This window comes from Rhinolophus hipposideros (assembly GCF_964194185.1).
Source record: "Rhinolophus hipposideros genome assembly, chromosome: 24".
In the NCBI taxonomy this organism is placed as follows: Eukaryota; Metazoa; Chordata; class Mammalia; order Chiroptera; family Rhinolophidae; genus Rhinolophus; species Rhinolophus hipposideros.
The window spans coordinates 21,094,114-21,533,855 of record NC_138070.1 but is presented as its reverse complement, the minus strand read 5'-3'; the positions used below and the strand labels follow the sequence as shown (position 1 = coordinate 21,533,855).

The following is a 439,742-nucleotide window of genomic DNA, read 5'->3' as shown; positions in this document are numbered from 1 at the left end:
TGACTCACTCAGCCTGCCTGGCGGGCAGAAAGTGCCCGCCAGCCCGGCTCCAGCCCAAGTTGCAGATGGAGGAGGCAGCAGGTGGGGGCCTCACTCAGGCTGGTCCTCACCCAGTCCCAGACTGGGGGCAGACAGTCCCCATCATCCACTGCAGTGCAGTTCTCGCAAGGACTGTTCCCTCCTGGGAACTAGGTACACCAAGCCTCCCCTCATCCTGTTGGAGCGAGGATGACATAAGGTTTGGAAAGTGCCTGCTGCGTGGGGGGCACAGACAGGCGCTAGTCAGCATCGGCAGGGCCTCCACCCAGGGCTCTCTGGATGGGAATGGCAGGAGCCCAAACCTATGGGACTAGGCAGGACTGAAGCCATTTATTTATTTAATGAGCACTTCTGTAGCCTTCTCTGGGCCAGGTACTGTTCCGATCGCTTTACACTCCTTTAATTCTCTTTGCAATTGAAGGAAGTGGGTGCTATTACCACCTCCATTTTATAGGTGAGTGACCTGAAACAGGGAGAGGTTAAGTGACTTGTCCAAGGTCAAAGTCTTGGAACTGAAGGAACTGGGATGTGAGCCAGGCTGCCTGGCTTCAGTCTGCAATGCTAACCCTGTGTGATGCTCCCTTTCCCACAGCCATCCCCGGGGGCCCAGGATTCACTGGAACTCCTGAGCAGGCCCCTTCCCAAGAGGCCACTCGAGGCAGGAGACCACCATGATGATGTCCTTGGTGGACGGGAGCAAACCTCCAGCTGTGCTGTCCCAGGAGTAAGACCAGGCAGGACCTCCCTGGGCCTCAGTTTCCCCATGTTCAAAAATGGGTGGGGAGGGGAGCAGTGAGGACCTGGGCTCTGCCCTCTTCCAGGATTGAAAGGGACTAATTAGGGGTGGGTTTGGAAGTACTTGTCAGACTGAACAAAGCCTAGCCTTGTACTCACGGGTGCGGGATTCATGCCTACTTGGGACCTATAGGTGCCTTCACCTCTCACGGCCTCAGCCTTCTTAGTCCTAAACCTGCTTTGCCAAGATGTTGAGATCATCTCGGGGCCTCAGCCTTCTCAGTCCTAAACCTATTTTGCCAAGATGTTGAGATCATTTAAAGGAAACATGTAGAAAAGATACCTGTGCTCCCCTGTGTATTGAAATACATTAAAATGAACATACCAAGTGCTACAAGTTTAAAGTGTGCAATACGACACATTTTGCCTTGTGTACATATCCATGAAAGCACCACTACAGTCGAGACAACAAACATCTCTCTCACGCCCAAATGTTTCCTTGTGTCCTTTGCTAAGGCCTCCCCTCCTCCCCTCACCACCCATCCCCAGACACAAGCAGCCATTGATCTGCTTTCTGTCCCTAGAGGTCAGTTCATATTTTCTAGAGTTTTTGATATATGGAATCATACAGGTGCACTCTTTTTTTCATATGACTTCTGTCACTCAGCATAATTATTTTGAGACCCCCACAGTGTTGTTCCATGTATCAATAGTTCCTTTTTATTGTTTACTATTTGATTGGACGGACGCACCACAATTTATCCATTCACCTGTTGATGGATATTTGTTTTGAATTTTTAGCCATTACAAATAAAGCGGCTATGAATATTCGTGTACAAGTTTTTGCATGAACATAAAATTCTTTTTCTCTTGGGTAGTGGTATCATAATAGTTTTTCTCTGCTTGGGACCTCTAGGTGCCTTCACCTCTACTATCTTTGCCTGGAATGCTGGTTTCAAAGAAAGAGTTGAGAAGTATTCCCCTCTCTTCAATTTTTCTGGGAAGAGTTAGTATTATTTGTTCCTTAAATATTTGGTAGGATTCCTCAGTGAAGACACATGGGCTTGAAGTTTTCTTTTTGGGAAAATTTTCAACTACAATTCCAATTTCTTTAATAGATATAGAACTATTCAAGTCAGCTATTTCTTCTTGAGTGAGCGTCAGTATCTTGGATCTTTTAAGAAATTTGTCCATTTCATCTAAGTTGAATTTGTTGGCATAAAGTTGTTCATAATATTTCCTTTTAATATCTGTGGAATCTGTAGTAATCACCTCTCTCATTCCTGAGACTAGTGTCTTTTTTTTTCCTCTTTCCTAATCAGTCTGGCCAGAGGTTTTCAATTTTATTGATTTTGTTAAAGAATCTTTTGGTTTCACTGATTTTTCTCTATTGCTGATTTCTATTTCATTGATATACACTTTGATCCTTATTTCCTTTCTTCTGCTTACTTCAGATTTCATTGTCTCTTCTTTTTCTAGATTCTTAAATGAATTCATCTTGTCTGATATTAATACAGCTGAGATATTAATCTGCAATCTCTTTTTTCCCTATTATATATGTACGTTTAGTGCTATAAATTACCCCCGCTAAGTTCCACTTTAGTGGCACCCCACAAATTCTGATATATTGTATTTCCATTTTTAAGCTGGTTCAAAATACTTTCTAATTTCTCTTTTGTTTTCTTCCTTGATGCATGGGTTACTTAGAAGTGTATTATTTTGTTTCCAAATATTTAGAGATTTTCCCCCCCCAAGTATCTTTCTGTTAATGATTTCTAATTTAATTTCACTGAGGTCAGACAACATAATTAACAAGGCTTGAAGCCAATTTTTTTCTCCCCCCTTTCTTCCAGCTCCCCGCCGGTTCAAGCCATTGTTTCTCAGTCTAGTTGTGTAGGACACAGCTCCCTGGCCCATGCTGGTATTATGAGCCTTGCGCTCTCCCGGCTGAGGCCGTCGGTCACCAGTTGCTGGTCGGCTGCTCACAGCAGCTCTTGCAGCTCTTGCCAGCTGCCGGCCACTCACGATGGCTGCCGGCCACTCTCGCTGGCCGCCGGCCACTCATGGCGGCACGCGGTAGCCCACGGCAGCATACAGCAGCCCACGGCAGCACACAGCAGCACATGGCAGCTCATGCCAACCTCCGGCTGCTCATGGCAGCCCAGCTCCAGGGAGAGCCATTGTTCACAATCTCAACTGTAGAGGGTACAGCTGACTGGCCCATGTGGGAATCGAATTGGTGGCCTTAGGCGTTAGGAGGAAGGCGCTCCAACCTCCTGAGCCAAGGGGCTGGCCCCAATTTATTTTTTTAAAGGAGGGCACAACTCAGTGACCCATGCGGGGATTGAACCGGCTACCAGCACCACACTATAACCGACTGAGCTAACTAGCCACCCGCAAGGCTTGAAGCCAATTTTGAATCTTGGTAAATGTTCTGTGTGCACTTGAGAAGAATGTGTATTCTGTTATTGTTGGGTGGTCCTATGTGTTAATAAAAGTCAAATTGGTTTATAGTGTTATTCAAGTCTACTATATCCTTGCTGATTTTCTGCCTACTTGCTCTATCAGTTATTGAAAGGGGAACTGAAATCTCTTGCTGTAATCGTATTTACCTATTTCTTGTTGCTGTTCTACCTATTTTTGGCTTCATGTATTTTGAAGCTTTATTATTGGGTGCATAAATGTTTAAGATTGTTATGGCTCCTTGATTAACTGACCCTATCATAGGTATGAAATGACTTTCATTATCCCTGACAATATTCCTTGCTTTGAAATCTACTTGTCTGATATAATAATAATGTAGCTACTCCAGCTTTCTTTTGACTAGTGTTAGCAATGGTATTCTCTTTTTCCATCTTTTTGCTTTTAAAACTATTTAAGTCTTTACATTTAAACTGTGTTTCTTACAGGGTCTTGCTTTTTCTAAACCCAATCTGACAATCTCTGCTTTTTAATTGGAGTGTTTATACTACTGTATGTAGACTGAAAAAAAGGGTTCTATGGAAAGTAGCCTCACAGGGTGATCTGATCAAGGATTCCTAGCTGGGCAGGTTCTGGTAGGTAGTCATGCTTCAGGGATTTAACTTCTTTAGCAAAAGGCTTTCTTTTGCTTCAAACAAGCCCTGTCCATTGTTTCTGTGTATCGAGGTTAACACATCTTTGAAATGCCCTTTCAAAGCCCTCCTTCTAAAGTGTGAAAGTACAGAATCTTAACTAGCCTGTAATCCCATCCCCACCTTGCTTTCTTCCACCTCCATAATCTTCCTTAAATTCCCTCCTTAATTTCAAATGCATAAAAGACACTGTGAAATTGTTCTTCGCTAGACTTTTTGAGATCTTGCTCCCTGGCATATGCCCTCAGGTTTGGCTCAAATAAACTCATAAAAAGTCTCTACATCTTTTGACATTTATTTTTGTTTTTAAAGATTTTATTGGGGAAGGGGAACTGGACTTTTATTAGGGAATAGTGTGCACTTCCAGGACCTTTTTCCAAGTCAAGTTGTTGTCCTTTCAATCTTAGTTGTGGAGGATGCAGCCCAGCTCCAGGCCCAGCCGCTGCTGCCAGCTGCAGGGGGCGCTACCCACCATCCCTTGCAGGAGTCGAGGAATTGAACTGGCAACATTGTGTTTGAGAGCCTGCTCTCCAACCAACTGAGCCATAGGAGAGCTCAGCGGCAGCTCAACTCAAGGTGCCATGTTCAATCTTAGTTGCAGGGGGCGGAGCCCACCATCCCTTGCAGGACTTGAGAAATTGAACTGGCAACCTTGTGGTTGAGAGCCCACTGGTCAATGTGGGAATCGAACCGGCAGCCTTCGGAGTTAGGAGCATGGAGCTCCAACCGCCTGAGCCACCGGACCAGCCTTAGACATTTTTTATATCAACATTTCCTTACACTCACATGCTGGTCAGTATTCTGAATATTCAAGGACGCTCTGCAGATCTGGGTTCTCTGTGTAGCTTTCTTTTCTCTGGCTTTGTCCTATGTACGCTAGCTGCCTTGGCCTTTCTAAAGTCTTAGCTCTGACTCAACCCAGGTAGGCTAGCAGGGTCCTTCAGTTTGCCCTTCCTGTGCTGCAACCTGGAAAACTCACAAGTAAGCCTGCCTTATTTTTCCCATCTCTTGGGGATTACTCTTCTTCAGTGTCTGAGGGTTTTTTTTGTTTGTTTTTTGTTAAATGCTCATCAACTTTTTTTTTAATTGGGGAATATTGCGGAACAGTGTGTTTTTCCAGGACCATCAGCTCCAAGTCAAGTCACTGTTTACCATCTAGTTGTGGAGGGCGCAGCTCACTGGTCCATGTGGGAATTGAACCGGCGACCTTGGTGTCATGAGCGCTGCGCTCTAACCAACTGAGCCAATGGGCTGCCCCATTTTGGGTTTTTTTTGCCACAAGGGTAAATCCAGGTAATTACCTTCATCTTGGCCAGATGCAGAAATCCTATATGCTTTATCTTAAAAAGCTTTTGGAATACCCAGCAGACGAGTGTAGACGCTGAATGTATTAGGCAATCAACTGAGTCTAACTCCTCCCTTGTAGAGGCTTGGAGAAAAGTGGTAGTGTAGGCAGTCAGAACCAGAATCCATCTCTTCAGTCTTGGTCTAGTTATCTTCTCAGGACCTAATCCTTTGTTCTAGGTCTTCTTTATCTTACCAAGTTGTTTTCCATTTTAAAGTTATATATTACAAAGAAAATACATGTCTTTTCAAAAAGAGAGAACTCAAATATTCAGACCTCTATATGATCTTGAGTCTGTCCCTCTCCAATCTTGGCAAAAAGTTGGAGCTTATTCTCAAGAGGGGGTTAGGTTTCTGGACCTTCTAGCCCTCCCAGAGATGTGTGAACCTGGACATGCTAAAATGCCGAAACTCCCCAGCCCTCTCCCCACAACTGAACTAGCAGAAGGGTAGCAGTTCAAGATAAACCCTCCTGACAAGAAACTGGGTTTTCTCCAGGGAACCTGACCAGTGCAAGAGGAAGTCTTAAAGGTGTAGACATTAGGGGGTTTTACCCCAAAACATTATTCTTTTTCTTACAGATATTCTTTTTAAAGCCCCACTCTTAAATATAGACTACTGATTGCCAGACAACTACAGAAAGTCTGTAATATGAAAAACTGCAAAAAAAAAGGGGGTGGGGACATATCAGGCAGGAAGATGAAAGGCTCAACAAAGCATGTTAATGTCCTCAGAGATAAGATATTGTAACCATAGTACAAGGTACTATTAAAAAAAGGGGAAAAAAAAGGAACATTCAAGAATCAATTTGGGGAAATCTTCCATAAAGGAGATCAAAAGATAAGAAAAGTGGGGAGTGGCAGGGAGAGGAGATAAAAACAAGTGAGTCCAGGAGATCCAACATCTGAGTAACAGGAAATCCAGGAAGAAAAAAATCAGAAAAGCAAATGAAGGAAATCATTAAAGATTAATTCAACAAAATTTCCCAGAAATAAAGGATGAAAGTCCATTCTGAAAGGGTTCAACAAGGGCCTGGCACAATGCATGTGAACAGACCTTTGCCAAGGCACGTCATTTTAAAATTTCAGAACACTGATGACAGAAGGGAAAGAGTCACATACAAAGGGTCAGGACTTAGAACAGCTTCAGACTTCTCTAAAGCAGCACAAGATGCTAGATGAAAAAGTAACAATGCCTTCAAAATTCTAAAGGAGAACTAATTCCAACCTAGAATTTCATACCCAATCAAATCACGTATGAGACATTATCAGACATGCACTCTCAAAACAATACTTCTCATGCATCCCTTCTACAGCAGGACTCTACCAGAATGAGGTAATATAACCAAGGGGTTACATAGAAAACAGGAGATTCAAGAGGTGGGGAAAGCCCACAATGATAGATAGCAATACATGAGGCACAAGGGAGAGCTAGTCCAGATTGGGACAGGTCAAGAAGGAATTGATAAAATGGCTATGTTGTCTTTAATGTTTGGGGTTGAATTAGTGACAGGACAGAAAAATAAATAAATGAAAATACAAGAGAATTACTAATTCCAGGGAAACATTCTGCAAGAAAGCAATCTAGTCCCCTAGTTGGCTCAGCTGTGAAACACCCAGCCATAATAAATAATGAATCTGATCGAAGCAGAATTACAGTATCAGATGATTGGGGAATGCATGGTAGGCAGGAGGAAGTCAGAGAAGTCAGAAGGCAATGCCTAAAATAGAACACCAAGGAGTGGCCGTGCAAAACGTGCAAACTTGTTTTAAAGTATGACATGGAGGCGAACAGAAACCAATCAGCCCAGACTGACAGGGAAAAGGGGTTAGAAGGGCAGGAGAGCTGCTGTTTCATAAGAAATCTTGCAGAACTATTTGCTCTTTCAATGTGAAGAACTGATTTTTTTTTCCTAAAATGCAGGATATAAAACTTAATTTTCTTTGTGAGAATCCCCTCCACTTTTCAGGAGCTAGGTAGGGTTACGGCTGGCTGGTTTTCACTGTATATAGACTCGTGCAAGGCTGGTACTCCTGCGTGATTCCCACAATGAACCATGTCCAAAGTCAGCTTTTCAGATCCAGGATGCAATTCACTACGAGTGTAATGTTATTATTTACAGTACCATTTATTGTAAAAGTGTAACTTAAGGAGAGATCATACTAAAACATACTGTAGTCCAAGGTCAAAATATGGCCTCAGATATACCAAATCAGAATTACCTGGCTGGCGTGGCAAGGGCAGTTTTGAATGCAGATTCCTGGGCCCCACTCCAGACCAACTACCATCTCTAAGGGTTGGGGCCTTGGAATCTTCACTTTTCTTTTCCCCCTTCTTCTGCCTCCCCCCCCCCCCACTCCAGTTCAAGCCCTTGTTTCTCAGGCTAGTTGTGTAGGACACAGCTCCCTGGCCCGTGCTGGTGTTAGGAGCCTTGCGCTCCCCCGGCTGCGCAGTCAGTCGCCCGTCGTTGGTCGGCCGGCTGCTCACAGCAGGGAATCTTCATTTCTAACAAGGTCCCCAGCTAATGTTGAAAACCACTGCTCCCACTCGCTGTATTAATCACTCAGGAGGCTTCACGAATAAGTCAAATACATCGATGTGTGTAAATCACGGTGACCAGCACAGAAGCGGCAAAGTGGTCCACGCAGGGTACTAGTGGTTATGACAACTCCTACCTGAAGGAACTCCGTGTATAAAGACTTCAAAGAAAGCCACCCTACAGGAAACTCAATGAACAAGTTTCTCTTACCGGGGACAACTCCATTGAGGGAGGTAAGTTCATCTGAAACCGCCCCGGGCCTGGAGCCCCTCCTCTGGAGCAGCACTGCTTGGGGGGTCACCAGCCACACGTTAGTGCCTCCTAGAAGCTGGGGACAACCGGGCAAGACCCACAGGGGCTGCTGCTGGGGGATGGAGGGGATGGTCTTTGAAGCTTCACTTGACACGCCTATGGCATCTGACTGACACCCCCCTCCAGCAAGGCTTGCTCCTCAGTAGTTCTTTGTTATAGGAATAATATAGGGCCTGTCACCTCTTGGTGGTGTGATTATTAAACAAAGCTTGTTAGAAAACCCCTACTTGAGGCCAGGTTCATGGATGTGCTGGGTTTTCTTCTTCCATTACTCGAACAATCTGTTCAATGAGTGATGTTCTAAGGGCCGATAATCGATCCCTTTTCCTCGACAGTTTTCGCTGTAACTCATCCTATACCGAACCCCCGCGAGAGCTCTGTGGTGTCTTCAGGCTGCTTTTCTGATTTTTGGGGTTTTTTGGGCCAGTTAGCTGCTTTGCATATGCTGCCTTCTCTACCTTTTTGCTACATTAAAAACTGGCCGTCCCAATCAATGCCGAGCTACTTTCATAAATGCACAAACTGTCGTCACCCATCCCCTCCCGTTACTAAACTGCTTACGAAGCCAGTATAGGAGCCACAGATGTTGGTTACTAAGACTCTCTGAATTACCTTTTAGTATTATATTGCTTCTGCCAAATGTCGAACCACTGGGGCTTCCAGGTTCAGAGGTCAGAGCACCAGACTCTGTCAAGGGCCAGGACCACTTATGTCATGCTGTTCCAACTGAGCTGATGGCATCTCCACAAAGTTTACCTGAACAAAGTAGAGAGCCTACGGTATAGTGCCTATGTCACAAGGTAAGTGACACACAGTCTGTGCATCTGCAGAGTTTTTTTAGGGGCTTAACCAGCCAGCGACCGGGAAGAGTAACTTAAACTCTGATCAGTAAGTGCTACTTTAAAGCACTGGCATTTTCCCAGGGTGTCAAAATTTAACCTGCTGCCAAAGCAAACAACACCAAACTCCAAAATGAACACATAATCAAAAAGAAAAATAAAACAAACCCATATTTATTTATTTTAACATTTCTCCTGATCTCAAGAGGAAGATGTCAAAAGAAAACCTAGAACATATACATAAGCACACACCGCACCAAACACAAATTACCTAAAAGGAAAAAATAAGGGCAAAGTTCTGTTCAACAGATAAATTTATCTTCGCTTCTGGAAGATGTTTCCACGTCCCATTCCACGTCCTCTTCCTCTTGCGGCCACTGAAAGGTGGGGAAGAGAAAGGACAAGGCCAGGTCAGTGTGGTGAGTACTCATGCCACAGCAGCTGGAGCCTGGGGACATCAGAGTGGGAAGGGGCCTGAAAGGCCACCTGACCCCACACCACACCCACCCCATCATATTTCACAGGGGCAATGGAAACCCAGACAGAGGGGAGAGGCCTAGCGCCTGGTGTCAGAGTAGGAGCAGGCACCAGACTCTTTAAAGAAGCTGGCAAGCAGGGCTTTGAGAGTGAAGGTGGATTGTGAAGTTAAGACTGAGAACCATAGAAAAAATGAATTCCCAGAGCTGGCCTAGGGCAAGCTAATAAAACATGACGGACGCATTTAATCCACACTTAAAATTCGGAAACAAATAGAGTTAAATGTTAGTATCTGTTAAATCTGGGTGAGGGCTTTTATTATCTTTGAGCAATTCTGCATTTTTGTTTTGTAATAGCGAAACAAAAAGCAAGAAACACAGAAACTCACAAAAAACCAAAACCATTCTCCATACAAAGAATATGACAAGATTGCTGTTCTCTGTGACCCAAGGGCTCTCAGAGGGGATGAGTGGCTTTGCAGGACAGGTGAAAATATTCTGGTGACTGCTAATTGGAGCCTCACCCCTCTCCTCTTTCAGAGCCTAGAGCTGCCCCGAAGAGGGAGGGAATTCACCCGAAAACCTAGCCACATGCTGATAGCCCAGAGCAAAGGGTGAGGAGAGGCACAGATGGCTCAGGCAGAAGCCAGAGGGCCTGGGCAAACTCACTGCCAAGTGCCTTCTAGGGCACAGCCACTGGGTTTCACCTTTCACTAGAGAAAACGATGCAGTTACCTAGTGCCAATGAGGACAGCCCTTCCCTGAGAAAGCAAAGAGAGTAGCAATTCCAGCAAGGAAGCTGGCATTTCTGAAATCATTCCTTCTCTAGGACAAAAGGTCCAGAGCTTCTGGCTCTACCTCCCCATAAATGCCTCTTCTCTAGGAAGGGCAACGAGCTTCTCTGACCAGTTTTTTGGGAAGGCATTTTAAAGGATTACTCTATTGCACCTTTACACTCAAAAGCTACCACACATATCAAAAATACGTACAGCGGTTAAAGATACTGATGGAGAGTCTAGTGACTTTCCTGCACTGTCAATTTTTAGCAATGTCAAGACAGATTCTAACGACTGCACTTGCTTTCTTAGCTAATCAACATGGCAGAACTTTCCACGGACCCAAATCTAAAACTTTTGATTGGGATAAGCCAGAAGGAAGGCCAGACTAAGTCAGTGGGAAAAGGCTAGTCTCACTTTTAGAATATGCTAAAGGAAGGATTTATTTTCAACTAGAAGAAGCTTTGAAAACAGAAGTCCAGCCCCTTTAATAGGTAAAGATGGCTTAAAACTGCTAACTTATGGTCTGAAAGGATCCCCACCACCAGCTTTTCCCTGGTTCACACGGAGTGTCAACACACATCCGCAGGCTCTCTGGGCACTGCAGCCCTGTTGCTTCAGAAGTCAAGCTAATCCACACGGCAGTGCCCTGCTCAGCAAACTAGACAAGCTCAAGTTTCTCCCAGGCCCTTGGACATAATTTATGGAAACAAAGGGCCTCTTAGAGATGACACTTATCTACTCTTTAACTTGAGACAGGATTCCCCATCATTTTTCGAAGGAGCCACTGTGGATTTTGCATAAGCCTTAAGAATGCAACCAGGCGAGGCAAGACCGAGGGCAGAGCAAGGCCCCCAGCCCCTTGCAGGTAAGGACCCCAAGATTGCAGTGGGTGTGGAGATGGCTGAGGTCAGGTCCACACCCATTCCCAGGCAATAACAGGACCCTTTCTTAAAAGATACGCAACAGACTCGTATGTTAAAACCAATGCATGAGGAACACCTACCTTGGGCCTTTAGAATAGCAGCTTTTCCCCGACCAGCTCCTGAGCCTTGGTTTTTATTTTTCATGCTCTTTAACATGGGTGCATTTTTCAGCATGTCAGGCAAAATCAGAAAGCGGATCTTGCTGCCACGGATGTATACCTGCTCCAGCTGTGCCACTCGGCCGTCTCTGTACGTGACTGTGATGTTGGACATCTGGAAGGGAATCACCAGCGCGTCAGTAAGGGCCAGCAGAGAAAAGGGGCACAAAGGGGGGTCTTGGATGGTGGGAGAGAAGTCCCGAAACAGACTAACACCATGAAATAAAGGCGCCAGGCAAAGCCAGGGGAACGCGAGTACCTATATGTGAGCCAGGGACTGTGCTAACACGTTACATACGCAGTCCTCACAGCACCTCCAGGGTGGGTATGCGCTTTCCCATTTTTACAGATTGAAAAAACGAAGGCATTTCTCCAAAGTCAAACAGCCAGAATGCAGGGACCTCAGATTCGAGTCCAGCTGGCCTGGCTCCAGAGCTCGAACTGCTATACCGCCTCCCGCCAGCATGAGAAGCGTGCTCAGTGGTGATAAACTGTAACTGAAACAGCTTTGAACTGCCTGTCCAAACTGTCCTCTCCGGCGTCTGCCCGGCACACAGACTGCAAAGGCACCATGAAGGTCACGAGCAAGTACCAGAGGTGGTTCCTATTCTCCCAGGGCATACTCTACAAGAGCCCCTTGGGCTTGGGTGAGCAGGACTGAGACGTTGAGGTGGCAGTGCCTGTATGAAGGGCCCGGAATATGAGAGAGGTGTGAGGCAAGAGCTTGCAGACAGCCAGGACACTCAGGCAGGGGCCTACAGGATACAAGGACTGGAGCAGAACTGGGATGGAGGACAGGGTCATCACCTCAGAGACGATGGGGGTCCCTCAAATGCACGGACACAGAAAGGGCACACAGGGTTAGAGCAGCACTTTGGAAAGATGAATACGCCAACATGGATAAACTGGGGGACAGAGAGGCAGGGAGCAGAGAGGTGAGAGCTGGGAGACTGGCTTAGCACGGGAAGGGGACGCAAATCTGCCAGGGCCAATCCCAACAGGGAGCACGTGTATCAGAAAACGTAGCTCATTTTATGAGTCTTCTGGAGGTAAGATGATTGCAATTTATTCAGAATGGGACAAGGCCACAGTGCAGATAGGCATGCTGTTTCCCAGATTTCACTGGTTTGTTGTTATCTTACACTCACTTGCTCTTTTCTTCGAGTGCTAACTGACCACCCAGCCTCTGCTTGGACATCGAGCACAAAAAGACTAACAATACTCTGGGGCGGCCTCAGTTATGTCTTGAGTTGGAATAGTTTCCGGAGCTTCAACCCACCACCCCTGCTCTACCCTCAGGGGTGGCAAGGCTCGAGTTTCCCATAAATCTGCTCCAGGCCCAGCATTCCCAGTTTCTTAGCAAATTTCCAGTTTCGAAGTCTTCGACACCCTGCTCCTGCCTTGAAGATTATAACCTCTGGTGCTACAAATGAACACCAGCTACGGTTATGCCACCCGAGAGAGAAACGTGGGTCTGGCCAGGTCTCACAATACCAGATACACCTGGGAACAGGCCTGCGAACCTATACTTGAGGCCTGGCCCTGCCATTTGTCAGGGGTGTAACCCTGGCTAAGTTTCCTGGCTCCCCCGAGCCTCAGTTCCCTCACCTACAAAGTAAGGAAAAATACAACATAATAAAGCCAACTTCGCGGAACACTTACTACTGTTCCAGGCAATATCACACAGCAACTAATTTTATGTCACACAATCCTACGAGATAAATACTACCACCATCCCCACTGGAGATAAAGCAGCACAGCCCATTAGAGGCAGATTTGTTCCCAGAGACAAGCCCTTACCCACCCTATTCTTCGGCTCAAGGTCACGGTGCCCTGTGTAGCCTGGTTGGGGTTCGAACCCTAGCCTATGTGACTAAACGCACACTCTTACCCACACACACACCACCCCGTACTCCCTAGAATTACTAAGAAGCAGATGAAACAAGACAAGTATGTTGGAATGCTGTCCTATTACCTACCACAGCACAGAATCTCAGTAAATGGTGAATCAAAACGACAGTTAACATGTCTACTTTGGGGGCTGTGCTGCTGCCAAGTCCCTTCTCCTTCCCACGTACTGGTACATCTCATTCCTTCCTCTGCCACAATCTCCCCAACCCACTTTGAGAATCCCTGACAGGTTGTTATGTACGATCAACAAGACATAAACCAAGTGTTTTCACAATGGCACAGAGTCCAGTATTATCTGACTCAGACTCCAACCCTAAAACCTTGTCCACTGTTACTCTCGTGTTCGTCCTGCTGCACGAGCTGAGAAATGACTGTGCTGTGTACAAGGCCCACAGCGTCACTGCCCACCCACTCACATAGCTTGTTAATAACTCAGCTGTTCCCATCGTTAGCCAAGGCAGCAACTTGAGTGAACGAGGTTTTAATCAAGGTTAGGCAGGAACACCCAGTTTACTCAACTTTCCCAAATAACCACAATAAACACAGATGGCATAAGCCAGGGCCCAACTTAAATGACATCTTATGGTTCTCCAGTCTGAATATTAAGTGGAAAATTCCAGAAATAAACAAAGTTTTAAATTGCATGCCATTCTGAGTAGCGTGATGAAATCTCATGACGTGTCACTGTCCCACCTGGGACATGAACCATCCCATCCAAGCCCACCACTGCTTCTCACCTGGTAGTCACTTAGTAGCCATCTGTTATCAAATCAACTGTCGCAGTGTTCAAGTAACCCTTGCTTTACTTAATAATTGCCCCAAAGCCATTCACATAATTTTATTATAGTGCTCGTTATAATTGTTGTTTTATTATTAGTTACTGTTGCCAATCTCTTACTGTGCCTAATTTATAAATTAACCTTTATCATAGGTATGTATAGGAAAAAACCTAGTACACACAGGGTTTGATACTATCCTTGGTTTCAAACACCTCTGGGGGGGGGGGCTTGGAACATCCCCCCTTGGATAAGACGGGACTACTACAGAGTCAAATTGTGGGGATTTCCTCCTACCTGGGGCCAAGGCAGAGATCTGTAAAGCAATGTTAGGGGGCCTCAGGATCGTCAAACACAGCATCCCTTTGTGGGGTACACAGCAAGCACTCTGCCCTACCATTAATAGTAGAGCCTCCTTCTTTTCCTCTGATCCCTTTTACTCATTTTCCTGCCTGAAGTCTGAGGCAGGGTCTGAAACAGCTGAGGGTCTGAAACATCCAGAGGCAACAGGATATCACCGGTTTCCTCTATGCCTCATCTGTAGGGACTATGGTTTAAGATCACAGACTTGGGAGTCAGGAACTTGGGTTTAGATCTGCTCCTTCCATGTCTGGTCACCCTGGGCACCTGGAAGCATGTTGGTCTCCGAGAGGTCCTGCGATGACTGAAGGATCTACTGTATGTAAAATCCCTAGCATAGTGCCTGGCACAGAATCAACAATGAAAAAATGAAAACTTTTGATACTATTTAAGCACACAGCCTTTCGGAGACAGGTCTTAGCTTGACAAGTTAAACTAAGACTTAAAATACTTAACAGTGCCCAGATCTTGGTTTCTAAATTCTCTTCCCAACCTAAAAGAAATCAAGGCTTCTTGAAAAAGTGGCTGATTCCAGAACTGGGTTAGGGAAGGAAAAGATGGGCCTGTCACAAACATCTTGAACCAGAAGGTAAGGATGTGCTCCCAAAATATGACCAGAGCATATTGAAAGGACACAGGAGTCAGCTTGAGGGGTATCCTACTGACCAAATCAGAAGTTATTTGAACATCAAAATAATGATAGAAACAGGTTATAACCCATTTAATAAAACAGAAACCCACAGCCCACATGGATAATAAATGAATGAATAAAATGAGGAATAAAGGAAAGCTCTTCCATACAGTAAACCTAAATCTCCCCACAAAATCCTCGTTAGTTACAAAAGGCAAAAGAATATACAGTGAAAAGAGCACACAATACCTGAACCAAATGATCAAGATTAACATTACCAATAAGGGGCAAACAGGCATTCTGGGCGTCTGGGTGTGACACCCTGAGGAGACAAAATCTCTTACACAGTACAGCCAAAAGCATAATCCAAATCTAATCATGAGGAAACACTAGAGAAACCTCAATCAAGGGGCATTCTAAAAAAATAACTGGCCTCCATTTTTCAAAAACATCAATGCTATGATTTCTGGTCAAGATGGCGGAGTAGGTAAACACTGTGCTTACCTCCTCTCACAACCACATCAAAATGACAACTAAACTACAAACAACCATCACAGAGAATTGTCTGAAGTCTAGCTGAATCGAAGCCGTACAACTAAATACATACAGAAGAAGTCACCTTGAGACTGGTCGGAGGGGCAGAGATATGGAATGTGCTGGTCCCACTCCCGTGTGTGACCATTAAAAATCAGGAGGGGGTCCAGCCCGGTGGCTCAGGCACTTAGAGCTCCATGCTCCTAACTCCAAAGGCTGCCGGTTTGATTCCCACATGGGCCAGTGGGCTCTCAACTACAAGGTTGCTGGTTCAACTCCTCGAGTCCCGCAAGGGATGGTGGGCAGCGCCCCCTGCAACTAGGATTGAACACAGCACCTCGAGCTGAGCTGCCTTCTGGATGGCTCAGTTGGTTGGAGCGCGTCCTCTCAACCACAAGGTTGCCGGTTCGACTCCTGCAAGGGATGGTGGGCTGCTCCCCCTGCAACTAGCAACGGCAACTGGACCTGGAGCTGAGCTGCGCCCTCCACAACTAAGACTGAAAGGACAACAACTTGAAGCTGAACAGCACCCTCCACGACTAAGATAGAAAGCACAACAACTTGACTTGGAAAGAAAGTCCTGGAAGTACACACTTCCCCAATAAAATCTTAAAAAAAAAAATAAATCAGGAGGGATATCTAGGTTGTGGAGGTCCCCTATGAGGAGTCCCAGCCACACACCAGGCTCCCCAGGCCAAGGTTCCAGTGCCAGGGAGAGAAGTCCCCATAACTTCTGGCTGTGAAAACCAGAGATTGTGGCTGAGTGAGATAAGGGCAGTTGCAGTCCCAGGCACTCCTCTTAAAGGACTTGCTCATGGCCTTACTGGCTGATGGACTCACTTGCTCTGAGTTCCAGGGCTGGAGCAGCAGCTCTAAAGGTGCCAAGGACATACGGGGAAGAACTGAGTTGTCTGGATTCAGGGTGAGGGCTGGAGGGGCAGCTTTCTCCCAGACAGAGGAGCTAGAGGAAGCCATTGTTTCTTTGTTGAGCCTGCCCAGCTCCCAACACCAGAGGCAGGCAGCCACTATATTTGAGTCTCCATCAATCTGGCTAATACCATTTGTTGGCCCTGCCCTGGTGATTGAGACCCCCACCCAACCCAACTTTCAGGCACACCTATGTCACTTCCAGTGGCTTTTCCATACAAACTGCCTGTCTTGGCTCATGCTGCACACTCTCCTAAAATCTCTCAAAGGTTCACAAAATCAAAACAAACAACATCTGGCTTCAGCATATCCTGTACCGCTTGAACAGACGTAAGCCCAGTACTGGCGACACCAGCTGCGGTTCGTGGCTTGGCCTCTTGAGGCACCTCCAAGGCCAGCATGGGTGGGGCCATTTGTAAACTACATTGTGGCTCATGCCAAGTGGCCGCAGGCAGGGCACAGGCAAGGCTGAACTTGGACTGTGGTGGGGCCTGTCCTAGGAGACCCCAGGGGTGGCGCACTCAGTGGACAGCTACAGACAGCATCACCCGACTGCCTCCAAGGACGACACACCCAAAGGGCAGACTGGGCAGGCACCAGATCGTGAATCCTGCTCCACAGGGTCAGTCCCTGCATAACAGCTCCTCCACTGTAGTTACGCCAGTGCTCACAACCAATCAGTCCAAGTGTCAATACACTCACTGAGGGGCAAACAGCAACCAAAGCTCAACTACAACAGGAGGGCACACACAGCCCACACAAGGGACACGACTGGAGCACCCGGCTCTGGTGACCAGGGAGACTGTGCCACTGAGCCCCACAGCACACCTACTATATAAGGCCATTCTACTACGACTGGGTGACGTAGCACCCCTACCTAGAAACAAACACAGGGAGGCAGCCAAAACGGGGTGACAAAGAAACATATCCCAAATGAAAAACTAGAACAAAGCTCCAGAAAAAGAACTAAACAAAACGGAGACAAGTAATCAACCAGACACAGAGTTCCAAGCACTCATCATAGGACGCTCAGTATCTCAGGGAGAACGTCAACAAAGAGACAGGAAACAGAAAAATGGAGAGAGAAAATATAAAAAAGAACTAGCGAGAAATAAAGAATACAGTAACTGAAACGAAGGATACTTTAGCGCAGGGCTGTCCAAACTGCGGCCCACGGGCCAACTGTGGCCCATGATCCATTGTTAATTGGCCCGCAGCAAATTCCAAAAATACATTTAGTTTACTTAAATAAACCAGGTGAGGCAATACGTGCTTCGCCTCCAGTGAGTGGCCTGGCTGTTTGTGTATTTTACCGCATATGGCCCTTGGTGAAAAACATGGAAAAGGGTTTGGACACCCGCTCTAGAGGAAATCAACAGTAGATTAAATGAAGCAGAAGACTGAATTGGCAACTTAGAAGATAAGGTAGCAGAAAACATCCAATCAGAATAGCACAATGAAAAAGAATTTTTAAAAAATGAGGATAGTGTAAGGGGCTTCTGGAAAAACATCAAGCACACTAACTGCTGCATCATAGGGGTGCCAGAAGGAGGAGAGAGAGCAAGGAATTGGAAACCTATTTCAAGAAATAATGCTGGAAAACTTCCTTAACCTGACAAAGGAAATAAATATACCCGTCCAGGAAGCACAGAGTCCCAAACAAGATGAACCCAAAGAGGCCAGCAACAAGACACATCATAATAAAAATGCTAAAGGTTAAAGACAAAGAAAAGCAGCAAGAGAAAAGCAGTGTAGTTACCTACAAAAAAGCTTCCATAAAACTGTCAGCTGACTTCTCAACAGAAACGTTGCAGGCCAGATGGGATTAGCACGAACTATTCCAAGTGATAAAAAGCAAGGACTAGGCCAGCCAAGTGGCCCAGGTGGTTGGAGCGCCGTGCTCCTAACGCCGAGGTCGCTGGTTTAATTCCCACACGGGCCAGTGAGCTGCGCCCTCTACAGCTAAGATTGTGAACAACAGCTCTCCCTGGAGCTGGGCTGCCGTGAGCAGCCAGACGTTGGTGTGAGCTGCCGCGGGCTGCTGTGTGCTACTGTGTGCTGCCAGGAGTGGCCGGTGGCCAGCATGAATGGGCAGCAGTCAGCGTGAGCTGTCGTGGGCTGCTGTGTGCTACCATGTGCTGCCAGGAGCGGCCGGTAGCCAGTATAAGTGGCCAGCAGCCAGCGTGAGCTGCTGTGTGCGGCTGTGGGCTACCGTGTGCTGTCATGAGCGGCCGGCAGTCAGTGTTAGTGGCCGGCAGCCATTGTGAGAGGCTGGCAGCTGGCAAGAGCTGCCGTGAGCGGCAGACCGACGACCAGTGACCGACTAGTTGGCCTCAGCCGGTAGAAGCACAAGGCTCATAACACCAGCACGGGCCAGGGAGCTGTGTCCTACACAACTAGCCTGAGAAACAACGGCTTGAACTGTGGGGGGAGGCGGGAGAAGGGGGAGAGGAAGCAAGGACCTACAACCAAGGTTACTTTACCCAGCAAAGCTATCACTTAGAATCTAAGTACAGGATATATAGCTTCCCAGACAAGAAAAAGCTAAAGGAGTTCACTGCCACCAAACCAGTATTACAAGGAATCTTAGAGGGATTTATTTAAGATGGGGGAAAAAAGCATAAAAAATATGAATAATAAAATGGCAATAACTACATATCTATCAATAATTACTTTCAATGTAAATCGATTAAATGCTCCAATCAAAAGACAGGGTGGCTGAATGGATAAAAAAACAAGATCCTTAGACATGCTGCTGACAAGAGACTCACTTTAGATCAAAAGACACACACAGACTGAATATAAAGGAATGGAAAAAGATATCAAAACAAAAACACACAAACAAAAAAAAGCTGGGTGGCAATACTTATACCCGACCAAACAGGCTTTAAAACAAACTTATACCAGACAAAATAAACTTTAAAACTAAAGTTATAACAAGAGATAAAGAAGGACTGAGTAATGCCTCTTCTGGGTATTTATCCAAAGAAACTCAAAATGCTACTTTGAGGGGACGTATGTAAACAATGCAGCATTGTTTACAATGGCCAAGAGTTGGAGGCGGCCTGGGTGTTTGTCTATGGATGAATGGGTAAAGAGGTGGTACATATGTACAATGGACTATTACTTGGCCACGGAAGGGAACAGGTTCTTGCCATCTGCAGTGGCATGGATGGACCTGGATACTGTGCCGAGTGGACTTGTGTCCCACAGAAAAAGACAGATGCTATGTAATTTCACTTATATGGGAAATCTAAAGAACAAAACAAACAAAATAAATTTATAGGTATAGAGAACATTTTGATGGCTGCCAGATGGAAGAGCGGTTGGATGTGAAAAAGTGGAGGGGATTAAGAAGTACAAATTGAGAGGTGTCCGGTTAGCTCAACTGGTTAGAGCATGGTGCTGATGACACCAGGGTTGCCAGTTCGATCCCTGCGTGGGCCACTGTGAGCTGCGCCCTCCTTGGGGAAAAAAAACAACTACAAATTGTTACAGCATAGTCATGGGAATGTAGGGTACAGCATAAGGAATATAGTCAGTAATACTGTAATAACTATGTATGGTGTCAGATGGGTATTGGGTTTATCAGGGTGATAGACGGCGGAGGAATGGGAGCAGGTGAAAAATGTGAAGGGATTAAAAAGTACAAATTGGTAGTTACAAAATAGTCATGGAGATGTAAAGTAAAGCACAGGGAATACAGTCAATGATATGGTAGTAACTATGTATAGTACCAGGTGGGTACTTGACGAGTCAAGAGGATCACTTCTTCAATTATATAAATGTCTAACCACTATGCTGTACACCGGAAGTTACCATAAAATAATACTGAATGTCAACTGTCACTGAAAAATTTAAAAAGGGGAAGGTGAAGGGGAATAAGAGGTCCAAATGTCCAGGTATAAAACAAGTACGTCACGGGGGTGTATGTACAGTATGGGGAATAGAGTCAGTAATACTGTGATAACATGGTACGGTGTCAGATGGTTGCTGGACTTACCATGGTGATCACATCTTTAGGTGTATAAATGTTGTACACCTGAAACTAATATAATATGTATTTTATATTTTAATAAAAATTTTAAATAAAAACTCAAAACTCAAAATACGAAACAGAAAACATCAATGATATGAAAAGCAAAAGTGGAGGAACCAACCAAAACTAAAGAAGCGTAAAGTGAGCCGACAACTAAGTGCAGTAAGTGATACAGAGATGAAAACATCGTCATAAAGGACATTACTGGGACACTTGCAGTCCAGGAATATGGACTGCAGGCTGAAGTACCGATTCAACGTTGAAGTTCCTGAATGATGGTACCATGGACACAATGAGAGAATATATTTGTTATGAAGAAATATACACAAAAGTATTATTCGATGGAGTATGATGAATGCAATCCACTCTCAAATAGTTCAGAAAAAATATAGATTAAAAATTAGTTTGCTCGGACTGAGTCATGTGTCGGTGAAACATGGCTGTGCCCCGGCAAGTTGTGTAAAACGTGGCAGTAGCCTGAGAGGCTGAGGAAGACCAGAGGAAGCACCAACTGCTGCGAGGAGAGCACGAAGCTCGATTGAAAATCGTGAACCAGATGACACTGTCAAGGAAAACCGAATTGTTGTTATCAAAACCAGAAAAATTAATTGATTTCCAGAAATGCAAAGGGATTTACTTGAACATGGATCGACATATACTGGACTTAATGCTCCTCCCTGTGGTTAATAGCACATCTTAAATGACACACGCTCACACAGCTGCGGGTTTACCAATGGCAGGGACCCTATTTTTGACAGCAAACATACGAGTATCTTACGAAGGTTTTGTATCACCACTGAATAAAGGTGATTTGCATCGTGAAACCTATACAGTAACACGAGGTGGATGAGTTGGTTGTTTTTGGTGGTCTGTAGTTTTCTTGGCTACACCTGTGAATGGTGGCCGAGCAGCAAGGTACGCCTCAGCCCTGCTACCAGAGAAAGGACACATCTTAACCAGTAGGATCAGAACTAAGCCCGTCTTTAGAAAGAGATTATTTCCCATTTTGCTCCAGACTGGGTTTGCAGCATACCTTGGTTCTTGTCAATATAAACTACTTATAAAGGCTCTTCAGTTCTCTGAATCTGGCACAGAAATTCAGTGATAGTTCCAACAGTCCAGTCAGTGATTGGGGGGTCATGCCAAAGCCCCCAGGAGGCAGGCCCCCACCATCTGACAAGCATCTGGCACATTCAGTCAATGTGCCAAGTTTAGGTAGATCCAGTGAAGTCTCACATCTTGGTATGGGCAGTGTTATGGCCCGAACTGTGCCCCATTCCCAAATTCTTATGTTGAAGTCGTAACGCCCCCAGTACCTCAGAATATGACTATTAAATAGAGACTGGATCTTTAGAGGTAACTGGGCCCTAATCCAATTACTTGTCTCCTTCCTTATAAGAAGATTTGGAGACAGGCACACAGCGTGAAGACCATGTAAAGACACAGGAAGAAGCCAGCCACCTGTAAGTCTTCCTTCATGGACCTCAGAAGAACCAACCCTGTGACACCTTGATATCCGCCTTCCAGCCTCCAGAACCCTGAAAGAATAATTTTCTGTTGTTTAAGCCACCACGCGCGGAACTTTGTTATGGCAGCCCCAGCAGATTAACACAGGCAGGAGGCAGGCCCCCACCATTTGACAAGCATCTGCTTACTTATTTTGCACTATGGTACTGAGGCTGAGGTACTAGTTTCATCCCTAATTTACTTAGAAAGGAGGAAACAGAGGGTAAGGGCAGTCCAAAGTTTGCTTCAAGTCACACCAAGTAGCAAGCTACAACCTGATTCCAGATCCATCTATCAGCAGGTCTGTGTGCTTTATCCCATACTGGCTGCATCTGAAAGACCACTAAGGCCATCCGTTGAGACACTCCACATTACAGACAGGCAGTCTGAGGACCCGAAGTTCAGTCAGTTGTCCAAATAGTGGAATAAACACATCAAGATTCCCTACCTCTCGTCTTGCATTCTACTCACCAAACTAAAAGTACCTTAAAACAGACAAGGATGCCTTAAGCCAAAAGACTAGATCTATGACAGGGGCACCCCACAAAAGCAAAGGAAGCCAGGAGCCACAGGACCTTTCGAGAGCCCACACCACTCATCTCTGTGGCATCACCACCAAGGGAGAGAAATCGGCAGCCACCAGATGCCTATCTCCCTGAATGCCAGGGTACTGCCCCAGCTGGTCAACCTGGCAGGAAGATGATGCTGAAAGGTACAGATATACCACAAATAAATGAATGCCCCCAGGAAGCAAGGAATAGTTAGGACACCTGAGCCAGTGTGACCTTGGGTTAAGTCACTTTATCTCTCTGACCTCTAGTTTTCTCACCTGAGCTAGGTGTTGCACATACATAATTCATCTGATCTTTAGAATAGCCCTGGGGTGTAGGTGTTATCTCTGTGGCAGTCTTTGTGGCTCTGCTGAGATTTCCCTTCAAGGGACAACAGGCTATGAGGAACGCAGGGAGCTGACAAGCTCCAGCTGCCACCTTTGGTATCCACTACAGCATACATACACCCTGAGGCCACACTCTCCGCAGGCTGCCAGCCAATGACTGGCCACAGCCGAGGTACTAGAGGCCAGGCCATTTCATTTCCCCATGCTACACTCCTCAGTTTTGGCATCTACATCACAGAGGACCCAAAGTAACACTATTCCCATTTTACGGATGAGGAAACTGAGGTGATTAAATGTTTATGGTCACATAATTAGGATTCAAACCAACATGATTCCAAAGCCCAAGCTCTTAACTGATGGTTTAAAGAACAAAGGAGAAAGTGTGCAGATACACTTTGTAATGTTATACAGATTCTTGTGATTCTTAAAAGCAAAGTAGTGCCACGGGAAGAACACCATATCAGGAAGCTGCTCCAACATTTATTAGCAGGGTGACATTCACTAGATGAGTCCTTTAATCTTATTCTCCCTATTTTATGGATGACAAAACTCTCACCAAAACCACTTACCTTGAAAGGTGGTTGCTATAATCAAATGAAATTCTTCCCCTCAAGAAAACTGGCAAATAAACACATTATGTGAGCGGAAGATTTTGCTAACTGCAAAGCATTATGCAAATATGTGGGGCAAATGGATAATGATCTGAACCTGAAGGATTCCAACAAAGGGAGCAGTGCCATTCCTCTTAAACAGTCCCCCAAATATGGGACACAGGACAAAGTTAAATATTCCAAACTTCTGAATGGCTCTTATTCATGCCCATATCCCCGCACCTATACCAGTCTCTGGCACACGTTAGGCATTCAGTAAGTAACTATTCAATGAGAACTTCAAAAAGACCTCCAGTCACCATCTTTCTGTCCCACAAGACAGAGACACAAGCTTTCTCCAGTCTCATGTACAAAGCAGGATACCTGGCAGTTCATGTTGTCTTCCGCCTCAATGAGCTTCCCACGGTACACCTCGCCAGTGTTTGTCTCACACGTCACAATGTGACCCTCCGCCTCATGGAGAACTTTAATCGGCACACCAATGGACATCTTGGCAGGAAGAGAGTTCTACAGTGGGAGAGACAGCAGTTAGTTCATCTTTCAGGGCCTGAGAAGGCGTGTGGCACATACCATGCCTCCCTTAAGGCCTGACACTCCGTGACACTTAGCAAAGATGTCTAAGCTGCATTTTCTACAAAAAAAAAAAAAAAAAGCAGCTTAACACCTAGCTTGAGGTACCTAGCTGAAAAAATACATGCAAGACGTGGGGTGGGGAGGCACGGAAGCCTGGGTAGAGGGAAATGTAATGGGAATGGAAAGTACCTTCCATCTCCCTCCCTGCTATCATACGTCCCTTTATCTTCACCAAATAACCATCAATCAATTCTGCGTGTTTGGGGGCAAGGGGGTTGGCATGCATTACCTTACAATGTATTTGTCAACCCAGAGTTGTAGGTGACACCGTTTTGAGCACCCGTGATGTAAACCCGAGCTGCCCAATACAGCAATCACTGTCCACATGCAGCCATTTAAGTGAAACGTAATTAAAATGAAATAAAATTAAACACTCAGTCCCCCAGTCATGTTGGCAACATTGCAAGCGCTCAACGGCCACAGGAGGCTAGTGACGGGCACACACGTATGCAGCATTACTAAGCACTGCGGATGTGGCCGGAGGAGCCAGGCAAACCTGGAGGAGCCTATAACGTGACCCGTTCCATGCCCTCCGACCCTCCACGAAGAGAAAACACCCACGTGTTCACCGGGTGACGATGTGCTAGAAGCAGGACGTGCTTTCCCCGGAAGAGAAACAATCAGGGCAAGCGCCGGGCAGAGAGACACGCGAAGGGTGGTTTAACTCCAAAATGAACAAGGACTGAAGGCTGGAACGCACCCCGTGTGTTCAAGAAAGGAAACGGAACACGAGGCCGGGAGCAAACACGCTGGCTCCCCGGGAGCGGCGCCGCCGGGGTGCGGATTTTAGGCTGAAAGCGGCGAGGAACCACTGCACGATTACGTGGAAGGAATCACCCGACAACAAGGGAGCGCCGCGTACACGACGGATCACACACAGCTAAGCAGCAGGGGAACGCGGTAAAACGCGTGTAAGCGGGGAAAGCGCGGGGCACCGGCGCCCGAACGCGGGATGGAGGCAGTCAGTCACAAGCGGCTTCAAGACTCCTGCCTGCACCGCTCGAAAACCAGACCCGGAGAGGTACAGAAAGTGGAGAGCATGTGCTTTGGGGAAAAGCTAATAAACTCACTGCCAGGCGCTAGTGAGGCGACGCTGCTGTTCGGGCGGCCCAGGCTTCCCGCTCTTCTCCCTCCCCGAGCCACGCAGAGCTCCATGGCTGTGCGTCCCCCAGCCCCCGGCCCCTCATGGGGGTCTCGGCCTACCCTCGCCTGCCCCTGGCCTTTCCTCACCCGGTCCGGGCTCCTCTTCCTTTCCCGCGCGGCTGCGGTGTCTCAGGCGACTCCGACGGCGTGAGGCGAGCGAATGGCGGATTCCGCTCTCCCAGAATACCACGCGTTCCCAAAATGCCGCGCGCAGAACCCGACCCCTTCCTTTTCCTATAGTGGTGAGAGCGCGCTCGCCTCCGCCTCCTCCTCACCCCGCCGGCTAGGAAACGTGGGCTCTGGTACGATCGTTCCGGCCCCAGAAGAGAGGGCTGATGATGGGGCCCGGGTGCCACCCGAAGTACCGACCTTCAGCCCGTCAAGGGAAGAGGGGAACTCGCGTTTGCAAGCACCCCCCCCCCACACCAGGGACGGGCTGGATCCAAGGGCGGAGATCTAGGGTCTGGGCCGTCGGATCGGGGGCAGCAGGCGGTGGGGCCGAAGGTTAGGATCTCCCCTCACAATTTCACCTTTGGAACCCGGCACTGCCAGGTAAGTGCGACCTGAGCAAGGCGAGGAATGTCACCATACGGATAGGGAAACTGAGGCATAGAGAAGAGGGGGTGCCGGCCCAGGGATTCGGAGTAGGGTTAGGTCTCCCGAAGCCCAGCGGTTTCTGCGGCAGGACCAGGACTTGGACCTGAGGCTGACAAAACAGCGGGTGTGAGAAGAGGTGGAGCTTGCTAAGGGGAAGAGCCTCTGGGGAGCCAATGTTCGCTGGACGACAGGGTTTCGGGGCGGGGCTCGGAGAGGGGCGGGGCTCCCCGGGAACGGAGGCGGAGAAGGGCCTGTGCGTCTGCGCGAGAACTGGGAAAGGGGCGGGGTCACCAAAAGCCAAGGCTGAGACAGGCCCGGGCGGGCTTAGACCAGGGGGCGGGGGGCCTCTAGTAATAGGACGAGGGAAGGGAAAGGGAGTGGCCTCTGTGGAGGCCCAGGGAAGGGGAGGAGCTTATGGAAGGGGCGGGGTCCCAGGATCTGAGGCCTGGAGGGGCCGGGGCGGGGCTTGGGGAGGCCCTGCCACCGCCTGCCCTGCCACCGCCTCTCCTTCTCCCCACCGCGCGGGCGGTGGAGGTGGCGGCGGAGGAGCCGTACACGGACCGGTCCCACTCCCGCCCCAGCCGAAGCTACAGCCGGCGCCAGGCCGGGGCCATGGGCGCCCCGCGCCGCCTGGGTCATGAGGACGGAGGCGGAGGCAGCGGGGTCGCCGCTCGAGCCCGGTTAGTGCCTCCCTGAGGGCCCAGCCCTCCCTCGGGAACGAGGGTACCCTCACCCGTCCGCAGCGCGGGGCAGGGTCCGGCCGCGCGCGCGACCTTGGGCCGACCGCCGCCTCGGGCGAGGCTCTAGAGCTTCCAGCGACACTTGGCCAGGTGTACGCAGCCGCCTCGGTTCCCTACCCCCCCGCCCCGTCAGGTGGGGTTTCCCGATGCTCCCGGGCTGAGACCCGCCCGCTCTGATAGCGGTCATGGTGGGGAGGGTCCCGGCGTGGGAGGCTGGGGCGCCCCCTTCCCCAGAAGCAAAAAGTCCTGCTGGAGTCGCCTTGGGAGATCCTGACCCCGGGGGAACCGAGGCCTAGAGGCGCGAGGAACTGCTGAGAGCACAGAGCCATGGGAGGGCCCTTACCTGGCCTCCAGACTCAGCGCTTTGTCCTGTCCAGTTCTTCACCTCTGGCTCCCTCCGCGCCGAGTGGCCTGAGCTCCTTTGGGGTGGAAACCAAGCCTGACATTCAGTGTCCTGGTCTTCAGTTGGCTTCTCTAAGTGGGGGAGGGGGGGAAGTGATTTCTTCTCTGCTTAAGGCACAGGGTTGATGCGAAAGAGAAAGTGGTAGTTCTACCGTGGTAAACTCTGAAGTGAGTTGCCAACTCATGGGGGAGGACAAGAGCTGTGAGAACCTGACCCTGACGCCTCAGTGGAACCCTCGTGTCACCAGAGGAAGTGGTCTCTTTGGCGTTTGCAGCAAGGAGCACCGCCTAATGCTACCTGGGATTTGCGTCCTACTCCAAGTCTGTGATCGTGGACCAGGCGCTTGCTTTTCCTGAGCCTCAGTGGAGTCGTGGCTCACCGTCACAGAGAGCTTTCTCCAGCAGGCACTGTGCTGTGTGTTACATGCAGTGCTTCATTAATCCTCATACCCACCCCAGGAAGAAGGTCGCCTTGTGATTTTCACTTTTACAGATGAGCTGACTGAGGCCGAGAGGGGTTAAGTACTCAGAGCCAGGGAGCTGCGTTCCTTCCTTGGTGACAGCTGCCAACTGAAGCTGGCCAGGGCCTTCTAGGCAGACCCTAGTTCTCACGTGGGACAGTCCCTTTGCTTCAGGCATCAACATCTTGTAGCAGCTTTGGGCTTGGAAGACCTCGCCTACTCTTATCATTCCCCACAGAAGTATCTCTGGGTCCCTATGGGCAGACCTGCTGGTGCCAAGACTGGGGGCGGCCACAAGGGGATGTTTAGCTCTTCCGGACCTCGGGATCAAGGAGTTTCAAGGATCAGGGCAAGAAGAGAAGGCGGGCAGCAGAGCTCAGAGCAACTGCCCTATGCCAGATTTACAGCTGGGCATAGGAGAAAGTACAGACAGACTCAAAGCCCAGCCAAAGATGGCCCAGCTAGTCCATACCAGAACCTAGGGTACAGAGTAAGGAGGGAGCCATGAACAGCTGTAGTCTGGAAGCCTGGGGGTGGGAGCTGGGCATTGCGGTGACAGGTAGGCCCCTGGCATCTCAAGGGATAAGGCCTTTGGGGAAAAGCATGTTCCAATCACCAAGCATGTCTGAGTGCCTGCTCTGCGCTGGGGGCTAGGAGGAGGTAAATGCCACCTAGTCCCCACCTACCACTGAAGAATTCTCTATTTGTCCACTGGGGAAAACGGACATCACCTTAAATAATCCATATTGAGGGTCTCAGAGAAGGAAAGGGACCAGAGCATTTGGACATTTAGAGATGGGAGACAACGTTCCAAACTAAGGGATATATAAGAGGCAAGGCTGGGGAATAAACAGCCTGTGTAGAGAAAAACACAAAGGCCGTTTATGGCCACAACAGAGAATTCTTGGATGCTGTGAAGGAGGGCTCCCTCACTCTGAAGGCGTAGCCAGAAAAAGCATTTCCAAAGAGGAGACTTTGAGCTGAGACCTAAATGACCATCAGGGGAAGAACAGCAAGGGAAAGAGAGTTCCAGGTAGAGAGAGCTATATGTGCAAAGGCCCTGGAGTGGAATGAGCCTTGATAGGTGACCAGAATAACAGGACCAGGGTGAATGAGGGGGAAAGGCAAAGATGAGGCTGGTAGGGTCCAGCTTGGGCAGGGCCTGCAGGCTATGGTAAAGGGTGAGAACTTTGTTCTAAGAGCAGTGGGACACTATGGATGGCATCCCTCTGGCTTCTGTGTACAGAGATGGCACAGGAGCTGAGGTGGAATTTGGAGCAGAAGATAGGCAAAGGTCAGCAGGACTAAGCCTTCAGCACTGAATCCATGGCAGTGGGAGGAGGAGAATGTGTGAAGGCCTTGAATGAAGTGCCTGGGTTCCTTATAAAGGAACCTGGGGTCAGGGGAGGGAGGGGCCAAAGCCTCAGCCAGGCCTGGACTCAGTGTGCCAGGCCCCTCCCAGCTGGATGGAGGCAGGATTCACATCAGCACCCACAAAGGGCTCTACATACCTCCTTGCCGTGAGCGCTCACACCACCTTGCTGGCTCGTGTCTGTGATGGTGCATTTCATAAAGGAGGAAGCAGGCTCAGAGAAGTCAGGTGCCTCTCAGGTGACTCAGCCAGTGGGTGGCCTGCCCTCGCCCATGCCATCCTGCCTTCCATGCTGCTGCATGCCCTTGAGGGTGAGGAGTCTGGGGAGAGAGACCAATACCATGCAGCAAAGGAGCCGCCACAGGTCACTGCCTCTTAGGAATGTACAACAGCCCAGAAAGGCACAGACAAGCTCAGTGCAAGGGTCCCCTCTGGGAGGCAAAGTGTGAACTCAGGCCTGGCAGAGTGCAGATGAAGGAAAGGGCATGGCTTTTTCAGAGAAGGCCCTGAAGTGGTGGCATCTATGCCAGGCCTTGAGGGTGGGGGAGGATTTAGACATAGGAGAGTAGGAGCATGGGACTCATTTTAGGAAGGTACTGCCCAGACAAGGCCAGTAGGTTGGAAGGCGAGGATGGACTCCAGGGCTAATGAGTGGCCCTCATGATTGGTGCATGCAGTGGGAGGCAGGCAGGCTCCCAGGCCAGCTCTGCACCGGCTGGTCTTGGGTTCAAGAAAGGCCCCAGAGACCTGCAGTGAGGAAACAACGTAGGCTGGCTTTTCATGTGCTGAATGGGTGTCATGAGTGAGCAGTGAGTGGTGGTGACTACTGAAGGGAAGTCCCTCCTGGTTCTTTAGACTCTGAACTTTGTCCAGATTCATGGAATGGCAGAGTGGGAGGGTCGGGCAGGCCACCGCCAGCTCGCCCCTGCCTCAGGCCCTCGGTGCATGCTGCTCTCCCTCTGCCTTGCGCTCTCTACCTCTTGACTCTCTAACGCACTGCCACCATTTCCCCTAGCCTAAGCCCCGGTTTTTCTCTTACACTTGCTTGTTTTTAGTGTTCGCCAGGATAGGGACCCGTCACTCACTGTTGTATCTCTAGTAAACATGCCAGGCACTTGCTAGGCCCTTGGAAAATATTTGTTCATTCAATGACTGAATCAGACCAAAGTCCCCAACTTTAGAGATGGCCAGACTCAGTCCAATAAGAGGAAGTCAGTTGCTCAGCCCACAGCCAGCCGGTGGCCAAGCTGGGGCTAGTACCCCTCGGGTACACCTAGGGCGGACCCTTTCTACTCTACCTCACTGCAAGGACAGATTGAGAAGTCGCCCAGCGTAGCATTCCACGTACACAGATTCCGTGACAGTCCCCTCCTCTCAACCGTGGTCTTCACACCTTGGTGGCCCTGGGGGCTTTGAAGTCAGACAAACTCCAGAGGCCTCACGAATTCAGACATGAATAGCTGCTGAGCACCTGTCACGTGCTGGCCCGGCCCCGTCTCCTTGGAGCTCCCACCAAAAAGGGCTCTGAGAGAGGGGCCTGTGGGGCTGAGTGCAGAGCAGGGGGCAGGGCGGACAGGGGGAGCATCAGGGAGAAGTGATACACGAAAACAGGAGTGAGCTCGAGCACCTGGGAAGCCAGGAGAGTGCAGGCGGAGGGAGCAGGTGTGCAAAGGCCCGGGGCCATAAAGGATCACAGCAGGTGAAAATTCTGCCTGGAGGATGGTCGGGTGAAAATGAGAGGTGAGGAGGCAGAGGGTGCTGGGGCAGCAGCCATTAAGGCATTGTCCTAGGAGACACGGGAACCAACCCGCTGGAGGATTTTGTGTCGGGCTGTCCTGCTCTGACTGGTATTTTGGGAAGATCACTGCTGTTGTAATGAGAAGGGATTTGGGGTCCTGAAAGGCTGTGGGTTGGCCCCTGAACAGCACCTGTAGGATCTGGGCAGGGACCAATGATGATGGGTCCAGTGGGGGTGGCAGTGACCTTGGCACTGTGCCGAGGGTCCATGACCTCCCTATGTTTCCCTGCAGGGGACTTTGTGCAGTTGCCTGTGCCCATCATCCAGCAGCTCTACCACTGGGACTGTGGGCTGGCCTGCTCCAGGATGGTGCTGCGGTGAGTAGGCAGGACAAGGCCTTCTCCATCCAGTCCACATGCTCTGGCTGCGGGGAGAGACCTGGGTGGGATTCATTATCCATGTGGCTGTCTTTGGTTGGGGCTTGCGGGAGGCCCAGCTTCTATTCAGGCTCAGTCCCATCTGCAAAAGCAAGCGAGGGATGGGCCAGGCTTTCCAAGTGTGCGCCCTGGGAATGAATGTCTGGGAGCTCTGGGGATGGCCAGGGAAGTCCCAGGTGCCCAGTCCTGCTCCACAGAGTGATCCCAAGACTGGGACACAGGGCCTTCCATCTTTTCGGCCTCAGGCTCCTGGAAGACAGGTCACTGGGGAGCCAACCACTGAGCTGAGGCTGTGTGATCATCTCTGGAACCTTGACCATCAGAGCTTGGAGGAACCATAGCTATCACCGTGTAGGAGAGTTTTTAGATGGCTGCCTGGGACCCCGGAGCAGCTTTTCTCTTTCCTTTTTACATCCTGGAATTCTAGGCAAGATAGGGTTCAACAGAAGAATTATCTGAGTAAAGCTTAGAAAACCACTGATGTGGTCCAACCACCTCATCTTAGAGTTGAAACTAGTGAGGCCAGAGAGGGCAGTGACTTGCCCAAAGTCACACAGACAGCAGGAGATGGGAGAAGCAGAATTCAGGCTCTCGACTCCAAGGCCAGCACGGTGCCCAAGCAGCCTCAGGTTGTGTCCAGGTGGGACATGGGGTTTCATGACAAAGGACAGAGCTTTCTGGGTCGTGGAAGCTCTGCCAGTGGCTGATGGACCCACAGGTGAAGGGTGACGCAGACCAGCTTCCCCTCGAGGTGAACTGGCCTCCGTGGCCTGTCTGCCCACAGGTACCTGGGCCAGCTGGATGACAGGGAGTTCGAGGGCGCCCTGCAGGAGCTGCAGCTGACCAGGAGCATCTGGACCATCGACCTAGCCTACCTGATGCGCCATTTTGGTGTGAGGCACCGCTTCTGTACCCAGACCCTGGGCGTTGACAAGGGCTACAAAAACCAGGTCAGTGGCCAGCTACCAGGTCCAGTTGTTGGAAGAGGGTACAGACAAGGCCTGGACACCGAGTGGACACACAGGTGTGCAGAGACCAGGGAGCGTGGCAGATGTGCCATGGGCAGGACTTCAAGCTGATAAGACCAAGTGACCCGAGGTTCAGCCTGCCCAGAGGATTTGAACAGCAAGTTGGGTCCCTCCTGGCACCCCTACCCCAGAGAACCCTGCCGCCTGCCTTCAACAGACTTGAGGATATGCAGAAGAGCATCTCAGGGTTCCTTCTGTGCCCTTCCCCTGTCCCTTAGCCAAGGCAGGGCCCAAGGCTTCAGAGCACACCATTGTGACCTCATCCAACAATTATTTGCCCATTTTCTTCCTTCTCATAGGTAATAGGTATTCTGAAAGATAAAACCAAAATATCTTTTTTTTTTTCCTGAAAAAGAATGCCAGCGTAACCTTGCCAACACACCCGTGCATTTTCCCTCCCTGAACAGCTAGAGCTGGTCTTCCCTGCCACTGAGGCAGAGCTCAGCCCGGGCTCTGAAACTTGGCAGAGCGAAGTCCCTGCTGGCCTCTTTGGCAAGAGGGTTGCCAAGCAGTGGCCAGGCCCAATCAACTAACTCTCCTGTGAACCTTCCAGGCTCGGGGAACAAGGCTCTCACCATAGCCACGAGGCAGAGCAAAGGGCCCAAGAACAAGGTCATTTCTGCCTCCCCCATGAGTAAAGCTCCCCCTCCCCAGAAACTCTCCTGAGGTCCCTGCACCAAACCAAGTCTGTTCCATGGACGTCACCGGCTAAGCCGAGTGGTGGCTGAGCAGTGAGATGGGCTCAGCTGCCCCTTTGCTCATTTATTCAGACTCCTGCTCGTGCCTACCCGAGGCATAAGCCCAGGGGCGACTGACCTGCCCCAGGGAAGCGACCCGAGCCCAGCTGCCCACCCATTTCCTGAGCATCCTCTTCCTGCCTCTGTGTGGTCCTGTGCACACTGGCAAGTCACCCTGCGGGCTCGGGACACGCAGCTTTCTGCTCCTGTGCTGCATATGCCGTCTCCTATGGCAAGCCCGGCTCCTCCACTCTCCCACCGTCTCTGATTCCATAATGTGCTCTTTGTCCACATGGGTGAAGACAGCCAGAGTGGGCGGCCCCTCCAACCTGCTCTTTTCTCTTCAGTCTTTCTACAGGAAGCACTTTGACACAGAGGAAACCCGGGTGAACCAGCTGTTTGCACAAGCCAAGGCCTCCAAGGTGCTGGTAGAGAAATGGTGAGCCTGCCGACCATTTGAGCACCTGCTCACCCGCAGACTTGGAGTGGGAGAGGCCTCAGGATAGTGTACGGGAAAGGCGAGGGCCTTGGGAGTCAGGCAGAACTGGGGTTTCCTGCTCAGGTGGCCCTGGGTACTGACTTGCCCCTCTGAGCCTTGGTTTTTCATGCATGAAATGGGGACCAGTGGGACTACATGGTCTGCTGTACACAAGGCTTCAGCCTGGGATGGATCCTGAGCAGGGGCTGGAGGGACAGGTGAGCAAGACACACTCCAGCCGGTCCTTGGGCTGCTCACGGAATGGTGGCATGGGACAGAACAGGAACCTGAAGGAAGGGGTGACAACCTGACGAGCATGCTGGCACAGTGATGGAGGGTAACAGGGCAGCCCAGTGTGTAGGTTATCTGGGGAGGCCTGGCTCCCAGATCTCCTCATGGGCTGCTATGACCTTACATGTTTCCCCTTATCTCTACGTGGGGGCAGGAGTCAGGCAGGGCCTGGGAGTAACTTGCCCGGATGCAAGTGGCTTTCTTCCTCTCTCAGACCTATTGGCTCAGGTCCTGGCCGGGCTCCCCTGGACCACTCTTCTCAGGTTTCCCTGTTCTTTCCAGATTTCTCTTTTCATTGTTAATATAATGAGCCACACTATAGGTGACTTAGAAAACAGGAAGAGTTTCCATGCATCGTTATGCCACATGAACACACGTTGGAAGGAAAGGCAGCATGTTGATTTCGTGGCACTTGACAGGTGCTGTCTTGTTGAGTGGGAAGCTGGTGCTGTCCTCATTCCTCAGTTGAGGAAACAGAGGAAGGGAAAAGTGGTGTGAGCCCCCCACGCCTGCCCCTTCCCCCCCATTCCCCTCCCCGCCCCCAGCTACTCAGCCCTGCTGTGATCCCAACCTGATACTTCTACACAGTTATCCCATGCAACCCTCTGCCTTTCCTCCCAGCCCAGCCCCTGCTTTTTCTCTGTAGCTGAAATCTCACTCTTGTACATACCATTGGGAAGTCAGCCAGGTAGTGTTTCATTTCAAAGACCAAATGGGAAAATGACATGTTTCCTTGGGCTGAGGCAACAAACCAAATTGCCGTGTGACTCAGCCATGAGCTGGGGTTAGGCCAGGCCGCTGGTGCTCAGGCCATCACTGTTGAGACTGCTAAGGAAGGAGAGCCAGCAACGATGGTGGGGCCCCTGGTCTTGGGCTTGCTGCCTTCTGGGTGGGGCCACACTACAGGGGGCAGCTGGCTCTGCTGGTTTGGGGATTCTCCTGGAAGCGCTGCTGACCAGCTCTTCCTAGATAGCTACTTCTACCACAAGGAGCCTTAGGAAAAAAGAAAAATAGCCCTTTCAGAGAAGCTTTTGGTTTTGATACTGGCAAAGCCATGCTTGGCTCAGATTTGGGGAATTAAACTGGACCGACAGTTTCCAATGTAAACCACACATGATTTAGGGTAAAGGACCAGTGGAGGTGCTTGGCTAAAATAATTCACTTACCAGTCCAGGAGGCGGGGTCCCATGTGCTGCTCTACTAGCCCTTGAAGGGCCTGTCTGGAGCTGACCTTCTGCCACCCCCGAAGGGTCCGACGGGGCCAGCTTGTCCTTGGGCATACTCAGAGACGCCCTCCACTGGTCCTGTGTTTGGCCCTGGGCTGAGCCTGGACCACGGTGACAAAGCAAGATGTTCCCACTTGCAAGGAGCTCGGGGCAGAGGGAAGACAAGCCACATCCCTAAGCTGTGTGACACAGGTTTCAGCTAGGGGTCCACTTGAAAGATGAGGAACGGGCCCAGCGGTGCCAGCTTCCCCTCCTCCCACCCACAGCACGGTGAGCGTGCAGGACATCCAGGTGCACCTGGCGCAGGGCCATGTGGCCATTGTATTGGTGAACTCAGGGGTGCTGCACTGCGACCTCTGCTCCAGCCCCGCCAAGTACTGCTGCTTCGCCCCTCGCGGCCACCGCTGCTTCTGCCGCACCCCCGACTACCAGGGCCACTTCATCGTGCTGCGTGGCTACAACCGGGCCACCGGCTCCATCTTCTACAACAACCCAGCGTACGCTGACCGTGAGTGTGGCCAACGAGGACGGGGTTGGGGACGGTGGGTGGTACGGCTACATTCGCCTGGCCCTCCCAACTCCTTCCCATTCAACTTGGTGGGGCCAGGACCTCCCTTGCTGCCTTCTCCCCAAAACCCGTGCTCCTCCTGGGCTCCTGTCATCTGTGCCACCCCTCTGGCCAGGCAGCGAACCAGCCCCAAACCTGGGGCCGTGCTAGCCTCCTCCACACCCTGTCATCACCGGGCGGCCAGCCCTCCCTCCCATACTGCTAGCTCCACACCACTGCCCAGGGCCCCGCCCACGGGCTCCTGCTGTACAGGCTGCAGTTTCCTTCCCTCCCCACTCTCGTCTCCTGGGAACAGTCAGCACACACATCAGAGAGTCTGCCAGCCCCTTCTCTAGACCCCTCCAGGGCTCCCTACTGCCCTGGGGACAGGGAAGGACTGCGCTGACTCACAGGCTTGCCCTGTGTGGCCTCGAGCATGTTTTGTCCCCTTTCTGGGCCTCACTTTCTCCATCTGCTAAACTGAGGAGGGCTCAGGGACAAGCTCATAAAGGCCACAAAGGGCAAGAAGGGCTTCTTGGGAGTGGAAGACTTGTGTGTTGAGTGGGGCCAGGCAGGCGGGATATGGTCAGACCTCCCCGGCATCCCTGGGTGCGGCGACACGCCGCGACGCTCTCTCCCAGCCCGCTGCCCTGCTCTGCCCCTCCTGCCCCAGGGATGTGCAGCACCAGCGTCAGTAACTTCGAGGAGGCCAGAACCAGCTACGGCACGGATGAGGACATCCTGTTTGTCTACTTAGACAGCTGACAGCGGAGCTCGGTGGGCCTCGGCCCTCAGACCCGGCCTGCCCCACCCAAGCTGGGCCCGCTCAGAAGGCCCTGGTGCAGGCCCTGGGGCTGCTGGGGCTCCGAGGCAGAGCTGCGGCCTCAGCCCGTGTGGCAATACCCCTAGGGAACTCCGGGAGGCTGCAGCACTCCTGCTTCATCCACCAGTGGTGAGTGTCATCCTGCCACTTACCCAGCTTACCTGCTCGTTGCTGGAGGTACCCCCAGAACATCCTAGGGGAGCTTCCCCCAAGACCCCGAGCCTGACTCCAACTGTGTCCAGGAGATGTCCAGTACCGCCGGTACCCTTGTTGCCTGCGAGCCAGACCCTGGGCCAGGGGAGAGGTCTGAGCCCATCTCCCCACAGACCGAGGGACCAAGCCCTTGAGAGAGATGTTGCTTATCAGGACAGCATCTGTGTGTTTGCAGACTGTAGCTAACCCTGGCCATGCTGGGAGCTGTCCTCACCCTTCTCCCTGGAAGTGCTGCAGAGCCCCCTGTCCTTTCGTGGATGCCACCACCCCTTCCGGCCTCCCAGGGGGCCCAAGTTCTTGTGGCTCCTGGGGAGGGCTGGATGTCAGGAAGAAAGGACTCTGAGGCCCCTGCAGCCCTCCAGGTACTCCAGCTCTAAAGGGTGTGGGCAGGGTCCTGGTGAGTGCTCCGGAAAGCCTGACCCAGAGGGCTAGGGACAGCTGCCTGGATCCCAAAAATGCCCCTCACCCAGGAGGCCTCCTGACACTAGCCTAAGTCCCAATAGTGGGGCCTGTCCTCTGAGTGTGGGGAGCCCCAGGTCTCACAGGGTCTGTGCTTCTGAAGCAATGGAGGGCGCAGCCTGTGGTCTCCCCCCCACCTACGGTGCACACCAGGACCTTTTGCACAGAATGTTGGGTCTCTTCTGTTGTGACAAGAAGGGTGGTGCATGCCCAGGATCACACAGCATGGCACGGAGCATGAACTAGAGCTGTTGCCTTCTTTTTCTTTCTTTTTTTTTTCTTTTTGGGTAGGTGGTGGTTTTTCTTTTTCTTTTTTTTTCTTTTTTTGAGATTTAAGTTTTTATTTTCGGGGGTGAGAATAACCCTCAAATAAGACAATAATAGATTGCAGGTACTTTGGAACCACTGACACCTCTCTTCACGGGGCAGATAAGCCAGTCCAAGTTCTCTTTCAAAGAAAAGGGGACTTGCTGCTGGTGGGCTTGAGTGCCGGGGCCCCTCACCTTACAGACGGAATCCGGCCCAGTCTGGGGAGAGTTTTCCCAGGAGTCTGGTGGAGCTGGGTCTTGAACCCAGGTCTGCACCTAAAAAATAAAGGAAATGAATCATTTCCAAAGGGGCTGGGGCACCCACCCCTCACAGGCTGCCTGTGGCAAAGGAGCAGAGGTGCCCCAGCAGCCCCACTCACCCTGCACCTCTGCGATTTGGTCTTCCAATGCCGAAGGCATGACGTGGTATCAGCTGCTGTCCTCCCCCTCCAGCTGGCCCCTCCCCACCATGGCTGCTCTGAGGGGCTCTGCTTACGAAGGCTGTCAGACCACCCAGCCGTATTGCTCCTCAACACCAGGTGTAGCCTGGGCCGAGAGGGAGGCGCCGTTAGCTGGGCAGCTATTCTGGGTGTGAGACTAGTGTTGCCTTCAGACTGGTCTCGTTTCCATTGCCTTAATGCTGGGTGGTCCAAGATCCCGGGGAGCTCTGGCTCTATGCTCAGGAATACCACATGTGGCAACGGTGGGGTTTGGGCGTTCTTAGGAGGGGCCCAAGTAAAATTGTGGTGAGGATAGATGTGTCAAGGAAAACAATGAGAGGAAGTGAGGCTTTCAAGGATGGCTGAACGTGAGTGAGATACGTGCCCATGCTGGGAGGCTGCCATGGAGAGCAGTCTCCACGGACAGTGGTCGTGACACCTCAGCCCATCATGTGACATTTAGAAACGCTCCGTCCCTGGGCTTCTCAGGGCAAGTCAGAAGTTAGGGTTCAACTATGTGGAAGATTAACAAGAAAGCTGCCTGCCCCTAAGATGGTGCCACCTTCCTGGGGAGGGTCATGGAGGCAGGACACAAACCTGACACACTATATTGTGTAATGAAAAATCATGAAAGTGGGGCCAGAGAAAAAGCTCCATCAGAAACTTCTGCCTACAGCACATGGCACCCACAACCCCCTGTCCACATGCTGGGGGTCCAGCACAGCCCCCAAAGCACAGCGGACATTTGGCTTTGTTCACTCCGGCCACATGGGGACAAAAGGGATCTTTTGCATTGCAGAGATTTTATACATAAATATATTTTGTTTGTAATAAGCCATTCTCAATAAACGTTATTCTCACTGCACAATGATGGCAGTCCCTGGCTGCCTTCATGAATTCTTGTCTCCTCAGCACGAGCAGGAGCCTGGGTCCTCGACCTGCCGTACCAGGTTTTAGCTGGGACTGGAAGCCAGTTTTCTGCTCTTCTGGCCTGCATCTGTCCTGAAGCTTGTGCAGTGCCTAGGCAGCAATACTGGAGGTGGAAGGGCCTCAGAGGGCAGCTTGACCAAGGTCTTGAGGAGGGCATGGAAGGCTTACAACCTTGGGCAGGAGGAGGGCCGGGGGGTGGGGGATAGCAAGTGAGGGGGGCAATGGGAACCACAGGAGGGAACAGAGGGACTCCAGCCATCCCTGCACCCTCCACCCCAACCAGCAGCTCTCCGTATCTGCTAGCTGTTGGGTCCTTCTAATTCATTTGATAAGAATTCTACTTCTAAAAGAGGAAGTGTTTGGAAATCCTGCATTACGTGGCATCTTCAGACCTGCCCCAGGTCCTACAGGGACTCTGATGGAAGCAGAGCCGCCCCTGGGTAGGGGCCCGGTGTCTGGCCTGTGCTCTCACCCCGACTGCTGCTCTGCCCCTCCCCAAGCCCCATACTGTGGAGATATATTAGTAGGAGGTTGGACCGAGGTCTTGGGCTCTTTACTCCAAACTGGAGAGCAGCCCTACAGACATCAGTCGGACACCAGCCGAGGTCGGGACGCCAACTAGTGTCCCAGGCAGTGTAGCAGGTGTGCTACACGCGCAGCAGACAGCATGTTACCCCTGGCAGTGAACTTGCTCCTCTGCCCTTCAGCATGAGCCTTCCGCCCACCCAAGGGAAAGGGGCCCCACCCTGAGTGGACATGTCATGGGTTGGGACAGGCATGGGAAAGATTGGTTTGGGGTCTCTGAGTGGCCAGTGAACACAGTTATGGGAGAAAAAAGACAAAATGAAGGAGGTGTTGAAGCAGGAGGGACGAAAGTAGGTGGGGCAGTGAGTCCTGGGTGGAGTTGGCTGCCCAGAGCATGCAGGGTGGGGATAGTGGGAGAACAGGCTGAGGACTCCTGGGAGGGGCCCCATTGGGAGTCAAGGGCTAGGCCCCAGCAGAGATCTGGGTGCAGCTGAGCTGGTGCCTTTGGCCTCGGATCTCATGAGGTTGCATGGGGGTCTCTCCAGCTCTGGGCTGGGGCTGCAGTCATCTCAAGGCTCAGCTGGGCCAGGGGCATCTGCTTCCAAGCTCCCATATAGGGCTGCTGGCCACAGGCTGCCTGGCTGTCCTGATATTACAGATATAATGAGAGGGAGGGATGGAGAGAGAGAACAAGTTCCCAGGATAGGAACCACGGCCTTTTAATAACCGAATCTCAGAAGTGACATCCTGTCATTTCTGCAGTATTCTATGTGTGAGAAGTGAATCAGTCAGTCCAGCACACACTTGGGGTTACACAGGGTATGACCAAGAAGAAGCAAGGAGCACTGGAGGTCAAGTGGTTCCATTTTTTAAACCTCAGAACAGAGTTAGGAACACCCCCTGCGGACCATCTTGTCTAGTGGGTCCTGAGGTGTGCCCTTGAGAATGCCAGTAGTGCCAGGTTCTGTACAATAGGCTGCCCTGGTCAGGCCAGCGTGGCAAACACTGCATGCTACAGTGCTCTCCAGGAGATTTAGGATGTGCAGAAAAGGTTGGGTACAACTCTGCGGCCAGGTGACCCCATTCATTTAGGGTTTTCCCAAATTAACCACAGTTTGTTTTCTTATAACACTGGTATTCCATGAAATCTGCTGACACTTGGGTAGCCACTGGTCTCGTCCAAGGGGGAGACTGCAATCAAGAGGGGAGCGACTGGCCCCAGGTCATCACTCACAAGTGATAGCAAAGTTAGAGGCTCTAGAGCAATGACAACCCGTGTGGCTGCTGCCCCAAGCCTCAGCCCCAGCCACAGTGAGACCCTGGGGCCCCTACAGCAGGGAGCCAATGCCAGAGGAGCCAGGAAGTGAACTCTGAGATCTGGAGCCAGAGACACTGCCTCTGGCCCCTGGGGGCCTGCCTCTGGGTAGAAAGCCTGGCTGGGGGCCCCCACACCCTGGAAGACTATCTAGTAGTTTCACCTTTTACATGTTTTCACCTTTAAACATCTTTTCCTCAAGCATGTCTGCTGCAGGAATTTTACATCTTTGCTTCCATTTTCACTGCAAACGTTTTCACCGCAGAACTTAATTGGCTATAAAGCAGTTTTACTGTAAAAAATAAAATAACTGGTTGACATCTGGCAGACTTAATGTATTTTGTCAGTTTGGTTTCATTTCTCCATTGACTAAGTTCTTGCAGTACTCCCATTTTTATATTATACATCTATTAGCCCTCATATATGGTGATAAGTAGACGTGGTGGCCTACGCGTCTGTGTAGATGGATGACACAACTGTGTATAAAGCCAGACTGACTGCCAAGCCACGTGTAAAACCAGATTGCATACTGTGCTCGAAAACGATCACATATCATTGTGTTTGCAACTCCTTCGGGAACCAGTCATTCTATCCCGTCAAAACCGAGAATGTTTACAAACCGTGGCAAGTATTAAAGAGGGGGCTGCTACTGCACAACAGTCTTCGAGAGCATTAAGTATTGGTCCTTTAGTTGGAAACTGATACCTCTCTTAATGAAGAAAGAAATTTTAGTGAAAAGGAAAAAAAAGCATGTTGCTGAACAAGGAGATGAATCAATAAGCAAAAAAGAATGTATCATACTATGAACGAAAGCCCTCAAAGACTATGTACTTTTTTAAAAAAAGACAATGTATTTTCATTTTTTGCAATAAAGTCTTTTAAATTTTGTTATTAACCTCTTCACATTTCATTATGTGCTTTTTCTACAGTCCCTCTTTTATTTTTCGTTCTTTTATTGTTTATGGTGAAACTGCCTTACGGCCAATTAGTTATGCAGCAAAAATGCTTGTGGCAAAGATGGTTGGGGCGGAACCACCGAGAACCCCTGGAAAAGCACAGATCTTGCTCTCCTTGCTAACTTGCCTCCATCCAACCTGTGCCTGCCACAGTATCCGGGAATGCACAGCATGGACTAGCCCACACCCTCCAGCTTCAGAACAGAACGGAGAAAACCAGAAGACATCACCCTGCTCAACTGTGATCCCCGGGGCCGAGTGGTGGGACCAGTATGGACTTGAGTGTTCACGGAAAAATCTCAGTGCCAGGACATGGAGACTGAGGTAGCACAGGCCCAGCACAGGGGCCTTTCCCGTGGCTTTTCCATCATCTCCCCACCCTCTCCCTTTTTGCCTCTCCCTGGTTGCATGTCCCAACATGCGTCCTGAACAAGGCATGCCGTGGAGATACTGCAGGTTTGGTTCCAGACCACCACAATAAAGTGAATCACAATTCTTTTGCTGGTGGAGGGTCTTGCCTTCAATTTGCAACAATCGTGCAACATGTGTGAAGCCCAGTAAAGCAAAGTACAATAAATTGAGGTATGCCTATACTGCTTCTTGAGGATCCCACCCAGCCCTGGTAGAATCCTGGGCTTCCCCCATCCCTGAAGATCTGGTGAGCCAGTCTTCCCAAGCTGTTTGGAGCCCCTTGACTGACAAGAGCTGATGTCTACATCTCATTCCACCCTCACAATAGACCCATAAGGCAGCCAAGCTGGCCTCTTCTCGATACTTCCCACCTGCCAGGATCCTTTCCTCCCTTGGGGCCTTTGCACTCCCTCAGGGCTCTGCTCAATGGCATCACTTTTAAAGGAGCACCTCCATCCTTTCCCCATCCCCCCGCCCCATCACATCATGCTGTTTACCTGTCTCCACTGCTGTAGTTCCAGTACCTGACGCCTAGTAGGTGCTTGATAAAGTACATGAATGGTTGACAGTAGGTCTTTCAGAACACATTTTAGTGCTCCTCCTGTACTTTTCAGAACCACAGGTCATCATTAAAGGTGAGGTTACATTTGAACCTTTGACGTCATGCAGAATTCAGCAGACATTCTCCTGCAGGATGAGTGAGAGGGTAAACTGGTAGTGTTTTTTACAGGCTAATTTGACAATATATTACTGGGAGGCAATCCTCCACTAGTGACTGCATTTCTGCATGTTTCATGAGCAGAGGCACTGGCTACCTTCATTCTGAACGATCTTTTCAGGGCTGTTTGTCTAGCAAATTATCTTGGAAGATATGATAGTGTCCCCCTTAGAGCAAAAGACAGACAGACAGCTGAGTCGACGATGTCCTTTGGGCTCACATCAAAAGCCTCAGCCCCAGAGATCCTGACAGTAGTGTTTTCACCCCTCCACCAGTGGGGTGACTGATAAACCCTGAGCAAATTCAGGCACTCGGGTCTATGTGGCCTGATTCACAATGCCATCATCGCCAACAGTCAAGGAAAATGTGCCACCTCCTCTTTATCCATCCACTACTCCCAACAAGGAAGGCCTGGCACCTTCTTGAATCTTTGGGTACTGGAGACAGTATTGTCTCACGTGCACATCCTACTTAGTCCTTTTCTATCGGCTGAGCTGCAGTGCAGCATCCTTTGAGGGGGACCCAAACCAAAAGGCTGCATTGGAAGCCGCTGAGAAAGCTGTGTCCCCCTCTGTACCTTTGGGGCCCCATAAGCTGTATAAGCCTCTGTGACTGATGACTGTGGTAATGGGAGCCTCTGGAAAAGGGAAGCAGATTGTACCCAGAGGTGCCCCTTGGGGTCCTGCACCCCGACACAGTGATCAGGTACACCCCTTTTGAAAAGCTTTCTACTGGGCTCTTGTTGAAACTGAATACTTGACCCATGAAAGTCTTACTTGTGCAATAAAAATGGTACATTCAAGAACACAGCTGGCCTGGCGCAAGTGACACCTCAGCTTTACATGAAAAAACACAGCTAATCCTTTGGGGAAAACTTATATCCCCATTCCACCAAAGCAAAGCCACTGGCTCAACGGTGACCTCAGGTTCCCTGAAATCCTTGGGCCCGGTTCACCAATGGGTCCACTGAGCTGAAAGCTGATGTGTCCTCTGGGCTGCTGTGCTGTTCAGCCTCAGAGGCCCGACCCAGAACCAAAAATGGACATGAGTCCCTCTGCTCAGTAGGTAGAACTCCAGCCACTCTCGCAGCCCTTGGCCAGTAGTCCACTTGGTACTGGCATATTTTTACTGATTCTTGGGCTGTTGCCAATAGCCTAGTAGTGTGGTCTATGCCTTAGGAAATTTCAAACTGGCAGATTAAAGACACCCCTCTTTGGGGCTGTGGAATCAACTGTGGCTGTGATAGACTTGTCGGGGTCACTCATGTTAGATGCCTGTGTAAGAAGAGGCTGCTTTCCTATGACACCCCCTAGAATAAGGCTGTTGATTGCACCACCACCCAGATTGTCACCTGGATCATTGTGCTGGGCCTGGGAAGACCTCCACCACTGGGGACTGGGCACAAAGGAAAAGACTGTCTTGATGCAGAGGCTACCTCCATATGCCAGGCTTGTGATTCCTGCCAAGGGCTGGCCCACTACTCTTGCAGAGAAGGAGGTGACCTTGTACAAGTCATGTACCACCTGCTCACAGCAGATTAACTCCATCATACCTCTGATCTCCTCTGGGGGCTATTGGTGGTGTCTCACCCCCCCACCCCGTTGACACATTTTCAGGTTATGGATTTGCTGTTTCAGCCCAAACAGCCAACTCAGGGCACATCACTGTGGCCCTTGAAACTAATCTGTATGATATCTTTGGCTTTCTGGGCCATGTGCAGTCTGACGAGGGTGCGTTTTGATCACAAAAGTTCCTCAATGATGGGCGGGCAGTCAAGGTTTTCAATGGACCCTCCACATTCCCTGCCATCCACGGGCACCTGGAATCCTTCAGCACTGGAATGCCTCCTCAAAAACCAACTCAGAAAGGATTCTGACTCTGCCTCCCTCACTCCCTCCTGGTCCACACGTTTTTGTAAAGCAGTTTGGTCACTGAACGCAGCTGTCTCTAGAAAGGCCATTTCCTGGGTACATCTGCATGAAAGTGGTAAGAAGACCGTAAGGACTTATTTGGAAATTTGGAGATTCAGACTTGACTATTCCTAGGCATGTATGTTGCTTCTTCCTTTCCCCTAAGAGCAACTCCAAGCCAGCCTGGTTGGCATATCTTCTAGGTCACAGCCCAGCCGAAAGGCGACGTAGAAATTCAAACTTGGTTTTGGATGACAGTCTTACGTCATAAGGACAATGGTCACTTGAGTGTGTACATTGCTTGCTGAGACCCCCTTACAGAGGTCCATGCAGGACAAGAGGGGGGGCAGAATGGGTCCCTGTGCATTTTATAAAAATGCCCTTGAGGGCTGGCCCGGAGGCTCAGGCAGTTAGAGCTCCATGCTCCTAACTCCAAAGGCTGCCGGTTCGATTCCCACATGGGCCAGTGGGCTCTCAACCACAAGGTTGTCAGTTCAATTCCTTGACTCCCGCAAGGGATGGTGGGCTCTGCCCCCTGCAACTAAGATTGAACAGGGCACCTTGAGCTGAGCTGCCACTGAGTTCCCCGGATGGCTCAGTTGGTTGGAGCCCGTCCTCTCAACCACAAGGTTGCCAGTTTCGACTCCCGCAAGGGATCGTGGGCTGCGCCCCCTGCAACTAGCAATGGCAACTGGACCTGGAGCTGAGCTGCGCCCTCCACAACTAAGACTGAAAGGACAACAACTTGAAGCTGAATGGCACCCTCCACAACTAAGATTGAGACTTGACTTGGAAAAAAGTCCTGGAAGTACACACTGTTCCCCAACAAAAAGTCCTGTTTCCCTTCCCCAATAAAATTTAAAAAATAAAAAAAAACAAAAAAATAAATGCCCTCGATTCCTTTGCACCTACCCTTCTAAACAAAAGGTCTGCGTTTGAGAAAGGGGTACCTGGGGGGGGGGGAAGTAACATTTTAGTTACTGGAATTACAGTTTCGGAGAGGGAGCGACAACTTTGGCACCCCGGGAGGCGACACCTTAGATCTCACGAAGTAGGTAGGGAGGGGCTACCTATTAAGGATCTGTGTTTCATCTATGCCTCTGGAACACTCCCTCAGGGCGTGTTTATGAACACAAAGGCCCTGGTGCAGTTCTCCCAAACTTTTGTGAGCACCTTACATGTAATTGATTGCAGGGTTTGCCTTCTTCCTGACCACATGGCTTTGACCACAGTGTGACCATCGTTCCTGTTAACCTTACCAGAAATCTATTGGAAACACAGGGGTATACCTGGCTCCTCCTGCACCTCCCAGGCAAAACACCTGCAACACCAGCAGATGTCTTCCCAACCCCCATTCCCATAGACATCACTCAGTTATCTGTGGGGCAGATGAACACCACCAGCTCGTGGCATGGGCAAACAGGATAGATTGGACTGAGGGCCCTCTGCAGTCCTTCCAAATACAAGGATTAGACTCAATTATTCACACTAAACTGGGAAACCAAAGACCTACCAGCGGGCCAGGTGGCCATGCTGAAGGTGCTGTCAACCTGTGCCCTGACTGATGTAGGTCCCACTGGGGCCACCAACCCTTGTGAACAACACTTCCTTTCTAGGAGTAGCACATATGCCCTGATGACTGTACTTGCACAGAAGCCAGAAATTAACTTGTCCACCTCCCCCAAACAGTGTCTTGCGTCTGCGTGGTAGTCATGAGAGACCATCAGATGTTTAAATAAACACCACTAATAGACAATTGTGGAGATTTAGCTAAAATGAGGCTAACCTTACTCAGGGGAGTTTCTTGGACTCATAAGTGACTCCTTACTTATGTGCACTCTTTGAGCCGTCATCCCTGTGATGGTGGTCATCTGATTAGAAAAGTGACGCACCATTTGTCCCTGACCTTAGCTGAAGTGATCAACTGTCGCACCTTGGCCTTGGAAGGCGTTCAGGTCAATGTAACTCATTGCCAGGGTTAGTACAGACAAGAAATTTGCTTAGACTTCCTCTCTGTGGGTGAAAGTGGAGACTGGGCAATATCTAATGTATGCTGTCTTTCCTGGATTAATGACCTGGACCAAGTGGAGAGGTCAACATTTGAGAAAGCCACTTGACTTTTTCTAAGATAGATCTTGATGATTTGTGGGATTTGCCCAGCCTATTGGGTCAAGGACCCTGGGGGGCAGGATTGAGGTTAACTCTGCAGTTTGGGCTCATTCTGCTCTTCGAAGTACTGTGGATGAATTAATTAAATGCTGGGAGACAGACTGAACTAATTTGGTCCAGCCTCTGTCAGTCAGAGTGACTGGCGCAGTGGTATACTCATGGGGAAATTTCCAGAAGTCAAAAGGGCATAGAAACGAAGGCTGTAAGTTATTGTGGGTCTCTCACATGACTTGAATTCCTGGATGATTTGTGAGCTAAAAGACTTATGAGCTATAAATGTCTTTGTTCTGGACTATCTTTTCAAGATATTTGTAGAGCCTACAGCCTTGGAAGGTAGAGACAGGTCTTCCTCTGAAGAAAAGTGCAGGTGTTTTTGCAACCTTGGTGGAGAGAGATAGTATCCACCTTTAGAGCAAAGGGCAGCCCTACTAACTGTCCAGTATAAGAGATTCTAATTCTCTAAGCTCTTTATCTCATTTTTCTCGTCCTCTACTTAACACAGTCCACTGAGTATACAAGAGTCACTTTGGCCTGTGGGAATTGGGACTTGGGAATTGCTGCAAAAAAAAAAAAATGCTAGTACTCTGGCTGCTGCTATTGCTGTAACAAACTGTCCTTTGTCTCTGACCCTGGAATATCGTGTCTTCTGTCAGCATCCTTGAAACTGAGCTTGACTAACTTGTTGGCTTGCAAATAGGGTAGGATCTCAGACTCTCTCCAGTTCTTGACAAGATGTTCATGCTTTTTAACACAGTGAATTCTATTTATTAAAACCTATTCTAGGGGCGTCCGGTTGGCTCAGGTGGTTAGAGCGCAGTGCTCATAACACCAAGGTCACCAGTTCGATCCCCACATGGGTCAGTGAGCTGCTCCCTCCACAACTAGATTGAAAACAATCACTTGACATGGAGCTGATGGGTCCTGGAAAAACACAGTTTCCCAATATTCTCCAATAAAAAAAATTTTTTTAAAAAAAACACAAAAAACCTCTTCTAAAGAAAACAATAAAAATAAGACAATTTAGCTATTAAAATGTTTATCCCAGCATCATTTGGAATAACAATGAATGGATGAATGAATAAATGAATGAATGAATAACTTAATGTCTACTGTAGGGGAATAAATAAATAAGGGTCCATCTACATGTCAAGCATTATGCAGCGGGTAAAAAGAGTTTAAAAACAGTTTTTGTATGGTGAAGAAAAATGCTCACATTATATTGGGAAACAGAGGGGAATGGCACTAAATTATACAGATACTGTGATCCCAATTATGTTAAAATAGGCATATATAAAAGACTGAAAAGAAATATGCCAAACGTTAGCTTTGGTTTACTTCTGGTTTGGAGGACTAGAGATGATTTTTTTTCCTTCTCCATATTTCTCCTTATTTTCTTTAAAATATTTGCTCACTACAGTCAGGGAAAAGAAGCTGATTTCTCTTTTGACTGCCACAGTCCCCAGCATTTTCTCTGCCTACAACCCTAGACAAGCCAGCATGCCTTCTTTTGCTCAACAGACTTTCCCTGAGGGCCTGATGTGCACACAGCTGGAGAAAGAAGAAACATGGAGAAAAAAGAGCAGAGGCCCAGTCTTCAGCCTGCACCTCACAGACATCTGCATTCCGAGGCCCATGATTCATCATGGAAGGAGATGTGTGACCAGGAAGGCAAGCAAGCAGCCGGCTTTCCAAGAGCAAGAGCGTAGGATCCAGCACTTAGTTGGAATGGCCCAGGGCAAAAAGTTGGAGAGTGGCAAGCTCTAAGGGGAAAGGGAGGGAGAAGGGGAGGGACAGGGGAATGGGGGGGAAGGGCTCCATGGTATGTGAGGGTAGACTCAGGTGGGGTGACTGGTCTGGACCAGCCCCCCCTTCACTGCTGAGGTCTGGGAGTGCAGCTGTGGCACCATCTCCTGTAGGGAGAGGGGCTGAAGAAAGGAACTCACCACGCCCACATATACCTACCTCTCTGCAGGGGGAGCAAAATCAGTTCTTCAAAGGCAGGACTTTGCCTCTGCCTCAGGTGACTTCACGACTGATTTCCAGTGGGGTGAAAAAAAGAGAACACCCAGTGCCTTGGCCCCCATACTTTTGAACACAATTTGGTAAAATATGTATATCCTAAAATTTACCATGTTAATCATTTTTTTTTAAATGTATTTTATTCTGTTCCTTTTTTTAAAATTTTTTTTATTGGGGAACAGTGTGTTTCTCCAGGACCATCAGCTCCAAGTGGGTGTCCTTCAGCCTAGTTGTGGAGGGCGCAGCTCAGCTCCAAGTCCAGTCGCCATTTTTAATCTTTAGTTGCAGGGGGCGCAGCCCACCATCCCACGTGGGAATTGAACTGACAACCTTGTTGTTGAGAGCTCGCGCTCTAACCAACTGAGCCATCTGGCTGCCCCTACAGCAGCTCAGTGGCAGCTTGTTGTCTTCAGTCTAGTTGTGGAGGGCGCAGCTCACTGACCCATGTGAGAATCAAACCGGCAACCCTGTTGTTCAGAGCTCAAGCTCTAACTTACTGAGCCATCCGGCCACCCCCAGGTTAATCATTTTTAAGAGTACATACAGTTTACATTTTAAGAGTACATTTTAAGATGTACATACATATATCAGTGGCATTAAATAGTTATAGAAATTGTTTGGGTTTAGGGATAAGCATATTCACCATCATCCGTCTCCAGAACTTTCTGATCTTCCCAAACTGAAACTCTGTCCCCATTAAACAATAATTCCCTATCAACTCATCCCCCCAGTCCCTGGTTACCACTATTCTAATTCCTGTCTCTATGAATTTGTCTGCTCTAGGTACCTCACATAAATGGAATCATACATACAGTGTTTGTCCTTTTGTGACTGGCTTATTTCCCTTAGCATAATGTCTTCAAGGACATCATGTTGTAGTGTGTGTCAGAATTTCACTCCCTTTTAAGCCTAAATAGTATTGCATTATTGTGGTTATAGACTGCATTTTGTTTATTGCATTTATTTGTGGTATCCCTGCTTTCAATTCTTTTGGCTATATACCTAAGTGGAATTGTTGCCTCATTTAGTAATTTCTGTTTAATTTTTGGAGGAACTGCCAAACTATTTCCACAGCACCTGCATCATTTTACATTCCTGCCAGCAATGCACAAAGGTTCCAATGTTTCCACATCATCAATACTTGTTAGTTTTTTTTTTTAATAGCCATCCAATGAGTACGAGCCAGTATCTCATCGTAGTTTTGATTTGCACTTCTCTAATGATTAGGAACGTTAAGCATTTTTTCATGTGCTATTGGTCATTTATATATGTATTTTTGAGAAACAGTTATTCAAGTCCTCTGCCAATTTTTTAATGGGTTGTTTTTTTGTCATTGGGTTTTAGGAGTTTTCTATATATTCTGGATATTAACCCTTTATCAGATATATGATTTACAAATACCAGGGGGTGCCCAAAAATGTGTACACATGAATTGTATTCATCTTTTGCTATAGATATATATTATTACAATTTTAATACAGTTTTTTTCCTTTCTTAAAATGTGTACACATTTTTTTGGCACCCTCTGTATTTTCTTCCACTCTGTGGATTGTGTTTTTACTCTGTTGATAGTCTCCTTCGATGCACAAAAGTTTTTAATTTTGATGAAGTCCAAGTTATCTAGGTTTTCTTTTGTTGCTGGTGCTTGTAGTGTTCTAGCCAAGAAATCATTGCCAAATCCAGCATCACGAAGATTTTCTCGTATGTTTTCTTCTAAGAATTTTATATTTTTGGCTCTTACAAAAAGGTCTTTGATCTATTTTGAGCTAATATTAGTATGGTGTAAGGTAAGGAAGGGTCCAACTTTATTCTTTTGCATGTGGATATCCAGTATTCCCAATGTGACCACTGTTGTCAAGTTTGTCCTTTCCCCTATTGGATGGTCTTGACACCTTTGTTGAAAACCATTTGACAATATACGTGAGGGCTTATTCCTGGGCTCTCTATTCCATTCCATTGGTATATGTGTCTGTCTTTATGCCAGTACCATACTGTTTTTATTACCATAGCTTTGTATTAAGTTTTGAAATCAGGAAGTATGAGTCCCCCAACTTCTGTTTTTTCGAGATTGTCTTGGCTCTTCAGGGTCCCTTGAGATTCCATATGAGTTTTAGAATGGATTTTTCCATCTCTGCAAAAAATGTCATTGGGATTTTAATAGGGATTGCACTGAATCTGTAAGTTGCTTAGGATAGTATTAACATCTTAACAATAGTAAGTCTTCCAATCCATAAACACAGGTTGCCTTTCCATTTATTTATATCTTACTTTAATTTCTTTCAGCAATGTTTTATAGTTTTCATTCTACAAAGACCTTTCTTTTACCTCCTTGGCTAAGTTAATTCCAAACTTATTTTATTCTTTTTGATGCTATTGTACGTGGACTTCTTTTCTTAATTCCCTTTTTGGATTAATTAGTGTTAGTGTATAGAAACGCAACTGATTTTTGTGTGTTGACTTTTTATCTTGCTGCTTTGCAGAATTCATTGGTTCTAATAATTTTTGTGTGCAGAATCTTTAGGGTTTTCTACATGTAAGATTATGTCATTCACAAACATAATTTTACTTCTTCCTTGCAAATTTGGGTACTTTTTATTTTTCTGGCCTAATTGCTCTGGTTAGAACATCCAGTACCACGTTGAATAGAAGTAGAAAAAGTGGGCTTGCGTCTTTGACCATTGAGTATGTATGATATTAGCTGTGGGCTTTTCCTTCTGCTACTGATTTCTAGTTTCATTCCAATTATGATTTAAAAAGATACTTTGTATGATTTCAATCTTTTCAAATTTATTAAGACTTGTTTTGTGGCCTAACATACTCTTATGGTGTATCCTGGAGAACACCTTTGCCCTTTTTTCCTGTTGGGCACATTGTAGTTTGGCCACATTCCTCCCCAACCCCAGATTTTAGCAATAAGCCATGGGCTGGCAGGAATGCTGCCTGCAGAACTAGAGAACGCACCCCTGGAGAGCTACAAACCCAGCCACCTCTCATCTTAGATGTGAGAAAACTGAGGCTCAGAGGGGTCAGAGGCTTCACCCAATAGCACTGGGGCCATGGGCCACAGGCCCCATACAATGAACCATCACTTCTCTCCTGTGGCATCAGCAATGATCACACAGAAACAGAAACTTCCACCCCAGGTTCATTCAATAAATGTTTACTGAGCATCTATAAAGTCCAGGCAAGAGTTAAACCTTCAAATGACTCCATCTCTGCAGGGCCTATCTACTCTAAGACGGGCTGGACTGTTTTGTTTCCAGGCAGTGAGAGGTGGGGATAATCAAATAGTTTCTGGTGCATTAGTTCCTATTTCATAAATGCACCAACTTGTCTCCTAAGCTGGCCTCTATTTTAGGCTGACTACATGCTCATCTTAGAAACCACAGGCACAAAGGTTTTAGAGACTGAAGGCCACACAGAAAAGCTCACGCTGTCTGCAGGGCTGGAATCTGAGAAAAAGAAGGTGCAAAGAGGGCCGTTAGATGAGGTGAAAACCTGAAGCTCAGAGAGGTTAAGGGAGTTAACGCAGAGCTATGGCCAGGCAGCGCCATCGGGCTTTCTCACCCCAAGTGGCTGTCTAGGAGCACCCAGCCCTGACATGGGGTTGTTCATGCAATCCAGCTGCTGGGACAGGGAAGACATGACACATGACACTGCCTTTTCTGACTAGGAACAGTAAAGGTGGAACTGAGGACCCCACCTCTCCCCCTCCCCCCGTCCCACGACCTGCGACCTCCGAGAGAACGCTCGGCTGGGCTCAGCTGTAGAGCTTTGAGCCTTCACAGATTGGATTTCTGCTGTGTGGTGCAGGGGACAGAGCCCACACAGGCGCCTCACTGACAACTGCCAGGGGATTCCCTGACCCATCTAGTCTGTCTCACTACTCTCCTGGGACATAAAGCAGGAAAGGGGATATGGTCCCACTTTACAGATGTGAAAACCAAGGTGCAGAGAGGTGAGTCACCTGTTATGTCAGTCAGGCAGTCAGGGCTCAACCAGAGAAGCAGAATCAGTAGGGGATAAAGCCCCAAATCCACAGATAGGGTAGGCCACCAGGAAGGAACGCCAGGCTGGGACTCTCGGGCACAGGCTGATGGCCTATCCTATATGTACATCTCTAATGCCACATCATACCATGACGACTGCTGCCCTCTTTACTACTGGAAATAGTCATTAGTGCCTTTAAATCCAATCAAATTAGAGAAGAATTCCAGAAAACCTAAAACCAATGCAGAAAGCTCATCCTCAAGATTCTGTTCCTCCAGAACCACTTCTGCTAGCAGAATCTGTATCATTCAGGGTCTAATCAGAGAAGCAGAAAGTAGGATATATATTACAAGATTTATTGCAAGGAATTGATTTATGATTACGGGGGCTAGAGAGATAAATCTGAACTCTGTAGGGCAGGCTGCCAGAAAGGCAAACTGGAACTGCCAGCACAGACCAAGGCTGCTGTGCAAGGGCAGAATTTCCTCTTTGTTGCTGAAGACTCCCCTCTGCTCACAGGGCCCTTTGGTTCATTGAATGAGGCCTCTGGGGATGTGGGGGAGGGGGTGGGGGAGGGGAGGGGAGGGGAGGGAGGGGGAGAGGGCAGGGGGAGCAGGGAGGGGGAGGGGAGGAGAGGGGGACGGGAGGGGAGGGGGAGGGAAGGAGAGGGGGAGGGGAGGGGAGGGGGAGGGAGGGGGTTTATCTAGGATAATCTCACTTGCTTAGTTAACTGGCTGTGGACTTTAATCACGTCTACAAAATACCTTCGCAGCAACACCCAGATTAGTGTCTGATGGAATAACTGGAGACTGCAGCCTCGCCCAGCTGACACATCTGATGACTGCCCCCCACCCCGTCCACAGCCATCCAGTTACCCTTTCCCACTAGTGCACACACCTCCACGCTTACCCTCAAGCTGCTGACAGTTTAACTTTAACCTGCACAATCAATGCCTGGGATTCTTAAAAACGGAGGTAAAATTCACATAACCTAAAATTAACCATTTTAAAGTATACAATTCAGTAGCATTTAATACATTCACCATGTGTGTAACCATCACTTCTATCTAGTCCCAAAACAGTTTCACCTCCCCAGAAGGAAACCTCGTACCTATTATGCAGTCACTCCTCATTCTACCCTCACCGTCTTGACATTTAAAACACCAATCTGGGCAGCAACGTTATCAGGGAATCATCAAGGAGAACTTGGACGTGTAAAGCCTGTCACACCTGCGGATTTGCTGGGGGCAGAGGTGCCTTCCGTGGTGGGCAGGAGCTGAAGGCCAGCTACTCTTTCACAATATTGGGGCTGTAGTTGTGCTTGACAGCTTCGGCAAGCTCCCGTGCATACATCTCATATCTGCCTGTCATCTGAAAAGCAAAACAGGTGCACTTTAGAGATTCCCCATTTATAAAGCGCCCCTCATTTACGCGCCACCATCCTTTACCACTAGGGGGCAGCCACAGGACAGAAATGAGTCAGGGACCACAGGACCATTTCAGACTGTGATATTGAGGAACAACCCCTCGGGACTTCTTGGCGCTGATTCCAGGGCTGTGGTGAAGATCGTGGATGCTGAGATGACTCACACAACCCGGCCCCTCCTGCTGGAGACTTCTGTGATTTGTTCATCCGGAAGGTGTGGCCTGCCCTGAGGCAGGAAGGAGGGCTGTCCTGGGCTCCCGCAGAACCCTGAAGAACAGCCAGCAGCACCGAGGGGAGTGACCAGCTCCAGGTCACTAGCCAGGAGTGGAGTGGTAGGGATTTGCACCATGGTCTCCTGGCTCTGGTTCTGGAGGTCCTACTACTCCACATGGCACTTCGTCATGGACACTGTGGGGACAAAGCCCCAAAAAGCAGTTTCCAGGCTCTCGGACTCACATAGAAAGGTGCTGGCTCGGGTAGTAAATGGCCATCAACTGTGATCATATGGCCATCAGCTGTGGCTAGCTGGCCGTCAGCTGTAACCCGAAAGCCATTGGCCACTAATATAACTGCTGTGGCTACGCTAGCAGAAAGGAATGGGGGCTAGCAAGAAGATGGTGGCTGGCAAGCGCTGACTGCTGTTAGGCAGATTATGTAGATCCTGCTTCCTGTGTCTCCAGCCCAGCCGCCAGCGAGAATATATTGGTTTGACTCCCCTATCTATGGCTCCGTGGGTGTTCCTTTTTGGCCTCACCATGTCCTGCGTTCTTATGTGGGGAGCGGGAGAAGAGACCCCGCAGGCCGCCCCGCATGACAAATGGCGCAGCGAGCAGGGTCCCCTGCACGACAGACACAGAGGCTGGGAGAGGGTGGGGGGAAGGACTGGCAAGCCCACCCAGGGTGCTTACACCCCAGCATTCCCTCTCTCCCTCCTTCCCAAAGCCTTCACAGGAGCTCATGCCCATCACCACAGCTTGGGAAGTCTTCTGTTTTCAACAAGTTACTAATGAGAAAACATTCTATTTATTAGAACAAGTTATTCCAACTTGTAATTTTCATGGATTCCTGCATTAATCTGACCTTCCCAGAAGAGGAGAGACAGGCCAGACTTTCCTGTGGGCAATGCCTTGTTTGTCTGATGAGGACGTGAGATCCAGGGAAAGTGCCCCAGGATCCACGCTCAATTACATGGGGAGCCAGGCCTAGAGCCCTTGTCTGGCTGGATCCGAAGTCCTGGCTCCTTCCAGACATGCTGGGCAAAGTCATTCAGTTGTGGTAATGTGACGTTCATTTGCACGTATGAGTTGCTTATAAGTGGGTGCTGAGTTGGTAGAAATACTGCCCGACACTAATACAGCAAACTCCGTTTGCGTCCATGATGAAATGCTATATTCCATGGGGTCCGAGACCATTGCTGCCACCGCCCAATTCTAGGAGGGCAGGCACCTACACCCCTCTCATGATTCCTGGTGTCACAGGTGTTAGGTCTCAAAAGCTGCTTGGAACATTTGAATTGAGCCTCTTGTTTTACAAATGGGAGCACTAAGGCCCAGGAACAGAAAAGCCTTGCTTAAGGTGACCGAACAAGGAGGTGGCAGAGCCAGGCCTAAGTTCCATTTCTCTGCATGACCCATTTCCCTCTATTGTCCAGACCTCGACCATGGGGCCCGGCCACAGGCAGAGCCAGACACACACATTAATCTTGTGATAAGTGCAAATGCCTGGAAAGGAAAAAAGGATTAGAGAAGCCAATCCACTCTATTCTCCAGACAAATGAAATTGAGATTAATTTGTTTCAAGGCGCCCAGAATCTAAATCAGATGAGAGGAGAATTTATTGAGGCCTGCTGCCCGGGCATCATTTCGCCCAATGGTTCCACCCTGTGCACCACCACTGGCTGGAGCCTGCAAGGAGGCAGAGACCCAGCACTCTGCTCAGCTTGGAGTCTCACCTGGACGGTCCCGGAGGGCAAGCCCACCAGGTGGGGTTCCCAGCCCTGAGAGCAGGGTGGGGGCCCAAGCAGAGGAGCAGGGCAACAAACAGCAGGGGGCTCAGGAGCTCACCTTGAAGTTCCAGATGTCATTCATCTGCCGGCAGAGGTTGAGATTGAGCTCAGCAACCAGCAGCCCATCCCGGTTTCGGGAAAGCCCAGGCGTGCGGCTACTGTCAGGGGCTGCCACGTAGCTCGAGCCATAAAAGTAGCCAAAGTTCTGGTGAGCTTTGAAAGAACAAAGGGAAACACCATGAGCTTTGTAGGAACACATGGGCTCTGTGGAGAGGCAGGCATACGGCGGGACACCCAGGGCAAAGGGTTCACACCCTGCACCCAGCGTCTGCCAAATGCTGCAGCCCCAAGGACACACTTCCCTTCTCAGGCCTGAAGGCCCAGACAATCGCTGTAAAAGTCACCCTCACACCCTCACCTCTGCCTCTGGGAACATTTCTAAAGATCACCCTTGTAGAGATCCCAGCTTCTATCCCACAGCCCAAGGGAGTCATATGGCTCTGCAGGGCTTCCTGTGTGACCCACTTCCTGTGGTGGCCCCACACGCTGAGCTGGAGCCTATGCCCTCACTTGTTTGCCAGCTGTGTCACCTGTACCCTCCTTACAGCTTGTCTCCCTCACCAGTAAAGTGGCCGCCCACAGGCATGTAAGGAGCAGGTAGGCACAGGGCAGGGCCCAGCAGAGGCTCAGACGTAGCAGGCAACCAGTGGACCTCATTTCCCTGCCTCTCCCCCACCTCTGTGCAGGGAGCTAACTGGGATTAGAGAGTCTAGAAGTCCTGGGCCTAAAGTGTGTATGTGTGTGTGGGGGGGCGTATCTGGGACCCTTTCAGGATGTGCTTTTCTGGGAAACAGACCCAAGGGACACCCTGAGCTAGTTCAGACCCTGTCTTGGTGAGGGAGGCAGCCCCTCCCTCCCGCATTCCTTGCCAGAGAGGTAGGACCAGGAGGGCTTCCTAGCAGAGGTGAGGCGGTACCTATCCTCAGATCAAAATAATCTGTGGCTTTTGGGATCCCAAAGCCATCAATGCTGGTGTTCTGGGGCATTTGTACAGCTGAGGGGGGTGACAGACAAGGAAAAGTATGGAGGGAGTGAGGTCTATAGGGTGGAGGAAGCACCCCGTTCTTCAGGGAGCTCATGAAGGGCTCCCCCACATTTTCTCCATCCATCTTCACACCAGTGATGAGGCAGGGATGCAGTCCAACCCAATCCCCTTTGATACCTATTTGGGGAACAGGTGGTCACAAGCCCAGGACTGCAGATCCACGTCCTGGGCAAAGTCAGGCTCCCACGAGTGGGGAAGAGTCAAGAGGAGCCCACGTGCTGCCGTGCCAGGTGTGTGACAAGCTCTGTGGGGCAGACCCTGCCCGGAGGCAGGTGGAGAAGGGGACAGTGAGGCCCACCAAGAAAATTCATGGAACATACCTTTCTTCCCATCTCCAGAGGTAAACTCATTCGGAAAGTATTCCTGTGAAATACAACCAGGTGAGATACACCCGTAGGTGGCACTGCCTCTGCGTTCATCAGCAGTCAGGCTGAGGCAGAGTTAGGTAAGAAACAGTTAAACTGAGATGGAATGGCCTGTCCTCACTGGGCAATCAACAAGTACTTATTAAACGTCCCTACTGAGTCCCCAGCACTGGGTAAAAAATGCAGGCCAGGCAGCAGCGGGGAATTTGACAAGCAAGGTAAAGACCTGGCTTTTGCCTTTGGGGAGATCATACTCTGCTGGGAGACAAGAAAGACATTGCAGAGAGGTTTGCAGGGCTGTGACTGCGGCTGGGGTTTGCCTGCTGAGTAACAAAGCCCCAGCTTGGAGTGTGTGAAGGCAGGAAGGGGATGTCCACACACTGTTTTCCATATTTTCCCCAAAGCCTAATGGAAACAGCACATCAAGCTGCGATGGGGTCACACAACTAATTAAAACACCAAGTTTCTTCATGTTGCCAGAAATTAGACCAATTTAGTGTAGGTACCTCGGTTATGTCAGACTGATCAGATGCTCTGATTAGAGTTTGATATCTGATAAGAATGGGGATTATTATTACATATTGAATGCATTGTATTTGGTAGTCAGAATTGTTTAGTGCACGGGGCCAATGGAGAAAAACACGAAACCAGATACTTGGTGGTGATAGGTTGAGCCTTTCAAAACAGTTTCAGCTAAAAACAAAAACAGACAAAAATAGAGGAGGGACATAGTGATATCTTTAAAAGTAACAGACAGAGCCAATTTCCTCCCTTCTGGGACCCTAGGATTTGTGGCATGCACGAAGAGAAGGAACAGGGAGAGGAGTGACAGGTACCCCCTCCCAGGGCAAGCAGATAGCAGCTCCTTTGCCTGTGGCCTTCACTGGACTGAAGAGGCTGGGACCCCTCTGGCAGGCAGGTTTCACAGCAGCTTATCACTCTGTTCCCTCCTCAGTACACCTGGTTGACCAAGCAGAGGAGCCTGGCCAGGGACTTCAGGGACTTACCTCACCGACACGATTGATGGCACAGGTGAAGCAGTGATTGGCAATGGCGGCATTCCTGGCCTCGATTGGCCACAGAGACTCACTGTGAGAAAAGAATGAGAGGAAGCAGGTTACTGACTTCCTAGCCAGACTCGATGGGTGGTTGGCCCCGAGCGGCAGCCGGGCTGCCAGCCTTCCAGGCCTTTCCTGGGGATGGTCAAGGAGACTCGTTGTGCCTGTGGGTGTCCTTTATCCTGCAAGCAGGCCAGCCTGTTCTCAACTTGTCCCATGCTCAAGCCCAAGGAGCCTTTGGAAAGGGCCTGCTGCAGGCAGGAGGAGCCCTGGCTCAAATCTTTGCCCTGAGCCTTAGTTTCCTTTTCTGAAACTCCCTCAAAGGGAGATTAGACTGATTACGGGAGATTATGACCATGCAGGTGAAGCTTCTAGAGGGGGCTGCATGGTAGGAGCTTCATAACTGCTACTTCTCGTGCCTTCCCTCCTCCTGGGTCGCTGAAGAACCTGCCTTCCAGGCCGGGCAGAGCTTTACCTGGAAACTGTCAGGAGGGAGTTGGGGGCCTGGAGGCTTGTGCATGGCCCTGTGAAGGCTCAAATTGCCTGTCCCAAGCCTACCCTGCTGTGTTGCCTTGCAAAGCAGGCTCCGTAGGGGGAGATTTCAGGCCAAGTGAACAGAGTAAACCTGAAGAAATTTAGGTAACGGTGTGTGTGTGTATGGCGGGGGGTAGATTCTGTAGCAAGAGCCTCTCTTGAGCTGGTCCCCATTTCCCAGTGCCTTCCCGGTTTCTTCTTCTGAACCTCTAGTCTCTAAGCAGGGGCTCTGGTTCTCTTAGTGGCCCAGGAAGGAGGCAGCCCCCAGACACAGCTGAGCTGTGGGCTTTCCTCAGTCCAGCCCCCGCACAGGGGAGGATGTGGTGGGAGACCTGGCCCCAACCAGAGACTGTCCTTCTCCAGCCTACCAACTAAAATGTGCCATGGAATTCAGAGGGCCTTCTGGCCACTAATTATCTCGTCTGAGGAACAACATCATTAAGATTCTGGATTGACAGGCATAATGCCCACTTAGAAACACTGAGTGACTGGGAGCGAAATGCCCTGAAATCTTCCTTCCTGTCAGCATGCACCTGGTTTAAACCAGGGTGTAGGTGGAGGGGGTGGATGCTTGTCACAAGTCTAATTCTCAGGAGGATTCACGAGTCTGGAAAAAAAAAATCACAGGCTTGATTGAGGGGACTCATTTTGCTGCTTTTTTCCCCCAGCTGCTAAGCCAAGCTGACAAAACTTTTAAGAAAGGATTTTTACAGAAACACACCCGTAAATGACATTTACAAGAATTAAATAGACAGTTGCAGGGAGAGTACCATAAAACATCTTCCTTGCAATTCTCCAGGGAGGGCGTGCTGCGTAGGACTCAAACCCACAGCTGGCAATAAAACATAGGCTCTCAAAACAAGCGAGGGAAAGGAAGCCGGAGGTTCATGAGAACCCAGTGCGTGCAGGAAGCATGGAGAGCCCGATGGGGGTATGGGGTCATTTACCATATTCCCAGTACAGCTGCATGAGCCCCTGAAAATATCAGAGTGGAAAGACGAAATGCAGTGAGAGGACGGGACAGCAGCTTTCTGATGAGGGCACATATGTGGCCAAAATCTTCAACTAGACAGGTTGCATGGGAGAGCAGGAAGACTCAGTTCATCAAAAAGCACGTCAACTCTACTGCGTGCTTAGAACTGTGAGACCCCAAAATGAGTGAGGACACCCTGCCAAACCACAGCCATTAGTGGTGGGGGGAGATGCAAGAGATGGGGATGGATGGTTCCGGAAGCTGGGAGCCGCTGCTTGCATGCTGCTGGTGGGGATTTGCCCAGTATTGTGCTTAAAAATGCTTGTTATCAGTTCCACAAATAATTATCATCTTAAGAAAATCATCCAGAATCCCACCATCTTAATAAATGATCTGTTGTAATTTTTCCATACTCCATGACCATCTTTGGCAAAAAAATAGTTTTCAGAATTCTGGTCACGGCGTGTAGGCATCGTTTTTGCTCACGGGTTTTTGTCACCATGCTGCATTATCTTCATAAGGACTCTTTTCAGTGGCTGTATAAGAATCCATGGAAGAAATGGTCTGAAACTTACCTAACCCTGACATTTCTCTCCCTTCCAGCTTTTTCTTATTATAAACAGGGCTGACAGAAATATCTTCACGCATACAACCTTTTTTTCTCCTCCTTGAGATACTTCCTCAAGTAAAGTTCTAGGAGTATAGTTATTTGGTCAAAGTGTGTGAACATTTTAGTAGCTCATGAAACACACTGCTTTCCAAAAGACCTGTCAGTGTTTTAACTATCAGCCTCACCACACCCTTGAAAGGCATGAGTTGGACGACTGTTGGCTGAGGAAGGAAAATCAATAATTGTTAATAAGCTGCTGAGAACATAAGCATTTGTGTGCATATTATGCCGGGGTGCTTCTGCTTGCTTAATTGGGGCTAATAAAAGGGAGCAGGGTCAGGGAGGTGGCCATCTGAGTCTGAGGCCACAGCTTTGCCTGTCCTGGCCCAACGGCCAGCCCAGATGCCAAGGGTGTTGGCTTCAGGTTCCTTTGGGGCCCTGTGGGGAGAGGGAGCTTGCTAAACGCTTTACACATGGCTGGAAGAAGGGGGCTGCTCTAGGGGGATGGCCCAGCTTCTGCCCCGGCCCTGTGGCTGGAGGACCCGTATCCACCCTACCTCACAACGGCCAATGGTTGCTGTCACAGTGACCGAGTTGCCATGAGGCCCCGGCGAGATTCTCTGAGGGGAGATCCAAGGTGTGATTTCCCCTTCTAATCAACAGCACCCCTCGTGGACACAGAAAGGACCTTCAGGTACACAGACCTGACAGTGGACTTGGGACCTTCTGTGCAAATCAGAACTCTTGAGGGGATGTTACTCATGAGAAGGGGGCACGATGCTTAAAAGAAAAGGTAAAGTAAATTTCACATTCTGATATTTAGAAGAAATTAGACTGAAATTTAGTCAAGAGCAAGGACAAGCGTGACAGTGGTGGCCGCCAGGGAACTCGAAGCTGACTACCAGGGCTGCCCCCCACAGAGGACCAGGGATGCCCCTCCAGCCTCCACCCTGCGGGGGCACTGGCAACCAGGACAACAGAGAGTACAAGCCAGCACCTCCCAATCCAGGCATCCTGCTTTGGAGGAAGTAAGTTGGGAAGAAAGATTATTTGCACACAAATTCCTAGAGCTCTGGTACTTGTCAATGATGCAAAACTAGAAACCCCCCAAACGCTCAGCCATTGGGGAAGAGAGAAGCAGCAGAAGTGCCGTCATCCTGGATCATCTTAGCTCGGGTGTCATTATTAAATGAGGGGCCCCAGGGGTCTTGCCTAGACTCTCCGTGGCTGTCAGGGCCAGCCCCACTGACTTGATCAGAATAATTTAATCTGTTTCGGGACAAGGTGACACTTGAACACGTGTTAGGTGTTTTAAGGAGAAAACATTTTGCTGGTTCAAAACAAGTTTCAGAGCCACTTGACTGGTCTGTTAAGGACCCTCTCAGCTCCTTCTCCCTCATTTGCTCCTTGTCCAGTGTCTACCCTCCATGCACTGGATGCTGCACACATGAGGTCTAGGAATCCACAGCCCCCCATCCCTTCAGAAGCACAGCAGCTGTGATGGGGAGAGGAGCTAACGCTGGCCAGTCACCAGCTACTCTGGGCACTTTAGAAGAGGAGCTTTTTTGAATCCTGACAATTATGAGGGTGAGTAGGGAGGGTTATTATCATTTCAGGGTTTAGAATCATAGCAAAGGATAGTATTTCACAGCAGAAAAGCTCATGAGGGGGGATCGTAATTGACATTTTGGGTACTTTTTTTCGTGGGAAAGTTGGTTAAATATACAACACACAGTCCCAGGGCTCAGAGTTGTCAGACGAGCTGATGGTCGCGCCTGACTGTTCCGAAAGCCATCCCCAAGAACACTCCCACATCCTGCCTACTGAGGGACCTGAGCGCTCCGATGGTGGCCGAGGGGTTGAAGATGATCTCGGCCCCGTTGATGCTGTACAGGAGCCAGTTGAGGGGGTGGTGCCGCCCGTAGCAAATGTTCACTGCGATCCTCCCAAACTGCGTCTGGAACACGGGATGGCCCAGGTTTCCCTCCATGTAGTACGTGGACTGGAAAACAAAGGGCTGTTTATTGAAGGCTCTGAGCTGTAAGACTTCCCTTTCCTTAGACTTGGCAAAAAAAGTGAAATATCGCCAGTATTCCAAAAGCAACACTCTTGGGTGTGACTCTAAGTTTCAAATTTTCAATACGCTCAAAAAACAAAAACAAACAAATAAATGAAAAAAAAACACAGGGGTGAAAAACCCCAAGAAACCCAGACACAATAACTACAAACCAATGCAAGGGGAAATCACCATGGCTTAACCATTTACCCACAATTTCTTTTGTGACACGTCAAAAAAAAAAAGAAAACCGAAAACAAAAAACAAAACCAAAGCAACTTCCCACAGTATTTCCAAGGATAAACTTTGGTTAGGTTTCAGTCATGGTACAACTAAGGCTGAGGTTAGGTCAGTGTTAACATGAGCTGGTCAGTGTCCTCACCAATCACATGTTCCTATAAAGAATGTCAGAGCTGAAGGGAGCACAAGCTCATTCAGAGCAACCTTTGCCTGCTAGGGGAAGAACACTGGAGCGTGAGTGGGCATGTGACGTGCCCAGCTCATGCCAATCTGAGACTAGAACTCACACCCTGAGAGCGCTGTTCTCCACAAAGTCCCTGGGCATTGTACCCTGGGCTAAGGCTGTCCCTGCAGGGCAAATAGGTGGGATACAGTCCTGCCATCCCTCCCCCTCCATCTACCCGTTTGGGGTGCTGGGCCTGGGACATTTTCATGGGTGATACGGGGATGGGTAGAGGGAAGGTTGGGTCCCAAACAGATCCCCTCCTGGAGCATTTCGCCTCCTCCCATTAATTTCAAAATTTGCCCAAGTCGGGCAGCAAGCAGGATGTGCACATGTGGTGGACACCAGAGCAGATCCTGGTGCATCGAGACAAGCCCTTCACTATCTACAGGGAGCTAAAGATTAATCCCAGGGTAAACAGGTGAGGGCACGCCTTCCTGTCTCCACATCCAGCTGTTGCTGAGAAACGCTGGGTTCTTCTTTCTCCCCGGGGAACTTGGACTAGCTCTGCAGATCCTTTCTAGTCCACATGACCATCCTGAGAGTGGCTGGGACCCCCACAATCAGAGAAGGCAATGAAGGACTGGGGACATCATTTCCTGAACAACTGTTTGTTACTGATCAAGTTCACAGTTCGTAACGTAGGTATTAGGTGGAGTTCATTTCCCTCCTTCAAATGTCCCCTATCTCCATCGTACCCACCCACAAGTTGGTATTAACCAATCAAAACAGCAACCCTGATTTATACCCTGATCACCAGCACGAAGCCCCACCTGACACATATGTGCACACTGTCATAGGCCACTGTCACCCACTGTTACCCAACACACGAACATGGCTGAGTCGGTTCCCACATGAGCCATGGTAAGGACTAGACCATGACAGGCGAGGAGCTCAGAGCCTGGAAGGGGCTGCAGAAATTGTTTCACATTTGTGCGTGATTTATTTCGGTAAGTATATATTACTTACTTAAAAGAAAAATTTCAGGAAGCCAAATTAGGTAATATTAAAAAAAAATACCCCTCTGTGCTAAAGGTGTTTGGGATTCTCCCGGGAGTCCTCCCGAATCCCGTCTGCCTGTGTGATGTGGGGCAATGTGGGGGCGGGCCCCAGGCACTGCAGACACACTGTGTTCCAGTGTTGCATGATGGGACATGACCCAACACAGAACTTCCCTAACGGAAAGGCTCAGTGAGATCTATGCACAGAAAAATGAGCAAGCCGGGTGGGTCACTTGACGGACAGCTCACCTCGTTGAAATCGCCCACTCTGGGGATATGATTTTTCCTGGTCTTGCCAAGGACTGCTCCGGAATTGGAAATCACCACAGCTGTGTTCCACAAAATGTCCCCATGCTCTCCGTCTCGTTCCAGGATGGGGGATACCACCACCATGTCATGCTTCTTCGCCAGCTGAAAAAAAAGATAAATATAGCAGAGTCCTACTTTCAAATCAATAGCCATAGATTTTTTTATTGAAGAATTCAATGGTTCTTCTAAATGACTAACATTGGTTCAGAGCCATTGCTTATTGTTCGGAAGACTAAATTCCAGTGTTGTCCTGATGCCCAAGCTGAGTGAAATAAGAATTGTCCTCTGTGCTACTGGTAGGAATATAAAATGGTACATCCCTATGGAGAAGCAGTATGCTGGTTCCTCAAAAAATTAAAAATAGAACTACCCTATGATCCAGCAATTCCACTTCTTGGCATATATACAAAAGAGTTGAAAGTAGGGTCTAGAAGAGATATTTGTACACCAATGCTCATAGCAGCATTATTCATAATACTCAAAAGGTGGAAGCAACCCATGTGCCCATCAGTGGGTGAATAGATAAACTAATATAGTGTATCCAAAGATGGGAATATTATTCAGTCTTAAAAAAGGAGGAAATTCCATGGATGTCATCTTGACACAGATGAAACTTGAGGACATTATGCTAAGTGAAAAGAATCACAAAAGGACAAATACTGTATGAGTCCAATTTATGTGAAGTATCTAAAGTAGTCAAATTCGTAGAAACAGAAAGTAAAACCTTGGTTACCAGGTGAAGGGGAGTTGTTTCATAGGTATAGAGTTTCTAATTTACAAGAAAAGTTCTGGAGATTTGTTTTACAACACGGTGAATGTACTTAATCCTAACTAAACTCTATACTTAGCCATGGTTAAGATGGTAAATTTTATGTTATGTGTGTGTGTTTTTTAAGACAATTAAAAAAAGAAGAATCATACTTGTCATCTATGAGTATATATATATAAAGTTCTCTGACACTGAATTCCTTTTGTCTCAAATAAGAGCATCAGGACCTGGTGACCATCAGGATGAGCAGGCCCAGCCAGTCATTTGTCCTCAACTCTAACTAGCCTGTCATTACCTCGCCTTAATGACAGAGAGAGGGGAAAGCAGAGGGGTAGAAGGGGACGCTGTGACTTATGTAAAGGCAGCCAGGCGTCCCTGGGAGACTCGATGCACCCAGGTGTCTCCTGGCACCAGTTCTCATTCCCACTCTTCCTTTTCTCTTCCTCTGGCTCTGGTTCAGGAGTGTCATCTGCAATCGCCTCCTAACCAGTCCCCTTCCTCTTTTCTTCCGTAGCACAGAATGAACAACGTGGTGAATGAGAGATTTTTTTGTGTTCCCTATAGCCTGAGAACACTGATGTTTGAAATCACAACTCAGTATTGACAGAATGACTATCATTACAGTTCTGCTCAGAAAACCCCTAAATTTATGTGTACAAGGTCTGAAATGGGATATGGAGAAATGAAAGTTCTTTTGTTTGATGTGAGAATAAGGATAAGTTACAATTTATAACCTCTTTAAATGTTATTTTCTTTTTTTTTGATAACAGCTTTATTAAGCTATAATCCACATAGTATAAAAATCACACTTTTAAAGTGGTCTTCAGTACATTCACAGAGGTATGCAACCATCACCACAATCTAATTTCAGGACATTTCCACCACCCCAAATGGAAACCCCACCCTCATTAGCAGTCCCTCTCCCTCCGTTTCCCTGTCCAGGCCCCAGCAACCACTAATCTGCTTTTGCCTATTCTGGACAATTCATATAAATGAGCTCATACAACATGTATTATGAGGTTTTAATAAAGAAAAATGAAGACCAATTTCTATGCTGATAAGATAGGCCATGTGGAGAAGCTTACATAACTCAAGTAAACAGCAACTGGAGGAGCAGAGTTCTGGACAAGGAATTGACATTGTCTCTGGTCCCTGAGTGCCAGCTCTATCACTTGCCACTGTAAAATCTATTATGGAGTCACCTCCAGGCCACCCTTCCCTGGTTGCAGCTCCCTCCCTGAAAAAGCCATTAAGGGCCCTTCTGGCTCTGAAACCCTCTGATTTTAAGTGAAAGTACACTAAAAAAAGGGCAGCAAATAGTCTTATCTAATCTTATCTGGCAAAACAAGCACCAAGCGGGTGCATTTTCCATGGTGAGGAGCCACACCCAGCAGCTGTGGCCTCGCTCTGTGACCTGAGCATGTCGGCAGCTGCTGCCAGAGGAGCAGTTAATGTCCTACCTTCTGACAGAATCTGGTGGTAGGGCCGTCTTCTGCTGACTCGGCAAATTCCGTCCAAGGAAGCTTCTCTCTTGTACAAAAAGCAAAAGGCATAGCTGTGAAGAGAAGAAAGGTCAGAATTATATCCAACGCTCACGACCTGGTGACGGAGGGTCCCCACAAAAGCACACGGCCCCAAGTGCCTCGGGCTGGCTTCCAAGTCCTATCCCTGGCTGTGGACACTGAGAAGACCTTAACCTTTTAGGCTTCATAGAAAAACAAGGGGCTAGGCCAAACAGCCCCTTTCCTCCAGTCTTAAAAACAACTATCGCACAGACTTGAACAGATATTTGCGTACCCATATTCATCACAGCTGCATTATTTACAAGAGCTGAAAGATGAAAGTAATCCAAGTGTCCACTGATGGATGCAGGCATAAACAAAATGGGGTGCATGCATACAGTGGAATATTATTCAACCTTAAAAAAGGCAGGACATTCTGACACATGCTACAATATGGGTGACCCTTGAAGACATTATGCTAAGTGAAATAAGACAGTCATAAAAGGACAAGTGCTGTATGATTCCACTTATAGGAGGTACCTAGAATAGGCAAATTCACAGAGACAGAAAGTAGAATACTGGTTGCCAGAGACTAGGGGGAGGGGGGAATGGAGAGTTGTTTAATGGGGACAGAGCTTCAACGGGGAACGATGAAACAGTTCTGGAGATGGATGGTGGTGATGGTTGTACAACTCTGTGAACATAATGCCACAGAACTATACGCTTAAAAATAGCTAAAATAGCGTTATGTGTGTTTTTTTACCATTATATATATATATAATGGTAACTTTTTTTTTAACTTTTGCGAAAGGTACAGCCCCAAACTGTTCCCAACCAGCAGATCCCAAGCTGCTGTCATTCTGCAGGTTGGTAAGAGCACAGTCAAGACTCCTCAGGGCAAAAAAAAAGACTCCTCAGGGGAAGTATCTGAGGGCCACTGAGGATGGCGCTGGGACCCGAGGAGTGTCACCTTAGGAATGTCCCTCCTCCAGGGACAGAGGTTTCTTCAGAAACAAGAAAATCCACTCACTTAATGACCCCATGAGAAGTTTGGGAATCATTGGATGTGTTGAGCAGACCCCAAGGATAAATGCATTACAGTTATACGCAGCTTGATGATGGGAATACATACTGAGAAATGCGTCCTTATGGCTTGGGCCATTGTGTGAACATCACAGAGTGCACTTACACAAACCTAGATGGTTAGTACACACCTGGGCTGTATGGTACAGCCTACTACCCCTAGGCTACAAACCTGTACAGCTTGGTACTGTGCAAAACAACATGAGATTAAATCAAGCACAAGAGAAAATGATGCATTGACTGGTTACCAGAGGGAGGGGGAAGGGAAGAGATGAGGCTAAAAGGGATCAAATATACGGTGATGGAAGGAGAACTGACTCTGCGAGGTGAACACACAATGTGCTATATCGATGATGTATTACAGAATTGTACACCCAAAATCTATGTAACTTTACGAACAATGGTCACCCCAATAAACTTTAATTAAAAAAAGAGAGAAAATGATACAGTGAAGAGAAACAGTAAACAGATGTCTGAGGCTATTGCTGACCTAACACTGCATACTGCTTACAGCAAACTGTTTCTTAGTAAGTAGAAAGAGTATAGGCTAAAATAACAGTAAAAAGTATAGTATAGAAAATACATAACCCAGTCACATGGTCACTTATTATCAAGTATTACGAGTATGTACTGTACGTAATTGTACGTACTGTACTTTTATACGACAGGCAGCGCAGTAGGTTTGTTTACACCAGCATCTCCACAAACACGTGACTAATGTGTTGTGCTACCATGTTACGATGGCTGTGATGTCACTAGGCCATAGGAATTTTTCTGCTCCATTGTCTTATGGGACCACCATTGTATAAACGGTCTGTCATTGACAGAAACGTCATTATGTGATGCATGACTGTATTCCTGTCCTATGATCTCTGACTAGATGACACCAAGGGGCTAATTCAATAGGACATTTCATGAAACTCATTAATTTTTGTTTGCTTTTTTCCCAAACTGGAGATATATATATATATTTCAAAGAACACCATGCATACTAGGATCAAAATGGCAGTTTCCTGTGTGGGAGAGGGAAGGGACTGTGATGGAGGTGGGCGCCAGGGGCCTCTGGTTGTGTATATTCCGTCACTCCACAGCCTCAGCCACACGTTTTAATATCTGCCAATCTGAGGGCATGAACTGGAATCTCACTGTGGTTAAATGTGCATTTCCCTTATCACTAGTGAGGAGGAACTCCTTGCCAGGTGGTCACTGGCCTTCTGGGTTCGTCCTCTAGGCCATCTTTTTAGTACCCTTTGCCCATTTCCTACTGAACTGTTTGTATTTTTCTTTTTGGAAAATTGAATTCTTTGGACCGATTCTGTATGCTCTTTAGTTCTCCTCTTCCTAATCACCCAAGTTCATTTCTTTCTTTCCTTTTTTTTAAATTAAAGTTTATTGGGGTGACAATTCTTTAAAAAGTTACATAATTTCAGGTGTACAATTCTGTAATACATCATCTATATCTCACATTGTGTGTTCACCACCCAGAGTCAGTTCTCCTTCCATCACCGTGTATTTGATCCCCTTTCCCCTCATCTACGCCCCCTTAACCTGTGGTAAGCACAAAACGATTGTCTATGCCTATGAGTTTGTTTCTTCATTTGTTTGTCTTGTTCTTTTGTTCTTTTCAGTTTTATATACTACATATCAGTGAAGTCATATGGTTCTCTATTTTTTCTGTCTGACTTATTTCACTTAGCATTATAATCTCAAGACCCATCTATGTTGTCTCAAATGGTACTACTTCATCTTTTCTTATGGCAGAATAGTATTCCAAGTCCATTTCTTTCAGAAGGATTAGCCTAATGGAAGTTTCCAGATGCTTGCTGTTGTTCTGGTGACCCTGAACTGAATAAGCTGTTGGTGGGGGCGGGGGTGGTAGGAGAAGCTGTGTGATGTGACTAGTGAGTGCTTTAACTAGTAATGACCTTGTTTGGGGGTAATAATTGTAGCCAACTTTTCCCAAACACAGGCCATATGCCCAGCACAGGGATAATACCTGATATCCCTGCCAAGTAGGTATGCCTCTCCTCACTTCACAGAGTAGAAAGAGAAGTATTAACCTCCCAATTCCTTCCAGTCCCAATAAGCCTGGAACTAAGATGGCACCATTGTGAAGAGGCCACCAGTGGCACCACCACCATCTTGGCTGCAGGGGTGGTGGCCCAAGGAGGCAGCTAAATGAGCACAAGGCTCTGCCAACAATAGCCCCAGGGGCCTTGGCACCAGGCTCAAGACTCCCCAGGCTCCTGTTCAGTGAAGAGAGATGAACTGTTTTAAGGAAGCCACACAAAAAAGCTGTTGATAACAAAAGCAATCCTTAATGACCATTTATTCTCAGCTTTCAGAGCATTAGGAGAGACTCAAATGCCCCAAGAGAATAAAACCTCCCTTTCTGATTTCATTTCAGGTTGCTAAGCTTTCCAAATTTCTCTACTTTCATTTTAATGGCTTTCCCCTCCTCTTTATACAACCACTGTAATGTAAGCAAACTTTCAAAAAAAGGATGAGGAATGGAGGTTGGGGGAGGTTGGCTGCAAAGTCCCAACTAGTTTCAAATTAGGGAGGACGGGAGTTTCCCATTCATTGAACCAACACTCCCCAGGTTTACTCCGTGTAAACCTAGACTTGGCTTTGCCCTCAAGAGCTGCCAGCTTAGATGAGGAGCTGAATTATAACCTGGTGTGGCTGCATGGCATCAGAGAGTGCTCGGTTTTGTGTAGGGGAATCCCCAGGGCTCTCAAAGGAGGAGGTGTTTGTGCTAGGCCTTGATGGGTGAGTGGGAGTGTTCCAGACCAAAAAAGGGAAGAAGTGGGTTAAGCCATCCAACAAATATTTTGTTAGTGTCTATCACGTAAATAAAATGGTGATCGGGGAATTAATAAAGAACATGTGATATATCCATCTGATAAAATATTACGCAACCATAAAAAGGAACAAAATTCTGACACATGCAACTACATGGATGGACCTTGAAAACATGATGGTAAGTGAAATAAGTCAGACACAAAAGGACAAATACTGTATGATTCCACTTAGAGGAGGTATTTAGAGTAGTCAAATTCATAGTAGAATAGAGGTTATCAGGGGTGGGGGAGGAAGGGGAGCTATTGTTAAGTGAGTACAGAATTTTCGTTGGAGATGATGAAAAAGTTTTGGGAATTGATAGTGGTGACGGTTACACAACTTCGTGAATGTATTTACTGTCACTGAATTGTACATGTAGCAATGGTTAAAGTGATAAATACTATGTTATGTATATTTTATAAATCAAATTTATTTTTAATGTTAAAAAATAGGGGTGGGTATTAGGATGGGAAAAATAAACAAACACCCAGTCACTGGCTTCGGGGAGCTTACAGCCTGATGGAAGAGACGGAAAAATCAAATGTCATACAAACAAGAGTAGACGTACACATGTAACAAGAAATGTGAAAAATGAGATGAACTTCTGGGTGCAGATGGCAGATTGGACGCACACCTTTTCTCTTTCTGGAAACCCCAGTAACATGACAGTAAAGGGATTTTTATGCAAAGGTAAAAACCCACAAGGATGGGGCACTGAGAGAGGGACAACAGCAGCAACACATAGGAGGCTGGAGAGCCGAGGGATTCATATAGATATCTCAGAGGAGTGAGAAAACTGAGTCCCCCCAGCAGTAGAGGAGGCCAGGAAGCACCCCACTTTCCACCACAGACACCTCAAGAATTCAGGAGCCAGAGGCACCACGTAGATCTGAAGATGGAGAAGCAGGAAGGTGTGACGAACAAGAAGCATTGGTCAAAAGTCTGTTTAAGACTCAGTTAGAAGCCAAGAACTCTCCTCCACTGTAAGAGGCTGGGACATACCCTCCCACCCCATTAGAAGGCTAGAGGCTCATTCTCCAGACAGTTAAACAGAAGGTCTCTGGCCTTGGGGAAACAAGGACAGATAAAGGTCCAAAACAGATGGATTAAGTAAACATTAGCATACCGGACCCCTGTTCTCTTTCTCTTCTTGGCAAGAGATTAGAAGAATCTTCTTTGGCAAATCTGACCATTCTGAAAAGAATGACCCAAAGACAGTTTCATGGGGGATTATGGGACAAATAGCTAAACCAGGTCATCCTATCATGAAGCTCAGTGGAGCTCAGTGGAGTTTCTTCCCAAAAACTCAGATAATGCAATCAGCTTTTTAATCCATCCCCGATTCTGAGAGAGAGAGAGAGAGAGAGAGAGAGAGAGAGAGAGAGAGAGAGACAGAGAGACACAGAGAGACACAGACAGACTAATTGGAGTAAGTAGGGACCATGCAGGGAGAAAAATAAATTACTACTTACTATTTTCAAAGACAAGAGAAGGTACTGCAACTATAAAATTAAAACAGGATGTGATAAAACAGGAACTTTCAGACAAAAAGAACTCTAATAAATTCAAGATATGAGAGCAGAAACGAAAGAGAGAACAGAAGGATGAGTGACAAAGTAGGTAAAATCTACCAGAAAAGTGAAAAACAAAAAAAGGCAGAGTTGAAAAATAGGGGGAACTACATTAAAAAAAAGTAGGGACCTAGCCCAGGGTTCCAATATCCTAATAGTAGGATATCAGGAAGTGGAGGGGGAAAAAAAAAAAAGAGGGGAAAAATCACTAATGAAACAAATAAGAAAATTTCCTATTCCTAAATCTGAAGGACCCAAGTTTCTAGACTAAAAGAAGCCACTGAGTGCTTAGAATAATAGAATAAAATAGATATACATTATCTCACATCATTATGAAATTTCAAAGTATTAGAGAAAAAGAGAAGATCCTACAACCTTCCAGAGAAAAATGAACAGGTCATAAACATGGGGTCATAAATCAAAATGGCTTTAGACTAGTCAACAACATCCGAAGCCAGAAGACAATGGAGCAAGGTGTTTAAACTTCTGAAGGAAAATTATTTCTTATCTAGAATTCTACACCCAACCAAACTATCAAGTAAGTTGTAGGAGGAATATATTTTCAGAAATGCAAGGTCACCAAAAGTCTACCACCTATGTGTTCTTTCTCAGGGAACTATAGTTGATCCTTGAGTAACACAGGGGTTAGGAGCACCAATCCCTTGTGCAGGTGAAAATCTGCATACAACTTTTTTTTTTTAAGAAGGATTTTTTTTTAAGAAGGATTGGTTAACAGTGTATTTTTTCCAGGACCCATCCAAGTCAAGCTGTTGTCCTTCAATCTAGTTGTGGAGGCTGCAGCTGAGCTCCAAGCCCAGTCGCCGTTTTCAATCTCAGTTGCAAGGGGCACAGCCCACCACCCTATGTGGGAATCGAACCGGCAATCTTGTTGCTAAGAGCACACACTCTAACTGAGCCATCTGGCTGCCCATCAGCAGCTCAGTGGCAGCTCAGCTTAAGTCGTCATCTTCAATCTAGTTGTGGAGGGCACAGCTCACTGGCGCACATGGGAATCGAACTAGCAACCTTGTTGTCAAGAGCACACGCTCTAACTAACTGAGCTAACCAGCAGCCCTGTTTATGACTTTTGACTCCCCCAAGATTTAACTATCAATAGCCTATTGTTGACTGGTAACACATATTTTGTAGGTTATGTGCATTGTCTACTGTGTTCTTACAATAAAGTAAGCTAGAGAAAAGAAAATGCTATTAAGAAAATCAGAAGGAAGAAAAAAATACATTTACAGTATTGTGCTATGTTTATTGAAACTATAAGTTTACATTGTCTGTTTACAAGATGAAAAAAAAAGGTCCATGTGTAAGTGAACCTGTACAGTTCAAATCCATGTTATGCAAGGGTTAACTGTGCCCAACCAAAATGAGGGAGCAAACCAAAAAAGAGGAAGATGTGGGATGGGAGACCACAAGAGCAAGATAAAGGGGCTCCCCAGGATGACAGTGATGGGAAATCCCAAGATGACAGCTGTGCAGCCAGCAGAGGGGGCAACCAATTCAGACGAAAGGCTGTGGAACACATTCCTTCAAAGGGGTGAAACCAACGGACTGCTTCATGTGCCTAAATCTCTTAAGGGGATTTAGGAAACTGGCAGAAATGTGGGAGTAGAATTTGTAGTAAGTATGCTGAATACAAAACAAACTCCAGGGAAAACAGAAAGCTGTTCATGGAAAGAAATCAAGGTTTACAAAACGGTTTGGCAGAGGATGGACAGGGGACAGACTAGGAAGGATCCAGGTGTGTCAAGGGGGCAGAAAGAGGGAAAAGACTAACACAGTCTTCTTCCACAGTAAGAAATCAATAGATGATTCAAAACTGAAAAATTAGGAAGCAGCAACACAAAGGTACAGTCCAAAGGAACCAGCTAAGAGTTGAAAGGAGTTACCTCTGAGGAAAAGGATAGTCATTCTTTTTTTTTTTGATAACAGACTTTGTCGACCCATTTGACTCTAAATAATGAACATGTATGACTTTGATAAAAATAAAGATGAAATAAAGAAAAGCTACGTGGTAGCAGAGGTACATAACAGGGACACAACTTTAGATAGGGAGGTGGGCTCTGAGCTGAGAGCTGAAGGTTGAGCAGGGTTCACTAGGCAAGAGGAGGGAACATCTGATGCAGTGGCCTGGGAGCTAGGAGATCAGGGAGTGAAAGATCTGGGAGGTCAGGGCAGGGCCAAGCAGAAAGGAGGCTCCAGAGGTGGAGGAAGGAACAGATTATGCTGTGTAGAGTTGTGTTTTGAAAAGATCTTTCCTAGAAGGTGTGGAGAGCCTGTTAGAAGAGGCCAGAGGAGAGGGCCCCAGGAGACCAGCTAGAGACGATTACAGAAGTCAGTGTGAGAGCTGATGGTGTCTGGGACAGGTAAGGAGGTGAAAGGATTCAGAATGCTGTGGGAGGAGGAACTGATAGGACCAGATGGCAGGCTGGGAGGGGCGTGTGAGAGGGAGGGAGCCTGGGGTTCCTCGGTTTCTGCTGTTGTTGACAAAAAACCTTTGTATGAATGAGAAAAGAAAAGAGATTTTTTTTTAATTGAGTAGTAGACACTGTTGGCAACATGACGATAACACACTCTTGTTTAAGGGTGGCAGAGAAAGCGCCCCAAGAGAGACTTACTCCACGCTTCCTGGAAACAGATGATGTTGACTCCACACATTGCTGCTACCTCTACGATGGCCTCTATGCGTCTGTGAAGGGCAGAGACCTGGCAATTTAAAAGTCAAGGATTAGAACCCATTAGTTCTGTTGGTTGAGACCATTTTTAGAACTCATCCCAAACATGTGGAACAACCCCTCACCCTGCCAGCTGCGAGAAGATGAGCTGGGTGGGGAGGTTCTGATATTTCATACTGTCATCATGTCCAAAATCTGCAACATAAGGGGTTGCTGCAGAGGCTCTGGGGTCCCCCACACACAACACTACCTTTCTGAGCCTCGGTTTCCTTGCCCGGAGAATGGGAGAACACTGCCTACCTCGTGGGATTGCTAAGAGGAGTCATAGAATGTGAGCTGCTTACTGCCAGAGAGGCCCACACCCAGTGGGCCCATGAACACCAGGACCATCCCCTGGGTGAGCTGTCCCCTCGCCCCAGGACAGTCCCCTTTCCACCATGCTGCATTCAAGGCTTTGGGGATGCCTTGTCCTGCCACTTCTATTTTCCTATGTGTATCTTAACATTGAATGACTTACCTTTCCCAGCTATGCCCTTGGCCAAGAACGTGATTCCTTCCCCCACTCAGTCCTTCCTGGAAGTATTATCCACGTCATGTGTCACCCACAGAGGGGAGACTCTCCCAGGAGTATTGAGGTACCTCTGTGCTCCCCAGCCTAAGTGTGCCCCTATAGTGGTGCTGTTCTCATTGTGCTGTCATGTTTCTCCACTGTCACTCCCATAACCCCCTGAGCTCCTTGGGGGCAAGGGGAACATGTCCACATCTTCTCTGTGTCCTCAGCACAACAGCTGGCTCCCAGGAAAAATTCAGAAGTGTTTGTTCAAAGAAATATCAGAGGAACCAGGCTGAAAACCCGGAAAGCACACTCTTTTCAATGCTCTGTCTCTCGCCTGCAAGACTGCGCACACGAGGGCTCCACAGAGGTTTGCTGGGGGTGACAGCACGCAAAGCATGCTTCTAGGAGCTGTGGGGGTGAGAACAGCACCCCTGCCCTTGATGACCTGACAATCTGGGATGGTTGAGGAGACATTTCACAATTAACTAATCCAGAGACAAAAAGTGAACCGAGAACCAGAAATCTTTTAATCCAACAAAGGCAGAGGAAGGACCAATGTGAAAGACAATGCAGAATCCGACCTGGAATCCAACTGACCTTAGGTTTCTCGAGAATCCCTAAGCATTCTCAAGCACACTGTATCGGGAGGACGCCTCTGCAGAGAAAGCTTGGAAAGTTTGAGCAGCTGGAGGAAAGCTGTGAAGAAGTGTATATAACAAACTGCCAGTGTCTGTGACAACATGTTTCTTTACGGAAATACAAGATGCTGTCACATTGATATTAGCTATAAGGTCATAAGTGAATGCCTATCCTATTCCTGCAACCCTGCAGGCCCCATCAGCTGACAGACATCTGGGTACAGTGAGTCCGCCCTTAGGAACAAGGCAAAGAAACACATGGACAAACGAACAGGTCCTGCCCGGTGTGTGCTGGCAGGTGGCCTTTTGGCAGGAGACTGAGAGGCAGAGTTCCATGGAGAGAGCTGAGCCAGCCAAAAGGGCACCATCCCAATTGCAAATGGAACAATGGACCAATCGCAGGAGAGGAAGCAGAGGGGTAGATGGAAAGAACAGTGAGGAGTGAGAGGAAGGCAGGCAAAGGGGACGAGTCAGAAGAGAAAGAAGAGCCAGAGCGGGACACAGGCTGGAGGGAAGGGGGGCGGCCAGTGCAGAAGTGTTTGGGTGACCATTTGACCACTCGGTGTGCCTGCCGACCCAGAGTGAGTGGCCAGCTCATTGTAGATGTGTTCAAAACACAGAGCAGGCCACGGCCCACTGACGAGTATGTATTTATGGTCTAATGCATAAATATTATTATGTATATAATAATACACGTCATTATTATTCTTAGAGAGGCCACACCTGTTTCGCCACAGGGGCATCCACAGGCAGGGGGGTTCTGTTCTGAACAAGCCCAACACGCACGGTCCGAGGGCGCCTCAGCTGCTCCTCTGCGGCCTCGAAGGCATAGCCCTGCAGCTCAAAGTCCCCTTCGGAGGCGGATTCAAAAGCCCTGCTGGGCAGGTCGAGCTTCCTAAATGGGCAGGAAAGAAGAGGGGAGATGATTTGTATGAGGTTTGTATGAGGTTTGTATGAGGTGTGCCGAATTTAAAACTCTCCCCTCCCCACAGTCATGCATCTGGTAGAGAAGAGGTGGTGCGTCCTGGCAAAAGGCAGACAGAGCAGGCCAGTGCCAGAGCACACGCGTGGAAGGGTGGAGCAGGGCCTGGCTGGCCGGGAACGGACGTCACCTGATGGTTACCAGGAAGACTTCAGCAGGGAGGAGGCAGTGGTCAGGCCTGGCCAAGGGAGGAAGCAGGGCGGGGTGTGGGCGGCAGGGCCACCCGTAAAGAGTTGATGTTTTAGAGATGCTAAAGTCAGAGTGGGGATTAAAGTCTCAGCAGTCAACTCAGAAGTGAGGGAATGGATTCCCACAAATGTCTGTGGACCAGAATCAGAGGGCTCTGCTGAGCCTGGGGGAGTAGAACAGGCTGGGATACGACAGTCGGGCGTTGAGAACCAGGCTCAGGAGCCCACTGGGTGGAGAGGCCAGGACTGTAGTATTACCGAGCGTCCTGTGGCCCTTCACCACGGAGGATTATAAGTCTCTGGTGGGGATCTGCTGCTGCTCCTGTCAGGAGATGGGGGTGGAGGCGGGGGTGGCAGCAGTTCCTGGCCCCATGCTGGGTAGACATACAAGTGTCCAGACCAAAGGTCCAAGCACTCATCCTGGTTTGTAGTTTATTAACAAAGGCAAGTGGATTACTTATAAAACCTCCCACTGAAGTGACCATTGGCCAAATGGCAAACACCTTCTGATGCCTGCTGCATGCCCGGTTCTGAGGTGAAACCCACAGGGCACGAGGCTTGGCCCCTGGCCAAGAAGGCCTTAGCATCTAGGGACGAGATGGTTATGAAATACCTAGAGAACACATCAGAAAATAACCTGACAACCATTATCTAATAATAATATTTCCCTCCCACTTTAAGTCACTTTCTTAAAGATGTTTCTTTCAAAATCACAGCCCTGTCAGCCCAAGCCCCCAGTCACCGCCCCCTGCCAGGCAGTTTCCATGTGATGGCCTTGACAGCTCTGAGTTGGGTTCCGCCCCTGACAATCATCCTGCTTTTCAACTCATCAGAGTTCCTTTTGCTTCAGCAGGTTAGAAATAACAGCAGTGCCCACAGCACGCCTCCCTTTGCCGTGACTGCTTCAGAGACAGTCCTCCTGCCTGCACGTGGAGGGCCCCCCATCCTGGCAGACCTCAGCCCCAGAACAAGTGGTGGAAAGGAGAAGAAGAGTGTGTCTGTTTCCCCTTAGGCCCATGGGCTGGGGAGCTGGACCACCCTTTGGGAGAGATCCTGGCAGCCCCGTCCTTAGCCTGTGGTCTCACCCCAGGAAGCTATCAGGTGGATGAGGTCTTGTCTTGGATTTGCAAGCCCAGCTGTACCCACCGCCTGGATGATGTCCCTCAGCCTCTGGTCACCTCTCCCCACCCACTGCCGACCGCTGTCTGCCACCACCATCAGCCTCATTATCCCAAGATGCACAACCTTCCTGCCTCCTTACCATCTTTTCTGAGTGCTGCCTCCATCCCTCTACCCAAACCAGCTCCCCACAGACACTCTTTCTCCTAGACTCAAGGTGATACAGGCCAGGCCTCTCTACTTGCAGGGCTCTACCTCTCCTCAGCACTCCCAACTGTAAGGTTTTCCCGTCCTGCTGTTATCCAGGGGGTCTATCCCCAAGTCTTGGAGGACCCAGTGAACCCTTGAGCCCCATTCCATAACATGTGTTGTGCCCACCAAAGGCTTGGCTTGGGGACGTGTGAGGTATAGATCAGCCGTGGCCCAGGAGGGGCAGAGACCAGCAAATGAGCCACAAGCTCACATAGAAGGTGGCAGATCCGTGCTGGCCAGGACCCTCCCTTGGTCCCTCATCCTCCGACTAAGGCCCTACCCCTCGTGACCTCATCTCTAACTTCAAGGAGGAAAGCCCATCACTTCCTGTATTGGCCCCAACACACCCTTCCGGCCCTTCCCTTGGGCCCCCACCTCTCCACACAGGGTCAAGGCAGGACTCGCCTGAGGGAAACCAGCTCCTGCCTCCTCGGCAACCTCTCACTTCTAGAAAGTCATCTTCCCCACTCTAATGGCTCTTTACCATCAGCGTTTTAAATAATTAAACTAGAGCTTTGTTACAAAAGAAACACATATTCATGGGGGGAAAAATCAAACAAAGGAAAAAGGTAATGATTTCACCTTTCCATTCCACCCCTTAGCCTCAGTCTTGAAATTCAGAGAGGACCCTTCTTAACAATGTTTTATGTATCTTTCCAATATTTTTCTATACGTGTGTTACAAATACAATAGCATCAGTTGGTACAGTCTGCTCTCCCACTTGCCTTTTTCACTTAACAATACAGATGGCTTGGACATCCCTGTCTGTCTCCTACAGGCCTACCATACTCACCACGAAAGGTGACTGAGTCTCTCCCATTAAAAAATAGGAGAAAAAAGCGGGGGGAGTACATTCTACGTAGGTTCCCCTTGTTATCTCACATGCTCTCTCTCCCCTCCCCCACTCCTTCATAGGAAGCTTCCCCATAATCCTTACCTGCCACACCCTCTGTTCCCGGCCACCACTTCCCACCTTGGACTACCAGCCTTCTAGTTGCTACAGACAGCAGACTCCCTGCTGTCTTCAACCTGCTAGACCTGCTGATGTTCCCCGACACTGTTCTTGTCCAGCTCAGGGTCCTTGATAACCACCCTAGGGTCTCCCATCACTGCATCCTCACCTCTAGAGGCGCCAGAAAGTCTCTGCTTCCTCTGACTCCTTTAACATCGGGTTCTCCAGAATCCCTCTCCTCCTCCACCTGGAATGACCCTCTCTAGGACAACCCCAACCCCCGCCTCCTCTCTGAGGCCATCTCCTCATGGTCTCTGTGCTTGGTTGACCTGTGGTATTACCCAAAGGCATGTCCACATCCTAATATTCAAAACCTGTGAAGGGGACCTTATTTGGAGAAAGGATCTTTGCATTATAATTAAGGATCTCAAGATAAGACTCTCCTGGATTATCTGGCTGAGCCCTACATCCAGTGACAAGTGTTCTTAAAAGAGATGCCCAGAGGATGTGAAGAGAGGCAGAGATTGGAGTGATGCTGCCACAAGCCAAGGAATGCCAGAAGCCACCAGAAGCTAGAAAAGGCAGGGAAGGATTCTCCCTCAGAGCCTCTGGAGGAGTGTGGTTCTGTGGCACCTTGATTTTGTACCTTTGGTCTTCAGAACTGTGAGAACAAGTTTCTTTTGGTTTAAGCCACCAATTTGTGATAATTTGTTACAGCAGTCCTAGGAAGCTAAACAATTCAATTCGCCAGCCTTTTCCCAAGCTGCTCATCGGATGAATCCATCAGCCACCTGAGGGTCCGAGCAGAACTTGACTTGCCTCCTCTACCATACCTGCTACCCACACTACGCATTGACCTCCCTGAGACCTCTGGCACCATTCCTCCTCTCCACCCAGGCACTGTTGGCCTTAGGCCTCCTCATCTTTCACCTGCCTTTTTCAAATTCTTGGAAGGGCTCCCACCACCATCAGGACAAGTCCCACTGCCTCAGCATGACATATAGAGCATCCAGGCCCCACCCCGGCTACTGCTACCTCCTCTCTAGCACTCTATACCCACAATCCCCGAATGGACATGTCCCCTGGGTCTGGGCCTTGGCTGAAATACCTGAGCCCTTTCTGTCTCCAAACCAACTCCTCCATTTCCTTCAGGATGCTTCTCAAGCATGGCACCTCTGGGAAGCCGTTAAGACCTGCCCTAACTCTATACATGTAGACTCACCAGCTCTCTCTTCATCCTTCTTTCACAATGTAGGACAACCATTAAAAGAAAGCCCCATGAGGCTGGAACCGTGGCTTACTCATCCTTCTATCCCTAGTGCCTAAGACAAAAATAAATGCTCAATAAATGTGTGTTGAATGGATAAATGCTTCTTGGTTCTGGCTGTCTTAAAATTGAGAGTTGATGTTCTTTGGGGATTTCATCTGTCTGGCACAGGCAAAGGCCCATTTGGCTCATCACTTAGCAAACATTTACTAAGCATCATCTTTGCATTGGGCAGCATGTCATTGGGAGAGAAGGTGGTCTTATGTAGAGCACAGAGGAAGTCCAGAGAAGGGGCTGAGGATTCAGGCTCCACCAGGCCTTCACAGCGGAGGCCATGTCCGAGTCAGGCTGTGAGGAGTGAACAGGAGTTCACATGGGAGAAGAGTTTTTAAATGATTAATTTCCTATTTTAGTTTGCAATCCCGTTCATAGCCAAATCCCACCCAATTGCAAAAACTGAGCAAATACAAAGGTGGATGCCCTAGAGGTAAAGCTTGGATGGGTTCAGTACTGAATGGAACAGACCAAGAAATGGAAATAGGAAAAAGAGAGGAAAAGGAGAGCCACTTACTCAGTTATTGAGAGCCAAGCCCCAGGATGACGCCTGGCAGTCATTGGTCAACAGACTGTGGCTCCCATTTTACCACCCATTATAATCCCTCCCCACTCTGGAGCAACCCAAATGCTCATGGAAAATCCTTGCAAGGCAGTCCTTACCCTGATTTCTAGAATGCGCCCCAGCCAATTATCTAATATGTAGGAAACATTTCTCTTTTCCCGCTTTGCATCTCCCTGACACCCATGAGTTCTCCCCATCTTTTTCCCAGGAGAACATGCCCATCTCACTCTTAAACCTATTCTCATCTCTAGAACTGTAGCCTGAGACACTCCTTGCTTTCAGACACCTTCTTGACACCTTTTTTGGGAACCTCAACTCTAAGAGGCTTCCTGTATGATGAGCCTTGACAGGTTCAGTGGAAAGTGGCATTCCAGCAAAAGCACACTGGAGGGGCCTTGAAGGTCATCCAGTCCCAATATTCCTTTTTGGGCATGAAGAACCCTTTCAGGCATGAAGAACCCTTTCAGGCATGAAGAACCCTTTCGGGCATGAAGAACCGTTTCAGGCATGAAGAACCCTTTTGGGCATGAAGAACCCTTTCGGGCATGAAGAACCCTTTTGGGCATGAAGAACCCTTTATCATCAAGTTCTGTACCACTCCTACCCCCAAAGGCAGTTGTTCTACCTTTATCATTCACTATCTATGAACACACCTTTGGATTTGAGGACTGACCTTCCTGCAGTAACTAACTACACAACGGCTGAGGCTGGAAACCACAGATCCAATCAACACCCTTAAGTTTCCAGGTGAGCTGATCAGCTCCTCGCCTCAAGATCACTGCCAAGGTCAGAGAGCCTGCCAATTGGCAAGGAAACGGAAGGGTATTTAGTCAGGAGATGCATGGGGTCAGTTTTGATTTCATTCAGAGCCACAGAAATTTCTTACAGACCTTTAAGCAAAGGAGCAACAGGATATGAGTTACATCTTCCGGTTGCTTTGAGAAAAGTGGACTGAAGAGAAACCAGAGTGGAAGGGGGAGTGCCTTCCAGCTTTGTACACCCAGTGTCCAGCAGAGCAGTGCCCTCAGAAAGCCTAGTGTTGCACAGGACTGGCTGGGAGTGGGAAAACATTTGCTCTGAGTGTTACCACACTCAAGTTACCCTAACTTCTATGTTTCGCCAAGTGGGAAAGGTTCCTTGGCCAATCAGATTCTGCAGGCCTCTACCTCCAAGGGTCCGCCAGAGGTCAGGAAACAGGGGCTGGGGTTGGACAATCCGTTGACCTGGGGGCTGGAGGGGGGTCTGGCTGGAGGCAGACCTAGACAGACACCCAGAGTACAGGCCTGGATCGGGGGAGAGTGCTGGTCACCGGCAGTGGGTAAGAAGAATTAGGTGGCCACAAAGAAAGCCTCAGGGAGTGAAATACCCGTCCTTTCTCCTCCGGTGCCAGGCCACTGGGGGAGAAGTGGCTTGTAAAAGTTGGGCAACCCCTGAGCGCCTCAGAACCACACTTCTTAGGTCTCCACTCAGCTACTTCAGGACTTCATCATCGCCCCTCAAGTCCTTCAGATCCTGAAGCACTGTCCCTGGTCCCTGGGACCCATACTCACTGGCCCCAAGGTACCCCTATCCCCAGGCTGTGGGCGGCAGACCTGGTCTCCTTGCCATAGAGAATGCGTTTCACCTCCCGCAAGTCTGAGGGCGGCAGGTGCTTCTCCAAACACTGCTCCAGCGACTCCCATTCAGCTCCGGCCATTGTCGGTTGGAGTCCGCAAGCGGCAAGGTCCAGACCCAAACAACCCGCCCTTTACCCTCCAGAAGGAGGAGAAGGAAGAGGAGAGGGCCGGGCCCGCGCACGCGCCCGCCCCTCCACTCGCCCGGCTTCTGCCCTCGATGGGCTCACACGAGGACACGCCCCCTCCACGAGGACACGCCCCCTCCTCGCGCCCCCGCAGCGCGCGGATCCTCGTGCTCCAGGGCTTCGCGGGTGGCCCGCCCCGCCCCCGCCCCGCCCCCGCACGCGCAGGGCCACGCCTCCTCCGCCCCGGGGCCCCTCCGAGCCCTCCAGCCTCGGCAGCTCGCGGCGGGTCGGGGCTGTGCCCTCCCGTCGCCCAAGTGCGAGCTCCCAGGGCCGTTCTCTGGCCTCCTCGTTCTCGCTCGCCTTCGGGGTCCACTTCTCACCTGCCCCGAACCTGGCGAGGCGGGGAGGGGGGCTGCGGCAGGGCGGGCCTGAGGTCAAGGGCTGGCCCGCCGCGCGCCGGCGGAGCAGTTCCCGCCACAAACCGTGGGCAGGGCCTCTTCCGCCGCGGCTTCGGGCTCGGGTCCGCGGGGGGGGGGGGGGGGGCTGCCAGCCGGCGGGCCCACCGCACGGTTCTGCGGAGGGAGGTACGGGACGAGTTTCAGGGTCCCCAGGGCAGGAGGCCGCCCCGCCGTCTGCCAGTGCCCATTACTTCCGAGCACTCATTACTCCCGAGGGGCCGGGCTCCGAGTCCTGGCCGCGCCCCCACCCCAGGCTTCAGCGTGGGAGCCCTGGCCGCGCGGACGGAAGGTCACGTGGTCTAATGCGCTTTCGCGAAGACTGCAGAATTCTGGGTCCCCACAGACGCTCACCCTTTGGACCCTTGGGCCCTCTTTCAGCTCTGCCATCTGAAGTGGGTGTGCCCGCATGGGCACTTTCCTGGAAGGGGGGGCGCTTGAGACTGTCGCTGAGATGATAGGGATGACACCCCTCTTGCGGTTCCCTTCCACCCAGAGGGTGCTACCCACTCAGGAGCCAAAGAAGGTCCTCTTTTCCGCCCGGCTGAGAGTTAGGACAGCAAGATCAGCCTAACTGGCGGGCAGCATGATGAAGGAACAAGCCCCAAGTCCTGGTTTAGCCCTTTACAAACCTTGCCACCCCAGGGAAGTTATTCAGACACTCTGGGCTTCTGTTGTTTTACCTGTAAAACAGGAATACAGTTATTTTGCAGGGTCCTTTAAAAGTAAGATAAGCACAAAGGGAGCTAAAAGGAGGTGTTGTAGGGCAAAGCACTTGAGATATTTTATGTGGGTCACTAACTCGACTTTTGGTCATTGTTTTGATAAATGTTACCTGACAGTTTCCAGTATTCCGATGGAGCTGCCTTTTCAAGAATGCAAACTTTTGACTGAAGGCTTTTGTGTATTAGTCTCTGAGATAAGGGCAATGCACAGACGTACAAGACCTAGTACCTTTCTCCATGATTTAAGGTAGGGACATACTTGTAAATACAGCAGATTTAAATAATTTGATATAAAAAATATATGATAGGCTATGGAGAGGAAAGGGTGATTTCCAGCCTAGAAAAGGAAATAATTTAAGGCCTCATGGAAGAGTCCTTATCGTTGACTCGAAATGCCATAAAGGGAACGTTGAACCCCCTCCTCAGGCCTGCTCTTATCTTCTGTATGGTATTTTCTATTTTAGTTAATGGCCTCACTGCCCACTTATGTGCCAAGCCTTTGGAAGTCATCTCCAACTCTTCTATGTTCTTTCTTTCCCCCATACAATCAAGCATCAAATTCTGCTAAATTTATCTCCTGAATTTTGTTAAAATCCTTCCCCCTCCCACCTCATACCTGCAGTCATGTCATCTTTTGCTTGAATTGTTACCAATCTTCTAACTTACCTCTGATGTCTATCCTTAGTTGTCTTTCTAAAACTAATATCTTACCGTCCTTTATACCCTCTCACTCAATGTCTCCCTACCTGGAATGACTTTCCATCTTTTGTTTTGTGAACTCCTACACGTCCTCCAAGATGCAGCTCAAATATCACCTCCTCTGGAAAGTCTTCTCCAATTGCTCCAGGAAGAGTTGGACTCCACTAACCCTTTTTGCCTCTGTGAGAGCATTTATCAAACACTATTTTGTAATTATTTCTTAGCTCAGAGCAGGAACTGGGTCTGATCTGCTTTTGTGTCTGCAGGGCTTTGGCATTCAGTAAATGACTGTTGAAGAAATTAATTCTGATGGGATCAAGGACAGATTCATTAATGTGACATTTGAGCTGGACCTTGAAGCGGAAGTAGAAACTATTATTACTAGTTAAATTGCTTAATCCATCTTTCCCTACTGTTAGCTGACAGGCCATTCACACTAGGCCATTATAAACCAGGGTTTCACAAATATGAAACACTAACTTGAATGGGATTTAAAAGGTTGTATGAAAATTATGTTTGCCCAACTTATTTTTCACTTTCAATAATAAGGCACTTCACTCGATCCTTCTGTGACAATCATTTAAAAACACTTTAAGCTCTTCCCTAATTTCTTTTCGAAATATCCAGCCAAACCCCAAAGGTTTTAACTGCATATAAGCATACTAGAGAGAGGGAGTCTTCCTTTTTGTGAAGACCAACTCTGTGGCAACATGGTGTGGTTTAGGGATACATAATTATTTGGTAAGTGTATACAAACAGGAAGGCTGGGATACCCCACAATCTCACTATGGTGGTTACCTCTGGAGAAGGAGAGAGGGGAATGGGATAGAGGAATGGGAATCATCTGATACATAATGTTTTAATTCTCTTTTAAAAAGATTCAAAGCATGTGATATTAATATTTTAAAAATCTATCTGGGTGTTTGTTATTATGCTTTTCTTTATGTTTATATTTTATTTTTAAAAAGAGCCTTAGATCAGCAGTCAGGAAATCTGTAGTGTAGTCCGGGTTCTACAATTACTTCATTTTTCCGGTTGTAAGAAAGGCGGAGGAGGGGAGGAAGCTGGGAAGACAGTCTCTAGAGATGATCTAAGCCTTCCCTAATTCTAATAATTCTAATAAAATATGATTCTAATAATCTAGTCGTATATAAGTTCCTCTCGTTACGTGTTTATCTGTGACAAAAGAATTTCATTATAGAGGCTGATTTTATAGAAAGAGCTCATTTGTTAAAAATGTATTGGTGTCTGTTTTTAGGTGTTACTTTTAAATTCACAATGCGTGTTCGTTTCCATCCTTAGGGAAGGTATTTAAGGCACTGTGGGCTCTGCTCATTGACATCTAAGAGTAAAATCTTATAATCACGTTGGTGAACAATGCTTGCCAGGGCCATAAGTTGGAGATGCCGCCTGTGTTCTTGTCTCCTTCCTGTGAGCCAGAGGGGCTGCTTAAGCCCTCATTCAGCATCTTACAGCACGTGAAAGCTTTTGCCTCTTTTTGTCCTGTGTGACCCTCCCAATAATATTTTAAACTATGGGGGGAGGGTTCTTGCTTGGTAGTTGTCAGATTTCCAAATTAAACATGACACTGGAAATGAAAATACAGGAGCCGATATAGTCAAGGTGGGAAAGATCTGAGGTGACCCGATTTCTAAGTAACTTTCTAAAGGCTCAGTTTCTGGGGTTAACTTGTTTCTGCATGGTGTCCCTTAGTTCAGAAGTCACAGTTCTTCTTGCTTTGCTAGGGTTTTTATTATTATTATTATTATTATTATTATTATTATCATCCTTATGTAAATTTAAGTGTCCACATGGAAGAGTTTTGGAATAATGCACCCAAGCTGACTGAAAATGGACTTTGTAGCAGAGCAGGGCCAGCCCAGCCAAAACGATGGCGTATGAAGTTTTTTTGACTCCTTTCAGAAGCTTGAATTTTCGTCCTGTGTTTTTGCTTTGGGTCCCTTGCCTCTCCCTTCATGACTAACCCTGCTCATCCCTGCAAGGCCTTTACTCCCAGTAACATTTCATAATCCATCTTTTTTTTCATAATCCATTTTAATGTTAACTGACCAACACTAAAATGCACTGATCAACTCCATTTTAGTAGGAGACTCTTAAGATCCTACAGAAGGAACTTCTGATGGTGAGAAAATCAGGTGTGAGGAGAGGCCCTGACAGAAATACTTAGATCCGGAGACCCCCACCCCTCAGGTAACATCATTCAATATAGCCCCATCATTTTCTGGAATATCATCTATCTGATTCATCTTATACATTCCTATTGCTACTTATGCATGCTTTGTTAAAGGCTCTCATGATCTAGATTACTTCAACCAATTTGTAATCAGTCATCCTGCCTCCCAATTTCAAATTCCCCCTCGCCTTGGTTCCCAGGGTGATCTCTTTTTCAGTGGCACTCCAAGACTGGCATGGCATAAGGCCCTCTGATTTGGCCTCATTTCATGCTGTAATTTTTCCCTGCTTTATGCTTTGGGGCCCTGCGTTGTCAGGCTGCTTCTAGTTGCACAAACTCTCCACACTACTTAATGCCTCTGTCTTTATTTAGCTCCTTCTTCACCTAGATAATTCCTACCCAAACCTTAACATTCAATGCAAGTGTCTCCTCTTCAGTAAAGCCCTTGCTGGCTCTTTCAGGCTTGCCTAAGTTCCCACTTCCATGGTGCCTTAATATTGAATTTGTTGAGTTTCTTGAGGATACAAGTATGACATGTCTTTGAATCCACAGTGCTTTGCATATAACTGGCACTCAATAAATGATTGTTGAACCAAATCGAACACCATATCAGTATTTATAAGAGTTTGCGTAGTCATTTAGCACCTCCTGTTTACATATGTTATCTCAGTAGCTGCTTATTTAACCTGCTTTTTAGAAAGACCACCCTTGGCTATGGCAGATTCATAACCCTCTCTCATCCGTAAGACTCTCATCTGTCTTTGCACCCTCATCATCTAAGACACAGGTAGTCCCAGTTGTTCAGTGACTCCAACAACAGTAGATATTGGTGAAAGGAGTCCACCCTGCGGGGCTACTTCATTTAGCACAGCTCTGTTTACTGGGAAGTTGTCAGATCAGTATGTCATGGTTCATCTCTCTCTGATTAGCCTCCTGGCCCCTATTCCCTTGAATTAGGAATTGGGTGGGGTCCTTGGCTATTACATTCTTGAGTACACATAATACATGTCAGATCCCATTTTCAGAAATGTCCCAGCTAGAGGTAACAGACAGCTGCCTACTTGTATTTTGAGAAACCGTACAGTGTAACAGAAAGAACATTGAATCGGGTATATAAATAGGTTCTAATCCTAGTGTTGCTGTTAGGTAATTTCAGCTTTAGATAAGTTACTTGATATCTCTTCCTAATCTCTAAAGTTAAAGGTATTGGACTAATTCTCACAAAGTCTATGATTTTCTGATTGCTAGAGTTTGACATCTCTTAAGTGTGGTGACAAATATTTTCATTGAGACCCTTTTTAAAAAACCTGGATGGCAAGGGCAAGTAGACACATGTTGCCTAACACCTAGAGGAGTCGTCCTTGGGTATGAGTATTTTAAGGCCAGGACTGGGCCACACTTGTCCCAGAGTGCTGCGGGGTCTAGGGGGACTGCACTGGACTAGAAATCCAAGGACGTGGGGTTCAGCCCTGGTCCCACCCCTTTTTAGCCATGTAACCATAGACAAGTCATGACCTTTCTGAGTTGCAGTTTCTTCATCTATAAACAAGGATAATAATATCCATTCCACTTTCTTTGATTTGAAAGAATCAAATGAGCTAAGTTAAAATATCTTTCAAAATCTATACAGTGTAATCTCTAAAATATATTATTTTTAATCGAGGAAAAGTTGTTTGGAGATAATATTGCCATGGGAAATCATAAATATATCATCCTTAATGTACTGGATACTTATCTTTGAGGTAATATTGCTTCTCATTGAATCATTTATATTCTTTCCACCAGTTCTTCTGGTGATAAATAGCATATCTTTAAAAGATGAGTAATTTTGAAGAAGGCTGCAGTCTGAGGCCATGAAATAAAGCAAAGCTGACTAGTCTAAGCTGAAAGCTAGTCCATGACCCATTACTGATTTGTCTAATCATTTGGGCTAGCAAACTGAAAAATAACTGTATGGGGATCAAGAAGGTACATAGCTGTACGTGTACACAGACTAAGGGTAAAACAGTGTATAGAAATAATTAGATATTTGTTAAATATCATTAACAATGCAAAATCCCAGTTTGAATTTTTGGGACCCAAATTTCATGAAGTATCAATGTGGTAAATAAACCTTCCTCTCTCCCTCCTTCTCCCCCTAAAACAATTATATAAATATGCAATGGGCTTAGCAGCAATACATGTGGCATTTAGGGGTGTTCCGTTGTTTATAAGCTCAATGTGAATTGTCAAAAATATCAATAAATAATCAAAAATATCAAAAAATCTGAGATAGCCAGCATTATGAGAGCCATAGTGTCCAGAACACAGTGAGGAGGTGACTACCCCACTCGGTTCTGTGTTGACCAGAGAATACCTAACATTTATCTAGCTCTGGGATGGTTACGAAGCATACAGATCATCTTGAATACATCCAGGAAAAAAAATAATAAAGAGATGATGTTGGTGAGAATATTTAACAACAATAGCAAATAGTTGAGAATATTTATCCAACAAAACAAAGCTTACAAACTTAGGAAGGATATTGTCACTTTATTCAGATATCTGAAGGGACCATGCATAAGAGGTTTATATTGCTTCCATATGGCCCTAAGGAAAGGAACTGGAGTCAGTGGACAGAAACTCGGGGAGGCATATTTCAGCCCCAAACAGTTATTTCCAACAAGTGACCTGAAGATGAAATAGGCTGCTTCTGCAGGCGATGAGCTCTCAGTCATTCTGGGTGTTCAAGTACTGTCCAAATGACCACTTGGTGGGAGTGTTGTAGAACAAAGTCAGTCATCAGATGGGTCGTTGAACCAGACAGTCCATGGTTTGTGTATATTGCTTTAACATGAACCCTGCAAAATTTAGGGATACCAAGTCCAAAGAACCATAAACAGACTATGGAACAATATAAGACAGACGGTTTGGTATATAAAGAAATGAAAGTCAAAAAACATGATCTTACTGAAGAACCAGACGATAGGAAGATTTTATTATTAATATTAGTAGTAATAATAGTAAGTATTTGTTTGGATTGGATGGTTTTAAAGGAAAAGGACCACTTTTATTGCTAGTGTGTGTGGACCTCGATTCTGGGACCTAATGGTGAAAGGAGTTCTGGTCCGAGAATCAGAAAATGAAACAATTCTCTTATGGTTGTGAAGAGTAATTTTCAACTTGGAAGTGGTTGTATCTGGGGCTCAGCCAGGGCAAGAAGAACTGCCTGGGGGTTAAGAGATCAAGCAGGTACACAGCTGTATACAGCCTAAGGATGAAACAAGTGTATAGAAAGAATTAGATATTTTTTAAGCCGGGCCAAACAGACTTGTGTTCTGTAGTTTACCATCTCTAGATAACTAGCATCTCGAAATCCTGAACACTGAAACAGTAGATTTTGTGTCCTGAGAGACTGTATTGTGCTAAGTATCCATTGTGGAGGGCTTGCAGTATTGTAATAACGTACCAGGTTCTCTGCCCCACGAGCAACCTCACCACTGGTAAGTCCTGCCCTTAGTCCCAGATCTGAGCCTTTGCTGAATCACATCTCAACCTTGTTGCTAGTCCTGCCTGAATTAATGCCCCAAATCAAATAACTAGTCTGCACATTTGGGGCATTAAGCTTTTTTGCACACCAGCTCAGTAATTGAGGTCATGTTTTGTTTCCTTAAACCCAAGTCTCTCTCTGGCATCCCAATGCACTGTCCTCTTTTAAACTCAGCGCTGCCAAAGACTTGAATCTGGATTTCAAGTCTCTCTCTGGTTGCTGGGCTCTGCTAGCTCTTGCCAGACTCTAACACAGACTACTTCCTGGACTGCCACTGCTAAATCCCAGGGCTCCAGAGCCTTACCTTTGGGTCTCTGTGAGTGCCGCAGGTATAGGCTTCAGTTCTCTAAGAATCAGGTCCCCTTCATCATCAGGGGCCTTTCTTACAGTCCCAAGTTCTCCCTGATCAAGGGAGTTCCCCAGAGCAATCTCCAGAAAGCCGCCTCCCGTACCCAGCCTCTGCAGCCGCTAGCCACCAAAACCTTCCTGCACCTGCTACCACGTGTCCTGCTGGATTTCCAGGCTGTGCCCTGTGCTCCCCAGTCCCAGGTCTGTTAACTGGGCACTTTTCCCGTGTAGACTCTGAAGAGTGAGTTTCAGCAGCCCGTAGTAGGCCTCACAACTTGCCTTACAAGGATCTTACGGCCATTTAATATTCTCTTCATCGGTTAGTTTCATAAAGGTGCATTGAGTGTACCAGGCAATGTACCAGGCACTGGGGTCAAACATGAATAATCCATATGGTGCTTGTTCTCATAGTCATGATAATAAAGGTGCCTGTTTTTTGAGCACTTGCTATGGGTCAGGCACTGTGCTAGCCCTACAAGTAACAGGATTTATAGGGAACAGGAGATGACTTGTGAAGGGCTAGGAGCAAAGGCTGGGTAGTTTGTATTACATACATAAGGGTGCAGATACAGCACATGGTTCGTGCTTAATAAACAATAGCTGTGTTTACAATATTAAGTGATAATATTACCCAAAGTGTCATGCAGGTCCAGAGGTGGGAGAACAAACATCTGAGCTAGAAGGATGTGTGGAGGACACAGGAAGGTCAATCCAAGAAGAAGGAAAAGCAAGACTGTAAGCAGAAAAAGGTGGCCATTGCAGCGTAGCCAGTCTGTCTGGAACACCAGAATAGATAAAGGGTTGTACTGCAAAGTGTATTGGAAGCTATCTAGAGAGTTCTAGAGACATACGTGCTGAAGAAAGACACTAGCCATGAAATTCTTTGCCATATTCACAGGAGAAAATGATTGCATGAAGTTGTAAAAACCGGAAGGATAAGACAAGCCTGAAAATTATCCAATTAAAGGGAGGAAGAATGCAAACTGCTTAGTCATCTGAAAAGAGAGTAGACCTTACAAAATGAGAGGAGATGATTACATCACTTAAATGAGCATTGATCAACGTGTTTGGCAGGACAAGTGGAAATGTTTTTCTCTTAAATAATTCAAGCCTGCAGCCTTCCAACCCAGTTTAAGATAGTATAAATGTCTGCTATATATAAATGTGTATGATGCTCCAGTGGTGAACGAGTAGAATTTAAAGGAGGAATAAGTAAAACTTACTGTCTGTATTCAACTGAGAGTGCATGAATAAAGTCCCTGATGGTATCCACGATAGCCTTCAGTTCAACCCGTGATATAAGGAGAAAGAAATACCATTTGCTTGTTGACCTGGAGTAGAACATATTTAAACTATATAATAACATTATAAGCAGAGGGAGTCAGGCCTGATGATTTAAAGACATTTCCATTTCTAACGTTCTATATTTTTATACGGTAAACTTAATTCAATATCTGTGACAAGTTGGTTGTCAGGGCTGGTTGTTCATATTTTCCTCAATGCTTTTCTGAATCAATTGATACAGAAAGCATGTGTGTGTGGGGAAATGAAATTAAAAGAGTATTAAAGTTATGGCTACATGCAAAAGTATTATATAGTAATGATACCATTTAATAACTTTCCCATTCATTGGGAAGCAGTGTTCTTATTTTATCAGAAGCAACATAGTACAGTAGTAAGATCATAGGTTTTTAAAGTCTCAGCTTGCTACGTATTAGTTTTATAACCCTGAGCAAGTTACTTAACTTTTCTGGACCTTCTTTTACTCTTTAGCGTAAGAGGACAATACAGTCCTCGCTTGTGTGGCTGTTTCAAGGATTGAATGAAAAGCAGGACTGTGAATTAATTAGCAGTGCAACGCGCCACTCTGGGTAGGGGACCTCTTCCCCACACTGATCTTGTCACTCCTCAGAATATTTGGAAAGCCTCTCTCTAAGTTGGCACAACCTCTGGGATCATCTTAGTGTTGGTACTCAAGACACCTAGTATTTTTTTGAGGGTAGATTTTATTTTTGGAAAAAAAAAACGAAGTTAGCTCAGAGCTAAGTTCATGGGCAATCAGGTTAGAGATGTTAACAAAGTGTGACATAAAGTTTAGATTGTCAGTGGAGCTTGAAAGCAACTCCAACAGAGAAATTCCTGAAAAACATTGAGCAGCAGCAGCATTTTGGAATCAATTTTGGGTAGATAAGTTCTTCTATGTTTAACCTTCAGCTTTGTTATGCTATAATCACATCTCATTCCTGTGGAAAGGATGATGCAAAACAGAATTGTTAATAGAGACTAGCGGAACGTGAGGAGAAAATAAAACCATAGAAAATACGTAGAGGCCATCCTGCTAGCACAGATTAATTAAATCTTAATTAAAATATTCAAAAATTATTGCTTTATATACAACTCAAGCCTGGATGCTAACAATTTTTAAAGTCTCATTTCTAAATCTTACTATATTATTACATTCTCCCAGGGAACAGTGATTCCCACTTGGTCTTCACCTCAAACGAATTTATCTTCCTGTTACTAACATCCTTCTTTCAGTTTCCCAGATTTAAAACCTGATTCTTTTTCTTACATTAAACCTGTTATTATCATTTCTGCTTTAGAAACCTCTTGCATTCTGTCCCTTTTCCAGCCTTACTGCAGCCATCATCATCACTTTTCTCATTGGATCGTGCCTACATCGCTGTATTACCTAGGAAGCTAATTTCTCTGATTTCAGTGTTTTTGACTTCCAATAGAGCCTTTTTTAGATGAATACTTTTTGGTTAATTTTCCGAAAATAACACTTCCATCTTGTGTGTATTTTTGTTACAATACCTAACACTTGATTTATAAGTAATTGTTTATGAGGTAATCATTTATGTACCTGTCTCTGGTTGGATTTTGAGATCTTTGAAAGCAGTGACTCTTATTTATCTATGCTGGTAGTGCTTAGTACAGGGTCTTGCACACAGCTGTGTGGCCCCCAGCAAGTTATTTAATGTACCTGTGCCTCAGTTTCCTCATCTGCAAAATGGGGGATAATAGCATCTATCTCAAAGGATTATGGCATTAAAAGAGTGTGTATGTGTGTATATGAACAGGTAGCTTTTGTATTCTTATAGCTTTTGTATACAGCAGCTGTTGTATTACTAGAGCACTCAAAAACGTTACTGCTTTCTTATTCAAGGCAATCTCCTTTTTCCTGACTTTTGAGGGCCTCTCTTTTCTGGCTTACCGTATCTCCAAGGTTAGTCTCATTGTTCCCCAACATAAAAGATCAGGCTCCTTTTAGTCCCACAAATGCTCTGTACATTTCACTGTTCTGACTCCCTCTGGAGTATCCTGCACCTTTCACAGAGCCCTCACACCCCCACCCATCCTTCAAGATCCGCAGGAAGTCTCTTCTCCTCAGTGAGGTCGTCACCAGCAGCTCCACCTCACATTCACCTCTCTCTTTTTTGAGCTTCTGTGGCATTTGGAGTTTGTATCTCAGTTTAGGTACTTAATAGTTTCTTGGGTTTATTTTGTCTCTCCAAAAAGAGTATAAGCTCCTAGAGGACAGAGACCATATTTTATTTCTTTCATATTCTCCTGGGCTTGTATAGGCATACCTCGTTTTGTCGTGCTTTGCTTTATTATGCTTCACAGATGTTGCATTTTTTTTTACAAATTAAAGGTAAGACCCTCCACCAGCAAAAAGATTACGAGTCACTTTATTATAATATTTGCTATACTGCTGTGGTCTGGAATTGAATCCACGCTATCTCTGAGGTATACCTGTATTCATTCATTTAATAAGCTTTCTTGATTCATATTCGATGTATTCTAGTAGGCCATGGGATATAATAATTAATAAGAGGTGACTCCATTCTAATAGGGAGCTAGAGATATAAATATTTAGGATTTCGTTTGGTCACTACTGTGGAAGATTTTAGAGAGGCTGATGAGTATGGTCAGATCTATTAATTAGGTAAGTCATGGATCTGAGCAGAGTAGGCAGGGTGAATGAACGGAATTCTGTAAGGGCTTCCAGTCTGCAACAGTAGCTGGGACATGACGAAGGCCTGAAGTTAGGCACTGGAAATAGAGAGGGTAAACTCAGGAGACACTGCGGACATAAGAATCAAAAGGATTTGTGACCATTCACAGACAGAACATGGAGTATAGAAGATAGGGACACGCAAGATGATTCAGGATTCTCGCTTGAGCATTGGTTTAATGGTGAAGCCATGTAGGAATTAGGAGCCATGAGAAGAAAAAAAAAGCAGATTTGGAGATTTAGATGCCCATGGAACCTCCAAAGAGAGATCCTTGTGAACAGATGGCAACTCAGGTCTGGGGGCTCAGGATTGGAATTTGGACTAGAGAGAGCAAGAATCTGGAAGTTCAGCAAACAGTGGTGGTTGAGTCCAGGAGAGTGAAAGAGAGCACCCAGAGACAGGATGCAGAAATATGGGGAGGGTAGAAAGTGACTGAGACAGAAATGTTCAGAGAAGATGGAGGAGGTGCAGAAATGAGCAGGCCACCAGGGTCGGAGTGCCGGGCAGGAGTTAATGCTGCAGAAGGGTCAGTTCACAGGTGTGTGCCGAGTGCAAAGCTCAGGAGAGTACTGACATGGGCTACTAGGGGAGCACAATACATAGCGGCCGAAATGCATTGAATAGGGAGACGGAAGGGCCAACAGTGCCAGTAAAGTTTGAATAAGCCTGGAATGACAGGAAGGAGAAAGAATAATAGTTCATAATTTGAGGATAAGGTGAGGTGTTTTTTTTTTTAAAAAAAATGATGCTCCTTTGAACATTTTTGTGGAAAAGGGGGAAGGAGATAGAAGAGAGAAGCCAGTGTCTGTTGTGGACGAGATGATCTAACCCTCTCATTCTAACACATTCTTCCGTTCCATTCTCATCATTCCCTTGAAGTGAGCTCTCCTATCGATTTGATTCAGCATGGTTAACTAACTTGAGCAGAGGGGTGAAAATCTGTTTGATTACTCAGACCAAACTCTTCCTGTCACATGTTACTGTTTTCATGCTCCTTCCAACCTCTTTTTAATTTGTTGATTTAGATATAGAAAAGGGATTGGGAAGGAATGGGGCCAAAATCCCTGTGTAGAGACTACCTAGGGAGCGGTCTGTCGGGACACTGCCGCCATGACAGGAGGCATGATGTGAGGAACAACCTATGCAGAGTAAGGCCTGAAGATGGATACACGGGAGCTGAGGGGACATGCTGAGCCTTAGTCGGTCATCTCCTAAGAGGGAGGGGCAAAGGAGGGTAGTGTGAGGAGATGAAAAACACTAATTGGATGACTGACAATTAGAAATCTTAGCTGAACAGCAGTGTTTAAAATGCTTTGGTGAAAGACGGGAAAACGGGTTAGGAGATTTTCAGTATTTTTTTAAATCTTATCTGAAACTGCTTTCACTTCCTTGGAATTTGAAAAAAGAAGAAGGCATAAAGGAGCCAAGTTTTTTTTGTTGTTGTTGCTTGGGTTTTTTGCCCCTAAAAGGGGGTAGGAGGAATGGTGGGATAAGTACATTGTAGAAAAACTATATGAAGGTGTTTTCATGTTTATATAGATTCAACTTTCATTCCCTAAAGAATAAGGGATAAAGTATCAAAGTACTCCAGATTCTTAAGCTGATGCAAAGAACTCACAGCCTTCCAATACGGCAGAGAGCAATGAACCCTGGAGTGAAGAGCCCTGTCTCAAATCCTGGCTCTGTCACTAAGCAGTTCCCATCATCTCACTAGGTCTGTTTTCTCAGCTGCAAAATCTGGGGGTTGGTCTGTGATATCTAAAGTGCCTTTGAGCTCTGAATATCTGTGCTGCTGTTTGGATACAATATAACATCGGAGCACAGACTCTGGAGTCAGAATGCTTACATTAAATCTCAGCACCGTACGCCCACGCTGTGTGACTGCCGGCAAGTTGTTAGCCTCTCTGGGCCTCAGTTTCCTCATCTGTAAACCAGGAATACTAATAGTAAATATCCCACTGGGTGGTTATGAAGAGTCAGTGAAAAAAAATCTTTTATAAAAAGTACCTGACAGTCAGTTCTTGATAGATATAAGCTATTGTAATTATAGATTGTAGATGCTGTTAATTCTGATGCCCTTCGCCACCGCGAGCACACAACTCTGCATCTACGTGTAATTGCAACGAACCGAGGTGAATGGAATTAACCAATTGGAGTTTGCCAGGTTCCCCTTTTGGGAAAAGAATGAAAGGAATCTTCAAAGATCTGAGTGGTCAGGACCTCTGGGTTATGATTCAGCCACAGTCAACTGTCAAATTTTCCCACAGCTCAGTGGAAAGTCACTGAAGACTCCGTGAACACAGTGCCACCCCTCCTTCAGTGTTCCTCTGCTAGGACACTCTGAGGTCTGACCATATCCGTGTCCTGGCGGGGAGAGGATCGAAGCGAGTTTGATAGATTTACAACCCAAGAAGTAAGTGTCTGCTGGTGCTTCTGCTGTACCGAGGACACTGCAAGACACAAGCCTCTGAGAGTTTGTTGTCATCCCAACTGTGGGGCACCAAAGAAGAAAAGTTGGGGGTCCGGATTGTTTCTACAGGCAGGAACAATGTTGCAGTGACTGTCACAGCTTATTTCTAAATTCATAATCTCAAGTCTCCATCCTCCATGCCTTTCTCTATGGGTGAAGGAAAGATTATGGCCACCACCTTGAGAGAGAGCACACATTGGTGACCGTCACTGAGACTTCTAAGTTTTCTCAAATTACCCCAGCAGAAGCTGCATCTGTTAATATCACCGGCCACAGTTCTTAAAAAAGTGGAAACAGCCACACATTTGCTTATAGTTCTAACATCTTTTGAAATCTTCCTATGTCACTCTCCCACATTTGAGTCCAAGATCTGTTTTATTGATGAAATGTTCCTCACTTTTCCTCTTTTTAGCCTTTCAGAAGAAATTTGCAGCTAGCCATGCACCGTGATGTTCAACTACTAGTTGGTAATCTGGGCCAAAACTCGTTTGACTCTTTGTTTCCCCTTTCAAGAGTAATCGTGGTATGGTCCAAAGCTGGTCTGAATTTTCTGCTGCGTTGAAATCTGTTATGTGATACAATTCAGGTAACACACAAGAATAGGCTTTGAAACCTAGGCCTCTTGTCCCTTACAGCTGATCTAGGACTAGATGCTGGATGTTATTCGCCAGACATTGGTCATAACACACCTTCTAACAGCGTTTTAGTGGTCCTGGCACCTCTGCTCTGAAAATTTCTGCCCTTGGCCTTGGTACTTCTCTGGGTACTCTTTTGTTGTTAGGTAGATCGTTGGGGTCTCTGCTCTTTGCAGCGTAATCTACTCCACGGTACTTGAATTGCCATAGGATATACAACATTTCTGTAGATAAAGACATTGAGGCCCAAAACGGTAATTGCCTTGCCCAAGTTCGAGCAAGCACTCGTTAACAGAGGTCAAGCCCAGAACTGGCTTCTTTGAATCCTGCTCTATTACTGACTCTGTTGAACCAGTAAGCGTCTTCTTTTAAAGGAGGGGTTAGGATGAGTGGAGGGAATGAGACTCCCAGTGAAGAAAGGATAGTGCTGAAGGCAGGTTAGAACCCAGGCAGAAGAGGGCTCTGTGTAGGCCGAAGGTCCATGGAAGCAGTGGGTACCCGGTTGTGAGCAGAGAGAAGACGTGCCACGGGGTGAGGAAAAGGAACAGAGAGAGTTGAGCGACCACAACCACAAACGTGGCCTACCCGAACAACTCATCCAGCCAAACAGATTCAAGGGCCCTTTATTATTTCTACAGCTGTAATTTAACTGCTGCTTATCTTTCCTCCAGGAGATTCCTTGGAATGAAACCAATGGGAGATCAGGGTTTGGGAGAGTCTCATCAGAGCAGATGGGCCAGCAGCCGTCAGAAAGCTTGTTGCCTTTGGCTGAAAGCAGCATCCTGGGTCTGAATGTCTTGTGAGTAAACCCCAGCAGGCTCAGCCTTGGGCCGGAGTGAACTTGGCCTGCTTCTCCTTGAAGAAGAACCTCATGTACTCTCTCTCACGTCTTCCCTCCCCTCTTGCAAATGTTGAAAATCACATTCTCAGAGAGCTCTTCAACCTAAAACCATGTTGCCCATTAACAGCCCTGGGAGGATAGCTTCTTAGTGCTTTGGTCCCTTGCTATGCTTGGAAGTATCTGCACGGATACGTCTGCACGGAGGGTCAGAAGGCCTGGGTTCTGGTTCGTACTCAACCACGAATCTTCCTTGGGACCTTCGGCAGATTCTTCCTCTCTAGGCAACAGTTTTCTCAGCTGTAAGTTTGTTTATGAAATGTTCACTAGTATGTACCAGACATAATCTCACTGAATTCTTTCAATGGTCCTATGACATACGTACTGTTATTATTCCATTTTATAAATAAGGAAACTGAGGCCTAGAATTCTTTTTTTTTAATTAAAGTTTATTGTGGTGACAACTGTTAATAAAGATACATAGATTTCAGGTGTACAATTCTGTAATACATCATCTATACATCACATTGTGTGTTCACCCAGAGTCAGTTTTCTTTCCATCACCATATATTTGATCCCTTTTACCCTCATCTATCATCCCCCACCCCCCTTACCCTCTGGTAACCACTAAACTATTGTCTGTGTCAATGAGTTTTTGTTTCTTCATTTGTCTTGTTCTTTTGTTGTTTTCACTTTTATATACCACATATTAATGAAATCATATGGTTCTCTACTTTTTCTGACTTATTTTGCTTAGCATAATAATCTCAAGATCCATCCATGTTGTCACAAATGGTACTATTTCATCTTTTCTTACAGCCAAATAGTATTCCATGGTGTATATATATATCACAACTTCTTTATCCATTCATCTATCGCAGGACATTTTCGTTATTTCCATGTCTTGGCCACTGTTGAATAAAGCTGCAACGAACATTGGAGCTCACTTGTCTTTATGTATAAATGTTATCAGAATTTTTGGATGGATACCCAAGAGAAGGATTGCTGGGTCAGCCTAGAATTCTTATACCCTATCCATCCTATTTAAATCGCCAAACCCCACCCCTGGCCAACACTCCTTTCTCTGCTTTATTTTAGCCATAGCATTTATTACCACCTGAAATATTACATCTTTCACTTTTTTGTTTGCCCTCTCCCCCTACAGAACTGTAAGCTCCATGAGGGAATGGATTTTATCTTTTTGTTATTTGCTGTTGTTCATTGGCTGAGTTCTCAGGGCCTAAAATAGTGCCTGGCACATGGTAGGCACTCAAATATTGGTTGAATGAAAAAAATGAATGACTGAATTCTTGATAGGAATGAAAATTGGTATAGACTCTAAAGAAGTCAATTTAGCAATATTAATATTTAATATGCATTAACTTTTGGATCCTGCAACACCAGAACTAGCAGTTTATTCTGTAGATGATATGTGTATGTGCCTAAAGCCCTAAGAGCACGGGTGTTTCCTGCTACACTGTTTGCTATAAAAAAAGACTAGAGGGACGGCAGGTTTGCCTAATGGTTAGAGCGCAGTGCTCATAACACCAAGGTCGCTGGGTTCGATTCCCACATAGGCCAGTGAGCTGCACCCTCCACAACTAGATTGAAAACAATAACTTGACATGGAACTGATGGGTCCTGGAAAAATGCACTATTTCCCAATATTCCACAATAAAAATTAAAAAAAGAAAAAGACTAGAAACAATAGGAATGTTTATCAATAAGGAAACTTATTAAATAAATTGTGGTAGTTCCCCTGGAATCCTAAGTGGGACCAAAAAACAGTGAATTGGGTTTGGATATGCTGATGTAAAACCTGAGATATATTATTAAGTGAAATAAGACATCCAGAATGGAATATCCCTTCTGCCGTTTGTAATACATGAAAAATATATGATAGATTTTAAAATAAACAGGGTGACAAAAAACGTATACACATGTTAAGACGGGAAAAAAACTATTAAAATTGTAATAATATATACTGACAACAAAAGATGAATACAAGTCAAGTCTGACTTCTGCAATTACAAGAGGAGCTCAAAGTGGTTCCCATCAGCGTCCAGACACTTCTGATTATGGCGAACTGCTGCTCGAGCAACGCTGACCAAAGTGTCCACTTGCATACATACTTTTGGCACCCCTGGTATACTTGTTTATGCCTGGTCTGTTTTTACAAGGAAGATAAGAAACAAATAATAATCTCTGGGAAGAGGGGGAGAGGTTCTGGGTTAGGATAGAGAATATACTCATGGTATCCTCTTTTTTTAAAGTTTTCTTTTCCCCCAGCGGTTTTATTGAGATACGATTCATATTACATATAACTCACTCATTTAAAGTGCACCATTCAGTTTTGTGCTATACCACATGGTTTTTAAAAATTGTGGTGAAATATATATAACATACGATTGGCCATTTTAACCATTTTCAAGCACACAGTTCAGTGACATTCAGAGTGTTGTGCAACCATCACCACTACCTATTTCCAAATCTCTTTATCCTCCAAACAGAAACTCTCTAACCATTATAGTATAGTCTTTTGTAATATCCGATTTCTTACAATCATGTGCATGTATTACTTTGTTATTCTAAAAACTGTATGTTGGTGCAAAAGTAATTGCTCTTTAAAAGGCTAAAAAATGCAAAAACTGCAATTACTTTTGCACCAACCTAATAAAAGGAAGTAAATCCGGTTTAGAAAACTAAGTAATTAGTCTGAGATTCCACAACTCATACGGCACGGCAGCAACCATGACTTGTATTACAAAATAATAAAAATTCTTCCCAAGTTTCAGATTTTCACCAACTTTCTGGAAGCCGTCATGGATGCTAGCTATCACCTCAGCCTTTCATTGTACAAGTGACTTAACTCACAGAGGTGAGGTGACCACCCCAAGTCAGGAAGTCCATCAGAAGCAGGCCCTGCAATCCAAGGGACAGTAGTCAGAGCTGGTCACAGAAGGGGGGGTCTCTTGCTCCTTGACAAAAGTGGGTCTAGAGTTCCTCCTTCCCAAAAGGGGATTTAGGAGTCTCCCACTTTAGACCTCTGTGTACCTGTACTGTCCAGTAAGAGAGCACGGGACATTGTTTCTGTTTGTCTGAAACTGTGCAGCAAACCTCCAGTGCCTGTTTCAATTTCTACTTCGAAGAAAATGTCTCTGATTGCCCTAGCACATCCAAATCCCCACTCGATTCTTAACTCGTATAAACATTATTATTTAAACCACATAATTAGCGGTCAGAGAATAGAGTGAGACGTTTTATAGTTCTGTCAGTTTATGAGTCCATTCTGCCCACTAGTGTAAGCTCCAGGAAGACAGGAATTGGGTGGTTGATTTCCTGTAGTAGGTGCCAATAGATGGTACCCAATCAACCAATAGATTGGGTTAATGGAGCTGAAGAAAAGACTGTGGTATGAGATGTGAGCTCTTCAAAGGGTGTCTCTGTGCCTCTCAGCAGAGATGGCTAATGGATCACAAAACATTGAAATTGATGGAGGTTGTGACTATCCCTCTGTCATCGGAACCAAGTAGTATGATCCCTTCTTTGTCATGATTATCCTGGCACAAATGACACCCTCATCGATGTGATCGATTAGAATTCACTTTCTCCTCCGTCCCTCCACCCCCAATAGACTGGAAATGCCACGAGGACAGAGCCCACGTCTGTAGATTCACCATCAGAACTCCAGCGCCAAGCCTGGTACATAGTCAGTATTCAAGAAATACTTGCTGAAGCAATGGATGAATGAATATATCACTTCATTTTATAGATGAGGAAGCAGAGATCCAAAGAGGTTTGGCTTCTTAGCGACAAGGCTGAGACAAGACGTCAGGTCTCCTGGATCTCAGGCTCGCCAGCATTCTTTCTGTTTTCCTTTGTGTTCTCTCAGTGTTGGAGTTGGAAAATCTTGGAGTCTGGTCCAACCCTTTCGTTTCACAAATGGGAAGTTGAGGCCGAGAGTGGGGAGGACTCACCCAAGGTCACAAAAGAAGGCATTGGCAGAGCCAGGCCTAGAACCTAGATCTCCTGACTCCCGAGCGAGTGCTCTTTCTTTGTAAAGGCGTAGAAGAAAACAAAGCTGGATTGGGCTTATTGCCAAGCCCCTGCAGGAGGTCACATAGCCAAGCAGCTCTCAGAGTTCCTTGTCTATTCTTAGCCTGAACTTTTAGTGACTCTGGTCTTCAGCAGCCCTTTTCCCCCTTTTTCCTTTGCATTTGTTTTTTTCGTGTGTATATGTGGTGTGCGTTTTAAATAAATGGTGCTACGTGTAGGAAATGGGCTTCAGCACCGTCCTACTACAGAGGCCCTGAAAGGAATAAACGTGAGAGGGGCCCCGAGAAAACAATTGGCTTCCCTTCTCTGAAGTGATCCCCAGTGCCCCAGAGCCAGCCTCTCTCTGTTGCCTCAGATCTGCCAACACAAGGCTAAGCTCCTCACACAATAAGAAGGAAATCGCCAGAAAGAATTTACAAGGAGGCCTGGCTGTTAGTATTGGCTGTTGAAGCCTCCAAAATGGAGACCAAAAATGAGCTCTTCCCATGCCATGGTCCCTGTTCTAACTTACACTTCAGGTTCCCACCTATAAGTCATTTATCAGTCAGCCACCAAACATGAACTGAGCCCCTTTCTGACACAAAGGCCCCTTTCTGACACAAAAGTTTACTTCCTTAAACCTCTTTCTCTGCCTTGCCAAATACTTGCTCTGAACAGGGACGCACAAGAAATTTAAGCAGCTACTGATCTTGGGTTACTTGAAAAGGACCAGAAACACAGAAGCTAGAAGGTAACTAATATTGCAAAAGCGTCAAATGACCAATGAGAAGAACAGATCTACATTGATTCAAAGGAGACAGAAGTTGCTCTGGGCCAGGTTAGGTCAAAGAAAATTCAGGGCAGCAATTTGAATCAGGTCTTGTGTATTAGTTATATACTGCTGTGTAACAAATTGCCCCACTTTGTGTATTAGTTGTCTATAGCTGCGTAACACATTTCCTCAACACTTAGTGACTTAAAACAATAAACGTTTATTGTCTTACAGTTTCTGGGAAGAATCCAGTTGCAGCTTAGCGGGGCACTTCTGGCTCAAGGTCTGTCATGAGGCTGCAGTCAAGTTCCCAGCCTCAAGGTTCAATGGGAAATAGAGGGGAATCTGAATTCAGGCTCACTGAGTGGTCATTGGCAGGCTCCAGTCTGTGGAACACAGGCCTCTCTGCATCGCTGCTTCAAGACTCAGTGCTGGCTTCCCCTAGGGGGAGAGATTTAAGAGAGAGCATGAGTGACCAAGATGGAAGCCACAGTCCTTTTGTAACCTAATCTTAGACATGACATCCCATCCCTTTTGCTGATTCTTTTCATTAGAAGCAATTCACTAGGTTCAGCGCACATACAAGGGTGTGAAAACCAAAAGGCCGAGATCATTGGGGGTCATCTTAGAGGCTATCTACCACACCCTGCTGGTTAGGATTTCAATAACGTATAGAAAGCATCCCAGATAGGGAATAACGGGACCGAAAGCGTAGAGGTTAGAAAGGTTTGGCTGGAATGATTTGGTTGGAACAGGCATTTGAGTAGGAGTGTGGAAGGTAGCTGAAGAGGTTGACTGGGCCCAGATTGAACTGGATTTTCAAATGAGTTTAATTTTTATGCTCAGGCTGTTGTCAATATTCCCCTACTCAACTGTAAGCTCTCCCAGTATAGGAACTGTGTCTATTTTATTCTTATTATACGAGCTCCATGATTTATAGTAGAAGTTGTCTTCTAGTAGGTGCTCAAGAAAATTTGTTGATTGAATGAACCTCTGAGGTTAAGGTGTAAGAAGTAATGCAGACCTGCCAGATTTGTCTTTTTAATTCTGACAGAATTCAACCCCAAAAGAAGACCACATAATTACTTTTAGAGCTTCCAACCAAGATTAAACGATGCCCCCTATTTCTAAGATATCATTATTCAGATTACCCAGCACATAACAAAGAAAGTTGAACTTTCTTCCCTTGGACTAAAAGCTCTTTTACACACTTTATCATTCTGTTGACCTTCAGAATCTTGGTATACAAGCAAAAGAATACCAAGTTGGTATCTAAGAGCAAAGCTGGTTTCTACTCACTTTGCAGTTCAGAAGCATAACTCACAACTAGCCTGGGCAAGCTCCTAACAGCTGGTCCTGACCACTAGCCACACTGCCTCCCCCCTTTGCTGGCTGGCTAGGATGCCTCTAGGAACCATTTTTGTGCGTTATCCTTCAGTATGAAGGGAGAATCTGTTCTGAGGAAGGGAGTAATGGAAGGAAAACTGTTAAGCTGGTATATCAGTTTGCTAGAGCTGCTGTAATAAAATACTACAGATGGGAGCTTAAACAACAGAAACTGATTTCTCAAAGTTCTGCAGGCCGAAAGCCCAAGGTCAAAGTGTCAGCAGGATTCATTTCTCCTGAGACCTGTCTCCTTGGTTTGCAGATGGCCATCTTCTCGTTGTGTCATCCTTGTCTCTGCAGGCTCATGTCCCTGGTGTCTCTTCCTCATCTTATAAGATCACCCGTCCTACTAGATTAGAGCTCCATCTTCATGACCTCATTTAAACTCAATCACCTCTTTGAATGTCCAGTCTCCAAATACAGTCCTAATGGGGATTGGTGCTTCATCACAGAATTTTTGGAGGCACACAATTCAGTCCATAACAGTGGGCAGGGTTTATTACACATATGTGTCCTATTCCCTCAACCCTGCTTTTCTACAGGAAGGATAATCTCTCATTTGCAGAGATGGGGATCGGTAATTCTTAAAATTCTTCCTATCTCCCATCTCACACGACAGTATGACAGGCTCCAAGTTAAGCAGAGGTGGTGTTGTTATCGTTCCTCTACAGATCTGGAAACCAACCAGGAGAGTTCACAGGTTGTCCCAATCACAAGTCTAGAACGTGATTTCCAGCTCCTGGACCAGCCCTCTATGGTGGTGTCTGCTCTTGACCACTGGGGGCTGACCCCTGCAGCACTCTCACCTCCGCTGTAACGGCCACCTCTTCCCCCTGCCCTACCGCATCAAAACTTACCCACCCTTCAAGGTCCTTCCATTTCACTTTCCAGGTGATAACTAGATGGCTGGAAATAAAAACTATCATGAATAATCCATGTTGATTTGTTAGTGAGTGAGAGCTTAGTCAGAAGGGCTGCTGGCCAAACAGATAAACAACCTAGGGTATTTTATAGCGTGCAAAATATTTTCTTCCCAAACCTCATCTAACTTACTATCATTCTAACAAAATTTCTGTGACGTAGATGCTACTATTATCCCTGCTTTTTATAAAAAAAGGAACAGACGCAGTGATGAGGTAGCTGGCCCAAAGTCACATGGATAAGTAGCCCAGGTGGGACTTAAGCCAAATACTACGTGCTCTTGTCACCCTACCTTGTTCCACTGCCATACTTTACTAGTTAGTTCAGAACAGTGTTTTTTCGCACTGACGGTTTCCTCTAAATATGCAAAGATGTGGCTACTTCTGTTCTCCGTCTGGTCTGTCCTGACCTACCCTCTGTTGAGTTCCCACAGTATTGGGACTTGATCTCAGCTCCATTCCTACTTAGCTGGAGTGACCACAGACATACACAGACATATTTTTCCCTCCTCACTAAGCTTCTGTTGCTTCATCTGTGATTAATTTCATTGACAGCTCATTTTTCAGTTTTCAGAGTCTAATAAATTGATTATCTTTACCTTCCATTTCATTGATTCGACAAATAGTCATTGAATACCTACGCCAGGCACTGTGCTAGGTATTTTTTTTTTCATCTCTTTTTAATACAAAGGTAGATCTTTGGATGTATCCTGCCAACAGAAAACAACAACAGAAGAGAAAACCCAAAAGAATGAAAAATAAGAAAAACAAAAGCTCCCACAAGGGGTTCTCCTTCCTCCCCATCCTGTAACTGTGCACACTTTGAGGCCACAGCAGGTTTACAGAGTGCAATATACAATCCACAATAAACGAGAAAGACACAGTCCCTACCTCAGGGAGTTTATTTTCTTACGTGCCAGGAATGAACCCTTGAAAATATCTAGTCAAGTCCTTTTACAGAAGAGAAAAGTGAGCTACCAAGCTGAGTGACACCAGGGTCACAAAGCAAGAAGTGGCAGAGAGGGGATCTGGGAAGCTGGGTCTTTTCATTCCTAGGTCAGGGTGTTTCTCTTCCACACTATGCCTTGTATTGGGAGCTCCTGAAACACGCTTTGTCCCAGCTTGCTCATGCGACTGGCCTCTCTGACGGGCGTTTATGCCCGCGATCCGGCCCCTCGCAGTACTGCTACTGCTGGACGTAGCTGACAACAGCAGTCACGCTCAGAAACCACCCCCCTGGAGTCACCATTTCAACATCCTGAAGCAGAAACTCTCCAGTTTCCACTGAAATTTAAGAGTCAAGTGTTTAGGAATCAGTTTGACACACAGGGTACAAGCCAACACGCAAGCAGGACCTCCTCGTTCTTCTCATGCTGCCGGGTCCAGTGTCTGTTTGCCTCTAGCAGATCCCACGTTCTTCTGTCCCACTCCCTGCATTGCTACCCCCAGCTCTTCTCCAGATTAGGACCTGAGGCAGAGCTGTAGGCTCTGCCCCCTCAGTATTCTATAGACGTTTGCTCCCCAAACCTTCACCACTCCCTTTATCCGGTTTCTGGAGGTGAGACACTGAGATTTTGGCTAAGTAACTCATGGAGGAGGCAGCAAGCACTGGTGTGGGTTTGGCCCTATGTTACTCTCCCAATGGAAGCACCTTCCTACATGTATTTGCATGCTCCTAAAACCTGGCACCAGCAGGTTGGTACCCATATGTGGAAAGCCAGGTTTGCACTGTTGGTCAATTTCACCAACCCTTCACCATACTCATTTTTTAAATTATTATTTTAAATTTTATCAAAGTAATACAGGCACAGAATTTTAAAAGTCAACTCCTGTATTTCTACAAGGTTTAATAAGACAAAGAGTGGTCCTCAGCTGCCCTCCTTTCACCCCACCCCCATTTCCCTTTCCCTAGAGGGATCACTTCCAACTTGTTTAACTAATTCTTTTACCTATCTATAAATAACATGTTTGTATTGCTACTTCCTGATTTTTCAGTCCAGGCATTATCTGTTGACTTCCCACCAGGGGAGATGAGGATTCAGCTCCCTTTTCTCCATTCCCCCCCTACACATACACACACTTCCCAACCTCCCTTCTTCCCAATGTAGTTATAGTGTAATTTTCAGTAAATCAATTAATTAGTGTGCTTGTTATTATGACTATGTAAATACCACTTATGGCTAAGCCATATAGTCAACTATGATGGCTTTTCTGTTCCAATATCTTTTTGTTTTGATTGTCTTGTGTTTTCATACACTTAGGTTTCTAAGATCTTATCACTAATTAACCCTAAACACTGCCAACTCTCCAGCTCTCCTCTCAGTATGTTCCTGGGAAAGTCTCTCGGAGCCTTCTCTCGTGCTGTGGGGGCACTGTTGCATGGCTGCCATCCTGGAACCCCCTTTCATCTTCCTGGAAAATCCCGGGCCTCTTTCCTGTGTTGGATCACCTGTTTCTGGATCCCATATTTTCTCATTTCTTGCTTTCTTCCCCAGGGTTTTTTTTTCTAGGACTTCCTGAAAGTGCCTGACAGAGAAATTTTTTGAAACCTTGCATGTCTGAAAATGTCCAACTCTTGATTGATTGTGTGGAATTCTTGATAAGAAGTCATTTTGCCTCAGAACTTTGATAGCATGGCTTCATTGTTTTCTAGCTTCCAGGACTGCTGTTGAGGCCAAAGCCTTCCTTGCTTGTGACTGTGGAGGATTTCTTTGTCCCCAGTGTTAAGAAGTGTCACAGTGACATACCTATTGTGCTGGCCTCTCAGTGGCCCTTTTAATCTGAAATCTTTCTCCTTTCATTCTGGAGTGTTTTCTTGAATTATTTTATGTCCTTTGTTGTGTTTCTAAAACTCTTGTGATTCAGCTATTGGGATGAATTTTTCATCTGTTCTTTCCTAGTTTCTGTCTTTTTACTCTGCTTTCTGGGAAATTTCCTCAATCCGTTTTCTAATCCTTCAAGTTTTTCATTTCTGATGTCATGTTTTTCCTTTCCAAGAGCTCCCATTGGAGACGTTGCCCTTAAAAAAATAAAAAATCCCTCTTAGTGGAGTTTTAGACGTAGTGAAATTAGATGCATGTGTTTAACCCACTATTTCTACCCAGTATCTCTATATACTTTGGTTATTTAATAATTCCTACCTTACAGTTGCATTAATCTTTTGAGCTTTCATAATGGTTTCCTATCAGTCAACATATATGACCTTCACAACCTAGACTGTGGTATCTGAATCAGACCTTAGCATCATCTAGGTCGTCTCTGTCACCTTTCAGAGAGACTACCCGATTTCTGAGAGGTGGCGTGTCCTATTGGAAAACACTTGTTTCTGTCAGAACTCACCAGAGGTGTGTGAGATGGATTATTCAGCAGTCACACTCTGCTCACTTTTTTTTTTACTAGCTTTTATCCCTCCACTCTTTTCCAAAAAGTGTTATTGAGATATAACTGAAACACAATAAACTGCACATATTTAAAGTGTATAGTTTCATAAGTTTTGACCCATAGATATACTCCTGAAACTATCATCACAATCAAGATATTGATCACCCCCCAAAGTTCCCCCATGCACCTTGTCATTCCTCCCTCCAGCCTCACCCCACCCCACCCAGGCAACCACGAGTCTGTTTTCTGTCACTATAGATTAATTTGCATTTGCTAGATAAAAATGGAATCATAAAGTGTGATCTATTATTTTTGTCTGATTTATTTTTTTTACACGTAGTTTTTGTGGGTACTTTGGAAGCCATACCTGACGAGGTGGAAAGACTTGATCAGCTCTACCTCCCTCTACAGCCTTTCTCTTCTGCATGCTTCCCATCTTTCTTCTTCCAGCCCGAGGGGCTGCCACTTGCAATGTTCTAGTCTCCTCTCCATCAGAGCCTGCTCTGAGAAAAAGCTCTATTTATTCTATTCACACTGAGATGACTGATAAAGATTTTATATGTGTGCTTTGCACAATGGTACAGAAGACAAAACCCCACATTTGGCTGGTGCCAAAGAAATAATAAAGCTCTAGTGATGGATTTCCAAGCATGAGCAAATAAGTTTGGAAGAGAGTTTTGGACAAGGGCTTTGCCTGAACCTGTAAAAGCACACCCCGTGTAACAGTCTTCGCCTAAGGCTGAGCCTGCAGACAGTCAGAATGAATTGAAATCCCCTTTGGTCCCATTCAGAACTTTGGTTTCCTGAAATATCAGCCATTTAGGAGCTAAGAAAAGAATGAATGTCTTGCTGGCCTTCCTTCCTTTTGGTCTATTTGGCAGAGAAAACAATCCTGTGTAGATAAAAGGTCATTCAAGAGGGCAGGGCCTCCCATGTTAGTCCTTACGTCCTTGTTCCAGGGAAGAGGAGAGCCACGAGAGGTGGCCCCCCCAGGCAGCCAGACCCAAATCCAAGCTGGCAGTGGCCCAAGGATCGCGGGAGAACCTGGCACACCAGGCTGGCTTCGGAGATGCCTGGTCTGTCTTGCTTCTCTTCTTACTCATTTTCACATTTAATCTTTAATTCTTCATTAGTTAATTCACATTTCATTCTTACTGCACTGTGAAGCAGGAGAACGGGAAATAGTTCTCCATTTTTAGAAAAGAGAGGTAGTATAACCCACTCAACTTCAAAGCCTTTCTCAGCGCTAGTCCTGTCTGTGAGGCCCCCAGGCCACCTCACGTTCCATGGCAGGGAACGTGAGGCAGGAAATCTCTGGGCTGTAGCAGTGGAGTCTCCGGGTGCATACACCTCTCCCTCCATTCCCCCAGATTTACTATCACTCTCCTTGGGTCTGTTGGAAAATGCACAGAGCCTGGGAGCGGACAGCAAAGGCAGTGGTCCCAACAGTCTGTGGGAAATGACCCGTGAGACGTTTTCTTTGTGAGCAGGAGGCCCAGCCCAGCACGCAGCTTGTGGTTAAGGAGGAAGACAGTCGGCATCCCTTTGGCTCAGTTCAGCGTTGGTTGAGCACAAATTCTCTGCCAAGAGGGCACCAGGCACAGTTCCCAACCTTAGGGTCCCTGTAAGCCCTGAATAGTGGAAAACCTAAGAGTGGTTGGTGGGGGCAGGGGGTGGAGGTGGTTGTACAAAACCCCTCCCTCAGTAAGCCAGAAAAATGAAGGCTAGACCAGGAGGAGAGATTTTGAAGACCAACCTGGCTGACTGCAATGTTTTGTCAGAGATGGCTAGCCCTGCCCCCGAGGACCTTAGACTGCCTGCTAGTCCTCCTGGGCCAGAGAATTCAGTGCCACACCGGCTACAAGCAGAAGGAGGCAGGAGAAGGGAGCGGAGCTTCCAGAGTCCTGCTTCTGCTCAAAGGCCAGCACCTCCCACTCCACCACCAAGCTTCATCTATCTTCAATGGCAACACTCTCCACATCAAATTTCTTTACAAATTGGACTTCCTATGGGCCTTCTAGCAAAACAGCAGGCATTTCCGTATCCTGAGAATAATAAAAAGTTAATAATTTCTCATTTATTTTACACACTTACAGTTTGTTGTCCTTTATTTCACTTGATTCTATCCATGAGCTCCTTCGACAGCCAAGCAGCAATTATTGGCATCTAACAGGTGAGGAAACGGAGGCACAGAGAGTTTGATTTACTGAGTCACACCGCGATTTAGTGGTGAAGCCAGATCTAAACACTCCCGCTAGAAGGGGTTGTACGGCTGAGACTGAAGCTATCCAGGGATGTTTGAGGTGGGAGTTGAGATAAATTCTGTAGTTACCATTCTCTGAGTTTATCTGTGGATTCAGATGGTTATAAGGACTTAAGAACAAGATACCAGTTTCAGTTCTGTCACTCATCTGCCTTAGCACTCAACCTTTTTGAGTCTTTGTTTTCTCATCTGTAATGTCAGAATTAAAAGGACCCAGGATGTTTTAAGAGGAAGCTGAATTTAAATTATGTCATTAAGATTTGTTGAGCTAAAAGTGAGGTGAAGAACAACAGCCATGAGAACCGACACAAAAGGTAGAGAGTCAAGGCATAGTCTAGAAATAGCTAGAGAAATTTAGCTTGGAGTACAGAATAAGTGTTGATCTACTGAGTTCATTCATTTCGTCTTCTGTGTGAGAGTTGCTTGAAGGAACAGACCACCATTTATATACAGCCCCAACCCTCTAATCACATGATTAAGCCCTGTCTACACTTTTTAAATTGTTGCCAATTGGCTAACTATGAGTGGCTGCCATATATATTTTAATTTGCCTTTTCCTAATTAATAGTGAGATTGAACTTCTTTTCATTTTTTAAAAACATTTTCTATCTAATAAATTTGACTGTAATATTGCGTAACTTTAAGGTGTACAGCATATTACTTTGATACATTTATATATTATAATATGATTACCAGTGTAGCAATATACATAATATTATATAATTATAGTACGACATTCTTGTCTATATTTATTATATTGTGCATTACATCTCTGTGGCTATTTACTACTCATCGCAAGTTTGTACCCTTAAATATCATCAATCTTACTCTCCCACCCCATTCCCTAGTAACAACCTTTTTACTCTGTTTTTTCGTCTTTTTTTAAATTTAGGTTTGACACTTTTAGATTTGGCATATAAGTGATATCAGACAGTACTTGTCTTTCTCTATCTGACTTATCTCACTTAGCATAATGTGCTCGATGTCATCCATGTCACAAATGGAAGGATATCCCCATTCTCATAGCTGAATAATATTCCATTGTGTATATGTACCACATCTTTTTTATCCATTCATCCATTGATGGACATATGGGTTGTTTCCATGTTTGGCTATTGTGAATAATACTGCGATAATCGTGGGAGTACATATATCTTGTTGAAATTCTGCTTTCATTTCCTTTGGGTATATATTCACCCAGAAGTGAATAGCTAGATCGTGTGGTAGATCTATTTTCAATTTTTAGAGAAATTTCCACATTAATTTTCCATAGTGGTTGGACCAATTTACACTACCACCAACAATATATTCGGGGATTGAACTTATTTTCACTTGTTTATTGATCATTTAGATTTTTTCTTCTAAATTGTCTGATCGTAACTTCACCCATTTATCTAACAGGTTGTTTATTTTTATAGGAGTTCAATATTATGGACACATTTTTTATTGATTATATGTATTGTATATACTCTCTCCCTGTCTGTGGTTTTTCTTTGAACTTTATGTTGTTTTTGTTGAATAAAACAGCTTAAAAATTTTTTAGTGGATATAACAGCCTTTTCTTTGATAACTTTTGCTTCTGTGTTTTAAGAAATCTATCTTTGCCCAGAGATCATAAAGATATTTTTTATATTTGCTTTAAAATCATTAAAGGTTTTTTTTTCCCACCTTAGTTTTGTTTCAATTTTACTTTTCTATATAGAAATTCCATTGTCTCACAACCATTTAATGAACACTGTCATTTCTCTGTGGTTTTTAATGTGTCCTCTACCATATAATATGCTCCCATACAGATAAATTTGCTTTTAACCTTTATATCCCATTTACCTTGTCAACTTGCCTGTTCCTGCACTACATTACTATACTGATTTGAGTTTTACACTTAAGATTTCTGTTAGGGCAAATTTTCACCTTTTTCAAAAAGAAGAAAATTATTGTGGCTCTATTAACCCTTGTTCTTCTTTTTACATGATTTTTTTGGATCCAAATTGTAAAATTTTATGAAAAACCCTATTGGGAATTTTAAGGGAATTGCACGTGATCTCCAAATTGATTCGGAGATAATTTGTAGTTTTACAATGTTGACTCTTTCCATCCATGAACACAGCACATCTCTTTATCAATCTGAGTCTCATTTTTTATGCATATTTGTTAGATTTATTCCTAGGTACCTTTTAGTTTTTGTTGCTATTGTAAATGATATTTTTCAAAAAATTACTTCTTCTAATGGTTTTTGCTGGTATATAGGAATGTTATTGATTTTTTCATATTAATCTTATATCCAAAAGCATTGATGAACTTCCATTAGTTTCAATAATACTCCAAAGAATTTTTTTGGATTTTTATTTTTTTGGACAGTCAATTCAACTGCAAATAACACCACTTTAGTCCTTTCCCAGTCTTATATGTATATGTATATGTATACAGTCTTATATGTATTTCATATTTCATATTTTATTGTGATCTCTAGGAACTTTAGTACAATATTGAATAGAATAGTGGGTTTCGTGTTTACTAGAAAGAGGCTTTTAATATTTCACCATTAAGTATAATGTTTTCTGCAGGGTTTTAAAAAAAATACCATTTGAGTTAAGAAAATACCTTTACATTTCTAGTTTAATAAGAGTTTTAACTATGACTGGTGGAGAGATCCAAGATAGTGGAGTAGATAAACATTGTGTCTGCGCCCTTCCATGAACACATTAAAATTACAACTAAATTATAGAACAACCAATCTGGAAAACCATCTGAAGTCTAGTTGAACAGAAGTCCTATAACTAAAAAACATAAAGAAGAAGCCACATCCAGACTGGTAGGAGAGGCAGAAATGCAGAACAGGCCCCAAATCTCCATTTAGTGGTTGAGAATCAGGAGGAATATCTCGGCCACAGAGATTCCCCTCTGGAGGAGCAATGGAACGCAGGTCCCCCCCCACACACACACAAACAAGGCTCCCCAGCCTGGAATATTGGTGCTGGGAAGAGAAGCTCCCACAACTTCTGGCTGTGAAAAATGGTGGGGATTCTGATTGTTCGGGTGGGACAGAAGGCTGCGGGAAACCCAGATGTCCTCTTAAACAGCCCGCGCACAGACTCACTCGCTTGCAGGCACTCACATTGGGCTGCAGTGGAGAGACAGTGACTCGGGGGGGCTTGGAGACAATACGGGAGGACTGGAGATCAGTTGGCATTTTCCTGGTGAGGGGTCCTTCTCCTGTGCAGCTGACAGGCAGGCACCATCTTTCCTGTGTTGAGCCCGCCCCCACGGGCCAAATTTGAATCTGATTGGCCTGGTAAGCTCCGCTGCTCCACCCTGCTGATTCAGCTGGTACCCAACCCACCCAACGTGCACACACCTCTGGAAGCACTTTCTCCACGAGCAGCCAGCCCCTCCGGCATTGTACTCTTTCTTGGAAAACTATTGGAGTCCATGGGCTCCAGGCAGGTGGTGACTGTCCTCAGTGTGCTCTGAGACTTTTGCTGAGTTGCTCGAGATTCATCACTAGCACCAAACCAGAGACTACATTACCCTGGTGACTTCTACTCTAGTGACTCCCTGAGACTCTGCCTCACCAAATCGCGTACCGCATGAGGCTTTATCATTGGCTGAACCTTAAGGGAACCAGCAGGTGACAGCAGGCCTCTAGGTGTCCTGGTTTTTGCAGAGTTACCCCAGGCCTGGTACTGGTGGTAGCCATTCTCGACTGACAACGTAGCCTCTCCCATGCACCTCTAGGTTTAGCATAGGCAGTGAACAACCACAGATTGCTTTGTAGCTCCTATCAGGTAGCCACCGGCCAGTCACAGGCAGTGGCCAACTCAGGCCTGCACCAGTGCCCCTCCCAAGAGGACCTCAAACCAACATACTTGGAGGTTGGCTTCAGACCATAACAGAGCACTGCCCAATTAACCTCACAAGGGGCACATACAAAGGGTGGTCTCAACAGGCACCAAGCCCAGTGGGGCAAATCCACTCAATGGGGTAAGCCTCCTGCAGAGCAGCCTGTAAGCTGTGGACGTGGACAAACCCCACAGCCAGTCAGCCTGAGGATCAATCCCACCCACCTACAGATGTGACAATAACAATCAAGGCTTAACAATAACAGGAGAGCACACACAACCCACACAAGGGACACTACTGGCACCCAGCTCAGATGACCAGGGAGACCCTGCCATTGGGCCCCCACAGGACACCTACTACATAAGGCAACCCAGCCAAGACTGGGAGATATAGCAGATTGAAGTATACAGTAACTGAAATGAAGAATGCACTAGAAGGAATCACCAGCAAACTAGATGAAGCAGAGGATCAAATCAGTGATTTGGAAAATAAACATAACACCCAGTAGGAATAGCAAAAAGAAAAAAATATCCAAAAGAAAAAAATGAGGATAGTTTAAGAGACTTCTGGGACAACATCAAGCATGAAAATATTCACATCATAAAGAGAAGAGAGCAAGGAATTAAAAACCTATTTGAAGAAATAATGCCTGAAAACTTTCCTAATCTGGTGAAGGAAGTGCAGAGAGTCCCAAACAAGATGAATCCAAACAGGTCTACATTATAATTAAAATGGCAAAGGTTAAACACAAAGAGAGAATCCTAAAAGCAACAAGAAAATGGCAACTTGTAACTTACAATGGAGCTCCCATAAGACTATCAGCTGATTTCTCAACAGAAACTTTGCAGGCCAGAAGGGATTGGCACAAAATATTCAACGTGATGAAAAGCAAGGACCTATAACTAAAGACTATTCTACCCAGCAAGGCTATCATTTAAAATCAAAGGACAAATAAAGAGCTTCTCAGACAAGAAAAAGCTAAAGGAGTTCATCAACACAAAACCAGTATCACAAGGAGTGTTAGAGGGACTTCTTTAAGAAGGAAAAAAAAAGATCAAAATTATGAAAATAAAATGACAATAGCCACATATCTACCAACAATTACTTTCAACGTAAACAGATTAAATGCTTTTATCAAAAAACATATGAGGGTTGAATGGATAAGAAAACAAAACCCTTACACATGCTGCCTACAACAGAATCACTTCAGATTGAAAGACACACACAGACAGAAAGTAAAGGGATGAAAAAAGATATTTCATGAAAATGGAAACGGAAAAAAATAAAAAGCTGGAGTATCCATACTTACACCAGACAAAGTAGACTTTAAAACAAAGGCAATAAGAGACAACGAAGGACCCAATAACCCCACTTCAGAGTATCCAAAGTATCCAAAGAAACCCGAAACACTATTTTGAGGGGACATATGCACCCACATGTTCATTGCAGCATTGTTTACAATGGCCAAGATGTGGAGGCAGCCTGGTTGTCCATTGATGGAAGAATGGATAAAGAGGAGGTGGTACATATATACAATGGAATGTTGCTTGGACATGGAAGGGGATGGGTTCTTGCCATCTGTGTTGGCATGGATGGACCTGGAGGGTATTGTGCTTAGTGGAGTACGTAAGACAGAGAAAGACAGATGCAATGTGATTTCACTTATATGTGGAATCTAAGAACAAAATTAACAAACAAAACAGAAACAAACTCATAGATACAGAAAACATTTTGATGGTTGCCAGATGGGAAGGCGGTTGGGGGTGTGAGTGAAAGAAGGGGAAGGAATTAAGAAGTACAAATTGGTAGTTACAAAACAATCATGGGGATGTAAAGTAAAGCATAGGGAATATAGTCAATAATATGGTAATACTTGTAACTATGTATAGTGCTGGGTGGGTACTGGACTAGTCAGAGGGATCACTTCTTAAATTACATAAATGTCTAACCACTCTGCTGTATCCATGAAATTAATATAAAATAATATTGAATGTGAGTGTAATTGGTAAATTTTAAAAGGCACAGGGAGGTGAAGGAGAATACAAGGTCCAAATTTCCAGGTGTAAAACAAATAAATCATGAGGATGAGATGTGCAGCATAGGGAATATAGTCCCATGTGTGACAGCACAGTAGTGTCCCATGGTTGCTGGACTTATGGTGATCACTTCTTTAAGTATACAAATGTTGAATAACTGTGGTGTACCCCTGAAACTAATATAATATTGTATATTAGCTATATTTTTAATAAAAATCTTTTTAAAAGAGTTTTTACTATGACTGGGTATTGCTATTTTTAAATCAAAATCATTTTCTGCATCTATTGAGATGCTCCTATAATGTTCTCTAATTTAGTAATATGAATAAGATTGATTGGTTATCTCCTGTTAAACTATCCCAGCATTCCTGGGATGAACCCTAATGAGCCATGATTTATGTCATTTGTATACTTTGCTGAATACCATTTGCTAACATTGACTATTTTATATCTATAGTCATAATATTTGCCTCAAATTTTCCTTTCTCATACTTTCCGTATAGTGCATACAAATGTTTTTATAAAGATTAGAATCATTAATATTAGAAGGGAAAACGAAGACCATCCAGTTTGGTCTCATCACCTTTTAGTGGAAAAAACTGGAATTCAGAGAAAGGAAATGAACTTTCTAAAATCACATACCACTAGAAACAGAGTTGGGGCTAAAGCAGTTTGCAGAGCACTTTTACATTTCAAATCACTTTCCCACTCATGATCTCATTTTATCTCCACAACAGTCCTACCAGGAGGGTCGCCCTCCATTTACACATGAGCTAACGTCAGGTCCAGAGAGATAACATCATGCCTTATGTGACCCAGCAGAGCTGGGACTAGAAGCCAGGCTTCTGACTTCTAAACCAGAGCCCCCTCCCCAATTGTTTTTGTTCTATGCCCAACCCTAGTGACAGATCCACTAATTGGCCTGAAATGAAGGGAACCCTAGGATCTGCATGCCCAAATTATTATTTTATTTTATGTGTCCAGCAATATTTTCACAGACATGTCAAACAGATGGCCCCAATGGGCAGGGATTAGGGCTTCATGTTCCCTAAAGTTCATCTTGGTAAAGGGACACCCTCAAAGCCAGAATAAATCCCGGGTCTCTAAGAATGTCCCCTAATACAGAAAAGGATCCAAGGCCCCTAAGTGGAATCTTTGTTGCAGGATCAGAGCACAAGGTTCTTAAGGACCTGTCCTCAACATCCCCATGTAACAGGGTACAGGGGCTCCAGTTGCCCTTTCATCCCCTTTCCCCATCCTCTGGCCATCGCCATCCCTCCCCCATATCTCTCAGAAAGCTGCTTTCTGCACCAGCGCACTTGTTTTGCTTGTGCTATTTGTGTCTGCTTCTAACAGCTGGCCCCAGCCTGGCAGCCCCTAGCTCTGAGGATTATCCAATTATCCCATTAGCCCAGCATGTCCTTCCTTCCTCCAGAGCTATTAGTTCCCCATCTCCCTCTTCCTCTCTCCCTCCAAGGGCTGGTCCATAGCCTTCCTTGCTCTTTCCCTAGTCAGGCCTAGGGCTGGGTGAGTCCCCAGTCATATAGACTCAGAGAATACCTAAGCTGGAAGGGACATTTGTACCTGTCCATATGCTTCATCATTTTGCAGGGAAGGAAATGCCTGCTGTACCCAGTCGCATGACCCATTCATACCAGCAAAGAACTAAAACCCAGGTCTCTCAGGCCGTCCCGGTGGCTCAGGCGGTTGGAGTTCTGTGCTTTTAACACTGAAGGCTGCCGGGTACAATTCCCACATGGGCCAGTGGGCTCTCAACCACAAGGCTGCCAGTTCAATTCCTTGAGTCCCACAAGGGATGGTGGACTGCGGCCCCTGCCACTAACAACAGCAACTGGACCTGGAGCTGAGCTGCGCCCTCCACAACTAAGACTGAAAGGACAACAACTTGACTTGGAAAAGTCCCAGAAGCACACACTGTTCCCCAATAAAGTTCTGTTCCCCTTCCACCCACCAAAAAAAAAAGTTAAAAAAAAATAAAACCCAGGTCTCTCAACTTCATGGCCATGCTCTTTCTTACCACATGTGGTCAGCCTTATCTAGTGCTCAGTACGCTTAGCCCTGGAATGGGAGGAGATACTATCTCCACTCCACTCTCTGCAACTTTGTGGTTGAGATTAGAACGTATGGTCTAGGAAGGGAGCTAAAACACACACTGGTGAAAAGCAGCACATTATCCAGGAGTTAAGTCATACCTTAGCAGAAGAAGAAATGTTACCAGAAGTTGGTAACACATTTCTGGTGCATAAGACAGGCACTGAGTGCTAAAGGAACTCAGAAGAGGGGGAAGAGGCTTTCAGTGGAGGGTTTAGGAGATGGTTCTTCAGCGGGTAGCTGAAGAATGGGAAGTGTTTCAAGTAGTGGAGATTCAGAGGAACTGCATTCCAGGCAGAGACCTCCCCAAAAGGGAAAAGCAGGGAGTGGGTTGAAAAGATGGTAGCCCCCAGTTTGGCTCAATCATGGGGCGGGGCAGGGTAGGGGGGGAGTAGGGTGAGGACAAGGCTGGAGAGCAAAGCTATGCCCTGAAGGCCATACCCCCACAAGTGAGGCTTCATCTGATACACATTTAGGGCCCATGGGATTTTCTGGAGCACGGGAGGGACATGAGTGGAGGTGTGCCTTGTGAAGCTTAATTTGACTGCATGGGCTGAATGGATTGTGTAAAAAAGAGACAAATGCAGAGAGGTCAGTTTGGAGCTTATTCAGGTGAGTGAGAATTAATGAGGCCTCAGCTAACACTATGACTTGTGGGGGGGTTACTGGGGGTAGAATGGATGGAACAGATTCAGAAGATGTTTAGAAAAAAGAATTAGCAGGATTCACTAGATTGGATTTTGGAAGATAAGGAAAGGAGTCCCCATTAGCAGGATTAGGGAAGTTAGGAATGGCAGTGGGAAGTACGGGGTAGAAACCGGAAGGTGGGTGAGGACCCTCCCTACTTTGCCCTCAGTCACTCACTGGGTAGAGCATTTTGTAAAGCTGACAGTTTGCTTTATGTGCTGTGTGACACCTTCCCTACCCTATGTCCCAGCCCCTTCGGCTGCTCTACCAGATGTCCACACGCTGACCCGATTAATCACACTCTACCTTCCACCCCCACGCAGCAGTGCACTTCAGCTGGGGTGACATTGCTGTCACCACAAGTGGTTCTGGTGGGAGGAACTTCAGGCCTTTTTGATTTCTTTCAGTCCATACCAGGTAATCGTTTCCCACCTACACCCATAAACTTGATTCCGGTGATGACTTTTATACTTTGTCATTCCCTCCTCCTAATTACCCAAATGCCTGCTTTGGGCTTCCAGGATCTGAAGACTGACCATTCTGGCCAGGAAAGATGAGCCATCCTTATCTGGCTTTGTGCCCTTACAGTTCAGGGGAGGCTCCTCGAGGCTGCACAAGGGAGCCCCTTTCACTCCAGTGAGCACCTACCTGAGTGTGCGTGGGGTGCACTGAAGATCCAGCCATTAAGTTGTTGTGGCCTGGTGGTCTCAAACATGAACGAGTTATTCCACCAGAACATCTGTGAGCCCCGGAGCTCCTGGAGGTTGTCCGACCAAGCCTAGTTGTGCCCTTCAGAACAGCATAGGGTGAGCTGGTTCCCTCTCTGGTCCGCTCACCTGCTGACACGGCGCTCCCTAAGCCACCGCTCACCTCACCTCCTACAACGACTTTCAGTTTCCAGTTTCCAGACCCTCCCTGTCCCAATTGACTTCCTTCGGCCACTTGTCAACTCTGCCAGGTATAATTGAGAGACGACCACCTCATGGCAGCCACGTGCACATAGGGTATTTCAGTTTGTTGGTGACCAGGTGTGGTGTTGAGAACCGAGCAGGAGTCTGCTGCCTGGAGCAGGGACCCCGTGAGCTCCTCCAGCCTGAGGCTCCTAGTAACCGTGACGTGATGCAGCTCGAGGCTGGCGTTGCTTCTTTCTCTGGCATTTCCCACACAGTTAGCTGGTGCTGAACTTAGCCACTAAAATGTTGTCATGCGGGGTCTCTGGTCCTGCTCCCCATATAAGAATGCAGGACATGGTGAGGCCAAAAAGGAACACCCACGGAGCCACAGAGAGGGGGTTCATACCACTATAGTCTCGCTGGCGGCTGGATTGGAGACACAGGAAGCAGGAGCCATACGATCCTCAGCCTGCCGTCTGCTTCTCTGCCAACCAACCAACCCCGCAGCGTAGCCACGCAGCTATCAGTGGCTAATGGCTAACCGGTTACAGCTGACAGCCAACTAGTCACAGCTGATGGCCATCTACTACCTGAGCCAGCACATGAAGTCACATGAGGCCGAGAGCCTGGAAACTGCACTCTGGGTCTCTGTCCCCACAAATGTCCATGTTGTTTTTTATTTTTATTTTTTAAAGATTTTTATTGGGGAAGGGGAACGGGACTTTATTGGGGAACAGTGTGTACTTCCAGGACTTTTTTTTTTTTTGTCCAAGTCAAGTTGTTTTCCTTTCAATCTTAGTTGTGGAGGGTGCAGCTCAGCTCCAGGTCCAGTTGCCGTTGCTAGTTGCAGGGGGCACAGCCCACCATCCCTTGTGGGAGTTGAACCGGCAACCTTGTGGTTGAGAGGACGCTCCAACCAACTGAGCCATCCGGGAGCTCAGTGGCAGCTCAGCTCAAGGTGCCGTGTTCAATCTTAGTTGCAGGGGGCAGAGCCCACCATCCCTTGCGGGACTCAAGGAGTTGAACTAGAAACCTTGTGGTTGAGAGCCCACTGGCCCATGTGGGAATCGAACCGGCAGCCTTCGGAGTTAGGAGCACGGAGCTCTAACCACCTGAACCACCAGCCGGCACTGTACATGTTGTTTTGAACTTGATGATGTAAAGTGATGTCTTCTCCCTGCACGTTTTACTTTTTCAAACTCTATACAGGACTTTACACTGATCTTTGCACAGTTTTGTCTGTGCAGCCCTGTGACGTCATTTTGAATCCTCATCCTGTTAGCCCAGACATTTACTATACCCTTCTCTGTTCCTCTCTTTAATAAGCCCCAACTCCTCTGGATTTGAGACTTTCATAAACATGTGCGACAGGGTGCAGCTGAAGATGGCCAATGATCTGCGTAGCCCGTGCCCCTGCTTAAGTCATCTGCTGGTTCCCACACACACCTCCCGGCTTCCACAGACACCAGAGGCTTCCAGGTGCCTGATTTAAATCACTCAGAGAGTGACTTGCCCACAATCGGAAACGAAGTCAGCAGCGAGGCCATGGTTTGAACCTGGTGTCCTCATCCAGAGCTCTGGGAAGCGGGGTGGTGGTTGGAAGAAGCAATCAGAGGAATTATTGCTCATCTCTGGATCAGACGCAAAAGAGAGTCCAGCTGAAACCCCCAGAGACTGCCTTGGGAAAAACTTCAGAATGCCTGGCACGGCCTCTAAAAGTTCTGTGACCGACAGAACAGTTGTGACATTGGGCTCTGGGCCTGAATTTTCCTAAGAAAACACTAGATAATTTTTTAAAAATCCCATCTAACTTTAACAATTCCCCAAAATCTCTGAATTGAAACCAGGCTCTATCCCCCTTTTTCCCCTTTCCAACTCAACTAGAAAATGTGGGTGGATTGGGAAAGAACAGAAAAGAAAGATCAAAACTGTGACAATCCTCTGACAACATTTTAACTTGAAAATTGCCTGTAAATGGCTGGCATAATTCTGTGTAGGCAGATGTAAATCAGGCACACATTTACTCGGCTCCTTCTCTTTCTATCTCCTAACAAACCCCTTGAAGAGACAGGCCCCCGAGTTTTCAACCTGCCTCATTCTTCAGATGTTCCTGCCCGAACTCCCAGAGCCTGTGTCCCGCTGATGGCCCTCACCTCTGCGGCCCACACAGGCTGCCTCTGGCTTATTTTCCTTAGTTTGTTGATGGCTCCCTGTGCACTGTCCCTTACCTGCCCCCCAGCTCAGCATGCAGCAGCAGGTACTTATTAAGCATTTGAGAGAGGAACAGAGTCAGGAGACGGGGCTCAAGTTCTAGCCTGCCTTGTCCTAACCTCTCGGAGAGCTTTCTGGCCATTAGGTGCCAGCCCAGATGGCTAATTCTGCAAAATCTCACATATACACACAAACCCTTCCCTGGGCCAGGCAAAGAAGTGTGTGGGTGGTTCCATGAAAGCCTTTCCCAGTGATGGGAAAAAGTCCTTCGCTCAGAGGACACTGGGTCAGTCCCACCCATCACCAACCCAGCCTCCTGCTGATGACACCCTGGCCTGGTCTTTCCCTGTGCCCAGTCCTCTCCAGAGCTGCTCCTTCTCCTCTGGCAAAAGAAAGGGTCAAGCTAGAGTATCTAGAAAGGTGTCACCCGCAGCTGGGCTGTGTGTTTGGTGTTGTCCCTCTCCTTTGAGGCTGTGTGAATCATCTGCTGTTTTGCCTACCCCTCCGTGGCTCTACAGCGTGACAGGGGCTGTCCCAACAATGTTACTGCTAATGAAGAGTGATAGCTGCTGCGAGGTGTGTCTCTGGACAGCGGAGGGGTCGGTGTGGGGAGGAGGAAGAAGGGCTACTTTGACACTTTCCGCTTTTCCGAGTAGATAAGCACCCCAGAGGGAGTGCCCTGCCTCACAGCAGACCTTTTCAGGTCCTTTTTACCCCCATAAGCTCTTGCATCAGCAGAGGGATGTCACCAGTGCTCAGGCCATAGTTGGGCCCAGCACAGGAGCTCAGGGGTCAAGAACGGCCATGCCAGGGGACTGTGTGGCACGACAGGGTAGGAGGAGGTACAGGGCTCACAGCGCCATCGTGACATGCCTTTCCTTCGGCCCCAGGGGTGGGAGTAGGCTGCACTGAACTGTTCCCACCCCTGAAGCCCCTGGATTCCTGTTTCCCACCACAGTTGAAAAGGCCAGCATCTGAGCTCTGGGATGCCCAGTAGATCCAGGGGGTGTTATCAGCATCTCATTTCCTCTTATTCTCCAGGCTGCCCTTCATCCCTGCCCTGCAGTGGTTCCCCCCAGGCTGGCCCCGAGAGGGCTTGGGCTCAGTTGTATTTGGAAGCCTTTCCTGAGCCCATCCTGCCCCAAACCCAAAGCCTGCACCATGGTAGCCCACCCCCAAAGCTCAGTTCCCAAGAAGCCTCTGAAAAGGCTGGAAAGACTGTTTCTTCTGTCTCGACCTGTGTGGTTCTCTTTCTAGCCTCTCCCCATCACCTGGTCACGAGGACCCACAGTACGCGTGCTCTGGGCCCCCTCAGGCACAACGCAGGCCACTGCTTGGCCCTCGGCCCACAGCCAGCACAGACCAGTGTGCAGGAGGTAGCCACGTGACAGGGGTGGGCTTGTGCATTTATCTCAGTGCTTCAGAGCCCTAAGAACGCCCGGGGAAATTACTGCTGCCTGGGTGCCCCCAGCCTCTGCAGCAAGCGCTCTGGCTCTGGTGCTTTTCTAAGTGTCTCTTCTGTGCAGCCAGTCGGGAGGACCCCTGGTCAAGTGTAACTGAAACCAAGCCGTGTCGGTCTGGGGATACTTACATAGCATCTGTGCAGTAAAAGAACAAAGATGTGCACTTGGAATGAAATGAAATCCAGGCAAGTGGTTGTTTCCAGGTATAGGAACCAGGGAAACAATATGGGGAGGGGTCAGATGCTTCCACTGTAGTTGTAATGTTTCATGGGGGGGGAGCATGGATTTTGCACTCAGACAGACCTGGGTTTTAAGTTCATTTCTGCCACTTAATAGCTGTATGACCTGGGACAAGTACTTAACCTCTCTGTTCATGAGAGGCTGTTTAGTCTATCTGTTGTTTAGTCACCTGTAAAATGGGGCTCTAGATGAGGGTAAAAGGGATCAAATATACGGTGATGGAAGAACTGACTCTGGGTGGTGAACACACAATGGGATTTATAGATGATGTAATACAGAATTGTACACCTGAAATCTATGTAATTTTACTAACAATTGTCACCCCAATAAACTTTAATTAATTAATTAAATGGGGCTCTCAGGGCTGCATGAGGATTACCCGGGAAGAGTCCCCGCCTGGGTGTTCCTGGCCCTCAGGCTGGGGCGGGTTGCTAACTTGCCCCCGGGCCTCAACCTTCTTCATCACAGAAGAATGGCATCACCTCCTTAGGCAAGGTGCCCCTGAGACAGGCAAGAAAGGAGGAAACACCTGTTTCTTTGTTGAGAGGAGGAGGAGGGGTGACTCCAGGGGAAGACAGTTTAGCCCCAGCCCAGATCTCTTTCCAGATCCCTCTGCGGAGAGGTGGCCTCTCCGCAGAGGGGAGCCGCAGGGCAGTGGGGAGGGTGGGGCACAGCTCTGAGAAGATACCGGGCAAATAGATCCTCTTTAAAGGACAGTAGGAAGGTAATGGAGGGAGGAGCATGGACCCCACACTGCCTAGGGCTGGAGGGGTCAGCGGCCTCCGAGGGGAGAGCCCCCTCCTCCCACAGCCCCCCTTTCACAGGGTCACAGGTCTCGGGGGCTGTGCATGGGTATTTGGATTCTGGTGCAACCAGGCAGCCTGTCCCTTGGGAGGATGGGAGCCTGGAGAAGCCCTCCTGGGCAGGCAGGGTGTCTGTCGTCTGCACATATGCTCATACTCTCTCACACATGCAACACACGCCTATACATATGTGTGCCAGGCCTGGCTGAGGAGTAGGGAAAGGAACTCAGACACCATTCTCATTGGACAAGCTTAAAACACAACATGGCTCATTTTTATTTTATCTCAGAAAAAAACATTCCCTTCAGAAGGAAAGGCAGTTAGACAGGGCCTCCACCTGGGCAGCTCTGAGCTACCCAGACTTACCTCATGGCCGGCCAGCCCCGACCTTCATGCCTGAGCCCACCCTCTGGCACTGTTCTGTTCTAACTCTGCGTCCTCAAGCCCAGCTTTGTCCCCCGAGATGGCCCTGGGACTGAAGGGGTAAGAAGTACATGGCAGCTCACAGCAGTGGGAGAGGGCTGCCTGGAACTCCCTGGACCGACTCCTGGTGCCAGCTGAGCAGAGGACTCAGACCCTGCAGCCAGGGAGGGGCAATAATAAAATAAAAAGCATATCCTCACGTTTACATTTTCTCCTGGAAAATATAGTTAAATGCCACCTCTGGGCATAGCAGCTCCCAACCCCTCGGCAGGTCTGGGGAGGGTGGTATGTGTGTGGCAGGGAGCCTGTGGGAGCTACTCCTTAGCCTCAGGGCCAGCAGCCTGCTCTGCCACAGCTGCCCTGTGGGGACAAGGTGGCACTTCTAGATGGTCCCGGAGAAGGACTGGGCCCTACACAGCCAAGATGCCCTGGTGTGGTGGCCCTGGCCTGGTGGCCTCCCAGCATGAAAAGTCCGCTTCCTCGGACTCCAAACCCTTCCTGCTGGGCCTCATGCTGTGCCAGGCAGGGCTTAGTCCAAAGTGGGAACCAGCCATGAGAAGGATCTCCCAGCATACTCTCTTCTCCCAACCTGACTGGTTCCGCCAACCAGAGAGAAAGATTTCCTTCCCTTAGGAAGGGGCAGACTCAGTAGCTCCTCAGGACACTCCTGCTCCATCCTGGGCCAGAGGGCCCTCAAGGCCAGGGGACTCTGGGCACGCTCCCCTGAGCTCATGGCTGAGGAGCTCCACGTCCTGGAGGCCTGTGTCCCCATGGGACTCGCAGGCAGGCCCTCCGCTCACCAGCCCCAGGGCATAGCCATTGGGCCGCCGCTTGGGATGGGGGGCGCTGCCATTGGACCACGTCCCAGGAGGGTGGCCGTTCAGGCGGAGGCTGATCTGCTCTCCGTCGCTGCTGTGAGCTGCCAAGGCCCGGGCACTGGTGCCACCTGCCTTGAAGGGCTCCCGCTGCCTCAGGATGTGGCTGTGAATGATCTTGCGGAAGGTCTGGCGGAACTCGCGGATGCGATAGGCATAGATGAAGGGGTTCACAACAGAGTTGGAGTGCGAGAGGACGATGGCCAGGTACATGAGCCAGAGCGGGGCGTGGGTGCAGTCCGGACAGAAGAAAGTGAAGCAGTTGATGATATGCAGGGGCAGCCAGCAGAGGGCGAAGAGCCCCACGATGATGGCCAGCGACTTGGCCGCGTGCACCTCCTTCTGCAGCGTGGATCGAGCCCGCTCCCCCGGCAGAGGATGGCTCTCCATCTGCTTCAGCTGCCGCCGGGCCGCCAGGAAGATGCGCAAGTAGATGGCCAGCATGAGCAGCAAGGGCACCAGGACACACGCAAAGAAGTTGTAGTACACCATGTAGTTCATGGGGACCACATCCTCAAAGAGACAGGCCACCTGGCCCTCCCCGCAGGCCTGCGAGAGGTTCCTGGCCTCCTTCAGCCGACCACAGTTGTTCCAGCCCAGCATGGGCGTCAGGCCGATGGCAAAGGACAGCACCCAGCAGACGGCAATGATGCCCTTGGCCCTCGCGCCAGTCACCAAGCCATTGTACCTGGGGGGAGAAGAGCAGCATCAGAGGCCTGAGAAAGCGGGGCTGGGCAGGGCCAAGGCGCAGCGACCCAGGCACTCCTTCCTGCCTCCTAAGCTCAGTTGTCTCCTCTTCTGTTCCGTGGAGGGACAAGCCTTGCCTTGGAAAGCAGGCACCCTGGAAAGGGAAATCACTGCTCAGATGTTCAGATCGTTACTGACTAGTATTACAAGTGGTCCTGGGACTTAATTAGTTTGGTTGGAGGGAATTAATAAGTGATTTTGGGGGCTAGGACAAGTTATCACCTCCACGTTGATTTCAGTTGATGCTGGAACAGCGTCCCCTTTGGAGTGGAAACAGGTCAGGAGGGGGGACTCACTGGCTGAGGGCAGAACCAGATCAGACCTGTTGGCGATTCTCTTCTACTCTGTGATCTTTCTTCCCCACTTGACTTAGAGTCTAAAGAAGCCCCCAAGGAGAGGTGCCACAGCGGGGTAAAGGAGGGGTGGAGGTCCCAGGCCCAATGAGATAGGCTCTCTTTCCTCTACAGTCACCCGCAGCCCTCTGGAGAGAGATGAGATCAGCATGTTTTCACATTTCTGTAGAAGTCTGAACATTCAGGAGGAAAGAGCTGCATGAGGTACTGGGATCCAGAGAGGAAACGTAATCTGCCTGAAAGCCCTAAGCACTCTAGACAGCCAGACTCAGCCCCAGACTCGGGAAGTGGCCTGATCTGCTGGCCAGGAAGCTGACCCCAGGCCCAAAGAAAAGGTGGCATGTTTTATTAAAAGAACCAACAAAATCCTCTCCCTGATTGAGGAAGGCAACCTCAGTTATCTCTGAGGGATGACCTTCTGTTTAATGGTTCTGATTCTGGCGACACCAGACTGCCCTCCCCCCAACCTGGTAAACCCTCCCCCTCCTTCAAGTTCAGGCTAGATATCTCCCTGAAGAGTGCCACGAATCCCTAGCCCATCTGGGTCCTCGAGGCTGGGGCCTGGGGGGCAGGGCTTTCCTACATCCATCTCTGAATCGTCAGCATGGAGACAGGGACACAAGAGGTGCCAAGGAAAATGTGCTTTACCTAATTCCAGAATTGGAATGGAAGCATCCACAGAAACAATCTAGTCCATGGGTGGCAAACACAGAGGCCTACAGGTAACAAACGTGTGAGGTAGGCTGGTGGGGCGTCTGCTCTGTGTGCAGGAGGCAGCTAACACCGCTTGGCCCCTCGCCGCCAGGCCCAATGTGTGCCCAGTGCTGCCAGGTCTCAGGAGGGGGTGGGAAGTGGTGATTTTCTGGGTAAAATCTCCCATGGTTTAAATTTTCTCAACTAATTCAAATTAAGAAAAAAACCAACAGCAACAGAAACCTGGTGGCCTCTCATCTAGCCTAAACCCCTCATTTTATAGATGGGGAAACTGAGGCCCAAGGGGAGGAATGGACTTGCCGTGGGTGTTTCAGGAGCCCAGAGGCAACTCAGGCCAAGGTAAATTTGTCAGTTCTGAAACGATGTCAATTCTGAATGCAAACAGTAGCCAGGCAGGGTCATTCCCAGGAGCTCCACGGCCTCGCTCGGTGGGGGCTTGGTGCCTGCAATACGTCTGGGCAGGAACAGGGCTGCGGACTGACCTGCCCATTCTATCAAGAGCCTGCACTGCCCTGCTCTGCGGCCTCAAATGTGCAGCCACAGCCTTATTTTTATTTTGATTTTTCTGGCATTTAATACTTACATAGCTCTTGCTGTGTCAGGCACTGTTTTTAGTACTCTACAAATACTAATTTATTGTCATCTCATTGAATAGAGGCTGAATTAATGTTAATATTTTCCTGAGAAAAGTATATCCCTCCCTGGGTTCTAGCACGTGTACGTTCCTGTCACTCTGCCTCTCTAAGCCTCAGTTTTCTCATTTGTAAAATGGGACTAAGAATCCGGGGCCTGTGCACACTGGTCCACGGGGCAGAGTGTAGAATCAGTGGGTGGACATTACAGGCAGGAAGGCAGATTGTGGCTCAGAGTAAGTAAGAGTTTCTCGACTGAGCTGGTCACAGGAGAAATGGAATGAACTTCCTGTCATTGGAGGCAATCAAGCAGAAGTAAACAGTTTTAGGAATGGTGTAGAGGACCCTGGAGGCCACCTGCTTTGGGAATTTTCAAATTGTTCTCCAGCAGCAACCTTCTCGCCCACATTCCTAGCCAATTACAGAAGTGGAGCTGCCGGGGACGAGAAGGGGCTTAATATTCTCTGAATGAACAAATGGTGGGATGCCAGGGCCTGGCTTCTGGGGACATGGTCTGAAAATCCCTTGTGTGTCCAGCTTTCAAGAAGTAGCCTGTCACTGCATTGTGAAAAGAAAGCCCCTTGTGGGGACAGAAGCAAACGTACATTAATAGCACTTGCCTATGTGTGCAAAGCACGTCTCTGGAAGGATTCCCAACACTGCCTTCTAGGAAGGGAAATGGAGGTGGGGCAGGGCGCTGGAGGGAATATTTTTCACCATATACCCTTTTGAAATTTTAGTATGCGTGAGTATTCTTTATTTCTAAAAAAAAACCCAAACAGATTAATCTTGTTATTCAAAAGAAAGCCTAGGCGTAAGGCCCGGACCCAGGCTGCCAGAGGCTGGAACAGCATGAGGGCCCAAGTGGAACAACGGCTGAGCCACAGCCTGGCCCGTCACCATCCCCTGGGCTGCGTCTGTGACTTAAAGCAGTCACATCTTGGCCTCCTGGGCCCCAGATGTAGACTGTCTTGTGGAAGGGGTGACATGGCCATCCAGCATGTTTCGGGAAGTCCAAAGGTGTCACACCATGTTTCCCTGAAAATAAGACCGAGTCTTATATTAATTTTTGCTCCAAAAGACACATGAGGGCTGATGTTCAGGGGATGTCATCCTGAAAAATCATGCTAGGGCTTATTTTCTGGTTAGGTCTTATTTTCGGGGAAACACGGTAGGAAGCGGTTGCCAGAGGCACTGCCCACACTTGGAGGGTTCTGCCTCCCTGCGTCCTCCAGCTCACAGGCTGCCCACTGCCTGGGGGCTCCCACATTTCGGGCTTACCCCATGATCCAAGAAAAGCCCCCACAATTCCAGATGGAGCTTCACGTGCATTTGCCCTACACTGAGGAGAAGGGGGGCCTCCCTAAGTTGTCCAAACGAGCCAGTGATCCAAGATCGAAGAGCCACTGATCCCGGGGTGAAGCTCAAACTCTACCCTGGGCACTGGCAGGTCTGAGCTGGGCTTACACTTGACTGCCTGCCTGTTCTTCTCTCCCCATTCCCTCTCCCAGGCCCAGAGCCCACACGCTCATTCCTTCCTGGGGCCTTTGCCCAGGGTTGGCCCCCTTCCTGTACCTGCCTCTCCCCACACCCATCCTGCGAGACCCATCAGTGACACCTACTCCAGGGCACCCTCTCTCCTGATCCTGCCCTCCTTAGAAGCCAGGGCACTTAGGTCTTATCCCCATGGGACCATTCACCATATACAACTTCAGGCCTTTGCACCAACTGCTGTGGCACTCGGCCTGTTTCCCACGGAGAGAGAGGGCTCACCAGGGGCGCATGTGAGAGACAGGAGACAACGGGTGCGAAAGTTCCCATTGGGGCGAAGTAAGCCTTTGTGTCTCGCCCCGGCCGTTCAGTCCTCTGGGCTCCCATCTCTGCCTCTGGCCAGGCTTCTTTCTCACCAACTTCCTGAGCAGGCCCTGCCCTAGCCCACCTGGGTCCCTACACTTGAGAAGGAACATATAGATTTTTCTGAAACTGAATTTTTTTTTTTTTTTTTTTAAAAAGGTGCGTGGTGCAGGCCTGGGGTTAGGGGTCCCGGGCACGGGTCAGAGGCTGGATCTCAGAGCCGCCAAATGGGTGTACTGAATGGAGTGGGAACTGGAACCAGAGGCGGCCGGGTTCACAGCCGGCAGGGTGCAGAGGAGGAGCAGGAGCGGCAGCCCAGCCAGGCAGTGGCTCCAGAGCTGCCCGGAGCTCTGGGTTTTCCTGTGCCTCCATCTAGCTCCCCCTCATGCCCAGCTCGCCCTCAGGAGCCCCCACAAGGACACCATCATGCCCTCCCCCCTCCCGAGCCCCTGCCCACTCAGGGCCCTGGAGGAACAGGAAGGTGGAGGGACCCAAGGGAGCCTGGAACAGCGTGAAGGGCCCTGGCGTCCCCCGTGTCGGGAGACACTTTTCCTTCTCCGGCTCTGGCCTTCCAGTGAGTAACAGGAGGGTCACAACATCCGCCAGCCACAATGCCTGCGTGAGGATCAAAGGAGATGCTGTTGCGCTAACTTCCTCTGGCAGCTGGGCCGCTCTCGGCCCGAGGCGGAGGCCGCCCAGCATCCCAGGCCCCATCAGCTCCCGGATCCAAGAAACTCAGGCTGAGTTTTCCGAAGCCTGATCATCAAGCAGAGCTCAAACGGCCAAGGTCTGGGGGGGACTATGTGGGTGCTGTTCCAAGAAATCATGGGCGTCGGGGGACGGGGGGAGATCCATGGCTCCATCCAGGGGCCCAGCTCTGACTCTCCAGCAGCTCGGGAAAGAGCTGGATCCCCTCCCCCAGCCCCCCACCCCCTTACCTCCCATCCCACCCCCCACCCTTCTCAGGGCCTTGTCACTGCCGTCCACTCACTGGACCCTCAACACCTTTCTGAACTCAGAGAGGCCTGTCCCCTGTTATAGATGAAGAAATGGGCCCAGAGAGGGACACTTCACTTTCCTGGGTCACATAGCATGTCCCATCCTCTAACATCAGGGAGTCATTCTTTTGACTCTCAGGAAACAGAAACAAGAAAAAGAAACCAAGCCCCTTTCGATTGAGACCAGCAACCTTGATCTCTCCCTAGAATGCTGGTGCCCTTTGAATCAGGGAAGAAAGTGAAAGTGAAGCCTCTCCTTCCCCACTGAACGTTCAGACCAGGGCTGGCCCAGCCCCTGAATTGGACGCCCATCCCTTGCTGTCCAGTCCACTTGGGAGCCCACGGACAGGCTTCCGTATACTGAGCCGTCCCTTGACGAGCCTGGACTCTGGACTGTGCTCTGCCCACTTAGGCTGGTCTTCTATCTGGACAAGGGCCCTGGGCTCTCCTGAGACACAGAGTGTCCTATAGGGCCACATGGGGCCCGGGGTCCTATCTTCATTTGAGGGGCATGACAAGGGTGCCTGCTTCCCTCTTAGAGCACTGGTGACAGGAATGGTGACCTGGTGCAGGTTCTGGGACACAAGGGCCACTCTGTGACTCAGCTCTCCACAAAGACTGAAGTCTGTGGGTGGCAGGCCACACCCCAGTTGTGCTACCAACTCGCTGTGTGGCCCTGAGGCCTGTCTCCCTTCTCTGGGCCTCATTTTTCCATTCAGAAGATGAGAGGAAGTGACCTCTAAGGGCCCCCTTGGGTTTGACACTCTAAATTTCCATTTGCTCATTAGCCTCTCCTCTTCCCGGCTGGGGCACCCTCAGCACTGCGTGTGGCTGCTGGGGCCTGCTCTGTAGGTAGGCGCTCCACCTGTTTGGGAGAGTTTCCCACAAGGGATGGGTACCCAGGTCTTTTGAGACATCCCTCAGAGCCTGCAGCCACCCAGGCTGTGGAACTCAGCTCTGGGATGGAGGGGCCAGGAGGTGGGGTAGGAGGCCCCAGGGTCCCCCATGGGAAGGACACTTCCAAGCCTCATCTATGGCCAAGTAGGTGGAGGCCACACTAAATAAACTCAGCCTCAGGGAAAGTCTTCACTTACACAATAAGTGGCTGAAGTCATTTCACAAAAGCTTCACCATGAAAACCCCCTCTACCAGGCCGCCCTCCTCGCCCCCAGTGCACAGGCCATCTCCAAGACCATGAGTGCTCAGTGACTTACGGAGCACAGAATTTGCATATAGGTTCAAATGACTCACTGTGGCATTTGGCCAAGTCACTTGCCCTCTCTGGGACATTTTCCTAATGTGCAAACTGCGAGGCCTGCCCAGAGGAGGAGGAAGGGCGGACTTCTCGCTCTGAGGTCTTGTGGTTTCCCATGGGCCCCGCCCCTCCCCAGCATCGCGCTGCGAAGAATGACCCAGATGCACGGCCCGGGTCTGAGCCACACGCTTCTGTCGGCGTATGCCAGCCTCCACCATGTAGCCTGGGGGCGTCGGGGGAGGGCCAGGGAGCCTGTGCCCGCGGGCCTCGACTAGGCGGGTAGGACTGTTGGCCACGCCCTGGGCAGCCCCAGATTGGGCTCCATGGTCCTGTCACCTCAACACAGACACCACAGACCAAACCCTGACCCTGGGTGCACCCTGACCCCAGGTTCCCCTGATCACGGGCACAGACCAGACACTGGCACAGGCAGCCTTTGCACAGATGTGAACCCAGGGCAGGGAAGGCGGGGCAGCCCACCGCCCGGCCCGGCGCCCAGCTCACCGGAGCGGAATGCGGATGGCAATGTAGCGGTCAATGGCGATAGCCAGGAGGCTGAAGATGGAGCTCTGCGTGAGGACCAGGACAAAGCAGGCGAAGAAGAGGCAGCTGTGGCAGGCGGCACAGAACCCTATGCTGATGGTGATGGCGAAGGGGATGGCAAGGACCCCCACTGCGATGTCGGCAGCCGCCAGCGACACCACAAAGTAGTTGGTGACGTTCTGCAGGTTGCTGTTCAGCCACACCGCCCAGCACACCAGCACGTTGCCCAGGACGGCCAGCACGGCGATGGCCAGCTCCACCACAATGTACACGGAGGAGCCCATGATGGGCATAGCCGCAGACAGACGGAGTCGGCGAGGACGCGGGCCGGGCCAGCTCACGGTCCATAGCTGCAGCACAGCCGGCCCTGCCCAGGCCCCTGAGCCCCTTCCTCACAGGAGCCAAGAGCGTCCCTGCTGGCGGAGGGGGACGCCCCCAGGGCTTTTTCACGGCTGCCTCGGAGTCTCCAGGAAGCAAGCCCCCTCCAGGGGCTCTGGCGGCATCTTGGCTCAGCTCAGCTTCAAGTTCCCGGGGCACCTGCCAAAGGAGAAGCCTCGTGAGGAGCTGGACCTCTATGGAGCCGGCACAGCTGAAGATTCCCGGGAACAGCCCTCAGCCTGTTTCTTTCTAGGGCAGCCGGGAATCTTTCAAAGCTAAGTCGCTCACGTTAGTCCCCCATGCTCAGCTGCTCAAGCTGTCTGTGGCAGCTCTGCCAGTCTCCTGGTCCCTGAGCTCACTGCCACACCCACAACCCTCCCGGGAAGGCCCCCTCACCCTCAGGCTGTCCCAGGCTCACCCACCTGCTCTTTCAGCGAGCCTCAGTCAGCTCCGTCCCTTGAGAGCTCTCTCTGGGAACTACCAGCACCTCCCTAAAGGTCAGGAGCAGGCTCAACGACCCTGGGAGCTCCCATGGGGAAGATCTGGGGGGCCGTCTGGTCCTGTCTCCCACTGCCAGCAGGGAAGCCCTCTTGCCTCACCGGTGGTGCTGCACAGGGCAGCAGAGCGTGCACAAAGGGCGTCTGCCCTTACGCAGCCCCTGCCAGATGACGGCACATCTGGGTGGGGCAGCAGCCTCCTGCCTCCCACACCTGGCTCCCCAACCTGCTACTCTGCCTGCCTGACGCTAGGACAGACTTATTTCAGTTTGGTGCCAGGCAGAAAGCGGGGCGCTCCGCCAGGACTTGCTGGGACTGTGGACAAGAATGGTTTTCCTTTCTGGGCCTCAGTTTCCCCACTGCTACAGTGAGGAGGTTGGACCCCACATGGCCTCTGGAGGCCATTTTTGCTCTCAGTCGTGATTCTATGAGAAGTTAATACACGGATTTGGAAGTGCTTCCTCAAAGTCAAAACGCCGCAGAAATGTAAGGAATCATAGAACTCCCTCAGCTACAGAAGCTGGGGTCATGACCTCCCCAGCCCAGATCCCTACTGTTCCCCCTAAGCTTGTGAGATGGTCTCCATGCCCTTGCCAATTCCGGGGGCCTCTCCTCACTGCCTCTGCCCCCACCTATCACACTCACATGTGCTCATCGTGTCCCCCCATGTCAAATGCACCCCCCCTCCAGTCCTGAGCCCTCATGGGGGCCCCCGGTGTGCAGGTGCAGCGGCGGCCACCTGCCCAGGGACAAGCCCAAAGCTGCCTTTTAGGCACCTGCATGTGGGCTCTGGGGGCTGCATCCTCCCTCTCTCCTCTAGGAAACGAGGGATGGAGTGGGGCTGCCGACCTCCCCCTGCCCTGTCCTGGAGGTGATGGATGGCTGCAATAGATGAGCCCCAAGTTTCCTTCTAACTCCAATGTGCAGCCACACCCGAGGGAGCTTGGAGTGGAGCACCCAACACCAGGAAGCAGGAGAGGAGGCTAAGCCCCTGAGAAACCAAGGGGTTCCCACAGCTTGTGGCTTCTTCAGGACTGTCAGGGGCCCACAATCAAGGAGTACGACCAGGTCCCACTGAGCTCCCGCTGTACACCGGACACTTGCCAGCAGCTGCTCCCAAAGCGAATCACTGGCAGAGGTGGGCCAGACCAAGTTTCCTGGTGCCATCCCTGGCTACACAGTGTCCCCTGGTGCCCCCAGCCTGCAGCCCAGAGCAGCATTCACCAGGGTTCCCCCAACTGCCGAGGCTGTGGATCGAGGCTCTCATCCTCATCCTCATCCTGCAGGAGGGAAGTGACAGGCCCAGGCCTGCCTCCCACCTGGGGCCTCCCGGGCTCAGTAGTAGCAGCAGGAGGCCAATGTCTAATCAGCCCAGCCAGCCCAGCAAGCCTCAGGGAGGCTCCCACCATCCTCCTAACTCCTCATAGCCGCCTGCAGTCCTTCTGACGCCAGCTTCAACCTCCAGGGGAATCTGTGTGGAGAAGCGTAACAACCTCCACCAATTCCTCTAGCCCAGCCAATAAGCCCCAGACCATTGTGCAGATTCAGAGGGCCCTGCTAAGGGGCAGATGAGGTGGACCATCAACAATCCCAACATGCCCCACATTTCTGTAGAGCTGAGGCCAGGCTGCCCAGCCGCACTGCCCAGAGCCCTGCTGATAGGAGCACGGCATCAGCACATGAGCCGGGATGCCTTGTGTGGAAGGGCCTTTGAAGGGCCTAACCCTGCCCTCTGCACGGGGAGGCTCTCAGCAGCCCCAGGTACCTGCCTGCACACTCCCAGTTCTCAGGGTCTGCCCACTACCTTCTGCCCAGCACCCATGTTGACCAGCACCTGGTACTAACACCCTGCCCGACTGACGTGTAACTGCCTTACTGCTGCCCACCAGGCCTGGGATGGCTCCTCCTTACCCCCAAGTCTCACTGGATGCAATTCCCTCCTGCCCAAGTCAACCCTACAAGGAACTAAAATCACACCTGACGGCCCTGCCAGCCGGGTTCTAAAAGGCTGCTCCTCGCATGTCCGGCTCTCCCTCAGCCCTTCCTACAACATTCCTGCGGGCTCTGCCAGCACATCCTGGGGTAAGGGTGGCCTGGCTCCTCAGGACCAGAATCGCCCAGCCCAGAGGAAGCACATCAGTGGAGCCTGAGGCACTGCAGGATGGGCAGGGCAGGGAGAAGGCTGGGAACCTGTGGGAAGGTTAGGAGCTTCCCAGCCTTAGGGCGTCACATTGGCCTGGGGGGAGGGGGGGTTCTATGACTTAAGGCCTTTGCCAGACTTGTGTGGTGGAAATGCTTCCATTATGGCCAGTTTCAAGGTACTAATGTGTCACTCACAGGAACTGGGACTCAATGCACAGTTAATCAGCTCTGAGAGCTTAAGCCTCCGGTCTCCAGCCACCACAGGGCCACCAAACCTTGTGCTCTCCCAGGGGCTACCTGCCTGGACACAAGGATGTACTCCAGACCCTCTTAAATTGCTTATGCAGCCCGATGGGGGCATTGGGGGTCATCTGTGTTCTCACTGCCCCTATGAACCCCACTTTACAGATGAAGAAGCTAAGGCCCTCTTCCAGCCTCACCGTGAGCATAAAAGGATAGAATTCAGCTGGGGGAAATGCCCATGGAAAACAGCAGCAGGAAGATTTCCTGGGGCCTCCTGGCCCCTCTCTGCTTTCCTCCCTTCAGAGGCCTCCAAGAGCGACAGGAAGGTCCGGAGGCCCATGGGGAGGGGGTTGGGGGTGGGGCCAGGATCTGGCAATTTCCTAATCTTCTGTGTTGGCTGTCCATCTAATTAATCTTCCAGTCTTCTGTTGCTAGCCAGGAGGGGAAATTAAATAGTAATCATGTAATATTTCCTTGTGATTGTCCCTTGCTGGGGACAGGGCAGAGGTCAGAAGCTGTCCCATACAAACTAGAGACACATGCTGGGAAACGTGCATACGCCTTGAGAGGACAACCACGTAGGACTCCCAACAGTCAGACTCCAAATGCCGCTTCTTCCCGCCTTCTTCCTCACCCCCACTGGCCTGGCCGCTTTAATTAAAACTCCATTTAATCACAACCCACATATTTCCTGGCCCACTTCTGGCTCTTTGTATGTCACACTAGCGGGACTTTCTGTACACATGCCCACATGGTGCCTGTATACCCCAGAGCCTGCTGGACGGAGGGCTCCGCCAGCTTCCAGACAGGACTCTGCACACCTGCTCTTGGGTGCGGCTAAGGGCAACGTACTGAGCCCCAGATAGGGACTCAGACCTGTCCCAGCCACACTGGGCCCATTCCTGGGCTCCAGAATCCTGGCCAGAGAATCCTCCACTACTTTCTCACAGCAAATGTTTCCCAAATGCCTACTCAACGCCAGGCAGCATCCCAGCTGCTGGACCACTGGGCTACCTGCTGCTGAGCCTGACCCCAGCTGGGCCGTGAGCCGATTGCAGGGGACCCTGTGTACAGGTCAGTCCCCACCTCCAGGACCTCAGCTCTCACTTAAGATGAGCCTGCAAACCACAATTTCAAAGCGCAGGAGTAAAATTCAGGCTAAGAAAGATAAGCCACAGCACCCAAAATGTGGAGATTCATTCATTCCAGAAGACATGAAGGTAGCAGAGTCATCTAATAGTGATTTTCAAAGACATTTAGGCTCTTCAAAGAGATAAAGAAAGGAACAGCACCCATAAACAAGAATGAGAACTTACGAACTGAAAGGCAGAAACGAAACAAGAACAAATATGAACAAAAATAATACAAAACCCCGGAAATGAAAAACAGAGGGATTGAGATAGAAAACACAATTGACACGAGAGCTCTGGGCTTTCAACTGGGGCTCTGAAGACCGCACCGAGGAATTCTCCCAGAAACTGCACAGAAAGCCAAAGTCTATGAGGAGACAGCTGACAGACTGAGAAGCACTACCTCAGTTGGAGGGGAGAGGCCAATAAGCAAGAAGAAATAGCTAGACAGGCAGCTCAGCTCCTGCTCCCAACCACAGCCTTCTGCTGGCTCTGCTGTGGCTGATCTTCGGTGTGGCCCAGGTCTGGGCACGAGCCTCCCAGAACCCCAGGACCCACCAAGCCCCTCTTGTCTTGGCAGGTGTCTTCTGGTGCTGCCTAGAGGTGAGCAAGCACCACTACTGCCACCGCTTAACCCCCCTCCCTCCCTCCCTTCCTGCAGGGCTGCCAGCGTCTGCCTCCAACTTCAGGAACTTGGTGCAAGCTGGGCCGGCAGTACCCAGTGGTGCCCCTCCCCCACGGCCCCTCGGGGGTGTGGCTGCTGCTTTCAGTCCCTGGGGGCAGGATGTGGGCAGGAACAAGGCAGAGAGCCAGCTCCTTTCAGGGAGCCCAGCCCCCAGAGCAGCCTCACTTCACAAGCCCCCTGGGCTGCAGGGCCTGCCAGCTCCCTTCTCCCTGCTGGGGGCCCAGAATCTCCTCCTATCCCCACGAGTCCAGGCCAGATGCCAGAGAGGCTGCAGGACCTCCCCGTCCTAGCCTGAGCTGGCCACTCAACCCTTCACTGGCCACCTTACCTAACACCCCCTCCCAGGTGCCACTCAACACCTTGGAAGGTGCTAGGTGCCCACGCTGTGGAGGAAGGAGCCTGATCCATCCCCCACTCCGAGACCCTCTGTGCGGAGGCTCCTCACATGTGTCTAGCAGACTGCGGGAAGAGCTCTGCATCCACACCTCCCTCAAATGAACCCTCTAATGGTGGGATGATGCACCGTGACGCCTGAAGGGAGGACATGGCGGGGGGGGGGCGGGGGGCGCTACTAAATGGCCTTGAGAACAGACTCTAGTGGGCCTGGGGGGGATGCAGGCAGAGGCTGGCCATAGCGGCTCCCCAGAGGGCAGGTGCACGGAGGACAGGAGGGAGGCGGACCACTCCTGGGGTCCCTGGGATGAAGGTGCAATGATGTGGCCCTGTAGGCTGAAGGCAGAGAGCAGGAGGTTAGCCAGACCAACTGGAGCAGTGCCTATGGGCTGGGCCAGGTGCTGCGTGGCTCCCCCACCGCTCCTCGGCCCACTCCGTGGCTCCTTGCACCCTGGCTCACAGTTTGTAGAGGCCACTGAGGGGCCAGAGGCGAATGCCCCTATGACAGATGGGCAGAGAGATACCAGCCCTGGGGGCCTCTGGGCAGAGACCACCAGCCCAGACATCAAAGGAGGCACCAGAGGGGAGCAGCCCACCTCTCCATGGCGCACTGCGGCAGCCTTTCCCCCACGTGACAGCTAAACTGACTGGAGCAGCAGCAGCGGCAAAGGTGGGAGCCCCAGAAAGATGGTGCCAGTCAGTGCCCTGCAACTTCTGACACAGGACTGCCCTACAGAACGGGCTGTGGGCCCAGAGGAATCTGGAAGGCTTCTCAGAGGAGGGGCCATTTGGGCTGGACTTGGAGGACAGGAAAGTGAGGGGAGAGGGAGAGATTCCAAGCAAAGATCACAGCCTGTTCGAGGCTCAGAAGCGTGTCAGAGAAGGCCTGAGGGGGTCCTACAAAGCTGGAGCATCCTGCTTTCCCTGGGCGACCCCCAGCCCTGGGCTGGAGTGAGGGGCAACTGTTCTTCCCCTCCATCCAGACCCTCCTGTCCCAGGAACAATCTCATGGCTTCTACGCCACAGGGGCCCCTTTCATGATTCTGTGGGCTGGGCTGGGGGACCTCTGCCACTAAACTGCCCCTCCCGCACCCAGAGCTCCAGGCCCTCCTGGAAAGCTCCTCTCCACATCCCAGCTCTGAGCTCCTGCCCACTCCCCACTTCCCTTCCCTCATCTGGGCCCAGGGTCCCACTCCCAGGCACCACACCCCACGGCTCCCTCCAACCTCCAGACCATGGGCAACCCCTCCCTTCTGTGGCAACCCCCTCATACTCTGTTCAGACCATGAGTCCCAACCCCCAGGGGACTCATCCCTTTTGCCAACTCAGCACCTGATTCCTGGGGTCTCCTCAGCATCTCCTGACACACACCTACCAAAACCCCTTCCTTGCCCATCCTTCACGCCTTTGCCGTCCCCCTTGCCATCTGTCTGGCCATCCTTCTCAAGGCTCTCACATGTGTACATCTTCCAGCACCCAGTTTGAGTTGCGGCAGACAAAACAGATGCCATAAGATGGTTGGGATGGCACTTCCAGTTTATCCAGGGTAAGGTGGCTCAGGAATTAAGCAGGTTAGATGGTACCAACAGCTACTGTGGGATTTCAGATCACTGCAGAGAGCTCCCAGGGGCTGTGGTCCGACACAGGCATGCACTGCCCAGAGGCCCTGAATTTTACAGGGTGTAATGCCCTGAAGCCAAGTGCTTGCTCCCAATCCAACTGCAGTCCACATGTCCCTCTGCTGACAGTGGGCCTTGTGGTGTCCCCGGGGCCCACAAGGCTAACAGACCGCTCCACTCCCCACAGCCAATGCCCATCTCTCATTTACTCTCCACCACAACTCTGTACTGTAAGCATGGCTTGAATCATTATGCTTGTGTTGCAGATGAGAAGATGGATTCCAGGGACAGTGACTTGCCCAAGGCCACCCTGAGAGGGAGTCAAGACCAGAACCCACGTTTGGAATCTCCATTCCATCGTGTTGTCCTTGAAGCCAGCCATTGAGCTCTTAGGCTGTGGGCTCCTAGGGGGCAGGACCAGGGGATGGTCTGCGACCCGCACTGCACAGGCCAACACGAGGGAGGCAACATGCAAGTCCCTGGAGTCTCCCAGGATCAGGCTGGCCCAAAGCCTGTCTCCCGCCAGCGACCGAGGCTGCCCTCAGCCTCCCTGAAGCTGTGGACAGGGAAGCCGGCTTAGCCCAGAAACTGTTCTGCATGAGGGGATGGGGACGGAGGGTAAGTGGCCCAAGGGATATTAAGACCTGGGAGAGCCAGGGAGACCACAAAGGGCAAGGGCAGAGCAAGGTGTTGACACCGCTGCCAGTGGACAAGCCTCAGTGAGGAGCTCCTGCCAAGACTTGAGATGGGGAGCCTTCCCAGCCACCTCAAGCTTCCAGGATTAATGAGGCAGCTCCTGACCCACAACATACTCTCTGGCCCACTGTGCTCCCCAGAGCTCCCTATCATGGTCCCCAGGGCCGGGACAATGAGGGGCAGTGCTGGCTGGGCATGGAGGTGACGTGGAGAATCTTTCGGAGGGTGCAGAGCTGCTGGAAAGCAGAGGCCAAGCGGAGGGCAGCCCTGAACTCCGGGCGAGGGGAGCACAACGCCCAGTGGGTGGAAACAGGCCTGGATGCGGCCTGTGATGGGGAGGGAGAGCTGGCTACTGGGGGTGGGCAGCCTAATCCTCCGCCAAGGACCAGCCACTGACTCCAGTCCTGGGGAAAGAGGGATGGGGAGACCCGCCCTCAGGCTTGCTTCTCCACCTACCCCAGCCTCCGTGGAGCCCCCACCTCCTATGGTACAGGCAGGGGAATTAAAGCCCAAAGCGGTGTGGCCGTGCAGGTACGCAGAGATGTTTGCTCCGCGGCGGACAGCCCCCTCCTTGATCCCTTGGGCGGGCCTGAGCCAAATCCCTCGTGGGCTGCCACCATTCCCGCCATTCCTACCTCCGCTCGGGGCAGCGCCAAGCCGGCCAGGGCCCGTCCTCTCCTGGGTCCCCTAAGTCCGGTTCCCGCCACCACTGTCCGTGAGACGCGCCCGCGCTCGGCCGTCTGTCCCCAACTCCCCTTTGTCGCCGCGCCCCGGGCGTGCGGGATGCTGAGCGCGTGGGCACCGTGCTTCCCTCCTCCCGGCCCCACCCCGGGCTGCGCCACCCACCGAAGCCCCTGCCAGTCCCGGGGTCCCGGAACCTACCCGCCCTCGGGCCGCGCCTCTGCGCCCCCAGCCAGCCCGGGCCGGGAGCGCCCGCAAGGTCCCCCGAGGGCCAAGGGGCAGGCCCGTGGCTCCCAGACGGGCTGACGGACGGTCCCCGCGCGTCACCTGCGGTCCGGCCCCTGCCCCTCCCCGCCGCCCCCTGCGCGCCTTCCCGGCTAGTTTGGGGCGGCCTCGAGGGTCCGCACGCGGCCCCGGACGCGCTCGGGATGTGCGGCCGCGCCCGGGCCGCCCCGCACTCGCCACGCCGGTCGCCGCCTCCAGGCAAGGCTCGGACCCCGGCCCTGGGAACTCGGCGGAGAGGGTCCGAGCGACGCGTACCCTGAGCGGAAGGGACCCGGGCGGTCCGCCCCCTCGCCCCTGGTCCCGCAGCCCCGACGGCTCCCCGCCGCCCGCCCACGACCCTTGGACCGCGTCCCCGGGACCCCCGCTGACCTGCCGCTCGCGCGCCGGCTCCCGCTGTCTCGGCTGCGGCTCGGGCTCCGGCTCGGGCTCCGGCTCCAGCCGCGCTGCTCACGGGCGCCCCCTGCAGGCTGCTCCGAGACTCACTCTGTCCCCGCCCCGCCCCGCAGCGCGGGGAACACGAGGCCCCGAGTGCGCCCGGGAGGCCGCGCGGGACTGGCGGAGCCGGCCTCAAAGCCCGGCGGTACCCCCGGTAGGGCCTGGGCACCAGCGTGCTCTGCCAGGTTTCGTTGGTTCCGCCACCTCCCCCAGCCCCTTCGACGAGTCTCCGGCCTGGAGAGCGCTGAGAGGGGCCTTTCCCGCCCGGTCAAGTCCACGAGGGCCTGGGCCTTCACTCCCTCACCTCCAGGAAGCACCCCCCACCCCGCAAGGATGCCCCTGCCGCTTTGACCCTCCTGAAGTTCTGCTGTCCCTTATCGTAGGAGCTGGGCTCGGTTGATTGCTCCTGTGTCATCCCCTCCCAATGACCAGATGTGGCTCAGGAAGTGCCCAGTGCCCACTCCTCTGAAAATCCTTCTGACTCCGCAGCTTCTTTATCACAACTCAGGGTCCTCAGGGACTCTCCCTGTCTGGTCCCCAGCCTTGCCTCACTCCCTGAATCTTGCTTCCAGGTGGTGGTGATGGGGTGGCCTCTCAGCACAAAGGATATTTCTGAGAAGCTGGCCCCAATTTCCAATGACCTCTGTCTCTGCCCTTTCCAGCCCAGACTCTGGGCAAGGGTCCCTCCTGTTCTTACAGCCTCTCCTCCCAGATCAGGCCCTGTCCCCCTCCCCCACTTCTCTGAGTGAAAGGAGGGGGAGTCACTTGGGGCACCATAGACTAACCTGGAAACTCGGACCCTTGGGCCAGGAATCATCTTCCCCCTACACACCAGGTCCATGTCCCGGAGTCTTCAAATTGGGAATGACCTCACATCCGGCCCCAGCCCAGCCACACAAGGGGACCCGCCTCCCACCCTCACATCTGGGCAGACTCGGAGTAACCATCTTAGTTCTGTGCACAGGCCAAGCTTCATCAAACAGCCCTGGGAATGCTTGCGTACTTGAACCTCCTGGGGCCAGCAGGGTTTCGGTGAGAGGCCCGCGGCAGAAGGGCTTGCCCAGGGCCAGGCAGGACCCAGGGTTGAGGCCAGGGCAGGAGCACGACGTCTATCGCACTGCCAGGCCTGGAGGAGCAGGCAAGGAGTAAGTGGGAGCACAGGTATGTGGCCAGCACGTCCGAGGAGTCAGAGCCCTCCACTGTGCCCATCACTTGCCCTGAGTCAGCCTTGGCCACCCAGCAGCCACCCCGGGACACTCGCAGGGCCAACGCCTGGGCTCCTGTCTCCATTCTGCCAGCTTGGCTCCCCTGCCCCCCAATGTCCAGTGGGGCCCCCCAAGGCCAAGGGTTGCAGAGAAGGGCAAGCAGGGAGGGGTCGGGACTCTGACACAACTGGAGGGAAACTCAAGACCTCCTGGGGTTAGGCATGCTTGACAACATTCAAATTTCCAACCGCCAACCTGGCCCTGTGCCAACCTTGCCCCCACTCCTCCCCAGTCCAGGCCTTTGTGGAGTTCCAGCCGCCTATGTCATCCCCCCCACACCAACTCCATTCAGGGGGAACGGGACTGAAGGAGCCCACCCCCACCTTCCCAGGCTCTTGCTTGCCCCCACCAGGGAGCAAGGAGCTCCCCCACCAGGGGGGGACACTACCCCTGGAACTGCTGGCTGGGGCTGCCCTGGTTGCTATGGCTTTCCCACGGTCCTTGCCTCACCTGGAAAATGGGACAGTCTTGTTTCTGCCCTGCCACATCCTGTGCTGAGCCATAGTCACACCATGGATTCCCAGCTAGGGGCACCACCTCGCCAGGGGACCCTCCCCACAGGCCCATTGCACAGGGTAAACTCCAGGAGGGTACAAAACCCTCCTGCCCACACCAGTTGGATCCATATTCATTCAAGTCCTTACTTAACAAATATGCAAGACACAGCTTATCTTGAGAGTCACCTGAGGCACAGAAGGGACTGGACTACAGGAATTCATGGGGCAGAGATGAACATTCAGCCAATTGCAGGGGTCACTTGTTTGTCCCTTAGTCCCCAGTGTGGGCCCCAATGATTCTCTTCCCTGACATTTCCTTTCTGAGGTCCAGCGCCCTTCCCGACCAGACCTCCCCACGTGTGGCCAGGCCACACCTGCCCCACACCAGCCGTGCCCCATGCCCAGGGACTGAAGGCTCCATTTCTACAGCTGGTCCTCAGGGTCAAAGTGCCAAAGCCCTCAGAGTTCAGCCCTAGAGCCCAGTGGGCATCCCCCCACACCTCAGTGTGGGTACCCCAGGCCTGGGGCAGCTGTGTCCTCAAGCCAGGGGTGGTCAGGCAGGGACTGGCTCAGCTCCAGCCCCAGAGCCAGGTCCCCAGCCTTCCCCTACAGCAGATTCTGTTGGTGAAGGGAGCTGCTCCAATGGTCCTGTGTCATCTGTCATGTGCCTTTGTCCAGGTCTCCAGTGTAGCCATTGCCCAGAGACACCATATGCTGGGGACCCTCCAGTTCAGTGATGACAGGAAGCAGGCATATGGGAGGGCTGCTCACAAACTGCCTCCCCTGTGGAGTGGCCATGCTCACGGTTGGCCCACATCATCTCCTCCAGGATCTCCTAGGGGACACTCTGCTGCCACACATCTGCCAGGAGGCCTGTGCCCTGGCACCAGGAGCCTTAAGTGAGGGACTGAAGGAGCCACCTTCCTTCAAAACCACTTCCTGGTTTTGGCCTTGCTGTGCTTTCACCAGCCCTGTGCCCTCCTGAGCCTTGAGAGGTTGGAGACCCCTGTGCAAAGGCCTGCAACTGGTCCCCAGGGAGCTCTGAGGATGGGGGCACAGGTCTGCTGGCACCTTGGTGGGCACAGGGATGCCCTTGGCAGGCCCCATCGTCTACCTCTGGGCCTTGGTTTCCCTGCCCAGCCCCAGGCCAGGCTTTGAAGGCTGTGGACACCCGCCCTTCCTTCCGTCCAGGCCCAGGCTCCTCAGGCCAGGCAGTGGGGCCAGCTGGGCTCTCCTGCTCCAGAATTCCGTTCTCAGACTCCCCACCCCCTTCCCACCCCACTGGCTCTTTGTTCCTGTCCAGGATGCACCTGGGTGGCCTCTGGCCTGATTGTTTGCTGTGGGCCCAGCTGGGCCACATCAGGGAGAAAGAAGTGCCAGACCCAGGACAAAGCACCAGTGGGGCCACAACCTTGGGAACCAATCAGGCCACCCTAAGGTACTCACCTACTTCTCCTCCAAAGGGGAGGGGCACTGTACACTTCCTGGGGCTCTGGAATTGAGGAAGTGGGGGAACCTCACAGGGCTCCAGTTTATGCTCAAACTAAGGCAGCCCTGAGAAGACAAAATCATGCCTGAGGAAGCTCCCCAGCCACTCAGCCTCAGGAGCAACCCCATCCTCTATCCCAGCCCCCCTGGAAGATGTCCCCCTGGAAGATGTCAGCCCATGTCTGCTTCTGCGGACCAAAGAGCAACCCCACTAGCAAACCTGTGCTTCTGAACTGATCTGGGTGCATCTGTGTAGATGTGGAAACTGAGGCCCAGATGGGTGTGGGGCCTCGTCCTGGCCTATACGGTGGGCAGGGACAGCCCTGTGCATGTCAGGGCTTGACATTTACTATCCTAAGAATGGCCCTAAGCCGACAGCCCAGAACAGCAAAGCGTCCACCTTTCCCCAGTCTCCCTGCACTACCTCCACCCAAGCCCCACTCTATCCCACTTTACAGAGAGCAGGTGCCTGGTAGCAAGGCCCAGCGGGGGGGGGGGGTCCCTCTTGGAGTCACCATGTTGCAGCGGTGGGAACAGCCCCAACCTGACACAAGTGTTGGTGGCGGACCTGGAGGAGGGTGGATGTGATGGCCCGGGGTGTCCAGACCCCTGCTTGGAGCAACCTGCTTCCTACCCGATGGATGCTGGTGATATGCCCATCCCATGCTCTTCCCCAGCCCTTCCGGTTCTGCCATCTAAGACTGCAGACCCCTCCACAGAACTCAGGCTCACACTCGATACTGGAGACATCCTCCAGGAGCTCCTGGAGTCTTTGCTGCTCAGGGCCTGGCACAGGTCGGGTGGCACGGATAACAGGCTGTGCCCATCACTCTCCACCCGACCCATTCTTACGGGGACTCCAGCTCCGGGCATGCTCCCCCAGGTGCTCAGCGGGCAGGGCTCTGCCCAGGAAGCGTGGAGGCCTGTCCTTCCGAAACCCACCCTGCCTCCTGCACAGCTGCGCCCCAGCCAAGTCCTGACCTGCTGGGATCGGAGCTTGGGCCAGAGCTTTTCCAGCAACCTGGGGCCGACTGGAATCCACCCTTCACCCACCTGACTCAGAGCATGGAGCTTCAAGCACCAGACCCCTGTCTGTCCCTGTTCTCCACTGTAGGGACGAGGTCAAACAACCCAGGCCAACCCAAGGCTATGGAAGTGCGGCCTTGAGAGGATGGTGGCAGAGCTGGCCTCTGTGTGCACCAAGACACGCCCAGGACCACAGCCATGAGTGGCTATGGATGAAGGGATGTGGGATCCTTTCTGGATGTCTCCCCTCCCTGAGGAACCCGTTTTCCTGCTTCCATTCATCAAAGCTGCAGCCCCCAAAGGTCCTAGAATCTTCCCTAAGTCAAAATGGAAACAATTCCCTTCCCACAGGTGCTGCCCTGGGACAGGAAGAGCAAGTGCCAGTTGACGGAAGCAGAGCCCTTGGGCTGGCAGCTCTGGGAGCCAGGTGTCCCGGCGCCCGAGGCCCAGCTGGGCAGAGGAATTCCTCTCAGGGGCCCCTCAGGTTCTGAGCTTAGGAAGTCACACTACAAAAGGACCCCCTCATGGTCTGCTCCTGAGACAGCTGGCGCAACAGGCAGGAGGAAGGCACCCCACACAATTGAGGAGCAGCTAAGACACCCAGGGCTGCTCCCAAGGGAGGTCACCCCCTCTGCTGCTTCGACCAATGTCCACTGCACACAGGGACATGCCCATCTCAGCGGCCTCTCGTTGACCACAGCAGAACGACCTCCATATACTACAGCAAATGACATGAGTTCAATGTCTGAGTGACAACCCCAGGCCCCAGGCTGGGGAGTCGGGAGGAGCAGGAGTCTCACAAAGTCCTCACTCAGTCCTTCTCAAGCCCCGTCCTGCAACCCAAGGATTGGAGCACTGTGCTCCTGAAGCCAGGCCCCAATGGATGCCCACAGCTGTCAGCACCGTTGTGGGGGCTGGAGAGCACTTCACAGGGCACGCCTCGCCTCAGATGGTGGGCTCCAGGCGTTCCGAGAGCTTGTCCTTTCCTGGATGGACCCCAGACCTCGGGGAGGGGGTTGCAGGCCCGGGAAGGGTACCCCAGATCACCCCATGCAAAGTCTGAGGTGGCCCCATGGATTCCTCTGCATGTGACATGTGCAACGTGACAAGATGCAGAGGTGTTCTGGGCTGTGCTCGTGGATTCATAACCATTCCACACAGGTGCACAGGAGAAAAGGCTTGACTGCTTGGCTGGTTGGTCGCCTCTGAGTGGTATAATTATCGGGTTGTTTTTTTGTTGTTTTTTTTGGTTTCTCTATAATTTTATATACTCTGAAAATTATTTCCAAGAAGATAAATTTCTTTAAAAAACAAAAAACCTCAAGGCACTACCCTCTCCCCAGAAGAGCACGTGTCTGGGCTACAACTGGGGGATGCCGGGCCTTCCACCCTCATAGGGCAGCTTGGCCAGTACTTCTCAGGTCACAGCGCCTGTCGCAGAACCTCTGGGCTCACCTGGGCCACCCCCTATCTCAGGCCCAGGCATCCGGTCAAGGGTGTAGCTGTGGCTTCCGCCCAGGGTGCAGCCTCTCCCGAGTCCCCGTCAGGTCCTTCCCCAGGAGTGAGGAGAGGAAGGCTGGTTTCAGGTGCCCTCCTTGCTGTAGCCAGTCCGGGGAGGTGACCAGGGTCCTGTGCACACGAGGTCAAAAGGGCAGCAGGGAGTCGCGAACTAGTAAAGTCCAAGCCTGGTATGTTTCAGCAATTTTAATACATTCAAGAATATTTAATAGAATAAAAAAGTACTGTCAGCAGAAGCCCGTGGGCGAGAGAAATAGAAATATAACTGGCCCTCTTGCGCTAAAGCTTGTGCCTGAAGGGAAACAAGGCAAAAGGACTTCCTAGAGGCTTCACATCAATTGCCACTGGACTAAAAGCACCTCGGAGTATCACTTTTAGGTATATGTGACCACCTACAATCATCCCATAAAGCCAAGTGTTATAAGGATCCTATTAGAAAAAGGCAAAACGTCACGCTTTTGAAATCTCACCTGTGGACCCATGTGAAGACATGGGCAGCCTGGCTAGGCACCCCTGCATGGCCTGTTGTCAGGGAGACAGAGGAGGGGCCCCAGACAGGCTGGGCCTTGGCCAAGCCCCGCAGCCACCCTTTGGCCTGTCACCAACACCAGGGCACGATGCGGGGTAATGCCAGTCATGGGACACAGCCACCAACAATGGCTGCCTTCCTCCAAGACACCAGCCTCCGCACAGCACGAGCTGCTAGGGCCAGCTCACTTGGCTAGAAAGGAACTAGTGTGAACTGTAGACCCAAGAGAGTCTTCTCCTTCATAGGACAAGACAGCCCCCCCAACATAATAAATAAGCAAAAACATGGCTGCAGATCAGACACACTGGGTCCAGACAGGTGCACAGGCCTCTGTGAGGGCAAACGGGAGCAAAATGGGAGCTCAAAGAACCAAGTGGAGAGACATTAAAGATAGTGACTCTCACTTTAACAGTCCGCCAGCTGACAGCATAGGGCACCTGTCAATAGAGCAACAGAAATAAGAACAGAACCCAGGCAGTGAGGACGGGGACAGGCGGCTACCAGGGTCTTCCTGTGTGCTTGGGGGCTGGGCTCTGCTCGCCAGCCTCTCCTTCCTTAGCTGCAATTGGGCATTTCACAAAAAGCCTCCAGTCTAGGCAGCAGGTGGAACTGCCAGGCTGGGACATCTGGGCAGGGTACATAGGCATTTATTGGCCACTTGGTGACCTTGGGCCAGCAGGCTGCTCACATATGCACAGCCCGTTCAGAATCATCACATTCTTTTCTAGGCTACAGACAAGTCAAACTCCTAGTCTAGAACATCACGCTTGAATGCAGAACCCTCAGCCCACATGAGGGCCAGCGGCCTTCGAGTCCCCTCCTTGTATCCCGTGGCTGGGGCAGCGATCCCGCCTCCACTAGTAGCAGCTGTTCCTCATGCTACTTTGCAGGTGACAAACGTAGTTGTATTCTGGAAGCAACAGGTCTTGACACTGTTCAAACCAAGAGCCCCTGTGGCAGGCGCACATGAGTCATGGGCTCCCTGTTCCCAAGAAGGGCCGAGTCCCAGTCTGAGAGTCACCTTGACAGAACACCTCGTAATAAGGCTTTGGTTCAAATTGTGCAGAGGGGTTGTGGTGTGGCTGTTGTTGCTTGGAACGTCGAGAGAGCAGCATGGAAGGGGACCAACCAACTCTGTCACTGGGCTGCGGTGGCCTCCGAGAGCCTCTATACAGTGGCTGCCCGTGCAAGGAGCGTTAAGGCACTTCCTTAAATTCTTGCCTAGGAGGATTACACCCAAGTGACTCGGAGTAACTTCAAATTCTCCTGTCTGGGCTCCCTCAAGTTGTTTAGCTTCTTCTCCAGCTACTTCCAACTTCATTCTTGGCTTTCACCATGCTAACGCTCAGATTTTGTGTTCTATCTCTATGCTTACTAAAACAATTTAACTTTGGTATTAACAAAACTGAAGCTATTTTCCAATCTTGCTCATGAGAAAAACAATTAAAAAAAACAAACAAACCTAAAATCTGAGCTGGATTTCCAAGCCCCTTCAAGGCTGGACAGGTTGGCAGAGCAGCAGGGCCGATGACAAAGGTCCTGACGACAGAGGCTCAGTTGCGTGAATTGTTCATTGGCAGAACAGGGAACCGAGTCTTCATCATCTGTTAACTCAAGCTGCAAACACCTATATTGTGTTGGCTATGACAGCCTTGTCACATGGAGAGGGTGGCTGTCCCACTGCTGTAGTGACACACTCCATGAAACCAAGCCCATGTAAAGGGTTGAGGCCCACTGGCCTGGTGCCGCGAAGCAGGAACCTGTCAGGCACCAAGTTCCCCACGTGTTTCACATGGTGACGGAACCTGCACTGGTGAGGAGTGAACAGTGCTGTGGGTAAAGCTTTCACTAACCACTGCGAGCTGCCCACATCATTTAACCCCCCTTCCCAAGTTTAGCTGTGTGTGCATGAGCCTTTTTTTAATACCCCACAACACTAACATAGTTCAGTGTTCTTGTCAGAAGGGAAAATCCAGCAGCAAATCAGCGTGTGCGATGTGTATTGCACCCATGCTGACCTCTGAGTGGACAGGTCATGTGGGAGGAGCCTGGTAGAGCGGGGCCACACAGGTCCCAGTTCTCGTGACTTGGAGGCCCTGGGCTGAAGGCTCACACGCTTAGGGGCAGCCTAGAGAGTTGCTGAAAGCTTTACGGGGCGCGTAGCTAATGGCGTTGGTGTCGCTTGGTAACTGTGGAGGATCCTCCAGATGTGCTCAGGTTTCGAAGTACTTGTAGATTGCCGTCACGTACAGCATAACGTTTTGCCAATCGGGCCGTTCAGTTCGCACCATTTCATTAATGTCCTGCCAGAGAAGAAAGAGGCCTGCTTAGAATTCTCCATCACCTCCTGGCCAGCAACATGGGGCTGGGTGGGGCGTCGAAAGACTTTCGTTCTAAGCCTGACCAAGACGTCCGCTCCATCTCTACTGAGGGCCCCGCGCCTCCTCCCTGGGTTTCAGCACCATCCCCGAGCTGCCCACCCTGCTCAAGTCCCACACCAGGGTCGCTCCCTGGCTCCCTAAGGCTCGGCTGGTTTCATCTTCTCCTGGGACCTCTTTCCCTGCCTGCCTCTCTTCTTAAACCCTCCCCGTGGTCACTTCTGAAAGCCCTTCTCACCCGTCACTCTTTTGGGAGAGCCTGTGTGTCGGAGCTCTCAGAATTCAACATTCTAACGCCTTTCATCATGGTGAGCATCTGAAATCAAAGGTACTATTCTCTTAACTGTACTCTGCAAAATACCAGTGATCTGTGAGGTGCTCACTGATGGAGGAGAACAAACGTAAGAGACCCCGGATGCTGCATATAACCGGAGGCCTCCCAGAGACCCGCTGTTAATGAAGATCTGTGACTTTCCGAGGAGCTGGCTGAAGAGCACTGCTCTGAGGTTCCCTGGGCGAGGGACACAGAATGTGCCCCCAGAGCCAGCAGGATGGAAAGGGCCACCCACTTGATACAGAAAAGATACCATTTGTTCAATAAGAATCTCGACTAAAAGTTTGTAGGGTAGGGAAACTGTCCACTTTTTATATATTGGAACTTTACATGTGACCTAAAATATCCAGATAATGGAAAATATTTCAATAACTCTAACTTTTCTTTTTCTATATACAACTGAATAGAAGCCACCCTAAAAAAATGTATTTCTATGAATTCAGAAGATACATTTATGGATTTCTACATGAACACTCTTGTAGTATAAATATGAGTGTAAATACTTCTTCAAAACTATTCAGTTGTTACAAGTCAGGGTGATGGGGACCCTTGAGGTGGGGAGGTGGTACTGGGGGGCCCAAAGGGAGATCCTGGGGTCCCTGACCTGGCCCCATGAGTACTTTACTCTGTGGAAATGACCGAGCTGTGCACTGATGATCCTATAAATATCTCAGTACATAGTTTATTTAATGGCAGTGCCCCCCGGTGTGAAAGGGCTAGCTTTGCATTTGAATGCAGTATTTTCTCCCACCAAGTTTGAACTGGTGACGAGGCAAAAGCCTGACAGAAGCATGTCTGTCATGAGCTGCTGCAGGCGCTGAGCAGAGGCTTAAACAACACCCTGAAACACGCGGGTTTCCTAAAACTCGTTTCTCGCACCATGAACAGCAGTTTCCCATAACCCTTGTGAAGTGCGGAAGCCACCTGTTGGAGACTAAGCCACCCTCCGAGACTCGCCTTACACTCTCTCTCTAGTCTGACAAGTTCAGACATACAGCTGTGGTCAAGACCACCCCACCCAACTTGGTGCACTTCCCTGGGGTGCTTCCGTGAGGCACAGAGCACCCATGGGGCAGGGGTAAAATCCTATCTGCACTCTCACCTAACAGGGCGCTTGCTCGACTGGCGCAGGGCCCACGCTGTCTCCTTACTATCAGGCCACCACACCACCTGAGGACCTCCCTTAATAAGAAGCCAGCGCTTCCTAACAAAAAAGTAGGGCTTGCCAATGACTCCTCAGGGGAGAGGTGGGGCTTACCAGTGTGGATTTGATGCCGACACTCTCAGCCGCCTGGAAGGCCAGGGTGAAGTTCCTTCGCTGTAAAAGAGAAGGTGTGACTGGAGTGGACAAGCAAGGCCAGGAGAAAGGCGACCCGGACTACTCAAGCTGCTGGGGAAAGACGATGCCCACCTCTGCTTGGTACTAAAGTAAGCCACACGAGCCCTCAGAACTCCCGCCCGACTCCAAGGGCCTGGCCCCGTGCCCACCGCCCCCATGCAGGGCTTTGCCCGCTCTGCTTGTAAGCAGCTGTGGAATGATCCCTAAACACTTGTTCCTTCTTCACTACAGAAAAGGGTCACTTCTGATATATTAGCCCTGAACCATCTGAACACAGACCCCAAAAGCTAATAAGAAACACCCGTTAAGTGAGTTTCTCCCCTGTGGGGACCTTGAAGCGTTGTTTGAGGGGTGGGAGGCGGTTGACATGGGGTTGCATAGGGGACCAAAGGAGGGCTTGGGCCTAGGTCCCCTCTGAATGCCCCGGGCAGGGGCTCTGTCCCCAAGCAGCTCCCTGAATGGGACGCCTCAGACCATGGCCTGGACTGCACAGTTGGCTCTTAGCCAGTCCTGGGCCTAGAGGTGGCAGAAGCTGGCCGGGTGTGGTTGACGCTGCTAGTCGGACCGCTCATGCCTTGGGCAGCTCTCCTTGGCCAATACTTGGTGAAGTCCTAGATCTTAAATGTTGTCACAGCTCTCACTGGGCATGTCATTACTTGGGGAATTCTGGACTGGGCAAACATCCTACACAAGGTGGGCCAGGGACTTGGTAGGCTGGCCCAGCACCAATAACTCACATCCAAAATAAGACCAAGCCGGAACAGGGCAATGTGAGCCAGCAATGTGGTGTGTGAAATGCAACAGCACGGCCCCGTCCATGGATGGCTCTGCCTCTACATCTCACGCCCACCTGCCCTCTGTGAGCGGCCAGGAGCCAGGCTGTTTCGCAGCCTGCCTTACCGTATCTTGGCTGTTCAGTTCCTGATATGGAATGTGTGCTGGAAGGTAGGTATGCAGGAGAGCACAGAAGGCCAGCCCATCGTTCCAGCTGCTGCTAAAGTTTGTAATGTCAATATTCTGAAGGAAAAGAAGAAAAACACATAAGCAACATACACTGTGGTCTTCTCAGGAGAATGCTGAGGAAGGTGCAGGAGACCTGAGATGCCAGGGCCTCCAAATCCTGGGCAGGGCAAGCCTTAGGACAGGAACAAGCACAGTGTATGGGGGCCACGGCCCAAGACCCGGCTGGTGTCAGGGACTGGCCCTTTCACCCATTCCTGTGCTCATCCCACCCACCATCTGCAGGTCGCCGCCACCACAGTGGCAAAAACTGAGCCACCCTACCCTCTCCTGGAAGAACCGCGGGCACAAGGAGCAAGTCCCACACTCGGCAGCCTCTTGGGACACTGGGGAGTAGTTAGGATTCAGCCTGACCTCCCTTAGTAGGAGCTCTAAGCAAAGATTTACAAAGATTATCTGTGTATTCTGAAGACACCAACAGCTGCCATCCTGCATTACGAGACGTTAGGAGCGGATTAATGCTGGGGCTACGTGTGCTTCTCCAAGAAACAGCTCGACTTTTAAGAGTCACTTTACTCCGTATTCAAATTATTTGCAACTACAAAAGTAACAATCATTCACAATATTTTGTTATATGATAATGCAATTCAGCTGGGAGGTAGACTTTATCCTTATTTGCAAGAATCATTTTGAAGATAAAACTCCACAATTAAATTTTGGAAATTCACACACTTTATGTAAATGCTACAAACTGAAAAAGCGAGCACTTCCCAAACACCTCGTTTTATGTTTCACTGTTGATTTCATCCTGTCTTCAACTGTATCAAGAGTTAGCTTCCTAGGTGACTGAGAAAGCCCACATTTTACTAGATGGCAAACCATCAGATCCTGGGTACCAGTTCTTATTCCTCCCAGGATCACAGCATACTAATGCCATTTGTATTTGTACAGTTTTACATAGTTTGCCATCCCTGACCCCCTTTACAGACAGTTAGGTCCTGACACCAAGTAGGGGGCCTGCGACTCATGGAGGAGGGGCAGGAGGGGAGGATGGGCGACGGGCCCTTCAATGGAGAGTTTTTCTAAGTTTTGTCATCAAAATGAATGGCCCCTGACTGCAGTCACCCAGAATGCTGCCCTTTGGGGTCTTCGACTCAAATGTAAGCCTTCTGAAGGGTAGCAGCTCTATGGGCAATTATTCCAGAGGTCATTTCCCCTCAGTAAGCTGATTATCTGCTGCTGCCAGCTCGCAGATCTGGCCCAGAGGCATTGTTCATAACTGCCGTGTGGAAAGCTGCCAGATTACAGCACGAAGGAATGCAAACCTCTCAAGAGCCACAGGGAAAGGTGGCAGTAAGCATGTAGTGAGGGTGCCGCCTAACAGTACACCTGCCAGCCGTCCAGTGACACCACCCAATGGGGCCCAGGCAGATCCCCCTGCCTCAGTGCTGCAGTGCTCACACTTCCTGGCCATAAAGACACAGGCCTGGTACATGCCCCACAGGCCCGGGCTGCCCTCTAAGGGGCCTCTGCCCTCGCTGACAGTGACACTCACTGCTTCCTATGAAGGTGCAACAACCGGCGTTTGACAGTTGCTACTGATAACTGCGGCAGCACACTTGCCTCTTTGATCTCTTCTGAATCTCAGGAAGCAGCCAGCCAGGGCGTCAGCTCCGTCTGGGAGGGGACCAAAGCCAGGGAAGGGAAGTGACCTGTCCAAGGTGCTGGGCTTGCAGCAAGGAGGACAAGGATGGGAACCCCTGTCCCAAGAATCCCAAAGGTGGTATGTTACTTGACTCTCAGAATCACCCAGAAGCATTTTTAAACAAGGAGGTCGGGGCTAAGAGAGGCCCCGGTCACATACTAGGCTGGGTGACTATTCAAACTCAGATCTAAGTCCCAAGCCCGTCCATGCTCTCCTAGTCCTCGTGACTACGGGCCCTAATGAAAGAGCCAAGGAGATTGGGCACCACTGCATGGACAGCAGGGCAAGAAGCTTCTGAATGGTGTGGCCCATCTCTGTATAAGGCCAATGGCAGCACACGCTGCCGAGGACTCCCAGCCCTTGCCCCCAGAGGTCACATTCACTTCTGGAAGAAAACAAATCTCCACTTCCTGCGGCCCGTTCTCCAGCTCCCTGAAAGGCAGGCGTCTCTGGCAGAGTCGCCTACGTGCCTGACCTCACTACGTCTCGCCGCAAAGGCTCCTGCACGAGAGGAAACCGCTGCGCCCCAGCTCCACAGCTGTGGGAACCCCGGACTTCCCCAGCTTCCTCATGACAAACCCAACCCCAAACCTGGAATCTCTAGTCGGAGCAGAAACTTCATTTACAAAATAAGCCAAAGTGATTTACACAATGAGGAAACCATGGCTGCTGGCTCCAGGGTGGGGGAGTTAACTTTTAAGGACCTGACAACCAAACTTCCAAATCCAAACAATGCAAGCTCACACCTAGGCAGGCTGGCTGGCCAGGGGGACCACGGGGAGCTGGACGGAAGCAGATGGGGCACCCCACTTGGCAGAGCACAGCGAGGCCAACAAGCATCAAACCCAAGTGAGACATCTGAGCGGCCCCCTCACCCCTCTGCCCCGAAACTAGTCCAGAGAGACCCTGGAGAATGAGCCAGGCCTTGAAATTGGGGTTCATGAAAGGAGTGAGGAAAAGCCTTCAATCTAAGAGAGCAGGCCTGCACCCTCTGCTCTTCATCTCACTATTTGTCTTTAATGTTTAGGGCTGAAAAACCAGACTACTATGAAATTACGCAGACTGAACATAGAAAACTGTACTAACAATAGTGCTGGTTCTCTAAGGCTGAAAAGCACGGTGACGATGGCAAAGTTCCCCTGGCTTCCTCTCTAGAGCTCTTAATTTCATAGCTATCACAGCCCATTAATATAATGACAGGATTAATAGGAATAAATACACGAAAGGTATAAAATTGTATTAAAGCACCAGAGAAATGGCTGTTCTCCCGGGAGCTGGCTCTGTCCCCACTCAGTGAAGAGCATGCATCCCAAAGCTGTGACCAGTGCCCAGCGAGACCCCTGCTCACACTCCTGTCCTCCAGGCACTGCCCTGAACACCTGGCCCTGCATCCTACTAGCTGTGACCAAACCAGGACCACAGGGGGCTCCGGACTTCCGGGGCAGCAAGGTGATGGGTGGAAGGTCCCAGGGACCTAACGGGCTTTCCTTGGTGATGGAAACCAGAGGGGCGGACGTGTTCACAGGCTGTCACTAGAACTGGCCTCTCACCATCTCCCGTCTTTCCTCCTCTGCTCTCTGCGTGGATTCCAGACGTGCCTGAGTAAGGCCTGGGGCTGCTCTTTCCCTCGCTGTTTTCTGAGCAGGGTGGCAACAGGCACAGGTAGTTCAATCTGCCTGTCGCTTCCTGGTCTCTGTAACTTGTGATCACCTTACCTGCCCCTGAGGGCCAGGTTAACAGTGCTGACCCTTACTTTTCTTGGCAATGAAGAAAAAAAAACTGAAGTTTTTATGTCTTGGATAAAACAACTAAACACCAGTGTAAAGCCTTAGGGTGGGGTCTGAGCCAGGTCTGACACTTACTGGGTGCCAGTGCCCGGTTCCCTGTGAGCAGCTTCTCCTATAAAGTGGACATATAAACCTCGGCCCACGTAAGATGAGGAATCTTTACCACACTTTGAAACTATGAGGTGGTTTTGTTTATTTGTAGTGGAGCAGATAGATATTTTGTAGCAGGTGGCATCAATCCCATCCAAGACACTAAGAGGCAACAGACTCCCCGAGAATGTCCCCAGGCTGCTCTTCCCTCACTGCAGCTCTTGCTCCTGGTCACAGTTATCATTCTGCTGACTCCTGTCATACGTAGGTAACTGGTAAACCTTCACCACCCAACGGCCTTCACATAAAAACATGGAGCAATCCACATGGTATTTGGTGTGTGGTATGCACCCTTCTCTGTGAGTAAGGTCTGCATGAAAAACCCAAATAAGCCACCTCAAAATCCCAACTCCCAAGGATTCCTCTGCTCCAAACACAGAGGAACACGGTGCATACTTCAAAACACACCGGTAGGAAACTCGCTCTATAATCACTTGTTTCAATGCCATTCGAATGTCACAAGGCACAGTATGCCTTTCTGGTATGAGTGGCAGGGCCTTGCAGTGTGGCTCCATCTTCCAGAGGCCCACAAAGAAAACAGTGTGACGTGCCTACAGCTGCGTTCCCCCACTGGTGGTGAAAGAGACTTTCCCCTAGAGAGAAGGAGCAGGCGCTGAAGCCCCCAGGGTAAGTAACACCGTCAATGTGCAGCTGAGCCTGCAGAGGAAGAACTGGGAATGTACTGCGCAGTGGAAGGTTCACTCGGCCATTTAATGAGTCCTCACCAGGAACCAGACCCCACATCAGGCCTCAGCTATCTTGGAGGGGCCGTCTTATAGGACAGAGCCTGAGCGCGGAGCCTGACGTGGACCTGGGCTCGGGGCAGACTTCAAGGTAAGTGTGGTCGAACTGTGGACAGGGGATGTTAGGAGCCACTGGGTGGTGACAGCAGAGGCCCCTAAGAGAGGTGGCAGGAAAGGTCTTGGGCTGTGGGTGGGGAACTTCGAAGGCGAGGGCTATAGAGATACGCTTCAGATCTAAAGCAAACAGGACTTGGTGACACACTAGGTATGAGGAGGGAGAAAGCGTGCAGCGCCAAACACAGCTGTGGCTTCTGCTAGCTGAAATGGACACCAGTGGGGACCAGGAGGGACGCAGAGCTCAGCGGGGTGGAGATGCACTTCTGACAAGTTACATTTGTGGTGTCGTTGACACATCCACAGGGAGGTGTCTAGGGGTACTGACAGAAAGGTCTAGAACTTGGCAGGGGCAGTGTACGGGGACATCAACTTTCAAGGACAATGGCTGAAGAAGAGTCTAGGTGTGATCTCCCAGGGACAGCTGGAAAACACCGTAAGAAGGAAGCCATACACCAAGCCCCTTGGTAAGGGTTGTGCAAAGGAGAGCGAGCCTTCAACGGGACACGGGGGATGGCCAGACAGTGGGAGAAAAACCAGAAGCCAGAGAGAGAGAGAGTTAAAAGGGAAGAGAGTGGTCAATATCACTAGTGCTGCTGAGAGGCCAAGAAGACTAGAAAAATCTCCTAAATTTAGTAACATCTGGGTTGCCATTAATCATGGTGAGCAATGGCAATTACGGGAAGAGCACTCAAATTTTTAAAAAGCTATCACATCACCAAGTTAAATGATCTGGTATAGTTTGACAATTTCCACAGGTAGACATTTTTTACAACATGTTTATTTCACAAAGGTTGTCTATTTTCAAAAGTAGTACTTTTCAGGGTATGAGGAAAGGCCTTGACTGTAAAATATTTCTTCCAGGGCATTTCTCTCAGGAAGAAGGGCCTGTTTATGCTCCACATATTAACCAAGGGGCTGCAGGGTCCGGGCCTTCCACCGTGCATGTGTCCTGCTCTCCACATTGACAGCTTCTGAAGCAGGCAGGTCGGCTGGTGCCTTTAAAACAAACTATTCTCAAAGCCAAAACCTTGTTGTTTTGAGGGGAACTAATGGAAGGACTACTGTTCGCTATTTACTGGCAACAATGCCAAGTTCTGTAAGGAAACAATTTTCTTTTTAAAATAGAGACACACAGTAATTAGGTATAATGAAAGTTCCTAATTAATGAATTCAGATTTTGCATTTAGTTTTCAGGACACTTCAGGGATTTTCTGCTGTAAAGATAAGACTATGTTTGGATCAGGACAGACAAAAACAAGAGGGTTATGATATATGCCAGAATAAGAGTTCATAAAAGCCTTGAATACAGACTCAAATGAGGTGCTTTGCCCCATTTTCTCCGTCCAGGAAATGTCGACTAAGTGATCTGATGGGGGCAGAAGGACGTGGCCTATTTCACAGGGCCACCTGCTGTCCTTTTCACTCTCATAACAACTCAGACTCCTAAAACTGCCCAACATCCTCACACCCTGCGCGAAACTGGCGGGGCGTTTTCCACTCACTGCTTCCTGAGCTGGGACCAGAGCCTTCTCCTGCACCTGTGACTTTAAATATGATGCTGTCCTTTCTGAGGCCGTGCCTTTATGTGCATTCAGAGTGGAGGAGTGGGGTATGAGAGCCAAGAAATTACACAAATCTCCACCACAAAAAAGATAAAATATGTCATAAAACACCTTAAAATGTTTTAATTTGTCTGAAGTTTAGTTAAGGGCCATAAAATACACCCCCAAATACCACATGTTCTTTAAATAGTTATTAAGGTTCTGATCTATTTAAGGAAATTCCACTTTTATGGGCACAGGGCAAGAAGCCAAAATCATGATTCATCTCTCCGCTAACACGCGCGCAAGCACCAATTTCCTTATGCCTGTCCACAAGTCCAAACACAGCAGGGGCAGGGTCCTCCCCGTGACTGATATATATCTTGGCAATGACAGCATATCATTCTGGGGGTGGCAGCCCAGCCTTCAGGAGGTGGGAGAGAATTACAAACAAACCCCTGCACACAGTGCCTCAGCTTTCTCAGCCCCAGGCCATGAGGCAGCCTTTGGAGGGCGTTTGGGAGTCGGAGTGAGGCAGGTGAGTGTGCCTTCTTCTGTGTGGTACGGTGGTAGTGGTGGATGTAATATCTAAAAGAGAGGGGAAAAACCACCAAGAGACGGTTTGTACCGATCCCAGTAGTGACTGTTAAACACGGAAGGACCCAGAAGGCCCTGGAAGTGAATAAACAGAAGCCTGCTTGATGCCCAGGGTTGCCGTGGTGTAAACCAGCAGACCCACTCTGGCTGTAGACCTAAGGGTGTCTCTCCAGGGACTTCAGCACTGTCTCCTTTTTGAAGTCTAGCCAAGCTCTGCTTCAGGTCAGGGAAGAAGAGGGGAGGTGGCATGTGTCCAGGGAGAGTCTGAGGCTCGCTCATCATGAGATCCAGGTGTTATGTGGTAAAGAGGGAGGAAGGAAGGAAGCCAGAGCAGGCAGCCCAGGGTAAGCCAGCAACCCTGCAGATAGAGTCCTGCATCTTGTACCCCTGGGGGTGGGGGAAGGTTCCACTAAGGACCCTCAATCCTCACTACGCATCAGAATCCCCTGTGAAGCCTTTGCAAGGTAACATATACTTGACTCTACCCGAGGGAGGCTGACCCAATTGTTATGAGCACCCTTTTCTTTACAGGTCCCCAGATGACCTGATTGAGTAGCTAAGAGGCAGGACCACTGATCTAGAAATTGAAGGTGGGTGGCAGTGCACCGGACAGGAACACCTAAAAGGTCAAATCCCTGAGTTCATGATGACGCTCACAGAAGTGCACCAGCCCAGCCTAGAAACCACTCAGCATTCAGAGTGCTGGCAAATCAATGGACAGAATCATGTACCCGATGAACATTCCTAACCAAACTGGACAGTAAGGCAATCCAACAGCAGATGAAGTAGAGTCTCTGTAAAGAGGAATTCAAATGAATGAAGGAGGAATGATTGACAGAATTAGAATGGCACCATTTGGCAATAACGGTTCCAGTGGTAGTGACATCACAGAAACAAAGAGCCTATCCTAGTCTACTCTCCCTGAACACACAGATATAACTCCACAGTTCAGGTACTTCTGCTGAAAACTTGAACCGGAATCAGATCTAACCCCTTGCTCTACCTACAGTTTATACCAGGGACAGCACCAAAGGGTAGCAGTCAGCAAAACCTAAAATGTAGGAGCGCTATAGATAGGACACGCGATCCAGTTCCTTCAAAAAGACAAACTGAAAGGGGGTGGGGGAAGAAGGAAGGGACTTTTAAGATTAAAATAGATTGAAAAGAGGCATATTATCCAAGTGTAATGTGTAACCCTTACTTGGACCTTACTGTAAAACTAACTGTGATTCAATCTGGAAGTTTAAACTTCATCTAAGAATGTAATGCCATTACATGGTTGGGATTTATTTGCTTTGGAGTCGTCCAGGTGGGGGTGAGAGACAGGACCATGGCTGATGATTTGTGGCTGGGCAATGTGTACAGGATGGTGTTTTACTATTCTTACTCCATCAGTGTGTATCTGAAAATTTCCACGAAAAACAAATAAACCTACAACTCAACCTCAGAAAGACAAACAACCCAATTGCCCAAATATAAAAATGGGCAAAGGAACTAATAAATAGACATTTCGCCAAAGAAAACAGACAAATAGCCAACAGCATGTGAGACAGACAAATAGCCAACAGCTCAACTCTATTAGTCAATAGGGAAATGCAAATCAAAACTATAGTGAATTACCACTTTACAGCTATTAGGATGCATTTTATTTTTAAAAATGTAAATAGCAAGTGCTGGTGAGGAGGTGGAGAAATCAGAAACCTCATATGCATTGCTGGTGGAAATGTAAAATGATGCAGCCACTCTGGAAAAGTGTGGCAGTTCCTCAATTAAGTTAAACATGGAATTACCATATGATCCAGCAATTCCACCCTGAGGTATCCACCTAAAAGAACTGGAAACAAGTACTGCAATAAATCCCTGCACGGGAATGCTCATAGTTGCAATAGCCAAAAGGAAACACTCCAAATGTCTCCCAATGGAGAAATGGAAAAACAAAATGGGGTATATCCCCACAATATATTATTATTCAGCCAAAGAAAGGAATGAAGTACTGATACATGCCACAGCATAGATGAATCTTCAAACATTATGTAAGTGAAAACTATTTCCATAGGCCACAGGTTATTAGTGAAATCCAGAGAGAACAGATCACTAGTTGTCAGGGGCTGGGGGACAGGAAACAGGGTTATGCTCAGTAACTCTATACACAAGGTAGATTTCATGAGCAACTTACTTATCCTAGAATCTTTACTGAAACATTACATGCTTAAATGCAATGATTCATGAGTGGGTTTTATGGGAATTCATTAAGGCTCTGCTTTAATTTTTTAAAAAAACATGTCTTAAAAACAAACAAGCAGCTAAAGTGTATCAATCTGCTTCCTTCACCATTAGGATAAACTGAGCAAATCTGTTAACTTAAAAGGAACTTCGTCTGTCATCTGTGATCAGTTGTTCCCAAGTCAAGAGAGGGAACCTGCCTGTGATTCTGTGAGAAGTGGTCACATTTAACTACAATGATATTGCCCAATGTGCTCAGAGTAGGGAGCACATTTTTAGGATATAGCTCCAACTATATTGAAGTTTCACTAAAACAAAATCTAAGGTGTCATAATACATTGGGCTTTAATGTGCTAAAACTTTTTTTTTTAAATCAAATGAATCTATTCTGAGGGGACAGTTCAAAATAACCCAGCAAATTTCACCCTAAGTGATAGGATTAATGTCCCCATGTTTCCCATGAATCCCTCCAAAATGAGGCTTTTTGTGGAGGAGCACACAGGACCCATGATGTCTGCTTTTGGAAAATTCAGGAAACTGCCACCAGGAAGAGATGGTAGGTGAGAGCCACTGGCTAGGTCACAGCTGATTTATGTACCTTAGGCATGTGGTGAGCAGTTTTATTAGCAGCTTAGGAATTAGTTCTGCCTTTTCTAGATTTAGTTTAGCTTTGGCAGGGGTTATTTACTCACTAAAATGCAATTTTGACTAAAGGAGACACAGTAATCCTCAAGCAACATTTACCCTGCGTGTGCTCTGGGAAAGGGCTTGGGCAAAGGAAGAGGGAAGTTGTGTCTTTTCGTCCTAACCTCCAAAGGCTTCCCTGAGAATAGGTATGTTTGAGGGGAAGAAAATTAAGTATTCCAAATATCTTTGGGATGACCTCCTTTCCTTTAGTTTATCCTTAGGACAAAGGTCACCAATTCTTACTCAGACTCTGAAACAGATGGATATAGTGCAATGTGGGTGGTGTGGTTCTCGAAGGCCATCTAAGCAGCCACAGCTCACACGGAAACCCTGCTCAAATGCTTTCTTTAAGAGAAGACTCTTTAGTCTACGCTATAACCTTCTGATGATAGGAAGAAAGCTCTGTACCTCACAAGGCTGACTGCTCCTTCATTTTAAATTTAGGAAATTCTTTATACCAATTTGAAAGCTACATCTTTGAAAAGCAGAGGGGAATGGCAGAGGAATCATGGGTTTTAGAGTCCCATGAACCTAGGCTTTGAATGTTGGGGCTACGTCTTACTAGCTACTAGCTACAGGACTGTAGGCATACAGTTTAACTTGGAGGAGTCTCAACTTTCTCACAGACAAAATGGAAATAAAATACCCAATTACAAGGACTTAGTGAGGCAATGTCTGTAAGGCACATGGAACAGCATCTGCGCTGGCATTTCGCAGATCCTGTCTCCTTTTCCTGCGTCCCATGAGGCAGTGTTGGTTCCACCTTAGAAAACACAAACAGTGTGAAACAGGAGACTGCTCTCCCTGCCCAGGGGAGCTCGGAGGACCAGATGACAGCCATGCTGATTCCGAGTCCCTCTCCCCAAGTCAATACCCAGAACTTCAGGACACCTGCCATTTGGGCCAGAGATGAAGGTTTGATGGCTGTGTGAGCAGTCACAGAGACTTCTGTCAAGAGTCGTTGACGTTTCTATTGCAATGAACTGCACTTATATGCCTTTGTTTCTCTCTCTCAGGCTGGTTCTTCACCAACTCTGGCACACTCTTCAGGCACTCAGCAAAGGTTTGCTGAATAATGTGCTGGTTTAAGAAAACTCTTGAGGGAAAGTAGAGAAGAGCCAGGAAAAAAGGTCCAGAGAATCTGATAGTTTCAGTATAGAGATGGGCTTAAACAAAGAGAAAAAAATGTTCCAGTTTCTAAAAATGAGGGCTGCCAGAAGATAACATTTTATAAAGCATAAAGGGTAGACACATATCTCTGGACTTATTCAAATATCTTAAATTTGAAAAATATATGCAAAAAAGGATACTACCACACAGAGATGACAGTGTACTATTAATTTGATGTAGAAAAGATTAAGACCACAGCATCGGCAGTGAGTTCTAAGCAGACAAGATGCTCTTTTGGACGCATCATTATTCTCTTGGTACTCACATTTCAGAGAAAGACAGATCGCCTGCCCGTCCATCCTCACCCACCCCCTCAGAACACCTTATGATGTGACAGAACATAAGCCTGGAAGGACAACTGGTCTTCCCCGGCATGGCACTTCCCATTTCTGAAATCATAGGTAATGTATTTGGTCTGACCCAGGACAACAAAGTACAAGGCAGCCTGGATGTGAAATGGCTCACGGTCGTGCAGTTGCTTGGGAAGGAAATGATCTCAGGAAAGACATGCTCAATATAGTGTGCTCACCTTAAGATGAACTTATTTTATTGCTTACAGCAGGAACTGAAATGTTCTTTTAAATCTGTCAGTGTATTAGTTTTGACACCTACAAGGTACCATTTTGGCAGAAGGAAAATGGCAAAACATCTAAAAAAGGTAATACATCTGTGTTACCTGTACTTCTCTCCAGAGCCCGAAGCTCAATGGTTAACTTACCTTTTCTGTAGTGCAATAAATAGGGAAATGGTAAAACACTTTTCTGTGGCCTGAATATAACCAGGTATCACCAGTGGAGAACGTGATAGCACCGTCACAGGGCCCCAGACAGGAGCCTGTGTTCCACTGGGGCCCTCGCTGCATGTGGGCTTTACTCCTGACCCCATGTTGACTTTTTCTGTTTTTATTTTATATACACGTTGGTTATAGTTCTTTTTTGTTGGTTTCTTGGCATAAAACACATTAGAATGCAGCCAGACAGAGGGGGTTGAGAGCTAAACGGAGGGATATGAGGACAGCTGAAATATAAAGGCCCCTCAAAACTGGATTCTACATAGCACTGCAATAAATGCTTATACTTACACATGTGAGGGTTTTGTTTTTTTTTGATTGGGAAATATTGGGGAACAGTGTGTTTTTCCAGGACCCATCAGCTCCATGTCAAGTCGCTGTTTTCAACCTACTTGTGGAGGGTGCGGCTCACTGCCCCATGTGGGAATTGAACTGGAGACCTTGGTGTTATGAGTTCTGCACTCTAACCACTGAACAACCGGCCGCCCCAAATCTGAATTTTTAAAAAGTTAAATTATTCCCAGAAAAAAGGCGTAATTTTAAAAAGGCCTACAATATTATGTTTCAGAAATAATTTTGAAAGTTTCTTGAGGTTAAAGGTCATGCTCTAGACTTCATTATATCCTTCCTTGTATTCAGTGATCTCTCTGTGCAGTGTTATGCAGATTTCATGACAGATTTAGAGCAAAAAAAAAAAGAAAGAAAATGTTCATCAGTTTAGATGCTTGAAGGAGAGAGTTTGCATTACAAGGGTGCATGCATCAAGAAGCCCCCCTTCACAGAAGGCACAAACCTCAGGAATCATTGTGTCACTCTGTCACCATGGCTAAGAACAGAACCTTGCCCCACTTGGCAACTTAAGGTCTCATACTTAGCCCAACAAGGTCTCATCCTTTGTTTCTTTCACAATTAATTTTCTCTCCAGAATACTGAGATGAAAAAGTACACTGCATTTTATCAACAGGGATCCAAAAGTCTGTTCATCTACAATCTTTCAGAATGTCTCTTTAAATGAAACTTGTTCTTTCCTCTCCTTTGAAACATCCCTCCCTTGGAGGACAGATGTATCCTCTTCCTTTCACCTCTGGTATTATTAATAATTGCTTCACTCTTTCTACCACGTGCCATCCTTCCCAACTTAAATAAGAGTCCACCTGCCAGGAAATTAACCTTATTCCATACCTCACACACTTCACAAAAATTAACTCAAAATGATCACAGATCTAAATGTAAAACCCAAAACTATAAAATTTCTAGAAAAAGATAGGAGAAAAATCTTTGGGACCTTTAGTTAGGCAAAAGTTTCTTACATACAACAGTGAAAGCATGCATGCGCCATAAAAAAGAATACATACACACACACACACACACACACACAGTGCCAAAAAAAGTATACATATATTAAGAAAGGAAAACTATATTAAAATTGTAATACTCAATGTATTCCAATAACAAAAGATGAATACAAGTTTGACTTCCGCAATTATAATTACAAGAGGTGCTCAAGGTGGTTCCCATCAGCGTCCAGACACTTCTGATTACGGTGAACTACTGCTTGAGCAACGTTGACCAAAGTGTCCATTTGTATATTTTTTTTGGCACCCCCAGTGTGTGTGTGTGTATGTGTGTATGTGTGTGAATTAGATGTCATCAAAATAAGAACTTCTGTGCTTTGAAAGACTTTTAAGAGAATGAAAAGGGAAGCCACAGACTAGAAGAAAATATTTGCAGATCATATATTTTATACAGAATTTGTGTCCAGAGTGTTTAAAAGGAATCTCAAAACTCAACAAACAACACGATAAGAAAATGGGCAAAAGATACAGATAGACGTTTCACCAAAGAACATATACAGATGGCAAATAAGCACATGGAAAGATGCTCAAAACTATTAATTCTCAGGCAACTACAAAATTAAAATCATAGTGAGATATCATTATTCACCTATTAGAATGACTAGAGGCCAACCACAGAAAGTTTTGGTGAAAAGATAAATGAACTGGAACACTTGCACACCACTGGTGGGAATATAAAATGATACAGTCACTTTGGAAGACAGTTTGGCAGCTTCTCAAAATGTTAAACCTGTACCTGGCACACGTTCCAGCCAATCCACTTTTCAGATGTCTATACAAACACCTGCACATGGGTGTTCACAGGAGCTTTACTTACAATAACCAGCAATGGGAAACAACCCAAATATCTATCAATAGCTGAATGGATAAACAAATTGTGCTATATCCCGAAAATGAAGTACTCTTCAGAGAAAAAAGGGAAATGAACTATTGATACATGCAACAATATGATGAATCTCAAAATAATTTTGCTAAGTGGAAAAAGCCAGAATCCCCCCATCCAAAATGTACATGCTATGACTGCATTTATACGAAACTATAAAAACAAAACAAATACTATACAGTGCCAGATCAGTTATTGCCTGGGGATGGTGGTGGGTGGGAGGGAGGCAGGACTAAGGGAGTACAAAGGGCCTGAGGAAACTTCCATGGAAATACTGTGTTCATCACAGTAGGAATAGTTTCACAGGTGTATACATGTCAAAAGCCATCAGACTGTAAACTTGAAATATGTGCAATTTATTATGTCAAGTCTACTTTAATACATCCGTTTAAAAAAAAAAGAAAGAAAGAAATCCCATGGCTATGACCACGTTTAGGTGCCACACACGCTTCCTTAGCTTTTAAGTTTACTTAATCCCAGTGTTTCCGAGTTTGTACCTGAACGTAGTACAGGGTTAAACCACGGCAGAACCAGAGGCAGGCCAGATATAGCCAAAGGACTCTGATAGAAAGGTGCTGCCTGATGGAAGACGCCTGGGTGGGCGCTGAAAGTCCTTGAGTATTTAAGGACACAGCTCAATCCAGGTGATTTGCTACAACAGGCCTGGAGAGACAAATGCATCCAGCTTACTAAGGTAGAACTCTTCACCAGATGGTCACTAATCTACTCAGGTGCCCTCTCATCTGTGAGGCAATGTTTTTAAAATCATTAAAAGGTTCTGCCAGGTTAACGTCACATTTTTAACTTCTCTACTCACTTAAATAAGAGACAACAGGCTCTGTGGCAGACTGGATTTTTCTTTTTTTTTTTTTTTTTTTTTTTTTGGTTGTTGAGAGCCCACTGGCCCATGTGGGAATCGAACCGGCAGCCTTCGGAGTTAGGAGCATGGAGCTCTAACCGCCTGCGCCACCGGGCCGGCCCCAGACTGGATTTTTCAAAAACGGCCACAGCAATATCTCTGGAGCTATTTAGAACCTTGCTGCGCCCATCAAGAGGTAGCATCTCTTTCCCTTGCCCTTGTAACTGAGCAGGCCTTTGTGACTGCCTTGACAAACAGAATGTGGCAGAAGAGATGCTGTATGACTTCTAAGACTCGATCATTGAAGGCAAGGGGGCTTGCCTTCTTTCTCTTGGGACATTGGCCCTGGAATACAGCCAGCATGCTGTGAGGAAGTCCAGGCCACACGGAGAGGCTGCATGTGGGTTTCCGGACACAGCCCAGTGAAAGTCTCAGCCAACAGCCACTTTCAACCACCAGACACGTGAGGGTGGGAGCCCAAAATGGTTCTAACCCTCTAGTGCCTTGGATGAACTGAGAAGAGCAGAGAAGAGCTGTCACCACCAAGACCCCACCCAAACCATAGATTTATGAGCTAAATGAATATCATTATTTAAGCCATTAACTTTTGGAGTTAGCAAAAATTAATATAAGACGTGGTCTTATTTTACAACACAATATAATAATAAAATATAATATAACATAACATAATACCGGGTCTTATATTAATTTTTGCTCCAAAAGACACATTAGAGCTGATTGTCCGGTTAGGTCTTATTTTTGGGGAAACACGGTAGCAGTAGATAACCAGACCAGCTTCCTTTCTCTTGGATTTAAAGAGCCCATTTGGAAAGGAAACTACAGGTGAGCCTTGAACAATGTGGGGGGCGGGGGAAAACCTCCAGCAGTCAAAAATCTGCATATAACTTTTGACTCCCCTAAAACTTAACTACCTCCGGTATCTGTAGAGGATTGGTTCCAGGAACCCCCCACACCCCCACCACCCCAACCATGCGACACCAGAATGAGTGGATGCTCAAGTCTCCTATATAAAATGGTGCGTATCAATGCATACAGTTGGCGCTCTGCATCCATGGACTCCAAACTACAGATTGAAGAGTACAGGCATTTGCTGAAAATATGTGTGCAGAAGTGGACCCACACAGTGCAATCCTGTGTTGTTCAAGGGTTAACTGGAGCTTCTCCTTCCTCCTCCCTACATTACCTAATGGTTAATTACCCTTTCCATAATTATATATCATTAGACAGCAATAGACATCTTTACAAATAACCTGCCTCTACAACAGAGAGGTCACCCTAAATTTCCTGAATGACTTCAGGCTAAATTCATTTGTGAAAAGCCAGAGCATCACGTACATAACGAAATCAGCCTGTGAAATTACAACTCCTCTGTAGACTTCACATGGTCATGCTGGTATCCCATCCAAAGTGGATAAAGCCAAGGAAAAAAGATTTCTCACGATGGAAGGAAGTAAAGGCCTGTGTATGCTATTTGAAATAGTATACATATTAAGATTATTTGATCCAGACAATTTAATGATTATCCTTCTAGCAAAACAATTAAGCAGCTCTTTAAAATGTTACTTATTTGATTTCTCTTCTATTTCTCAGCATTATTCATAATAAAAATGCCTACGTACTGAAAACTTCCCGAGAAGTCTGCAACACTGCTGGGGATGCAGGATAGCTTCGTAAAAGGAGCCTGGGGCTGGGCGTTTGAAGACCCAATTGTATGATCTCAGGCAAGCATGCCACCTTTCTGCCTTACAGTTTCCTCACCTGTGAAATGGAAGCCTCAATTCTGCATGGTTTCTACGGACCGTCTCAAGCCTGACTTTTTCCAATTCCTGGGTGTTGATTGAGGGGAAGTATCGTGTTTCCCCCAAAATAAGACTTACCCTAAAAATAAGCCCAATTAAGATTGTCAGCCAGACGGACACATTTAGTACGTTATGATGATGTTCCAGAAGAAGATGATATGACTGTTTGAATAAATGTAGATTGTTGTACATGAAAAAATAGGACATCCCCTGAAAATATGCCCTAATGCGTCTTTTGGAGCAAAAATTAATATAAGACCCGGTCTTACATTCAGGGAAACACAGTACTTTAAATTTTATCTAAGCAAACAAACTCCTGAGACAATTACCTTAAAGTGAACCAAGAGCACTAGCAATCAAACCATTTTACAACATTCAGCAGGTTTTCCCTATGTGGTAAGTGGGAGTTAAATGGGGAAAGAATGAAGGAAAGTGGAAAAGAACCCTGAGTTAAGAGGAACGACAAGCTCCTATGGCTCTGTTAAAGTCCTCAGGTTCCTCCCACCTCTAGCACTGCCACAAGCCCATTCTGTTGTAGTCACAGCAAGTACATCTGAGAGATGGCTATTGCTGTGTTCAGTCCAAGCCTCTGCCAGGCAGCTAGAAGGTCACCATTTCTGAATGTTTCAAAATTTGGGGGTCCATAATATAGCTCTGAAAGATACTCACCATGAGAAACGTGAAAACCAGCATTTAAGAACTACTATTATATAATTCCTTCACTCTTTCAACTCATAGGAAAATCTAATTCGTGTTAGCTGGGGGGAAACGTGATAGAAAAGACCGCACACTAAAAACACTGACCAAATTAATTAATGGTAATGGTACTAAACAATTACAGTTGACTCTTGAACAATGTGGGGATTGGCACCAACTGCCTGATCAGTCAAAAATCCACATATAACCTAAGTCAGCCCTCCACGTACTGGGATTCCCAACTACCAGCTGATCCTTGAACAACGCGGGTTTGAACTACATGGGTCAACTGAAAAGAATCCACACATAAGTGGACCTGCTCAGTCCAGACTCGCATTGTTAGGGTTAACTGTAATAAAAAAAATTATAGCTCTGACATTTCTGGAAATAGATGTTAATAGTTGCTGTCAAATCATGTTTAAACAGAATGTAAGAAGTACATTGTGATTCTGGGAAAACTTTGTTTCCCAGCTGCTATGTTTGGCATTAAAAGGAATCCCCTGAAAACAGGAAACAGTTATTTCTCTCCACTGTGACTGTGAGGCGATTATCTAACCTCCACTGTGCACCAGAGAGGACACAGGCCGGGAAGAGCCCATTATGTTAGCTCCTTCTATTCCCCGGAGGCTTTTTGTGGACACATGAACTTCTTGCCTGGCTGCTCCGAGCTTTCTGGATGAAGACATCATGTCATGAGGACAGAGAATGATTAGACCGTAGCAGTTATAATCGCTTCATTGCAGACAATTTGTGAGTATATGTAAGTCCACATAAAGAATGGGTGGGGCTACAAATCTGGCCATTCTTTTTCCCTTTGTTCAAGTATATTTAACCCTGGAACACAGTGATATTTACAAACAATAAGATCTTTCTGTATGGGACTTAGCTTCCATTCAAAGTAACAATATACAGAAAAAAATTAGACTTTCAACCTAGATTTGATTCAGATCAAAATTCTTTATCTACTGCTTGCACCTTTAAAAAATTTTAACTCTGGGAAGCCATTCCTGTGACCTAAGATTACAGTCATAGAAGAGGAAATTAAACCAACTAAGCTTTGCTTGACTACCAGAAACACTGAATGCATTTTAACTGTACTCTGTCTACTGTAGTACTCCCAGCTTTCCTAACCTTTCCCATTCCATCCTTCTTACCCCAGTCCTAACTTGAATCATGAAGAGAGGATCCTCGGAAAGGGGAGAAAGAGAAGGAAGGATCGGTGGAAAGTGGCACTCCATGCTTTCCCGAGAGAGACTGAGGCCTCTTTAAAAGAGGAAAGGAGAGGTATCAATAGAAATAATATTTCACCCTCAACCTTGGACAGACAAGAAGACAAGTCACATATGCAAAAGATGCGTCTCTATTCCCTGCCCCTTCCCAGCAGGCAGTGACCAAAAAGAATCACAAGAAAACTGAGCTTTTGGGGCCAAACTTCTCATGTGAGGAAAGCTCCCTTTATCCAGAGAGTTCGCTCATCCCACAAGCTCTGAAATGCTGGGAATGAGCAGTTGCCCAGGGAGCGTGTCTGACACCAACAGCCTGGGCCATCCAGGTAGACACTAACAAGTATCGTATGCACACTTCACACAATTTATTAAAAGAAATTCCGTTTCTCCTATTTATCTATAGACAGTCTAATATTTCAAAGGAGCTGTGAAGTACTGAGCTATGTTTATCTGTCCATTAGTTCTTACTCTACTGACACTCTTCAATCCACCAGGACACACTGAGAGAATAAAGGATAAGTGCTCCTTTGTTGTTGCTTAGTGAAAGAGGGTCAGAAAAATAAAAACAGACATCCCCTCCACCCCAAAATAAAGCATGCTAGGAAACTTCTAACTGTGGTGAAGCAGAGGTTGACAAATCCTCTACCTGAAAAACAAATATAAAACTGGACAAAATTTTCCCCAAAAAATCATTTCAGTGCTCTGTAAATCAATCAGAGGCAAATAAATTGAGAAGCACTATTCATAAAAAGGGACTAAAACTTCAGGTAAGAAGTTTCTTGCTGAAGCTGCTCTCATCACATTTCTTTTAATTTCTTAAAAAACATAACATTGTACGAAGCAATAATTATAACACTATCCTACTGGATTTATATCACAAATAAATCTAGTATACTGTGCTTCCCCAAAAATAAGACCAGGTCTCATGTTAATTTTTGCTCCATTAGGGCTTATTTTCAGGGGATGTCTCATTTTTTCATGTACAACAATCTACATTCATTCAATTACAGTCATGTCATCTTCTTCTGGAACATCGGCATAGCGTACTAAAGGTGTCTGTCTGGCTGAGATCTTAACTGGGGCTTATTTTGGGGGTAGGTCTTATTTTCGGGGAAACAGGGTAGATAATAATAGCACAAGGGAAGAGAGAGGAAATGGACCTACACTGGAGCAAAGTCGCTATATTTTACCAAATTAAGTCAGAAAAACCTCACGTAAACTGTGATGAGATATATATTGTAATCCCTAGAATAATCATTACGAAAATAATTTTAAAAGACAGTAACATATTAAAAAAAAGATAGTAATATGGTAATACTCAACTATATGCCACATACAAGATTTGCACTAGGAAAATATATATCATGTTAACTGTAATCAAAAGATAGCTAGAGTAAGTGTATTAGTATCAGACAGTAGAATTCAGAGCAAAAAATATCAAGGATAAAGAAGTTCGTTTCGTCATGACAGAGGTAAACTGCTCACGAGGACAAAATCCTTAACATTTATATACCTAATAATAGTTTCAAAATACACAAAGCAAGAATTATTATAACTACAAGGAAAAATACAGAAATCCACATGAGAGTCAAGAGAGTCCAATATCCCTCACTCAACAACTGACCAAATAGACAGAAAATAGTTAAAAGACACAGAAGATGTGAACAACATTCTCAATCAGTGGAATCTAACTGACATTTACAGAGCATTTCTCCAACAATAGCAGAATAGCATTTTAAAAATCTATGTACCATATTCTGGACTATATACCGTATGTTCTCTGACCACAATAGAATTAAATTAGAAATCAATAACAGAAAGATTTCTGGAAAATTCTCAAGTATTTGGAAACTAACATATTTCTAAATAATCCATGGATCAAAGAAGGAATCAAAGGGGAAATTAAATTAGCATTTTGAAATAAATGAAAATATCAAAATTTGTGGGATGCCAGTAAAGCAGTACTTACGAAAAATTTCTAGCAATAAGTAAGCATCTATAGTAAAAAAGAAGAAAAGCTTCAAACCAAGATGACAACTTCTACCTTAAGAAACTAAAGAAGAGTAAATAAGACCCAAAGTAAGCAGAAGAAAGAAAATAATAAATACCAGAGGGTACCAGTTAATGAAATAGAAAAACAAAAACAATAAAGAAACTAAAATAAAACACTGACTCATTAATAGATATATTTCATAAACCTTTAGCCAGATTAATCAGGAAAAAGGACAGAATACACAAATTGCAATATTAGGAATGAGGGAAGCAACAATATTTCAGATTCTACAAATATCTAAAAAGTAGTAAGGGAATATTATGAACAACTTTATGCCAATAAATTCAACTCACGTAATGTACAGACTCACTTGAAGGATACAAAAAAACAAAGATTATTCAAGAATAAATAGATAACCGGAATAGTCCTATACCTATTAAAGAAATTGGATTTGTAGTTAAAAACTTTCCCAGAGAAAACTTCAGGCCCAGACGGCTTCACTGGGGAATTCTACCACACACTGAAGGAAGAAATAATACCAACTGTACATAAGCTTTTCCAGAAAACTAAAGAATGAGAGAATTCTTCCCAACTCATTCTAGGAGGTCAGTATTATCCTGTTACTAAATATTGGTAAAGACATTACAAAGAAAACCGCAGACAAACATTCCTCATAAACACAGATGCAAAAATTCTAAACAAAATTTTAGCATATCAAATTCAACAATATAGAAAAAGGATAATGCATCATAACCAAGTGGAGTCTGTCTCAGGAATGCAAGTTTGGTTTAATACATAAAAAATATATCATCTTAAAAAACCAAAAGATCAAAGTAGATGTCACAAGGAAAATTATAAAATAATTACAGATAAATGAAAAATAAAACACAACATGCCAAAACTTATGGAACACAGCAAAATAAATCTTAAGAGGAGATTTATGGCTATAAACTCTTACACATTAAGAAATAAAGGTCTCAAATCAACAAACTAAGTTTTTATCTTAAGGAGCTAGGAAAAGAACAGAATAAACCCAAAGTATGAGAAGATGAAAACAATAAAGATTAGAGCAGAAATAAACAAAATAAAAAATATAAAAACAATACAGAAAAGCCAATGAAATCAAAACTTAGTTCTTTGAAAAGATAAAAAAAAATTGACAAACTTTAAACTAGATAAAGAAAAAGAGAAATCAAATTACTAAAATCAGAACTGAAAGTGGGGACATTACTACTGATTTTACAGAAATGAAAAGGATTTTGAGTACTATGAACAATTCTTCGCCAAATTGGATAACAATTCTTATCCAAATTGAATAACCCAAATGAAATGAACACATTCCTAGAAACGACAAAACCTACTAAGACTGAATTATGAAAAAAATAGAAAATCTGAATAGACCTTTAACTAGTAAAAAGACTGAATTGGTAATCAAAACCCTTACAACAAAGAAAAAAGCTCTGGACCTGATGGCTTCACTGGTGAATTCTACCAAACATGTAAAAAAGAAATAACACCAATCCTTTTCAAAGCCAGACAAGAAAACAAAACTACAGACCAATATCCATCACAAACATTGATGCAAAATAACTAGCAAACCAAATTGAGCAGCATATTAAAAGGATCATATTGCACAACCAAGTGGGATTTATTTTTGGAACGTAAGGATGGTTCAACATACGAAAATAAATGAATGTAATACACCACATGAACAGAATGAAGGGGGGAAAAACATGATTGTCTCAGTTGATGCAGAAAAGCATTTAACAAAATTCAACACCTTTTCATAATAAAAACATTCCAACAAACTTGGAATAGAAAAAAACTACCTCATCATACACACACACACACACACACACACACACACACACACACACACACGGTGAAAACCCCCACAGCAAATATCATACTGAATGGTGAAAGAATGAAAGATTTTTCTCTAAGATCAGGAAGAAGCCAATGATGTATGCTTTCGTCACTTCTATTTAACATAGCACTGAAAGTTTCAGCCAGAGCAATTAGGCAAGAAAGAGAAATAAAGGCACCCAAACTGGAAAGGAAAAAGTAAAATTATCTCTGCAGATGATGTCTTATATGTAGAAAACCTTAAAAATTCTACATAAAAGAACTGTTGGAGTTAACAAATAAATTCAGCAAAGTAGCAAGATACAATGAGTAATCTGAAAAGGAAATTACAATACAATTCCATTTACAATAGCATCAAACAAAATAAAATACTTAGAAGTCAACTTAATTCAGAAGGTGAAATCTTGTACAATAAAAACTATAAAACATTGCTAAAGAAAATTAAAGAAGACAAATAAATGGACAGACATGCCATGTTCATGGAATGGAAGATTTAGTATTAGTAAGATGTTAACACTACTCAAAGCAATCTACAGATTCAATGCAATCCTTATCAAAAGCCCAATGACATTTTTTATAGAAATATAAAAACTCATCCTAAAATTCATATGGAATCTCAAGGGACCCCAAACAGCCAAATCAATCTTAAAAAAGAACAAGGATGGAGGACTCATACTTCCTGATTTCAAAACTTACTACATAGCTACAGTAATCAAAACAATGTGGTGCTGGTATAAAGACAGACATATATACCAATGGGCTAGAATAGAGACCAGAAATAAACCATGAGGTTATACACAAACATATGTATGTATGTATGTATGTATGTATGTATGTATGTATGTATGTAGCTTTTGATAATAAGGCCAAGACTACTCCATCGGGAAAGGACTATCTTTTCAACAAAATGGTGCTGGGAAAACTAGATATGCACATGCAAAAGAATGAAGGTGAACCCTTACCTTAAACTATATACAAAATTTAACTCATGGAACAAGGACCTAAATATAAGACCTAAAACTATAACACTCTTAAAAGAAAACAGAACAAAAGTTGCGTGACAATGGATTTGGCAATGATTTCTTGGATAGGTCACCAAAGGCACAGTCAACAAAAGAGAACAGAGACAAAATGGACTCCACAAAAATTAAAAACTTTGTGTATCAAAAGGTACTATCAACAGAGTAAAAAGGCAATCCACAGAATGGGAGAAAATTATTGCAAATCATGTATCTGATAAGGAATTAATATCCAGACTACACAGAGAACTCCTACAACTCAACAACAAAAAACAAACAACCTGATTAAAAAATGGGCAAAGGACTTGAATTGACATTTCTCCAATGAAGATATACAAAAAGCACTAGCACATGAAAACATGTTCCATGTCACTAATCCTTAAGGAAATGTAAATCAAAACTATGAGCTACCACTGTACTATACACTTAAAAATGGTTAAGATGATAAATGTTATGTGTATTTTACCACAATAAGAGGATTTTTAAAAAAATAAATGAATGTAATTCTCTATATTAACAAAAAAATAACAAAAACAAAACAATCTGATCATCTCAACAGACGCAGAAAAAGCATTTGAAAAAATCCCACATCTATTCCTCATAAAAACTCTCAGTAATCTAGGAACAGAAGGAAACTTTCTCAACCTGATTAAAGGCACCAACAAAACCTAGAGCTATCATTATGCTTAGAAACAGTAAAAGACTGAAGGTTTTCCCACTAAGACAGGGGTCAGCAAACTGGCCCTCCTGACTATTTTGATTGAAACACAGCCATGCCTATTCATTTATGTATTGTCTATGGCAAATTTTGAGGTACATGGCAGAGTTGAACAGTTGCAACAGAGACCTATGACTCAGAAAGTCTAAAATATTTACTGTTTGCTATCGTAAGAAAAAAAGTTGCTGACCCCGGCCCCAAGATCAGGAACAAGAGAAGGATATCTGCTCCCATCATTTCTACTCAACATTGTACTGAAGTTTCTAGCTAGTACAATAAGGCAAGAAAAAGGAATAAAAGGTATCAAGATTGGCAAATGGCAAAATTATCTATGAAGAAAATGTGACGGAATTCATTTTCCCCCCATTTTTTCGTAAGTACTAGCTAGTACTTATAACCCAGGAAGCCTTCCTTGACCCCCACTAAAAGTAACCACTATTCTGACATATCATAATAGTATCTTACCACTTTGAGGACTTCAATTAAATTAAATCACAGTTTGTACTTTTTAAGTATCTGGCTGCCTCTCCCCAGTATTATGTGTGAGATTCATCTATGCTGCAATAGTGTGTTTTCTTTTTTGTTTCCATGTAGTACTCTATACCACAATTTATATATCCATTCACCTCTTGATGAGTATTTGGGTTGTTCCTAGTTTTTGACTCTTATCAAGACTGTGAACAACCTCATAACTATCTTTAGGCCAACACATGTATGCGTTTCTGTTGGGTATATACTCAGGAGTGAAACTGCCTGCTCTATGATACATGAATGTTCAGCTTCAGCAGATACTTCCAAACAGTTTTCCAAAGTGGCTGGAACATTTCACAATTCCATCAGCAATGTCTTACGTATTCTTGTCCTACTTCCTTCCCGATATTAGATATTATCAGCTTTTTAAATTAGGCATTCTGTGTCTCATCTGCTATAGTGTTATCTCATTGTGGTTTTATTTCCCTGGTGATTAATGATGTTGAGCACTTTCTCAGCTGTTTACTATTCACCACACATCCTTCTTTTATGACGTGCCCAAGAACTCTTCTTATTGGGTAGTATAAGTCCTCTAACTTTGTTTTCCAACACTGCCTGGGCCATGTGGATTTCCACATAAGTGTTTTAATCAGCTTGTCAATTTCTATTGGGAGAAAAAAAAAAACCCTGCTGCTATTCTGAGTTAGATTAGATTTACTTTATAGATTATCTGCTCTTTCAATCCATGAACTTGGCACATTATGCCATTTAGTTAGGTCTTCTTTAATTTCTTACTTGACTTTCAAATGCTAATGAAAATTAGATATTTATTTTTTTCTCATTTGTTATTAATTCTAATATTTTATATGCAGCTCTGTTAGGATTTTCTACATAACTATATCTATGAATAAAGAGTTTTATTTCTGTTTTTCCAGTCATTACAGTTTTTTACTTCTTTTTGCCTTACTGCCCTGGCTAGGACTTTCAATAAAACATTGAAGAGAAGTGGTGAGAACTGACAGTCTTGTTGCTTTCCTCCTCTCTGGAAGAAAGCTTTCAATGTCACCAGTAAGCTTGATATCTACTACAGAGTTTTTTCTAGGTACCACATATTAGAGTAAGGAAAATTCCTTCTGTTGAGAAATTTGTTCCTTTTACATAAACAGTTGTTAAATGTTATCAAATAATTTTTATGCATCTCCTGAGATTAGATCATATTTATCCGTTCATTCTGAGAACTTACTCTAAAGGATTTTACTTCTTTGAAATTTTCTGAAACTTGGCATATGGCCAATTTTGATAAACATTCTGTGGTCAATTGAAGGAATGTGCAATCTGCAGTTTTCTAGTGCAGCAATTTATAGCTGTCAGAATAAACTTGTAAATAGTGTTACTCAAATCTTCTATAGCTGTACTAAATTTGTTTGCTTCTTCTACGAGTATCAAATACACCTTTGAGACAGGTGTATTAAAATCTCCAAATACAACTGATGGTCTGTCTATTTCTCCTTTCAGTTCTGTCAGTTTTTGCTTTATGTTCTTTGGAGCTACGTTATTAGATGCACATGAATTTAGGATGTACTGTAAGTACCTGTGAAGTTTTCTTATTGGGCAGCGTAAGTCTTCCAACTTTGTTTCCCCGAGGTTGCCCTTACTTGTTTTGATCCTTTCACCATAATGAAATGCTCCCTTTATCGTTAGTAATATTTCTTACTGTGACATGTGCTTTGTCTAAAATTAGGATAGCTCTCCCAGCTTTTAGTTAATATTTGCATAGTATACCTTACTCATTCTCTTATCTTCAGTCTTTTCATGTAAAGTGCGCCTCTTGTATGCAAAACATGATTGGGTTTGTTGTTTATAATCTGAAAATCTGTCTTTTAACTGGAATAGTCAGTCCATTTACATATAATGCAATTGCAATATTTTTGGTTTGAATTTACTATTGTACCCTTTTTGGGTGAATCAAGTATTTACTATTATTCCATTTCCCCTACCATTAGCGTCTTAATTTTCCATTTTTTATTACTGTTTTAGTTGTTACCAATATATAACTAAAAATTTTCTAGCAGACACATTAAAGAGGTAAAAAGATATATAATATTAATTATCTTCATTAACTTAACATATTAAAATACGATCATCTCAACAGGCATTAATATTTTTAAATGGGATATTTTACATTCTTTTTTTCCATACTGTCTTCAAAATCTGGTATGTATTTATGATTACAGCACATTTCAATTCAGACTAGCCACATTTTGAGTGGTCAGTAAAGCATATGTGGCCCATGACCACTGTTATCAGACAGTGCAGATTTCTAGCATGAGAACCTTAACTTATTAGAATCTACCATAAATTAAGAATTTTATAACTTTCTGGACAATTCAAAGACCTTATTAACTATATTTACTGCCCTACCAACTTTTTGAGCCATTTTGTTTTATATTTTAAACCTAAATATATCTTTAAACAAGGCATGTTTATTATACCACAGTCAATATCCATGTATGTTTATCCGTGACTTACTCCTTCCAGGGCCTGCTGGTGACAAATTCTGGTTTTGTTGGCGAATGCTCCAAGGGTTTAGAAAAGCAGGGGTAAAATACGGAGCTCAACACAATATGTTTTCTTTCTCTGAAATTTTGGCTTTTGCCAAATCTGCCCCACCTGTCCTGGTTAATCCCTAATGCCTTCAAAGTTAATTTTTTTTGTTTTGTATTTTAAACAACTTTTATGGTAGTTATCAACAGATTTGGTCTGAGATTCTAACACACCATTGACAGAAGTCCATATTGAGTTTTAATTATTGGTGTGCCTTTTACTGACTAGTCCACAAGCTTCCTGAGAATAGGGGACTTCCTTTTTATATCCTGATTTCTTGTTTCAACATCCAGCACACTATCTGGCACAGAGTTTGCTATGCATTTGATAAGTTAATTTTTATGTTGGAAAAAATTTCTAGAAGGCAAGTAAAGCACAGCACATAAAAACATCATTCAAGCCCATCAATTCTTCTGATTCCACTAATCTCCACTAAGAAATATGCAATCTTTTCTTCCTCAGCCCAAGCATTAATGAACAAATCTCTCAATAAAACTGTACATTCTTATTGCCTATTTGAGATTAAATTACCTCAGGCAGTACTAAAAGATTTCGTTCATTTATTAAAACTATTTTGCACTAGATTAAGTGATTTCATTATCCTTTAGATTAACCAATCCATTTCTAGGTCTGGCACTTTTATCAGAAAACAATGACATTTTTCATTCAAAAGTAAAGCTCTCTTAAATTAACTGTTACAGGCTACTTGGGTGTATTCAGTTAGGTTTTTCCAGAACAAAAAAACACAGTACTAGAGAAGTTGTTAAGAAATTCAGAACCAAAAAAAAAAGTTTACTGAAAGTATAAATTATTTTCTTCTATTCCCTAGTTACGCTTATATTATCAATGTCTTGTCAATCCCTAAAGAAACAGCTAAAAGCACAACTGAAAGTAGTTGCCCCTGGGAAGCAGAAATTAGAGGTGATGGAATAGGGCAGTGGATTATCAATTCTCTCTATAAGCACTTGAGTTAATTGCATACTTAAATTTTAATTTTAAAACATAATTGTGTGCAAATTGAGGTACTGATTTTAAAATAAAGGGAAAACTTAATCCTTAAAACATAATTCTAGGGCCGGCCCCGTGGCTTAGGCGGTTAGAGCTCCATGCTCCTAACTCCGAAGGCTGCCGGTTCGATTCCCACATGGGCCAGTGGGCTCTTAACCACAAGGTTGCTGGTTCAACTCCTTGAGTCCCGCAAGGGATGGTGCAACTAAGATTGCACACGGCATCTTGAGCTGAGCTGCCTACCAGATGCCTCAGTTGGTTGGAGTGCATCCTCTCAACCACAAGGTTGCCGGTTCGACTCCCCCAAGGGATGGTGGGCTGTGCCCCCTGCAACTAGCAACGGCAACTGGACCTGGAGCTGAGCTGCACCCTCCACAACTAAGACTGAAAGGACAACAACTTGAAGCTGAACGGCACCCTCCACAACTAAGATTAAAAGGACAACAACTTGACTTGGAAAAAAGTCCTGGAAGTACACACTGTTCCCCAATAAAGTCCTGTTCCCCTTCCCCAATAAAATCTTTTAAATAATAATAATAATAATAATAATAATAATAATTCTGAAGGTTGTTTATGTAGTACCATGGACTTACGATATAGCCTTGAGAAAGTCATTTATCCTTATGGGGGATTTCAGTCCCACATTTGTAAACCTGACAGTAAATCAGAATGTCAGGCCCTTTCGACAGTAATATCCTGGTATCCTAAAACATCAGTGAACAATAAGCGGCAGGGCACAATTTAAGAGAAAAAAATGTATTTGTTAGATAAAAGGCCAACTCACAAGGGCTTGTTTTATAATGGATAGTTAATGAAATTACAGTGATTAGTACAATTATTCTAGGATGACTCTTAAGAGAGTTAAAGGAAGATGATACGGGTAGTAGAGAATCTATCTCCGTTGATTAGACAGCTCCTACGATATAAAGCATGCATGGTCCAAGCATTAATGATGCATTTGGGGCCTGAGAGAGCAGTACGTGCTAACTGTCACGTAACAGTTCCTGCTCTAGTGAGCTAGTTAAGTGTCATAACCTGCCCTTTCCTGCAGACTGTGAGTAGTCAGAGACCAAAGGACTGGTCCCAAACTGCTAGCTCCAAAGGATGGGGATGCTCATTCATATTTACAGCCAGATAAGGAAAGGGCTCTGGCACCCCTTATATGGCTCTTGATAAATTAAGAGCTCTAACTGATATATCTTTCAGTTTTAAAAGAGTATGCTTTTAGAACATCCAATTTTAACTCACAGACCTTGAAATAAAAGAACCAGCCTCCTATCCGCTTTTAAAGACCAAGAACAGATATCTGTTTCACAGGGGAAAAAAAGCCACACAAACAAAAAAGCCATACATATATGTCATTACAGAAGTGTGCATGGGAAGCAAAGAAGGGGGGAATTGGGTTTGTAGCATAAGTCTGCCTAGTGTATGAAAAGGTTTTTCTTTATGTATGTTAACTATTGTGTTTTACATTATATTTCCTCCTGCATTGATAAGTATCCAGTAAATGAAAAAAACTTAAGTTAACTGAAGTTCTTAAGTATGTGTATTTTTTAACCACACACAATGTACCTTAAAAAGATAAAATCAGAGAATTTAAGTGGGAAGGAATCAAGAGACATTAACTCATTGATTTAATGCTTGAATTATCTCAACTTAATTACTTAATCAATTTGACCCTTGGCAAAGTTCCATAATCAAGGGGGACGGATGTTCAATTATCTAAAATAACTCAATTTAAGTAGTAGGCTAGGAAAATTTAAAGCTTATATTAGAATACCCAATAACAGAAGAAAACAATAATTTAAAAATCTATTAAACATGCAGTATATGATGGGAAATGTGCATGATGCCCATCTTACAGAGAAAAGTGAGACTCAGAGAGGCTAAGTGGCTTGTGTAAGGTCACGTAAGAGGCACAGCTGACATTCGAAGCTTATCTGACACCACAGTCCAAGGTCTTAATCACCACTCTGTGTGACTTTCACTGTTCGGTCTACGGGTCACCTATAGTGCTTGTAAAACTGCAGCTTCAGGGGCTCAGCGTATACCTCCCGAATTACACATCTATAGGGTGGGTCGCAGGAGTCTATACTTTTCCACAATCTTCATAGGTTTCTACATACAAGTTTGAGAACTCCCATTCCAAAAATGAATCTCGAATGTATCCCATTACATTCAATATACAGGCTCAGACAGTTACTCAGTTCTGCCATGTGCTAAGCCTTATGTTAGATGCTCAAAGGAGGCCGAGACAGGCCCTTCTTGTCCACTGGTGAGAGTAGACAAAAGCTCACAGTCTAGAAAAGAAGACATACTGCCAACTGACAACTTTTAATACCCTCGTTATATACCCCATGGGATTTGGGAACACAGGGATAATGAGTCACAGATGCAAAGACCTCAATAGAATATGCCCTGAAATACAGAAAACACTCTGTCCTGGATCAAGTTCAAGTCAAGAAGAACTTGGCTCCAGGGGCTCTGTGAAGAGTGAGTAGGGGGAAGGGCACGTGTGAGGGATGAACCGTTGCAGGAAGGAGCAGGGCAAAAACGATTTTGTATCGATGCTAACGTCTAACCTGATGGAGCAGCCAGTCTCCAGACGGAAGGTGTGTAGGGAGAGGATGGGGGGACATTCAGGGCCAAGGTGAGACTGGGGATTTCACAAGAATGAGGAGTCAATAAGCCTATGCAGGAGCTAGACCAATCGGAAGGGGTCTTGTTCTCCATGCCAAGACTTTAACCAAACGACCAACGGGACGCAGCTTAAAGAGAAGCAGATCACAATTTCAAACCAATTTGGTAGCAGAGTAGAAGATGGATAGGAGGATGAGAAAATTACTTACATTCATGCAAAAAACTTGTACAAAACATTTATTGCAGCATTATATATAATAGCCCAAGAAAACCAAATGTCCATCAACAGATGAATGAATAACATAGTATATCCACACAATGGAGTATTATTTGGCCATAAAAAGGAGCGAGGTATTGATAACAAGCCATAACACGAATGAACCTTGAAAACATTATGCTACGTGAAAAAAGTCAGTCACAAAGAACCACGTTATTGTGATTTCATTTGGATGAAGTGTCCACAACAGGCCAATCTACAGAGATAGAAAGTAAATTAGTGGTGGTTTACAGCAACTGGGGAATGACTGCGAATGGTAAGAGATTTCTTTTTGGATTGCTGAAAATATTCTAAAATTGATTGCGGTGATGGTTGCACAACTCTGTGGATATACTAAAGACCAATAAAATGTACATTGTAAATGGGTGAATTAACTCTTATGTGAAGTGTATTTCAATAAAAAATGCTGTAACGGAAAAAAATGCAGGAGTTATGCAATACTGATTTATGCTTGAGATTTCAGCCCTGGACCAAACCTGAAGCCGCCAGCATTAATGTTCTTGCCACTAAGCAAAGCTGAGAGTACCAGTTTTATACCTGCTTTCCGGTCTAGAGTATCAAAGTCTTTCAGGCTAGAGTTTTATGACTGGCTTCTTTCACTTAGCATGTTTTCAAGGTTCATCCGTGTTGTAGCATGTGTCAAAACTTCCAATCCATGAACAAGGAAGGGATGTCTTTCCATTTATTTAGATTTTCTGTGAATTTCTTTCAGCAACTTTTCGTAGTTTTCAGTATACAAGCCTTGTGCTCCCTAGGTTAAATTTATTTCTAAGTATTTTATTCTTTTTGATGCTTCTTAAAATTAAAGTGTTGTCTTAATTTCATTGTCAGAGTTTTGATTGCTAATATACAGAAATGCAAGTGATTTTTATTTTTCCATTGACCTTGTATCCTGCAACTTCACTGAATTTGTTTATTGGCTCCAATAGTTTTTACATGAATTCTTTAAGGTTTTCTAGGTATCAATCATGTCATCTGCAAATAGAAATAGTTTTACTTCTTCCTTTTTAATGTCTTTTATTTCTTTCTTTTGCCTAACTGCGCTAGCTAGAACTTTCAGGAAAATGTCACATAAAAGTGGTGAGAGTGGACATCATTTCTTGTTCCTGATCTTAGGGAGAAAACATCCAGTCTTTCACAAGTATGTAAGTTGTGGGTTTTTCATAGATGCTGTTGAAAAAGTTCCTTTCTATTCCCAGTTTAAGTGTGTGTTTTTTATGCAGCTACTGAGATTTTATGTTTTTTCCCCTTTATTCTATTGACATGATGTATTACAATGATTAAGTTTCATATGCCAAACCAACTTTGCATTCCTGGGATAAATTCCATTTGGTCATGGTGTATAATTCTTTTTATTTACTGCTGGATTCTATTTGTCAATATTTTGCTGAGGATTTTGCATAAGGAATACTGGTCTACAGTTTACTTGTGATTATCTTTTTCTTATGTTGTTATCAGGGTAATACTGGCCTCACAGAATGAATCAGAACATGTTCTCCCCTCTATTTTTGAAAGAAACTGAGAGACTGATGTTAATTCTTTTAAACATGTGGTAGAATTCACCAGTGAAACCATGTGGTCCTGGGATCTTTTTTGTTGGAAGTTTTTAAACTCCTAATTTAATCTCTTTAGTTGTTATAGGTCTATTCAGATTTTCTTTCTTCTTGAGTCAAATTTGATAACTATGTGTATTTCCAGAAATTTGTCCATTTCATCTAGGTTATCTAATTTGTCAGCATACAATTGTTCACAGTATTCCCTTTCAATCCTTTGTTTCCCTGTAAAATCATTAGTAATGCCTCCTCTTTTATTCCTGATTTCAGTAACTTTAGTCTTCACTTTTTTCCCTTTGTCAGTCCAGCCAAACATTTGTCAATTTGTTATCTTTTCAAAAAATCAACTTTTGGTTTCATTTTATCTCCTGTACTATTTTTCTATTTCCTTAACTTCTGCTGCAATCTCTATTATTTCCTTTCTTCTGCATGCTATGAGTTTAGTTTGCTCTTCTTGTCCGATTTTCTTACAATGGAAGGTCGGATTATTAATCTGAGAGTTTTCTGCTTTTCAAGGGAGGTGTTTATAGCTATAAATGTCCCTCTGAGCGCTGCTTGACGCCTCCCCTAAGTTTTGGTATGTTGTAAATTCTCCTTTAATTTGGTATGTTGTGAAATTAATTTCTAATTTCATTCCACTGTAATCAGAGAAAATACTTTATATAATTTCAGTCTTTTAAAATGTATTGAGACTGGTTTTATGACTCAGCATACAACCTATCCTAGACTATTCTTTGTGCACCTGAGAAGAATGTGTTCTCTGCTGTTGTTGGAGTGAGTGTTCCACAGGTGTCTTATAGATCTAGTTAGTATATAGTTCATAGACATAGAATATAGTTCAAGACCTGTATGTCCTTGTTGATTTTCTAGCTAGTTGTATCCCAATCATTTACGGATTTTTGGGCTAATTTTTTTATTGTGGCAAAATATACATAACACAGAATTCATCATCCTAACCATATTTAAGTGTACAGTTCAGAGGCATTAAGTACACTCACAGTGTTATGCAACCATCACCACCATCCATCTCCAGAACATTTTTCTTTTTGCATAACTGAAACTCGGTGCTCTTTAAACAGTAACTCCCCATTTGCCCCTGCCCCCAGCCTATGGCAACTACCATTCTACTTTCTGTCTTTATGAATCTGACTACTCATATAAGTGGATTCATACAATATCTGTCCTTTTGTGTATGGCTTATTTCATTTAGTGCAATGTCTTTAAGGTTCATCCATGTTTGTAGCATGTGTTAGTTTTTCCTTTTTAAGGCTGAGTAATATTTCACTGTAAGTGTACATCACATTTTGTTTATCCATCCACTGATGGACACTTGGTTTTGCTTCTACCTTTTGGCCATTGTGAATAGTGTTGCTATGAACATGAGTGTACAAATACCTCATCCAGTCCATGTTTCCAATTATTTTGGGTAGGTATATACATATGAGAAGTGAAACTGCTGGATCACACAGTAATTCTATGTTTTAATTTTTTGAGTAACCGCCATATTTCTTTCTGCAGCAGCCGCACCATTTTGCATTCCCATCAACAGTACATAAGGGTTTCAATTTCTCCACATCCTTGCCAGCACTACTAGTCTCCTTTGTACCTAATGGAAGATGGAGACATGTAGACACTTAGTAAATCCTCATCGACTATTATGACTTTCTGAGAATTGAAAGTCCCTTGCAACATACTTGGCTCTTGAATCCTAAATGAAATGAAGATCACTGCCTGAAGTCACGTAGAAATCTGTCTAAAAGGGATTTATTTATGGCAGATCTTAATCTGTTCCTCCACTACTCCATTACCCCTTTTATACAAAAATTGTCAGGGAATGTTACAGCTAATTCCTTTATGTCATTTTGGTGAGATGAAGGCTGACGTAATGAGATCAAGAATACAGAACTTTAACTCCCTTCTCATCTTGCACTTCTGTACGGATGCAACAAAATATGAAATGGCAATTGAAGACACCGGCTGCAGGCTGGGAAGTGTCTCTGTAACTAAATCATATGTGAGAATACTAAGACTCTAAACTATACTTTTTAGCAGTCTAATGGATATATTTTAGAGGTTTCCATTTGTGTAAAATTAGGACTGCCTCTCCAAACATCGTATTTAACTTCACTTAAAATAAAATATTGAAACAAAAAAGAGAGACAGACAAAGGGAGGACAGGGCAGGATATTAAAATAGTCCAGATGTGAAATGATTACAGTACAAAGATAGTACAGCGGGAAGGGGGAAATGCTATGAAAAACAACTTAGCCAAAAAAACAAAACAAAACAAAAAAAACTTTAAATGCTTAAAGCAAAATATATTTTCATTTAGTCCAGATGAGACCTCAACAAAAGCATTTAAAACCAAGACTTAAATAAGAAAATGCTATAATAGCTGAATAAAGGTATTGTAAAGATGTATTGTAAAGGGTATTCTGGAAAGGTAAGCAACTTACTAAGTGACACTCTGCCATATTTGGGGCAGACTTTCAATGTGCTAAATGTATTCCAGTAATTCAACATAGGACTCATTATTTCTTTTCTTTTTTGTAGGACTATCATTTCTAATGTGAGATACGTAGCAAGCTATGACATTCCAGTACTTGGTTTGGCAATTGCTCATGTTGACAAAAAAGTACCATATGGGTTACCTGATAGCCTTCTGTTTTCTTCTGACACCACTTCAGCAAGGCATTTCTCTTTGATCCTCCATATTCTCTTGCCAGTGCTGAGAGAGGGTCCTTCCTTTCTTCCCTGATAAGTGAAAATAAATCCAAAGTTGCAATATTTTTTATTTGAGCATCATTATAAAACAGAAATCCTACAAACAGAAGAGACCAGTGTTGGTTTGCATTCTTGAACATGATAAATGCACACACTAAGGCATCCAATGGCAAGATGTATCATTTCATTCATTTGGTTTTACCTATCAATTTTTACAGTGTCCTCATAGACCCACCACTGTCAGGGATATCTGCTATATGAAGTGAAGGACTCTATTCATTATCCACACGGAAACTGGGAGATTCAGTATAGAGTCCATTCACAATTAATGGAATGCATTCTGGGATGCTCAGAAGGGAGAAAAACAACCTGATACCGGCAGCATCTGAAAGTTATTGTGGCTTCCTTTCATTCAGTACCCTATCCTTCCATAATCTTTACACTTTGGTTTTATTTTTGTTCACTCATTTTTGTTTCCAATCTTTTATGTCCTCAATTATTTCATCTTTTAAAAAAAATCACTTACTGTAAATACAAAGGACAAAGTTATAAAAGGTGAAGGATTACAAGGGACAGTTCCTGCCTTCAAGGTATTTTATAATTTGGGGAAGCAGATGAGACAAAAGATGGCAATAAATAGTAAAATAACCATAAAATATCTCAGACATGTTTACTGCTAAGTTGTACACTTTATTGACTGTAGGTAGTTAGAATTTTATCTTGCATAGAAAATGGAATTTTTCTGTAAACTCATCATTCATTCAACACTCCTACCATGGAGCACCACAGGCTGTGCCAGGCAATGTGGGATTGCTGGGCAAGGGATGATGTACAACACAGGGGCCCTGCTTTCTCAAGGAGCTTCAAAGCTTACTATAGGATGGGCATACTATAAAAGCTTGGGGGGAAAATTAATGGCTGTATATAACGCTTTTCGTAAAATTACACGTAGGGTACTTTAGGGCACTGTTAGTTGCCTTGAAGGTAGAATGAATATTCTGCCCCAGACTACACACTGCATCAAACAAGATTTCGTGATTGTCCGGGTGACAGAGCAGGGGTAGCATACAAGCCAACTCATCCAGCACCAAATCCCTTCTTTCCAGTAGCTACTTTAGAAGTCGAATTGAACATTGAGGAATTCCTGGAGAGAAAGAGAATGCTTTGCAAAATAACCTGCTTCCTGACAAGTAGCATACTCTTAAAAGCTTGGTCTGTTTTTCAGTGTTTAAAAGTAAAGCAGAGGGGCCGGCCCGGTGGCGCAGGCGGTTAGAGCTCCATGCTCCTAACTCCGAAGGCTGCCGGTTCGATTCCCACATGGGCCAGTGGGCTCTCAGCAACATAAATAAATAAATAAATAAATAAATAAATAAATAAATAAATAAATAAATATACTCTTCTCTACATGTTTAAAAAAAAAAAAGTAAAGCAGAGACTCTAGTCTCCCACCCCATAAACTTAGCTCAGTAAGTATCCTAGAGGTAATTATGTTACAAGTGGCTTAGTATTCTTCAGCATATTGATTCTGTCTGTACTTACCCTCCAGAGTATGTTAGGAAATCAAAGAGTACACATTTAGAACTGAAGCTTTTCCAGTTGAGAGTTATACTGAAATACCACCAACTTATCTTAGAACCAACAGTAAAATACAAAAATATTTCAACATTCAGTTAAGATTGTTGCCTTGAAGAAATATACTTTTACGTTCACGTGCTAGTCCAACAGGTTCCTACTTTGGTTTAAGGGTTTCAAAGAAGTTTGTTATAACACCATAGGAAAAGAGAATGAAGATAAATTTAAGATAAGTGAATGAATGCAAAAGGGCAAGCCAAAAAAAGAATCTTCATCATGCCCAAAATAAAAGTAACTACTACAATCAATGTGAAAGGTTCACTCTGGCTCACAGCAGGTCTGCTTTGTTAGAGAAACAGCATAAAGAGCATCAAAAAAGAATCAATGCTGAGGAGCTGCAGAAAAGAGACTCCTAGAGCTTGGAGTCTCCTAACTTCATTGTAAGATGAGCAAACTCAGGCGAGGAGATGTCTTGCTGAAGATCATAGCTTCTAAATGTAGGAGCCAGGAAGAGTGGGTGCCCTTCCCAAAACTACAAAGACAAGCATGGACAGTGCTCTCCCCCGTATCAGCCAGGGCAGAGCACGAGCTCCCCTCATCACTGCACCCCTACTTGCTACAATAGTGCACTGCTCATGGGGCCACTGTTCTAAGAGGTTGGTTTCCTGGAGGCATGGCTTTAAAACTAAGTATATAATTTGAATTTGAGAGGCCAAATATCCCATTTTATCCTCAAACCTGTAAATCAATATATGGCTACATTTCTGAAACCTATTCCTATCCCTCCTTCAAGTCTTAATACATCTTAAATACTTAATTGTTCTCAATTCCTCTTAATGCTTAATTCTTCTTAATACTTCTTCATGAGTATTTCCTAATTCCTATAAACAATGCATGCTAAATGTTTGACATCTATTATTCTCTTCTAAATTATAAATACTTCTTAGTCCCAAATGGCTTCTGACATTGAGAAACACAAATAAAATATAACATTATATTTTTATGTATTGTTCCTCAATTATTAACATAGCATAATATTCTCAGCTCCTAGTCTAAACAATTAGAGCCATCGTTAGTTCTCATTTTTTCATTCCTTTTCTAAAGATCTGTTGCTGAAATTAAACATCGTTCCCTTTGAAAAAGCTCCTGAGTCCAACCCTCCCGTCATCACTTCCACTGCTTTCACCCTCGTCCAGACTTGATAACTTTGTCCCAGAAACATTACAATAGCCTTTAGCTGCTTTCCCCGTCTTTTGTCCAGAATAGAACAATTCTTGGATCATCTTCTCACACTGATTTATTTACCCCACTTTAGAGCTGCTACCACATCAAAGTGACTCAATTTGGCTTTAAAGAAGTTCCGCGGCCGAGCCACACCCTTCCTAGTCAATCTTTTTCCGCTGCCCCCAGAGATGGTAGGTCCACAGCTCCTGGTTTTCCGTACCCAGCCTCTCTGTGTGTGCAGCACTACCTCCTCGGTAGCTATCTCCCCCAACTTCTTGCTTATTCATCCTTTTTGTGCATTCGCTCAAGTCACTGACCTCACCAACAACGCCCACCCACCCCCAAGGCCCCACTCCAACTCCACTCTTCCAGCCTTCCCTAACACTCTACCCACACCCCAGTATTTGCATTTCACAATGCTTGCTTTTGTAGTCAACCATTCTCCAACTTAAAAAACCAAACCCAAAACCATCAGCTGTGCTTTAGGAAAGGAACTATCTTTTTAACTTTGTTTTACTTTTTTACTTCTATACCATCTTATTCAATTCTGGGCATAGAGGAGGAGATCAGAAAAGACTTAATAACACACAAAGAAAGACAAAAGAAATCAGTGCTTCAACGCATTATTTTACAACTTGATCATTTACTCTCAAAAGGCCAGGAAAGGTACACATGAAATGCACCAGTATCAACGGTTCTCTACCTTATCCGGCTTCGGGTGGTGGGGGTCACAGACGCCGTAGGAGAGGAGGAGAGGGAAAGCTGTGGTGACGTGGTCCCCATAGCCAGCAGAGAGGCCGGCGACGCCCCCTCAGGTGCAGCGATGTCTCGTTTCATCTCTTCACTACTTCGTCGAGACACTGATTGTGAGAAATAGTCATTATGCATTTTATAGCAGAAACATTTTAAATCAAGAGTTCTTAGCACATTTTCATCAGCAGGTTCCAAAAAGAGCAAAAATTATACAACAGGAGGAAAAACTAACATTTTCTTTATCTTACTAATAACTTGTAAAAATTTATTTTTTTTTTATTTAAAGAAAAAACTGTAAAAAAGGTACAGTAGTTGAAATATGCACTAAACCCCACCTTACCTGATGGTAAGAAGTGTGTCTTACCCATTCCTGTAACACTCAAAGTATCTACCTAGTACATAGTAAATAGTACTCTGTAAACATTCATTTAATCACAAATACAACTAAAAACCAAAGGCTAATTAAAGCAGTACCTGATAACTACCCACTCTCAACTGAAATCAAAACGACCCTTCTGAACTTAGCCAAAAAAGACTGTTAAAAGAAAGAAAAGAAAGAGATACATTTAATTCTGGGTCAGGCCATATTTTAAAAAACATAAATCAACAGAACAGAAAACCAAAAGGTGGCACGTCAGCTACTGAGAAATAAAAACCATCAGGAAAGTCCTACTTTGAAAGTCTGGTGTGGTAAGACATTGTACCTTGGTAGAATTACAGAAAGTTCTGAGAACCGTTAAGTGGACGTAGCCACTTCTGCCGTTGATAACAGAGCCAAAATAAAAGCGGCTTTCCAGCAAGGATGTGCTGAGTAAGAGCAGGTGCTCACAATGCTGTGCTGAGCACAGTGACACGTGAGACATGAGACAAAGTTCCTGACCTCAGACAGAATTCTCTCACCTCAGAAGATGCTGGATGTGCAGAAGAAGCCATTAACTGTCTCACCCCTGGGCTGATTGTAATGCCAATCTACGTGACACATCAGTAACTTTCCCCCCTGATTATTAGTAAAATGCCCGCCTTTTACTGGTTAAAATATTCTTGATGATTTTAGGATAACCACAAGCAGAAACATAACACTGCATTAGAAAAGTGATGTCTTTAAAGATCCAGAAGAAACAGATGCTTTCTCCTATTACAGGATCTTATTAGAATGAGGCACTTACATATTCTGACATAATTTTATAATTATTCTTGTTTTCTCTTTCAATGTCAAATCTCTGTATGCCTTAAATCAGCAGTACCTTTTAGTGGTATGCTAGGAAATTGAATGAGAACACCTTTCATAATTTTATATAAAACAGAGGAAACACTGAGAAAGAATAGGAAGAACACTGTTATAGGAAAAGGGTTTGGGATCTGGGCTTTGGGATGATTTTGACTCGACTCCTTACTAATTTAAAGACTCAGCTATGATGTATAAAACTGTACTAATTCAAATATACATACAAGTGGGTCGTCAACTGTATGAGGTAGAGTTACAGGAATTTCTCCTTTCCTGATCCAATTTTCAGTTGAGCTATTAAGAGTAAGAAAAGGCCACAAAGGGAAAATAATGCGAACAACTGATAAACTAAAGATCAGCTCTAGGAGACAAACAAAGCAAGTTCGTTAAATTCATCATGATAGGATGGCTTTATCACACTGCAAATCTGGCTTCCAGAGAATTTTGGACGTGCTCTGAAATAACTCTTCAAAAACAGTCATGACACACCTTGGGATAAATATTCTAATCTTTCACAATTATACCAACTTTGTATGAAGCTGTGTTTTCGGCACATCATCTAACCCACTCTGAGCATTTAAATAAATACTTTTTAAATGAATGGAACTACCTAGTTTTTGTTTTTTGAAATCGAGGCCATGAAATATGACCTCTGTAGGATCTGAAAAATAGCATAGGGGAAATTCAGAGTGAAAAAAAAATCAACAAGAGTTCTTAAAGAGACAAGTCAAGTTAACTAAGTCTAAAGAGAAAAGTATTTAGTACTATTACTAAAACTTCTAGATGAAGTCTTTTTAAAGGCAATTTCAGATAAAAGTCATTACCTGAGATGGTCTTGGCACTTTCCATGGCAGGTACTCTCGGCAAAGAAGCAGGTCGGCTGGTTGAAGATGTTCTTAATAGATGTTCTGCACAAAGTGGAAAGGGTCCCAATAAAGCAATCTGACACTGAACTTTGCTATAACAGGTAGCAAGAAGTTGAGTTTTACATCTCTCACCCTTGAGGCTCACCCTTCTTTCCTAACCCAGGATGCTTCAACAATTCCCCATACAGTCTATTTATACAAAACAACTTCCCTAGACAAGAACATGGGAAAACATTTCCTTCAACATTTTGTTTCTAGGGATGAGACAGTTGACACAGATGAAAATGCTTCTAAATCAGCAAATGCTACTTATCTCTTTGCTGTAATTCGACCAAAATTCAAAGATCCCCTACTATATCTAAGTCTAAAAAGTACAAACTACTGAAAAGCTTCGCCCTTGTGCCTAATAGGTCATGGGGAAGCCACACATACACACAACCACAAACAAGTCAGCATAGGGTAATTACAATAATCGACTTGATAAAGTACTATCAAACCACAGAGGGAGAAGCCATTTGCTTAGATTTCAGGCAGCAGAGAAGACTTCAACAACAACACACTGTAATGACATTACGCCGGGATTCAGTAGAGAGAAGAGGGCTGGGGAACAGCACTTCAGCCAGATAATAGCCAGAGCCAAGGTATAAGGACATTCAAGTTAGAGAATGATAAAAATCCCAGCATGGCTAAAACATGGGCATATGGAAAACAGAGATGGCAGCGAGAAAAGAGGCTTTAAAGGGAGGATGAGGCTAACCGGCAAGAACCTTCATTACCTGCTACGTGGACTTCAGTCTAAGGGCAACAAGGGAGAGGCACACATTTCTGAACATTCAGGGAAGAACACAATCAGACACGGCCTCGACCGTCTGCATTAGCGGCCTCACCTTATTCTGCTCCTCCCACCCCTGCTTTCTAAACACAAGCTGCCTGGGGAGTTTCTTGAGTTCCCTGAACACTGGCACACGCTGTTCCCACACCTTCTATGCTCCGCCTCCATTCCCTCCTTAGCCTGGCTACCTTTATCATCCTGAAAGTCTAGCTTCAACATCGCCTCCTGGGGACCTGCTCCCCCGCAGTGGGAGCCCCCAAACACAGACCAGCACACTTCTTACCTAGGGCTACAAGACCGCTGTCGGGTCAGGCCAGGCCGACGAGCACAGGACAGACTAGATGAGTTCTGCCTAGTTGATGTGTATTAGGGATGTGTGATTAAAATGAGGGAAAGCACCACCTCTTATACTTAATGAAGACTCTGAGTCTCATTGCCCAAGAATGTCGCTACAGCAAACATTTTTCGAAAAAGGGAAAGGCAAGACTTACCGCACACTAGTCAAACAGGTCATTCAACACCGCTTTTTAAGAATTGGTAACTTAAAAAATACTCCCTCTTATAATATGATGTCAAAAGTAATGGTACATGACATTATCTTTCCAGGATAGCACATCATTTATCACAAAATCTATTTTCTGAGCATATGATGAACATCTGGTTGTAATTACGTACTACTTGGAGGGGAAGGGAGTGGGAAGGATGAAGTTCCTTTCTTAATGAACATAGGACTTATACAGCCTAGAGTCATTACATCTTTTCTTTTCTTGAGCAAACAGCACCTCTGTGAAAGAGCCTATAAGCAAGCATCAATCAGAATTCTGAACTCTGTTGGCAGTTGGCATTCATCCTCAGGAAGAGCACATTATGCACAAAGGCTGACAGACAATACAAAGTTAGCAGCACATGGAAATAGGAGAAAACGGAAACCAACGGTTTAATTTAATCAAATTCTCCATTTTACAATTATGAAACTGGTCATTTCCCTACAATCTTCATCTCCCAAAGAACATAGCAAATGAAGAAAGTTAAAACAAAAGTTATAAAGACAAATGAATCGAAACTAGTGTGTCAGCCCTATAATAATGCCCTACATGGAAAGTGTTTCTAAGTTGCCTTATTTCTTTCTCTTTTACACTGCACACACAATTGAAACAAAGCTCATGAAATTTACTGCTGATTCATTTGCCCAACGCCTCTTCTTACTGTCTAAAGATCCAAGTCTGTCTCAATTTGGCAGACCCTACCATAAGGCAACATCTATTTTCTGAAAATGGGCAAAGTGGCACATATTTCATAGCCCTTATTTAAATAGCCACAGTAGATTATTCTTTCAAAATTATTTGTGATAACTTTCAACTGGCACAACATAGTCTGCTGCCATCTCATGAAGTATTTTCATTGTGAGAATCACACTTGTGCTCAGAAGCACACGTCACAGCAAGAACACATGCCCATCTACTACTACAAGTAAGCAGGCTGGATTCCATCTTCATGTCAAACTGGCGGTTCATCTCTCTTCAGGAAATAAGATTAGTGTATTATAGTTGAGAGTGGCAGGCAGGAGGGATTATATTTTATAATAATAGAGTCTATTGCCATATGGAGCTACTCTTGTCTCTAATCCATTCATTCACCAAAAATCATTTGGGTGTCCACTACTTGCCAGGCTTGGTGCAAAGGTCAGAGAAAAGAAGATAGGAGGCAGGAAACTTGCCTCATGGAACTCAGAGTCTAGAAAGGAAGCCAGACATTTAAACATCATTATAAGTGAAGGATGCTAGGAAAGAATAAGTACAAGGGGGCTCTGGGAACACAGCAGGGGATGTGACCTGCTCTTGAGAGGATGTCTGGAAAGGCCTCCACAGGAAATGACATCTCAGTTAAGGCTAGAAGGATAATTAATAGCTTTTACACAGGGCAAAGGAGAGCTTGGAGGGGAGAGAGTGTTCTGGCTGAATGCTTAGCATACACCAAAAGAAATCCAGGATGGCAATGTTCAGAGGGCAGCGGGAAGAGAGGAGCAGGTGAGGCCGCAAGCAGGTGGGAGGGCCACGCAGGCAATGCAGGCGAAGTTAAGGAGTTTGAACTTCCCCCTGCTGGCAATGGGGAGCCAATGAAGGTTTTAGTAGCTAAGCACCTTTTGGCTCTAGTAGTCTGGAGGGGTAACAGACTGTATGAGGAGAGATAAGGATGGCTTGGACTTGGGTGGTACCAGGAGAGACAGAGATAAGTAAACAGATTCAAGGGCTCTTCAACTGGGTGGAATCAACAGACTTGCTGACCTAGTGGATATGGAGGTGAGAAGGAAGGAGGTTCCACGTACAGAGATATGACAGGGGAAGAGTATTATGGGAGGAAAAGAGATGAGAACACATTGAATTTGAGAACCCTATTAGATACCCAGGGAAGATGTGAACTAGGCAGTCAGAGAAGGAGTGCAGAAGAAAAGTCAGAGTGAACATATAAGTTTGGAAATTTTTAGCATATAGTTGATGGGATGAGAATGAACTTGGTGCCAAGGAAGTTATGGGAACCTTGGTCAAAGAAGTTTCATACACTGGTGGGGACAAATGTAAGGAAAGAATGTGTTGAGGAGTGGGAGACAGAAAGGAGACAAGCTGCACAAGGATGAGAAAGCCTAGTAGCTGGAGGAGGTGGGGAGATGGGGAGGGTTGTCTTTCTTAACATAGGAGGGCATTTTTAAGATGATGAGGGAAGAGAGCCAACAGAGAGGGTGCGGTTGAAGATACAGGAGAAGGGGATAATAGCATGAGGCTAACAGCATCTATGAAAGTCCAGGGGGATGTGATCCAGGGCTCAGATACAGGGATAAACCTACACAGAGATACTCTGTTCCCTTCCGACAGACAGGCAGCAGTAACATAAGCACACTAGGTCTGCTACTTAATTTTCTCTTATTTTAGATATCATAGAAATTAATAGGTGCAGGCGTTGTCCCTTTATTGTTTCCCTAATCAAATTTATAAGCAAAATAGTGGGTTTAAAAATAGAAGCCTAACTATCCAACTTCTGTTCACAGAGGAGGAGTTCCAAATGGACCAATGCTCCTGCCAAAAACAACTCTAAAATTTTGAAAAAATATTAAAATCAACTACTTAAAGCCACTGAAGAGAAACCAAAGCAGGCAGAAAAATGAAAGGAGTCTACACTTGGAAGAAGGAAATAGCACTGGGTGAGTTTCCCAGTTTTATGGCTTGTAGGCAGGGATATAGGCCCCAGCTGAGGCCATGTAAGGCAGTGCAAATTTGGTAGAAAATAGCCTTACTGCCTTGAAGAAACACAGGCTATATCTCAGAACAACCAAGACTGCTGGAAAGAGAGGGGGTAGGGGAAAGACCAGAAAGGAAAGAGTCACAAGTTCTGTACCATGTTTCCCTGAAAATAAGACCTAGCTGGACAATCAGCTCTAATGCATCTTTTGGAGCAAGAAATAACATGAGACCTGTTATTATATATCATCATATCATATCATATCATATCATATCATATCATATCATAAGACCGGTATCATATTATAGTAAAGTAAGACCAGGTCTTATGTTAATTTTTGCTCCAAAAGACGCAGTAGAGCTGATTGTCTGGCTTGGTCTTATTTGGGGGGAAACAGTATATAAACTCTGCCTACATCTTTCACTGACCTCTGAAATCCGCAAACAATCAGATTTCAAAGAGTTGAATTAAGGCCAAAATAACTGACCAGGTACTTCAACTTAAGAGGCTGGAATCTGAGGTGAGTCAAGTTAACTGCTTGCTAACAAAAATCAATTATCTGCAAAGGAACAAAAGAGAATCCAGAATCTCTATAACACGTGAGTTATGCTGCCCAAGAAACAATCCCAAATTACAATCCCACACAAACAAAAAAAAGGAAAAAGTGACGCATACTCAAAAGAAATGGAAACCTACCTGAAGATTATTATCTGTATGTTGGAATTAGCAGAAAAGAATTTTAAAGCAGTTATTACAAATATGCTCAATGTCACAAAGGAAAGTACGTATGTTCTCAACAAATGAACAAATAGGAAATCTCAGATGAAAGAGTTGCAAGAATATGAGACAGGCTCTCTCTGCGATGCAATGCAAAGGACAACCTAAAGCTGAAAATGGAGCAGACATTTAGAAAAATCCTCTGGAACACCAGCTCTCCCCCTAAACACGAAGTATTTATTACTAGAGCAACTGGAAACCTGTTGTGCAGTGAGGACATCACAGCAACAACGAAACTCAAAACCCAACCCAGCTCCTGAGTAGATTAACTCAAATGCCCACACTAAATACCTAGCAGAAGGAAAGAGGTGCCCATGAAAAGGCATAAAGCCAATTTACAATCCTACACAAGATGTCCAGCTTTCAAGAAATGATTATAAAATATACAAAAAACAAGGAAAAAATATATCGAGCTCACTATGTCAAGACACAAAATCATCAATAAAACCACAATCACATGTGGCATAGATGTTGGAACCATCTGACAGGGTATTTAAAATAACCATGATTAATATGTTAAAGCCTCCGATGGAAATAGGAGGCAACATGCAAGATCAGCTGGGATTTCCTAATTGATTTTCACTTACAGTTTCCATATCTCTGCTGAAATTAGACAAATCATATGAGAACTATGTCTCTGGTTCTCAACTGGGGGCAATTCTGCCAATGTGTTGCTTGGGACATATTTGGCTGCCACAAGTGGGGAGGCGGGGGTGCTACTGGCGTCTTAGAGGGTGCTTCATGTCTAGTGGGTAGAGGCCAGGGAAGTTGCTAAATATGCACAGAACAGAGAGTAGATTTTACTGTATATAATTTTTTTAATCAACCAGCATTGGGGAAAAGGGGATGGAATGCAGACTGTGACAAAATTCATCTAACTGTATTACAAATAACCACACTGAGACTGTGGTAAAAACAGGCGCTGACCAAAGTAATTTTGTAAAAACAGGTGTTTTGACTGCTACTCTAAGGCTGAACACAAAAAGAACTGCACGCAAACACCATACTCTGGTAAATTTGCTTCTCAGAGGGGTGTGGTTTAACAGTTTTGAAACTACTATAGACTAGGGTTGAACAAGTAAGTACACATATTGTAGATAATGCAAGCCAGGCTTCTCACTGTCAAGAGAAAGATGTTACAAATAAGGAAACAGAAAAGGCTAGAACGCACTCTTTGGGGCAGACTTGGAGTCAGAGGCATTCGTGTAAACTCGTGGTTTTTGATAGCTAGATGGATACAGAAAGAATAGTTCCACGTTTGTACGCATGGGCTGGTTATACATACATGAAATTTTCTTAGCTCTATCCAGAGAGGAACTGGAGGCAGTGAAATCTCAGCAGCAGTAAGTCCATCCAGCACCCAGATCTTGTTTTCTAAATACCATTCTCTAAGAAAAGTAACTCGGGTTCCTTGGAGAACTGGTTGATTCCAGAGCTCATGCAGGACATAAACAAGCCTGGATCATCTTGTGGTGCCCCAAGTAAGAAAATGCTTTTGAGGAGTTCGGTGCATCAAAGGGCAAGGAGTCAATGTGAAAGAGCTCCCAGTGGCCAAAGTTGGAATAACTTGAGCAACAAAATAACAATAATCAATTATAACCCAAGGGATAAATATCCGAGAGTCTATACTAATACAAGTGCTATAAATATAACAATAAGTATAACAACATAATGGAAATAATTCCTTACAAAAAGAGTATCACCACTAAAACACCACAGCAATCACTGCTGCAGGAAAAATGTACAAACAGATGTTAAAGTCAGGGAGAGAAAGTTTAAGCAGGAACAGAATATTTATCGATTACTAGCAGACAACAACCTTAACCAAGTGACCAAGGTCAACATCACCAATAATAAGACATATCGACATCATGTGCCCCTTGTCCCGTGACACTTAGAGGGGCACATCACCCCTGTGACAACCTTCCCAATAAAACATAACCTCAACTTAATCAGGAGAAAATATCAGACAAATCCATACAAAGAGATATTCCAAAAAAAATAACTGGCTAGTATTCTTCAAAAGTGTCAAGGTCAAGAAAGACAGGGAAAGGCTGATAAACTGTTGCAGACTGGTGGAGACTTAAGAAAATAAGACCAGTAAATACAAAGGGGGATCCTGGACTTGATCTTGGGATAGAAAATGAACATCAGTGGAAAAAACCGGTAATCCAATAAAGTCTGTAGTTTAGGTTAATAACATTTCAACGATATTGATTTCTTACTCTTGATAATTATTCTATGCTTATGTAGGATGTTCACATAGGGAACCTGGGTAAAGGGTAGAAGAGAGCTTTAATATTTTTGCAACTCTTCTGTTAATCTAAACTTATCTCAAAATTTTGATTTTAAAGACAGACAGAACACCTTAAGCAAATATTGCAACACATGTTCAAATGGACTGATTGCAACTTATGTTGAAAAGCATTTTTGAAAAGATAGACTGCAGGAAGGATAGAGTGGTGGGTAAATATGTGATAAAGAGAACACAGGAAAATGCTGTAGAATCTTGGTAATGAGATGGACATTCACTATACTATTTCTTTCCACTTTTCTGTAGGCTTGAAAATTTTCATAATACTTTGGGAAAAAACAGAAGCTAGATACTTGGTCTATCAAGACAAATACCAAGAACCATAGAGAAGAAAAGGAAAATGGGGGTGGGGATGGCTTAGAATTGAATAGATATCCATTAGGCTATAAACACAGAGAGGCAGGATTTCTGTCTGAATTTCTCCTGGGAATTTCCCCACTAAGGCTGGATCTAGGGCTGGGCCAAAATCTGATTTAGATCTACTCTTTGGAGAACAAAAATTGCTATGAAACCTTTTTAACAGAAAGTTTTCTTTTTTATTTTAACTTAAAAGTAAAGAGATAATAATTTTTAACAAAGGCTTAGCTTTCTATTTCTAGAAAAATCTCCAAACTTTGTGTCCTATTTATTATGTATACCCTTACCATAAATCAATGTTTTTTCAAAATACTGAGTTTTGAAAAAATTTTACATCTCTAAGCCTCAAGTAATACTATTTACATAGATAACAGTATGAATTTCTTTACAGAACATGACTAAAAGTGGACTAATCAACTTTCTCAGATATTTACATATCTGAGCTGGTAACACAGACATGACACTCACGAGGTCACACTGACACTGGACAACCCCAGGCTCTCCAACCACCTGAACCATCAGCTGAGGTCTTTGCTTAACACTCTGGACCTTTTGAAGATCACTGTGCAAATGGGGACAGTAAAGACCTTCCCAACTACCTATATCCATGTACCTGGTAGCTGATATATCCTTTCCTGCTTAGGCCACAGACACTAATTCACATGCTGTCTACAAAGACTCACTGAGGCGGTGCCAGTCATGACCGCAACCATTTAACTCAACTGCTGACAATACTAATAAAAGAGCATTTGATTAGTTCATTTATAAGATTTCTCTGGTCTAAAACATTCTCCTACAACTGACATACAAGCATGATGCTAAAATACAACAAACAAAAACCCCACACCTGTTATAAAATACTTAACTGCAAAAAAAACAACAAATATTCTAATTTAAGTGTAGTAGAACAAGAGGCAGCACCCTTTTAAATTTCAGTAATGAAGCCACTAAAACTTTCAAAATGAAAATTATAGACTGTATTTTTTTAAATTTAGGCCAAGATAAAGGTGACAATCAAAGAAGTAAAGCAGTTCAAGACAGCTCAAAAATACTACTCTCTTATCACAGTTTGGATAACCGCGGTGGCTTTTTATGACCAAGAATCATTTGGTTGTTCTTAGTTTTGTAAGTGGTTTCTTTCTCTAGTGATTGTGTAAGATAAGATCACACTATCAACAAATTCTCAGATAAAAATTCACCTAAGTGTGTTTCCCTCTGTCTCCTGTATTTGCACTGTTTCCACTAAGCCCCATTAAGGCATTATAACAGACTAAAGTGGAGAATTAGACTGGCATTAACACAGACTGACCACGCACACCCCATGCCCAATGGCATTATCATTTGATACATTACCAGATAATAAAAAGAGCAGAGCCAGGAAAAGGTCTGATTCAACAGAGGCCTGGAGACACGTTAACACATTTAGTCTGTGTTTTCAATAACCTTGGCCCATAGACCTTCCACACCCCATTCCCCACCCACAAAAGCCATGGCAATAAGAAAAATGAAACAATAATCTTTGTCTAATTATCCTTTACTAAGAATCACTTGGGTTGCTTGTGAAAACGAAGTTCCCAAAGTTATCAACAGATAAGTTCAAGGAACACTGCTGGTGCTGGCTTTCCCTGGTAAACCGTGCCCTGCTGTGAGCCAAGCAAGGTGAGCCTGGAGGGTAGCAGTCAAAAGGGGAGAAGGCCCTCCCCGAGGTAAAATTGGAGCGAAGCCAGGATCCCTCCTCCTGGACAAGTGTTCCAGAAGAGGAACACCTGTCAGGCATGTCAGGCTGCTAAGTCAGGAGTGTGCCTGAGTACGCAGGACACAAGGAAGCCCATGCGGCTAGACAGACAGACGGAGAGAGAAAGGTGACGAGGCCAGACAGGCAACTGAGGCCAGGCTGGGAGGGCCTGGCGGCCACTAAGAGAACTCAAGCTTCTCTTCTGAATGAAATGGGAGCCAGTGGAAGGTTCTGAGAACAGTGACCTGTTCCAATTTATATTTTTCAAGACTACACTGACTGTGGGGTTAAGAACAGACTGGGCGGGGGATTAGGAACCTTTTGCCAGAACGCAGGTGAGAGGTGATGGTGGTAGTGGAGGAAGAGCAATATTCCGGGTGCATTTCAAAGGTAGAGCAAATGGGTTTCCTAAAGAACTGAACAGGGTTCAGATATGGGGGTCTAAGATGAAAAAGGGAGTTAAGGATGATTCCAAAGTTTCTGGAGGAGGAAACTGCCATTAACTGAGGTAGAGAAGTCTACAGGCTGAATGAGTTTGGGAAATGTGGGAATCTTGTCCGGGACGACCTCAGTGGGAGAGTATTCAACATGCAAATGTGATGTGTCAAATAGGCAATTGGATACACACCTCTCGAGTCCATAGGAGAGGAACAGGCTGGAGATAGAAATTTGGCGGTCCTCAGAATAAAAGCAGTAGTTAAAGCCACGAGACACAGTAACGGAGTACAGACAGAGAGAAGACAGGCGTAGGGACTGAGCTCTGGGGTACACCACCACTTACTGGTCAGGGAGGAGCAACAAGCACAGGAGACAGAGCAGCAGCAAAGGCGGGAGGAAAAGATGCAAGAGTGGGGCATCATGAAAACCAAAAAGAACATCCTGGAAGAGGGAGTGCTCCACACGGCCAAATGCTGCCGCCAGTTCACAGCAGATGAGGACTGAGAGCTGACTGGGTTGGCAACACCTCACTGGCAACCTCGATGAAAGCAGCTTGAGGGAACAGGAAAGATGAAAGCGTGTGTGCGGGGCTTAGGAGAGCCTGGGAAGAGAAGGGTTTAAGAATCCCATGAGCTAGGTATTCTAAGGGGAGAAAAGACCTCGGGTCATAATTGACAAATGAGCTGCAAGACACGGAGCAGGGGTAGAATGCACATCTTGGTGCCGGGAAAGCAGCCGCAGTGCCATCTTCCACCGTCCCTAAATGTTGCACAAGCAGCTTACTGAACACTCCAGACTGGCAGACATGGGGCCAGTTTCACTGCCAAACTGAACTCTTCCTTCAGGTACTTTAATGGAATAAGGGAAATAAGTCTGCTGATTTCTTCCCCACACCTACCGAAACCTTGTAGTCTTCCCGACAGAGCCGAACACCTACTTTCTACAACCGAGAGAATGCACAGAGGAATGGTGGGGGTAACCGGCTGGTAGCAGTTACGAGGAGCCCCAGGCTCCTGAGTGACGCGCACACCTGCTTAACATCTGCACACCTATCCCAACGCAGCGCTGCCTGTCACAGCCCACGCCAATGCCACAACCATTTTCCTAACGCACTGTCGCACCACACGTAAAAGGCAGTGTGGGTAAGAGAAGGAAGGAGCCGTGATCTCAGCAGAGGGGACGGCCTTAGGTGCCAGCTCCACCGCAAAGAGCCATCTATGGGAGAATGGGCAAGGCCCTTCACAGTACGGAGAAACACTGCTGGGCTTCATCTTCTGGAGTCTCAATTTCTTCTTATGAACAACAATACAGAGCACAGAGATTTTTAAAATGGGCTCTGGAGTCAGGCTGCCCAGGTCTACTATTCATTAACTATGTTAACCTGTGTTAAGATTAACTTTCTGAAGCCAAATTTTGAGTATCTGTAAAATGGGGTTACAATGTGTACCCCACGAAGAAGTATGGAACACAGTGCCCTGCAATGGTGTGTGCTTTCTATTACCCATCCTGATGTCATGAGAGAGCTGTCTTCCAACATGCATTTGTTAACAACTAATCTCCCCATTTGTAATTAATGCATACGAGTAGTAAACTTTTGATAAAGATGTATACCAGACTGGTTATAATAACATCAAGAACAAAGAAAATGACAATTTTGTTAACCAAAAAAGTCAGAATAAAAAAATTAACAAAAGTGAAATACTGCAACCTATGAGATGTACCTTGAACAGGAATTTCCCCGTAGTTTGGTCTCTTATCTGACAGGGCTGTCAGGGGTTTGGATGTAGAGATTGGTCCGCTTATAGAATGTCTCTGAAATCATAAGATAAACAGTGTCTAAGTTAGGTGAAATCCGGAGCCAGCTGGGCCTTACAGACAAAGTCGCAGAGAGTAAATATTTAGTTATGAACTTCCCTAATTCCTTCCATACTATTATACACGTAGTAAGGCTGAAAATCCCCCCCCACACATATAATGTGACCAATATACTATTTTAAAAATTAATACAGAAAGGGCCGATGTGCTCTTTACTCAGTTTTCCCCAAAGATAACATCTTGTCACTCTACAGTGTAATATCACAAGCAGGATACTGACATTAACATAGTCAAGATACAGCCTGCTTCAATCACAAGGACCCCTCCTGTGGCCTTTAGACAATTACACCGTCCCTCCCCCTCCCTGACCCCACATCACTGACCCCTGGCAACCACTGGTATTCTGAGTATAATCTCATTATTTTGTTTAAAGAGAATTCTTAAATACACCAATTAGCGAATGCTCCTACTGTACTTTTATTTACTCCTCTCTAAATTCATGCCTTGCGCAGACCCTACCACTCTGAATCTGGGCTGGCCTTATGACTTCCTTAGACCAAAAGAATGGGACAAAAGTGACAGTCCAAACTCCAAGCCTAGGTCTTCATAGACTTTGCTAAGTTCTACTTTGACTCTCCGGGAGCAAAGGAGCCTGAGAGGAAAGACCACATGGAGAGGGCGGCCCTGCTATCCCCACTGAGCCCAGGCCGCAGCCCATCCTCTGGCTAAGTTCTGGTGCTGGAACGAGCCCATGCAGAGCCAGCAAAGAACTGCTTAGTCAACCCAGAGAAATGTGAAAAATAATAAATTGCTGTTTTAAGCCACTAAGTTTTGAAGTGATGCGTTATGCAGCATAGGCTGAGGAACGCTAACTACATGTTCTACCCAGAGAGGTATCTTAGTATGCTGGTTAAAAGCATGGTCTCTATAGCCACACTATCCAGGTTCGAATCCCAGCTCTACCACTTCTTAATTGTATGCCCCTCGGCGAGTTGTTTACCGTTCTGGGCCTGTTTCCACATGGGAAAAGGAGGGATAAGAACAGTACCTAATACCCAACAGAGAACATTACGAGGTATTCGCAACAGTGTGGAACACATAGTAAGTGCTCAATAATGGTTAGCTATCACATTAGAGATTTTCAGAATAACACAACCGACATTCACATAACTTACCTCAACTAAGGACATTCACAGTACTTTAGGAAACAAATCCCAACTGGCTCCCTCATGTAGTAGTCACTTGCCCCCAGAAATAAGTGGGACTGACTCTGAAGAGGACAACCTTCCACATGCTGAGACTCCAAGGCCTCAGGCACTTACCTGCATGGGGGAGACAGCTGCCGCGGGGGGCGTTTTCATAGGGCTTGGACTCAGAGGTGTGCGAGGAATTGCAGCTGCCGTGGGGTTTGGTACTAGAAAAACAACAAGCACACCAGTACATAATGATACATCCGGGTACAGGGGGAGCCTTTATAACTGGTTTCCGCTGCAGAGTTCACTGGCTTACCCAACGCGCTCAGCTCCCCTAGGAACTGTCCTGACTGATGCCCCTGAACACACAGCCATGCCTGCCCAGGAGACTGTGCTTCTCCTGCCACCAGGTGGACTGTTTGTTCCCTGGTGTGTTTATTTCCAACCCTGTTTATTCCAATCATTTCATTTTTGTTAATTAGTTAATTTAAGGTTAAAGTGCTCCATAAATCAATGAAATCCAAGTACAAGAAAGCCCAGGAGGAGTATGCCTGTACCTACATCAGGGGAGAAGCCTGGTACGTAGAACATGTGCACTAACTGTGTATTTCAGTTGTTTCCATGTCTGGCTATTGTGAATAGTGCTGCTAGGAACATTCGTGTACGAGTATTTGAATATTTATGTTCACTTCTTTTGCATATATAACTAGGAATAGAATTTCTGGGTCATTTAGATGTATTTTACTACAAAATATTTTTTAAAAAAGATCAGTATAGAAGCAGATTATCTTTTTGCATTTAAGCCCTTTTTATTAATACTTCGAATAACTGCATGATTTTAGTCTAGTGTAGACATTCTATTATCATTTTATTTTAGAAGTATATACATTTTTCAAGTCCTCTTTCATCTTACCCCATCATATTATACAGAGGTAGCCCCTAACAGTTGTTCTGAGTGCCTCTTTTTTGCACTTTCAATGAAAATATCTATGTACTTTAAAAAACAAAATGAGATCACACTATGCAATACTGGTGTGCAACTTGCTGTAAAGGGTTGCAGACATATTTTAACATTGGTGCTTCAAGAACTACCTCATCTTTGTTAAAGATGCAAAGTTTTTTACTGCATCAATGGGCCATAACTAGCTTAACCCTTTTAATGGGCATTTAAGCTATTTCCAGGTTTTCCATTTTCTCCCACACTACACTGAAAACTTTATATATGTATCTGTCTTTACACACTTGTGCCAATATCATGTCGAAGAACTTTGGGGTCTGTGAATATGGCACTTTAAATTGGAAGGTACTACCTGAGCTATACTCCAAAACGCTACGCCAACAGTGTGTGTGTGAGTATACAAGTGACTTTTGCTCGGATTTTCAGTCAAAGAAATCTGATTTGTAATCACAGAATATAGATTCTAGAAATTCTACTCTTATCAGAGTGAATTAGCATAAAGCCTATTGTATAAAGAATTTCTAGATGAAAACTTAAGCTTAAGGACATATGACAATTAGTTGTTTTAAAAAAAAGGACATCCTTTCCTGTTCCCAGAGCTGAGATTAGAGAGATGAAAAGCAGCCAGTCATTTGAAGGTGGGGAGGACATGCTTCCAGGTTCTCCTGGCAGGCCTGGCTTGTTTCAGGACCAGAAGTAGAGTATAGCTGGAGTGTACAGGGTAGAGGAAGAGTGGGAAAGAGGAAAGCAGGTCAGACCATATAAGCATCTGGGGATCTGAATTTCATTCTAACTATAATAAGGCAATTAAATGATTTTAAGCAAGAAAAGACCTTTCTATCATGAAATGAAATGAAGTGACTAATTAGGAGGTTAGTGAAATTAATAGTTGATGGTGGCTGAACTAGTATTTGATTGTACCATTAGAGATGGAGAGAAGTAGACAGAGAAAAGGTATGCAAGTTGGAGGCAGGCTGGAGGTCTTGCTAATGGATTAGATATGGAGGTGAGGAAGAAGGACTTAAGGAAGAAGAAAGATTACTAGATTTCTGGCTTACACGTAAATAACTGGGTGGAATAGTGCTACCATTTATTTACAGATTTGGTTTTGGACATAATAAAATGTCTAGGAGACACCTGAGTGTCAATGTCAAGTAGGTATTTGAATATACAGGCCTGAAAAAGTTCAGAGAAAGGGACAATGATGAAGTCATACAGCTCAAAGTTCTTAGGCACAGAGAAGGTACTCAAAGTCACAGGCATATTGGGGCGGCCAGATGGCTCAGTTGGTTAGAGCATGAGCCCTGAACAACAAAGTCAAGTTCAATTCCTGCATGGGATGGTGGGCTGCGGCCCCTGCAACTAAAGATTGAAAACAGCGATTGGATTTGGAGCTGAGCTGCACCCTCCACAACTAGATTGAAGGACAATGACTTGGAGCTGACAGGCCCTGGAGAAACATACTGTTCCCCATTCCCCAATAAAATTAAAAAAAAAAAAAGAACCTTGGGTTCAAAGAGCATTTTATGAATTTGACTCCAAAGGCAATGGAAGTAAAAGCTAAAATAAACGAATGGGACTATATGAAACTTAAAAGCTTCTGCACAACAAAAGAAACCATCGACAAAAAAGAGAGGCAACCAACTGAATGGGAGAAGATTTTTGCAAACAGTGCCTCTGATAAGGGGCTAATATCCAAAATATACAAGGATTTCATAAAACTCAACAACAAAAAAACAAACAACCCAATTGAAAAATGGGCAGAGGACCTGAAGAGACATTTCTCCAAAGAGGATATAAAAATGGCAAATAGACATATGAAAAAATGCTCAACATCACAAATCATCAGAGAAATGCAAATAAAAACCACAATGAGATATCACCTCACCCCAGTCAGAATGGCTATCATCAACAAGACAAATAGTAACAAGTATTGGAGAGGCTGTGGAGAAAAAGGAACCCTCATACACTGTTGGTGGGAATGCAGACTGGTGCAGCTGTTATGGGGAGGCAGTTTGGACGTTCCTCAAAAAATTATGAATAGAATTACCATATGACCCAGCAATCCGTCTCCTGGGTATATACCCAAAAAATCTGAAAACATTTATCCATAAAGACAAATGTGCTCCAATGTTCATTGCAGCTTTGTTTACGGTGGCCAAGACATGGAAACAACCAAAATGTCCTTCGATAGATGAATGGATAAAGAAGTTGTGGTATATATACACAATGGAATACTATTTGGCTGTAAGAAAAGATGAAATAGGAGCATTTGTGACAACATGGATGGATCTTGAGAGTTTAATGCTAAGCAAAATAAGTCAGACAGAAAAAGCAGAGAACCCTATGATTTCGCTGATTTGTGGTATATAAACCAAAAACAACAAAAGAACAAGACAAACAAATGAGAAACAAAAACTCATAGACACAGACAATAGTTTAGTGGTTACCAGAGAGTAAGGGGGGAGGGGGGTGGTAGATGAAGGTAAAGGGGATCAAATATACGGTGATGGAAGGAGAACTGACTCTGGGTGGTGAACACACAATGGGATTTATAGATGATGTAATACAGAATTGTACACCTGAAATCTATGTAATTTTTCTAACAATTGTCACCCAGATAAATTTTTTTTAAAAAGTCACAGGCATATGTGAAAATACATCTCTCCATGGGGTAAGGCACAAGTTTGAGCTCAAGATCTCGGAAGCTGACTAGATGCCAAATCTCCTATTAAAATTCCTGTATAGTAAGACTAACGCATTAATCATATACGAAATTTAATGAGCCTCAGAGAGAGTTAGTAAAGAACATCAAAGTAGCCCAGAGAACACAGGTGAGTGCCTATGACTGCCTGCCCCTACCACGACGTGTAAGGAAATTACCTTGAGATGCACTGTCGAAGGACTTGATGAGGGTTTTTACTGTAGGGGTTGGTTCGGAGGAAGTTGAGGACCTTCTACTCAGTCCCATCCCTTGCCTTAAGGCTGCCAAATCTCTCTCAACAGCATTCATGTAGTTATACACGCGGCCTCGCTCCTCTTCTTGCCTGAAAACAATATTGAAATCAGGACATTTTTTACATATATACCAGATAATACACATTTTCCCCTCCCAACTGAAAAGCATTAAAAACTATCAGTTTAAAATAAAAAATAGTATCAGTTGAGCTGAATAAATTACCTGGTCTAACAGTCTCATTTGCTTGGTCAATCCCAGGAAATGATATTAAAATTTTTATATCAGGTTATCCTAAGTACAGTAAGCAACCATCAGTTTCCATTTGCAGCTGAGCAAGTGTAAGGTGAGGACATCGGTAATCAATTAGCAGTAACATGGGAGGTGGACCTGCCGAGATCCTGACTGAGAACGGGGGCTCCCGAGGTTCTGGGCTGCTGAGAAGGCCCGGCTCCTCTCAGGAGAGTCTGGGAATTCACCAATACTTATGGATAATCTATACTGGCTCTAGCTAACATGCCATGTGTAGACATGGAAATACAAAGAAATGAAATCAAAACCCCTCCTTTTAAATTAAGAAACACAAAAACAAAAAACTTCTGTAGTCTCCAAATAGAATTTCTACAAAGGGGGGAAAAAAGATTGAGCCCATATTAGTAACATGAGTCTCCTACATGCTGAGTGTGACAGACCATGAGTCATCTAAAAACTCGATTCAACTACATTTCTTGCCAGCTCTAATTCACTGAGCTAACACACAAGTTTTCATCTGGGAGGAGCTTTTAGTTACAGTTTGTACATGTCGTGTAACTGGCAAGTTAGTTTATAGTGGACAAAAATGAAGCCAGTCCTTAGGAAAATTTGTCTTTGGTGGCCAATGAGCTCGTCTGACACTTTTCTGCCTCAAGATTTACCAGAGAGTCTCATGCTAAGAAGTTTTGATAAAGAATATGCGTAAGCGTTATCAAACTTTTTGGTCTTTAGAGCCCCTTTCCACTCTTAAAAATTACTGAGGACCCCTAAAAGCTTTTCTTTATCTCTACTGACATTTACCACATTAGATAGTAAAACTAAGAAATATTTAGAATATTTAATTCACCTGAAAATAAAAATAAACCCAGGACTTTATGAAAAATGACTTTTTAAAAACCATAAAACAACGGATAAGAATAGCAGCGTTTTTACATTTTTGCTCATCTCTTTAATATCTGACTTGATAGAACATTGCTAAGTTCTCATTTTTTCTGTATTCTATCTGTTGCAATATGAAAAAAAGCAGGCCTTATACACATATATATTTGGAAAAGGGAAGACAATTTTAATGATATTAAACTAGATAACTGTGGCTTTTTAGATAACTACGACTATTCTTCCTTGGTACTACACTAAAACGCAACAAGTGGTAGTTACTTAAAAGTTAGTTACAAAAAAAAAAAAGTTACTTGCAATTTGGAATCTAAAACCCTATAAATGAACTTTTCTACTCTGTCCATAAAATCCCCTGGTCTATCTTGTACTTTGAATGGCTCTTTTGCCCATACATGATTGTAACATCATGCATTGGTCATACGGAAAATACTCGTTCACTGAGTTACACGGATTTTCCGAGTGTTGACGTCTGTCATTATTCAATTTATTTTTTAAAAGTCACATTTGCTAATATCACCAATGATCTCATCAGGAAGCTCTTTAAATATGTAACGCTGCCATGCTCAAAATGTCAGATACAAGTTTTCCAAAATCCTACCATTCACTTGAAAGCCCACACTTTACCACTGGGACCATATTGTCAGTTGTTTTCCTTAAAGTGTCCGCTCTCTTAATCATTTTCAAGAAAAATCCACCAAATACCAAAGTCTGAATATCCAGTTAATCTGTCAGTCAATCTCAAGTAAAAATGAAAAAAGAAAACAGCTCAAACTAAAACAATCATACCATGCTTTCCTCCAAACAGCCTCATCCTTGGGTATATGCAAGTGCTTTATGTGTACTTTCCATTTCATCACTCAGAACATTAAAAAGAATATACTCAAGGACCAACATTTAGTAATATTAATAATTTATTGCTTCATCATAGATATCTTTAAGTGAAACCTGCATTTATTTAAAATGCAAGTTTGTGGTGGTCAAGAATATAATGACTGCAAGTATAATTTGTTGCCAAGGCCTCGATTCATCAACAGTTTATGTTTGTTTTTCAATCTCAATGCAGATGTCAACACAGCAAAAGGGCAAACAACATGTCAGTACTATTACGAAAATAGTTAGACCTCACAGACCTCACTCTGAGAACTGCTGCTCTACAAGATACTTCTTTCAGGACGTACTGCCTTCAAATGTGTTTCTCAAATACTGATAAGCTTTCAGGATTCAATGGAACGATTCTTTAAGAGTTGAATTTCAATCATTCAGGTAAACTTTAGAATAGAACATACTATTCATTTAATAGTATCCAGAAAAAAACGGTAATATAATACAAGTTTTATACCAATGGAGAAACAATAATCTGGCTCATTCCATGATCTGTCTTAAGGTCAAAGAAAAATGGTTGAGCAATACCACCCACAGGGCTATACACTAGAACCAGGCGACAATAAAATGTGATAGCTTTTCAAAGATACACTGTTAAATATTTTTCTGAAATTCTTTCCTGTCTACTTAAGAATTACTCGAAGTAATGAATAATCAAATTCTTAATAATAACCTCAAACACAAAAACTACTCTCCCCCACTCACTGAGGAACTCTGAGTACATCACAAATGTCATCTCACCTAATACTTTCTCTGGGTTCACAGTGATCTCTATGTGAGATGGGAAAAGATACAACTGTGGAGATTATGTGCTTATGAGCATGAACCAAGTGAAAACTCCTCAAATGAATGAAATGAAGAAATTCACTTGGGTCTCTAATAATACTAGCTAAAGCATACTCATCAGGCCCTGAGTGCTGTGGAGGCGTATCTCACCTAAGCCTTACAACAACCCTGTAAAGCAAGTAGTATTGCCTCTGTTTTAAAGATGAACAAACTGAGGGCCCTGACCAAGATCACACAGCTAGTTAGAGGCAGAGCTGGACGGGAGCCACGTCTGCCTGCCTCCCGAGTCCACATCCTTAATCACGAGGCTATAATTAAAGAAAAGCCACAGGGTGGGAATGTGAGGATAGAGGAAGAGAGACAACCATAATGTACCCTGTGCCAGGGATCCCTCCATAATGGACCCCTCCAGAGATGCTGATTGTGGACACTGCCAACAACTCTGAAGGATCCAAATAGATTGCGCTGTTTCACAAGTGTCATAAAACGAGGCCAAGCTGAGTAACTTCCACTCGATCCAAACTCACTCATACCAGTGTCACATGCCACATTCTTTCCATAATAGCACATGACGAAACTGGGATTTAAGTGTTCTCTATTGAAACATACATGCACAACTGGACTCTCAAAACATACTTGCGTGACTTTATTTCCTCCAATTCTTTTGTGAGTTTCTCATTTTTTTCTTGAGCTTCATGTAATCGGCGCTTCAGGTCACCAATCTCCTCTTGGGCTTCAGATTTAATGTCATTTGCAATGACTACTGCGGTCTGGAGATCAGCTTGAAACTGCCGCCATTCTGCAGATTCTTCCTATATGAAAAAACTAAATTTTCATTTCCAAAAGAGAGCAATGAAGATTTATTTAAAAACAATAAAATGTGTTTATGATTAGGTTGCGGCAAAGCACTATTCCAAATGATGATAAATTTCTTTTAAACCCCAGGGAATCACCATTACCTATAGATAAGAGGTAATGCAATTATTATTATTGAACTTGTTCTCAATGAGGAAAAGATTTTCTAGCTACGTATCTGTCTACTGAGGCATCAGAGTGCTCATAAATACTAATGATGGCAATGTCAAGCCTCCCTTCCTCTGGCAAGTTTCAAAGTAAGTCTTACGAAAATAAACACATCCAAAATTTACAGCACTTTACCTCTGAAAAGTTCAAGAAGGTATTATAGATAAATGGTATGCAAACCATAATGAAAGATCTTATAGTGAAACACTATAAATATCCTGACATCAAAAACCAACAGGGAAAAAAAAATCAAAAGTAAAGGAAAAGGAAGAGGAAGCCAGAAGAAAAACACTCAACTTAATCTATGCAGACAAAATCATAAAGAGACAAAGAGGAGCTAAGGAACTGTATGGTCCAGCGCTTCCCAGAGCTGCCGAGGATGCGGGGGAAGCCTGCTCAGGGCATCACCTCCTCCACAGCCACAGCTGCCCACACCCAACCCCAGTGCCTGTGACTCCGAAGTAATGTTTCGACATCATGAAGGCAGCCTGAGCAACTGAGGCATGATCCAGACCATGAGATTAGTGTCCTCACCCTCTGCATCAGAGTGGTGGCACGGCTGTTTGCAAGCTGATCAAATCCACAAAAGATGGAAAACTCCTATGAAAACAGCTTAGGTTTTGGGGTACCTTATAATCCAGAGCTAATAAAACTTTCTTTCCAAAGTATAACTCTTGCTTCTTACACCCATCTTTCTGAAATTACCTCATAAATTACCAATACATTCTTCTCTCTAGAACTTATCACCAGTCCCAATGTGAAATGATGACATTTGCTTTCTGCCCAAAGCCCAGTAGGGTCAATATTATAACTGTATGTGGAGCTTAACATGAAGGATAACACAGTCAACTTTCAGAAAACTGTTTTCTAATGAATGAGATCATACATGAAGATTTATCCTACCCGAAGTCTCCTGTGCAGGGTCTTGATTTCTCTTTCCATGTCATGTTTTTGGTCCTGGAGTTTTTTAACCGTATCTGAAAAGATCACAAAAGTTTAAGTATTTATTCTTAGAGCTGTATTCACAAGGAATAGTGTAAAGGGAGGAGGTACTTAAATATGACATTCAAAAAAAGTCATCCTACCCAAACTTTTTATTTTTTACATAAAACTTTAAAAAAGCGTTGCTTACTCCAATATTAACCAATATTACTTTCTAAGGAAAATATCAACTTTAAATAACAATTTCAGGATTACTTCCTTCCTCAGAGTCTTAACTCTGAAACAAAAAGTTAAGCAAAATCAATTGTTAGAAACACACATACTGTTGGCTCACGACCAGTCAAAACAACACTGACTGCTATTAAAATGTGAACTTTTAATCACAAGGGTTATTAATCTAAAGTATTTATGTAAGCCTAATTTACACACTGGAATAAATTACAGGAATGCGGTAAATCAATAAAATTTTTACAAACAATTATATAACACCCTGGGGAGCTACTATTTACATTTATTCTAGGGAAAGTCTTTTCACAAAATAAAAAATGTATTTATATAGTAAATCAATACTCCTCAAATTATTTCACAATATGAATTTTCTTCAATTTCATTCACTGTAAACACTTAACGAGTACCACTAATATACAAAGCACCATACCAGCTGGAGCGGGGCTGCAAAGATAAAGGCACAGCCAAGGTCAGTCCCCGTGGAACGAGAAGTACATGGAGCAATCACTTTCTGTTTATAGGTTCTACTCTAAAATCCATGCTTAAGGGGAAATGCCTTAGGAGGGTGCCATGCTGGTGACTGCCATGCGCTCAATCTGTCACAGCTGGCTACTTCAACAGCTCAAGAACTGATAACTTTCTCTTTGGTTAAGTACCAGAAAAGGCACATCTGGTGACAAATATTCTGACTTTCCCAACCGTACCCACCCCAATAGATCCCTGTCCTTTCTGTTCCAACTCTGCCTTCTACAGCCTTGTAACTGGTGCTGCCAACACTATTACATTTCTTTAGACATCTGTTTCTACCACTAGACTGAAAACACTTCAAAGGCAGGAGCCGTGTGGTGACTTCACAGCCCCAGCACCTGGCACGTGGTAGGACTGTAAATGGAATAAACGTATAAATATGCAAGAGAAAGCAAAACTAAAATCATTCCCTGGGATTATTTTTTTAAATATTCCGTTGACAGAACTTAACTATGTTCAGGGACATCATAACTACAGACGTGGTGTTTCTGAGTAACAGTCCCTCCCATTCCTTACATGTAGTAGCAGGAGCCCAGGCATAGCGAACCCTTGCACACGATGACACATGTAACCAAAAGACTTCCTTAAGGTGACAAATTATTAGCTTTTTATCAAGACCCTAATATATGAGTATGCCGATCTTTTCTTACACTGTTTTCCTCCTCCCAATTCCAGCAGGAACCTGCTCTGCTAAAACCTTTGTGACTTTATACTTTTAATTCAATGCTGGTACATTTGTGTTCTGATATTTTAAAATGACATGAATTCACTTCAGTAACAAAATGAAGCCCAGAATATATATAACAATTATATGTGTAATCAGCATTATAAATATGTAATGATACTTTTTAAAAAACTGGATAAACAATAAATGAGATAAAATATGGGGGAAAAACTGGCCAATTTTGGCACCTGGTAAGTAACCTCCTCCCATACAGTCCCCCAAAAATTGTTCAACTAAGTTAGGGCCTATGAAAGAAAAGGGGTTCAAAATTAAATCATTAATTCAACAAGTCTCGTAAGTATCTACTTCATACCAGGGAAGCTGGTACATTGTACCAGGCTTTTTTCTAGGTGCTTTAAGATATAAGGGAAAGGAAAAAAATGATTTAGTCCCCATCTTCTTAAGAGACAGAAAGGCCAATCGTATGTCCAGCTAGCAAAGACAGATGTTTTCATGTGCACATTGCATTCATTTAAAAGTTTGTCTAGATACAAGCTACTTCAGTCAAACCTAGTTAAACTAAGGGTCAGACAGGGCATCCCAGTTGGTTAAGGGCGAACTGGACTCCGAGGGGAGCGGATGAGTCCAGTACCAGTATCAGTATCCCCAGAGGCAAGGACTCCTCTGGGACGCAACAGGGAAACTTGGCTCTGTCTGACCATGTGGGCAAACTGAGGGGCTTGGTGATATTAGCAGACATAGATTAAGGAGTAAGAACAGAAGCTGAAATATGTCTAGCACTGAAAACACAAGGGATTACACCTTGCATTTACACCGTATCCACTTATATGCAAGAAATAATTTATAATTGAAACAGGCAAGAAAACGAAACTAATTTCTCCTCCTCTGCTGAAAATAGTTTTCCTTTTCTTTTAATCTCAAAGGGCACATATACCTATCTTTAGATAATTCACAGAAGATAAATGACAGCTAATCCTACTACAGGTCACTTTTAACATCTGGTGTCTTGATTTTCAGGTGACATTTTAAGTCACATGGCTATCTTGGCCATCTTAGACTGATCGTAAAATCCGAAATTTTACTCATTTCATTTGTTCTTATCCTTTTCTCTTTACCAACCACTACATTCATGGCCACAGAATTCATGATTACTATTCTTAAAAGGACATTCTTGGGCGGCCGGATGGTTCAGTTGGTTAGAGCGCAAGCTCTGAACAGAGTTGCTGGTTCGATTCCCACAAGGGCCAGTGAGCTGCACCCTCCACTACTAGACTGAAGACAACGAGCTGCGGCTGAGCTCAGTTGTGGAGGGGTGGCCGGACGGCTCAGGTGGTTAGAGCGCGAGCTCTCAACAACAGGTTGCCGGTTCAAGCATCCATGGGATGATGGGCTGCGCCCTCCACAACTAGACTGAAGGACAACGACTTGGAGCTGATGGGCCCTGGAGAAACACACTGTTCCCCAATAAATTTTTTTTAAAAAAGACATTCTTCTATACCCAAATGCTACATATTTATTATTGTCATGTCTTATTACTCCTTTTAAATAGAAGGGAAGTTGGCAGCCAGTGGACATATTTTGGCAGAAAAAAAAGTGCACTAAAAGTGTCTCAGGGGAATGTAATTTAAACTTTATAAATCATAATTGTATTTTCACTTTGTAACATAAAGTATTAGAAATGACAACAGGCTTTTCCTCCTTGGAAACAAAGGAGTCTGTGCTTAAGTTTTTGTTTTGAAGACTAGTTTAGCCCAATTAATGGTGACACAAAAGGGCAGCATGTCTTCAACTCTGGAGTCTCTAAATGCAGTTTCCTTCTTCATCAAAGTTTTTCTCGTGTGAGGGACACTGCCATCTACTGTCTTCAATAGACAGTTCTTCAAAAGCAACATTAAATTCTATCAAAGAACAGAAGAACTACTATGATGATCTTATTTTTAAACTACAAATTATAACTCAATTTTACAATATTATTTTTATTCTAGAAATTAGGTAAATTGCTATTCTCATTATTAGATCCACTTTACTCTGACCAATTCTGGGCACTTCCCTGCCCATTCAATAGTGGGCGCATAATCCTTTCAGCACCGAGACCTGCATCCCTGACAAACCCAGAACCACCAACCAGGCCTTGACACTAGTAGTGCCCGTGAAATGTGTATCACTCACGTGGATGGTATTCGGCAGCGACCCTGGGCACAGAATCCACCTACGACCCTTGGGGGAGGTAAAATGATGAAAGTTCACAAGCAGCCTTTCCTGCCCTCCGAATCTGAGAAAAGCCTCAGGGTACTGAGAGCCAGTGCTCAGTCAGACTCTTACATCTGGTCAAGGGCTGCCCAAGGACACCAGGTGCAATTATTAAAGGAAGAGCAAAGACAAGAGCAGCCCATCGGTGAAAATACCATGTCTTGGGGGCAGGGGAGAGGGGCAGGAGGCACGGCCAGCCACTAGGCCATGGCTTTATCCCCAAACCAGAATGCCTGCTGCGGGAAGAGGGCACAGATGAGTTTCAAATGAACCATTTACTACTTTTATTTTTCTTTATTTTTAAATTTTACTCCTTTTTATCCCCCCCTCAAAAAAAAGTGAATGTAATTTCCCCCCTTCATTCTAAAAGTAACGCATGCTCTCAATAAAAAGTCTGGAACACAGATCCAGTTCTCTCACCAACCCTGTAGCAGGTCCCAGCAGCTCGGGTGGCGGGAGGAGCGCCAGCTGCCAAGCAGCCCAGCTTCACGAAGATTGTCAGCTGCGCGCCCTGGCCCACAGGCCCCCGGCACATACCCGCCCCACAAACACGATGCCCAAGGAGAAGGTCAGCTCCTCCGAGGGGGCAGTGAAGGACGAACCCAAGAGGAGGTCAGGGAATTAGTCTGCTAAACTTCCTCCTGCAAAAGTGGAAACGAAGCCAAAAAAGGCGGCAGGAAAGGATAAATCTGCGGACAAAAATGTGCAAACAAAGGGAAAACAGGCCGAAGTGGCTGACCAAGAAACTACAAATGAGGAGAGTCCAGCCCCAGATGAAGCAGGAGAGAACGAAGCCAAGTCTGATTAGTATCATATACCATGTCTTCCTAGCAGCAGTCCCTGTCTCCCTTCTTGTACAATCCTGAGGAATATTTTTATCAACTATTTTGTAAAACGCAAGATTTTTATACCTCTGGAAACATTTTTAAGGAGGGAATTCCACCTCATACCATTTTTTAAGTGTAAATAATTTTTTATAAAGAGGTAAAATCATTTGCTGGTTGTTTATTTTCTGGTACAACCAGAAAATAGTGAGATATGGAATTTGGGAGGCTTTGATTGTGATGGGTGTCAGCTTAACATTCCATTGACGGGGGTAGTTTTTATATCCTGTAATACAAACTGCCAATACCAAATGGCAATTTGAAGTCAGTTGTACATTCAATATGCCTTGAACATTTTAAATTATTTCTATTCCCATGTTTTTGGTAGAATTGCTCCCTAAACAAAACCACTGGCTGATCTTGGTTCTCCCTGTCAGAATTTTGTACACTCTGCCACATCTTTGGGCGTGGTAGTCCAGCTTTCCTAGTATTTGTTAAGGTGCTATACAAAATTAAAAATTTGAGTATGGAGTACACATGAAATTAAATTGTGAATCAGGGGGGCTTGGAATGTAACAGCGTATCAATACTGAAGATGTTGGTACTTGATATTCTACTAAGGAAAATTAGCCTCCAAATTTAAGCTGGAAAGTCACTGGAATAATTATTTAGATAAGAATCACAACTAGGGCCAGCCCGGTGGCTCAGGCGGTTAGAGCTCCATGCTCCTAACTCCGAAGGCTGCTGGTTCGATTCCCACATGGACCAGTGGGCTGTCAACCACAAGGTTGCCAGTTCGATTCCTCACTCCCGCAATGGATGGTGGGCAGCGCCCCCTGCAACTAAGATTGAACACGGCACCTTGAGCTGAGCTGCCGCTGAGCTCCAGGATAGCTCAGTTGGTTGGAATGCGTCCTCTCAACCACAAGGTTGCCGGTTTGACTCCCGCAAGGGATGGTGGGCTGTGCCCCCTGCAACTAGAAAACGGCAACTGGACCTGGAGCTGAGCTGTGCCCTCTACAACTAAGACTGAAAGGACAACAACTTGACTTGGAAAAAAGGCCTGGAAGTACACACTGTTCCCCAATAAAGTCCAGTTCCCCTTCCCCAATAAAATCTTTAAAAAAAAAAAAAAAAGAATCACAACTATATGACTTTTAAGGTTTTTGGTACATATGTTAAGAATTGTGTACAAACTGAAATGTCTGTGTACTTATCCTCAAAACAACCAATAAAATCTTGATTATGAAAGAAATAAAAAGTCTGGAAAGCAGAAAAGGGTAACAAAAATAAACCCATCCATAATTTGCATTTAGCATATATCCTTCCAGACTTCAGATGTGTGTATATTTTTTAAAAACAAAAATGGGATTATACTATTATACGGCTTCATAAGCCTTCTACTTAACAGTAGATAATGAACACGTTTATCAATAAATACAAATCTGTAGCACAAATTTGATGGCCCCGTTAGTATTCCATCAGTTGGATATATCATAATTTGTTTTAGCAACCTTCTATTCTTGAAGTTAGGATGATTCCAATTTTTGTTACAAACGCCGTAAGTACCTTTAGAACTGTAAGTACCTTTACAGAACTGTTCAGGTATATTACTTGAAGATACATTTCTAGAAGGGGAAGAAGTGATGCAGGACCATTTGCAACTATCCATAGGATCCAAGTCAATCCATTTAAGATTCTAGCTCAAGAATGTACACTTTTTTTGAGAAGTCACCAAGTTATAGAAGTCACCACGTTAAAAGTCACCAATTTATTGTATAGAATACAATGAAACCAGTTTTAAGAAACACCACTGTGCCTGGCTACCATTTCAACGTAATGTTGTATTCAAAACTTTTATGGTTTTTAATTACAGAAGTAACACACAGCTCATATTCTACTGTCCTGTGACTTGCCTTTACCCATCTCTGGCATTTCTCTGTGCCTGTACACTCACTCATTTATCTTCACTGGTGAAGTGGCAGCTACAGTAGGCGTGCACCTTGCACACAGGTTATTACCTAGGTCTCCTACACACAGTTTCTAAGTTTTTGTGGTAACCAGCAATTCTGTAACAAGCATCCACGTCTATGTATGTATTTGCAAAGTTTTAAGAATGTTTCTGAAGAGCAGATTTCCAGAAGTGGATTGCTAAATCACTGTCATACTTTAAATAAAAAATTTTTTTTAACAGTGTGTACTTCTAGGACTTTCTTTTTTCCAAGTCAAGTTGTTGTCCTTTCAATCTTAGTTGTAGAGGGCGCAGCTCAGCTCCAGGTCCAGTTGTCGTTGCTAGTTGCAGAGGGCACAGCCCACCATCCCTTGCAGGAGTGAGGAATTGAACTGGCAACCTTGTGGTTGAGAGCCCACTGGCCCATGTGGGAATCGAAACGGCAGCCCCCGGAGCTAGGAGCATGGAGCTCCAACCACCTGAGCCATCGGGCCGGCCGTACTTTTGAAATTTTGATCAATATGCCAAAAGCCTGCAGCAATCTGTACTCTTTCCAACAGTATACAAGAGGACTTTTATCAATCTTTTTAATTTTTCACATCTGATAAGTAAAAACTGGCATCTTGTTTTGAATTTCTTCGCTAAAAAAGTGAAGTCAGACATTTTTTGAGTCTTTGTCTGACTCAAAATATATCTATTATATATATAGTATATATATATACTATATATATAATATATGAATATATATGAATATATATATATGATATATATAATATATATAATATATGAATATATATGAATATATATATGATATATATATCATATATATATCATATATATATAATATATGAATATATCTATTCATATATTTTATTTAATGGATTATCCTAGTCTTATTGATATAAATGAATCTCTATATATTTCATGTGTTACAAATTCTTCTCCCCATGTCATTTATAGTTTTGCTGAATTGAAATTTTCAATTATACATAGTCAAATATGAGACTGTTTTTTCCTTTGTGGCTTCCCGGTATTCTATCCTGTAAGGCTTTCTCCACCACAGAATTACATAACTCTATTTCCTTTTGCTATTTCTCTAATCTCAAGTCACCCTCGCTCACACTGTCATTAGTGTTCCATGTAAAAGTGCAAGGCCTGTGTAATACCCCAATCTCAGGAACCAGACGGCAGGAAAGGTGTTGTCTGTAACTGCAAGCATGTGCAGAGCATGACTATGCAAATATTAAGTGATTGGTAAAGTCACTGTAATTGACTTTGCATCGGATGCCTCGCCTGAGCCAGACCTGAGATCTCAGCGCCACTGTTCTCCACACCGATCAGCTCTGGTTTGCTGGGTTGGCAGTGAAGTCAGTAACTTTATTTCTTTGGGCTCAGTGAGCTATTTTTTTCTTCTGTTTTCCTTGTAAGCTCTCTTAAGACATTAAAATGTCTAATAAGTCCTGGTTGGTCTTTCTTACTTATAAAGGACAAGACAACTACTACTGACTTCTGCATGTCTCTCAACAACCGTGGAAGGTACTGCTCTTATCAGCAGACCTCTCCCCTCAGTATAATGGCTGGCTAAAGGCTCTGCACATGCCTCCAGGGAGAGCTCCTCTTCAGACAGACTAGAGGGGCCTGGATGTATGGCTTCAACCAAAGTGAGAGCTGGCTTGGGGAGGGGTGACGCACATCTGTTTCACTGCTGGGCCAAACTGCCTTTCTCTTTGTGTGATCTTCTCTTCAAGACAACACAGCAGCCTGTGGTTATTTCCAGCATGCATGCCTTCACTTCTCTTTCTGATACTGAAGCCCCTGGCACCATATTCCCCACCTTATTTAGCAAAGAGGTGGAGCCCAGCAGCAGCCTGGGGACCAACAGCAGAGCCAGGACCCTAGAGGAGAAGGGGGTACAAGGCTCCCAGGAATCCTTCACACCACGGCCCTTTACCCCACTGCTACGGGTCCAGGATCCCTACTTCTTTTTAGGAGGTTTTAGCATCCCTGTCCCCAAGTTTTGCTGGGAACATATTTATTCAGCGATCTCCTGAATTCTAGGTTTCTCTACTGTTTGATTTCTCCTCATCCCCGATTCCATCTGCTTTTATGTTCCAGAAATTACTCAAAATTGTTGATCTACTGATGGGAACTTTCCTGTCTCCTGTCTTGGCTTTAGGGTCACTGTAACTTTTATTTTTCTCCTACCACGTCACTAGCACTTTGGGAGGGAGGAGAAATATATGTGTAACCTCAGCTCATCATGTTGAATTACAAGTCTCAAGAGTATTTACTAAGTTTTTACATCAGCGCTTTCTAGCTTAGATGCCAAACCCAAGCACTACTAAAAAGTACCGCAGGCCAGGTCTAAGCAGTATGACCCTGATGTCATCTGGGAGGCCGCCTCGTGATATTGTTCCATGATCAGTGACGCTCTACTCTTTTTTTCCCAATGTTTTTTCTTTCTACCTTTCAGATTGGATATTGTCTGCTGATTGATCTTCAAGTCTACTGGCTCTTCTATATTTCTAATTTGCCATTTAAATGAGTCAGTATCACTTTTCATATTAGCTATTCAAGTTTTCAATTCTAGAATACCTACTAGGTTCTTTTTTACAGTTTTTATTTCTCTGCTGAGATTTGCTATGTGTTCATTCATTACAAGTGTATTTTCCTCTACGTCCTGAGTATAGTTAACAAAAGCTATTTTAAAATCCTATCCAGTAATTCCAAAGTCAGGCTCATTCTGGAGTAAATAAGGAGTGACTACTAATGGGTACAGGGTTTCTTCCTGGGGTGATGAAAACGTTCTAAAATTGACTATGGCACTGGCTGCTAAAACATTCCACAGAAGATCTCAATTTCTCAATTAACAGAATTCCATGTCATTAAGTCCCTTTTATCAAGTGGTGACTTAGCATCAATCCCAAATGATAGAATTCTCTAGAAAAAGAAAAATTAACTCCCATCAAACTATGGAGATATGACAACTAAATGTAATCCATGAAACTTGTTGATTCCTGGTTCCTATAAAAATAAATTTTAAATTTGAATACGGGTTATTAGATGACACTAAGGAATTATGACTAATTTTACTAGATGTGATAACAGTATTATGGTTACAAGGAAACTAGGAGGTGCACACTGAATTATTTAGGAGTTAAGTGTCATGGGGTCTACAACTTACTGTCTGTCAACTCATCCAGGAAAACACACATATACACAGAACACTGCAAAATGTTAACAACTGTCAAATCTAAGCAGTGGATACTAACTATACTATTTTTACAGCATTTCAAAAAATTAGGTAGAGAAGCCATATGGCTAAAAAAAAATTATTCAAAAATTTCAGGCATTTTTAAATTAAAATCCACACAATGTAATTTTTATTTTGGCAACTATTTATAAAATTTCACTCCAGGAATCCTTATTTTTTTCTAGCTACTATCCCAATTACCAGAAGGTGTCGCTCTTTCCACATTCAAATCAAAAGTCTTGCAAGGGGAAAGGCTATTATCAGTACTAAACAAAAAATGCACTCATCTTCCAAGTTAATCTGAAAAATTTTAGAACCTCTTACATTTAGGAAGTAAAACTAGATAAATCCTCTCAGTTCAGAGACAATGAAATAAAAACTAGATACAGTAAACCAAAAGTTTTTTCAAACTTTAGATGAGAAAGTTCTATGAGAAAGCTCTATGACTATCACCACCTCCAAGAAATTCAGTCCCACAATCAGCTGCTTTAGTGTCCAGATGCTTTAGAATGTCCTGAATAACCCTGGGGACAATCCATAGATGCTGGGTCGACTAGCCAGAGCTCAGACTGCCACACACATATTTAGGGCTTCTGCAAATGACCCACTCTCTCCTGGAAATAATTCAAATCTCCCACCTCTCCCCACCTTTGCGTCCACAGCACTTGAGATCTAGCTCAAGGCTATTATTTGCCTACCAACCCTCTGTCAAGGAATAATAAGCAGTGAGAGCTAAAAGGAGCAGTATCGTGAACCAAAACCTTAAAAAGTTTTAACCAATGCATCCCCCAAAAGGTTACTCCCATTCTCCTTATCCCCACCTGGACATCATTAAAGTGTATTACAACTTAAAATTTGTTAACATTTTAGGAATCTGGATAAAGAATAAAAAAGAATTTTTTAAATGTATTATTTGGAAATGATTGCAAACTGACAAAGACATGCAAAAAACAGTACAAGGAACACTCATATACTCTTTTACTCAGATTTGTCTATTGTTAATAGTTTACCCATTTGTTTTATCATTTGCTATCTTCTATCGCTGTCTGTCTGTCTGCCTCTATCTATACCCGATTTTTCCCTGAACCCTTTAAGGATAAACATCATGGTCCTTTACCCCTAAATATTCAGTGTCTGTTTCCTAACAACAGGGATGTTCTCTTACATAAACACAGTAGTTACCAACTTCATCAATTTATACTGATATATGTTTATCTAATTTACCATCCACATTCCAATTCTGTCATAACATCCACTTATCTTAGAATGAGCATTTTCCCTCTGCAGTACTGGACCCAGTCTAGGCGCAGGTATTGCCATATAATTGTCATGTCTCCTTAGCCTCCTTTAATCTGGAACTTTTCCACAGCCTTTGTCTTTTATGATGCTGGCTTTTTTTTAGGAATATAGCAGCACCTACTCCTGTGTTTTCAGTAAAACATGCCTCAGTTTTTGTCTGTTTAATGCTTCTTTATGAGTAACTGAAGGTATGCGTCAGCCAAAATCCAGCCCAGCCGATGCCGTGTTCAATATCTGTGTACCTGTGTCATTTACATGATCACCCTGTCAGAGTGTTGCCCAGTTTTTCCACTGTGTAATTTGTTTCTTTTTCTTCATTTGCAACATAATGAAGTCTGTGAGAAGACATTTTAAGATAATGCAAATTTCTGTTCCTCATCAAATTTTTTACACAAAAATACTTTGTACTATTTTTGTAGCTTTTTGAAGTTTTAAATAATTGCAAAATAGTTTTTAAAAAACTTTTACTTTAAAATGCAAACAAAAAAACTTAAACTCTGAGTTTTAATTCTACCAGGTAATAAAATCTCCCTAGTACGGAGGGAAAAAATTACACAAGTAAATAAAAACCTGTGCCGTAGACATAAGATTATGGAGGATCAATATACTTTTTTGTCTCAGTATACTTGTAATCACTAGAAGTAGAATAATAGCTTTTCCTAAAATCTAGGAATTAATTAGCCCATTAGCTTTTCACTTAAATGATTTTCCATAATTAAGCACAGTTTTAAAGTAAATGCTTCCACTTACCAGTTCTTCAGGAACAAGACACAGCAGTCCAAAGACTGTCAAGTAATGTATGGATTACACTTTACCACATGCATATTTCTGCCAGCCACCATGCTACTGCCTTTGAACTACTGCACCAGTCAGAATTACTAATTTTTATTTTGCTACCAAATGTAAACTATTCCCATATGTTTAAATAGGCAAGACAAAAAGGAATGAAATGTTCTCCCACTTACTCTCTAAATCAGAAATAATGAGGTTGTCATGAAGTTTCACGGCTCGATGTTGTTCTACTTCGTCTTCAAGTTCAAAGATGGTTTCTTTCATGTCACTCCTTTCTGTCTCTTTTTCGTCCAATTCTGATCTTAATTTTTCTAATGTCATGTTCAAATCTTCTATTTGTTTCTTAGCTTCTTCTTGGAAGCCTCGGTATTCATCTTCTACCTAAATGAAATTGACGGTACAGATTAGAAAAATTAGAGTTGTTCTAAGATAAATTCTAGAACTCAGGTATACACAGTTTCAAATTGAAGCTAAGTGTGAGTTGTCCTGCAAGAACTAAAACACCCTATGTAATAACTGTTTAAAAGTATGAAAAAGCACTGTACAACAGAACTTTATGTAATATGCTTAAGCATAATTTGTCACTACATCACCGACTGAAATTATATTCACAAATCACTGAATTTAACTAGATTATTTAGGAGGAAATTTTGGAAATTTTCCCTCCTCTGAAGTTTGGACTGAAGGCATGCATCTGATTAATGATTAACATGCTCTCCCACAAAAACGGTGTCTGATTTGTGACAGTTTCAGTATCAAATTAATAATGAAAACAAAAAATTCTCAAATACTGTCAATGCAGAAGTATTAGTTCATAGTGCTCCCAACATATATGCTTCAACAAATAATCCATGTCCTAAATTGTATCTCTCAAAGTCATCACTAAAAAAATGGGAGTCTAAAATATCCAAATTTTGGCCAAAGATACACTGTTTCTTACTTTAAAAATCACTGCACTAAAACATGAAACAAAATGTGATTTTTATTAATTAGATAACTCATGCAAATAAATACTACCTCAGCAATTACGTTGGACACAGAGCCCTGGCCAGAGCGCCAGCAACCCCGGGCTACAGTTTTGACTGCGTCCTCACTATTATGCTGCGTGTAAAACAAGGGGACTGAACCAATGATCTCTATGGTCACCACCAGCAACCAACCACAGACCTCTAAGAGAATAGGAGTCTCCCTCCTCCACAAACATGTTTAACTCACAGCAGAACTTTATTTAGAAAACTACAACCACAGCAGGGTAAGTGGCAGACACTGCTGATCCCACAGACTAGAATACTGGCTCTCCCTGCTTTTTATGCCAAAATACATCAGAGATGAAGATGTAAAATTGCATGTACCCCAGAACTAGGGACAAATTCTGTTGTTAGTCCTAACTCCAGCCCCACAGGAAAACAGTAACAAAATGTAAGTGAGTGAAAGTGCCACTATTACAACAATACTTGTCACTCTGTCCTAATAAAAGAAAATCATTCTCAAGCTTCAAAAATAGCAGCTTAATAAAAAGCTAATGACACGCCACACAAGCGCTGCTGGCAGTCTGTCAGTAAGCACGCGGCACACCGCAGCTGTGTGACACTGATCCAGAACACTGTATCTACTTAAACAGTACCTTTGCAATGGTGTCCTGCAATCGATTGGCATCATTTCGGGTATGAGCCAGATCTTCCTGCAGGCTACTAGCCAAAGTCTCTGCTTTTTCTTTGTCCAGCCTGACACTCTCCAGAAGATCCTGAATATCAGATTTGTCTCCAGAGTTATGGATGGAATACAGCTCTGCCACTTTCTGCTTTTCATTCTCCAGCTGGGCCTTCAGGCGGTTCATCTCTATCTGGTCACTCGCCACTGTGGCTTTGTAGTCCTCTAATGTGGAGGCCAAGGCTGCTTTTCCTTTCTGCTCAGACTCAATAATTCGCTCCATATGGTGATTACGCTCTTTGAGCGCCCCTATCATTTCTTGAGCTTCCTTATTATCTTGTTCTGCCATCTTCAAAGTATTACTTAAATGCTGCTGGACACCAAGAAGCTGCTCTCGCTCAAAACGGGCATTCTCAGCTAGATCCATGTAACGTTGTTCCAACTCCATATAGCGTCCACTTTTTACATCTTCATCTATGACGTAAGAAATGTGATGTTCATCTAGAAGGGAGCGGAAATATTCGATTTGACGGCTAAAGTGCTCCAACTTGTCACTTTGCTGACATAAAGATTCCATAAGAATCACCTTCTCCTCTCCGAGCCTTTCATTTTCACTGTTCAGTTCTTGGGTAATCTGTTGTAAATCAGCTAGCTCCTGCAGAGTTGCCTGAAGCTCCTCACTCGTGCTGTGTTGGTTCTCTTCCATCTGGTGTATCCGTTCTGTCAAGCAAGCGACAGACACTTCACTGGCATTGCCGCTGCTCCCCTTCCGGGAGCGCTCTATGCTCGGAATGCCCTCTGACTCTGAGGACGAGGGAGCGTCCAGGGCGTCGTCGCTCGACGTGAGGGGCTGGTACACCTCACTGCACTCGCTGTCCAAATTGTCCATCGAGTTGCTGTGCTGATGGTCCAGGAGGGTGTTTTCATCCTGACTCAAGAGGTCCTCCACTGAGCCGGGAGCAGAGCCTTCCACAGAGGAGGTCAGAGTCCCTCCCCCATCGCTCTGGTTACCGGGAATGATTTCTGGGCTCAGGGACGGATAGCCAAACAGTTTTTCAGAATTGTCTAACCTCTGCTCTAAGGAAAAGCCCAATGCATTCAACCTGTCCTTTAACATTCTGTTTTCATTTTTCAGCTGGTTGAGTTCTTCACGGATGGCAGTGTTCTGTTCCTGTAACTGCAATAAAGTGGACTCCACATCAGTCGGCTGGTGCACAATGATAGCTTCCTTCTCGTCAGATTTCTCATCCCCCTCACAGTGATCCTCATTAATGCCCAGCTGAGCACGCATGTCTCGGAGTTCATTTCTCAAATGCAAAATTTCCACGTCTTTGGTTTTTGCCAGTGTGAGAAGATCTTTCACTTTGGCTTCCAAAGCAGCTTTGTCACTGATCTGATTGTCCGATTTAGACTTGCTCATGCGAACGTCACATTCCGTAGCAGTGCGACTACGGGAACGTTTAGCCAGTGCCACGTCATTAGCTCCCTGACCTGCAGAAGGTAGTTTTTTGCTCTGGTTTAGTCGGGTACGCTCACGTAATCTTTCTCTAGTAGAACTGGATTCTTTATTACCTGTGGAAGTGTTCCGCTTAGTTGAAGAACTTGTGCCTACATGTTTAAAATAAAAAATTTAAGGCAAAAATATTAGTAATAAAAAGGCACAGCGTTTATACCCCCAGTCTAATGAGATGACATCTAGAGATCTACACATTGATTTTGACCTGCACTAATCTTGCCTCAGTCTGGTTACTGTAAAATTCAGTTTCCTCAAAACCAGAATATCATTCATCGTTTAACTGTCAATGAAAAAGAAGCGATAGACTGAATTGTGTACTTTAAAGGGTGAATTTAATGGAATGTGAATTATATCTCAATAAAGCTGCTACATTACAAAAAAAGGTTATACACATTAACTTAAATCCTAAACCATGGCTTTAAACGGGTGACCAGGAGCACAATATTCGGGACCAATGAAGATGAAGGTGACTCTAGGATTAGCCAATCAGGTGGCAAACAAACTGTAGAATCAGATGGGAAGGGAAGATCACATGTGAGCAAAAAGGGAAATGCAGCCGCCGGACAAATGAGAAATCTAAGCTACTTACAATAAATACAAAAAATACGATCAAAATAAATGCAAAACATTTTCACACCGCAGACTGCCACATAAGTGGTAACAATAATAATACTAGCTACCGTGTACGCGGCACTTACTACTACATGTATACAGCTGGATACACATATTAACACTTCACATACATTAACTTTATGCATCAGAACTCTAAGATAGGTGCTACATCTTGTTTTACAGGTGAAGAAACTCACACAGGTGTGACTTATTTACCAATATCCACAGATAATAAATAGATGAGCCAACATTCAAACCAGGCAATTTGGTTCCAGAATCTGCAACTTAACCAGTATGCTATGCTGTCTCTCTAAATGTTAGAAAACGAATATGCATTAATGCTAAATAATGACAACATGTTGAGCAAATATGCTGCACAAATCACGCTATTACTTAATTGCTAACATTTTAAACCTGTGAAAACAGTTGACATGGGCCATTGTTTAATATAAAAAGAACAGGAGTATGTTTAAAGACCCCCACAAACACTTAAGAAATAATTAGAATATTTTTTACTTTGAAAAATAAGATCTAGACCTAATTAATAAGTATTTTTAAAGAACCACCTGTTCTTTATGTGGCAGGCACCAGGTTGTAGAGATAACGGGGAGCAAAAGGTCTACATGATGTAGGAAGACAGTCACTAATTTCCCAGGTGTCAGATGTAACGGAGCGCTGGGAACTCTGGCTAGCCACAAGACAGACGACGATGAGGAGGCAGAGTGAGCACAGCACACGGAAAGGATAAGTAAGGCCACACAGTAAAGAGAAGCAGCAGGGGAAGGTTTCTATAGAGCCCTGAACATCAGGGAGAATTCACAAAGGTCAACAATGTTCTTGAGCAGGGAAGAAACACAAGGAAGGAGCACTTTTATGGACATTAATCTAGAGGATGCTAAGTGGAAAATATGAGGAAGAAGGATAAGTGAAGGAGGAATAAGGGCAGGCAGTGCAGTGAAAATAAAGAAGTCCTACATTCAGATTGTTAAGATCAAGGTCTCTGTAAGAACAGAGAAGGGACAATAAATCTGTAACAGATTTCAAAGGCAGTAGTAACAGGACTGGGAGAAACAACTGCAAATGGAGGCCAAAAAGGAAAAGGACGTTGGAACGTTTTCCCCCAATATTAATTCCTTTTCCATTTCTATAACTTGTATCATCATCCCTCTTACCTAAACCAAAAACCATGCTAAGGAAGAAACGATCTGTGCATGTATGAGACAGAAAGGAAGACAGTAATGAGGGAAGGGACTGATAATGCCCCAAAAGGAAAGGAGAAGTAAAGAAACAAGAAGGAAGAGACAGAACAAGAAGAAGCAAAGCTCCCCTCTGGGATTATTGTGACAAGTGAGGAGATAGAATATGAGGTACAGACAAGGGCACTCGTCTTAAAAAAGCCATCAGGAGTAAGTCAAGGCCGAACAGATGAACTGAAGAAATAAGGATGTTGTGATGAGCGGAACTGTGTCTCCCAAATTCATATGTTAAAGTCATAACCCCCAGTACCTCAGAATGTGACTGTATTTGGAGATAGTAAATAACTTAAAGAGGTGATTAAGTTAACATAGGGCTGCTAGGGTGGGTCCTAATCCAATAAGACTGGTGTCCATTTAAAAGAGATTAAGGCACAGACACGGATAGACAGATGACCATGTGAGGACACAAGAAGGCAGCCATCTGCAAGCCAAGGAGAGAGGCCTCCGAAGAAAGCAAATCTGCTGGCACAAGGATCTCAGACTTCCAGCCTTCAGAACAGTGAGAAACTAAATTTCAGTTATTTAAACCCCCCCAGTGTGTAGTATTTTGTTATGGTAGCCCTAGCAAACCAATACTGATCCAGGGATAAGAGAACTGAATTCAGCCAGTGAGGGAAGGTGGTGTTGGTCAACAGGGAACCATGTGCAAACACATGGGATCGCTCCTAGCAAATTCTAAAGGCTGGAAATAGGAAGAGATATAGATGGTATTAGAGTATTTAATTTCCTTCTAACCACACAATAGAGCATTTCATTTCCTTTTTACCACACAAGCTGAACTGTTAAGTTTCCTTCTTACCCAGGCTGGAGAGTAAAACATCTAAGGTTCAGTTCTTGCTCCACCACCAGCTTTCTGGTACAAAAAGGGCACCCAATATTTACTGAGCAAATTAATGCACTGCCTTGGGCAAGATAGTTGAACTTTCTAAGCATAACTTCCTCGTTTCTAAAATAAGGATAATAACAGGCTCTACCTCATGGGGGTATCATGAGGATAAAATGGAATAATCCCTGGAGAGCACAAAGTAAAGACTTATATGTTTCCTTCTGGTAATCATACCACACTGCTATTATAAATAACAGTGGGGCGGTATCTGGATACTGCAGAAGATTAAAGCAGGAGAAAGGACAGTAGGGAAATCTGGGCTAGGAAAAAAGTCTAATACACACAAGAGGTGCTAACAGCCTAAATAATGATGATAAAAAAAGGCCGGATATAATTTTTGTCAATTTGCTTTCATAAGCTTTGTTACAAACACATAATCTTACGTTTATTAGAAGTTTTGAAGTTTTGTTCTATAAGTGTAACAGTAAAATATGACAGAACTATTCCTTGGATTATTAAGATGAGTTAATTTATGGACTCCATCAAATCTAAAAACTACTGCTAACGAACAAATGAAGAAAGAACGGTGGAACTGGAATGAAGGATCATTAAAAGCTGCTAACATCATAAAAAGAGAGACAACCAGAAAAGATATGCCACCTGTGGATGGACAACTTCCTCAAGGAGTCATGGGGAAAAAAAAGAACCTGAAATCCAACCCATTAAAGTTCTAGATTCAATGACATTTACAGGAAACAGAGAGAACAAAGGAACGTGGTCAAGAACATCATGGGGATGTGACAAAATCTAGATCATGGAAAAACCTGAAGTCAAATGACCAGTTTCTACAAAAATTAAACTGGGAAAAAGGGGGGCAAACCCACACATTAAAAAAAAAAAAATGACTTAAGAAACACATCACCAATTATTATACATGGATCTTAAGTGAGTCCTGATTCAAAGATAGTAAAAAAAATATATATATAACATTTACTAGATAGTTGAAAACTTAAATACTTATTGAACAATTTATGATTTAAGAAATGATTAGTTATTTTAAGGACTGATAATGGTATCGTGTTACATATTTTTTAAATCCTTATCTGTCAGAGATAATGAAATATTTGTGGATGAAATTACATGATGTCTAGAATTTACTTCAAAATAATAAGGTAGGTGTCAAGGAGTTAAGACTGGCCACGGTGATGAGTACATGGGTTGAAATACGAATCAGTCTACTTTTGTACATGTTTGAAATTTTCTACAATTAGGTGGAATCCCTTAAATGCTACTGCACTCTACCTATTCAAACAGAAAGGCAGTGTAATTCTCAACGCAGCCGTACCTGTGCTGATCTTGGACTTGCTCTCCACGGTGCTCATGGCAGGGGCAGGGGCTGAAGATGCTGCGGAAGGGCAGGTGCTTTTCTTTCCTTTAACACCATTAGCCACTGTCACCCCTCCAGCCATTCCAGCTAAAAGGTCATCACTGCTTTTGGTCTAGAAGCAACAGAAAATCAAAATAAATTGACTAAATGAAGCAAGATTAAATAATAATTCAAGATTAAACAACGCTCTTGACTTTTATATTGAGTTCAAGAGTTCTACAAAGACTTTCTGACGGTTACCAAGGGATGCCTCATACTGCGCTACAGAAACACAACTTCTTAACTGGTTTCTGAACAATCACACCTTCTTTCTGAAATACAGAAATCATATATGTAATCAAACATTTCATGGAAGCCCGATGTGTGCCAAATACATTGAGGGGTGGGGAAAAAAATGAAGCCATCCTCCTTGTTACTCTTTCGTCTATGACATGACTTATGAACAGGGGTCATTTTTCTATTATGCCACAGGAAATGCCACCTTGCAATTTCTAGAGAGAAGTATCATTAAGAAGCAGAAGTAATCTGCACTGCTCTAAAATGATTCAATTATGGAGCCAATATCTAAAATAAATAATTCTGAAATTGTTTTACCTTATCTAATTTTTTTAGTCTTCTAATTTAAGCCAAAACTGAAAAGAATTTTTTTAAATGCCTAGGTAATATATAAATTAAAACTAGATATTTTATGGTTAGATCGAGGGTTAGTCAACCTAAATGATCATACTACTTGACAAAGGCCATTTGTAGCATTCATTTGTATTTCATAAAGATGATTGAAAAAATATGAGCTTTTAAAAATGAAAACAAGCACTCTGAAGAAGTCTGTTTTTACTTCTCCTAGAAATGAGAGAGAACACAGAAGAGTTAAAGATCTGTTGGGGAAAGAAAAGAAAAACTACTGTTTAACAAAAGAACAAGAAAGTTTTGTACCATTAAGGTGATGGCACAAGTTAATCAGTTTATTTATATTGTTTTCTATCTGGAGTCATGCTCACCCTTGGATAATCATAATGAATTAAAATGGTTCATAAATAACTAATTTCTAAAGTCTCTTCCAGTTCTAATGTCAGTGACTCTATTTGGAACAGATTCTGTTCTCATCATTCAATTATAAAAATTATTACATAATAGTACCATTAAGTAGGTCAATCTGTCTTACTAAAAACAGGAACGGGCGGCCGGATGGCTCAGTTGGTTAGAGCGCAAGCTGGTTCTATTCCCGCAACTAAAGATTGAAAACGGTGACTGGACTTGGAGCTGAGCTGCGCCCTCACAACTAGATTGAAGGACAACGACTTGGAGCTGATGGGCCCTGGAGAAACACACTGTCCCCCAATATTCCCCAATAAAAAAATTTTTTTAAAAGAGGCAGGAAAAAATTAATGTTTTAAATGAATTAAACAGAAATAAGGTTTGGTAATTTAGGGTTGTCACATTATGAAAAATCTAGGTTATGTAATTAATTGCATTAATCATTAAGAATTGTTCATATTCCTTAAGGCTAGTTTCTTTAATGACATTGGTCATCAACTAAATGTCAAAAAACTGTAAATCAAGTTACACCGTCCTGTCGATTTGTCCCTCATCTGTTAGTAAATAAACTCACCATACTCTTATATTTTCAAATCATCTTTTATATTCTGTTAATAAATGTTAAGATTATCTTTGAACTAATTTTTATTCCTCCAAAGTTAAATACTCTTTCATTTTAAAATAACTACATCTGAAAAACAGCCTACACAGTCACGTGAAGAGTGCCTTAATAGTCACATCTGTCTGGTCACAGTCTGTCTTTGGATAATGGCAAAGTTAAACACATCCGAGCACCAAGTCAAAACCTCTGGCAATTACAGTAACTACCACAGTAAAGTACTGGCACATGAATAAACCAGTGGAATAGAATAGAATCCAGAAAGAAACTGCATATGTAGACACTTGACTTATGGCCAAAGAAACAGTACAGAAAAAACTATTCTTCACTAAATGGTGCTAAGTCAACTGTATATTCACAAAGGAAAAAAAAGGGAATGAGCCCTATTTCACCCTGTATCAAAAATTCCAAGGTTTTCTAACTATGATTCAAAATCCTCAATCATAAAAAAAATAATTGATGAATTAGATTACATAAAAATGAAAATCTCAAAAAATATTTTTTTAACTTTTTGCATGGCCAAATCATAAGCAAAGTTAAAAAAAAAAAAGAGAGAGAGAAACTGGGAGAGTATGGCTGCAATATCTCACAGATAAAGGGCTAATATCCCTAATACACAAAGAACTCCTAAAACATCAAGGGGAAAAAAACCAAAAACCACACAGAAAAGAGAGCAAAATGAACAATCAATTCACACACACTAACAAAAAAGATGACCAGTCTAACAAACAATAGGGGAAATGCAACTTAATGTTAAGATACCACTTCTCACCTATTAGATTGGCAAAAATGAAAAACTGTAACATATTCCTTTGAGAAGAATGTGGGGAAATAGGTACTTACAAATTGCTGGTAAGAATACAACATGATATAAATAAGCCTTATGAAGGGATTCTGGCAATAGCTAACAAAGTTACATATGCATTTACCTTTTGCCCAGCAATTCCACATCTAGGAATTTAACCTGAAGACACATCTCCAATAATACAAAAATACATATGCATAAGATTATTCATTGTAATATTATTTTTAATTGCAAAATATTGGAAACATCGTAAATGCCTATGCATGTGAAAGCAGCATAAACTATAGTCTATCCATACAATGAAGTATTAAGCAGCAATATAAAAAATGAAAAAGACTGCTATAAATTCATATGGAGAGACTTCTAGAATACATTAAGTGAAAACAGCAAAGTGCAAAAGCTATCTACTTATGTCAACTTTTATGTAAGAAAGGGGAAATAAAAAATATACACGTATCTGCTCCTTTATGCAAAAGGAAACACAGGAAGAATAAACAAAAACCCAATCAGACTACCTTTAAGGGGTGGGTAGAGAAGGAATGGGGGAGTGGAAAGGCACTTCTCTGAACACATCTTTTTATATAGTTCGCATGTGTAGAACCACGATAGTGGTTTCACATGCTTAAAATAAATTAATACAGTATATAAACAAAGGTGGGGCAAACCCTAAAATGGAACACAATAGGAACAAATGGACCCAACTGTATTTCCAATGACTAACATAATCTCATGGGGCTGGGGGATCCAAATAGCTTCTGGATCACAGTATACTGATCATAAATCCTCAAACTCTCAAACTAAAGACAAAAAAAGTATAAATACTGAACTATAGCTGGTACGGTTTTTTGCAGTGGTGTGGGTGAACAATTCTCTATTTTCTATATACTCTAGGATTGAGAAAATAAGTAAATATATTATAGATAATGAAAGCCAGGTTTCTTGCTGTCAGAAAAAGGGATTACAATTACAGAAAGTGGAAAGGGTACAATGAACCTTGTTATGTCCATTAGAATTGGAAGCATCAATGTGAACTTATAGACTTTAACATATATGGCAAGAAACAGATACAGAAACTGATATACATGTGCATATTGTGTGTGTGTGTGTGTGTTGTATTTCCCATATCTGTCCACTGTGAAGGCTTAAAAACAACGATACACTCAAAATCAATGAGCATACCTAGCTTCCAGATGGTTTAAGTTTCATCCTCTAAAAGGAACAAGGCCTCCTTGAAGAAAAGGATGATTCTAGGGCTGGGGCTGCAAAAGCAGAAAATTTAATGTGCCAGAAATTAAGAAACTGATCAAAGAATAATAGAAATATGTCAAAAGGACCCAGGAGCTTGAAGATGTTCCCAGTGGCCAAATTGGGGACAATCTGAACATCAAAATACATAATGCTAACAATTTATAGCACGAAGAATCCATGAATCCACACTAATATAATAAATAAATACATAAACTTGGAAAAAGTAAAAACTATTCCTTATAGTAGAATGCCAACAAATAAACGTAGAAGAGATGATGGAATTAGAAAATTAGAAAATTTGGCAAAAATCACAGTAATAATTGATTCTAGAAGGAATTATCAAAAAATTGCTAAAAACTAGGGTACAAGTTTGTTAAGAAAGAAGATATTTACAAAGTTTAAAAGTACCTCTGACGATACTTATTAATTACAAAAGGAAACATAGTAACCTGATAATGGAGGAACCCAGCAGATACCACTTAACCAAATTAAGTTAACATCACCAGGAATGGACAAGAATGTGCCACATCCGTCCAGAAATGCTGCGCCAAAGACATATGGCTTCTGTGGGACTCCTGCCAAAATTGTATAACCCCAACCTCAGCATGAGGAAATACTGCCAAACCCAAATTTGGAGGACAGTCTATCAGATAAACTGACCTACACACTTTAGTAATGTCAAGGTTATAAAAGGCAGACCGAGGAACTATTCCAAATTTAAGGGAATGAACAGTATAACAACTAAACGCAGTTCATGATCCTAGACTCAATCCTGAACCAGAATAAAATTTTCTTTTTTTGCTAAAATGGACATTAGCACAATTGGTGAAATTTAATTAAAGTCTATAGATTAGATACCACCGTGTTTCCCCGAAAATAAGACCTAGCCGGACCATCAGCTCTAATGCAAAAATTAATATAAGACCCGGTCTTATTTTAATATAAGACGCATTACAGATGATAGTTCGGCTAGGTCTCATTTTCGGGGAAACACGGTAGCATTTTATCAATGTTAATTTCCAGATTTTGTAGTTGTACTACGGTTATAACAGAGAATGTCCTTGTTTTTTCAACAAATCCATACTGAAATATTCAGCAGTAAAGGAGCATTATGTCTACAATTTACACTTAAACAGTTTAAGAAAAAAATTCACATATGTATGTATGTTCATACCTACATAGGGAAAACTAACCACGATAAAAGGTTAACATGTAGGGAATCTTACTAAAGGGCAGACTGGAATTCTTTGTACAAGTCCTGCACCTTTTAGGTTTAAAATTATTTCAAAATAAAAAGCTTTAAAAAAATAATTCCAGATAGACTGAGGATCTAGATATAAAATGTTAAAATAATAATGCTTCTAGAAAATAGTATAGGAGACTATCTTGGTCTTGGGATGAGTAAAGATTTCATAAAGAAAACACACAAACCATAAAGAAAAAATTAACAACCTGGACTACATTAAAATTAAGAACATCTATTCATCAAAAGACACCATTAAAGGAGTAGAAAGAGAAAGCACAAAGTGGGAGAATATATGTGCAACACGCATAAATGACGAAAGGGGTCACATATAGAAAAGGTAAAGAACTAAATCAGTACCAAAAAAGACACTGCACCTCCTTGTAACCATTAGGACGGCTACTATTAAAAAAAAAAAAGTGCTGGCGAAGATGTGAAAAAAACTGGAACCCTTGTACACTGTTGGCGGGACTGTAAAATTGTGCAGCTGTTGTGGAAAGCAGTATGGTGGTTCCTCAAAATATTAAAAATACAATTACCATATGACCCAGCAATTCCATTTCTGGGTCTATACCCAGAAAAAGAGAATTGAAAGCAGGGTCTCAAAGAGATATTTGCACACTCATGTTCACGTCCATTATTCACAACAGTCAAAAGGTGAAAACAACCCAAATATCAATTGATGGAAGAACAGATGTGGTATATGAGGATTATTTGTTATAAATTTGTACCAACTGGATAAACAGTTAACCAAGTTTTCTATACTGAAGTACTGAAAAGACTGCATGAAAAAGTTAGGCGACCTGAACTTTTCGCCAACAATTCATGGCTCTTGCATCACGACAATGCACCAGCTCACACAGCACTGTCTGTGAGGGAGTTTTTAGCCAGTAAACAAATAACTGTATTGGAACACCCTCCCTACTCACCTGATCTGGCCCCCAATGACTTCTGTCTTTACCTGAAGATGAAGAAATATTGAAAGGAAGACATTTTGGTGACATTCAGGACATCAAGGGTAATACGATGAGAGCTCTGATGGCCATTCCAGAAAAAATTCCAAAATTGCTTTGAAGGGCGGACTAGGTACTGGCATCAGTGCATAACTTCCCAAGGGGAGTCCTTCGAAGGTGACCATAGTGATATTCAGCAATGAGGTATGCAGCACTTTTTCTAGAATGAGTTCACGAACTTAATTGTCCGACTTCATATACACATAATGAACTATTATTCAGTCTTAAAAACTAAGGAAATTCTACACATACTACAATATGCATAAACTTTGAGGGAATTATTATGCTAGGTGAAATAAGCCAGTCACAAGAAGACAAATACTGTATGATTCCGCTCATGTGAGGTACTCAGAGTAGTCAGATTCATAGAGACAGAAAGTAAAGGGGTGGTTGCCACTATGAGCTGTGCCCTCCTTTAAAAAAAAAATAAAAAATAAAAATAAATAAAAAATATATATATATTTCCAGATGTAGAAAAAAAAAGTTAAGTAAAACCCTATAATCCTAAATATCAATTGGAAATATCAGTATGAACATAGAGACAGAAAGTAGAATGGTGGTTGCCAGGGACAGGGGATAGGGAGGAATGAAGAGGAATGTTTAATGAGGACAGAGTTCCAGTTTGGGAAGATAAAAAAAGTTCTGGAGATGGATGGTGTGATGGTTACTCAGCAATATGAATGAGCTGAAGGCCACTGAAATATACACTTAAAAATGGTTAAGATGGTAAATGTTATGTATATTTTACCACAAGAAAAGAACGACACCATAGTAGAAAAATGAGCGACTGATTTGAACAGGCACTTCACAAAAGATATTGCAATGTCTACTAACCACATAAAAATAAGATGTGCAAAGGTGCTTAATCTCATTAATAAGACAAATGCAACTTAAAGCACTTCGGAATCCCTCCACACACCTGAAGGGTTAAAATGAACACTAACGTACGTGCAGGTGAGAATGTGGAGCAAGCAGGACTGTAACCTGGTAACCCATTTGGAAAACGACTTGGCCCTACAACTACTAAAGCTAAACACTGTGCACCCTATGACTCAGTAATTTCACTTCTAGTTACAGAGCCAACAGAAATGCGTGCACATGTGCACTAACAGACGTGCAGAAGAATGTTCAAAACATCATTCTCAGCAGACATAAAATTGAAACTCTCCATGTCCATCAGTGGGACAGATAAGTAACTTGTAGTATAGTCATCTCACGGCTTGGGAATGAGCAGCGATGATGAGAAGACACCGCTGCGACAGGCACAGTATGGATGAGTGCCATCAGCACCAAGCTGAGTTAAGGGAATCAGACACACGTAGAAAGAACACAGGATATGAGCACAACCATACAAAGATGAAAAACTGGCAAAATGGATCTCTGCTGCTAGAAGTTAGGATGAGTTACTTCTAGAGAGGACGGACGGGAAGGGGAGTGATTGAGGGGGACATGCATGCAGAGAGCCACTGGGCTGCAGGTCTGCTCTGATTCTTACTGGGTGGTGGCTGCAGGCTGTGTTCACTCGGGGGCGATTCCCTAAGCTTAGCACACAGGCTTTGTGAACATTTCTGGATGCACGTGACACTTGAACAAAAAAATAAAACCAAAACAAAAACAACTCTTCACCTCCTGACTTGCCTTTTACATGAAGCTACTTGCAGGCTCTCTTCCATTTTTCCCTATTTCTTTTAATATTTGTTACACCACTTTGTAAATACATACGCATCTCCACACGTAAACATTCTCTATCAGCAACAGTTCAAAACAATAAACTTGATGAAGACTTTTAGCCACTTTTTAATAACAGATGCAAAACGCAAATCATTTGATAAAAACATTCCAGATACAAACAAGGAAATACTACAACGCAAGTGTACGTGCTTCTCGAGACGAAGTCCAAGTTTCACTGTCTGCATCTTCACCTCAAAATTTAAGATTAGTTTTAAAATTTCACCTTTCAAGTTTCAGAGATGGATTACTCAATCATACTGTTCACTCACTTTTACACTAAAAAGGTATGATCACAAATAATCGTCAAGAGATAGACTGTAACTGAAATAACTGAAGTTTATTAATTCCTACCTATCAATTTTTAGAACTATTCTTAGTATAATGAAAAAGTGCATTACCTACACCAGGATGAACATGAGCAGTGCGTGAAACCTGAAAATTGTAGGGACGTGGGAAACCATCTCTACATGGAAAATCAGCTTTTCTCTTGTCTGTGACAAAGTGGAAGGAAGCATACAAAGGCCCCAAGCCAGATGTCACAGTTACTGACAAGAGTGGGCACAATTTCCCCAGACTCACTGTGAACAGCAGTAGTGCTTCATTCTATATTTGCAAAAGCTCCAACCAGCAGTGACGTGCTCTGGATCAAGGGGCCTTTCCCATACCTCTCAACTACATCTAGCCTCAAAAGTACTGAAATGAGAGCGAGAAAGTAAGGGACATCCCAGTGCCCTGTCACTCTAAGAAAAATGTCAGGAGAACACTGTGCAATGACAGATACATATGTGAGAGGATGAGTATGTGTGCATGGTATCTAAATCATTAAAAGTCAAACACTTCATTCATCTGGTTAATCATCAATGCTTCGTCACAGATAGAGCAGTTCAAATTGTGGGGAGGTGTCTATATGCTACACAAGCACAGGGAAATAGGAAAACTTAGAAAAATAAATTAACACTTAAGTTTGTGGGGTCTCTAAGACTTTAATTTTTTCAATTCTTCTGTTCATTTTCACTGTTTTCTTCTTTTCTTCTGTGTCTTCTGACTTCAATTTCTACTCAAGACTTTTCTCTCCTCTCTTAAGTAAAAGCAATTGATCCAGTCCAGGTAAAGTGTTCCCAAATAGCTTCACCTCTTCTGCAGCCCTACCCACTACACACACACACACACACACACACACACACACACACACCCTTACATAAACCAGCCAACGCAGCAGAGTCAAAGCTATGCACGGCTGGCATATGGTGGCACACAGCAGGTATACAGAGCTGCTTTACAATGAAAAAGTACTCACTGTTCAAGACCAAACTACTAGCAACTCCGAATCCAAGCCTCAGAAGATCTGACACCCCTGCTCAGTGCACACTCCATTGTAAACCTTCAAAGACACTGCTTGCCACTGATAAGGAGCAACAGAAGGAAGGCAGTAGTGCAAATCCAAGGCCAATGTTTCAACCTGTTCTTCCAGTCACATAAATAACAGGTCACACGGCACTCCACTCCAAAGACAGCCCCAGAAACTGAGTAACCAGTTAGGTCAGAAAATGCTAGCTATCTTACACAAAAGAGTGGCAGCATTGCCACCAAGGAGATAATTCATGGTGTTGATTCAGACTCATGAAAGTAGGGCAAAGATCTACTCGTGGTGTCATCCCTCAGGCACCAGGATGACGCCTGCAGCTCGCTCATCAGGGTGGTAGCACGGAGAAAATCGGGGGGTATCTCCAAGCCCCTGGGGTAAGTCCGGGTTCAGTTTCAACAACTCTGGAATAGAAAAACCAGCATTTCCTGCTAGATCTTTCAACACAAATCAGCAAGTCCCTTACCACCTGTTCCTGTGAGGTGCTTCTTAAAATAATGAAGCCAAGGGATCTATCAAAACCCTGCTTGGACAAAAGGATTTTGAATGGATCGTGTTTCATATAGTGCTCGCTTTTTCCCTCTCAGACTTAGCAGAAACAATCTCTAGGTTTTTCTCCTAGAGTCCAAGTTTCTACCCAAAACACCACATCCCTAAAACAAACAAGCAAAGAACAAATAAATGAATTCTGGACTCAGAAAGGCTGTGTGAATCCGTGCAATGACACCTAAAACTTGACCAGCACAAAAATAGGCTGGAGTGATATGGTCCCTTGGATGGTACAAACCAACACAGACACAGACTGTTACTTGCAGGAGCGAGTCCTGGGCTGGAGAAGTTTCTAGAGCTAACCAATAAAAATGCTCCTACCTGTCATTTACTAAGCACTTGCTGTGTGCCAGGCCCCTCGTTTCATCCCGACCACAGCCCCATGAGCCTTGGTCTGTTTGTTCCCAAAGCCCATGATCTAATGAGTCACTGTACTAACAAGAACAAAGCCAGCCCATAAAGGAGTGTAAATAAAACTAGTTACGCTTGTATTAAATTAGTACCATCTAATTTTAACTTGAATTAACACTAGATCAGTTGTCAGAAAAAGTTTATGGTGTTAGGGGTACCGTGGGAATAAAAACCCCTATCTGGGCTTTCAGGAATGTTATTGCCTGGCCTCCTTTGACCTAACATAAACCTTCCAGGCTGGAAAGAATAGTTTCCTACTTGGAACTGCTTATGCAGCTTTCCTGCTCTCCCAGGGCATCTAACTTTTTCATCGTGTTTTAGTTATTCTACTTATAGTTATTCTAGGTATTCGTTTGTGTGATTCACCTCCATCCATTACTCCACAAACTTCTTGAAGGATTCTACCTCCAGCTCACACCACCACCAAGCCTTGAATGAGGCAGGTGCTCAATGATTTGTTTCACAAATAAGCCTACTATTTGGTTTCATTCATAAAGAGTGAGTCCATCAGACTGTGAACTCTCTTCAAAGGCTGTGTGTTCCCAACACCAGAGGAGAGTGAACCCTAAATAATGCTTATTTAATAAATCACACATCATATTAAGATTCCCGCCTCCTAAAAATCCATTACATATTCAAATATTGCCACATTACTACCTTTGACAAAGACGCTGCTGTTCCAGGTTTTACAAGTTTGCCTCCTGCAGATGCTGAAGAACTGGCGTCGGGTTTCGTTTTTTCGACGATTGGCGTTTTGCTTATCCCAGACACTTTAGGCACTGAGCCGACACTCCTGCTTGCTTTCTTCATTCTGGGCTGCCTCTTCGTGATGCATTTACAAGCAAATCTGTGGAGAGAAATGGTATTACACTGAGAACAAAACTGGAAGAAAGCTCTTTAGAAATTTGTTTTTCAATAATTTCACCATGTGATAAATAAAAATGTTTGAAATCTAGATGTCACTACAGAAACTAAAAGACAAAAAATGCTCAGACTTGTTAATGCACCCTATTTTCAAGGCTTCCTTCTTGAATGTTATTCATTTGAAATTATTTTATTCATTCTAGTTTAGTCAGTAAAAAAAGTATCTTAAGTCACTAACAGAACTGGCTAAATATAACAGTGTACATTATCTTTAGCATTTAATGAAGCTTGCACTTGAGAATTAGCCATTTTGCAGGTATCTAGGGATGATGATACTTTCCAAATTATCCAGCATAGCCCTAATGACAAATATTTGTTGTAATATCCCCACAGAATCCAGCAGAATATCCCCCAAAACTCCAACACTCAGGATCCAGCGTATCTTTTTTTTCAAGAGGCAGCATCAAAAATCTTTATCAGACCATTAGTCTAAATTTTTGGTTCAGAAAATAAAGGAATTCTATACACCTGTAAGGAATATGACCAGTCTTACACCTAAGTGGTATATAGTACAGCAGGTCCTCAAATAACACCATTACATTACAACATTAATAGAGAGTTAACTCTTGTTTATATCAATTAGCGTATGGTAAAACTGGTTTTGTCATATATCCTTTCTCCACAGTTCCAAGAACCTATTAACTCTGTTAAGTGGAGACTTACTGCACTTGACTTCACAGTTAGGAGGACTTGGTGTAACACTGGCAGTACACAAAGCTGCAGCCACGTGAGCCCCTGAACACACCTTTATTGACTGAGCTAGATAAGCAGTCTCCACAGTAATATCATGTTTGGAAAGACACCATGCAGTGTTTTGGGTAGAGAAATACAACTAACAAAATAAAAGCCTACCTTGGATGCAAGGAGGTTTATGTATGATAACTCTGAGAAATTATATTGAAAACAAAAAGTGGTTTGGTCTATTTTTATGAAGATTCCTACACACACTAATAAAAATAAAGAGAAACTTCTTTTTGAAAAGAAGAGGCTCATTCCAATACCCTTAATGAATAATTTACCTAGACTTTGCTCAAACACTCCAGATTTATCTTGCCTTAACATAATAAAAACTGTACCAACTGGTTTGGTGGCAGGAACGATGAAACCAGGCAAAGGGGGCTCTGCTCCAGCCTCAGAGTGTAAGGTCATGGAGCAAAAGAACACTGGTATTAACATCAAACGAAACATAGCACAACTCCAGACACTCTTCTCTAGCCTCCCCCCAACTTCAAGAGTATTCCATATAGAAAACGCTGTACACGGTAACGATCAAATTACCTATCCACTCTTAACCCTTTCGCTTTCTACCTTCCTATTCCACTGTAAGCACTCCCTCTAGTTCAGCTCTACCATCTATTCCCTACACTTTCCCAGAGGTTTCATATATAACCCTGTGAATATATGAAAAACCAAAGTAAAATTTAGATTACCTTGGCCAATCTAAAATGGCCAAGGTAGATTCCCACAACAGGTACAATGTACTGCTCCCTGCCAATCAGAAATTCTATGATTTTGTCACCTATAAAATGAAGGAATTAGTCTGAATCTACCACTAACTCAAGGTACTGTAGGAAAAAATCTAATTTCTAAGAACCTCTCCTTCTCTTTCCCTTTTTACTTGTTTTCTTTTCTAAGTTTCATATCTTGTACATGGCTCCCCCAAAGATATTCTTCTCTTCTCATTTTCCACACCCGCACTCGTTTTCACACCACTCAGACCTCTACCACTCTCTGCCTACTCCTCCAGCTGCTGTCAAACTTTTTCTACACCAGCACTGATAGAACTTATTGCAATAGAGAAAATCTATATAAATCTGCTCTGTCCAATACAGTTGCCACTAGCCTTGTAGCTATTGAGAACTTGAAATGTGCTACTGTGACTGAGGAACTCAATGTTACACTTTAATTTTAATCTGTTTAAAGTTACATGGTCGCTACATACTGGACAATGTAATAGATTGTCCTTTTTCTGCTGCTGTCTCTGTCCCAGAGTGAAAACCTAATGAAGGACCACTTCCCATCCACTCGGATGACTATAATAAAAAACACAGTTACAATGTTGGAAAGGATGTGGAGTAATAGGAACCCTCACACGCTGCTGGTAGGAATGTAAAACAGTGCGGCCACTTTGGAAAAATCGGGCAGTTCCTCAAATGGATAAATAAGGAGTTACCATATCATCCAGGAATTCCACTCCTATATATAAACGCAAGAGAAATAAAAACATTTGTACACAAAAAACCTATGTCCATAGAAGCATTATTCATAACAGCCAAAAAATGGAAACCCAAACAACCTCAAAATATTCTCCCAATTAAACTATGACAGAATTCTTTGTTAGCATTTACTGTTTACTTATGAGCACATTTGTATTATTTTGTGCATACATATAATCGTATAGTTCTCATGCTTCCTGCATAAAAAATATTTTTTTGTTTCAATTCCAAATGTCCATGAATTGATGAATGGATAAGCAAAAGGTGGTACATCCATCTAACAGATTATTTTGGCATTAAAAAAAAAAAGGAATGAAGTACCAATACCTGGTACAACATATAAGAACCTCGAAAACATTTACCAGATATAAAAAAAAAAAGACACAAAGGACCATGTATTGTATGATTCCATTTATAATTGTCCAGGACAGGCAAATCCATAAAGATAGAAAGTAGATAGACAGGGATGTAAAGTACAGCAGAGGGAATATAGTCAGCAATATTGTAATAAATATATATGGTATCAGGTGGGGACTAGAGTTGGAGGGAATCACGTCATTAAGTCATATAAATGTCTATTATGCTGTACATTTGAAACAAATATTGAATGTCAACTATAATTGAACAATTAAAATAAATAAATAATTGTAGAAGTTGCCAATGGCTAGAGGAAAGGGACATGGATACAGACTGTGAATGGATACGAGTTTCTTTTTGAGATGAAACATTCTAAAATTAGATTGGGATGATGGTTGTACAACCCTGTGAATATATGAAAAACCATTAAATTTTACACTTTGGGTGCAGTGTGTGACATATGAATTATATCCCAATAAAACTGTTAAAAATAAACTTAATGACCACTACCAAAAAAGGACTTCTGAAGAGTAGATCCAACACTGTACAATACCCAATAAGACAAAAAGGAGGACTATGGTTTGGCAGAGATCTGAGAGGAGATAAGCCAAAAATTTTAAACATGCTGGGATGCAGATTGGTCCAGGAGACTGGCAGCTTGAGGTGCTTTTTTTTGGGTTTTTTTTTTGTTAATTTTATTGGGGAATATTGGGGAACAGTTTCTCCAGGGCCCATCAGCTCCAAGTCGTCCTTCAGCCTAGTTGTGGAGGGCGCAGCTCAGCTCCAAGTCCAGTCGCCGTTTTCAATCTTTAGTTGCAGGGGGCGCAGCCCACCATCCCAGGTGGGAATTGAACCAGCAACCCTATTGTTCAGAGCTCGCGCCCTAACACCTGAGCCATCTGGCCACCCCAGGGGCTTCCTTTTCTGCTTTCAACACCATCTTCATGAAAAAGAACAACCTATTTATTATACAAATTATTCCTAAAAATATATAATGTGGCAACTATAATATAAATAAAAGTAATTTATAAAATACATATGAATTAATATGTAAATGCTCAAGCAAGGCAATACTAGGAATAAAACAGTAAAAATTCACACCTCTAAGCTGAAGAACTGAATTTGACCTGGCACCCAGTACTGGCAACTCATACCACGCTATCTACCATCCATGCTCTCAATAAGATGATTTTCTAAGTAGGGGAACCACTCTTGGTATGATGGTTAATTTTATATATCAACTTGACAGAGCCACATGGTGCCGACATTTGGTCAAACATTATTTTGGGTGTGATGGTGTTTCTGAATGAGATTAACATTTGAATTTATTGACTGAGTAAAGCAGATTGCTCTCCCTAAAGTAGATGGGCCTCCACAAATTAATTGAAGACCTGAACAGAACAAAATAGGCTCAGAAAAATGAATTCCCCAACTGGCTACGTGAGTTGGGACATTGGTCTTCTCCCGTCTTTGGACTCCAACGGAAAAATCAGCTCTTCTTGGGTCCTGAGTCTGCCAACTTTCAGGCTGGAACTTACATCATCAGCTCTTCTGCTTCTCAGGCCTTCAGACTCGGACTGGAGCTTACAGCAACGGCTCTCCTGGGTCTCCAGCTTGCCAACTACAGATCTGGGACTGCTCAGCCTCCAAATTCAAGTGAGTCAAGTCCTTATAACAAATCTCTTTAAATGTGTGTGTGTGTATGTGACCATGTGTGCACACATGCGTGTGTACAGACATACCTTGTTTTAATGTGCTTGGCTTTATTGTACTTCACAGATGCTGCGTTTTTTACAAATTGAAAGCAAGGCCCTGCACCAGCAAAAAGATTACCACTCACTTTATTGTGATACTTGCTTAATTGTGATTGTCTGGACCTGAACCCAATACCTCTGAGGTATCTCGGTCTCTCTCGCTCTCTCTCTCTCTCTCCATGTATGTGTGTGTAATTCGTTCTATTTCTCTCTGGAGAGCCTTGACAAATACACTTGGTAAAGCTGAGAACAAAATTCCAATTCCTCCTCAATGTGTACAGTAATTGCATTCCTGGAAAATTCCATACACATCAAAAAATATGTTTCGAAAAATTCTTTATGTAAAATGGAATTAGATTTTAGGCTCAGTCATAAACAGTTTTTTTCTATCCACATAAATTATTCAGCAAGATACTCCACAGCTGTACCGACCAAGGAAAAGTTTTCACTTTGCAGAGCTGCCACCTCATTGAGTGTAGAATTCCATGGTCCCGCCCTATTAAATACCAACAGTACCCACCGACCACTGAGACAACCAAAAGAGCTTCCACAGTTTTCTAAAATGACCCCTATTAAGGGCAAGGATCCTCAAAAACAGATACAATTCCCCAGTAGATCTTGCCCCCCAGGCCTGGTTACAAAGGCGATCTCATTGGCCCAGACCCCCGCTAGAGTCCCCTGGGCATGGGAGAGATAACAGAGTGGAAGGAAAGGACAAGCACAGTTCACAGCACCTCGAGTGTCCAAAAGCTGAAAAAAGGGGTGTGCCGGAAGTTACTACTACCCCTTGCCCAACCCTGCTAGCAGCTGCCATGGCCGCCACCTCTGGCCCAGCGAAGTCAAGGTTTAGGGGAAATAAAAGCAGCTCTCCTCACAAAAACAGTGTGGATCTTCTCTCTCTACATACGCTAAGGATAGTCTCAAACTATCATAATCCATGAAGCACGTCACATGTATTTCTCAATTAATGTTTCTTAAAAACACCAAAATACATGCACTGCTCCCAAACCACGGAAAGGCGCGGAGGAACTGGAGCCGTCCCATGGGGCTGGCACCACGTCCCAGCACGTTCTCTGAATCCCCACAAGAGCCCACATGGGCACTGACAGATTAAGGAACTGAGGCTCGGAGTAGAAGTACCTCTCCCTGCGTCAACCACTCTGCCATGACGGAGTGTGAATCCCAACTCCACGCCCTGCCCACCACTTCATCCGGCCCCCAGTGCAGCCGTACGCACAGAGCTTTCTCCGGAATGAGCAACTGTGACCTCAATGAGGATTTCACGAGATGTGAACAAAATGTAACAACACTAAAACTGTACTGCTCAATTTGACCCTTCTAGACTTATCCACTTGTCTTACAGGTCAGTGCTAGTATTCTTGACCAAAATGTTTTCATTTTGAAAGTACTAATTACCATGATACTTACTACAAAACCTTTTTTAGAGCAGAAAATTTATCACCAGGTCTAAATCAGTCTACTCAGGTACACCTGTAGAAGTAAAATTATTAGCTAAAATCATACTAATTTATAGACATTAGCTACTTTTTAAAATAATTGTTCGTTAGGCATGAGCAAAGAGACAGCACTGCTCTCATTTACAGGAATAGCCCTGCTTTTAGAAGGCTGCAGTCTGGTGGCCAGAACTCTTACCAGGGTGTCCCAGCACTTGGGACCCTCAGGACAGCATTTACATCGACGTCCAGGAGCCCAGCCTGTAGTTAATTACATACCCACAGCGCCACAGGAAGCGGCGTTTCCTTTACATCTACGAAATGATCTTCTAATTAAAGCCTACTGAGGAACACAAAGGCCCATCTCTTACCTCCCACGTATGGTAAATAAAATACTATTTAAAAATCAAACCACAGACATCTAAAAATGGAAAATATCTGGAGGCCATTTATAGGAAATCCCACAGGCAACAACACAGGCCAAAGGACCCAGTTACAAGCATCCTCTGTTGGGGGCTCGTGATGACTACAAGGTTATGAAGCAGATCGCTGTTTACTCAACATGCACTGGACACTGCTTCGTGCCATGGCAAACAAATGCCAATCCTCTGGGAAGCGAGTCAGACAAGCCACAGACAGACACATGGACATACGAAGATGATTAAGAAAAAAACATCTATTTTCAAGGAGCTCACATTCTAGTGGAAGAAATAAGGTACATCCATGAATAGTGAGTAGGTCCCCATCCGTTATAAATGCTACTGAAAGAGCAGGTCAGTATAGTTGACCACTGAACAACACAACGGTTGGGGTGCCAAGCCCTGGCAAAACAGAAAATCTGAATTACAGATTCCCAACCGCAGACTGAAAACACAGTTCACCCTGAACAACATGGCCTTGCACTGAGCATTATTAATTTAAATAACAATGGGAAAAGTCCATGTATAAGTGGAGCTGCACAGTTCAAACCCATGTTGTGCAAGGGTCAACTGTGTATGTGTACAGGTGCCAACGGGAGGAGAAAGCTCTGGTCCCCAGCTCTGCGTCTGGGAAACTGAGCGGGAGGTACCCGTCACAGAGGCGTAGGAAAGCGTGGGCTCACCTGCGGAACTCTGTGGACGGGTCTGGTTACAACACAGAAATGTCAAAATGACAACTTGTGGGGAAGGGCATTAGCGGGATGGTCAGCTCTGGCCTCTGTCTGACACAGGGCAGCAAACCAAATGAAAGACAGTGCAGCCCTAAATCATCAGATCCGTTGATCCTCAAGATGAACGTGGTGCTGTTGAGAATGGACTGAAGGGGCACAGAACAGGGGGTTCAGGTCTGAGGGAACCAAAATGGCATCTCCTTCTCTGTAACTCCTTTCCTCTGACCTGAATGGAAGTTGTACATTCAAAGGAACAGTACCACTCTTCACCCCACAGCCCTCCGAGCGCTGAATACCACTATGGCGCTTCCCTAAGCCTGCTCTTCTCCCATGTGGGCCCCACAAATCCCCCGCCACCCCTCTGGATTCCACACCATGTGTGCCCGTCAGCATCACGGTGCACGGGCCCTCAGAACTGAGCGCGGACAGTGGACAGATCTGGTCCGGCAGCACGGAGCTCAGCACCACGACCCTCTCTCCATCCAGACGCTGAGCTTCTCTTATCATCTAAGCAAGAACCTTGCTTTTCTAGGAGCTGCCAGAGGCTCACACTGAGTCTACACTTACCTAATACTTGCAAGTCTTTTCCACACAAACTGCTGCTAAATTGCTTTTCTCTTTTTTCCCCTAACACTTTATTATGAAAATTTTCAAACGCATAGAAATGTTGAAGAAATTATACAGTGAACACCCCCACTTTTTTCCTTTTCATAGTTATGTTATTTATATTCTGGAAAAAATTACACCTATATGTTAAAATTTTCATTTGGTCAAATTCAGCTCCAGGCCCCAGCCTTTGGGATATTTATAAATTCTGATTTTGACCTATTAGTTACCCCTCTAACAAGCATTGTCTTCTAAGTCACTTGTCCAGTCAGGACCCTCATCTACAACAAAAGGAGGGTGGATCCTGAGGAATCTTGAAAGTACCTTCTAATTGCAAAGCCTTCTAATTTAATGTAATTTATGTAACTGATGGCGAGACCGCGTACATGCGACAAAGCCATGAGGCTTTGTGGTTTTGTACCACCAGAACCTCCCTCCGCTCTCAGAACCAGTAGCGGATCCTGTACTTAAAGTCAGGAGAGCTGGGTTCAAGCTCCAGCTTTGCCATACAAGCTGTGTGACCCTGGGCAGATCAATCAAATCACTCCATCAGCTCTTATCTTTGCAGCTCTGTTTCCTCTCCTACAAAGAGAAGCTGATACAACATATCTTATGGAATTCTTGTACAAAATAACATTTAGACAAATAAAAAGAACAAAAATCCTGACATACGTACTCCTTCCGGAAGTTTTTCAACAGGGCTCAAATGTCAGAAAAATGGTGCAACAATCCAAAATTAGGGATGGCAATTTATTTCAGTGATTCAGAAACTCCACCCTCCTTAACCATCCACCCATGAAAAACATACCAATTGAGTTTCAGAAATCATGCCAACAGGACCTTAAGAATTTATCTTAACTGTCATATTGCATCAAGGACCCACTCTGAGTGGAGAACACAGAGTGTGCTGGAAACCACGAGAGCGCTCTGAAGCCCTCCCTCTCAGAGAAGCACCTTCACCCCTGGCACAGTGTGGAGCAGGAACCCTTGGTGGCATGACAGGAGTGGTCCCCAATTCCTCCCTCCCGTAGTCACATGAGGATCTTCATTGCTGTCCCTACTTTTTCTTTTTTTTTTTTTTTATTAAATTTATTGGGGTGACAATTGTTAGTAAATTTACATAGGTGTACAATCTGTCCCTACTTTTTCCTTTGAACTCATTCACCTCTAATGAGAACCATTTTTTTCCGTTATATAAAATGTATTGCTATTTAAAACTATTTAAATATAATTGTTATATAATTGATATTTTAAAAACCATTGTACTTATTTTTACAAACCAGACTCTGGGGGATTGCCCCACCACGCCTGATCAAATCCGTATCCCCAGGCAAGCTATTTAACCTCTCTGAAATCTCAAGTTCCTCATGTGTAAAATGGGCTGGTAATAATACTACCTACCTGAAAAGAATGTGGAGAGGATTAGATAAAATAATGAACCTGAAGTACTTAGCAGGGTGGCAGCCCACAGCAAAGACAGGATAAATTAAACTATCATAATTTATAGAACACACTGCATGCCCCAAGTATGACTAACGCATTATTAAAATAAAAGCACCAACTCAAAAGACACTTTGTAAGAGAAACCCTTTATAAGAAATGACTAAAGATTGTTTTTACTTACTACTTATATTAAATTACACACTACGGTGACAGATGTCAACAAACAACATTTGCTTCTGGTATTTTCCCACTGAAAATTATGTATCAGGAAATACTGAAATACATGGTAGGGAGTCCACCAGAGCAATAAGCAAGAGACCTGGATTGTGGCCAGAGGCCTGACACAGCTGCAGGACTTGAACAAGTCATGATAACTCTGAGCCTTGTTTATAAGGCGAGGAGAATGGATTAGGATCTTTCTTTTAGAAATTCAAAAATTCTATTTTACAATTTGTATCCTTAGAACAAGGAATAAAAACTTTTTGAAACAAGGAAAATGCTTATTAGTTATGATTTTATGTCTATCAATATCTCACTAAAAATCCAAAAAGTGTTTTGAACTAAGCAATCTAAATACGTTTCTCTCCCTTATTTTACAAACTCCGTATTTAAAATGTTGGGATCATGTTAAAATTGTAAACTAAGAATAGATTTAAAACACCAAGAAGGAATCACACAGTCAGGGGAAAACTGAAAATTAGCAAATTAGCTGCACTGGAGTCAGGAGGTAAATGTTGCTAATGAATCAAAACCAATAACCAATCTGATAAAAGCATGTGTACTACAAAAACCAAAGAAAATGTTGAAAAGATTGAATAAGAAATGTTTTAATTAAATAAATCATAATGCAATAGACTGACCCTATACTGAATTCCTCAACATATACATGTTTTGTGTGTTTTTGTTTTTTTTAATTGGGGAATATCGAGGAACAGTGTGGTTCTCCAGGGCCCATCAGCTCCAAATCGTTGTCCTTCAATCTGGTTGTGGAGGGCGCAGCTCACTGGCCCACATGGGAATCACCAACTGAGCCATCCGGCCGCCCCAACATATACATGTTTTTAATCTTTCTTATTGTGAATTACAACACACAATCAGAAAAATGCATTTAAAAGTATACATTTTAAAGACAGATTTGGAGTGGGATTCCTTTGAAAAAGTCAAGGCTTACTCAGAGGAAAAGCCCGAGCCTTGTCATTTCAAAGAAACTGCACATATGAAACTGGGTGTGTATTCCAGGTACACAAAACAGAGACAGGAAGGAGAAGCCCAGGTGAGATGCCTTAAGGTGTGTGATTCTCAGCTCAGTCTGAACCCACATACAAAAATCCATTACTGCTCAACATACCATGTTTCCCCGAAAATAAGACCGGGTCTTATATTAATTTTTGCTCCAAAAGACACATTAGGGCTGATGTTCAGGGGATGTCACCCTGAAAAATCATGCCAGGGCTTATTTTCCGGTTAGGTCTTATTTTTGGAGAAACACGGTACTTCAATTCTTACTAAGGTGCTTACTGACAGTTTAAAATGCTTAGTCTTTATTATAACACAAAATGTTCTCATTTTTAAGAGATTTATTTCATGCATAAAATTAGACATGAAAAATTAGGGTGTAACTATCAACGAATTCACATTTAATATGATAGTTTCCAAAAATCAATAATGCAAACTATGACTTAATGAGGAAAGATGGCATTTAGATCTCCCTGTCCTCACTTCTACCTCCAGCCCCTGGAAGGAAGGAACTTCACCCCAGTGTCCTCTCTTTACCCTGTGTGTGCATTCCCCTTAAACACCTTCATGGTCACAGAAGGAGGAAAAGGCAGCTCCTCTATGATTTCCACCTCTTTCCCCTCCAAGCCACCTCCTTCCTGCTTAGCCACATTCTGTGAAGGGGGTCTGGAAGTGAAACTAACGGGAGAAAGGCTGGCTGTTCAGCAGAGCCCACTTGCTAACGTGAGCAACTAAGGGGGCGATGGTGGGCGGTGCCAACACTGTCCCAAATGGGAGCAGAGAAGTGAAGTCAGACTACACTGGAATAGGATGAAAAAGGTTGAGCAGGAGATGAAGGATAAAGAACTTTTCAAAAATTTGGTTTTGTGAAGGAGTCAGGGAGTAACGAGGAGGTTGAGACATTTTGCTGATGTTGCTTCCGCTGTTTAAATACCAAAGCGAGCAGTTGGAGATGGCCAGCTGGCCTGAGGGACAAGTCCCCAGCATTACCACATTCAGTTCTCATAATCGCCCCATGTAGCTGGGAAGCAGGAAGAAACTGAAGTTAGAGAGGTCAGCAGCCCGCCCAAACCTGAGCTCTATCTGCTAAACCACAACTACTGACAGATAGGATGCTAGAAGGAAGAAGTTAATTATCAGCAACAAAATTCAAAAGCACAACTCCATTCCCACTTGTTTTGGCCACAGAAAAGCCCACTTGTACTAATTTACAGTTTTCATCTATTACTCAACAAGATTTAACACAATAATATATTTAGAAACAACTAGAAGTTCCCAGGATTTTTCAAACTTAGAACCATAAGTCTTCTTCTTACTGCTTTGCAAAGAATAAAACAAAAACTCTTATCTTACACCAAGATTTCTTCAGATCCATTTCTGGAGATCTCTCTTTTTCATACAGCTGCTGAAAGGCAATTAAACTATTGACAATACTTAACATTCCAGACAAGTGACAAGGCTGGAAAAAGACAGCCTAAAAGAATTTCTGGCTACAGTACACAAATGATTTTTCCAGATCTAGTTCAAAACACATTGGTTCCCAAAGTTCAAAATCCCAGAATGCAAGACATTTAAGTCTCCTTTGGCCACAAGCTCCTCAGTCAAGGTTTCTGAATATTTTTAAAAAAGAAACGTTTATTCAGGATCCTTTCAAACCATAGCTTTATGCTCAGATTTCTGGCAGGCAGTTATAAACTTGCACAATACTGTATTCATAAAATTAACTGTCGGCTATATTTTTAATTTAAAACATCAATTTGATATATTTGCACACTTCTAACAAACTGATCCGAAATACAAAATGAAACGTTTTCTTTTGTGTCAATAATCATTGAAGTGTAATCATTTTTAAAATCTTTAAAAAATAAGCTTAAAATTTAAGATTTGAGAATTGTTTTGCCAATGACACAAAGGAAGTCTTTCTAAACCAAACAAGTTAAAATAGGTAAGAATTTGAATTCAGTTTAACAAAAACGAAATATTTTTCAACAAGCATTTCACTGGTTAGGTGAAAAAGAAAATTTAAAAATACTAAGGAGTACTTTCTCCTTGTGTCTACTGAGAGTAAAGTAATGGTCTTAACAGTGGGCAATTCTGCCCCCTAGGGGACATTTGGCACTGTCTGTACACATTTTTGGTTGTCCCCACTGGGGGGTTGTTGGGGGTGGTGCTACTATCATCGGGTGGGTCCAGGGATGCCGCTAAACATCCTAGAATACACAAGACAGCCCCCCACAAGGACTATACAACCCAAAACAGTAAATAGTGCCAAGACAGAAACTTGGGTATAAAGGGGGTTAGTTTAAGCCTGGGGGAAAGAAGTAGCAGTGTTCATCTTTTGTACCATACCATAAATTAGGCCTCAACTGCACGAACATTCTGTTGAGTTCAGAAAACCAACTCATTCAACAGAATTGCCTGAAAGAGAAGGCAGAGTCTATACTGCAGGGTCTGTTACTCCCTTAGATTTCCATCCACATTTCCTGAGAAAGACAGACAGCTCAAAGAAGGGCTCTCTGATCTTCCAGAATGAAATGTAGGAAGCCACAGGGGACTCACTGCCTCCCTGAGCCCTACTGCAGTCCCCTAGCTGCCTGGCACACATTAACAACCCCAAACGATGGTCAAAACCCACTGTTCTCCAGTCCCTCTGAAACCTCACGGCAATAGAGAAAGAAGGAAAGGAAAAGCTGAGGGCCTGCTATTTGCCAAATGCTGTGCTGGGTTTCACACCCATCATTCCATTCAATCTGCCACCTGAGGAGGGGAGTATGCTCATCAGGCCCACAGTAAAAAGGAGAACGAAAGCCTTCCACAGCTGGCAGGAAAGGCGAGAGCAGGGGTCTGAAGAGGTCCAACTCCAAATCCCACGCCGCACCACAGCTCAGTAACTCTCTGGGTTGTCTTTTTTTTTTTTTTTTTATCTCACGGGGCGGCCTGTACCGTGAGACCACAGAGAGCTTTGGGTACTGTCTTCAGAGACATTTAAAACACGATGGAGATATGTCTTGGCAACTGAAGGCAGGGCTGGCTTCGGCTGACAGCATTCTCTCCTCTGCCCGCCTCCTCTGCAGCCCTGCCGGCCTCGTTCTGTGTCAAGGAAGAAGTGCAGCTGCACAACTACCATGTTTCCCGGGAAACAAGGCCTAGCCGGACCACCAGCTCTCATGCGTCTTTTGGAGCAAAAGTTAATATAAGACCCGGTCTTATTTTACTATATATTTTACTATAAGACCCCCTCTTATATAATGTAATATAATACCCGGTCTTATATAATAAAATAATATGCCCCTTCTGACTGGCGAATTATTCCCCCAACTACGATGTCCATTCATTGAAAACTCCCTCCTCCTTCAAAGCCAATCTCAAAGGACACGTACAGCTCGAGTCCCCTCGAAGTCCAGCTCCGAGGAGCCACAGCTCCCAATACCCACTATCAGAGGGCATCTCCCCCACTCATGAGGCCCCCGCACTTCAGACTGCGACTCTCCTAGCCCTTAGCAAAACCCCTCAGAGGGCTGTGTGTGCACTTCTCCCACAGGCCGCACTTAGGATGCAAATGCCGTGTACATATGTGAGGCGAGACAGGGCCAGTGCCTTAAAGACACCCTCCAATAATTATACAGAGAATGAAACCAAACTAGAGGTGAGGACGAAATCAAAGCTATAATGCGACTAGCCCAAATCACTGCCGGAAAGGACATGAATGTCAGGAGTAAATCCTAGTAAATTCTTTCTAGACAGGTGAGGTACTCAGTTCTGTTAAACAGTTCGCAGCCTGTTATAAGATATCCTATAACTGAGTGGAGAACTTCTATTCACTTATTAGTGGTAAGATGAGGATGTAAGAGGGAAAAAGATGAAAACAATGGAAAGCACTACCAAAAAAAGAAAATCAGACCAATATGTCTCATGAAAATAATGTAAGAATTCTAAGCAAACTTTTAACAAACTGAATACAATAATCTGAAAAAATAAATAAATAACACATCATGACCAAGTAGGTAGGGTTTATCCCACAAATGCAAGGTTGGTTAAATTAAAAAAAAAAAAATCAACGTAACTCTCCACATGAACAAAATAAAAGAAAAAAACATGATCATCTCAACAGATACAGAAAAAGCACGAGACAAAAGCTGACATTCCTGATTGTAAAAACACAACCTCCAATTAAAACAGGAGTAGAAGGGAACCTCCTCAACGTGATAAAAGGCACCTATGAAACACCTGCAGTTAATATCATACTTAATGTCATAAGACTTAATGCTTTCCCCCTAAGGTCAGGAATAAGACAAGGAAATTCGTTCTCACCACTTCTATTCATCATTGTACGAGAGGTTCTTAGCGCAATAAAGCAAGAAAAAGAAACAACAGGCATTCTTGGGAAGGAAGAAATAACTCTTTATTTGCAAACACAATGATGAAATGTCAAACGGAATCTAAAAAACAAAACGCTATCAGAACTACTAGAGTATAGAGCAAGATCTCAAAATGTAAGATCAGTATACAAAACACCAACTGAAATAATATATTTCTACATATTAGCAATGAACAATTAGAAATTTTTTAAAATAGTATTTACAATAATATCAAAATATATGAAATTCTCATGGGTAAATCTGACCAAAAAAAGGCGAAAGATCTGTACACTGAAAACTACAAAATAATGCTGAGATAAACTAAAGATCTAAATAGAGAGATATAATATGTTCATGAGTTGGAAGACTCAGTATTATTAGGAAGTCACTACCCCCAAATTTATATATAGATTTAACACAATTCAAATCAAAATTCCAGCAGGTTTTTGTAAAAAGTGACAAGTTGACTCTAAAATTCATATACAAATGCAAAGGGCCTAGAATTAATAACAATAGTTGAAGTTGGGTGATGACTACATCACCACTGTGTCCATTATATTATTTTCTCTATTTTGTATGTTTGAAATTTTCCATAGTGTGGAAGATTTATTTTTTTAAAAGAGACTGAGATGCTTTCACGCATACATAAACACAAAATGTCCTTCCTTTAAAATGTAACTATATCACAAACATGGTTTCCTTCTTGACCCCACCTTCAGTCTAAGCCCTGGCCTGGTTTCCCAGCCCTCTAACTGGTCCTCTCTGCTTCCTGTTTCTCTAAGCCAGGGCTCAGCAAACGACAGTCCACAAGCCAAACGCGGCCCATCACTTCTTTTTGTACAGTCCACAAACTAAGAATAGTTTTTGCATTTTTAAATGGTTGGGGGGATAAAATCAAAAGTATATTTCATAACATCAAAAACTTACATACAAAATTCAAATTTCAAAGTCCACAAAGAAACTTTTGTTGAAACAGTTACGCTCATTTATTTACATATTTCTGTGGCTACTTTTGTGCTACAACGACAGAGGCGATCAGTTGCAACAGAGATCATGCGACTTGCAAAGTCTAAAATAATTCCTATCTGGCCCTTTACAGGAAAACTCTGTCCACCACTACTCAGTAATATGCCTGCCTTCCCCTCCCTCAAGCGACTAAATCCTTCACCTCAGGAATGCTCACTACTGCCTCTCCTGTGTTCAAGCCCCACCAACTCCTAAAAACCCAATTCCCCTTCCCCCTTTTCCAAATCCAAACCATTATCAGCAGCTTATGTGGAAGCAGGTAAGCTGAACATCATCATAGAGGCTGAGCCTTAGAGAGGCTGAGCCTTAGAGAGGCTGAGCCTTAGAGATGCTGTCCCTGTTGTGGACAAGGGTGGCTGATGACCACCTACTCATTTCCAATCTTTCAAAGCAGGCTGGCAGGCTGGCAGCTGGGATGGGAGAGCACATGATGTAGGGCACTGAGAAGACTGCAGAAGCAAGCAATGTATGTGTCAGTGCCCCAGCAGCAATGTCACCACTGACATATGTAACCAGGACAAATGCAAGTTAGAAGAATGGCTCTCCAGATACCAACTCAAGACAGCATAATTCCAAAAAGAAATTAGGAAGAAACAGCTGAAGAGGGGCAGAAGGCAATGAGAAGAAAATCTTTCACTCCGACAGTTTAGAGGCTCTCACAAACTGTGGTTAATGGAGACACTGGCGAGGGGGCAGTCCCCTTCGATAGGAGACAGGCCTACAAAGGAGACACAGCAGAGTTCAAGCTGGAACGCCTCAGGTCAACAGGTGTCCTGACTTCCCTGAGTTGGCACACTAAATAAGGTGGCAAACGTGCTGGTCCTAAAACCCAGGGATCACTACCATCGCTGCATGTCCTTTGGAAACAAATGAAAAATAAGAACTCTGGACTGTATCTCTGTAACTCAAGTCCCAGATAGGAAACCCTGATCTTATGCAGATGTTTTCATCTCTGATTTTTCTTTCACCTTTACTGAGGTATAACTGACAGTTACATGATCTTTAAAATGTACATCACGGTGATTGATATACATCTACACTGTGAAAAAATTCCCACCATCTAGTTAATTTACATACCTTGCCTCCGTATTGATTTTTTGGTAAGAATCAGCTCCAATTTAAAGTGGCAACTAAAAGGAACCAGATTTTGCAAGAGTACAGGTCTTGCAAAGGTCAGGATTTGATCTTATTGATCCAAAGGTCAGGATTTGATCTTATTGTCACGTGTTCCCGGTAAGAGGAAAACTGAAAGAAAGCCTCTGGAAGACTGCCTTCTGGGAAGCAACGCGGGAGTTCGGCTGACTGTGAGCTTCCTGCGTGCCCCGGCACGGGCAGCGCTGCTCCAAGGGTATTAACACAGTCCTCACTGGATTTACACTGGATCCAGGAAGGCAGGAATCTCAGGTAGACTCTGGACTCCTCAGAGGGCCTGTGGGGTCCTGTGTGCAGTTCTAGAACACCACCAGAAGGAAGGAATCTAATAACTAGCCTATCTCTAGTCCAAAGGGCTCTAGAAGCAACTCAAAGAGAGACTTTCAAACTCAGCAAGTAAAAGTAGCTGTTTTCAAATTTAAGAAGGTCCAGGAGGCAGACATAGGACTAGTGAGTGAAAGCTATCAAGAGACAGACTCCAAGGCAGCTAATAATCAGAGGCCCCTACATTCAGTGAGCTACCCAATGGTTATGTCCTTCGCCTCACTCACCAAAGATTCTAATGGGGCTGGGAGGACAGCGGCATCATAAGCTGTTCAGACTAAAGCTGAAATGGGAAGTTCTTGCACTGACTTTAGTCAGCTACACAGATATTCAGATACAATTTTCAACTTTAATGGTGGCTCCAAACAAGAGTGGTATAACTTCAATTATTTTAAAAAGCATCATATTGCACTTATGTGGGGAGAATTCTAGCTTACTTTTTCACTTGCCTGTTTCTCTTATCTCTTGTTCAGTTCAGCTACCCCCTCATCTCAAATCTCCAACCTCACTTCTGACACAGCATAGCACAGACTTGATCACTGAACAAACATCTCAACTCTGAGCTCTGACAATTTTTTTTTAAACGTTTTTTTCAGAAGGCACTCTCTGATATCAATGCAAAACTTGCCACTGCGGACCACACTCTCCCCACATTTGCAATATACAGCTCCTTTGGCCAGGCAAAATGAAACACAGATGTAGTTTTCTATATTTTGCAAAATCACATGAAACTACAAAAAAAAAATAGGATAATAACCTTGGGTGGTTATCTCTGAGGATAATAAGCCTTGGGTGAGAAAGTAAATACTGTGCTAGCCTTTCAGCAGAGACTCTTAATTCTTTAGTAAATCCTCTCTTTAGTCTGCCATCACAGTACACACTCCTCAATTTTTATTTCGTTTTTTTTAAAAAATCTCCATTGAAATAGTATTGGAAAAAATTATGAATTCCACGTTTGTACCTTATTGTCACTTCATTTAAAATAATATGAAAGGAATAAGCCCACATTCCAAATGTGAAAAAAATTAACCCATAAAACAAAATTATCATTACTAATATAAAATAGTATTGAATGTCAAAAAAATTATCATTAAATATTATCAAGACCATCCCATATTAAAAATTTGCTTCTGAGTGGCTTAAGGGAGAAGAGGCACGAAATTAGGAAAGAGAGAAGGCCCATCCAACCTCAGTCAAGAAAGGAGGTAGAGGGAGTAGGCAAAGAAGAGAGTAAAAAAAGGGGGGGGGAGTGGACTGCCATAAGAGCAGGCATCAAGTTTAATCCCCCCCATCACCCTAGGACACACCCCCACAGCCTTTGTTACTACTAGCTGGTACTACTAGCTGGTAACTTGAAAGGGCTGCCCCTTTAATTCTTGGGCAGTTTTTCACATATGGAAACAAATGATAGTTTAACAGTAACTACCATTTACCTGCGTAATTACCTGCGTTATCTCCCAAAGCAACATAAAATAGATCCATCCCTTCCCATGTAAAAGCTCTTCAAATATTTCAATTACAAAGGAAACAATGTTGTACCTACATTTTCTATACTAAATAGCACTGTAGTTCCTTTAATCATACGACAAATGCATTTTAGCTGAAAAGCAGCATGTTATAGTGAAAAGAACACAGGACTTTTAGTCTGAAACCCGGGCTCAGATGCAAGCTTGGCCATTGGTTAGCTCTGTCTTCTTAACCTTGTTTCCTCACTTACAAAACTAAGGAAAATAATAGTTGCGTGAACTACCTCAAGATGTGTTGTGAGAGGACCCCATTTACTGGAAGGTACCCATGAAATGTAGGCTTCTTCAGCTATGCTGCTATAGGTGCTCATTAGACTCCACAGCATTATTAACATAAACTTCATAAACCTTGTGAATTAAATTCGTTTTATAAATAAAGTTTTGGAACCCAACCCACCTAAGAGCATGTGGTGGGGGAGGGAGTCAGAAGCAAAGGCAGGAGGAGGTAAGCAAGAATCCCAGCGCCACTAGATGGTATCCTGGGTGACATTTATATTCTACACTAAGCCTTCAGAAATGCTACTTTAACATAAACTTGCAGGTTACTTTTTTTTATTTAAAAACAAGGCCTGTTAATAACTAAAATGTCAAAAAAATTATTTTGCAAAATAACATTTTACTCATTACAGTGAAATTCTGATTAATAAATGATCTGCATTCCATCATGATCGACCTTTGACCCAGAGAGGAGGGTCTGGCTGAACAAGCCACTGGGTGGTTAACAAGAAGATGAGTAAATCGGTGTCTAAAGTGTGCATTTCTAACTTCATTTCAAAGTCAATTTAAAAAAAAAAAAATAGAAATATTTATTTTAATGGCTTATTTTACTTCTAGGGCCAACAGAGAGGGATAAGTTAGCGCAGGCCCAACTAGGCTGCATATCAATATAATCTGACCTTCAAGGGGAGGGCATGGTTTTTTCCTCCAGGCCTAACCACTCTACATTAGCCAGATTATTTTCCCTAAACATCAACATGAATAATTTAAAGAAGGCTTTACTGCAGGGTACAATCTCAATAATTCATAGGGCAATATAATAAATACGTAAAAGTTCAGGAAGAAAACAAGATCCTTGAACGGGCCATGTCCCCCAAAAGTACTCTCAGCTGCATCCATCAGACATTTCCAACATACATACCTCACCTGGCTTTTGGTGAAGGGTGTCTATTCCTTATCACCAAAGTAAGAGGATGGGGATCCAACTTATAACTGTGCAAACTTTGTTACCAAGGACATATACACTTATCTTTCAGGCTCATCAGTTTATCTCAAAGAAACATTCTATATCCACATTAAACAGTTGTTTTTTTTCCTTTATGAAAATGCTTCCACTTTTGCCTGCAAGGCGGTTAATACTAACACTGCTACAGTAACTTCTTTCGGTACTTCATATACACTACTCAAAGCTGCCACAAATTCAAACTATACAGGTAAAACCCTGTGCTCTATTACTTGTTTCCTGACTTCCCATCCCTCCCCCACAAGAAAGTAAACTCTAAGAGTGCAAGGGATTTTGTTTGTTTTGCTCAATGGTGTTGCCCCAGAGTCTAGAACAGTCCCTGAAACATAACAGCCACTTAATAAATATCTGCTGAACTGAATAAACGAATGGTACATTTATACTATGGAATAGTACTATGAAGCTATTAATCACAATGAGTTAGCGTGATAACAGTTGTTAATGGAATTCCCAGAAGTATTAAGAAAACAAGAAATGGAAGTGTCAAAAATATGACTTTTTTTTTTTGAAAAGTATACCCCAAAAGCCCATACATTTGAGAGGAAGTGGAGAACTTAGAACCCTCATAAAATGTAAAATGATGCAGCTTGGGAAAACAGTTTGGTGGGTTCCTCAAAAAGTTTAACATAACGTGTTTCCCCGAAAATAAGACCTAAACGGAAAATAAGCCCTAGCATGATTTTTCAGGATGGCATCCCCTGAACATAAGCCCTAATGCATCTTTTGGAACAAAAATTAATATAAGACCCAGTCTTATTTTTGGGGAAACACAGTAGCTACCACGTGACCCAATGATTCCACTCCAAGGTACATAACTAAGAGAACTGAAAACATACGTCCACAGCGCAACTTGTACAGGAATGTTCACAGCAGCATTGTTCGTAACAACCAAAAGTGGAAAAAACCCAAATGTCCACCAATTGATAAATAGATTTTTTTAAAAGTATGGACTATTATTTGGCCATAGAAGGAATGATGTACTTACACGCTACAACATAGATAAACCTTGAAAACGTGCTAAATGCAAAGGCCACAAATTGTATGATTCCACTTATATGAAATATCCAGGGCCGGCCCTGTGGCTCAGGCGGTTAGAGCTCCATGCTCCTAACTCCTAAGGCTGCCGGTTCGATTCCCACATGAGCCAGTGGGCTCTCAACCACAAGGTTGCCGGTTCAACTTCTCAAGTCCCACAAGGGATCGTGGGCTGCGCCTCCTGCAACTAGCAACGGCAACCGGAACTGGAGCTGAGCTGAGCCCTCCACAACTAAGATTGAAAGGACAACAACTTGACTTGGAAAAAAGGCCTGGAAGTACACACTGTTCCCCAATAAAGTCCTGTTCCCCTTCCCCAATAAAATCTTTAAAAAATATATATTAAAAAAAAAAGAGATTGAAAGGACAACAACTTGACTTGGAAAAAGGCCTGGAAGTACACACTGTTCCCCAATAAAGTCCTGTTTAAAAAAAAAAGAAAGATGCAGAATAGGCAAATAGGCAAATCCATAGAGAACGAAAGTAGATGAGTGATTAACACAGGCTGGGGAAAGTGGAGTAACTATTAATGGGTACAAGGTTTCTTTCCGAGGTGATAAAAAATGTTCTGGAATTAAAGAGTGATGATTAATGCAAAACTCTGAATATAATAAAAACAGGTGAACTTATGCAGGTGAACTTTATGGTTTATGCAGGTGAACTTTATTTTTTTTGTTCAGTAAAGTTAAAACATACACATTTGCAAATGCATACATTACTGAATACATGAATACATGAATCTATGAATGATGTATGCATGTACGTGCACTCATGTATTCCAGTACATACATGAATGATGGAGAATGGTGTGAAATGTTGATGATCCTGGTCATGGAGTATGGGGGGAGAGGGAGACAAGTGTTGAGGCAAGAAGGAGATAACAAAAATCAAAAAAAGACCAAAAACACATAAATAAATCCAAGGCTAGAAGCCTTGAGTAGGGGGACTGGGCAACACTAAATAAGTGTGCAAGGAAGTGAGCATGAAGAATAAAAGTGAGACAACTAAGATTGAAAAATCCAGCAGGTAATTGAACAGAGCACAGAAAGCAAACCTGAGCAACTCTAATGATTCAATGGAGTTTGCAAGAAAATGCAGGCTGCCAGAAAAGGAAAAGAACAAGAACATGGGACAGAAGATTTAAGACAGGACCAAATCCACCAAAGATTTTAAAAAAAGTATGCAAGAAGAAAATTCAATAGCTCCTGTTCAAGAACGCTTGGGTCTGGTGAGGGAGAGCCGAAACATGACAAGGAGAGAAGCTTCCAGGACAAGAAGGGAGTGGGACTCAGGACTCTCCCTAGATGGGAGAAATTGGCATCTTTTGGGATAAAGTGTCCACCTGCCATCGTTCTGGAAAAAAGCAGCCCCAACAGACTGCCTTGGGAAAATGGCTGAGTTGGGATTTTTTCCCAAGAACATGAGAAGGGAGAGAGGAAAAAGGGACAACTTTAATTTGTAACAGGTATTTTTTGACAAATCTTAACACTGCTGCCAGTTTCTTTGCATGCCTCTTTCTTAAGCTTAATCAGGGTCTTTTTCTTTTTTTTCTTTCTTTTTTAATGTAAGCTCAGTTCTTTTGAAAAGAAGTGTAATATGGGGCTTTTTTAAAAGAGACAAAGTATTTTTTCCCCTTTAATTTCTGTTTTCCCTAGGCTACACGCACAATAGACAAACTTGAAATCTATTCTCTTAATCTCTTAAACATTGTCCAAACACATCAAATTAAAAAAAAAAAATGTCAAGGTAGAAGGTACACAAGGTTAGGAAAAAGACAGCAAAATGCATAATGGTTCCAGAGCCAGGAACAAGGACGACGCCCACCTGATTTCTGGGTGACAAAACAGACATTAGAGACAGTCTCCTTCAAGAAATAGGATCTGAATTAGACACTCAGGTACAATTAAATGGCCTTTGCAAGCTGGTGTGCATGACTGGGAGGTGTCCCAAGGCTGCTGAGGTCAAGCGCACCTGGAGGGAAAAGCTCCTGAAGGGCGGGGACTGAGTGGCCCACTTCATACCCAGCACATGCCGCACCCAGAAGATGCAACTTTATATCAAGCCACAAACTCTGCTATCCACTGCGGTGTCACCAGCTAGTGGAGGGAGCAGACAAAACACGGGGCACCAAATCCTAACTGGACAGGGCGCTGGACAAGTCTGCATGAGACAAGATATGGGATGTCTTCCAGGCAAGGTAGCATCTGAGCTGAGTTTTGAAGATGATAATCAGATGAAGTGAGAGAACATTCCAGCAGAGGGAGACAAGACAACTGGAGAGAGTTCAAGGGACCAAGAGTAGTTCAGCAAAGCTCAATGAAGCACCTGAAAAAAGGGTGGGGAAAAATGAAAACAGAGGCCAGAGCCCAGGGATGAAGTGTCCTGGATACCAAGCCAAGGACTGGTAGATTTGATTATGAAGACAGTGGGCGCCATTGAAGGGCTTTAAATTGCAGGGGTGGGGGTGAGATGGTGACTACGAACAGACTGCTATTTTGGAAAGACCTAGGCAGGAACAAACCTCTGGATTTAACCAAAAAACAAAGGCACTACAATGAAGATGTGGGAAAAGGTGAAAACAAAAATAAAAACAAAAACAAAAAACACTGTTAACATCTGTACTCATGGACAAATTTCTTTTGTGGGGTTATCAAATTATCCTTTGAAAATGGAACACTCAGAGGTGGCTGAAAGCAGTCAGTCCTCTGAATGTAGAAATGAACATTATTAAGAATTAGAGATTTCATTATTCATCCTAATTCAAGACACTTTTAAAATGTATGTTGGACACATTTTGATATACTGTAGTTTTGTGAGTACAAAAAAAATTTATAATAACTCTAAATCTTATCTGCTATGAACAGCAGACCAGGAGGAATTTTAAATACTTCACAGACACAAAAATCATCTGTTACATTCGCTTTGGAACAGACCACAGCCATTTCTCCCCCTCAGCATATCTGAAATATAATCTGTAAGCCTAATTTCTTGATGATCGTGTTATTTCATTACAAAAGACTGAGGCCACAATAAAGATTTCTGAGCTGACATAGTACCCCCATGGGGGTTCTTTAGCTCTGCAGTTAGTCTATTCAACACTAACAATTCCAACCACCAGGAGGAATTTCCCTGCCTGGGTTTATTTTGTTGGCACAAGTACACACACACACAAAAATATCCTAACATTCTGTATCCAGTCGGAAAGGATGATCAGAATAGGAACATCTTTACTAAAGCAAATTTAAGAGAGCTTTCTCGGTTGCCTATGACTAACAACCACAAAGTGAATTCATATTTACTTTTAAAAAATAATCTATATTTTAATCTTAGCAGCAAAAACCCCAGGAACTTTTTCCTAAACAATCTAACAACAAAACAATAGATTGTAGGCTTTATTTCTAAAAATATCTTATTCTCATGAGATAACCAACCTTGTATTCGCCATTTACAATCACCACATAACACCATTTACCATCATTTCATAAAAGATGCTTAATTTTAACACCAGAAAATTACGTCTTTTTAGAAAAGGCAGTTCTTTAATTGAACAAATTTAGTTTTATGAAAAACTCCCCATATTTTCCTTGTTTTTCTCAATACACTAAGACCCACTCAACGCTTCATTTCAGGGGCCTGACCAAGAGTCTCTAAAATTTGCTCTCACCAACTTATGATGCCCCCTCTCCCCATCTATGAGGAGGGACCACAAACTATGTCATGGAACTGATTAGAAGACCTAGTTCTCTCCCTAGTTGAAGAGGACTCCCCCTAGCTGGAAAGACTCAGGAAGAATCCATTAAATGTTAAATTAGCAACTCAAACTCCTTTCCATCTCCTCCTCCCCCCCCAACACACACACACACACACACACACACACACACACACACACACACACTTTACAGATGGGAAAATAAAGGTCCAGAAAGAAAAACAACTTGCCCAAGGCCATAAAGCTAAGAGAATTTCTCTAGCCTGCTGACACTCCGTCACTGTTCCTCTACTGAGCTGGACAGTTTGTGTAACACCATGTACAAGTCAGCCACGTGATTTAAATACGCATATGGTTATACGGCAAGTCATGTATTATGAAAACCCCACCCTGATAGTAATTTTGAACCGAAGCAATACTATCACCTGAGTCATCTGAAATATAAGATGTACACTGTCACGTCAGTGATAAGGAGAACCTTGGTTTCAGAAAAACCGCTTCTCAAGACGATACATTGCACTGTAGATACATATCCTAAAAGTTCAAGTTTAAAACGGAAATTTCTATACAAACTGCACCTTAACCACAACTGCTGTAATTACCCTGCACTATGACACTCAGATTATTTGGACTATTACCAAGGCGCATGATGACAGAGGTTTCCTATGGCACAACATTCACTTTCTTACTGAAAAAGTCAAGAAAATCCCTACGTAACTGGACTATACACAGGCAATTAGGAAGCATTCTCCAGCTACCCAAAGTTGCTCCGTCCTAAAGACTGCTCTGTGCACACGGAATCAGAGGGGAAGAGACAGTTTTATAGAGGAAAAACAATGCTGGATCAGCCATTTCTTTACAGACACAATTTTATACAGATCAAAACTCTACTTCTACTTACATCGTATATACTCTCCTATCTTGTGTGGCTGCTTTACAACCTGCATGTATTACGCTGCTATTCACTGATGCCTAAGAGTACAGCTCTGACTTCATCTCAAGTTGCATCTGGGGCGACAGCAAACGCTGCTGGGCTCTGCTACCTTTTTCAGTTTCTTGAATCTGTGGTAAACTCAGGAAAACACGATCAGTGGCTGGAGATGCTCTTTTTACAACACATTTTTCCCTGTACTCAAAATAGGGCAGCGAATGTACGGTAGTTTTTCCCGGGCCCTGCCGTCCGTACTTGCTCGCCAATTATCCAAACCATCAACAACTCACGTTTCTCTGCCTTTGAATGGTCACAGGAATGCTTAGTCTCGTACCTGGGCTGCAACTACCTGGACACTGATTTCTCTTCCAGGTGTCTCTGGGGAACTGCCCACGAACTACCTGGTCTTAAACGTAACCACGTAAGCCATACAATTACCAGGTTGAGGGAAATGCAAAAATGTCCTCAGCAAAAACACCGATTATTCACGTCCAACTGGATGCAATTAACCAGGTCTCAAGGAAGAAAGAAGACAATCCGCCCGCCTCGGGCCGACCTCCCGGCGGAGCGCGGCGCGGCGGCGGGTGCGGGCCTCGGCGGAAGCTGAGCCCGCCGGAGGCCCGGGGTGCGCTGCCCACGGCTGTGCTCCCCGCTCCGCGTCCTCGGGGTCCCGGGGCAGCACTGTCCCCGCCCGGGGCATGCGACCAGAGGACCAGAAGGTAAGGCGGCGGCCCCGGCCTCTCCTAGGGCTCGAGGCAAGCAAAACGTGCGGGTTGCGCCCGGTGCCCCGGCCGGCGAGAACCAGCGGGCTGAGAGCCCAGAACCAGGCCACACCACCCGGTAAGGGCGGCCGCCCAGCACCGAGGCACAACCGCGGGTTGGCCGGGAAGCCCGGGAGGGGGACGGCGCAGGCGCGGGAAGGGCTGGGGGCCCGGGAGGGGGACGGCGCAGGCGCGGGCCCGCCGGGGGTCTGCGGGGTCGCCCGGGCCTGGCCGCGCGGGCGGCGCTGAGCAGACGGACTGGCCTTCCGGGACACACTGAGGGGACCGGGCCTTGGCTCTTACCGCGCGGCGCCGCCTCGCTCGCTCGCTGGCTCCGGGTTCGGGCCGGGCGGCGAGCTCGCCCGGTGGCGCGGCCCGAATCCGTTGAGTCCAGCCTCAGTGCAGCAGCCAACCCCACGGCGCCGTTCGCCCGGCCCGCCCTTCCTCTCTTGTAGTCCCCGCCCCCGGCCCGCCTCTTACCCGCCCCACAGGGCCGCCACCAACGGCGCAGGCGCCCTAGGGCCCCGCCCACACTTTCTGTCGCGCAGGCGCCTGGAGCCCCGCCCACTCCATTGGTGTTCCTTCTGGCTCCGAGGAGCGCAGGCGCTCTACTACCCGGCCGGCCACGATGAAGGCTCCGGTAGCCTCTGCGCGCTTCAGGCCTCCCCCTGGAGCACCCGCTGGCAAGTCCTCCCGGAGGCTGCGCCGGGCGCGGGTGGGTGATGAGTGTAGGGTTTCCTCGTCCCAAAAGCTTAACCTCGCTCAAAGGTCCAGTATTCAAGCATGACTTATTCGCATTGTGCCGAGGACGGTGCTAGCCTTGAGCTAGACGGCTGAAAAACACACACAAGCCCTGCCGTCCTGGCGCTCCCCGTGCAGCACGGAACGCAGACAATAAACAACTAAGCAACCCCCCCAAAAATAAATGAGGCTAAATATGCTTGATAAAGTTAAGGACGTTCTCTTAGGTTGCAATTATCATACAGGTTTTTTCCTGTGATAGTTTGAAATACATTAGATTTTTACTACATCATCTTAGTTTCCCGGGAAAAAGACAACTTCGTCTTTTAATACATTGCTGGATCACTTGCTAATATTCTATTTAGCATTTTTGCACGTATATCCATAAGTGACATTGTGCTATGCTTTTGCTTTCTTCGGTCCATGTCTGCTTTGGGATTCAGTTTATAATAAATTGACAGTGCGTTGAGATTTACGGTTGCTATTTCTGGAAGATTATATGTAAGGTCAGAATTTTCTCTTCATTTTAATGTTTGCTGAATTTACCTATAAAATTATCCAAGCCTGGTGATTTTCATTGGCTTTGTTTGTTGCGAGACATTTGAGGGCATGCCATGCAGAATTTAAGCATTCCATTTCTTTAATGGTTCTAAGTCTAGACAGAATTTGTTTTTTTTCTGCGTCATTTTTACGAAGTAACATTTTTGCAAAAAAGTGTCTGTTTTGTTGACATTTTCAAAATCATCGGCATAAAGTTGTTAATGTAATTCCCTTACGGTTCTTGTGTTAATTTTATTTTTTGTTTCTTTCTGAATACATTTCTAACACATTTACGTATTTCAAAATTCAGAAAGCATCCACTCCTGTAGTTCCTCCTCCCAGATGCAACTAACTGTATTCAGTTTCTTCATATCCTTCTAGAGATACTTTATGAATATAAACAAATATCTAATATAAACAGATGTGTTCTGCTTTTTTTTTACACTCTGGAGGAATCAGCAGATTCTCAGAAGAGGTGGCATGTGAGTAGGGTTTCCATAAGGAGAGGGCACATCCGGGACAGTGGACAGCAGAAGTGAAAGGAAGGTGAACAGGGCATCCTCAGGGAGCAAAGACTGAAGGTGCAGGGCAGAGCAGGGAGCATGGCTGTGCAGGCAGAGGCCAGGCTGGGGATACAGCAGAGACAGCTTCCCCACCAGGCCTGGGAACTAGGGTTCTATAGTGGGGACAGGGGCCAGCCACTGCAGCTTTAGGACAAGGAAGTGACATGCTGCGAGGTCATCTTTAAGAAGACTGGCTTGGCGTGCACAGGATGGGGAGGGCGGCCCTCGCAGTCAGGGGACCTGTTTCTGGGTCCGGGGACAGGGGAGGCTGGAGGTCTGGGATGGTGACGGGGTCAAAGGGGAGGAGGCAGGTCTGAGGCTGGGGCACACAGAATCGTCTGGACTTCATGCCACTCTGTGCGTAGGCCACTGTGCGGGCGTCTGCAGTCCCATCAGCCTCACCCATACCTCGTCCCCTGAGTTTGTCCTCCCTGGCTCCCAAGAACTGAAGGGGCAGAAGGAACAGGCAATTGGAGCAACGACTGGCCTGGAGATGGAGGGGATCTGGGGAAGCCGGTGACCCACTGCCTGTGCAGGAGGCCGTCTATCAGTGTGTGAGCTCTCCCAGCGCCCGGACTCTACCTGGCCGCGGCTACCAAATGGCAGGGTTTGGGATGGTACGATGACCTCCATTCGTACAGGCCCTGCCATGTTAGGGTCTCATCACTACTGAGATGGACCGAGCTCCGCAGCCCGGAACCCCCTTCAGCTCAGGGCCTCTGGTTTCCTGATGATGCTCTCAGCTCATCCTGACATCCACCCCAGTCACTAACCGCCCCACTCGGGCCCAGCTGTTCTGCACCAGAGCTGGAGGAGCCAAACAGGCAGGGGCTGCAGGCCAAGTTTTAATCAGAAAACAACTGTTCCCAACAGTTAGCAAGCCATCAGCTCTGTGTACCAGGACATCGAGCTGAGATTCTTGACATGCCTTCCTTGGAGCCAGGGGAGCACTGGGTCCCAGGAAATGTGCAGCTGTCAGCCGAGTGACAATGTGTCTGCAAGCAGAGATGGGCTGTTTGTCTCCACAGCCATGTTGCTCATGTTCCGGGGAACTCATGTGCCCCGTGACCACAGCTAAAGCCCCAGAAGTTCCTTGGGATGTCTAGGCGGCCCTGCAGGTGGCCCAGAAAAGATACAGGAACAGGATGACTCTGAACAAGGCATCCACCCTGCCTCTTGGCCTACAGAGATCAGACATCATCAGACCCTCTTATGTCACATTGAGGGAAACTGAGGCCAGGGAGAAGGGAGGGGTGAGCCAGTGCTTCTCTGTGCCTGCTCTGTGTGTCCTCAGATTTGAGCCCAAACCCTGGCTCCGACAGCCACTAGCTGTGTGACCTCAAGCATATTTCCTCAACCTCTCTGTGCCACCAGTTCTTCTGTGCACAATGGCAGTGTTCCCACACCAGTCAGGGGTGTTGGGGGACTAAATAACAGGTCCCCACTCCATTCAGTGCCCTCTGCACATCACACTTCTCTTCAAAGCCCTTGGCACATGGCAATCACATGGCTAATAAACACTCATGATGCACTTAGTGTCATTTAGTGACCTGGAGACTGTAAGCATCCCGAGGGCAGGGCCTGGCACGTGCTAAGGGCTCAGGACATGGCTCCTCTCATCATCTCCCCGTGTCCGGGTCCCCATCCCCTGAAAGCAATAACCCTTGTCTAGCTTCCTGATCTGACTCCACCCAGCACTGGGGACCATAGTGGCGGGGACGCCAGAGAGCAGGGACTAGTCAGATAAAGGCATTCCAATGCAACGTGCCTGGGGCGTAAGTAATAGTCGTGGGCCTGTGTCCCACGCCTCCCAGGGTCAAGTGTCTAATCGAATCCTTGTTTTACAAGTAAGGAAAGTGAAGCTCAGAGAGCTAAGTTACCTAGTCTTGTCAGACTTGGCCTCTCTATCCTACGTGTATGACCCCAGCTGGAGTGGCAAAGGCGCCTCCTGGGAATTCTCCACACGTCCCAAGGCTCTGAACATGCCTGCATCTCCTCTTTGAGAATCATTTTCAGGACTTGCAGCCCTTTTGGAAAAATTCCCCCATTGAGGGTAGATTTCACTCTGGGGATATTTTAAGCAAATGGGTGAAAAGAGAGGGGGATACCAGTGCACCAACATCCTGTTCTGAACTCAAAGCTCAGCTCTAATAAATAACACTGCTTTTGCAAGAAAACCTGAAGGCAGTTTAGAGGTTCTACAAAGATCTGAAGACAAACCTACTGAGAAAACATAAAACCACCCTGGGGAAATAATTTAAAACTGGTCAGCAGGCCATGCCTGGTAGCAGCCAGGGAAGGAGAGAAGATGAGCTAGAGGGACAGGTAGCTGTGTCGGTGGCAGGCAGGGCTGGGAGCGGCTATTGGCTTGGTCACACAGGGCCCTGGGCTTCCTGTCAGAGCCTGGCTGACCTGGACATAAAGGAAATGGGCCGTGACAGCGGGACTGCAAGGGCAGGAGGCCCTTCCCAGGAGCTCTACGGGGAAAAATGAAGGGCTACAGCTAGGGAGACTGGAGGGGTCCAAAAAGGGCTGTTTCTTCTTTCTCTCCTGCTTTGGGAGCTAGAAGTGAACTGAATGTGTCTATGGGCAGAGGTGATAGGATTCTGAGCAGAGGAGGGACGAAGGCCGAGGCCAAGGTGTTGACGGGACAGCTGGGGAAAATACTCTGCTTTCTCACGGCCTTTTGTGGGTAAGGTTGGTGGTGGGAGACGAGCTGGAGGACAGCAGCCCAGGCCCCCAGGCTGGGTTAGGAGTGGTGTGTGGAGCTGATCCCTGTGTCTGTCTCCCTGCCACCCACCCCAGCCCTTCAGTCTCTGGCCCCAGACTCAGGAGGGACCAATCCATGATCTGAGCAGGAATGCATTTGCCAGTGGGAGGACAGCAGTGGGGGATGGAGAGCCAGGATCTCGCCATAGTGTCTTGTCTTACTAGCTGGGTGGACTGTGTTAGTTCCTAAGGCTGCCATAACAAATAAGCACAAACTGGGTAGCTTAAAACGACAGAAATGGGTTCTCTCACAATTCTGGAGGCTGAAGTCCAAAATCCAGCTGTCAGCAGGGTTGGTTCCTTCTGGAGGTTCTGAGGGAGAATCTGCTCCATGTCTCTCTCCTGGCGTCTGGAGGCTGTGAGCAACCCTTGGCGATCCTTGGATAATAGACCCATCACCTCAATCTTAGCCGTTATCTTCACATGGCCTTCTCTCATGCGTCTCTGTGTCTTTCTGTAACTTGTAAGGACACACACCGATCCAGGATGATTTCATCTTGAGTTCCCTACCTTAATGATTTCTGCAAAGACCCTTTGCCAAACAATGTCACATTATAAGGCTCCAAGTGGACATGTCTTGGGGAGGGGGGTCATCACTTACCCATGATAGGCATCATGGAAGAGCCACTTCCCCTTTGAAAGGCCTCAGATTGTCTGAACATGGGGATGCTCTCACAAGGAGAATCAGAGGAAACGATGGCCATGAGCCACCTTTAGGGATCACATAGGCCAGCTGGGACAGGCATGTGGTTTCCGTTCTGAGCATCTTGAGAGCGGTGGCCACACACCAGCAGGGCCAGCGGCTGCAGCACACACCTCCTGGCTGGGCACACCGATCCTTCCAGCAGCCAGCATTCTTTCCCAGTTTGAAATTGCTCCATTGTGGGTTAAGAAATCCTCGGTGCCCCGAGGTCTTGCCACCCCTACCTCGTTTTGGGGTCAGTCCTGCCCAACCTCTCAGGCAGTACTGTTCCTCATCTGCTTGGCCTGGGAAGCAGAGGCCAAGACCCTGAGTTGGGATCTCAGAATAATGAGGGGCCTTCAGACTGAGTGGCTGAGGGGGTGGGAGAGGCTGCTCATGGGGCTTTGGGACCCCAAAGAATGACATTGCCTGGGGAACCTCTACAGTGAAATAAGCAAGTTTGTGGGCTGCAACATGAGATGACCTTGCATGTGACATGCCTGGGCTGTGGCTATGGTTAGGTCACCTGGAGGACCCTCAGGAGGACCGTGAATTGGAAGAGCTGCAAGTTAACAGAGGAGGAGGCTACATGGAATGTGTTTGCCTGAGACACTCACTGGTGTGGCCTGGATGACAGAGGCGACAATCCCCTGCCCTCTGTGTAGTCAGTCAACACCCTGGGATCCTTCTAAGAGGGTCATGAACATGGAGGAGCAAGGGGAGGACTTCGGTTCCAAGCTCGGTTCTACATCCAGGGGTTGGAAAGCCAAAGGCCATTGTATTAGGCAACTCAGGTTGCATAACAACCTGACCAGGGGGCTTACATGACAGACATTTATTTTCTCACAGCTCTAGAGGCCAGACATCTAAGGTCAAGGGCCATCAGGGTTGGTTCCTCCTGAGGCCTCTCTTCCTGGCTTGCAGATGGCCACCTTCTCACTGTGTCCTCATGTGGCCTTTCCTCTGTGTGCACTCAGAGAGTCAGGGGGAAGGGAGGAGAGGGGAGGAGAGAGGGGAGGGGAGGGAAAGGGAGGGGAGGGGAGGGGAAGGAGGTAGCCCTGGTGTTTCTTCCTCCTCTTATAAGGACACTGGTCCTATCAGATTAGGACCACCATTTAACTTTACCTCCCTATAGTCTCTATCTCTGAACATGGTCACATTGGGGTTAGCGCTTCAACATATGAATTTGGTGGAGGGACACAGTTCAGTTCATAAAAGCCATGGAGTGGTGGAGTCTGGAAATCTCCGGGGCAGCCAGGAAGGGTAATGCCAGCTGGGCAGGAGAGGGGTTTGCTGTACTCTGGCACCCAGGTGGCATCACCAGGAGGCAGGTTTAGCACGAGGTGGGCTGAGGCTCAAACGGAGGCCAGAGGCCCCCCTGCCGGGGAGGACAGGGCTCCCGTAGCTGCCACACACTGACTGGGAGCCCCGGGTGTCTTCCCCTGGCTGTTATCAGATGAGAGCGACTGCTGGGGAAATGCAGCTAAGGAGAGGAGTGTTTGTCTAGCGGAAAACACAAAGATCATACATGCCTTAGCTTGTTCCAAATAACTTCTGATCACCACCCCCTTGACATTGTAAATATTGTTTTCAGAAAACAGGAGAAACAGCCATTCCCCTCTCCCCATTGTTCTTTTCTCCTTCTGGCCCCATGTCCCCCTGGAGCTCCCCAGCGGCAGGGCAGGGGAGGTTGGGCTCACTGGGGCACAGGCAGCCACAGACGGGAGTCAAGACAGCAAACCCAGAGAGGGGGACCATCCATCCCCAGCAAGGCAACACTTGTCATGTCATTTAAATTGTAGGTATATTTAAATGGGCAGCTCCATCATCTGCTTCCCTCTGGATGGGTTTGGATTTCCCATGCTGGCCCCCGGGGCCATGCCATGGGGTCAAAAGGTCGGTCTGTCTGTGGTCATTCAAGCCCTGGAGCCCCTGGGGAGTCCCCAGGTCTGGGGTGGCCACCATTCTGGTGCCTTCTCTTCTGGTGGCAGCTCAGCTGGCAGCTACTCGGGACCTTAGTGTGTTTAGGCCCCTCTCCTCAGGCCTCCTCTTTGCCCGTTTGAACCTGCACGTCTCCAGCTGCCAGGCTTGTTTTCCCAGAGTAAAAACCCTAAGGAGAGTTCATGGTCAGGGCTCCTCAGGACCACCCACAGGCAGGGAATAGAAAAGCAGTTGGTATGTGGACTGAGCCCTTAGTGTTTTAGCTGAACTGGCTAGAGAAGCGCTAAGCCCTTTCTCGGGACACATGGCTGTGGCTGTGTGACGACCCCGCCAGTTGCGTGGCTTAGGGCACTTGGCTCACCTCTTTTGGGAGCTCTTAGCTGACCAGCCTCCTGAAGCAGCTGGTTTCCTTTCCAATCTGGACACATCTGATAGGTGCGACAGGGCCATTTTCGAGAACATTTATGTGGGTGACTGTCAGGTCTTAAATGGCCTTTCTGTACTGGCAGAACTGGGGTGACACAGGGCTCTGCCTGGCGGCTGACCCAGTGCTTTCTACTGAGCTCTATCCCGCGCACCCTCCAGCGTGGGACAGTCCCCCCCACCTGGGGATGGTCCTCAGCCCCGATCCTGCCCGCTGACCCATGGCAGAGGCTCCAAGAGGCCATTTGGGCTCTTCAAGAGCTGGGTGCCTGTCACCCCGTTTTTCTGTTTATCTTTGCAGAGCTTTGTGACGGCCCACCATTAGTTCGTGGAAACAGTTCTTTTTAAGACGGTTGGGGCATTCTTTTGGGGGCAGATATAAAAATCCTTCTGAGATTTCCATAAATCCTGCCCTTCTTGATTTGTCCAGAGTGTGCACGTGGGCGACGCCAGGCCTGTCGTGTGGTCGCATGAACACAGCCACGGCCAGACCAGTGCAGTGCTCTGGCTGCGTCTAGTCCAGCACAAAGGGAGTGAGCTTGGGGGGACCATCAAGACACCAAGATCCTAGCTTCCGCTCATTGACCAGCTCTGGGATGCGGGGTAGAGGTGTGTGCCTCGGCTTACCCATCTGGCAAGTAAAGGGATTGGACGAGGAGGTCTGTAGAAGCTCTTTGAGGCGTAACCACCTAGGTATATAGATGGCTGAGCTTAAAAGCAGTAACCATCTAAAATCGCGAGCAGCAGTGAATGGTCCTGCTTCCGGGGCCATGCCACTGGTTTGGGCTCTGCTCTTGGAGACAGCTCTTGCCTGAAGTATCAACTCCTAGTAAAAAGAGATGCAATAGGATTTTTTTTGTCTTCAAGCAGGACCAGGAAGGTAGGGATAGAGAGATTAACGACAGACTTTCAGGGGCCAAATACTCCGTGCACGGCTGGTGGTGGCTACAAGTGACCCTGCTTGCAGATAACAGAAAGGCCAGGCCTGGCAGCACCACCACGTCTTGGTCCCAGCGGAAACCACTGTGGTTGAGGGGCTCTGCAGGGCCAGGCTGGGTGTGGCTGGAGACTTCCCTGCCCCTGGACGTGGCACGGCTGCTGCCCCCTCTGTCCTCTCCCCCAAACCACATGGCCAGAAGCTCACGCTCCTCAGAGCGACTGCTGCCGCCGTGTCCTGCTGCTGCCCGCGGCGCCACTGGGCTGCGCTCCACAGCAGTGTGCTCACTACCCTGTCCCTGGGCCCTTCCCTCCACCTGCTGCTCCCAGGTCTGCTGCCCACCCCAACCCCCACTCCAGAGGCACTGACCATGGTTTCTCTTTTTTCATGCAGCAATCACCACTAATGCCAAGTAGTCTCAGGTAACTTTAATGAAAGTGTCAGCAGTCCTTCCCCCCACAGTGGTATATAGATGGCTGAGCTGAAAAGCAGAAAGGCAGCTGCTGAGAGACCAGCCACCCAAGGAAGGCCGGCTGCCTTCTGAGGGAGCCAAGTTCTCGGCCGTAGACCCAGGGCCCAGGGTGGGGAAGCCTCAGTTCTTGATGCAGAGCCTTGCAGCTGAGCTTCACGGAAGGTTTCATGTGGGCTCCAGGTTCCCCCACTCCCCCACCCCATACTGGCTTGGCCAATCCAGAGGCCTGCATGTTAGATGGGACAACAGGGATGGCTGGGGATCCCAAGTGACCGCCACCACTGTGGCCCGGCGAAGGAACACTTTTCCAGCTACAGAAGAGTGGTCATTTCACCATTAAACGGCACACATTCTATATAAATAAAAATAAAAAGGGAAAGGGGGTGGGGGAGGGAACGGAAATTGGCACAGACGTTGATATATTGCTTTCCAGTTTCAATGCCACAGATGCAAATCATGAGACACCAGGAGAAATAGAAACAAGGGCTGGGTTTAGCTTTTCTAAGCAGTGTGTTCCTCTTGTAGGGCAGGAGGTTTGCTGAGATGGACGGGGGTGGGAAGCCAGGCTGGAGGAGCCCTGGGAAACCCACTGAGTCCAGAAACGTGTGGAGGGCAGAGGACCCTGCTCCCTGCCCTTGGCCCCCAGGAGAGCAACACTGCTTTAAAACAGTGGGTCTGCTCTCCTTGCAAGAAAAAAGTACAACTAAATAAATACAATATGCAGACGTAAGACCTTCAAGTGACTGTCGTTTTCTGCCCCCTGGCTCGGCAGATCTACAGGCAGAGGAGAGAATGAGGGGCACGTGGCTGCCCACTGCTGCGTCTTGGGCAGGAGCTGCCCATCGACACACGGGGTGAGCCCGCTCCCCCACCCCCCTGCCCAGGGACATGGGAAGGATCACCGGACAGTGCCACTGGTTACCGGTATAATCACATGACAACCAAACACCTTTTCCTGAGTCATGCCATGGCTTCCCTCCTCTGGTTAGCTACGCCCTCTTTTCCCGCAAGACCAACATGGAAACGTTGCCTCTTACAGTTTCGTTACTTTTCTCCTTGCCCCAACCGTCTTTTTTAAAGAAACGATACAACTTGTATCTTCAAAATACTTAGTGGCTTCCCCAGTTCTCTTTCCTCTAAGTCAGCTAGATGATCAGGAGGGTTACCAGGCATGTCAGGTCCATGGAGAGCTGGGAGGCTGGGCAGGTCTGTCCTTCCACCTGCTCTGGGATGGGAGTCCCACCCTCAGCCTGGCCTGTGGAACAGCCCCTCTTCCTAACCTCCCACATTTCTGGTGCTCAGGAGACTTCAGAAATGGCTCCTGATGAAAACAGAGCTGGCGCGTGGAGGAAGACAAAATACCGCTGGGACAGATTGTCCACGGAGTACATTCTAATATCTTATTAGGTATCTGAATCTGTTAGGAAAAAAATTAGAAACTATGTATAAAACTTAAAAATATTCAAGTATCAAAAGGCTATTCGGATCAAAGTTTAAAACAAGCTGTCAGCAAGATGCCGCCAAGAGGAAACTTTTACAAAAGTTTACTGAGTCTGTTCAGCAGAGAGCAAGGAACGGAAGCGATCTGTATGGGGGTCGATTAGGGGAAGGGAGAGTGAGGGCAGAGGGGGGACAGGCTGGGTAAGCTAGAGATCAAGGCCTTTTTAAGCTGAAGAGGAGAGTGTGCGCCGGGCAGACTGGGTGGGACGGTGGGGATGGGGTCACTCTCCCTGGAGAACAAGCCATAAAGTGCGCAGCCTGGGCTTCCCGCCCCCTGGTGTCCGGTCCTGGACATTACATGGGGAGCTGCCTTCCAAGGGGCACAAGAACAGCAAAACAATGCAACAGGACAGAACAGGAAGACCCATTTCTGCAGAGATCCTTCTAGAAAGAAAGAGAAGAAAGGAGGTGAAAGGGGTCAAACGCTACAGTGTTGACTTAGCTTTTCAAACCCTGTTACACACAGGAATAGAATTTCTAAGTCAAGGAAATCTAAGTGCCCCCACCCACAGAGGGACGGGGCTGTGGCCCCCACGGTATGAAGCAGCAGCAGTGTTTATTCAAGACACAATAGTGAGGGAATCTGGTCGCTTTCCCTTCTTTCCAGAGACGGTGCATCTTGATGAGTGATCCAGCAGAAATCTTTTAAACTCTGGTAAATTAAGTTCATAAAAACCACTCCTTTTGCCTGGTCCCTAGCCAGGCCTGCACTCTGAGCCGTGCTGGCTTGGGCGCCCTCTGGTGGCAATATGGAAAACCACAGCCTGAGGCCAGCTGAGAGCTCGTAGGACCACGGGGCTGGGGGCCCAGAACTGCCCAGGCCACTTGGCCTTTTGCCTTGGGTACACCTGTCTCTTGGCAGATGGCCTGGCCCTTGGGTTCGGCCCAATTACTCCTCAAGAAGGTTTGGTTTCCACTCTGTGGATGGCCCGTTTCACCAGGAGGTTTCCAGGCCGTTCTGCCGGCCTCTTGGAGATGGAGTTGGGCCTTTAGACTTCGGTAGAGAATAGGATGCTCTGTCTCTTGCTGTCTGGGGCAGGGATGGCCTCCAGCTGCAGGAAGTACAGCAGCACCTGGACCTGTTGGGGCAGAGCAGGAGGAGGAAAGCGGCTCAGAGGGGTGCTCAGAGCTGCAGGTGGGAGGTCTTCCTGGCCAGAGCCCAGGCCTGATGACTAAGGCCACGAGACCAGCTGAGTGCGCTGAAGGCTCCCTACTGATGACATGAGTCCCTCACAGCAAGAGATCTGGGTGCCCCTGAGGAACTGCCAGGTGAGGTGAGCCCTGAGAAGCCCAGCAAGCTGCAGAGGAAAGAGTCCTTCCCGTTCTTCCCAGCCACATGGCCCTAGGAAGTCCCTCTCTCTGAAGCTTGGCCCCTGTATAATTTGAGTGGGAACAACTGGCAGGAACCAGGGTGAGGTAGGCAGAGGCCACCTCCGTGAAGCTGGGCACTGTGGGCTGGGTGGGGCCTGTCTCCTCGTACCTGGGACATAACCTCCAGGGACCAGCTGTCAGTCATGGAGATGGGCTGGCTGGGGTTGGCAGGGAGCTTGCTCTCTTTCTCTGAGGGCCGGAGCAGCGTGGGGCCGAAGACTGTGGCGAGGTTGTGCAGGGACATCTTGTTCACCGTCTCCTTTTCTGCCACCCTGAGGAGGGCCGAAGCAGAGCATGCTGTTGGGGCACCGCCTTCAGGACGAAGGCAAGGTGGAGGGGCCAGGCCCCCCTGGAGTTCTTAGGGAATGTGGTGGCGGGCACCACCCTTTTCTGCAGGCTCCACAGCACAGCTAACCCCCCCCCGGTTGTGCTGAAAAGCAGACTACACCTCGGTTTTTCAGGGTTTCAGGACGAGGAGTACTTGAGGCCAGCAGGTGGCTGAGCCAGCTCTGGGCCATGACCCGGGGAGGGGAGGATCCAAGCACTCGGCCGGCTGTGGCCAAAGCACCTCACCCTTCACTTAAGGCCACAGTGCAGAGGGCGAGGGTGGTGAGGAGGGAGGAGGGTAGCAATGGCTCCAGTGCCCAGAAGCCCATAACCCCAGATAGGGGTGGGGAGAGAAGGCCCCAGATGCCAGGGAGTCTGATGGGAGCCAGCAGGTCACAGAAGGAGCCCCCCCCTTGCTGAATAGGGGTCCTGGACCCCAGGCCCCCCAAGGATGAGCTGGGGTTACCTTTTCAGGTGGTCCAGGAGGAACAGGAAGGTCAGCAGGTTGGCCTCCGGGAGCGACAGCAGTAAGTTAAGCATGCAGCTCTCCTTTGCAACAGGGTCTGAAAGAGCTACAGGTCGGGGGGGGGTTGTTACTTCTTGGGGTCACCGCCATGGGCTGGAAGCCTCTGCCATGGCCTGCGTCAGAGGGCATAGGACCGTCCAGGCCCATCCTTGTCCTGGCTCATAGAATACTAGCTCCAGTGAGGACCCCGTGACAGATGCCTGTGGGGGGGCGAGCCCTCAACACCTTCTCTCTGTCTGAAAGGGCTCAGAGGCACCACAGGAACCAGGCACAGCTGCCCTCCTGGCCAACTCGGCTATTCCTGCCTCTGGGTTGGAGGAACCCAAGGCACGGAAGTCGGCAGGAATGAAGCATTAAGAGTGAGGGGCAGGAGGGTTGCTAGGCCCCAGGGGCTCCCTTATCACTCTGTGCACGTGGAGGACCAGGTGTTCTGCTGAAAGGCCCCAGAGGCGGGTGCGGAGGATGCAGTGCCCCGTACACCAATGCCCCCCATTCAGGACACCACCCTCCAGGCTGACTTAGAGTCAGTCAGCCTGGGTTTGAAGCTGGGTGCACTGACAGGACAGCACCTGGGGTGAGGGGCGCAGGACAGGCCCCTGGAGGATGGGCAGAGCCCTCACAGGACTGGCTTGGTTCTGTCCCCCTGCCACACACACAGTTTGGTGGAAATGCAGACCATGGTGGAGGGGGCACAGTGGACAGCAGGTGAATGGGAGATGCCCCCTGCACTCACCGATGCCCTCAGCGAAGTTGGGATAGAACTCGTCCGTGAAGAGGGGCTCAGGCAGCTCGCGGAAGTAGAGCTTGAGGGTCCCTGCGATGGCATTGACATCCATCTCGCTCATCATCACGGATACGTCCTTGTTATCTGGACAGAGCACAGAAGTGGAACTCAGCTACCCCAGATGCTGAATTGGGTTCCGCGCTCCCTGCCTCCGCTGAGCACATCCTGCCGCAGGCTGGTGCCTTTGTGGGCCCCTCCCCTTTTAACAGCTCATCTTCCTCCTTTCAAACATCCTCCCCGTATGTCCTGTCCTCCCCGTATGTCCTCCCCACATGCCCGCGGCTGGGGACGGGGCTGACATGAAGGAGGACAGACATAGCGCCCGGGAGGAGTCAGGTGGCCTTGCCCAGTAGCAACGGCCCAGCTGCCAGTGTCTTCTGATAACAGGAGGACACTGAATTATTTGCTCGTTTTAGTGTTTAAACTGGTGTCTTCCCTTTGAGCTCAGGGAGCCAGTCACTGGCCCTCTGTGCCACAGGTCTGGTCCACTCTGGTCGCCCAGAGGGACCGTGGAGTATGCAGGCATGACGTCCTGGCTCTGCCACCTTCCACTTTCAGGGCCTTCTGGGGTCTTGGTGCCTTAGTCTGGCAACTCGGGCTGTTCTACCGACTTCTTGGTGGGGGAGGGGGAGGGAGATGGCGACACCGCCACTCAGAGCCCTTCTCACCGCTTCACCGCTAGTCAGACTGCACTGATCCCTGGGGCTTCGGTCGGCAACTCTTTGCCAGCCCAGGGTGAGCAGGCCGAGCCCCAGCAAAAAGGCAGGGCTACCCACAGGGAAGCCCCTGATCCAACTCAGTAAGAGCCATGCACGGTTAAAGGGGTTAAGAACTGGCTTCTGCAGAACATCCTCCCACAACTTCCTCTTCTTCTCACTTAAAAAGTAATAAAACAGTAAGTGAAGAGAAAGTGCAGAGGGTGAGCATGGGCCGCGGTGGGCACCCTGAGAGTCAGCACAGGCGCCATGCCCACATCTCCATCCCATGCCAGCCAGGGCCGACACTCACTGACATCAAAGGCCGCCTTCAGGGCCTGGATGTCCGTGGCCACTCCGGACACGCGGTAGATGCCCACTTCCTCCATGCCCCGGCGCTCGATCTCCTCCACGCACTGGCGCACGATGTAGGGCACCTTGGACCTCTCCCTCCTGCGGGGGAGAGGGAACAGCTTTAGTGCCCGGCAGCCCTGGCGTGAACCACAGTGGAGCGGAACCATCACCTATCTGCACACCTGGACACCTGGGGAAAGCGGTGATGAAGGCTCCGGGCCTGGGCTGCATACAGAGCCTTGTTCACTCTGAGAGCTCATGACTATCATTGTTTATATCTTATCAGGGTCTTCCCAAGAGCTCCAGGTAGCCAGATGCCCTGGGAGTTAGACACGATCTTGGGGGTAAGGTCAGAGGCCTTTCTAGCGGACTAGGCCACAGGAAGTAGGAAGTCCAGTTAAAAGATCTCATTTGGGTTAACAGCCACTCAGCCTCCCAGAAAGCAGTATGGTCTCTGAGTAGGAAGATGGAACCCAGTCTCAGCTCCATCCCTGTACCCACTTGCTGTGCAAGAGGTGAATCCCCAAGCCCTCCAGAGCTCCGTGAGAGGTGAGCTCTGCACACAGCACTCAACTGCCTGCTAAATGAATGACTGCACAGGGCTGCCTAACATCAGTGCTTGAATCCTGTCATGCTCAACGCTCTTCTCTTCCAAGACCTAACAAGAGGCAATTCTAGCACCTACACGTAGGATTCTGGAGTAAGAATATTTCAAAAATAGGAGACGGTGCTGTTTGGAGGGTTGGCTTCAGTGTAGCACCGGGATTCAGGAGCCCAGCAAAGCTCTTTCCCCAGCAACCCTCATTAGCAGTGCTCATTTGGGATAGTTTCTGACAGAGTCCTCTCTGCTTATGCCCAGAGTCTTCTGGAGCTGCTGTGGGGATAGCTGAGGTACAGCTGGGGGCAAGGAGCGGTGTTTAGACACAATTAGGTGTCTGCGGAATGCCTAACACAGGCCCCGGCCTTATGACCAGCAAGGTCAGGGGCTGACCAGACTCCATCTGGGGAACAGAATGGATTCTAGGAGGAAGTGGCTTGTGTCCCTGAGAACTGCCCTCAAACCAACATACAGACTTCTCCTGGCGACTGACCCGGGCTAAAGGGGCAGCAGCTGTCATCACTCAACAGGAACCCTAATCATGACAAATTTCAAGCACGGGAAGAAAACCCTGTCCTCACACAGTTCTGGGAGTCGTGTGGGGGCCAGCCCACCTGCACAGGAAGGGGACAAGGACGTTCTTGAGCTGATGGGGACAAGTTTTACAGTAAACAAGGGAGGCAGCTAAGCACACAGTGTCCCGCAGGCCTGGGAGGTGTCTGGCAGCACAGAGAGGAGAGATCCACACCCACTTTTTCCTCCAGAAATACCTTGGGGGCTGGGGGACAAGAGGCATGAGAGCCCAAGCCCCTCGACACTTACTTGGTGACCACAGCAATCTTGACTCCGAAGACCCCTGTCTGTTTTCGGGAAGGCATTCTCTTTAAGCTGAACTCTCTGCTGGTGAACTTGACTGAGAGTTTCACTTCAATCTTCATGGGAACAAAAGAAACAGCCCTCTCACCCTTCTGGTCCTTATACCTGGCTTCCTGGGGCAAAGTTTTCCACCCCCAGGACAAGCTGGCCAAAATCCCAGGGCGAGGCAGGGCCGCCCCGAGACGAAGCCGCCAGTCCAAATCAGCAAGAGTCAGGACGGTTAGGGTGGTTTAAGGACCCACAATCCCCATTGCTTCTTTTTTCAAAAATTGAGATATAATTGACATAACATTTTATTAGTTCCAGATACAGTGATTAGATATTTGTACATACTGTGAAATGATCACTACAGTTAAATCTAATTAACATGCAGCACCTCACATAGCTACAATTTTTTTTTCTTGTGATGAGAAAAAGATTTACTCAATAATAGCAACTTTTAAATATGCAATACCGTATTATTAACTATAATCACCGTGCTGTCCATCACCTCCACAGGACTTGTTTATCTCATAACTGGAAGTTTGTACCTTTTGAGCCCCTTCACCCAGTTCGCCCGCCCCCTACTCTTCTCCTTTTGGGAATGCCTTCCTGAAAACAGTAACTGTTTTCAGAACCAATCTGTTCTCTGTATCTTTCTTTCTTAATCATAAAACGATAACTAGAGAAAAAGTACAGAGAATAATATAATAAAAAGCCACGAATTACCTGTCAAATGTTAACATTTTGTCACATATGCCCAGCCCTTTCTTGCTGTGGGATTAGTATTTTTAAAGGCACTGAGGCTAATCAGGGGCCTCCGTTTCTATGGCCGACTCCAGGGTGGAGGCCCTGTCTGTTCCGTCTGTGCCCCTGGACCCGTGTTCGGGACGGATGCTCAGTGTCTGGCCGGGGACTGCACTCCTGCCACCACATGACTCCTTCCTGGGCAGCAATTCTGTTCTGCAGGACCTCTCCTTCCTCCAGCCATACTCCCTCTCCCACACTGGCCCATGCTCCGCCTCCTTCCAACTTTCCAGAAGGAACCAGGGCCACCCTGACCTTCTGGGGTAAGTGGGCACCTTGTGGGGCAACAGCCCTGTGGGTACATACCCCGTTCATGGTGATGACGGTCCGCTGCCAGTCTCTGTCCTGCAGGGCCTGGGGGTCCAGCTGAAAGCAAGGTGTCACAATATCAGAGGCCCTGCCAGGCAGCAGCCCAAGCCTGCTAGCTCTCTACACCTAAGTCAGAACTGGGGCTGGGCCTCGGCAGGCACCTCTACCCAGAGGCCAGTGGGGTCCACAGAGAGGAGAGGGCCTGCTGGAAACCCCGGAAACTTAGAGCCCTGCTGCTCCCAGATCTTTGCTGTCTGGGGCCCAGGCTCACCCTGGGTGTGAGTTGGTGACACCGCGGGGCCTGTGCCCTGCTTCTCCCTCCATCCTGTCCAGATGGGAGGTCAAGTCCATGCTGGGAGTCCAGGAGCTGGAAGGCCACTCTATTCCCCTCACCAACCATCACACGTGCTACGTGTAGCTCAGGCGGGGCTGAACAGTCAGTAGAAGTGACATTTCGGGAAGCCCCATTTCAGTAGCAGCTTCCTGGGGGCAATGTCATCTAAGAGTCTGAGACACTGCTCCTCCCATAGTGTACACTGTGGTCTGGCTGCAGGAGCTCATGCAGGAAAGGCCTCCAACCCAGGCCAGTCTGGCCCAGAGGAGCCAGAGCCCAGCTCCACAACACAAAGGTAGTGAGGGGGCTACAGGAAGCCCCTCTAAACTTCCACCCCCGCAGGCCACTGCCCAAGCGCTGGTCTGCAGGACCATGCTGTCAATGTCACCTAATGGTCTGTGCTGCCATACAAGACGCCCCACCTTCTGTGGTCAGGCCATGTGCTCCCATCCATGAAGGCTCCATCTCCCTCGTTCTGGGGAGATATTAAGAAAATAGTTCCCGGGTTCCACCCATGAAGTTGGACAAGCAGCTCGGGTGGGATCTGAGGTTCCAATAACTAGAAACCTCCCCAGGTGATTCTGGTGTGAAACCAGGTCAGGGACCCAGCGTCTGACACCATATAACCGACCACTCCTCACACTGGGCCTTGTGATGTCATCCCTTGCTTCGGACGATGGTTCATTTCTACTGTTAGGCATGTTAATAGCAGGGACCATGCCTCGTGATTTCTGCTCACACATGCGCACACAAACACACGACGCTACTGAGCCTAGTGCCAGGTCTGAAGGGGAATCAGGACAAACGTCACACATTTATCCTGCCAGGGACCTGAGAGGCCACAGCCGTCTACCTGAGCCTTGTACTGGGGAGGTGGCTGGAAAACAAGGCCCAGCTGCCTCCACCTCACAGGTGTGTGCGTCTGGGCCTGTCCTGTGTATCTGCTCCACACAAGGCTTATTCCAGGCACTCCCGGGGGGTAAGCCTCCTCCCCTCCCCTTCTGGGTCCTACTAGTCAATATTCCCAAGGATCTGAAATAGAGAGACAGAATGACCCAGAAAAACCACAAGTGCCCAAGCGTCTCCCTCCTGGTACTGTGTGGTCACAGGTTCTCATTCAGCATCTGTCCCAGGTGGCCCTTAGGGGTCACACTCCCGGGCTATAGGGACCCCACCCTGAATGGCAGGGACTACAAACAGGGATCAGCAGTCACAAACCACTCAGGAAACGAGACCTCCCCAGTGGTGCTTCCCCATTAGAGTGAATCCCAGGTAACAGCTCCCCCAGGGGAGGCAGGAGGGGTGACATCACGGCTCTTCCACACTGAGGCCAGCAGAGCTCTCAGGTTTTGACCAGATGAAGTGTGGCCGGAGGTGAGGGGAGTGTACTGCTGCTCCATGACCCCTAACTCTGTGTTCTGGCAGCCCAGGAAGGAAGGGGGCAGGCGCCGCTTCTCCTGCTCCCAAGGAGAGTTCATTCAACACCACCGCTGGGAGTTTTAAAAAAGGGAAACAGCAGGTTCGGCAGGAGACGCCCTTCCCTTTCTCTCCAGAGAACAGTAATCACTGGGCCCCTCTCTCTTTGAGAACTGAGAATTGGCAAGTGCAGCTGACATCCAGCCAGCAGGGACCCTGCCCCAACGTGCCCCCGGGAAGACCACGGCCCACCCGCTGGCCCACCTTGCCCTTGCACACGAGGTTTCGGATGGAGGTCCACAAGGCGCTGCTGCGAGCACAACACAGGTGCGTTTCAGCCTGGCTCTGGCCGGTGCGGCTGGAGTGGAAGAACCGCAGGAGGCCCTGCATGGTGGTGAGGGCTGACAGCAACTCTCGCATCCTTGGTCCTACCACTCTGAGAGGACAGCACTGCTGGACAGGAGCATGGGGAGCCCCCGGCCTCCTCGCCCTTTTGACCAGGACTTGCAGGAAGCCCCGCCCCTGCAGCCGGCTTGCCAAGGTCAAAGCTTCCTATCCTTTCTATGTTTTTTGGTCTCCATGTGGAAAAAACATCCCCACCAGCAGCCTATTGGTTACGGGAACTCCATCGTGTCACAGTTTTCTCTAAGGCCCAGAAAAGCCAAGCTTCCTTTTCCAGTGGCTGGTTTCCTGTGGGCATGTTTGGAGACGATGAGTAATATGTCTGCCTGGCCAGTCCACCTCATGGCAGGACATGCTCTGGGGACCCTCCTTGGCTTGCACTACTCCAGCCATTAACCCCAATAATGGCATGCACTGCCTTAGGTGGAGTCAGGGCACAGGACACCCGCACCCACTCCCGAATAGCTGGTCCACTGATGAGGGGGTTCAGTGCCATCATCCACCCCCAGCACTGAGGTCCAGACCCACGGCCATCTGGCCTCAGAGGCTGCGGCACAAGCCAGCCTCCAGAGTGAGGCCTCGGCCACAATGCTGCAGGTGTCTCGTCACTGGGCCCCCAGCGCTCACAGTGGCTCTGGATGGCGGCTCTAGTGGGAAAGGCCAGCTCCAGGCTGGCTGAGCTCCAAAGAACAGAGCGTGCTAAGCAGAGCGGAAGCAGCATGAAGAAAAACACAACAACGAGGCCGTGGGTCGCTCAGTCCAGCCCAAACAACATTCAAGGCTGGCATGCTCTTTTGAATGTCTATATAAAGCACCAGAGAAGTAAACAAGTGGGGATTTAGAAAAATCCAGGAAATGGATGTCTTGGGGAAAATGTGAGCGCGTTCTACATGCCCCCTGGGGGTCTCAAGATCGCAGTGACAACCGTGCATGCTGCTCGGGGCTGGGGACTGCATGGGCAAAGGGGGTGTCTGCTCACACCTAGTGTTCTCAGGAGGGTGGTCTGGACGTTCTGGGTCCTGCTCGTCCCTTCAGGGCTGGGCAAGGTGAGGGTCTCAGAGGAACAAGTGTGGGTGGTGGGCCAGGTGGACAGTTGCCACGAGGTCTGCTCAGAAAATTACACTTCAAGTCCATTCTAGGGAGGCAGGGGGTGGCAGGGGCCTAGTCCGGGCGGGGCAGGCTTTGAGTGCTGCCCTGAAGCAGCCTGGCTGAGGACTACAGGACTGCCCTGCTTGCTTGGTAGGAGGCACGGCCAGGTGGGTCACTGGTAGACGAGCACAGGGCATCCTCTCACCCACCCTAGGCCGAGGAGGGTGGGGCAGGGCTGCACTGTCCACAGGAGGAAATGCCATTCCCTCCTCAATCGCCTCCTTGCAGACTGCACTCTCCTCCGTGCCACCGTCACCACCCAGGATGGACCGGCAGGGCTTCCTTTCCCATCGCTCCTGACTGAGCTCCACGTTTGACCGTAACCTACTCCCTGGGGTGGGTCTTCTAAGAGATGACCAGAGAACCTCTCTGGGACAGAAGTCTGGTTCGTTCTCCTCTTATTACCACAATCTGCTCTCTTGAGCTCCATCACCCGTATTTTTAACTTCACTGCCCTTCTCTAATCCCAACTAAGCTCTAGTACCACTTAAAAAGATAAAGCAACCTGCCCTAGGATGGCTATGATAAAAAAGACAGACCATAACAAGTGTTGGCGAGAGTGTGGAGAAACAGGCACCCTTCCACGCTGCCACTAGGGATGTAAAAGGCTATAGCCACTCTGGAAAAGTAGCGCAGCTCCTCACAATTAAACTTGGCTGACCAACCCAGCAATCCCACTCCTAAGTATCTATACTAGAAGAAAGAAAACATACATCCACACAAAGACTTGTGTGCATATGTTCACTGCAGTACTAACCGTAATAGCCCTGAGCTGGAAACAACCCAAGTGTCCATCAACTAGGGACAAAACAGGATAGACGCATGGATATGACAGACTATGGCTCAGCCATAAAAAAGAATGAAGTACCGACGTTTGCTGTGATGTGGACAACTCTCAAAAACTACGCTAAGTGGAAGAAGCCAATCACAAAAGACTACATAACACAGTATGATTCCATTCATAAGAATCTGCAGAATCTACAGATAAAAAAACAGAGCCGCCAGGGTCTGGGGTGGGAACAGGAAGTGACTGTCAATGGGAATGAGGAAATCATTTTGGGGTGATGGAAATATTCTAAAACTGGATTGCTGGTGAGTTGTACAACTCTGTAAATTACTAAAAATCATTGAATTAGACACTTAAAATAGATGCATTGTCTGGTATGCCAGTTAAAGGAAAAAGATAGAGAACTCCAAAATGGACCTCAATAGAACAAGGAGGGTCCAAGTCACCACTGCCACATTCTCTCCACAGTGGCAGCAGTACGCTTCTTCAGGACAAATATTGGGGACTCTGTACAAGAAGGATTTGCTCACATGGTTACACGTTCACAACTTTTACTGCCTAAAATCTCCCTCAAATGTTTGTTAAAAACAAATATTACCCATTTTATGTTCCTCATGCAAGAGACGACCCCTTGGGCCAGCACCCTCCAAGTCGGCGTTTAAGAGTTCACAGTTTCTCTCCTGCTCATGTCCCTGTGACACGGGCCACATCTCACCCATATGAGCACTCCATAAAGCACCCAGAAAGGCATCCTCCCACCCCCGCGAAGCACACAGCATGCCCCAGCATGGTGAATGGCCGTGTGGACAGAACGTGTGTGGCCCTGCGATCATCCTGTGACAGAAGGTGGGACTCTCTGTGCCTTTATAACAGTGACCGCCATCCCTGACCCCCCAACTAAAAGCCATGTCTCCCCCTCAGCCCATCTCCTTCCTGCCTGACGTTGTCTCCACGGCTCTGGTCTTCGTTTTACTAGATGTTTGCCTCCCCAGCTAGAATGTAAGCTCCCGGAGGACAAGGCTTTTGTCTGTTTTACTCATTGTGGTATTTCTGTGCCCAGACATGTATGTACATTATATATAACGGAAATATACTGGACGTATATACAGTAAAATATATTGGCACCGTGAGCATTCGCTACATGCATGAGGGCTGCTGAGAACCAGGTGCCTGCCCTCTTACGGGGAGGCACCCAGCAGGGGTCACCAGCGCCCTCTGGTGGTCGGGGCTGTCATGAAGTTCTGATTTGCCCCCTCTGAGCTCCCATGACGATCCTGGCACCCTGTGGGCATGTGAACTTTAAAAAAAAAAAGGTGGTAAAATAGACATAACATACAAATTACCGTTTTAGCCATTTTTAAGTGCATAATTCAATGGCATTAAGTATATCCATAGTGTTGTGCAACCATCTCCACCACCCATCTCCAGAACTTTTTCATCATCCCAAACAGAAACTCTGTCGCCATCAAGCAGTAACTCCCTATTCCCACCCTCCTCCAGCCCCACATAACCTCTACTTTATTTTCTGTTTCTAGGAATTTGCCTATTCTAGGAACTTAATATAAGTGGAATCACACAGTACTTGCCCTTTTGTGTCTGGCTTTTTGCACTTGGCATAATATCCCTAAGGTTTATCCATGTTATAGCACCTGTCAGGATTTGCTTCCTTTTTATGACTGCATAATGTTCCACGGTGTGGATGTGCCACATTTCGTGTATCTACTCACCAGCTGATGGACACCTGGGGACCTAGTTTGGGGTCATGGTCAGCGCTGTTGTGAACATGTATTTATGTCTTGGTGGCATCTCCACATTCCCACTGCTGTTGCCAGGCACTCTGTGGGGGCTCTTGGGGTATAAGCGCCACAGAACTGGCAGTCAAATGGGGAGATGCCCGAAAGTGGACAGACCTCACAGATTGGTGAGGGCTGGTGTGTAGCTGTCACAAGGCGAGTAACAGGCTGGCAGAGAAGTTTGGGAAACTACATACAGACTGTGCCCCAGCTTCGAATAAAGCAAGTGTCAAACCAGAGACCCCAGGCCCCAGTCTCATCTGAGACTCACATCAAACAAAACAAACAAACAACAAAACCAAAAAGCCAGCCAACTCTGATGCCCTCACTAGAATGTGAGTGGTGAGCCCAGCTAGACATACAAAAGATCAGGAGAAATAGAAGACAAAATTCTAGGACCTGATATAAAGTTATCCTCGAAGTAGAAGAAACAGGGCTGAGGAGACTCAGCAACATAGAAAATTCACAGAGAAGAGAGAAGAAAAAGAATGAAAGAAGAAGTTCCCAACGCTGCAAAGCTCCAACTGTCCTGGGCTTTGCCGACCGTGGGGATTTCTCCTGGATGCTGGTCCCAGCTCTGAGACTGGGGCAGTGCCTTCAGGCTCCGGTCCTGCCTCGGCAGCACCCAGTCAGGCTACTGACGGGACTTCTTCAGCCAGCCGGCCCTCCAGCTGCACCGAGACCCGGGTATTCCCATGAATCTGTGCTCCTATTGGTCTTGGAGCACAGGATGCTGACATCTCCACCTAGGAAAATCTTTCCTCTGAAGCCCAGACTCAGTGATCCCAAGGCTTCTTTGTCCCGACTCTCCCCAAATAACTGCACCATCCCAGCCACCTGGCTGGCCAGGGCAGGGCCTGCTCAGGCTTTCAGCATGCTTGCAGCATCCTTCCTCCCCACGCCTCTGCTTTCTGGACTGTGAAGGCTCAGGGCCCCCGACCTAGCATGCAGGCGACCCTCAATCAGTAGGGGGGCACTCGTGGTGTCTGAGGATAGACTGGGACGGTCTTGCTTGCTCAGACGGCTCGCTGAAACTCAGCACTGCCTCGCAGAGGACCCTCACCGGGCCTTCTGCACCTGCCCACAGGTCATGGCTTGGATTGGTGCACCTGGATAGTTGGCTCCCCAGGGCTCCATGATGTACACTGTGTCCTCTTGCTTTTCTGGCCCAGGGCCTGACGCTCTGAACAAACCAGCTCACCTAGCCCAGGTTCAGGAGGTGGAGCCCTCCACCTCCCTCTCATGGAGCCTGCATCTTTTGGGAGAGGAAGTAGGGCCTGACAACTCACCCAGGACAATCATTTGAAGAGCAAAAACCAAAACCTGAGACTCAGGCTGGTGGTTCCTGAACCCTGGGCTCATCAGCACCATGTAGGGGAGTAAAAGCAGGCTGATCCTGGAGTCCAGCCCTGGGAGATTGGGACCCAGCTCCCCAGATGATTCTGACACCTCCTGCCCAGACAAAGAGCTTTGCTGGAGACATAATTCTATCCCATGGCCCTCTGAAGGGGCCCCTCAGGGCCTGCTGTGCTTCTGTCCCCCTGGCCAGATCTGGACTTCTCCCTGGCCCCCCCTGCACACTCCCAGGATGCTGCGCCTTCCCCACCTCACAGGAGATGCTCTTCATTCAACTTATGAGTCAAGGTGCATATGGAGGGTAAAGGGCACCTGGGGGGACATAGGCCACGCCATTCCCACCCCACCCCCAGCAGCAGGACATCAAGCAGGGCCACCGGCTCCTCCCACATGGACTCTCTCTGAAGGTGTCTGAGTTACTGGGAAAAACCTGGTCTCAGGAAGGCCTTCCCCCAGGCACCCCCAGGGTCTGCAGGTTTGGGGGAGGGAGAGAGGCCTGGCAGGGTGGCAGAGCATCATCCCCTCTCCTCCTCTGACTTCCTGCCTTCTCCCTCCTGGGTATCCCGGTTCATTAACAAGCCGCTGCCTGAATCTCCGGGGGCCAAGCCAGCCACCTCTGATGTGAGTCACAAACACCCCCACACTGCGCTGGGATTCCCAGCGAATGACGGCTCCAGGGCCACACTTCCCACTCATCCCTCCCTCCCACCGAAGCAGACAAAAGGGTGGAGTCAAGCTCGCCTTCTCCACTGACAATGACTACAAATAACAGCAGCTGCATTGGACACAGAAGGCCCCCACCCCAGTTTACAGGTGAGGACACAATTGAACAATGACTTTCCCTAGGTCACAGGAAGCATGGTGGGCAAGGGAGTTGACAAAATCTCTCCTTGACCAAACTCTACCCAGGCTCCTCTGAGCTCTGTTTTTCAACTAGGCCTCATCCTTGGGCATGTCTGGGAGCCAGATTTCCAGAATTCTTAGCAAGAATTCTGCTAAGTCAGTTTAGCCAGAATCTCCCATCCAGAATTACCCTTGACAAGTGACCAAATTCTTCATCCCGTACTGCAGCCAGGTGATGTCTGATCCCCCCAGCCTGCCTTCAGAAAGAATCCCATTAGGTCTGTTCAGCCAGAACCACCCCACCCCTTACCCAAGGTTTCCACTCACAGCGCCTCACCCTACTCCTTGGTTAGAAATCCCCACTTTTCCTTGTAGTATTCCAAGTTGAACCCCGTTATTTCTCCTACTGCATGCTCCCTACACATATCTCGACAGTCTCTGGGTCTCGGGGGATGGGAACAGGAAGTGACTGTCAGTGGGAATGAGGAAATCATTTGGGCTGATGGGAATATTCTAAAACTGGATTGTTGGTGATAAATAAAGTCTATATTTAGAAAAAAGTCTGCCTTGCTGTGTCAACATGTGTCATAATTTTTCCTTCTTTGTTTTTTAGCAGAGCCCATGTTCTCTACCTCCCTCCCATCTCATGTCTTGGTCTTTCTAGAAGGAACTGTTGGGGGGCTCTCGCCAAGGAACACCCCTCAGAGCACAACGGATTGAGACACAGGCGGGGACCGGGTAGAAAGGAGCAAAGGACAACCAGGCCCTTGGAGAGATGCCCCTCACTGTCTGGCCACAACCTCACTGCTCTCTTCTTCTCCAGGACAGCATGAGGCACGCACTTGGCTTGCTCACACTGTCGGAGAGGAGAGCACAGGTTGTGCATAAAGAAATATTTTGTTTATATCCAGTAGGTCGTGGCAAAGGGTTTCCAAAGAGATCTTGATTCAATGCAAGAGGAAGAAGAGTATGGGATCTTTTCTCCTTTCCACTGAGACCCCTGGTGACCCAGCGACAGTGCTTGGAGGCTCTGGTTCAAATCCCACCATCCCCAGGACTCTAGTGGTGGAGAATTCGGACAATTTGAGTCAAAAGGTCAGTGGATTCTGGGCTGAAAAAAGGAGACAGGCACCCAGCCTGTTGGCTTCCTTGGCTCGCCATGGCGCGCTGCAAGACTTAGGGCTGGGCCTGGGTGTGGGAGGGGTACCTGAGCTGGGGGCAGAAATGAACATGGAGAGGGAGGAGGGAGGGGGAGCAAAGGGAGTGCAGCTGTCCCTGAGCAGCAGGATAGAGGTTGTAGACTGAAAGGGACAAGCTATGACTGTGCCAAAACACACTGGTTCTCTAAGAAGCCCAGCACCAGAATGAGCATGGAATAGCAAAATCTGGAAACTGTCTCAGTGCCTTCAAGGGCACACCAGCCCATGCGCGTGGCTGACTCACTCCACGGGACTCCCCATAAAGCCAAGCGGGTGAACGAGATCTATGTGGATACAGGGCTGGGTCTCAGCGCACCGAGTTATAAAGCAGGAAGTATCAGCAACCCCACACAACGATCCGTCTGTCAAGGAGGACCCACACCAAGCTCACGTGGGAAGGGGAGCCCTGGTGGAGGGAGGGCCCTGGCTGGTCTCAGATCCCTGATCAGGACGCCAGAGGGAGAATGACTGATAATCGCTGCCTGGCATTCCTGCTTCTTCAACCTGGAAGTCCTCCTCTACCAAGATCCTACAAATGTCCCGATGAAACATGGGGCTGACAGGGAACAGGGAGGAACCGCCCTTCTCACCCGAGACCTATGCCACAGGCAGGTCTCAGGACCCGCAGCTGGGCCATCCCCCCCTGAGAGAGGAGCCAACAATCCTACCTTCCCTGTGCTGGGCAAGGCTGCTGCACTGTTCAACACGCACCCCAAACCTTAGGAAATTCCCCGGAGCCTCACCGCAGCCATCCTGGGCGCCTCCCACCTGAGGAGAGCCTAGACCCAGGTCCTGTCTGGGGGTCAGCCGAGGTCAAGGGCCTGCTCTCCTAGGAGCTTGTGGCTGGGTGGTGGGGGCAAGAACAGGGTGGTCAGAGGAGCATTTCTTCTTTTAGATCCGGTCTCAAGGTATAAGGGGTTCCCAGAGGCCCTGAGCCAGAGTTCCCTAATAAGCTTCTAAGGTTCATCTCCCAAGAACTTGGGGGAACCAGAGCCACGGCAAAATGAGGATTTGCTAGTCTGAACAATGACTGTGTGGGCCCACAGCAGACGACAGATTACTCAGGGACAAGTCACCCTCTCTCTGCTCAGCATTTTACCACACAAGGATTTTTGCTTCCTGCCCTTAGGGAAGGGAAGGGAGGTGGGGCTTCTTGAGAGCTTGGCCAGCCCCACCAACACCTGGAATGCCCAACCCCCTTCCTGTCCCAGGAAGGACAGGAGGCCTGTCCCAGGGACTGAGGGGAGCAAGGGGAGCAAGGAGCAGTCTGTCCTCCCGGGCAGGGTGGGAGGAACTGCTCAGCCGCCTCTGATAAGACGCCCTGTAAGAAAAGTTGAAACCAGGGCTTTTTTCCCAAGGGAAGCAGAAAACTGTGCAGGTGAGGCCACAAGAAACAAACCAGGTGGCATAGCTCCTGCGGGCCGAGACGTGGGAAAGCTGGTGCAGTGCTTCCAGGGGCTGGTAGACTCCTGAAGGACGAGGGTCGGATGGTTTTCCCTGAGGACTCGGGACCCCTCGCTGGTCAGATATGGACACTTATTCCTGGCCAACCAGGCGGCTTTATACCAACTCTTGGGGGGAACTGTGCCTGCACTGCACCCTCTGAAACCTGGGTATAGAAGCCAGACAGGGGGTGTCCAGGGGGTACACTGAGACTCTTGTGCTTTTCCCAGAAGAGCTGGCCTCGCAACTGCCCACTGCAGCCCAGGGCACAGCTAACTGTTTGCCTTGAGGAACTAATTCCCCAGCTGGAGAAACCAGTTTAACTGGATTTCCTCTGGGGACCAAGATGGGGCGTAACAGACACTCAGACAGACAGACAGACGGACGGCGGCCTTACCTGGACCTGGCCCTTCCCCATGATCCTGTCTGTGTTCTCGCCGTCCTCCTTGCTGATCTTCGTTTTGTTGTAACACTTTTCGTAGCACAGAATCCTCAAGGTCTGGGAGCCTTCTAGCTCAATCTCAAACTCCTGCAGCCCCAAGAAAGAAGGAAAGGCCGGCCGTCACAGACAGGGCCAAGCGTGAGGCAGTCAGTGCTACGGGCCGAAGGGGCCCTAGCGCTGCGGCTCCTCACACAGCGGCTCCTCACACAGCGTCCTCGCTGCACACAGCGTACTCGCCGCCCCAACGGACGCGGGGCTTGAGACCGTCCTTCCTTCAGTCCTGGGACGCAGACCCTCTGAAGCTTCATTCCTGAGAGCGTCACGTTGTGTCCCAGTCTCGATGCTTCTAGATAGAAGCTGTGAGTGACTCTCAGACCTAATCCAAACTCCTCAGGCCGGCATCTCAGAGGGCGGGCGGTCCCCATGCTACCTGCCTCAGCTCAGGGGAGCTGGTTCCAAATGCAGACATTCCATGGACTTGGGGTGAGAAGGAGTGTCAATGTACGTTCACTGCTCATAACAAAGTGGGGGAGGCTGCGCGTGTTGGGGGCAGGGGGGTAGAATGGGAAGTCTCGGTCCTTTCTGCTCAGCGTTGTTGTGGAACTAAAGATGCTCTAGAAAGTAAAGTCTATCTGAAAGGGACTAAAAATGAATCCAGTAGGTGATATAGGTGAGAGAGGGACTAAGAGGAAAGAACTGCTCCCGTGGGCTTTCAAGTTGTCTGTTTGGGATCATGTGGTGTTAACTTCCTCCTCCTTCAGGAAATTCCGCATTTCACACCAATGCTTCTGTGGGTGTGAGTTCTTGGTGGGGAAGTGAAGAAAGGTAAAGGGGAAAAAACCCAAAGTAGATGCTTCTGAGCCTAAATGGGGGTGGATAGGGTATGTGTGCCAGGAACATGTATGGCCCCTGGAGAATCTGAGGGCACAGCCAGGGCGGCTGCCAGGTGACCTGCTGATGTGGAACCCTTGTGCCTCGGTCCCTCGAGCCCCCACTGCTGGCTTGCACCTGAACCCTCTGCACGACGTCTAGAACCCCCTACCTTATGCCTATTGCGTCACGGCCCTCTGGCTCTCTGCAAAGCTTTCTGTGATGGATGCATCTGGCTCTGATCCCCACCTCATCACAGCAGCCATACAGACCTTTCTGCAGGAACGCCCAGAGCTATAATGACCAGGTAAATCTATGGGCTCCTTGTGCCCCAGTCCTAATGAGGCAGCAAGTCTAATGATCGGAGTACTGGATGCTGAGAAATGAGAGCAGGGTTCCAGCCCCACCACCCGACTATCATGACGCATCGGGGACCAGGAAGCCTGGTAGTTCTTAGCTTCCTCCTCTGCAGGGGAGCAGGTGGGTGGGTGGCAGTTCTCTGTAAGCCAGTGGCCTCCACCACATTCTCAGGCATGAGGCCCTGAGGGCTGCAGCTGCTCCAGAAGCCCAGAGATGGCATCTCTCCTGGATCAGGAGATTTCATCAAGACTGGCGGCTCTGCCATCTTCCCCTCACAAAGGCTCAAGGTAAGCCAGCTGGGTAAGCAGGATACACAACAGCTCTCCCAGGGGTAGGAAAACAGAGCAGCAACCCACACATCCAGTGCCCAGGACGAGCAGAAAGGAACCTTCCTTCTAGGTCCCCATCACTGTCCCCCACAGCAGAGCCCCAGGCTTCCGGAAACCAAGAGGGTCACAGAGAGCGCATTCCAACTTCGGAGGAAAAAACACTATGGAAACTTACCAAGTAAACACTAAGGGATTACAAAGGCAGCACAAAAGGCCCTTTTAAGTTCCAAACACTTCTCCAGCAAAATAGGTCATTTCTTTGTGACGGGGGAGGGAGGGTAAAATTCTCAGGAACACAGAGATCACATCTCTTGGATGAGTCACCCCTCCCCGAAAGAGATTCCCGGAAAGCTGGCTGCTTTGTCAGCTAGCGGGGAAGCCGCTGGGAGCCCTCGGGGGTTTAGACTCTCGCCAAGGACAATATCCGCATTCAAGACTTGCAGGAAGCGGCACCTCACCTCATTCCAGTTGGGCTCAGCCGTGTCCCTGTAGACGCGTGTCTTGGCTTTATTCACAAAATACCCGAAGGAGTCCACCTCCAGGGTGCAGTACAGATCTGTGGGAGGGTGACAGCAGAGGGTGACCCGCCGTTCCATACGACCTGCCCTGGCTACAAAAGTAGGTTTGATTTTTGAAATCAGAATAAAATGGTCTTGATTTTTTTTCTTTAAATACAATAATGAACCAGAGCGGCACTCATTAGATGACCCTGCCATGAGGGTGCAGCTGGGAACTGGCACCGCTCATAACAGTCGCTCATTTGGTCACTCGGCAAACGCTGACCAAAGCCCCTACGCGAACAGGGCCCCACAGGGCGGAAGGGAATGTGCCACCCTCACCAGGGGGACTCAGGGCTGGGGCAATGCCTATGACCTGTGCAGACCCTGCTTTGGGTTTTAGCAGGTAAACAGGGGCCAAGGGCGCTGCAGGCCAGTGCTGGGCTTTGGAAACAGCGCAGTGTGGGGAGAGTCATGGGGTGCAGGGGGGAGGTGCGGTGTGAGGCCTGGTGGTGCATAGCAGGGAGGAGGCCCCTGCTGGGGGCTGGGCAAAGGGCAAAGGGCAGGAAGTGCACTGAGGGAGAAGGGCACCTTACTGACAGGATCCCTAACCAGGATGGTGGTTTCTGGCCTGGCTAGGGGGTGGAGGTGGCACCTCTCACTGGTGCAGCACATCCAATAGGAGCAAGTCTGGGGGCCACAAGTCGCCGGTTCAGTTTGGGGATGTCGAGTTTAGAGCATGGGACACTGAGGACACCGATGGAAAGGCGACAGAGGGAGAACAGAAAAAGTGGGAATGGGAAGGCAGTGCCAGGCATCCGCTGCATTGATGGAGGCGCCCTCAGGGGTGGGGAGAACAGAGTATGTGCATTGAGGGAGTAAGGCGTGGAACCCTGGAAAACACCAGCATTTAGGGGACAGCCGGCGACAAAAAGAGAAAGAGAGAGAGAGAGAGAGAGAGAGATAGAGAGAGAGAGAGAGAGAGAGAGAGACAGGCCGGCCTCTCAGGGGAACGATTAAGTATGCTAAGACTTTACAGATGTGTAATTTGCATACCATACAATCCATCCATTGTAAGTGTACAAGGTCTGACAAGTTCCTGAACTTGTTGCAACAATGTTGCTAACCTTTTTGATATCAGAGGGATTATTCATTATGAATTTGTACCAACTGGACAGTTAACCAAGTTTACTATTTGGAAGTGCTGGAAAGGCTTCATGAAAAAGTTAGACGACCTGAATGTTTCGCCAACAATTCATGGCTCTTGCATCACAACAAGGCACCAGCTCACACGGCACTGTCTGCGAGGGAGTTTTTAGCCAGTAAACAAATAACTGTACTGGAACACCCTCCCTATTTGCCTGATCTGGCCCCCAACGACTTCTTTCTTTACCCCAAGATAAAGTAAATACTGAAAGGAAGATATTTGGATGACATTCAGGACATCAAGGGTAATACAACGACAGCTCTGATGGCCATTTCAGAAAAAGAGTTCCAAAATTGCTTTGAAAGGTGGACTAGGTGCTGGCATCAGTGCATAGCTTCCCAAGGGGAGCACTTGGAAGGTGACCACAGTGATATTCAGCATTGAGGTATGGAGCACTTTAGCCAGGATGGGTTCACAAACTTAACTGTCTGACCTGGTACAGTTTGAGAATTTTTAGTAAATTTAAACACCTGTACCAATAGCACCACCGCCATTTCAGGACAAATGTCCCCTGGGTACACGTGTAGTCAGTCCTCCCTCGCACCCGGAGTTCCCGACAACCACTGACAGACTTTCTGTCTCACATTTTCCCTTTTCTAAAAACTTCATACACAGGCAACAATACAACATGTAGCCATTTGTATCTGGTGTCTTTGGTTTTGCATTATTTTTTTCCCCCAGGTTTCCGGATGCTGTTGCCTGTGTCAGTTCTTTCCTTTTTATTGCTGAGCAGTGTTCCATGGCACCGATGAACCATGTTTTATCATTCATGCCCAAGTCTTTGTGTGGACATGTTTTCATTTTTCTAGAGGAAATAGTAAGGAGTGGGGTTGCTGGGACATGTTGGACTTTTTAAGAAACGGTTTCCCAGGATGGGTGAACCATTTTACTCCCCACCAGCAGTGTCTGAGGGTTCCAATTTCTCCACATCCCTGCCAACACTGTTTATCTTTTTGATTATCCCCCTACCAGTGGGTATAAAGTGGTAGCTCACTATGGTTTTAATTTACATTTCCCTAAGACAATGAGCATCTTTTCATGTGCTTATTGGCTATTTGGATTTCTTGGGTGAAGTGTCTACCCAAATATTTTGCTCATTTTTTTAAATTGGGTTGTCTCTTTAGTATTGAGTTGTAAGAGTTCTCTGTATAGTCTGGATACAAGTCCCTTATCTCACATATATGGCTTAAATGTTTTCTATTTTGTGGCTTGTTGTGGATTTCTTGTTTTGTAGCTACAGAGGGAAAGTTCAGCAGAACGGGGCCTGCTCTCTGTCCTCCCACATGGGACCCTGAGAACGTGAGTGGAGATGCCATGCTGAAAGGTGCTGAAAGGTGCAATGTGTGCTGCACCTTGACTGGAATGTGACCAGACTTCACTGCTCCCACAGCTCCAGGAGGTGGGAGAGAACCCCACCCCTTGGAGGGGAAGGAAGAAAAGGGGTATGCATTCGGGTGGTCAGAGCAGCCAAGTCCACTGCGCTGATCATGGTCCTGGCTCCGAACCTCAGCTGCATTTTCCGTCTGCAGCAAACTCAGGCCCCTGCAATGACAAGACCCGTCTGCAGGGGTCAGCTCACCAGCAGGACCTGAGAGGCATGGGAAAGGGCAGGGAACAGTCCAGGAAAAGAACTCCACTCCCCGTGGGAGTCAGCGGGAATCAACCACCACCGGCAGCTCGGCGGTCGGGTCAAAGATGCCTGAACGTAATTTGAGCTACTTCCCGGATTCCCCACACCTTCTGGCTCACTGCCCTGCCGCCTTCCTTTCCCCATCAGCCACTTACTTGAACTCTGCTTAAAGCCGGTGGCGGAGTGGACAATGACATTCAGGAACCCATAGAGCCCGGGAGATTCATCATCTGTGTAAGAGACCAGAGAGGTGAGTGTCTGTCCTCCTAAAAGAGGGAGTAGGTGACAGGCTCTGCTTCACAATCAACCCTCAAGGGGGCACCCTGTGGCTGCCATTTGCCCAGCATGGGGCAAGGCGATGTCATGGACCAAAGACATATCCATGGTGGCCTCTGTCTTAGGGGCCTTAGGATCTAGTTGTAGTCACAACACAGGCAGACCAGTGATCAAGATGAAATGCAGGGACCGGCTCGGTGGCTCAGGGGGTTGGAGCACCATGCTCCTAACGCCGAGGTTACCGGTTCGAGTCCCACCTGGGCCAGTGAGCTGCGCCCTCTACAGCTAAGATTGTGAACAACAGCTCTCCCTGGAGCTGGGCTGCCGTGAGCAGCCAGAGGTTGGTGTGAGCTGCCATGTGCTGCTGAGTGCTGCATGGGTGCCCGGCGGGCAGCATGAGCAGCCAGCAGCCAACGTGAGTGGCCAGCAGCTGGCGAGAGCTGCTGTGAGCGTCCGATGGACAACTGGTGACCGGCTGCCTCAGCTGTGGGAGCGCAAGGCTCATAACACCAGCACGGGCCAGGGAGCTGTGTCCTACACAACTAGCCTGAGAAACAACGGCTTGAACCAGAGTGGGAGGGAGACAAAAGAAAGGGGGGGAAAAAAGATGAAATGTAATACGGACAGGAGGGGGGGCGGGGTAGCGTGTGACATGGATTGTGTGTGTGTGTTGTGTGTGTACAAGCACATACCTCTGTGTGTGACTGACCATACATGAGTGTATGTGATAGTGAATGCAACACAGCACAACCAAACGTGTGGTGGGAAGTAAGTCACTGGCGGGTGAGGGGAGTGGGACCGGCCCTGGGGGAGTGAGACTGGCCTTGGGGGAGTAGGACAGGCCCTGGGGGAGTGGGACCGGCCGTGGGGGAGTGGGACCGGCCGTGGGGGAGTGGGACCGGCCCTGGGGGAGTGGGACCGGCCCTGGGGGAGTGGGACCGGCCCTGGGGGAGTGGGACCGGCCGTGGGGGAGTGGGACTGGCCCTGGGGGAGTGGGACAGGCCCTGGGGGAGTGGGACCAGCCCTAGCGCACAGGGTGTCTGAGGAGTGTCTCAGGAGAGGGATGGAGATTATCGGTCTTGCTCTCTTCAACTATTGGTGGTGGCCCCCTGGGGAGAGACTGCTCCTCCACTTCTGGGAGAGGCCAGTGGGCTCTAAGCAGCACACACATTTCTTCGGAATGGAAATCCATGGTCCCAAGGACTGACAGCAGAAAGGGTTGGCAGCCCTCGGGAAGACAGCTCACCTTCTTTGTTGATGGTCAGGGGAATGCTGTGGACAGTCTGAAGTTTGACACATGAGTTGGTCAGCATCTGCAGCTCCACGGACGTCAGGGAGAAGCTTTTGAAACCTGAAGGGTAGAACACAGTCTGCACAGGTCCTCAGGGGCACTCAGGGGCACTCTCTGATGTCCCCCCACTGAACCCTCAGCACACCCTGGTGAGGGGGCACTACAAGAGAGGGTGATCTGCTCCCAGAGGAGTAGCTGATAAAAGGCAGAGGGGGGCATGCCCCTGGAGGGCCCAGAGGGCAGGAGGAGTCTTAGCACAACCCTTACAGAGAAGGTGGCCTGCTACCTCAGCCCAGCCACAAGGCATTTCTGAGAGAGGGGCCTGGAGTATCTTCCTGTGGGGTCTCTCCAGGCAGACAGCTGACAACTCTGTCTCCTATTCTGCTAACGCAGGCCCCTATCTCTCCATCACATGAGGAAAAGGGGATTACTTATGGCACAACGCTGATCAGGAAACATATGTCGCCATGCTGGAAATGGTTTGGGATCCCTGGTTATTATAGGAAATCCTGGGGTGCAGGAATGGATGGCAGGGCTGTAGGCGCCCCATCCCTGGAAGCAAGGGCACTATGAGAATCTGGCTGAGCACAGGCACAAACGACAAGCTTAGGGGGACGGGAGCTCGGGCTGGGAGCTCAGGACAGGCAGAGGCGTGCGGAGCGCCCAGCCCGATGTCTGAGCAGCAGGTGAACCAAGATGGCCCGCGGCTGTGGGAGGACCAGGCCACCTAGGATATGGCTCATTCTGGCCCCCAAGGGACAATGGCACACAGGACACACCTGGGAACCTCTTAGCAAGAAGGGCTCAGGAGTCCCACCATACAACTGGGGGGTGGAGGAGGGAAACCCCCATGCAGCTGCAGCCCCATGACTCAGAGTGCAGTCTGCCTTCCCATCCTGAAGACTGCCAGGCAGGAGTAAGAACAGATTAGGGCTGAGGAGAAGAAAGAACTGCTAATGGGAGGGAAGTATCCAGAGAAGGGGCCATCCCAGAGGGGAGTGAGTGTCTTATCTTGAGAATGGTCAAGTGCTGGCTTCTGGGGAAGGGGAGTGGGGCGAGCGCAGTGTGTGGTCCCTTTGGCATCAGCTGCTGGGGGTGTGGGGAAGGCCTGGAGCCAAGGCGGGGATGAGGGCAATGGGTGAGGCCGAGGAGATGAGGAGGTGTTTGGGTGTGGGGAAGGCCTTGGGGGGGCAGACGAGGTGGACACTATGTGTGTGGCAGGCCCAGGGGAAGGCAGCAGGGAGCCCCAGGGGGTGGGCAGGGATCAGGGCAGTGGGGTCCAGAAGGCAGGAGGAGAATTCAGGGGAGGCCTAGGGGCGGGGGAAAGGTCAGAGGATAGCTGGGGGCGCGTACACAAGGATTGGGGGAGGCTTGGGAAGGAGGGCTGGGGGCCCTGTCAGGATGGCTTCTTTCCAATATACTTTCTAAGTTAGAGCTCCACCTAATATCTCATTTGGTTAAAGAGTTCCATTGCCCAGGAAACAAAAGGTTTGAAACCACAGGAAGAGATGACGGCCAGCCCTGACGTTCTCAAGCACACGCTCTTTTGGTGCAGAGGCCACTTACATTTCTTCTGCTGCTCCCGGACGGTCTCCCTCCACTCAGCGCGCTCATAGTCGGATGATATCAGGAATGTGTAACTCTGGGAGGCGAGAAAGAGAACTCAGCCCAGTTATCTGTGCCCCAGCTAAGGCAATGACCCCCATCACCGTCCCGGGGACTCCTGCAGCACACCCCTCCAAGGCAGGGGCACATCTGTGCCTCTGGCTGTCCGGTGCCTGGGGGCCAGGTACGCTCAGAGCATGGCTCGTCCCTTTCAGCACTCTCGGCCCTTCCTGCCAGCCGGGTTTTGGTCCCACTCCTGTGGCCCGTGAAGGCCCGCCTTTGGCACCAGCCTCATTCCAGGACTGCCTGGGTCAGGGCGTGACATGTCACAGCTCAGGGCCACAGAGGGTTATCAGGTGCGAATCTGCAGAGGTGAGGGCTAATGCTGCCCCAACCACCTGTGCCCAACCCGCAGTCCTGAGCCGTGACACAGAGACAAGGCTCCCAAAGAGCCCAGCGGCATGCTGACAGGCGTGATGCCCACCACGTGTATATGGGAGAGGCCCAGGCTACAGATGGTGCCAGGAGCCAAGCTCAGGAGAGAAGGTGCTTCTCTGGCCCAAAGTTCTCTGGACAGCGCCCCCCCTGCCCCCGCCCCGAAGGACAGGTCTGCACAAGTGTGCAAGCCCCCCACCCTATTTAGACTCCCTGGAGACCTCCTTCCCAGCTATGGGGGCTGAGTCAGCTGCCAGTCAACTTGGGGGCTATGGCCCAAAGCACTAGTCAGAGGGACCTGTGAGCCTGTGCATACCACAAGGGACAAGCCTCTCTTGGGGTTAGAAGGCTCTCCAGAGGAAAAGCCACACAGGAGCTGGAGACCACAGCTGCCACATGGCTGGGCAGGCGTGTTTGCCTGCGGACACCAGCAGAGCAAGACTGCGGGGGGCACTGACCTTGCCGTTGCGGTTGTGCACCCTGAAGGCCATGCTGGGGGACATGAGCAGGAGCAGGGATTCCTGCTCCGAGAGCTTCTTCTTCAGCCTCTCAATGGCCTTGCTGCCCTTGTTTGCTCTCTGTGGGGAGAGGCTGCATGGTCATATTTCCATCCCGGGGGCTAGTGCTACCTGTGCCCACTTGGCCCATCACTACTGCCCCCAACGCTCGGTCCGCAGAAGACGGGAACCCCACCTGGCAGCGCAACATGGCACAGGGCCTCGGTCAGTTGCTGCTGGCCACAGGGTGAAGCTCACAGGCTCCGTTACATGGGAGCATGTTAAGGCCACAGACACCCCCGGATGTGCTCGTCAGCCTTTCGTGAAGGAATTAAGTTCTTGCCCTCATGAGGGCAGAGAAAATGAGACCTCTATACACCTCCCTTCTTTCAATTTCTCCAAACTTGGACAATGTTCAGGGGGGCCACTGTGACCCCAAGGGCCCGTCCCCCTCCCAGATCCGCCCGCATTTCAGCCTCAGGCTCTTTGGGAGTGTTGGTGAGGCTCCTGATGGAGGGCCAGATGCCGCCCCAGGACCTGGTCAGGAAATCCCGGCCTGCCCTGTGCTGTGTGCCTCCCTCCTGAAGCCCCTCCATCCGGGGAGGAGGCCGTGCCACCTGCTACTAGACAAAAGGCACAATGTGGACGAGGGCAGCAGTGGCAGTGTGCAGGGCTTGACAGCCCCAAAGACACAGCCCTGGCTTCCCCTCTGCCTCAGGACACTGTCCTGGAGGCCGCAGGCCCATCTGGACGTCTGAAGTCCGCAGTGTGCATGCTGGGCTCCCCAGGCTTTCCTCAATCTGCTGGTGCAGCAGACCGGCAGGTGGGTGAGGAGTGAGAAGGACCCCTGTACTGTTGAGCCCACCTCAGCCAGTGTCCCTAGACCAAGGCCCAAGTTTCTAGGGACTCAGCTTGCCTATGGCCACTGCACGGCCCCTGCTCTGGCCTGGGCTAAATCTCCACACGAGGGGCTCATTCTAGAACACAGTTCCTAAAGTCTTCTGAACCTCTCCAGAAACAACCAGGGGCCTGTCTGGGACAGTCCAAGACACCTAGAGGGGCCACACCCCTGACCGGGCACTCTCCCTATCATGGCAGCTGGCATCTCTCCCACCCCACGTCCTAGACAGCTCCTAGCCTGACAAGGATGACCAGCAGGTCCCAGAGACCAGAAGTGGGGTCAGATGCCAGCAGGGCACACCCCCTGGCCTGTGTGCGAGGGGCTGCTGCCCACGCCCGCTCCAGAACCCGGCCTGCCCTCTCCCCTACCTTTTCTCTCTGGATGTCACTCTTGATCTGGGAGATCTTCATTTTCATGGCATCCAGCTCCTCATCCAGCACCAGGGGGATGTTGGGTGCGGCCTCCGACTCATCCACTGTCTGGAAGCTGAGATCCGTGAGCGGGATGTACCATTTGCAGTCGTACTGCTGGGTTTTGCTGGGGGGGTGGGAGGAGCATGTTAACACACTGACCATCTTCCTTTGCTAATATCGCTGTTTTCAAAAGCTGGAGCGCCCTGAGTTTGTGGCCATGCACAGTTTACCCAACCTGAAATCCAGCCTGTGGCCTGTGCAACAGGCGGGCATAATGCCACCAGCCTCGGAGATTCCTGGGAATGGGCACTCCACATGCATGACCTAGACCCCAGGGGGTCTGATAAGCCCTATCTACCTTAGCCTCACTGCCGGTGGTAGCTCACAGGCTCCGTTACGTGGGAGCACGTTAAAGCCACGCAATGAGTCAGGGCAGGACTGCAGACACCCCCAGAGCTGTAGTGTTGGAGGGACTACAGATCTACTCAGCGTAATCCCCTGCCTTGACAGATGGGGAAACTGAGGCTCTCTTCTGAGTTGACTGATTAAATCCACTTAGCACAGCAATTGGCCAGTTCTGGTCTTTCCCAGTGTGACCTTCCTTCTTCCATTCCAGCCTGTGCAATCTGGATGGTCTGATCCCTGGGGAGGTTGGGGGGAGGTCTGCAGCCTATGCTGAAAATAACGTAGAAGCTATCACCAGGTGTGGGGAGACAGAATGCAGCAATCATTTAGCAATGCCTGCCAAGGGCACGGGAGGGGTAGCCACACCACCACAATCTGCCAGCCTGCACCATGGCCTGTAGCCCCCAGACCTGTCACTCAGTCTTTCTGGGTCACAACATGACAGTCCCACAATAGTATTAGGTTGGTGCAAAAGTAATTGTGGTTTGAGAGGTTAAAAATAATTGCAAAAAACGCAATTCCTTTTGCACCAACCTAATACCTGAAGTCATAGTCTGGTTCTCCTTTCACGGTAAGAGTCAACAGGCCAGTCCCTGACCCTAACCCAGCACATCTCCAGATTGTTGATAATGACCTTTGACCCTGATCCTGGCATCACGTCCAGTTGGAAACAGAATGTACCTTAGAGAGAACGCCTGGTCACACAGTGACTGACCTCTCCAGGCTCACATTGAAAGAAAACAAACCAACAAGTAGGTTTCCTCTGTATACAAAACCAATCCTGTGCCCCCCAGATGCCCTCCCCTCCGGGCGTGGGGGGGCCTGCGTGGTCACTCACCCTCCGCTCTGCTTCTTGAGCTTGGTGCAGAGAAGCAGGTCCGTGAACAGGAAGACGTGGCGCAGCTTGCGGGCCCCCTCCACCAGCTCTACCATGAAGCTGTCCTTCAGCAGCTGTCGGTGCTGTGGGGCAGGGAGGGGCTCGAGTTAGCAGCAGGCTAGCCCAGGGGGGCTTCATTCCCTCAACCTCCAACCCTCAGATCCACTTTCCAGTGTGTTCCCTCCATCGCGTGCATGCAACTTCCTCTCTGCTCAAGTTTCTGATCCCCTCCGGGGTGCCCAGCCAGTGAAAGAGGGCGAGTGGCCGAGGGAAAAGCCATTGGCCTAGCGGCCAGGGAGAGCGTGTTATAGCCAAGTCACCAGTCTGCTGTGAACTGACGCTGGCAGACCCCTCTACGCAGGGCGGCCTGTGCCTCTCGGGGATAGCAAGTGGACACCTAGAACGGGCAAAAGGCCAGCCACGTGAAGGAGGGGACACTCCCACAGAGGGACCATCATGGTGCAGGCCTGTGGTAGGAAGAGCTTGGCACTTGGGCATGGATGGGGCAGCCTGGTGAGTGGGGAGGAAGTGGGCTCAGTGTACTCTGAGAGGGGGCAGCCCCAGTGGTCACCCTAAGGGCCAGGTCTGGTTCTGAGGGCAGCGGGAAGCTGGGTGAGGGACCCACAGCTGGGACCCACGTTCTAGTCCTCCAGAATCAATGCCTACATATGAGTTGCATCTCTGATGCCTGCCTGGACACCTAGAGCCTGAGGCGGGCAGCTCGGCTGACCAGCTGCCCCCAAGGAGGCCTTCCCAGATACTGAACAAGCAGCAGAACTAGAGGCACAAGCCTCCAGCAAGCCCTGTGCCTCTGCAGCTCAGTACTTCATCTAAAAGATAAGGGATAGTCCCACTGGCTCACACAGCCCCAGGGGTTGCTGAAGGGGCACATGAAGGCAAGTTGGTAATTCACTCGTCACACAGTGCTCGGCCCCTCCTTCGGGTTAGTGCTGTGCCAGGCTGAGGACACAGGGACAGGAGGAGAGGCCGACATGGCCGGCCCTCCCCATGCACGTTCTGGTGTGCTGTGCAAACACGTGGCCTGATCATCGGATGTGATCCCCACCACCACACCCTGTGGGTAGGCCCTCATGCCCATTTTACAGATGAGAAACCTGAGCCTCAGAAAGCTCCATCACCCATCCAGGCAGCACAGTGAGCGAGCGGCAACGTGTAGCAGCCTCTGCCCTTGGGAGCCCATAAGCCCAGGGGAGAGAGATCAGGTGCTTATTGGGCACTAGGCGCACCTGCCGTCAGGGGAGTCCCCAGAGAAGGCAACTCCCACCCCTTGTTGTGACAGCTAGAACAAGGGTCCAGCAGGGCTGCACACTCACGAGAGTATGTGAAGATCCACGGCATCTCCCCAGCAGGAGGCACTTGTCCCCATCCCCACAGGGTCCTCAGCAGGTCCATGTGCCTGGGCCAGGACCCTTAACACGCCCGGGCACAGAAGCCACACATCGCTGTCTGTCTCACAGAGCTCAGCTCACAATGGCCAGCCAGTCCCTGCCTCAGGAAAGCGGATGACTTAAACGCAGCTGCTGGTGCCTTCGAGACCATGAGTGGAAGGGCATGCCAAGGCCATGACGCATTGTCACTCACCCTCACCCCGCCTGCTGTGGGTAGACCGCATGCCTGGCATTGCACCCATGGGAAGCCAGAAAGTGTGTGCACGTCCATATAGCATTGGAGATGCCAGACTGACATGGCTGCTGGCTATGTCAGGGGCAGGCTGGGAGGGTCCTGGGACACAGGTGCTCGGCAGGGACACGACAGAGGGTCTTCAAGACCAGGAGGCAGGCACCAAGGGACCTACTGTGAGGGATGGTGACATGGAGGGAACAGTGGTCCTTTCTCCATACAAAGGAGCTGAGCTTCTGGCCACCGCCAGCAGAGGGCATCCTAAGACCAGCTCAGAAGTGGACTCCACAGGGTCCCCTCAGCTGGCAGGTCAGAAAAGTCTAGGCAGTCCTGGCACTGACCAGCCCCCCACCTCCCAGATGGCCCACCACTCTCCCTGCTAGGTCCTGCCCCGCACACGTCCATGTGAATGAAGTCCCACCTCAGGTGCCACCGACGAGGCCACCAAGCGTTACCCTGGCACTTGCGGCACCCTGCACACCTGCCGTGCTGTGTTGAGAGGATACAGGCTGATTGAGGAGCACACAGGCCCCTCTGGGCTCTGACGGGGTCCTCAGTCACCTGGCTCCTCCCCACGCATCCCTGCCCGTGCGAACCCTCATCTTTCTAAGAAGCCTCAAAGCCATGAGCGCCTGACCCTCGCAGTCAGCCCCACTGCCCGTGGTGCCCTGGCCTGAGCCCCGTTCTGTCTCTGAGGGCTGTGGGAAGAGCCCATGAGCAAGTACACATCACAGCTTCCCCGTCACGTCACAGCTGCACTCCCTCCCGAGGAGGAGCCAAGCCTTGCTGCTGAACCCCAGCCCACCCTGGAGTCTTGGGGCCTGAAGAGAAAGTGTCCTGCACCTGGGCAGGAGGGGTCTCCCAGCCCCAGGAAAACAGGGCCCCAAACGAAACACTCGCAAACCCACGAGGGGATTCCAGACCCTGGCAGAGGGGCTAGGCCCCACACTGTTTCTAGCCCACATCCCCCGCCTCCCAGCCTCCCAGGCCCAGGGGCAGTCCAGCAGGATGAGGACTTCCCGGGCCTGGGCGGACGTACCAGGCTGGAGGTCCCACCCTGACCCAGTCTGCGGCTCGGAGAAGAGGCAGTGAACAGGGGTCCAACAGCAAGTCTGTGCGAGGCCTTAAAAGGGCCTGCTCTGCCCTGAGTAAGGTGTCTGGAGAGGCTGCTGGACCCTTTGGCCTTCTCTTGGGCCTCTCTGGAACCTGGGCTCCTGTGTGACACCCTGCCAGCCCATACGGGACCAGTGTAGAGCCGGAGGCCTGTGTCTGACCAGGGGACATCCCGCTCAGACATGCTCACCAGCCGTGTTCCCGGGTCCTCAGAACCTGCACCAAATTCCTGTCTAGCCCACCTGTCAGTTCCTGCAGGGGACGCAGGCAGAGGTAGGGCTCAGCCCACACCTGGGTCACAGCCCCATGACGCCCTACTATGGGCTGAAGGTTTGTGTTCCCTGTGCTAAGTCAGATGTTAAAGCCCTAAGCCCCAATATGATGGCATCTGGAAGCGGGGCCTTTGGGGGGCGATTAGGCTTACATGAGGTTGTGAGGGCGGGACCCCATAATGGGATTAGTACACTCATAAGAAAAGGAGGAAAGAGATCTTTCTCCACGTACACGCAGTGAGAACAGGCCACGTGAACATGGTGAAAAGGTGGCCGTCTGCAGACCAGGAGGCAGGCCCTCACCGGACCCTGAGCACGCTGGCACTCTCATCTTGGACTTGCAGGCTCCAGAACCGTGAGAAATGAAGGCCTGCTGCTTATGCTCCCATGTCGATGGCATTTCGTTAGGGCAGCCTGAGCAGACTAAGGTTACACACACAAGGAAGCCGGGACCACAGTTCCGAAGTGTGTGGGGAGGGGCAGGAAGGTTCCTCAGGTACAGAAAAGAGTTTGATGATAAACAAATCAGCAGGGCCCGCCAGGTGGGACCGGGAAGTCTCCGGGAAAGGCCCAGGTGGGTGTGGAGACGGGAAGGAAGATGGTGGGGTGAGGACCAAGGTGGAGGCCTTGACTGCCAGATGAGGGTGGGCCTGGCTTTGCTCCACGCATGGGCTGGGTCTGGCACATTCTAGCTCTGGAGGAGGCCAGTGGCCCGGCCCCTTCTGTGCTCTGGAGCAAGGACTGCACCCCAGGAGAGCTGGCTGAGTGTGGGGGGGTCGGCCCACTGCCTGCCAGAGCAGCCTTGGCTAGGGGGTGACTGTGGGCTCCACTGGTTCAGCAGGTGGGCCAGGAACAACGAGGGACACCCCTGCCCATCCCTCCTTCCCACCCTCTTGTCTATTCTTGGGCTCCAGGCATTTGACTACTTGGCCTCCTTGTAGAGCAAAGCTCTACTCCCTGGTCCCCAAGAAAACCTCTCGTTTCCATGCAATGGAGACACAACACAAGACAATCCATCGAGGGGATCAAGTCAGAGCATGAGGTGGCCTAGAGGGGACAGGAAGCGGGGAGGCATGCGGCCGATTCATAGCAGCAACACTCACTGAGCACTTTCTAGGTATTGGGCCCTATGTAGAGAGAATGTTCCAAGAAACATCTCATCTCACTTGGCAGAACTGTCTCAGGCAGCAGCTCTGATACTTCACAGAGAAGGAAAGGCTGACAGAGGTGAGTAATACGCTCACCCCTGGAAGGATCAGAACCTGGCCCAGAGAGGTCTTCTGCCTGCTGAAGCTTCCTTCGGCTTCTTATGGGGGACTTGGAAGGCAGAGCTAATGGTTTCTAGGGGGTGGACATCCTTTGAAACTGTGGACATTATGTGGTCTAGGCTTACCCCCCCCCAGATAAGCAAGCTGGTATCTGGGGCTCTGGGGACCCCAACCCCTGCCCTGTCTTCGCCCCTGAGCTGCATTCCCCCTTCTCCATAGCGCCCCTCACAAACTTTGCCAACAGGGTCCGGACACTCCAACTCCAATCCTCAACGGAAAGGCCTCCTTTCTCTGTTGCCTCAACCTCAGCCTGCAGCAGTGATGTTTCCCCAGCAGCCCCTGTTCAGCCCACTTGCCTTCTTCTTCAACGAGGGGCCTCTGGGATCCCAGGCAGAGAATGCCTCCAAGACATAGCTGACTCTTAGGGTACAAAACATCCAAACAGGATCACCCCATTCGCCTCCGAGCCTGAGCTGGGGATGCTGTGCAGCACATGGCACAGAGCCTGGCGCAGACAGACAGGCAGCCACGTGGGGAAAACCCCAGCAGCGTAAAGGTAATTCGGCCAGATGAATGAGCACCCACCCAGCCCACAAGACCCGGGCCCGGGAGGGAAATGTGCCAGCAGGGTCCGGCAGGCCCGACAGGTTCCCAGGAGGCTGAGGAGGGCGTCTGCGTAGGGTGAGAACATCTGGCGGCTGCAGTTCAATGTCAGCAGCCACTTGTAACGCTGCCCGAAGTGCCTCTTCCTCAGACAGCAGAGCCCTGCAGCTACTGGCATCGGCACACAAGGATGAAGAGATTACAGGAGCCATAGTGTGCATGTAGGGGGTGGGGCTGGGGCAGTTGGCTCTGCTCGGAGCTCAGCTGGGCCTCTCCACAGAGTCCTGACTTACCTTCCACGTTTTCCCGAGAGTAAGACCTAGCTGGACAATCAGCTCTAATGCGGCTTTTGGAGCAAACATTAATATAAGACCCGGTCTTATATAATGTAATATAAGACCGGGTCTTATAATATAGTACAAGACCGGGTCTTACGTTAATGTTTGCTCCAAAAGCCGCATTAGAGCTGATTGTCTGGCTAGGTCTTATTTTCAGGGCAACACGGTAAGCTGAGCAGGTGGAGCTAAGCCACCTCCCAGGAGGCCAGCAGTGACTACAGGACACCTCCAAAGGCCCAGGCTGATGGAGGCACCTTCCCTCTCCCTAGAAAACTGCCAGAGGAACTAGAAATGGAGCCCCTCCCCCACCCTTGCCAACATGCTCCCAGCAGGAGAAGCAAGGAATGGGGCTCCACTCAGTGCCTAAGGCTGGGGTAGTGCACTGAGCCAAAAGGGGCACATCCTCCTCCTCGAGGCCACCTCCCGCCAGGTAGCTCTCTATGCAGGGATCAGAGGAGGGGTGGACTATCGGTTCAGAGGCGAGGGAAGGGGACTATCATAAACTGTAACACCTCCCGAAGTGTGTGATGCACACAGGTGCCAAGGGACATCGGACCTCACATCCTGCCTCAGCTACTTAGTGGCTGTGTGACCGTGGGCAACTCATTCAACCTGAGCCGCAGTTTCCTCCCGTGTAAGATGGGAGAACACCTCTGACCTCACAGAGTCGTCATGAGAACTCAGAAGCACAGTTCCTCTCTCCCATTGGAAAGGCTAGGGAGGGGAGCACCTGTTCCAGGCCACACAATGGGTGAGTCTGCAGCAATGCTGGGATCAGATCCCCATGTTGGCCTGGCTCCTGGGCCCAGAAAGTGGAGTGGCGAGAACAGCTCTCCCCCCACAGCCCTTCCTGGGCCAGGCTGACCGGGAGACAGGCTGACCAAGCCACCCACTCGCAGTCAAGCCTGATGGGACACTGGGCACATGGGAGCGTTTCACTAAGCACACAGAGAACCGCTTCCCAAAGAGGTGTGCGGAGGATGGGGCCGAGAGCAGCCTGCCCAGCAGCCCAGCGTGGGGGGAGGGAAAAAACCCTGGATGGTGGGCAGGTCAGCCCCTGGCATGAAGCCCCTGGCACACAAACCGCAAGAAAGAGGAGGAAGTGGCTCTCAGCAGCAGCTACAGTCAAGCTCACTGCCAGCCCTTGCCATGACTGGGCTGGATGGCTCCTGTCCCCGCATGAGACCCTTTGCCTCAGTGCCGCTTCTGACAAAGGGTGCTCGCCATGGATGCTGGCTCCCCAGGGGCACAGCCCTGCCGTCTCACTACATGTTCTCTGCCCTGCACAGCGCCCGCCTGGAACCACGCAGGGCTCCTCCCAGGAAGGCGCGGAGGCAGCACGGGCGGAGGTGACCAGGCAGGCCAGGTCGGTGTGTTCCGCGCCCTCCGTTGACCCTCTTGTCGATGACGATGACGTGCAGGGAGATGAAGACCCGGTGTGGCTGCCGGGGAGGGAGGGACGGGGGAGGAGAACCTCCCTGGCCGAAGACGGCAGGCCCACTTTCTCCAGTCGTTCTCAAATCACAAATACAAACCGCACATGCACCCCTTTCTTCTCCCTTCTAATCCCTTAAGGCCGGTGATAACTGTTCTCCAATAAAGAACACTTAGGAGGAACTAGGTGGCTCCAGGCCGACGAAGTGCCATCCTCCTTCTCACCTGTCTCCTCACTGGGGACCCTGAGCTGGCACGGTGTAGAGAAAAGAAGGGGTGCCCTGGACATAACCCACCACAACGAGAAAAGAAAGAGGCAGCCGAGCGAGGCACGTACCCCGGAACTCCGCTCCTGAGCCCTGCACAAAGGACTGGTTTTGCCCTGCCAGGTCACGGACCCCAAAAAGCAATGTTTCCTGGGTTAGGCTGCACTGACCAGGGACAGTCTGCTGAGGACCACAAAGGGCCCCTCGCCCCGCATCTCACAGGCTGGGCCAACCCCAACCTCCCCCAGCCATGCTCACCTCGCCCTTCTTCACGGTCATGGACTGCCGGCGGGGCGTGATCTCCTCATTGATGCTGGACAGGAAGTTCTGCGAGATGCGGAGGGCGTCCTGCAGCAGAGGGTAGTCGGGGTGGCTGGCGGGCGTGTGCTTCAGCAAGTCCTGCGTCACGGCGAGAAGATACAAGTTAGAGAGCGAGGCCCTGGCACCCACCACTGTGCACAAACCCCATACACACACTGGGTGTAACCCAGGGCCACCAGTTCCCCAGGCATTGCTGCCACCTCTCACAAAGGGCCCGGGCTGCATGGACAGCACTCGTGGGAGCACCATTCTGGAAGCAGGGCCTAAACAACCCAGGCAGTTTGCACGCTGCCAAGAGGGGCTCCCACCCTAAGGGAGCCCTTTCTCCACCTTGGCACTGGTGGCATTCTGGGCCAGAGGATTCTTTGTTGGGGGACTATCCTGTGCACTGTAGATGTTAGCAGCACCCCTGGCCTCTATCCACTAGATGCCAGTAGCAACTCCTCATCTGCAGTCTCCAGACATTGCAGCATGTCCCCTAGGGGGCAGAATCGGTCCTGGTCCAGGAACACTGGTCACTGCAAGGTCAGAGAAAACCGTCGGCCTCCCCAGCATCTCCTCTTTTAGATAAGAACCTAAGAATTCAGATGGGAGTACTGACTATTTCTCCACTAGGAGCGCACACGATTTGTATTCAAGGTCAACAGCTCCCTGGTTCAGAGAAACAAAATTCTTCTAGCTCCCAAATCCACGTTCAAAGAGAATCTGGATAAATGGACACAGCATGGAGGAAGGCTTGCGTGTAGGTGGTCCCAGGCCAGCCCCACTCCACTCCCAGGCAGCACTGGCTTCTCCCTACCAAGGTGCTTGGTTGTGCAGGTCTGGGCTAATGACAGTGAGGGGATGGAATACAGGGTCTCTGAGACTCCGACCGGCCACCTGCTAGAGCCTTCCAAACCACAAACCTCATTTCATCTCCCTCTGTCCAATAACCCTTAATCAGAGGATGGTAAGAAATGATGAAATGTCCATTTGATGGAATATTACATAACTTAAAAAAGAATTAAGGCAGAGCTGTTTGAGCCAAAGTGGGACAATCCCCACGACATAATATTAAGGGGAAAAAGAGCAAAGTGTGAAATAATATGTACAGCATCTCTGTGTAATTAAAACAGATGTTCACACGAGTCGACACATGCAGAAAGTGCCGAGAGCTTTTTGTGGTGGTGGCTTCTTTGTGGGGAGGAAGTGGGAAAGGAAACGGAAACTTCACACACTTTTAAGACTTGGTTGTAATTTAAAAAACAAAACAACACATGTACAACTTACTCTAAAGATATGAAAACAGAGTCATCTGGGCAGAGGGTGAGGGGCCATTTTTCTCTGGTTTTGTTTCTCAGTATTAAGAACCCTTTTAGTGACACCCCACTGCCATCAGGAGCAGCCCTACAGAGGCAGGGCTTCCCCCCTTCCCCCATGCACCCCGTCCCCAGGCTGGGAGGCAGCGGTCATCCCTTAGGCCCTGGAATGCACCCACTGTCCACACCCCTACTCCAACCACGCTGGAGGCGCAGGTCACTCAATGTGACCACAAAGCCCTTTCCATGTGGGATGGGACGCTCCCTCCCTGACCGTACTCCTATGAGAGCACCCAGGACGCCTGGAGCGCCTGTTCTGTTCCCCGCTCATCCCTCCGTGAGCCCCTGGACGGCAAGAGTATGTCATTTCTGCATCTTCAATAAAGGCACGTAGCAGAAAAAGGTAGGTGATAGGTGGGCAAAACTGACATAGTGTCAGCCCTAGGACAGCAGATGCCAAGAACCCCAGGGTGAGAAGTCCCGGGGGGTAGTGACTCACATGCAGGACCAGTGTGCTGCGTGTCACCCGGTCCACAGGCTTGTAGAGGAGGGCTGCAGAGAGACAGGCAGCATGAGACGGCCACACATGGAGACAGCAGACCCAGACCACCCACCAATCCATCTTTGCTATAAGGGCTCGTCTAGATGCAGCAGCCCTACCGCCCCAACGACAAGGGTAAACCTCGAGCACCTGACAGCCCAGAGTACATGCTTTGAGCTCTTAGTCTGTGACGTTAAATGCCCAGTCTAGAGCTGTTAGTCAGAACCCAAGTCTACATGGCTGACTCAAGTGACAACTGCTAAAAGGGCTCAGCATAGATGCCCACCCCTGGACGTGGGGAGCCTGCCAGCACCCTGGTGAGGATGGGAGGGAGACCTGCTCTCCAGCCCAGAAGGTTCCCAGGGAGCAGACCCGTATGTCACTCAGCATCCATCCCTACACAGTCTGGAGGCCTGATTATGAGAAGAGCAGGAACCGGCTCAAGTGTTAACATAGCTCTTTGCTTTACAGGTGTTTTTGGACACCTGGACTCCAGTAGCATAGGAGCCTCAGCCAACCTTGGCTGTCCCCACTTCTTTGGTGACCCTGGCCCATCACGGGCACAGATGCTTAGATGTATTCTGACACACACTGTCAGGTGCATTTCCTCATGGGACTCCCAAAACTAGTGTACGACATGCACTGTTGTTATCCCCATTTCACAGATGGGGAAGCAGGCTCACAGTGTGGTGAAAACTTGGCACCAGAGAAACACCTGCTATTCTCTGTGAGTGTAACTTTGCCACTATCCTAACCACTGGAAATGAGCAGTGACCTCATGTCCCTGATCCCATTTTCCACCCAGAGAGGAGCAATCTGAGCACACAGGCCTAAGAGCTCTGTTCCACCCCATGCCAGGCCACTTAGGAACCTGCATTCTACATGGGTTACATTCGCCCTAAATCTGTTTTGTCATCTGAAAGAAGGGAAAATAAAATCCTCCTTACAGGGCTGTTGGGGACAACATTTTCAATACCCCGCAGTGGCTGGTTTGTGAGAGTTCCCTAATGTCTACCATGCTTTCTGGTTGTGACGAATGGTGGCAAACTGGTCCTGACTGCGCCCTTCCCCACCCTGCCACACCCAGCACCGCTCTTTCCTGGTCCCTGCCATCATTATTGGAAGTCTGGAGCAGCAAAGGTGCCAGAGGGTGACCCTGCAGGGTGTGTGTTTGCTTTTCCAGCATATGCCTCATCTGCTTGCAGAGCCACTCTCACAGGGTTACGAAGAGGCCTCAGCACAGAGAACGTACTTTCCAAAGAGTTCTTGGTTGTCGGGTCCTTGGCATCCTTGTTGCTTCTGGCTCTCAGGTTCTGCAAAGACAAAAGCACATTTTCACACGGGACAACTAAAGGAGCTTTGATGTGGCAAAAAGTTCCACGGTCAGGAACCTTCAGCAGAAATCTCACCCAACTCTCTGTAAAGAACGCCCAGATGACAAGCCTTGGGGGTGAGTCCCGGGCCATAGCATGAAAAACAGGACGAGCTGTGGTTCACCTGGGACAGTTTCTCAATCTTGGCACCAATGAGATTTGGGGCTGGAAATTCTCTTATTCTGGGGGGCTGTCCTGTGCACTGTGGGATGTTGAGCAGCATCCCTGACCTCTACCTATGGGTGCAGTAGCACCCCCTCCTCCTGTTGTGACAATCAAAAATGTCTGCAGGCATTGCTAAGTGTCTCCTGGGGAAAATCACCCCTGGTGAGAATCTCTGATATAGAGAATCCTGTAAACTGAGGCAAACCGCAGTGCCCTTCCTCTTGGAGCAATTCAACAGCATGCAGGGGCTGCTGGGTCCAAGGAGCACATTCACCTTTGGAGATGGCGAGGGGTCCCCTGAGACCCACAATGGATTCCGTCTCTACGTCCACCTCAGCCTTTCCCAACTTAGCAAATGTACTTGCTAACAAATGAGGTGCTGAAATTCCTGGGAGGAGAGCAGTGCTTTTTCAGCGGGCAGGGCATATTTAACACAACTGTGTCAAAAGCATCACCGACTTGGTCCAAGGTACCCAGGGACATGAGGATGAAAGATCCCTGTGTGCCTAAAATCATCTCTGGAAAGCAGCTGTGGTTACTCCCAGTACTAGGCCTCTGAACAAAACAACAGCACGGGTACAGGAAGAGGCTCAGAGATTGCTTTCCAAACCTCTTGGCCAGAAACCTCAAGACTAAAAAGCATGGTGTTTTTAAGCTCACTGGGGCCAAACTCCACAACGCAGTTTGGTGCCTTTCCTGAGACTTTCATGCTCCTCACAGTGATTATTCTTCCATACGTCTGCCTCAGCAGCTGCCAAAGGGTGTGAGGAGGCATGAGAGCAAAACCTGAGATGGCAAAAATCAGGTGCTGTGCTCACGTGAGCCAGGGAAGCAGCCAACGTGCCATGTGCCCCATGTGCCACAATGCACATGAGTACTGGGAAGTCCTTAAGAATTTGGTTTAACCCCGCATTTCCCAAATTTACTTGATTCCAGAAGACCTTTTCACATCACTCCTATTACCTATCGTCTGGGGAGCTAGCGCTCCACTGAACCCAGCTCAGGCAACTCTGACCTAACTGGACGCTGCCACACACGTTTCATAGGACTGGTCCTGAGAGAAGATAAAGGACCACTGCTCCACCCATTCCAGTCTTCAGAGGCAATTATCCAGTCCCCACACCCTGATAGCCCCCTCCCCTACTGCACCCTCCCAACAGCTCTCCTTGGCCTGCTGCTTCCATTTACTTTGCATTCATTTCACTCTCTGGGTGGCTCCAATTTCTCTGGGTCTTTTTTGAAATATAGGTAGAGAACCAAAGTGGATGCTGCCCAGTGGTAAAAGCTTCACAGAGAGCTGGCTGTTGGCTGGCCCTGAGGTGCCATCCTACTGCCTACACCCCTGCCCTGGCTTACATTCCCACTCGTGCGTAGTCAGTGGGACCACATGACCCCTGCTTCCTCCCTCCTCTGTAGAAACCTGTCCAGGTGGATTTGAACTTGACCCCATTTAACCACAGCCTGCCCTTAGAGAATTGTCTCTAATTTGTCAAGGTCAGTCAGGATGCTGTGCCAACATTTCAGCTGTTAGGGATTTGAGGGTTGCTAATTGAATGAGTTAAGGAAAGAAATGGATTGAATGTGCCAGGTGAAGCAGGGCAGCTGGAGAGGCAAGTCTGGAGCCAGTCTACAGCGCTGGTTACATGCAGCCCGTTAGCGGCAGCACCGGTGGGGAGTGGGGCACACCGTGGCTCTGGAGGAACATTTAGCACGTGTCATCACCACAGGAGATGGTAAGTGCCAGGACCCACGACACCTCACCTCCCATGATAAACTATAAAATGGGACAAAGCCCCTGGAAAAAAGCTAGGTATGATAGTCAGGGTGCGACTATCTCCCAGCAAGAGTCCTGACTCCCTATTTCTAATTTCCAATTCTCTTTCTAAGGCTGCCTTTCTTACACAGAGGTCTTTCCACCCAGAATCCTTGTTTGGTGGAGGAAGGCAAGTCAGAGCTCTGAGAAGTCAGAGACTACAGGCCCAGAAAGAGGAAAATGTCACCCAGTTGTCATGGGGGCAGAAACAGAATGGGGAAGGGTGGGGAGAGATGTTGTGGGCTCTGGTCTTGGAGTGGCCACTAGTCCTCTATGTATCTGAGGGGCTCTCTCTGTGCTAGAACACTGCAGAGCGTGAGGCTGTGGCCCTCCAGGGCCCGTCGCTTTCCTCCCACGTGGGTCTACGGGGCAGAGCAACGGCAGCCCCGCCCCCTGTGCTAGCACGTCAGCCTCCTCAGCTCTCAGTCGCTGGCAGGCCAGAGGAAGAGCACAGCATGACGCCTTCCCACCTGCCCTCCGGTGACAAGGCCCCAAGTCGGCCTCAGGACTCTCACGTTCAGACCTGTTAACTGAGCAGAACTGCGGACACCCCTCCTCGCACACAAGACAGTACGGGAGCGTGTCTATGGGGGGGCCCAGCTGAGCCTCAGCATTGGCCTGGGCCCTGGCGCCGGGGAGGCAGGGCTCCAATGCTGCTCCGTCTGTTCACAACGGCATCCCTGCGCAGGGCTACAGTGCCAACCCCGAGGCACCAGAAACAGGGCTGTGGCTTATGCCCTCACCTTGGCTTGCTGTACCTTGTTCTCCCGGGCCACGGGGTACTGAAGACCAGCCCACGGCTCGCCCGCAGGAGATGGAGGCTGCACCTTTCTTACAGCACCATACTTACCTCAGAGATTTCTGCAAACTGAGCATTGGCCTGACAGCACTTCTCAGCCGTTTCCATGGCAACTCCGTAGTTGTCCACAAAGGCCCGATACACACCCAGTTGGCTGGCCTGCAGGGAGAAAGGAAGAGAGTGGGGCAGGTGGGAGACAGGTGCGGGGCAGGTGGGAGACAGGTGCGGGGCAGGTGGGAGACAGGTGCGGGGCAGGTGGGAGACAGGTGCGGGGCAGGTGAGACAGGTGCGGGGCAGGTGAGACAGGTGCGGGGCAGGTGGGAGACAGGTGCGGGGCAGGTGGGAGACAGGTGCGGGGCAGGTGGGAGACAGGTGCGGGGCAGGTGGGAGACAGGTGCGGGGCAGGTGGGAGACAGGTGCGGGGCAGGTGAGACAGGTGCAGGGCAGGTGGGAGACAGGTGCAGGGCAGGTGGGAGACAGGTGCAGGGCAGGGGAGACAGGTGCAGGGCAGGTGGGAGACAGGTGCAGGGCAGGTGGGAGACAGGTGCAGGGCAGGTGGGAGACAGGTGCAGGGCAGGGGAGACAGGTGCAGGGCAGATGCCCCTGCTGCCCGTCTTTCTGAGAAGCGGGCTTCCGTGCAAAGCTCTGGAGAAAGGCCCGGTGCAGCAGACAGTGCACAGCTGCAGACACCTCAGTGCTGTGCTGTGCCTCCCACCTGCCTCCCCACCCCACCCACGGAGCCCACAGCGACAGGTTGAGAAGTGACTCACCGTCCCAGGAAGGTAACAGTTCCCTTCCACATTGGCTTATTCCTCCCACCCCCTCATTAAAATGGTGTCACTGGCAGCAGCTAAAGTTCAAGGCTGTCAGTGAATGCAGACAGCTGTCTCTACACAGGATGGAGCAGCACCTTCTCATTCTGGCTGGGGGACCCCAAGGCGGGACAAGGGATCCGTACCCGCCCCCCTCCCCCTCCCAGCCTCTGGTGGCTAAGGAGCTCTCCCCACAGCTGATCCCTTCAGATACATAAGGAACACGCAATCTAGCTGCCTTGGAGAACAAGGGCTCCTGCTGCCCTGACGTGAGCCCCACCCAGACCTGGCAAGGGGACGCAGGTGTCAACCTGCACACCTGGCAGGTGGGAGACCTGCTGCTGCCAGCTGTAAGGAAAGGGACATTTTGTCCTTCATCCAACCAAAGGCATTAATTAACAGAGGGTCTGCTCACATAGCCTCCTGCTCAGACACTCAGTTGAGCAACAACGCCCATGGGGAGGAGTATGTGTGCAGCTACCAACATCTCTGGGCCCCACGTCACCTGTGGAGGCAGCTGGGGGAAACCTGCCCTCATCGCGCACCAGCAAACCCAGGCTGGGGAAGGTCAGGGCGAACCCCATGACCTGCTGGTTGGGCCTCCCACTGCAGCCGACCAGGAGCTGGAAGCCTAAGGCTTTTACGGATCCTGGTGTTTGTTCTGTGTACAACCTAAATTTTATTTCCATACACAGTTGCATTTATATTGAATTTTATGTTTCTTCAGATAACAATCCCAGATGCTGGGTAAGCCAGGAGCTCTAGGCGCTGTGTGGTCTTCTGGCCCCACTCCCTGTGGCGGCTGCATGGGGGCCTGGGGACCACAAGGGACAGCGTCAGCTAGAGGAGGCCCCGCCCAGGCCCCACCAGGCCGATACCCCATCCCCAATACCACGTGCTTCTCCACTGGTACCAGTCACACCACAGCCCTTCCTTCCCTCCCTCACTCGCTAGCCAGTGACACCTCCCACAGACGGAGGCCCTGCGTTAGGCACTGCCGCCAGCCTGGGATCACTCAGACAGTGCGGCCGGGCAGCAGGGAGATAAATAAATAAGTGAGCAAACGCGTAATACGGCAGATGGCGGAGGGCAGGGTGGGGTTGAGGGTGATGGGGCCACTTTAGGTAATGTAGTCAGGGCGCCTCTCTGAAAAGGTGGCGGGTTCAGCCAAATCCTGAGGAAATGTTACCACTGAATTTCGTCCCCTCAAAATTCACGTGCTGAAGCCCTGCCCCCCAGCACCTCAGAAAGTGACTGTGTTCGGAGACAGGGCCTAAGGGTGTGATTAGGTTAAATGAGGCTGTTGGGGTGGGTCCTAACCCAATAGGACTGATGTACTTAGAAGAGGAGATTAGGACGCAGGCAGGCACACGTGAGGACATGTGGACACCACGGTCATCTGTGAACCAAGGACAGAGGCCTCAGAAGAAACCAGCCCTGTCGACACCTTGATCTTCAACCTCCAGCCTCTGCAACTGTGAGAAAATACATTTCTGTCGCTTGAGCCACCCAGACTGTGGCAGCGCAGGCCAACTAATACAGGGTCCATGGGAAGAGAACTCCTTTCGCAAGGGGCTCACTTCTTCCACGTGGCTTGTGAGAAGTTCCAGGCAATTCGTTCACCCATTTTTTGCTAATCAAAAACCAAGCGACATGAATAATGAGACAAATGGAGATCAAGTGCCTCCAGATAGGATGCACTGAGAAGGACACAGCATCACTGCTGTGGGTTTTTGTTTTCGTTTTCCTGCCATTAATGCAGACAGAACCTGAATCTATTCCTGAGGAAACATCAGACAGATCCAACCTGGGCTGTACCCTTGAAAAAAACACCTCAAGGTCATAGAAGACAAGCAAAGGCCAAGGAACTGGTGCAGACAGATGGAAACTGAAGCAACATGACAACAAAGGATACATCTTGTGACCCTGGATTGGATCCTGAATCAGAGAATGAAAATGGCTATAAAGAACAGGATGGCTAACTTGGGAGAAATTTGCACATGGAATGCACATTAAATAACTATATCATATCCGTGCGAAACTTCCTCCATTTGAAGACTATACTGTGGGGTACAGAAGAGCACGTCCTTGTTCTCAGCAAATATACAATGAGGTATTTAGGGGTAAAAGGACAGACATCTGCAATTTATTCTCCAACTAGTCAGTGTGTACGTGCACATGCATGCATGAATAATAGAGACACAAAAAGATAAAGATAAAGCAAATGGGGTAAAATGCTACAACCGGTGTATCTGGCACACAGGAGTTCTGCTACTCTTCTTGCAACTTTTCTGGAAGTTTGGAAAGAGTAGAAAAACAAAAAGCTGACTGAGCTGATAACAGTTCAGGCAGAACCAAAACGCCGACTGGTGGCAGTTAAGCAGTGCATTCCCACACGAAGAGGGGTCAAGGCACAGTGCCTTTGGTCCTCAGACTCTCCCAGCTGGACAGCCTGACAGAACAATACGGGCCGACCTCGCCTTGGCTATCTGAAAGGGGTGGGGCAGGGATTATGTCTGTCTGTCCTTGGGGAGACGCCAGTACTCAGCCCCAGGGGCACACACGTGAACACTCAGCGCACAGTTACTGGGGCATGACTTCCCCCTGCAGCCCCACTTCTCTTCCCAGTCTTCCTGCTGCAACATCCAAAGCACAAAGGTAGCTCAAGGACACCAGGGAAACCAGAAAAAACTTTCCAAATTCTGGCATTCATCAGACTATTAAATTTTTTTAAAAAGTTTCCAAGTACTTTCAGAATGCTATTTGGGGAAGACTGCTGGTTGTGGGTTTCTTTCCAACACAATTGTCTGTGTCTCAGGAGGGACACCGGCTGAGTCACATCCATTGGGTTCAAACCTGCTGACACATCACACACAGGGAAGCGGGGGTGCTTCAAAGATGGGGGCACCTTGATTAAAACACAGTCTCCAGCTCTCTGGCGATGGGGAAGGGGGTCCAGGCAGTGAGAATCTCAATAAAACAGGCGCTTCGTGTGTTCCTTGGGCGCTTCGTGTGTTCCTTGCATCTTTGCTCCAGTGTGGAAGACCAGGGTGGGGGAGGTGGGGCGGGGGTGGGGGCGGCGCCAACAGGAAAGCCACGCCTTAGAGAAGAATGCTGGAGCCCAAGCAGGAGCCAAGGTGAGGCCAGGGTGGGGCCAGTGGGATGTCTGGGGGCTCAGGAGGGCTGGGGCCCCAGTTTTTCACTAACCGCCATGCTCTGCATTTAGAGGGGACCCGGTGACCGTGGGCCACCCCTAGCCCTGGAGGACTGGTTTCCCTTGGGGGAGAAAACACTCCAGAGAAAGCACATGTGCACAGGAGGCCCGGGTAACCCTGGAATCAGGATTAGGAGTCCTCGGATGTGGAATCCCTGCCTTGCGGGCTTGCCCAGCATGCGCCTTCCAGTGCCTCTCCCAGGACAGGGGCTCCTGGTACAGAAGGCGGCCTCTGCTGGGCAGCTGCCACGCTCTTATATCCAGATCGCACCCCACCCACCCAGCCTCCACCTGAAGAGACTGACTGGTTCCCCTCTGAGACCCAAAAAAGAGGTGAGAAACTCCTTTTCACACATGAACCTCACATGTTGGAACTTCACATGTTGAAAACAAATGTCAATCTGGAAGCTCCCGTCTGAGTTTCCTCCTTCATCCCCAGGTCCCAGAGCCATTTCTTCCTTTTGGACAAACCCCATCTTATCCATGTTGCGGGTAAGGGTATACCCTGAAGGCAATCCCTGTTCTGCGTGTGGCCTGGCCAATGTCAACAGGCCTACCAACCCTTTCATATGATTGCAGACTTGGCTGATCCCACTGATGGTTAAAAAGCGGCATCCTCGGCTCCTCTCTGGCCCTGGGGTCAGCAAAGGCGAGAGCGGCCCCTGACCTGCCTGCACAGTGGGCCTCTCCGGTACTGCGAGGGGGCTCCCGCATCTGGGACCTGAACCCAGACCCACAGCCGCCTCTGTCAAACAGATTCCTGGCCAGTTTGGCTCATTGGGCCTTTCACAAATCCTTATTCTGTCACCCACCACCACCTGCCCTTCAGTTTTATGGCACCTAAAGGCAGGGGTATAAAGAGTCTGCTGGGAGACAGACAAACCAGGGTTACAGTCCAGGTAAGTGAACCTTCCATTCCTCAGTCTCTTCACCTGCATGGTGGTGAAGACGTGACCGGCACTCTAGCGCTGCCTCATCTCGGGGGCACTGGGGCACCCGCGGGCCCCCTTGCGACTCTGATCAGAGTCCAGCCCACTACTCAGGAACCAGATCGCCTCACAGCACGAGGCTGTCGGTCGGTCCACACTCCCCAGTTTATAAACCAACCCCTGCTGCATATCTCTAGCCTGTCCACAAGGCCCGGTTCTGATTCCTGCAGGGCACAGGGGATTGCTTCCAAAGTCTCCAGCATGAAATATGCCTCCAGGATATGAAAGGAGACGGCAGCGGGAGCTGGGCCACATGAATGTCCTGTTTTTACCACTTTTCTCTGCCAGGGTCCTCCTATGGGACCAAGGGCACATTTCCCACTACTTTGATTTTTATTGACCAAGTCTCCTCTCCCTACAGCACTTTAAAAAAACCTCTCCAAGAGCCTTGCATTCAGGTAACTACAAAATGAAATGGAGTGATAACCCCTGCTGTTCCTACCTGAGCGTGCCCCTCCATGCTCTGCCCACCCTGACTCTGCCCTGCGTCCACCCCCTGCTCTCCTGGACAGCAGTATCTCTTTGGTCCCAAGCGGCCCTCTGGGGGCAGCTGCAGCAGCCTGGAGACTAGGAACCTTACGTACAAAGGAGCAGAGCCGGGAAGGACGCCGTGACGAAACCAGGGGCAGTCATGTGCTGCGTCCAGTGTGGGTGCTATGGCAGAGACCCCTCCTTGCAACCTGACCTTTGGCATCTGAAGTACTTAGGTACACTCCAGACACTTACTTGTCACTGTCACCTCAGTGTCCCAAGAGCCCTTCGCAGCACACGCCTGCAGGTCTCAGGAGAGGGCTGGGCCCCACCCAGCCGCCCCCACAGCTCGGGAGCTGCCGTGCACCTGCTTCAAGTCACTCACCAGCTTCTGGAAGAGGTCGCCCACGCGCTGCTGGTGACTCCACTGCTGCACGCGGGGGAAGAGCCCGTCATAGAACTCCTTGTGGATCTCGTAGAGCTCAGGCACTTTGAAGAAGATGGTCTCGATCTGCTGGCTCGTCAGCACCGGCTGAGAGGTGGTGGCAGCGGCCTTCAAAGGCTTCATGGGCTGGAAGAGGGCACAGGTGAGGTGACAGGCGACAGGTGAGGCGGCATAGATGAAAGGACATGCCGTTTGTCAGGCGTATGGTATGACCACAGAAAATTATGGTTATGTGAATTATGGGAATTTATTTATAAATTCCATTAAAAATGAAAATGTAAAGCCAGCTCGGGCTGGCACCTGTCTTACACTGGAATCCACTAACCCTTGGGCAGGTCTAACTGCTGCACAGGGGAGATGTTACGACCCTTCCACAGGCCTCAATGAATCCAAGGAGGGTGGATGCCGCCAGGCTGACAGCTGACGTGGGACCTGGGCCAGGTGAACCCCCCTGCTCAGCCCCCTGCACCCTCCTCACCAGCAGCAGCGCCTCTAGGTGGCTCAGGTACGTCTCCTCACTGGCCAAGATTCCAGACAGGACCCATTTTCTCATCTCCAAGCCCTTTTCCAAGTCCAGCTCACTCTGCAGAAGAAACAGACAAAAGTCAGACCCGGGCGATGATACCTGAAGAGATTAGGATACAGACACACAAGAGGAAGACACAGGGAGAAGAGAGCCATCTCTCAGCCAGGGAGAGACGCCTCAGGAAAAACCAACCGCGCCAGCACCTTGACCTTCGACCTCCAGCCTGCAGAACCATGAGAAAGAAATCTCTGTCGTTTAAGCCCCCCAGTTCTGCTACTGTTACGGCCACCTTGGGAAACTCACACAGATGCTGCCGCTAAAGGCACTGGAAACTGCTGTGTGCCTGCCTGGCCACTCCCGTGCTTGCTCCCTGACCCTAGGCAGGCAACGCTTGGTGTCAGAGCTTGGCGGGCCCCATTGTAGTCCCAGGGAGGCAGGGAGGGAGTGGCCCTCCATTTGTTGAAGGTGACGTCATCCACCACCAGGTTTCCCAGCCCACAGGGGAATGTGAGACAATCCCACCGTGGCAGCCATGGGTGTGGAACTTGAGTACTGCTTCTTCAGGCACTTGCTTTCCCACACCTCTCAGGGAGATTCCTGGGAGGAATCTGATTGGGTGCAGGCTCCTGGAACTCAGCACCCGACCTCTGGGGCTGGAGGACTCTCTGTGGGGACGGGGGGCTGTCCTGTGCCTTGTATGGTGTTGAGCAGCATTTCTGGCCTCTATTCACCACATGACAGTAGCAACCCCTTCCCATACCAGGTTGTGACAGCCGCAAATGTCTGCAGACGTTGCCACACTTCCACTGAGGTCCAAATTGCCCCAGGTGAGAAATTCTGGTTTCAAGGAAAAACCTGACTGAGGCCAGCTCGGGCTTCTTGGTGTCACCGCAGAGTCTGGAATCGGGACCAGCAGTGTAGCTCCTCTGTGCCCCCCACCCTGACGTCCCTTTCTACTTTCCTTGCCTGGTGCAAGGGAGGCACTTCGTGGTGCAGATGGCAGGCCCAGCAGGAAGTGCCCAGGGCCAGGCGTCGGGGGACAGAGCAGTAGCGCCAGGCCTGCCCGGTGAGCCCCTTTTGCCGTGAGTGCGTGACATCCTCGCTGCCCACTGGGAACTTCCAAAGAGCGTTCCTGGACCACCACTCTGCTCTGGGAACCTTGTACGCGTACATGAGCTAGGTATGTGCATGTATGTTGCATGTGTGCACACGTGTGCGTGCATGTGCACATACATGCACTTGTGTAGGGGCCAGCCATCAAGGTCTTGGTGGAGAGCCACGCCAGGGAAAGGACACTCAGGTCCCATACCCCACAGTCTCCCTGGGCACACTGGGTGGTGGCTGCATGGGCAGGAACCTCCTGGACACGCTGAGCCTGACCCTGAAACTCCCTGTGCCAGCACAGTGTCTGTAACACGTGACGCTCGATGAAGGTTCACTGAGCCATCAAATCAATGAGTGCATCTAGAACTCCATGCTGGGCCCAGTCAGGGCCGCATCCTTACAAAGCTGAGGGTCCCTCCTGGAACCCTCATCCGCGACAAGCGGGTCCCGGTATCTACAGCTGTCAGTGCAGCCTGCTCCCGGGCCCAATTCAGCAGGTCCTCTACACACGGTGACACGTGGGTAGGGTGGGGGCGCTGACGCCTCTTCTCATCTCAGCGCGCCAAGGCCACACCATGAAAGGGGCAGCACCTAGGGGAAGCAGCTCTGCACTGACCCTGCCTCTGCATCCCAGGGTGTCCAGGTGCGGCTCCGCCCAACCAAGGGAGGAGGTTAAGGTGAAGCGGGGCAGCAGTCACCCACCCAGCCCTGCACGGCCTGACCAACAATGCTGCACTGTGAGTGCACGGTAGGGGGACACGACGGCCCCCCTGACACGAGATGCTGGTGCCCATGTGGGTGGGTGGCCGTGCTGTGCCTCGTTCCCACCCACAGTCTGGAAAGCTGAAAGGAAAAAGAGTGCCGGCAGGCAGGATGGCGCCGAGGCCAGCTCTCCCTGTTCCGAAGGGCGTGGCCAGCTCCAGGGAACATCTGGCTCGGGGACAGTACTGGGCTGGAGAGGAGACATGGGGCACAGGCACTGCTCCTTAGACTGAGAATCTTCTCCTAAATCCTGAGAGGTGCTGGTGGCATCAGACAGGCACAGTTGGGACAGCAGCCAACTCCATCTGGCAGAAGAAAGGGCAGGAGGGAGGGTGCAGGAGACGAGTGCGTAAGGAGCAGGGCGAGGACCAGAGCACTTTATCCCCACCTGCACACATGCCAGTTCTGGACAAGGCGTGTGAATCCAGTCAGCGCCGTGCCGGCGGGAACACTTGTGGGAGGAAGCTGGACGTAAAGGGCAACTGGGAAAGGAAGGCAGCAAGCAGGAAAGAAGGCGCCCGGGAGGGGGCTGGGGCAGGGGCAGGGGCAGGGGGTGGAGGCAAGGGAGGAGCAAGCAACACAAACCTTGATGCTAGAAGAGCAGATAAAAATGAATTAGGCATGATGACAGGAAGGACAAGCTGACTGAGGGACCCAGGTGACCAGAACAGCCACCTGTCAGCCAGCTGCCCAACAAGCAGAGCAGAGAGCTGGAGCTGGAACAGAGCTGCAGGAATGCGAGCAGCAGCAAAACCTCAAGGAGTACCCCTCACCCCCAACCCCAACCTGGGGGAGCGGGGGTGATCAGGGCATAAAAGGCCGGCCATGAAGGTTGGGCTGCTCCTGGCTGGGAGTTCACAGCCAGCACACCTGCTCGACAGAGGACCCTGGCTTCCTCTCTGGGCAGGGGTCGCTCTTTCACTAGCAGGGCTAGACATCGTCCTGGAGCCCATCCAGCAGAGGGCAGGGCTGGCCTCTACACAGGGCCACGTGCCGAGGGGCTCCTGCAGCCCCGGTCCTCCAAATAGAGAGGCACGAGCACGCCGGGCAGGAGGCACGACTCCTGTGCCCAGCCCCGGAGAAACCAACTCAGCAGGCTCTTGGGAGAGAAGGGAACAGGCTGTGCTGATAACAAACACCCCGTTTTCCGGTTTTGCAGAGAAGACAGGTGAAGCCACCACTATCCGTATTTAAGTCAGGGCCCCAGAACCAAGTAACATGGCCAAACTGAGCCACAGGGTGACATTTATGCACCTACAACTGGTGCAGAGCCTCACTGGGGCCCCCAAATAGTCAAAGCACCCAGGACAAGGGAATCCTAAAAGTGAATGAACTTGTGGTTGCTGAGATAAAAGCACAAGTCGGAGTTATACCGTGTTTCCCCGAAAAGAAGACCTTGCCGGACTATCAGCTCTAATGTGTCTTTAGGAGCAAAAATTAATTAAGACCCGGTCTTATATTCCCTGAAAATAAGACCTAGCCGGACCCCAGTCTTATTTTACTATAAGACCCAGGTCCAGCTAGGTCTTATTTTCAAGGAAATACGGTAGACACACTCACTGTGGGGATGGCCAGCAGCAGAATTATAAAGCAGGCCTGTTTGTCTTCAAACATTCCTGTGCCAGCAGTTCCCTTGTAAACATGCAAAACTGACTTCTGAGCAGAGGGGATCAATTGAATACATGCATTTACTCTGGCTTCCCACTGAAAACAAAACAGAAAAACAAACCAACAAAACCCCTAAAACATCTGTGGGGCCTGCCAGCCACCTACTGAGGCAGCACACAGGCACAGCCACTTCTGTAGAGCAGCAGCTGCCCCCAAGCCCACGTGCTTCCTGGGCCCCTCCATGCCCACGACAGGCCCCTGGCTGGAGGCCCGCCCAGCTCGGCCACTTGCTGAAGGCACCTGACGTGAGAAGGTGTGGGCGGGGCTCGTATCTGCCCCTTCTGGCTGAGCCCAGTGTCTCTGGGCCTGCTCCTTGCTGGTCCCCCAGGGACAGGGCCCAGCAGGTCACCGTGAGGAGCCGTCACACAGCGTGTCACAAAGCATGGACACTGGTGAGCAGGGGCTGCTGCTCTCCTTCTCGATGCCTCGACATCCCCCCATAACTGAATTCCTTCAACGACCCCAGAAGGAACGACCATGCTGACCTACAGCCGGGGTGATGCCGGAACTCTTACCCCTTTCCCTGACACTACTGAGGAAAGGTCACTCGCTGGCTGGCAGCTCTGGCCCCAGCCTCCCCACAGTGTCCACACGCTGTCTTGCTTCCTTTGAGCCAGAGGTGCCGGCTTTGCCCTCCCACAGGAGAGGGTCAGTGATCATGGAAACAGCCTGCACAGGGCTTGCTCTTCCCAATGACTCCAGGTCAGTGTAGACGGGGGTTTGAGGGTAGAGTCTGGGGGTGGGTGGCCAAGCCACATAGGGCCCAGGGCACATCAGCCTCCTCAAGGAGCCTAAAAGTGGAGCAAGATTCTGCTGGGTAAAGACAGCCCTCAAGGACGATGGACAAAAAGGACCCGTGCCAAGCTCAGGACTCCACCTACTTTTCAGGGCCCTAAGGATCTTTGCACCAAACCACGCTCCCAAAGCAGGAAGAGAGTGCACCAAGAAAAGCAAGGAAGATGGGGAAAAGTGTCAACTGAGAAATGGGGAAAGCTTCAAATATAGTAGCTGTGTGGCTTCGAGCAAGTTACTTTACCTCTCTGAACCTCAGTTTCCTAATCTGTGAAACGGTGAGACTGGACGTTGGATAAGAAGCCCCACAGGGCAGCTGTGTGTTACACAACAGCTTCCCCTCCCATCCTCATGTTTCAGAATAAGAAGCCTGTGCAGCACTGGGGTCTTTGGAAATCACGGAAGCGTAAGTAAGAAGCAGTCTTGTAGCTTCTTAGAGGCACCAGCCCACGGCAGCCACTGAAGCGAAAAGACACACTAGAAAGTTCTTTGTTGCAGCAACAGGAAAACCAGATTCCTCTAGTTTTTAAACCTGAGTGGAAATCACCCAGAAACAAGCTAAGCAGGTGGGGGAAGGTATCTGCCATTAGGGGCAAAGGGACCAGAAAGAGAGCTGCAACCCACCGCGAGGGCAGCAATCTTCTCAGCCCAAGAAGGAAGCACCTGAGAACTCAAAGGGGTGCCCTTGCCCCAGGGCAAGGGGGTGCGTGTCTGGGCCCCAACGCACCAAGGAAGTGCTCTCCTAAGCCATGGGACCACTGAGAACAGTGCGACTCTGTGCCAAGCGGGGCCAGCATGCCAGCTCTGGGACAACCCCTCTATGTGCCCACAGGCGGGGCCGGCCCAGCGGCCGCTCCGAGTGTGCAGCAGGGCATCTGCTGAATGTGCCACTGTGCACTCGCCACACGACCTCAGGGCTCAGTTCTACAACAGTAAGGTGGAGGTGACAGCAGGACTGTTAATGACAACGAGATCTTGAGGGAAAGGACCTGGTTAAATGGATGGAGTCATTGTCAACACCCCCTTTGGTAAAAGGGAGCAAGTACATTCCACGGAGTGCAGGGACAAGAATCTGGATGTCACCCCTGCTGGCCACCGTGGAGGTCACCACTGGGGGGTCACCACCGCGGGGACACCACCGCGGGGGCCACCATTGTGGGGACACACTGCTGGGGCGACCCTGCAGGTCCTCAGCTCAAGCTGCCTGCCTCCTCCACACTCGGCTGACACAGTCCCATGATGTCCCTGTACCACACATCTAGCAGGCGGTCCCCATGCCCCAGATGAAGGGGTAAGGCAGGAGTTTTAGTGACTCGACATCCAAGCTTGGCTGCTCTGTCACCTACTTGCTCTGCCACCACCTCTGAGCGCGTGGCTGTGCTTCAGGGAGCCGCTGGGACAGGACAGCTGCCTGGAGCTGAGCCCGAGCCCCGTCCCCCACCTGGCCACCGCCCTGGGACTCACGGCCTTGGTGGACTCCAGGGCTCCCGAGGCCAGCGCGTCCCGGCTGCCCCTGGCCTTGCTGCCGAGGTGGGGTGAGGAGGAGGGTGAGTCGTCGATGTAGGGCAGCCCATCCTGGTGCCGGCGCTGCTCCTCGGCCCGGTCTGCGGCACAGCCATAGCCAGGTGGCGTTCCGAATGTCGTATCTGTGTGTGCAGAGAAGCAGCCTGTGTTAGACACAGGGAGGGGGGCTGAGGGCTCGTCGGCTTGGGAGTGTCCACGCCCCGCCTGTCCCAGCAAGTACCCAGCTGACACTGTCACCTACAGGCATCAAACAGGGACCTCAGGGATGCTGACCTCATCTTCACAACCAGCTGGCCCAAGAGCCCGGAGCGAGGAGACGAGGCCCAGCAGCTCACTCCCCAGACAAAATGAGATGGGGCTTTCACATGCTACCTGGGGCAGGCCTGCCCTTGTCCTGGAAGAGGGGCTTGAGACACTATACAAAGGGGGACCCCACATGCTAGTATCTTGCTGTCAGGGACGGTCCTTGTACCCGTCTGTGGGGCGAGCAGCACAGGCCTGCACACCTGCCCAGGTGCAAGCCATGGCTACCATGAACAGCACCCCACACCCACGTCTGCCAGTCCAAGCCCAGCGAATGGGTGCTGCAGCCCTCTCCCCTCCCTCATCCTGTCCCTTGCTGACTCACGGCCCATCCCCCAGGTGGTCTGGTAAAATCCCAGACCATCTTTACCTCACACCAACTATGCCTATGCGAACAGAGGGTGGCTTGTCGTACGACAGGCTCCTTGCCACTGGGGACTATCTGGTTATGGAGAGTAAGATCTCCTTCCAAAGACACCCGAAGACAGTCACCTCCTTCCCAGTGGAACTCACAGAGCCACACCCGTTGGCCTTTCTATAGTTCTGTTCCCAGACTCCCCACCAGGACATCAACCCACAAGGCCTAGCCTGTGCTAAGCCTCAGGTGAAGGCCACTTCTTGACTTCTTCCAAAGGGCACTTTCACAGCCCATGGGGTTCCCAAGAGGTCATACCAATTGGGGAAATGTCAATCAGCTTATGTCACTTTCACCATGACTCACCTGCAAGCAGACCCCCCAAAGGTTACGACCACAGGTGGCCTCTGCAGTGTTCATCTGTCAGATGACAACAACTTCTGCCACCAAACACCCACTCTGGGACTCAGGCTCCAGGTGTGGTGGTACCCAGACCACCCAGGCCAGCTGGGCACAGGGCCACCCACGGACTTCTGGAGCTGACCTGGCCATCCCAGAAGGAGCCAGTTTTCGATTCTTTCCACATGGGCAGCTGGGAGGAGCTGTGGCTGGACTGAGCAGGTGCTCCACGCAGGCTCAGCCTGGATGTGTGCGGCAGTGGCTCCGGAGCCAAGCTGCGGACGCCCCCGCTGGCCACAGTCCCCGCTTCCTCGAATGCCTCTGCCTGTCCCGGGTTTTCTCCCTCCGTGTCCCAGCACGTTGCACACCCGCTAACAGGTGTCCTTAGTCCTAGCAGCACAGCAGCAGCCCCGAGGAGCTGCAAAAACATAATGGAGCCGACCCCAACACAGACCAACTGAATCAGACGCTCAGGGGGGCCTGGGCCCTGTTGGTTAGAAAGGCTTCCCTGGGGACTCCAGCTGGCAGCCAGGGCTAAGACCCGCTGTACTACCCCAACACAACGTCTGGCACTGACCCACCCGCGTCCCGTGTCTGCACAGAGGCGCCAACTGCAAAGGCCAGAATGGGTTCTACCTGTGTGTACGTGTGGCCACAGGAGGGTCCCAGTAAGGGCTAGTTCTGGGTTGAGACGCAGTGGGGGAAGCCCGAGACCTGGGAGGCCTCCTGCCGAATCCCCCAAGAAGCTGTGCAGAGGTGCCCTGGGCTCCTTAATGCATAGGCCATTGAGGGGATTGCAGGAACCAAGACCACCACGTTGCTATTAACACTCAGGCGACCGCAGGACCTTAAGATTTTGCAAAGGCATTCAGCTAGGTCTCACTTAGCAGCCCTGAGGACAACCAGGGAGAGTTCAGTGGTATTAAAAAACCCCAAAACAAAAAAACACAAAACCCTACCCCCCAAAATGATCTGAGTTCAGCTTCTACTTCTTTTGGGGGAATCAGAGTTGTTGTTGTTTTTTTTTCCAATAAATAAAATAAGCACAGAGGTCTTATCCACTCAACATCCAGGATACGAAGCCTATATCACAGCAGCCCCTACTGGAAACCTGCCCACGAAAGGCAGCCTGGTAGGAAAGCCTCAGCTATCAGGTAGGGCTGTCCTCACAACGAGCCCAAATGGTCTCCCTGGGCCATGGGGTCGTCCGTTTCTCAGTTTTCCTGACTTTAAAATCTGAAGTGTGGGGCCAGCTTGGTGGCTCAGGCAGTTGGAGCTCCGTGCTCCTAACTCCGAAGGCTGCTGTTTCCATTCCCACATGGGCCAGTGGGCTCTCAACCACAAGGTTGCCAGTTCGATTCCTCACTCCCGCAAGGGCTGGTGGGCTGAGCCGTCTGCAACTAAGATTGAACACAGCACCTTGAGCTGAGCTGCCGCTGAGCTCCCAGATGGCTCAGTTGGTTGGAGCGCGTCCTCTCAACCACAAGGTTGCCGGTTCGCTCCTGAAAGGGATGGTGGGCTGCGCCCCCTGCAACTAGAAAACGGCAACTGGACCCGGAGCTGAGCTGCGTCCTCCACAACTAAGACTGAAAGGACAACAACTTGAAGCTGAACAGCACCCTCCACAACTAAGATTGAAAGGACAACAACTTGACTTGGAAAAAGGCCTGGAAGTACACACTGTTCCCCAATAAAGTCCTGTTCCCCTTCCCCAATAAAATCTTTAAAAAAAAATCTGAAGTGTGAACTAAACAATTGACGGAGGCGCACTCAGGTCTAAAACGCTCCTGTCACTCTTCAGTGCGGTCAGCTCTGCCTTACTGACCCCGACTCTACCTCCTCCCTTACCCTGCTCCCCACGCTTGCTCTGGACCTGCCTTTTACATTATTAGCTCAGGATTATCAGCACCCACATGTTCTGTCCATGAACCTTTAAACTGATTTGTTTTTATAAATAACAATATATTTTTTAAGTCAACACATTCTTTCTCGTCTTTGTCTGGGTGCTGCGACCTAATTTCCAGGCCAGTGACTACATAGAGGTCACATCCAAGGACATACCAACGCCGAGTGATTCCCCAGTAAGAACTTCAGGGTCACACTCGGGGATCCAGGGCTCACTCCATAGGAGCTGCAAGATTTCACGTTTGTGAAACAAGGTGCTGCTGGCTTAGTGACACCCTGGCAAAAAGCCGGTGTGAGAACCAAGTGCCTGGCCAGTATCAAAAGGGCCACCGATGGCTGTGGACACTTCACCTCCAGCCGGTGAGAGCAAGGGACCAGGCTTTGCAGCCAAACTCCACTGGGCACACATCTCCCCACACCAACGTCTGAGTGACTAATGCTTTTACGCCTGGGATCTGGACGGCCGGTCACCCCTCCGGTGGAGGGTCTCAGCTCCCTGTCCCAGCTAACACAGACTCAGTACCCTTCATTTCATTGATTCCCCCAGACTGTTCCAATGCAAGTGTGATGGGGATGAGGGAAGAAAGCTCTCCATTTCTTTATCCCCCATTCTAACCAGTACGCAAAAACCTGCCTTCCTCTCACACTGGTTTTTCACACCTGAGGTCCCCCCAGCAAACAAGGTCCCCCTCTTCTTGAGCATAAGAGTTTGAAAGCTGCCATCTCCCCAGAACCAGAGGAAAGGAAGAGAGAGGCTCGTTCTTCCCACCTCTACCAGGAACATCCAGCTGGAAAAGCTCCCTGGGCCTCCACAGCTCGGGCAGGACTGGTGGCCACAGCAGTTGCGCACTTCCTGCAAAAATCCACCCAAAGCTGAAACCAAACCCTGGAGAGAGGTGGGTGTGGGCACGGACCCCATCGCTACAGGAAGCTCAGGGAGATGAGGGAGGATCAACGAGAGCTAAGCGGCTGGGGAAGGGGGAGAGCAAGGCCGATTCTGGCCCTGAGCTCTGCAGACAGCGGCTGGCTTAGCGTGGAAAAAGGACGAGCACAGTGAAATAATCGGAAACCTCCGCCTCTCCAGGCAAGCTGGCTTAGCAGCCCCAACCCCACCACGCTACCAATCTATTCTCTGCTGCAAGAAAAACAAGGCCAAAGAAAAAAAAGAAAAAGGGAGGAATAAGTCCCAGGAGGAGGAGGTCCTCCCAGACAGTGCCCAGGTCATGCCCCCTTCTTATACCTCAAGGACAACACTGCTTTAAAAAAAATCTTTCAAATATGTAAACACAGAATTACCATATGACCTAGCAATTTCACTTCCGGGTACAGACTCAAAAGAAAGGAAAGCGGGACTTGAACAGATACCTGCACACTCATGTGCACAGCGGCATTACTCACAACAGCCAAAAGGTGTCCACTGACGGATGGATGGAGAAACAGACTCGGTATGGACATACAATGGGATATTACTTAGCCTGAAGAAGGGAAGGACATTCTGACACCCCCAAAGGTGGATGAACCTGCAGGATATTATGCTCAGTGACTGGAACAGGCCAGTCACAAAGACACACTTAGTGTCTGATTCCACTTGTATGAGGTACCCAAAGCAGCCAACTTCATAGAGACAGAAAGTGGAATGGTGGGTGCCAGAGGGTAGGGAAGGGGGAAAGGGGAGGTGTTGTCTAAGGGGGACAGAGTTTCAGTTTGGGAAGATGAAAAAGTCCTAGAGACGGATGGTGACGATGGCTGCACATTACGAACGTATTTAATACCACTGAACTACCCTTAAAAATAGTTTAAATAGTTCATTTTGTGTTATGCATACATAACCACACAGATGTACACACACAAATTCCTAAGCTCCCTCCCAGCCCGTGGCAATGGTGGGGTGGCTGCGCTGGGGTAGGGCATGAGGGGGACCGCCCTCAATCACCAGCAGCCCTTTGCAACCACATCTGAAATAAGCACAAAACAAGCACAGTATCGAAACTTCCAAGCAGTATGCTCCCCGAGTTGGTAAGAGCAGGCAGGGTGATGGGATATTCCTCTCCCCATGTATTTATCTAATAACGAGGACAATAAAAGAAAGCTTTGCACGTGCTCTGCAGTGGCACGTGCTCTGTCAATGCCACCTCAGGAGGAGCACCTGGCATCACACTCGGGACCACACAAACTGGCACACAGTTTCCAACAACCACACGATGGGTTCTGAGCCATCTCAGCAATTACAGAGTTAACACATCCCCTTTCCTGGGCCTCCTCTTTGCCCACGCACATTTTCCCAATCCTGTGGATGAGATTCCTGCCAGCTGATTTTCCGAGGTCAGAGGAGAAGCTGGCCCATCACAGATCATACCCGGTGCCCACACAGGGCCCCTCGATGACAAGTGAATGGCACGTGCCTGTACCCTCAACACTGTCCTCCCTGCTCGCACACAGCGAGACCACATCTGTCTTGAAAGCACCAGCTGCCTTCAGACTAGTCTCAGTCCCTTCAGCCCCCAACAGCCTGTCCATCTGTCTGTTTGCCTCTTCTCCAAGCCTTTGTTCAAACAGCTCCAATAAATTCGACACTCCCCTCCCCGTTCTCACCGCCACAAGTCAGGGCGCATGCATCTCCCTGAGGCTGCTGCATGCTCAGACCCCCTGGGACCCGTGCTGCAGGGGCTCCCAGGAAATGTGTATAGAACCAAACTCAGACCGCTGGCCACACATCACTTAGGAGCAGCCAAACGGGGGTCCTCGTGGACCCAATGTGACGAAAGGGTCCCCAGATCCTGCTTTCAGATGGCTTGTTGCACCAGAGGTGTGGGATCCAGGACCCCAGCTCCTGGCCCACCCTCTTGCCCATGCATCCCAGCAAGCCCTTGGGAAAACAAAGGTTATGTTCTCAGCCCTCCCTCCCTGCCCAGAATAGAGAGAAACAGCTGGAAAGGGCCAGGGGTATGATTCTCTAATAAACACTGTTCCAGGAGCCAGAGGAAGAGAGGAGGGACACCAGGAACTCGGGTGGGAGAGGCAGAAAGACCACGGGCAGGGCGGTCTCCCGTCCCTGTTTACACTCTCAGCAAACGGCTGAGCTCTATTTATTTACAAAAGTAAAGCGGATACAACACCACCTTCCTTCTGGCGGCTGGGCCAGCTCCTGCAGAAAGGCATCTGCTGAGGCGGGCCTGGAGTCCCAGCCCATCACACCTGCAGAAGCCCTCCTCTCTCAGGCCCATCCTCTCCCCTGGTTCGTGGGCAAACAGCACAGGGGCCGTGGACTGGCGGTGCTGGCTCCTTTTATAGATTCATCCTTGGGGGATGGGGGGGGCTGCCAAGTAGGCATCACCCTGCCAGGAGAGGCTCTGAAAACCACAGCTGAAGTGAAGAGGTCCAGGTCTCACCAACAGGCCCACAGGTCCCAGGGATCAGTGCAACTTCTGGCTCCCACACCTATTCACAGCATAAGCCTTCCTCCCACTGCCCTGTGAGCTGAGAGCAGATTCTATCCGTGGGTCCCGGGGTCAGTGTCCGAGGGCTGGCTCTTCATTACGCAGCAGAACACTGCGCTCGTACGGTGCGGGAATATCTGCGGCGCTTCAAAGAAGTAAGATTCCTGAGCAGTGGCAAAGCCTCAAATCACTGACATATATTTGACAAAATATCCCCTAAAATACCCACTGTCGTTTCCTGGGCGTGCCCTCTGCACTAAGCACAGTGCCAACCCCCCGCACAGGTCATCTCCTTGAATCCCGCCCATCCTCTTCAGGGGCAAACACTTCTAGATGCCCATTTTCCAGACAAGGAGACCGAGTCTCCGAGAGAGGAGCAGGTGGAGCCGATTGCATCCAGGTTCACCTGTGTCACCTGCCTAGTCAGTCACGTTCCAGACACGTTCCAAAGAAAAGACATTTCTAAAAGGCTGAGTTGATGACCCTATGAAGCAGCAATTCCCTTCCTAGGTACATAACTGAAAGAAGTGAAAACAAGGTGTGCAAACCAAAATTTGTACCAGAATGGTCAAGCGGCATTCTTCACAATACCCAAAAGGTAAAACAACTCAAATGTCCACCGGCTGCTGAACAGATAAACCGTGGCACAGCTATACAATGGAGTATGATTCAGCTTCCAAAAGAAAAAGTACTGAGACACGCTCCACACAGAGGAAACCTTGAGAACATGATGCTAAGAAGACAATCACAAAAGCCTGATTTGATTTACATGAAATGTTCAGAACAGGCACATCCTAGAGACAGAAAGTAGATACTTAATGCACATGTGGTTTCCTTTCGGAGGGATGAAAGTATTTTGAAACTAAATAGAGATAGTGGTTGCACAACACTGTGAATATACTAAATGCTCCTGAATTGTTCACTTTAAAATGTTTAGTTTCATGTTATGTACTTTCACCTAAAAAAAAAAAAAAAAAAAAAAAACACAAACCCCCCCCCCCCCCAACAACAACAAAGCCAGATCTGTTTTCATCTCTCGAAAAGGGAACCCGACACACAATCCAGCTGTTTCCTGAAGACCAAGAGCGTCATTCCGGACAGACGTCAGAACTACCTGGCACCCTGACCCCAGGCCACCCGTGGGTAGTGAGAGGCTGCTGTCTTTCTGAGCTATCTGGTTGGTCTTCACGGTGGTTTTTTTGTTTTGTTTTGTTTTCTTTCTCCTCTATGGTCAGGCTGGCAGCTGTTCCTTCTTGCATCTACACTACATGGGTCAAAATTCTTTATAAATAAGGATTAGCCAACACATCCTGGCAAGAGGCCTGCCATCAGAGTCTTTGGTTCTGTGCTAGGAAGGACACAGAAGAGCACCCTGGGATCCTGGGACCTCTCAGCCCTCATGCTGTCACCCCGACAATGACATCACCAGGCCAGCATGGAAAGGCCAGCTGCCCAGACAGAAGGAGGTCACAGCCTAGACCAGCAGCTGCCACACAGAAGGGCTCGAGACTTGTCAAGTCCTCCTGACAGGTCGCAAAATACCCGTCGGGAAAGGCCTGCTCTCCTGGAAGGGAGAGGCCAACAGGTACAACAGCTCTCACGGCTCCTCCCACTCAGGCTTTGGGCTGCAGCTGGTCGGAGACTGAATTACCAGCAGGTCAACTTTGCCTGTGACTTTCAGCACTAAAGACTGAGCGCCCCCACTGTGGGCAAACAAGGAGCCCCAATCAGCACCCAGACTGCTGTTCAAGGACCTTCTATCTCCAAGCACCCATGGGTACCTAAAGCTCCTCAATCCTCAGGGACGGAAAGATCAATTATGCTCTGGGCCTGGGGCTGGAAGCAGCTGGTGCCAGGGCAGGGCAGGCAGAGGCCGGAACCCCAGCTGGGAAGAGCTACAGCCCTTGGCCAGGGATGATGTCATTATTATTCTTCACCACCACCTTGACTCTGCAACAACAGTGTTCACAAAGATTTCTTGGAGGCAGTTTGGCCCCAGACGACCAAACTAACGTATTTATTGAGAACCTAATATTCAGCCAAGATGTACGACACCCTTACTTCATGCCAGGCACTCTGCGGGGCCAGTGAGAGCAAGGACCACATATTCAGCCCCTGGCCTTGGGGGCCGGCAGAATCCCAGGAGTCACGTGACATGTGCATCACAGCAAATCCACCGACAAGAGGCAGCTGGACTTTTAGGCAGGGCAGCAGAGACCATCTCCCCGAGAAAGTGGCCACAGAGCCAAGACCTAATGAAGAAGACAGAGGCAGACGTTGGCTCCCCTGGATAACAAAGGTGGGAAGGTCACTGTAGTTGGTTGAATGGTGGCTCCAAAAAGAAATGCCCACATTCTAACTCCTGGAACCTGTGGATGGGACTTAATTTGGAAAAAGGATCTCTGCAGATGTAATTCAGTTAAGGACCTTGAGATCAGATCACCATGGGTTACCCTATAGATCCTAAATCCAATGACAAGTGTGCTCATAAGTGACAGAAGAGGAGAAGGCTACATAAAGATGGAGGCAGAGATCAGAATGACGTGGTCAAGCATGGGGCCAGCAGGAGCTGGAAGGATCCTCCCTCAGAGCCTCCAGAGAGTATGTGCCTGCCTTCATCTTGATTTTGGACTTCAGCCTCTAAAACTGTGAGAGAAAACACGTTTGTTGTTTGAAGCTACTGCGCTTGTGGTCATCTGTACAGCAGCCGCAGGTGACTAATACAGACGCAGCTCATGGCCTGGAAGTGATGCTGTGGAGTCAGAGAAGGTACAGCCCAGGCCGGGAAAGGGCCATAGGACTTTCTGGAGGTGAGGTCTGTGCGAGATAGAATGACTGAGCCTTCAATCAGAGGAGGGGCTGCAGGACGCCCTATGAGGGAGTCACGAGTTAACTTAGCTGTGGACTCTCCTAGGGATCACAAATTCCGAAAGGCTGGGAAAGGCAACATGCTGGGTATAAGACGAGAGAGGCAGGAAGAAGTAATTTTGTGGAGAGCCCTGGGTAGCAGGCCAAGAACTCAGTCTTTGATTTACGAGGTATCAGGGGCCATGAAGGTCTGGAACAAGAGGGGGGCCCCAGGGGACACAGGGGCAGGTGACTCTCTGGCAGCATGTCTGGGCCTGAGGCTTCTGTGGTGGTCACTCCAAAGGGATGGGTAGAGAGAGGGTCTAGCTTCAGTGGGAGCAGACACCACGACATTGAACACAGAAAGAACAGGCCAGGCGAGGGCGCGGGAACGGAGAGAGGAGGAAGAGCAAAGGCCATGCTGAGTTTCCGGCACCAAAGGCCACCTTGGCAGCAGGAGGCTGGCCAATGAATCACTGGGAAGAGGGTGGGAGGGGCAAGGTGGTGAAAGTGGGCAGTGCCCTTTAAGAGAGGATGGTCTGGGAGTGGCGTGGGAAGTGAGGCAGGAAAGCCATCGGTCGCTCAGGACTGGCAAAGGCACAGGAAGAGGAAACGAGGGCAAGGGAGAAAAGACAGTGTTAAGGGAGGGCTCCCCCAACTGGCAGTGGTCACACTGAGCACGGGCAGGCAGGCTGAGCCGGGAGGGCAGGAAGCACACCTATTCCCCATGTCTGCCTTGGCACTGCCCCCCCGAAGAGGCCTGGGAGGGTTGGGGAGGAATGCATGTACACCCATCATTCACAATGGCTGGAAGGTGGAAGCAACCCGAGAGTCCATCGGTGGATGGATGGAGAAACAAAATGTGGTATACACATAAAATGGACTATTATTCAGCCTTAAAAAAGAAGGAAGTTCTGCAATATGCAAGGCATGGATGAACCTTGAAGATTTTATGCCAAGTGAAGTAAGTCAGCCACAAAAAGACAAATACTTATGATTCCAATTATATGAATGCATTCGTCGCTAGGGCTGCCGTTACAAAATAACATACACTGAGTGGCATACACAACAGAAATTTATTTTCTCACAGTTCTGGAAGCTGGAAGTCTGGAAGGAGATCAGCATGGCTGGGTTCGAGCAAGAGCTCTCTTCCTGGCTTGCACACGGACACATGCTTGCTGTGTGCTCATATGGCCTTGCGTTGGTACGTGTCCATGGAAAGAGAGAGAGCAAGTTCTCTGGTGTCTCTTCTTACCACGACACTAATCCCATCCAGATGGCCCCACCCTCATGACCTCATATAAACCAAATTATCTCCCAAAGGCCCTGAGGAGTTACGGATTTAACATGTGAATTTGGGGGGAGGGAGAAGACACAAACATTCAGTCCATGACATACATGGTACCTAAGATAGGCAAATTCATAGAGACAGCAAGTTGAATGGTGGTTGCCAGGGGCTGGGGAAGGGGAGAATGGAGAGTTATTTAACGGCTAGAGTTTCAGTGTTGCAGGATGGAAAAGTTCTAGAGATGGATGGTTGTGACGGTTGTACAATAATGTAAATGTGCTTAATGCCACTGAACCATACTTAGAAATGGTTAAGACGATAAATTTATGTTGTGTGTATTTTACCACAATTAAAAAAAAAAAAGAATGAACAGCCAGGTTTAGAAATTAAATTTAAAAAAGAAAAGAGCAGTGTTATGGGTTGAATTGTGTCCCCCCCACCCCAATTTATAAGGTGAAGTCCTAACCCTCAGTACCTCAGAATGTGACCTGTGTGGAGACACAGTATTTTACCCAGTTAGCATGAGGTCATTAGGTTGGGGTGGTTCTTATGAAATGGGGACATTTGGAGACAGACTGGCACAGAGGGAGAACACTGCGTGAACATGAAGACGGCCATCTACAAGCCAAGGAGCAGGGCCCAAAGCACATTCTCCCTCGCACCCCTCAGAATGAACCAACCCTGCCCACATCTCGGTCTGGGACTTCCAGCCTTGAGAAATGTGAGACAATAATAATGTCTAGCACTCCAGCCACGCAGTTTGCAGTTCTTTGTTACACAGCCCTAGCAAACTAATACAAAGTAATTGTGGAGATCAGACCCCAGTGCTAAGGCGCCACTTCCCACCCATCTCAACGATCAATGATTCACCTGTTCATGGAAATGGGACTCTGGCCAGCTGGCTGCAGCTGCCTGGGGGCTATCCATGCTCAGCAGCATGCCCACAGCACCTCCAAATTCCAGACTCAGATCGCAGAAAGAAAAGAAAAGGGCAGCCACTGAGCCCCATGCAGTCAGAGGGCACCAGGCCAGCCCCAGGCTTGTACCCTGCAGCCACCCAACATATCCGTGTGCTCCTGGGCTCTCCCTACAGCACTGTTCTCACTCAGAAGCTAAGTTACTGAAGATTTGCCCCAGACCCTCCTACTGGAAAATGAACCAGAACCTACCTGCTATCTTGTGACTGTATACGTCAGAAATTAGAGAAAGCAAGCCGTATGCTGAACCCCCTGCACAATACAACCAGCTAACTGCCCCCTCCTTCAAGGGCAGAGCGGGAAGGGTGAGGGGCTCCCTAAGTGAAGTCCCTACACCTTCACATTCTTCCTCCACAACCAGAGGGCCTAAGAATGGGGCTCACGTCACTCCCATCATCCTGCTCTGAAAGGGGGGCTTACGTGCACATAAGGAAACAGAAGATGGTCCTCAAATGACAAGCTTGCAGCACCCAAAAGTCAGAGACTAATGCCGGGGACAGACTGACCACATGCCTGTTATGGGCCGAATATCTGTGCCCACTCCCAACTCATATGTTGAAGCCCTAACCCACAGCGTGATGGTGTTTGCCGGTGGGGCCTTTGGAAGGTAATTCAGTGTAGGTCATGAGAGTGGGGCCGCCAAGATGGGATTAGTGTCCCCATAAGAGACAGCAGAATGCTCTCTCTCTGTCTGTCCTATGTGAGGACACAGAGAGAAGGCAGCTGTCTGCAAGCCAGGAAGAGAATCCTCACCAGGAACCAACTACGCTAGCTAGCATCCTTATTTCAGATTTCCAGCTTTAGAACTATGAGAAATAAGTGCCTGTCGTTTAAGCCCCAGTCTGTGGTGTTTTGTTATGGGAGCCCCACTCCATCCTCGGTTGATTCCAAGGCCTACGTCCTTTCTGTTGGAGGCATGAATGAGGAGATGGGCTAGCGCTGAATCAGTCTCCACACTGGGAGAAGGAACCACCTACTCACCCATATTCCTGCCCTGCAGGGGCGTAGCTCTGGCTCAGGCCCGGGGGCTAGTCTGCAAATCTCACCATCTCACCCCCACCCTAGCTTCGGGTCACCCCAATCTACAGTGCTCCTAGGAGGTTCCCTGGCTTCTAGATGCACCCAGGGGAAGGCACCCAGGATGCCAGCCTGAGGGGGGGGCTCTGAGACCCGCCCCGGCGGGCAACCCACAGCAGCAGCAACGGTTCCTGGCAGGCGCGCTCACGCTTCCGCCAGGGAGACATCAGTATCTCTTTTCTGCAGATGAAACCTGAAGGCTTGTAAGTGGAAGCAAAACGCCCTGAGCCCCGCAGCTAGCAAGCTGAGTTGCAAGTGGGGTCTACCCATGTAGGTCTGTCCGGCCAAGGCCACCTCCTATGGAATCAGAGGGTTTAGCTACAGCTGGATCCCCAACTTGAGGCATTCTGGGGGTGAGCTGGGGCAGGAGGGTGGTATTTTATATTTTGCATCAGAATTTGAGATGTACCAGATGTGAGCAGACATTAAAAGCTAAGGAACAGACCAGGAGGCAGCAGTGTTTTGAAGTCTAGGCCAACATGGATTTTCTCCTGGAAAATCTTCTGTGTGCAGAAATCAGGTGGCCAGAAACTCTCCCATCCTTGACTTACATATTTGGAAAAGGAAATACAATCCCTCTGTTCCCAGCCTCCTCCCCCACCCCCCGCCCACCAAACCTTCACGGACTTATATCATTTCCCCAAAAGAGAGACAACAAACAAACCAGGATTACCAAGGCCGGGAAGGCTAAGAGGCTTGTTTTATCTCAACATTCCCACCAGTGAAATGGGGATAATAACACTCCACCCATCCCCCTGAGGGGTGACGAGCCGGCCACTGTTCCCCTGCCAGAGGGAAGAGGCGTCCAGAAGCACAAGTATCATTTATCATAATTATCTGAAGCGTCAGCTATTCACATGCTCCAACCTATGGTAGTTATAGGCACTACGCGGCTCCTTTCCAGAAAACTGCATGATTTCCTCCTGCCTGACTTCTCCCAGCTGGCTCTGCTCTCTACTTCCACAGCAGGCTGAGGGCTCCACTTGGGGAAACGTGGCAAGGACCACATACGTGGGCTGCCGGGAGACTCTTCTTGGGGCTGGGAGCCACATGCCACCAGGGCCTGGGGTACCTGTCGGGCTGTGGTGGCGATTACCGGAGGGTAACCAGAGAGTAAACCTGGCCCGGTGATCCCATCTGTTTGGCCCACCCCAAAGCCCACCAGGGCTCCAAATGCTGGCTGTACTCTGTCCATCTCAGTCAGAGGCCCAGAGCTGGTCCACCGGGAAAGCTGAGCCCCACCCCCCATCATCCCAGACTTGAGGTGCTTTCACAGTTCTCTTCTGCAGCAAGAAATCAGCAGGAGGAGAGCTCTCCCCACTCCCCCTGGGGCCTCAGAGTCTGCAGGCCACAGGGCTTCTGTGGCACACAGGGTCTCACAAACAGCTGAGGGGCCAGGCGGGGAAACGAGCTGGTTAGGATCTCAGTCCAGATGCAAGAGAAGACAGAGCACTAGCCTCAGCTCCTGACCTGAAATTTGAAACAGCCACGTGGGAATTACCACCTAGGGCGATAATCCCAGCTGTCATCAGGGTGTGACAGCCTGGACCAGGCTCACTCCCCAGCCAACCAGGCTCCCAGCCTGCTCCCCGCACCTCCCCACCCCCACCACTGCAGCCGCCAAATGCCCACTCAGGGCTCCATCTCTGCCACCTGCTGGCCCAGCCAGGAAAGCAGGTCCTGACAAGGGTCGGGTTTGCAGGGTTCCAAAAGCCCCTTTTGGGAAAAGTGGGTCCTCCGGGGAGAGACTCAACCCACGGACAGGGCAGTGTGGACCACCAACCACTGCCCTAGGGCCGTCAGGTGTAGACACACCAGGAAAAGCGCCGCCCTCCAAGAATCCTCGGGGAGACAAGGCACCTGGAAAGGCCCCCAGAAGTGTCTAACACCAGCTCTGAGCCTGGCACTTGTCCCAGAAATACCCCACATCATAGAATAACAGCTTGGCTCGACTGGTCATTCTGCCCAGCACTCACCGTGAGGCTGGCACCTCAGTTGGGTACTTAACTGATAGACAGACTCTGAGCTCAGACTTCCCAGATAGGCCTGGAGAGAATGCGGCCCGTCCCTGCTCCTCAGGACCTGGACCCCATCCCACTGCTTGAGCTTGCTGTCCCAGTGTCCCTTTGCCTCCAGAGTGGGCACCGCCATGCCCCGCAGAGGAGCGCAGTGGAGACCCAGTCAGATCACACACCCACGACACATGTCTGGCACACAACAGGCATCCAGCAAGTGTCAGTCCTCTCTTGGTCTTCATGCAGGGAACCCTGACCACTAACAGCTGGTGGCTCTTGGCTCTGCCCACATGAATCCTTCCCATTAACAAACGCTTTCTGTCTTCTTAAAACCACCCTTGGCTGTGCAGGTACGTGTCTCCCTGTTCTCACCTGAAGGGCACACACACCACTCTAGGCTGGAGGGTGAGGGATGTCACCAGGAAAGCTGGGGCAATCTAGTTGGACCCAGATCATCTCAGAGCCACCTTCCAAAGAGGCTGCATGGGTCAGCAAAGCAGCGACAGTGCAGACAAGCAACCCCTGCCTCCCTCCAAGGCTCAGCCCTGGCAGGGTGGGGACGAGAGGGAGACCGCCGTGCTCCGAGCCACACGGAAGTGGACAGCGCGGCTCAAGGAAGCTGTCTGGAGAGACTAGCTTTTCTCCAGGGGGTGTGAGAACTGGGAGGGCACCTGGGCGGCACGGCAGCATGCAGAGGGCCTCCGAGCTAGGTGACAAGCCAGGCCTCTAGCTAGGCCACCATCCCCACCGGCACTGGGGAGTCAGCCCCTGCTGGCACAGCAACTTGGCCTTGAGCAGTACGCACTCTGAGATGTCCCTCCTTGAAAAATCGGAAACACGCACACCGCCACATATCCCAAGGTGCCAGAAAGGCCCATGCCTCATCAGTGCCGCAGGACGCCCCTCCGTTTCCGCAGCCTCCGTCAAGCCTTAGAATTCGTAGGCTTGAACACCGTCTTCCCTCTGTGGAGAAGTTCCCTCAATCAAAGAGCAACGACCTCGGTTTACACCCAGCCCTCTGTCTGTAAAGGTAGGACAACAGCTTTTCTGCTTCCAGGGAATTCAGAGCAGGAAGGAGACCCTTGAAGTGAAACAGGAATTGAATCTATTCTCAGGCTCCTGTGGTTTTTACCTTCACTGTGTCTCAGAAATCAAGAGTATCAGGTGCCACGTGCTGCAGAGCCAGGAACGGCAACACTGACCTTCACCAACCAGCCCCGTGAGCAGTGGTCAGATCGTGCCCACAAACCCGTCTCCTGCACTCCCCCCTATTTCACAGGCGTCAGGCTGCCGTGGGTCTCTGGGCCCACAGCCCGTGCAGGACTTGGGCTCAGTCCTGGTCCCATTGCTCCAGCTCACACACTGGCCGTGGCAGGGCTCGTGCCCACCACCGGCCTCCTTCTCCCTTTGCAGGTTTGGCGCCTGCACTTTCCCTCCTGAGCCCTGTAACCCGACCAGACTGGGTGCCCTCAGTGTCCCATTCCGGGCTCTCCATCCTGATGGCTCTCCCGGGCCTCTGAATTCTACCAAGTCTTCACAGCCTGCTGCCCCAACCACCCCTTCCCCTGTGTGACTTAACCTGATACTCACTCCCCACTGCCCGGGGGACTCTCTCCCAGTTTCTTTCTCCCTCTCGTCCTGTGTAAGAGCCTCTTCAACTTTCCACCGACTTTCCAACCTGCGTCCAGATGCCAGAACTCTCCTCACTACTCATAACCTCCTCTGGATGTCCCTGAGTCCCATGCCTCACCAGGCCACTGCCCACCCAGGACCCAGGGACCACTTGTGGACAAACCAACCCCTTACCCACTTATCCAACGCATGTTGCCATCCCAGGGCCCAGATCAAAATAAACAACCACCCACCCATATGCACACCCACCAACACAATGGGGTGCCAGGAAACACGAGATTAAAGGCAACCCCCCTTTTTAAAGCTGATTACACATAGTAAAATTTCCGTTCACTATCTCCAGAGAGCCCAGCTGTGCATGGGGCTCTGAAAACGCTCACACAGACACCCCACAGCTGACAACCACCCGAGGGACTTGCCTGGGTTTCAGAACATCTGAAGGGTGTTTGGGTTGAGCTCACTTCTGAGTCAGAAAAACCAAAAGTGATTTTTTTGGGGTCAGTGACAACCAGGAGAGCCTGCAAGGTCTGCCCACTGACCCCACGTGTCCATGGCCCAACGGCTGGTTTTCCATGGGCCCCTGGCTGGCACAGCTCCTGCAGCAGGCGAGGTCACTGTGTTCTACTGAGAACTGGGAGGGGAAATGCTGACAGAGAGGGAAGCGGGACGCGAAGGACCGGGCACCTACTACGTGCACACGTGGAGCTAGCACTTTACATGCATCTTGAACTCGAGCCTCATGTTTTGGGAAAGGGGAGGAAAGAAAAGCAACGATGCTGTCTTTTCTGTTTCCAAACAAGAACAGCCTGTCACCACTGGGCAGAGAACTGCCACAGGCTTCCTCTGCCAAGAGAAGGGCCAGTGGGAGCAACGAAGAGAAGCTGCCAAAGCCCGGAGCTGGAACAGGCTGCTTGGAAGAAAACACGGTTCAAGAACTGAGCCTCCGGGAGACGGGGCCACAGACAGGCACACAGGCCCTGGGAGGCTCCAGTGCAGACGCCCCCCCCCCCCAGCTCAGGGCTCTGCCAGGAGTGGTCAAGGGTCCCACGAGACCACGGAAGGTGCAGAGGAGCTCCAGAGGGGAGATTTTCCACCAGATCCCAACAGTCTGGAAAGATTCTTCTCTCCGAGGCTCTGGACCCCAGTGTAGGCTGAAACCATCGGAGTGGCTTTCATCCCTCGGCATCGCCTCCTTACAGAGAAGAGTGTGTGTGTGTGTGTGTGTGTGTGTGTGTGTGTGTGTGTGTGTGTGGCATGTGTGTGCACATGTGCATGTGGGGCATATGCTGTCGTGTGTGTGCATGTGTTTGAAGTGTGTTTGTGGCATGTGAGTGGCATATGTGTGCCTGCAGGCATGTGCATCCACTGAAGGAAGCCTAGCCCGCCTCCTCAGGCTGGCAGTGCCCACTCGTCTTTGCCAACCAGACACAGAACAGAGGCTCCGTGACCGGGCCCCTCAGCGTCAGGCCTTGTTAATAAGACCTCCCTCCACCTGGGCAGTACCACTGCACTTACAGTCTCTCTCCTTGGCTGAAGCAGGACGTAACCACGCAACCCACAGGCCTAGCAGGTGGGCTTCTGACCAGTCACAGGGACACACACCTGGCAAATGGCCGAGCTGGGCTGGCACTTCGTATCTCCGTTAGGCCCCGCCTGCCCCCAGGCTCCTGCCTCTCTAGGTGGCAGGGCCGGTTACCCCCTCCGGCAACCACAGCCCCCCCTAAACTGCTGGCTCAGGGCAGAGCACACATACTGGGCAGCACAGACGTAAGCTCAAACCCAGCCCCACGCCTGCCCAGGTGGGTGACACTGGCAAGTTACATCTCTCTGGGCTACAGGCTTCTTATTAAGAAAAAGCAGCTTCAGCTGGTCAGCTGCCCGGCACACTGTGAGTAGGAGCCGGGCACTGTGCTTGGTGCAGCACCCAGGATGGCACCCACGCAGAGGTTCTACCTCTCGCGAGGCCAGGAGCTCTGATATGGGCAGGCCCTGTGCTTGGCTGAGCACTGGGTCTCGAGGCTTCCCACTGCTACAGAGCTGAGAAAGCAACATAAAATTAGGAAATACTGCTGAGGTCTAAGTTAATAAGTCGACAGTGAGTCCCTGGATGAGAAGGCTAGAGAAGACAAGGTTAGCTCAGTGTTTAAAGAAGAGAGGCCTTTGGACAAGCCAAGGATGCCTAGGGGAAGAGAAAGAGGATGGGAAGACCCCAAAGACTGACTCACTCATCTGGGACTTCCCTCCGCCACCTGCATGCAGCTCTAGCCTGGGGTCAGATTCTCCCTCTGAAAATGGGGCATAAATGTGGGAGTGGGCATGGGTGGGGACATAACTCACGGGCCCATGTGCTTCACGAGCCCAGCCAGATGGTGCAGGTGGCCTGAGTATCCAGGGAAGAACGCACTGTGCATTCCTGCTGGATTCCATGCCTGCTCCGCACAGAAACGGGCAGGGGCAGGGAGAGCACAGCCAGCTCAGCCTCCACACAAGGCAGCCCGCGTGCACGGGGCCTCTAACCCCACAGCTCCACCCAGCACATGCTGCTGGGCCCTATGCAGAAGTACAGCAAGGAAATGGTCTCAAACAATAGCCCTCCTTCTCCATTCCCCAGCACCTATAAGGAGCCAGTCTGCCATGGACCTTACTGCTCATCCTAACACAGCTCCATCAATTCCTACAACCACTCCCATTTGACAACTGGGAAAACAGACACAGAGAGGAACAGTAACTCACCTGATGCCATCCGCCCCATCAGATGGTTCCGGATGCTGTGCTCCCCACTCCACCTGTGGCCCCCACCACAGAGAAGGAACCCCATAACACGGTGGGGCACATTCCACGAAGGAACGCTATGTGTCCATGACAACTGCTGGGGGCGGGTGCTCTAGGGAATGACAGCTGGATATGGGGCTGGGGAGTGGGCTTCTGGGAATGCAGGCCTGGCATGCAGGGCAGGGAGGGCGGGGGGGGGCAATTTCTGGGATCCTCTGGCCAGGAATCCCTGATGTTGCCAAAGGTCTCCATGCATTCATGGCCTGCAGCCTTCTCCCCCACCCCACCCTTACCCCCACCCCAAAACGTGGGCAGAACATTTAGTTAATGTGCAGACGGCTGTACCTACCCTGCAAGGACTTGTGAGTCAGGCCACAGCAACAACAGAAGGGCCTGGAGCAGAGCAGGGATTGGCAAACTGGGTATGCTGCTGAGTAACCAGCAGAAGGCAAAGAAAGGAGCTTCTGCAGTACCATGGCCTGGACACTGCTCCAGCTTGTCAAGGACAAGGCCAGGAGGGCCACAGAGGACCAGGCCTGAGCCTGGAGTGAAGGTGTTGGCTGGGCCAGGCCAGGGGTTTCAGGAGGGGCCGCAGCGGAGTTAATGGGGAAGGCTGAGGTGACCAGCACCAGCCACACCCTCAGAGTGATGTCAGGGTAGTGGTCAATCCCAGAGAGCATCAGCACACAGAAAAAAGGACATTCAGAGGCAGACGCTTGAACTTCCAGTTCCAGGGGAGATGGAGAAAGCATACGCTGCCCGTTCCCACTCACAACTGAAACTTCTAGACAAAACACATGAAGTAGCTATCATGGGACTCTGAAAGGCAAACAAGAGCAGGACTGTGGAGGGAGCTCAGCACTTGAGGGACACCCTGGCAGTGACTTGTCTGGTACTGCTGGTGGTGGTGGTATGTGTGTGTGTTTTACACTTTTTCCTTTTTAGACCAGTTTTAGGTTCACAGCAAAACTGAGCAGAAAGTACAGAGACTCCCCCACCATAGCCTCCCCCACTGTCAATATCCTGCACCAACCAGAGTGGGACCTACAATCGATGAACCCACAGTGACACATCATTATCTCCCAGAATCCACAGTTTGCACTAGGGTTCACTCCTGGTGTTGCATTCTATGGGTTTTGACATATGTATAATGACACACATCTCCCATTAGAGTATCACACAGAGCAGACTGGGGTTTTTGTCTGTCTATCCCAGCCTGGATACTAGACCAGCGCAACCACCAACTGTCAGACAAAAAGAAAAACAAACAAACAAACAAGCAAGCCAGGCCTTTCTAAGCCAAAGGACTGGGAAAGGGGCATCAAACTCTTGCTCTTGCTCCAGATGAACAACAGCCACACTGAGGCACCTGGCTGCCCTTCCCACAGAAGCAGCAGCAGTGGCCCTGTGATCGCTCCACTCTGCCACCAAAGATGCAGGGTCCCTACCCCACTGGCACAGTGGCAGCGGACCCTTAGTGTGGAACTAAGGTGACAGCACGGGAAGGTTGGAGCCTCAGCTCTCTAGTCAGAACCTGGGGAGGCAGAGAGTGTGGGGACAATCATGGAAAAGAGGGAACTGGAGAAAGGATCCTTTGTGTTTGTATGTGAAGCCCTGCGCTCACCCCCACGCTGCACATGCGTGAAACTTGGAATCAGCACAGCACACGTTTGGGAACTGAGCTACAGTAGTAAGAACTAAGGCCAGGGCCCACATTTCAGACTGACCCCTGGGTGGTACACAGTGGGGTGTGGCATCACAGGCCACAGAAAGTGGGCCAGGACATGCAGTCTCAATCTAACTGGGTTAACTGCCTGTTTAAACAACTCAATCAAGATCTCCAGAATGTTTAAACAGAATCCAGAGTCTCATAACATAATATTCAAAATGTCCAGGATCCAATCCAAAACTACCTGACAAAGAACCAGGATACCTAAACAACTGTCAAGGAAAAAGGTTATCAACAAACATCAACCCCAAGATGACCCACATGTTGGAATAATCAGAATAAGACTTTAATGCAGCCATTATAACTATGCTCCAAGAATTAAGGGCAAACACTCTTGAAACAAACAAATGCAAAGGCAGGAGTCCTCAGCAAAGAAATAGAGGCTGTAAAAAAAGACAGAACCATAAGACAATACAATCTGTGTTGTTTTAAGCCACTAAGTTTGCAGCAACTTATTACAGCAGCAATAGGAAATTAATCCATGTGTCTTTGACCATAATGGAATTAAAGTAAGGATCCGTAACATAATGACACCTGGAAAAAATCTCTAAATATTTAGAAATTAAACAGGATACTATGAAATGATCCACATGTCAAAAAGGAAGTCTCAGGATAATTAGAAAATAGTTTGAACTGTATTAAAATAAAAAAACAAAACATCGAAATATTTAAGATGTAGCTAAAGCAGGGCTAAAAGGTAAATTTATACTAATGTATGTACTGAATGCATACATTAGAAAAGAAGAAAGGTCTCAGTCAATAATTTAAATTTCCATCATTAAAAACTAAAAAAGACAGCAAAATAAACCTGACAGAAGTAATAAATATAAGAGCAGAAGACAAGAAGACAATAAAGTTGAAAACACAAAAATAGAGAAGTCATTGAAAACAAAAGCTGATTTTTTTTGGGGGGGGAGGAGTAATAAAACTGATAAACCTCTAGGTAGACCAACCAAGAAAAAAAGAAAGAAGACACAAATTAGCAAAATCAGGATTGAAAGAGGGATATCACTATGGATCCCACAGATGTTAAAAGTAAATATTACAAACAATTCCACGTACATAAATTTCATGACTTTAGATAAAACAGGCCAATTCCTTGAAAGACAAATTTCTAAAACTCACTCAAGAAGAAACAGATACACTGAACAGTTCCATATCTATTAAAACCATCAAATTTGCTGTTAAAAACTTTAAACAAACAAAGAACTCTAGGCCCAGACAATTTCACTACCAAACATTTACAAAAGAAATAATACCAATTCTTCACAGTCTCTTCCAGGAAAGAGGAGGGAACACTTCTAACCTCATTTTATGAGGCCAATATTACTCTCATATTGAAACCAGACCAAGTTAGTTCAAGAAAAAAGGATAGATTATTATCTGTCAGGAACCCAATGCAAAAACGCTCAACAAAAGACTAGCAAATAAAATGCAGCAAAAAAGGAAGCAAAACATACCCAGACAATAATACATCACAACCAAGTAGATTATGCTCTGGAATGCAAGGCTAGCTCAACACCCCCCCCCCAAAAACACTCTAAATTCCCCACATTAATAATGAGAAGAAAACACGTGATCATATCAATAGATGCAGAAAAAGCATCGGACCCTGCAGGTGCCTACCAGGTCAGCACCGGCTATTGCTGCTGTTTCCAGAAGTCCCTTGTTTGGTCAAGGCAGAACACAAGAAATACAGATGATGCTTACTGAGCTGTTTGCTTGTTTCTCAGGAAGGCTCTTTCCAAAGCTCTGATTTGAATTCAGACAGAGAGTAAACTCCCTTGCAAAATGTATGGTTGGAGGACCCACTCAGACCTCCACACACCACCCAAGGGGAGGGCCCCTGTCTGTGACATCAGCAAAGTGGCGAAGTCTGCCCCGTCAAAGCGAACTCTGCCCTCGTACTTCCCCACTAGCCTCTGACTAGGCTCCACGCCTGTTCCTCCAGGAGGCGCCTCAGACAAACGCAGATGGAGGTTCCTCAGCCCACCAGGTCAGGAAATAATATCTGCCCTGGAGGAGAGGAAAGCCTCAACCCATTCACTGTGCCCGGGAAATTTCCTGAGACTTCCAAGTCTGGTTTCCTCTCAGTGGAACCTGCTGGGAACCACCCAGCGCAATGCTCACACCCCTAAGCATTCACAGGCTGACTGACAAAGGCTGCGGGAAAGGGGCCCTGGGGCTGACAGTAACTGAGGCAGACCACGGTTCAGCACAGAATCACAAAAGAGCCTCATGAGATGGTCCAGCCGTCTAGACTCCTTGGTTGCAAGAACTGCCTAGAAATCAAATCTCCAATCACTCAGGGCCCTGAAAGTTCTCACGGGGCTCAGTGCTGTCATGATCTGACCAGCAAAGGGTTTGCTGTGGGGGGTGGGAGAGGGTAGAACTGCTGAATCAGAAAGTCAAAAGGTTGTCTTCAGGGACCATGGAGACCACTGCCTTGTCACCCAGCTGCTCAACATCCAAGCACTGAAAATACACTTGAAAATGGTTGGTCCTTTCCAACCTCTCCCCAGATGGGAATTTCTCACCTTCCCCGACAGCTTACCTCAGTGTTTAGCCACGCTCACAGTCAAGATGCTCCTCCTTCTGTCCCGCAAGGCAGCTCAGATGCTGGCTAACTCCCCGTTCTCTGTTCGAGGGCTGGACCCGCCTGCTCCTGACGACTCCCTCCCTGATTCTGAGCTGGGTGATATCATGCAAGAGACACACCCTTGAGCCTCCGCTGACAACTGGGGGTAATGGGAGCTAGCTGGCAGGGCTGTTCTGAGATTGACAGGGCACCTACCGCAGTGCCTGGCACACAGAAGGTGCAGAAAGTTGTGACAACCAATGGCAAGTGGCACTTGTTAGCCTGAGTCTCCAGGCTATCAAAATCCACATCTTCAAATATTTCCTAAAAGGCCCTATTTTCTACCCCTTCAATCAGTCAGCTCATTCGGGTAGCTCAGAATTCACATGGTTTTTGGCTTTGAGGGAATTTTCTTAAAGAAATACGTTTCTCTTATTTGATAAATTTGACGTTTCATTTTGCAAATCTGAGCTGTACAGCATGTTACTTTGATATATTCATATAATACGACTGCCATTGAAGCAATATTTATCACATTACAACATTATAGAACAATACCATTGTCTATATGCGTTATACTGTTCATTTGATCTCTGTGGCTTATTTACTACTTGGTATAAATTTGTACCTTAAACACCATCAATCTTATCCCACCCACCACCCCCATCCCCTGATAACCATCATTTTACTCTGTTTTTTTTACAGGCTTGATTTTTTTAGATTCCACATCGAGGGATTTTTTTTTTTTTAAGCTTAAGGTGAAGCTGCGTCCATAGCAGGCAGCTTGCCTGTGCAAAAGGATCTCATCACAGGCGCTCATATACGGCCGCCTCCAGGTCACCCCGGATCAACCCTGGACCTGGTTTCCAAGCCACATCTAACTTCAGTCTTCCCGCAAACCCAAATCCCAGGACCCCAGTCCTTCTGGACCCTTTCAGATGAAATTGAGAGGGCTCGAGTTTCCATATTAAACCTAATTTAACCACCATCCTCTCCTCAGTTTCAGAACTTGGCTGTTTCTTGCTGTCATCATAGACCTAGAAATTTGTTATGTAGTTTAGGAACCTCTCTCTTCATCTCTGCCTAGGCATTAAAATGCTGCCAAGAACCCACCAGCACCGAAATATGCCATTAGACAAAAGAATATCTTCCCCTGCTCCCTTCATGTGCAGCACCCAAGAACACACACGCACACGCACACACACACTTATACCAACAAGTATAAAAGAATGACTGTGGGCCATGTGGGAAGAACATTTCTAAAGGGAAAGCTTACATCAGTCAGGGCAGAAAATATGAGCCAGAATCTTGATTCATACCTAACAGAGATTCTGCGAGAAAACAGCACAGGGCACTTGGAGGAAATGAATCATTTATGGAGCCCGAGGAGGAGATTTGAATGGTTTCTGAGGTGATGCCCCACCCTGCCCCACCCCAAGGAGGGACACCCCCACTTCAGCAGGACCTCTAGGTTCTGAGGACAGAGAGCAGGAAGTGGGTAAGGGAGCGTGCCAGGCTGGGTGGGGAGTTTGTTTGTACAGGCTTTTACCCATTTATTTCCAAAAGGATCCAAGGCAGCCTGAAGAAATTAAAGTGTGAAAGTAAGACCATTGGGAAGACAATAAAAATGAAGGTCCCTGGGATGTATTAATTATGCCACCTGAACACTGAATTTGGCCCCCAGGCTTCCTGATGGCAAAGTCCAGAAAAGGGGAGAAGTCTTGGCTAAGTGCAGCTGTGGGGTGGGACAGCTGGGATGCAGGATGACACGAGGGCCCTGCAGTTCCTCACGGTAGACTCCTTAGGTCTGAGATTCTATCCCATCCCCGAGTCTGCAGGAGTACAGTACACCGCAAATACTCAATGTCGAGAGCGGGATACCAATCAGAGGTCAAGGGTGAGAAACAAGCTCTAGGTCATCTTGGCCTCATTCAGACCCACGGGGACGTCCCCCAAATCCAAGCCCTACACAGCTGCCAGCACAGGCTGGGAGCAGGGAGCTCAGGCCACACCCTCCGAGTCGCGGGCAGGCCTGCCCGGAGCCTGGGCCATGCTGTCTGGTCTCTGGCTGGCAATCTTGGCTTTTGCCGAGTCCACGCCCTCTACCTGGCCTGGCCAGCTGGCCGCCCGGATGGGGTCTGGGAAGCAGGGTGGGGTCCACTGACTGAGAGTCGGCCCAGAGGCACACAGAGGAAGTCCTAAAATAATCACAATGCACGTCACTCTGGGTTTGGGTGACGTCTTTAGTCCGGGCTCCTGAAGGTCAGGTGTTCTCCTCTGAATTTAAATGGAAAAGGGGAACCAAGCACAAAGACCACCACCACACGGTTTCTCTCCTTAACTGGGACGCACACATCTGGGGGTACGGGGCTGATCGCAGTACCGCTCTGGGCGGGCTCAGCCACCTCCCCCTTGGGCACACCTTCCCGGCAGCAGCCAACCGCCCCCGATGCCTGGCCTGCCTCCAAGGTCTCCGGGGCCATCCCCACACACAGTGGCTGCGAGGACCGGGTGAGAACACTCGGCCCACATGCTCTGGGCCCGCTGAGCATTACTCCGCCAGGCTTTGGGAGGGAATCTCCCCTCCTCTGATGAGCAAGGGGTCTCTCAGCCAACTGACGGCGTCACAGTGGACAGCTGGGTGAGGAGAGGGCTCTCCTTCTGGCCTCTGGCCTCCTCTGGGAGAATGTAGCTCAGTCACTTCCAAGGCCGCTCAGGGTGAGGGGCTGTCAGACCCTCCCAGGCGCCTCAGAGGCGGAAGCTGAGCTTTGGAAGAAATGGTGTCTACCCTGTGCCCAGGCAGCCAGGGAGAGGTCGGCAGCCACTTCCACCTTGACCATGGTGACACGGGCGGGTCACCCCCAATGTCCCTTTGCACCGTCTACAAACAAAGTCAAGAGTATAATGCCAGTCTGAAAAACCACCTCTGAGGCAGCTATCGGACAGGAGAGCCCTGGGGACCAGAGAGGTGGCCCCAGGACAGCAGAGTGACAGCTGTGCGGCAGCCACAGTCGATGCCCAGGGCTCAGCCACAGTAGACGCTCCACACCCGTCTTCCTGTTGTGGAGTCAGTCCTTGCATTTGCCGTTTCAGCAGCAGCTTCCTTTAGACCATGTGGGAGGGAGAGATAAACGGGCTCCCCAGGCTGGGGGCCAAGGTAAGAGCCCTCCTGTCACTGCCCGTGAGTGGCATTCGGGGTCCCGGGCACCAGGCCTCTGCCCTCGGGAAAGGCAGGAAGAGGCGGCTCCCTGGGAAGGCAGGTCTGGGTCAGGGCTTGCTGGCGAGAAGGAAAGAAGAGGTCAGGGAAATGCTTGCCACGCACGGAGGATCAAAGCCCCCGGTCAGCTGTGTGTGGGAGGCAGGGTGGAAACCACATGCACTGACACCCAGCAAGAACACCCCAAATATCAAGGCTAGTGCCCCAGCCTCGCTGTGCACTGGGAGGGCAGAGACATGGCTGGGCCCTCGCCAGCTAGAGTCTGGGGGTTCGCAGACCCAGCCCACCTGGCCTCTCCTTGAGCCCTCTTCCCAGCCTCATCTGAGGGCCGGGAGCCACAGCACCTGCGTCCACGTGCCACGAGGGCACGCTGCCCTCACACCAATGTGTGGGGCTTTGCCTGTGCTCTCCGCTCCTCTCAGGGGCACACGAGGACGAGTGGGCATCCTTACCTGAGACGAGGCTCAGAGACACTAAGCAATGTGCCGACAGTGCAAAGTCCAGCCCCGGAGTCACTGCTCCTCCCAGTGGGCTGCGCAGGCCCCGGTGCACGTGTGCACGTGTGCACATAGACACCCACACCCTGTGTACTCACGCTGCCTGCCTTGGTGGAGCCTTTGTCCACAGAGAGACGCTGACCAGAGACCCATATGGATCAAGGTGGGGACAGGAATTCTGCCCTGGTACCCCTTTGAGGTCCTGACTGCCGAGGGGAAGGCTCAGGCTCCTGAACTGAGCACCACTGTCCCAACAATCTGGCTTCAGCCTTTCTGGTCTATGCAGGGGTGGCTGGTCAGAGCCCCCAAACCTACTGGGCCTTGAGCCACCCTCCCCCTCCCAGACCACATCTTTCTCACCCTTTGCCCTTTGCCATATCGCACCCTCCCTTATGCTTTTCTACAAAATCTCCACCCACACCTATACCTTGAAACAATTTCCCCTGCTCTGAACTTTCACAGCATTTAGCCTTTGTGAAATTTATTTGACAATCACAGCAACCTTTTTCACCAGTATATTGTGAACTATCATGTTACTTCTCGTGTTAATTCTCACATATTTGTATTCCACCTTCCTATTTAGGCTGGAAACTGCCCTTATCAAACTTCTAAGACCTCACAGTGCCTAGGAGGGGGCCCAAGATGAGACAGGCAGGTGTGTCATCCGTCTCTCTGCAAACATTAAATGAGCATCTACTACCTGCTGGCAGGCAATGGGGATGCAGAACCCATGGGCCTCAGGGAGCTTCGGCTGCAGGGAGACCGACAGGCAGGGACAGGTCCACTTGATGAGTGTCACTTTTCTTAACGAAGATGACTCCCCCCAAAGCTTCCTATTGAAGAAATGGGGGTTAGGCAGAAAATCCAGTGAACCCAACCAGGAAAACAAAAATTATATTCGCCACCAGTTGGGGACCTGAACTGAGTCCTGAGAAATAAGAGTGTCCTTTACCTTGCAAGTGAGAACCCTGAAGACCTGAACGGAGACAGGGGCTTTCTGGGAGAAGGACTAAATACTATGGGTGCCCTTATCTGGCCTCTGCATTGGGCACAGAGGTGGATAAAAGGGGCTCCCTGTTCCCCTCCCCTTGACGTCCTACAGAATCCTCAGCCCATCATCTAGAACCCCTCTCACGAAAAAATCTCCTATCTGTCTTGGTCCTGAGGGAGGCGGTGCAGAAACCGGAGAACCAGCATGTACGACTGCTGGAGGGAGACTGGGGTGAAGGGGCGAGGGGAGAGAAGCCGTGGGGAGGACCGGGAAATAGCTCCCCACAACTCCCCTGTGAAGCAAAGGTGCCTCTGCTCTCCCTGAGAAGGACTATCCTTGGATGTGAGCAGGAAGCCTGAAGACTCCATCTGGAGTGTGAGCAGGTCAGTTTTCATCTGTGTCTTGATTCTCTGATATGTTAGAGAGGGAGCAAATTATAGACACACATGACGCATGCACTGGGAAGAATGAAGTATGGCACTCAAAGCAATTCTAGTCCAGTGTCAAGGAGGCTGGAACCAGGAGATAATTATAAGGTACTATGAGCCCACTCGAGCGAGAAACTCAACCCAACGAAGCCACCGTCTGTGCAGATCCTGCCTTACCATCGACAGACGTTCCAGCAGATAGGCTTCAGAGATGCCAAGAGGCTGCCGTGTGACGAAGACTCCCTGAGGGTCCACCAGGGACATTCTGACAGAGAGGGCAGATCCGACCCCTTATCCAAAGCGATGGAGAACCCCAAAGTGAAACACATTTCGTTGGCAGCCCACCGCGCATGCCTGCTCCCCTCCTCTGATGATCACACAACCCCAGGGAGCGGCGAGTATGGAGGTCACTACCCCCATCCTACAGATGGGGACACCGAGGCCCAGAGCGGACTGCCATCAAGACGGTGTCAGTCACGGCACCTCTGACATCAACACCCTTGGCTGACTTTGACAATGTCTCAGAAGTTTATTGCAAAGAATGTGAATGAAGCACCAAGTAGAGCATGACAGGAAGTGAACTGAGCTTTCCAATAGGCAGGGAAGGAAAAGCACTCCCCAGGATACCTCAGGCCCCCTAGGCATCTTTGGGGCCCCAGACTCATAGATCCCCATCTTCTCAGCCCTTCACTCTGGATCTTGGTCTGGAAGCAAATGAGGCTCCAAAGACAGTCAGAGTCACGGAACCCAAATGGCTGGGGCAGAGCAGCAGCCTGGGCTGGCCGTTCCCCTACAGCCTGGCATTGCCAACACCTTGCTTCTCCAGGAGGTTGTGCCCCTTGCACAGTCCACTTGGTACGTGACACATGGCTGTCACTACACTGTAGACAAATCCTCAGTGCAACCATCCTCCTTTCAGAAGTACATTCGACAGAAGGAGGTAGGTCCCCTTGGTCCCTCCAGGAGGGACGGAAGTGCTTCCTTCATGGGCCTATCAGGGTGGGGGCAGAGCTGGGCTCCTGCATGCTCTGCTGCTCGTGGAGCTCACAAAGGAGCCTGTGCCCAGACAGCCTCAGGGCGGGGAGCAGGAGAGCGGCCCCTACACACACAGCCCGTGCAGCGGCCACTCGCAGCAGTGGCCAGTCCCACTGTGCCCTCCAAAGGAGCGGGAGTGGTAACAGGACAGCTCCATGCTCCGGGAGCGAGGCAGTACACACACAAGTACCAAAAGGAGTCCAGACAGTGCACGAAGGAGGGGCCAGGAGAAGTCAGAGGAGGGAGACAAGTCAAGGGAGAGGAAGGGTGGGGGGGGGGGATGGGACACGAAGGGGGTTCATGAAGAAAGCAGCATGAATGCTGGACCCTGGAGGACACGTGGGGGGCATTCCAGGTGAAGGGATGGGGTGCAGAAAGCACAGTGGGGAGGAGGGAATTGTTCTGCGGCCAAGGCAGAGCCTGAGTGGTGGGACAGTGGAGTGTGGATGGTCCTGCAGCCTCCGTGCCCGGGAAGCACAGCCTTGAGCCCCATGCCAAGAGCAGCTAGGAGGTTCCGAGAAGGAAGTGGGAATGGGGCCCTGAGAAGATGAATCTGGCACCTACACTGGCTGACCTGGGGAGGGGCCAGGCCAAGCCCAAGGGCAGGACGGGGTCAGTCAAGGTGGGGGGGTCAGTCCAGCCAGCTGAGCTCCGGGCTCCACGTGGGGACGGTTTTGGAAGCACGGTGGGTAGAGGCCAGGGGCAGGAGGCTTCCTGCTGAAATACCATCTAACGTCAGAGACAGACCTGGAAGATAGCTACCGTCCACTCAAGGGACTTCAGTGAGCACCTCCAACTTTTCCCCGCCTCACTGGAATTTCTAGCTCTAAGAAGCCCAGACATGCTGGAAGCCGCTTCCCCACAAGGGCCATCTGTGGTTTATACTATTTGCTTCTTCACTTTCTCCCCGCCCCCTGGATTATTTTTAAAAGATTAGGTTTCCTGTTTTCACTGGCTGGCTGGCCCAGCCCTCTGTCCATCCACCCATCATCACGGCCATTAGGGCAGTGGCAGGGCAGGCACGGGCTGGCACGCTGCAGGCCCTTGGGGCTCCGTAATGAGGAATTAACCACCTCCACACTCTGCACCAGCTGGCCACTTAGTAAACACCACTTCCTCCCATGCAGGGCCGGGCTGTGACCTCTCCCACCGGCAAGGGGCCTTCTAATGAAGCAAGTAAATAGGCGATTCATCCTAGCTGCACACTGTCACTCACCCTTGGAGCTGGCTCATTCCAGGACAGAAAAACCAGCCCTTTACGGCAGGTGCCTAGCCTTGCCTGGCCTACTCTCCCCTCCCCTGCCCTGCCCCAGCAGTGGGGCTTGGACAACAGTCAGCTGCCCTGGGCTGGGAGTGAAGGGGCCTTACTATGAGGACAAAGTCCCCAGGCCTGTCCAGTTCCTTGTGGGGTAAGCGGTCAGCACACTATCAGGCTGGTTCGCAGTCACCACTGCCCAGGCAGACAAGTCGCAGGACTGATGGCCTGGCACCAGGCTCCACCTACGCACCTTGCCAAGACACCACACCCGTCCTAACTGTCATCCCCAAAACCAGGAAGGTCCTAAGGCTGCACTTTCCTAGTTCCACAGCAGCCCCCAAAATGGAGGCTGAGCTGGGACAACGTGGGGAAATGGGGGGCATCATTTCACTTCATCTGCCTTCTACACTAGGGGTCCCACCAATTCTGCCTAATTGAGAGTTCTGTAGCTGTTAAGGGAAAAGCTGAAAGCCAGTGGGTCAGGAGAGGGAACAGTTTCTAGGCCCCCTGAGCATTAGGCACCATCCCAGGTCACCTCTCAGAATCCTTACAGGGCCTTGGTGTGTGACAAGGGGGTTGAGGGCAAAGACGCTCCGAGGCTGAGCAGCAGCAAGAGCAGACCTAGACACTAACCCAGTTCCAAGAGCTCCCCACTGCCCCCTACCCGCCCGGTGATCGGGGCATTAGCAGGGCCCTAAGGCCAGGTCAAGGCACAAACCTCATGCTGAGGGAGTCAGAAGGGCCTGCCAACAGGGTACTGAAAGCTTGGGGGTCCAGGGGGAAGAGAAGGATGAGGGCAGGAATGCTGAGAGGGGCAGGTCCCCATCTAACAGAGAAGGAATTTCTCTCATCAAAGGAGGGTTGTTCCAGGGCCCTCGGTTTCCCCTGGAGCGAGGCCCACTTGCTTGGAGCAGGTTCAGTCCCCTTCCCAGCGCTCCTGGTCACAGTCATGCGTGCAAGGCCTGACGTTTCTCTATGTGGCAGACTCAGGAGCCTGGGCCTCGGCCTCCCTCCAGCAGGACCTGGGCGTCGAGGCCCCTGTCCCAGCTGACGGCCGTTCACAGCCGGGCGGGCGGCTACAGCTCACGCCACCCCACCACCCACGGCCCAGCCCTGAGCCGGAGCCTGCGTGGGAACGCCCTTCCTCCAGCCCTCAGCCATTCCAAGCGTAGGCACAGCGCAGTTTCTGGGTATTGATTTATTTACTTTTTATTTTAAAACCCTTTCAAACTCACAGAAAACTTGGAAGACGAGTACAAAGAACCATGTGTTTAGGAAAACAGCAAAGGCATAAAAAAGGAACCTGGATGGACAGAAAAATACAGCTTGTGCCCCTCACTCAAATCAACCAGACAGCAGTGTCCTTGGACACGAGGGTGCCCACCATCCCCACCGATCCTACATATGGGTGGTGAGCTCATGCTGGCTGGACCACGCCTGCATCATGGAGGTGGGTGACCAACACCTCCCCTGGCCTGGACCCCTCTGTGCTACAGCCAAGGCCTGTAGACCCTCCGTCCAGGTAACAAGGCAGAGAGAATACTGAGCCCACCGTGCCGGGCACGACCTCAGAACATCTTCCTCAAGTCCAAGCTGCAGAGGTCCTCCTGCACCAGCCACGCCGGAGAGCCTGGCACTTAACAGTCGGGTGCCCACCCCATCATCCTCAAATTAGGCACCCAGTGGACGGCGTGTGGAGAAGTTTTATTTTACACCTATTACATAAACACGGCAGTAGCCAAAAATCTAAAGGATGAAATCACCCATTACCTCACTTCCTTGACCAATCATCTAGGTTCATTTTCCCACAATCCCTTCAGTCCCTGTCCTGAGACTACATAACTGAAACCCAATGGTAGGCGTCATACCCAGGGCCCCAGGAATCACATCACACCCGTGTCCATGCCCCACGGCAATGAGGCGCTGCTGCTCCTCCCTTCGAGGCAGATGTTTCTAGTTCCATAGCCCACACGTCAAGAGGCCTTGAAGCTTCTGCCTTTGTGCTTGGAACCCAAGACGTTCAGGCTAGACTGTGGAATGATGACATCACAAGGAAGCGAAGTCGCAGCCTTCCAGTGTCCCCACCAGGTGACAGCAACAGAAGAACGACCCACCGATCCAGAGCCACAAGCGGTTAAATTATGTTGTTTTAAGCCACTGACTTTAGGGAAGGTTTGTTACACAGCGAAATGACAGATACGAATCCAACACACATAACTCTGTGTGTCACTTTTTCCACTTAGGAGAACATTCCATGTTGCTACATAATTTTCATTGTACCATTTGATAATTACATAATAGTCCATCCAGCTAATGTAACCTCTTTTCTATTGCTGGACATTTAGTTTGCTTCCAGTGTTCCACTGTTATGAATACAATGAATAGCTTCATATAATAATACCAAAAAGGAAAGCGGGGCGGGAGGAAGGGGGGAGTCCTATTTCCTTCGGAAAATATCTAAGGGTGGGATTACTGGGTCTGCGCTTATAAACGTACTAATGATTCTTGAACAACGCAGACACCGAGAACTGAAAGAGAAAGGTGCCCTTGAAGCACGATGAAAAGGGGGCTGGGAGCGAGCACAGTTTTGCAAACACAGGTGTCCGTGTGCTGAAGCCAGGCCCCACACAAATCAACAGTGGTGCCGCCGCCACTTATCAAGGCACCCAGCCTCAACCACAGAAGGAAGAGCTTGGAGCACCTCTCTGCGAAACACACCCCCAGTTTCCTCCTGAACACTCAAGGGAAACAGGAGGTTGGTTGCACGCGAGACGTCTCTCAGATTTCATAATTACCAGCTCAGCCAGATTTCCTGAATGTGGCACAATTAAAGGGAATCTGGTTATTCTAGAAAATGACCCAGGTTTTCGGGAAAGGTGCAATGCCCAGAGTCAGTCACCATCTGACCTCTTGCCTCACTGGTCCCACACCCCTCTTAGAAGTCCCCACCCCTAAAGGCAGGCTCCAACCTGGTTCCTGAACTGGTGAGCAGGGTACAGAGCCACAGTCCCACCCCAGGGCAGGCCCAACACTACCCGCTGTTATCTGGAGGAAGGCACAACCCACCCACCCTGTTCCGCTCTGGAAGCAAAGTGTCAAAACCAGGCTTGTACTTGTCCTGCTTCGACTCGCATTTCGTCACTGACTTGCCCCGGGGCAGCTGGAATCACACAGACACACTCCCCCGTCTCCCCGGAACCTCACTGGAGGCTCACCAATTCCCAGGAGCAGCCAACTCAACTTCCTTTGGCAGAGAAGGTGGCTGGAAACGGAGGTGGGACTTGCAACCAGAGACGCCCCTTTCCAAGAACTCCAGCCTTCTGTATCAGCAGCCTGCTCCAGTCCGGAGGGCTGCGATCACGGAAGTTACTGCGATAGAATGGCTGCTCTAGCCCATCGCCTGTCAACAGGGCTGAGTGGTGCCCTGGAGGCTCGTGAAAGGAGGGACCTGCTTGCAAGGGGTCAAGAGGAAAAGTATGACATCCCCACGCACAGCAGCAGCATTCACAAGAGCCTAAAGGCGGAAACAGCCCAAATGTCCACGGAGGGATGAACAGATAAACAAAATGTGGTCTATTCATGCAATGGAATGTTATTCAGCTTTAAAAAGGAAGGGAATCCTGACATGCTATGACATGGATAAACCTTAAAGACATTATAGTAAGTGAAAGAAGCCAGACACGAAAGGACAAATACTGGAGGACTTGATTTATGTGAGGTACCAAGAGGAGTCAAATTCAGAAAGGAGAATGGAGGGGGCCAGGGGCTGGGAAGCGAGGAGAATAGGGAGGTGCTGTTTCATGGGACAGAGTTTCAGTTTAGGAAGATGAAAAAGTACTGGAGCTGGATGGTGTGATGGTGGTACAGCACTGTGAATGAACTCACGCCACTCAACTGGACGCTTAAAAATTTATTTTATCACAATTTAAAAAGAGAAAGAGTAAAAGCAAAGTACTGTGATGGCCCAAAAGCCTCGCCTTTAACCCAAGGGCAGCGCACACTCACAAATACCTGCTGAGCTGTGGAGTCCCCTCATGTCACCTCACGTCTACTGCAACAAAGAGCTGGTGGTTCCTAGACTGACTCAGTTTCCCTGTTCCCTGCCCAGCCAACTCCACCTTAGAGAAGACACAGAGCACGGCTCCCCAGGCAGGGTCTCCCCACAGATTCCCCAGCGGCCACCCCCAGAAGAGCTCATACAGAATGAAAGAATTAGCCAGAAGGAAACCAACGTGGGTCCTCAGAGCCATGTGGAGGCTGGGGTTAGGGAGGCCGAGCCAGGCCAGGCTTCGCTGCTGTGGCTCCTTTCTCATCTGTTTCATGTACTAAGGTGTCATCTAAAATGCCATTTGAAAAGAAGGGCTCTGCCCCTAAAACAAAACCGTTTGAAAAAAATCGCTTCTCTGGGCTTTTCCAACTCTGATGGAAAAAGCAGCTTCTCATCTTCCACTTAGCTGCTAAAAAAACACACACACACACACCAACCTCTAGCCAGCTAATGAAGCAGCCAACATCCTCTCCTGCTATCTGTCGTAACAGCAACACGATAACACCAAAATGAGAATAACAAGTGCTATTAGGCAGTCGAGGCGTGCCAGGAACCGGGAAGTGCTGTTTTTGCACACATCGTCTCATTGAATGTTCACAGCAAGCCCCTGGGTAGACGACTTCTATAGATGAATTCTATTTTACAGATGAGGAAACAAACATCCTTCATCAACTGTCAGGCATGCACTTTCCACAAAAACCAACGTAATTGAAAGTGGCATCTTAAGTGGAAGTGTTGCCTTCCTTCTTAGCACATTAGCCAACGGCACACTCACCATCGAGGGAGTGTTGGAGTAAACAAACTGCCCTGCACAACAGGACCCAGGCTGGGACCGGGCTCTGCGGCCCTCAGGAGTTGGAGCCCACACATCCCTCCCGCGGGGGGCTCACCACACCTCTCAGCCCAGGCCCCGCCGCCCTCAGGACCCCCGGGGCTTAGGAACATGAGTCAGCACCACTGCCATCCCAGAGCCCGGCCCATCCATCTTGGCAGGCCAAACCCTGGACATCCCCACCAGGCTGAGGGTCCTGAGTGGCCACGAGGACTGCAGGAGCCAGCCACATCTTCTCTGGGACGCCAGCCCTGATCCAGACGAGCGAGGGGACAGCTGGGCCGATACGCCCACACGTGAGAACAAAGCCCAATAAAAGCGGTTCTCACAGCACAGCCCCAGGAGTTCTGTCCTGTAAGGACAGCTGAAAACCTTCCAAAACCGAGTGCGCATCACACTGTTAGTGCTCAGCCCTTTTGTGGTCACCAGCCCCCCAGCCATGGAGAGCAAAGCCCACCAGCCCTCATATCTCCAAGTCCTCTGCACCTGAAACACTGATCTATGACTAATCAACCCTTGCGCTGAGCAATACTCAGCACCGGGTGAGCTGCTTGCACCTGCTGCAGCTCTCGGCCAGAGAACACATGGATCTATCTTCTTCTTCCAATGAGGAAACAAACAAAAACACAGAGTCATCAACACCCCGCCCATCAGAATCAGAGCAGGTGGCCCATGGAGGGTATCACATGTGTGGGGAGACACAGGGCAACGCTCATGGGTGGGTACAATTCATGGGTGCGAGCCTGCACCGCTGTCTGGTTCCAGAAGACCCCTGCACTCCCAGAACAAGAACGGTGCTCCTGCTGGAGAGGCTGATAACCCTGGACTCACAAAGCCCGATGGGCTTTTGCGAGGCGCTGCAGCCTGGGAGTCTCACACAGCTACCCAGCAATCACTCCGACAAGCTTCCTACTGCACTTCCTGCTGAGGCCCCGGGATCCTGGACAATGGGGATCCCTGTAGACTCCAAATTCTGTCGCGATCCCAGGGACACGTGTCAGCAGTCACTGATCCAAGGACAGGCAGTGAAGGGCTCCAACGGTGATCACAGCCCCCACGCAGGTTCTCAGTCCTGCATCCACAGCTCAGATACCAGGCTGCAGGCGATCGGCATGGCCATATGCCACGGCAGCTTTTCTCCTGCTTGCAGCCCCCTTCCCGGGACCTGGCCAATCCAGCAGCAAAAATAACAAAGAACGACTCAGCAGCTGGACTCATGGGGAAGAAAAGACGCACATGGGAAAGCTGCAGGGTCCAACCTCCCATCCATCTGCTACTCAGGGATCCACATGTTTGTGAGAGGCTGAGGATGGGACAGGCAGGACCCCAGTTATGCCGAGGGGAGCCAGAAAAGAAAGGGGTTTTATTCCTTGTACCTTAAGGGGAACAGCCTCAAACCCAGAGAGAAAGGTTGGACTCAGGGAGGAGATGGGACGTACTAAGGTAAGCAACTCCTCACTCCCACCTGCCCCACAGGATGCAGTGTGGCCTCTGCCTTCCAAAAGAAACTGTGAAAAAAGGGTAGTGTCTACCAAAAGCCATGGACCACAGGACCTCATTTGTATGAAATGTCCAGAAAAGGCACATCCATAGACAGAGAGAGAGAAAACAGCTTAGTGGTGGCCAGCACTAAGGAGAGAAAGCACGGGGAGAGACTGCTGATGGGCATGGGGTGTTTTTTTTGGTGAGATGAAAACGCTCTGGAACTAGACAGTGGTGGTGCTTGTATCACCCAATTCTGTGAATCTACTGAAAACCACTGAGTGGCAGACTTTAGGTGGGTGAACTATTTGGTAAGTTATAGCTCAATAAAGCCGTCAGAACAGAACAGAAAAGGATTGTGTCAACCCACCCACGTGACAAAATACTCCTCAGGAATAAAAAGGAACAAGCTATCAATACACACAACAACTTGGACGAATCTCAAGGGCACTCTCTAAGGGAAAGAAGCCAGGCCCACGAGGCTACACACTGGGATTCCATTTATTCAATATTCGGGAAAAGGCCGAACCCCGGGGAGAGAAAGCACATCAGTGGTTTGCCAGGGGCTGCAGGTAGGACAGGGATAGGTGACAGAACTTTCTGAAAGTGACAGAACTCTCTGGGGTGATGGACATATTGTGTATGTTGCTTGGGACTGTGGTTACACAACTCTGTCATTAACACAGGGCAGTACACCAAAAAGAAAGAGTTCTAAATTACATTTCAGTGCACACATGCACACACCTCAGATGACATGATAGCACCTTTGGAACCTTTCGTATTTTTTTCTGAAAGAACAGATTTACAAAGATATATTTTTTTACCCTCAACCTAAAATTTTGTTTTCCTAACAGACAAAAATTCATGCAATTGGAAATTTGTTAAAAGAGGAAAAAGAATTGGTTGAAAAACAAATAGCTGAAAAGAAAAATTTGTAACTATATGTAGGGATACATGGCAACTGAACTTACTGTGGTAATCGTAACAAACACATGTATCAAATCATTGTTATGTATCTCAATACAATGTTACATGTTGATTACATCTCAATTAAAATACATGAATAAACAAACACACCATCTGTAGACTCATTCAAGCAGCAGCCTTATGCATAGTAGCCACAGGTGGAGGGCCCCCAAGTGTCCATCCACAGGAGCCCAGATAAACAAACGTGGTGTACCCACACAGGGGAATAGTATTCAGCCTTAAAAAGGAAAGGGTTGTCTGACACAGGCTACAACATGGATGGACTTTGCGCACATTATGCTAAGTGAAATAAGCCAGTCACAAACGGACACATATTGCATGATCCCACTTCTGAGGTACCTGGGGCAGTCAGAGTCATAGAGACAAAAAGTGAAATGGTGGCTGCCAGGGACTGGCAGAGGAGTCAGTGGGGAGTTACTGTTTCATGGGGACAGAGTTTCAGTTTGCGAAGAGGAAAAAGCGGTGGAGACGGATGGCGGCGATGGCTGCCCAACAGTGTGAATGTACGTAATGCCGCTGAACTGGACACTTGAAAACGGTTAAGATGGTCGATTTTATGTCGTCTGTATTTTACCACAATTAAAACAAACCCAAAAATGCCAATTATGCTTCCTACAGTTGTTACATGACCGTACGTGCCCTGGGCCTGGGAACGCCCTGACACAGCAGCCCTGGCTACGGCCTTCCACCAGCCACAGACCCCAGTGTCACGCAGACACATGCGCAGGTGTGGGAGGGAGGGCACCGGAGGAGCAATGGCTGCTTCTCTCTGCCTTTCCAGCCAGTGGGTTCCAGCTGGAGGTTCTCACAACCACTGAGAGGGCCTGACAAAGCTTTCTGGAAAGCTGCCCCACACCGGCCTTATGAGGAGCCAACTGCAGCATAAAGTTCCCCAAACACTGAAGCTCCTGTGTGTGTTTTGCACACAGACATAAAATACCGCTCTGTCTGGCCCAGGGCTCACCCACTGGAAACTGTGAGCCACGGAGCCAAAACAAAGGTGAGCCCAGGTAGGCGAATCTGCCTCGGCCAGAGCACGGCTGTCAGCTGGGGTCAGAGCTCTGTCCAGAGAGAGCTCAGGAGCCCGTGGTGGCTCGGGCACACTGTGGAATGGGGAACCGAGCTGCCAGGGGGGGCTCTCGCACCCCACATTCACCCCATCTGCCTTGCAGGCACCACTAGGGACCTTCTTTGGCCGGCGGGGACACACCAGACCACCCGACCTCATCCCCAGCCAGCCCCTTGCCCCAGCACTAGGCTCCAGCTGTCCCAAGCCTCACAGAACCCTGCGGCAAGCCGTGCCACTCCAGGCTCCGCGCACAGGCCTGCCTCTGCCTGGAATGCCTCCTCTTCCTCCCCCTGCCCCCACAATGGCCTAACCTGCTGCTTCTCATCTGGGTCCATTCAAGACCCAACCAATGGGCTGCCGTCCTTGAGCTAAGGGAGCAGGCAGTCCCTTCTTAGCGCCCTCTGGGTACTGACCTCCAGCCCACATCACAGCGCTCATCTGTCAGCTGCTTTGTGTCTACAGATTCCTCGGGGTCAGGGACGGCGTCAAGGCCTTAAGCACAGGGCGTGGACCCCACAAGGTGCCACATAAGCTTCAGATGAACAGAAGAATGGATGGATGGATGAATAATGGGTGAGAGGATAGAGATGAATGGATGGCTATTTGGAAGGGGGGATGATAAACGGTGAGGGTGGTGTTACGGACTGAATGTCTGTGTCCCCCTAAAATCCGTATATTGAAAGCTAACCCCCAGTATGATGGTAGGAGGTGAGGCCTTTGGGAGGTGACGAGGTCATGAGGGTGGAGCCCTCAGGAACGGGATTGGTGCCCTGATCCCAGAGAGCGCCCGCCCTCGCCCCTCCTGCCACGTGAGGACACATGGAGAAGATGGCCGTCTATGAACCACCAAGTGGGGCCTCACCAGATGCCACATCTATCGGTGCCTCCATCTTGGCCTCCCCGCCTCCACAACAGTGAGAAACGCTGTTGACTGTACACCACCCAGCCCACGCTATTCTGATCTAGCCGCCCCCACGCACTGAGGCAGGTGGTTCGCTGGGAAGATGACGTGTGTGGACAAGCAGACGATGGATGGTTGGACGGAGGGATGACGGGCGGATGAGTGGATCAGGCATGGCCGCTGCCTTCTCAGGAACATCTGCCGCGAGCAAGACTCGACTCACAAATTTGGGGCTTGAGGAAGATTCAGGATTCCAACACCCTGTTCTCTCAAGGTGGAGGCTTTTTGGATTGTTTTTTAAGAATATATCTTTGGTCAATAAAGGACTATTTTCTTAACTTGTTACTACGGAAAATGTCAAACACATACAAAACTAGAGAACGCAGTACCATGTGTGCCCATGTGCCGTCACCCAGCTTCAACGACTAACCTGTGGCCCGCCTTGCTCCAGGGATCAACAGTCAACCCGGGGGGCAGCAGACGCACGGGGAGAGCAGGGTGGCCATCTCCCCACCCCCACAGCTCTTCCACCTCCAGTGACTTTCTCGAGGAAAGAGCCCTCGTGGGGACAGGAAGACGGACTCTACCTGTTTCACAGATTCCACGGGGAAAGCTCACGTGAGCTCCGGAACACATGTGAGACACCCACACACGGCTCCATGCTCTCGTTTCATAAGCACCAGGAATTATGTGGTCGCTCTCCATAGAACAGGGGTCAGCAGGGCCCACAGGCCCAAATCCAGCCCGTCACCGCCCGCTTTTGTGTGACCAGGGGTCTGAGAATGGTTTTAAATGATTACATTTGAAATGGTTATATAAGTACCTGCCTCATAGCCTCGATTTTGCCTCTCAGCCACAAAACCTAAGTTAGTTACTATCTGGCCCTTTAAGACAAGTTCCGCCAAGCCCAATACTGCAGAGCAAAGCACAGAGGCTCAAATAACCACCTGTGGTTCAAAGCCCGAGTCTGCCACGGAAGCTTCTTATCCTTCTAAGCTCCTGCTTTCCGAGCATCAGCAGGCAGGCACCACCTAGCTCCATGCAGCGTGCAGCGGGCTCAGATCCTGGAATGCACACGGCGTCCTGTTACAAAGCGTGAAGCCAAACCCAAGTGCAAAATTCTAGTGAGGGGGAGAATGCTGTCTCCTGCAAGAACACAGGAGAGGGAATGCTGGCATACTCTGGGGGCGCCCAGGCGTTGAAGTGCATAGCTAGCCAAGTAGAAAGGGCCAGATAGAAAGTTCTGAAGGGAAGTACGGACTTGCACTGAGGCACCCTCACCCCAGAAGAGTACAGATGGTCAGCACAGATTCCTTCCTGTCCTCATGCTCTCTAGACTGACCAGGGCGGACCAGCTGGGCAACACGACCGTCCCTGCTCCGGCTGCACTGATAATGCTGAGGGAGCTTCCCCTGCAGGACACAGGCCTCGGACTCCAATCCCACGTGGGAGCTTCACGAGGCAGCAGGCTGCTGGAGGACCAGTCATCTGTGATGAAAGTAAACGATGGCCCCAAGGGACCAAATGTCCCCCAACACCATGGCACAGAGATGCATGCAGGCAACAGCCCTGCATGTAAGCACTGCTCGTCTCGGCACAGGCCTCAGCACAAGCATTCCTGACCACACAGGGCTGCTCTGGTTGGCAAGCCACCAGCTGGCATTCCCAGGCCTCACGCTGCCAACCACCTGCCTGGACCCCATCACCTCCCCCTGGCAGACCCTCTCCATGCTGTCCTCGCCGCCTCCCACATCGACGGCTGGGCCTCCTGCAGCCCACACTCTGCATTTCAGCACAGGGTCCAGGAGTCTATACCGCCTCTGAGCAGCTCTGCCAGTGCTGGGGGCTGACCCAAGGGCCCCAGCAGTTTGCTGATCCCTGCCCCTGGCCAGTGGGGCAATGAAGGAAGAGACAAATCAACCAGCAGAGAAGAATCCTGGCTCCCGTTACACTTGCACGCAGGGCCAAATCTACCCCCTGACCCACTTCAGATCCCTGGACCCCCGTCACTGCAGGCAGCCAGGCACAATGAGGGTCTTACAAAAAGACTACATTGGGACACCTGCCAATGAGGTTTTCCAAGTAATTTGCTGGGAACTCTGAGTGACATGACTTCACTTTATTTGGAATCACAAAACTAAAGGGATCTTAAAAGACACTACTGTGTGGCTTCCTCATTTACAAAGAGGAATTCAGACGCCCAGGGAGTTCAAGCGCTTTACCCAGCGTCAGAGTAGCAGCTGATGGCACAGCCAGGACAGGCAACAGAGAGAAAGAAAACGAAAAAGTGTGAGCCCCAGCTTTATGATCCACAGCCCGGCACGGCTACGACTCCCAACTTGCTGGTTCTCAGCTCCAGCGAGTACTAAAACAATAATATGGGTGCCACCGCCATGGGAGACAACTTGTCAGTGTCAGAGAAATAGCCGTTCCCCTCTTTTCCTCCCCAAACCCATTATACCACACTGCCCCTCCTCCAAACGCAGCCTTGCTGTATCTGCCCCCACCTCCAACCTACACAACACACAACCTACACGCTGCAAGTCCTCAGGCACAGGGAGGTGTTAGACCTGACAAACCCGGAAGCTCCCCGCTTCTCTGGCCTGGCTTCTGTCAGATTCTGCCAGCTGAGTACAGCCGTGCACTGCCATGCAAGCTTCTTTCCTTTCTGTAAAATCCCTTTTCCACCGTAGTGTTCAGCTTCCTCAGAGCTTCCCTTCAGGCCACGTAGAAACTCCATCGGACAGAATTAACTGGATGATGCTATCTAGCAGACCGAATCCATGGCTAGGATGCATGGAAAAGAAGCCAAAATGCTTTTCAGATTCACTTAGAAGCAGTCCAGAGCAGCAATAAACTAGCAAGTTTCATGATAAGCAAAGGGACAGTGAGTTCTTTCCCTACCAAGTACCACAGAGATGACAAAGAACTGTCACACAGCCAGTGGCCTCAGGGATCTTCCCAAATTAGAGACTGGACCAGTGTGGCCCTAACTCAGGGCTTCTCCTGTTTCTGGGAGCATCAAGGACCAGAAGTTACGGTGGGGCCCAGCTTAGGGCAGACGCCTCCGAAAGCAACCCTTAACCTCAGCTCCTGCTGGTTGAGACAAAAACCCCAGATCACAATTTGGGATATTACCAGATAGAATCACTTTGGTAAAGTCTTGCAAAAAGAACAAGAGCAAGAAAGAAGTCAAAGGAGAGCAGAAGATTAATTGTGAAGTGAAGGGTAAACGGGAACAGTATTTCAGGAAGGTCACTCAGCAGCAGATGTCAAGGGTCTTATCACCACCCATACCTCTGGGTAAACCCACTGACAGACGTCCACCCTAATGGAAGGAGGCAGGAAGGAGAACAGAAACCCACATAAAAAGATCCTCACAGAATATAATGAATCCACTGAACCTACACTTAAAACAAAATGTGATAAATGTAAACAATGGAATATTCTCAGCCTTTAAAAAGGAAGGACATTCGGACACATGCTACATATCATGGATGAACCTCAAAGACATTATGCTAAGTGAAATAATACTTACATGAGGTACACAGAACAGTCAAAAATCATAGAGAAAGAAAGTAGAACGGTGGTTGCCAAAGGCTGGGAGGGGAAGGGGAATTATTGCTTCATGAGTACAGAGTTTTAGTTTTGCAAGATTAAGAGAGTTCTGGAGATGGGCGGTGGTGATGGTTGCACAATAACATGAATGTATTTAATACCACTGACTTGTACAATTTTAAAAAATGATTAAAATGGTAAATTTTTATTTTACCCATAAAATATGTATCTTTTTTGACCTATAAAAAATACTTTACCACAATTTTTAAAAATAATGCAATATACCAAAACCCGTTGACTTATACACTTTAAATGGGTGAACTGTATGGTATATGAATTATATCTCAATAAAGGTCTTTTAAAAACAATGCTCAGCGTAACATTATTATAAATAGCTCCATACAGTAAACAATTTACACGCCTAACAAAATTCATTAAAATTAGGTAAATGATAACTGTATTACAAAGTAATAATGTGGCCCTTAAAAATAATACTTCCTAAATACTTAGTTAAAACAACAAACTGCTCCCATTAATTGGCAAAAGCAGGACACCCACATACGCAGCAAGATCTCGGCTACATAAAATAATTACGGATGTGATTTTATATGAAGTCTGGAAGAAATTAAAATCTTCCTTAACACTGAGCAGAAACCTGTTGTCCTGAAGCCGCTGGTCATGGATTACCAACCAACCTTCCAGATATGACCCAAAAGAAATCCGTTCCCTCTTCTACAGGTCAACCATTCAAAACTTACAGCTAGTGCACATGGATTCCCCGAGGTGAAGGTGCTCACCCCTGGCTGCAGAGGAACCACCCAAGGAACTCTTCCAAAAACCTCGGCTCTCAGAGAGGAGGAAATCAAACAGCCACAAGTGAAACACCTAGGAAAGGGGGTCGTCTCTGGGAGCTGGGAGCGGCTCACAGCCAGCAAGAAAACAGGGACTTCAGTCCTACAGCCACCAGGAACTGGATTCTGCCAACAACCTGAGCTTAGAAGGGGACACAGAGCTCCGCACGGGAATGCATCGGTGGTGGATACTTTGACTGCAGCCTTAGCAGACCCTGAGAAGACGACCCAGCTGGGCCATGCATGGAAACCAGGAGACTTGAAAACATAAAGAAGAAAAAATCTCACAAGTCACATTTTCCAGGAGTGCCAGCCGTGTGAGTGTGTGTGTACAAGCCCCCTTTAAGCTTCAAAACAAAACAGGTCTGTCTGAAAGGGAACAGCCGAGGACAGTCTGGGTCCTGACCCACGGTACCAGGTTGGTCGGCGCAGCTCAGAGCCTGAGCGCTAGGCCAGCGTGGATGTCCCAGTGCACAGGGTGATGCCTGCAGGCCCAAGAGTGTCCCCGCGAGAAAGTCCCGCCTCAGCCTTTGAGATCCAAGGTCTTCTAACCAGTCATGCCCTGTCTGCGAGTTCCATAGACATAAAGTGACCCTCCTCTTTTAGGATCAACTCTGATTCATTCACATACTTGAGAAAGCTCAGTGCTTCGGGGGCCAGGGAGAAAGGAGAGGAAAAGAAACATCCATTTTCTATTCTCCTCCCAGATGTGTCCTGTGTACTCATGGACGGCCAGGCAGGGCACTCTGATTCTGGCAGTCATGTCCCTCCCTGCCTGTTACCCCAACAGCTGACTGTGACAGTTTTGCTGTGCATTAGGGGCTTGGCCACGCAGCGCAGCACAGCGGACACTCCCACAAGAAATCCCCACGCTTCCTGAGCAGTTAGAACAAAGTGCCTCTCCCAGCCAGCCAGCGGGACTTCCTTGCCAGAGTTTCTGGAACCCGCCACTGCAGACTTAGCAGGGGTAAATAAGCAAGCACAGGGCTCACACGGTTGGGAAGCCAGGAGATGACAAAGGCGCGCCGGGACCGCGTCTCCCACACTTCCTCACACACCCCTTTCTGGAGCCCTCCACACCGCTTTCCAGAGCCTCGTACAGCCTTTTCTGGATCCTCATTCACTCCTCCACAGAGAAGAGTCTGCTGCAGGGACTCACACCATCTGCCATTGCAGAAACACCACAGGAGAGGAAACCAGGCTTATGGTTATCATCACAACCCAGATTTGAAGGGCTAAACTCTAACAATGGCTCACCAGCTGCTTCGGGGGATGGGGGTGGGCCCATCCGATGGCTCCAGGACAAGATGCCGGTCCACAGGGCCTCCCTACCCAGCACCCATGAGCCCAACTGCATGGCGGGCTCCGACCTCAGATCATTACTACAACTGCTCGGGGCCCCAAAGCCAGGCTCTGCACCTGACCCTGCAGCAGCACGGGGCTCGTCACTGCATTCCTCTCCACCCACCCTCTGCCTCCAGCCTCGGACTCCACTCCCACCACCACCCTCTCCACCCGCGCCCACCGTCTCTCTCTATACGAGCTTCATGGCAGACCTCCCTGTCCCCTCTCAGACCTTCTCTGGGGCTTCCACCCCACAGGTCTCCTGAACCTGCTTTCTGGCCTAACTGCCACCTTCATCTCTCGCTCCTCTGAATCATCTCCCTCCTCACTCACCTCCCTACCCCCTGCGCCCCAGGTGAGCCATGTCAACACCCATAAAACATGGCCACGTACCCACCAGGCCCTTGTGACCAAACCCCTGTAAATCCACGTCATCCCTGGACGCAGTTCAGTAGTAACCTGGCCACGCCTCTGCTGCGGCTGCCCTTTTCCCTACAAGACCCACACACACCTGGGTCACCTCCCTGGAGTCCTACTGGGACCAGCCCCCACCCCCACCCGTGGACCCTGTCCCATCAGTCATGTCCTAGGCACTCACTGTCCATGTCGCTCCTTCAGCAGAAGGGGACATGGCCCTGCCCCCAGAAAATGAGCAGGCCTACGGGTGGGAAGCACTCAGACCCTCAATCCTAAATCTTGACCACGCAAACACCCCTCTGCCAAAATTCTGGGCACAGCAGCCCCCGTGTAGTGCTCCAGTTTCTCCTTCACCCACTTGCAGCCTGGCCTCTGCCTTCTCTGCCAAAACCTCCGAGCGTTCACTTCCCTGTAGCTTTTCTGCAACATAAACTCCCCCCGCCGCCCTTCCCACCTTATCTCAGACTCCTCTCCTGTGCGGCCCCCAAATACATAACACCCCCAGGCCTGCTCCGGACCCTCCACTGTCCACACAACCCCTCCCTGCTGCCATCCGCCTCTTCCTTCTGGGCCTGGCCCTTTCTCCCGAAGGCCATATCCCGCTGCCTACACTGGGACCCTCCACACAACCCTCCCCACCCCAGGCTTGCCCAGTCTCGCCCCCTTTCTCTTCGGTCACCCCCTCCCACAGGCAGCTTACCCGTGTCCTCTCCATTCTCCCCACCTCCCTTCAAGACTACAATTCCAGGTGCCCCGACGGCCACCAGACACTCTCACACACGACTGCCAAATGCACCTTCCGGAGACAAAGCTCCCAAGCCATTCCTCTTCCCTGCTCACCAACCTACAGGGGCCTCTTAGCGCCCTACGAGAAAGCACATGTCCTCAGTCTGGCTCCGGGGTCCTGCACAGCATGACTGCAACCCTCAGGTCCAGGCTCACCTCCCCCGCTGCCCACATTTCATAGCAGTTCTCCAACCAAGCAGAGTCTGCTGCTTCTTGAGCATGCTGAAGACGTTCCAGCCTCTGAGTGCTTGCCCACTCCAGACTCTCTTCCAGCCCCCACCTCCCTTCCTGATACTCGATGGCTCTGCGGAGCCTTGAGCTCTGCCCCATGTTACAGGATTTTAGGTGCCTGCTCATCCCTGCTCCCACCCTGGCCCACAGTCTCCTTGCACCCCAGCTAAGGGCTGAGTCTAAACCATCCCCCTATTTCCTAGGACATGAGGAGGGACAAACCCTCCTGAAGAACAGATCCGTGCTTTCCCAGCAACCCCGCCTCTTAACAAACATGGAATACTGAACAGTACTGAAGTCCACACTTAAAAATGGTTAAGAGGGTACAATTTCTGTTATGTGTCATTTCCCACAATTTAAAAACCCAAACACTGAAAATGAAGGAGAAAGAAGGGAGCGGTGAGGTGGGCTCAGCCAGATCCTGGTACGGCTGAAAGTGGCTGATGAGCCGGGGCTCATCATCTTCTTTCTACCTTCATGGGAGTTTGCAAATGGCCAACTTTTTAAATGAAGAAAGCGCCTATAAAGTATGGTTCAGGTGACAATGTCGTGCCTTCAAACACACAGGCAGATGGACCCTACGATCCATGTTCCTGGATGAGAAGGTGCAAAGCTTTTAGAAGACAACAGTCCGCAATGAGTTACATTTTCTGCTCTAAGGTCTAAGATTAGGGCAGATACTGCTTTTGCACGGGCAGCTCATGCCGACCCCCAAGAGGCGACACTATGCTGAGCAAGTGCTTCATGTCACCCCCAGGTCAGAGCACCAGGACGGCTGAGCCCAGGACCTGAGTCCTGCGCCTCAAAGAGGACAGACGACATGGCCCCCGCCTGTGGTTCCCTCAGCCCACATCCTAGCCACTCCATGACATCGGGGGAGGCGCGGGGGAGGACAAGATCACGCCATGTGTTCAACTAGGAAGAAGTACAGACAAGCCCTGCAGGCAGCCTCAAGTCCTTCACCTAAAACCTTGGACAACTCAGCTCTAGAAGTCCCCGCTGCTCCTCCACGAGGACTTCTGTGACAGAAGGCACTCTGTAAAATGCAGCATGCTACCCAACACGGCGTGCCCCCTTCTCTCTGGAGCAGAGGCCTCGGTCAGCCCAGTCTCAAGCCTCATGGCTTGCTGTCTAGCCACCACCCAGGCCTGGCAATGACAGACTTGAGGAAGAAAACTTGAAGACACCCCGCAAAGTGAAACAAGCCAGAGGGAAAAGGACAAGTACTGTGGGAGTCCAAGTACATGAGGCACCTCGGGTATTCAAATTCAGAGACACAGAGGAGAACGGAGGGTGCCAGGGGCAGGGGGTGTGGAGTGAGGAGTTACTGCTTCATGGGGACAGAGTTCCAGTTTGGGAAGACGACAAAGTTCTGGAGATGGATGGTGGTGACGGGTACACAGCAATGTGAATGTGCTAAAGGCCACAGAACTGTACACTTAAAAAAGTCATTAATACAATGGAGAGAGCGGGACGTCCAGCTTGCGAGCGTGAGTCTCTGTATCACGTGCAAAGAAAGAGCGATTTAAAAATGGGTGCTGTTGAGGAAGGCAAGAAGGTTTTAGTTCAGAAGTGTGCCCAGTGCCATACTGTGGAAAAGGGAGGCAAAGGCAAACACAAGATTGGGCCAAATCTCCATGGTCTGTTTGGGCGAAAGACAGGTCAGGTCCGGAATTTTCTTACAAGGACGCCAATAAGAACAAAGGCGTCACCTGGGGAGAGGAGACACTGATGGAGCATTTGGAGAATCCCAAGAAGTACATCCCTGGAATAAAAATGACCTTCGCAGGGCCGGCCCGGTGGCTCAGGCAGTTAGAGCTCCATGCTCCTAACTCCGAAGGCTGCCGGTTCGATTCCCACATGGGCCAGTGGGCTCTCAACCACAAGGTTGCCAGTTCAACTCCTCGACTCCGCAAGGGGTGGTGGGCTCCGCCCCCTGCAACTAGCAACGGCAACTGGACCTGGAGCTGAGCTGCGCCCTCCACAACTAAGATTGAAAGGACAACAACTTGACTTGGAAAAAAAGTCCTGGAAGTACACACTGTTCCCCAATGAAGTCCTGTTCTCCTTCCCCAATAAAAATCTTAAAAAAAAAAAAAGACCTTCGCTGCTGGCATTACGAAGACTGAAGAAAGGGCAGACTTGACAGGGTGTCTCAAAAAGGCTACTAAGGAGTGATAGTTGGCCACTGCCTTATTTATCACAAAATAGAAATGTCTCAGGACTTTTTTTTATGTGCACCATATTTCAATTGATCTCAGACACCAGAATTCAAATCACGAATGGCTGATAGAACACTTCTTTTGGGCAGTCCTGATTTCAATAAGATGGGCTTGTGGGTTAACGAAATATGATCAGCTTTTGGAACTTTGATGGTAATTTCAGTTCAGCAAGTGCTCTATCGGTATCTCTGCTTCCCCTTCTAAAGATATGACTGGACGTGATTAGTCATGTTCCACTTATGAGAGATGGTGAATGCCATCTCCAAACCTGTAGGAGATTGGCTTTACATTTAGATTAATATAACAAGTTATATTAATATGTTTAAATACTAAAGAAATGCCTTCACTGTCTCATAGCTTATCGAGACTTGCTTGTGTTTCAAGTTGTGTTCACTAGCCTGTTAACAGGCAAGGGCTGGAGATAAGAGGGTCGTGTCCACTTTATCTTTTTGGTCCAAACTACGCCAATTTAATTAAAACTCCCTGTATCTAAATTGTTGCCATTTACTTAAGGGAAGGCATTTTACTAGGGTTTATCTATAGTATCAAATAAAGAATATTTAACACTTATAAAAATGGTTAAAATGGTACATTTTATGTTATGTGTATTTCACCACACAAAAAAAGGGGGAGGCTAGAAGAAGACCATTGCCCGAGAGGTCCCTGGATGGAAAGGTCTGTCTCTAAACAAGCAGGTTCCTGAGGGACAGGTCCACGAGGTAGAGCCACCAGGCGGAAGGCTGAAATGAGCCAGTCATTTCCCTGGTGAGCCCCTGGAACTTTCAGCTGCCATTTGCGTTCCAGCATCCCATTGCCCCAGCGTCCCTCCCTGATGAAGAGGAGGCTTCACACACAGCCCTCTCAGGCCTCAAGGCCCAGACAGCTTTGATCTGGACCCATATGAGCCAGCAGAGAGCGCCCAGGCAGTAATCAGGGCCCAACCACCATGTATGAAAACCCCCTCTGGAATAATATTTGGCCGCAAAAAGGAATGAAGTCCTGAGACGTGTCACAACGTGGATGAACTCTGAAAACCTTCCTCTTTAGTGAAAGAAGCCGGATGCAAAAGGCTACATGTTATACGATTCCATTCATGTGAAATGTCCAGAAAAGGCAAATCCACAGACACAGAAATTAGAGCAGTGGGTGCCAGGGGCTGGGGAAGCCAGGGGGTTACGGTAGAAAGGAGTGGAGTTTCCTTTTGAGATGATGAAAGTGTTCTAAAATTAGCGGTGATGGTTGCGTAACTGAATGTACTGAAAACAGAATCACACACTTGAAACAAGTAAATTCTACGGTGTGAGTTATATCTCAGTAAAGCTGTTTAAACACCACCACCACACTCAGGAATACAGCTGGAAGTCAGGGACACCACAGAATCACCTGCTCACCATCACCCCGGGCACCAGGCAGGGTGGGAACTGCACGCTCCCCTACGTCTCCAAGCAAAAGGCTTTCCGGAGCTCTCAGAAAGACGGTCAGGAGAAAAAGAGACAAAGCCACCCCACCCCATACTTGCTGTAGGTGCCGCTATTCCAGCCCCTTAAGGAGTAGGGGTTGGGTAGAGCTGGGGGACAGCAGATGGCAGTGGTCACTGTGGGCTGGGGGCCGAAAGGCCCTGTGGCCCTCACAGACGCTTGGTCACCCCAAGTGCCCCTGAGGCTCTAAGGGGAGCACACTGTACAGCTCTTCCTCAGCTCTGCAGCTCACAGAGGGGGCTGGCTCCTCACCTGCCCCGCGGTGCAGCCGCCCCAGCACTTCGGGGTCACCCACCGGGGCCAAGCCCACCTCTGCCCTGTCCTCCCCACACTGCATACAGGGCAACACCCTCGGGCCTGCAAAGTCCTTGGCCATCAGCAGATGGAGATGGATACGCCAAAGCACCAGTCATTTCCAGAGCTTCCCGTCCTCCTCCTTTGTTTCCCATGAAAATAAGAAAGTCTGTGGTTTTTCACTTCCTCTATTGAGGCCTGACAATCACTAAAAATGAGAACAAAGTGGTTCGAAATCTTCCCTCTACAAGCTTGGGTGGGGTGGGGGGGAGTGGCTCTATGAGAAAAATCAAGAAGTCTCTCTCTTCCTCCAGCTCCTAGCTTCCAAGGCCCCCCAAAATCACCAGGCCCAGCAGTCCAGGAATACTGCAAGAGGACCCCATGCTACTCCACAGGAAGATGAGTGAGGCCTCTCATAGTGCGTGTCCCCAGGTACCTTCAGCTGATGAAACTTCACATCAGGTGAAGCAGCTGGCTTTCCTTTGAAGCCACAATACAGAAAAATACACACCATACCTTGAAGATGTAAGAATTCCATTCAGCCCAGGAAGACACACTATGGGCGGAACAGAGGGGGGTGCAGGTCACGGTAGACCCTTGGTCCCCCCTGAAGCTCATACTGGGTATTCTCAATAAGCTGAGTGAAAAGGCCTCCATCTACTGAATGATGCATTTTTCCTTTAAATCTCTTGCTAAGTGGTATTCAATCAACTGCCATTAGATGCCAGAGGTGGTGACGCCACAAGAGCAGACAGGGGCCAGATCCTTGGGAACACCCACTCTGGGCACCCAAACTCCTACTTTGCCTTTCAAGGAGGGGGCATCCCCTCCAGCCAATAGAATGAAGTCTCAGCACGGGGCCACCCAGTGGCTCTTTGGCGAGTCCAGATCTTCTACCTTCAAAATTTGTGTTCTTTCCGTGGATCAGGTCGGCATATGTTGCCTCTAAGTGGTTTCTAGAACGTTCACCTTGTTACATGCAAGGTTATATGCATGTATGTTATATGCAGAAACATCTCTTTCTGCTCTACTGGCATACCAGCTGACCCCAGCAGCATTTTGTTATAAGGAAGAAGTCAGGCATTGAAAGTGAAGTGCATCTTCCTTCAAAAGCTCTTCTCTAGCCAACAGAGACACCTGAGTGGAGGGTACCTTCGGGCTGTCCGTCCCTGGCTCTGCTGGGCTGGCCCATGGTGGCTGGTGTGACAGCTCTGTCCCTCTTCTTCCAGTGTCCCTCTGCTGTCTCCTGGCCAGCCGGAGATGGGTCCTTCCTAGGACTCCCTGGCCACTAACCCTCCTGTCTAAGCCTTGCACCTGACACTGTGCAAGAGGCTGGCCATCTCCATCACATCTTCCCAGCCAGGCATTGTCCCTCTGCACCGCTCAGAACCTGCTCACAGCACAGCAGGTCAGCTGGCACCGACCCCTCCCCCCAGCCCTTGACTGGTAGATGGAAAAGGTGAATGGATGCGCAGCGCCCTTCCAACAAACCTGTCCTCTTGGACCCTTCGTCACACAACTTGCTGGAAGATTCTCGGCAAAGTGCCACAGGCGGATGTACGGCGAGTTAGAAAATCCCCTTCTCTGGGAGATTTGCAAAATAAGAGAGAGAAACAACATCCCTGGATGGCTGACACCTTCATGGACCTGCCTGAAGGCCCAGGAGATTCCTGTCACAGCATTTAGGTTACACAGCGTCTCTCCACCAGAATGAAAATGACCTGCTGGGAGGCCTGCTCAACACATTCAGCACCATTCCTGTTGACACGGCAGGTCCCCAAACACGTCTGCTGAACGATTGATCGAGGTTCCCTCCACCTCTGGGGTTCACTCTGTGCCCACTCTCATGGGATCAGCCTCACCCCCCAGTCTGAGGAGAGGGGCCAGTGCCGGCCCATGTGACCTGGGGTGGGTTATTTCAGGCCTGTGTGTTTGTCTCACACCCCCTCAAATCCAATCAGCCGATGGCATATAATTATGATAATAATCTTGCTTCAGCCACTTCACAAGAATGTTTCAAGGGCATATGAAACAGCGTCCACCAAAGTCATGTTTACTCACAGGTGGGGCGCTGCAGTCTCCCCGCCCCAGACTGGGACAGGCGCGTCTATGAATGAACCCGCAGTCGTGTCCCCCTTGGGCCCCAGCCACCACCCCTGTCCACAGTCATTTTGCAAGGTCGCAGAGGTGAGAGCTAGAATCCAAGACACCTAATTAGCAGGCCCTAGTCTGAGGATTCCAGACGCTCTCTAAGGTTTAGCAAGGAAGCCCAAGCCTCAGCAAAGAAGGAAAAATAATCACCAGATAATCTCCAAAGCCAACAAGCTTTCTTGCTGGGGCACCTGCATCACTAGGCCCCTGAAAAATCCAAGCTGCTTATTAGATGGGGTTATGGGGGGTTGGGCCAGAACAAGGAAGGGTCTGAGCAAACAGAAGCCTCAAAGACGGGCATTCATTCCATCCATGACCCACGAACAGAGCACCCAAGATACAGACAGACCCACATGGGCTCAGATCACCACCATCACATCTAACACTGTCACAAGCCTCGAGTGAGACACGTCCTGTGGGACACTGCGGCAGGACAGACTCTGTCCTTGTCTGCAGGATGTCACCACCCTGAAGAAGGAAGCCAGACAGACACAGGATTAACAGGAAAGAGCTGCAAACATACAGCTAGAGAAAGATCCCCAGTTAGGGGAGATGCCAGCGCATTACAAAGGTTTTGTGTTGTGTGTTGGTTTTTCGAGGACAAGGTCCTTGGAGATAAGCCTTTCCACAAACCCCTGAATAGAGGCGAGAGAGAATTTCCGGGATGACAGTACCTGTCACATCGTAGATGTTTAATAAATACCTCTGATTGATTGAACAGGGGAGAGGGGGTCGCTCTGGTAAAGGAAAGGCAGGTATAAGCCAGGATTAAAAAAAAGAAAGATATGAAAAAAGTCTTGATAATAACTTTAAAATTTAAAAAAAAGATTAAAGAACTAAAGGAAAGGATCTTAGCAATGATGGGGTCCAGCCCCTACCTTTTCTGATGAGGAGAGAGACATGGCAGCACATGAAGCGTCAGAGGGCAGCTTTCCCGACACCCGGCTGTACTGTCCAGGCCCCACCAGGCTGCCTAACACCACACACAGCTCTACTCAAATTCTCTAAACCCGTAGCCAGTGAGGCCAGCGAAAGCTCTGTCTCTCTCTGTGTGGCAGGCCTTTCCTCTGCTGCCCAATAAGAGACTCAGGAGTGTTGGAGGCTGACTTGTGTTTCCCCCCAAATATGTTGTAGTCCTAACCCCAGCATCTTAGAGTGACTGTATTTGGATGCAGGGTCTTTAAGAGGTGATTACATTAAAATGGGGTCGTTCGGGAGGGCCCTAATTCAATCTTGTGGGCTTATGAGACCAAGAAATGTGGACAGCGAGAGACCCCAGGGGTGTGTACGCACAGAGGGACCACCATGTGAAGACAGAGCAAGAGGACAGCCCTCGGCGAGCCAAGGCAAGAGGCCTCAGAAGAAACGAACCTGCCAGCACCTTGGTCTTGGACGTCCAGCCTCCAGAATTGTGAGAAAAAATGTTTCTGTTGTTTAAGCTGCCCCATCTGTATTATTTTGTGATGGCAGCCCTGGCAGACTAATACACTGGGCCACTGCAAAAAGATGTGCATGAAAGCCAAGGAAATACCGCCTTCACTGAGAGGTGTTTTCCTAAAGTGAACATACCCATCAAGGACCAGAGACGGGGAATTAAGGAAGAAGGCTGCTCCCAGCAACTCCAAAACCCGAGGTGGGTGATAGAAACGACTAGTAAGTACATAAAAAACAACAACACACTATTTGGGGGAAATAAGCCAGACACAGAAGGACAAATATATGATCCCACGTATATGAGGTACTGAGGAGAAGCAAATTCATAGCGACACAAAGTGGAGTGGTGGTTGCCAGGGTCTGGGGGCAGGGGAGAAAGTGAGTTACTGCTTAATGGGGACAAAGTTTCTGGGTGGAGGGGTGAAAAAGTTCTGGTGGTGGTGGTGGTGGCACAACAAAGTGAATGTGATTAATACCGCTGAATTACACACTTTAAAAAGCTTAAAATGGGTGTAGTCAATAGTATTGCAATAACTGTATATGGTGTCAGATGGGTACTAGGCTTGTCAGGGGGATCACTTCTTAAGTTACATAAACGTCTAATCGCTATGTTGTACCCCTGAAACTAATATAACATTGTAGGTCAACTATAATTGAAAATTTTTTTGAAGTATTAAAAAAACAGAGAAAAGCAAATAATAGCTTAAAACGGTACATTTTATAATGTCTATTTTACCACAATAAAAACATCTATCCCATGTTACATAACTAACATAGTTTAATTAAAATTACTCTTTTTTTTTTCCCAAGGAAAAAACCCTCCACGAGCCACAGGAATTGTGTACTCTAGTCAGGGTCAAGACCCCTTGTGGGGTTCCGAGTTAATTTAACCTACCACCACCCCGAGACTTGATCTTCAAAAGCCGCCTCAGACAAAACTCAGGCCTGCGGTCTGGCAACCTGAGAACACGTGACGATGCCCAACCATTCCCTGGGGACATGGAGCCCTCTCAGACCCCAGAGGGAGCTGCATCCCGGCCCCAGGCACTTCTGTGTCCTCTTCCAGGCGGGCTCCAGCGTACGGCTCACCGGGGAATCTTTGTCCTGGTGAGGGCAACAGTCACACACACGGGTCCTCTGGGCCACAGGACTCCCAGCCAAGGCGTGGGTGGGGGGGCTCACAGGGGACGGTACTACTGAAGCAACAAGTGAGGCAAAAGGGAGAAATGGGGAAGGCACGTCCCCTGGACCCACGCAAATCAACAGCACTCCCAGCTCCTTCTTTAGTGAAAGGTTCTGGAATGCTCCATTCTGTCCTAAAACAAGACTCATCCGTCCTAAGCCAGAGAACCCTTGTAAAATTTGATCTAGATTCCATTTCCACCCTGTTGATGACTTAAGTGCTCTCAGGACTCCGCCCACTTCTGTCCACTCGGCTTCTGTTAACGAAGCAGAGCCTGTACTCCATTTAGAGGTGACCACAGGCTCTGGTTGAAAGAGACGACGCTGGAGCCTGTGCGAGGCCTGGGTGACCTTTCACTGCCCCATAGTTACTCATTCTAACTGGTCACAGGTCCATTCAATCATCCAAGGGGAAAACAAAGCAGTGATCATTCTGGCGACAACACGTCACCAGAACCCAAAGGGCAAATTAAGCTGCCTAATAAATGTGAAAACACCGGGTAGCAACTCAAATGAGAGCCCACGAAGAAACACGAGATCTGGGGCCACATCTCATGACTGGAAAAGAACTGAGGGGCACACAGGCCTGGCTGTTCAGATCAAGACTTCCTCAAACAAGAAGAGGAAAAGTCCCTGGGTCCACTGGCCTCCCCTCTCAAGAAAGTCCTCACCGAAGTCCCCCAACAGGGAGGTCAAAGGACAGGGACGAAGAGAGAAAGAGACAGGTGCAGCTGATAAGACTCCCCCGAAACCAGCTCACCTTCTCAACTTCCCAGTCCTGACTCTACAGCTGGGAAAAGGAGAAAGGGCTCTTCCGGCGTGTGCCAGTGTGTGCTCCGTCAGCTCCCACCAAAGCTCCAGGGGATGAACCAGAGACCTGTCTTCAAACCTCACAGTCTGTGCTACCACCTGGATGAACCTTGGAGACACAACGCTAAGTGAAATAAACCAGACATAGGGGGACAAATACTGTATGATTCCATTTATACGAGGTACCAAGAATAGTCAAGTCATCGAAACAGAAAGTAGAATGGTGGTTGCCAGGGGCTGAGGGTGGGGAAATGACAAACTGCTGTTTAATGGGCACAGAATTTCAGTTTTGCAAGATGAAGTCTGGCGGTGGACAGTGGTGATAATTGCACAACAATATGAATGTTCTTAATTCCACTGAACTGTGTATTTAAAAGTGGCTAACATGGATTAAGATGGTAAATTTGTTATGCACAGTTTACCACAAAATAAAAAAAGCACACCGTCCACAGTCACAGAGGGCAGACATGGGTGCCCTGACCCTTTGCTCCCACTGCTCCTGGGGGCAGATGGCTCTCCCACCCTCTGCTGCTAGATGTGTGTGGATGGGCAAGGCCCCTCTCCAGAGCTGCTGCTTGCAGAAGCTTCTCTGCTCTCACTCCCTCCGCATAAATGATGTGTGTGTTCCTCTCCCATTAACTTATAAGCTCCCAGATGGCCAGGACCACACTCTCTCCTTCAATGCAGACCACATAGCACAAAGGAAGGGGCTTGCACACAGCAGGGCTCACAGCTGTTATTGAACCACCCCCTGGACTAACCCAGTCATGCTTTTAACCCAGGGGCAGGGTGGGATGGTGGGAAGAATACCCGAAGGCCACTACACTCCAGAAGGAATGACTCTGCATTCCCACAGGGGCCCAGAATCCCAGGTCTGCCACCTCCTAGTTGAGTCCTTACCTATAGATTAGGCGGCCCCACCACGGAGTGATGTAAGAGCCCAAGAGGCCCCTGGCATGGAGCACGCTCTCACCATCACGGCACACAGTGGCGCGTGGTCATTTCAGCTCCTTCTCTCAAAACCGGGGGACCTCAACTCAGAAATACCAGGACCCACTCATCTATAGGGATTCTGAAGCTATTGGATCCAGATCCCCATGTCTGAATTCGGGTGACTTCCATTCCCTCCCCCACACTGTGATTTTCCTCATTGCCATTTTTCAGAGGCGTAGCCCTGGCCAGCAGGCTCCCCAGCCGTCTAAAGGACATCAGTCCAGACACAGACAGATGGCTGAGCCCTCCTCCTTCCCCACCAACCACAACCCTCCGAGGAGAGTGCTGGCTGCAGAGTTTAAAGGCTCCCAAAGCTAAAATAACCAGGAGTTTAAAAACCTCACAGGAGAGAGAATATGGGGCCTTGAGGACATTCAGAGAAGGATCTAGAAAGTCCTGAGAATGGAGTCCAAGTTATAAAAATTAAGTCCTTTGCCATTTACTGAGAACCTGACCTATGTGACACATGGAGCCAGGGTCTCGTCGACAACTGTATGAGAGGCAGGCCGGAGAGCTGATGAGAGCGGGGAGAGGGTTCACAGCGCGGCCCACTGAAATACATTCCAACCAAGCGAAACCCACTTTCTGGAAACTCAGAATTACTCCTCAGCAAGACACTATCGTTTCAGATTACAGGTCTGAAATTTTCTTCTTTATTAATAACATTCTCCCGCATCACGGTGCTCAGAGCCGGTTCAAGCTGGCTCGCTTGGCCGACAGCTGGCCAGACCAGGCTGGTGCCCAGTGACCACAGGGCAATCCTCCAGACCCTGGACGAGCTGATGTGCCTGCAAAGCACGCTTCTAAATATTATAGCCTTCCATCCCCCCATGAAGGATGGAGGGGATGCAGCTGGGCCATGCCACAGGGCCAGGCAGCATCCCACCGCTACCCCCAGCTGCAAATAAAAAAAATCACCAAGCAGATGTACCTAAAACCAACAGGACAGAGTGCTGATCACAAAAAGGCTGCTCACGGAGCCAAAAATAGCCTCACTTGTTTCAAGAGGATTCTGACAAATGAAGTACATACAACTCCATCAGCAGAAAAAGAAAAATCAATGAAGTGGAAAACCAGATCAGCCCAGCAGGGACCAGGACTCCCAAAAGATTCCTGACAGCCTCTCCTTCCCCCTCCCACTCACACCCCACACCCACCCTCTCCTCCCCTAATCACAAACTGGGCCTGGACCTCAAAACCCAGTCCCATCACCCTAGTGCCAGTGGTATTTGTACACAGCCCAGAAGTTATATACACAACCCCATAGGTTTAATCTTAGGGCCAGGGTCAGACTATGGACTGGGAGCCCGAAATAAGCACCAGTGGGCACTCGTCCTTGGGAGGATGAGGCAGGAACACAGTGAGGGATCAAAACTGGAGCTCGCGTGAGATGCCCAGAGGAGCCTGTGGGTAACGATGGGTGACGTCTCCCATCAAAGCCAGGCAGATCAGAATGGGTGTGGCTCTGCTTCAGCTCTAGATAACATCTTCACCCCACTGATTTTTGGTGGCTCATTGAGTCAACTACCTGTCACCTCGTTTCCTTCTAATTCGTATTTTCACCTGCTCTAATTTGCATTTGGGCTGCTGGGGAGCAAGCGAACCTGACACTTCTATGGCCTGGGAGCACCTAGCAGCACATCTTGAGTTCCCCAAACGTGTCAGATAACTCTTCCAGGACAGAACAGTGGGGCGGCAGGGAATGCCCAAGACGCCGACCCATCCTCACCAAACGCATCCGATCTCGGTGGCAGAGATGACCCCTCTTTTATACCCTCCCCACTGCTTTAGCCTGGAGCCATCAGAGGGCAAGGAGGTGACTGCCCCAGGGCATCCTGGTCCAAACCCACAAGCAGCACAAGCTGTAGAACCACAGGAACAAGCCACCCACCATCCCAGGCACCACGCCTCCCAACCCAACTGCCCTGCAAACACTGGGAACCTGCCTTCCGGAGGCAGGGATGGAGTTTGTCCAGGTGCAGCATCCGCCTCAATCCTTTCTGAACACAACATCGGAAATTCACACCAACACGTATCTCCCTAGTCCTCCCTTTCCAACATCCCCTTTTCTGTTCCCTCCTGCTGACTCGATGGTTGCCAGCCAGGGGGGCAGGTATGCCCACCCAAGCTGATGGAGGTACCCACCTGCGTCTCCATGGAAGGTGGCATCCTGAGGCAGCCTGCCGGACAAGCTGTCCCCATCACTGGGCCAGATCTGCCCCGTCTTGCGGACGCCCACGATGGTGGCCTCTGACACCACGACCTGGCCCTGCCGGTGCCGCTTCTGGCACTGCGGCGTGGGGGGGCTGCTGCTGTCGAAGGACTGCTGTGAGTTCTGCGAGGGCGAGCGGCTCTTGTCCCGGAACATGCGGTAGGTGGTGGGGCTCGGGGACACGCGGCTGGACTGGCCCGAGGAGAAGTCCTCCTCGCTGGAGGTGAGGTTCTCGTTGGAGCTGCAGTCCGGGGTGTAGCCGCCTCCGCTGTCCTCAAAGCTTCGAGGGGAGTAGGACCGGCGCGGCCAGGTAAGGCGCTTCTCCTGCTCGGAGGTGCTCTGGCTGCGTGGGAGAGGGCCCTTGCCCTCCCCCTCCACCATCATGCCCCCCACGTAGATGCTCTGGTAGGGCTGGTACTCCAGGGGCGGCCAAGGGGGCTTGCCGCCGCCATTGGCGTTAATCAGGTTGTCCTTCAGGAAGCGAGGGTTCAGCTCTGCGTCTTCGTAGTCGCCGTCGAGGCCGCAGCTGCTCTCCGAGGTGCGCCCCCGGAAAGGGGGCCTGGGAGTGTCCCCAAGGCCCGGGCCAGCGCCCTGCTGGGACTTCTTGCGCTCCATCTGCATGGCCTGGCTGCCCAGGGAGCTGATCCGGTCGGACACCTCTTTGTCGTTGACCTTCACCAGGCCGCGCTCGTGGTGAAACTCGACGTTCACGTAGAAGGGCTTCTCCGAGTCGGCGGCCCCGGGCTGGCCCTGGCCCTTGCGGATCCTCTCGAAGTTGGACCGCAGCGCCGCCACGCTGGTGGGGGGCCCCCGGTCGTCGCGGTCGGCGGGCGCAGGGGCCCCGGGCCTGCGGGCGGCCGCCGGCCTGGCCTTGCTCGGGGATCCCTCCCCGTCCGGCCGGGCCTCGGGCTCCTCCGCGGGTGGCGGGTCGGCGCCGTCGGGGGGCTGGGCGGAGCGCCGGAAGCCCCAGCGCTGTCGGTCGTAGCTCTTCTTCTCCTTGGCCAGCAGCGTCTGCAGGTAGATCATGCGGAAGCGCTCCTGGTTCACCTCCTGCTCCAGGCGCCGGATGGAGGCCTTGCAGCGCTCCAGCTCCTGCTCGATGTCGCCCACCGAGCGCAGCTCCATGCGCGGCGGGTCGGAGTCCGGGAACTGCGCCTTCCACGCCTCCGCGAAGCCCACCGGGTCCACCATGGCGCCGCCGGCCTCACCTGAGCCGCACGGCCGTGCGCGGGGCCCGCCTCAGCGGCGGCGCGGCGGCCTCGCCAGGCCCGGCCCGGGGAGCCCGGCGGCCCCCATGGTCCCGCGCGACGGTGGCGGCGGCAGCGGGCGAACAATGCCCGCCCCCTCCCGGGCGGCAGGTGAGGCGGTCGCTCGGCTCCCGGGGCGGCGCGGCGCGGGGCGGGGCGCGCGCGGGGCGGGGGGGGAGGGGGGGGCGTGGGCTGCGCGCGCGGCTATTGTGTGCGGGGCCGCTCCGCGCGGGGCGGGCGGGGCGCTGCCCTGCGCTCGGCCGGGCGCCGCTAGCCCATGGCCGCCGCCAGCGCGCGCCTCTCCTCTCGCTCCCGCGCCGCCCGGGTACCGGCCGCCGCCGCCTTCCCGAGCGCTGCGCTCGGCCCGGCCCGCTCCGGCCGCACGCCCGCCCGGCCCGCACTCGGCGCCGCAGGAAGGGGAGGGCCGGGGGGCGGTGGCCGCCGCGGCTGACGGAGGCGGGCGGGCCTCTTAAAGGGGCCGCGCGGCGGGCGCCTGGGGAGGGGCGGAGAGAGGGTGGGGGCCACCAGGAGGCTGCTCCCCACCCGAGCCACCGCTCTCCCTGGTGCCCGCGCTTGGTGGGAAACTGAGGCCCCTGCTGCGAACCCGACTGTCCAGTGCGGAGGCCCTGCTGTACTCTTGGAACAGGAACACCTGAAGCCTCATTTCCCCACGCCCTGGGCCACTCGCCGACGTCAGTGTGGAGCCCGGACGGGCAGGTCACTCCGCACGGAAGGAAGGGCCGGGCTGGGCGCCAGTGCCAGCAGCCCCTGTGTGCCAATAGGCCCGCAGCACTGTGGACCTGGGGGTGGGGATGAAACAACAACTGCCACAGGGGATTATCACAATGATAACAGGAATTTCTCCCCCAGGTCGCTCAACACCCACATCTCCCTTCCTGCCTCCTGATTCGTGTATTTGTCCCTTGGTCTTTCCTGAGCGCCAGAGGCTCCGGTGTAGTTTTTCCCCTGGAATTGCCTGACTCAGAACTTATCTGTCTTCCTGTAAGAGGGTCACTAGTCTCCATTGTCACCCACAGGGCTAGGTGCAAGACAGGACAGGACAGGACAGGCGAGTAATGAAACAGAATCTTTCTTCTGCCCAGGGAATCCCCAAGATCTTAGACACTAAGCAGAGAGCACATGGTAGGGAGTCTTGATGGGGCAAAATGAAAATACCCAAACAAACCTGCTGAGTGACAGGAAAAGGAAACTGGATTTGTCACCCAGAGAACTGGGTGTGAGTTCTGTCTGCCTCTGCCTCCCTGTGCCTCCTTTTCCTAGGCATTGAAATGAGAACAAGGGCTGTTGTCCCTGTGTGGATGTGAGGGGTTTTCTTGCCCTCCCCCCAGTTGCAGTGCCACCCAGAGCAGATGCCCTGATGTCTATTCTAGAGGAACAGAGCCCAGGGCCAGTGGCCTGGCTGCCTGGCTAGTGTTGGAGTCTCCCCCACTCCAGGCTCTGTGACCTGGGCAGTTCCATTCCGTTCTCCAAGCCTGCTTTGTCCTCATGTGTCAAATGCTGTGTGCACCATATGTAAAGTACCCAGATGGGACAAACATAAAACATACTCCAATAAATGGCATGTGGTGTTCCTTCCATGATTGCTTGTTAATGTTGGTGCCTTGGGAGTGGAAAACCCTTGACGCATCACTTCCAGATACTTCCAGGCACAGCTCAGTGCTGCCCTCTGCAGGTCTCTCCACCCTCCTGCCATCTCTACTCCTGAGACCCCAGGTCCCCTTCCACCCAGCTCCTTTGTACATCGCAGATGTAAAGCCCGTTTTGCAGGTGGGGAAATAGAAGGAGTTGATACCCTGCCTTTGGGGCTAGACAAAGCGAGGCTGGGATCCCAGCAGTGCTCGAATCCTCAGTGACCTCTTCTTGAAAATGGGTATAATAAATACTTACCTCACAGGACGCGGCACACTGCAGCTCAGGAACAATATTAGCTGCCTTCCTCAGATGGCCTGCTCAGGTCTCCCAGCAAGTGGTTCAGGCAGGCCTAAAGCCCAGGCCACCAGAACCCAATTCCCTGGCCATCAGCATAGAGAATCCCCAAATCACAAACTGCTTTTTCCCTTGCTGACAGGGCTCCATCAGTTTCCAAGGGAGAGGATTGTGGGTTCATCGGGGACATTATCATTAACCACCTGGGAAAGGAAAATATACTTGGGGGGAGGGGCTTCATTTATCAGTGAGGTGTCCCTTTCTCTGGTTTGCAGGCCCCAACTCAGTCCCACCTTAAATATTGTAGACACATAAGTGAACTTAGTTCACAAACCCTGCAGCTTTGTAGTTTGGGTTTGCAGGCTCTGCACTCTTGGCAAATGGCTTGTTGTTGGGTACAAGGGCCCAGCAAGATAGTGGCTATCTCCTCGTGAGACAGCTTCTTCTGGCCCCAAGGATACTCCTCCCATCCTTGGCCCCTTCTCTAAAAGCACTCCCACCCTAGGTCTCTGGTCCTTTCCTGCAAAGCTTTCTTATCATCCATCCCTCCTGAGGGAGGGAGGAAGGGAGAGGAATGTGAGATCCAGACACATAACACTTTGTTATCCCCCATTTGCTCAACTCCTGAGCGTTGAGCTCTGTCTTGTTCCCCATGACCTGCCAGTGCTCCACACAGAGAAGGTGCTCAGTCAGTGCTGGAAAATGAGGAATCTGACGTGTATTGTGGCCCCAACGAGCACACAGCCTAGGGAGAGAGGTGCATGTGTGGGGGGGGAGGAAAGGATAAGGCAGGCAGACCCAGGCCATAGCAGAGGTGTGTCTGCTAGCAGGAGGCAGAGGTCTAGGGAAGGCTTGCTGGGAGAAGTGACAACCGAGCTGGTCCTAAGGATGAGGAAAAGAAAGGCAAAGACAGGGAGACTTCAAAGTTCTACACATGTGTCTAAGGAGCAGCCGGGTTAGGAGATGAGGCTGGTTTGGGTGACAGGAGGCCACATTAGAGACAAGGCAGGGCTTCCAGGCTTGTAAGAAGTTTGGGTTTTATTCTAAATGCCAGGAAAAGCCTCTGGAAAGCCCTAAGCCTGCACTGTCTGATAGAATTTTCCAGCATCATGGACGTATTCTATACTCTGTGCTGAACAATACAGCAGCTATTAGCGTCTCCTGAGCACCTAAAATGTGGCTGCGGTAACTGAAGAACTGAATTTTTAATTTGATTTAACTTTAATGAATTTAAATTCAAATAGCCACCATCAATGCGAAAAGTGGAGTGACTTGCTCAGGTTTGTTGTGTGGGCAGGTGGGGGATGGGAGCAGAGCAGGCAGTCAGGGGCTGTGACACGGGTCCAGCAGGGGCCGTTGGCGACCCAGACTAGGGTGGAAGCAAGGGGATTGAGAGAAGGGCTCGGATTCCAGGTCAATTCTGGACTTGTGGATGGATGGGATGTGGGGAGAGGAAGGAGCAGCTGTAGAACGGACAGTCGTTGACTGTGATGGGGAAGCAGGGTGCCCACATGAGACTTCAGGTGCCCATAGCCCATTCACGGGGAGGCAGAGTCAGGCAGAGAGAGGGTGTGTCTGGGGCACCGAGGAGCAGTCAAGACCTGAGACAGAAAGGAGAGTGTTGTTAACGAACAGCTGGTATTTGCAGAAAGGCAGAGGCTGGACTAGCAGGGAAGTAGAGGCAGAGAGACTGAAAAGGCACTGGCCAGGGAAGGGACCAGGACCCAGGAAAGTGTCAGAGAGGTGTGGACTCAATGAAGAAGACAAGGTCCCTGTGCAGAGGCTGCTGGGCCATCTGGTGGAAGGATTCTGGGTCTGGCCCGGGAGGCCGCAGAGCCATGGTGGGCCGTGGCTGCACGAGCTGGAGGCTGATGGGTCACGAGCGCTGGCCCCAGGGGAACCTTCCAAGGGGTTCAGCAGGTGGGGAGGACTTCACTAGGGCCTCCACAGCTGTCTATGAGAAGCAAGTGACATTTATTTTCTTCATCATTACTCCTTTCTGAAGTCTTCATAATGAAAATGTCTCTTTTGTAATTAAAAAATAGATGTTACTTTTGTTTTTATTTTTTATAGCTTCCTTGAGGTATAATTGACGGGCAATGAGCTGCATAATTTGAAATGTGTGATTTGAGGAGTTTTGACATCTGTACACACCCATGAAACCATCATGACGATCAGATAACAAACATTTCCATCACTCCCTAGAGATGTTTTTTTTTTTCATCTAAAAACTAAAATGGGACAAAGAAGTGGGATTATTGCTGATTTCTCCCCCTCAATTTCCTTTGTTTTCTGGGATATGGTCACATGGCTCTATAATTTACTTAACACACACACACACACACACACACACACACACACACACACACACGCTTTCACACCCTCGGCAGCAGCCCTAGTGGTCCATAAACCCAGACCAAGTTTCCAGCATACTCCATCCGAAGGAGTGCAGGAAGGAGGAGGCTGGGACCCAACATCGCCCTCTGCTGGAAAGAACGGAGAACTTTCGATGCTTCAAAACCCTGGGGATGGAAACAACCAAAGCATGGAACAGATGAATGGATAAACAGAAAGTGGCACATCCATATAATGGAATATTATTTGGCTATAAAAAGGAATGAAGTACAGCTACATGCTATAACATGGATGAACATTGAAAAAAAATTATGCGAAGTGAAAGATGCCAGTCATAAAAGGCCATGTATTGTATGATTCCATTTACATGAACTGTCAGACAAATCTATCGAAATAGGTGGTGGTTTCCTAGGGGTAGGGGGATGGGAGGAATGGGAAGTGACTTCTAATGGTCATTGAGTTTCTTTTTTTTTTTTAGATTTTATTGGGGAAGGGGAACAGGACTTTATTGGGGGAACAGTGTGTACTTCCAGGATTTTTTTTTTTCCAAGTCAAGTTGTTGTCCTTTCAATCTTAGTTGTGGAGGGTGGAGGGTGCAGCTCAGCTCCAGGTCCAGTTGCTGTTACTAGTTGCAGGGGGCGCAGCCCACCCTCCCTTGCAGGACTTGAGGTGGTTGAGAGCCCACTGGCCCATGTGGGAATCGAACCGGCAGCCTTCGGAGTTAGGAGCATGGAGACACATGGAGCTCTAACCGCCTGAGCCACTGGGCCGGCCCCATTGAGTTTCTTTTTGAAAATGATCTTGAACTAGAGAGTGGTGCTGATTGCATAACCTTGTGAATATACTAAACGCGATTCAATTGTATATTTGAAATGGGTGAATTGTGTAGTATGTGAATTATATCTCAATAAAGCTATTGTATTAAAAAGCAAAAATCCTTGGGGATAAGTTAAGCAGCCCCTCGTTCCGCTCACTGTGGAGTAAGGAGGAACATTTCTCTCGCGTCTCCTTCAATCCTCCCACGAGCCCAGGGATTTGCCTTCACTTTACTGGTGAGGATATGACCCCAGGTCACCCAGCGCATCGGCTGCGGGCAGGCTTGAGATCCCGAGTTCTAGCTCCAGAGTGTGTTTGCTTTACATCATTCTGAAGTCAGAAGACCCCGCTAGGATGAAACCAGGAAGGGACTGACTTATTCTTCAAACGTCCATTTGTTCATTGTACAATGAACTGGCCACCCGTGCCCTCTTTGGGGGCTTCCTGAGCAGGGCTGCCAGCTACAGGTGGGCAGGATGAGCACCGCACTCCTGGCGCTCACATAGGGCACACACTCCTAGGGCACACATAAAAGGGGGGACCATTCCCAGCTTGGATTTGGTAGATAGAATCTTGGTGGTGACAGCAACTGTGAAAAGGGTCTTGCTCTTACAAAATCAGTTTATCATACAGTTTTGGACATCAAATGCCTTGAGCAAGAAGAGCTTTTTTAAAAAATTGAGGTGAAATCCACATAACAAAATTAACCAATTTAAAGTGAACAACTCAGAGGCACTTAGGAAATTCACAACATTGTGCAACCATAACTTGTATGTAGTTCAAACATATTTTCATTGCCCCAAAATGAAACCCCACACCCACTAAAGAGGTGCTCCCTGTTTCTCCCTCCCTCCAGCCCCTGGCAACCACCAATCTACTTTCTGTCCCTATGAATTTACTTATTCTGTATATTTCATATAAATGGAATCTTACAATGTGTGGCTCTTTGTGTCTGGCTTCTTTCACTTACCATAATGTTTTCAAGATTCATTATATTGTAGCATGTATCGATACTTCATTCCTTTTTAAGGCTGCATAACATTCCGTGGTGTGGATAGACCACAGTCTGTTTGCCCGTTTACCTGTTGGTAGATGTTTGGCTTATGTCACTCATGCTGTTCTGAATATGTGTGTACAAGTACTTGTTTGAGTCCCTGTTTTCAATTTTTTTGAGAGGATATACTTAGGAATGGCATTTCTGGGTCATATGGCAATTCTATATTTAACTTTTTGAGGAACTGCCTGGGTGCCCTTTTCTAATTCACACAAAGGTGCTGTGGAGGTGGGTGGGCACCGTGACACTGGGTTGCACAGTCTTCAGGGCTCATATGCACCCAGCCCTCACCAGCTGTCGAGGCTGGGACGAGGGGCTCCATAGATGTGACTTCCTTTGACCCTCACAGCCATCACCCAGGCAAGAGGCAGGGAAAGGGGCTCAAAGAGGGGCAGTGACTCCCAAGTCACACAGTAATAAGTGGGGGCCTCAGAGGTGAGCCCAGCCTGCCTGAGTCCCAAAGTGCTGCTCCTGACCACTGTGCCATCAGGTGGGATTGTCAGAGGTGGCATTATAAAGATGCCAGGGCTTTCTGCCTGAAGACCTACCTGAGCCAACTCAAAACCTGGGCCTTTTCTTGCTCCTTCCCTGCCCTGTCTGTATCCTCATCCCTACCCACTTTGGGGGTCAGAGGCCAAAGGAGGGCTTCCCTCAAGCAGAATGTGGCCACATGACCCCCATCTGTCATCTGTCACCTACCATCCATCATCTGTCAGCCCCAGGGAGCTACAGGCAAGACCAGAGAACTGGGGCGATCAATACAGCTGTTCTGTGGTCCTGCTTGCTTGCGCTGTGCTGGGCTGGGCCTGGCTGGGCACCTGCTCTGGGCCACCAGCTTCCAGCCCAGAGTGGGGAGCCGGGATCTCTGCAGGACTTCCGAATGAGTGGGCCTTTCCACCCAGGCTCCCTCAGCTATAACTCCTCCTATCTTCGGCAGAATCAATTATTGATGAGGCCCCTACCATCGGGGAGTCCCAGCGGAGTGTCCTGGCTGCCTTCCAGCCTTCACAAAGAGCAGAGGAGCAGGGACAATATGAGCTTGTTCCTGAAGGCGTGGCCAGTGAGATGGTCCAGGCTGAGGCTTCCAGAGGTCAGAGGCTCGGAGCACCCTTAGGCCAAGGGGTGCCACGCACCTGTGGAGGACGAAGGAGTGCTGGGGCTGCGTTGCTTCCCAGAGGACTGAGTGGGGGAGCTAGTCAAGCGAAGGGCCTGCACACCAGACCAGACCGACAGCTCCCGTAGTCGCCTGGGCGCAGGCTCAGACAGGTGGCGGGTGGCCCTGAATGCAGGGAAAGCATCTGGATGGGGGGTGGAGGATGGGAAGGATCTGCTATGCCTGGAAGGAGGCAGTGTGACAGCCACAGTTCCCGTCTGCTGATCGACTTCCCTCAGGGGAAGGCCCAACATATGGGAGGTGACATTGGGAGGCCACAGCAGATGGCAGAGGAGCTGGTGAGCCACTGGGAGGTGTCTCATCTCAGGGCAGAGGCCGTAGCCTTGGGCTTCTTGGGTGGCGGTGTCCCCAGGGCCCCCCAGTCTCCAGGAGCCCTTCTCCCTCAGGTGAGGAGGCCCCCTCTGAGCGGTGCACTGCTGCTTCCGAAAGCTCCCCCACCATACACCTTCTCTCATCCTGCCCGGGGCCTCCTCAGTCAGGTTGCTGGGTCCCCTCTGCGGTCCCCCAGGGCCTGGAACTCCTTGCTCCTCTCCGAGGGCCTCTCCCTGGTTCGCTGGTCCTTACTCATGTGAACAAGTGAACATGCAAATGTAATTGATCCTCTGTTCCAGTTTCCTAGCTCTTAGGTGACTTTAGTTCTCCCTGCTTAAGATGCTCTGGTCCCTCTGGAGAGTGAGGGTCATCTCGCAGCGGCTCCCATCCCAAGCCCCAGGCTAAAATGGGAGTTGAGGGGATCTGTGGCCTCTCCTTCCCTCTAGAGGCTTGAAGCAGGGCTGGGGGAGGACTAAAACTGGGGGGGCTGGGGAGCAGGGTATGAAGGGGGAAGGAACTGAGTTTCCTGGCTCTGCTGGGAACCCTGAGGAGGGCTGTGTGTGGTTGGGGCCATGCAAGTGGCCCCTTTTCAGGGTCCCAACCCTGGGCTGCAAGGCACTGGGACTGCCTGACTGGGACACAGTAAGGGACACAGTGCCCCAAAGGGTGAAGCAGCCTGGAGTGGGATTCCCCTGGGATCAGACCTAAGCTGGGGTGGGGGTGGAGCGTGAGGAGACAGAGGAGGGAGCAAGAATAGGAGGAGGAGGTGCTCAGAAGCACCCATCACCCCCGCTCTCTGCGCCTGGTCTCCCCACCTGTTGGGGACAGGGGGGTCATGACACCTAGCCCACAAGGTTGCTGTGATTAAATGAGCTTCTCCTCCTGTACTTTGGTACACATAGGGCTTGGTACCAAGGGGGCACTCAGTAAATGGGAGTTCTTGCTATTCCCCAAAGAGGCTGGATCGGCCTCACTCCCGATGGCCCCGGCTTTGGGAATGCTGGGCCAAAATTTCTACCGCATGTGGGTGGGAGTCAATGTGGTGCCTCCTGGGGTCAGGGGTGACTCCAGCTCTGGCCTCGCCCTCCGAGGAGCCAAAGCAAAAAGTTCCACTTATAGGTAACATCACGTGAGCTTGTGCCATGTGACTGAGTGGCTCCTTCATTCAGCTAGTTGGTGGGTTGGTGCTGGGGACGCAGCAATGAACGAGGTAGGCCACGGAGGCCATCAGGACAGCAAGTGGAGACTTATAACTTCAGTGATGCCTCCAAGGAGACTGGAATGAAGGGCGCCCTGACCCACGGGGGAGGCCAAAGCGGGCTTTCCCACGGAAGCACCTCAGTGTCAACAGGTCTGGGTAAGGGGCTGTTCCACAGAGAGAAAACCCTCACCGTGCCTGAGGACAGAGGGGAAGCAGAAATTGTGACAGAGCCGTTGATCTTCTCACTCTGTCCCTTAGTTCCCTATTATGGCTCCCAGTGAATCATACCTCCCAGAATTCATACCCTGTGTAGTCCCTGCCCACACTCACTCTCTGGGCTTTGCCCATGGAACTTTTGGGCAAAATGTCCCATTGCAGCAAGTGTGGTGCACACGGAAACTTGATAAGCACAGACCCACTGGGGCTTGTAGTCTTGGAACACTAGTTGGAAACCAGCCAACATGCTGTGAGGAAGCCCAAGCCGCCACATGGAGAGGCCTTGCCACGCATTCAGGTAGAGACCACGCCAACCGCCAGCGCAATGAGTGAGGCCATTCTGGACCACTGGGATGGTCGTTCCAGTGCCCTAGTCACCAACCATGGAGCTGAGGAGGAAATCATTGAGAGGACATGACCCCAGTTGACCTACAAGCTGGACCTGGGCCACGGGAGGCTCCTCACTCCCTCCTCTGTCCTTGGAACGTGCCCACGGTTTGCCTCCCCCATGCTAGAAGCTACTCAGAGACGCAGCCTTGAGACAGTATTGTGGTATTGGGACGTCTGGACTGTACACGTGACTGAACCCAGGTGAGGCCTCTGGATAAGCTTTAAGATTCTGGCAGGTGGGTTTAGTGATTGATTCGTCTTGTGGCCGCCCAAGACCAGCCTCAAACATGAGTGCCCTTGCTTATTAAACCTGCCACCTACCAATATGGAGTGGTTTGCTTCTTTCTTTGGTCTCTCCCTGCCCTCCACATACGAGGGGTCGGTTTCAGATTATATCCAGGAAGCTCCTGAGGTTGGAAACTAACAGGAGCAGAACAGCCAGTCAAATCATGGAATCATGAGAAATGAGAGATGGTTGTTACCTTAAGCATTAAGTTTTGGGGTGGTTTGTTATAACGTAATAAATAACCCATACCACCCCTACCCCCCACATCCCAAATCGAATTCTTTCCTCTGCCCAGACCCTCTCCACCTTGCACCTCCTTAGACCTGCACAGCTTCCCTCTGGAATTTTCTGTGGCTGGCTCTTACTAAGCTCCTCCCAAGAACAGAACTTACACTTGAGCCCCTAACAGCCCTCACTGGTTGATGCTAGCTAGGACTTAGGGGGCCTTTGAGTAGTGAGGCACATCGGTCTCTGGCCACTGAGGAGAGCCAAGCACAGGATTGTCCCCAGGCAGGTCTATGGTTTGAGTGGGTGGGGGCGCGTCTTGGGTCAGAGTGAAATATGTCTGCTGGGAGTAACCAGCAACCCCCCTGCCTCTCTTACACATCCATTGAGCACCTACTGTGGGCCTTTGCTCCAGGAGAAGCTGGGGAGACAAGGTCAGTTTGCTGCCCTGGCTCTTGGGTGTCCCATGTGACGGTGGGGGCAAAGCCCAGAAACGGACAACCACACCCACAGGTAACAAGTGCTGCAAGAGTCGTGGGGGCCTCCATAGTGTTCCTGGAGTGATTCCACTCCTGGAGCAGGAGCACTGAGTTGGACACGAAAGAGGGACTGGGGTGTATAAAGGCTGCATTGTGACCAGGGATGAAAGGACTGGGGAGAAAGGCTGACGCATAGTGGCCTGCAGGGGTGAGCAGGGGTGGTGAGGGGCTTTGAATGCCAGGGGGAGAGCTGGGCTGAGAGAGCAGGGGAGGAAAGGAGAAAGGGCCGGGGAAACAGGGCAGAGGGACAAGACATGCATGTGGTCCTGGGTCTCTACTCCAGAAATTTAAGGCCAAATTTTGACGTGTCGGAACAGAATGTCTTTGTTGACTGGTCTTATCGGTAGAACCACTGAGGGGGGCCTGGGGCTGCTCCTGCCTGGGTGTGCAGTGGTTCTGATAGAGAAGACACGTATCAATAGGTGAGAAACAACGAAGCACACACAGTGGGCAACATGAGAGTTTAATAAAGAGCCACTGACAGAGGGTGGGTGCACATGAGACAGTGTGGTTCTAGCTCAGGAGCTAGTAACAGCAGGACACCATGACTGTCCCCAATTTTGGGGCATGAAGGAGAGGGAAGGGGGAGTCGTGGAGAGCACAGCCCACTGTGGCCAGGCTCTCCCATCCTGTGATGCTTTCTCGTGTGTGCTGCAAACCTGGTCCTAACGCACCCCCAATGCAGCCTGCTCCCCAACATTATGTCTAGTGGACCAAGCTGGGGTCACAGTCTGTAAGAGGACAGCGAGGCCTCTTTGGGGAATCCTGAGTGTGCAAAACTATAACTGTAGGGATGGTCACTGCAGCGCCTTTGGTAAAAGACAAAACAAACCAAATGTCCCACGTACGGGGCAGAGTAAATAGACTCTGGCCCATACACACGAAGGAAAACTGGCAGCTGCCATAGGAACGTGCAGTCATTAAGAACAGGGGCGCCAGGCAGCATGTGTGGGGAGAGGTCATTCTGGTTAAACAACAAACAAGCCAACAAACACCATGGCTGTACTCACATAGGAACAGTCTGGAAGGAATCCTACCACCTGTGAATAACACTGACTTCCAGGAGTGCCACCCACTAGAGGGGGACTTTCACTTTGTATACAAAGCTCTGTACTGTCTTGTTTTGTTTTACAATAAGCACATAATTTCTTTAAGAGGGATTTATACAAAGAAGTATTTTTCATCTATATATAAAGAAAGAGCTAAAAATGTGGGGAAGGGGGAAAGAACAGAAGAAGTGTAAGTGTTCTTCCCCGCCAGTGTTTGGCAGTCGCTGGGAGTGCCTGCAGTGCGCTGGGCACTGGGGTGCTGGGCAATGGCACCAACCACGACGACAGCCTGCAACACGCTCACCATCTGTGAGAAGCAGGTGGGACACATCCAGACGTTCCCGCCTGCCTATGGTACAAGGTGAGCAGGGATGAGGGGGCACACACCCGGGGCTGCGGGGGTATGGGACGGATGGGGGGCAGTGAAGAGCAACATGAGGGCATGGAGAGTGCAGGGCACTCTGGGTGGAAGCTAGGACGGGGGGAGGCCTAGGCCGTTCTTGCCTGTGGGGTGCGAAGGATGGGTAGTGGAGACAGGAGCATGTGAGCCTCTGGAGGGCCTCCGATGTCCCCCAAAGACACGTAGACGCCGTCACAAACGTCCCGAGAGGCATGTGCTCACCACTTTCTCGTCCCCAGGCCCTTCCTATGCAGGCTGCTGGGAGAGAGGGGTGGCGAGGGCAACAGTGGGCACCAGTCCAGCAGAGTCTGGGTGACTGCGGCCGGGGGCAGAGCAGGGCAGTGCTCTGGGATGTAACATGCTCAACAGCGAGTGACCTCAGGGCAGCTGGGCAGGCTTCTTCTCACAGCACGGCTGGAGAAATTCATTGTCCAGGCGGGCTAGAGGGGCGTGCCTGGCCTGTTCTGTGGTCTTCACCCACTAACCAGAGGGCAGGACTCCAGGGACTGAGGAGGAGGAGCCAGAGAAGGCCTGTGGATCAGGGCTGGAGAGACCTTCGAGCCCATCCTCCTCCAGAGAGGCAGGGCTACCCAGGGACCCCACAAGTCTGTGGCAGAGGGACAGTGGACAGGGAGGCCCAGAATTGAGCCCTGTTGTGAACATAAAAGTCCTAGGCAGGGATGGCAGTTGGGTGCTCCCTCGCGCGCTGGCTCTGACGAACCTTGCTTGCCTGGACTGCTGAGATGAGGAGAATTCGGAGGCTGACCCGAAAGAGCTGGGAAAGCCAGGAAACAGTTCCTGCTGACACGTGCAGAGGGCAAGGGATTGGGCCGTGGGCACAAGAGTCCTGTGTCTGCAGTCCTGAGGCCTTTCAAGACTGGGGTGACAGGTGACTCTGCAGGTAAGACTGGCCTTCCAAATCATCACCCCAGTGCCCCAGCCAGCTGGGCAGTGTGGGCTCCCAGGCAGCCGTGAGGGCCTTTCCTGGCTCTCTGCCCCCTAAAGGGAAGTGGCTGAGTGCTGGGGCTCAGCACAGTGGGTGGACAGATGTGTCACAGGGCTTAGGCTCCATGTCACCCCTCCAGTCACAGAAGGCACTGCACGCGTGTGGGGGGGGTATGGAGACCTCTGAGGCAGTCCCCAGCTAACAGCAACCCAGGCTGGAGGGTCTCTTGCTCTCCTGGGTCTCGGGTAGACTTTCCTCCATTCCTGTAAGGAGGGGAGAAGTCGCTTGGCATCAACCAGGTACCTACAGGGACACTGGGCGGGGCCCCCCTGCTGGTACTCTCTGGTGACAGCTGGTCAGAGCTGTGAACTTGAACCTCTAGGCCTCTCATTCAAGGCCTGGCACGGGGACACATTCCAGGTGGTGGAACAGAGTGGGCAAAGGCAGGTACTAGGAGAGCCAAAGCCAGGACACACCCATGGAGCCTGGAATGCCCAGCCTGGCCCATGAGGAGGCTGCCAGGCAGACAAGGGGAGCCAGTGAGGGAGTCTCAGCTGGCAGGTGGGGTCAGGGAGGCTGCGGGCATGAGGTCAGAGTGATGGGAAAAAGGAGAGCCCAGAGAGGGCGATGGGAGGATGGTGGATGTGGATTTTAGGCCACATGCCTGCTCCCCAGCCCCAATCGGGGGTCAGTACGTACGGATGAGGTCTCCAGTGCCGAGCTGGAGCCGGCTGCTGTCCCTCCTCTCCAGGTCCTGCAGCACCGACTGCTCAAACGCCAGGGCGGCCACGCGGAGGAAGAAGGCCTTCACATTCTCCCCTGGGGGGGTCCAGAAAACAGCTGTGACCCTGTCTGCCTCTGCCCTTACCTGCAGATGCATTTCAGTGGGAGCCAGTGGCTATTATGGGGGCCAGGGCAGTCCGCCTCTGGGGCTGCCTGGGACAGTGCAGTACAGGCGACGGGCTGGTTGGCCTGATTTCCCACCTGCTCCAGCCTCCTCTCCACTCTGCCCACCTGCTCTGGCAGCTCCCTCAAACTTTGAGCCTTCGCTTCCTAGCATCTACTCTTCCAGTCAATCAGTGCTTAGCGCCTCCTGTGGGCCAGGTGTGGGGGGGTGTGACGATTGGAGGGTGCCTGCTCTCCTGTCACTTGTGAGCACCTGTCCAGTGGGCAGCGGTGAGAATTAACATGTGCTGCCAGCCCCCACATGGAGCCTTTGTGAATCCTCCTCCAGGTGGAGGAGGCTGCTCATCTGGGCACAGGGCCAGGTTCTGGTCCCCCACACGCACACTGCCCTTGTGCAGTCAACAACCTGCACAACTGCACAGGGCAATTCTGCTTGGCCCACAGGGAGCTCTCAGTGAACACGCTGTTACTGACGAGAGGGCACGGGATGCCATCAAGAGGGAGCAGAGGGAACCAGGCCTGGGAGCTGCCATATTTTTGTCTGTGTTGGGCTGGAGGTGGTGCTTCTTCTACCTGTGGTGCCTACCCTCAGCCTTCCTGCCACCTCACCCAGTCCCTGGCCTGTGTCCGCTCTGGCCCCTCACCAGGAAAAGGACTACTGGTCGGGCGTACTTCCTGAGTCCCCAAAGCCTCTATGCACCAGGCACTGCATGTTATTTCAATACATGTCCCAACAACCTGTTTTCAAACTCTGTTCTTTGCTTCTCTGTATTGTCGAATTGTCCTTGGTGAATATATATGGCTTTTGCAATTTCAAACATTAAAATAAAATGAGATAGACAGCATCACCCACTTCCCAGATGAGAATACTGAGGTTAAGAGATGTTGGGAATCTTTCAGATGTTGGGCTAGGCTGAGCAGTGGCCCATGGAGGAAGGTAGCTCAGGGGCTGGGGGACAGACCAGGTAGGATATGGATGAGGGCTAGGGGCCATGAGCCATGTTTCTGTGTCTTCCACGATGACAGCTGGGGAAGGGATGGAAACCCCAGGTTACTGGGCCCTTTTACGTGCCAGGCGGTGCCTCCTACCTGGCATCCACGGATGGGGGCAGGATGTACAGTGGTTTATAGGTGAGGGATGAGTTCTAATCCCAGACCTGCCGCTTCATCCTGGGACCACGGAAGTGACTTCCCAGGGATGAAACTGACCTGCCCAGAGGGTTAGGCATCGCTATTCCTGTCGCCCAAGAGGCAGGGCTCCCAGTCGCCCCTAGAGATGAGGAGACTCCACTCAGGCAACGGAAGGCCCTGCCTGGTCACCAGCACAGATGGCTGTGACGCGGGCACTCAACAGACCCGATAGACCCGAGGGAGGAAAGGTGTGAGCCTCCCACGCTGGCCCCGTTCCCACTCACCTGTCTTGGCTGACACCGACCAGTACTCGGCCTGCATCTCATTGGCCAGGCACACGGCTTCCACTTCTGCCTGCTTGCATGCCGCCCCTGACTGGGAGAAGTGGCCCGTCTTCAGAAAGGCACCTGGGGAGGTCATCCCCACCTCCCACGGTGCCTCCTCCCTCCCCATCTCACCTTGGGCTGGGAAGCCCCATTTTGGGGGTACCTGCCCTTGGGTGAGACCCCAGCAGTCCCGGGCTAGTCTGAATGCCAGCTGTCCCTCTCTGAGACGAGCACCCCTAACTTTAAGCTCGCAGGCCTGCAGTCTTCAAATCCCCATCTAGGCATGTCAGTGACACCCTGCATTCCCTAAACACGGGCTGAAAGCTGATGCATTTTCCTGGGGGCCACCCCGGGCCTCCAGCCCTGTTCTGCTCACCAGAAGGTCTTTCTTGGTTCCCACGAGGAACACAAAACAGGAGCCCGGCTCATTCTCGCTCAATGCGTCCTCTAGCCACTGCCTGGAATGCAGGGGGAAAGTGGGGGCGGGTACAGGGTTGGGGAAAGACAGGCTGAGAAATGGCCCCACCCACCCACCCAGAGGAGCCTGAGGAAGACCAGGGGATGGGTGTAGACCTGGCTCCTCCCCAGGGCTGGAGAACTGAGGCAGAAGGTGTGGGGAAGGCACCTTGAGTTGGGCTGGCTGAGCAGGTGCTGGTCCTGCAGCCAGAAGGGCCTTGGCTAGACCACAGGGGAATGGGGTTGTAAGACCCTGTTCTGGCCGTGGCTCTGCCCTTGCTCCATGTAACGGGTGAGTCCTGCTCTGTCGTCAACTGGAACGATCACCCCAGACCCATGCCTCAAATAAAAATGAGGTGAAAGGGGCTGTGGTCCGTTAGCTGGACAACTGCCAGCAGAAGCAGGATGGCCTCTCAGAATTGCTGGTGTTGCTAGTTCTCTTGAGCAGATCTCTGCCCAAGACAGCAAGCGCCAAATCATGTCCCTTCAGACAGGACTGGCTATGCGTAATTTGCCGGGCCCAGGACAAGGTGCAAATGCAAAGCCCCTCATCCAACAATTATTAAGGCTTTCAAGATGGCGACAGCAGAGCATTAAAGTAAGCTCGCGCCCTTCTGAGCACCGGCCGCCATGCGGCTCTGTTGGCAGTGCACCCTGAGCCAGCCCTGCTTTCAGCAGATGGCTGTAAATCCTGAGGGGCAATAAGGCAACCGGACAGTAAGCAGCCTGTGGGCAGTCGGTCTGACAAGTTAGCTGGTCACCCACACCTGTCACTGGGGGCCCAGTTCACGGGCCCAGGTTGGACAGCTTCCCAAGCCTGAGGGATCACAGGGTTGCAGAACCCCAGACTTGCCTGGTATGCTCCAGAGTCTGCATGTCAGTGAGGTCAAAGGCTGTGATGATTGCTGCACACCCAGGGAAAAGCCAAGAGCTGGTCAGCGGCAGGTGAGGCAGACACGGCGTGACAAGGGGGGCGCCCCGCTCCCCAGGAACTGCTGGAGTGGTCCCCCAGGCACTCAGCCTTGGACCCCACAATGGAGTCTGGGAAGGAGACACCCCATGGCTGCTCCCCTCCCTTCCACCGGCTTCTCTGACTCACACTCAGAAGCCCAGCCACAGTGAGGCTTCCAGGGAGGCAAGATGACCTTGGGGCTCCTGAGTTCAAACCTCCCCTTTGTCACTGACAGCTAAGGGAACTCGGGTGAGGGCCTTAACCGCTGAGAGCCTCAGTTTCCCCATCTGTGAAATGGTGAGAACGATACCTCTTGCTCTCAGGGCTGCTGTGAGGATGAAGCCAGAGCAGCTACTATAAAAGCTCTTGGTCCAGAGCCTGAAGTGGGGCCGACGTGACCAATGGCAGCGACGGCTGTGAGGGCGCTTAGCAAGAAGCAGCTTTAGGGAAACGATTTCTGGGGAGTAGGGAGGGAAGAAAATGGCGAGATGCTGCCCCACCCCCTCAGTTTCTCTTGTCATCAGCTTAGCCTACCCCCTGCTAGAGTCAACTCTGCTCTTCTTTCTGGGGTCTCTGGACAGGCGTGTCCCCTTCTGCACATCTCTCTGAGCTAGAACCAGGGCTGAGACTCACACGGAGCACGCACCACCACAGCGTCCCCAAAGGGGAGGCCCCCCCAGGCCCCCGCCTCTGGGGACTGGCCTGGGGGTTTCTCAGTGCCTGTGCACAGGACCTGGTCTTCTTGTTGTAGAGCCTGGCGGGGAGCCCCCTGCTGCCCATGGTTGACGGTCCCACCGTGGCCATCACCCAGCTGCTCACCCTGGGCGCCCCGGTAGTAGGCAGAGGCGATGCACTTGAACTTCTCCTGCCCTGCTGTATCCCAGCTGTGCGGTGGCAGAGAGAGAAAGGGAAATTGAGGCAGCACATTAAGCGATTAGTGTGGTCGGAGCCAGCAGGCCAGTGGAACTGGAGGCAGCAGACGCCAGGGCCCAAGCCAGTCATGCCAGAACCGGCAACACACAACAGGGACTTACATCTGGAGGCTGTAGGGAATCCCGGCGATCTCGAAGCGCTCGATTTCAAAGTCTACCCCGATAGTGGCCTTGTAGTCACGGTCAAAGACATTTTTGCAAAACCTGCGGGAGCCAAGGAAGTTATCAGAGGGGCTGCATGGAAGCTTCACTCGTGACAGTAAAAGCCTGGAGGCAACAAAAAATCCTCCCACTGGGAATCACTAAGGAGATGATGGTCCATGAAGACAGACCAGGGACGCGTGGACGAGAACTATGCGGGGAGGGAGACACCGCAGCGAACACTGCAAGTCAGGGGCAGTGAAAGAGAAACGGGGCATCCTTTCGCAGCGAGGGCAGTGAGGTGTGAGCCCGTGGCCCCAGGGGGACAGTGTGGCCAACGCCAGGTTCCTGGGATGCCGCTCTCTCCACCAATCCCGCCCTCTCCTCAATTTCTTGCACCCTCTCCATGGGTTTTATTCCGAGCACCACAGCGTCCTCTGGGCCTCTCAGGCAAAGGCCTGACAACCTGGTGCTGGGAAGCGTGGCTGGCAGGCGCACCTGTGGATGAGGCTGGTCTTGCCCACGTAGAGGTCGCCGACGACCACCACCTTGGAGAGGTTGAGCCTGCGAGACATGTGGTCGGGTCACTCTCAGTTATAGTCACCAGAGCATCTTCACACACACAGGCCCTTCCTTCTCTGCGCTCTCCACCCGAGGACAGGGGACAGGGGACAGGCTACCTGCTGGAACACTGGGATGTCTGTCTCCATCTCAGACCCTCAGAAGGGAGGGCAGGAGAGCCTGCATTTGTTCTGGGAACTCTGCTATCCCTGGGGCTGTGCCCCTGACCGCGCTGGGCCCAAGTCCCTGATGTGAGAATTAGAACTGGGCCTGATGAGAGGCCGAGGAAGCAAAGGGAAGAGCCCCAGGTGGGACTTCGTCCAAGCTGGGGGCGCATCCGGGAACCTGCTGAGAGTGCCGAGTCAGTGCCAGCGTGTAAGGGACACAGCGCAGGGGGCAGAGCCCCCACACCTCCCACCCACCCCGGGGCTGTGTGCCTGATGGGCGCCTGCTCCTTGTAAGCAGGCACTCCTTGACTGGGACACCACCATTACCCGCTCCCGTGGGGGTGTCTGCAAGGGCCAACCAGGCCAAAGGCCATGTCATGGGAACAATTCAGGTCTGCACGTCTGGCCTGTGGCTTGAAGCAAATTGGCTGAGCTTCTCGGGCTCTCTGGGGATCCTGCTCACGGAGAGCAGCTGCACCTCCCTCTGGCGTGTCTTGCACTCTGTGCGGCAGCATTCCTGGGACTGTGGGTGACATTGTACTTAGAGTTCCTGCAGCTCATGTCAAAGGAGCTCAACGGGTCAACCCCTGACCCGGCACTCCCTCTGCCTGCAGAGAGCAAGCGGGCATCTCTGTATCAGCCGGCGACCGTGTGCATTGCACCTGCACATGTCTGCAAGGGCAGAGGCTGTGTCGACTCTACGCCCAGGTGGCCTCTAGTTCTGGAACAGGATGCTCCTGACTCCGCTTCTCGGAGGAAGAAGTAAAGGTCCTGCCAAGGCGCTGGGGGTACCCTCTGTGTCTCAGTTTCCCCACCGCCAGTGCTCGTGTGGAGTGTCAGGGAGATAATCTGCATGAAGCACCTGGTATGGAACCAGCACTCCCAAATCAGCGGCCATTACCCTCATGCCACAGCCGTGGCGGCTTCGGCCATTTTGATCTGAGCCCTGCCTCACTTTGAGCGTCCTTGGGAACCTCAGAGCTGGGCCCCTACTGCGACCTCCCCAAACCGGTGAGCTCAATCAACCCCCTGAGCAGACTGTGAGCTCCTCAGGATGAGGGGCAAAAGCAGGCCCGTGTAGCTGTTTGTTAAAAGAAGGAGTGAGTGTTGCAAGCGCCCCTTGACGGCAGTGCCAGGTGCTGCGAGGCGGGAACAGGACACGCACAGCCCTTGTGTGAGGCATTCAGACAGCGAACGCCACCCTGGGCGATAAGTGTATGGGGCATAGGAACACACAGGAGGGACATCCTGCACAGCCTGGCTGTGGGCAAGGGTCGTGCGGGGCTCAGAGAAGGCCCTCAGAGGGCCTGACACTATGCTGAGACCTGCAGAGTAGGGAGGACATTCCAGACCAAGGAAACAGACCTATGCTGAGACCTCAGGCTGAGAAATCATGTGCATAACTTATTGAGAAACAGGAAAGCTGTTCTATAGAGAAGTGTGTCCAGTAACACCAGATAAAATGCCCGTCGTCTTTAGGCCTGTACTGGACTGTACGGGTGCAGTCTGTGCCTTTCACTCGTGCTCTCCCAGGTCTATGCATGTACTCATTCCCCCCTACATCCTGCACCCCATGCACTCACCCGACAGTCCCCGTGTTTCTGCGCTGGCAGGCGGCATTGACCTGCCCGTGGAAGTGCTCCTTGAGCTGCAGGCAGGCGGCAGGTGTGTACCACTGGAAAGAGAGAGACATAGACAGACAGACAGATGGGCACATTATGCTGTGAAGCCGTGGCTCCATCACGGAGCAGGGCAAGAGGTGGTGAGTTGCTTCCCCATATTTCCTCCCCAAGGCTCATGGCTGGTGGTCTCATTAGCTTTCTCTGATCCCTCTGTCACATCCGTCCTCTATCTTGTCAGCAGCTTTGAGAAAGACTCCAGGGTCTTGTGAGTCCCAAGGAGGAGCAGCAGGGGTCGGGCCAGACCATAGAGCCTAGACAGGGACCTGGAGAGCTGGCTCTTGCCTGGGGCAGCCGTGCTCTTGCTGCAGGCATGTGGCAGATCTCTGTCCCCTCTGGTCCTCTTGGGGAGAGATGAGGGGTGGGCTGTAAGGATCCTTTTAGCTCCAAGATCCTTCCATACCTTCTATGAATCACTATGCCATTTTTGTTCTTTAAATATGCATATATGAGCATGGAAAGTGTCCTAGAAGGCACTTTCAATCTTCCACATTCCTTGGAAGGTAGAACTGGGCAGTGGTTTACGAGCATGGCCTTGGGGTCAGGAATATCTGTGCCTACTCTTAGCTGCCGTGTGACCTTGGGCAGTTGCCTAATGTCCTTGAACTTTAATTTCCCCACCTGTAAAAACCTCAGAGGTTTGGAGCACAAGATAAGATAACGTTTGTAAACCAATCAGCACAGAGTCAGCCTGGCACATACTAAGTGCTCAACAAATGTTCATGGCTATTAAGATGCCATGATACATGCACAATGTACATTGGTTTTAAAATTAGAGAAACAAACTCAAGATGACCATTATGTTTTGCTCAGATTGGCTGAGGCTCAGCATGAAGTATGGCAAGACGTGGGGAGAAGAGCACTGCTGGAGACTGCTGGTGTGCTCTGCTATACAACATGGCTGTGGTCCCCCAGGCCACCCGCTCTCTTCCTCGGGGCACTGCGTGGACCACAGCTCCCCTCTGGCAGGGGCTCAGCCCCCTCCCCTTGCCCTAGTGTTTCTTCTGAGCTCTCAAGCATTGAGATGGGCTCTGGCCCATCCTCCCTTTCAGCTCCAGGTGTGACTGAGGTGGCAGAGGCAAGGGCAGGAGCTTTGCAAAAGGGCAAGTTACATTCCTCGTCTGTAAAGTGGGTACACTCCTAACAGGACCTCTTTATCTGGTCACTGGAGGATTAAATGCAGGGGAACAGCTTATCCCAGCAGCCCATATTTATGCAGAAGAGTGTCAGCTGCCTCATGAGAAAGCTAGCTGCTTTTTCCTGTTGACTTGCATGTCAGCTTCAAGCTGGGGGCCGGCCTGGACACAGTGGTGATTAAACGAATCCCACCATTTTGGATGGATTAGAGAACTGTAACAAGGAAGGCTGGGCGGAAAGTGTGAGCCGATTTTAGAGATGGAGAAACTGAGGCACACAGCGTAAAGGGAAGGACTTGCCCCACCTGACCACAAATTCCTCAGGTCTGAAGTGGTATGGCCCTGAGGTACAGGATGAACTTGGCCAGCTGTGGCCTGTGACCCCTGACTGCCACAGGCAGTTAGGGGCGAATCTCACCTTCTGTAGCAACAGGACGGATGCCTCAGGCTGTGTCCCAGGGTAGAAGAAAGTCGGAAACTTGGAGTCAGCCACAGCCAGGTCAAGTTTTAGTTCCAACACCCCCAGCTGTGTGACCTCAGTCAGCCCTCCCTTCCTCTCTCTGAGCCGGGATGTCCTGCTCCGTAAAGGGGGTCCTTCATCCCACGAGACCTGGACTGTTTTGTGTCAGTCATACTTCCCTTCCTTTTGGTTCATTAAACACCAGTCTCTGTTATCCCTGGGTATCACTGTCGGGCTCTGTATGGAAATGATTGCCTGGGCCTCTGATGAGATGGAAATTCCTGGGGGGATTGTCCACAGGTCTGAGGCATCAAGGTTTTCTCTGTGAGTGTACGGAAAAAGAACTGTGGGGGAGGAAGGGAAGGCACAAAAGGGAGGAAGAATGACTGCAGATGGAGATACCCAGAGGCTCCTTTCACCTCCTTCCTCACTACCAGCCTGGGAAAAGAATTCAGAAGACACGAAGGCCATTCCATGGAGAGGATTTCTCCCTCCATGCCTGTCCCAAGTTACATGGAGGCAACTCCAGACAGCAGGATCTGATGTATCCTTCCAGAGACATTGTCTGTACATATAAACAAACACATACATTTCTTTTCTCCGCCTTCCCTTTTTTTTCACACATGGGAGTGTGCTACGCACACTGCTCCATTCCTTGCATTTTTACTTAACAATTTATTTTGGCTGTCACTGCACATCAGCTGCCCTCATTCCTCCTCACATCTGTGTCAGGAAGTAACAGTTTGGTGTCTGAGCAGCCCCCTCTCAGAGGACATTTACGTTGTGTCTGACTTTCTACTTTACAAATGACTGCAATGCCTGGTCTTGAATGGCTGGATGGGGGCGGGGGGCATGCGTAGTGTTGAGAAATATTGTCCCACTGCCCCCTATGAAGGTTGTACTGATTCCTGCTACAATTAATATTGAATTGTAATACAGATGACAGAGGGTGGTGAGTTTTCAGCAGGAAGTGAAGGCAGAATGGTAAGGGTGGAGAACCCTAGATTTGGTGTCAGGAAACTAGAGTGCTATATTGATAATCATTATAAAAATAATGAGAACAACAGCAACCATCATTCAGGCAAGGGAGCTCCCGTTTACCACGAGCCAGGCCCCCGATATGAGAGGAATTAATGTATCGGTGGCTCTGAGAGGTTGAGTAATTTGCCTGTGGTCACACAGCTTAATGACAAAATCAGGTTTCACACCCAGGACTATCTGACCGCAAAATCCACGCCCTTCACCTCCATGCCACACTGCCTTCTGGTGTCACCCTTAACATGCTGGCCCATCTTGGGCAAGTCAGTGCTAAGTCTCCCAACTTCTCAAGAGTCTGGTAAGTCCTTGGGGTCTGACCTCTCCGATTCACCTGCTTTGTTTCTGGTGGCGAGTGCAGGTGGGGAAAGCTGGAGGTGGACGTGGTGTCAGGAGAGCAGTGCACACACAAAAAACTGGCCCAATGGCTCTCTACCTTAGGGAAGGTGGCGATGATGCGGTCCCGGCTCACAGGGGGGCCCAAAGGTGTCAGGGAGGACCTCATCCTTCCAGAGAGTCCTGTAGACCCAATCAGGGGAAAGAGAGTTAGGGAGCTGTGCCAATCCCTGGAGACTCACCCTCAAGTTTATGCCTAACTTTTCAGTAGTTTTAAAAACAGATCCAAGCCTCCTTCTCTGTCAGGAGTATAGGCCAGAGGTCATCTCCTTCACTCTGTAGGCAGTATGGAGGGCTTGGGGGGCCAGGCTCTGCTGTTGGATCTCCAACCAGGTGTGGCCCCTCTCTGAGCTGATCACTGGGTGTGAGGCACAGCAGAAACACTAGGCTGGACGTCTCAGCCCAGGTACAGGAAGGACAATGGGGAGGAGTCCCTGCTCCTACGCTAAGGGATGAAGGCTCTGCGCGGAGGGGCAGGAAGAGAGACGGCTTAGGTTTCAGCTCACAGGCCTGTCCTCCCACCCAGGGCCCGGCCCCTGACGCTTATTCAACAGCCCTGCCTCTCCTTCGCTGTTCGGCCTCTCTCCCCACTAGGGTGGCCTAGACCGAGGGCTGCTGTGCTTCTCAGTCTGGCTCGGATCTCCTTCAGGATCAGCACGGGCCTGGCCCAGGGGGGAGTTCAGGAAATGCTGAGGCCCCGGGGCCGCGGCAGGAGGTGGGCGGGGGGCGCGGCGCCCTCCCGACCTCGGCCTCTAGGACACTCTCTCACGCAGGTGGGCCGAGGGTGGGACACGGGGGACGGCTGACTCACCCGCAGCGGCTGCGGAGGTTCCGGGTTCCGCGCGGCCTGGTCTGGCGGGGAGAGCTGCAGAGATCGCCATGGCAACGAGCGCCACGCGGGCAGCTGACGAATCCTGGACGTCGGGGGCGGGGTCTGGGTGGGGCTTGCAGCGGAAAGAGTTCCACCGCGGGCAGCGGAGCGGTCACCATAGCAACCAGGGTCTCGAGGGAGACGCGGGCGCCCGACTGGGTTGCTGCCTGGACGCGGCCCGGGCTCCGGCGATCACCATTGGTAACGAAGGCGGGGCCGGACAGGGGAATGTAGGCGCGGTCAGGTCGGCTGGGGTGGAGCCTGGGCTCCAGGGGCGGGGTCTGGGCAGAGCTGATCGTGGAGAGAGACTCGCCCACTGGACGGATCTTCCTGACAATCACCATAGTCGGAAGGGGGAGATGGCTCAAAGTGGTAGGGATTATGTGGAGCGTTTAAATATTTATTTTCATAATATATTAAATATGATTTTTTTCTGGGTATCTAAATATTTCGTATTTTTTGTTAAATGTATGTAAGGATCTTGAAGATCCCTTGACATTTTTCTCTTATATCCCATATTTGATCTATCAGTAAATTCTGTAGGTTCTACTCTGAAAATTTGCCCGGTATCCTCCATTTGCCTCCCACTTCCAAGCCATCATCTTCTCTCCCCTTAACTGGTCTCCCTGTTTCCACCCTTGCCCCTATACTATTCCCAGTTCAACAGGATCTCCTGTTAAAACACAGATCGGATCATGTCAATCCTCCGCTCCAGACCCTCCAATGTCTCATCTTTCTCAGATTAATAAAATCTTTACAATGGCCCAAGAGGCCCCCGTCATTTGCCCTGGCTCTTTTTCCTCTCTTAAGTCATTTCCTATTGATTACCGTCCTCCCCCATCTCATCCCACACTTGCTCCAGTGGCTCCTTGGTGTTCCTCCAACAGGCCAGGCACTGGGGTGTTTGCACTGGCTGTTCCCTGGGCCTGGAATGCTCTTTCCTCAGGTATTCACGTTGCTCTCTCCAGATGAGGCCTCCCCTAAGCACCCTCTTTACAATTACAGCATCCTCCCAACTCCTTATTCTGCTCTATTTCTCCCAGGCACTTACTATTTTCTAACATATTATATGGCTTATTGTTTATTGTAATTGTGTATCTCCCTCCACTGAGAGCAATGAGAGCAAAGGATTTTTGTGTTTAGTCATCAGTGTTTCACATTGGCTAAATAGTACCTGCACATAGCAGACATCAGTGAATGTTAAGTGAGTGAACGAATATTAAATTTGAAAAAGAAGGTAAAGCACAGTGTTTGAAGTATGCTGCCACAACATTAAAAAGTAAATGAATCATATTTACTTGTGTAAGTTGAGCCTATCTCTGGAAAGATGCCAGTGGTGGCCATACGTGGGGACTACCTGTTGCTTGGGTACCAAAGGAGACATTTTACTTTCATGCTTTTTGGATTTTCCTTTATATGTATATATTGCCTATTCAGTAAATAACGCAAATGAAAAGAAATAATTTGTAACCCAGAATACAATGACATCCCCCATCTCTGGCCCTTCCAAGTCAGCTCTGATGTATTTTGGAGTGTTTCCCTCCTTTGAGTCTTTCCTGCAGGCGCCTCCTGTCTGTAATGATGGCATAAGAGCTCTTGCTATAGCACTGGCATTTGATTGGAGTCCAGCACCCTGCAGAGGCAAGAGATCGACATGCTTACCATTTAGGGACCTTAATCTGCATTGTTCTGAATCTAATGATGCCTGAATATCATATGCCTGGCTTCTAGAGCTCATGCTACAAAATTAATTGCTGTAATTAATGGCTGTTTAAAAGCTGACCAGAGTCACTGAGCTCCCGTGAACTAGTTTCTGTTTGGAGAGTGAGGCATGTGGAGCTAGATGGCCTCCAGAGGCGCTTGTGAGACTGTGTGATAACAGAATAATGAGATAGTAGTTAGCTTTGGAGAGGAGGATGGGATCTGGGAAAGGGGAAGAGGACACAGGCATTGATAATATTCTGGTGGTGAATTCACTGGCGGTTATTATATTTTTATGTTTCACAAATTAATATATATATATATGCTATATAGGTCATTATATGTATATTTTAAAAGATCAAAAGGAGATTGAAAAATAATAAAATTGGAGGACAATTAAAAAAAATAAAGACTATGCACCCAGATTCTGAGAGACCCCAGGTTCTCAGTTTTGAGAATCTATTTAATTCAGCTCCCTGATTGCACAAATAAGGAAACTAAGACTCACACAATCAAAATGATTTGCCTAGTGAGTTAGAACCAGAATTGGAACCCAGATTTCCTGACTTTCAACCCAGGGTTCTCCATACCACCTTCCTTCAAAAGCAAGGATGCTCAGGGTTATAGAGACCCTTCACGATTTGGTCCTCTGAAGGACAGCAGTAGGGGCCAGAGCTCCACACCACAATATGGGATTCTTGACACACAGGTCTGAGTCAGTGGTCTTCATTTCAAAGCTACATGTGCTGGAGACTGATGCTTGGTGCCTTTGTTAGTGAGTTACACTGCAAAGGGCTCAGGCCTAGGGGAAGAACTTACTGTGAATTGCTCCACCTCCTCCCTATGCCTCAACTCACTCAGCTATAAAATGGACCTAACTATCTACTTCAAGAGTTTGTTGTGAGGATCACACAAGATGTGGAAGTGCCTCGTAGAGTAGTATGAAGCTTGATTCAAGTCCATTACTCATTCATTTATGCTACACTTACTGAATACCTCTTGGTGTATTCCTGGCTTCAGAGAGGCAAGAGAACAAGACTGACATGGCCTCCACCTTCAGGGAAGTTGGAGTAGGCAGGAAGAAACTGAGAAGTAAATAGAGAATTAGGGGAGGGAAGTATGCCAATGGAATAATTAAGCTATGAGATCCCTTACTAACTTGGAGCTGGGGAGAAGATAGGCTTCATGGAGGAAGTGAGCACCAAGTTGTGTCCTGAAGAACAAAGAGGTGGTTAGTGTTACAAGCAGCCCAGGCTGCAGGAAAGAGTTGTCTGTTTGGGGTAGTAAGTCCAGCACAGCAGGAGGAGACCATCACCCAGGGCCTTGAGTGGCAGACTAGAAATTTGGACTCTGTCCTGAGACCAGTGAGGAGCCGTGGAGGGTTTTATGCAGGTGATGACTGGGTCTGGCTTGCTTTCCGGCACAATTGCTCCAGTCAGCAGAGTGTTGGGTCCACTACAGTGATCTGTATCATTACCAGATAGTCGGCCTGAAAAGCGAGGAGCAGGGACCAGGGCCTGGCAGTCCCGGGATCAGGCCTGTGTGATCTGGGGGAAGCTACTCAATCTCTTTGAGTTTCCTGTCTGTGAACTGGATAATGTTATCAACTCATGGGGTTACTCTAGGATTAAAGGCACGCAAAGTGTTCAGTACAGAGAAAGGCATACGTGAACAAAGCTGTGAAGTGTCATTGTCCCCACCTCACAGCCGGCCTTAGCCTGGAGCTATTCGCGCTTGCGCGGTGGGCGCCAAGCGTGCGCGGCGCTTGGGACGCCGCCGGAGTCGCCTGGCAACTGGGTCGCCTGGCAACGGGCGTGCGCTACGGGGACCGCACACGCTAAGGCAGGTGAGCGGGCGGTGGCCGGACAGGGGTCCGGGAAAGGGGGCCCCCCGGACCACACCAGTCCGGCTCACACGGGGTTGGCTTCCTCACACCCCAAGGCTCTCTCATCTTTGGCCGGACTCCCGCAGGCCGTGCCCCTTACAGGAAGGCCGGCCTCCCCCTCTGGGCCCGTGGGCGCCTCCGAGGGGAGCCCAGATCGGCAACGGCCACGTCTCTCCCAGCCTGGCTTCCTCCTCCCCTTGTCACCTGGTGCCTGGAATCAGAGTGTGGCTCACCTCTTTTACTGGAGTAGATTCCTATAGGGCTGGGGGCCTGTGACTGCCACTAAATGCGACAATAACAGCGGCCACCATAATTACCACAGCCAGTATATCTGGAGCCCTTGTGTGCCCGGCTCATGAGTATTAGTTAATATACACAACTCTGGGAGAGAGGGAAGGAAGTGCTTTTATCACCTGCCTTTGCAGCTGTAGAAAGACACAGATAGAGGAAGTATTAATAACTTGTCAAGGGTCACCCATGATTTGGGTCTGGAGCCCGTTCTTAACTACTAAACTACACACTGCCTATAGTTGCTCAAAGTGTGTGTGTGTGTGTGTGTGTGTGTGTGTGTGTAATAAAAATAATTCAGTCTTTAATCTTAATTCCTTTTTTTGCGGATTGTCAGAGCATCTGAATATGGGTCTTTGATGGGTGAATGAGCTGGACCCGGATTTGAACATCAGCTCCTAGCCTTACCAGTTCTGTTACCTCCAGCAAGATCCTATCCCTAAACCTCAACTTCCTCCTTTGTAAAATGTGGATAATACAAGTCCCCTTCTTCTGGGGTAGTTGATTTAGATATCAGCTGGCACAAGCGAAACACTAAATGTAGTGACCATATTAGTGTCTATCTCTTTGGTGCCTTTGACCAAAGGCCCAGCCTGTAAAGTGTGAGTGGTTTCTTCTGTTGTTAAGTATGAGAGAACTCTGGAGTTTGCAGTTTGGACTGCTGCTTACCTTCACTGTGACCTTGAGCAGATCCATTCATTGCTCTCAGCCTTAGTTTGCTCATCTGTAAAACGGATGTATAAATATCCACCTGGCTACCCTTACATTTTTGAGGATCAAATGAGAAGTAGCTTCTAAATCACAGTAATAATAACGACAACTTTTTTGGGTTCTTTTAATCAGTGGTTTCTATAGAGCTTCGGTTTGAAAGCTAGAGAGTCACCCTCTGCAGGCGTGGAAAGATGGCCCATGCCCGGATCTCTATGTACCTTCCCCCTGACATCAATCCCACCCAGGCTTCCATTGCCTATGGCTGCCGGGCTCTGCCCAAGCTGAACAAGGAGCTGCAGTCGGAGGACCTGCTGACAAGGCAGAAAGCTCTCATGGCTTTGTGTGACCTCATGCATGACCCTGAGCATGTCTACGTTGCCATTGACATAGGTGAGAATGTCACAACCCAGGTGACCACGACTGGGGTCTGGATGGCTCGAGGTGGGAGGAGCTGAGGTGACCTGGCCCCTTCACAACATCCCTCCCAGCTGGTCAGTCAGTCCTTTTGGGACACCCCTAGTGGCTGACCCAGAGCCACAAACCAGACCCTCTGCTTTGACTCAACCGAGTTGCCCCAAATTCATGAATAGCCCAGTTTATCTGTTTCATCCACAAGGCTGTCACAAAGGTAGGCACACTACTGAAACCAACATGTATCTGGGACCCCTGTCCTAATTACCAACTCCTAATTACCAACATAAGAGTTGAGGTCACACCTGTCTCAGATCAGGTACATGATGGATGTATTATCACTTCTCCCTCCAGCCTTAGCTGAAGGGCTGGTTTAATTCCAGAGGCAGCGATGGTCCTGGCATGGCCTTGGACACTGGGTGGAGCTTCAGTAATAAGGGTTGCTATTTAATGAGCTTGACTCTGGCCCAGCACCACCCCACGTGCAGTGTCCATGTTATATTAGTCCTCATAACACCTGCTCTGGGAGGGAAGGAGAATCCTCAACCAGCAGGTAAGAAATCTGAGACTCAGAGAATGGATGTGAGGCTAGGGTGGCCCAATCAATAAGTAAAGCAGGAATTTTATTTGCTCAATCTGGCATTCCTAAATGTAGCCCATTCGAGGGTACGTGACTATTTGGGGACAAGGTTGGAATTGGATCCCTGGTCTCTCCAAATGAAAAGCCCATTCTCTCAACCCCATGGTGGACTGTGAGAGAAGGCACTATTAGGAAGTGTAAGAAGGGTGTTAGGTGAAATGGTCCCTGGGTGTGAGCACACAGAGCCCCCTGCAGTGACTCTGAAATACTTCCTAACCATAAAGGTTCCCCCGTCACCACCCCACAAAGCAACAGAACCTCTTGTTGCCTGATGTTGGTTCACCCATTGACTTGTAGGTTAGTTGATTTCTGAGATTGGTAAATATTCAAAGTTTTCTCTGCTTCGCAGGCTGCTTGGAGAGCCTGAAAGCTTTGCTGAAAGATTCTAACACCATGATTCGGATCAAGGCCACCGAGGTGCTGTACATCATGGCGACCCATAACGCGGGCAGGTGGGCAGCTGTCTCTGGAAACCAATGTCAGGCTTTGGAACCACACCACACCCCGAGGTGGCATGCCCTTGAATGACCTTGAGGACTCTGATTTTTGTCTGTAGAACAGTTCTTTGGCTGGACTTCTTTTTGGCCAGAATAAGTCTCTGGAGTGGTTTTAGTTGCCTCCATGGGGGCCTAATGTGGCCCTCTGTTCTAGACCAGCTTTTCTGTGAGTTTCCAGCTCTGAGCTTCCCTCTTTGAAAGTGGAAAGAAAGTTCAGGCCCCACAACAATTTAGCTTTTACCTGTGACATTTTAACCTTTTCTTGGCTCTTTGTGGGGACCCTAGTTCCCTCTCCCAGATTCCTACAGGGCCTATGGCTTTGGCTCCTTTTCATTCCCACACAAATGTTAAGATACCAGCCTCAAAGTGCACACCTAATCTGGGCTGGTGGCTCCAACAGTGCTCATGGTTCTTCTAAGTTTCTGGCATCTGGAAATGTCCCTTTCCTGTGTAAGCACAGTTTTGAATTTTACATTTTTTTTTAAAGCAGTTCATCTAGCATTTTGGTTAGAAGTGTGTGTGTGTGTGTGTGTGTGTGTGTGTGTGTGGTGGTGGTGGTCAGAGGTGCTTTCCCACATTAGCTCAGTTCACCCTCTTGATCTGGGATTACTAGTTTTACTTTGTCTTAAAAATGGATCCAAAAATCACAAAGAGCCCTTACGCCATGCCAGGGACTGCTGCCCAGTGTGCACATGCCCCGCAAGAAGGGGGGAGGCAGAGTGATAATAATAGTACTGACAGATGACATCATGGTGGCAGGGTGCTCTCTGTCTGCGGGCGTGCTTTGTAAACAACAGACGCCCCTTCAGAGACACTTCTCATTCTTTCAAGGATGTCAGGGTGTCTCACAAAATTGAAGATCTCTCAGTCCTGTCTCTTCAAACAGTCAGTGCCTCAGTGTCCTCATGTGCACCTGCTCATGGGGAAGGGAACTAACGGAGTTAATGCATGTGAAGTGCTCAGCCAGCCTGGGGACACCTCGGAAATGTCCACCCCATGTTGGCCTGGGTGTCCGCTCCTGTCTCAGGACTGCTGCCTCCCTCTTCCCGAAGACGGCCTCTGAACTCACACGTTCACCTGCTCAGGCAGGTGCCATCTCCAGATAGCACCTCGGCTCTCAGTCTCCTCCTCCTCCCAGCTCCCCGATTTCTCTCAGGGTTCTAACTTCGAGTCCCTCGCAGGGGATGTGGCCAGCCAGCCCAATCACATGTGGAGTGTAGTTGGTGTGGATGGGCTGAGTGTGAGGAGGTAGAGCCACAGGAAGACTCGAAAGGGAGTCTCTTTAAAAAAAGAGTGAGATGATTATAAAAGTCTCTACAAAATTTTTGTATGCAGATTCATTCATTAGTCTTTGAATCCTTGCTCCACTTAAAAAAAACCAAAGCTGCAAATTCACACACACCAAGAAGGGCAGACCCGTGCAGGGGATGGAGCGGTGGGTGTGGCCACAAGCCCCGGGGGACGAGGGGGGTTCCGCCCTTTCCTGCTCTGTGTCCTGGCAAGACTCTTGGTGGAGTCTCGCCGTGCCCAATAGGGGCCAGAGGAACAAAGCGTATCTCATTCTTCCTGCTCCTCTTTTCTCTTTCTGGGACTGATACAGGTGAGGGGTGACCGACGCTGAGAGGAATGATTGACCTTGGTGATTAGAAGGAAACTACCAGCTTAGTGAGGGTGACGGTGGGTTTGTTTAGTGGCTTTAGGAAGTCGGGGCAGGGGGAGGAGGGCTCCCGTCTGTGGCCACGTTATCAGGATGTGGCTGAAGAAACTGTCACTGACCAAGGACCTATGCATCCCAGGGACGCACTCCTGCTCTCTACCAACCCTTGTACTGACCTGAGTGAGGCCACTCACATGCCCAGAGTCTAGGAGTCCCAAACCCCGGCTGCCACATGGGACAAAGGGCCAGAACTCACCAGGGACAACTTCTGAAGTTTGCCCAGTGGTGATCATATAACTGAAGCCAGTAGCTCTCAAAGCCCGTCAAGCTCTAAGCAACTAACTGCGATGGGCAAGGGGATGAGGGTGGAAGCCTGGGGCTTGGTATCTTGTCACCTTGAGACATTAGTGCATATGACAGCCCCCACACATGACGGCCTCCCAGGTGGCCTGGCCCCCCACCCCCCCGCCCCTCTTGATCTCCTCCTGGTGAGTGGGGCAGATGCCCTGATGGCAAACAGCAGATTTACAAAGCAGGAATGACACGGAGTGGGCAACTAGGTGCTGACTGAAGCTCAGGCCCCTCAGGCCAGGTGGGCAGGAAAGGCCCTGCAATGTGGGTGTCCCACTGTGATTTTCCTCTCCAAGAACGACTTAGAACTCGCCATGGGGCTAAGTCCTGGCTAAGTCCCGGCCAACAAGGCAAAGGCAGAAACACATTAGTTGAGCACTTCTTCCTGTTTTTTTTTTTTTTTTTTTTTAAGATCTTATTGGGGAAGGGGGACAGGACTTTATTGGGGAACAGTGTGTACTTCCAGAACTTTTTTCCAAGTCAAGTTGTTGTCCTTTCAGTTTTAGTTGTGGAGGGCACAGCTCAGCTCCAGGTCCAGTTGCCGTTGCTAGTTGCAGGGGGCGGAGCCCACCATCCCTTGTGGGAGTCGAACCGGCAACCTTGTGGTTGAGAGGACACGCTACAACCAACTGAGCCATCCGGGAGCTCAGTGGCAGCTCAGCTCAAGGTGCCGTGTTCAATCTTAGTTGCAGGAGGTGCTGCCCATCATCCCTTGTGGGGCTAAATGAGTTGAACCAGCAACCTTGTGGTAGAGAGCCCACTGGCCCATGTGGGAATAGAACCGGCAGCCTTTGGAGTTAGGAGCACAGAGCTCCAACCGCCTGAGCCACCGGGCCAGCCCAGTTGAGCACTTCTTGTGCATTGTGCACACAACACACTGAATTCTCACTTATTCCTGACCCCAGCCTTGAGTCATGTGACCGAGGAAGTCCTCTTGACAGGTGAGATTTGATCTAGCAGTTAGTTGATTAATCAAAAGAAATGGTTAAAAAGCTGGGAATCGAAGACATTGTATATTCCCTTTAAACAGTTCATTTTAACCCCAAACAGAAATGATTAGGAATTCATCAATCCCTGTGTGCCACCCAGGCCTTTTCCTGGCTATGGGCCCACTGGTTGTTGTTTCCCATCATCTTTTTGCTTAAAGCACACCTGTAACATCATCTAATTTGCAGCTTTGGTTTCTTTTCACGTAGAGCAAGAACTCAGACATTAATGAAGTAATCTGCATGCAAAAATCTTCTATAGTCTTTTACAATTATCAATTTTTTTAGAGACTCGCTTTTGAGTCTTCCCAAAGCATTCAACTTGGTTTTCATAAGGAAATGAAAAAAAAAACACACCTCTTCTTTCCTCTAATTGGCTTACCTAATATTTCATTAACTTATATCATTATAACAACATGCATAACAGGTATACATAGGTTTGGAGGCAAGTGGCTGGCTGCCAGCAAGCTGGCAACTCAGCTGGGAGGAGCGGGAGGGGCAGTGAGCGGCTCACTGTCCTGGGGCATCAGTGCTGGTCAGGTGGAGACAGGTGGTCAGTTCAAGGGAGTTTGGCTACGAGCTTCTGCTGCCTTAGTCCCATTTTACAGATGATAGGACTGAGGCTCAGAGGAGTGAAAGGAAGGATCCAGGGCACAAAGAACTCAAATCAGAGTCCTAGCTAGGAAGGGGCAGAGCTGTGACTCTTTCCACCACCACACCAGCCACTCTGCTCTCGTGGCCTGGAGGGATTCCAAAACATGTGGTTCACCTCTGGCCTTTGTCTTCTCTCAGGTAGACAGAGGGATGTCGTCTGCACCAGCCAGCCTGGGTAGGGGGTGAGGGAGGGCAACGGACTCTCAGTTCTTCCCGGATCCTCTCCGGGCTTGGTCTTAGTTGTGTCTAAATCTGACTTGTCTTCCCCAGAGAAGGCTTTTTGAAGCATGACGTCATCGTTGCTCTGTCCTTCCTGCTGAACGACACCCAGACAGCCTGTCGGGAGAACCTGCACTTGGCCTTCAAGCACCTGGCTCAGCTGCCTTCAGGTAGGCTCGCAGTGGGCACTTGGGCGGCCCCTTCGTCTCCTCTCCGGGTCAGGTGTGTACTGCATGCAGCTCACAGTCTACAGCACATTTTTTAAAAAGTTATGCTTTAATTAAGGTACAACATACGTGTTAAAAGGCACCAATCATATATGAACATTCGATTAAGTTGTACTAAGTGAACATGCTGCAGCACCATTTCCCAGATCAAGACAAGTAGGTCGGCAGGTCAGCTCAGTTGGTTAGAGTGTGGTGCTCTTAGCAACAAGGTTGCTGGTTCGATCCCCACATGGGCCACTGTGAGCTGCGCCCTCCACAACTACATTGAAACAGCTACTTGACTTGGAGCTGATGGGTCCTGGAAAAACACACTTAAATAAATAAAAAGATTTTTTTTTAAAAAAAGGACATATGTAGAGTATCGCCAGCTCTCCAGACTTCCCACATGCCCCATACCAGTTACTACCCATCACCCAAAGGTAAACAGTATCTTTGATTTATAAAACCATAGATTAGTTTATGCCTCTTTTTAAACTTCACGTAAGTGGAAACATACGATGTCTGACAATTAAGTTCGTGAACTTGGTGCATCGATATTTCTTTAAAAAAATTTTTTTTTGCATCGATGTTTCTAAGCTTTTTTGATATCAGAGGGATTATTCATTATGAATTTGTACCAACTGTATAGTTAACCAAGTTTGCCATTTAGAAGTGCTGAAAAGGCTGCATGAAAAAGTTAGACGACCTGAACTTTTCACCAACAATTCATGGCTCTTGCATCACGACAATGCACCAGCTCACAGGCACTGTCTGTGAGGGAGTTTTTAGCCAGTAAACAGATAACTCTATTGGAACACACTCCCTACTCACCTGATCTGGCCCCCAGTGACTTCTTTCTTTACCTGAAGATAAAGGAAATTTTGAAAGGAAGACATTTTGATGACATTCAGGACATCAAGGGTAATATGACGACAGCTCTGATGGCCATTCCAGAAAAAGAGTTCCAAAATTGCTTTGAAGGGTGGGCTAGGCGTTGGCATCAGTGCATAGCTTCCCAAGGGGAGTCCTTCGAAGGTGACCATAGTGATATTCAGCAGTGGGGTACGCAGCACTTTTTCTAGGATGAGTTCACAAACCTAATTGTCTGACCTCGTACAGCATGTAATATTTTGTTTCTAGCTTCTTTTGTTCAACATTTTGTCTCTGAGATCCACATGTGTTTACATATTACTGACTTCTGCTGATTTGCACTGGAGTGTGGTATTCACATTATATGAGTATACTACAGTTTATTTATCCACTAAGTAATATAGTTTATTATCCACTGTTGCTGATAGACATTTAAATTGTTTCTAGTGTATGGCTACCGAGAACAGAGGGGCTATGAACATTCTTACAAGTGTCTTTGGACATTGTATACCTTTCTTTTGAGATATACCTAGGAGGAGAATTGCTGGGCATAAGACAAGTTTATGTCCAGCTTTAGAAGGTACTACAAATGATTTTGGAAAATAATTATACCAATGTACACTCCCACCAGTAGTGGATGAGCGTTCCAGGCACTCTATGTCCTCACTCACACTTGATCTTTCCTGTCTTTTTATTTTAGTTATTTTGGTAAGTGAGTTGTTTTTAATTTGTGTTGCCCTGGTTATTGTAATCCTGTAAATGTCGTCTTTTGTGAGGTGCCCTAGGGCTGTTTTCTAAGGATTGAAAAGTCCTACCCTAAAGGTACTCCACCCTGTCTCAATGTACCCTCCCTCCCCAGCCCAATGAGATGAAGAGTCCAGGGTACCAGCCACCGGCTGACTGCAGCTGGAGGGTTGAGATTTGTGTCAGATTGGCATTGCGCTGTCACATGATGCCATGGGCATTTTAAAGGAGGAGCGCATTCAAAGAGACATGATACCAAGCCCTAAAGGGGGTGCCTTAAGGCAGATAGACAGACTTTGTGGCCCAGTAGTCAGACAGACCTAGGTTCTCTCTGCCCTGCCTCTTGTTCCCTGAGCGCCCCTAGACAGGTTATTTCATGATCTCTAAAATAAGGCTGATAGTACCTGCCTCAAGGCCTGAAGCGAGGGTCAAGTGAGAAGACATTCACCAAGTGTGTAGAACAGCGTTTCCTCCCCACCCCAGTGTGCCGTAAACATTCATGGCCAGGTGTGAGCACTCCCCAAATTAAGGTCCCAGAGAGAAGTGATGACAAGGCCAGGATGAGGTGCAGAGAGGCAGGTTGAAGGAGCAGAGCCCTGGGGAGCGGGTGCCAGGTGTTGGGGAACATGCTAGGCTGGACAGCAGAATTCCCCGGTGGTCTTTTAAAAAGCCCACCCTATCCCTGGCTAGCAGAATCATCTCGGGTTCTGGGAGTGGGCCCTGCACATACCTTTCTCAAATGACCCTCGGCTGATTCTCCTGTTTGGCCATGGTTGAGAGACACTGGGATAACGGGGTGTCTGTGGAGGACCAGAGCTCAGCACCAAGCCCTGTGCTCACCACGCAGGCACCTTTCAAGGACTCAGAGAAGTAGAGACATAATGATAGTGAACATCAGCTACCATCATCCAGCTTTGCTAAATCTCAACATTCTACCATATTTCACATGTGCTTGAGATTCTTGTTTAAAAAACTCATACAGTCCAAGCCCCCTGGGAACCTCCTGCACCCAGCACCCTTTCTCCTGTCCTCCCTGGAGCCACCGATAATTTGGTGACTATATCCCCAATGCCTGTCTATATTTTACCACAGATATAATTAGATATAGATCTTTCCTTGCGTGTTTTCAAACTCTGTGTAAATGGATCTTGCTGACTGTCTTTGCTCTTTAAAAAAATGGGGTGTTATAATTCTGAGATTGACCCATGTCACGTCATGGGCTGTGTTGCATTGGGATAACTGCGGCATGCCCTTCCAGTGTTTGGATGTATACTTACACGTAATATACTCGCCCCTGCCGGCTGACAGGCAAGCCGGTTGTTTCTGCTCCTACGCATTTCTGCTCAGGTTTTCCTGGAGTCCCTCCAGGGCCTCCACTGGAGGAGGGCGTCCTGGAGCACGGAGCCTGCAAGCCTTCATCTTGGTCCAATATCACACTTGTTTCCCGAGCCACCCAGCTGCGTCCTGTCCAGCAACCTGACTGTGAGCTGTGCCGAGTCACTGCTGTGTGTCTTTGTTATCGTCTGTGACTGAGAAAGGGGACAGCTTTCCTCTGCCTGGCGCCGCCTCAGTCTCCTGTCTCGCCCAGTGCCTCCTGGGAGTCCGAGTCCATTCTCTTGAGTTGTTTTTTGCCATTTCTTGTTGATTTGAGGGTGTTTCATTTATTCTGCGTTCCAATACTTTGTTGGTTACGCACGTTGGAGATACCATTTCCTGGGCTGGTTGTGTGGCTTTTCACTGTTTATTTGTTTACTCATCTATCTGTCCAGCTATTTTTCATTTGAATATAGTCAGTTCCATCAATTTGTGTGTGTGTGTGTGTGTGTGTGTGTATGTGTGTGTTGGGGGGGTGCTGTTTAAGAGAATTTGGTGCTGTATAAAAGATCATGAAGATATTCTGCCATATTTTTTCTAAAAGTATAAGAGTTTTGCATTTCACATTTAGCTTGTGATGGTCCCTGGAACAGGTTTTTATTTTGAGGTCTTCTTGTCCAGCCCTTGCCAGGCTAACCCTGTCTTAATTATAAAAGCTCTATGGTAATCTGGGGTCCGGTGGACAGGTCCCACTCCCTCCATTTCCTCCCTGCAAAATTTCCTGGAATCTACAAGCTCTGGGTGCATCACAGAACAGGGGGGCGATGGTTCTGCCAAGCCTCTTTTAGGGCCCCCATGGTGAGCCTCAGCCTTCATCACAGGATTTCCTGGGCACTGCTCATTGTGTCTGATATGCCCAGACGGGAGGCCTGGGGCACTCTGGTGAGGGACATGTGGCAGTGTGTGGGGGGGGGGAAGGTGAAGGGGGATAGCTGGAGGGAGGGAGGGAGACATGCAGTGTGGTAGGCGCCCCAGGAGGTCTGTCTGGCGGGGGGGCTCTGAGTGCCGCGGATTCTGTGTTGGCCAGTGTGGCTGTGTCGTTAGGGGTGTTCTCACTGGGTCTCCATCTGTTTCAGTGACTCCACTCTTATCAGTGTGTGACTTTGGGCAGTAGCAAAGCCTGTCAGAGTCTGAGCTTCATCACCGAGCATGGGTAGCAACAGGTCGGTAGCCTGGGCGCCTGTGTGGCTTTGCTGGACAGTCTACATGCGGGGCTTGGCCAGTTCTCGTACTGGTGGTCATTAGTATGGGTTTTCTATCCATTGTGACACCAAAAGTCGCCCTCTGAACCTGGTGCAGTGCTTGGCATGGGGTTGGCGCTCAGCAAACATTGGTTGTTTATGCGCTGTTTTAAAAGATCATTTGTCAATTGTTTTCTTGCTGCATTTCACCCACCCAGCCACCCAGCCAACCACTCACTCACTCACTTCGTTTGTTTGACAAATTGTTGGGGTATCCTGGTGGGGAACTGAGGTCTTCCCTCTGAGTCTGTTCCTGGACGGCTGTGCCTTGCGATGTGGTTCCCCTCGAATAGCCAGCAGGTGGTGCCACAGGACTGATGTCCGCCTGACGGCTCGGCTGTGATCTCAGGCCCCAGGGTGGTGCTGTGTCCGGAAGGAGTAACCAGGATTGCAGAGGCAAATGCCACGCAGAGGCTGCCAGCCCAGGCTGTCGGTTAGCCGGGCCCTGACTGCCCACCTGTGACTCTGCTGGAAGTGGTCTCCTCGCCTGCTTCTGCTTACCCCGTCTGGGAACAGGGCTCATTTTGTGGGCAGGTGTTCAGCCCCGAAGCTGACATTGAGGATTCTCCTGTAACTGGATTTTGGGTTGTAGCTGAACAGCCCGGAGTCCCCGGAAGTGTCCCTCTATCAGCCCCCCTGTCCATGGCCCAGGCCCCCTTGGGCCCTCTCTCTGATGGTGGCCTCAGTCCTGGGAGTCTGGCCCTGCCCTTGTGCTGGTCTCTGAGCCACTGGCTTCAGCTGCAGGACGTTGCAGGGACACTTGTGTTCAGCCTGGGCTTGAGGGTGAGGTGGGGGTGCAGGCAGTGCCCTCCCTGTCCAGAGGAGAGAACCAGCCAGGGAGGGAAGAAGGCAGGCGGAGACCATACGGGGACCATACCTATGCTCCTTGGCCTCAGAAAGGAGCAGGCTGGGCTGGGAAGGGACTGCGCGCCACAGGG

At 48.4% G+C, this 439,742-nt stretch overlaps 8 protein-coding genes, 1 long non-coding RNA gene and 1 pseudogene across 38 annotated transcripts; 4 read left to right on the top strand and 6 right to left on the bottom strand.

The window, feature by feature from the left end:
* The first annotated feature begins 9,023 nt into the window (after positions 1–9,023).
* Positions 9,024–13,811, top strand: LOC308492672. Its single transcript, XR_013992548.1, has 3 exons — positions 9,024–11,041; positions 11,271–11,397; positions 11,607–13,811. It is a non-coding gene; the product is annotated as an uncharacterized lncRNA (long non-coding RNA).
* On the bottom strand, positions 9,165–30,238 carry SNRPD3 (small nuclear ribonucleoprotein D3 polypeptide). 3 transcript variants are annotated; one of them, XM_081037852.1, is made up of 6 exons: positions 28,938–30,238; positions 26,907–26,982; positions 25,314–25,932; positions 23,814–23,957; positions 11,180–11,372; positions 9,165–9,298 (listed from the first exon to the last, which is right to left on the bottom strand). In XM_081037852.1, the coding sequence occupies exons 4-6, from the start codon at positions 23,937–23,939 to the stop codon at positions 9,237–9,239; spliced, it is 381 nt and encodes a 126-aa protein (XP_080893978.1). In that variant the 5' UTR covers positions 23,940–23,957; positions 25,314–25,932; positions 26,907–26,982; positions 28,938–30,238; the 3' UTR covers positions 9,165–9,236. The 3 variants fall into 3 exon arrangements, with proteins under 3 accessions (XP_080893978.1, XP_080893980.1, XP_080893979.1); XM_081037854.1 differs by lacking the exon at positions 28,938–30,238 and having other exon boundaries at positions 26,907–27,155; XM_081037853.1 differs by lacking the exons at positions 26,907–26,982; positions 28,938–30,238 and having other exon boundaries at positions 25,314–25,952.
* On the top strand, positions 18,530–21,540 carry LOC308492603 (transmembrane protein 126A-like; annotated as a pseudogene). The gene is made up of 2 exons: positions 18,530–18,579; positions 20,960–21,540. The product of its transcript is annotated as a transmembrane protein 126A-like (transcript).
* GUCD1 (guanylyl cyclase domain containing 1) lies at positions 26,243–41,841 on the top strand. Of its 5 annotated transcripts, none has more exons than XR_013992546.1 (7): positions 26,270–26,503; positions 30,829–30,913; positions 31,758–31,923; positions 33,086–33,177; positions 35,000–35,241; positions 35,954–36,232; positions 41,403–41,749. XR_013992546.1 is itself a non-coding variant. In XM_081037849.1 (6 exons), the coding sequence occupies exons 1-6, from the start codon at positions 26,461–26,463 to the stop codon at positions 36,043–36,045; spliced, it is 720 nt and encodes a 239-aa protein (XP_080893975.1). In that variant the 5' UTR covers positions 26,243–26,460; the 3' UTR covers positions 36,046–38,408. The 5 variants fall into 5 exon arrangements, 2 of the variants coding, with proteins under 2 accessions (XP_080893975.1, XP_080893974.1); XR_013992545.1 differs by having other exon boundaries at positions 26,326–26,503; positions 41,223–41,841; XR_013992547.1 differs by having other exon boundaries at positions 26,326–26,503; positions 38,401–41,745.
* A 6,764-nt stretch (positions 41,842–48,605) lies between these two features.
* Positions 48,606–83,225, bottom strand: UPB1 (beta-ureidopropionase 1). Of its 8 annotated transcripts, none has more exons than XR_013992540.1 (11): positions 82,992–83,218; positions 76,744–76,915; positions 74,770–74,857; positions 66,600–66,694; positions 64,311–64,472; positions 62,374–62,543; positions 58,374–58,455; positions 57,322–57,364; positions 55,955–56,109; positions 53,696–53,836; positions 48,606–50,607 (listed from the first exon to the last, which is right to left on the bottom strand). XR_013992540.1 is itself a non-coding variant. In XM_081037846.1 (10 exons), the coding sequence occupies exons 1-10, from the start codon at positions 83,093–83,095 to the stop codon at positions 53,753–53,755; spliced, it is 1,155 nt and encodes a 384-aa protein (XP_080893972.1). In that variant the 5' UTR covers positions 83,096–83,224; the 3' UTR covers positions 52,803–53,752. The 8 variants fall into 8 exon arrangements, 2 of the variants coding, with proteins under 2 accessions (XP_080893972.1, XP_080893973.1); XR_013992539.1 differs by having other exon boundaries at positions 48,635–50,607; positions 53,577–53,836; positions 82,992–83,225; XR_013992541.1 differs by lacking the exon at positions 48,606–50,607 and adding an exon at positions 51,623–52,781 and having other exon boundaries at positions 53,577–53,836.
* A 43,110-nt stretch (positions 83,226–126,335) lies between these two features.
* On the bottom strand, positions 126,336–144,541 carry ADORA2A (adenosine A2a receptor). Of its 2 annotated transcripts, none has more exons than XM_081037651.1 (3): positions 144,461–144,541; positions 134,453–135,028; positions 126,336–128,083 (listed from the first exon to the last, which is right to left on the bottom strand). In XM_081037651.1, exons 2-3 carry the CDS (start codon positions 134,782–134,784, stop codon positions 127,177–127,179), a joined length of 1,239 nt encoding a protein of 412 aa, XP_080893777.1. In that variant the 5' UTR covers positions 134,785–135,028; positions 144,461–144,541; the 3' UTR covers positions 126,336–127,176. The 2 variants fall into 2 exon arrangements, with proteins under 2 accessions (XP_080893777.1, XP_080893776.1); XM_081037650.1 differs by lacking the exon at positions 144,461–144,541 and adding an exon at positions 143,610–143,661.
* A 5,099-nt stretch (positions 144,542–149,640) lies between these two features.
* SPECC1L (sperm antigen with calponin homology and coiled-coil domains 1 like) lies at positions 149,641–273,998 on the bottom strand. 11 transcript variants are annotated; one of them, XM_081037339.1, is made up of 18 exons: positions 273,842–273,962; positions 246,994–247,183; positions 239,958–240,037; positions 236,278–236,431; positions 232,295–232,330; positions 230,697–232,213; positions 229,246–229,453; positions 217,224–217,297; positions 215,934–216,109; positions 212,408–212,571; positions 208,696–208,787; positions 207,280–207,370; positions 195,830–195,913; positions 193,731–193,887; positions 190,159–190,261; positions 154,950–155,066; positions 153,969–154,028; positions 149,641–152,301 (listed from the first exon to the last, which is right to left on the bottom strand). In XM_081037339.1, exons 4-18 carry the CDS (start codon positions 236,399–236,401, stop codon positions 152,212–152,214), a joined length of 3,093 nt encoding a protein of 1,030 aa, XP_080893465.1. In that variant the 5' UTR covers positions 236,402–236,431; positions 239,958–240,037; positions 246,994–247,183; positions 273,842–273,962; the 3' UTR covers positions 149,641–152,211. The 11 variants fall into 11 exon arrangements, with proteins under 11 accessions (XP_080893465.1, XP_080893461.1, XP_080893464.1 ...); XM_081037335.1 differs by lacking the exon at positions 239,958–240,037 and having other exon boundaries at positions 273,842–273,972; XM_081037338.1 differs by having other exon boundaries at positions 230,697–232,330.
* An 8,549-nt stretch (positions 273,999–282,547) lies between these two features.
* BCR (BCR activator of RhoGEF and GTPase) lies at positions 282,548–400,399 on the bottom strand. Its single transcript, XM_081037670.1, has 23 exons — positions 398,997–400,399; positions 338,982–339,163; positions 333,144–333,248; positions 332,606–332,791; positions 326,786–326,893; positions 323,837–323,897; positions 322,543–322,595; positions 320,683–320,823; positions 313,451–313,572; positions 312,163–312,331; positions 310,855–310,974; positions 309,923–309,998; positions 308,312–308,416; positions 306,945–307,019; positions 303,914–304,011; positions 301,852–301,983; positions 290,730–290,789; positions 289,584–289,693; positions 288,123–288,262; positions 287,064–287,198; positions 286,271–286,376; positions 285,587–285,749; positions 282,548–285,185 (listed from the first exon to the last, which is right to left on the bottom strand). The coding sequence occupies exons 1-23, from the start codon at positions 400,252–400,254 to the stop codon at positions 285,096–285,098; spliced, it is 3,795 nt and encodes a 1,264-aa protein (XP_080893796.1). The 5' UTR covers positions 400,255–400,399; the 3' UTR covers positions 282,548–285,095.
* A 10,867-nt stretch (positions 400,400–411,266) lies between these two features.
* On the bottom strand, positions 411,267–424,566 carry RAB36 (RAB36, member RAS oncogene family). Of its 5 annotated transcripts, none has more exons than XM_081036562.1 (12): positions 424,310–424,549; positions 423,539–423,621; positions 420,376–420,467; positions 418,563–418,628; positions 418,026–418,127; positions 417,811–417,875; positions 417,302–417,448; positions 416,893–416,944; positions 415,960–416,041; positions 415,542–415,632; positions 413,920–414,039; positions 411,268–413,483 (listed from the first exon to the last, which is right to left on the bottom strand). In XM_081036562.1, exons 1-12 carry the CDS (start codon positions 424,377–424,379, stop codon positions 413,419–413,421), a joined length of 1,035 nt encoding a protein of 344 aa, XP_080892688.1. In that variant the 5' UTR covers positions 424,380–424,549; the 3' UTR covers positions 411,268–413,418. The 5 variants fall into 5 exon arrangements, with proteins under 5 accessions (XP_080892690.1, XP_080892688.1, XP_080892691.1 ...); XM_081036561.1 differs by having other exon boundaries at positions 411,270–413,483; positions 415,960–416,037; positions 416,889–416,944; XM_081036564.1 differs by lacking the exon at positions 417,302–417,448 and having other exon boundaries at positions 411,267–413,483.
* Positions 424,567–427,874: 3,308 nt separating this feature from the next.
* LOC308492461 (radial spoke head 14 homolog) lies at positions 427,875–434,713 on the top strand. Its single transcript, XM_081037528.1, has 4 exons — positions 427,875–427,916; positions 429,087–429,344; positions 430,355–430,457; positions 434,421–434,713. Exons 2-4 carry the CDS (start codon positions 429,146–429,148, stop codon positions 434,632–434,634), a joined length of 516 nt encoding a protein of 171 aa, XP_080893654.1. The 5' UTR covers positions 427,875–427,916; positions 429,087–429,145; the 3' UTR covers positions 434,635–434,713.
* Positions 434,714–439,742: the final 5,029 nt, after the last annotated feature.

Coding starts and splice junctions, on each gene's coding strand:
- SNRPD3 (XM_081037852.1), bottom strand. CDS start 23,939: ATGTCCATTGGTGTGCCGATTAAAGTTCTCCATGAGGCGGAGGGTCAC. Junction 11,373..23,813: donor AAGACAACATGAACTGCCAG/GTATCCTGCTTT, acceptor ATTCCCTTCCAG/ATGTCCAACATCACAGTCAC. Junction 9,299..11,179: donor TGCTATTCTAAAGGCCCAAG/GTAGGTGTTCCT, acceptor CCCACCTTTCAG/TGGCCGCAAGAGGAAGAGGA.
- ADORA2A (XM_081037651.1), bottom strand. CDS start 134,784: ATGCCCATCATGGGCTCCTCCGTGTACATTGTGGTGGAGCTGGCCATC. Junction 128,084..134,452: donor GCCATCCGCATTCCGCTCCG/GTGAGCTGGGCG, acceptor TTCTCCCCCCAG/GTACAATGGCTTGGTGACTG.
- UPB1 (XM_081037846.1), bottom strand. CDS start 83,095: ATGGCCGGAGCTGAATGGGAGTCGCTGGAGCAGTGTTTGGAGAAGCAC. Junction 66,695..74,769: donor CTGTTTCCAGGAAGCGTGGA/GTAAGTCTCTCT, acceptor TTCTCTTCACAG/CTATGCCTTTTGCTTTTTGT. Junction 64,473..66,599: donor CCACCAGATTCTGTCAGAAG/GTAGGACATTAA, acceptor CTTTTTTTTCAG/CTGGCGAAGAAGCATGACAT.
- RAB36 (XM_081036562.1), bottom strand. CDS start 424,379: ATGGCGATCTCTGCAGCTCTCCCCGCCAGACCAGGCCGCGCGGAACCC. Junction 416,042..416,892: donor CAGACTCTGGAGCATACCAG/GCAAGTCTGGGG, acceptor CCTGCATTCCAG/GCAGTGGCTAGAGGACGCAT. Junction 414,040..415,541: donor GTCGGTGTCAGCCAAGACAG/GTGAGTGGGAAC, acceptor GGACCCCCCCAG/GGGAGAATGTGAAGGCCTTC.
- SPECC1L (XM_081037329.1), bottom strand. CDS start 247,146: ATGAAGAAAGCAAGCAGGAGTGTCGGCTCAGTGCCTAAAGTGTCTGGG. Junction 216,110..217,223: donor CCCTGCACAGGAGACTTCGG/GTAGGATAAATC, acceptor TTTTTCATATAG/GAAGAATCTGCAGAATGGCG. Junction 155,067..190,158: donor AGAAAACAGAAGGCTATCAG/GTAACCCATATG, acceptor CTTTTCCTTCAG/AATATTGACATTACAAACTT.
- LOC308492461 (XM_081037528.1), top strand. CDS start 429,146: ATGGCCCATGCCCGGATCTCTATGTACCTTCCCCCTGACATCAATCCC. Junction 429,345..430,354: donor CTACGTTGCCATTGACATAG/GTGAGAATGTCA, acceptor TCTGCTTCGCAG/GCTGCTTGGAGAGCCTGAAA. Junction 430,458..434,420: donor GCGACCCATAACGCGGGCAG/GTGGGCAGCTGT, acceptor TGTCTTCCCCAG/AGAAGGCTTTTTGAAGCATG.
- GUCD1 (XM_081037848.1), top strand. CDS start 26,461: ATGAGGACGGAGGCGGAGGCAGCGGGGTCGCCGCTCGAGCCCG. Junction 30,914..31,757: donor TGCTCCAGGATGGTGCTGCG/GTGAGTAGGCAG, acceptor GTCTGCCCACAG/GTACCTGGGCCAGCTGGATG. Junction 31,924..33,085: donor ACAAGGGCTACAAAAACCAG/GTCAGTGGCCAG, acceptor TTTTCTCTTCAG/TCTTTCTACAGGAAGCACTT.
- BCR (XM_081037670.1), bottom strand. CDS start 400,254: ATGGTGGACCCGGTGGGCTTCGCGGAGGCGTGGAAGGCGCAGTTCCCG. Junction 304,012..306,944: donor CGGCTTTAAGCAGAGTTCAA/GTAAGTGGCTGA, acceptor ACCCTCCCACAG/ATCTGTACTGCACCCTGGAG. Junction 285,750..286,270: donor CTCCTGGACCACCTGAAAAG/GTAACCCCAGCT, acceptor GGCCCTCCTCAG/GGTGGCAGAAAAGGAGACGG.